The 576,716-nt window shown below is 34.2% G+C and overlaps 8 protein-coding genes across 10 annotated transcripts in view; 2 read left to right on the top strand and 6 right to left on the bottom strand.

Annotated features, from left to right (window-relative positions):
* The window catches only part of LOC124357882 (ectonucleotide pyrophosphatase/phosphodiesterase family member 5-like), a 16,683-nt gene extending 5,330 nt beyond the window's left edge, over window positions 1-11,353 (bottom strand). Inside the window, exons 1-3 of the mRNA XM_046809969.1 lie at window positions 10,882-11,353; window positions 6,840-7,308; window positions 816-998 (exon numbers count right to left, since the gene is read on the bottom strand). Of these exons, the coding sequence (XP_046665925.1) occupies window positions 816-998; window positions 6,840-7,308; window positions 10,882-11,259 (1,030 nt within the window). The 5' untranslated portion in view covers window positions 11,260-11,353. The remainder of the gene's footprint in view (window positions 1-815; window positions 999-6,839; window positions 7,309-10,881) is intronic.
* An 18,997-nt stretch (window positions 11,354-30,350) lies between these two features.
* LOC124357881 (ectonucleotide pyrophosphatase/phosphodiesterase family member 5-like) lies at window positions 30,351-88,895 on the bottom strand. 2 transcript variants are annotated; one of them, XM_046809968.1, is made up of 8 exons: window positions 88,251-88,894; window positions 85,221-85,689; window positions 70,551-70,742; window positions 64,427-64,629; window positions 58,591-58,645; window positions 41,957-42,071; window positions 35,651-35,690; window positions 30,351-30,992 (listed from the first exon to the last, which is right to left on the bottom strand). In XM_046809968.1, exons 1-7 carry the CDS (start codon window positions 88,608-88,610, stop codon window positions 35,654-35,656), a joined length of 1,431 nt encoding a protein of 476 aa, XP_046665924.1. In that variant the 5' UTR covers window positions 88,611-88,894; the 3' UTR covers window positions 30,351-30,992; window positions 35,651-35,653. The 2 variants fall into 2 exon arrangements, with proteins under 2 accessions (XP_046665924.1, XP_046665923.1); XM_046809967.1 differs by lacking the exon at window positions 35,651-35,690 and having other exon boundaries at window positions 88,251-88,895.
* Window positions 88,896-99,168: 10,273 nt separating this feature from the next.
* On the top strand, window positions 99,169-136,622 carry LOC124357880 (phospholipase A-2-activating protein). The gene is made up of 13 exons (XM_046809966.1): window positions 99,169-99,574; window positions 107,771-107,964; window positions 109,686-109,916; window positions 110,631-110,775; window positions 113,467-113,619; window positions 122,621-122,755; window positions 123,637-123,814; window positions 126,174-126,393; window positions 127,087-127,341; window positions 128,997-129,140; window positions 130,505-130,782; window positions 131,508-131,810; window positions 136,473-136,622. The coding sequence occupies exons 1-13, from the start codon at window positions 99,447-99,449 to the stop codon at window positions 136,473-136,475; spliced, it is 2,367 nt and encodes a 788-aa protein (XP_046665922.1). The 5' UTR covers window positions 99,169-99,446; the 3' UTR covers window positions 136,476-136,622.
* Window positions 136,623-218,998: 82,376 nt separating this feature from the next.
* LOC124357877 (glutaredoxin domain-containing cysteine-rich protein CG31559-like) lies at window positions 218,999-507,137 on the bottom strand. 2 transcript variants are annotated; one of them, XM_046809963.1, is made up of 5 exons: window positions 506,979-507,137; window positions 457,854-458,836; window positions 237,190-237,423; window positions 233,274-233,339; window positions 218,999-221,727 (listed from the first exon to the last, which is right to left on the bottom strand). In XM_046809963.1, exons 2-5 carry the CDS (start codon window positions 458,808-458,810, stop codon window positions 221,554-221,556), a joined length of 1,431 nt encoding a protein of 476 aa, XP_046665919.1. In that variant the 5' UTR covers window positions 458,811-458,836; window positions 506,979-507,137; the 3' UTR covers window positions 218,999-221,553. The 2 variants fall into 2 exon arrangements, with proteins under 2 accessions (XP_046665919.1, XP_046665920.1); XM_046809964.1 differs by lacking the exons at window positions 218,999-221,727; window positions 233,274-233,339; window positions 237,190-237,423 and adding exons at window positions 309,532-310,149; window positions 324,752-324,817; window positions 330,899-331,132.
* LOC124357878 lies at window positions 292,144-294,032 on the bottom strand. Its single transcript, XM_046809965.1, has 5 exons — window positions 293,663-294,032; window positions 293,484-293,557; window positions 293,347-293,397; window positions 292,902-293,268; window positions 292,144-292,584 (listed from the first exon to the last, which is right to left on the bottom strand). Exons 1-4 carry the CDS (start codon window positions 293,900-293,902, stop codon window positions 292,944-292,946), a joined length of 690 nt encoding a protein of 229 aa, XP_046665921.1. The 5' UTR covers window positions 293,903-294,032; the 3' UTR covers window positions 292,144-292,584; window positions 292,902-292,943.
* Window positions 507,138-524,500: 17,363 nt separating the features above from the next.
* Window positions 524,501-525,550, bottom strand: LOC124358518 (MAGE-like protein 2). Its single transcript, XM_046810814.1, has one exon. The coding sequence runs from the start codon at window positions 525,548-525,550 to the stop codon at window positions 524,501-524,503; it is 1,050 nt and encodes a 349-aa protein (XP_046666770.1).
* Window positions 525,551-549,096: 23,546 nt separating this feature from the next.
* Window positions 549,097-554,455, top strand: LOC124357876. The gene is made up of 2 exons (XM_046809962.1): window positions 549,097-550,300; window positions 554,196-554,455. Exons 1-2 carry the CDS (start codon window positions 549,423-549,425, stop codon window positions 554,338-554,340), a joined length of 1,023 nt encoding a protein of 340 aa, XP_046665918.1. The 5' UTR covers window positions 549,097-549,422; the 3' UTR covers window positions 554,341-554,455.
* An 11,638-nt stretch (window positions 554,456-566,093) lies between these two features.
* The window catches only part of LOC124357875 (guanylate cyclase soluble subunit beta-1), an 824,835-nt gene continuing 814,212 nt past the window's right edge, over window positions 566,094-576,716 (bottom strand). Inside the window, exons 11-14 of the mRNA XM_046809961.1 lie at window positions 574,102-574,339; window positions 572,670-572,810; window positions 571,333-571,490; window positions 566,094-567,654 (exon numbers count right to left, since the gene is read on the bottom strand). Coding sequence (XP_046665917.1) covers window positions 567,525-567,654; window positions 571,333-571,490; window positions 572,670-572,810; window positions 574,102-574,339 — 667 coding nt within the window. The 3' untranslated portion in view covers window positions 566,094-567,524. The remainder of the gene's footprint in view (window positions 567,655-571,332; window positions 571,491-572,669; window positions 572,811-574,101; window positions 574,340-576,716) is intronic.

Below are 576,716 nucleotides of genomic sequence, written 5' to 3'. Positions count from 1 at the left end.
AAAATATTTGTGTTTCTGCGTTTGTGATTTCACAAATTATAAACACACCCTTTGATAAAATGATTTAAAATTTCTTAATAAAATATTTTTTACTAAATCAATTAAATGACTCACATAAATGAATTGACCATCAAAGCATCGATAAATTTAAATGAAAGTGTGTATAGTATTTTAACCAAAACTAAAATACTTTAATACAAATAATTAATTTAAAAGTGTCGACTTATTTGTTTATCAGTTAGTTTCTTCCAACTGTAGTGATTCTGACATAGCTGTAGGTAAGTGTTCAACTACAAACTGAGAAATAATGTGAATGTCTTTTGAACAGTTGATGTACTCATAAAAACTGAAACAACTGCTGAGGGTTCGTATACATCTCATCTTTGTTATAAATAAATACCATCCAGAACATCTCAGAAAACGACTTGTTCAGATATATCAGGTACCTCGACTTGTCTGGCAATATCAGATATCTCACAAAAAATCTTCATCCTATAAAAATTGGTTAAAGGCTTAACATTTTTCGAAATTTATTTTTCTTTTAAATAAATTGTGTTTATTATTATTTTGCCTTAGATTGGAGCAAATATAAAAACTAAGATTTCTTGTCTATACATTTAAAAAAGAGGTTTGTTTTTTCCAATATTTTTATGTACATCTTATGGCAATTAGATTTAATAGCATCGCAAATAGTTTATTGAATTTAGATATTTTCAATAAGATCTGACGAGTTTTTATGAAATGATAATATGCAATGTGACTGATAATTTTGACTTATTCACAAAGAAATGGCATAATAAATTCAGAAAAATCACCAAAATTAAATATGTCGCCATCAAAGAGATATCCTAACTCTGCTGTCAGTAAAATGGGAGGGGTTCTATCACAGTTCTTGAAGTGAAAACGGTGTGGAATCTCGGGCCTGGAGTAGGTGGTGAAGTGCGAGTCTTTCTCCTGACTTCCCTTTTTCAGTGCCTCCAGTACCTCTGCTTCTTTACCTGTGTGACAAAGAAATAACACAATAAATTCAGTAGACTACAATAGTATAAGGTACGTTCCATCCTGAAATAGAAGAAGAAGATAGGAGATGTAGGAGTCTTGGGTGCTACAAATGGGGAGTAAGTGAACTTTCTCACGTTGAACAGCCTTTGGACAAATCCTGAGCTCAACATTTTATGGGCACGTGAGACAGATCCCACCCGTCTAACCGTTGGCAGAGTGGAGCTGCCAGGGGTGCGTCCCATCACTCTCCGCCACACCACACCTTGTGTAAAACAGACCAAGCAAGCGCATCTAGAGCATCACGAACTTGACTGGCTTTACAAGGAAATTTGGATTTAATTGTTATTTGACTAAGACAAAAAAATATTTTTATCTTAGGCAAAAGGCAGGGAAGCGAATCGTTATCAATAAGATGTGACGAGTTTTAATGAAATAAAATTAAATGTGATTTTACCAATTAATACTTATTCAAAAATAAATAGCATAATAGATTCAACAGATTAACATAATTATATTGTCACGCTGGAAGAGGTATCCTAAATGAGCTATCAGTAGAATAAGAGGGGCTCTCTGACAGTCCTAGTAGTAAAAACGTTAGAATATCCAAGCTTGGAGAGTAGGTAGAAAACCCACTGATTGTTTCCTATCTTTTTCAAGGAAAATAAAATCTCTTAGGCGATAGGAGAAAGGTTAGTTATTACCCTGACAGTTCAACCCATTGCGGATCAATTTGTTTGGCCGTGCGTGACCCAGCAGGTGCAAATAAATTTAAGCGTTGGGCAGCAGAACAGCAATGCTGCCCCACAACAAACCGCATGGTGTCTATATTGTAATTTATTTATAGTATTATTAACCATACATAATAACACATGCAACTGATACTACCGTAAAATGCAAAACATGCTATTGTAAAAACCACTGAGAGGAAAACAATAGATCGTTAGCGGTACATAACTGAGAGTAAGCAAATGTTTTTCAACTGCGATCTATAGAATATTTACTTCTATTTATTTATTTATCTATTAATATTTAGGAAACTAAAGAAATACTACAGGAAATCCAAAACTCACTCTATGAGACTTCCAAGTCAATAATTCTACTTCAGCATCTTTTGTGTTTTTATTTTTCGTAAAGCCAAATTGATTCTTATTCTACATGTTTTGTTCTAAGGTGTTGTTATGTTCGTATCAATTGAGAGAGTGCTCCTTTTTAAAATAATTTTGCTTTTGACAGTACTGAACTAACCACTGGCAACTGTCCTATTTATATAAGACTAAACATATCGGAAAATGTTAAATGTTACGAAATTTAATCGATAGATGGCAACACCTCTGTAGCCAGATCTTTTTTTCTTTTATTCTCAACCGATTTTAATTTGAAAACAAATTTATTTTATTTTAATAATCAAGACTACTGTAAATTTGAAAATGAAAATTTGATACTCATTTTGTACTATGTTTTAAGCAGTTTTTTACTTTTACAATCGGCTGAATAGTTCGATCTGGATCCTTTTTCGTTATTTCTGGTATTTATCTCTTGCCAGCTATATGCCGATGCTGTCTTGTGCGCCGTGCTTCCCGAGTCCCAGCAGTCCTTGATTCTTGGGTAGCAAAACAACTGCAACAAATAGCAATCTTTGCAAAGGATTAGAAGAGATCAGATTGCAGATCTCGAAACATAGTGTTACTGATTTTTTGTATCACTGAATGATGGAAAATGTCAGGAAAATCCTGTTTACTTCACAATCCTTCCAAAAAAACTTGTAGCAATCTTTACTGGTCCATATTAAGCATCTATATCACCATTACAATCAATAGCATCTTCACAACCTCCATATGGCAGGTGGAGGCGCAACGGGCCGACAGTGACTCATACTTGAGAGATAAATACCGGAGATAACATAAAAGAAGGATTCAGATTGAACTATTCAACCAATTTTAAAAGTAAACATTCATAAAAAATGTTGCCCACAAAATGGCTAAGTACAAATTTTTATTTTAAAATTTATGTAAAAGTTCCGTACAGTAATTTTTTAATTTTAAATAAAATAATTTTTTGCTTAAATACATCAATACATTCATTCCATGGTCACCTAGTTTACAAACCAGGTTTTAAAATTAAAATCGGTTAAGAATTAAGAGAAAGACAGAAAAATAAATTTGCTTCAATCTGGTGCTGCTCCGTGGCTCAGTTAGTAACTAATTTCGGCATGTTTAATCTTAAGAGTTCATCTCATGGACATTCCCTTTTTTTGGGAAACATATAAGTTGTTAATAAGATTTTAATATGAAGAACCAAATGTTTTAGAATGCACAGAGGGAAATGATTTTGGTTGAGATGCTGCTATCTTATCGCAGCCTGTGGAAATGTTCAGTTTTTAAATATTCTATTATATTTTCAACGTATTCTTCTGTTAAAAGAATAAAGTTTTATAGTTTAATGGTGTTCCATGGGCTTTGTGTAGTGCTTTAACAATGACTAGTATCCATTTGCTACATTTTAATAAATTATTCAAATTATTTCCGTTAACACCTGATTTTGGTTGCAAACAATCACACTATTACTTCCATCTCAAGACAATTTTTAGTCTCAATTTCTCTACCTAGTTCTGTTTACTATACTCAAGATTGTCTTCATTACATGGTCACTATTTTAAATTAGATTTAAATTGTATGTAGAATCTTGGAGCATTGGAAAAACTATTTATTGTAGTATCACTAGATAAAGGAATACGACATTTTCCAATATATAATTTTTTATTTTGTGCAAGGCCTTTCTGAATCAAAGATTTCATCATCAGGCACTTCACAAATTATCAAATGTTTACATTTTTGTAATAATAATTAATTTTATAATAACATATGGTAAACAATTTGGATGTATGGTTAGCCAGTATCAAATATTTAATCAGAATTTAATTTTAATTTTTTTATAGATTGAGATGATAGTAAAACTGAATTTTGAATTGGTCCGTCTTCATTATTGATAACTTTTTCTTGATTTATGGTAAATGTAAAATGTAAAATAAAAAATTATATATTGGAAAATGTCGTATTCCTTTATCTAGTGATACTACAATAGATTTAAATTGTTTATTTTTTTTGCCATCCATTATAATTTAATTTTGTAACTGTTCTAAATCTTTATCAAAATTATATCTAGAGACATATACAGTTCTTGTTTTCTTTCATTCGACATTTGATACTCAAGCATTTACTACCTGTTCTTTTTTCTTCATATTCTTTTAATAGAATTTACTTAAAAATGATGTGATCAGTTTTTCAAAGAAATTTAAAAAACTATCAATACCATTGGTACTAGAACATTTACTACAATTATTGTTTACTAAGAATCCATGACACCAGGAATTCCACTGATAATTAACAACCTATACTTGTAGATTCTCTTTATCACTTTTCATTGTCATAAATAACTTTTCATTTTATAAAAGAATCACATAGTTCTAGAACTAACTTGTTCAGTTAAATATTGCTTTGCTATGTTGAACAACGAGCAAATGTTGTTTCATTTACATACAAAATTTAATTAGGTAGTATTTTGTCAGTTTAAATAATTATCGTAATCCCTTTAAACATTAAATCACTAAAGCAATATTGTATACTAACTCAGGTCCAGACAATGAAAATAAAAACTTAACATTGTTTTTATCTTAATACTTTTTTTCATAAATTGATTTATCGTACATTTTGTACAACTGAATAAAGAATAAAAAAAGTTTAAAGCGATATGTCAATCAACGATTTTCATATTTAAAATTGAATCCATCCAAAATGGTAGATGCAATATGGCAAAAAAATTAAAGACTAATCAAACTGAAAATAGCTTTCATTTTATGCAAATGTATTTTATATTGATACAATTCTAAAATTTAAATTATAGTGTTGAGTCATTATTAAGTTTATGTATAGTAGAATGCTGAGCCGATTGACAAAATAAAATAATTTGTTCACCACTCTGTCAATGTCTATGCATGACCAGTTTCAGTCAAAATGCGACCGTCATCTGACGCTATACAAGGTTGTTCAGTCTTTATAACCTCGTCAAATAAAATTATAATAAAATACACATAATACTGGATTGATACAATGGCACCGGTTAGGCAGAGAATGTTGGTAAGGTTGATAGTCAGTCAGACAAAGAAAATTGGATAAAGAAATACCTCAAATAGTCAAGTGAGTGAATAAAGATCGTGGGGAGACTAACTTTAATTTTATGCAGTTTCTATTGAGACTGAGTATTTCATAAATACCTGTTCAGAGCACAGAAGGCAGAAACAGCAGAATGTATATTCTATGGTTTTTGCAAAAGCCTCGGACTTTGAGGGCACAAAATTAAAGTAAGGGAGGCGCAAAGGTCCTTTTCGGACTAAGCATGGGGACAAACTGTCCTTTTCCCTCAGGAAGGAAAAAAAAATGGTGAGGAAGACACATTTGAGCATACTATTCTGGTTTATAAGAGATTGGAGGAAGTCATGACACCATGTTTCCATCTATTTGAACCTCTCACTCGATAGAATGTTCGAGGGTAATGCCACTGGGATATCATCACTTCAAATCAATTTTAACAGAGATCCTTAGAAAGAATTTAACAAATCAGCAGCAAACATGCCACCAAGGTCGGTGTGATGCAAGGAGCATATGGGGAGGTTTTAATGGGTGGGAGTCTGACATGCGAATGGAAGTCACAAAGGACATGAGATACACCATAGGTATCTGGTACAAATAATTTCCTTCTCCTCCAAAGCCAAAAAATGGTGGACAAATAAACAAAATACAGGCCAACTTAAACCAATTGTGAGCGTGTCTCAATATTAGGTATCTAGTACATACTGAGTACAAAGACTTAGTAACCTTACGTAGCATTGATGATGCTGACATTGTGATCGAAACCGGACATGCACAGAGACATTAATGATAGAGTGGAGAGTAAACTGATCATGTGGCATGCCACTGAAGAGCTCCTTTGCTCATTTACCACAAGATGGAAATCTATATGAAGTAGTAAATAAATAACCTACCATTAACTAGTACTACAAATATTTTCGTACTTTCATCTTAGACTGTGGTACTGATAAACAATATATTCTTAATTAATACCCAAGCATTCAAGTGTGTTGTGTTTGTAACTTCTTTTAATAACAGAACATTTTTACTAGAGATGATGTGTCCAGATTCAATACAGTGATTCGCAAAAGCAAATTTTTCAGTTCTTCCATATTTTATATGTGAAAAGTGTTCTTTGAATCGTGTCTTGATGTTCCTTTTTGTTTGGCCTATGTACAGTTTCTCACAGTCATTGTATTTAATTTCATAAATTCCTGATTTGTTTTCAAATTAATTTTTGTCTTTGGGATTTCCTAATATTTGTATTAATTTATTATTTGTTTTGTACATGATGGATTTGTTTGTAATGCTTGAAAGCTTGGAAAACATTTTACATAAATGAATTTTTCTTTTATGAAGAAAACTTATTAATAATGAAGACAGACTATTGAAAATTAAATTCTACTCTCATCACAATTCATAAGAAAATTAAAATGTAGTTAGATTTAAATATTTTATACTGGCTAATCATTTTTCCTAATCATTTACCATATGTTATTTTTGTACATATTGTTTAGTAAAATAGAAATATTTATTAATTTTTGAAGGTGCCTGACGATGGAATCCTCGATTCTGAAAGGCCTCACAAAATTAAAGTAATATTGGAATTTGTTTTGTAATTCACTAGTGGTATTAATTGAAAATATTTCCAATGCTCCAAGAATCTTCAATACATCAATACATTCATAGTTAACTGATGGCTGACTTAATTACCTTCAATAGGATAGATCAAGGCGCTCGTTGACTCTCCCGATCTAATGTATAAAGATTTGTCAACATACTCGTCGAGATAAATTATATAATCTGGCTGATGCACACGCACACATCCATGATCACTGACAAACATAATATTCAGTCTACTCTGCAGACCTTCTTCTTCAAATCTCTTCAACATGTATTTTACTATGTCTTCAATTTCGGAGAGTGCTTCATTCACTCCCTTTGAATCCGGTCCACCCAACAAGTGACAAGCTTCATCAGGGTTTTCAAAGTGCGCCATAACAAGATTGGCCGGATTTTCTTGATCAGTAAACCAGTCCACCATCAGGTCGATTCGGTACTCCCACGAGGAGAAAGGTTGGCGGAAGTTGTAGGTCGGTAGAGAATCTTGGTACTTGAACTCACATCCTGGCCATGACATGCAGCCACTCGTGCGACCTCCCCCTGCCTTCTCGTTCTGAATCTTCAACAACATTGTATTAAGATATTAGCAACCAGTTTATACTCCAACCTTGACAAGACTTTTGACTGAGAGGCAATCTTAATTAGCTTAACTTCAAAATATTTGGAATCCATCAAGAGATGGTGTGGTTTACAAGTTATTAAGAGGCCAAAGCCAAGTTGAGGAAATGAAACATACAACAAAATGGTCTCTACAATAATCATTACAAAATCTTTAGTTGTTGCAAATAAAAGGGAATTCCTCAAGACTCAGTACTGGGACGAGTTTTGTTAGTTCTATTCATTAGTGACTTCCTAAAATAATAATGTATGTATATGACAATATTCTGCTACACCATGTAGCAGAACCTATGCAGCTATATTAATATTGGTTTTTATATAAAATTTAAAAATAATAATTAATTGTTAAATTAGAGTAAATTAAATAAACACAATGTTTCAAAATACTAAAAAGCATAAAAACAAATATATCTAAAAATAGCTTAAACTGCTTGGTTAGGCAGGTGTGTCATAGCTGGAATTGAACATACAGGTAATCATTCTCATATTAGGTAATCTCGTGTCTGGTTGGTTCATGGAGTTGTAAGCAAGTGGGGGAGAGGAATGAGTCATCAAGCCAAGGGAGGAGGTCGGTTCAGAAGGTTAGATGACTGAGGTTAAACGTCCATGCAGTCACTTAGTTAGTATGTGATGTGCGGACACGTAGAGATTCCGTCAGGACATTTACAGAGTCGTTAGTTTTACATTTTCTAATATCTAATGAGAAATTTTGTTTATGTTTACAAAGTAAAATCAGAAGACTTTTATATTTTTTGAACATTTAAATTTTTATAAAAGACTATTTAAAATAAAATTGTGGGTGAAAATACTGCAGTTAAATTTATTCCTCCTGATGCGTAGATTCAAGTAACAAAATTAATTAATTTTACTTATATTAAAATTATATCCTTTCAACCAAATTTCATATTGCATTCATAAAAAAGACTTGATATATTGAATTAATGAATTTAGTGAAATTTGATCTTCAATAACAGAACATTTTTTAGCTGGAGTGATCTACAGTGCAAAAACCTACCTTATTGCCTGAATTTGACCAAGTTCAAGTTTAACACCGCAATTTAATAGTTGGACCATGTTATCAACTGAATGGACACACTAATTTACAGAAAATAACACCAGCAGAAAATTTCAATGTCCCAACTTTGATACTTCAATCAACAAACAGAGAGGAAATGACTAAACTCATTCAATCATTGAAGGTAAAAACCTCTACCGGTTACGACAATGTCTCTACAAGACTCCTGAAAATCTGCAAAGAGGAGCTTGTCGATCCCTTAACAGAAATTATCAATAGTTCATTTAGCCGAGGAATATTCCCATCTGCATTAAAAATAGCTAAAGTCTACCCCAAATACAAACAAGGACCCACCACGCAACCTGCAAACTACCGCCTTATATCATTGATACCAACCTTCTCTAAAGTAATTGAAAAGCTTGTTCTTAATAGGATTTTAGAACATTTATCAATGAATCAACTTTTGACTCCACATCAACACGGTTTCTTACCAGGTAGATCAACTACAACTGCTTTGATAAGTCTGGTAGAGTTTTTAGCTGATCAACTCGAAGATGGAAACACTTCCACAGCCATATTCCTTGACTACAGCAAAGCCTTCGACTGCCTTAGCCACGACCACCTGCTATCAAAACTAGCCACGCTTGGAATACGAGGACAATCCCTGGAATGGTTCCGAAGCTATCTCACAGGACGAAGCCAGATGACAGAAGTGAAATACACCGCCAAAGGAGTTACACGCCAAATATGCTCAGGACTACAAGCCATCACTCGAGGAGTGCCGCAAGGCTCTGTTCTTGGACCAGTCCTCTTTATCCTCTACACAAACGATTTTCCTCAGTACATGGAGGATTTCAGCAGTACACTGATGTATGCTGATGATACTGTGCTTCTGCTCGGGAAAACGAATCAAGACGAGCTAGAGATAGCTGCTTACACGGCTGTTAATATGGCAGTGCAATATTGCCATGGCAATGACCTTGTTGTAAACGAGACAAAAACAAAACAGCTATTCTTTGGAAGACACAAAGATACTGTAGGAGGACTGCCTGAACTGGAGGAAATCAGCACTTCAAAGTATCTCGGAGTGACAATAGATGACTCTCTGACGTGGACACACCACATTGACAACCTCTGTAAAAGGCTTAGCGCAGGACTGTACGTGATCCGTAGGATGAAACATATCAGCGACCTAGGAACAGCTAAAACTGCATACTATGCTCTCTACGAATCACATCTTCGATACGGTATAGCAGTCTGGGGAGGTACCACACTAGGCAACCTGCAACGGGTCCTAATACACCAAAAGAGAGCAATTCGGATCCTTGCCTACGCACAAGAGAATCATGCAGGCAAGCCTTTCAAGAACTGAAGATTCTCACTGTGGTTAACCTATACATCCTAGAAGCTGTGACCTACGTACACCTGAAATCACCCGATGAAGTGATGACTGGAGCACAGCAACATGACTACAACACTCGGCATGCTGCAAACTACCATCTTCCAGCTCACCGCCTAGCGTCCACGGAGAAGAAGCCAACGTATGTCGGAGCAAAGCTGTGGAACGCCCTCCCACTAGAACTGAAGAGGAGAGACCGACTGCAGTTTGGACACAAACTAAAACTCTGGCTTCAAGACCATCCATTCTACACAATAAATGAATTTTTAAACAGAACTTTCTAACCTGCTGTATAACAAAATAAAATCTGACGATTGTACTGTTCTCTAAGAATATGTTCAATAAAGAATATTCAATAAATTGGTTTTTAAAAATTTCAATGTTCAATTTGAAACGTTGATAGATATTAATTTTACTTTTACTGTAAAATAATAATAATAAATATCCATTTACTGTATGGAATGCAGGTAATGTAACACAATGCATTGGTGGTTGCTTCTCTTTTGTGAAGGCAAACTGGTTCAGGGAAAGAATGTCAAAGGGCAGCGACCTATTCAGAAAAATTCTCTCTGATATCTTAGAGAAAGTATAATCCAGATAAATGCAATACCAAATTCAGTAGAAAACGGTTTAGCTCAAATAACAATAAACTTATAAATATTAAAACTCGTAGAAGCTTGTTTATTAAATATAAACAAATATTAAAAATCTAAATATTTTGTGGATTGTATTGAAATTAAAGTGTAGCATGAATAATTTGACTTTTCGATTGTTCGTAGTTTTACTTTTTTGTAAAACTTCATAAACAAGAATTTCTACTTCTGTTTGATATTCTACAGGTTCAGAAATATTGAAATATCATATATATTTATTTTTATTCTAGTATAAGCACTTGAAAATTTTGCCGACTTTTAGATGTATTGTTATGGCTGACCAAGATCTAAGCTTGGCCATGCCAAGTTTCAGCGAAACACATTTATAATTTATAATTTGAAAATACACAATTCTGACAGACTAATGGTCAGCGCATATCCAAGTTTAACTCTTTTGTTTTTATACAAACCATGAAATATTTGAAATTGCAAAACATTATTACTTACCCATAAAGGGACAACATCATCGTTGTAGTGATACATATCGGCTTCGTAATAAAGAACTCTGTCGGTTTTTTTATCGTAAAGTTTGTTATCCAATACTCCATGGGTCTCAGCATACAGTCCTGTAGAGATGGAGGCATGGTTTGGCATTGTTAGACTGGGATAAATCGGATTCATATACAGTGGAGAAGAACCTTTCTTTTTTAAATTCAACAAGGTGGGGGTAACATTTTGGTATACGTAGTCATATCGGAATCCATCGAAAGAGCAAATCAGCAACAGTGTGTTGTTATTGAATGACCAGCCACGTGGAATACACCAATACACAATAAAAAAAGTAGAAAATAGGAACAATAAACCATTCATTTTTACGTGAATCATTAAATCATGCACTGTAATGGTTTATGCATGGTTTGTGTGTTTCTTTTAATTCCAATGAAGTTCATATTGCAGATTGTATTATAAACTCCACTATAGGACCTAAAACATTTGAAAATCACTGTATTGCGTTTGTAAAACTTATACATAGATAAATTCTTTAAAAAATCAACTTTAAGTTAAAAATTTAACATGAAGAAAAAACTATAGTGTTTCTATCTGGAAAGTAAGTGTAAATATAGGGTGATTCAAAAAGAGCACCGGTTTGGAAAAGACTGTTAAATTTTATTTCATTGGTTGGCAACAATGTTTACCCTTGATTCTATTTCTGACTACATTCTGATTGTTGACGCAGCTGATATTTCTCTCTCATTAGTGCATTCATTAGGTTACTAGTGCGCAACGAGTGTTAATAGTGAAAACGTTTTATCAGAGTGGAGAGAGTTATGCGGCTACTGTTAGGCGACTTCGCGGTAGTCTAGGACGTAATGAAGCACCGAATGAATCAACAGTTCGCAGACTCATGAAAAAGTTTCAAGAAACGGGTTCAACAGTCGACCTCAAAAGTCTGGACGTCGTCGTTGTGCCCGAACTGAACAGAACATTGAGGTGGTTCGTGACAGTGTGGCCTAGCGAAATCAATACGTCGCCGTTTCTCAACAATTGGGTTTAAGATGGTCTTCTGTACAGAGAATTTTTCTGTACGATCTAAAATATCACCCCTATAAAATTCAGCTGACGCAACAATTGAAAGTGGCAGATCACCAGAAGAGATGACAGTTTGTTGATTGGGTATTGAGAAATTAGCAGGAGGAAGAAAACTTCGCAATGAATATAATCTTCAGTGATGAAGCTCACTTCCAATTGAATGGATTTGTTAATAAAACAGAACTGCCGTATCTGGGGTTCAGGAAACCCTCGCATGATTAACGGTAGGGAAATGTATCCACAACGAGTGACAGTTTCATGCGGCTTTTTCATCGGCCTTTATTTTTTTGAAGATCAGGAAGGGCAAGCTGTGACTGTGAATGGAGACCAATACCGTACAATGTTTAGCGGGTTTTTGTAGCCTCATTTGGATAACATAGACATTGACCAGTTGTGGTTTCAGCAGGATGGTTCCACCTGCCACGCTGCCTGTAAAACAATTGTGTTGCTCCGTGACCCCTTTCAGGATCGCGTCATTTCTCGTAATTCCGACCATCAATGGCCACCAAGGTTGTGTGTGTCTTAACACCTTGTGACTTTCATCTTTGGGGTTGTCTAAAGTCATTAGTTTATGCCAATAAACCCCGTACCATCAATGAGTTGAAGGAGGAAATTCGACGGGTTGTCGGCCAAATTGTGGAAACTTGTCGTGCAGTCATGGCTAATTTCATGGACAGAGTTGTTGCGTGCCAGAGTAGCAGAGGAGGACACATGCACGATATTATTTTTCATACATGAAATCGGAAGGTTAGAAGAACATATTTATGTATTTGATTTCAGATTTTCATTAAAATAAATCTCTTAATTTGATATATGAAAACAGGTGCTCTTTTTGAATCACCCATTAGTATAGTTTATTTACAATATTGAAACTTAAGCAAAATTACTCATATTCAGTAACTAACTTATAAAATATTTTCTATATTTATACAAGATACAGATTAGAGCATGGAATAAAAATTTAACTAAGCAGTATCTGTAGTTGAATGTATCCAACAGAGGCTTGAAATGTATATACATAAAACTTAATATTATTTCAGATTGTTTAATTTATTAATTTATATTAAGAAGGCAACAGCAAAATCCAATTTAAAAAAATGAATGACAATAACAATACAATTGACAATATGTACTTTTATTGAAGCACATGACTGTGCTTGATAATTTCTAAATAAAAAATTGAACAAGAAGTAAAATTAAATGTTGTTCTGAGTTTAAAACTTATTTTTAGATCTGCCACAACTTTTAGATAGATTTCGTAGGAATCTGCCAATTGCAATCACCCTTATGACAGAGTTTCTAGGAGTTGCATTTTCTTCAATCATGATCCCTAGAACACATTACCACCATAGTACATAAATTATGGGCTTATGCTGCATAGTGTGAGCTTGTAAACACAACTGCAATAATTTTAAATAGATTCAGGCTAAAGAACATGGTATAAAGACATGAATTGCACATAGCTTGAGTGACTTTGTTAGCCAATGTCAACTAATAAGAAGTTTCAAGATAGCTGCTCCTAATTCTTTGGCTAATTCAGTGTCATAACTAAAATCAAAGTCTTCCGGTTCACAAAGCATTGAAACATTGCTTATACAATTAACTTCTTGAGGTACTCTGACCGTGCTGTGGAGAGCCATCTTCAGTTTCCGTTTTACATTTGTTGACAGAAGATGCCTCTCCACAGCAAGGTCCAAATTTCTGGAACTGGAAGACTTTGATATTAGTTGAGATAGCTGCTGTTCGCATGCGTGCAAAAAGTTAACTAGACTATTTCTTAGCGTGGGCTGAACCCATAAAAAAGTTACGAGTAGTATAAAAAAACATTGTGAAAATAATGTTAAATATGGTAATTTTTTAATATCTAGCCGATTCAAACAGACTTGTCACAATGATAGTACTTAACACATGGCTTAAATGAATTCGCTAGCCAGTCTTAATCAATAAATTTTTAGCTCGTGCACTTCACAACATAAACAAAAATACAATACAATCAGTAACACTACATTTCGAGACCTGCAGTCTGATGTCTTCTTCAGGTATGTGACCTCTTCCTCAGTCACTTACCTGAAGAGGAGATCAGATTGGAGCTCTTGAAATGTAGTGTTACTGATTGTATTGTATCACTAAACAATGGCAAATGTCTGAAAAAATCCTGTTTCCTTCACAATCCTTCTATCATCAAAAACAAATTTAAAAAACAAAAAATACATGTTTTCTAGAAATATTATACTTATTACTCTTTTTTACATCCAATCCCATGAGGTTTCAAGATGTTTTTTCAAAGTTTGGATAAGGAATAGATATATCTCAGTTATGATACATTATAGAGCAAAACAAAAGAGTTTTGTGATGCTCATGCCATTTTTAACATGTTTGTAATTAAATAGTTATTGATATATCATAAGGTTTCAAAATAGCAGCCTTACCAATCTTTAGAAGTATACAATAACAACAAATCATTAGTTTAAAAACTTAATATCTAACTAATTGTAACTAAATATGTGTTTAGAAACAAATGTATATGATTATAACAATTTTAATAGTAAGGTTTAAAACTAGTGGAATTTCTATTTTTTTTTCAGTGTTATAAAAAAGTTTAGAGTTGACTTACCATTATTTTTGTACAAAATTAGCCTTCTTATCTAATCATGCATCTCCGCAGTTTGATATTTTGAGATGATAGCCACAGGTGAAATTCACTTTTTTTACTGTGCCAGAAAGAATATTTTATTTCCATACAGTTATAATAGAAAAAATCTAAAAGAAACTCATATATTCATTACTTTAAACTGAAAAAAATACGAAAACCATTACAAAAATTTTAATTTTAATTGATCAATTTAAATTTAACTGCCACTTCCACTGTACACACTGAATTTTTCACACTGCTATTGATGGAAAATTGCCATATTTCTCCGATCTGTTTGTTCATTACTCTGTTCCTTATCATGAATGTTACCTATAAAATACAACTTGTATTGTGTACCTCCTATTAGTTTCATTATCAATATTACACAGTACTCCACTGCACTTATGCTAAATAATTACATTTTAAACATTAAACTGAATACTTATTTATGTGAACATTGAGATGTGAAAAAAGATTTAAATACAATGGGCAGTATTATGAAGATTTAGGGTCCAAAGATAACATTTTAAATATTAATTTGACATTAAGCAAACGTTTAGTTCAAGATAGAGTGATACAACTTCTCAACGGGAGTCGTTCATAGTAGTAACTGATAATTATTGAGCAGGAAATAACATAAAAATGGTATGCACTTAAAATACAAAATCCAATTCTACTAATTTCTTCAGATGAAATAAAATAAAGTAATATATGATTAATTTCAAATTAAAATAGTTTCATGTCAATGTGTAGTGTGGTGCACATCAGCTGGCCGCCTACATATGTGATTAGACAATAATTGTGGTGTGGCCTAATTAACTTATAATACTTGGCATTAATTTTAAATGTTTTTGTTATTATTTTTATATTTTCAAGTTATGTATGTGTATGGTACTATATTTGCTTGTTATGTAGGTGTTGTACTGTATTTGCTTGTTATGAATGTGTTATACTGTATTTGCTTGTTATGTATGTGTTGTACTGTATTTGCTTGTTATGTATGTGTGTTGTTTTGTATTTACTTTGTTATGTATGTGTGTTGCACTGTATTTTAGAATTTTGATGGAGACCTGTTAAACAGAGATGTTAAATAAAATTCTTGGTAAAAGTTTATAAGTCAATAAATTTTGAGCCATAATAAAATACTTAAAGTTCAGTTAATTGCAGTTATATAAATAGATTTGCACTAATCATAAAAATAAAATAAGTTCTGTGCCAAAGCTGGGTAGTTACTATAAATATAAGCTTGTTCCACCAAAAGAAAAGTCTCTTTTGTCACAATGAAAGTCTTGGATATGTCAAAGGATATTATATCTGTGACCAGGTTTTTATAAAAACTTAAGCTTTAGTGCTCAAAATACTATTACTGGGAAATATGTGTTGGAATAGAATCCAATAAAAAGGTATTATGACTTTCTTACGTCAAGGCTGAGATAAGAGTTTCTTATAGAGATGAAACAGGAAACGGTTTTTAATTTACTTCAACTTTGAGACGATAAGTTGGCATTTACTAGTTAATCATAATCATAATCTTTATTGCCATTGATCACATTTTATATATAATGAAATAGGCATAGTCATGTATTAATAATAATAGACATAATAGATAAAATAGAATAAAATATTTTTAAAATTAGACATGTAAAATTTACAGTACAATTTTACAATTGCGGTTTTACAATGTGTGAGTTTAATTACTACTCTGGCACTATTTAGTTAAATCAGTTAGTTAGCCGTACAATAACACTACACTTTAAGTGATGAGGGAATAGTACAAATTAATTTAGATGAATTAAAAACAGATTTAATTAATATTAGTCCAGTCATTTCTGGACAAAATGGAACAGAGGATTTGGCTGAGGGTCAGTTTAAAATAGTACTGTAATTTAAAATTCAGTAGAAAAATTGTAAAATACTAATACTGAAAAGATATATAGTAAAAAATTATATACATGAAAAAATACCTAATGGACAAAAATTGCACAGGTTCATATCTGTCCAAAACCCAAAATGAGGGAAACAAATTGGCTATTCTACTACTTTTTTGTCAGTTGACTGGAATTTTTTCCTGGTTTGACAAATAAGAGGGCAGTTTAGCCGCATGTGCTCTGCAGAAGAGGTGATTCTTCTGCCTCTCCCTACAAAATTGGCATTTATCAGTTTGGCTTAAACCCACCTTCATAAGTTTTTTTTCAAAGAAGGCATGGTCTGTTAGCATCCCAAGTACTACTCTTCCTATCTAGGAGTCTTGACCACTCTTTAACATTGATCCAATTACGACATTGCCAAAATCTCCTATGTTCAGTGATAAAAAAAATTCTGTCTACTTTTTCATTATTCAGGGAAGTTATATTAATCTCTGTTAATCTGCAAGTTAATTCTTTGCTGACTAATGACTAAACAAGAGCTGCTGAAGAGTTAATCCTGTTCTGTGACAGGTGGTGATTCGGCTTGTGGGAAATTGGCGTAGTGAATAATATTATGTAGCTCACTGTTTTGCCGCTAAATGGTGTGGACAAGCCAATTGGCTTTCATTGAGATGTGTCGTTTGCTCAAAGTGTAACGTGCACTGAGAATCGTATTACCAGTTCTGTGATTGTGTTATACGTTTATACGCGACTCCTCACTTCAAGGTTTTCCATACCGAAAAAAATGAAAAAACCATTCACAAATGAATGTGAAGGGGCAGGGGGAATATCAATTTTTCATATTTTTCAGGAATCGAGATTTACTGTCTAAATCTAATGCTACGCCTACAGATACGTTCATTTATCTATTTTTTAATATGATTTGCTCTAATGTTTATTACTACTATTGTTATAACTCCCTAGTCATAAAAATATCTTTTATATTAAAATAAAATAAAAATAGTAGGTTAACTCTTGTTTTTAGGAGGGAAAAAGGAGGAATGTCAAATTATTCAAACGAAGAGAACAGTTTATTGTAAAAAAAACTAAAATAGTCTCAAGTAGCAAAAAGGAACCTTATATTATTGTTACAGCTATTATATAATGATACATGTTTCATATTTTACTGCCGGTTTTTTCTTTTTTTTCCTTTTTTCCCCTGGTTCCATTTTCAGTAAGCGACCAAAGAACTCTCTAGCTTCCTTGCCACAGAACATTTTCAGGTCTTGCAAATCTTTATATTTTTCTAATGTTACTGGTATAGTGCCTGTAAAAATAAGCACTGTTAAGTTTAAAAAATAAACAATGATTTTTAAAAAATTGAAGTCGCAGTAAAGTGTAGAATGTTGATTTATATTTAGCTAATTAGCAAAGATTTACACAATCCTAAATCTGTACTCACCATTGTATGCTGTATCAGGAAGCACAAATTCCCCTTCAAGTGTAATCATTTGTTCATCTGTAGGAAGCAGTGACTTTGGAGCATTGACGACATGTCCTTCCCAGTGTCCAAAGTAAGATGGTCGAAATTTTAACATCCGAGAGTGCTCCTTCTGAGCTATCAACTCTCCGATTGGTCTTGATTGAAAGGGGCATTTTTTTAAAATACAGCTGGTCCAAATATTCAGTCTATTTACGGATTAGTTCTTGATCAACCTCAATAACAACAAAAGGTGATGATTTTGCTCGGCTGATTTCAACTTCCTCGAACCAATCTTTTGGCAGCTCTACCCATTTATTTTGGTTGATGCAGACCATATTCCGATCGCATTCTAGGTATGAATGGGATAGTTTAATTTTACACTTTCTAATCTTTTAAGATGATGGACAAAGTAGTGAACAAGTCGGAAAATAGTCCAGTTCTTATTTTGTCCCCCACAGGAGTCACAAAATATGTCAAGGTGCTTAACTTCTGGATCAAGTTTAAACATAACGAAGTGGAACAAAAAAGAAGAGACTTCATCCGCACCTTTGTACCCAATAGTTTCATCATACCTATAGAAAAACGAGTCACTGGTGGAGAGGAAACGTGAATATTGAACATGCACACAGTCCACTGACGCTTATAATAAACGTCATTGGTTGTTATGTTAGGCACAGGCAAGTTCTTTTGAAAATCCATTGCACGGTGGTCCTACATCATGTGTAGATGATAAAAGTTTCTTTCTAACATCACTCAGCCTGCCGTGGATTTTTCTTTTCTTCACTGATGTAGGTCCACTAACATTACCTTCTTCATCACTATTTACTGATTGACTTTCTTCCATCAATGTCACTAATAACTCACCAATATGTCAAACAACTCCCAAACAGCACAATAACATAACCTCAATACAGCTGATTCACAATATTGAACAGTGGTACCCAACTGTTGCTATGCTGGATATTTGACATTCCCCCTTTTTTCCTCTTGCCCTGTATTTTCAAATGCCTGTATCTCATTGACTATCCCCATTATTTCCTATTAAGCAGAATACTAAAAACCACCTTCCTTTCATCATTATGGCAGTATAGTACATTAAAAAACTTGAAAAATTGACATTCCCCCTTTTCGCCCCTGACCCTTCAAGTATGTTAATAATGTTTGAAAAAGTGTTGTACCTTAATTTTCATTGATTTCAAAGACCAATCCCAAACTGAACAAAAACAGCAACAAGGATTTTTTGTTAGAAAATATTTATTTAGAATTTTTATAATTAAAATAACCAATAAATTTGAATATGTAATAAAAAATAATCATATTTTTAATTTTTTAATAAGGTGTTAAGAAGTTAAAGAGTTATAAATTTAAATAAAAAAATATTTGAAAATCAATTGCATCACCTTAAACATATGTTATTTATTACACTATCCAGCGTTTGCACCTTGTGTGCTTTTACCAACTTACAAAGCTTCAACCATAGAAAACCACCCAGGCATTGACTATGTGGCTGAATCAGCAATCTGTAAGTGTATATATCGATGATGTCAATTCGAAAGAAGACTTTATCACATCACTATAACATATTTCATGTTTTTGTTTCAAATAAGTTCTTCGGTGGCATTGGAGACAATAAAACCCATAATGTAAAATGTTTTTATTACTTATAACTTAAAACCATTTACCATAACAAAACAATACTAACAACTATAAAAAAGACACAATAAAAACACAATCAACAATACATTGTGATAAATAACAAAGCATGTTTATCAAAAATATATTTGTGTATATTAATTACTCAACTATCATTATAATATAGACTATAAAAGATTAAGTAAGATATATAACAAGAATTTAAATAACAATTGATTAATTTACTTAATGATTGTATATTATTTAAATATTCAACTTTTAGCTGTAAAAAAACCTTACAAATTCAAACTTAATGTGAGGGTAACAGAAGTTTTACGGACATTTGTATTCGTGCAACGATACAAGAAATCATTAACATTATGTTTCGAGTTCTGAAATCTGATCTCTTCCAAAGCATTAGGACATGCATAAGATAGGAATCACAACAAACATATTGTGTGTCGACTCTATGCACAGTCTCTTAGATAAGCACTTATGCATGAACTTATTAAGGTTGGGACACACATACCCACACCGCGCCCGACATGTGAGTCGGAAGAGCTCGGTTACTGTGAAGCCACACATGTCCATATGCTGTCCGAGCGCAAAAATCTCATTGTTTGTAATAGAGCATATTTCTTTTGGATTTTAAAGTGACAGATCCTCAAAAAGAACGTTCAGCAAGTTAAAAAGTAGTAACTTAGTTATTTTGTAAGTCTTTTTACAACAACTGGTAAAACGTAGTAAATATTTGTAAAATATATACTAGAGTATAATGTTTTTTGTACTCTCAAACCTTATGACTGCAAATATAAATACTGTATAACTGCATAAAATATTTATACTGTCTGTACTGTAGTTAGAAGAATAAAATAAATATTAAATGTCATAGAAACATTTTAAATGTAATCCCTACAAAATACAGGAAAAACTTTAAAAAAGTAATTAAAATACATCCAAAATAAATATAGTTTTGAGCAAATTGAATAAATTATTGTTATTTTTAAATACAAAAATTATATTTTACATTATTTTAATTTAGTTGCTCTAAAATCACTAAGTATACAACATCGTTTATAATTTTTTATTAGTAAAGAAATATTAAATGCTACCTAATATGTTTTTTAGTAATTTTTAGTCAGTAAGAAAACATTACTAGTTTACTGTAAAAAAACTCTTCTTCAATAAGTTTCTCTATATCCATGATAGATGACGTTCTTAGACCGCACCGTGCCCGTCAAAATTCAAACCTAAACTAACGGTGACAGTGTGGACACAGTGCCTGAAGAAGATATCAGATTCTAGAACTGAAAATATAGTGTTCATGATTTCCTGCATCACTGAATGATGGCAAATGTCCGAAAAAACTTCTGTTACCTACACAATCCTTCCATTGTCAAAACTTAATGTGTATCATTAGTCTTCTTAGTCATTTTTTGAGTTAGTTATATTATGTTGTGTAAACTTTATATACTAGTCAAATTAATTATTTCATTGAACATACCACTCTTAATCTTAAAAGATCTTTACTCACAACCACAAAGCTAAACTAATAACACAATTATCTTTTCATATACGGCATATTAGCCTAGTATAATGCATATAAAGCATTTTAGACATCTATAGAAGATAAAGCGTACATATTTAAGCATATGATGTTTGGTTAAGGCATAATGTAAGTACTAGTATATTTAATTTCAACAACTACAAAGAAAGTAATGTGTACTTAATGGAACACAATAAAATAATAAACAAAGTTTGTTATTTATATGACAATTTATTGTATTATATAGTTTCCTGTAATAGGAACATTAATTACCATACCGAGTAAATGACAACACATTTCACATTAACCTATTTATTAATGAAAATATAATTAAATTTTGAAACTCACTAAAATTGTTCTGGGAAATGCTTCAATTTTCAAAAACTTATTGGGCAAAGCTAACATTATATTATTGTACTAAAATTGAGTATCCTTAGGAGTATTACTCTTTTCCAAACTTCACAAAATAGTTTCTATAAGGCCTTTGGGATTGTACATTGTTTTTAGACATCACTTCTACCGGAAGGTATTTTTCTCTCCACAGTAAAGCAAGCTTATTAATCAACTGGGAAAAGTCTTCTTTTAAGAACACTGGCACAGATTTTAAATCCACTTTTCCTAATTGATCTGTTTAAGTCTGCAGCCTAAACCCTAATATCAATCTAACTTTTTTGTTATCAATATGGTCTATTTTAAGGGTTGTTTTCCTTTTAGAACCAAACTTTCCTTCCCTTTTAGAATACAAGAACCAGTATTATTTGTCTAAAAATGTACTTAGAAAACCTCTATTGTGATCTTTTTATAAAATGTTTACAACTTAACAAACTTATTTGCACTACAATTGTTGAAAATAAATACAAAAATATATATATAAAAAAGGTTAAAAACCCTCTTGAAAGTGGAATCATTCCATGATGAAGAAGAACACAGAAATGAAGAAGAGGAAGTTATCCACAACTGGATACATAACACGGAGGAGTTATAGTACTTTTCAATATTCAAAACTCTGAATTTTCATCAAAAAGGCTTATCTTCTGTCCCACAGTACAGAAGAGTCAAAGTACTTTTAAATTGTTACAAATTTACATTCTTAGCACGGTCTTAATCTTCTGTCCCACAAACAGAAAGATGCCTCTAATGAAGTAGAGACAAAGGTAATGCACCTCAGAAATTAAAAAATATGCCACTAAACCCAACTCTACCAAATAAAGTAAAATATTTTTCTGAAATATCTCTTGCTACCATAAAAATGGTATTTTAAGCTATTTTTTCAAACATTATTTGAGCAAAGGGTCTCATACTCATTCAGTTTGTATTAGGGTTGTTTGTGAAATTTGTTTCCTGAGAGACTGTTATCTCAACAATGATGTCAAACATAATATCAGTGAGTTGGCCAGAAAGTCAGATCAGAGAGTAAGAGCTAAGTTAATCTTTGCAGTTAAGTAGTAGTCTTAACGTTATGTTTAAACACTAATCAAAACAAGGGAAGCAGTGATTCCAACTAATGTTGGATAGAAAAGGTAAATTTCACCATGCGATCTAATTATTTGTTTACTAATTGACCATATACATAATTCGTAATTTTACTGACACCAATGATAATATTTCAACTCTCACTACAAACACAACCTAAATTATGCCATATACCATGATCGATGCAAATTTGCAACTGATTTTGAACTAATGAATCTCATAAGTGAATAAATGTGAACTCCACTAATCCAACTTAAATAATGAATTGGAACTTCCGATGGTTTTGACTCGGGTAAATGAACTACTCATGAGGCGATAGAATTGGAATATATACTTTTAATTACAAATCTTTACTCAATTACAGAATCGGTCCTTAAATAAATGTTATAAAGTAATATGCCAAATAATTTAGAAACAAACAAATTTAGTAGATGATTTTATTAATGTTACATTAACTAACGAGAGAGAGAGAGAGAGAGAGAGAGAGAGAGAGAGAGGACGCGGACCAAAATGTTACCTACTTATAATTTTGAACACGACTGACGACCACCAGGTCAAGCGGCGGTCATCGCCTCAGCGGCCGTGGCCAATCAAAAAGGACTAGGGCCTGTGTGAGAGGCTAGCTAGCGCTGGTCAGCAATTTGAATCAGCAGTACACGAGGCTAGCTGCACAATTTCAGCTCCATAACTTTGTACCATTTCAATTGCAATAACATTCGATTTCAGTTTCTAGACCCAAAACCTTAAATTACTTGGTTGGTGACAGGTCAGATTAGCTATCAATATTGAGAAAATTGGTTTATTATAAAATGGAATAATTATGTGAAAAATAATGACATATTATATTAATTCTGCAATCATTGTTAACGTATCTTTTGTCTAGCAGTAATGATTTACGGACATGGGGTGTTACATAAAAACAGACTTTGGAACTGAAGAAAACTGAACCAGCATTGTTAATAACTAGTGCTTTTGTCTCAAACACCAATTGTGTTGATAAACAAACAAATCGGATAGAAGATCTTCTATTTATAATCCACAAATTGCCTCCGATTCCTATAATTTCCTATAATTCTCCGATAGTTTCTGTTACTGGATCAGTATGAAAACTCTTTTATTAACTTTTCCATTTAGTCTTAAGTTGCAATAGGGAAAGTAACAAATTCCGTTACCCGTCATGCAGCGACCAGGCCGATGACGAGCTCAGGTCGCAAAAGCGGTCTGCTTTTAATTTTCCCTATAAATAGTTCTAATAATGTCTGATAGATTGGGCGATCATCTTCACTTGTCAACTAAGAGTGTTTATCAACGGTCTACGTTCAGAGTTTTCAAAGGTTTTATAAATATCCTACAGATCGCAGTTGTATGTCGAAGTTGAAAAATCATTCATATGAGTTTACTCTCTGCTTTTTAGCGCTTCTGATTGGTTGTTTTCCTCAGCTGTTATTATAATAGTAACTAGTATCGCGTTTTATGGTATAATTTGCGTGTCACAATATGAGCTCATCGAAATGGAAAACTTACGATCGTCTGAACTTGATCTATATTTATTAGAGATATTTAATACAATAGTTCATAAACAATACTATATATTGTATTTAATTATTTAGTTTTTAAGAATATAGATGGAGATATTTTTATAAACCGGAATCCAGTTCAACATAGATATGAAGTGAGTATACAATAGCGAGCGATACGATGTGGCGCACCATTGCTGTTCGTTCGGCTGCTGACCGTGAATTAATTCGTGCCCGCTGGTGCCCACGCGCCAAAACAATACGATCCGCAATGGGTTAATGGGTGAGATTGTTCCAAAAGGGTGGAGAAGTTGCACTGTTTTGACCAAGCAACAGGGAGCTTCTGACCTCTAAAGGCATCAGTACCAGTTTCTGAAAATAACCTCTCTATTATCGTTTTGATGAAAAAGGTTCAATGAGGCTGTCTTTTTCCTACTCTTTTCTTCTAGTTTTCAGGAATAACACATTTATCAAATGATACTGAGTTTTCACCTGAGGGTCTTCTTGTATTCTCAAAGACAAAAAGGTGTATGGGCCACTCTGACTATCATCTAGCTTCACACCTTCTACCAGCTGATGTCACTGCTGTTAGTATCAGAAGCTTTGCCCTACAAGACTTTACACGACTGGAACTCTATTAGCTAGTGATGCACCCAGCCGTAAATTTTTTGGAAGTTGTACCTATTAATTATCATGATAAAAATGGGTCACAATCACCTAAGCAACTTTAACTCTAAGGAATCAGGACTAAAAAGTATTTGTATTTTTTCAAATCAACTGTATCTTTTCACTAAAATCATTTCCCCCCTCAAGTACACATCACTTTCTGTTAACATTAAGGGCAGATGCACACGGGTACTAATATAAGGTCAAACATTTTGTGTACTGCAGTATCAGTTGCCTCGAATAATACATGAGTTGCTGAAAACACCATACATAATGATGGCTGAAACATATCTAATGTACGAAATTGTTGTTGTAAATGGTTCACATCCAATAAATGTACCATAAAAATAGAGTATTAAAGACTCGACAGAAAATAAAAAAAGAGTTATCAAACAGATATACGGAGGGACTGCTTTTTGACTCCAAAGTCAACACAGTTCTTCTGTACCAAGAGAAACTGAGGTATCAAATTCCAAGTCTCTATGACAATTCTACCAAGAGTTATCAAATTGACAACACGATTTTGAGAACGACCTAAGTCCTTAATAATTTATCAAAATCCATACATAAAAGAAATAATAAAATGAAATGTATACAAAACTGAACAGACATATACAAATCAATCACCAATTTTTTTCTAGTAGAAAGACTTTTTTGAAAAGCATGGAATGCAATGGGCGACATAATATCCAACCCACATCAATCAGTCACTAGATCTATAAATGTTACATATATATTCCTTATCAATAAATGTTTACTATATCAAACATATATTGAACATACACATTACGTAGCTGTGGTGGGAAGGGTTAATTTAATGTGAATGTTTTTAGCTCTAGCTCACCTTCCTCTTAGTGCAACGTCTGGAATCTGACACTGTCACTATCTTGACCCCTGGAATCTGAAGTCATGTTCGTCTGAAGAGAAACAACAAAAATTCGGTGACAAAGAAGCTCAAGATGAACTCTTTACACTGCTTCGACATCAGAGATATCCAGACTACAAAATATAGTGTAATCTAGGTGAAGACATATTCTCATTGTTTCATCAGGTGCACAATAATGAGCTTCTCGGTGAACTGGAACTAAACTTAACATTCACAATCCTATTGAACATTATGAACTTATTTCCTCTATAATTTATACAGAGATTTTTTTATGTTTACCCTTCAGATATAACATTTATTTATTCTGTTGACAAGAATTTGGAGTTACAGTGCTGAACCTGCATCCTTTCCTAATATTTACAAATTGTATCTTTTTTGGTTTTTACAAAAATTGAAAACATTTTTTCACACAGCACTACTTAATTTTTAATTGTCAACCTTTTTTTACTTTGATAGTTACACCAGTTTCATATAATAATTATAGTACTTTGTGTTTCTTAATAAAACATGTTCACTTTAAATGAATTTCTTGAACAAATTGTGCATAGCTGGATTATTGCTTTCCGGACATTTGGATTTGCTTTCTGGTTGTAGAACTTGGATTTAATGATTTTTGGATATTATGACGTTTACATATTACATTTTTTTGGTCCACTAGTAAGAGGTACATAATCAATATTGTATTTTTAGACATATAAACTCAACTGAGAATAAACCACGTACAAGAATTGAGAGTAGCGATTCTGAAATAGCTTTGAAGAAATGAGCTTCTTACCTTTTAATCCAAAATGTGTAAAAATAAATCAATAATTTCTCTGTTATACCAGGGAATGGTTTCAGAACTTTTCTTTTTATTTCAGTACAAATGAAACAGCTTAATTTCAAATGATTGCAAATGTGGGATTTAATATTCAATAGGATTTTAAAATCATAGAAATGTGTGATTATTTTTGTGTAAATTATTAAAGAATTTAGACACATTTGGAAGATGATGATTTGGAAATGAAGGGCTCTTATAAATTCCTTCAGAAATTCTCCAATTCTTGACAATTGATAATACAGACACAAAGCATTGCTACTAAACCCAACGTGCAACTTTCCTTAATTCTTAGCTTTTGAATTTCACTACTTTCACATTGAGCAAAGCTAAAGTTACTAAGTAGGAAAGTCTTAATAGATGATTAATAGTACATGAAACCATTTTCAAGTATGATGATTTCATAATAGCAAGCAAAGCTGGTTTAATTTTATTGGGCACACATGCTTATTACTTATCAATGGAATTCGGGAGAAACAACTCTTTGTATAATCAGAATTAAGGTGGTACAATTGATGTTGGATTTGGAAAATATTTTTTATACTCAATTCATAGACTTTTAATATAAATTCTCTGTATAGAGAAAAAATAGGTACAATTTCTTTCATCATTCCACGTTAAATTACAGGAATGATAAAAAATATCCACCTTTTTATATTACTTCCTTAAAAATAACTTGTTAATCAATTATTAAAGCTATTAATTAAATATTTAAATTAGCTAAACATTTTAAATTTAACGCATATAATATGTAGTTTATTATAAAAGTTTAACTAAACATGAAATATATATTTTACAATTTTTGCTCAAAATGCATAATAATTTTTAACGTTAAATACAATAATATACTAAACTAAAATAAAACAATTTTGATAGAATTATCACAACTAATGCGTTTCCATACAGTATAATAAAATAATACCTATTTCTTTGTAAAAATATTCACCAGCATAAATAATTAACTATTATTAACTTTTAGAACATTGAAATACCAGGTACCATTAATATAAACAGAGTTTTAATACCTTACTTATAATCTTTATTTAAAACTAATAAAAATGTAAAAATAAAACACTTGCAGTAACAAATTTATGACATTAAACTAAATCTTAAAACTACTCCATCACTTTAAATTTGTTATAAGTGTATTATTTTGATATATGTAATTCAATACAACTTATATAAATTGAGCCAAGGTTTTATTTATTACAGACTAGGAATTTTACTACAAATTATTATTTCTTGTTTTGATAATATGAAATAAAAATTAATTAACAACTTTTTAACTTATAAATGGTAATAATAATTCAACATACCAACTATAATTTAAATAGATCACATTTTTGTTTATTGTAGAAACCTAACTTATGCAGAACAATATTTTTAATTTTCAAACCAATGTACAACAATAACAATAACATTAAAGATGGAAATAATACGTTTCAAAAATGTGTATCCTTGTAACTTAAGTTTAAGTGTAGATTTAAATTTAAATTTTTGTACACTTAAAGCAATAATTATAAAGTTGCAGAAAAGCACAACATAGCCTATTATGTTTTAAAAAGCACCTGTATTCATTCATAAAAATGAAAATACGTTCCATATAAAAAAGTGAGGATTATAAGTATAATAGTTGAGTTCTTAATTGGGATACTATTCTACTAAAGACACTTCTTTGAAATAATCTAGAGCAAAAAAAAGGCATTAGGAAAACAATCTCAAACGTATACCTAATATCACAAGAAAGAAACACGAGGTTTGTATAAAAAGTAATGGGAATTTTGCAATTTCACAAGTTATAACTATGCGCTTTTTGTAAACATGTCTGAAAACCTAATTTTTAAATTTTTGGCCTAATCGGATATTCAGTTTGTCGTTAACTATTATAAAGGTTATGTGTGTTTTTTTTAAAGTCTGTTTTTATCTGTTTTAAATTGATCAGGAAATTTGCATTAAATATTTGCTATAATAATAAATTTTAAGTGTAACAATCTTTCATAAAATACGTTACTCTCTGGAGTTACAAAATTCCCATTCCAAACAAAATTTGTACATTCAGGAGAAAACAAATCTCTCTCACTTCTTTCAGCTTTTCGAATTCCTCTCAGACAATGATGACGGGGATAGTGTTTTGGATTTTTAAATATTCTCTCACATCTCATCCAGTTGGAAGATTATCAAATAAAAAATTACAAACCCCTATTTAAAACAATTCTAGTTTCTGTTCATCCTCCCTAAAATGGAGTATTATTTTAAACATTTCCATTTCATCACTTCTAAAACAAGTTATGTTTTACTCTCCTCCCATCCAAAAGGGTTTTAGATTTTAAACAATCCAAATTTGGTACATATTATGTCTTACAATGGTTTTTAAATGGAAAAATACCAATCATTTCCGTAAATTTCAGATGGTAACATATGTACCTACAAAACTGGTAAGGTGTTCTTTTACTGTGTTGTGTCCAATAACTAAGTTTCTGGATATCCTTCAGTACCAATTCGGATCCTTTTTACACTCATAATTCAAATACAACTGAAAACAATATGTAGAAAGTTTTTCTGGAGCCCTTTTTCACATACTGCTGAAGATAGACTTCCACAGCTTTCACATACATTTAATTATCACTTGAATTGGCAGTCACTACACTAAAAGTTCGTTGTTATGGTGATGACTACCTATTTTAGAAGATCAAAACATGTTTTTTTAATGCATCTTACTACACCTAAAAATTGTCTTTTTCACTAAGAAGGTAAGAATTCAAATTTTAATCTTGAAGATGTAGCTTGTATTGGTTTTATTTTTATTGTAAATATCACATAATTTAGAATAAAAAACAAACCAATTATTATAATTTATAGTTTGTGAGGCCTTTCAACAGCAAAGCTGTGACTTTTGTGAAGTGTCTGATGAAAACAGCTTTGCTGTTGAAAGGCTGTCCTCATTAGACACAAAAGTCACAGCTTTGCTGTTGAAAGGCCTCACAAACTATAAATGATAATAATTGTTTTTTTTTTTATTCTAAATTAAGTGATATTTATGATTAAAATTTACATCCATAACATCTGAAATGGATATAATGGATATATCCATTTTACCATATAATGTTAAGAGTTTTAATATTCTATTTATTGTTTGCAATGTAATTGCAATGTACGTTATTATCTGTTACACATGTATTATGTATTTCATTGTATTATGTAATGAATCTTATTTTATATTGAACTACTACCACGTGTATTGAGTAAGTTGGTAATTTTTCACTAGACCTACTAGGCTACTGATTTAAATTTAAAGATTGTATTTGTATTGAATTTAAATTTAATATAGCTTATTACAATATTTCTTTGTTTTGAAGGCTGAATAAAATCTTATTGCTTTTTTATCCAACACTAAATTTACCATCATAGACATTCTTCAGGGGCATTAGTTTAAATACAAAACTTATATCAGTCATAATAATAATCAGTTTGCTTCCTAAACACACAAAGACGAAAAGTAATTGTAGTGACAGTTTTATAAAATTATCTGTTTTTTTTTAGTTATGTGTACTTTGGATATGTTTGCAACTACAATTAAAAACAATTCCTTAACAGTTTAAAATTAATAAAAAACGAGTTATTAAGAATTTGTTATGTCCTATTGTCTTTTTAACCCTTAATTCGCAGCAACCGGATATGCCTCTACCATTGAAAGTGCTAAACACGGCATATGGGAAATATCTGGTTTTTTTATTAGTTTATTGTGTACATTATAATATTCATGAAAACGTTGTTAATTTGTAGGGATGCTTAACTGTATTGATTTATGATCTTCGGGATGAAAATTGGATTGTGTGTCATGTGAAAAATCATTAAAAACTAGTTATTAGTTTAAAGTTTGTTATTGATGATGGAAGGTTTGAAAAAATAACAGGATTTCGGACATTTGCCTTCGTTATACGTTACAAAAGGTATAGCACCATATAATGATAGCATATGTACATCCTGTAAAAAACTAGTGATTTTTTTTTATTGATGTTTCGTCATACAATGTGAGGTGCAGCATGCGTATATGACCGTATGTGCACCCACATATACATGTGTAAAACCGGTAGAGCTTTTAAACAAAATTTGTTTTCTTGTTACTTTTTCTTCTATTTAATTTAAACATTTTTAAAAATTTCTAATTTAAAGCTAATTGAACCAAGACCAAATTGTTTTCAACGATTTAAGGGTTAAATATATACTGTATTTTAAATCAAAACATTATTTTGAAGTGCTTTAATAAATTATGACTTGCAGTTGCCTCATGAACAGAGCAATATACTCCTATTGTTTGTCATACTTAAATAAAACCCTGCTTGATATACTTTAGTTCACAGCCAAATACATACGAACAGGTTGTCTATAAAGCTACCTAAGCCTAGTCAAAGTGCTAGAAGTAATAGAGCCAATGTTATGTGGGAGAGTCGCAGTCGTCGTCACAATCTGAGGACTGGGTGTCCCGGACCTCGTAGAGCCTCTCTTCGTCTGTACCTTGGTTCAGGATCCTACAACACGCAAACATCTCTTAACTCTCCAGTGGTAATATGTATGAGAAGAAAATTGGCACGTTAACGAAACTTATTCGAAAATTTCTCAGTTAGCTGAAGTGTACTCGGCACTCGGTTGAGTACTGTCAAAAAATTAAAAACTAGGAACTTAACAATAAAAATGTACGGGCCTTCAACCAAAAGATTTACATTTTTACACATTTAAAAAAATTGCAACACATAGCTATTTCAGAGAATTACTGTATGCACAATGCTATTAACCTAGAATTTCTCAATTGATTTTTTAAAATAAATTAATTCATAATATTGGTAGCCTAAGTCAGACCAGCAGCTCAACATCAGTTTAATATCATAATATTTAAGTGTAAAATTTAGAATAATTTTACTTTTAAAGTATTTTAGACAATTGATACTCAAGTTCAACAGTGGTTTAAAATAATTCCATTACTTAGGGATAATAGGTCTAAACAACTGTCTAATACACTTTTATTTTATAATTCTTAGGCATGCCATTGGATTTTAATATTAAATTGTTAACAAATAAATTACAAGGATTATTAAACTAGTGCTTTTAAAAATAAACGTGTAAGCATTATTAAAAAGTATCCGATTATTTTAGCTAATAATCCAAAACTTGAATTATAGAACAGAAAATTATTACCTTACACATAAAATTATTAAAAAAGTGAAAACAGCCAAAGAAGAAAACTTTTATTTGCAAATTATAAAAAACTAAATGTGTAATACCAATATTAATATTGTAAAGTATATAATAAAGAAATAACATGCATAGTTAGAGTGCATTTCTTTGTTTATAGGCCTGTAAAAATTTAAGTGCCGAAGTAACAAGTTTGCAGTTGTTGATTAAGTACATGCTTTGTTTGCTCTTAAGTAATCCCTAATATTGTTGTCCTTTGTAGATAATGGTTAGCATCTAATATCATTTCAAGGACCAGGGTCCTAATCTCGGTTTGAGCAAAGTTCTTTCATGCATTACATAATAATCATCTTAACCCAGTATAAAGTAGTACAATGAATGACACCAAGCTGGAGCTGCAGATTATCCACAAAAAAAGCTGTCAATATTGTGATCTTAGGTAAATACCTATTTACAACATGTCATGTTACAAACAAAACAAAAACCACAACAATACTAAAATTTACACAGCCTTATTTATAACAATGTCAATTCAAGAAGAACTGAAGGAAAACTACAGAGATTCAATTTAAAAGACAACCAAATTGGAGACAACCATTTATTTTGTCAAAATAAAACTATAGAGGCCAATTAATTTCGGAAGAAAAATAGAGGAAAACAATACTTCCCTAAATTCAATTTACTCTATTTTATTTTCAAGTCATTGCAAGCAAGGCACTTTAATTAATGGAGATTAGTTTTAAAAATAATAAATATATAAGATTAAAATGTCATGCATGTTAAAAGATAACCCAACAGAGAGTTAAATTGTGTTAGTATAAATTATTAAAAAACAGGATTCCGGACCGTATATTCAAATAATGAAACAGAACAAGGAGGAATAATCTTATTTTTCACTTACACACTGCAAACTATTTTGTATATGTGAGGAAGAGATAGTAGTCTTACTCTTTAGTATTGGGTTTATCTACATGGTACATACATAGAAAACTATTTCAGAGGAGGCTGACACGACAAATTGGGTGGTTTAGGAAGGTATAAAGTACTCTCCAAAAACAGTGGCTGGGGAATCTTCTCCCAAAAATTGTTGAGCTTTAAGACTTCATAAAAATGTGCTGTAGCTTAAAAAAACTATTTGATGCAATTTTAATGTTTGCCTAACAAAATGTCTAGGGAATATAGACTTGAACCTTCGAAATAAACATGATCCATATCATACCATTTCACCACACAACTGCTTTTAATCACGAGTGAAAACGGTCCTGATTTTATTATTTTCAAGTTTATATTTTTAGCTTGATCTTTTAGATGAATTTTAATTGGCCATGTGTAGGCTGGTATATATGGGCCAACAATTATTCATATATGTACAGTGGAGTCCCGCTAATCCGAACACGTGTAATCCGAACGTCGGATAATCTGAACAGGTCCAGGAGGAATTATTTATAACGATAATCAACAGTTATAGGAACTAATTACTTAAAAAATGAAAATGGGTGCATCATTTCGTACATAAACAAAGAAAACTTTAATTAAATAGACATACAGTATTTTATTAAGACAAATTGTGTACGGTACAGTACATAAATAATGAAGTTGAATACAGTACCAAATTGAAAGTTATAGGTTAAGTATGAGTTAAATTACTGTATTAAGAAGTGAAATCAAACAAAAATTGGACGTACAGTACTGATATTATGATTGAGTACAATATTAATTGTTAAAAGACATAAATTCAGTTATTGTCTTCTGTCGTATTGAAGAGAGTGGATGACGCGTAGTTTCGCCATCGTGTCATAAACATTATATCGGCAGGTGTAGCAGTAGCCTGTTGCTCCAGGTATCGTAGTGCAAGGTTAAGCGCTGCTGCACCGTCTGCGTAAATGTGCTTAGTATTCGCAAACACGTTTATTTGTCAAGAAATACAATGCAAAAGTCAGAAAACAATGTTGATAATTCTATAACAAAATAGTCCCATTCTCAAGTTTAAAACTGTATTTTTCTGTAATTCTGGCTAATCCGAACAATCACATAATCCGAATAGGGCTCGGTCCCAATTAGGTCGGATTAACGGGACTCTACTGTACGTTTGTAGGAAAAAGCAACCTACTTCTTTGAAATTTTAATAACATTTAATTCCACATCCTTCTCTCTTCTTATCTTTAATTTGGGATTTTGCTTGACTGGTCTGTAAAATTGATCGCTTATAAAGCTGATAATATTGATTTGAGCTTCAATGCCCGATGGGTGTGGCTATCCACAGAATCAGAATCCATTTATTTTGGTAATAGAAAAATGTGTAATATAAAATAAGTCATATACTAAATAATAACAATCAAATAAGGTCACTTAGTATAATTCACATATTGGTAAGATCTGACAGGAATTACTGTACAGTATATGGAGATTTTTCCAGCAAAATTAGTTTAACTTTTTTTACAAAATGCTTTGAGCAGGATAGGTTTTTCAGGTGTCAAGGCAACGTGTTATAGAGCCGCAGAGCTGAATAGTGCATGCCCTTTTCAACAAGTGCCAAACTATGGATTAGATAGACCATGTTACCTTTGTGGCGGGTATTGAACTGATGGTTAAAGGTATTTTCCGCAAAAAATGGGGGTTATTTTTAAAGAAAGTTAAAACTCCAAGTATGTAGATACTTGGAAGAGAGGAGATTCAGTTGTTGAAAAAAGGTTTACAGTGAGCACGATGACACAGATCCTGACATAATAAGAACAATCTTCTTTTGGAGTCTAAATACTATTAAAATTTCACTAGATGATCTCCAGAATCCAATAGCATATTTAACCTACTGTACACACAAGCATAGTATATTTGAAGGATAGTATCTTTACCAACTACAGGCATTAACATTCAAAGAGCGAAAATAATTGAAGACAGTTTGGGCACAGGGTATCAATATGTATAGACCATTTGAGTTTATCATCCAAAATAACACCAAGAAGAGGAGCAGACTTTGATGGGCTGATACCATTTACGCTCAAACTCTCTTAATCATGAAAATTTTGCTTGATAAAATTCTAAAATTCTGAAAAATTCATGAAATTCCATACAAATGTGCTCCTGAACTACGAGTGATGTTTTATAAACGTAAGTAGGACAATATTGTAGAAGTTTGCTTCTGCCACAATGAATGCTTGTTTGCTACCCATTATTCATTCCTTACAAACAACCACACAAAATTTATAGTTCTGTAGTTAACCTTTGCACTTCAGTTCATAATTATAAGGTCTTTACGATTATATAATCATCACCTCTTAGAGAAATATATGTTTTATGACAAGAAACAAGTTGGTTGTGTACTTTTACTGCCATATTCGTCTTTAATGCACGAGTGAAAGTTCAGATTCAAAAATGGGTCAGAGAAATGAATATGACTGTGGAAACATTTACGATGTAACCCAATCAGGTTGACAAACTTTGGAACACACAATTTAGTAGCTACAGACAGTCAAAATGAAAATTTTGTTTTGTCTGAGAGGCTTCACTTTCATAAATTGTTCTCGTTGTTTTCATAGAAAGTTTCTCCAAGAGAACAACTAAAAATTCCCCTGAACAGACCTATGATTTGATAGACTCAGAGGAAATGTTTATAAACTCTTGCTTTTTACAGCATCTCAAATAGCACATTTTCAAGAAGCACTGGCATTATTACAAACAAGTGAAGACATACACTTTTTTTAATTATAAGAAGGGAAAATTAGAGGTTTATTATGACAAAATAAAATATTATTTATGATCTCTTCAGTTTACTAAAACCAACCACCACCTTAAATTCTGAATCAAGTGACACATAACGTGAACGCCACATACTGATACTGCCTGTAAGTATAGTCAAGAGAAATATAAGACGTTGACAAGCAGATTATACCTATATAAATTTATAATCTAAGTTAGTTGAGAAAAACACTGGGTGGATAATGTTAGTATTAACTCGGAATGCAGCAAGACAAGCCACCCTGAACCAGAAATTGACTACCTGTTATTCGATTGACTCTTGTACAGTCATCGCTGTTGATCTGAAAATCAGTATAATTTCAATGTTAATGCAAAATCTAAAGATATGACTTCTACTTGCTATATAATACTATTCTTTTTGTAAATTTATCCCTATATAAAGCATACAGTGGAAAAAGTGTTTGTTTTCGTGCAATCATGTTTTTTAAAGTTATGTGAGTCCTCTGAAAAAGTAAGTTACTTTAATTATTAAAAAAAAATACATGTAACTTTTACAAATTTTTATTATAATAATAGTTTGGAAATCAAATTTCTAGGCAACTTACTTTTTGAACAGCCCTTGTATATTTAAAAAATACTTTGGTCTCTACTTGTACCTAGAAGAGAGATTGGATATAATAGGAAGAGCAGGCTTATTAATGGTATTTGGAAGGTTCATGCTTCTTCACATAAACACTTGGGAGTAGGGCATAGATGGAATACTTCATGCTCATTTTACCAGAGCATGGAATATTCCAAAAATTGGATCTGTGTTCTACTTTAGCGTTGAGCAAACATTGAGTAACCTTACAATTTGGTAAGGGTAAGACACTGATCTCTTTCTAATATCTGAGACTTATCTCCGGTTTACCTAAAAAAAATCAGTACCAATGAAGTTTGAAAAAATGTGTATGTAAATACAGAAAAAATACCACTGGTATTTACAAAATATTAATATTAGTATTTACCCCCTTCTTCAGGTGTAAAATCCTAAAACCAAGACACATGTACCATCGGTATCTAAGTATAAACAGTATATAAGTAACATCAGTATCTGAGTATAATCAGAATAAAAGTAATGTCAGTATTTGAGAATCATCGGTATATGAGTACTGACAGTTTCTGAATATAATAAGTATATAAGTAACATCAGTATCTGAGTATAATCAGTATATAAGTAATGTAAGTATTTGAGAATCATCGGTATATGAGTACTGACAGTTTCTGAATACAGGGTGTATATTATGTCTGGAAACACCCAAATATATCCTTTAATAATTTAAATATAAATTTGAAACCTCTTACAATCGTGATAGAGATTGGGTATCTACTTTTTGGAACAATGTTTTGTTATGTCACACCAACGGGGACGTCCTGCCGAGGGTATCGTGAATATTCTTAATGGAAGCCTATACCTTGTGATACATAATTTTAAAGGTAATAGCTTACTGAATTGAATGCCACAAACCGCATCTCAAAGGAAATTATTCTATCAGAAAATAGAGCATTTTTAGTATTGAAAATTTACTGGATGTTCAACAATGTAATTTTAAACATGGTTCTTGCCACAAAATGTGTTACACTAATTTTTTTTAGCATTTTTAAATGTTCAATTAAAATAAAATAAACAATTTATTTTTAAGCTGGTTTCATTAGTTACAAATTTACCAGTTTTTATTACAATGAATAAAACTTATGAGTCACTTTCTTCTGATTACTTATGAATCTGTACTTGGTGTTTTCCAGTCAGCAGGAAGGTTTAAAGAGACAAAGGTCACTAGCCTATGAGAAACATTATTGTGTTATTAATCATCTGGTCTACAGGTTTCAGTTTGTTGAGCATGGAGCTTTCACTAGACAGGTCTAAGCTTGGGAATTACAAATGGACAAAGGTCATATCATTCCTGTCGATTAATCAGTGTCCTCTGAAGCATTGCTGTCAACAAGTTATCTAATTACAGTAGTTTCAGTTTTTTATTTGGCATTTTAATGGAATTGTCTGAAAGAGAACGAATTACTCTGTTGATGATGCGAGGATATGGCGATCGTCAAAGATCTTATCGGGAAGTTTGTAATTTGTTTAATGACACTTTCCCAGAAAGGAATCCCATAAGTGTTTTCAAACAATATCAAAAACTATTGAGCGTTTTGAAATGACAGGGAGTGTACGTAATCGGCCAAAGTCGGGTAGGATACAATCTGCAACAGATGAAGAACATGCACTAGATGTTTTGCAAACATTTATTGAAGACCCACATACATCCGCTCAGAAAAGCTGCACAGCAACATGATATGCACCCTATGTCTGTGAGTAAGATTTTGAAAATTAATAAATACAAACCATTTAAAGTTCATTTAGTCCAACAGTTAAGTGAGGATGATTACGACAGAAGAGTTGAGTTTTGTGAAACTTGTGATGCGCAAATGTGATGACAATAGAGATTTTCTGACCAACATACTATTTTTCTGATGAGGGCAAACTTTTTTCCTAAATGGCAATGTTTAACAGGCACAATTGCCGTTACTGGGCTAGTGAAAACCCACATTGGATTACTGAGTCCCATTCATAGCAACCACAAAAACTGAACGTATGGTGTGGAATTTTAGGTAACAAAATTGTTTGAACCCTTTTTCATCAATGGAAATTTTAAATGCCGAACTTTACTACAATATGCTCCAAAATGAAATAATCCCAGCTATTCAAATTGCATCAGGAGAATACTTTGATAATGTATGGTTTCAGCAGGATGGTGCTCTCCACCCCATTATGGGAGACAGGTAAGAGAGTATTTGGATTTAAGGTTTCCTCAAAATGGATTGGCCGAAGAGGAAGAAATCGAATGGCCTCCAAGATCTCCGGATTTGTCACCAATCGATTATTTCCTATGGGGTCATTTAAAATCCAATGTTTATAGAAGAAAGCCTCATAATTTGGAAGACCTAAGAAACAGGATTATAGAGGAGATTGCTTTGATAACTGAAGAAATGTTTAGGCAACTCTGTCGAATCATTTTAACACAAGATTGGCTCATTGTCAAACCGTAGAAGAACACAGTTTCAGAACAATTGCTTTGCCACCAAATGCAGGTAAAACGTTTGTTGTAAGACTTTTCTAACAGCATACATTATTTTTTATTTGTAATAAGAAATCAATAACATAAGTATTTCCATAATTGTACTGTAATAAAAACTGGCAAATTTGTGCTAATAGAACCAGCTTAAAACGAAATTTTTTGTTTTATTTAATTGAACATTTAAAAAAATGCTAAAAAAATTAGTGTAACACATTTTGTGGCAAGAACCATGTTAAAATTACATTGTTGAACATCAGCAAATTTTCAATACTAAAAATGCTCTATTTTCTGATAGAATAATTCCCTTGAGATGCGGTTTGTGGCATTCAATTCAGTAAGCTATTACCTTTAAAATGATGTATCACAAGGTATAGGCTTCCATTAAGAATATTCACGATACCCTCGGCAGGACGTCCCCCGTTGGTGTGACATAACAAAACATTGTTCCAAAAAGTAGATGCCCAATCTCTATCACGATTGTAAGAGGTTTCAAATTTATATTTAAATTATTAAAGGATATATTTGGGTGTTTCCAGACATAATATACACCCTGTATAATAAGTATATAAGTAACATCAGTATCTGAGTATAATCAGTATAAAAGTAATGTCAGTATTTGAGAATCATCGGTATATGAGTACTGACAGTTTCTGAATATAATAAGTATATAAGTAACATCAGTATCTGAGTATAATCAGTATATAAGTAATGTCAGTATTTAAGTATCATCGGTATATGAATACTGACAATTTCTGAATATAATAAGTATATAAGTAACATCAGTATCTGAGCATAATCAGTGTAAGTAACATCAGTATCATCAGTATATGAGTACTGTCTGTATTTGAGTATCATCGGTATATGAGAACTGTCAGTTTTTGGGTATCATCGGTACTGATTATAGTCAGTAAATGAGTAACATCAGTATCTGAGCATAATAAGTATAAGTAACGTCAGTATCTGAGTATCATGTATCATCAGTATATGAGAACTGTCAGTTTTTGGGTATCATTGGTACTGAGTATAATCAGTAAATAAGTAACGCCAGTATCTGACTATCATCAGTATCTGTGTATCATCAGTATATGATGACTGTCAGTATCTAAGTACCATCAGTATCTGAATACTGTCTGTATCTTAGTATAATCAGTATATAAATAACATCAGTATCTGAGTATCATCAGTTTATGAGTACTATTGGTATCTGAATACTGTCTGTATCGAAGTACCATCAGTATCTGAACATTGTTGGTATCCTGAGTACCAACAGAATCGATCATCAGTATCTGAGTAAATTCTAGATTTCTTAAACTCTTATTCACACTTAACATCATGTTTCAGAGTTGTTAACCCGAAAAAGAGAGCACATACCTGTCCTTTCAGTGTTTATTTAACACAACAATTGAGAAACTACATTGACAATTCTGTTATAAATTACAATCACACACCATCAATAATGTACATTAAATTAATTAATATTACAAACAATAATTCCAACTGATATTACACACAACAAACTATAGAGAATATCTAGGCACACAGATACTGTGAAAATAGTAAAGGAAGTGGTGATGGAAATACGAGATGAAAGGAAAACAGAGAATATAACTTTTGAGAGAAGCTTACAATACTTACAATAAGCCAGGAAGAATATTTCTTGAACTACTGGCTAGTTTACAGTACTTAAGAGCCAGCTTTGTGGCAACCATTTTAAGCCCCATAATAAGAATTTAAAACCTAGTGAACTTTTAAAACCTTAATTTTTAGTCGTTATACCGATGGGAGATTTAAAACCCATCAAAATACTTTTTCAGTTTATTCGTTATTTTTATTGGGTCTTCATAAAGAAATTTCACACTTTTTTGTAATTCATCATTTAAACGATGTGCATAAATTTAACATTGTTCTTATGGGTTGGGGGGGGGGGAGGGGAGAGAATTTAAGGTTGTTTCACTTCTGCCAACTCTTATAATAATGATGAAATTGATAGATGAACTTTAAAATTTTATATTAATTTATACAACTACCATATTATGGTGTATAACATAGTCGTGTACAATGCCTTTGGTGTTATAAGTCCTCGCATCTATACGAGAATTATACTGCGAAAATACTGTGCTATGACAGCAAATAATACCAATTCGAAAAAGCAAATAGTATTGCCAATCACGCTAAGTATTGCAAATCATAGAGTACTGCTGAAAGTGTAATTGGTAGGTCAATTAATTTTTTATTTATACACAACGTTTCAGCAAATGATATTCATCAGAAAATTTAAGTTATATTCAGGATGATTCACAAAGATATGCAGAAACTGTGGGAGTTCATTCTACATGTAAAAAATAATGAAAAAGTTTATATAAAATAGGGTCCGGAAATGCTTTGTTAGTGAGTTATGGCTAGCGAAGATTACGCCCGGATTTCAGTTCACCATGTAAAACGAGGTCCTCTTGAAATTCTGGTAAAGTAGATTAAAGGGCGAATTGAACTATTTATTGGGTTTTTGACCTAGTAAATTGAATAAAACAAGTCCCTGAGCTATAATTTAAGTATGTTTTCAAAAACCAGTGTCTAATTTCTGTATATCTTCATGAATTACCCTGTATAAAAACAGGATATGGTTGTCCTGGTTATATTATAAAATATAATAAATTAAGAGCAATCAGTAATTGCAGCCATCTTGATTCTCCCATGAGAACAATGTAAAACCACAAACACTTTATGCCTTTATTTTTAATCTTAGAATTATGAAGGATATATTATCATTATAAAAATACTATTAGTATCAATCTAAAAGCTTTTTAAATATTTATATTAGCTATCCAGAAAAAAACTCAAACTGTTTTGTACTTAATTGTTTGAACATTAAAACATATACATTTTACAAATAAAAACTAAAAAGTGTTTGGATGCATATTTATTATATTTTTAAAATCAGACATCTCCCATAAATGTATGACCAATAATTAAGGTGTAAGAATTTTTGAAGTTTAACATTGTTCTTATAGGGTCAAAATTTACAACCTTGGTCAAAGGTCAAAATCAAGAAAAAACTTTAATTTCAACCGCAACCAACTCTTGCATCATGTGTGTAAGAATCACAGCCTAACATATTTCTTATCTCTTCTATATTGCATTTGAGAAATTGTGAAAGTGTTTTTTTATATGTATTTTAGAACAAACCATTTTTTTCTTTATTCGTTCATTATTTATTTATTTTATTAGTAATTTTTTTAAACAAAGGATATACAAGATAAAGCTGCAAAAAGATTGTGTTTATATTTATTTTTGAAACATCTATGAAACTACACAGCACTGAGTTTCTAATTAATAGAATATACTCACCAGATTATATGTAGATAACCTGGATATTTGAATACACAATGTCACATCTTGTATAGAAACATTTTGTACTTTTTTTATCTTGGAAACGTTTGAAAATATGTTTAACAAAATTTCTTGGGCCAAACGACTATTCATCTAATCACACTTACTTGTAAGAGGCAATCGATGATTTCCGCAACTTTTCCTTGTGTTGGAGGTAGTTGCGGAGGAAGAGCCACCCAAGTAGAGTTGCGATGCAGGCAATTATCATGACGATGACTGCAACTAATTCCCACACAACATGAGCAAGACAGAAAATAATATAAAACAAGTTCAAAAATACAAGCTACCAGGAAAACATTTAAATATGCTAAATGTAATTAAAAAACACACATTTATTACAAATATGTTACATATGTAAGGTAAATAAATGCCAATTTTTACAAAGGGATTGGTTAGACTTATTATCATGTTGTAACAAATAAAAAAACCAATAAATATATTGATATTGATTTTTATAGAAAATTAAAAAATAATAATCAATTATTCAAACAGTAAATTAAATAAAAATGGTGGTAAAAATATGCAAAAAGTTTAAAAACAAAAGATATTTAAACATGAATAAACTGCGTTATTAGGCGGATGAGTCAGCTGGATTTGAGCAGATGGGCACCCATATAAGGTAATATTGCGTCTGATTGGTTCACAGAGTCGAGGGAGAGAAATGATGAGCCTGGAGTATTAAGTGAAGTGCCGTCAGAACATTTCCAGGTTTGTGAGTTACATATGTGATAATCACTTATTACAAATATTGTTAATACATTTTGAAACTAAAATAAGGAGATTTTTTTATAATTTTTAAACATGTAAACTTATATAAAAGACCATTTAAAATAAATTTGAGTGAAAATACACTAGTTAAATTTATTCTCCCAAATAACAAAATTCAAGTGACAAAATTAATAATTTGAACTTGCATCACAATTATATCCTCTCAATCAAAGTTCATATTGCTTTCATAAAAAGGACTTGTTACACTGAATTAATGAACTTAGTGAAAATTAATCTTTTTGTACAAATTTTGTTGAGCTGTAATAATTCTGAAGTGTAAATTGCTACCTTATTAACTGAGTTTAGACAAATTTAATTTTTATATTACATATTTAATAACCAAACTATATCAATGTGCACTGTAAGAAACTGAAAAATATTCAAAGATTTCATTATAGTGCAGTAATCAATTAAACTATAAAAACGTACATATTTCCATCTTTTGGTACAATTAATACGTTTCAATCATATGTTTGGAGGTATTTAATTTAATTTCTTGGTGAGTCTTACTGCCTTTTTGTTTTTTATTTATGGTTATATCATGAGAGACAATGGGATTATTATTATTATTGTTATTAGGGTTGATTGATTGTTCAAGTGGGTTATTATTTATATTTGGTAAATATTACCAAAAATGTATTCATTATATTTTGATCTAAACTTAAAATTAACTCTGGAAATGGTGACCGATCCATTTGGTGTTGATCGCATAACTTCCACAGTGTGATCGATCAGCACCGGAAGTGTCAATTAGTATTTTACTGGTGAAAGCATAATTACCACTCAAACATCAATTTATTTATACAACAATCAAAAGCCTATGAGTTGTTGATAATGTTTAGTAGTCTTTGATTTTCTTTTATCCTGTTTCAAGTTGCCAACCTGTGTGGTTTTCTCAGGTGTGATTTTGTTGTAAGATCTGTGCAGCGGAGGTTGTTGTTTATAGACAAATTATTTTGTTCTTTGTTTGGAAGTTTTCTATTCGAATTGAGCAAGTTACAATGTTGATTATAATGCTTCAGAACGGGTGATCCTTGTAAATAAAGTGATATTAGTGACATTCTAATGGAATCTGATGTGAGACATGTCAAATAATAAATACCATATATGCTGTAAAAATACATTTTTTACTTCAAAATATTAAAGATTTATTCTTTGAGTCTTAACAAGAAAAATGATATATCACACTTTAGATTAGAATATGAATAGTCAACTAGGACCCTTTTAAAAATTATTTTATTTCCAGACACGTGTTTCGGTATTAAACCATCATCAGTGTGAACATTCTATTAACCCTATAATGTGAAGTTAATACCAACACTTTAAATATATACAAAATATAAGATTTTTTACATTTACAAAAGGACTCTGTAAGATATAAAAGAATCAGCACACACTTTAGAATTTCTTATAGATGCTTCCAGGGTTGTATTACTTTTTTGTTACTGTACAGAACACTGACCATACTACTAGTAATTTGGGTAGTCATTTCCCTAGTATATAATTTGTTTTATTGTTTAGAGTTTAGGGAGGGAATTAATCATGATTGCCATTATCATTATTATTTGTTTATCTACTTTAACATCAACATTCACCTCATCTTTACTTAGAAGCCTCTTTTTAAAAATAACAAAATATTGACACTTTCCTCAATCTATTAAAAGGAAATCATAATTTATGTAAAAACAAACATTTTATACATCATAAAATAAATATAATCTATGCCATCATACAAACATTGACAACACATACAGAACATGTCAATATGAAAACATTTACACTATTAAGGAATTAAATTGTGCAGTAAACAAGCAGAATAAATTTACAGTAAAATTCAAGCAATAGTATAATGAAAAATATATAAATTTGATAAATTTAAGACATAATAACACTAATATTATTCTATAATGTAATATTTAGAAATTTAAAAATTAGTAATGCCTGTATTACGTTTAAGACGATGCAATATACAATGTATGTTCAAAAAGTAATGGAAATTTCCATTTTAAAAAGAAATATTATTTGTATACATTGTGATTTGTCTACATTAATGTTTTATCTTCAAAATGGTCCCCATTAGATATTATGCACTTGTACCAGCACTTCTTCAAATCCTCGAAACACTTCTCAAACTTGATCTTTGCGGCCTTTAGCTCTTTCAACGATGCACTTTTAATCAAATCAAATCAAATCAAATCAAAATCATTTATTTCTCATTAACATTAACATGTATCGAGAATTGTCAATATGTATAAAATAACTAAATACTAAAAATATTACTATATCTGGTAAAACTACAAATTAAAAATATATTGAAAAACAGTACTAATGATAGTTTTACTTGTAAGGTTGGGTGGGGCACAAAAATTCAGAGAGTGAGTAAAAACAGTTTTTCACAAGAAAGTCTTTTAGTTTGTTTTTAAAAGATGCAAGTGAAGTGCTGGCTTTTAAATAATCTGGCAATCTGTTATAAATTGTAGGTCCTAAATATTCTATTGATTTGCGGAACATATTGTTACTATGGTGGTTAAACTTTTTTGGGTACTGTTAAACTATTTTTATTTCTGGTGGGATATATATGATTGTGGGTAGGAAAATCGGTAATGTGTTTAAAAGTGTAAATTGATACGGAATAGATAAAAATTATTATGATAAGGAATAATTGAGCCTTAGTTTCGACCTCATTTCCATAAACCCATGTTTTGTCACCTATTATAACACGTTACAGTAATTCTGTATTGTCGTTGACTTCATTTAGTACAATTTTGGAAAAAATTTTGATGCCACACGTTTTAATGTCATATATGCTTGTAAAACAACAGCCCTTTAAGGTTCTCTTTATTTTTTGCAATAAAAAAGTTACATAGATCATGTCTGGAGAATATAGAGGCATCATTACAGTACTGTTTTTGGCCAAAAATTCACGAACAAGCAATGAAGTGTGAGCAGGTGCACTGTCATGCAAAAGCCACGAATAGTTTTCCCACAAATTCAGGTTTTATTCAGATTACTCCATTGCAAATAGCATTTAACTTGCAGATAATACTCCTTATTGACCGTTTGACTTTATGGTAAGAATTCATGATGCACTATGCTATTAAAATCTAAGAACAGCGTGAGCATAACCTGACGTTCAAATGCACTTGTCAATCATTTTTCGTTCTTAGCGATCCAGAATGCCTCAAATGGAATAATTGAGCCTTAGTTTCGACCTCATTTCCATAAACCCATGTTTTGTCACCTATTATAACACGTTACAGTAATTCTGTATTGTCGTTGACTTCATTTAGTACAATTTTGGAAAAAATTTTGATGCCACACGTTTTATGCCCAAAAATGTTTAAAAAATTCACAAAATAAGGCAATTGATATGCCAATATCATCAATGACTTCTCTGATCTTAATAACCAATGTAAAATGTGCGACGATATTCGAAAACTGAATTTGGAAAGACTGGGTCCTAAATATTAAACGAGGTCGTGAAACGTTGATTGGAAGGTAGGCATACGATATTAACACCAAATCACCGTGCCGGTTCGTAGAGGGAGCGGGCAGCCAGCTTTGATTTTGTAACTCCGACCACAGAAAACTCCAAGACGTCCTTGCCCTATGGAAGTCAGAAGAAGAAGACCACAAGAAACCTAATTCCCGATATCTAGAAAACCTGAAAATACTAGAACCAATCAAAAAGCCAGAAAGCCACAGAAACATCTAGAAAGAGAACAACCATCTGGTTAAAACAGATGGCTCGACCAGCTGTAAGGAAACAGCTCCCGGTCCGTCCAAAGACCAACAAAATAAAGTGGCAAAACGCCACATCCTCCCCCTCTACCCCGGGAGAGAAAAGAAAAAAAAACTCAAAAGGATAAGGTAGGAAGACAAGGACGGAAAGATTAGAGACTACAACTGGTACTGCTGTCGTTAGCAAACAGCTAGCAATAGCTCTAGTATGGATATCCTGCACGCTCGCGAGGCGCTCCAAAAGCGTAACGGCTAGAATCCATTCCGACTGACCACACTACTCAAGATTAAATCTTTTTAGTTTAAAGAGGCTTGAGGAAAAGCCTAGTAGTAGTAAAAAAAACTTGAACAAAATTAACTACTTTCTGTGGTAGCTACCAATAAATAAAGGTCTGAAGTGTTGACACAAGGATGGGTTTTTTTCGTTTGTTTCTACATCACTAATACGCTTGGTGGTCAAAAGGCTACAAGAGGGTGTTCCAGTAAGGTTGGGAAGGAAATTAAATAAGTGTACACTTATTAGCCAAAGCTTATTAGCCAAAGCACTTCCTAAAGTCTCCACCATCCGGGTAATCTCCACCCCGGAACCCAAGGGCCACTTAAGCACCCGAATGGAAAACCCCGAACGGCTGGCGGAACTCCTTGGACCACCGGGAGAGTATATTACTCCAGACATAAGGTCTGTATTTTTTTTCTTCAAAGATGGAGGAACAGAAGTGGATGAAGAGACCATTCCAAAGCGAAAATTAAAAATAAGAGAAAATTACACCCATCATAATATCAACAGACCCAAGTTCGTGTTGTAAAGGCTAATTAGGTAAAAACCTGGTACTGGCAAAATTTAGCAAAAGTGGGCCAGTACTCTCCTCCCCCTACGGGACGGCTGAGAAAAAAAAAATTGGTGGCCAGTGGGAAAAGACAAAATAAAGTTTTATTTTTCCATACTAGTTTTTTAAATTTAGAGACTTGGAGCAAATAAATTCAGGCTCTTAAAAGGCGTGAAAGAAAAACTGTAGAGCTACGGGAAGAGCTTAACGGAGTAAGGAAATCATTTGGTCGTGGTAAAGTGGTTTAATTAGGAACTTTAAAAACAAAAAAAACAACTAGTTTCTAAGTGTTGGCCAGGAAAGGCAAAAAAAAAACCCTGAAACCTACGGAAAAGAGACCCAAAAAAAACTAACTGGGCCAAAACCCAACAAAATTAGGTTAACAATCAATAAACCTCTAAAACAATAACAATAAAAAAGCCTTCAAAGGATAACAGTAACAACAGTAAAAAAAAAAAACACTTCCAATATAAACACTTAAACAGCAAATAAATAAGATAGCTGCTGGAACATTTAGCAGCTTCAGAGACAAAATTATAAAGTCTTAAAGACACAAAGAGATAACAACAAACAACTAACTACAAAAAAATATATAGACAAACTACAATCTTCAACAATATTTTCAACAATAAAAACTAAAACCTATCCATCGCTGCTAACTTAGCTGAATAACAAAGAATTCCACCTACTGCCAAAAGACTGACCCTACTAAGCAAGAGAAAGACAAAGAAAAGGAAAAAGGGAAAGAAAAAGTAAGCTTGTGTTGTAAAATGTAATGGGTTGGCCGAACCAAGGATAGCAGGCTGCGCGACTGCATTAGGGAATGTTAAAAATAAATAAACATAAAAATTCACTCCCAATGTACAGCCTAGAAAAAATTGCCGAAGCAAAAAAAAAATTCTCTAAACAGCCAATGCTAATCCTGAACCCCCCGTGTATATGTACTGTAAAAGAAGAGGGAGTAAAAGTATCAGAGTGTTAATGTGGTGTAAGGAAGAGAAGAAGAAGAAGAAGGAGGAGGGAAAAAAACTAAACTAAAATCACTTATGCCCTAAACCATCCCTATAAACGTCCCGGCAGCGGTGCTTTGGTTCTTAGATAGGCCCAAAATATTTCTTTAGGTGGGAAAACATGGGCCCGACCTAATAAGTTTCCCTGACTTGGGACACCTCAAAGTCACGGTGACTGGAGAGGTAAAATCATGAATAACCAGAGGGCGTGACCACAGAGGTTGCAGTTTGGCTGAAATTTGATTAGCCGCATTACTCAAATTTACTCGTCGAAACATTGCCAAATCACCGATACGAAAATTAACTGGTAAACGACCTTGGTTGTACTGCCGAGCAACTTTTCGGATGTGCAACCTCCAACCGATCCAAGGCCTGAGACCATCTCCTCTGCATGTCTCTGGAATCTTGTGTTTGGAGGAGATCATCCAAAATTCCAATTGTTTTTCCAGGGGAGAAGTAATTTTGTAGCCAAGGAAAATTTCAGCAGGAGAGGTGCCAAATTGACTCATGCTTTAGCCGAATTAAAAGCGACTTGGAATAAATGGAGATTAGTGTCCCAGTCAGTATGATTTTGAGAATGGAAAATTCTCAAGGCAACGCCGAGGTTTTTATTAACTCTTTCAGCAATTGACGGCTTCGGATAATATGGCGAGGTCATAACGTGTTTGATACCAAGTTCCAGACACATGTTATCGAACTGTCTGGATTTGAAACAACCACCACGGTCGGTGACGAGTTGTGAGGGGAAGCCAAAATACGCGAACAAGCCCTTATGCAAAAGATTCACCGTAGTAGGAGCGGTAGCATTTTTAGCAGGCAAAATCACAGTATATTTTGAAAAGGCGTTCAACGATTGTAAGAAGCCATTTGTGGCCTTTTTTTGTTCTAGGAAGAGGTCCCACGTAATCAACAAACACCCGTTGAAAAGGCCTGGTTGCTAATTGAGAAGCCAAAGGGCCTACCTTAGTATTTTGAGCCTGTTTGCATCTCTGACAGAAAGGACAAGCCTTTACCCTCTCTTGGATAGCCTGCTTCAGGTCGGTAGAAAAAGAAAATTTGACTAATCCGATCCCAAGTTTTCTTGAATCCCAGATGAGCTCCGAGAGGTGACTCATGGTAAACTTTAAACAATAGGTCGTAGAGTTTGCTAGGTACCACTACTCTAGGTTTGGATTGATTAGGCAATTGGTGAACTAAAATGCCTTGAATTACAGAATAATTTTGATTGGGATTAGTACCCTTCAAAGATTTCACAATATTGCGAATTTGAGCATCTTGCTCTTGGTGGCCTTTGATGTCTTTGAAGGCTTCCGGTACAGAAAAAAGAATAAAAAGCCTGTGTGTGGTCGGTTTTTATTTTGAATAGTAGAACTCTGTGATGAATCGGTTTGGGGCTCAAATAAACGCGAGAGGCAGCAGTCGGCCACCACAACATTGTCTTTGCCCCTAACATGCTTGACAGTAAATTGAAAGGCATTGATGAGAGTGGTCCAACGTGCTATTTTTTCCTACCTGGCGAGGATTGTTAAGTAACCATGAGAGTGAGGAATTGTCAGTCTCAAGCGTGAAGGAACGATGCTCTAAATATTGTCTAAATTTTGTAAAGGCATAGACTACTGCCAAAGCTTCTAAATGGAAAGTTGAATAGTTCCTCTCGTGTACATTTAAAGGACGGCTCGCAAAAGCTATAGGGTATATTTGGCCCTGGATTTCCTGAGACAGCACTGCACTACAGCAGTACCTGAAGCATCAGTTGACAGAATAAACGGGGCATCAAAATTTGGTAAGCGTAGGACCGGAGCAGAGACTAAAGACCGTTTAAGTTTGTGAAAAGCATTCTGTTGCTCCTCACCCCATATGAAATTTACATCCTTTCTCTTTAACCTATTCAACGGCTCACAGATTGACGCGAAATTGGGAATAAATTTAGAATAAAAAGGCACACATTCCAAGAAACCTGCTAACCTGCTTAGTATTTTTGGGTTGAGGGTAGTTGTCGATAGGGCGAGTTCTATTTGGGTTGATGGTAACTTTCCCATCTTCGAAGACGTGGCCTAGAAATTCTATTTTATGAGAGGCAATGACCATCTTTTCTGGGTTAACTGTTAACCCTGCCCTACTAAGTCGGTCAAGGACTAAATCGAGATGTCTTTGGTGATCTTCCAGATTTTCAGAAAAAATAACAAGGTCGTCGAAATAGCAGAACAAGAAAATCAAATTTCACATCACAAAGATTTTATTTATCAACTGAGTCAGTATCATGCTACCACTAGCTAGACCAAAAGGGAGGTAATTGTATTCCCATTGGCCAGTGCTTGTGACAAATGAAGTGTACTTCTTGGAAGCCTCATCAAGTGGTATCTGGTTGTAAGCGGACACCAAGTCTAACATAGAAAAAGATCTTAGCCTTGCCTAGAAATTGAAAAGAAGACTCTACCGTAGGCATCGGAGTTGAATCGAGCTCCAAGACATTGTTTAAGGCGCGGAAGTCAACCACCAGGCGTGAAGAACCTCCCTTTTTAGGTACTAAAAATGCTGGACTGGAGTAAGGGGAAGTTGAAGGTCTAATAACGCCTTTCTCCAGAAGGCCTTGGATATGCTCACGAATTAAAGCCATTTTCGGGGGAGCATAATGATACGGACGGCACCTGAACGGCTTGTCTGACTTGACAGTGATAGAATAAGTCAAAAGGTTAGTTTTACCCAGCTGTTTGGTCACAGTTTCGGGAAAACACCGCAGAATATTTTTAAATGTCTGAACTTGGGAATTATCAAGCCTCTCTCCAAAGATAGGTCCCAAACTAACATCCTCTGCCTGTTCATCCTCTTGGTTTTCGGCTAAAACTAGTGAAGTGTCAAAGGGAAAAGACACCTGGCGTTGAGCCGCATTAATGCTCATTTCAGAGGCCTGAATGAAGTCGAGTCCAATCAAAACAGGAACCGGTAAGTTGTTAGTAACAAGAAATGGGAAAGTCCAGAGAAACAAGCTATTTTGAAATGAATATGGGCCAAAAATTGAAAGGAGACATCTGAACCATTTGCAGCTGTAGCCGTCAATGAAGTTTCTTCAACTTTCTTCACGACACCCTTGAGTTTAGAGAGAGTATCAAATACGCTTTTAGCTACGATAGATCTGGTAGAACCAGTATCAATCACAGCAGAAGACTTAATGTTAGAAAAAGCAATAGGAATTTCTAGGGGTTTGACCTTGGGCAAAAGCCGGAGCTAAAGGATTAATGGGGCCTAGTCTTCTTGGGGAATGCCGGCCCTTTCAGCGAATTTCCCCTTTTGGAGTTTAAATTAACCGCAGGATTAGCGGAACTATAATTATGGTTTTGATTATTCCTATTATAGGAAAACCTCCGTTCCTGGTTTGGCCTACTATTGTTCCCTGGTAGCATATTATCTTGCAATTGATTAGAATTACAAACTTGGGGGTTCAGCCGCTGATTGAAAGCATTATCATCGCCATTTGCCCTTACTTGGCCCTGCCTAGAATTATTGGTTGAGAATGAAAGTTCTGGTAAGGTCTACTATTATTGTAAGGCCCGCTTCCTTGCCTTTGGGTTACCTCCAAACACGAATGGTTTGGATAAAATGTGCTATAGGGGGTTCTCTTAGCGGCGTCTCGGTCGAAGTTTGTACCCGAACCACGGTAAAATGTTCTGTTATTATAACGATTTATTTTGGAAAAGATGTCCAGCGTATTGTAAATTAGTATTATCATAAGTGACATTTTTATTAGAATCTATTGCAGCTTCCTGAGATTCAGAATTGCCATACCCTAACGGAGCTTGAACAGTGTTGACCGTCAAACTCTCAATCATGGAAACCATGTTTTTCAGTTGTTGTACTGTGGTAGGGGGTTGAAGACCTGCAAAAAGCTGCCCTAGTATGAGGGTTGAGACCGGTAAAAAATAGTTGTAAAAAATCTCGCCATCACTTATTTCTGGTCCAAGAATTTGGAAAATGCTAACAATGTCAGTAAGATAATCAGCATAAGGTTCTGACAGTCGTTGTTGTCTATACATGAGTTTAGACTGAATGTCTCTAATGGCCCTAGATGAGAAAAAGGTAAACCTAATTGTCTGCAGAGCATTCGGCCCGGTAGAGTCAGCACTCACGAGACCCATCCACACATCACGAAGTCTGCCTTCAGTGCGTGCCACAGCGTTTAAATAGAATAGTTTTTATCTGAACCTAAATTTAACTCTACTATTTTTTTGGATTTTTACGAGAAATTCTGTTAGCTGAAATAAATCTGTACCAGAAGTAATGGGTACCTCTCTAAGCATATCCCGCAAAATGTTAGGGAATGAGACATCGTCCCTGTTATATGGCCTACTTTGGGTTGCAATTTCTTGGGCTACTACCGTCTTAGCAGTCGCTTCAATAGCATTTAAGGTCATTGTATGCAGACTCTTCACTAAACCACCAAGATCCACCGGCACTACAGGGGGCAGCACAGTACAAGTTCCTACTTCGTCCTGTTTTAAACTGGGATTATCCACTAAATCATTCCGTCACGGGTACCCTTGGTTCATCCGCAGATTCCTCCAAGTCACTCACGGACCCCTTCGCTAGACCGAGCCACAAATTCACTTAGCTGCACACGCATGGCATCAAGCTTATCCTTGGGTTTAATTCCCCATAGCTTGCATTGTTCGCGGGGCTTCCTCAATAGTCAACTTTTTAATCCAAGACACAGTCTTTGGAACATTATTTAAATCGGAAGAACTTCATCTCGTAAAAAGGTTCAATAATCAACAATAAATAAACACAAATCACAACAAACAAGTTAAACAATAAATTAATCAAAGACACATGAGAGCGTGGACAGATATTCCACACAAACTAGAGAGCAGTAAAAAAAATTCAGAAAAACATTAGGGCAATTTTACTGTGGTGTGTGTGAAAAAGTACAAGTTGTAAAAAAAAACTATTATAAATTTATAGTATTACAAATAAATAAAAGCATATAGTACATTTCCTTATTATTACCATGAAACCAAATTCCAGTATCACCAACAGGTGAAGGCAGAAAATACAACAAGTTTGGCTTTCAGAACAAAAAAAAAAGTCGGTTGCCATCAGTCGGGGTAGACTCAATTTGTTTCCTCTCAAAAGGTTGAGAAAGTTCAAAGTATTCAAAAAAACCTAACAACACCTTTCAAAACCTAAAAGAATAAGAGAGGGAAACAAAGTAAACAAAAATTAATCAAAAGCAAGAGCAACTGTACCGTAGAAGAGCAAAAAAAAAAATATATGTGGAGCGAGTCGTAAAGTAGCGCTACCGGTAACTACTACATAAAGTTCAACAAGTCCCAAGTGAATAAGACACAAGCCCAAATAGTAAACTCTCCCTTTAAACTGTAAATAATTTAGAACACCCCCAAAAAAAAAACTCTTTTGAGGCCAAGAATCCAAAAAAAAAAAACCCCAGTGAAAAATTAAAAATTAAGAAATTAAAGACCAAAGGAAAAAAAAAATTATTTTAACCACTTAAGGCTTAAATTAGGCTAAACTGAAATTTAGGTAAGTTAAACACTCCGAAGCTGAATCAAGCAAGCTGACATATCAATCAATCCAAAGAGTCCACTAGGGTTTGGTATATTATAAAATAGTGAAACCCTCAAGGTGGCAAACTATAGTTTTAAAGTTTGTAAAAGAAAGGATGTTTCAACATTTTGGAAAGAAAGTTTAGTTTGTAAGTAATTAAATCACTTATATATGTATGTCAGCACGTCAAATCCAACCCCAAGCTGCAACTTCATAAAAAATTACAAAACAAGCCTAGGCCTATGTTACTTTCAATACTAGTTGAAACTAAAGGTGTACTCCATATTAACTTTAACTGTTTTAATTTAAACAGGCACTAGTCAAAAGAATCAAAGGGCTTTTAAAAATAGACTATGAAAGAATTATTATTTTTACACTAACATTAAAGTTTTGAAGAAGGTTTTAGAAAAAAAATTACAAACTGTTAGACTAAATCAACCCCTTAAGCTTGAACTGCCCCGAACAATCAAAATAGCATAGGCCTACATAAAAGTTTGACATGTTTCTAAGTAGAAAAATTATCAGATAAATTTAACAGTAACACTTCACTTACCTTGTGTATAGACTAAGATTAATTAACAAAATTGTGTAAGACTCGAATAAATTCAACGCAAGTAGACAAAATCATCAAATTAGTGCTATTAAAAATTTAAACTCTTATCAACTTTAAAACATGTACAAGTGGAGTAAATCCGCTGGAAGAATAAATAAATAACTAAATCATTAATTAAATCCTAGAATAACAACAATTAATTGCATTTGGAACTAAGGGTAGGTGTGGAAAGGTTAAAAATTTTAATTAAATCAGAAGTAGAGATGAAATATCAGAAGGAAAGCAAGTTATATAAAAAAGAACACTTTTAATTATAAGCCAACCCAAAGTAAATAATCTGGTGAAACTGAATGGGGGTTTCAAATATTAACCAGAAAGCTAAGAACTTTAAAAACAAAAGGTAGGCTAATACATAGGCGGCGCAGTACAATACGCAGTCACCAACAGCATCTAAGAAATCCTTCGACTTTACTTGCACAGATCTGAGCCAAAGTTTAAATTAAAAATACTAAAAGGTGCTAATTAAAGATTTAGAAAGCACAAGTAATTAAGTACCAGGTTGTTTAAGGCAACAGGCTACACTGTATGTGAAAGTAAAAGTTAGGTTAAGAGTTAACTTGGTGAGAGAAAAAAAATTTATTAAAATTGGTTTAAAGTAAAATTTTAAGCTAGAAAAAATCAACCAAATACCTATGCCTAAATAATTAGTGAGAATAAGTTACTAAAGTTTAAGAAATACTGCCACTCACATGTTCAATTATTACACAACTAGGCTTAGGTAGCAGTTGGTTGCAAGAACTGCTTGGCTCAGACCTGCACATTAAAAACAAGCTACTTCGAAAAAAGTTTAACATTTTTGAGTAAAAAAAGGCAGTGTAAGGAAAATTTAGAAAAACTAAAAAAAATTTAGAAAAAACGTCTACCCCTTTAAAAAAACTTAAAACTAGGACTTAGCTCTCATAGCTGTGTAGAATTCCTCCGCTCCCACCGGCAAGCCTAGCCTTCCATTTCAAACCACGCTCTGCTACCAATTTGCGACGATATTCGAAAACTGAATTTGGAAAGACTGGGTCCTAAATATTAAACGAGGTCGTGAAACGTTGATTGGAAGGTAGGCATACGATATTAACACCAAATCACCGTGCCGGTTCGTAGAGTGGGGCGGGCAGCCAGCTTTGATTTTGTAACTCCGACCACAGAAAACTCCAAGACGTCCTTGCCCTATGGAAGTCAGAAGAGAAGACCACAAGAAACCTAATTCCCGATATCTAGAAAACCTGAAAATACTAGAACCAATCAAAAAGCCAGAAAGCCACAGAAACAAACTAGAAAGAGAACAACCATCTGGTAAAACCAACGAATTATAATAATGGAACGCGCTCTGGGCCGGAGAAACCGAGCCGAAATCCTGGGCTGCGTTCCGAGTCTGCAGGCGCTGGAAATGGGCAAGAAACTAACTCACCGCCCATATGGCAGGCATTATAGTAATGATCTAATATCACTTTAAAACGCCTTGTAGACTTAATACAATTGTTAGATACTACAATTTATTTATTATTACAAATGTTAGTAGCTGCTTTTTACCGTGGATTTTTATTTTCTGTTAAAAAAACTGATTTTTGTGCAATATCAAAATAACTGAGATTTTGACTTTTATTTTTCTTACAAAGTCGGAAACAAATATTACAGGCATTAAAATTATTACCCAGATGAAAAAAAAACAACTTTTTATTGACAGTATTTTATTTCAAAATAAACTACAAAAAATTTACAAACATGACACACTTAATCTACGTGTTAGAAAATAAAATTATTTTGACCAATATTTTTGCCTTATTTCTAAGTTGGTTTCTTTTTTAATGTCAAAAGTTTTTGTTTTTTCGATGTGATGAGATATTATTAAAAAAAAATAGTTTAGTCACAGTTTTAATTCAAAGTAACTCGTGGCTTCCTGTCAATTTAGAAGTGGTCGCATTTGTTTGAGATAACTAGAGTAAATAATAATATTTTACAATTTTTCAATACCCGTACATCATCACTTGATCTACTTAATTTACCCTTAGATTTAAAATCAATAAAAAGTTAATGTGTTCTAAGATCAGCATCATTGGCATGGAGTACAGAACTTGGTGAGTTCTTGCCCACTTTAAGCGCCTGCAAATCCATGGATACACCAGTAACGCACAAGCTGTGTGCGACCAGGAAAACACAACATGCTGCTTATGGGCAGTGCGCGTTCCAGTAGTATAGTTCGTTGGGTAAAACAGATGGCTCGACCAGCTGTAAGGAAACAGCTCCCGGTTCCGTCCAAAGACCCAACAAAATAAAGTGGCAAACGCCACAAATGTAATAAATAACCATCCTGATTGGTCATAACCATTTCTTCCACTTTTTTCACGTTTTCTTCTACCACTCCTAAAACCTTGCTTCAATCATAGCAGACTCACCTTTTTTAAATTTCCCATACTTTATAACACTTTATTTCATTTTCACACAATATTTGGTACAAAGTCTTTGATCCATTAAACAACTAACACAGCTGAAATTTTAATATATTTCAGGAGTATAATTATTAATACAATAGAACAAATATTGACAATCAAACTCTCTAAAAACCTACGAAACTTAAATATTACTGTTACTTTTTGAACACACCTCGTGTAAATTTGCACAGAAATAAATTTATTTGACTGATCAACAAGAATGTGTACAATTTATTTAGCAGTTTTCAGTGACTCCATGTTTATTAATGTTTTTCATTTGCTATACTACATTATATAGTCTCAACCTGTTAAGTCAACACTTGAAAATTTTGGTATTGCTCTTTAATATTTCAAGTAATCTTCTCAAATGAAATAAATTGATAACACAGAATCAAACAGAAAAGTTTCAAGTCTCTAGGATGATTCTATCAAGCATTATCACACACATTGACAGACAACGACACGATTTGTCCTTAACAATAAGTTGTCCTACTGAATAAATACATCACATTATGTATAATAAATTAATATGACCCGAATATAATTTATAGTGCTCCTGTAGCCGAAATATGTCAACATGATTATCTGAGAGTAATAGCAAAATAGAGGAGATATTAGCTGTTGTTGATAGACAAAATTAAATAAATATTTATCATGCAAAAGACCGTGTTAAGAACTCTTATCAACTAAAATGACAATAACATGCAATTGATTTAGATACATTTGACAAAGTAAAGCTAAAATTACAATTATTATTTCATATTAAAAGACAAGTAATATTCTTATAACCTACACAGACTAACCTCAACAATTATTTCACAAAAGACAGAATTCCTAAAAACAAATAAAATAAAAAATTTATGGGCAATCCTGTTACATTGTGAATGACCGCAATATCAAAAGAAGAGGCAAATAACTAAACATCCTGCTCTGACAAAAGTATTTAGAAGATAAACATATACAAAAATATAACACATAAAGAAGAGATATAACAAGGTACTGGTCTGATTTTCAGAACTGATCTTTAAATAAATTGTATCTAAAAAGGTTATTGTTGTAAAAAAATAATATGAATTAAGAATATATTATTTACAAACACAATTTTAAAATTGCTCAAATATGATAACATAAGTGTTTAAACTAACTTCATAGATGAATATATACAGATTTTCTAATCCAATATAGAGAATAGTGTACAATAAATTTGGAATTCTTGTATAAATCACTACATTATTTCATGTATGGCAAAACAACAGTTGTAAATAAAATACATTTTCATTTAACAAAAAAAGACATTTAAATTTAATAGAAAAATTTTAATAATTAACACTCCCAATGCCACTGCCTTTTCCCTCTTTCACAAACACAGATTGCTTGCCTGTTTTTAATATATTTACAGGAACATGAGGAAGAAGCCATTGTAAAACAACTATCAAACCAATCTTTGGAGTAATTTTGGTTTTTGTTCATTTGAAATGAATTGAAAAATGGAACTGTATTACAATGACATGGGTATCCTAATTACTGTGAATACTTACTTGTTATTTTTGTGTCGCAAACAAACAAAAACACAAGGGGCTAGTTTCTCCTATCGGTTGGTTGGTTAAAATAGAATTAAAAACATAAAAGATTAATAGTTGTGTCTGATTACAAAAAGCATTGAAGACATCACAGCAACAACTATGATTAATAAATAATAATAAAACATAACAATTACAGGACAGAATTAAAAAGTTAAAAGCTACAAGACACGGTGAACATGCAGCCCTCTATGATGATAGTGTTTCATTCCTAACGTACCGATATATGTGGTGGCATTTTCATCAGCTGCAGATGTTTTTGTAACCAAAATATCCTGAAAACAAAAAACAATATGCAACTATCCATACATTACAATACTTTCTTTTCAAATAAAACAAAAAATTTAAGCTATGAATGTTAAATTTCCAAATAATTTTGATTCACTTAATTGCAACGGAATTGAGACACAAAACTTTTTATAATTACAACAGCAATTTGCATTGCTCTACTATGTGATTCTGAAAACAGGACTCTTAACAAAAAGTATGCAAAGACAATTCATAAAAAAAAAAAAACAAAATTCCATGAAAGGTTTCAGTCTATGCAACCAAGTGGGAAAAAAGGATCAAACATTACCAGGAACTAAGAGACTATAAGGATCCATGTGGGGGAGATCAGAAGTAGAAGACAAAGGGGAGAGGCCATTTACTAAGTGAAGAGGAGAAGTCAATCCTGAGGAACATTCTGCAGGATGTGTCAGAAGGAGGAAGTCTAAAGACCAGGTAATTTGATTAAGCTGTCAGTTTATACAAAATATCTCAGTTGATAAATCTGTTATAATGAAGATTTTTCTGTTTGGTTTTAAATAAATAATATACAAATTAAAAACTTAATTCTTTTTTAATTCATGACTTTCTATGTTAGTTATTTGTATTGTTATTCATACAATGCTTTTGGTATTAAAAATCATGAAGGTTTCTTTTAAGTGAGCATTGATTGTTTTCTATATTAAATAATCAAAATCAAGCTTAAATTGGAAGTTGTTAAAATAATCGTGGGAGTTATATTTGGAGTAGCACTTTAAAGCATGGTCTCCAATGACATTTTGCATTATCCCACTAATATTATAAATGCGAAAGTTTGGATATTTGGAGGTTTGTCCTTGAATCACGCTGAAACTGCTATACGGATTGTGCTGAAATTTGGAACAGGTATAGCTTTTGGTCTGAATTAACATTTAGAGTGCTTTTTACCACCCATAACACATTTATTTCACCAAATAAAGTTGAATTCAAATTGAAAAATTAGTTTGTTTACATTCGAATGTTATGATAAAAACGAAAAGTAATAACGTTCCATAATTCAAATTTAACTGGCACTAAACAGTTGTTGACAGCTATAATTCGACAAACTTTCTGAAACATCTGTTTACATTGCTAATGAAAATAAAAAGATAATGGCGGGTGACTTATTATGCCAAAACACCGGGGGTGAATTTAAACGACCAGAACAGACCCATATTGACCGCAGCAACTTTTTAGTTGTACGATAAACTTTCGTCATTGGAATAAAAAGGCTAACTCTTATTGTTACTGAAACCATCGAAGAACTTCAATAAATTATCATGGAATGTGGGAGGGAAATACTAATCTTATAAAAACTGTTTCACTTTACGACTTCAGGATCCCAAACCTCTGTTGTTTAAACTTAAATCTAAATTGGATCAGGAGATAAGAATAGCTTTGAGTGACTATCCATTATCTCTAGACTGTTTATTATGTCATAGAAAAAGAATACATAGATATATTGTCCAGTTTTTCAACAGAAAATTGTGTGCGAAGCCACGGGTAACTGCTGTATAGAATAATACAAAAGTTAAAAAAATTATATAAGGTGAATAAAACTGAAAAACAGAACTTAAATATCTTTTGGATAATTATTCTCATACAGAAAATACAAACACTAAAAACCATAACTTGTACATAATTTTTCTCAAAGAATTGATAAATTTTAGTGTAGCAAAATATAGTGTAAATTTTGTAAAAGGGGTACATTTGGTTTACTTCTAAATCGTTCAACAAACATATTTCTATGTAAATGGCTGGTGGTGTAGTTTGGAAAAAATTATATATGAGTACACATAAGCATCTTAGATACGCATTAGTTACAAAATGCCATTTGAGTTTCTAAAATTTATCAATAGTAGATAAAACAGCGTAAACACAATTTATTTGCAAAACAAAGTCATATTTCAACAATTGATGATGTGATATGAACCAACAAAGAAGAAATAAATAGCTAATGATGAGTTATCTCTAGTAATATCTCAATAAATTTTAAACATTCATATTTCACACTATAAGAAATAAAAGATTTTGCCCTTGTTCTCTATGTGGATATCCGCCGATTACTACAAATTGCAATGTAGGCCTTCTTACTGACCTTGTCAAACAAGATATTGATACTTTTGATTGTAAAAAATGTACAGCGCAATATTTTTTTTAAGTAAGTTATTGACTTCATTGTAAAAGTTCTGTAAAATATTTATTGTTCTGCACATACATTATTTTCCAGGAAGTTTTTCTTATAAAAACAACCTCGTACTATCGGAAATTTTGGTTATTCAAAACGTGTTTAGCCCCTAATATTTACGATAATTGAGGTTTTATGTATAGTAAAATGGCAAGAAAATCTTTAAGTTATCTGAAATAGAAAAAGAGAACTTGATGTTTGAACAAACAATTTCAACAAAAAACATCCCCTAGATAAAATTCTATACAATTTTTAAAACTTATAAATCAGAGCAACTTGTGGTATTTTAATTTGTACATCAAAGACCAAAAAATGATAAATTTACTAAGCTCAGAGAAGATGTGTTTTTAGTAGTATGACTTCATTTTTTTATCATTATACCAAAGGAATTAATTTTTAAAACTTATTCCCTTACAAGTCAATGTTATCTTTTAATTAAATTTATTTACTAGCACATTTGAAGGAATAAATAATTTTCAAACCCACATTATTTAATAAACATGTAAAAATAGAGATGTGATTTTGAAGAAATTTTTCAAATTTTATTAAAATTACTTCAACTAATTTAAAGTTATACACATTTAATTTTCCTTTGTATCTTCTTAATGAATATGATATGGTTATCCATATTCATAACATATTTGTTTTATTATTATTACATTTTGTATGTATAAAATCCTCAGTCCACAGCAGTAAACATGTTGAACTGAAGCAGCTGTGGCCATAGTCTGAGGAAGACTACATGTATATAAACAACTGTCTACAGAAAGAAATATGGTTACTATTGATTCTACGAGCATTGTCTAGAGCAGGGGTTCCCAAACTTTTTTGTACCACGCCCCCTCTGGTTATTTGGAGACCCCCCACGCCCCCCTACACATATCAATAATTGTACGTATGGTGAAAATTTAAACAAGTATTACATGAAAAACGAATATAATAACTGATACAAAATTTAACATTGTAACACAGATACATTTTCAATTTAAGGAAGGTGAAACAATAGGCCTACCTACTTACAAAAACAAAACATAAAATGTAATTTAGTGAGATAGGTGCGCTTGCATGTTCTGGATAAGCTGACAGATCCTGGGTTGAGTTTCAGACAAAGCACAGCGTAGGTCACTTTCGACATCAAGTTTGTTGCGGTACTTGGTTTTGATCGCCACAAGAGTTGAAAACGCTTTTTCGCACATGTATGTTGTTGAAAAAGGCAAGTACATCCGAACAGCTTTAACCAAAATGAGGGCTTGTCCATTTTGTCAAAATCGTATCTTGCAGCAGAGTAATTTTTTATTTCTATTCCCTCCTCTTGCAACTCTTCTGGCAGCAACTGTATGTCCATGTTGAACGGGTCAGTTGATAGTTTGTACAACTCCTCTGACAAGTTAGGAAAGTACCTGCTGAACTCCTCCTTGAGGTTCTTCAAATGGTCAATTATCAAGTTTTTCAAAAGCGGTCCTTCAAAAACGTCCTCAAAACATACTTCTTCTGAGACTGACACTACTTTGCTGAAACTTGAATAGTTGCTGGGGTTCACTGACACTTTACGTATCCAAAGTTGTAGTTTCTCAACGTACATCTTGATGCCATCCCGATGTGTTACTATATTTGAGTCTGCACCTTGCAGTCTCAAGTTTAGGTTATTTAACGTGTCAAAAAAGTCTGACAAATAGGCCAAAATCACTTGGTTCCAGGGTTTTTTGAACTCTGCACTAAGCTCGTTTTGTTTCTGCTGTGCCAAAAACGTTATCACTTCATCACGGAGTTCAAATAGTCTTCCCAACATATTGCCTTTTGATAGCCATCGTACTTCTGTATGAAATAGCAGCGTTTTGTGATCACTTCCTAAATCTTCACACAGAATTTTAAACAGTCGAGTATTTAATGCACTGTTCTTAACCTAGTTGACTACTTTAATACAAAGCTTTAAAACAGCATTGAGTTCGTTAGGAAGAGTTTTTGCTGCCAAGGCTTGGCGGTGAATAAAACAATGAATCCCAACCACATCAGCATTCTTCTCTTTGACCAACTGCACAAAGCCTGAACGAGAACCCAGCATTGAAGGAGCACCATCTGTGCATACACCTATAAGTTTTTGCCAAGAAAGTTCGTGTTTCTTAAAAAAGTCTGATACTGCTTCCATCACATCTACAGCTTTAGTAGTGGTCAACAGCTCAGTAGAAAACATCAGTTCATCCTTCATTCTTTCATTTTCAATGTAACGAACATATACAAGCAAATGAGAGCATTGTGCTATGTCTGTACTCTCGTCAAGCTGGATAGCAAAAAACGGTGATTTTTTTATTGCATCAACCACCTGGTTTTTAATGTCCTTGGCCATATCATCAATGCGGCATTTTACGGTGTTGTCTGAAAGTGGTCTTTGTGATAGCTTTTGCCTACTATCAGTTCCAAGGACAACATCGGCTGCTTTTAAAATGCACGGTTTAAAAAGCGTTTCACCAATAGTGTGACTTTTCTTTTCCTTAGCAATAATAAGAGATAATTCATATGAAGCTTCAAGCACTTTTAGAGATGACTGAGCAGCAGATCCAGTGCTATCTAACTTCATGCGCTTTAAATTCTTAGATTTTGCAACGAAAAACTCTTTAGGTTTGTCCTTTAAAGAGGCATGTTTGGTTGACAAATGTCTCAGAAGACGATTAGGCCTCATCGCGTCATTGCTTAATACCTCATAGCAAATAACGCACTGAGGGTGATCAACATTATCTTTAAGCAAGGAAACAAACCCATATTGAATATAATCGTCAATATACTTGCGTTTCTTTGCCGTGTTCATCTTCTCTGATTCAGCTTCACACAGAACTCACACAACACAAAAAAAATTACTCCAATTCAAACGTCGCAGCAATTACAGAACACCCACAATACAGCAAACACGCTGACGATAATTCACGGAAAGCACTGTTGGCACAACGGACTGGCGAACGGACTAATTACAACGCAAGCACTGAACAAAGTGCAAGGTTATTGACATTGGATTGAAGATGCGGTGGGGGTAGTGGTAGGCGGGCGTGGTAGGGGTGGAGGGACACTCGCACTCACGCCAAGGCCAAATGGAGGTAACGGGTGGTGGGGTTCATGGATGGCGGGAGGGGAGTATTATTATGAGGAAATTATTTTTGTAATTTTTTTTTATTTATTTCATTTGGGTGTCACGCCCCCCCTGGACTTTCTCCACGCCCCCCCAGAAGGGCGCGCCCCCCAGTTTGGGAACCGCTGGTCTAGAGAGACACACACTCAAAAAATTCTCCTAAATTTTAACGAACGTTACCGATATTTCCATTTACAACATTAAAACTGTGATAATATATTGATTGTACTGTGGGTTGGTAACAAGTTAGAAAAGCATTGAAACTCTTAATCTACCTCACAAGTAACAGTTATTAGATAAATTCAATTATTACTAGCTTATGGTTCTGCCTTTTGCGATTTTTAATCACATGTTAAGGAGATACTTTGCACAAAGTGGGCTACCAGTGATTCGTGACAACTGAAAACTATGGTGTTGTTGACAAATTTATACAAGTAAGTTGGAGCAGAAAAGATTTTGCTGTACCTGTAACGTTGAGAGGGTGCCGTTGGGTGCTATCAACGGAAGGGGCAAACCCAACATGTGAGCAGCCAGAGGGTAGATGTTGATATTCTCGAATGGGTCTATTTTGAAATTCCTCTTGAACATCGGGCCAGTGGCCATGAAGAATGCTCTCATTGTCGAAAACACAGGGTCATACCCGTGGGTCCCGATCTCCGATGTTGTAACTGAAACAGGACATTAATGAAATATTTCATTTATAAATTACGGCTCACAGTTGCAATCTCTGAAGATGTAGCTGAAACAGGTAATATTTTGTAGTGGTAATCACCACATTGTGTGGAGTAAATGTAAATATTTCGATAATCACACAAATCTCTTCTGCCCTCAAACAAAAGAGTTTGGAGGAATCACTCTGTCCCGTCAGAAGACAGGCAGGGACTAATAGCTACATTTTATTCAGGTAAAACCAGACAGTCAGTTTTTTTGCTTATTGGACATTTTGGTCAATCCTGTCTGAATAAACAGAGGAAATTTACTTCCTTAACCCTTTGACTAGTAGTCCAGAAACGAATTCAGGAGCACACTACTTGCCGCCCGCAGTAATCGTGATAGCTGTGTGGGAAGCTCTGTGGTGCCTAACAGTTTACACAAAAATGTTTCATGATAAAATAATCTCTTGCCTGAAAATTTATGTGATCTAGCGGAATAAATAAAATCACTTTAAGTAGTTTTCGTTATTCCCACTAGATCGCAATTACTCTTTTGTTTATTTCTTTTAGACCCAATTTACTGCCATATGATGGTATTCAATCAGTTGTTCCAAGTAATCAGCTGATTCTATTTCTGTTTCTGTACTGAATACGTGTTGTAACCTCACTTTTATGTTACTGAGACTCACTGGCCAGCATTTTCCCACCACCATTCCTGCTACAGATAAGAAAGACAAGCCGAGGAGAGCATGCCACGTGTGCAGATGGACCAGTGTCGGCAACACCGGGACACTACATGGATGTACCACGATAGAGACGTTCCACTTTGTGTGCTCAACTGTTTCCACACCTTTGATACCATCACAGAATTTTTATGAACTCGTTAACTCGTACCTAATGAGTACCTTAGAACGCTTAGGAGAAAATATTGAATATTTTATCTTATACTCATATTTTGTTAATATAATTACTTTTGTGTATAATTAGATTAATTTTTGTATAAATACACAAAAATTTCATAAATGATTAATTCAGTGATTTTTATAATACGTCTCCTGCCGTAAACCAAAATCTCATAAATAAACTAAATCTAAAATAAAAACTCACTTTTTAGGGCACTCCTACTGAGAAAAACCCACCAATCAAAGGGTTAATTTGATTGGACTATCTTTATTAAAAAAATAAATTTATAACAAGTAGGAACAGTCCAGGGTCACAGCCAATTGAATTGGCTGGCAACAATTTTTTATCATTCTCCTGTCAAATATTTTATCATTATGTAATTAATTGGTTAAGTACCAACAGATCTCAGTTGGAGACAGAAACCAAATTAAAATCCTGTTTATGACGACTAGTAAAGTACAGTTCTTGTATATTTATTAACCCTACATCGGGCGCTAAACGGAGTTTCCTCCGTGTATTTTTTATTATTAAAAATAGTACTACTTTTCTGATGTTGGCAGTCGTTTCCCGCAGTGTACTTCACGAGCATCTTTCGGGGAAGCGAAACAATAGCCTCCCGCTTATCTTTGTCAAAATCTGTCAGTATGAGGTCTACTTCCGTGCGAGACTGGATGATTCCTCCGTGAGCGCCCGATGTTGTGTTTGTAGTGCTTCGACGAAATCTCCGTGAGCGCCTTATTGTGTTTAGTTTTTATGGAGTAATAATCTGTGTGCGCCTAAATGTGTGACCTGTGATGGTATCTTTTTAAGTTTTACAATATATTTTATTTGAATTTTTTGAAATGGAGAATGAAGACGAGAGACTTGTCAGTACAGTACCCGTGTGCTAGGGGTGCTAGGGAACATTTCAGTACTGTTTATGGAGTAAACATTGTCGTTAAAAGAACCAAAAGGAAAATGTTTTGAAACTTTGTGTAGTGTTTAAAAAAATTTTAGTAAAGAATACATTTTTATTTCAGAGTAATAATTGACATTACAATTGTATAATATCTCAAGAATTGAAGTAAGTTGTTTTTGTAAGAAACTAAAAACTAAGTTAATTTCCATATATTATTACAGTAGGTTAAACATTTTTACAATTAATTGCATTATTCCTTAAAATAAATCATGTTGTTATTATACAATAACATTTTTGAAGATTTTGAATTTCTTATTTGGAAAATTCATTATATAAGAGAGTAATTTTTATATAATTTCTAAAAATGAATATATTACATTGTAATTAAATCAGTATGAATATTTAAACAAATAAAAACAGTTTAAACGACTATGATATCCATTATTCGCTGACCTGGAGGAAACCTCCGTGAGCGCCTGATGGTGTTTCTAATTTTAAGTGCCTGATGGAGGGTTAATGTTTCATATTAAATAATTAATTGGTAAATTGAAAAATTGAGCGCAATATGATAATTAAAGCCAAAGTTGGTTGTGATATTGGTATAACTGGTTGGGCAAGATTAAACCGTAGCAACAGAGTCATTCCGTAGCCTAGCATAGCTCAATACTTGAAGAAGGTATATGTCTCAACTTCACTATACTTCTAGGTTATTACTACTATTGAGTGCTATGACAACTTATGTATTTAAGTCAATGGCTGTAGGAATGAATCCAGGCACTGGTTACGATTGCTGCAGTGACGGTCTATCACTCTGGACAACTGGTGACCGTAGCTGCAGTTTTGAAGATATAAAGTTTGATATGTAAGAAAATTTATGCTCTCCGGATTCATAAATATGATGAGTTATGCTATATAATTTTGTACTTGAACTTTTTATGAATAAATTATATGTTATTGCTAACTCTTCATGTGATATAATACTGTAACAAGTAACGAATAACTATTATTGTTACGAATACAGTACGTTACCACCATGGTAATGTCAATTTTCATAAAAAATGCTCTGTTGCAAGTTTTATGAATACAAAAATAAAAATTTATTAATAAGCCCATAAATTATATATTTTCTGAAACTAGAGAAATGTAGATATAATTTTTATATTTTGTAATTTTGATTTATTACAAATATGCCACTTCTGTAGGTTTGGTCCCACTTCCTAAAAAATTTAAAAAGAACAAAGAATTTTATACAAGTATGCCTAGTAAAAAATACATAATTTTATGAACAAATTATATATGACAATACATAATCAACTAACTTTTAGTATTTCTTATATTTCTTTTATAAAAATAACCATGCAAAACCTAGAAAAGTGGCCTGCTAATAGAGGTAATTTAGTTGCTAATTCTTGGGTTAGACCAGTAGAAATAAATAAATCACAAATAAATTAGTTAACTACGTAACTGATTTGTGATTTGTTTATTTGTACATCTGTCAGTAACCTCTCCAGCCTACTGAGTCATTCTTCTCTGTTCTTTTATAAACAGTCTCATTGATAGGTGGTCATCAATACACAATACTGTTATAAAATATAACATGGCTTTTGAGAGTCCAAATTTTTATGGGGTCCTATTTTTACGGAACAGTAGAAGTAAAAAAGAACTAACAACATTTTAGGCACCCCACAAAACAAAAATTTATATGAAATGGGTCTTTTAAATTTTTATCTACAAAATATATTTTTAAAACAAATCTACTCTTTTAAATTATCTGTTTAATTTTACTGTTGTTGATGAATATAAAAAGGTTTTATTTCTGTTTGCCAATGCATACACACAGTTTAAACTTAGTAAGAACATATCTTCATTACAATATTCACAATTGCAATGCTGCATTATTATTGCATGACTTAGCAATTAGTTATCTTAGATAAGATTAGTTCACTAATAATCTAGTCTTCACTGAATAGGTTGAAAGTTATTTCTACATGCTACTGTTAACATTTGTTTATACACAACATATAAAATTATTATGCAAACACATTTTAAGTACAAAAAATTGCACATGTTGACTCTGGGTCTGTCAGTTTAATTGTATGAAAGTAATGCAAGCATTACAATTTTTCACCATTTTGATAAAATATCAATAACCAACTGCTCACACACACTACATCATACTTGAGTGGACGCTCTCAAGTAGTTGAAATAAAGTCTACATCCAACAACATGGTACAATTTGTAAAATCCAGTCCCAAAGAAATAACAAGAGGAGTACCTCAGGGCTCTGTTTTGGGACCAGTCCTTTTTATTTTATTCATCAATGACATGCCACAACATCTTGGTAATCTGAGCACCTGTTTAATGTATGCTGATGATATTACTCTTGTAGTTAGCGGTGAATCAGCTGCTAGTTTAAAGGAAAACTCTTCCCAAAGTTTGAATAAGGCCTATCAATATTGCAGGGAAAACGACTTGGTTGCAAACACTACAAAAACCAAGCAGATAATTTTTGGAAGGAGAAGTGTCACACTAGGTATAGACAATGTAGTACAAGAAGAGAAAGTAAAACTGCTAGGAATGACGATTGATGCAAAGCTCTCACTTGGACCCCCCACATCGACAACTTGTGCAAAATAGTTTCCTCTGGCCTATACGCTGTGCAAAGACTTAAACAAATAGCTGATATCAAAACTGCCAAAACAGCATATTTTGGACTAATTGAGTCACATATTAGATATGGTCTAATTATTTGGGGTGGAACCTCAATCTGCACCATGGAACGAGTGTTGATCCTGCAGAAACGAGCTGTGAGGATACTTACAGATCTGCAGCCACTACAGTCTTGCCGTACATCTTTTAAAGAGCTGGGAATCATGACAGTGGTTAACCTCTACATACGAGAAGTGATTCATGTATGCCGAAAATCAAGATCCACCTCGTAACAGCAACGTCCACAGCTACCCCACCAGGAATGCTTCATCTTTGCAACCCCACAACATCGGCTCACTCTATCCGAGAGACAACCACTCTACATTGGCTGCAGACTCCACAACCATCTTCCAGATCAAACTGAGAAGAATAAGAGGACAGAACCTGAAGAGAGAGCTCAGCAAATGGTTGGCGGAACGGCCTTTCTACAGCATAGCCGAGTTTTTCAATGACAATTGAACAATTGTATTTTATGAAATATTTTTCATTGACTTAAGTATATTTTAACCTCTGACAAGCAATTGTTAACAAACTTCTTGTTATTCTGTACTTTTTGGAAAACAGTATTGACGCCTTTGTATTTCTCTACGATATAACAAATAAAGAGATTGATTGATTGATCTAAATTTGTAAACATTTATTTTTCTTTTACTGCACTCTAATCAGACAAAACTAGAGTACGGACTGTCTACTTTGGCTTTTCGCTAATTTTTCAAATCTTTTCCTATTACTGTTCAGCTCAGAATTACCTGCAGGGTTTTGGTAAAAAATTTGTAATTAAACAAAAATCATGGTGATTCCTTGAAAATTGTTTGGTTTTTTAGCCATAAACTTGTATTTAAGAAAAACTTACTTCTGACATAATCAATAAAATTTAAAAAATTGTATTATTTATTTTTTATATTGATACTACAATATATTAAACGTACTTATAATTATGAACAGATCCTGAAAATTGTATGTGAATTTAGACAATTTTTCATCAATTACTGTACGTATAAGTCATATACACGTACTCAAATATAAAACGTAAACAGCAGGAAAATAATTTTTGTCTAGAAAATTTAACTCTCTAGAAATTGGTATATAAATACGCTAATTCATCAACAAAATTACGCTACCATAAATTTATCGCATAACAACGATTTGAAACTGTTTTCCGCAAAAACACGATAAATTATTATGAAACCTCCAGGGTTAATGATGTTGGTAAATTGTAGGCTACATATTGTGTTAGTTATCCACCACGGATCACACATTTGGTAAAAATGTAGTATTTCTTTATTGTAACTTAAAAAATTTCACAAATATATAACAGCTATCATATATAACGGAAACAAACCTAAACATTTTAAAATAATTTTTTAGACTCTCAAGGAATATTACACCATGTAAAACAAGAAGGTAAGATTATCATAACACTGACTTTTATATTGCTTCTCGTTTTCCGCTGGCAGGAAAAGGTAGCCTAAGTCTGCTAACAGAAGGATGGGAGGAGTACGTTTGCAGTGACGATAATGCCACCGGTCTAACATCTGCTCCTGGGTGTACGCAGTGAAATTTGCACCTTTCTCGTTCCTTGCTGCTCGGAGCGTTTTCAGGACATCTATTTCCTTTCCTGTAATAACAATTAAAGAGGTAAATATTTTTATTTGATTAACTGATTTTTATTGAAAGTAATAAGCAAACTAAATAGCGTAACAATTAATGTACGGTGAAGAGCTGTAAAATGGAAAAATATGAACAAGAGACTACCTAGATCTTAAGTCTGAAATACCAACTTAATTCTTTGGTATCATGTTTGATTTAAATATCCTAGAAACATCACAATGACCAATTAACATGTCAAATAAGGCATGAACATCAGTGCAACCTGCCAGCAACAAGCAGTCAACATCACATGTGACGTACAGACAAGCAGTGAAGGTAATACGTCACTAAATAGTTTTCTTATTTGAATCAAAATCCATTGATTTATCTCCTAATATTAACAAATTTACTTTTAACAATGTAAAAATACAGGTATTAAAATGCCTAGATGAATTGAATCATTGTGCTCACTTTTACATAGTCATTATCAATTTAGTTAATATTCAACGTTAGTAACTTAAAGAAAGAACTTTATATCTCATATTAAAATATCTGAATATGAGATATGAATTTTCAGTAATTTTATATTATGAAAAAATCTTTAAAGAATATAATTTTAAATATTGATATTACATTCTATATTTAAGAAAATATTTATTAAATGTATAATAATTATTTGTCATATTTATCTTAATTAGTAATTTTCAATCTCTGACATTATTTCTCTATATTTGATACCTTTTTTAACACTAATTTATTTCTTTATTTTTGATAGTTTATTTTCTCAACAAAAGATATTTGCAAATAAATGTAATTTTGCTATTCTCAAATCAATAAACTGTCAACTGGGTATAATTTTTATTAAAAACTTCTAAAAAATTACAACTTAAATAACAACTAATGATGTTTACTGTATTTAAAAAATAATTGAACAGAAACATATCATAAATGCTTACTTAAAATGTTAGCTCCAATCAAGAAATACTTAGCCTATTTAACATATTACATATTTTAGGATCACTCTAATTGAATTAATTATGAATTTTTCAAAACTAAATTTACACTCAAATGAACCTAAAAACAATTTTTTGTTAAATCCATACATCCCCAGGATATCCAGTTAATGGAATGTGTATTAGGTACTCTTATGAATCCACATCTCCATTTTCAACTGCAAGGTCCATATATTCCATATATATATTTTCCCTATATTCGTCCATATATTTTTTACTACAGCAATATAAAAAAATTAGTGGTTACAAAAATAAAACTATTCAATTTATGGGCGTCTTTTTAAACTTATTTAACACAACTGGCAATTTCTTCTCTGTCCAAATCATGCTTAACTCAGAAATATTTGTAGTAAATAAGTCAAGAGAGACACTAATAATATAGAATAAATTTCCTAAATGGGTTTGCTGATTAAGAATCCATTAATGAAAGCAAATTAAATTACTCTCACAAAATTCTAATACTCAATAACTCTAAAACCTTTGCAAATAACATTAATTTTTTGGTCAGTAAAATTATACAATAAACCACTACTGATAACACTTATCACAAATTTATCATAAACAGTTGTTCTAGCAGCTTGTTTTGTGTAAAAGAAACAAAACTAATGTTATCGTATTACAATATTTTCACACACTTTTGTTTTCTTCCAAAAATGTTAGAAGATTTGTGAATTGAAAATGTAATTCAATGGTTGCACTAAGAAAAGATAAAATATTACAATTCACTTACAACATTCAAGTTTTAACCTATATTATGTTAGGTCAGGGCTAGTTCTGTAATGAGATATTGAATATAAACCAATATTATTTGGGGAAAGTCATGGAAATCAGGATATATGTACATACAGAATGTTTCAGAACTCTTGTTGGATATTCTAGGGAATTGTACCCCTGGTTATTGTAAACTCATTTTAATTATAGTGTTATTTTTTTGTTTTTAGTATTCTGTCTGTGTGTCAATGAATGTCTTGTCACTACAAATTTTAATTGTCACACTGAGACTTTGTAATAATATCAATCAGTATATTTATTTTGAAATAATATTGAACTTCAGACACAATATTTCTCATAGATGATTGTCTCAACATGAATTGCAAAATATTAAGAAACCTAAAAACCTTTTTGTGTTTACACATATTTGTATAATATTTCCTTTGAATATTTTTCTAAACAACAGTATTTTACAAAGAATTTCATGCTGAAAAAATATGAACGTTAAATGTAGAATATAGAATTTAATATAGAATTAGTTATAACATTTTTAACAAAACCTTACGAATTGCGGTGTTTTAGAACTGGATCTTTTACCAACAAAATGCTACAAGGCACTTGATGTCCAAAGGATTAAAATCAACATGTCAACTAATACCTATTATACATATCCACTAATATAAATTGAATCGAATAACGCTGGTCCATATATAATTGAAAAGCAAAGCGTAATCTACCATGCTTAACAATATGATACATTCACTTTTGAAGAGGTAAAGATAGACCAATTTGCACTGATATTTTTATTAATAAATTATTATACAAATAATATTATTGATAAAAATAATTTACAGGGGATGGGAGCTACATCCCCAACATCCCCCCACTGGGTACATCACTGATAATGGAATATTTTGTCTTAACAAACATATTTTACCAGTTACTGACTTTACTGAATGTGACAAATTGAATAGATCTTTATATTTAAAAAATTACAATAATTTAACATACAACATTATTTATTCAATCCTTACTGAAATGTAAAAGAGAACCGGTTTAAGGTAAGTGTATAATGGACTCTGAATATACGCAATACAATAACACTCAGTACGCTTAATGCACCCCAGGTCAAATCAGTACAATCAGTACCGTTTTTGTTAATTATTAGCACTTGTTAGCGTCATCTAGTGATAGAACCTTGTAGCTCGACCTTCTGTACCACATGCGTGTAGGTTTTGTAATACTGACCACTGTTTTGTACTCTCCTTCCTACTTATACATATTATACTGTGAAGACGTTTTTGAGGTTCCCAATATACTGAGAGTGGTTTAAAAAATTGTAAGATCTGTATTTGTACGCTAAATGTATATAACTGAACCTACACACATTAACAAATGGATCTATTTTGTTTAAATTTTTCCTGTAAATGTGATCTGGCTTCTTAAAAATCGAATTGATTCTGATTAGTGAATGCATTTTGATAGATTAGATTAAAGAGGGCCTATAAAAGATGCTCAATTCCGAACCTGTCAACCTAAGCTTAAATTCCACAAGTAGAGCCTGCCTACCTCTGTACCTTCAATGGACCCAAGAGCTTCTTCCCAATGCTGGTGTTGAATTCATCATATGGCTTTTAGGTTCCAAATAGGGTTCTTCTCCTAACTTCAAGCCTCTCACAATCCAAAATAATTTTTTTAGCAGACTCCTCCAACTGCTTAGTTTATACCTATCCAACATAGTCTACACCTAGGTCTTTAGTAGTGAGTCGTAAGGAAATTACCTGTTTCAGAAGGTCTTTATTTAGCTTCATCAGCCAGTTCATGAACTGGATGTTTGATGTATTTTGGTAAAAAAGACTAATCAAAAAATACTTTTCAAAATCTCTGGAAACAACAATGACAACGCAATAGAGAGGTATTATTCCACTAATTGTGGATCACCTTTTAAATAATTATTTTACTTTTGCAATCTTCAGTTTTGATGGAATTTTCCTTCTTTGCTTACAATGTGAACAAGAATATGACACATGCTGATTTTTTTATAAATTAAAATCATAAACACCATAAAGAATTGAAAAATATTTGACGATAGAAAGTATACTTTAATTACATATTCTTCGAGAACAGTACATCGAGTCAGTGCTTTAAGGTTAATACGTAGATTTATGAGTCGTAAGATACATAAATTAAACATGCTTAATTGACAAAAATTCTTTTTCGGTGTAGTAAGGATTGTCTTGTAGCCATATATTTAGCTTACTCTTGAGTGTTTTGGTTTGATCCTATTTGAGATGGTCTGGTAGGTTGTTGAAGTATGTTGATCCCTGACCAGGAAGGTGTATTTATCTTTTTCCAGGATTTCATGAAAATTCTTCAGTGCTTTCCATTCCTTATTCCATGACTAATAGCTAGCTATACAGGTAGAGAAGAAATACTGTAGTTTGTGTGCAATTATATGATATGTTGAACAATTTGGTGTTTGTTGCTATTTCTGAGATTCTGTAGTATTTACTCCATGATTTGTTCTATTTGTGTAAGGGATTTGGGTAGTGTCACCGATCAGCATTACTTGAACCCTTACAAGGAAGGCTGCAAACAAGACCTCTCATAATGCAGATTGAGTGTTTAGTCTATAATGAGTTTGGTACTTGGTAGTATAAAGGTTGATTTATCACATCCTGGCACTCCTTGGACAAGGTTTAGCTTGATGTCAGGGAGAGTAGATATGTTCATGTGTTTAACGTTGTTATACAGCCTCAGGTTATTTAAAATGTATGTCATCAGACATTAGTATGTTGTCAATTATGTACATATTGTCTGACGCCATTTTGTATTTGTTTTACTCATCTCTCATCAAATGTATAAAGTATGCACCATCAAATCCAAATTTGTACAATTTAGTTGTAGCCGTTTCGGTAACGAAGTCTCCTGTTTGTAAATTTATGATGGCATTTTATTATTTGTTTTCTACAGAAATCTGCTAACTTGAGAGGTTTTTTTATTTATGTGGCTTATGTTGTATTCTTTATATACTGCAGTAAGCTCATAAGTATTTTTCTTTCCTTTGATTTCCATATAGTTCCCTTTGTTCTTGCATTGCTAGAACACTCAATGTTCATGTAAACAAAGAATTTGATTGATTGATTAGATATTGGTCAATGGAGGGCTAAAGTTCAGTTTTTCTTCTTTTCTTTCATTTTTTTTACTGCTGTTTTGGATGACTCCAGACATTGTATTAGTGTCTTAGGTTATCTAGAAGTTGGTCAAAATGGGTGTAAAATTAAGTTTTTTACCACTTGTTTGGCTGACTCCAGAGGTTTATTAGTGCCTTGAGTTGTCTGGTTGTTATCATAAGGGAAGAGATGCTCATTTTGTCGCTGCTGGTTTGACTGATTCAAGGATTTATATTATTATTTGGATTTATATTGCTATTATCTGGTGGATGATTGACCAATGGTTTCTGATAGGCTCCGACAGAGTTCTCAGCTAAGCTTAATCTTGTTTTAATTTGCTCTATCTTTGCTAGGAGGTTGCTTTTAGCCATTTGTTCTATATTGCAAGATTGGATTCCGATATCTTACGTAGTTTTGGTAATATTTTTCAAGTGGTGTTTAATTTCCTTTTGTTTGACTTGAGGTGCTCTATTACTTTTTTTGTTCCTTTATTGTTTTTTCATATTTCAGAATAATTTTCTCCCTCTCTTTGTCATGTTCATGGAATGTTTTGTTAAGCTGTCTCCTTAGTTGTCTTTCCTTTCCTTTTGTTGATGCTCGGACTCATCAAGTAGTTTTAAAATTTCACAGATTCTGTTTCAGAGTGTCTCATTTTCTTGTTCGGGTCTAGCAATGTGGTCTGGGTAGATGTGTTCATTGCAGTTTTTCATTTTAAGAATGTTTTAGTCAATCTTTGTATTTTGGAACGTTTTATTTTGTAACCAAGCTTTAAATTATTATTTTTAGTCAGCAGAATATTTCCAACTTCTGCTGCTAGTGTAAGAGAGGTTTCTAGATCTGTTTCTTCTCTATTCAATTCTTTTATTTCCTTCTTAAGATCTGCAAGGGTGTCATCTGTATCAACCAGGTTAAAGTTTGGAAGAGAATAGTTGTAATTATTAGATCCTAGGTGTTCTTTAATGTTCGGATTTACAGCCACTGCCGGCCAAGGAGTTGATTTCTTCAGGGGTAATTTTCTTAAGTTGTTTACCAGTGATTTCAACACATACCCCATGGTACCATAGCCTGCAGACAGCTATACAGCAGATGGCCGAATATTTAACTCCAATTCCATAACTACTAATGGGGATCTGGTTGTTTCAGGTTGTTTTTGTTATTCATGTTGCAGAAACATAAAAGGTGTTATTAGTGCTTAATTGGTCAGGACGGCTTTATCAGCTTAAAACAGATAATTGAAGGTCAGGTAGTTAATCAGAAGAATAGTCAGCTGCAGGAATCAATGTGGGTAATGGTTGCAATGTCAGCAGCTTCCGGTCAACACTGCCAGTCTAAATGACACACTTGCAGATGTTGTTCTAGACAACAGTGTAGCGTGTCACCTGTGATTACTTAATATGATTACTAGTTGGCAATGTTACATCATCATCCTGTGTGTCAAAGTAGATATGTTGTCATACAGCTAAGATGACAATAAAATTAAATTGACACTTTCTAACTCTTTATTCCCTTGTGAGAGTCTTGATGAGTATGAGAGATATATTTCATATTGAGGCAGTCATATTAAGCAGCTGTTTGTTGTTTAAAGTAGATATCACTGACTGTACTTCAAGGTCTGTCACATCTTTGTGAAAAACTTGCATTAAATAGTGGACTATTGATTAATATAAACAACTTTGGCCTCGTGGTGAACGGTTCACATGAGCACTGCTGTAGTAGCATTGAAAGTTTTGCAATTTTCGATAGATAATAAAAATACGAGATTACCAGTTTGTTTTTTTTTTATAATTTTATAACTTATTTAATTAAACATCAAGATAAAATTCCAAATTGTTTTATCTTCATCATTTGAATTGAGAAAATTATTGGTAATATATTTTAGCTTTGACAATTTAAATACAGATTCTCTATCTTATCCGTTTTCATTACCTCTTATTTAATTTCTACCAAAGATATATATGTTTCTGTTGATTATATAACAATAAATTCGACATGCCTTCTACAAGATAAAATTTCCTTAATTTTCTGTTTATGTTAAAAACGTCGTAATGATGAATAAAACTTATAAAAATATTTACAAACCATGAATCTACAGAATCAACTATACTATAAACCAGTCCTCACATATCAGTGAACAGGAAGTTAATCACTTTCTACATTTCTCTTTTCCAAAAGTAGACATCTAACGGACATGAAAATTTGTATAACAAACAACTTATATTATAATAACTGAAAAGCACGAACATACCAGCTATTTCACAGATCATATTATAGATTAATTATTTTATCTTAATTTAGATTTAAAATAAATATTAGAGTTCCAAATTTATTTTTATGCCAATTTTTTTAATACCAAGTAATGGATTTTAAATATTTACTTTGTGACAGTTTATGAATTTACAATAACTATTTAATTTACAATCATATTAAAAATTGGGAAATTTTTCTGACAAAAATGTCCTCATATTTAAATAGTTTTATTTTCCAAAAATTCAAGGTTTTATGAATTTTTGGAAAATAAATATCATCGTCTATCATCGTCGCTCCAATCTAGACGATGAACCACATTGGTGATTGGCAGAACACCTCATGGTGGAAAATTTATACATTACTAAGGATTGTCTTACATATATACTAATTCATTATTAGTTAATTTGAAGTGATTGAATTAAGCATGAGGATATTAAAAATACAGATTTTAATATTTTATTCATATAATTGTAAACCAGATCAATCCAAAATTTTGTGAGATAAATGATTGTAAGTGGAAATATCCCCCATCTCCTAAACCACTTTTAACTAGTTTAGAGTTAAGCTTCAAATGCTAGTGGAAAGTTGGAGTTTAAAACCTGACTAAAAGCAGCTTCAAGAAAAAGAACTTTAAAAAGTCCAATACACTAGCTAGTCAGGTGTTGAAAACTCTTTTTACAATCAAAAAATCATAAAAGTTTTAAATTTGATATTCAATTTAATTTATAAAGAGTACCAAATTTTTATTCAGTTTGCTACTAGGGTACCTTAAGACCAGATATTTTCCATTTTCCAAATTGCCATATTATGCTTTCCTGAAACTGAAAACTCAAAAGTTTGTCAACAAATATATGATTGATTTTATACCATTCATTCCAGAACACTGAAGGTTTAAAAAAACTACAGTATTCAAAACTATTAGTTAGTTAGTCTATATAAAAAATGTGTATAGGTTTCACAATATATATTCGAAAACGTAGAACTTTCTATTAATTAAAAAATATAATTTTGTAGTTTTTTTAATTGAACAGTTAAAGGTCATTAGAGCAGAGCACTGACTCTAGAGAGTTGAATCATGGCATAGAGCAAACCTTTAAAAGGACTGTAAAAAATGTTTGTGTAAAGTTTTTGAGATTCCAATCAATATTTTCCAAGTTCAGATGTTTTATTTTTAATATGGCAAATCAGTAATAACGCTGAAGTTGAAGAGCAAAAGTGAATGGCATTTTGTTTATTGTTGGTACTTTCTAAAACCTACTGTTAGTTGGGGAGTTTTTAGAAGGTTTTAAATTTAGTAGATTTTTGTATTTAAAATGCTAATATTTTAAAAATTGTTTCTACTGAAGCAGAAACAACAGTAATTCAAAGTTTCAAGACTAACATCACACAGGTTAGGGAGATTTTGTGATTTGTGTTCATCCCCCAACAAATTCTCCTAATCATTCGTGTGGTTATCCATGAATGTTTGCAGTGGGATTACAAAATCTTTGAACTTGTTTCACAGTGTACAACTTTACATCTCAAAGTTTGTTGAATCATAAAATTTAAATTACAAGCTCAAATAGTTATGTATAAATTTTGTTATTTAAAGGTTCCTGCATTTCTATAGTAGGGTTCCATAAATTATTAAACAGTTTCTTAATGAACACATATTGTAGGAGGTTAAGAGAAACTTGTCTTAAAATATTGTAAAAACATTGTAATATATTGTTTAGTAAAAACTGTCCAAACTACTACATTGGTCAGACAGTAAATCCATTGCACATTAGAATGAACAAGAATAGCAGAAAAAGACATTTAAATTTAAGATTAAATCTAATCCTACTTCAGGCCATACAATGGAGCATTAAAAATTGTTAGCTCTTTAAAATGCATTAATTAAATTCAAAATTTACTTAATCTTTAGATTAATCATTTAGTAATAGCTCATCAGAGGGTTTTACATACTAAGGATCCTGATGGATTACATTTAAGATACTGATAATCATAGAGTCGAAACTAATAATTTAATTTTGATTTTTAAATTTATTTATTCATTTATATAATTAGAATACAACATTATTTGAGATCCTTGTATAATAATGCAAAATTATTTAAATATAAACACTCTTTGTCATTCAAAATCAAATTAATTAACATAGATTTTTATTTTATTTATTACATTTTTTTGTACATATTTAGACATTCTCTTGAAAAAGCCTAACATTTATAGATGACATATAAAGAAGTTAATAATAGTACTTAAGTTTTGTTTCTAGTTTAATGTAGTTACAGTAATGACTGCCAGGAGGGTTATGTTAGTCTCAAGTGATAATGATAATGATTGTTTACTTGTTTGTGTAAGCGAGTTCTTGTACATGTTTAATGGTCTAAGCAAAGTGAAGTTTGCACTTTGAGTACTGATGCTACACTACTTATCAACCCGTAAATAGTAAATTTGTGCTAACACAGTACTTTCCCCATATTATTAGTAAATGAGTAAGAGAGTTAAAAAAAGCAATAAAGTATTAAAAACTTAATTCTATCCAGTATTTATCTATAAATAAAACTACCACTTACTCATTTGAATCACAAACTCTTTGGGACACTAGATAGTGTAAGACGAGTTTCTCTAACCTCTTACAACATGTGTCTGCTAATAAACATTTTTACAGTTTTTACAATCCAACTATAGAAATCCAGGAACATTTTAATTTAAAAAATTCACACACAACTATTGGAGTTTACGATTTAAATTTTATCGCTAAATAAATTTTGGGATGTAAAGTTCCACACTGTGAAACAGTTTGTACATTCATGGATAACCGTACAAACAATTAGGGGATTTTGTTTATCTGAGCTTTCCTTTGCACTTCTAACCAGTTATTACTGTATAAACAAATTAAAGTGTCATTTGCAGATAAAAAAGTCTTCCGTTTTTGAAATGTTATTGATGTAATTTAAGAATAAAATGGGTCCAAGTGTACTTCCTTGAACAACTCCATAATTTACTGGTAATGGATCACTAGCCAACTGCAGGCAGAAACAAATTTAAATCTATCATTGAGGTAGTTTGAGAACCATGCAAGGGTGCTTCCACAAATTCAAATAAGTTCTAATTTGTTTATTAGTTTGTATGTCATTACCGAGATAAATGCTATCTTGAGATCAAGAAAAACAAGCATAGAGCAATTACCTCTTGAAATAGAAGCATTTATTTCTTTATTTAAATCAACTAGGACATAGGTTACATTTTCATTGCTTCTGAACCCATACTGGACACTCACTTAAGATATTGTTTTGATTGAGATAAGATACTAACTGTTCTTGAAATATCCGTTCTTATGTTCTGTAGTTCTTAACAAGTTCAAATTTATGTCACCTAAAAAAATACGTGATTTAAAACGTTTTATATCTTTGTAAATTGTTCCAATTCGTCTATAAATAAGTTCAAGTAGCAATCAAACATTCTGTGCACAGCAAGAATATTATATTGTTTATTTAATAAGGTAAAGTCCAGTCTGAGTCCATAAACGTCACCTAATGGTACCTGAGTGGTAGTTACTGATAAGTGGTTGTTAATTAAAATAATGAGTCCACTATTTTGATTACATTGTTTTTAAGTAGCTGTAAGTTGAATCCTTGTACGATAAGTTGAATGATACTTGAATCCTTGTCCATTCCTCACCCACACTCCGACAGAAATATTAAATCCAATTGTTCAAACATGCTGCTAAAATATAAAAATAACTGACCAAAATCCTTTGAAAAACTTCATATGTTACAATGAAATATTTGTAAACTGTTGCCACTACTATTATAAAAGTTAACACATTCCTTAAATGAACCTAGCTCCAGACAAGAGAATTTTAAATAGACATCATTGCCTTCCAATAAAGCCAGCTGAACCAAACCCACACACAGCCTGCCTGCCCAGTCATAAAAAACTTAATATAATTCATGGCATTAACTACAAAACCACCATATGAACAGAAATTAACATTAACATAAATACTAAAACTTTATTAAAATTTTGAAATTTTTTAAGAAAGCAATATTTTTACAAATAAGTGAAATATGTTCATTGTAGGTATATCAAAAAACAAAAAAATAAATAAGATTAACATGAATTATTATTATTTTATTAAGAGTAATATATGAAGCAGTAATTAGTAGATAAGTTGACAGTAAAATAATATTATTATTTACTATTACATTTACTTTACAAATTTGGACGAGTTTTTTTTTTTCAATTCAATATAATGTAAAATTTAAGTTAGTAACTTATACGAGTAGAAACAACTATTTTACTTTTACATTTACTCAATAAAATGTATGTTGACATATTTGTATACTAAACGTTCTTTAACTAAATAATATGCCATTACCATGTTTTTGGAAATGAAAACTTACTGCCTTAGAACAAAGTAAAAACAACCTATAAAGTTGAAAAGACTAGGTATAATGACATAATACATTTAAAGGAAAATAAGTATTTAGGACAGTATGAATTGATACTGGATCACTATTTTAAATTATTATACAGTGTGAGTTAAGAGTATGGATACACTCTAGTTAGTTTTTTATGGATAAAGATGGAGGGATAGAACTCGGGATACCTTTCTAGAAAATAGAAGTGAAATTTTTTCGTTACTCTTACAAATTTGCCTATTTCCCCAAAATGGGATTTGGGAGAGCAGCTCACAATTTTATGACGTAAAGACCCATTAAGTGACATCTCATTTAAAAGGTTTTGATAAAAGAAGAACAGAGGTTAAACTAGAGCTTATATCTCAAACCAACAAACAAAATGGCATTTTTCCAAGTTCTTCTGTGAAAGTCTTTTGCAAGTATGACGTTACCTCGTTTTCAAGCATATTGGTGTTGGTGTTAATTTAGTTTTAACGAGATGATATTGCGTCCATGATGAATTCTAAATTTATCAAATCTTTGCTACTTTTATCAGACACCAAGTCATTCTTACAATTATCACATTGCCAAAATTTCACTTTATATTTCGTGATAGCCTGACCAGTACCGAAGCGCATGCAACTGGGATGAAATACTGCAGAGCACTCATCATGTTTTGCAATGATTTCACTCGCAGGAGTGTCCAAATTACATTTTTTGCACTTTCCGGACATTTCGCACTGACTTAGTATAATTAGTGTATATTACAAAATAGGTTAATTTCTAAACACAGAATCCAGACTGAACAGACACAGCATATACGAGTTCAGATGCGCGCTACTGATAAGAGGTCGGCGGACTGATAACAACTGTTATATACTGTAGTTGTTTTTAAGCCTTCAGTTTTCTGGTAACAGTATGGAACAAAATAAATCATAAATATGTTAAAAATAACTTAAAAAAACTTAAACCTTAAAATGGCTGTTTGGAAAATATCTGGTCTGAAGGTTAAATAAATGCAAAAGTAACAAATTGAGTACCAAATGTTATACCCTTTACAAATTAAATTAAATATTAACTGAAAACTTTAAAATTTCTGGAGATCATCATTTTACATTTTTGAATTTTTGTTTGCAAAATGAGTTTCTAGCACATGATAAGTGTATTGACTTTAAAATCATTTTTGTAGGCTGCTTATTATCTGATTTCACACTACAAATTCCAGTTAGCATTTGAAGTGTGACATTGAACAAGTTGGAAGTGGTTCAGGACATGGGATTATTAATTTGAAATTAATACACAATTTTTGTTCTCTTAGGACAAGAAGCTTAGAAAATTGCACCTAGTCATATAAGGACCTTTGCACTACTTCTGGAATGACAGGATATTCTGGATGGGTAAGGTTGGAAGGTAGGGGCCGCCTCCTGTCGTGATTCATGAGGAAAAATTTAGGGCACAAATATCAAGCGATTTCCCTTCGGAAGAAGGGAAAGCCAGTTTTGAACCAGCCTCTCACGTCAAAGCAGGTAGGGGGTGGCACACCCTTATGTCTAGGCTGGCAAAAACTTTTGAATATTAGGGAATGAATCCTACCAACTCCAACAGGCATCTCCCGCAGCAGACTAGAACTATCGATCTACCCTTGCGGTTAGTGGTGTGCCGCTCCTGGACATCCATTAGGTTTCCTATATTTAAGTAACACAACGGTTTTTGTTGTACCCAGTGTGGGTTCAACTGGAAGGTAGAAACCAACCAGAAGTGAACCCTCTGGGGTTTCAACAAACATACTTCAACTGACAATTGTTTATCTCACAAAATCTTGGATTGATATTGTTTAGGATTGGATGCATAAAATATTTAAATTTGTATCTTTAATTCAATTACTTCTAATTAACTAACTAATAATCAATAAGTATAAAGCGTACATGTAAGACAACCCATTGTAATGTATAAATTGTCCACAATGATGTGTCCTGCCAATCACCAATGCGGTTCACCGTCAACAGTATTGAAGTGACTTAGAAGAGAATTTGTTTGATACAATGTAAACTGAAGACAACATAAAGTTAATATTACTTTAATGACGCTGTTACAATTCTCCATACATTGTAAATAAAGAATATTCTCTATTGTCTAAAACTAAATCGGGAATACTATTGTTATTCTGAACCCAACACATTAGATTAGAAAACACAATAGCAAGCAATTGATCATTCCTTGTGTGGCTTGTCGCTTGTTACTGGAATGCATTTATTATATTTTTTATGAAGAAAATGTAATGTAATTTATGTGTACAGCTCAGTTTAAACCATAAACACATAAAAAAATCAAACATAGTAATTTATCTCTTTCTCTTATTTAACTAAAAGACAACTTTCTCTTCTTTTGTCAATGAAGATAAGTGAAAAGTGCGAGGACCTGCCCTGAAATGATGTTCATGGAATTTGCATTCATTGCATGCACTTCATCGCTTACTACAGTTTAAACTTCTATTCGACACTGCAGTCACTTCATACTAGAGTCAACAAGTCCCGATGAAGCTCCGGAACCTACACGCATAACTTTATAGCCTACCTCCCTCAGGGTTCTATTGACTTGTAACTGACAGAAATTGAAAATTGGGTGTTATTCATTAACTTTTGCATCTAATAAACCTCATATTTTCCATTCAAAATAAAAGTAACCTTGTGCTGTCTGCTATCTCAAAGCAGCAGTTTTCCTGAAAGTAAATTCTAAATTTTTTTACATGTCTATATATCACGTTTTTCTAACTCAAATTTTAATATCGGCCAATAACTTTCGTACCTGCTGTTTAAAAAGAGGGAGGTTGTGACAAAACCTTTTATAGAGTCAGAAAATTTGTGGAAATCAATACGTGATAAAAAAAGCTAATAAACGGAAGGTTAAAAAACTATCACAATCTGAGAAGTAGGACTATTCTTCACCACTATACTTAGTACAGATATATCATACCTTTCACAGGGTAAATTTGGAGGGAAGGAGGGACGCCATCTCGAATGTACCACGTCTTGTTAATATAACTATCCAAATTAATCAGGTTCCCCGGCACTTCGATGGCCTGGCCTCCATGATCACTGAGGAATACAAAGTTGAGTTTGTTCAGTAAATTTGTCTCCTCAGCCTTCTGCATCATGTACTGCACAATCCGGTCGACCCGCGCTATCTCTGTATTGATCTCGGGCGAGTTGGGGCCGAACTTGTGACAAATGTCATCCGGCTGTTCAAAGTACACCATGGCCAGGTTTATGGGAGTGTCCGGATGCTTAAACCAGCCAAAGACAGTGTCTACCCGATCCTCCCAAGGAACTGAACTGTTGTATAGTTGGAAGTGTGACGGCAGAGTGCCCTGGTACTCAAAATTACTCCCAGGCCACATAGAGCAGCCGCTGCGGCGTCCACCTCCTCCTCTCTCATTAAGGATCTAAGATGGAGAAAATATGGTTACTACTTGTCATATAAAGTTATTTGTAACTGCTTATGTACTACATGAATACCTTACAGTCAAGTTTTACTTTGATTGACAAGTTTTTGAACACATAAGGTATTAATAAATCAGTAACACTATGTTTCAAGATCTGCAATATGATCTCTTCCTCAGGTGGATAAGTAACCTAACATATAACTACAATCTATATATACACAGTGATTTTATCTTCTTGTATATAAACTAACTTGGACACAAAGGATATTTATATATAAATCTATTATAAATAGAATTATTATTTAAATATATTTGCAATAACAATCCAGTACATCATTTTAGTCATTTATTTAAAAAGTAGGATGATGACTCACTTAAACTATCTGATGAGGAGTGTAAATTATATATGCTAAGATAAGTAAATTTAAAAAGTACTTATTTCAGTACATTTGAAAATTCAGCTATAATTCTTTGACAAAGTTTTACCACTGTTCAAACATCAAACCATATTTAAATCATGGGTTACAGTGATTTTTGCTTCTTTAAGTAAAAGCTTTAGTAATTGATTGATAAATTGTTCATTTTATTCAGCGATATATATTTTGTTATTTTGTTTTTTATGTTGTTAAATAGTATATTCTTAAAATATAGTGAAGAAAATGTATTAATTAAAAATGTAATTTTCAGATGAAGCAACATTCCACATTAAATATTTTTACAATGGATATTGACGATGGAAAGTTTGAAAATATAACAGGATTTTGGACATTAATATTAATAAATTATAATAATGTGCAATGTAAACAATAAGCAACAAGAAGTAACTAATTTTTTGATTATTTGAAATAGCGATGCATATGAGATTGAAAATTCTTGTTGAGCAGTCAGAGAGGTTGAGGAGTGTCAAGCAGACCATCACTGTGATTTTCTGTATTACATGAAACTGTTTGTATGTCTGGGGAGAATCCTTTCCTCCATTTCACAAAAGCAGTTCTCATTGCTATGTGGAAAAGCTGTAGGTATTGTAAAGTATCTCTGATATATAGACCTTAGTAAAGTTGGTTTTGTTATTTTTAATGCTATTGTTAAATTACTTAATTGTTATTATTTTATGTGTTATTCTTGTTGTTAATGAATTATACATAATTTGTACTTGTATGATTATTATATAATATCAAAGATGGATAATGTACCAAAAATGTTCTGATAATCACAATCGAATAACAAGTGTTGGCCATTGATTAGTCTCCCCCAGAAAAAAGTGAAATTTCAAAAAGGACAAAAATGTTACAAATCTATTAAAAGGAACTTGCCACAGCTGAACGGGTTGATAGTAATGCCTCCAACCATCAGTGGTGGCTACAAACGATAAGCATTCCTTGACACAGTACCGATCTCAAAAACAGAAAAATATATGCTGAAAAACTCTTAAATTACCTTCAAACACAATTGGTAAACCGGTACTTTGGGATTATACCGACCACACCCAGACATGAATCGTTATTTGACATTTTGCTTCTACTGATTACTAGATTAGCGTAGAACAATATTTCTTCAATATAAAACAGGAATTGTCTTATCGCAAACCCCTCCCCATCCTCAGACAGAGATCAAAGTCGAGCGGTCTAGTAGATAACGTGATTGCAGAGTCTCGCCGCCCGTTCAGCTGGTGCGTCGCTTTGTTGTACTTCCGTGTTTTACCCCTACATTTCTCCAAACACAAAAATTCAACAAAAACAAACATTACCAAACAAAAACTAAACTCTTTCTTGAAAAAACAAAAACAATAAAAACTTGTTTTTATTCTTGATCACACTCTGCCACGCAAAATGCGAGTGCCTCCGGCCATCAGCGCGGACTTCGGCAGCACCTTTGGTGCTGCGCCGCGCTGATGTCAATGAAAGAAAAACATCCCTCGAGATAGTACCTATCAGTAAAATATCAAATTCTAAAGGAGCTGATCAGAAATATAAATTGAATTGTAATGGAAAGGCAATTATGTACCGTGCAAAAAACTTAAATGATCATGTGATGCCGCGCGGTCTGCAGTAATCGGGATTCTCGAGAAAGATAAGATAACAGCGACAACAATACCGATCACAATACCTGGAAATGCTTGTAAGTTTGTAATTTTGTAATTAAAGAGTTGTTTTTTTTTTTCGTTCTATCATATTTGTTTCTATAAATTTATATTTTTGTGTTCTTCATACTGGTGTAGTCGGTATAATCCCAAAGTACTGATAAACCTATACTTCCAGCTCAAATTCCTAAGTGAATGTTTAAAACTCTGTTATCCTACCTTCTTACACCTAATACTCCTTAGTTTCTTATTGTTCCCTACCCAGAAACCCCAGTCCCTAGACCCATAGACTAATTGAGATATGGTCTAAAATTAAAACACATTAATAATTTTTGTGCAACATATGGTTTGCGACCACCTAAAAAATTTTACTAGAATTAAAAGCATACTAGCTTAACAAATTTTTAAAAGTGATTTTAATTAACGTAGCTAAAGTAAACATTATCAAAAAATGGATTGTAATGAAATAAAAGTTACTCACCCACAAAGGAACGATGTCATCATTGTAATGGAAAAGTTCATATCCATACCCTAAGGATTTGTTGTTCGAGCTATCGTAAACTTTATTGTCTAACACACCATGCACTTCAGTATAAAGACCAGTGGCGATTGAAAAGTGATTTGGAAATGTTTTTGTAGGAAATACACTATTCATATATGGAGCAAAAGAACTGTTAGATTTTAAATTAACAATATTGTCAGTCAAATTTCTTTCTATGTAATCATATCGGAAACCATCGAAAGATACTATGATTAGTAATGTGTTATTGTTATCGGATATGATTGGTTTAAACAAAAATGTAACAAAAAATGTGTAAAAAAATAGTTTTAATTGAAACATGGCTATTTTAGTAAATTTTAATTTTGAAATTTATGTCAGAACTAATAGAAGTTTCACAGTTAATATGAAATTTAGAAATGAATATAATTTTAATGTTATGTAGGTCATCAGTAAATAATGAACGCAATAACTAGAATGTTTGAACACAAGATGCTAGTAAACAGATATATGAATGTGTTGCAAATAATTTACTTGTTTACCTATTACCCTGACACTACTTCACCACAGGTCGTCTGCTAAACTGAACATATGTGTGATGGTGAAAGCGTAAGGCCGCCTAAGATCACACACAAACTTGCAACATCACAGACCCAAATAAACCTTTGCGAATAAAAAAACCAACAAGACAAAAACAATATTTTTGTGTTGGTCTAAATACTACATACAGTTTATTACACTTTTTACTGTCAATAGTATACCGTACAATTTCTTGAGGACTCCGGATTAGATGGCAAGAAACACATATACCTTGCATATTATAAACATATTTTAATTTATTATTATAATTTATTACGTTTAAATAAAACATATACCACAAAATACGTGATAATAATAAACATGGCGTTTAGTTATTGTAATTTTTAACAATGGAAGTCAGAATATATTGTGATCCCTTATCCAATCATTGTCAATAACGGTAATAAAACTTTTACAACCTAGATGAAACCTTGGCGTAATCACAGTCCCACAAAAACATAACCCACCAGTTCCTATCACTTCCCAGAATTGGGACACTTATTTCTTAAAAATATAACTTTATTTTATATGTACAATATATTAAATACAATTATCAAACAAGTAAATGCGAGGACCAAATGAAAAATATGGGTTAGCAGCCGTCCAATGATGCAGCTATAATAAACACTCTGAAATAACACTCTTAGTGATAGATCCAGTACCGTACACATGTATTTTTATTCTGCAAACATTGTCAATATTGCCAAGTAAGTTCAGGGTAAGATGATTGTACAGATTTGTTTGTATTATTTGTTAACAAATTTTAATTCGTCCTTGGTAAATGGAAAATTTAAGTCATGATGGACGATGTTGTTATTTACATACAAAGAAGCTTGGAGTATGTTTCACATAACTAGAGTGATAGTCTATAAGTCTAAACGGGGTTTTAAATCGATTTGTAAAGGTTAATTTTTGCCCCAATAATATATGCATGAAAGTTTTCAATGTTTAATGTTCAGCTTCTTTTGGACCATATGTGTGAACGCCATATTAACCTTGTATCAGTGTTCATTCCCAGATATTTCATTTATGTAACTTGGGACAACTGTATATTCTTTATTGAGACTTTAGGCATACCTGTTCTCTTAAGATGCATAAACAGTTCCGTGAACTCGTGCACAAACGTGATGGAAATGTTAAAAAAACATCGAGATTTTTGTATTAATTTTGTGCTTTAAAAAATAGTTATATGTTTTAATTTGTAATCAAGTCTATTTACAAATTTTGCTTATAAAAATATTTTTTTCTTTTTCATAGTGGTTTCTTATACGATAAATATATAAACATGTTTCCTAACGCTCATGCAAATCCCATGGCATGCATCATCGAACCAATCTCCCTTATGCAGAAATGAGGATTCAAGCAAAATTTAAAGTCAATAGTTAAGTTAATCCTCACAAACATTTATGCACCCACTCCATTGCCATGCAGAGGAAGTTGTCCGAAAAACATTTATGATCTTGAACTACGCCCCTTATCTCCAAGGGAAAGGGGATTAAATAATGATCGTCATTTATCCCAAGGAATCTCCATGTCCCTAAATCCTCTAGGATTGTCGTAAAGAAATGTGGAGTTGGCCCTAGAACTTCGTATCTGTAGTTCAACATTCGGACCATGTCAGTGTTGGTTAAAATCTAAGGATCAGAACCTCGTCCAGCAGTATTGTTCGAATTTGGATTTAGTTAGAGGGATTTACTATACTTGAAATAAGAAATAGGTTTATGATGATATATGTATATGTGACAATAGTTCCACATAGTTCGGTGCCTCGTAACGAGGGTTGTTGTTATTATAAAGACAGTTTACTTTGTAATATTTTGAACAGTCTATCAGTTATACTCAATAAATACACATCTCGTTCTCGTATATACAAGTTTTATTATTTAATAGGCATCAACCTAACCTTTTCCAGATCAGAAGGTTAAGTATTCAGATCAAGTCGAGGTCACCAATATAGGAAAAGGTTTGGTTGATTTTTATTAAATAACAAAACTTGTATATAAGTGCTAACGAAATGTGAATACAATTGATAGACTGTTCAAAATCTTACAATTTAGACAAAAAACTGTCTTAATAATAGCAACCCTCGTTGCTAGTCACTGAACTATGTGAAAATAAGGTAAACGGACTGTAGGTCCACGTCATAAAACTGCCGGAAGCATTTCTTACCTACTTCTTAAGGGGTGGACAGTGGGTCCGCGGTCCCGGCCTGGGACCCACTGTCCGACTCACGGGCTTCTTTTGACGAGGGGTTGACAAAGGATCGTCGTACTCACACTGCAGCACTTGAATGGATGTTTCGAGATCTAAACTCTATATCTGCTAAATAGTTTTCAGTACACTACATAAGACAGCTACAAAAAGAATGAAACAAAATTATATACATAAAATAAAGTCAGGTTAGTTACGTCATTTCTAACTTAAGAATGTCTGTAACGATTATAGTGGTCTTTGCTTTATTGAATATGTTTTTCGCTCCGACTAGGAGAACAACGATTAAAATATCGTAAGAATGCACAGAAAAATCAGGTAAAGAGAACAAGACATTTATATACTAGTATAAGAGCCTGTTAACTTTAGTCAATTGTCCTGTGTAAACATTGTTTTAGTAGCACAATCATAAATTACCTTACATTTAGTCGTGAAAGCATAGAGTAAGCTTGATAATAACAACACTTCTTATTTAAACATTTTTTGCGACCACTGTTCTGCCCCCATAAGAATAAAAACCCTAACTCCAAGAAACAAAACTGTTCAGGAAATGAGGATTACTAATTTTTTTACCTGCATTAACATTTTAGCACTTTAAAAAAAGGTTTATGCTAAAATGTTATTGATAGACCCACAAAATATTTATGTTGATGTGAAATTTCATTGATTAATTTTTTTTTTTAATAGAAAAAGTGGAGTTAGGGCATTTTATGTCACAGTTTGTTTGGCCTGAAGCGCACCCTTGAAAAGCCCTAACTCCTTCTATGGGAGTTAGGGCTTTTCATCGTCAAAATGGACTTGTTTAGTTGCTACACCTAATTGGCATAATCATATTTTTAAATGTTCCTTAGTGTTAAAACTGCAGTTTAAGAAAACAAGAACCAACATGTAATGTTATTTTATTAGATTTTACTCAAATAAAACAATTGAACAAGTACAAACAAAAATATTTATCAAGTAAAAGTTTATTTTTAAATTTAAAAGCTTGTAAAAAACAATATATTCCTTTAATCAAGGATCAATTTAATTTGTAAGCTTATTACTAGAAATAAGAAACCTATCTCGTTATATTTGTTGACATTAATAAATTTAAAACAGTAAAGTTAACAAGTACATACAAATATTTCAACAATTTACAAACTTGTAAAAATAAGTTACTTAAAATGAGAAAAAGTGTTAAATTGTAGGCTGCCTACTACTAGAAAAAACGAAATATACATAGTTTGTGTTTTAGACATGACTTAAATAAAAAGAATTAGAAGTAATCTATGGCACAAACAAAGTTTTGTTCTGGCACAAAGTCATTAGAATAGTTTAACTTGTAGACCTATTACACAGATAAGAGATGCTGGTGATAAAATAAGTCCCCACTTACCTTAACTTTAAACAGTAATAATAATAAGATTAACTGAAAAACAAAAACACTTCTGTCATTTATAGAATTGATCACTATCTACTTTAACTTTTGGAAATTAGTTTTTACTCATCACAGTCAATCAAGTCTCGTTCTCCCTGACTCTGGAAGACTTGTCCAAAACCCCCGACGGTTGGATGGCATAAGGGGACACAGTTTTTCAATAATGTTTTTCTTTTTGGTTTTATTGAAACCCCGAACTTTATTTATTTTTTTCTGGCATAGGAAACTTCTTGATATACTTGGATTGAATAAAGTTCAAACTCTTTTGATGGAAATTCTTCATATTTCGTAGAGTACAAAAGCGTAGTTTTACCTCTGTCAGCAGATTACTTTCACAACATCTTTGAAATATGGTACATTTTCTCGACACTTAAGCTTTTGTTTAGAAGAACAGTCTTTTCATTCATACAAGTCACTTTCACCAAGTTCTTTGATGTCTACCTTTCCTAAATTAGCTTTTTCAACACATTTAACAAAGTCCTGGAAATCATAGACCTTTCCACTGTGTTTCATGTTCCATTTTTGCAAATCAACAATTACAACTTAAAAAATAAATTACCTGAAGTGCAGTACAAAAAAAAATCAGGATATCTGACACAATATAATTTAAAACACTGTAACCGAATAACTAATTATAACCAAAACACATGTTCATGACACATTAACTTGATAGGTTGTTGAGTTACTAAGTGAGAACAGCTGCAACAACAAAAACTCTAGCCTAGTCATGCTGTTATGTTTGATGAAAGAAGGGCCCTAATTCCAGGAAATCTCCTACTTAGTCTTATGAGAGAAGGCCTCAAGTTCCTTGATGCTCTTGGGTGGACTATTGAACCATAAGTCTAAAGGCCCTAATTGCAACTGCCTATGCACTTAGGGTGTTTTTAAACATTTAATTGTTACATAGGGCCATCTTATGTCAAAAACCACGACATTTCGGAGTTAGGGCCAATATAAAATTGTAGTAATAGTAACCATGGAGTTGAATTTAGGGCCTTTTTATGTCATAAAAAGACGTATTTTATCCCAGTAAATCGAAAACAACAAAAAAAAGTCAATTTAAAAAATTTTGGAGTTAGGGCCTTTTAACTTATGGGGGCAGTGTTGAGCACAAGTAAGACAAATATTTAGATAAGAAAACTAAAAGTTTTATTACAAATCTACTTTTAACTGTACACTTTAGTAAATATTGAGTATGCATGATGAGTACTGTATGCAGACATCAAAGGAATGTACTATATAACTGTTAATAGTTATAAACCGCATAGTTTATTTGACTTTTGACAGAAGTAGGCTTCTCAGAAGTTTGTTTGTACCTTGTTCGAGAAAACAAACCAACATTAACTAGGGCTTTTTTTAACTAAACCCCAAATTTTAAAACTTTTAACGCTTAACGGTTTATTTTAAAGGGGAATAAAACTAATAGGGTTTAAGAATAAATTTAAGAATTTGGTGCGTTCGAAGTTCTTATAACTGCTAGTAATTAAACATGTTATCTCCTGTCGTTCCGGGATCACTATTTGAAATAACGTTAAATTTTTTCGCAGCGGGATATAGAGATGAATAGCAATTGGAAGTTTGAATGAAACTAGACACATGTTTTAGCAGTTCATCGAATTTCTGTTGGAGTGATATTTACAACGTATCGTTAGCGACATCAGGTCACTATTATGTAAGTTAGTATGTCTGTGTAGGAAGATGTTTTGTTTACTGTTTGGATTATATGCCAAGAGCCACTATTTAAGGTAATAAAATATTTTGTCTTCGTATCTATTTAACTTAATTTGGTACAACTTTAAAAATGATATATTAGATATGAAATAAATTGTTAGTTTAACTATTACCAATGTTAATAAAACAATAAACCATCCATTTCAATTAACGTGTACTACGAGTAACGTGTCTACTGGTATATACAGTACCTATTATACAACCTATTATACCTACCCTGCAGAAAAGTGACGTCAGCCAACCTCGTCAAACTAGGCGTGGACGTACAGTCCTACAATCTGAAAATAAGGCGACATGTATATTATCTTTTATATTACATATTTCCATTGTACTTTGCACCTGCAGCTCCGCTCTTCCCTCCACGTTTTACTACATTTCAAGAGCCCGACAACCATTTAAAGCAAAACTAGATGCTCAAAGATGAATTTTTATAGTAATTTGTTTAAACAATGAAAAAACCTAGACAAAGAATTTGATAAACATTGCAATTTATAGTCTGAAAAACAAAATACCACATCGACCATATAAATGCATTCACTGTAGTTGTAATCCGAGGTCAAAACCCCCAGGCGTTCCACTATAAAGTCTGTTTGTGGAATGAAAGATTGATAAAATCAAGTTTAAGACAAGTCAAGTGCCTATTTTCCATTCAATTTTTGCTCCATGTTAAATATAGAGCCTCGGAAGAGCAGGCTAGCGTGTCCTCTTACGTACGGGATGCTCGCATAATCAAGCAACATTAGATACCGCTAATAAAAATTACACAGAGTCGATAAAAATCTCTCAAAACTAGCCTAATGACTGATCAATCCTCCGACTTGAGTAAAGGTTTAGACAAGTAGTAGTAATGGGGTTATAGAAGCGATGCGACAATATGCTTTTCGAGGCCACATCACGCCCAACTCCGAACTCAACACTAAAACTGTTGCCGTCTTCAATTTCACATTCAGAGGGTAACTACAAAGGTTTATTGTACTATATTCAATTTACCTAAGGTTTACGCTGACACTCTAAGTAATGTTTGATATGATAAAGGTTGAATTGTAAAGTGACACAAGCCTGTTTTATGTATTTTTTGGCTCGGTTTCTGTAAAGTAATTTATACACATTCTTGTAATTGTTTTCTTTTAGCCACCCCTTAAAGCTACCGTCCTCGGTGGCCGCCTAGTTTGCCTAATGGCCACGATTGATTCTCCTTCTGTACAGGTCCACTGCTTCACTGTCAAGTCATACTGGACAATGATATAGAGTAAATGTAAATAATGTACACAAATTTGAAGGTTTTAAAAATTTCATAGAAGACTTCTCGATAGTTGTTAAATAACCTTAAATACTAAAACACGAGCTATATTATTTGATGTGTTGTGCAGTTTACACCTCGTCGAAACGATGCTTAAATTCTTACAATGTATCGGTTTTTATGTGGGGAACTATCTTAAACAACAGATATTATACCGGAAAATATTGTGGCGTAGGGTAGCTTTCCACGGTTAGACCGAAACAGTTGGTTATGACACCGGCCGTGTAAACCGAAGACCTAATCCGTTTACCATCTTTTATTATGTAAATTAACTGTAAAAGTAAACCACAGGGCTCAATGAAAACTGAATAAAATCATGTAAATGACTGCAACTTCATGTCACGGTCGATAGTTATCACTATTCTCCTCAGCCCTCACAGCGTACAAAGCTACAATGAAGACGCCAAAGAAAACGTTTACTTCACATTAAAACTATTAATAATTATAACAAGGTTTGTCACGGATACATCAATTCAAGTTTGCATTCAACTTGGAAATAAACTGAAGAAGACCCCATCAAAAGAATAATGTTGAACTTATGGAAAATTAAAGCTCTAGTAGTACTGTACTTTCACAGTTGCATGTGAAATTTGAATTCTTTTTGCGACATCACTAATGAAATTGTATTTCTAATATATTACCACAAATTACACTATTTTACTTATAACTAAGAGTATAACAGCTGCATTACGTTTATAGATTACCCGGTATAGGATAATGTAATGCCTTCTCTCACATCCCATTAACAATCAACATTACTTCTTCAGAGGCTTCTATTTTAAAGTTGGAAACATATTCTCAATTAAGCTTTAATGATTGATAGTTACCTCTAACATGTACTGTAAATGTAGTTTATATCCATCTGAAGAAATGTACCAGATACACGAAAATGTTTAAATGCTTCAGAACATTATACATTGGATTTTTGAAGAGAATTGGCCAGTTCTTTTACTTGTACATGTATATGTATATGATAAAAAATCGATATTAATGTAGTTTCAATAAAGATTAAATCACGCTTTTGCCGTTTATACAAATTTTATATAAACATATATTTGTTTAGTCACGTCAATGATAACCAATGTAATTTTTTCTTTACCGACAAAAAAATTAATAATGTACAAGTTACCTCATACCTGCATTTAATTAATATATAATTTATAATAACATTTATAGTTATATATATTTAAATTTTCATCAAATGTATTCACGCTCATAATGAAGATAAAATTACCACAGTGCAGGAGGAGCGGCTGCCGTACCGCCTGCCCTTGTCCATAGTGGACTAATCGGTCAGTGGAGTAATCGACCCTTTTCATTTGAAATGCAATGTTTTATTTGATCGGGTCGTTGGGCCAACGACCCAGTGGACTAATCGAACCTCTATAAATTATAAAACGGGTCGTTGGCCCAACGAACAGTGGTGTAATCGAACCTGCATTCTACAATTTAACTTGTTACTGCAATAGGGTCGTTGGCCCAAAGAACCATATACGTTATTAGTATTTGTAAGTAAATTTTGGATCGTTAGGCCAACGAACCTTGATTGTAAATACGGTTCGTTGGGCCAACGCCCATTTTAGTTATGTTTTACTTTATGAAACAAATCAGTCAGATTACACCACTGATCGTTGGGCCAACGACCCTCTTATTTGAAACTAAACTAATGTTTGGGTCGTTGGGCCAACGATCGGTGGAGTAATCGAACCGGACCCTAGGTAAGGAGGCAAGAAAACCACATCGGTAACAAGAAAAAAAAACAGAATATACAATTTGGTAGACAGAGTATGTCTTGAAAGTTAGATCACATTACATTTCCAGTAACTTAATGCCAGTAATAATAAATGTGATCGTACAACTAATGTATTTTTTTATTGTAATATTAGTTTGTTTCATACATTTTCAACAGTTTAAGGTTGAACAGTGATGTAATTAGCTTGTTGAATTGTTCAGTTTCTACAAAGAGTTTAGCTAAACTGCCAGTGTTATCTACATAATGAACTAAACGTTATCTGGCTTATTTTCTGCGTTATATTGACTAGGGTTACTAATAAAAATGGAATAGATGGAGTGTGGATCTCATATATGGTAGTTCAAAAGTTTCAGTTTCAGTTACCGTACTTTTATATCTGTTAACAAAATATTTTATCGATCTTAAACTAACTTAGCAAAAACCTTGTGTCTTGATATTTTGAAAATAGCTCAGAACTGGGTAACTGTGCATTAATAAGGAATTGACTACTTTACGTAATAAATACTCGTATGTGCTCATATTCCATATACCAGTGACTGTTCTTAGAATAGAAAAAAATACCTCCTGCTACCTGAGAATCGACAGATGTTAACAACTGGTTAAATTAATGTTTATTTACTTGCATGTATTGCAGACGCAAGTAAACTCGATTTGTGTATGCTTGCATTCAGGGGATGTAAAAGTATCGCAAGAATTGCAGTAAATTTATTAATTGCAAAAACCTAAGTTTGAGGCCATAACTAGGATTGGTATATTTACAATTAGCCAATACAATGTTTAATTAGCTAAATTTAGTGAAGTCTTTCCCACCGAAAATGAAAAACAGATTTTGTTCTATAAATGATACGTTTCGAATGAATTATTTTAGAGGGTTTAATGTAAGACTCCGCCTCAGCTACTTCTATATCGAACTGAAAAATGGTAAACAACAGTCCATTCGAACTCGCTCTTCAAGCCAGGATGTTGTCCGCTGCGGAGCAAATACGAAATCTCAGACTATGGCCTGAATTCTGACGTGCATTTAACTTTGTTATAATTGGCTCAATAATATATTGTAATCAATATTTAAAATACGATTTTTCCCATACGAATATATAACATTAACATTAAAGGCATTATAATACCTAAACAAAATATATATAACATTTATTATCTTATTGAAATTTCTAATTTAAATTCAATACATCAAAACAGTTGTATAATGAAAATAACCTTATTATTGCAATAAACGTTTGTAATAAATAAATAAAAAATACAATATTTAAGAGTAGATCTAACCAGGAACCTATAAATTAGTATTTAATGCTTCAATATGGAGACTATTTTTGAAGTTAAGTAAAGTTAAACTAATTTTCTACTATACTTATCAATGTCCTCCTTCGTAAACTAACGGTTTCCAAACTATTATTTTCCAAACGAAAATGTAATAAACAAATAGAATAAATAAATGTTTGTTATAATGTGAAAAATTTAAATTGTATCACTATAAGATGATTATTTATAAAGTTTGAAGCTCCACAAATTTTGAAATACAGTACTATGAAACCTTAACAGTTTTCAGTATTATAGGAAACACCACAGTTCCAACCCTATTAATGACGATAAATTCACAATAACCAATTACTATGATATAATGAAAGGAATGCTTCGCCTCCTGAAATAATCTTTTAACGCCAGACTATTACTCCTTTAATAGAGTAATAGAAGGTTTTCATATAAATCAGTTTTTTAAGCTTGCCGATATGTTTTACTTACATTTAACCATCTTCTGTTCATTATATTTATGATATGCCTTACTTATTGGTGAATGATCTTCTGGTCTGTGTTCAGATGGTAAAGAAAACTTATTGTACTATACATATGATTTGATGTTTTTGAAGAACATCTCACGTTACGTACGTTATAATACAGTAAGAGTAAGTAAGTTGTTAATTCATTGCGTTTGGTTCACAGTGTTATCGGCAAGTTTAGTGAAACTGATGTTTATCAGTTAAATAACTATTGATTAGCTGTGTTTGTTCATTATTGTATTAGTAAATAGGAGTTTCAAGGAAGTGAAATAATATTTAGTGTGTTTAGTTCACAAAATATTTAGAAGCAGTAGATTTTATTTGGACAACTACCGCATTGGTAGCCTTGTCCTAGGCTTAGATTTGTCCAGCATTCTTACACCCTGCAAAATCTACTATGGTTTATAAACTGAGTAGCATACTTTTTGGACATTCATTAGATGTCAGGTCATTAGCAACAACAGAAGATGGGAAGATCATATCTACTTCAAGGGATAAAACAGCCAAAGTGTGGATACCAAATGGGTAAATATATGAAATGTGGTGTAATGTTTACTTTAGCAACATTAGACTACATAAAAAAATCTAAACCCACGTTTAACCCTACAAGTGTTAATTCTTAAAATGCCATCTGTTTTCATGGGTTGGTAAATCTTAATCTCAGCGACTACCGCTCCGATCGCCGTAATTTTTTTGCATTCTAACACAGGTTAACGTTATTTCACCGAAAAAAATAGTCCCGATTATCGCCGTAGCCGTTTACTCCCCCCCCCAAAAAAAATTTTTGGAAAAAATAAAATTAAAAAAACCTGACTGACAGTGCATTTATTCGTTTTTTTTTGTGTTATTAGGTCGTAGGGCACGTAATTTCACCGAAAAAAGTAGTCCCGATTATCGCCGTAGCCGTTTACTCCCCCCCTCAACAAAAATTTTGGATAAAATAAAATTTGAAAAACCTGACTGACAATGCATTTATTCGTTTTTTTTGGTGTTATTAGTTCGTAGGGTAGTAGTCCATGTACTAATTCTAGTATAAACTCGTCTTATCTTATCAGTAATAAACGCGCGCCGCTTATCTTTTGCCTGTAATGAAACCTGCGTTAGTTCTGTCTGAGTGTTGTGTGTGTAAGCAGTCATGCGTGATCTGGGCTTGGACTTTGCAAGCTCGAGTTATTTTTTTTTCTAAAAGAGCAAGCAGCGCGAAGCGCTGCGCAGCGGGCAAGCATCGCGTGATCTGAATTTTGAATAGGCAAGCTAGGGTCTTTTTAGCGTGTGACAAGAACCATCGCAAGCCATGTCAATAACTTCACTAATTATTCCTTGTCCATGTGGGTTTGTTTGTGTACATCTGGCGGTCAATCGAAGCCGTCCTATAGGTCACGTGACCCGTCCGGCCAATCGGAAACCTTCCTGTTTGTCACGTGGCTACTGTCAATTCATCAAAACGTCCATGGTCGGCCATTGTTTTTAGTTTGATAGTTGAAAATCTTGTTATTTATGTGTTTTGTATTGCCAACATTGTACTGCTGTAAAACTGGTTTTTATATGTTAGCGATAATCGGGACTATTTTTTTCGGTGAAATTACGTTAACCTGTGTTAGTACGAAAAACCTTACGGCGATCGGAGCGGTAGTCGCTGATCTTAATATTTACCTTTAAAAGACAATATATTATATCTCAAGGGATGTTTTTCTTTTTTTGCTAGAAGTACAGAAAGGTACCATCGACGCCTATGACAACGATAACCATTTGAAATATTTTTAAGGAAAATAGGCTAAGCGATTTTCTTTATCTATATGAGCACTACCTTGATACCAAATTTCATCAAATTCTGAGGTGGTCGTTATTTTGTTTATTTTAGTGTGTTGATTTCATACAGAATGACAAAATTATTTATTCATTTGTAGAAAGCTTTCATTCTTTTCGGTATCAGTAAAGGTAACAGCCGGAGTTTCCAATCATAATTTCAATGTTATTAGCGTATTCTGCTTGTCCTTCTGAACAAACCTATGCGCAGTTTTAGGAGGTGGAAATCACAAAAAACTATGGTTTTTAATAATTGAAATGGGAATGTCATTTTGTGATTATATTGGTTTTTGTGTACTTATGATTATGATTTTCAGCGTCTTCTCTGTCTGATAGCTTATCTGAGTGTTCTGTGATCAAAACAGCTTAGTACAGCGCCAACAACTGTCTTGTGTATTAAACTTCACTTCTTTGGATAACCATAGTATCCATTTCTCAACTGTCTCTGAATGTTGTCTTATAATACTGTCGGTACTTTGGGATTATACCGACCACACCAGTATGAAGAACACAAAAATATAAATTTATAGAAATAGACATGATAGAACGAAAAAACAACTCTTTAATTACAAAATTACAAACTTACAAGCATTTCCAGGTATTGTGATCGGTATTTTTGTCGCTGTTATCTTATCTTTCTCGAGAATCCCGATTACGTCAGGCCGCGCGGCATCACATGATTTGCACTGTACATAATTGCCTTTCCATTACAATTCAATTTATATTTCTGATCAGCTCCTTTAGAATTTGATATTTTACTGATAGGTACTATCTCGAGGGATGTTTTTCTTTCATTGACATCAGCGCGGCGCAGCACCTTCGGTGCTGCCGAAGTCCGCGCTGATGGCCGGAGGCACTCGCATTTTGCGTGGCAGAGTGTGATCAAGAATAAAAACAAGTTTTTATTGTTTTTGTTTTTTCAAGAAAGAGTTTAGTTTTTGTTTGGTAATGTTTGTTTGGTACTTTGGGATTATACCGACCACACCCAGACATGAATCGTTATTTCACATTTCGTTTCTACTGATTACTAGATTAGCGTAGAACAATATTTCGTCAATATAAAACAGGAATTGTCTTATCGCAAACACCTCCCCATCCTCAGACAGAGGTCAAAGTCGAGCGTCTAGTAGATAACGTGATTGCAGAGTCTCGCCGCCCGTTCAGCTGGTGCATCGCTTTGTTGTACTTCCGTGTTTTACCTCTACATTTCTCCAAACACAAAAATTCAACAAAAACAAACATTTACCAAACTAAACTTTTTATTAAAAAAACACTCAAAACTTGTTTTTATTCTTGATCACATTCCGCCACCCAAAATGCGAGTGCCTCCGGCCATCAGCGCGGGCTTCGGCGGTGCTGCCCCGCGCTGATGTCGACGAAAGAAAAACATCCCTCGAGATAGTACCTATCAGTAAAATATCAAATTCTAGAGGGGCTAATCAGAAATATAAATTGAATTGTAATGGAAAGGCAATGATGTACCGTGCAAATCACGTGATGCCGCGCGGCCTGCCGTAATCAGGATTCTCGAGAAAGATAAGATAACAGCGACAACAATACCGATCACAATACCTGGAAATGCTTGTAAGTTTGTAATTTTGTAATTGAAGAGTTGTTTTTTCGTTCTATCATGTTTGTTTCTATAAATTTCTATTTTTGTGTTCTTCATACTGGTGTGGTCGGTATAATCCCAAAGTACCCCGGAGGCACTCGCATTTTGCGTGGCAGAGTGTGATCAAGAATAAAAACAAGTTTTTATTGTTTTTGTTTTTTCAAGAAAGAGTTTAGTTTTTGTTTGGTAATGTTTGTTTTTGTTGAATTTTTGTGTTTGGAGAAATGTAGGGGTAAAACACGGAAGTACAACAAAGCGACGAACCAGCTGAACGGGCGGCGAGACTCTGCAATTACGTTATCTACTAGACCGCTCGACTTTGACCTCTGTCTGAGGATGGGGAGGGGTTTGCGATAAGACAATTCCTGTTTTATATTGACGAAATATTGTTCTACGCTAATCTAGTAATTAGTAGAAGCAAAATGTCAAATAACGATTCATGTCTGGGTGTGGTCGGTATAATCCCAAAGTACCATACTGTCAATTAGTTTTTAAAGTTAAATTACGTGCTTGAGTGTGGATAATATAACAAACTAAAATATTTGGAAATTAATTTATTCCTTTTTTAATTGGTCATCGTTACCCAGCAGGAAACACTTCTCGCTGGTTTATACCTTCCAGTTAAACCTACCATTGGCCATAGCAAAAACCGATGTGTCACTTAAATCTGGGCAATCCCATGGATGTCCAGGAGCAACCCATCACTAACCGCAAATGTCAAGATTCTGGTGCAAGGGCAATTCGGTAGGTCTAGTCTACTGTGGGAGATGACTTTTTGAGTTTGGTGGGGTTCGTTCCCTAACTATCAGAGGTTCTTGCTAGCCTCAACAAGGGTTGTGCCACCCCATACCTGCTTTGACTGATGAGGATGGTTCAGAGCTGGCCTCCCTTTCCAGGGGGACATGACTTTGAGATTAGTGCCGTAATTCTTTCTCATGGATCTCGATAAGAGGCGGCCCCTACCCCCTAACCTTACCCATCCTGAATATCCTGTCACCCTGGAAGCAGCGCTAAAGTTCTTACAAGACTAAGTACCAATTGTAATTGTAAGCTTCATATCCTAAGAGAGAATAAAAGTCATCTTGATTTTTCAGAATGAGTGTAAGTTCATTCTGTAGTCGTGTGTTGTTTTTAAAGTAGGAAAAGATCATTTTATGTGATACGAAGTTACCAGGTGGATTGTAAGTAGGTTGTACAAAGATACTAAATCAGGAAGTTTCGGTTACGTTAGTTTTGCTAATTTATTAAATTAATTTTGGATTTTCTATATTATTTAGCTTGTTCGTTTGTAGAAAGTTTGTTATATTATTGTTTGCATTATTTTAAAATTTCGGTACTTTGGGATTATACCGACCACACCAGTATGAAGAACACAAAAATAGAAATTTATAGAAACAAACATGATAGAACGAAAAAACAACTCTTCAATTACAAAATTACAAACTTACAAGCATTTCCAGGTATTGTGATCGGTATTGTTGTCGCTGTTATCTTATCTTTCTCGAGAATCCTGATTACGGCAGGCCGCGCGGCATCACGTGATTTGCACGGTACATCATTGCCTTTCCATTTCAATTCAATTTATATTTCTGATTAGCCCCTCTAGAATTTGATATTTTACTGATAGGTACTATCTCGAGGGATGTTTTTCTTTCGTCGACATCAGCGCGGGGCAGCACCGAAGGTGCTGTCGAAGCCCGCGCTGATGGCCGGAGGCACTCGCATTTTGGGTGGCGGAATGTGATCAAGAATAAAAAAACAAGTTTTGAGTGTTTTTTTAATAAAAAGTTTAGTTTGGTAAATGTTTGTTTTTGTTAAATTTTTGTGTTTGGAGAAATGTAGAGGTAAAACACGAAAGTACAACAAAGCGATGCACCAGCTGAACGGGCGGCGAGACTCTGCAATCACGTTATCTACTAGACGCTCGACTTTGACCTCTGTCTGAGGATGGGGAGGGGTTTGCGATAAGACAATTCCTGTTTTATACTGACGAAATATTGTTCTACGCTAATCTAGTAATCAGTAGAAACGCAAAATGTGAAATAACGATTCATGTCTGGGTGTGGTCGGTATAATCCCAAAGTACCATTATTGTTTGCAATTATTAAAATTTCTTGTTATCCACACTATTAAGGAGATTCGTTCTTAACTTGTAACATCTTAAACAAAACAATATCAGGTTTTACAGGCTTAAAATGACAAATAATGAGATTGTAGAACATTAAAAGTTCATCTACTTTTCTTACAAGATAATTTACGAAGTTATGGCTGGGTGAATTTACAATATTTAGTTCCTTTTTCAAGTTATGCTTCCTAGCAAACATTAATGGCCAGGGGCATTTGTTATCAGACCCTCTAGAATTTGATGTGCTGTGATGGGTACTACCTATGACAGGTCCTCAACCGTTCTGTGGTATTCCAAGGTGTGAATCCTTTGGGGCTGTCTTGAAATGGGTTGGCGCTTAACATGAGAGAAGGTGGAGGTTGCATCCGGGTATTAGAATGGTACTACAGTCGCCTTCCTCCAGAGTGGCGTCTGACCTTCTGTTACTAGATAGATCAGTGTCTTCTCGGGTTATAGGTCTGATCACGGGACATGGTCATCTGAAGAAGCATCTTCAAAGAGTCGCCATCCTTCAGGAGGATCTGCTCTGTAGAATGTGTGATGAGCAGGATGAAACTGAAGAACACTTGCTCTTTGATTGCCCTTCATAGCAAGGGAGCAGTATGCCATATTTAGTAGTTTGGACAAGGGTGGTGAATTTCCCCAGGAGGACCTGATAGGTTTTTTTCGGCCCTTTGTGGAACTGCTGAAATCATAGACTGGTAGGCCTCATGGTGTGCTTCCGGGGTGTACAAAAGGCCCTTGAGGTTTAAGTGCATGGCAGTAGGCCGCCCTATAGAAGAAGAAGAGGGGTGTTTTCCGTTTGTTGTCATCAGAATGGGGCAGCACCCAAGCTATCTTGACATTTACATGTGTAGTCAGGGTCCCACCCAACCGTGAAACTGGGAATAAGCCATTAATTTCGTTCACCGTGAAATTACCTTAAATAAGACGTTAGATCAATGTACAAACCGTGAATATCTTTACTAGTTGCGATTAAATGACTATGTCGTTAGGTTCCGGTTCACACATGAGCGAGAATTAAGCAAGCCTAATTGCGGCAACTCGCTGTTATTGGTCTCGACACAAATTACTAGTGTACCAGACTAAGTGGAGCGGTTTACTAGAGGGAGGGCGAGCTGGCCAACTGCAGAGTGCAGCAGCAACTATTGCAAACAACAGCCACCACTACCAGATCGCAGCCTACAGCGGCGTGTCGCAATCCCGTTGACGCAGTAGTGTTTGGGAGAGCATTGAACGGTTTATATTGGTAGTTGTCACAGTCGATCGCCGGATCTCATGGACGTGCCAATCTTTCTCGAAATATGTATTCTGGTGGATTTGGTATGAGAGGAGTCCATAGATGCTCAATAGCTTGTAAATATTAGCTTACTTTTTTGTACACTTTGATATAAATGTTTTATGGTTTTTTTATTTGCAATATTTTTATATGCAATGTTTTTCTGTGGAAAAAATATTACTTAAATATAAACTTCCTGCTTTATTCTAGTTTTACTTATAAATAAGTAAATTAATACAAATATAAACTACTCTTATAATTGATTAATGAAGTAAATTGAATTCTCCTACATTTAATCCGATTCATAATCTGATCTAAACAAGTATCTACTAAATATTTGTAATAATAAATTGTATTAATATTTAAATATTTTGGAGATATGAATTAAAATACTGTATAGCCTACGCAAATAATCAATCATCAACTATGAGACTCTTTTTCGTTTTTATAAATATTTGTTGTTTTCACCTTTATACAATCTTATTAGTGGGATTATGATTGTACTTGACTGCAGAAATATTTAATTTACTATTGCCAGTTTTTAAAACATGTCAATTTTGTAATTAGTATTTTTTTAGTGTTGTGTAATCAGTTCTGGTATGTAACATTTTATACTTGTATAAAAAGCCTCTCTGGATTCCCACATGTCTACTATGCCACTGTTGTCGGCTGCAATCCTCTAGTGATGGACAAACATAATAGAAGTTAGTTTATTTGCAACTATCATTCTAACTATCAACTACGCCCCAAAATCTGAAGCCTGGCAATGGTGATCTGCTTCTACCATAAAAATCAATGCTCAGACAGATGTAGTTGGTTCGTATAAAGATGATAAGTGTTGTTAGAAAACGATTACGAACAGTGCATTCTATTCGCTTTCAGCCAAACTGTGTTATTAGAAAAGTCCTAAGGCAGTCAGGCAACCTCAGAAACCAAAATTTATTTATTTTCTAAATAAACTTGCAGTGTTATCCTTATGTGACAATATATTCTAGGTATTATGATTATTTTGGGTACTTTGGGATTATACCGACCACACCCAGACATGAATCGTTATTTCACATTTCGTTTCTACTGATTACTAGATTAGCGTAGAACAATATTTCGTCAATATAAAACAGGAATTGTCTTATCGCAAACCCCTCCCCATCCTCAGACAGAGGTCAAAGTCGAGCGTCTAGTAGATAACGTGATTGCAGAGTCTCGCCGCCCGTTCAGCTGGTGCATCGCTTTGTTGTACTTCCGTGTTTTACCTCTACATTTCTCCAAACACAAAAATTCAACAAAAACAAACATTTACCAAACTAAACTCTTTATTAAAAAAACACTAAAAACTTGTTTTTATTCTTGATCACATTCCGCCACCCAAAATGCGAGTGCCTCCGGCCATCAGCGCGGGCTTTGGCAGCACCTTCGGTGCTGCCCCGCGCTGATGTCGACGAAAGAAAAACATCCCTCGAGATAGTACCTATTAGTAAAAATATCAAATTCTAGAGGGGCTAATCAGAAATATAAATTGAATTGTAATGGAAAGGCAATTATGTACCGTGCAAATCATGTGATGCCGCGCGGTCTGCCGTAATCAGGATTCTCGAGAAAGATAAGATAACAGCGACAACAATAACGATCACAATACCTGGAAATGCTTGTAAGTTTGTAATTTTGTAATTGAAGAGTTGTTTTTTCGTTCTATCATGTTTGTTTCTATAAATTTCTATTTTTGTGTTCTTCATACTAGTGTGGTCGGTATAATCCCAAAGTACCTTATTTTGAACTACAGTATTAACTTGAGTAAATATTTCTTAATATTAGTGTTGATTGTATAGAAAATAAAATATGTAGGCCTAATTTAAAAAAAATTAGATGTTTGTATGTGATATGAACTGTATAATTTTTTAGGTTAAACGCAGGATACAATGAAGCAGCAACACTGCGGGGTCATACCAGTTTTGTGAGCTGTGTTTGCGTGTTATCTCCATTTCCCCAGTACCCAAATGGCCTTATATTGACTGGAGGTTGTGACAAGAAAATTTGTGCTTTCCATCCCACACTCTTCCAACCTTTATTCATCCTGGATGACCACAAGGATAACGGTGAGTGATTCTTGGATTCTGTTAATTGACTTAAACAGTAATTCTTTAAAGTTAGTTATTGACGATGGACGGTTTGAAAGTATAACAGGATTTCGGACATTTGCCATTGCTATATGTTACGAAAGGTATAACACGTTTTGAGGATTGGAATCTATCCTCTTTGTCAGGTGGGGGAGTTATTAATTCATACAAAAATTAAGAACAGAAAGAAGAAAATTAGGTAAACGAAAGGGTTCAAATATAATATTTTTCTCTTTATTTCTCAGTATTCTGCCTTGTACGGCTGGGGTTTGGTTTATCAAGTACATTTTCGTGATGTTTGTTTCGATAGAACCTGCAGCTGCGAAAGTCTGCCAATTGTTGCACCATGTGAGCCTCATTATTTTAATAAATTAGAAAAGTAGAAGAAGCAGACAACGTAATATAATTATACAATTCTTATCTCCCTTCAGGTTGGATATGCAGTATTACTAGCCATGTGATAATGCAAAAGAATTCAAATTTTTATCTTATTTGCTGATGGTTTTTAATTGATCAATCAAAACAATTTGTTTGGTTTTACATACTTTAACTGAATATTCTAACTGCAATTTATGCGTGCTGACATAAAAAGCATATTATATATAAAGTCTTTAAAATTGTTTCCCATAGTGTCGATAGCACATTTCCATGTTACAAAGACAGTTACTATCTCTTTCAGAGACTGTGATGGCTCGTCACACAGTGTCTAGATTATAATAATAATAGATCCTTGTTTAACAAAAGATAATTACAATCATTGACAACGTCTAAATTACAGCTAGAAAGCAAAGTCAGTTTGATAAATATAAATAACAGCCAAATACAAAATAGAATGCAAACATCATACTAGAATCAAATCTCTAAAAAGACCTTAACAATAAAAATGTCCTTTTTCTAAAGGATTCGTCCAGACTGTAAAAGGGAGTTGTTTAATAGGCTACTACTCTATATTAGAGGTTTAACCCTTTGAGGTTTCATTAAAAATCACACCAACTATCCCCAGATTATATTTATTTTCTGCTATGGTACAGTTTTTTTTACATTATACAAACCAAATGTTTTAAATCCTTTTTTCTGTAATATTTTTATTTGTTGTTTTTACTAAGGATAGTTAATTCTAAAAACATTTTTAATGGAATACACATTTTGCAAAAAAACGTTTTAAATTTGGGAGGACCATGCCTATCAAATCTAGTTATTGTGATAAAAAGGTAAATGTGAGATAGCCATTTTATGCCAAATTTTATCTAGTTTTATAAAATCTTAAACTTTATGTACATATATGAAACTATTATGAAGCTATAAAAACCAAAAAGCAGCTAAGCGCATAAATTATGAAAATCACGCACAATGTTATTATCATATACTTACATTTCCGAGTGTCACAGAAATCTTAAATAAAAGCCTAGGTTAATATGCATATCCTTTTATAGGTCCTTAAAAATGAATATTAGTCACTCTACTTTCCACACTTGGGTAATTATTACAGCTCCACTTGCCTTATTGTCCACAAATTTTTCCTACACGTATTGTTAATATTTATACAAATTGTTAAGCTAATATACTGTATATGCTTACACAGGTTGTTTTTTTAATTTACAGACATGCTTTTTGTTACACATTTGTAACTTTGAAGTACACTTAAACTTGTCCTTTATTTTTAAAATAATTCACAAATGTCATAAAATGGCTTGTTACAGTGTGTTCATTGAGTGCTGGCATACAACCGGGGTTTGTCCTATCCTCGTCATGGGACAAGTCGGCTAAGTTGTGGCGCGTAGGCGAGCAGGAGTGTGTGCTGACACTCACCGGACACGAACTCACTATCTGGAGAGTGCTACAAATGGCGAACGGCACGATAGTCACCGGCTCCGCTGACAAGACGATACGTGTCTACTCTCCAGACGGCACCTACCTACGCACTCTCACAGGTGAGTCTTACTATCAATGTCCCCCTGCCCTCTACATAGTGTACAAGGAAGTGTCGTGATGGTCAAAACGTTGAATTTTAGTTTATAGCGGAGATATAGTGATTTTCCACCATTTAAGCAATAAAAGTGGTTTACATATAACAATCCATATGCATTTTTTGTAATGATTGGCAATAATATAGCAAATTTACGAATGTTTATAAAATTTAGCTTGTACTAGTAGTTTAGAAATATGAAGCAATCAATTTTAATTTTACTAATTCACTATTTTTTAAATTCTTGTCAAAAAGTTTTAATTTTGAAAATTAAATTTTCTAAAAGCCTTTGCAATCATTTTGATGAAATGTTATTTACTAGCCCATTAAATTATTAACAAAATGGCACCCACTGAATCTCTCTAAAATTCTTTCTAGAAAGTTTGATTCTGTTAAAATCCAACCACAATAAATTCATGCAAGTGCTGCTTTATTTTGGCATTTATAATTTTAATGTATAATAATCTCCTGAGGATATTTTTAGTTTTTACTACTTTTCAAGAACTTCACATCCAATAAATATGTATTTAATTTTTACTTCAGAGCATAAGATTTGGTAAAAATTAGTGTTGGGCTTGTATGATTTTGACTAAATGTTCATTTATCATATTCAATTCCATATTGTGTAAAGGATCTTCACCATAAAGCAACTCTGATCCTCATCCTTAAAATGTTACAGGGCACAAGGACTGTGTACGAGATCTGGCGGCTGAGTCGGCAGTAGAGTTGTTGTCTTGCGCAAATGACGCGACCATCCGTAAGTGGAATGTGGACACTGGAGAGAGTTTGGAGGTCTACTTTGGTCACAAACACTACATCTATTCGTGAGTTTTTATATATCTAATCTTTGCTGCTTATATTGTAGAGAATTCAAATTGAATTTTCAAATTTATGTATGGGAAAAGAGAAACTAAGCAAAATTAAAAGGATAGTGAGGAAGTTCCTTCACGTTTGGGACTAAAAAACCTCCTTCATTAGGAAATAAATATTATAACATACTTATGAAATAGTATTAACCCTTTGAGCCCCGGACCTAAAACTATAGTTTGTGCAAATTTTTACCAAGTCTAGTTTTGCAAGTAACTGTCTAAAAACCCCAAGGCCTTTTCAGTGATTTTGTACGATTTCATTTGAAAAATCATACCATCACTAATATACTAGCTAATGACCTAAATAATTCATTAAAATGTTTGAAATAAGGTACTTTACAAATAAAAAATTCAATAAGGGCTAAAAAATGTTTGTGTACTTTTATATATGTAAAATAACGCATATGTGCAAACTAAAAAAAAGAAAAAAGTTACATTTAACATTTTTTAGAAATAAAACAAGGAACAATTAACCTGTGGGAAAAATCTTTATTTCATTTGTCGTGTTATTGCAAACATGGAAAAAAATTTTCAGACAGATTAGTTCAATAATAAATATTTTGTAAAATATTTTTTTTAATGACACAAAACCTGTGACGTACTAGGCCTAGGTTGTGTAACATTATTCTGAGCTGATGTAGATGGTATCTCAGGTGTTAAGTCTTTAGCACTAAATTTCTGCCATTGTCACTATCATATTTAGGATCATACGTCGGATCAAGGTCACTATCATCGTCAAAAATATCAGATAATACTGAATCGTCATCTGAAAAGTCAATATTCAATTGTCTGTCAATGTCACTTGAATGTTCTGCTAGGTTTGAGGGTACTTTGGGATTATACCGACCACACCCAGACATGAATCGTTATTTGACATTTCGCTTCTACTGATTACTAGATTAGCGTAGAACAATATTTCGGTAATATAAAACAGGAATTGTCTTATCGCAAACCCCTCCCCATCCTCAGACAGAGGTCAAAGTCGAGCGATCTAGTAGATAACGTGATTGCAGAGTCGCGTCGCTTTGTTGTACTTCCGTGTTTTACCTCTACAATTCTCCAAACACAAAAATTCAACAAAAACAAACATTACCAAACTAAAACTAAACTCTTTATTGAAAAAACACTCAAAACTTGTTTTTATTCTTGATCACATTCCGCCACCCAAAATGCGAGTGCCTCCAGTCAACGAAAGAAAAACATCCCTCGAGATAGTACCTATCAGTAAAATATCAAATTCTAGAGGGGCTGATCAGAAATATAAATTGAATTTTAATGGAAAAGCAATTATGTACCTTGCAAATCATGTGATGCCGCACGGCCTGCCGTAATCGGGATTCTCGAGAAAGATAAGATAACAGCGACAACAATACCGATCACAATACTTGGAAATGCTTGTAAGTTTGTAATTTTGTAATTACAGAGTTGTTTTTTTGTTCTATCATGTTTGTTTTTATAAATTTATATTTTTGTGTTCTTCATACTGGTGTGGTCGGTATAATCCCAAAGTACCGGTTTGAGTCACCCATTATTTACAAAATAAAACAATATTTCATACTGAAAGTACCGAAACAATAATATAACTGTCTACTCACACAAACGTAATGAACATCAACACAGTCTACTAAACGTAAACAATGTCACAGCAGATGCAGATGTTGTTCTTAGTAACAGCTGATCTTCTTACTCTTTCTTTAGGAGTAGTGTAAATATTATTTAGTAACATTTGACCATGAAATCATATTGTATATGTATGAAAATAAAATTATAAGTTCTAAAACCACTGGTGTCGCTAAAATTAAACACGAGAGCCATTTATAATAACTTATATCATGCCGACGACATATCGTCGGCTGGGGTTTCTCGCACTATTTTTACTGCCGGAATATCGTCGGCCTGGGGTTTTTAGACAGTGAAATTTACCGACGATATACCGGCGGCTGGGGCTCAAAGGGTTATTAACTTCTGAATCAGCCAGTATTTTATACCTGGCTGACTTAAAACTTGTGATAGCCTCCATTATCCTCATTCAATAAACTCCTTAAAATTTTTGAATTTCAGAGAAAATTCTTGAAACAGCGGTTTTAAGAATTTTCTGGTTCACTTTTGTATTCTATCAAGGTCAAGATGTTTGATCAGACATTCCTGTTTTTTTTTTGTGAACATTACCCTCACACTTTCTTCACTCATTATTTTCTCACCATAAATCACAAAAAGTGATGGTAGGTTACAAACGATTTACTGGTTTGTTTCCCCTCGTCAATAATCAAATTGTAGATTGTACTTTGCAACTGGCAGGCTTTTTAACTGCAGCATGAGAAAAGATTACACATCAAGGATTTAACAAAGAAAACCTTGCACAACTTCTGCAGGAAGTGTACTGAGTCACAACGCTCTGGTACCAAGGTCGTTACATTAGCCCTGCCCTTTTTATTGCCATGGCAAAACATTACTTTCTAGACGGCTCTCGTATTTTTTTTTTTTCAAGGATCTCTTGTCACCACACTTTCACTTCCCCTACCCACCTGTTTCTTTTTTATATTTTCTTTTCAGATTGTATATTGCAGATTTCCAATAACATAATGCCATGGAATCCAAAACCTATTCCATGCATATGCCTATTTCCTATTCTATTTATTGTTGCAGATTGGTGGCTAGTGCGGGACTGATGGTGTCTGGAGGAGAGGACAGGGCAGTTAGGGTCTGGACTGGCAAGGAGTCGGAGGAGATAACGCTACCTGTTCAGAGTGTGTGGGCAGTGGCGAGGCTCCCCAACGGCGACATTGTCACGGGCACCAAGTAAGTCTTCTTGTTTATAAGAGAAATTTACTAATTGGTTGAATGGTTTCACAGTATGCTTTGAACATGTTTTTATTAGCCACATCGACATTAAATTTAAATCATTTGATTTTTTGGCTGGGAGTTGCTGAATTATTTTTCAAGCTCTTCCTCAATGACAGGTGCCAATGCCAGTGAGGCTACTGGACACTGTCTCCGTCTTGGGATTCCTTGTGGCGGTGATGGGCAAGGGCGTTGCTCACAAGCAACAGATCCGAAGAAGATCCGTTAAGCCTATTCACAACCTCAACCGTGTCCTCCACAAGTCTTTTACCATTTTTTTAATTTGATATGTTTGTTGCATGATTTGTTTTTATTGTTGATGATGTCCCAAGCAGTTTTAGAAATATTTTTTGAAGATATAATTGATTTAGAAACATCATATGTCTTTACCGCCTGGATCACTTTTCTGTAAATTAGTTTGTAATTTCGAAAAAACCGCTTAAATTCTTCGTTGTGGGATGTTTCCTGAATTTCTGAGAAAAACTTTAGTTTTTCTGTAGAAATTAAAATTCCTTTAGTGCCACAAACATTTTATAATGTAGACGAGTTTTTAGCATATGATTGGGAGACCACCAATTAAAAAGACTGACTGAATCCGTCACCGGAAGTGGGAATTATTGGCAAATGAATGGATGTAGGTAAATTTGCAAATTGTATGTTTGAATGAGACCTTGGGGTGTATGACAAAATTTTAGCAAGTAAAAAGTTGACTTTTGCCATGCGTTGTAGAATGTTCCGGCAATAAAAAACTGATTTTAAGTAGTACTCAAGTAGTAATAATTCCTAATCCACTATTCAAGAATTTTGGACTTTATGGAATTTAGAAGTAATCAGAAAGATTTGTTGTGGTGTAGCAACAACAAAACCAATTGCTAAAAAGACATTTTGTGTGAGTCGTGGAAGACCTAGTCTAGTAATCCAGCTGTTTGAAGGTTGAATTTTGAGAATTTGTTTAAATTGGGTGTATTTAACCATGGAACTGGCAGTCACTTTTTCCTCATATGGCAGGCCATTTTTGGTTTGATTTGTACCCCGCAATTAAAACATTAAGTAAAAAATACGTTTTTAACTATAAACCTATACTGCCCTCCTAAGACCCTAAAAGACGTATCTCATAAAACCATAACTTTCGGAAAAGAGCAATCTAGTAAAATGATTATTATTCGGACCCAGTTATTCATTAAATTAAATTATTTTTTTAACTACATTTATTTAATATATGTTTCTGTATTTGTGAGTTACTTATCTATAAATAGATAAATTTTCACTAATTTATGCTTTTTGTGAGATACGTCTTTTTTTCTTAGTAAAATCTGCCGGTAACCGTTATTTTATTAAGTCGTATCTTTATGAAAAAAGGTAGTAATTAAGAAAACAATAATAGCATATATAAACCATTTTTGTCTATGGCTGCATTTTCTTATTTATTTTTTTTTATTCAAAAAGGTAAAATAGAAAAACGAAACATTTAAGAAAAAATGCTTATTTATATTCATATTAATATTCAATAAGTGTAACACAAAAAATAATTTTAATTATTTATTATACAAATCTGAACACAAAATAGTCTTTGCATCTTAGCCACATATGGAACTCATATATGGCTCTGGGAGATTTTCCCAAAAACAGATTCTGCTTCCCTTTCGATTACACCTCCTATATATTGTAGAATGTTTCTTTTTCTTCTCTGCAGGATTACCATTTACTTTCACCTGTTTTTTTTTGGTTTTGGTTAAAGCACTGATTTGACTATTATACTTTGTGCCAAAAAGTTGATGCTCTACATGTTCAGTATCAGAGAAAACATTTTTGTACTGAACCGATTGTTGCTCCTCAAGTGAAGATGACTTCGACCATTCATCTTAAAATACGGCCTATGGTTGAATACACTACCCTATATTATATTGTGACGAGAAGTCATATCCCATAAAAAAAGTGTTTTAAGTCCATGGACAAGTACTTCAGATTATGGAGATGCATTTTTTTCAACGGGCTTTGTACTAAAATCTGCAAAATCATACAACATATTACCCAGCCTTTGCATGGATACCTCAACTCTGTGGTGAAAAGAATACTGCTGCCATGAAGGTATGTCCCGGTGCTCAAAGTGATCGCAGGATGATCTCTGGAGTACAATTTTCCAGGAGAGTTATAATAAAAAAAGAGGAATTAGAAAAAAGTGTCCCAATTTTTATTCTGTAGCAGAACCAATTGTCCAGCAACAGAGTGGATCTGTCTTGTACTCGCTTATACAACAAAAATTGATAAAATTACTAATTCAAATCATCCTTAATGTTCTTCCAAACACAACCTTCATACCAATAACGCAGCAAATACAATAGAGCTTTTTTTGTTTTTTACCTACAGGCACAAAACTTTCATTGTATGCCACAATTCTGTTGAAAATTATTGCTGACTTAAACATATCCAGACGTGCAACAAAATAACTTTTTCCCCATGTCCTGCACAGTATATAAATTGAAATCAAAATCTTCTCTCTCTCCTTATATCAGCCACACAATACAGATCGAGATCTTTTTTTTGCTTTGTCCTAGTGCTTTTTATCCAATTTTGGCAAATGTTGTGCAAGTATCAATCCAAATTTTCTTTTGTGTGTAGATTACTGTGTAAATTAAACTCCTCACACGATATCGCCATTCTTCATGGCCTAACTTTACTATTCGATATCTTAAAATTTTTTTGGCCAAACGGTTATCAGTGTATATTCCATAGGAGCACCGTGTTTACCATATTTTTATCCTTATAGTCATTGCACATTATAGTTAAAAGACAAATCACTCGATAGGTATAGCCAAACGATTATGGGGCAATTTTCTCTGCTCGATAGTGAGATATAGTTGGTCCAAAAGAATATATGATTTCGGAATGGTTCTTCTCCGAATTTTGTTTAAGATGTTCCTTTGACCCTCCTGACCTTATTTTTTGCTTTCTACATAGGTTGTTGAAGTTAGTGCAGTCGTAATACCCACCTGTCTCACGGTTATTCTTGTCATAACCCAAGTACGTAAAAAGAACGTTTTTACAGACTGTCCTGAGATTTTTCCGTTCTCATCCTTAATCGAATACCTAAAAATGTTTGGTTTCTTTCTAAAATCTTTATCCTTCCCATATGGCCTGTTCTCTCTTAACATAAATAGTTTGACATCATGGTGTTAACTGAATGATTTTCTAGCTGTGGAATCTTCAATATGCCAAAATTCTGAGTTGAGTACTATCTTCTTTCATTAGAGAATATTGCTTGGTGCCTTATGTACACAAGTGATGTTGCAGACCAGTGGATTAATACATTGTGTTTTTATGTAAAACTGACTGTAAATTTATTCTATTTTTTCCTCTGTTCAAGAGAAACATATGGCTTTTTTTCACTTTCTTAATGTAACCTTTGTTTGGTATATCAAAGAACATTATTTTTGTGCGTTAACAGATACTGCACTGCCTCTTCTCAGTATTGGTTACAGAATGGCTTGGTATTTTGTAACACATTCAATTGGTCATTTCGTGTTGCGAACTGTTGAAGAGGTTGTAGCTGTAAAAAAAAAACAAAAGTTTTCTTTGCTTCCCTGTTGGAATGTTATCATAGTTCAAAATTATAACTTGATTTTCATTTTCATTAATGTAGCTTACCTGTTTACATGTAGGTGGTTGAGGCATAACTTCAATAAGTTTTTTCCTTCATAATTAAATTTTGTGGCCTACATCTTTCCTTATCCTTAAATACTAAACTACCTTCAATTCCAATGAATTAGATATAGAGTCCACACTCGTCAAACACAAAGTCTGGGATGAAGTCCGTGCATCACACTCATTTTCTTTTTAAAGGGGGTTTGCCTGCTCGATCCACAAAGACTCCTTTTCGTTTCGTTGATTCAGAGCTGCCGATAAGCATTTTTCTTCCCCTTTCTTTCTCTTCTTTGTCTCTCCTCATTTTTTCTTTCTTTCATCCCCTTCTTCTTTCTCCTTTTTTCCTATTCCCTGTTCTTTCCTCTCCCCTTTTTCCCTTTCTCTTTTCTTTCTCTTCTTTTATTCTCCTTTTCCTTTTTCTCCCTTTTTGCTCCTTCTTTCTTTCTTTCGTTCTTCTCCCTCCTCCTTTCTCTCCCCTTCTCCTTCTCTTTTCGTTCCCTTTTCTTTTCCTTTCTCCTCCTTCCTTCTCTTCTTTCTTCTCTGTCTTCTTTTCTTTTCTTTCTTTCGTTTTCCTTCTTCTTCATCCTCTTTCCTTCTTCTCTCTTTCCTTTCTTTCTTTTCTTCCTTTCATTCTTCTTGTGCTCCCCCTTTCTTTTCCTTCGTTTTCTCCCCTTCCGTTTTTCTCGGTTGTTTTTTCTTTCTCTCTTTTCTGTTTCTTTCTTTCTTTCTTTTTCTTTTTCCTTTCCTCCTTCTTTTCCTTTTCTTCTTTTCTCCCTTTCTTTTCTCTCTCCTTCCTTTCTTCCTTTTCTTCTTTCATTTCTTCTCTTCCTTTTTTCTCTCTTTTCTTCTTTTCCCTCTTTTTTTCTTTTTCTTTCTTTCTTTTCCGTTTTCTTTCCCCTGTTCTTTCTTTTCTCTCTCTTTTCGTTTCTTTCTTCTCCTTCATTCTGTCCCTCCCCTTCTTTTCTTTACTTTCCTTTTCTCTTCTTGTCCATTTCCTCTTTCTTTCTTTTTCTTTCCTTTCCTTTTCCCCTCTTTCTCTTCTCTTTCTTTCTCTTTCTTTTCTTTCCCCTCCATTTTCTTTTCTTCCTTCCCCTTTTCCCCCTCCTTCTCCTCTTCCTCTTTCCTTTTCTTTTTCTCATCTTCTCTTTCTTCTTCAATCTTTCACTCACTCTTTCTTCTCCTTTCTTTCTTTTCCTTCATTTCCGTTTCCTTTCCTTTTTCTGCTCTTCTTTCTTTTCCCTGTTCTTCCTCATATTTTTCTCTTTTCTCCCCTCTGTCTTTCTTTCTTTCTCCTTTCTTCTATTTCAACTTTCACTTTTCTCGGCCCTCTAAGATCCCCCAGGACTGGGGGGCCTGAAATAAACAGAACAATTAGAAATCAATTAAAACAAACTGAAATTAGGCTAGGCTATAAAACATATTTTCATACATTATAAAATATCACTATAATAAGTAACCCAAAAATATTTTCTCCATAGGGTCTTTTAGATTTTGTTTAGGTTAGAAAAGTATAAGTTTGCATAGTAAAAAAGGTAAAATTGGCTTACAATACTGATAAGTTAAGTTTAGTAGGCCTACTTGCTTAACCGGACAATGCAAGCCATGCATAAAATTAATATCATTTTAACAAATGAAATACTGTAAATCTTAATACCTTAACTATCTATAAACCTTGTAAGGCCTAATCACCACAATTTCTAACCAATTACTTGCGTAAATTTTACTGCCTCTAAAGTGAAACAAGTATCTGCCCAACATAACCTCGCTTAAAGTTTTGATGTATATAACCTATTAGTTTGGTTAATTAGTAAGCATGAATAAGCTTATTTTAATCAGCAATTAAGAAATGAAATTAATTTCAAAGAATATTATACTAATAACTTAAGATGCAGGACAAAAGTGTATTGCCAATTGTATATTTTACCTGTATACTGAATATTGAAACCAACAAAAACTGTTACTCTGACAACAATTAAAACAACACAGCCATCAGCTATTACCCAGCATTCCTCCAATGTGACATCAGTGTCTCCTAAGCAAATAAGACGTATATTCTAGATACGTTTACTATTTTGTTTTAGGAAATGGAGACAATCATTTTATATCTAAGTTTTTGAAGCGAAAGAGAACGTATCTCTTAATGTCTACTTGTTGGCTTAGGAAATTGAGTATAAACAGCTAAAATGCTTAGGATTTTCCATGTTATTTGGGAGATAGTCCTTATTTTTTTTTATCGATATTATACAGTTTAATGTGAGGATACGTCATTTCCGATAGAGAAAAAGATGGTTAGCTCCCCCAACATTACTTAGGACGTCAAAACGAAAAATCGAGAAAAAATTGAGATACGTCATCTACGCTTAGGAGGGCAGTATATGATGTAATGTGAGGTTTACAATTATTTTCAAGAGAAATGTTGAGATAATTATGGTATAAAAAGAGATTTTGAATAAACCGTTAAAAGAAATGATCACTAAATTTGTTTAGCAGTATGACTGCACCTGGTAAAGTGTGATAATATAATAAATATTGAATCTGAGATAGCCAATTTATTCTTCAATGATATTCAGGTTTTCATGAAAAAAAAAATTAAATATATTGTAACACAAATAGTACACAAAGCCAAATTTGTTACAATAAATGTGCAATTATTTACAAAAAAAAACAATTCTTACACTAAATGTTTCCAAAATTTAGAGAATTATATGCACTTCAAAACAGTAAATAAATTAATAACCAATTTTTTTTATTTTTGAAAAGTGATGGGTGAGACCTAATTTATCTAAATACCTAATGTACCTAAATTTGCTGCTATGGTACATTTATTTTCAAAATTTAAAATAAAAAAATTAAATTTTGATATGGAAATATTGAGTTGATTATTATAATTTTGCAATAAATAAATACTAATTTTGAGCTTTTACTGAAATATTGGCTTAATTTGGGGTTCCAGAAGTCCTAAGTGTCACTCTCAAGGCCTAGGTTGTTTTAAGTCCGACAGGTCAACAAGTTGTCTAATTTCAAAAATCAGCAAAATTGTGGGACATAATTGAAATAAGAACTTAACAAACATCAAAGCAAAGCTATAACAAACTAACATAATAAACTGTATCCATGATATAATTAATATTGTAGTTCTAAAACATTTTTAACTGCACTGCACAATAGCCTAGATTGACCTAGGCTACTAAATACAACCTATCACACATACAACCATGAAATTACTAAAAGAACACTACATATTGTTTTAAAAGGATCCATAACAAACTCTTTTATAAGTAATTAACACTATTTCGCAAAATAATACCTTTTGTGACTAAATCTAAAGACCAGAACAGACATACACTTGCTTCAAAATGATTTGATGAGGACGATTGTTCTGGTAAGTTTATGACATCGCTGTTGCCAAAACAGTGAAACAAATTTCACAATTGTAATCAGAATTTCTTTCTGTTTGAAGTGCCATTTAAATAGTGGTGGTAGTACTTAAGTCATGTTAATAGACTTATGTACTATATGAACTATCGAAATAGGTATGTCTCAGATTGACATTATAATGTCAATTGTCAGTTCCAAGATTAAATTAAGGAATCTGTCACCTAACATAAGCACTAATTCTTTCAATTACTTGAACATGTTAAAGATTTTCCAATATATACATGAAGGAAATGAATTGGCATTGAAAGCTAGACTTCAGACTGACATTACAATGACTACAATCAAATTTGCAGTGTACCACAGATAAATTTCCATAATTGTGACTATACAAAGTTGTTGGAGTCCATTGGTTAAATATTAATTAATACTAGTAATAATTGTTAAACTTTAGGATCCCTTAACAATATATCTCCTAAAAGACCACTTAACGATATATCGGTATTTTGAACTTAGGCTATAAAAAGTACACTTTCAATTCTACAAATTAAAAAAAAAAAACTTCATAAGGAAATTTTGACCCAACTCTAATATTTGTTTTTATAGTGTTAATGTCCTTGAATTCCGTAATGATTAGCTCCACAACAGCGATAGAAATGAGTTGTGCAATCAACACTGCTCGCTATCAGAATGGTTTTGGTAATCACTTTCTGCCGTGATTAAAATCTGGTAACCAACTTTCCTTATGTTAATTTAGGTTTGTTTTGTCAAAATTAATGTTTGCTTCATGAATTATCGTGTAATGACTTAAGTTTAACACTGAGATAAAAATTACACACATGGTAGTATTTATTTGTCACAAATAACCCAGACCTGGAAGTCCTTGTTTGTTTTTGTACTTGACACCCAAAATGCAACATAACAACTAAATTAGTTACGGTTTTTAGTATATTTAAATCAAGTTATGATGTTTCAAAATCATTAAAACTTTGAACATGGATAAAAGTCAGTCAATACCCATGTTAACAATCTCGTTATTGATTTACAATGCCATAATTCTACAGCTATTTTTTTCCTCATAAGAACCCCTCATATCTCATCACAATATATCCAACCTAGAGTCTGACCGTCTGCTTGTTTCTGGTATCAGACACTACGTCAAATTTTGTTAGGATTTTAAGGATTTTCATCAATTTTTTTCTGTATACCATACAGCATATACTTAGATTTTTAGCTATAACTTATTTACTACTGTTTAGCTATAAAACTAATGCTGTATACATTTATTTGCATGAGTTTTTACTTGGAAAACGGTTTTTTGCTCCTCAGATTATCTAATTTTTGGTCGTTCTGACCACGGCTCTGTGACATCAGGGTCAGATATGAGGGGTTCTATTGTATTACAGTCAATGTTTGATAATGTTCAAATAACTTACAATTCATCTGTAAGTAAATTATGGGTCAATAAGCAATCTGACTCCAATATATTTATATAGTTTCCAAATTTGTGTACAACAAAAGAAATACATTTTTGTCACAAAAAAGTAGTTTGTGGGCCATTACAGTTTTCTAATCTAACAACAGTATTTATTTTTTATTTGTTCTATAGTTTATTTGAATAAAAATACTTGAAAATCATTTGAATATCTTTATTATTGTTTAAAATACAATTTTCCCCATAAATCGTTACAATTCTGCCAAAAATGGTTGGTTACTTTTGAAATTGAAATTCGAAAACACAAGATCCTAAAAGGGTTAAGAAACAAAGAATCTTATTTAAAACTACCTCATTTGTACATTACACCCAGATAGAACTAAGATTTATTTCATATGTAAAAAAATATTGTATTACTTTTAAAATAGTCCTTTTTAAATTGTAAAAAAATATTTTTTCATTTATATTTTTATTATTTGGCCCATTATAAGTTCTGGTCTGTGACAGTGATGGAGTTGTGAGAATATTCAGCGCAGACCCAGCCAGACAGGCCGACCAGGCGACCTTGGCTTCTTTCCAAGACGACATTGCCAACTTCGGAAAAGCGGATGAGCAGGAAATTGGAGGTGTCAAAGTCTCCGAGTAAGTACATAGTGGTAGTCCCTTTTAAGTGTAATTTGTGGGGTAATGAATTAATTTTGTTAATTGAGATTTTTTGATTTTATCAGCAAAGCGTACTTTGATATTAAACAAACTCTTTTTTTATTTACAAGAGTGGAATGATCAGAATATTATAAGTTAAGGTTGTTTTTTTTTTTCACTCCATGAGGAACTGCAAGTGTTCTGAGTAGAAAATGTATATTTTGTAATAAGACGAAAAATAAATACATAAATTTAAAAAAACCGGGAGATAAAAATGTGAATGTTTTACATTGTGCACTTGAGTTACAGCTACAGGAAGTTATATGATTTTTAATGATTATTGACAAGGTAATTATAATTTTCAACAAAATATGATTTAAAAAGGTGAATTTTAAATAAATATTTCTTAAGGAAATTATTACTTTTATTCAGAAATAGTTTGTCATTTCCTGTTATCCTTAATTTTATACATATTGTAAAATAATTAATATCCTTGTCTTTAGCCATTTTTTTGCCTGGCTATAAGATGCCCCTAAAAGTATTTTAAATTGTTTGACCAAGGTTTACATTCCAACAAAAAATCAACAGCACCACCTTAAAGTAGATGTTTTTACTAGAGTTTTTACAAAGTTCCTTATTGCTTTATTTAGTTAACTTAGCAATAACTATTGTACCAGTTTATACTGTCAGCTATATTGAAACTAAAGAGACCCATGGTGTATAGTCTTTACAGTGGACAACCCTTGTTCATACGGCTTAGCTATGGAGTGTGTGCCTACTAAACAATATCATTGTCTTAGATTAGATATTGAATGAGGGTAGTTTTATTTGTTGAATTCTCAAGATAACTTGATACCATCTTTTGGAATTTCTCTGTGCAGCCTACCAGGTCCAGAAGCTCTGTACGAGCCAGGACGCGCAGATGGCCAGACCAAGATGGTGCGCGAGGGTGCTAAAGTTGTGTGTTACTCATGGTCAGCCGCCAACGGAGAATGGAGCAAGATCGGAGACGTCATGGGAGCGCAAGCTGCTCCGGGTAAAACCATCTACAATGGCAAGGTGGGTACTGTCATTTGTAACCTTCATTACTCAGTCTGTTCTTATTTTTATAGATAAGGATTAAAAATTCACACAGCAGAAGTTGAAAAAAGTGTTTTAACAAGGAAAAAGTGCTCTTTAAACAAAAACTGTTAACATTTGTGATGTTTTTAAAATTTGAGGCCCTGTTTTTGCATTTTTTCAAACTACATGTAGCTGAGTCAATCCAATTGCATGAAATAATCCTTATCAGAATGTATTTTATAGGACCATTTTTTTATTTTAAAAAAGCTCTTAACCACATGAACCTCTGGTTCAATTACTGTACAGTAACACACAGTGTAATTCTTCAGGTCTTCTAGATATCGCCTGGAAATAAGATGGTTGATATTATGTGCTTAACCCTAGAAGTTAAACACAATCTTACCACAATAGCACAGTGTTTTAGGGTACTGGTTAAAGTACGACGTGTGGCTAGAAAATAACTGGTTTAGTATTGGCGGAGGCTCAAAACGAATGCGATAAGGCTGAATATTGTATGTCCGTCATGTGAATCCTCTCCCACCCCTCCTCGAGTTTCAACTGAATCCGATACTTATTCCACTTGTAGTGCCAGTTATAAGTAGTTAACTTTTTGTCTCTGCATCGGAAAATGGTGTGTGAACGTCAAATTTCTATTTAAACTTGGAAATTATGCAAGTGATGCATTTGTAATGTTACAATAAGATTTCACTCATGATCTCGAAACAAAACATTAATTGATGGAAAGCCTCTGCTTTTCCACAGCAAAAAAAGCACAAATAACAAAATCAAAGTTCAAGGACATAATAATTGTTTCTTTTTTATATTATAGGGATTGTGCGCATTGATTGGGTAACGGAGGCACAGACAGTGTTCTCTTAGGACAAGAAGCTTATAAATTGCACTTAGTCCTGTAAGAACCTTTGCGCTGCTTCCAGCTTTGTCAGTGAAGAGTTTTTGGCCAAACACAAAATCCTCATCTTAGATCTACTCGCCCGACTTGGCCCCCTTTGACAATTTTTATTCCCTGAAGTAGTCAGCTTTGAAAAGAATAAGATTTGAGACTTTTGAAGCACTTAAAGAAAAAGCAATGGAAGTCTTGAACAGGGTTGTGGAATGATTTAGAGCATTGTTACGAACAGTGGAAAATCTGCCTGGAGCGGTGTAGAGATCAAGGAGGTGAGTACATTGAAGGGGATAACATCAAATTGTAAATATCTGTAAGTATAATTTGTTTTCAGCCTCAGTCCGTTTATTTTCTAGCTATACCTCGTATTTTTCTACAGCTTATTTTAACTACAACCAATCAATGTTCCAAATTTAACATATTATACATAATTTTTCTCACAAATGATCAGTGAAACATGTTTTTTTAAGTTTCAATATAATTTTTTATTATCTCAAAAACTCTGTGAGAAAAGTGTTGGCTTTCTGTAAAATTACAGGATATGCACAAAAGTTATTAAAAACCTAATATTTGAGAACTTTACAACTTCAAAAGTTGCGTAATATTAAAGTAAGTTAATGCACTGGATATATGGCGTTGGTACTTAGGCAGCCTAATGTGGCAAGTGCCACTTCTAGAGTTAAGTAAATATAGGATAACCAATTTGCATAGTTTTCTGTTTTTGTTTTATTGTCATCAAAAGCCAGTAAAATATTTTCAGCCAGTAAACATTGTAGTTGTCAGATCCTATCTATAATGTTTATCCATTCTCAAATCCTATTGTTTCTTGCAATGTAAGAAATACATTTGAGTACACAATAACTATTCGAAAGTACATTGGTGGAAGTACATCATTAATGCAATTAAAAAGAATTGTCCAAATCAATAATTATTTTAGGGAAGAAGCACCATATGGAATACGTTAAGTCAGTTACAGCTCAGTTATCAATGAAAACTTGTCTGTCATTATTAAGAGTTTCCATCTTTATTTTGTCTAGCTTCAAGATAAGTGCACAAGTAGCAATCTTAGTTTTCATGATTAATGCTAAAGTAGATTTACAGAGGTGGATTCTGTCAAGTTCACAAACAGATGGTGCCATACCTTTATAAATAATAAAGACACAACTAGGCTCAGTATCATAAAGTGTGTTTATTTACTCATGTAGGCGTTTCAACCAATTCGAGAGAGGAAGTGTATAGTTGACTTTTGAGTATAGTTGGAGATTTTAATTTTTGTTTTACGACACAATGTTCTCAGGCAAATAATAACTCTACGACATTTATTTATTATCCAATCTTGTCAATCAACTCTCAGTTCCGATTGAATCTTTTTCAAGATTCCCAATTTGGCTTTGTAACTCTCTCTCCCTAGTTGAGAAATTGCTTAAAAACAGGATCCCTGATGTTTTGCAGGAGTACGACTTTGTGTTCAGTGTAGACATAGAGGATGGAAAGCCCCCTCTTAAGCTTCCGTACAACCGAGGCGATGATCCATGGCTGGCCGCTCAACAGTTCATCCACCGCAACTTCCTGAGCCAGCAGTTTCTGGAACAAGTGGCCAACTTCATCATCACCAACAGCAAGGATGACACAGTCACACCTCCTGTCTCCGGTGCTGTCGATCCCTTCACAGGTCAGCTGCAGCAGTCACTCCTTAAGTAGTTTGCAACGCTTTTCTTGTAGACTTTAGTACTGCTGGATCCGAAATTTTCTGTATTTTACCACAACGTTCATTTTACGAATTTCAGATTTTTTGTAGGTAAAAAACATCAAATAAACGTTAAGTATTGAAATCCCAAACTTATATAATGTGAGGGTAGTTTAAATATCTGTGGAAATATTTGCTTAATTTTTCGGAATAAAGTTTTTTTTAGCATAGTCTCCTCTTAACGATTTATGTAATGCCATTCCATTCTTTTATCCATTCCACATAAAAGAATTTATAAGTATACAACATAGGTTCTTTTTCAATTTCTTCATCTTTTGAACAAGATCTCTTCTGATTAATACATTTTTTTATTAAGTAACTTGTAGTAAAAACTTTCTCCAGGAGACTATTTCTTAAACAAAGTTAAGAAGCGGTCTGTGTTTTTTGCTCCACACTCTCCAGTTACTGTTGTTGTGAAAGTGTACTAAATTTCACTGAGACAGCTGTAAACTGTCCTTGAACCACACAATAAGAATGTTTGATCAATTTCATATTTTTGGAAATCATTGGAGTTACATGAATTCAATGCCAAACATCATAATAGTTTTACTTTGATTTATGTATGTGCCAGCCTTGTGTGTATGTATGTGTACGTAATTCGTATGGGTTGTGTGACAGGTGGTGCCAGGTATATCCCTGGTGGTGGAGGTGGTAGTGGTGCAGGAGTCACAGGTACAGACCCATTCACAGGTGGTACCCGTTACGTTCCTGGCTCTGGCCCACCCACCCAAGGTTCCGGGATGAGCACCACCGATCCATTCACTGGTGGTACACGGTATGTGCCGAATGGTACACCGGCCGCCTCTCCCAGCAATCTGTTCCCCCAGACCAGCTACCTGCGATTTGACCAGGGCAATCTTCAGCCTATACAAGGTCAGTATTAATAGTTGACATATTCTATTATTTGTGGATTCGAACACAGTAAAAATTACAGATTGGATAGGTGTGAGATCTCTACATTTTACCAGTCTTCTTTTATCAAGACCTTTTCAATGAGGTCTCACACAATGAGTTTAAAGTTAAAACCGTTTACTTGCTCCTACAAACATCCATTGTTGGCCCAGCTTGTGTTCCGTTATTTCAATTCTGTGGTCATTGATGATGGAATATGTAAATAGAAGTGAATACACAAAAGACATCCTAGAATGTGAAGAGTGGGTTTTGGTGAAATGATCTGGTGAAGTTTTTCCCTCCAAAAAAAAAAAAAAAAAAAAAAAAACCGTGTTATGCCTCACACCCTTTTGCACCCTTATTTTTTATTGTAGGGTTGTAGGAGAAATCCAAATCCTTTTAAGTGTTTATATAAAGTTTATACTTGTTTAATATTCAAAAGATGAATTACACAAATATTAACAGTTTTTCAGGAAACCATTACAAATATTAAAAAACTATAAGGCACTTGGATGCGAATTAATTATATCTTTAAAACAAGACATGCCACGTAAGTCTACAACAAAAATAAGGTCATAAAACTGCACGAGGTTTAACATTGCTCTTATGAGGCTACGATCAAAGTAGCCACCAGTACAGCTGGCTCTTAACTGCGGCAGATACCTTGAGTGTGCCGACTCGTTAAAGTACTCAAGATTACTCAGTATGGAGCCGCACTAAATGTGTTAAGATGGTCAAACTTTTAGGCTAGGATTTAAGTGCAGATTATTTGAATTGAAATGTAGTAGACAAACAGTGCTTAGTGAGCTAATTTACAAGGGGCTTCTTAGAGCATCCTGACAATTGTGATTTAAATGACTGAAATTAACTTTTAAATTAAAAAAAAAATGTATATAGCAGGGTGTATCTAAAGCCTGTCCTGTAGCTAATATTTTAGGCTTCTTCTAAAGTTGGAGCTGGATCAATATTTTCCAGTTCTTTTTGTTTAAGAAGAATTAAATAAAATGTAATGTATCTCAGCTTGTAGCCTGAGAGTGCTGAAAGGGATTATTTGCTTTAAACATGTTCACAAACTAAACGAGTAATCGACTCTAATAGTTATTAATATCAATTGTCTTTTGTTTGTATTGTATAGTTTTTTATGTAATGACAGTGAAGCACATATATCGTCAGATATAAATTTTATAAATACAAATAGTACAAAAACAACCCTACTATTCTTGTTGGCTGTTATCAAATGAGCTCTTTGTATGCCATCAGAAGGTCTTTGAAAAAGTAAAAAATTAGACTTCTTTCTTATTGCAAACGTTTACTGCCTAAAAAGTATGGAGACAATTTGAGACACTCACTCTTTAATAAGTGACAAGCCAAGAAAGTTCCTTTTCCTAGTAGTCATGGATCAAACTAAACAAATTAAAGCTCAAATAATACATTGGTTTGAACTTTAATTCTTTCACAACCTTATATTAAAGAATAAACCATGATTAATTATGATCGAACCACGTCTTTTCTATCCTTGTTTGTAATAAGTGTTCTTAGTCTATTTATGTTTCTAGTTGTGGAATGTGTTAAGAAAAACTCTTTTCAACTTAAATCATACAAAACTCTTCTAATTTTTTTCAATTTGTATTGTGCAGACAAACTTATAGAGCTGAATCAAAGGCAGCCAGACAATGTGTCGCAGGATGATCTACTGGCTGTAGTGAAGCTGGGGAACCTAGGGGCTGGGGCCGACTCTGCGGCACTCACCACTCTTAGGAGGTTACTCAATTGGCCACCAGGCAAGTTCTGGCGAGTTATCGCATCACTTAATTTACTTAAGAGGAGGAGGTTGTATATTTACTTAAATTTAGCTTGTTTGCTGTGAAAGTACTTATGAAAAAAGAATGTCGTTTGTGATCAAACAAGTTTTATTAATACAAATAATCTTAATTACATTTAAAACACACAAACCAATACTTAAAACTTTTATTTTTGTAAAAATGTGAAACGCTTTACGATTTGGCGCAAGGATGACACGCAAAATCGTGAAGCGTTCCACATGTTTACAAAAATAAAAGTTTTAAGTATTGGTTTGTGTGTTGTAAATGTACTTAAGTTAATAGTACCCAATACAAGCTCCATCTTCAACAATACAAATTATTTATGTCTTTTTTGCAATAATGAGTTTATATTAATAAGGTTTTTTATCCATTATATCTTTGTAGCTAATTATGTTGTGGTACATTGCCAATACTTCTCTATATTACGAATTATACCTTGAAGTGTTCTATGTATCTCTGGAATGAGATTTTGTATAGTTTCTTGTAGTATGTTATCCCACTCCTCCTGGAATGTTCAACCTCATGTAAAGTTTGTGGTGCGTGATCTTTAGCCCGGATCCGTCTTTTAATAGAGTCACATAGGTGTTGTAAAGGATTCATATTAGGGCTACTTGGAGGCCAATTGAATTTGTTCACACCAGTTTTCCTTAGGTAGTACATAACTGTTCTTGCATTGTGTCAGTAGACATTATCTTGCGTTAGAATAATGTTTTCACCAATAAAAGGTGTATATGGTATGACATAATAAAGTTCCATACAAATGTATGAAGATTAAAAATTACCATTTTTCTTTATCAACACATGAAAAACTTTTGTTGTATGATTTTTTATTTCAAAATTTCAACAGATTTTATCACCCAAATAAATACTGTGTCATACCTTAGTTTCCCCCAAACACAATAAAACAAAAATTATCCCATTATGTTTATTTTTGGAAAAGTTGTTAATTATTTTGTGGAACAGTACACAAACACCAAAAGAGTGCTTGGATGCACTGAGAGAGGTGACCCATCATAAATGCTTGGCACCAACAGCGCCACCCCCCTAAAAAGTGTTTGGCTCTCAAAGGGATTGACAAAGGCACTGTTTTCCATTTCCAAAGCCAAGATATTATTTAGAATTTAGTTTCATTAATACTTGTTGAAATTAATAATATCCAGTAATGGTGGAAGGGAAAATTGTGTTTATTTAATGAGAGAGTTATTTTCATTAACACAGTTATTTGTAAAATCTCAACAGCAATTAACTGACGGATGTGCTCTAATATTTTCAACAATACACTAGTATTACTTTTATATTATCATAGTGATGATTTGTTGTAGAGGTGGTATTTCCTGTGCTGGATGTGACGCGACTAGCTCTACGCAACTCCGCCATCAATGACAGCTTGTGTGCGGAACCCCAGGGGGCGGAGCTGATGACGGTGTTGGAGAACCACCTGAGCTCCTCTGGACTGCCCACCAACCAGATGCTGGCTCTACGGGTTACCTGCAACATGATGAGTCACCCACGAGGCGAGGCTCTGGTCATCAGCAAGAGACATTTCCTCCTTGCTGCCGTACGGCAACTGGCCACCAGTAAAGCCAACAAAACCTTACAGGTAACTCACCCTCGAGGTCTCCTATTTTAGAAATGAGCCTTTCATTCTGAAGCATTAACATTTTAACTGTCAAGAGTCCAAGCACACAGCATCAACAAAGCACTGTGCGTAATTATATGGTGATACTACCCAGTGCCGAGTGTATTTGCGTGGTAATACTATCCTGCTCCGAGTATTTTTCCCGTAAAACAACGTGAGCCTAGTTCTGCATGATATTTCTTGTGCGGTTAATTGATGGCTTCATCATAGAGACAATATCATGCGTCATGAGTTATGTGTATTATTTTTTCAGATGTTACAAAAAAGAAGTATTTCTTTCTTATAGTTAAACCAGACCAAATTCTTGGATCACTGAAATATTTTTATTTAATGTTATTTTAATATTTATTATTTCGAAAAATTTACATATTTATTTATTTGTTAAACATCCTTATGATGGAATCTTTGATTCTAAAAGACCTCACAAAATAAAATTCATATTGGAAAATATGTATTAATTGACTTAAATGAAAACAAATATAAAAAGTTATGTAACTCAGTCAGTGTATAAAAAATGCTTCATATTTTTCTGAAATATAAAATATTTAATACGTATAAGTAATATAATTAAAAATGTTGATAAAAATATTTTGTCACCCTAGAAGCATTTAAAATGAAAATCCTCTACACAACCCATTGTTCTTCTTTAGGAGCCTGTTACGTTAAAATCTGGTGTGTCTGTGTAGATAGCATTGGCGACACTGCTGCTGAACCTGTCAGTAGCTGTGCTTAGAGTGAACGACGTGCCCTGCCAGCACGAGGTAGTGGCCAGCCTGAGCCTAGTTCTGCCGTGGCTGCCAGAGCCTGAGGCCGTCCTGCGGGGGTTCGTAGCACTGGGCACTTTGCTGCAGCATAGTGGCTCGCTACACGCCGAGGTCGGTCCGGAAACCCTGGAGAGGTTAAAGACTAGTCAGACCGCAGCGTCAGACCCCACCCAGACCAAGGTTGCCAACTGCGCTAGACAAATACTGAATCTGCTCAAGCTCCAGGTTAGTCTTTACTTTTGTAAATGTTGTTTTAGTAGTCAATAATTACACAACTGTGTTTTCTAAATTGTTATTTCTATAGTTTTTTATGACCAACAGTTTTAATGAAAAACTAAATGTTTAAAATTTACTTATTTTGAGATAATTTATTAACCAAATATCTCTCACAACAGGAGTCCTGTTATTCATATTAAATATGAAAAGAGATTTTCCTATGTCCAACACTTTTCTTATGGCCAGACTACTTAAAAAGGAGATATCCTGACTGCAACATATATTGAAGTAATAAATTGATTTCAGGATACAAGTCAAAATGAGGGCATTTGAAAATGCATTGTGCATCATGTGTGCTTTCAAAATTCATTTGTAAGGCTCTAGACAAAATCTACATAAGGTTCTACATAAGGTCTCTTCCAAACTAATTCAGTTAATACTAGCTAAGTCAAATCAAATCAAATCCATCTTTATTCACATATACATTGAGTACAGTGTTGCGTCATAACAATAATAATGAGAGTAGTTTCAGTTCTATAGACTCCTCCAGTCTTGAAACTCCTGTATGGTGTATATGGATCGGTCTAAGAGCCAGTCTGAGAGTGCTTTCTTGAACTGTTTATCCTGTAGTTTCTGTAGGTCTTTTGGTAGCCGGTTAAAGAAGGCAGCACCTCGATAAGAAGGCTTCTTTTCATACAAGCTGAGTCGATGTGCCTGTAGTTGAAAGTTGTGTCTGTTTCGGGTGTTGTAGTTATGTTGATCCACCAATCTGGCTTGGTCTGATCTTAACGCATATATTATAACTTCACGTATGTATAGTGAGGTTATTGTCAAAATCTTGAAATCTTTAAAAGCTTCCCTGCAGGAGTCTTGTGGTTTTAGTCCTTTTAATGTTCGTATTGCTCTTTTTTGTATTACTAACACCCTTTGCAGATTTGTTGCGCTTGTGCCTCCCCATACTACGAGCCCATATCTTAGGTGTGCTTCAAGCAACGAGTAATAGGCAGTCAGCGCTGTTTCTTTGTCACTTATCTGCACTAGTCTTCGCACAGGATATAGCCCGCAGTTTAGTTTTTGACATAAATGGTCCACATGTAAGGTCCAGGAAAGGGTGTTATCCAATATGATGCCTAAGTACTTATTTGATGACACAGTTTCTAGTTCTGGTAGTCCACAATAATTATTTGAAACTGTTGTGAATATGAGTTGATTAGTTTTTGTCTCATTAAGCACTAGGTCATTTTTGTAGCAGTACTGTTTTGCCATATTGAAAGCAATATAACTGCTTACTTCAAGGTCTTCCATTTTTTTGTTGGCGATAATTAGGGCAGTGTCATCAGCAAACATCACTGCTTCACAATATTCCTCTAGGTATTTTGGGAAGTCATTAGCTAGAAGTATGTAAAGCACTGGTCCAAGTACAGATCCCTGAGGAACGCCTCTGCACATTGATAAAGCTTCAGATTTTACTCTCTGTATTTTGTTGTTTACCTTACAGGTGAGCTCTACTAGTTGTTTCCTGTCACTCAGGTAGCTTTTAAACCATTTTGCTTCTTTTCCTGTTATACCAAGGATATTAAGTTTTTCTAAAATAAGTTTATGATCAATGCAGTCGAATGCTTTACTGAAATCAAGCAGTATGCTGGTTGCTATTTGGCCATGTTCCAGTTTATCAATAATGCTTTCAACAAGTTGTGCTACCGCTGTTGTTGTTGACCTGTTCTTTATGAATCCATGTTGTCTAGTAGTCAGAAGGTCATGCTGTTGGAGATGCTGTTTAAGTCTGCCAAGTACCACTCGTTCTAAGATTTTTGAGAAATTTGATGTCAGTGATATGGGCCGGTAGTTGACTGCTTCAGTAGTTTTGCCGCTTTTATGCTTAGGGTAGACCTTGGCCACTTTCAGACAGCTTGGGAAGATGCCTTCATTTAGGGATTTGTTGATTAGTGTTGTGAGGGGTGCTATAATTTCGTTTTTACAGAATTTAATGACTATAGAAGTTACTTCATCTTCTCCAGCTGAAGTTTTTGGTTTCATTGTATTAATAATGTTTCTTACTTCTTCTTCAGTGGCGTTAGAGAACTGCAGTTTTTGGTCAAATGGGTGCTGCGTGTCAGATTCTACAGTGTTTCCATGTTGGTTCTTATTATGATAAAGTGTTTTCTCTGCTATTGTGGAAAAAAACTTATTTAGAGAGTTGGCAATACTGTCAGGTGTACTGTATATCTCTCCTTCTACACTTATGCTATCTGGGAGGGAGGTGGTCACTTTGTCTTTTCTCTCAGAGTTAATTACTTTCCATAGAGCTTTAGGCTTATTGTCAGCTTTATTTACAAGTTCCGAATTGTTTTCCTTTCTTAGCTCCTTTAGCTTTAGGTCATATGCCCTTTTTCTGATCGCAGTTTCTCTTTTGTCTTCGGGATTGCCTGTAATTATTTCTTTATTAAGTGCTTCAAGGTATATTCTTTTAAGTGTATCACAGTCAGAGTTCCATATGCGTTTTATGGTGTTTCTTCGTTTCTTTATTGTTTTCAATGGGCATGCTGTGTCAATGGCAAATTTCATCACAGCACTGAATGCATTAAAAGCTGATTCTGTGTCTGCTGCCCCCATAACTTGTACCCAATCTTGAGCAGCCAGTATATTTCTTAGTTTGTTCATTGTACTCTGACTGAAAACCCTCCTTGTACTCTGTGATTGATCATTCTGTGATTCCATCTGGACAATACTCACCTGTGCTGTATGGTCTGATAGCCCTGTTTTAATAACTCTATGTGATATTTCATCCTCACATAGGTTAGTACAAATAAAGTCTATAGATGTCTGACTGTGGTATGTAGTCCGTGTAGGGGGTAGTTTTAATCTTCTTAAATTGTATCCCTCCAAAGCCTCTTTTAAATAGATACTGTCACTACTGTTTGTCAAATTGTCTACATTTACATCTCCCATAATTACAATTGGGTTACTTAGATTGTGAATTTTATTTAATTCTTCTATCATAATCTCAGCTGAATTTTCCAGTGTGCTGTTTGGAGGTCTGTAAATACCCATAATGTGTAGGTTGCATTCTTTAAGATTAATTTTAATTAATACAGACTCACACAGCAGACTAAGTTCTCTGTCACTCGTATTTTCTTTTATTATTATGATGAAAGTAGGTCATACTGGTTAAATCAAATGTTTTCTTCAATGTTCTTAAAATATAATAATTAGGATTATATAGATTTTTACTCAAGTTTGAAAAAAACATTATAAGCAACATAGTGAACAATGACTTATTACATTAGTGCATCATGGTGCCAGATTTGTAAACAGTTTGGCCACAAGACATTGTTAGGTTTACAACAAATAATTTCCCTCTTTTTGGAATTGATTTCTTAGAGCTATTGGCAAATAAGTGTCCTTTTAACCTGCCTGTAACTTACCTAAAAGTTTGCAGAAACCCAAATACCTTTTTGCTCTTTACTAGTTAATTTGTGTGACAATTGTTTACATGTTTGTATAAAGGCTGTCACTTTTATAAACTACAAGAGTGTGTAAAATGTATCTTGGATGTCTATCAAAAATTGTATAGAGCCACGTTTGATTTTAAATATTTTATTTCGATCATGGATTTGAGTCTGTGGTTTGAATTCTCTAGAATTTGACATGTGTTGTAAAATTACTAGTATGACCTCATGTGTGATGGAAGTCATTGCATTTTTTACTCATATAATACCTAGCATCAATCCATGTTTATCATCTTGTGTTATATGTATGCATTTCCTTCAATATGGCTCTCTACTTAACGCTTTAAGTGCAGAGTTTTGAATAGTGTTGTCACCCAGTACTGCTGGGTTTATTTGCTGTGCACAGAGCCGTTCCACAGTCAGCATACTTGTAGCGTATTTCTCGTCCACCAACTAATCAACTTCAGTGGTGTATTTATTTACCAAACTGTGCCAGATTTGTATTTGATTCGTCACGTCAGATCATGGTTCGTATATTGAGTCCACATCCTGATAAAGTAACAAACTGCTGAACACCTAACTCACAATAACGCATCTTTACAAATGATAAAAAGTGCATTTCTAATATTACAAATAATTCCTGCAATTTTAATTTAACCATAATCAAAATAGAAAAAATTACACTAGCAACTTCAAAAACGCAATTGAAAAATACTAGTAAACAAAAACATTGTATTTCTAATGTCCAGGTAAAACTTCACCATGCGCTTTCATGATAGTTCTTTAGGTTACCGTTAGAGTGTAGTTGCAATTACACAGCACTATTGTGGATTTGCAGTAGTACAAATAAACACTACTGAAGGCCAGTATGTATGATCTTACAGCTGCCAGGTGTCCTGTAGCGAAGCAACAGTTTGACATGTGTTAACAAGGCCGTGGCAGTTTAGGGGTTAAATAGTGGTTTACAATTACTAAATAATAAACAAACTGTGAAAAATCTAATATTATTTAATATTATGTGAATTATTGAATTGCAACTAAACATAGTAATCAATTATCTGCCTCTTGAGAGTTTTAAAATTAATTTATATTTTTATAACCAACAGTGTGATAAATAACAGAAGTTTATGTCATATACTTCTGTTCAGTTTTCTATTTACTGATACTGTTTTGATAAATAAACCAAGTTCCGTGCTGATCGTTTGATTGGTGTTTGTTCCAGTGACATTCTGCCAGAAAGCCTACTCTCGTTGCCGGCTGATACCGTTTGTGATATCTGCTAAGCCGCTTCCTAATTTGAATAATTTATTTCTCTAAGAGGAGTTTTTATAATTTGGATTTGTATTTAACTGTATAAAGTAATTGTATTGTAGTTATGGTGTGAGTTATTTTCTAACATCCTATTCAACCTTTAATTGTTTCTGTCGCACTTGAACCAAACTTTATAGCCAGAGGCATTATCGGGCTGGTGTGGTGGGGGTTACTTACAAATTCACCACTTAATTACAAAGCTTTTTATTTTAGTTATTGGTCTATGGACATTAGCATGCTGACTATAAAGATTCAATAATGCCTTACTGATAACATGGTTACTGCCAAAAGTGCTACTACTTGCAAAACTCATTCTTAATCAATCTGATTTTACACATAGAAGGTTTGTGGACAGATTACTTGATTCCCACAACTGTATTACTTGGATATTTTGGCTTTATTTTGTTCTTTTGAGACAGAACAATTCTTAATTATTGGCTCCCATATTTGGCAATATTTGCTACACACAAATTTTTCAATAATGGGATTCCATTTACTATGTGAGCAGTGGTGAAGTTTAAGCATTAGAATCATTTTGGGGAGATACACAAGCCTTAGAAATCGTGGGGTCATTGCAAAAGCACCAATTGTATAAGTGAAGATTTCATTTGTTTTTGGCCAATAGTTGGCTCCTTAAATACATGTGATATAATGAACGTATTTACTCCTGTAATTGTCAGTAAAATAAGTCACTAAATTCCTTGCAGGAAAGTCGTGTTGATGCTTGTTAGTTTGTTCTTGTTAGTTTTTCTGTCTATAATTTGCCATTCTAGTTGTAGAATCACTTCAAGTTCACAACAGCTGTGGAGTATGTCCTGCTAACAGTTTTCAAGCAACAGAATGCCAATTTGAGAATTGTAGCTCAGATTTAAGTCTGATTATAAACCAAAAAATATTTTAAATGAAAGAAAGTAGGTAAAAATCCATACTACATTGAAATGTGTAACATTACTTACTTAGTCACAACATTTCCGGTGGAATGTTTTACATTTTTTGGTCTAGTGGTTGTGTAACCATAATAGTTGCATAGCAAAGCAACGTTACAGTTTCAATGTCTTATCATTCATCTTTCTATATTATGGCCTAAATTTCATGTTATCACTGTTTTAATTTGCTGAAATGTTGTCTATGAAAAGTAAATCTCTTGTAATAAAGAGTTTTACAAAGTTGTCCAAGATGCAATCAGCGTTATGAAAACATACAACCTATTTTTGTGAAATTTATAGAGAAATTTCCACTTAGATAAAAATTGATCATATCCCACTCTACTTTTGGTGAAGATCAAAAGGGTGAAAAATATCAAACAATAATATTTTTCTTAGAGTATATTCTTTTAGCTAGACACATTTAAAACCAACAATCAGACAAGTAGCTTTGTTGGTTAGCTTGTTGACAAGTTAAATCAGTGTCCACTAACCATACAAAGACTGATTACGTGACTGGAAATGGTAATTTTTACATCATATTTCTTTGTTGCACTAATTTTTATCTCCCCAATGAAGCATAACTGAGGGGTGCATGTTCATGCTTCTTTCTGCCGTAACCCAGAAAGTAGTAGCATTTTTTTTCAGCAATCTGCTGTTAACTACAATATTCTCAAGTCTCACACTAAGACATATTAATCAAGTTTGGGAGAAAACTATTCTCATATACAAGCAAGTAAATTAGTTGCATTTTTCTTTAAGGTCTCTGGTACAGTCTTGATCAAATTGACATCTCTAATGTCTCTTGGGTGTAAGAGTTTAATAAGGACTTGCAGTGGTTAGAAGTAAAGTAGGACAAATAATTCCTCAAGGAAGTGTCGGCAAGAAAAATCATGGCTAATGTGTTTTGGGATGCGTCCCAGTGATTCCCCACCATTGCCGCACCAAGTCAAACTTTCCGGACACATTGGTCCACATTTTCAAAATGAGCTCTTGAACGACGTAAGAAAGTGAATTTTATGCTACTGTATTTCATTTGACAAAAACTTGAATTCTGTCACCGAAAAGGAACAGATGAATCTGCACATGCAGTACTGGGATCCAGTCATGATGCAGAATACACTCCAAATTTGACATCAATATTTTGTAAATTTAAAGTTTTTGAAAGATTTAAAGTGTTGTATGAAAAGTGATGTCTAGATGGCAAATGCTCTCTCCACATAGTCATGGGGCATTCAGCACAGTTCATGAAAAGTTTGAGTGGATCATAGGTAGCTTTTGAGAAGTGCCTACAAGTTATTCAAAGACCAACCTGTACACAGAAGAGCATTTTCTGAACTTACTGGATCTAGCTCATTTCCAAAGAAACTCTGTCAACTTTGATGGTTGGAGAGAGGCGTACTTGGCACACCAATAAAGGTTTTACCTTATCTTCAAAAGTACTGTAAAATATTGTCCACCTACCAGTCAGCACTACGAGACTGTGGTTCAGTTGTAGGCAGCCCCTTTCTTGCTACACTGAGCTTCTAGTCTCCATTGAATTTGAAGAGTTTCTAACTCGTTTTCAGTCCAATGATCCATAGTTACCATTATTGGATGACAGCCTCCACAAAACCCTTTTAGTTATTGTAACAAGAGTTATCAAGAAAGGTGTGACTGAAGACTTCATCATGGAATGATTTTCAGGATAGCGGCATCATCAGACTGTGACCTTAGACGAAAGTGCTCTATTTTTTGTTTTATATGTATTCAAAACCAATGATTGTTTTTTTTTAACCAAGTGCTAAAGTTATTCTAAACTCAAGAAAGTGTCTGGTGGAGTGCAGTTTCTCATTCATCATTTACAGTAACACCTTTATCGTCTGCATATTGAAAAGACATGTCTGTCCCATTCGAATTTGTAATTTGGATGTACTGGGTTTGACCAGAAAGGTAACGAAACCAGTCCATTGCAACACCTCTGACATCACAAACCTACAGCATTTCAAGGAGGATTTGGTGGCCAACGGCATCAAAGGCCCTACAAACATCACAGAATATCTAATCAGCAGATCGCTTAGAATCAAGATGTGATAGCACAGATACAAGAAAATTATTCATTGCATCCTACGTTGAACTGTTCTAAAAATTCAAATTGAGATTTTGAAATAATGGATCTTTAATAAGACAGTCCATGAATCTGTCATAACTAAATGTTCGAACAACTTGCCAATGGTGGGGTGGATAGAAATCAGCCTGTGGTTTTCAGGAAGGTTGTGACCTTTTCAAATATGGGTAATATTCTTGATCACTTCTACAACTAATAGAAAGACACACTGAGTTATTAAACAAAGCTGTAAGATGTGTGTGCTAAGGAATTATTACCCTTTTAATCAAATATGGGCTCATACCTTAAACATCCATTAATAAACTAGAATTGAGTTGAGCTGCAGCACATGTGGTTGGACGAAAAAAGAAGCTTGTTCCGTATTTAGAAAGCGAAAAGGAATGTGGATCACTCCTACATGGACTGCAGGCAAAGAACTCAGAAATAAAACAAATCATTGAAGTTTTTTCAGCAATTTTGCTCTGTTGATTTATAAAGAGTGTCGGATTTGCATACTAGGCATTTTGGCGTTTAGGGCCCCTTGTCTGCAGTTGAATACTAACATTTTTCATTTACATAGGAATGAATTTCAATAAATAGGACTTGTATAGTGTAAAACACGTTAATTAATAACCGGCACTATACCTTTAAAGTGGGAATTTTCCTCAATTAAATCTTGATGACATATAGAGAAACGAATTTTATATAATGTTTTTAAGGATCCATTGAAGATAATAGCAGTAATAATTTAAAGATAGTAAAATTGTAAGAAACTGTAACTTATTTTTAACATTTAAATTTTGTAGAGCAAAGGCTATATATATACAGGGTGACAATTAAGTCTGGAACCTCTTTTTTAATTTTTGAACCACAATAGAAAGAAATACCAAAGTTCACACGTGCCTACTGGTGATAGTAACGCACACATCTGCTCAATTACCGACCGGATAATCCCTTTGGGGGACGGTCCACAAGGAGTCAGACAAAATTCTTAAATAGCAGCATAGGTCAAGTTTGGTATCAAATTAAAGGTCTTACTTAGCAGAGTACAATTCCGCAAACCGGACCTTAAAAGGTGGATTCATTCAGTAGTTATAGCTATTTGAATGTTAAAACAATTGAACAATGTAAACTATTAAGTATTACAAGTAAACACCAATTTTTAAGTACCTGTGATCAAAGTAAGTGTTTAAAATGTTCCCCTCCCATCATCTGACAATGTAGTAATCAAAGCCAGGAATCAATAATTATTACCAATAACACAACTACTGTTGGAATGTGAAAGTGGCAGATTGGGTCATACACAGCATCCACAGAAACTTAACGTTTGGGCAGGTATTATAGGAAATCAAATTATGGGCCCATTATTTATCAATGGTAATTTAAATGGTGCCTCGTATCTGGCAATGCTCCAAAATGAGATAATTTCTGCACTACAACCTGCTCTTGGTCGACAATTTCAAAGAATTTATTTCCAACAAGATGGCGCGCCACCACACTTTGCTCTCCTTGTTAGAGAATACTTGAATACAATATTCCTTCACAGATGGATTGGAAGACGTGGTTCAGTAGATTGGCCTACTCGTTCCCCTGATTTATCTCCGCTGGAATTTTTTTCTTTGGGGATACCTCAAAGATAAAGTTTATCGTACTAAGCCTCGAGATTTGGCACACCTAAGAAATCTCATAGTCCAAGAAGCTCAAGATATTCCTCGTGACTACCTTCAAAATGCAGTGGATGGCTTTTACAACCGCCTAGGACATTGCCAGACGATGGGAGGGGAACATTTTGAACACTTACTTTGATAAAAATTGGTGTTTACTTGTAATACTTAATAGTTTACATTTTTCAATTGCTTTAAAATTCAACTGTCAATAGTCTATTTTTAATCCAGAAACAATATTGTCAAAAACTTGATTTCCGCTCTCACTGTATCCTTTCCCTGTAATATAACTTCATTATCTGTTGAGGATAGGGTATCATCATGAAATTTCTTACTTCTTTTCCATTGTTTATTCAATATTCTTTGCATTGAAACCTTTCTGTCAATAGTGTCAATAAACTTTGCCTTTCACTTTCCATTGCTGAATAATCCTCACTTACATTCAAAATATAGTTTTTCATTGAACCCAGCAGCTGTACTGCCATCTTCATGTTACCATCTTGTTTTTGTCAACACTTACTGGTTTTATTCAGTCTTTCAAGCAAGCGGTTCCATAAAATTTTCACAACGGCAGTTTCATAGGAGGCTAACTTCTGACAAGCCCTAGTTTTTTTTTTTTTTTTTTTTTTTTTTTTTTTTTTTTTTTTTTTTTTTTTTTTTTTTTTTTTTTTTTTTTGGGCTGAGGATGGGGAATCTGCAATCAGATACATGGAGGGTTCTCTCTTCTTCCCTTCACTCCAGTGCATGCGGGGTTGACTACGTTATAAAGATCGCCGACCCGCTAAACCCCACCCTCGTCCTTCCTGCCCACCAAGCCGGGACCACTTTTAGCATTTCTTCAGCTGGGTGAGTGTCTTGCACTAAATGCTTTCCTTCTTCACCTCAAGTCCTCACGGCTCATCTTCCATTTTCTTCCGTATAATGGAAAAGGCCATCTTACTGACTGCGTTCCACATGTCTTCCGACTGCACCATGTGAGAGACCAAAGTCTCAGGTATCAGTTGTCCGGTTGTTTCCCAGCAATTGGCTCTCTCCTCTGTCCACCTCTTACAGAAAAAGAAAGTGTGCTCAGCAGTATCTTCCTCTCTGCAGTAGTGGCATATACTTGAGTTACTTCTGCCAATCCTCTCCAAGTAACGGCGGAAACACCCATGACCTGAGAGGATCTGAGTCACATGGAAATTTACCTCCCCATGTGTCCTTTGAAGCCATACTCTAATGTCTGGTATGAGCTTTCTGGTCCAGGAGCCCTTACTTGAGACCTCCCACTCTCGTTGCCAAGCATCCCTCAGTCTTTCCTGCAGCTCCGCCCTGTCTCGTTCTCCCAGGTAGCTGTCAGTTCTCTCTTTCACCAGAAGATGGATAGGAGGAGTCCTAGCGAGCACCAAAACAGCGTCGAGAGATATCGTCCTGTAGGCTGATGTGATTCTCATCGCAGCAAGCCGTTGAACCCTTAGTGCAGCTTCCTTTGCTCTTCCAAACTGCATTGCACTCGCCCACACCGGTGCACCATACAAGAGTATGGACTGTGTTGCTGAGAAAATCAGCCGCCTCTTTGACTCCTTGGGGCCCCGAACATTCTTCATAGTCCCACTTATTGCCATTGCCGTTACTGAGGCCTTTCTTGCTGTTTCCATAACATGGGGAACGAAAGTTCTTGACTTATCCAGCCAAATGCCTAAGTACTTGACCTTAGTCTTCGGTGTGACAGTCGTACCCTGTACCCGAAAAGTGATCGGTCGAAGTCTCCTCCTTCCAGCCATGATAATTGCCTCAGTCTTTTGTGGGGCCAGCTCAAGTCCCAGTTCCTGCAGATGATCCCCAACTCGTGCAATGGCTTCATTGGATCTCTCCATTAGCACATGTTCCGTGCTTCCCTTGGCCACCAGGGCCAAGTCATCAGCATACCCGACAATTCGTACCCCAGGCGGGAGAGCCAAGCGAAACACAGTGTCGTACAGGACATTCCAAAGGGTTGGGCCAAGCACTGATCCCTGTGGAACTCCACTGGTAACTTGCCTCCTCATTCCATTTCCCAGGTCCAGTGTTCTCTCCCCTAAATACGCCTGAATCATGCGCCTAAGATATGGAGATACTCCAATCGCTTTCAGCCGCTGCAATATCTTCTGCCAAGAAGCACTATTGAAGGCATTTTTCACATCCAAAAGGACCACCGCTGGTATTTCCCGATATTGTCGGCCTCCACCCACAGCACGTCGTACCAACTTGATGACCATGTCCACAGCATCTACTGTTGAGCGTCCAGGTCTAAAGCCAAACTGGTTGTCAGACAAAGCATTGGTTTTCTCAAGTTCTTCTTGTAGTCTTCCTACCAGCAGTTGCTCAAACAGCTTCCCCACAGTACTCAGCAGACACAGTGGCCTGTATGAGTCTGGTCTGCCTTCTGGCTTACCCAATTTTGGGATGAGGACCAGTCTTGCCATCTTCCAGCCTGCAAGGAAGCTCTCCTCTCTCAGGGCCATATTTAACACTTTAAGGACCTTGTCTGGGACTACACTCACTGCCACCTTTACTACCTCTGGGGGAATGCCATCAGGTCCCGGGCTCTTGTTAGACTTGATCTTTTTTCCCGCCACGATAAGCTCATTTTTGGTGAAAGGTGGAATCTCCAGAGCAACAATTTCCTCATGCACTACAGGTGGGTGCTCAGGGAAAAGTACATCTACGCACTGTTCAATTGTTTCTCTATCTAGCACTGGTAGGTTGCGTCCAAATCTCTTCATGACAATTTTGTAGGCATTTCCCCACGGATCTGCCTCAAGTAGGTCACATAGGTCTTGCCATTTGCGTCTCTTGGTTTCCAAGATCTCTTTCCTGTATCTTTGGCGTTCTTGTCTGAGCAGCACCACCAACACATCCACTTCAGCTGCATCTGGTCGCGATCTTCCTCTCGCCCTGGTAAGTCGCCTCCGCAAAGACTTACATGATAATCTTAAGGCTGCCACTTCCGCGGTCCACCAGTATACTGATCTCCTAGCACCAGGCTTCCTTGGTTGCAATACTTCCCCACACACTTCATCCAATGCTTGAGTCAGTTCATGCGCTGATCTGCCATCTATCTCATCAAGGTGACGCCTCAGAGCCTCCTCCAAAGGTTCCATGTCACTCGGCCGTACTCTCCACCCTTTTGGCAGTAACGGTGCAGTCTGCTCCTCATGGTCCATGCACAGCTCAAAAAATATCTGCTCATGGTCGCTTAGGGTTTCCTCCTCACTGACATGCCAGCACCTTACTTTCTCTGCCAAATCTTCTGTAACGAAAGTAAGGTCGAGTATGGAGCGATACTCTCCTCTTCTAAATGTTGGCACTTTCCCCTCATTTAGCAGGACCAAGTTGTTTCCTGCAGCCTAGTCAACAACTAACCTTCCTCTTCTTCCTGAGCACGTTTCTCCCCATTCTTCAGCCTTGGCATTAAAATCACCACCAATGATTATTCCTTTTCTACAGTTCCTTCTAAAAGCCGCAAGTTCTTCTAGGCTTTCTTCAAACTCCATGATTGGTTTGCCAGGAGGGAAGTAGCAACTACACACGATACACCGCTCGTATTCAATCCATGCAAAATTGTTTCCGTGTCCTCTTCCTTTTACCATATGAACCTGACTTAAGCTTTTTACACAGGACCCTTGGCGAGCATCAACAGACCAAGATTGATCATTTGCTGTCCCAATATTAGGTTCACTAAGCATGATGACATCCAACCTCTTCCTCCTGGCCGTGGCTTGCAATAAATCTATTGCAGCTTGGCTCTTCATTCCATTTAGTTGGACAAAGCTAATCATTACGTTTCCCTTCTGGGCATTCCTTCCTCTTGTGGCCTTCCTTCTTGCAAAAGAAACACACTGTGCTCCGGTCAGTACCCCTGCAGTAACGTGCAATGTGTCCTTCCTCAAGACAACGATAACAACGTATCCGCTCTTCGCGAAATCTTACTCTGCACAGTACCCAGCCTATCTTGAGTCTACCGGCCTGGGCCAGCTTGTTTGCTGTAGGTTTTGGGAGGATTACTGTTGCATTCTGGGTTTCCCCATATGCTGGTCTTAGTGAAGACACCTTTGCATCCAGAGTCGAGACACCGACCTGCAAAGCTTTTGCAAGTGCAGCCAATATGTCCTCCTCAGTAGCGTCTACCTCCAGATCTTTGATGTGCAGAACTGCCCTCTTCTTGGGAGCTACTGCAGAGTGACAAGCCCTAGTGCTTCTGCTCTAACTGTAGGGTTCATGTTTACATGCACGTGTTTCTAAAAGAGCATTTTGAATTTCTGCTTACCTTTTTTTAAGTGCTAAGACAGCATGAACTCTGGCTGACCACCTGGTGTCATTCAGCCTCTTCATAACCATTTGTTTTGCTTAAGGTGCGAATTAGTGTATCCCATCTATATATTGAAGCACTAAAAATAGTGTACATTTACATGTTGAAACAACTCAAAACAATAACGACCCCCTGCAACTTTCGTCAGCGTTATTGCCACCACTTTTACTATGTGGTTGGTGCAAGGCACGTAAAATGCTTTAGGACTCATCTCCAATAGGTCTGGCTTGTAGTCCTGCATATACCCGTGACATGCCTGAGGTATTGTCTTATCACTGACATCAGTGCTATATTCAGACCAAGATCATTCAATACTTTCAGTACTGTGTCTTTCAATTATTCTGCTTTGTGTGGTGTATCCTATTACAAACATCAACTGGTGTACGCCACTCAAATTGGGAGTTGAGTCCACAGTTTTGGCAAAATATTAAGCTTCTTTAGCTTCATCAATTTATTTATTCGTCACTTACATCAATACACCTTTAAACAAACATTCTAATAAGGCAGATTACAACAGGAAAAGGATAAGCAGAGTCCAATACATAGCTAGTTACTGACAGTGAAAAACAACATAATTGAATAACAGCATAAAATAATAATAGGTTAGATCTTCATAGCAACAAATATAAATAAATATAGCTAAGATTCACTATAAGATTGCAAAAATAAACTAACACCAGTAGTAGTATTACAACAGGCCAAGACTTGAATGAGCGTTATTAATAATTGAAAGCGATAATAATAAACTTGGAAAAACAATAACATAGTGGAAGACAAGAAAACATACACCACTGATATATTAAACCTGTATAACATGCAGTAACTCAGCATTCAAACAATAGCAGGCAAATCCCTCTTTAGTCCGGGGAGGGAAGAACAAAAAATTTGACTTGAGTGCAGATGTCATTACCAGTTCTCAGAAACGTAGGAACCGTACTATGGTAGTGGTAGTTAGTTCGATGATAATGCCTGTCGAACAGCTGATGGTAACGGGTTCTACGAGGGACATGAAGATCCACCTGATGAAGTTTCTCATTTCCCCCCCCCTCACCGCCTCTGAACTGAATCCAAGATAGATGTTGTGTTTGACCCATCCGGTAAGGGGACCAGACCACAGCTGAGAGCTCGCAAGATACGCCAGACGATTGCAACATAGAGTCTTCAATGATGAAACAGAGAAATCCTGATGACAGGTGATGACAAGCCCAAGAACTCTTGCAGACTTAATAGCAATATTGTACATGTGATCACCGAAGTTCAAGGTAGAAGTTAAGAATACTCCAAGATCACGAACACCAGCAACCCTAAGAGTGACACCATCCAGTAGGTAATCATAAAGTCTAGCTCTGGTACAAGGGAAGGCTGCATCGAATGTCTTGAACATCCACACCCCTGTACTGGAAGCCAAATCTACCCCCCCCCCCCACCATCCTGAGAAACCGCCTCTGAACTGAATCCAAGATCGATGTTGTGTTTGACCCATCCGGTAAGGGGACCAGACCACAGCTGAGAGCTCGCAAGATACGCCAGACGATTTCAACATAGAGTCTTCAATGATGAAACAGAGAAATCCTGATGACAGGTGATGACAAGCCCAAGAACTCTTGCAGACTTAATTGCAATATTGTACATGTGATCACCGAAGTCCAAGGTAGAAGTTAAGAATACTCCAAGATCACGAACACCAGCAACCCTAAGAGTGACACCATCCAGTAGGTAATCATAAAGTCTAGCTCTGGTACAGGTGAAGGCTGCATCGAATGTCTTGAACATCCACATCCCTGTACTGGAAGCCAAATCTACCCCCCCCCCCCACCATCCTGAGAAACCGCCTCTGAACTGAATCCAAGATAGATGTTGTGTTTGACCCATCCAGTAAGGGGACCAGACCACAGCTGAGAGCTCGCAAGATACGCCAGACGATTTCAACATAGAGTCTTCAATGATGAAACAGAAAAATCCTGATGACAGGTGATGACAAGCCCAAGAACTCTTGCAGACTTAATAGCAATATTGTACATGTGATCACCGAAGTCCAAGGTAGAAGTTAAGAATACTCCAAGATCACGAACACCAGCAACCCTAAGAGTGACACCATCCAGTAGGTAATCGTAAGTCTACCTCTGGTACAGGTGAAGGCTCCATCGAATGTCTTGAACATCCACACCCCTGTACTGGAAGCCAAATCTACCCCCCACCCACCATCCTGAGAAACCGCCTCTGAACTGAATCCAAGATAGATGTGTTTGACCCATCCTGTAAGGGGACCAGACCACAGCTGAGAGCTCGCAAGATACGCCAGACGATTGCAACATAGAGTCTTCAATGATGAAACAGAGAAATCCTGATGACAGGTGATGACAAGCCCAAGAACTCTTGCAGACTTAATAGCAATATTGTACATGTGATCACCGAAGTCCAAGGTAGAAGTTAAGAATACTCCAAGATCACGAACACCAGCAACCCTAAGAGTGACACCATCCAGTATGTAATCATAAAGTCTAGCTCTGGTACAGGTGAAGGCTGCATCGAATGTCTTGAACATCCACACCCCTGTACTGGAAGCCAAATCTACCCCCCCCCCACCATCCTGAGAAACCGCCTCTGAACTGAATCCAAGATCGATGATGTGTTTGACCCATCCAGTAAGGGGACCAGACCACAGCTGAGAGCTCGCAAGATACGCCAGACGATTTCAACATAGAGTCTTCAATGATGAAACAGAGAAATCCTGATGACAGGTGATGACAAGCCCAAGAACTCTTGCAGACTTAATAGCAATATTGTACATGTGATCACCGAAGTCCAAGGTAGAAGTTAAGAATACTCCAAGATCACGAACACCAGCAACCCTAAGAGTGACACCATCCAGTAGGTAATTGTAAAGTCTAGCTCAGGTACAGGTGAAGGCTGCATATGTATTAGTGTTCAAATCCATGAAGTTTTCATGACACCAGTTCTTAATCTTCTATAAGGCACTCTGAAGCCCGACTTGCTGATCAAGAGAGGTGATTTCTCTGAATATTTTAACGTCCACTACAAAGACTAGGAAGCAACTGTCAAGCACCCTGCCATTATCACTGATAGCCAACCCAAAAAGGTCCCAAGTGACCTGAGGAACGTCTGAAGACGCGTTAATAGGTGTAGAAAGCACAGGAGAAAACTTGACATAAAGTGGGTCCAGTCGGATAACTCCAAAACCAAAAAATTAAGGGGCCCAGTGCCTCCGGTTTTCGAATTAAGTGAAAGTGGATGACTCTGTAATAGGTAATATCTTCAGACCTAATACTTCATACCCGCATTTGCGATTTGACCTTCAATAGCAGAGTTGATTTTCTGTAACCTCCAGGCACGGTACAAAGTCATCAGTCTTCTTCTGAATTTGTAATAGGTTCTCTCTTAATCCAGCAATACCGGTACTAACAGTGGCAAAGTCATCTTTATTTGGAAGAGAAGAAATGGTTCTTAGCTCTTCAGACAGTTGGTCGGACATAATATAAAATCTATCAACGCCTTTGGAACAGTCTTCCCGATCGCACGGTCCCAATTTGTTGGCATTAGTTACATACTTGTTATAAACATAATCCGACATATTAATACAGGATACGTGAAACCATATAGAACAGTCTTTTTCTCTTTGAATATTTTTTTCCGGAATATAAAAACTTTTTAACACATTGTGGGACGATAGTCTCAGGAATATGAGGTCATATCATATATTAAGAGAATATAGGCAGGTTTAGATGTATCACAAACTATGTGTTTTTATTAAATTAGGCTAAATGCATATAGCACGGATAGCTACTCGATCCACCACCTGTGAAGAGCATCCAACAATGGTTATATAATAAAGTAGTAGACTTAGAGAAGTACAGTGTTATGAACGATAATGTGCATTAATCACAAGGTTTGGATCAGAAAATTACAAAAAAGACAGATCAAACTCATGCGAAATACTTATGCAGGCAGCATGCAATACTGAAACAATTAGACAACATGCATAATATAGCACAATCAAGCTGCATGTGTATAAGGACGTGACAAACTACATTGTCACTAAATGATAATTTCCTGTCTATGACCTTTTACTCAATACTGACAACTGGCATAACTATTAAAAAATGAGATCATCTATTCGGTAAGATATGAAATGAACTTGTAATGGAATACGAGTATGTAAGGTTTAAGTCTATTGGCATAACACATATATAGGTTAGTCATGCTGCAACAGGTAACTAAACTGTCTTTGAGCTCCTCTTTGGCTTTTTGGATATTTTCTGTCAGCCATTTAGGAGGTTATTTCCTATGCTTGTTACATTTCACTAACGAAAAGGCTGCATTAAAGAAGCTCTCAAAAATGCAAATAAATATGAATTGTACTTCAACGTTGTTGGATGATAAGATGTTTGTTCTATCTGCGTTACTGATTAGATCACAAAACTTATCTAAATTTCTCTTTGCAAAAATCATCTAGTTGTTTGTCCGCAGGATGTATTAAGCAAAACAGTGCAGAAAGAGTTAAAAGCTGACCCTGGTGACCAGACAATTAAGTATGCACGATGATATCCGAAATCAATTAAGGCTCAATGTTGGATCGCATTGTCAATACAGGAACCACCGTTCACAGAAGAACGTTTTATTTCTAAAGATGATCCTCAAAGAAAAACTAATGATAATGTCATTTGGTAAAAGGAATTTTCTGGCTGCTCCCAGAAATGTGTATTAAATCATCACAAACAGTGACCCTTGATTTGTTGGTGATAAGGATGCAAAAAGCGTCCTCGAATCTGTCAAAGACAGCTCTGAATCCCCTTTCGGTGGAATATAAACGGCCATGACAGACAGATCCACAGCAGGAACAGACCTGACTGAAGACTCGAAGTCGGGAAATGACTTCGCATTCCGTTACAGGACAAGAAGAGAAATCCTCCCTGACAAGCACACATACACTACCGCCTCTTGACCTGCAATATATGTCAGCGGTCTCTTAGAATACACTAGAATCTGGAGTGAACCTATGTCTGACATAGACAAGCTAAGTCAATATCGAGACTATGCAGTACCGTTTCAATTGGGCCAATTTTATTTGTCACTGACATTATATCCTTGACATTATATGTTATTATCAATGACGTTAGCTTCGATAAAAAAGGTACTTCTGTTAATGAAGTTTTACATGGAAATGTGTTGCTCAGGTGCGCTAATGCACCTTTTAGAGGCGTGGAGAGTGGTTTGCGTTTGTGACATTACTACCACATATAAGAACGACAATATCCTGACTAGACAAGTGTTCCCCAAATGATCCAGAACCTGCAGCATTGAAGCGCGTGGGTAGTAGTGTTCCAGTGTGGTAGGTTGCCTTCGTTTGCCCAATGGGAGGCGAAAGATCTTCTCTTGGGTTCGTGGCGAGGAAGGTTGTATAAACTTTTCAAAATAAAACAACGGAGTCGAACTAATATATGATTTATTAAAATTAGCACACTCTTTGGATTAGATTAGTAAAATAATTAGGTTTGATTAATACATAATTAAGAATTTAGAATTTGACTTCCGAAAAGTTAAAATATGGAGAGAGAGGGGGAGAGGGCCTAAGTTAACGCCTGTCGCGTTCCGCACAAGTTAGCCGACTCCCCGAGCATCACCTCAACATCGCCCGATCCTCCCGCTGCCAAGGCTCCAGACCAATCAGAGCGCGTTTCGTCTTAGGATGGTACTCTGAGAGGTGCTGCCGCCTAGGCGATTCATTTAGTAATTAACAAAGTACATGGTGCTTTTAGACTGCTTAAGGCCTGCGTACAACACAACTATTGCTGATTTCAGCGCATTCCGTACACGTGGCTGCGACAACACCGGTGTTGTCGCATCTCCGCGGGCTTTAATTTAATGCATATACAGGCTGTGGCAGAACTCTTGTCCCTTTCTTCTGAAGTGGCCTTAACGCCTATATTTTCCTATATTAATCCGGATGGCAATTGATGTGTACGGCAGCATTGTTACATATTGTGGAGGACTTACCAGTATAAAGGTGGTTAAAATAATCACTAAAATAACAATAAGACATTTTCGTAGTATTAGGTTAAACTAATTTATTTGTTGAAATTTTGGGGCGTTAACACCGAGGTGTCACACCAGCACCTTATGAAGAGGTAGATGTGGCTACAACATTGCTCCCAAGTCTCTTGCATCACGAGCGTATACTGATAACGGCGTATTACGGCTTGATTTATCCCCATCTGTCCTACGGTTTGGTACTCTGGGGAGCTTGTGCAAGCTATCAGTTTCAGAGAGCTTTCAATCTCGAAAAAAAAGCAATTCGAATCACCGCAAAATCAATTTTAAAGGGTTGTGCAGGCTAGCTTTCAAGAATTGCAGCTGTTGACTCTGCCCTGTCTCTACATTTTGGAAACTACTTTGTTTTGTATGATCAAATGCGCCTTATCCCGAGGCCGAGATAACTTCCGTACAGGACGACACAGAAGGGTAGTTTATGAACACCTGCCCTCGCAGGCAGGCGTTAATTTTCTCAAAAGACTGCCCAACTCAATAAAAAAATGCTCCAATGCCGAAGGTGTTAAAAACTCGCCTTAAACGCATTTTGGTGTAACAGGCATTTTAAAATACTGACGAGTTTTTGTAATTCGACTGGGAGACCTCCTAGTTGGAATAACCGACTCCTTGTTTACAAAGTGGGTTACATCGGCAAGAAATGAAATAAATGTGTTTGTAGTAATGTAAGTCAGAATAAGAATGTTATGGTTTGAATGTGTACAATTTTAGTATATAATACACTGGCGTTTGTTATGCAATTGTAAAATATTGTCATCGAAATAAAATATGATTTGATTTGATTTTGATGACTATAACCACATAACACCAGTTTATGTTTGAGGACGGCTTGAGTTTCCTCTCCGCTATATTCCCGTTAGTTGGTTCATTCCGTAAAGAGATAACATATTTAATTTGGTATTTAGATTAGTAACATGTAGCTTGGGGCTTTTGCATTTTTTGTTACCTTAAGCCCACAACTGAAGCTATATGATTGCTGGTGACATTTCTTGAAGCGCGTGTGGATTTAACGAACTTAAATTCACTATTCATACGCTTTGAAGACTGTTAGGCCACATTTTTATTACTATCAGTTGTTCTTCCTGTCAAAAAATTTTTTTGGAAAAGTTGGCTTCTTCAGTACAAATTATTTCCATAAGGAAGGAGCTTGGAAAGTTTAAAAAAGAGTAAACTTATAATTGTAATATTTATATTTTTTAACAACCTTGGACCACGATAATGTGCCACTAACCTCATCATAGATATTCCTTTATCGATGGTTTTCAGATTTGATTAGACATAAGCAAAAATTAAGGACTCATAATTTTTGACTCACTTTGTTTATTAGTTTTACTGTAAATGAACCATAATCAATAATTTTTCTCATGATTTCATAAATCAGTTTTTTATTAGGAATTTGGCTATCTGGACATCGTTCAGCGTATTCTTGAAATGGCTGTTTCATTCACAGTTGTATGAAATTCGAAACAAATTATGTTTGTGTAGCCTAACACGAAATCTTGATGGTGTGAAAACCACCAAGATATATTAAAACACAAGATATATATTGTGTGTTTTTATATTATTAAAAGTAGTCCGATTTTATTGTTTAGAATAGAATATGATAGAAAACTCTTTATTGCAGGAATATACAAACTCATTTTCTTTCAAATGAAATGAAACAAATAATACATGATTAAAACAGTTCATAAATATACAATAATCACTTACAGCTAACAATAATTACTACTAAAATATGTATTATAAATTTGTAAATTCCCGCAAAAGGTATCCCTTACAGACATGAAGCCCAATTATAAGGGAACCCTATGCTAAGGTTTACCTCCCCGGTAAAACGACAATTAAATAAAATTCTTGTATTAAACTGAAAGAACAACGGCTTTTAAAGAAATTTAATATCTATGTAAAAGAGTGCTAAACTAAATATAATAATGGTAAAATTAACATAAACTTTTATCATAAAAAATATATACATACCAGCTTAACATCTGGTAGTGTGTGTGCTGGTAGTCAGTAAGTTTTAATTCACAGATGATGGTTTTAGTAAGTTTATTCCTATAATCTTTGACGATTTGGGAAAGTCGATAAACAATAATAATAGTAATTAGGTAATTTATTGCTTAGCAATATAATATTTATAAACTAAAACAATCGGATATTAAAAAATAAAGTGAAATAATTATATAGTAAATTTAATTACACAATATTATGTGTGAAAAAAGGCAACCATAAAAATATAGCTAGAAACCCAATGTATACAAAAAACAATAAAAAAGTGCAAAAATAAATAGGACATATTTTGCTCTTGACTACTACGGACGTTTTTTGTCCCATAACTACAACGGAGGGGTCTTACAGACCACTTTTAAAAAACGTGTAATTACAAAAAGAATTATATATATATAGCAAAAATACTTTGAGCTCTCTTCTTAACTTTCGTATAATGACTTAAGAATTAAAAATAAATCATACAGCTTTTTTATATTATATTTTGCTTTGTTTTCGATTTAATAGTGAAAAAATTGCAATTTACATTTTAAATAGGAAATTAGCTTGAAACAAAATGTGTAAACCAACAAGAATGTTATTATTGAGTACCATAGTAAGAAATAAAATGTTATTTTGAACTGTAAACAATAGCATATCCTTAATTTTATACATTGATCTTGGGTTTAAAATGTTTGAACAAAACCATTTTATGATAAAGAAAGGATCAAATAAACAAAAGATTACTTCATTAAAAGAAACTATATTACTTGAGTATTATGTCAAATACTTAATATAGAAGAATATTATTGTCAAATATAAATTTTAAATGTAAAGAATACATGTCCTTACTTTATACATTGAACTTGGGTTTAAAAAGTTTGAACAAAAACAGGTTATAATACTGAAGAACAATCAAACGAAAGATAGACTTCTTTAAGAGTAACATTACTTGTGTATTATGTAATGTACTTGATAAAGAAAAAATGCGAATAAGAAGGCAATAATAAACATAAAACAATAATACTTGATTGTCAGATTCAGTAGATCTATGGCCGTGCCGGGATACCCTTGATACAGTCCACACAAACTTTCTTTGAACACTTCAGGCAAATTGGTTTGGCACAAAATTTACAAACATATTTCGTCTTCCTTTTGAGTCTTGGAGGGCATATGTTGCACGATTTCTTCACATTCAGGATTTCTGGACCGTTGTTTTCTTCTTGGAAAGGCTAGTCTTCTACTTGAAGAATTCGCTTGAGACTCATCTGCATATCTTGACTCAGATGTCCCTTTTGAAGTCTTCTTTGCATGAGAGGGTTGACAAGCTTTTGAGCAAGAGACTTCATAAAATCTGGTCATAGGTTTCGTGTTTCTGTAGAAATTGTATAGAATATATGCCTTTACTCCAGAGGCTATGTTTACAATAGTAAAACATTACCGTACATGCAGCTCTTTTCTTCTTTTGTACTTGATGGAAGAAAGCTCTCTGGGATTTCATTTTTATTTTTTTTTCCTACAAGTTCCTACAAATGTTATCACTCTCTGATAAAGTTCGTTGACAAGCTGTATAGAACTGTACCAATTGTCTGCAGTCAAGTTCCGTTTACTATTTTCAATAGGTTTAATCAGGCGGAGCACTACTTGAGTGGGTATAAGGAGGGGTTTCACTTGTTGGTCAGTGAGGCCTTTACCATCACTGTTTTTCCTGTGTAAATATATCCATTGAAAAAGTAATGGGTCTTTGCATCAGCCAAACATTGAATTTTAAGGCCATATTTGGCAGGCCTTCTTAGGCATGTACATTTTGAATTTGGATTTACCCCGGAAGGGTACCAACATTTCATCAATACATACAGATTCACCCATAGTATAGCAGGACTGGCAGTTTTCTACAAACTTGTAAAATATATTATTTGCTATTGCTGCTTCCTCCGTCTCAATTTTTCTCTCTTCCCTATCTCTTGAGTTGTCGAATCTGAGAGCTTGTAGGATGAAAATAAATCTTTCCTTGCTCATTACAACATGGAAAATTTCTCTACCTGTTCCGTCGGTTGCAAACAAGCTAGCGACGGATTCATTACCAGCTTTGAAGGCAGCACTGTACACTAAAAGGCCAATAAAGCCCTTTAGTTCTATTTCATCCATGTCATGAACAAAAGAAGGAAAGTGGCTCTTATCATATTTTTGCCTCAGAGAATGTATCTTAACATTAAGACCATCTATTCTATATCCCCTCTTTGTTTCTCAAAAACGCATACTAAAAATAGGGTTTAACAAAAGTCAACGTTATTCTACTGACACTCTATTGGAGAATCTGCTATTCTTACTATTCGCCAACTTTTTTTAAAGACTCTCCTGACGTACATTTACCTTAATTTAAACACAATCTTTTCAGAAATTACCCACCATCATGATACTAGATATGCGCATAATGTTAGGACTGTTACTTTACAGTTACGTAAAGAGTATTCTACAACAAACCCCTTTTATATATCTAACATTCTATATAGAAATATTCGTGTTCATCATAATAGCTGCACTCTCTTTGAATCACCCTCCTTGCCTGTTTTCAAAAATAGAGGTGAAACAATGGCTACTCCAATTAGGTATCACACATGCAGAGTCCATTATATCTGCAGATTACCGAGCGGCCTGACCTGCAACACCCATCCTCAGGCACTTTATAATATTACACCCGACCACTAGACCACTATACTACTAAACCATACTACTACTAAACCATACTACTATACTGCTACTACACTACACTACACTACCATTCATACTGGACGCTACATTAGTACACACCACACTACTACACTATTATTACATAGAACCATGCTGACTTGATCTCCCCTGGGCCAACACAATGATATGACGCTGTTGCATTATCATTAGATAAACTAACACTGAATTACTTTTTACTAAACGTAACAAGCCAGTTCTCATATTAAATCGTGTTCTTTTATTTTATTTTAAATTATAAATTTTATGTTAAAAATTCTAGCACATTCTATTTATTAAATGCTATTAAAGATATCAAGTTAAGATTCATGTTAAGTTATCGTGGCGGACGATCAACTGAAGCCTGCGCACAGGCTGAATGCCCATGCAGGCTTTATTCCTTATTAATTATTTAAGTAATATCTTAGCTAGATAACTAGTAAACTATTGTTTTCAAAACAATTCTGTTTAGTTCTTTACTATTGTCATTTGTGTATTTCATGTACAGTTGATGGAATAAACATTCATTCATTCATTCATTCATTTGTCCAGTGCACAATTTCTGCCAGAATATCATTAGAAATCAGTAGCTGTCATATTTCTTCAATATCAGAATTTGCTCCAAGATTTGATGCTCGAGACTTCAGTCCTGGTAATTGTGTAATGATATTGTGAGCCCTGGTTCGAACTGCTTGATTTGCTACAATTTTTCTCCAGCGAAAAGGCGGTACTTTCTTTTTAATCATGTGCTTTGTTCTTCTACCGTAATAGAATGACCCAACTCTAACGGTGTTTGGTGTTGGTGTTTCGTCATTGACGATTGGCGTCAAATGGTTTCCTTCAGATACTGATCCAGTAGTTGGCGTCACTTCGTTCGCCACAGAATCAACAATAACTGGCGTGTTGATACAACTGGTAGTAGTATTTGATATCCTTTTGGTAGAACCTAGTGAACCAGAAGTAGTTGTAATAATAGAATACTTTGAAGCCAATAAATCCGCTTTAGTAGTAGACTTACTTACTTCTTCTAAGTTGCACTCGTCTGCACTCTGCTCACTTTTTGAATCATGATCACTTTCTTCTACGTAGTCCGGATCCTGATCACTATCGTCGATATCTTCATCAAGGTCATCATCAAGTGTTTCATGAACCAAATTGTCCGGGAAATCGTTCTTGAGTCCAAAACACGCCTTACGGGAGGTCGAGAGCTCCTTCTAACCCCTGTAGAAGGTACAGATGACATTTCTGAACAATGTTGGTCCTTATACATGTTAAATTATTACAACAAAAATAAAAGATACAGTATTTATAAATATTTAAATAGTCCTGATAAAAGTAACACAAACACTTTGGAACGTCTAATAGTGCAGTCATTGAAGCGAAAAATACGGTCTTACCTCCGAAGTTTTTTACTGTGAACCGATTTGCATGAAATTTTGCTTGTGATAATGAGTTTGTGATTTTTAAGCAACAACAGTTTTGTGTTCATTTCAACATTAGTTGTAATTGTGCAATCCGACTCGTAATATGATTTCAAAGTTTGTTGATAATATCTTATATTTCGTCGATGTCTTCTAAGTGTTCACTTTTAAAAACTGAAAAAGTCTGTAACAAAAATTTTTTATTTTGTTACCTAATTTATTTAGTAATATTGAGAATAGGGAAAACGACTCATGGTGGAATTCATTATTGAAACATTTTCAGCTGAGTATTTTTTATTTGTCAAGAATATGAAGTACTCTAGCTGTTTCCCGCGGCTTCGCACGCTTTTCATAAGCGTTACCCGTGGGGGGGGGGGGGGGTGGGGGGGGGGGGGGGTGGGGGGGGGGGGGGGTGGGGGGGGGGGGGGGTGGGGGGGGGGGGGGGTGGGGGGGGGGGGGGGTGGGACAATCTTGGACGGATTTTGTTACATTCCATTGTGTTCGAAATGCATTGCAGTTAATGAATGGTTTTATTCTTTGAAGCCAACCACCACATAGTGCTTGGAATGTTCCGTTATCCAGCAGCCACAGTGATCTCTGTTTATGCCAATAGTCTTATTTATTAAGATACAGTTGCAACACCACAGTCGAGAACTTGTGTGTGGGCGTCGTCATTTCGCTGCACAGACTGAACAAGGGTTTGATTTACTATTCCATTCCAAGGTCAACAATGCGGAGCGCTGCCAACCTTTTCTTTTAACAACTCAAAACATGTCGGTTATTTAATCTTGATACACTGCTGATTTAAAAGAATACAAGGCCAATAACTACTGCTAACTCTATATGACATTTAAAACAACGAAATTCGTTAATGACAGCTCCCGCCCTGTATATGCAGGTTCTTAATGTTCGCACAGATTGTTCATCCGATTGCCGAACATCTGTGATTAAGTTAAGTACAGTTATTTGGAAAATGTAGTAGATATTTGGAACATTTTCCTTGATTAGTCAGTTCTGGGCTAAAGAAGATTCCCACTTCATGATTTATAGATCCTCTATTGAAACCCAACTTTATTATTGGCCAACATGATCTGAATTATATATTGGTATTGCATTAGACTTAGATATGTTTGTGCAAAGTAAAATTACGCGTATGTTTGTGGATTGTCTAGACGTTTCTGAGCTCGTTTGGGAATCCGTGATGGTAGAATGACTTTCTCATCTTTTAGTTAATGCGTACTTTTAAAACACTATGTATCAAGTTTAAACGGAGTCTGGACATTTTTATATAGAGTTATCACAAATACGGACATTAAAAGTAATGGTTGCTAGATAAAAAGAGGAGTGGACTAGATATTAATTTCAGGAAACTACGCATAAATATAAATTAATAATGGACGTACAATTGAGCCTTGTATTACGGCGTCTCCAAAGTCCATAATTTCATAGTGCTTATCACTAAGACAATAACCTTAATTAGTGCTTAGTTTGAGTAGTAACGTCAACTAAAGCGACCCGACCCTACTGAAACTTCCAATTGCGTCGTTCCAGTTAATAAGTTCTGTTACCAGTTTGTCTGTGCTGGACGGGCGACCCAGTCGCAGTCAGAACTCTCATTTAGTTGTCCATACTGTTGACCTAACAATTTCTCCGCTTATTTGGTTACACCAACCATGCAGAACTCTCAGATGGGTGATTTAGATTGTTTGCACAAACATTGTCAGTTAAAGTGTGTCTGTTCATCATTTTTGGCTATGTTACAGTATTCGGTGAAATTACGGATTAATCTGGAACCGCGAATAGCAAATTATTTATTGGGAAATGATTAAAATGTTTATTCCTTTCATAATAAACTCGCATTATACTCGCGATCATTGCTGTCTTATATTTAAAGACCAACTGAAACTAGTTTATTATTATTATTATTAAGTTTTCATGTAAGACAATAAACTTAAAAATATATTGAGAGTAATTTCTAGGGTTTATAGTAATGGTAAATTATTAAATAATTTACCACTTAATTTTCTTTTAATATTCTTCCATATTACTTGAAAAATGGAAATATCCCCAAATTCAATTTCAACACTTGGATATCACCAAAACGTACCCGGCGAATCATTGTTATTGGAAGGTATTTGATTTTCCCATCATCTTTTCGTTTGTTTTATCTATTATAAAACGTTGATACAAGAAACATTAAGATACAGGAATAATATTAGATTTCATTTGAACGTCAAACCACGCTGATTTTAATGGGTGTCGAAATGAAAGAATATTAAAAGGGGTTGAAAATAACAAAACGATAACTTATTTACGATGATATATTTCCTAGCTAGATACAGTTACACTTTTCATCAGACATGTATTAAAGTATTGGTTATATTACCCTCATAAAAATACTGTATAATAAATAAATTAAAAATAAACCACTTTAAGGATCTATATGTTGTTAACCTTACGCTCATTCATTGTACGTATCGTCCGTGATGGCAGGTGAGAACAATATTAAATAAGAAAAGAGAAAAATATCTTTTCACGTGTTTAACCCTTTTCCTATCCTCCCCATTTTAACCTTTCCAATAAAAGCTAGTGCGGCTAACAAAACGTTGTCTTATTGTAAAATTTTTTTTTATTATTTTGTATATAAAAACCACATTGTGTGCTTGTACAATTAAAATTTACCCTCGGCTCTTAGACAATTTTGCACATGTTTGGAAATTGAGAAATAAAAAACTAAATAGTCATTGTTAAACCTCTTAGTAATGGTCGTATTTATATTTTAATTCTACATATGTACACTCTGCTTTTTTTTTTTGTGTTTGAGTTAAAGATATATAGGAATGGGCAATATTAAATTAAATTTGAAATATAATTGGAGTTGTTCTTAAATTTTTTGTTTCGACTATAATTAACTTTTTTGAATATAAAAATTAATTAACAATCGGTATAAAGCTAAGTGAATAAAGAAACGAAATATCTTTGAATAAAAAAACAAAATTTTTGAGATCAGAGCATTATATGTTACCCCGCCATTGCAATAAACCTCGAAATATGGTTATCATTTGATTAAATAAAATCTAGAGTTCCCCTAAAAATATTACCTAAAGTGTAGTAAATACCATTTAAAAAATATCAAAAATCAAATTCTAATTATTAAATTAACACCAGTTTACGTTATGCAGTTCGCTTTTTTATTACTATTTACGTTAAACTACTGATAAAGCACTGTACTTATAGTTTCTTGAATGAAAATTTTAAAATTTCATTCATCAACAAACATTATATATATATATATATATATATTATTTGGCTAATTCTCTGCACAATAATTATTATGAAACGGGTTGAAATAACAAAAGTTATTATTTCTAAAACTCTCAGAAATGCTTCACCTTCTCGCAATGGCGAGACATTTTTATACACATAAATGTGACATTTACATAACAAAGAAACTGTGTCTAAATTAAAATTCATGTGCTTAAATTGGACTATAAATTTTCATATTTTATAACTATTAAGCCGGTCAAAATAAATCACTGCAAGACAAATATATTTAATTTAATTTTCTTAAACGATTAACATTATTTCGTTTTTGTTAAATTTAACCAGAAATACATTGTTACATAGCAACTGTAAAATGATATTGCACATGAAATGTTATATTTATATAAATATAACATTACAAATAATAACATTTCCCATGTGCTATACTACATATACAAAAGTGTAAAGCTTCAGGAAATGACATTCTTAACCTTGATTTATGAGTTAAGGTACGAACTTTTAATAAGGTATTTAAAGTACAAGTTTTAAAATAAATTATTATTTGATTTAATTAGTTTTGATCCAAAGTGTTTAATTTATTCATAGCCGTTTTATACACATTCTGTCTATGAATACTATTCTCTAAATTATACTTAAATACCTATTTTTTGTCGTGAAACTTTAAGTTTCCAAGCATCAGAAAAGGTGGCTTAAGAACTCTACACATACAACATTTTTTAAATCTAAAAAATATCATATGAAAATCAATTGCATTTTTTGATTTTTGCCTCACACGCTGATGAAGGGCGTAATGGTAAACCACAGAAAATTAATTTAGTTAAGTTAATTTTTATTCAGCTAGTCTCAAACCGTGTTGCCTCTCAGTATTTATCGGGACTATTTTATTCAGTCAGGCTGAAACCATGGTTGCCGTGCAATACTGAATCAGGACTATTTTTATCAGTCAGGCTCAGACCATGGTTGCTTCTCAGTATTTAATCAGGACTATTTTATTCAGTCAGGCTGAAACCTTGGTTGCCTTGCAATATTGATCAGGACTATTCAGGATCTTACCATCAACAAATGTAAGTGAACTGTAGTAAAGTGTAGTTCTTTGTATGGACATCCTCAGCACATATTTGTCATTTACACATAGAAATTTTCATGAAAGTGTTCAGCAGGAGACAGTTAGAATTCATCTCAGAAATATATAAACAACATCTCTCAGGTTTGATTCTATAAGGATTAGGATGTTGTATGTTTCATAGAGTAAAACAACCACACCTACGAACATTAAGGTAAACCTTAATTGCTTTAACTATATTTTTGGTATGTTACCTGTATGCACTAAATTGTTGTGGTTTTATAAAGATGTGGAGAAACGTTAACTTTTCACTTACTAAAGGTGATTGGGGATGGGGATCTTAACAAATTAATTTAACTTAAATGTTAATTCAAATTAAATTAAAAAACATTAAATCTAATCAAAAATAATCGTTACAATTTCAAACCCTTCAATTTTTATATCAAAAAAATCTGGCGCTTACAATGTAACTTGAGCGTTTAGAGGAGATTGCGCCATGCAGCGGCAGACAATGGTTACATGACGTCACAAGGTAGTCGGTGGGAGGGGGGCATTCAGCTAAAGAAGGCACCTATATGAACAACAACCGGGAACAATGCAGCTCTACTTGTAAAGGAGCGGCGCGGCAGATAAACGTTGCCTAGACAACAGATATACGTGAAAGCTTGCCGGCCGAGATTACAGAGGCTATTCTCTGTTGATTGGACTTTTTATGTATTCCATCAAGGATTGGGGAAAGTTTTACAGTAATATTTATTGTAATATATGTCATGTTAATGGTTTAAAAAATGTACACAATACTCGGTTTTTTTAATCGAATGCTTTCTTGGGAATTGTTATTACTGACTGTACACATTATTTTGTGATGGACGGGCACAACTATATGTTTCATTTATTTATTCTCAGTGTTTGTTTACATTTACAAGTAAAAGCAGAGTAAGTTATGATTGTACCATCCACTTCTTATTATAAACCCATTTTTGGATACCGCTGTTCAGGACACAGAATAAGAAAATTTCCACATAAAAGCCACTTATATTTATAAGTTTTAGTAAAATATTATACTATTAGCAGTAATTCTTTAGGAAATATTATATATTTAAGGTATAAAGGACAAAAAATACTATCTAAACTTTTACTATGAACTAGGTCCTAAACCCGCCCGCGGCCTTCCGCTCGCGTGGCCAGTAGAGAGGGCTACATCAATCAAGCATCGAAAAGAAATACTGATTTTTATTATACGTTTTTCCAATTAATTTATTGCTCTACTAATAGCATCGTAGCATATCATAAAATCTATTATAACAGTTTTTTTTGTTTATTTTAATGCGTTTTTTGGTAAACAACGTTATTAGTTGTATTATTTGGAGCATAAATATAAAGGTTTCTTCGCGGTTTCCGACATCTTTGAGCAATATCATTCTTGATGCTGATGTTTCGTATTCGATTCAATTCCGTTTACCTTTTGCGCGCTGGTCGTTGCTTTGATTATTACGAATTCGTTTTGTTGCTATCGCACGTGCGCTGTGACGGCTTAAAGCACTTTTTTTTCTTGGCGGCATTATGTTATTTTCCAATAAAATTCGTCAAAAACCTGCCTCAAAGGAATTCTGTAAAAAAAAATGTTGAGAAAAACATTCTTCAAAGAATATTTTACATGAGAAAACAAAAATACTTGCCTATTTTTTTAAACCTTTTACTGATGGAAAAATAACACTGTTCTTGGAAATTGTAAAAAAGATATTAAATCACGTTTATCAAAAATTTGACATTTGTGACACGTTGTAAATGTCAAAAAATGTTTGTTTACATAGAAACGTCAAAAATATTTATGTTTACTTAGTTACTGTCAAAAATAACAACAATTTTTTGTCGCATTATATATGTTTACAAAGAACAGCTGATTAAAAATTTGAAAAGACTCTTTCACTTAATAACATATGTTTGCTGCAATGCATTTCTTACGGGTATTTCTGTAACCTGTGGGGCGGAATCCTGAAGTCGGGAAAGGGATAAAAAGTATCCTATAACCTTCTACAGATCAAGACGAACAAATTAAAAAAAAAAATTAGGCGAATCCGTTCCAGCCGTTTGTGAGTGATGCTGTTACACACGAACAGTTTCATTTATATATATATAGATTAGAAAACTGTTCATTATTAAAAATTATAAAAAAACCATCTTAGTTTTTTTTTTTAAATGCAGTAGGCTTCTCAGACCTGTGTATGACTATAAAATTTGAAATCTAGCAATTGTTGGAAGTGATTAAAAATAAATGAATCCATGGAGTAAAATGAAATGTTTAGTAGTAATATTCTAGATATAAAGATCTGGGATAGACGTTTACGGCTTGTGTAAAGGCCAAGGTAGGTTTCCAAAACTAAAGCTCTATGACTCAAACTCAGGGATAGAGGTTTAGTTTTTGGAACAGGGTTGATGTATAGAACTTGGATATTAAAGATATCTAAAACTGAAGTTTAGGATTAAACCTACTGACAAGACTAAGGTCAGAACTAGAATTCTAAAAGTAGCAGTGAGTAGTAGGACTAGTGTTAAAGACTAAACATAGAGACAATGCATAAGTTTAGGACTAGAAATGTAGGTCCAAGACACATAGATACATGTTTTCGTCATAGGAGAAGGCTAAGGCCATAGACTAGCATTCTAAAAAACAACAATCTAAGACTAAATTTTAAGGATTAAGTGTCTGGAACAGAGCTAAAGGTTAAACTAGAGTTCTAGAGCTAACAATCTCGGGGTTTATGGTTAGTGAAACTACTAGCAGAATTAAAGTTCTCGAAAAATCAGAGAATCCTGTTTAATGAGATAGGAACAAAGTTAATATGTTCTGTATTATATTATTTAAACTTCAGTGTAAACCACCCTGGGCAAACAATATGCGTTCAATTCTATCTACATTGTCACAGTAGTCCTTCCTTGGCAGCTTCATATGAATGTAAACTCTGTTTTTTAGCTCATATATCGTTGGCATATGAGCTAAAAACTGCACCTCCTTCAAAAATTGACTGTATTTCTCATATTGTCAGTTTACCCAAATTGTGAGTCATGTATTAAGAGTATGGGCCTGGCTGTTTTCCTTGTCCAATACTTATTCTTTCATGTATTCTTACTTCTGGATCTCTAAACATTTTCCTCAGACTACTACTGCATCTTTCAGTAGAGGTAAAAAATTAATCTTATCATAGCGAATGTAATTTGAGCTCTATACCTTATCATTCTACATATTCTACACTTCACATCTTCAATTGTTACAGATGCGATGATAAATGTGTGTAATCTCCATTAATTTGCTCATAGCTCCCAATTTTTACATTATGAGGCCACCCACGGTTTAGAGGTGTAGTGGTACATAAATGGGTATCTACTTAAGATAGACTTTCATGGCTAAGCGTTGAAAAAAATGCTGATCCTAACTCAAAGATTTGGGGTATAGGACTAGAGGTACATTTCTAACGCGGAACAGATGTGTAGGAAAGAGTTTAAGGCTAAAGTTCTAAGATCAGTGGTATAGGACTTAGTCTAAATGAAGGCTACTACGATTACGCTCAAAGTTTATAGACTACGTTATAGTAATTATGTGGGAAATTTACATTTACAGGGTATTTTTGTATATACCAAACTGAGCAAAATGGTTGGAAAAGTTTGTTCCCGAATCCATTAGTATCTAATAACAATTTAACGCTCACGTAATGAATACAAGCGTTAAACTGGTAAGCGGACCATTAGAAACAGCGAGTAATTAGTGATCCGTGTTTACAATAATGGTCTGCAGTTGTTCTCCCAGCTGATCTCATAATTAACCCATAATCCGTGTAAAGTTAGGAGAAAACCTGAGCTTCATCATCTCCAAAGTTTTCAAGAACGGATTAAAGTGATTCTCTTGAGAGAGTAATAAATGTTCCTCTCGGAAAACTCCAGGCACACCTGATACTCCCTCAGTGAGGGCGTTAACCTGTTCCTTTACAGTTATCTCGTTTTGTGCTTTTATCGCTAGTTATTTATCTCATACGCGTTTAAACGTTACCGTTATTCAAATAATTGCGGTAAACAATAACTCGGAGGGTGCCTACTAGACCCAACTATCTGAAATGCACTTAATTTAAAGGGGCAAACTGAACAAAACTAGTACAATATTCGTATGACGGTATTTACTTGATAGTATTTTAGTGGTTTTTTTAATAAAAGCAACGGGTTTTATTATTTTCACAAGTATTAAACAATTTCATAAATATACCAACATGTTAAATAAAATATTTTTTTACATTTTACTATATACATTTTTATCTAAAGAGACGTCAGGCAAAGGATAAGGTTAGATGAAACGAAAACAAAAATAGTGCTGCAGACCTTAAGAAATGTTTTCAATACAAAAATTGTTTTTTTAAGTAATAAATCATTGTTGATGTGCTTTTTTTCCAAACATAGTAAACTTCATTGCAACAATTGAACATTATATCATATAATGTTCAATTAATAATAATGTATATAATATACCGTACATAATAATGTATATAATATACCGGTGAAATTCGATTACCATGCATTATATTTACACAACTCTTAAAATAATTAAACATTTTACAAGGGCATGAAGCGAGTAACAAATTTTGCAATGACTTAAACATTTACATAAGCACAATAGGAAAGGGTTGACAAGCGAAGCTGAGAGTGGTGCTTCTTTGTTTTATTTCAACTTTTATTTTATTTGATGTAAACTCAAAGTTGCTTCATCTGTAATGGTACTTCAAATGGATAAAATTGTGCAGCAGGTAGTGTACAAGGCTTCGCCGCAGTTGCATGCAAAATTTGTCTGCATCTTATTTCATTTTCGAGATGTCCTGCAGACAGGCAGATATGCAACTGTACACAAAAGACATTTTTACTGCCCCTAGACTAACAGAAAAAAACATTCCAGGCTATTAGGGTATGCTGCTCAGGCTTTCGTGGAACGTACACCATCATAGAACTCATTCTTCTCTAAGGATTAAATCATTATCGAGAGTTAAGCTCGTAAAATCTCAGCCACATCCTTCAGAGAAATATGCCCTTCATCAAACACGACCATTCTATGTATCGATTCAGTTCGTATAAACATGATATATAGCAGTTGCCCGCGGCTTCACACGAACTGTTGAAAAACAGTACATTATACTAACGTATTCTTTTTCTATCACATTCTAAACATTCCTGAGATAATTGATTGTCGTTCCTTCGTGAGCCTCTTGGGCGCATTATGAAGATATGTACTATATTTCCTGCCTCTATCTTTCGTGGTTTTTGCTAGGTGATGATAAGTTATTCATACAATTAATTTATATACATGGATCTCTATAATCTAATTAGGTAATTTTCTGTCTAAGATATTTCCAATATTGTGGGGTTTTCCTTGTGCTCCGGTCAAGAAAATGTTTCAACGAAAAACTAATTTCGATCATAAAGCGTCTTACGTCTGCTCTTTTCATTTACCTTCGATCTAATCAAATTCGAATGTGCAAACATTCACGGCTTTGTACAATGAGGTGGTTTTTTTATAACAGCGTTTAATAGTTTTTTATTCATTGCACTAGATAGTTTATTGATCTTTGGCGCAATATAAATTTAAAATTAGGTAATAACTTCTTCTATGCAATCTGCATTACACTACTGATCAAGCACTTTCTGTCTCTTTGATGAACTTCAGCTGAAAGTATTAACAGCTGTTAAGTATCAGTTCGCTTTGTATTAAGTGTCGTAGCGCAGTATGTCGGATATTCTAAAACACTCCAACATCGACAACAATTTATAATTTAAAAAATTAATTAAATAAACTATTTGAATTGGACCAAATTGTGAATCTGAACCATTCTCGAATTCAATTGAAAAGACACATACAATTTCATCAAAATCGGTCCAGCCGTTTAGAAGGAGTTCAGTTACATACACACAAACACAAGAAATATATATATATATATATATATATATATATATATATATATATATATATAAAGACTAGTCCCCCAAAAAAATGATAAAATGAAAAACTCGTCCTGATGAGTCTACGATAAAGAACCAACTGTCGGTCGTCTCATATATACGAAGTTTGACTGTAGAAAACATTCTTCCTCGCTGTCAGTTATGCTCAGCACATCCGTTAAACCTGTGATTATAAATGATTTATTATAAAGCTGTGTCTCTTCGGGAGGGTTTTAATCTTAAAGCTACTCAGGATAAAGTTTAACTTACCTTTTATTGTTGCACCTGTATAAAACTCTGTTTTTCTTGAACTGTGAGAAACAGGTTGTATATTTCATTATCCATTCTAAACAACATCAACGAGATTTTCGAATTGAAATATCCTAATAACTATATTTAAAGAGCTAAAAGTCACTATATTTCAAAAATGTATGTCTACTAGTACAAAAATTAGAAATGGTCATTAAATTAATATAATAATTAACGTTTTTATAGTTTCAGAGTTTTAATTAGTGTTTTTTTCGTTAGTTCTTTCATAGTAAAAGTATATGTAAAAGAATTTTGAAAAAAGTTTTAATATAAGATAAATATTTCTCATTTCTATATCTTGAAGAGTTAAAATCAATACTGTATATTTAAGTTATATACGAACTTAAATTTATTTAACCACATCTTATTCTTTTTGCTCATTAAGTACTTAGAGGAGGCTCTACCCTCCGATGCTTTAAAAGTCATCCGTCTTCCTAAATAAAGTTTTTTTTGTGGTTCTACTGCAGGAGTTACTAGATACCGAAGAAAGTACAACGAATACAGATACAGTGCTAATAATATTTACAAACTTCTTCCCGTTTTAGAGATCATTAGTATCTAGGTCTGGAGTAAGGTGAAAATGAAGTACGATGACAAAGATAAGGATCATAATTTACTTGACGGAAGACATCTGTCGTCACTTAATCCTAGTTAGGGTTTACAATGTGATCCTTTTTCGGCATGTTTGCAGATGCAACTAGACTTGGTTGTAGAGGGAAAAAATGATTTACCTGATGATGGAAGCTGAATCTAGATACTGTATTCGTATGCTGTGTTGCTTAGTGGGTAGATAGCCAACATCATGAATTTGCTATAGGAAAAACGCAACATTCTATTTAATAATAAAAAAACATTATTTAATAACAAAAAACAAAACAGTACTCAATACTGAGCCCTAAAAGAGTCCGAAGAGCATCTACTAAGATGTAGTAAGCTGAATCAAGAATTCAATATTAGATAAAAAAAACGTAATGTTGACATGCAGAACCATCGAATCAGTATTACTTATATAGAAATGAAGCATCATACAAAATTTCGTGTCCGTAGGTTAGTTCTTTCTCAATACATCGTGTGGACAGACAAATATAAATAAAACTTTTTCATATCCAAGTAATGGTCTTTGCTAACGCTCTGCCAATAATTAAATGATAAGCTGGAGAAATGATTGATTAAAATAGCATTACGAAAATAGAAATGTAGAAAAAAAAATTACAAAACGTACACCGCTTTTAGCCTGCAAAGAGAAAGAATGTAAGGTAGCTATTGTATAAGAGGCAAATTAAGTATTCGTTGAGAGGTCACGTGTTGTGAGGTTTAAAATGCCTCTAATTGTTCATTACTTGGCTGCCGCCGGCTTTTGCCTCACCGCGAACGCCAGTGCCGCCTCACACCGCACGTCCATCCGTCAGTTGGATGATAACGGATGGTTGTTTTAGAATCGCTCGCGGAGCGATTCTTTACAAAAGTCCGCGAGGACGTTTTCAACTACGCATGCGCACGGCATCAATTGAACAGACACCAATAGTTCCACGCCGAACACTGTTATTCGTGTTATTAGAAGCTAAATTATTATTGAGTTGACTTATTTGATCGATTGTGATTAATTATGGACAAGTTGATAGAAGTGTAAAAACATGTAGCATTGTAGAATACTCGGTTACCTGCAAATATTGTATGCAAAATTCTAAATAAATAAAAATGTCTTGTCCTTTATTGTAAGAAACCAAATAAGAACACAAATTTTGAGTTTTGATGAATGTATAAAATTTTTTTAGCAGATATGAGTTAAAATACCATTTTGACTCTAAACCTTTCAAATTGTTCTTTACTTTGTCTAAAATACCATTTGAATCTCTCTTCGTTCCCCTTTCAAAAACAGGGGTATTCACGAAACTTTTTTTTATATTAATGAGGTCACCCAATATTTCTTTTACTAACTGTGTACAGGACTGTAGCTTATATTCGTCGTCACTGCTGGAACTGTCAGCAGCAATTCATGGTACACTTCTCGTAAACTTATTGTTACACCAAGGTACACTAAATGCCATCATGAAACATTTATTCCCCGGCAAAGATCGTACTAACTCACCTGATAGACGTTTGCTGTGTGAGGTAGTATTCCGTGGACGTCCAAGACACATAATCTGTCCAGTGGATGGCTGGACGTTCGGGTTGAGGCAGTCTGTGTGGGTATACGTACTCCCGCAACCCTCACCACCCATCAGACGGTTCACTCTACCTTGTCTACAAACTCACTTAGCAGTTAGGTCGGCGCTAACAGCTAGTTAACTGTTGTGATACACTGTTGTATCAGTTGAACATCTCTCTATATAGAAAAGTGCTTGTGTCTATTGTATAGAGCAATATAAATGTTTAAAAACATTTAACAAACAAAGCTTAAATTATTAATATTTAGTACTAATTTATTAATAGTCCTAGAATACCAAAGTCTATAAAACCTTCCTAATTCTACAATATATTTGATATGTTCTTATCCAAGTTTTAGGAACAAGTAAAGTAGTACGTTATGTATATTTAAAGAAATGTTTTCAAGGAAAAGCCGATCCCCTTTTAAGCCTTACTCTGCTCGTCCTCATGGGCCACTGGCCTGTGCGAGGATCTTATCAAACAATAAACTGAGAGTGTAGATACAGTACAAGGTCGATGGTACTGATAAAAAGTGCTTCGGTCACAGACAGAGTTTGAACCTGCGCTATCACTAACTCAGACCCAAAGTCCTACGTCTTATACCGTTTGTAAATCGGCACTCCCCATGATTTAAGGTAATTAATAAAGTAACAGTTTAATTATAAATATATTGAATTTTCAATTCGCAGTAATCATTCAACATACCATATTAAGTATGTTCGCAACATTAAGTTGAATAAGTTGGAATATAAACATCGTGAAAAAGGATCCCAAATTCTGTGGGATCTTATTTGGTTTATGTGTAGTTCTATAACACGGTGCTAAATTCTGTTGCCCACTAATAAATACATTGTTATTATCTAACTGCACAAAAAACGTCCGTTTTTATACTTAAGTTAGTTCATTAAGTTATCGTTTCTCGTTAAACTTTACAACAGAGAACGAACCAATCAAGTTTTTTAGTGCGGTAACCTCATACTTTGTTATGTTTCAGTAGAAGTAAATGCAAACGCAGCTGTTCTTTTATATGTAAATTAAACGGTGTTACTATGATGAGTTACTATGTAATAAAAATAATATAAAATATTTAACTTTACTTTTGTTTCCCACAAGATAGCAATCCTTCTTTACTAGACCTAGCAAGCGTAATCATACGCTTCCCGGCAACAACCACTTTTGCTCCTAATGATGAAACTACTACTCTCATACCTAAATGATTCTACGCTGAAAATCTCTTGGGTCTCTTCTGGTTGAAAAAATCATTTATTTTCATGTTTCATTTCTATTGTACTTCTTATATTTTTTCTGATGATGATTTCCGCAGACTATTTGATTTAGACTGTTACTGAGATTGGAGTTACATGAAAAACAAGGAATTTAAACAACTTCTTCTTAAGAGAACCTCATTATGAATACTATCGTTTCAGATATGAATTCGTTCAAGAACCTTGGAGGATAAGACTTTTTAAGTTCGCAATAAACACAGATCGTCCGTTTTAACCATAATAAAAACATATAACGTATGGAGAATAAATTTAAATATAAACATTCAAATATTATATAAAGCTGGAAACAATACAGTGCTTTATAAGAGACAAATAAAGTAATAGTTGAAAGGTCACTTGTTGTGAGCATTGCAGATAGAATGCCTCTAATTGTTCATTACTTGGCCGCCACCAAGTGCCTCAATGCACCCGCCTAACTTACTCCGCGACTCCCTCCCCAGCACACCCACCTCTATCACATAGTTCACCCTATCTGGACTGTGAACTCACTTAGAAGTTAGGTTGCCACTAACAGCTCATTAATTGTTGTCAGACATAGTTGTTTCAATTAAACATCTCTCTAAGTGGAAAAGTGTGGGTGTGCCTTGTGGATAGCGAGAGGAAAAAATTCACAGTTATTTCTGTGAAAGCTTAAAAATATTATTTGGGTAAAGATAAGTATAAATAATACAATAAAAGAAACTCTTTATTTTAGGGTTTGGTATAAATTGTAAAGATAACGCTGATTGTACATAGCCTACTGTGTGTGTTTTTTCTTTTTTTCTTATTAACTGTAATATTGAAAGTCCTGAATATTGAAAAGAAGCTGAGGAAAACACTTGGTCCGAAAAGAACTTCGCGCTTGCTTACGGAGTAACCGGCTTTTCAGGATGGGTAAGGCTAGGGGTTGTAGCTGCATCCCGTTGAGACCCCATGGGAAGGCTAAACCTTCATATATAGGCAGAGCAAGTGCCTTTAACAGTAAGGAAGCCCTACCCTTCAAGAACCACCCTCCTCAGTGCAACCCTTTACCGCAAGTACTCGACAATTGTGGTTAGTGATGTGCCGCTCCTGGACGTTCATGGTGGTGCCAAGGTGTAAGTGACACATCGGTTTTTGTTGTATTCGGTGTATGTTTAACTGGAAGGTATAAAACAGCCAGCAGTGGATTATACTGGAACATTCCAGTCTACATATGTGAGAAAACCCTTTATGTAAGGATTTACCTTCCTAATTTTGTTATTTTAGATAAGATTTTTAGGTAAACACACGAAGTTTTTTTTTTAATAATTTAGTAATCTTAGTAATTTAAAATTTTGTAAATGCAAAACATTAGTTTTGTGAATTCAACACTGTACATGTAAATCGCAGTATGTAAATGCAATACTGTTTTTCAAATAATTATACAGACAATACGATACATTAAGGTCCTAATTTGTAAAGAAATTAAAAAAGTCTACTGCTTTAAATGTTAGATCCTTGTTTCGGTACTGGGCTAAATGTTATTTTAGCTGTGCCGTTAATTAATCTATTACATACATTTGAACCCATATATTGGGTATTTAAGTTAAGTATAATACATAAACCACTGCTTATTGTCTTAGCTTATTTTAATTTATTTTTCACTTAGACGCGTATATTTTAAATGAATTTGTTACCTATTATTCGTTTTATATCTAAAGCAGAGGAGTCTGAAGTGACTGTAAAACATATTTGCACTGAAAGGGTTAAACATAAACATGTTAAAAAGTCAAAACACAGCTCTAATTTTGTAAGCCATTTGCTTGAATGATTTTAAAAAATTGGCTAAGGCTCATCCAAATCGTAAAGATGAACATGAATCTTCAAAAACTTGATGTTGGTTATATAGAAATGAAGGTTCGTGCACATTTTCAAAACTTTAGGTCAGTTAGTTTTCGAGCTATCGTGTGAAGCCCTCGCGTGATATGCTTCGCTAACGCTCAGCCAGTAACACCCAAGTTTGATTATCAATTGCAAGGTTAACCACTCTCTAAGGAAAGCCAACAAATCTTAATTCCAATCGTCCAATCAATTACAGTAATCCTCATATATATAAATTAAAGTTTATGCAGAATATAAGTCAGTTCAATTCCGAGAAATCTTGTGGACAGACAGAAATTAACCTTTCCCAGCCCCTCCAGTATTAGTCTTCGCTAACGCTCAGACAAAAACAATTGTGTTACATATAGTAAAACTGCAACATTCTTACATAGATTTTACTGATACTACGTTAAAATTACAAGCTTAGCACAGTGTAAAACACTGTTTAATAGCATTGCCAATATCAGCAACTACGTCAGCAAGCTATTATCAGAACGAGAACAAAATTTCCAACAGTAATTGAATTTGACTGCAACAGTATGTAGTAATGTAATAACAGTAATCCTCATATATAAATTAGTTATAATATAAAAAAGTTTATGCAAAATATAAGTCAGTTAAATTTTGAGAAATCTTGAGGACAGACAGAAATGAACCATTCTTAGTTCCTCCAGTGTTAGTCTTCGCTAACGGTCAGCCAAGTGTGTTACAAATACAAACACTGCTACATCCTTACGTAGATTAAACTGAAACTGCGTTAAAAATTACAAGCTTAGCACAGTGTAAAATACTTGTGTCAGCAAGATATTATCAGTACGAGAACAAAATTTCCAACAGCACTTGATTTTTACTGCAACACGTAAAATATGTGATCACGGCTAGCAGATTATTCGCAACATTGACCAGCCATGTGAATGACGAAATTCAGAAACGTGACCAGAAGAGTCAACGACTGGAGAGGGACACTCGATCTCCCCCCTCTCCCCCCCCCGGTACCTCAATCACCTCCTTCTCTACACTCACCGGGCTTCACCTAGTTGCTATTCATCGGCGGTAAGTTCAGAGTTCGATTCAATCGATTAATGCTCATGAACATTGATCAGGTTCACGCGTCCACTACATCCTCATCTGCATTCGCCGCAGATTTTCCATTTCACAGTTCGCCGGGTTAAGCCTTTAAAAGGTTGCATATAACATGTACAGAGTGTTCCCAAAAATAACCTAACATGGGTTTTTAATCGAAATAGTCATTACTGTATTCACCCAAGGTAAAGTCTTAAAGAATCTTTTCCAAAATTTGACACGAATCAAAATTCATTTATGGAGTGTAACAGGTTTTTAGCTTTCAGTTTTTACGTAAAATAAAGCAAACGTGGAACATGCTTTAAATTTATGCATAGCATATATCCATTTAGATACATCATCCTGACTGCTAGCCTCAATTGTGAGTGACACCTTTGATCGAATTAGTTACACAGTTCGTCGTGCTAGTTGACAAGTTCTATCAGCCCTACCAACTATTTTTCAGTAAATTGAGTTAAAGTTTGAAATACCTCCTTTAAAACTTGTTTATTTATCGAATTTTGGTTTCTGATTTTTTATTTACTACAATATATGCATTATCTACCGTATGTATGTAAAGAAATTAAAACAATTTTGCACAGATGTTACATAAAAATACCCTTGTAATAGCAGTTAGAACCATTGCCATAGCCAACTTGTGGAGCCGTTCACATGACAAGGTTCTAACCTGCGCTTAGAACTTTGTCAAACAATTGGTTTTGAATTACCATGTCCCAGTGACAAAAGTTTCTACCACGGGTAAAATTAAATATGTTTCATTTATTCTTTAGATGAGTTCACATAATGATATATTCTGAGGATATGGGGAAAAATTAAGGTAATGTAATAAAATTGGTAGTAAGATATGATATTTACAAATATCAGTAATATAAGGTCCTTCCGCTATTAAGTGTAATAGTAAGCGAGGAAAGTATTAACGCAAAATATGAAATTGAATGAATGTTTATTACAGAAACTCATATAAACAAGTCAGGTTTTTCAAATATTAATCACATTTTGTTTCTTGTTTTCTCACCAGAATGCTCATGTTTTGCAAATCTCTTCTTTTTTTACACTAAAGGTTTTGTACTGCCTTGATCTAATAACCGCTCCCCCCCTCCCAAGCCCCCCCGACCTAGCCAACTCCCCCCCTAACCCCACACCTCCCCCCCTCCCCCACCTCCCGACCCCCCCCCCCCACCGCCCCCCCCCCTTGCCCATCACCGCCCTCCCTCCCCCCCCCCATCACCCCCCGCCCCGCCCCCCCCCCCCCCCATCCCCACTTCGCCGGTACAACACGCCCCCACCGCCGACCATCGACCCGCCATCCCCTCCCCCCCCCCCGCCCCCCCCCCATCCCCCCCCCCCCCCATTCCCACCACCCCGTCCCCCCCCCACCCCCCCCCTCCTCCACCCCCCCCCCCCCCTTCCCCCCCCCCCCACCCCCCCCATCCCCACCCCTCCCCCCGCCCCCCCCCCCCGCCGTTACTCACGCCCTCCACCCCCCACCACTCTCCTACCCATCCCCTCCTCCCCCCACCCCCCAAATGGATTAGATCCCCTCCTCCCCACACCCCAACTCCCCCCCACCCCCCATCCCCCCCCCCTCCCCCCCCCCCCCCCCCACATCCAATCCACCCCCCCCCCCCCCATCCCCCCCCCCCCCCCCCCCCCCCCCCCTCCCCTCGCTCACCACCCCACTCCCCCTCCCGCCCCCCCGCGGAAGGTCTTGAAGAGGCATGTAAAAAAAGGGAGAGGCGCCTTGGATGTCTTTTCTTTTTTGCCTCCGACATCTCCATCCTAGAAGAATGTTTGTAGCTGCTTTGTGTTTACATTTTAAAACACTACCTTGAACTTAATGACAATGGATTTTTTTGTTTCTCTTGGTGTCTCATTATATTCAATGGACAACGGTTCAAAGAAGGCTCCATACCGGTCCATGCTTGTTTTGTAGTCAACAATATGTAGTACCTGGGTGAATTTCAAGACCCCCTAGCCCTGGCGACGGGAATCAATTTGTAATTCAATAGTTTTTAGACGTAGCCGAAAAGTCTTTGAAATCTGTTTTGTTTCATTTGATGAACTCTGTAGGGGTTGGTTCTGTTGACTTTTTTCAGAATTCGTATCAGACCAAGCAGACTGTAGAAGTCAGTTTTTTCTCTCATCAGTTTTTTTTCAGATTCACTATGGGCATGGTCAACTTCCAGGAACGCAAGAGTGCCCAGGAAGAGAAACTTCTTGTAACATTTGAGAGTTTTGGGTTTCTTTAAAAAAATGCAAAACTGCATTCGAATAATACAATTTCGGTTCTGTGGTACGCACGAGTCACGACCATGTTACTAAATCTGTTATATCTTTTTCACACATTACTGTTTCAAGTAATCTATAAAAACGCTCTTGCCAAGTCCATCCTGCTCTTCCTGCCATTGTTCATTCCACAGAGAGCAAAAGTAAAACCTTTTTTATAGTTGAAAGGTAAGTCATTAGATTTGTAAACATTCAATTTTCTTAAGTAAAAAAAGGAACTTATGTCTGCATGTGGCTTTAGTATTATGTTCTGTAAATCAAATAAAATGTCTGTCGAAATAGATTGTTGTTTTCTTTTCATCAGCTCTTGTTTCTCTCATTTCGTTTTTTAAACTTGATGCCGTCTCGTCACTCTCTCTTAAGATTGTCGTCCCATAAGAATCAGTATTTTCTCAGCAAACCAAGTATTTTTGCATAGATCACAACGTCTTATTTGGGAACGGAAACCCAAGGTTGATCATTGTAGAAAAATATGAGGTAGTAAAGAGATTTCTTTAATAGGTTCTAACTACATTTCACAGCTGCATTATCTTTATAAAGAGCATACATTTTAGAAACATTTCAGGTGTTGATTCGAGCTATTCTTGCTTGCTTTTCAGCACACGGCATAGTGCGACTGAACTTTAGGGATGAACTGAATGTGTGGCTTTGGCAAAGTTCAGCATCTCCATTTGGTTTACGCCTACTTCCTACCGTTCTTTCCCCTCATATTTTTTTTTTTTTTTTTGAAGAGTGTTCGACATTCTTACTGTTTGGGCCGTATATATTGGCTTTTGGAATATAGATAAGGTAGTGAGATAAAATGTCTTCACACAAGCAGAACCCTTATTTTCTCCCCTTTGACATGAAAAAAATATTTAAAAGAGTAAATGCGCCTTGATTTGGCAATAAAAGTTCATGTCCTTCATCAACATCATCATTAATAAGTTTTTCTGCCTTCGTTTATCTGTAATTTTTTCTAGAAGCCAACTAAAAAAGCCTTTAAGTAGCTTTTAATGGTTACTAAGGCCTACTGTAATGGAATCCCCTTCTTGGGCTAAGTGTGTAAGCTCATCCATCACGACCCGCTTTCACAAAGTTGGAGGAATAAAATCGTCTTCTCGATCACTCAAAATAAATCAGAAACACTAAAACACTAAACTTTCATCTAAAACAATACATTTTTATCCTCATACCATTTATTAATAATTGTACATTGAGTAATGAACACAATCCATGTAGAAAGCTGCTTCAAAACAAAACACTAAACAAAGAGAGTAATGAAAGTTGTTTCGGTGATCAGCTGAAAAACAGCATTAGAACCTTGTCAAACCTAAACTAATATGAAACAGTATGCAGTAGAACCTTGGCACTTTAAACGCAGTTAGAACCTAGACACGACACCTAAACTAATAAAAAAACAATGCCAGATAAACCCTTGGCACTTTAGTTTTCGATTATTTTCCAACAGAATCGCATTCCAATTCACATCACATGTTCTCTATGTAATACACTGTAAAAAGCACACATAACCTCAGTTATGACAAAAATTTAGTTAGAACCTTGTCAAATCCAGCACGGCGAGTTATTGTACTGTATTAGTTACACAATCATTGTATTGTATTGTATAACTTATATAATTTAAAGATGGCACTCATTATACGGCCAAGTAACTGGCTAATGGCAAACTTCATCAAAGAAACTTGATTCTCAATTTGATCTAAAAATTATATTTTCAGGGTTTTTGTACCCAGTTTGAGTAGCCGATATGACTTAGATGTATGAGTAGATATTACATATTCATGAAAAGTATTTTCAACAATAAGTTTATTTTTCAAGAATTAATTGAATGCCAGTGGAATTTTTAATTATTCCTAACCAATCTTTTTTAAGGGATCAAACTCTTGACCTCTTGATTAGAAAGCCCCAGATTTACAGCTAAACTAAGATATAGATAAGTATGACGAGCTAATACAGTTTACTGTCAATACCTTTTTTCCAACGATAGTTCGTTCTATCCCCACTGATAGGTTGAGCGTAAGGGCAGACTTCAAGGAACAAGGTAATACTACATATATATGATACAAAAACCACACTTGTAAATAAAAAAAAAACAGCGGAAGATAAGAATGTAGGTTTATTCTGTGTACTAATGTACATATAACTATTAATACACATGAGTTATAGCTTGAAGGAGTGATGCTTATTTTGTTCTTTTATGCCTTAAGAATATTGAAAAATTTTAAATTGAAATTAATGTACGATAATACATTTTTTTTATAATGTTTTCTTAAGTAGATTCCATTTGCTTATAAATAAAAACATATGACTTCCTCCATTCATCTTATATAATGTAAGCATTTCTTTACTTCATCTTCATCAGTTATTTTTGGACTTGATTATGCAAGCATTTTCAAATTTTATAGACTTGTAATGAGTAAAACAAATCAAACAATATAAGAATACGCCACACTACATATTGCCTAATAGGCTTTACTAGGGTTCAATGCAAAATTTCAAGTTCACCATCATCATTATCATTCTTGTCTATGTGGAAGGAAAGTTTCAGGCAAAAATTTACAATGTCTAAAGATGAAATCTTTGTCGAGATTTCTTTCCACATGATACATTAAAATTTGTTATCATTGAATTGTGTTTTCTTATCAGTCCACAAAAAATAATCAAGAGTCTATACATGAAGTCATTATGAAATAATTTATGTATTGGGATAGTTTTGCGACATGTTTATTCACATATATATTTATTCTGCTAATTTTTCGTTATCAACATAGTTGCTTATAAGACTAATTAAAAAATATTCACTACGGCTCATGCAAATCGTATATATAACATGAATCTTTATAAACTTGGCGTTTGTTGTGTAGAAATGAAGGTTCGTGCACACTTTCAAAACTTTAGGTCACTTAGTTTTCGATATGTCGTCTGAAGCCCTCGCGTGATAGTCTTCGCTAACGCTCAGCCAGTAACACCCAAGTTTTTTTATCGATTGCAAGGTCAACCACTCTCTAAGGAAAACCAACAAATCTTAATTCCCATCGTCCAATCAATGTAATAACAATAACCTTCATATATAAATTAAAGTTTATGCAGAATATAAGTATACAGTATAAGTCAGTTCAATTCCGAGAAATCTAGCGGACAGACAGGAATTAACCTTTCCCAGCCCCTCCAGTATTAGTCTTCGCTAACGCTCAGCCAAAAACAATTGTGTTACAAATAGCAAAACTGCAACATCCTTACATAGATTTTACTGAAACTTGTTAAAATTACAAGCTTAGCACAGTGTAAAACACTGTTTAATAGCATTTCCAATATCAGCAACTACGTCAGCAAGCTATTATCAGAACGAGAACAAAATCTCCAACAGGAAGGTTCGTGCACAGTTTTCAAGTCTATAGGTCTGTTAGTTTTCGATACGTCGTCTGAAGCCCTCGCTTGATAGGCTTCGCTAACGCTCAGCCAGTAACACCCAAGTTTTTTTATCGATTGCAAGGTCAACCAATTTCAAAATTTTAAGTGTTGGTGAGGGGATTAAAGTGTCTCGAGTAAGGAAAACCTACAAATCTAAATTTCAATCGGCCAGTCAAAGTAATAACAGTAATACTTATATATAAATTAAAGTTTATGCAGAATATAAGTCAGTTCAATTCCGAGAAATCTTGTGGACAGACAGAAATTAGCCGTTTCTAGCCCCTCCAGTGTAAGTCTTCACCAACGCTCAGCCAAAAACAAGAGTTTTACAATCTAAAAGCTGCAACATTCTTACGTCGACTTAACTGAAACTACGTTAAAACTACAAGCAAAGCACAGTGTGAAACACTGTTTTAGTTAGGGTATTAGCAATCTTCTGTAGGTTATAGTACTCATCACTTAAGTCAAAAATATCGTATAAAAATAGGCCGACATGTCTCGTTTAGCCTCTAGCTACCATTTTTATTTTTTATAAAAATACTATTATCTCTAAAACTATTTAAAATAATTGTGTTATTTTACTCAATATTAACCGAATTGCGCCTGTTAAAAAATTTAAATTCAAACATTAAACAAAAGTATAGTTATAAACCATTTACAAGATACACACCATTTTACTATTTTTATAACAATTCCAACAGAATTTTTTTTATGAATCCGACAACGCATAAGCGAGTGACTTGCACTAGCGAAGAGCGCAAACCACAGTTGGGAAATATCTCTTGTTTGTTTCCAAGCTGTTTTAAACCAGTTAAGGCGATTTTGAATACGTTTGAAAAGTACCAGGTTCGCCATTCATATTGCACCATACTTGACTTTGCAGTATCCTATCCATCATTTACAACTGTATGAACATGGTCCGTATTATGCAGCATTGAAACTATACAACTAGCTTTCTATCAATCTTAAACAAGTCAATTCCCTTTTTAAAGTTTCCTTAAACGCTACCTCATAAACCGACCATATTGTTTCGGCCGCTATTATTTTAGAGACTTGCAACATTGTTTTGTGCAGCCTGTAATCCTAATAATGTCATAAATTCGAAAGTGCCTTTGTTTGTTTGTTTTGCTTTCACCTATTAAATATTCAACCAATTGTACTGAAATTTTACATGGACATTCCTATGGTCCTTAGGATGAACACCCCACTGGTCTTTAATGCAGATAGACATCCTGTGTTGGACTCTAAAGTTGTGTAATTTGAATTCAAAGTGCCAGTTAAATGTATTCAACTGTTATATCTAAACGTTGCATTATGACAGTATATCCATGTATTCAATTATTTTAACCAATATTTTCAATTTGTTTACAGTTACAGAGTGAAAGCATAACAAAAGTGACAACAATTATTATTTCACCATCATGGAAACAAGGAAAACCAATGTATTTATTCTGGGTCACAAAGCGAGACATTAAATGCAATTTTTATGACAGAAAATCGTCGAGGTGTCATCACATTTCTCACTGATGTGGTATTCGATACTCGTTAAGTATATGATTATAGGTATAATTATATGATTCGTAGACTGGATTGAGGAAATAGTACGATATAGCGAATATTAATTGGGAAGCAAGAACATTTCTATAGCATATATTATCTTTACATATGGATGGAAACTGGCATAATGTAATAAGAATTGAAAAACTTTAGTATTATTGATGTTAATTTTAATTTTCTATAATATTATCTTTATCCATACAGTTTTGAATCCAACCATGAGGTTGGTTTTTTGTAATCATACATAAAATATATGGGTTTTTGTACATTGTTTCTCGGGACACAATAACAAACTCCAATTTTGCGATGGAAATATAATTAATTTCAACTAGAATTTTAAAACCTGAAGTAAGAATTACCCACACTTTTGCTTAGCCTCTGGTCCTCTTAAATATGAGCACTGAAAATGGGTACCGGATGCACCTTATATGAATAATTCTACTTTTAAAATATCATACGACCCTATAATATTACATCACAAGTAATTTCAATACGAAAACTATGAACTATGACTTTAGAGTTCCTCTACATTCATCTAAAATAGTTTAAGTGTTAGCGATGGGAGCTATCCAAAGAAATACACGAAATGTTACATATAAATTACGGGCGAAGCCGCGGGTATGAGCTAGTATTTATATAAATTAATGTTTATGTATATTGCTTTTACTTTTGACTAATCACATGATTACCAATAATATAAATATAACAATGTAAACGTACGTAACACTAAATACATAATTTAAGGAACATGATTGGTAGGATATCCACCAAAGACAAAAGGACCTACTGGGCATGGAAAGGTTTATGAATTGGTTTGTTGTCTGCCTGACCATGTTTCCTGTAAAATGTTATTTTGAAAACTGGTTCACCTAATTTTAAACAAACTTTGGTCAGACCTTTTAATTAGATTTATTAAAAACCTATCGTAACCGTTGAATACTGTGTAAATTCCGTAATTGTGTCGATTTTAAACAGTCCTCTAAATTTCATAGTTTTGTAGTAATATATCGTAGTAACCAATGTCAACAAACCATCAAAAACATATTACAAACTTTCGCAATTCATAATATCAATAAAATAATGAGTACGATGTCATTTCTCCCTTTTTTTAAAATACATCCTTATGAAACTAACATGCTGTCCAAATAATATTATAAATACCAAAGTGCCTTTGTTTGTTTGTTTTGCTTTCACGCGTAAACCAATTAACTGACTGTTCTGAAATTTTACATGGACATTCTTAGGGGGTCTGGGATGAATATAGGCATATTCTTATTTTGAACATCCCTCCGGGCTACGCTCCACTGGTTACTAAAGCAGTGAAAAATCTAATCTTGATCTCTAAAATTGTGAAATCTTATTTCAAAAAGCCTGTCAAATATAATTAACTGTTCTCTGTAAACACTGTTCTATGATAGCACAATCATATGTTTAATTAATCCAACCGCTATTTTTAAGGATTCAGTTTACAAGTATAGTGTGTAAATGCTATAAGGAAGAACCATTTTAAAACATTCAAAATTATTGTTTACGTTTTTATGAAACTTAAGCTAGCTAAACATATCTCACCTTACTATGTTAATTGCGCGTTCTAAGACGTTTCCGAATCACAATTTTACTTTTTATGTACTAAAATCCGGGATTCCAAAATACTTTCGGGCAAGCAAACTATTTTGGGTTTATTGCTGTTGAAGAAGACGTGAGGAACACCCGCACTGGCTCGTCGATGTTGTGCATTCCTCGCCACAGTACGGCTGTTTTCAATAAATTATTTGTAGTATCTGCTTGCCGTTTGTGGAATTACCGCTCAGCTCCTTTAAAATCTTTGGAGAGCGGTTTGCTTCGGCTATTAACCTGTATTTTTTGTATTTAAAGCAGATCGAAGGGTTTTTGTATTGTCAATAAAACAATATGTTCAAAAGAAAAGAACAAACAAGGCACACCGCCTTCAATAAGTCATGATACGGAGCCGTTGTACAGTACAGTAAAGCTAAAAGCATCACTAAAGTTGAAGGCAAAACATACAATTCAATTCTGTCAACATGTCTCTTGCTTTATCGGTAGGCCTACAGCTTAAATTAATAACATTACATAATTTAATTATTATTAAAAAGGCAGATAAAATATCTATATATGTTTAAGTAAACATTTTTAAATGTAATTATTCACCTTATGTACATTTTTTCTCCTAGAAAAATATTACAATAAAAAATGAATCAGAAAAATGGGTTTTGAACTGAACAATGTTACCATGCCTTGTTATAAAAAATTGTCATAAATAATCCATTCCTTTTGCTTCTATTACTGTTAAAGAAAATACATAAGTTAACATCCTTAATTGTGTGTTTTGAGAAATATATTCCAAGAGTTTGTTTCTAGATCAACTTTCCTGAATACTTATTGGGACAATAGTTCACATTCCAAAACATTGAGTCAGTATTGTAGGACTTGCCTAGTCGTTTGTGGTCAAACTTTGATCGTATCAGTTCAAGTGAAAGTGATAGAGAACTCTTTTCAGGTGTTTATTCCACCCCAGTAAACTCAGAAGAAGAATTACGAGGCAGAATTGGTCTGGCTGCTCAAAGGCTTCGGGAAAAACTGTCTTTTAAAATGACCGTAGGAGCAATGAGAAAGCGAGCAAGAGCTTGTGTGAGAAAAGAAGGTCACCATTTTGAGAATGAACTGTAATGATTTTTTTAATGTTTTGTGTTCATGAGGTATTCTAATTTTCATTTAACTTATTGATAATTGATTTAAGTTCCATTATTAAATATCTTTACTAATGCTCAAAAATTATGTTTATTATACCGTCCTATGACTACTCAGTGTTAACTTTTAACCTATAGTGATTTTTTTTAACGGCAAAACACCTAAATAGTTGGTCATATAGCCGATGGTCATATGGCATACCATTTTAAAGCCTATGTAATGGCAAAGTTTTTAACTTGCCACATCACTTGACACATTCTTGTGTACAGGGTGTGGTAAAAAGATGGGGTTCAATGATATTTCAGTTTTTCTGAAACTTAGCAACTTTGCCATTTGAATCGAACTGAAGCTTAATTTTCTTTTCTTACCGTTAGAACCGATACATTTTCAAATTGAAAATTGAATGGAGAATCTAAGAATGATGTAGTTTGCTCACATATCCCTATACGTTGCTGAGAAATATCAGATTTACGTACAAAAACACAGGTTTTTTAGAAATACTGAAAATAATTCATTTCAGACCTAATTTTTGGAGTTCGACTTTTTTATAACCGCCATTGTATCACATTTACATTGCATTATAACCCAAAAAATGTTGTCACACTAAGAGCCACTCACCCTGTATATTTAAATAGTCTGCGTCTCAAAAGTAGGTAAAATTAGTGACAAGTAGACAAACTAATTATTTATTTCTTATGAAATTAACATATATTTTATATCTGAAAAAACATTCAAGACAAAAAATATATTTGTAAAATTCTGATGGATTTCCATGTAATCGTTGTTTCGAAAACAGTTTGAGATACAAAACATTGACTACTACAATTTTTTTAAGTTATAAGCATTCCTGATTACTTTTTGTTTTTCTAGATTCATAAATAACGGAGGTTTTAAATCATGTAAACGTAGTGTCGTAGCAATCTCTATTAACTTTATAAGATCAGTAATACTGTTTCAACTTTTTTGGGGTTTTTTTTGGGACGCTTATAGTACCCACACAAACCGCGTGATATAGCATGCTCGGATATGAATAGTTAATTTTCGATATACATGAACTGTAGAACGGGTTTTTTGTGTCATAAATGTTCAGTGAGTGCTTCCATAAGGACGATAACTTTCTGAACTTAGGTAGACATATTAGCCCTTATTCATTTATTCGTACAATATTATTTAAAAAAAATCAATAACTATAAATTCTAGAGTATAACATTTTCATCTTGCAATAATCGTATTATGCAGTGATGATCAAAGAATTAAATATAGTAAAAGTATTACGTATAATATTGCGATTATTTTATTTACAATAGACCGTAAACAATGAGAATTCTTCGAAAATATAGAAAGAAAGAAAATATCGAGATATAGAAAGTATCTTTTATCGCGAATACACATAAAGTGTGCGCGAATGAAATGAAAACAAGACAATTGACTTGAGCAGTAAAATGACTGACGAATTGGGAAGGGTGGGAAAGTAAGAAAGTTTTGATGAAACGACAAATCTGGGCGAGTTACGTAGTAAAATTTAAAAGCTCTATGAAACTTTGACGGCAGAAACAATTTGATTGGATCTCAAGAAGTACTGTACTAGGGAATTGACTTCACATCAGGTTTGCTTATGAATAATAGTTTACAGTACTTTTATTTGATTTAAATAGGTGCAGCTGTGGCTAATACCGCATTTTTTATTTGAGACAAAATCTTTTATTGTCTGAATAAAATCGGATTATAAGCAAGTTGCACTTATAATTAATAACAAATGTAAAATAGTAATTTTTAATTTGTAGAATCTTCTAAGGGCGATCTATTGCCATACACGTAAGCCTCAAGGGCCTTTAACCACAAGAATAACATGGGGCCAACCAGTTTACGGTTTCAGCAGTTCTACAAACCGCCGAAATCAATTTATCAAATCTTCTTCGTGAAATTCACCACCCTTCTGCAGACTACCAAAGATGTTGTAGCGCCCCCTTGCTATTGCAGACCAGTCAAAGAGCAGATGTTCAGCAGTTTCCTCTTGCTCGTCAAACTTTCTATAGAGTGGATCCTCCCAGAGAATTCCGACTTGAGGAGTCACTTGATGATGAAATATAAGATTTTGATATGCTCCGCCCTAAAAATAATAAGGTTAATTCCACGCCAGACTTCGATGGGGGTGGAAGACGGATGTTTGCTTCAAAGCGGATACCATCGTGGCCCGGAAACTAAATCTGAATTGACGGACGTTTCCTGTTTTAAATTTTGATATAGAGGTGGAGTTTAACATTTAAATTTAACCCTCATATTCGAAAGTTATATTGTTTAAAGACGGACACAAAGACAAAACTCCCTTCGTCATCAATTGGTCAGAAGGACTGCGCTACGCTTTGCCAACTAAACTTCGTAGGGATAATTTTTTAAATATATAAATATATTGAAGACACAACCCTCACTTTAAAAAGTAATCCATTTATTGTGACGTCTCCTTGTACATGTAATACACGATTCAAGTTTACTTTCTTCTGGAAAACCATGCAAGTTCACAAAAACTCAATTATCAAATGAAAAGTTTATTAGTATTCATGTGGCAGAATGTATTTTCTCCGTTTTAAGGGCACTATCCTAAGCATATGCAAAAACTCTCACGATTACATACTTGTGTTTATAATGTAAAGTAGTAAATTACATATAATAATAACGCTTTTCTTAAGTTAGTTAGTCTATAAAATAATTTAGTTTAACAAACACACTTGTTAGTCTAGAAAACACAGCAAAAATAAATTTAGCAACAGTGAAAATGATATGGCAGAGTAATAAAGGTTCAAGATTTCTATTAAATTAACCAATCCAAATAATTTATATTCATTAAATGTGTTGACAAGTTATTGACATGTGTAATATTACCCAAATTCACAGAATACACTGTTTACTAATTTGTTTATTCAGTGTTTTTCTTGTTGCCAACCTCGTTAGACCAATGGAAGCATAGCCACTTCTTAAAAAAACAGAAATAGAGATGTTAATAGACAAATGTGTACTCATATGACCAATAGCAAGGAAGAGAAAGTAGAAGCAGAGTACCAAAATGAGATGGAAAATTAAAATTGTTTGATAAGAATGAAAGTAAAAGCATGAAACATTTATTTTCAAAAATAAACAAAAACATTTACCCATACGTTTGGAGAAAATTAATTTCATCAGATACTTAAACACTCTAGATTAACTCGTTCGGACTGTTAACACAGTATGTGTATAGGCAGACGGATATAGGATTTTGATCACCAGAAACTGGTGTGAGAGGCTTCGCTGATGCTCAACTAAAAGTATTATTACAAATGTGTTGTTATTAAAAGCTACAAGTAGGTTAACATTGTACGAGATTTGTATATTTACAATATAAATCCAACTTGGGAGAATATTTTACAAAATTTTCTTGCCTTTCTTACATCTAAAATGTTTACTTATTTAAAATATTTAAGTATTAACCCTCAAACGTTTTCTTTAGTTTTCTAGAAAAGTCTATGGGAAAGTATAAACATGTAAGCCCGTTTTACCTATCAAACAATACTGAGCATTCATTCTCTAACAACATTTTTTAGCTCAGTTGATGAAGAAGTAATTAAATAATAATTAAGTTTGATTGTAATCTACGTTGGTTTTTGTAAATGTAGATTACAGTCCTCAAACCGTTGTGTTATACTCGTGACTTGTGCTCGGGACTTTTATCCTATGCAGTTACAGCGCTTAAACTTGACTCCAAGCATCTTTCTGGTATGTTCGATCCCTTTTTTCCCCTTCGTTTGTTCTCTGTATTATTGTTTTATTAACACCCCCCCTCCCACCACCTGACGATAAGTATAGATTCCAATCCTCAAAAGGTTGTGTTGTACATTTTTAATATATAACGATGGAAAATGGCTGAAATCCTGAATCCTGAAATTTTAAACAAAGGATAGATACTAATATTTTAGTTTCATTAAAGTAAAAAATTTTATACTTTTAATATACGAAATACATTATGGTCAGTTAAAACGTTGTTGAATACCGACAGCTGAGATTTTGTAATTTATTTTTTTTAGTGTGCCTACAATCTTGGACGGATTTTGTTACATTCCATTGTTTGAAATGCATTGCAGTTAATGAATGGTTTTATTCTTTGAGCCAACCACCACAAGTGCTTGGAATGTTCCGTTATCCAGCAGCCACAGTGTCTGTTTATGCAAAGTCTTATTTATTAAGATACAGTTGCAACACCACAGTCGAGAACTTGTTGTGGCGTCGTCATTTCGCTGCACAGACTGAACAAGGGTTTGATTTACTATTCCATTCCAAGGTCAACAATGCGGAGCGCTGCCAACCTTATCTTTAACAAACTCAAAACATGTCAGTTAATCTTGATACACTGCTGATTTAAAAGAATACAAGGCCAATAACTACTGCTAACTCTATATGACATTTAAAACAACGAAATTCGTTAATGACAGCTCCCGCCCTGTATATGCAGGTTCTTAATGTTCGCACAGATTGTTCATCCGATTGCCGAACATCTTTGATTAAGTAAGTACAGTTATTTGGAAAAGTAGTAGAAATTTGGAACATTTTCCTTGATTGGTCAGTTCTGGGCTAAAGAAGATTCCCACTTCATGATTTATAGATCCTCTATTGAAACCCAACTTTATTATTGCCAACATGATCTGAATTATATATTGGTATTTGCATAGACTTAGATATGTTGTGCAAAGTAAATTACGCGTATGTTTGTGGATTGTCTAGACGTTTCTGAGCTCGTTGGAATCGTGATGGTAGAATGACTTTCTCATCTTTTAGTTAATCGTACTTTGAGACCTATGTATCAAGTTTAAAGAGTCTGGACATTTTTATCAAGAGTTATCACAAATACGGGCATAAAAGTAATGGTGCTAGATAAAAAGAGGAGTGGACAGATATAATTCAGAACTACGCATAAATTAAATTAATAATGGACGTACAATTGAGCCTTGTATACGGCGCTCCAAAGTCCATAATTTCATAGTGTTATCACTAAGACAATAACCTTAATTAGTGCTTAGTTTGAGTAGTAACGTCAACTAAAGCGACCCGACCTACTGAAACTTCCAATTGCGTCGTCCAGTTAATAAGTTCTGTTACCAGTTTGTCTGTGCTGGACGGGCGACCCAGTCGCAGTCAGAACTTCATTTAGTTGTCCAACTGTTGACTAACATTTCTCCGCTTATTCGGTACACCTGCAGAACTTTAGTCGGTGTTAGATTGTTTGAACAAACATTGTGAGTTAAGTGTGTCGTCATCATTTTTGCTATGTTACAGTATTCGGTGAAATTACGGATTAATCTGGAACCGCGAATAGCAAATTATTTATTGGCAATGATTAAAATGTTTATTCTTCATAAACTCGCATTATACTCGCGATCATTGCTGTCTTATATTTAAAGACCAACTGAATTAGTTTTTTTATTATTATTATTAGTTCATGTAAGACAATAAACTTAAAAATATATTGAGAGTAATTTCTAGTTTTAGTAATGGTAAATATTAAATAATTTACACTTAATTTTCTTTTAATATAGTTAAATATACTTGAAAAATGGAAATATCCCAAATTCAATTTCAACATTGATATCACAAAACGTACCCGGCGAATCATTGTTATTGGAAGGTATTTGATTTTCCCATCATCTTTTCGTTTGTTTTATCTATTATAAACGTGTAAAAGAAACATTAAGATACAGAATAATATTAATTCATTGGAACGTCAACCACGCTGATTTTAATGGGTGTCGAAATGAAAGAATATTAAAAGGGGTGAAAATAACAAACGATAACTTATTTAGATGATATATTTCCTAGCTAGATACAGTTACATTCATCAGACATATAAGTATTGGTTATATTACCCTCATAAAACTACTGTATATAAATAAATTAAAAATCACCACTTTAAGGATCTATATGTTGTTAACTGACGCTCATTCATTTACGTATTGTCTGACGGTAGGTGAGAAAATATAATAAGAAAAGAGAAAAATATCTTTTCACGTTTTTAACCCTTTTCCTATCCTCCCATTTTAACTTGCAATAAAGCTAGTGCGGCTAACAAAACTTGTCTTACTGTAAATTTCTCTATTATTTTGTATAAAACCACATTATGTGCTTGTACAATTAAAATTTACCCTCGGCTCCTAGACAATTTTGCACATGTTAGGAAATTGAGAAATAAAAAACTAAATAGTCATTGTTAAACCTCTTAGTAATGTCGTATTTATATTTGATTCTACTATGTACACCTGTTTTTTTGTTTTAGTTAAGATATATAGGAATGGGCAATATTAAATTAAATTTGAAAATAATGGTGTTCTTAAATTTTTTTCGACTATAATTAACTTTTTTGAGTATAAAAATTATTAACATCGGTAAAAAGCTAAGTGAATAAAGAAACGAAATATCTTTGAATAAAAAACAAAATTTTTGAGATCAGAGCATTATAGGTACCCACATTGCAATAAACCTCGAAATAGTTCATTTGATTAAAAAAATCTAGAGTCCCTAAAATATTACCTAAAGTGTAGTAAATACCATTTAAAAAATATCAAAAATCAAATTCTAATTATTAAATTAACACCAGTTTACGTTATGCAGTTCGCTTTTTTATTACTATTTACGTTAAACTACTGATAAAGCACTGTACTTATAGTTTCTTGAATGCGAATTTTAAAATTTCATTCATCAACAAACATATATACAGGGTGTACATAAAGTCCTGCACTGGTATAATATTTTCTAAACGATAACAGATAAATGAAAAAGATTTGGTACATCAATACTACACCTAAAAATCTACTTTTTGAAGGAACTATCAGTTTTCTGTAATATCATGGGGGACGTCCCGCAAGGAGTCGGAAGGAAATCTTAAATAGGAGCATAGGTCAATATGCACATCATTTTAAAGGGCTTATCTAGCAGAGTTTAATGCCGCAAACCGCACTCAAAAAGATTGATCCAGTACAAAATGGCGGCCTGTTCAAAGGTTTTTACTTGGTTACATTTCATTAGTAGCCATAACCCCGGTAAAGCAAAACTGCAACCAAACGAATACTGCAGATAAATACTACATTATGATTGTCAGTTGTACAGAAGTGAATTATGACGTAGGTTATCCTCAAGGGTTACAAATTTGGTCCTAATATATTGGTAACAGTGTTTAAATAGGCTCTTACGTCAATGCCGTAGTGTGGGGGTGCTCCGTCCTGTTGAAACCAGATATTCTGGTAATGTTCTCCAAACATGTTTCGAAGTGCTCTGGTGTAATTTCATTTTCTAGCAAACGTTAATATGATATTGCACTTAAATTTCCTTCAATAAAGAAAGGACCTACCAACTGGGTACCTATCACACCAAGCCAGACATTCACCTTAGTGAATACTGCGTATGTGCTTCCCGCATCCAGTGAGGATTTTCGCTACTCTAGTACGTAACGGCAATTGTGCCTGTTTACACTTCCATTCAGCATAAATGAACAATCGTCTGAAATACACAATATTGTTTGCATCAATTTCGTTGCAATCTATTTTGGCCATCATAGTTTCACAAAATTCTATACGTCGATCGAAATCAACTTCGTTGAGTTCGTGCACCAAATGAACTTTATAAGGCTTTATAATTAGGACCCTTTCAGAATCTTTTTAACAGACGTAACAGAGATGTCATGAGTTTGTGTTGCTGAGCGTAGGGACTCTTGCGTATTCTCAATAAATGAGTGCAATACATCTAAAGAGTTGCCTTCAGTTGTCGCAGTAGCGGGGCCTTCCTGTCCTATGACGATCGGAAACACTTCCTGTTTCCATAAAAGCGTTTGAACAGTTCTCCCTACAGTTGTTCTAGAAATTGGCTGCCTCTCGTGAAAAGTAGTCATGAAATAAATGGCATGCTTCCTCGTGTGATCGTCCGTTGTTTCCCCAACCAACCATCATAAGAAGTGTTATACGTTCACGTTCGTCAAGCAACATAGTGTAGTTGAAGAACTACAAGCAATACGACAAACTCTTTTGTACTAAAGTGCACTGATTAGAAAGGTTGGACAGCACTACTAAAACAAGAAAAACTAGAATAGCCTACTATGATAGACTGGCTAATTGGAAAGTCCAAACTGCGACCCAAAGATAAGAGCTTTTTAATTGTTACTGTTATCAGGTTTTCCCCGTTATCAATATATTAGGACCAAATTTGTAACCCTTGAGGATAACCTACGTCATAATTCACTTCTGTACAACTGACAATCATAATGTAGTATTTATCTGCAGTATTCGTTTGGTTGCAGTTTTGCTTTACCGGGGTTATGGCTACTAATGAAATATAACCAAGTAAAATCTTTGAACAGCCGCCATTTTGTACTGGATCAATCTTTTTGAGTGCGGTTTGCGGCATTAAACTCTGCTAGATAAGCCCTTTAAAATGATGTGCATATTGACCTATGCTCCTATTTAAGATTTCCTTCCGACTCCTTGCGGGGACGTCCCCATGATATTACAGAAAACTGATAGTTCCTTCAAAAAGTAGATTTTTAGGTGTAGTATTGATGTACCAAATCTTGTTCATTTATCTGTTATCGTTTAGAAAATATTATACCAGTGCAGGACTTTATGTACACTATATTTTATTTGGCTAATTCTCAGCACAATAATAATTATGAAACGGGTTGAAATAACAAAAGTTATTATTTCTAAAACTCTCAGAAATGCTTCACCTTCTCGCAATGGCGAGACATTTTTATACACATAAATGTGACATTTACATAACAAAGAAACTGTGTCTAAGTTAAAATTCATGTGCTTAAATAGGACTATAAATTTTCATATTTTATAACTATTAAGCCGGTCAAAATAAATCACTCCAAGACAAATATATTTAATTTAATTTCTTAAACGATTAACATTATTTTGTTTTGTTAAATTTAACCAGAAATACATTGTTACATAGCAACTGTAAATGATATGGGACATGGGAAATGTTATACTACATATACAAAAGTTCAAAGCTTCAGGAAATGACATTCTTAACCTTGATTTATGAGTTAAGGCACGTACTTTTAATGAGGTATTTAAAGTACAAGTTTTTAAAATAAATTATTATTCAATTTAATTAGTTTTGATCCAAAATGTTTAATTTATTTAAGCCATTTTATACACATTCTGTCTATGAATAATATTCTCTAAATTATACTTAAATAACTATTTTTTGTCGTGAAACTTTAAGTTTCCAGGCATCAGAAAAGGTGGCGAACTCTACACATACAACATTTTTAAAATCTAAAAAATATCATATGAAAATCAATTGCATTTTTTATTTTTGCTCACACGCTGATGAAGGGCGTAATGGTAAACCACAGAAATTAATTTAGTTAAGTTAATTTTTATTCAGCTAGTCTCAAACCGTGTTGCCTCTCAGTATTTATCAGGACTATTTTATTCAGTCAGGCTGAAACCATGGTTGCCGTGCAATACTGATCAGGACTATTTTTATCAGTCAGGCTCAGACCATGGTTGCTTCTCAGTATTTATCAGGACTATTTTATTCAGTCAGGCTGAAACCTTGGTTGCCTTGCAATATTGATCAGGACTATTCAGGATCTTACCATCAACAAATGTAAGTGAACTGTGGTAAAGTGTAGTTCTTTGTATGGACATCCTCAGCACATATTTGTCATTTACACATTGAAATTTTCTTGAAAGTGTTCAGCAGGAGACAGTTAGAATTCATCTCAGAAATATATAAACAACATCTCTCAGGTTTTATTCTATAAGGATTAGGATGTTGTATGTTTCATAGAGTAAAACAACCACAACTACGAACATTAAGGTAAACCTTAATTGCTTTAACTATATTTTTGGTATGTTACCTGTATGCACTAAATTGTTGTGGTTTTATAAAGATGTGGAGAAACGTTAACTTTTCACTTACTAAAGGTGATTGGGATGGTATCTTAACAAATTAATTTAACTTAAATGTTAATTTAAATTAAATTAATAAACATTAAATCTAATCAAAAATAATCGTTACATATTTCAAACCCTTCAATTTTTATATCAATAAAATCTGGCGCAGCTCACGATTGATTTCTTTCTTAAAAACAATATCTGTATTGATTTCAGAAAAAGCCACTGTTTTTGCATTTTACTCTTGGCTCCGGGAATAGCAATTATCACTCAAGAATACTAATGATAATACAATTAAAATAATAAAGAACTACCTTGTAGATGTACACAATAAGTATATTCGTTAAACAACAGTTTAAATAGACGATCGTTGCACACCACTCAATTACCGACCTGGCCACTTACAATGTAACTTGAGCGTTTAGAGGAGATTGCCAGCAGCGGCAGACAATGGTTACATGACGTCACAAGGTGGTGGAGGAGTGGGGGAGGGGGGCATTCAGCTAATGAGCACTATATGAACAACACGGGAACAATGCAGCTCTACTTGTAAAGGAGCGGCGCGGCAGATAAACGTTGCCTAGACAACAGATATACGTGAAGCTTGCCGCCGAGATTACAGAGGCTTTCTCTGTGATTGGACTTTTTATGTATTCCATCAAGGATTGGGCAAGTTTACAGTAATATTTATTGTAAATATGTCATGTTAATGGTTTAAAAAATGTACACTACTCGGTTTTTTTAATCGAATGTTTCTTGGAATTGTTATACTGACGAGTTCCTTATAAACTCATGATTTGTCATTTACCGGTATTCAAAATTGAGTACACTATGTAAACATATTTTGTGACGGCACAACTATATGTTTAATTTATTTATTCTCAGTGTTTGTTTACATTTACAGTAAAGGCAGAGTAAGTTTGATTGTACCATCACTTCTTATTAAAACCCTTTTTGATACCGCTGTTCAGCACAGAATAAGAAAATATCCACATAAGAACTTATAATAAGTTTTAGTAAAATATATACTATTAGCAATAAATCTTTAGCAAATATTAAATATTAGGTATAAAGGAAAAAAGTTACTATCTAACTTTTACTATGAATTACAAAACTGTTCATTATTAAAAATTATAAAAACCATCTTAGTTTTTTTTTTTTATTGCAGTAGGCTTCTCAGACCTGTGTATGACTACATATTTTCTTGATCTGGAAAGAAAGAAAAATACTAAGCTATGGCATAAAATTTGAAATCTAGCAATTGTTGGAAGTGATTAAAAATAAAAGAATCCATGGAGTAAAATGAATGTTTAGTAGTAATATTCTAGATATAAAGATCTGGGATAGACGTTTACGGCTTGTGTAAAGTCCAAGGTAGGTTTCCAACACTAAAGCTCTATGACTCAAACTCAGGGATAGAGGTTTAGGTTTTGGAACAGGGTTGATGTATAGAACTTGGATATTAAAGATATCTAAAACTAAAGTTTAGGATTAAACCTACTGACAAGACTAAGGTCAGAACTAGAATTCTAAAAGTAGCAGTGAGTAGTAGGACTAGTGTTAAAGACTAAACATAGAGACAATGCATAGGTGTAGGACTAGAAATGTAGGTCCAAGAAACATAGATACAGGTTTTCGTCATAGGAGAAGGCTAAGGCATAGGACTAGCATTCTAAAAACAACAATCTAAGACTAAATTTTAAGGATTAAGTGTCTGGAACAGAGCTAAAGTTTGAACTAGAGTTCTAGAACTAACAATCTCGGGGTTTATGGTTAGTGAACTACTAGCAGAATTAAAGTTCTAGAAAAATCAGAGAATCCTGTTTAATTAGATAGGAACAAAGTTAATATGTTCTGTATTATGATTATTTAAACTTCAGTGTAAACCACCCTGGGCAAACAATATGCGTTCAATTCTATCTACATTGTCACAGTAGTCTACGTTGGCAGCTTCATATGAATGTAAACTCTGTTTTTAGCTCATATATCATTGGCATATAGATACCTCCTTCAAAATTGACTGTATTTCTCATATTGTCAGTTTACCCAAATTGTGAGTCATGCATTAAGAGTATGGGCCTGGCTGTTTTCCTTGTCCAATACTATTTCTTTCATGTATTCTTACTTCTGGATCTCTAAACATTTTCCTCAGACTACTACTGCATCTTCAGTAGAGGTAAAAAATTAATCTTATCATAGCGAATGTAATTTGAGCTCTATATCTTATCATTCTACATATTCTACACTGCACATCTTCAATTGTTACAGATGCGATGATAAATGTGTGTAATCTCCATTAATTTGCTCATAGCTCCCAATTTTTACATTATGATGCCACGGTTTAGAGGTGTAGTGGTACATAAATGGGTATCTACTTAAGATAGACTTTCATGGCTAAGCGTTGAAAAACATGCTGATGCTAACTCAAAGATTTGGGGTATAGGACTAGAGGTACATTTCTACGCGGAACAGATGTGTAGGAAAGAGTTTAAGGCTAAAGTTCTAAGATCAGTGGTATAGGACTTAGTCTAAATGAAGGCTACTACGATTACGCTCAAAGTTATAGACTACGTTATAGTAATTATGTGGGCAATTTACATTTACATGGTATTTTATGTATATACCAGACTGAGCAAAATGGTTGGAAAACTTTGTTCCCGATCCATTAGTATCTAATAAAAATTTAACGCTCACGTAATGAATACAAGCGTTAAACTGGTAAGCGGACCATTAGAACAGCGAGTAATTAGTGATCCGTGTTTACAATAATGGTCTGCAGTTGTTTTCCCAGCTGATCTCATAATTAACCCATAATCCGTGTAAAGTTAGGAGAAAACCTGAGCTTCATCATCTCCAAAGTTTTCAAGAACGGATTAAAGTGATTCTCTTGAGAGAGTAATAATGTTTCCTCTCGAAAACTCCAGGCACACCTGATACTCCCTTAGTGAGGGCGTTAACCTGTTCCTTTACAGTTATCTCGTTTTGTGCTTTTATCGCTAGTTATTTAACGCATACGCGTTTAAACGTTACCGTTATTCAAATAATTGCGGTAAACAATAACTCGGAGTGTGCCTACCAGACCCAACTATCTGAAATGCACTTAATTTAAAGGGGCCAAACTGAACAAAACTAGTACAATATTCGTATAACGCTATTTGCTTGATAGTATTTTAGTGGTTTTTTTAATAAAAGCAACGGGTTTATTATTTTCACAAATATTAAACAGTTTCATAAATATACCAACAGGTTAAATAAAATATTTTTTTACATTTACTATATACATTTTTATCTAAAGAGACGTCAGGCAATAGGATAAGCTTAGATGAAATGAAAACAAAAATAGTGCTGCAGACGTTAAAAAATGTTTTCAATACAAAAATTGTTTTTTAAGTAATAAATCATTGTTGATGTGATTTACCTGTAAATCACAACATTGAAGTCAAAATTTATATTCGTATTAAACTTCAACAGTGTTGTATTTCTCAAAAATTTATAATCATATAATCTCTCGTGAATTCTACATTTTCGTTTTCAAAGGGTGTTTTGTTAAAGGAATGAGATGATAGAATGAAAAGTTATAGCTAAACCAAGAAACAATGACAATAAAGTTAATCTTTGACAATAGCGACTTCATCAGTAACATCGACCTTGTAATGCATCGACTTTCCTCCTTATTTTTTGTTTGAAAGTTCCTCGCATAGGCCAGTGACTGAGGACCGGCAGAATTCAAAGAGGATCGACCTCTCCTTTATAGAAAATAAAAGGAATTTTCTTTTTTTTAGGTAATATGAAATAAATTAAATATTGTGAGAACAGCTGTACATAACAAATTTGAATTTAAAATGTATTAGTAAGTAACGACATTATTTCAAATAGGTAGAGTTGATTTGCAATCTCTGTCTAGTTTAGAAGACATGTTTTATTTAAACCATTATGAATTAAGGAGAAATCTTCTTACATTTGTTTACAAGATATGTTACGGACAGGATGTCAATGATACTTCTTTCCTGAATAATACGGAATATTTTATTAAGGCCTATTGAGTGTCGACAGAGGCGACTTACCCCACCCCTCCCACAATATTTCCCCCCTCCCACCGACGCAAATCCTCCCCTTGAGGCGTCATCATCATCCCTCTTTGTTACCTGATGGTCTCTTGTCACACTTACGCTCATTTCCTTGAGCCATCTTGTATCTTCCCAGTGGATTTCTATTGGATCTGTAATGCGCTAAGATAAGAAGTTATGTTCTGGAATAAACAAAGCCATACAAGTAATTAATAAACTTATGTAACTTACCTAAAAAATGTTTATTAAGTTGGTACTTTCAAGGGGATTTATATTTAACGTTATACCTTCTTAAACCTTGTAATGATAGAAATAACATTAAAAACTTCAGGCAATATTCATTTTAATATTTCTCTGAAAAGTATGCTTTAAAAGTAGAAAAGAAGGTCAAAGTTTTTGAATTGTAACTCAAAATTATGGCCAATTCAAAAGAAAACAAAAGCGACATCTTAGGTAATTTATTAAACAGTGTTTCATGCTAACCATATAAAAATATGAAAATAATTTAAAAACAGTAATCATTAAACCATTAAAAAGGAAGACCCTACATTTTTGAATAATTATACTCGTATATAAAAAAAACAAATGTTTAGCTAATACAATTCTAAGAGATTTAATTAGTGCATTTTTAAAATATAAATATATTCTGCTACGGCTAAATATTATAAACTATTGCCTTTATATTCATTATTAAAGGCCTTAAAGCCATAAAAGATATTTAAAATATATGAAATGTTATTTTCTTTTTATAGTTGGAATCGCATATGAATTTTTTAGAAGGTATATCAGATATATAAATAAATACAGTTGCGTTTTAAGGTTCCCCACTTTAAAAGTGCCTGTCTTTATTTTTAAACCCTGTTTAGGAATCAGGAATATTTAGCCCATTCCTGTAAATGTTACTCTCCAAAGTTGTATGAAAATGTATACATAGGCTACATGTAAATGTATGTGAAACAAACAAAACATTTGTTTTAATACAAACCAATATTGTAGGAGATGTCACATTGTTTCAATAATTACATTGTGGTAAATCTCACCCAGGAACGCTGCGTCTGGATCAGAAGTTTGCCTTTTTGCAATCAAAAGTTCATCAGCTCCTCACATTTAACTGTGCAGTCTTTTGGGTTTATTGGATTTACAAAGTTTTTCATTTTACAAACTTTTCGGCGCCACTTTGTCTTTAGTATCTATGTAGGTTGCTTTGTTTCCGTTATTAAAAACTTCTTTCGTTTAAAGAAATTTAATTTTAAAAATTCTTTCCGATGTTGTTTTTAGTTTCAATTAAGCATTGCTACTACTAGGATATAAGTAATTTTATCATGATAACTTTATTTTTAATTTAATTTATTATTAATTAGACCTCTTGGCTGATGCTAGAGAGACATGATATTCAAGATGAGTAAAAATGTGATTGATATTTCCTCTTGTCAAAATATATCAGCCATGCCACCTTGGAAGTAGAGGAAGCGGTTCCAGCCTCTTCCAGTCAAAGCGGGAATTTGGAATGGTCTTTCTCAAACTTAAAGTAAAAAGAAGTAAAATTAAAGTAATGTCTTACTTTACCATGCGAAGTTAGGGCTAAGAAGCCCTCTCTTAACACTTAACCTGGGGACCAACGGCTTAAAGGTGACTTCCGAACCACCACCAATGTCCGGGCAGGCGGGCTGCATGCAAGGACAGGATCGCTTAGCGGTCACTCATCCAAGCAGCAGCCACGCTCGACGTTGCTTGATTCGGTTATCTCGTTGTTTGATTCAGTCAAACGTCTATTCTATGCACGTACCTTTTACTCTATGGGAATCTTGAACTAAAAAAATTAAACTAAACCTATTGATTAATATCTCTCTTCACCACAAAAAATCGACGGTTGCGATTTGGGATAAGCTCCTCATTAGGCTTTAAGTGGCAGTGTTTTTCTGTGGTTACTAAATTACCTCAGATATTGCTTTTCTCTTCTTTTGAATGGGGCAAAAATATGAGTTACGAGTCAAAAACTTTAACCTATCTCTTCTACTTTTTAAGGCATATTTAAAATCAAATATTATTAACATTGCCTGAAGTTTTTAATTGTATATATAAATAGATATAAAGCCAAACATGTTTAATTTTCAACAAGATGGAGCTCCTCCACATTATGCACTTCCTGTGCAACAATGGATAGATGCACCCTTCCCGGATCACTGGATCGGTAGAATATAATCAATTGAGTGGCCGGCAAGGTCTCCAGACGTAACACGCTTAGACTTTTATTGTGGGGTCACTTGAAAACAGTAGTTTGTTAAATACATCCCACTGGTGTCCAAGAAAAATAAGATCACTGCTGAGTGCATACGCTTAACGAGAGAATCTTTTAGAAAGGTTGGGTAAGAATTTGAAATTAGAGTTTTTTTTTTTTGTTTAAACAACGATGGCTACCAATTTGAACATTTGATTTGAACTTTACAAAGTATTTACAACAGTGTTTCAGTGAGTAATTTTATTCTTATTAGCAGTAGTACAGTAGTTTGTAGACTAATATTGTCTAAGAAAGTACATTATTGGCTGCTGATACCATACGGCTTGGCCGATTTCAATTTTGTTACAAAATACAGACTGACGTCTTAAACCATTTGGAAATCGCCCCCCTCCCTCAATATATTACGCCACGTGTGTATTTTATTTAAGGTTGGGCCATTGGTTTTTGGTTCAACTATCTCTGAAAACTAAAAATGTTAAATTTATCGCTTCACGATAAATTATATGACGTTTCAATACATTTTTAAGACATTTTTCTAACCAGACCGAAGAACTGTTACAGTTTAATATCAATATAAATTTTGACATCATGTGTTGACGTGATTGTTTCACAAGCACTTGTCCTTCAAAAAATATTTGAGAAGGAATTTACACTTTCTATAAGGAAATTATACCATTCCTTAAAATGACTTTCAAATACAGTAAATCCGAATACAGTTAAAAAAGAACTTAAAATATAAACAATCCGAGGAAAATAAAAACATTTTTTGATTTTTGAGAGAGAGAAAATATCTTTAAAGGTTCTGACAAAGAAATAAAAAATAAAAACAGTTCCCAAAAAAACGAAAATGGCATAACCAATTCCAACACTATTTTTTAAAGATGAATGTGTTAATTTATCTCATTAACAACCAAATATTTTAAAATTGCTAAAAATTTAATAAGTTTTCTTTTGTATAATGATAAAAAACGTATATTTTTAAAAATTATGTATTTTTCAAGATCCTTTTATTTATTTTAAAGAATTTGCTCAGATATATCATGTAAATAACGTTATAACTTTGTTTATTAGTTTTGTTCATTCTTACTCCTTTAAATAAATAGAGGTATTTACAGTCATAATAAAAGTCGGGAAATAAAGATGATCTGAATTGCAAATATTTGGGTCTTATCATCTGAGTTATAGTTAACCTTCTTGTTTTTGGATAAAGATAGCAGTTACACGCGTATACGTTAAATAGCTAGCAATAAAAACACGAAATAAGATAACTGTAAAGGAACAGGTTAACGCCCTCACTAAGGGAGTATCAGGTGTGCCTGGAGTTTTCGAGAGGAAACATTATTACTCTCTCAAGAGAATCACTTTAATCTGTTCTTGAAAACTTTGGAGATGATGAAGCTCAGGTTTTCTCCTAACTTTACACGGATTATGGGTTAATTATGAGATCAGCTGGGAGAACAACTGCAGACCATTATTGTAAACACGGATCGCTAATTACTCGCTGTTCTAATGGTCGCTTACCAGTTTAACGCTTGTATTCATTACACGAGCGTTAAATTTTCATTAAACCCTAATGTATCGGGAACAAAGTTTTCCAACCATTTCCCTAAGTCTGGAACATACACAGAATACCATGTAAATGTATAGAACTCTAACCACCCATATAGTAATTCTAACCCATTCTACAATGTTTTTGTATAATCGTAGTAGCCTCCACTCCGAGAATAAATCCTATACCACTGATCTTAGAACCTTAGCCTTCAAGTCCAATACCCGAAACCTTTGAATTCGAACTTGTACCTTAACGCTTAGCCATAGACAGGTAGGTAGTCCTTTACCTACAACTGTACCTCTAGGCCGTGGCCGACAAATTTAAAGGAAGCTAGAGCAAATGAAAAGATATTGCAGAGCTCTATCATTCTCATGTTCAGAAAAATTGGATTTTATTGTAGTCATGTTATTTTTTCAAAGCTTGTATATGTTTTTAAGGTTATTTAAGGTAGCACATTCACACGGCAAGTGAGAGATCCGGGTTCGACTCCCGGCGGAGCAAGTACTTTTTGCGATTCAATGTTTATTGAAATTAATAAGGCTATTGCCATTTATACAATTTAATGTAAATTAAGGTTTTTATTAAAATATTCTGCTCGTTTCTCCAATATAATAGCTTTCAAAGTCACTACAGTTAATATTTTATACCCGAAATTGTTTGCACAGTTCTTGTTTGTGATAATTTTAATTCATATAATGTCGCTGAACATTTATTAGAAACTGACCATATAACTACGCAAATATTGAAAAGAACATGGGAATTTTAGATATCAAAATAAAAGGACAAAATTAAACCCAGAGCAAGAATTACATATCCATTTAAATTATAATAAGCATTCTTATTGCAATTAAAATATCAATATGAAACATAAGACAAACCCAATTAAAAAATTAAATACAGAATACTAATCAAAATTACAACGTGCAACATAGATTTAACAAATGTTTAAATTGCGAACATGTTTAAATTTGGTTGTTTATTATTTCCTAAGAGGATAATGCACTCTGATGGTGGTTGAATACCGAAACACGTGTATGGAAATAAAATAATTTAAAAAAATTACAAGGGTTTTAGTTGATTATTCATTATATTACCTATTCAATACTACAATCAATACTCAAGACCTTTGAAATTGTAGCCGAATAGTCAAATGGAGTTAAAGCAGAACAATTTATTACAGCATTTAAATCTGCAGCCATGCATTTGAGAACTAAAAGAGAAAGACAGATAAAATGAAATTCTTACAACCTTTTGAGTGATAGTTTTGGCTTAAGCTCAGCCAATAGTAAATTTTACAAAAAATTCAGAAATATTGATACGAGGTTCACAAAAAGTTCTTTTACATTTTCGAATTCATCGACAATAAATATGGAACTGGCGATTAGATGTATTTAAATAGTTTAATATTATTTTGTTAATAAGAAAACAAACAGTACAAATAAACATTTTGTAATAAACTATATTTCATTTGTAATTATCATATTTATAAAAAAAAAACTGCACTGAGTCATAACGTACTCAATTTTGAATACGGATATATGAAAAATTGTGAGATTAAAAATAACTCTTCAGTAAAACTACTCCGCAAACAGTCGATTTTAGAAATACGAATAGTGCAATCTTTCGTTTAAATATCGTAAATGTGAATTAGTTTCAATAAACATTATTACACACTTGTCCAATCCTTGATGGAATAAATAAAAGGTCCAATCACAGAGAAAGCCTCTGTAATCTCGGCCGGCAAGCTTCACGTATATCTGTTGCCTAGGCAACGTTTATCTGCCGCGCCGCGCCTTTACAAGTAGAGCTGCATTGTTCCCGTGTTGTTCATATAGTGCTCATTAGCTGAATGCCCCCCTCCCCCACTCCTCCACCACCTTGTGACGTCATGTAACCATTGTCTGCCGCTGCTGGCAATCTCCTCTAAACGCTCAAGTTACATTGTAAGTGGCCAGGTCGGTAATTGAGTAGTGTGCAACGATAGTCTATTTAAACTGTTGTTTAGCGATTATTATGTTCGTTTATTTATTGTGTCGATCTACTAGCATGTTCTTTAGTACTTTAACTGCATAACAATAACCTTTTTTTAAGAGACAATAACTTTTAGACAAGATAACGAGAGCCAGTTCGTACTGTATAGGCACAAAACCTTGTCTTATTGTAATTAATACAGATATTGTTTCTAAGAAAGAAATCAATCGTCAGCTGCGCCACATTAGTTTGTGTTAAAAATAGAAGAGTTTAAAATATGTAACGATCATTTCGTTTGAATCTAATATTTGTTAATTCAACACCACCCCATCACAATAACGTTATGGCAGTGAAATGTTAATGTTTTTTCTAATATTTATAAACCAATAACATTTTAGTGCATAAAAGTATCACACCAAAAAATAGTTCAAGTATTTATGAGGTTTAAATGTTTGTAGAAGGGGTTACGTTACTCTGTGATACAAACAATTTACTGCTCAAAGAATCAAACCTGAGGCATGTTGTTATTTATTTATGAGATCAATTCTGACTTTCAACCGTTGAACACTATTTCTTGGAACAATTATAAGAACATTTCAATGTGTAAATGAGAATACTGTGCTGAGGATATCCATGTAAACAACTACACTTTACAACAGTTCTTTTACACTTGGTGACGGTAAGATCCTGAATAGTACTGATCAATATTGAGAGGCAACCAAGGTCTGAGACTAACTGATAAAAACAGTCCTGATATTGAGAGGGGAAACGGTTTGAGACTAGCTGAATAAAAATTAACTTTGCGTTCTTGATCAGTGTGGGAGCAAAAATAATAATTCCAAATGCTGATCAGTTGGGAACTTTTTTAGATTTAAAAAAGATTTTGTATTTAGACGTCTTAATAAGATCTCCTAAGGCTTGAAAACTTGTTTTAATAGTTTCACGAGAAGATATATAGGTATTTAAAGTATAATGTAGAGAATAGTATTCAAAAACAGAATGTATATAAAATATATTAAATAAATTAAACATTTTGGAACAAAACTAATTAAATTTCATTTAGAAATGTGATTTTCTTTCACTATACTTCATTAAAAGTATGTACCTTAAAACATAAATCATGGATAAAAATGTCATTTCATGAAGCTTTACACTAATTATTATGTAGTATAACATGTTCCATAACATTTACAGTTGCCATGTAACAATGTACTACTGGTTAAATTTGACAAAACAAAATAATTTTTAACGTTTAAGAAAGAAAATAAATATAATTATCTTGGGATTGATTTATTTTAACCGGCCTAGTAATTATAAAATATGAACATTCGTAGTCAAATTTAACCACATGAATTTTAACTTAGACACCACTTCCTTGGTATATAAATGTCACATTTATGTCAATAAATATGTCTTGCCATTGCGAGAGAGATTGAAACATTTCTAAAAGTTTTGGAAGTAATAACGTTCGTTATTACAACCTATTCCATAATTATTACTGTTGTGCAGAGAATTAGCCAAATAAAAAATATAGAATATTGTTGATGAATGAGATTTTAAAATTCACATTTTAGGAAACTTTAAGTACAGTGCAATACCAGTAGTTTAAAATAAATAGTAATATAAAAGCGAATTGTATAACGTAAACTCCTTTGAGACCACAAGACTAGAAAGCTTGTCTAATGCTACGCACTTCATAAAAGCCAAAAAGTTTCCTTTTTTAATCGAAGAGACTCCGTTTCTATTTCCTAACGTGTGGAAAGTTTTCCAGGAGCTGGGGGCCAATTTATATTGTATAATTGCTCAAAGTGGTTTTTAATGAAAATAAAAGAAATATTTACACTAAGAAAGATTTTATTAGCCGCACTAGTGTTCGTGCTAGTCGAAATGGGAGGATATGAAACGGGTATTTTACTGCTTTATATTTTTCTCACCTTGACGACCTAACACCTGCCGGTAGACAATACATTTATGAATGAGCGTCAGTTAACAACAAGCAGACCCTTACAGTGGTGATTTTCAGTCTCTGTGTATACAGTAGTCAGTGTAACTAGCTGGGGAAAATATTATCTCCGAAATAAGTTATCGTTTTATTTTTTACCCCTTACAATATTCTCCAATTTAGACCTCCACCAAAACCGGTGTGGTTAACTTTAGATTTAATTTATATTATTCTGTACTTTAATGGTACGCCTTTCATTTTTTTATAAAGAAATAGTAAATGAAAAAATAATAGGGAGATCAAATAATTTCCAATGACTAAGATTCCCCGGGAACATTTTGTGAGTTAATGTTGAAATTGAATTTGGGCTATTTCCATTCAAGTATATTTCACTGTACTAAAAGAAAATTACTTATAAATGATTTAATATGTACTATTTTTCAACTATATACTAATAATCTCAAAACAAAATAAAAAATTTAGATGGCCGTTAAATATAAGACAGCAATGGTCGCGAGTATAAGGCGAGTTTATGAAGAATAAACATTAACATTAACAGGTTAATGCGTAATTTCACCGAATACTCTAACATAGCAAAAATGCTGAAAAAACACTTAACTGACAATGTTTGTGCAAACAATCTAACGATATCTGAGAGCTCTGCCGTTGATACGAGTGAGCGGAGAAATATTAGTCAACAGTTGGACAACTAAATGAAGTTCAGACTGCGACTGGGTCGCCTGTCCAGCACAGACAAACTGGTAACAGAACTTATTAAGTGTGAGGCGCAATTGGAAGTTTCAGTAGGTCGGGTCGCTTTAGTTGACGTTACTACTGAAACTGAGCATTGATTAGTTACAAAATTAAGGTTATTTCTTAATAATACTATTTTGAAAATATAAACTTTGGAGCGTTGGATCGAAGGCTTTGTATGATCAATCCAAGTGAGAGAAACCGTGAGCACTAGTAACTTAAAAAATAGAGTTTAATTCTTAATAATATGACTTTAAAAATATGGACTTTGGGGCACCGGATCTAAGGCTTTGTATGATCAATCCAAGTAAGAGAAACCGTAAGCACTAATTACTTACAAAATTGAGTTTAGTTCTTAATAATATGACTTTAAACATATGGACTTTGGAGCGCGGGATCTAAGGCTTTGTATGATCTATCCAAGTGAGAGAAACCGTAAGCACAAAATTGAGGTTATTTCTTAATAATATGACTTAGAATACATCGACCTTACACACACCTCAAATGTATAGATGTAACTTAAACTAGATATTTTAAGAAGGCAGCCACATTTGAAATCTCCTTCCCACCTGTGCCAGATGGAATATTTATATTCCATACTGTAACATCTGGAATATATTACTCACGTGATAGAAAACCTCCAAGTTACAAATGACAATAACGTTCAGTTGAACGTGACGTGGTGTAACGCGTATAAATAAGATTATACCATTTCAGCTCTTCAAGTAAATTCAGTAAATACGACACGTGTTTCTATATACTTATAACAAGATTTACCTTCTGTCTACTGACCTCGAACTTCTTGTGATAAAAAGTAAAAATACATTTCTGTCCATACACGCGCTGTTTAACAAAACTATGTTTTGAAATCAAATCTACTTTTCTCAAAAGTGGAATACTAATTAGACATCTATTGTTCACTTTCAGCGAAGAACAAAACATTACATGAATTAATATACGAGTAAAGCTGGTTCCAAATAACGTGTTATAAAACAAACAGTAACCTTCGCTACAACATTTTTCAACATAAATGATGTGTTTTCTTGTGGTTTGAACACAATTTTAATATTTGGGTATTCAACCACGTTCTGTAGGTAATAAAGATAAACATTCTATCTCCCTAGTTTTTAAGGTTCTAACGAAATTGTTAATTAAAACATCTTTTTGCGAAGCTACTTTAGGTTTTTCTGACCTACGTCTATTAATTTACAAATTACTTGTGTTATTCAAATACGGATTTATTACCCAAATCTTTTATTTTACTGATATTTATAAATAGCAGATACTAAAGAATGTTCCGTTTGAGCATTATATTATTTAAAGGGTTATAAAAATTTCTCAAAGCCAATTATGGGAAGAAAAATCTCAAAAGCCAATCCACATTAAATAAAGAACAACTATAATACTTGGAAACAATCCCCTTAATATGAGTTCACAATACAATTCAGTAACACTTTCATTTTTGTCCAATTTGGTAGCTTCAAATATAATTGTCCAGTATGAACGAAGACCTTTTAGATAGAGTTTCGAGTTGACGATTTGAGGCCAAAGATATGAAGAAAAAATTAATTTCATTAGTAAACGACCAGAGGAGAAAACAGCAATAAAGGGAACCCATTAGTAAAGGTGAGATGGCCGTTGAAGACTGAAGTTTGTCGGAAAGGAAAATAATGAACGAAGCAAAAATATCTCCCTCCGCCTTTTGAATATCTTTTGATAAAAAGTGCTAATGAAGTGTTGTAACTATTAACAGTGAACTAATTAAATTCGTCCTAACTAAAAAACGCTTTTGATGAAGTCAGGCCTTTTCAATTATTTGCTTCATTAATATCTGAATCAGTTACATTAAAAAGTTTGCACACATTTACTTACCTAGTCTGATTTGTCTTTCTTTAGGTTTCAAGATAAATTTGAAAGCGAACCCAACAAATACATAAAATGTATTGACCAAAGCACATGTTTTTTAAGATAATATTACACATAAAAATTATTATATAAATAAAACAAAAACTAATTAAATATAGTGTCAAAATCTCTTTCATAATTTTTAAATTGTTAACTATCACATAAACGTATGATTTCTCTAGCTAGAATAAATGTTATACTAACCGGTTAACTGCATAGTCAGTAGGCTTCAAACATTTTACACAATTGGCATAGGTTGTAAGCCATAATCACTATTTGTTTTCTAAAAAATAATTTTATTTATTTCCATCGGGCGCAGGTCTTCATTTTCAACTTAAATTGATAAACAACTTAAAAAGAAATGCTATATAGATTATTAATATGGACAATATAATAAATGGAATAATAATTCTGAAGTTTTATCTTAGTTTCTTGGAACATAAACGCTCTTCAACGCGACTAACATCCGTTTTGGAATAGATAGAACGTTTTAAGAACTGAGATAGGGTACATAAATTAACTATAACAGTTCTGCTTCGCTTGTCATTACTCAATCAGTGTCATTTTTAACGTAAAGCATTGTACATTCCCATGGCCATTTGTCGTAATATAAATAAAGATGTCACTATATACGATATTTATTACAAGCTTGAACGGTATGATTTTTACATTCATTAATAATGTAAAGACATAATCAATCATTTTAATAAGATTGTCATAGCAAAGAGATTAGACTTCTATTGTGATAAATCAAATCAAATCAGATTTTTATTGCCGGAACATTCTACAACGCATGACAAAAGTCAACTTTTTACTTGCTAGAAGTTTGTGGTACACCCCACAATAGACCTCATTCAAACATACAATTTACAAATTTACATACAAAACAAACGACGTAAACGCCTATTGGCTGACGACGTAATATTCCTGGATAACTAACTACCGACTAGAATGTGTAAATAGAGCAAATATACTGGATTGTCCCGTAAATTCTGTAAAAACGTTAGAAGACAGTTTGGTAATGCAATGTACAAAATTAATTAGTGTTTTTTTTTTTTCAGTTTCGAAATATATCAGAATATTTTAACATTGGTTATGCTAGTAACCATGGTGGCAACGAGAAAATATCAGATTAAATAAATGTGTCAACAAACGGAATACAGCTAAATACGAATTCAACATGTGGCATTTTCCTTCATTGAATTGATGAAAATAATAGAGTTGAAATCAATGTTAAAATATGATAACGAAAATTGAATTCAGCGCACTCTTGTGTTGTGGTACTCTCTCTAGCTCATCGAAACGTTTATTATTTGAACACTGTTTGGAAATCTAATTTAATTTCCGATTATGGCCAAAATTTAAACTTACTAAGTAGTAAGATATCTAAGAAGATTTTCTGTTGACTTTAAATTTTGGATGAAACATTTTCCTTAGACAAGAATAAGTTGTATATTGGTGCATGTCCAATCTCGAAAGACTGACACAATTGCCCTTTGTCTACCGGAGGTGTAAAAAGTCCTTTTCTGTATGATTGGTTGTCTGAGAGAATGTATCTCAAGACAATTCGAGGATGAAATGAGCTGTTGATTTGAAATTTTGCATTGAACCTCAGCGAAGCATCTTATGTGGCAAGTGGTGTGTTGTACTCCTACTTTGTTGCTTATGATGGTGAAACCACCATTCAGGATATCACTAAATATGAATAATATGTGGTGTATTGATAAGTTAAATGAAGTTTAGGAATTCATACAGTTTTACTAGTATTCCAAATCACAGATAAACTGGTTAAACCCAGTTTCCAATTCCAAACTCCATTCTCTTAACACCGAAAGGATAAGTAGCGTTAAAGAAATAGATAATGTAAATAACTCAACAAAATCATTAAAATATTATCACAAAATGAGGAAGAACTTAAACATTTTCACAGAACATGGCACACACTATCATTAATGGAAGTGGAACACGAATAATTATGTTCTTGAGATTGCTAGAGATTTCAGCGAAATGCAGTAACAAAGAAAACAATAAATGCCACGTGTCAGCTGTCTAGGAACTTCGTAATGAGTGATTGCTTCTCGGGACGTGCCAATGCAAGTTCTGATCTTATTTAATGATATGGAATGTCTTTTTATTATTTTACTTGAATAATCACCAGTGATTTTGAAAATAACTAAAATTATGATTGTCAATCCTGATCATTAATAAAGAAAAAGGAAGTTACAAGATTATTTTCTAATTGCGTTAGACAATTTATAATGCGGAAGATTTATTTTTCGCAGTAACTGTTCTAATAAATCTACTTATTTATATAATATCCAGTGACCTGATCTTAGAGAGGTAAAACGATATAACGGATTCTTCATTTCCGCAGTGCAGTGATTCAGGAGACGTAATCGCTGCTTGGCCGAAATTAATTTTGGAGAATGCTGAAGCATCAAGTGAGAACAAAAGGTTAAGTAACAATCGTTACTGTAATGCTAGTTAAATTACCTGCTTTCACCAGAAACAATTACAGAGTTTGGTTCGTTAAAACGCAGCAGAAAATGCTCGATTACTAAGAATTTACCTTTTATGTTGTTTCCAATGTTCGAAATTTACAATTATATAATGTAACTGCTTTTCATGACTTGCAGAATAATTTAAAAGTGTTCACGTAGTACTTGAATTCGTTTAATTTAAATAATTCCCTTTTTTAATCCTCAATAAGAAGAATAGGCAAATTTGTATTTTTGTTTTGTTCACTTTTCTTCCACAAAGTGCTTGTCACAATTTAGAATACCTGAAGGAGTAAAATTTTAATAACAAGACGACTTTTGATAAAACAAATAGCTATAAAAAATAAATAGTTACCATATATGTCTTAACTGCTTTTCCAAAAAGCGTAAACAGATCAACTATCAATGTGTAAACAGAGTATAATAAATTTATTTATATGACTGTAAAGTAAATCCATGTATACCATATTTGTCACATGAATGCCAGTAAAACCATTTTTAATTTCTAATTGCTTTAGGCTTTATTGCAAGGAAATTTATTTTCCTTGTAAATTTGAAATTGATAAAGATTACATATATTTTTTAGAATAGGTCATAATCAAAGAGGTTGGTTGACCGTAAAATTTCTATATAGTAAGGTTGATTCATTTTCTTGTATACCTATTTTATTTACTTAATTACTTGTTTTACTTAACCTATTTTAGTTAATTATATATACATTTATAGTATAATTATGTTATATTTCTTACTACAAATATAATGTCTATAATCATAAACATATTAATCTAAATACTTGAATAATAAAATATAATCATCCGTTATTGAGTCAATTGTTAAAATATAAACATTGACATTTCTATTGAAAAGTTTACTTCTTGGTAGATTATATAATTTCTCTCCATAGCCTACGGGATGTGGAGAAGTGTACAGGTGATCATGGAGACCCTTCTGATCACCGTCGGTGAGATGATGGAAGCCTCTCTGAGGACTGCCATCACCCCCGAGAGCCAGAGCCATCACCCCTACCACAACGTGTCCAGTGACCGGTATGTCTGGACCGATTGCCGACGGTAGGGTTGAGACCCTGTGGACACACTCTGTGCTCACAGTGTGCTCATAGACTCTACCTTTGTCCAATCTTTTGGAAAGCAATGAGAGGATGCCCTTGTATTTTACCTGAGATATGTTTGTGTAAATAGTTTCTTTTTTCTATTTGTTTTTATAATTTTTACATGTATATTATTCAATAAATTGATATTTTCTTTTTTCAATACCTAGTTCTTTTTCACATACCCGACCATTACACAATTACAGGGTTCCACGTCGAAGACGGCTAAACCAGCGTTGCCTATACAGTACAAAATTACACTCCATCTCGACGAGGCTCCTCGGACCAGTGGTCAACGCGATAGTCTCGCGACTCTAAGGTCCCCGGTTCGATACCCGTCGTCGACTCTGTACACTTTTTGCACCTTAATTCCAGCTACCACATAGTTCAAGTCTTCACCACCTGGCTACACCACGAGTTTTCGCCACCGAGGGGTGCGGACGTCAGGGGGCGAGGCTTAGCCGCCATCTTGGATCACGTGACCTCCTCTCGACCAATCCGAACGCTGTCTTATACTCCGGGGTATACTACTTAGAAGCTATGAGGATGAAAGGTTATAACTTTTTATAAAGAGGAGAAAATATTAATGAAAGATGTTTAGTTTGTTCAATATGTAATTTAATATTGTATTAGAAAATAAATTAACAGATTTAAACAATCTACTAAGAATATCACAATAAAAAAAAAAAAAAAAAAAAAAAAAAAAAAAAAAAAAAAAAAAAAAAAAAAAAAAAAACAGAAACTAAATTTGCTATAGAATTGAGAACTATTACCTGTCATTTTTCATAATTTGGATATTAAATTTAATTATGATTTCAAAACTGAAATTTTTATGATTTTTTTAGTACATTTAGAGTCAAGAATTGCAGATTTTAGTGTTAAATAATATTGCGCACTTTCAATTTTTAATTTGAATATTCAATATAATATTTTCCTTTTCAATATAAATATTTATTAAAACAAATTATTTAGATGAGTTAAACATAGTTGGAGAACTAAGATTAAAGGTTATAAAAATTGAGTAAATAGGATGAAAATGAGAAATTTGGAATTTAGATGTAATTAATTATAGTAAAATAAGAAGATTTTAAAATTCATTTACCGAATATATTTTATGTTTTTTATAGGATAAAATGATAAAATAAATGGATAAAAAATATATTAAATATAACAGTAGTTGGAAAAATATTATTGAGATAACGAATGTGTAAAAATTAACTTTTTATAATGAAGCGACTTATCAATTTCATTGAAATGTTTGACATAATATTTTTTCATGTTTTTACAATAAATGAGTTTGGGATTTTATGTTTAATTTATTACTAAAAATATAATATTTTCTGTTTGATTTTGTAGATTCATTTTGGCACTTTAGACAGTATTTTCACAAATTGTTGTAGGCTCCGAAAGTGAGGAAGAAGCACCATATTAATATTTACTTATTTATATGTCATATACATAAGCTTTATGATGGGTTATAAGGAAGTTTTCGGTAAGTGCTACCTTTAGGGCGAATAATGATAAAACCTAGATTTGTTGCATAAGCTTATGGAAATCAGCCAATTATTAATTTGATCGAACAATGTTATTTCTAACACTATTCTAAATAATTCCAAACTATGTCTTTACACAGTAGTGATAAAACAATTAAAAATAATACAATATTGCACAAGTAATATTACCATTATTTTATTTACAAATTAACGTAAATAAAGAGAATTCTTTTTCGGCGCAAATAAAACAGTTTAGATATAGAAAGTATATTTTTCACGAGTACACATAAAGTGTGCGCCAATGAAATGAAAACAAGACAGTTGACTTGAGCAGTAAAAGGACTGACGAATTGGAAAGGGTGGGAAAGTGAGAAAGTTTTGATGAAACGACAAATCTGGGCGAGTTACATAGTAAAATTTAAAAGCTGTATGAAACTTTGGCAGCAGAAACAATTTGATTGGATCTCATGAAGTACTGTACTGGGGAATGCACTGCATCTCGGTGTACTTACGAATAATAATCTTAGAGTACTTTTATTTTATATAAGAGTGCAGCTGTGGGGTTAATGGTCACGGCTTATGTCAAATTTATAAGTTCTTTTATTTGGTACAAAATCTTTGTCTGAATAATCCTGTTAATAAGTTGTATCTATAAATAACAACAAATATACTAAAATATTTTGAAAAAATAACGTGTATTTATTTGTGAAGTCACTTGATGATGAAATCTTGGATTTCGGAATACCACGTCCTAAAAGTAATCAGCTTCAACGCACGTCAAAATTCAGGTCAGCGTGGGAGACTTATCGTTCTCCTACAGTGGACAACATCCTGGCCTGGAGACTAAATCTCAATATACTGACCTGCACTTTATATAGTTTCAATCTTGAAAATTTAGCGTATACAAAAACGAACACCCAAATACAAAAATTTCTTACATCAACTGGTAGCCGACACTCCACTAACGCTTTCCGACTTCGTAGGTATAGATTTTAAATATATTAATATATTTCAAACACAACCCTGGCTTTGAAAAGTAATACATCTATTGTGACGTTTCATTGTAAATCTCCTGTACAATAGAATACACAATCAAAGTTCACTTATTTCTGCAAAAGTGTGCAAATTAAAAAACTCTAATTCATATATTGGTATTTATGTGACAAAATGTGTTCCCTCTGTTTAAGAATACTATACTAAACAATGTAAAAACTCACACGATTACATATTTGTGTTTGTACTGTATAGTAGTAAATTGCGTAGTATAGTACAGTTTACTAGGTCCGAGCTTTGTTATTAAATCTCAAGACAATAAGTCTTTGCAAAATTAGTTTAAAGTTGATAAAATATTTGAGTTTAACGGAAAGACAAGTTAGAAGATAGAAGAAGAATTGCCATATTATGAGATACGTCATGCTCAATTAATCAAATTTTCATTCGTTATCCCAGTCAATTAAACAATGTAAACAGCAGTTTACTGTTGAGCTTACTGTAAAGATGACAGTGTGGGTTAAGCTAACTAACCAAACTTTATTTGAAATCAACTAACCTAGTATCTTCAATAAATGTGTTAATAGGTTATAAGTTAATAATATGTCGTATTATTAACATTTATCATGTACTGATTTGTATACATCGAGAGATTCCATACGGGCCCTGAGAAGCGCGACAGGGGAGTGGTGTCGTACGGAGTGGGAGAAGCCGTCAAAAGAGGGGAGGGGCTGACTGCCGCCGCGCCGTCGCGCCACAAAGCTTGCCACTGTCACTATTGTCAGTGAGCTGGATCTGCGTGCTGCGTACGATTATTTAAACACACGTTAGACAAATTTAACATTGGCAGTATAGTTAACATACTTCCAATAGTAACAATTAAAATATTTCTATCTGAATTTAAACGTTAATGTTTACAATTGAAACTTAGAATTTAGGAACAATAATTTTGTTTACTTACTGAATGCTGTAAACTGGTTACTGTGGTAGAGCTTCGATCCCACTTAGATTAAAGTCACCATTATCATCATCACTGCCACTCTCACTCATGCTGCTGTCACTGTCACTATCATCTTGCAAATTAATGACGATATGTTCTGTCATTTCGTCAATTTGAGGCTCTAACCTAATGTAGTCTTCCTCTACTTTTTTCACGTGGTTTACACGAGATAACCATTCTGCAGTAGTTATTTCCTCAAACGTTGTTTCCACAAGCTGCTTTATTATTTCCATTGAAAAAGACACATTACGTTTAGCCACCCTCTGTTTCATGACACTCCATATCATTTCTATAGGATTAAGTTCGGGATGGTAGGGAGGCAAGCGCAGAGTTGAATGACCGTGTTCAGCCAAAATTGCATCAATTTTGAACATTTTAAATTTAGGTTTGTGTAAATTAATCAAACTGTACAGCTCCGGTTTTAGGCTACTTGTTTGGAAATTTATATTTCTGTCTGATAGCCATTTAATCATGTCACCTTTTCTGGAATTAGATGTTGGCGCTCGGTTAATTTCGACATTGTGGTATGGGGCATTGTCAATCACAATAACAGAATTTTCAGGGAGATTGGGAATTAATTTACTTTTCAACCATTTCTCGTAATTTGCAAAGTTCATATCGTTATGGTAATCGCCGGTTTTTTTGCCTGATTCAAAAGTTAGCAACGCGTTTTTTATAAACCCTTTCTCGTTTCCAGCGTGTACTATAATTAATATTTTTCCTTTGCTAACTGGTACTTTACATCCCTCATTGCTGTCGTCAGTCCAGGGTTTAGGGGTTGCATGAGTCGTATGGATATAAGTTTCATCCATATAAATAATGGGACTGTTCTCAGATCTGTACTGAGTATTTTTTTTTTCAAAACAATTACTCTTTTCTCTCTGATGTTAATTTTTTCTACCAATACTTTTCTGTCATTAGTAGTCTTCTTCCATCTAAAATTCATTTTCTTTAAAATGCATCGAAGAGAGAAAGAACTACCTTTAAAATTAATTGAACTCTTCAGAACAGATAGCAGAGATTTTATTGTTGGTCTTTCGCCATGAATTCGGTGAAATTCATTTATAGTCCTCCTAATAACACCTACATCGAAATTGTCTAGATCGGTTTTAGGTTTTGTACGATTTCGATTCTTTTTCGGAGTGCTGAATTCTGCATTGTCTTGAATTACTTTTTTCCTCTCAGAAACTATTTTTTTAATAGTTGTCAATGGCACACCAGTTGCAGCTTTTACACGGACGAGAACATTGTTTATGTTTATTGCGGCGCCACTTTCTTTCTCACTTTTCATGTATTCATAAACGTTTGCTACGATTTCTCGAGCTTGGCTATGATATACTTTACCACTTCCAACTTTTTTCAAGAAGTTTACACCCGCCATTTCAGAAATATCACACGGAAATCCTATAAGCAGTAACGGCGGCAAAACAGTGCAAGTATCACAGAGGCAAGAAGAGTGTTGAACAGGCAAGCGCGAGGTCCTCACTACACAGCTCCGCGATACAGACTGAGGAAGCGTTACCCCCACTCCTCCAAATGACAAGTAGACCACTGCGCATCGCCAGGCCAGGGCCCGTATGGAATCTCTCCATCAGTATACTCAGTGTTTTCTTGTTGCTAACGTAGTTACCACACATAAGGCCAATGGAATCAGAGTCACTAATTCTTAACAAACAAAAATTGAGACCAATAAACCAAAGTACGATTTCCAGTAGCAATGGAGACAGTTTCTCTGCAGGTTTTAACCCTCATGGTCAACAGTTATTACAGTATGTGTATAGACAGACTGAAATCGAATTTTTCACATCAGAAATTGGCAAAGCGACTTTTCTAACGCTCAGCTACAGGTATTATTAGAAATGTGTTGTTATTAAAAGCTCAAACTACTTTAAAATTGTACCAGCCGCTCAAAGAATCTTTAATGTAGAATTTGTACATTTAAAATCTAACTCCAACTTGAGAGTATAATTTACTAACTTTCTGGTCTTTCCTTCTTCCAAGATTTTTATTTATCCCTAATAAACTTTAAAGAAGAAATTTATAACCCTCCAACGTTTTATACGTCTTTAGAAAAGCCATTAGTAACATGTGAGTACGTTTTACCTTTAAAACATTACTGACTATTAATAACAGCAGTTTTTAGCTCAGTTGAGTAAGAGATATTTAAATAATAATTATATTTGAATGTAATCTAGTGTTGTCTTTTTTAAATGTACCTGTTATTCCCTAATCAAGAGACAAATAAAATATTCCTCCTTTTTTTGTAAGCTATGGCCTCTTAGTAATATTATAACTCATTTCTTTTTCACAGTCTTCTTCCAGTAACTTTTAGGTTTTGTTGTTAATTTTATTTGTTTTTGTTTCTTGTGAATAGTAAAATGTATTTTTTGCGTTTGTAATTGTGTACTACTACGAAAGCCTTATATTTAACTCATAACTCCGGTTTTAATGTTCCAAAATAATTCTTGTAGTATATTCAATCTATGCTAAACTATTTGATTATTTGTTGAAGTACAAATGTACAAAGTAGTTTTTTGAAGTACAAATTTAGTATATTGCGTAAGAAACATACATGGCATAAGTTTGGTTACACCACTGCAGAAGTTGAAATTCATTAACTAAAGTTTCACGGAAAAGTTGTCATACCTATGAAGGACTACAATTAATCTACTAATAATAGGAATGATCGTATTTTTGGTTTTAATTACATCGTTATTTATAAATATGTGTTATTGAATAAATATAATATTAAGGAAATTCCTGTCATGCTTTTTCAGGCATAAGAAATTAAACATCAATTAGGCTCTATGCAATTTAATTTAATATAGTTCAATATAAAAAGTTGAAATAAAACACAAACTGTATAAAACGAATTAAATATTTATTGTCTTACATAAATATATACATACTTTATTACAATGGATTTAGCACCAGAGTAGAAACTTAACCTAAATATTTTTACATGCCTATGTTAAATTATTAAGCACATAAAGATAGTCTTCATACACATTTACATAAGCACATCAAATACATATAAAACGTTGAATAGCAAAATTAAATTCACATTTAGTCATAAAAACCAATTTCGCTTAAGGCAAAGCGTTTAAACATGAAGATTATTTTTACAGTTGATACGTTGTAATGTCGTATAAATATGTAATTTTACATTCAGTTGCTAAGAGTCCGGCGTTAGCAAAAAATAAATTTGTTTATTTTACAACGTCATTAGCGCTAAATACAAGTAACTATTTAAAATACAAGAAACTGTTACACGTTGCAAAACGTCAAATGAGCCATCTTAAACTAGGTAAATGAATACAGTGTTAACGTAGTTTAAGTTAATTTATTATTTGATTATTCATGGTATAACATGAAATTGTGATTATAAAAAACAAATTGATGTTCATCTCTAACATTTATACAGCATCAACATAAATGAAACAATTATGCATTAGTACATTTTATAAAATATATACTGAGAAATTTGTAATACATTATATTTTGTTTTATTGAATGATTACAGCTTAAACAAATATCTGTTAGTCTCAAATATTTCAGTTTCAGCCATTGATTTAAAAAGTATTAAATAATATATGTATGGAACCGAAATTTGTTCTATGATGGATCAAAACATATAAAATATTGCCTACCCAAGAATACAGGCGGATTTAATTTCATTTTGGATATTCTTAAATAATCTTTAGAGTATAATTAATTTGTAACCAAAATATATAAACAATATACCTCGTGTTTATCTTTTCTTTAATAAATTACAAGATACATACTGTTATATAATCTAGGAAATTAAACAATTCCAAACGGGTAAAAAGAAGATTGGCAATAAATAACATAAATTTATAATAATTATAATTCCCACTATATTTGGAAACATAAAACGAGGTAATAATGAGGTTTGTTTGTTAAACAAATATTCCACATAAACAAAACTAAAACTAACACAAACAGTTTAAATTCGTTGTCAAAACAATGGTCTTAATTATTCATTATAATCAAACCATTGAAATAAGGTAGACATGATATACAATGTTACAAGAGCATATTGTCGCATTGAACGATCTTTAACGTATAAGCAACGCCGTAGATAAAGCGTGAACATTAAGGCCAGTGCGACGATAAAAGGACACCTGCTCACTACAAAGTAAATTTTGTTTGGAAACGCTAGGCCTACTATATCTATTGGACATCGGTGATTCTCGAAACAAATCAGAACAGATAGTAAAAAAATTACTGGAAACTGGTCACAGCGCCACGCGGCGGCCAGACTAGTAACTACCATTGGCGGGATGTAACGCGACACTAGCGAATTCTGTTGACTGGTTCTGGATACTAATCTCAGTAAACAGTCTGGGTTTGGAATATCTTTGGGCTGGTTAATGGGGTGTATATTTAGTGGCTACTTATTGGCCGCCTCGTCTCTCACGTTCACAGAAGCGGAATTGTGACCGTTAAGTTTTTGCGGATTCCCAAGAACTCTTTCCAAAAGCGTACGAGTCATTTGTTTATCGTTGTTACCAAGGGTTTCGTTGTAAATGGGTTTCATTATAAAAAATTGTCATATGATCAACTGCAATTGGTAAATAATTGAGATAAAAGGTTTCCATCAAATTGCATTTATACTAATAACCTTTTGTAATGTAGACGTAATAAAACAGTTTATGTACTTGATTTTAATTATAATTCTTTCGATCGTCATTCTGCTTTTGCAAACGGGAGAGAGTTGTAAATTTTACAAACCATTCTGGATAATCTAATTGAAAAGTGTGTAAAGTTTCAAAATGATCAGCCAGTAAATGAGCTTGTCGTGGGAGCTTAAACGTTTAAACCTCTTCGTGGGAGAGACTGTGTATTAAGCATTTATACGTTTCTTCTTAATCACGTTCCTCTTCTCACAGTTTATTTTTATAACAAACAATGGTTTATAAATAAAAGAAAAAGCACATATCAAGGCCAACTCAAGCGCTTAGTTGTAACAACGCCTGGCACTACGTGTACCGAAAAAGGAGGTAAGCAAAAACAGTAGTTGCAGCACTTTGAAAAGTGCACTTTGCAACAGTTCATGCACTTAAGTGATATCAGCATAGTTGATGTCTCAGCACGCCATGTACTCGTTGCACATTTCTACACTTAAAGAGACATAAACATGTAAAGTGTTATAGGCATAGTACTTAAGCGCTTTCAAGCGCTATCAGAACGATATGCGAAGTGTTACCAACTGTAGCACTTGATAAGCTCACTTCGTGCCTATAAACGCCATTAGAGCTTTGTATGGAAGTCCCCCACTTCGACACAGCGAGCCAAAAGCACGTTATGTAAGGTGTTAACCAGCTTAGCACTTGACAAGACGTGCCTTTCCACAGTTTATACACTTGAGCGCCACCAATACGTCATGTGGAGCGTTAGCAGGCGTAGCACTTGACAAGACCCACTTCATCACAGTTCATGCACTTAAGCGCCACAAGTTCTGTTGTGAAATGGTTTCTGTGAACGGATTTCTTGGATCCGTTGCAGACCGGGCACGGCAGTAGACGATAGCCTCCACACACCTGGCAGGTTGTACAGGCGTCTGGGCTCTGAAACACAATTTCAATTTGTCAGTTCAGAATAATTGTAGTTACGTATTAGTACAAATGCATATTCGAATTGATTGTAATAAATATTTGTACGTTTCAAAGGTCTGAAAGGTTTGGGTGAAGAGAAAATTAAACAAATAATTCATATATCTACGTTAAAACTTTTAAATATTTGAAAATGATTATAATTTGGTTGAGAATTGGATTTAAAAAAACGTAGGCAACCCCACACGTAATAAAGAGCGAGTGACTTGACCGCTAAGTGAAACTATTAATATCGCGTCTACGTTAATAATAAAACCTTAGTGTAATTAATAAATAATTTAAATTAACACAAATAAAAATGGAACACTTGCCATTCTTAGCCAAAAGAACAAGCCAGATAATGTTCCAGTTTTTACTTTTGTTTGCGATTTAATAAGTAAACGATGCCTTTTTTTACTACGCGAAGGTAGGGTTAATAAGCTCTGTTTAATACTTAAACAGAGGACGAAAAGATGACTTCGAACCACCACCAACTTTCGGACAAGCGAGTTGCTTGCAAAGACACAATCATTTATCGGTCACCCATCCAAGCAGCAGCCACGCTAGACGTTGCTTGATTCGGCTTCCTTGTAATAACCACTGTACCCGCTACACTGCTCTAATGGTAATTTATTATTTAAATTAAGGTTTAATTACTTATTTTTAGTTCAATTAAAAATAATGTAATTCGCTCTCTTATTACGTTACCAATTGATTACACAGTGGTGCTAAAACACGTTAATATGTATCATTGTTTTAATTAAACTGAAGTTTCCAACCAAGTTTCTTAGAACGAAAATCGTTAAGAATAAAAATGCTTTATAGTTTTATTGTGTATTAAAAACTGCAAAACAATATGGGGTATACAATAAGAAATTTTGAGTCGCCATGTTGCACATGACAGTAAAAGTTTGAGAGTCTATCATCCTGCATTATACAAGTGACAGTTAGCTATATTTGCATTTCTCCAAGTACTAAGATTCACGCGGTTCTTACCATGATAAGATTTCCAAGCTCCATAGAGTTCACCTGCACTAGTTTATACCTGCGAGTACTGGGAAGAGAAAAAAACTATTTTGTAACTTACAGCCTAATGAATATCCAGGAGCACATCACTAACAACAATAGCCGAGTTTGTTGTAGATAGAGGTATTAATATTGATATATAGTTTAATTCAAAAGATAATATTTGGCATAGATGGTCCCTTAGAGTACCAAGCACTTGCAAGCCTAAAAGTTTGAGGGAGAACATTTCAAATACTGGCTTTGACTGGAAAAGACTTGAACACGGCTAGCTTCATTTTATTCCAAGGTGGCATACCGAGATATGGACAACAGGAAACTTAAAACCCCATCTTTACTCGTCTTGAATATCATGTTTCTCTAGAAGCAGCTAATAGATATTCATAGAAGTAAGATCAATGAGAGAGTATCCTAAATTTCTTGACCTAAGTGAAAAAAGTTCTACTGGGCTGAAACGTGTCTGACATGCTGTCGTGGAGAGCCATATGGCGTCCAATACTAATAAACTGAACTCCGTGTGACTGTACACTGTATCATATTAACATTGTTTTGACTATCGTCGTGGTGTAAAAAATCAATTGGAAGATAGACATAATTAATTTCATGCACTTCAAGGTTAAAATATACATCGAGAAAAAAACTATTAAAAAATCATCAGTCATTTCACTGAAAATTAGATCTTTTTCCAATCAGTGAACTCGATGTGGGGCTCCAAAAACAAGGAGCTGCTTCAGGATGGAAACTCCCAGAGACTTGGAATTTCGAAAGGAACTTCCGTAGTTGACACGCTTTCCAAGGCTGGTAGTTGTCAAAGGAGAGGAACATCTTGAGGGACTGAGAGTTCTCTGAAGTCTAGAAACTCCCATAATATGCTCTGAAGAGAGGGTTTAGAATTGAACAGGATAATTACACATTCCGTTGGCATTTACGGAACCAAATTATTTAGTGACGTAAGTTTCAATGTAATATCTTATGAACTACAATGAAGATATACCTTAATTTTGTGGCCGCTGAGCAAAACGGGCTACATACCTAAGCACTTAAAATAAACTATCATAATAAAATTATTTATATCCTAGTAGTAGCCATCCTTTATTGTAACTGAAAACAAAATCGGGAAAGAATTTTAAAATTAAATTTCTTTAAACGAAAGGAGTTTTTAATAACGGAAACAAAGCCACCTACAGAGATACTGAAGACAAAGCGGCGCCGAAAAGTTTTTAAAATGAAAAACTTTGTAAATCCAATAAACCCAAAAGACTGCACAGTTAAATGTGAGGAGCTGATGAACTTTTGATTGCAAAAAGGCAAACTTCTGATCCAGACGCAGCGTTCCTGGGTGAGATTTACCACAATGTAATTATTGAAACAATGTGACATCTCCTACAATATTGGTTTGTATTAAAACAAATGTTTTGTTTGTTTCACATACATTTACATGTAGCCTATGTATACATTTTCATACAACTTTGGAGAGTAACATTTACAGGAATGGGCTAAATATTCCTGATTCCTAAACAGGGTTTAAAAATAAAGACAGGCACTTTTAAAGTGGGGAACCTTAAAACGCAACTGTATTTATTTATATATCTGATATCACTTCTAAAAAATTCATATGCGATTCCAACTATAAAAAGAAAATAACATTTCATATATTTTAAATATCTTTTCCTGGGTGAGATTTACCACAATGTAATTATTGAAACAATGTGACATCTCCTACAATATTGGTTTGTATTAAAATAAATATTTTGTTTGTTTAACATACATTTACATTTATGTATACATTTTCATATATGATTGGAGGAATGCTACACCTTCCTGATTCCCAGGGTATTAAAAATATATTACCGGGGAGATGTTAAAAAAAAATTATTTATTTATATTTCTGATATTATTCTGTAACATTTTTAGAAAAGATTAAGCTATCCACTATTAACGGTTTCATTATTGTTTTTAAATTATTTTCTTATTTGTATAGGGATAGTATGAACAACACATAAGACACATAAGGATAGGTTTTAATTACATAAGATATCGTTTTCCTACTTTTTAAATGGACCACAAATAAGGGTTACCATTTAAAATCTTTGACCTATCTCTTCTACTTTATAAGAATACTGTAAAAAATAATGCAATGAATATTGCCTGAAATCTTTAATTTTGCTTCCATTATTAAAGATTAAAATATATATGGATAAAAAAGCAATAAAAGTGAATAGTAAACTATATAAGTGCTTGAAAAAATATTTATGAAATTAGTACTTTCACGGGCATATATATATATATATATATATATATATATATATATATATATATATATATATATATAAATTATTATTCATTATTAAAGATTAAAATATATATGGATAAAAAAGTCATACAAGTGATTAGTAAACTATACAAGTACTTGAAAAAATAAAACTTCTTATCTTAGCGCATTACAGATCCAATAGAAATTTACTGGAAAGATACCGTTGGGAAGATATAAGATGGCTCAAGGAAATGAGCGTAAGTGTGACAAGAGACCATCAGGTAACAAAGAGGGATGATGATGATGCCTCAAGGGAAGGATTTGTGTGGTTTGGAGGGGGGAAGGGTTGTGGGAAGGGTGGGTAAGTCGCCTACGTCGACACTCAATAGGCCTTAATAAAATATTCAGTATATCGTTGTATGTTCAGCAAGGAAGCTTACGTATTGAATCATGGTCATCCTATCAGTAACTTATTTTGTAAACAAAGGTACGAATATTTTCCCTTAATTCATAATGGTTTTAATAAAATATACCTTCCAAGTCAGACAGAGATTACATATATACCACGACTCTATCTACTTGAAACAATGTCGTTCGTTACCAATAAATATCAAATATAAATTTTTTAATGTGCAAGAGTTTCAATTGTCCTCGCAACCTGTACTTTATTTGCTATTTCATAAAAATAAAAAAAATTCTTGTTATTTATTTCATATAAAGGAGAAGCCGATCCTCTTTTAAGCCTTATTCTAAATTAACAAACAATAATAAAGAGGAAAGTCGCTAGAAGAAAAGGTCGATGATACTAATAAAGGTGCTATCTCAAAGACTAACGCTATCTCTAACTCAGGTCCAAAGAGGGGGGGGCCCTCATATAATATGTTGCTTATTATTATTTTATTAATTTTTATCTTTGGCTTTTTGTTTAGTTATTATTTTTCATTCTAGCACCTTAGTCTTTAAACATAACATCCCTGAAAACGGAAATGTAGAATTGACGAGAAATTGTATGAGCTTTTAATAAAAGTTTGGAGCAATTTTGTAACCAGAACCATGAAAAGACTGTTAAAGTTTAATATGAGCATACAGTTTAACTTCAGGTGTTGGTGTGATTTAAAGTCAATGGATTATAATTATAAAAAAAACCAAATTTTTGCATTGAAAATATTTTTAATGACTACGACATAGAAACATCTCATTTAACCTTATCCTTAGCCTGACGATGTTTTTTTTAGGTAAAAAATGTACATAGTAAGTATAAATAAATATTTTATTATTGTTTAAAATGTAATATGTTTTATTTAACGTGTTGGTATATATGTATTCCAACCCATTGCGTCTATTTAAAAAAAACTACTAAAATACTATCAAGCAAATAACGTTATAAGAATATTTTACTAGTTTTGTTCATTTTTGCGGCTTTAAATTAAGTAAATTGCAAATAGTTGTGTCTGGTAGGCCCACTCCGAGTTCTAGTTTACCGCACTTATTTTTTAATAATTATAGCAGTTACACGCATATGTGTGAAATAGCTAGCGATAAAAACACGAAACGAGATAACTGTAAAGAAACAGGTTAACGCCCTCACTAAGGGAGTATCAGGTGTGCCTGGAGTTTCGAGAGGAAACATTATTACTCTCTCAAGAGAATCACTTTAATCTGTTCTTGAAAACTTTGGAGATGATGAAGCTCAGGTTTTTTCCTAACTTTACACGGATTATGAGTTAATATTATGAGATCAGCTGGGAGAACAACTGCAGACCATTATTGTAAACACGGATCGCTAATTACTCGCTGTTCTAATGGTCGCTTACCAGTTTAACGCTTGTATTCATTACGTGAGCGTTAAATTTTTATTTAATCCTAATGGACAGAGAACAAAGTTTTCCCACCATTTTCCCAATTCTGAGACATACATAGAATAAAATGTAAATATTTAGTATTCTAATCACCCACATAATTTTTCTAAACTATTTTTTGTGCAATCATATTACCCTCCATTCCAAGACTAAGTCCTATACCACTGATCTTGAAACCTTAGTCTTAAACCTTTTCCTATAACGCTTGCCCTTCCCTACACTTCAGTTCCGCGGAACGCTGTACCTCTAGTGCTATACCCCAAACCTTTTGAGTTATCACATGTTCCAATTTATGAAAGAGGTATCTACAAACAAATGATATGTAAGAACTACAGAGTGATTTAAAAAAATCGAGTAGTGTAAATCTTTACAATCATGAACATGACGTAGTTACAATAAACATTCCTGTAAATTTGTTCAATCCTTGATGGAATAAATAAAAAGTCCAATCACAGAGAAAGCCTCTGTAATCTCGGCGGCAAGCTTCACGTATATCTGTTGTCTAGGCAACGTTTATCTGCCGCGCCGCTCCTTTACAAGTAGAGCTGCATTGTTCCCGTGTTGTTCATATAGTGCTCATTAGCTGAATGCCCCCCTCCCCCCACTCCTTCCACCACCTTGTGACGTCATGTAACCATTGTCTGCCGCTGCTGGCAATCTCATCTAAACGCTCAAGTTACATTGTAAGTGGCCAGGTCGGTAATTGAGTAGTGTGCAACGATCGTCTATATAAACTGTTGTTTAGCGAATATACTTATTGTGTACATCTATAAGTTAGTTCTTTATTTTTGTAATTGCATCATCATACGTATTCTTGAGTGTTAATTGCTATTAGTCTAGGAGCCCGGGGCCAATTCGCACTGCATAAGCTAAAACTTGGCTTTTCTTGAAATCGATACATATATTGTTTCTAAGAAAGAACTCATACGTGAGCTGCGCCAGGTATGGTTGAGTTAAAAATGGAAGGGTTTAAAATATGTAAAGATTATTTTGTTCAATTCTAATTTTTCTTAATTTAACACCACCCCATCCCAATAACCTCATGTCAGTGACAAGTTACACATTGGTGTAATTACACACACACACACACACACACACACACACACACACACACACACACACACACACACACACAAGGAATCCATACAAGAAGAAGAACATACACCCATGCAATTTTGATAACTTACAATAAAATAAATATATAAATCAATAGATTTTAAAATTAAGAAAAACTAGCAACATATTTTAGAGTTAAAATTAACATAAAACAAATTATCATAAATATAAGATAGAAATACATAAAGTATTGTAAAAATAATTGAATCATCAGATAAAAAAATAACAATTTCTTTAGACCAAATACCACAGAATACATTAAATCTTAATATCAAGGAGATTGTTATGCAAAGTAAGTTTACAACACCTGGAGTTATAAAGTGAACTCGCCTTCGGCTCGCTGGGGGCTACGCCCCCAGGCCCCTAAGTAGGGTGTTCGCAAATTCGAGGATAAGCGTTATTTCGGGAACAGGTTAAGTCCGAGCATTCGAGGAGGAATGTGGGCGAGCTTTTAAAAGAAATATTAATCTTGCAGGCATTTTTTTCCTTAATTATTTTTTATACGATTATGTCATAGTTATCTTGGAGTAAATAACGTGCAAAAAATTTTCATTTACACAGGTCCAATCAGTTCTCGAGATATCGTGCGGGCACCTAGTTTCTAGGGTTAACACCGATTAAGGCAATAAAGGGGCAAGATTTTGCTCTGTTTGTTGTAGTTTTATGAATAAAGAACATTAGTTTGATCTGAAGAAAAACTCACCAAAAGAACTGTAAATCAAGAAAACTAAGGTTAAGTGTCATTTACACAGCAAGGGTTAACTTGACCAGATGTTTATTAATGGTATCTAAATTGAGGCAAAAGATATATCGCAGATTCATTAACGTGTATTAGAAAAATATATTTGCCATAGGTCAATTAATATAAGAGAAATTGTCTTGTAAGGCTATTGCAGTTTCAAAAACTAAGTAAGTATTGAGTTTTTCCTAGATATACACATATATCTAATTATTGAATAACATGTTCGTGGTTGTAATAAGGTTCATCCTTAATAACTGTAGGTGAGAAAACCTAAACGTATGTTGGTTAGCGGATGATGTATTTAATGTTACACGAGGTTGGCAGCTTATTAGGAATTTGTGATTTAAATTATTCTATTTGAGCGTTGGTAAAAAACACGTCTTTATTTAGTATCCTCTATTTGTTATCGTCACATATAAGCAGGCAAATATAAAATAATAATATAATAAGTAAATTAGAAGTAAAGCAATGCCGAGAAATGCCTTTGCGTTTGGCAATGCCTTTTGCGTTGTTTAGGTTCATTTTTTCATTTGTATACGTATTATAACTTTGTTCTATCTACAATTTCATAAGCCTTTTTAGATAGTAATTCCAGTAAATTATGCATAAATATTCAGAAGCGAAGAAAGAGGAGGGAACAGGAAAAATAAAAGAAAAAGATGAAGAAAAAACAAGATAAATTGTGAAGAATCAGAAAAAGTATCAGAAGCCCGCAGCTCCACCCGCGTGGATGTCGGTTACAGTTTGCAATAAACCTACCCAGGAAAGACATGTGTCAGCAAAATGATTCCCAGGTCAATTCACAGACACCAAAACTAACATCGATGAACGCAGTCATTATCCGCAGGCTGCACAGATTGTCTTTCTGTGGATGTTAAAGTTGTTAATGATAAAAAATATATAATGTAATTAATACTAAGTTTTCACTTCTGTCGCAGTCCCGAAGTGCAAACCCGTTGTTTTTAGGATAGATTATTGTTAGAGCTTCTCTATATACAACATTTGACGTTAAATTATTTACAGGTAGCAAAATATACTAATGGTCGGGAGCCCCGACCCGTTGATAGGGCAACGTAAAGTTTTCCCATGCGTAAAACATTCTTTTCGTAAATCAATTCCAACTAATTTGAATTGGTTGGCCCTGGGGATTTGTTTATCGTTAGTGCTAAAGAAATTCTTACTGGAAATTGGAGCCTTTTGAAGGATATAGGCGATACTCAGTTGTCATTGCTTAATGCCAATTGTGAAACAAGGAATTAAGAAATGATTTACTCTAAATAAAGTAAAACGTGCTTTCCTTCTGTTAAATGTGCAAATACTTGTACATATGACGTGTGAGAAGAGATAAATTTGTTCAAATACTAAAGCCCAAAACGTCAAAACTTTACCACCGTTGATAATAGATGGAGACAAATAAATCAACTCCTTAGAACCTTGCAAGGAAGGTTTTATTTTATGCTCAGAAAGTGATTTTATAACAAATTGGTAATAAAAACAGCTGTTAACACCTAGATATTTGATATTAAAAGTGCAAATTTTTCGATTAAGTTCACATTCGCATACCCTATTAGGACGGAAAAGGGACAACGATGTCTTCTGACGACGAACTCTACTTAACAGGAGGTAGAACTGACCGTGGGTAAAACAATCAGTGCGAAGTTCGACTCCGACAAGATAGATTTAGATCAGCTGGTGACTTTACAATAATGGAATTTTATTCTTTTGAATGATGGCTTATTAGGAGACTGAGAAGAAGCATTTTTTAACAAACTTAATAAACATTTGAGTTATTAAATACAGTAATACTTTTATTATTTGTATTAAATTGGTGAATCTCGATTTTTGAATCCAAGAACAGAAAAAGACATTTACTAGATGATGAACACTTGAATATTGGATGACAACCAGAACTCTCAGATCTGCAAAGATTACTACTACCAGTATTAAATCTATACTAAGCCGACAAGGATGATTGGAAGTGTCAATGGAACATACAAAGTAAAACTGGATTTGAACTCAAGTAAGATCTAACCAATTTATGATTCCAAAGTTTTCAAAATTTTAACCTATTTTTGTATAAATTCAAATTTAACATGTACCTCAATTTTTCCTATGTTGGATATAATTTTTTTTTGTGCGCCCATGGCAGTATAATCCACGAAACCCTGTATGTGACACATAAACCCAATAGCAATTATTGTAAATCAAACGTTTATTTATTTACATCAATAGCTAGTTAAGCAAGGGCAAAGTACGGGTTAAATAAATAAATAAAGTTAAAAAAAAGATAAAATTTAACAATACCAAAATTATAGTTCAACTAATTATAAGGTTTACCTGTTTTTAGAAGTGGTTACGTTACTCTGTGATACAAACAATTTAATGCTCAAAGAATCAAACCTTGTTGTTGTATAAGATAAATTCTGACTTTCTCCTGTTGAACACTAGTTCTCGATATGTCTGTGCTGAGGATGTCCATTCAACGAACTACACTTTGCAACAGTTCTTTTAAACATTCTGATCAATATTGAGAGACGACCAAGGTTTTGAAGCAAGTATCATTTGGAGAACAATATTCATAGAAAGAATGTACATAAAGTCGTTTCAATAAATTAAACATTTTGTAGCAAAACCAATAACGTTTCCTTAAATAATACTCTATTTTAGAATGTGAATTCCTTTAATTAGAATTAATTTAAAGTATTTAGCTTAACACTCATAAGACGAAAATAAAACATGTCATTTCCTGGACCTTTGACATGTATTCCTACGAAGCATTATGTATGAAGTATTATGAAGCAAGAAATTACTATTTTTATCTTATGAAGATAAAAGAAAAATTTTCTTAAAAAGTGACCTTAAACTTTGTTAGTCTTTGTATGGTTTTGTCTATTTAAATAGTAATACTGTAATTTTAAAATGATAAATGTTATTCCTTATAAAATACTTATACTTCTTTTTGAAATGCTTGTAGATTAAGAAAAAATAATTACAGATATTTTGCATTTATTTACAATGATTACGTAAGAAGACGTTTAGCGATCGTCTTGAAACCAATTTATTATAAATACAATAATAAAGCGTATAAAATCACGACACAGAGATTGAAGGACCACACAAAAAGTTGTTGTCCTCAAGTCCCCAAAGTGAATTGCGGCCACAATACGTCGTGATGGGTTGATTGAGGCTGCAGATCAAAGTTTTATTGACTTTCCACGCGAGTCAACCGTTCCTAAACCACTCCGTACCCATTATAAAACTTCATTACCGTTTTTGTTTACCACAAAAGGTGCTCTGCAGATCAATACAAGTGCTAGAATTCTCTATAAATACCCTCGTTTTATACACAAATTAAAGAAATCTGGGGAAAGTTTTTAAATGGATCAAATACGTTCTATTTCTTTCCGTTTAGTGAATAGTTGTTTAGGTTTCCTTTAAAACTTATAAATATGATACAAATTTCGTAAGAGCCAATATAATAAGAACGAGAAATGAAAAGGAATATCTCTTTTATGTATTCGGAAGATGATTAAATATTCTTGAAATGTACTGATTTTTTTATTAGTATAAAAAATATTTACTTCATTCACGTTTAATACATTGGTAGTAGAAGATCTGTGAATACAATTTTTAATTATATTCCAACTGATAACGACAAATGGGATAGTAAAAGTTTTGTATTTTTATCAGCTAGTTTTGGTATTATATGTAAAAATTTAACTAATTTTTATTTATACGTATTTAAAACAATCTGTACAAAAAATGCAGTACTGCTCGTTGTTTGCGGACCAAAAATGTTGTATGTTCTTCCACCTTCAGCAATTCGATACACACTAGTTAATACTGGTTAGCAATGTCTATTCTTAAGTTATATCTATCTACTACGTGACCAACAGAACAAGGATTACTCTACCGGGCAGTTACTGGCAGCTTCCGTTAGAATTGTATACGCCGTACGAATAGGGTATGTAAGATGTTTACCTCTACATCTTGGGTATGTCACCTTTGAATGCTGCAAATCAAGTGGTTGTGGTAGTAGAAAATAACTTTTGCAATAAAAACGTAATTTTAAAGAAAGCATTATTGTAGACTAAGGTTATTGGTTGGCTATTAAATTGTGTAAGCAATCAGCTAACGATGGTTGGTGGATTGAGAATAAACTACACGAATATCATTTGTGTGTTTTAGTAATTGGCTGTTTTCAATTAGAGACAAATAACTTCACAAGATTAACACTGGAACTTTGAAAGCCATCCATATAGTCAATTTATTTTAAATCCTCAAAAGGAATATGTGCAGTGTAAGAGTTTTAGAGTAGTGTCAAATATGTATATCAATTAATAGTTTAGATACCTAAAACCCTCGCATAAAGATCAAGAATACTCTGAGGGATTCAACAGAGTTTAATAATTTCACCACAAGTATTTTACTATGTATAACTATATTTATATTAAAAATTATACATATTTAGTGTTCATAAAGATTATTAGTACCTTATTAATAGTCTTTAATTAAAAATAATACATACCTTGTACGGTTTTAATATCCTTCTCAGTTCTCCGGTCTCGTTGAGCCTTTCGATTACTTCAGCATCCTGTAGAAAAATAAATTGTTAATAAAATATTATAAAATAATCTCTTACTTGCATATATTAGATTACGTCATAACCAAGTGACCTAAATAGCGTAGAGTACTATATCTACTATGTCAATCTAATTGATCATGTATACTAAATTGATACCAATTCTAAACCGAACAATATGTGGCTCGAAGAAAACTAAATTTTCTCTCGATCCAAACATTTTTCAATCCTTGTTTTATTGGTTTAAGTCATGCGATATCGTTTGTATGTCACACTTTATAGAATTGTTCTAGATAAATAGACTCAATATATTAAAGTAAGCGGTACGAATCTAGAAAAGGTTAAATGTAAAGATATGTTAAATGATACATTATTTATTTTAAGTCTTGTTTTAAGCCAAAGATCGTAGTACTTTTTACGTTTTTATTTTCATGCGTTTCAAAATAGCGGCCTAAAATATCCAAAATTCCGGTGGTTCCTATTTTCCCCACCCCAAAATAAGGATTTCTGTTACTGTTCTGTCTAATTTATTTTTATACATAAAAATACTTTCCAACGAAGTCAGGATTACTAAGATATATGTATACTATCTACTCCAAATTTTGAAAATCTGAATTATGCTTTTCCTACAAATTTTAAATGCAATGGCGTGTCATATCTTAAAATAAAGGTATTATCAATCTGAGCCATTTTGATATTAACGTTTCACCATATCTCTAAATGGTTTAAAATTTTAAATTGTTCTCCTTACATAAATAGTGCACGACTGTCTGGGAAACCCTGTATATTCCCAGATTGAATCTCGCCATCGAGGTGACAACGACAGAGTAACAAACCTTTGTCAGAAGGCTACGCAAATCGCTGGGTGTGGTTTTGTTTGTGCTTCAATTGTTTACGTTATGTCGTTTGCCTGTGATTTAATCGTGTTACTTACCAGTGTAGCGTTGATACCTTTTAACTAAGCGTTCATTATAAACTCAGTTTACTCAGATTAACAGAGTGCAAGTAGTAAAAAAGGAAAAGACGGGAAGTAATTTTAGAACGCATTCCAGATTGAAAGGTAAAGTACATTGATTTATAAGTCCTGAAAATCAAAACCTACATTTATACGAATAACTTTGTAGCTATTTTTTTAAAGTATTTAATAACTTATTCAGTGATCTGCTCATAATTATATAATGGTTTTCATAACGTTCTGTATTTGGGAGTTCCTTTTACATATTTTTGGGAGAAAACAAGTTCGATCCGTGGAGCTAGTTTATTTTCGTCTAGGTTTGCTCTAAAAATGGGAAAAGATGTTTTTAGTACTTATATTAACAAATATTTATTCAAAGCTAAGTAATGAGTTTAATGAGGTCAATTAACTCGTATCCGATAATACAGAGATACAGAGAACATTCTCTATGTGTCTATATCGCTACATAGGCTATTACGGGTTAGCATTTTTGTTTTAAGAGTTATAAGGGTCAAGCACTTTATAGGATCCAAGGAAAAGTTTTTAAAATATGAATGAGCCTGTTCTTTACAACAGGCTTTTATAATTATTTTTCGAATGTATAATTTTTACAAAAACTAATAGTAGGCCTAACCCTTTTTAAATTGTAAAAATACGTACAAGCTCAATTTACATTGGAAATCTTTTGAATAATCTGCATATCCTTTTTTTTGAGAAAAGTCTGCGTTTTAACACATAAAAAACCAAGGTTTACTTCCAAATTAGTAAACGATAAAAATACGACGCAACAAGCGTAATATAAATTAACTAAAATATTATATTAACGAGCGGGAATAGCAATGAATGAAGACACTGACTATTACTGCAGCGTACAATTTCACAGTTTGCCTCTAAATCCAATTATCCAGGTACACATAGCTAAGCGCCTCCACTGCGTGTGGGGAGACCGCAGTTTGCTCAACTGACTAATTACAATTTCCACCAGCAGATAGAGCGCGTGTTAGTCAGTGACGTGTGCTGGACCCGCATGTGCGTGGTGGCTTTACGGGTCTGTTTTATTTTTACTATCGATTGTGTTCCCTTTGACCAAAGCAGTGCTTTAAAAGCACGATATAATTCGTATAACATATTTGTGAGTAGCACTTTTAATGCCTTACCCATTGGTAGAACCATAGATGTATAAATACTTAAAAACTAAAATTCTAAATTTCTATACTAGAGGGAAAATCAAGCTTTTCATAATTCATCACATTTCAACTACATCCGTACTTATAAAATCCGTATACAACGTAATAAAAGAACCATAAATGCACACAGGTATGGTATAAAAGCTAATTCTAGATTTCTATACTAGAGGGAAAAATCATCAAGCTTCTTATGATTAATCTGATTTTAACCACATTCAAACCTTCAACTATATACAAACAAATAGTAGAACCATAAATGTACAAAGACAAATTATATTTTCCTATACTAATGGAAAAACCTTCAAGCTTCTCATAATCCATAACATTTCATTAAATCCAAATACCTCAAATTTCAACTACACTCATATTTACAATTACAAAAACCAAAAATCTACAAAGACATAAAAGCTAATTCTTCAATTCTATGCTAGAGGGAAAATCATCAAACTTCTCACAATCCATAACGTTGACATTAAATCCAAACTTGTATGCAGATGTTTTATTAAGTTTCATTTTTAACCGTATTTAGCGCATGATTCACCGAGTTAATTTTCTTACGGTGAAGTTGAAACTTTGGATAACAGTTCCATTTCTACCTTGAAACGAGACACTCAGCATAAAGTTTAATTGTGTTGCGTCAATACAAACACTTGTATCTGTCGTCTTCTACTGAACACAACTCGATCTGCAAGTATCTGAAATGGAATAATCTCACAGTGAGATGTGAAGACACAGACAAAAAGCGGGTGACATATTTATATACAAATCTCTAATACTTTACATGCTTTATATCTTGTTATACAAAAAGCGAGTGACATATTTATATATACAAATCTCTAATACTTTACATGCTTTATATCTTGTTATACAAAAAGCGGGTGACATATTTATATACAAATCTCTAATACTTTACATGCTTTATATCTTGTTATACAAAAAGCGAGTGACATATTTATATACAAATCTCTAATACTTTACATGCTTTATATCTTGTTATACAAAAAGAGACTGGGAAAATGCTCTTAAATGTGTCACTCTAATTACCAACCATGCTGTAAAATATATTTTAATGTTACAAACCGTAAATTTTCAAATAGAGACTCAGTCTGAAAAACAGCAACGAGAGCTAGCAATGGATTTCTGTAATGGAAGTGCATATGAAAGAGATAATTGAGAGCCAATGACCGAGGGAATCTAATACTTTGGGCTTTGGATAAGCGCAAGTTAAAATCCTGTCTATAACGTAGAACTGTTTATCAGTACCAAGAACCATGTATAGTAGCGTCTCTCCTCCATATTATGTTTGGTAAGAACCTCGCACAAGCCATTAGCCCATGAGGACGGGCAGAATTTGGCATAATAGGGGAACGGCCTCTTATTTTTATCAAAAATAAGGAAAGAAGACACCCAAATTTCCACTGACCTGAAGTTTTGTTACTCACCCCGATGTACTGATATCGATGAGGACTAACGACATGATCATCTGGACACTTTTCATCCTCTCCTTGATCTCTGCCTATAACATCCTAAGAATAATCTTGAAAGCACCATATGACCAAAGACCTGATGAATTGTTACTCAACCCGATGCACTAATCCTCGACGAAGGCTTACGGAATGAACATCTAAACCCTTTCATCCTCACTTGATCTCTGCCTATGAATTTTGAGAATAATCTTGGTAGCACCATATGACCACCTAACTGACGCTTTGTTACTCACCCCGATGTACTGGCCCTCGATAAACACTTGCGGCACGAGGATCTGGTCGCTGTTCATCCTCTCCTTGATCTCTGCCTGGGTCTCTCGGCTCATGAACACATCTCGCTCGTCGAACTTGACCAGGTGAGTCCGCAGTATCTGCCGCACTTTGAGGCATCGCTGGTAGGTGCTCCGGACTATGCCCATGGTTGTCGTGTACACCACCACCTTGCCGGCCTCCCTCTCCTGCCACGTCTGCAACACAAGAGCAACACTTGCATGTTTTAAAATGGAAAAATCAGAATTTTATAATTTATATTTGCAATTTGAGCCTAAATGGTAGCACACCATCCAATAATACTTGTAGGAAATCCTAGCTTTTTTTTGGGAAATCCGCTACTTTTTTATGAACTCGAACCTTCAAAATCAAATAATTTTCCTGGAAATGTTCAATAAGGAAAAGATGATTTCTTTTGTTAAAAGATTTACCAATTTCACTTACGCTAAAATATCTTTGTCATATATATTGTTAAATCAGTTGATTTTAACTGTATTGGACCTTACTGTAATTAGATGACATACAGATTAATATACGGCATAAACTGAAGGACGCTATGCGGCATAACCTGCCGAGCTATACGATGTTGGCGCTTTGATCATTGTAAATAGAGGATTATGTCCCCCTACATTGTCTATCATTAGAGCTGTATATGGTTGCCGGTATTGCAATCACGATCAATCAGTCAATATCGGTCTGTCATTAAATTGGGCATTGCCAATAACTTTATAGACCTTTCAAAGGAAATTTGATTTGATCAGTTTAACGTTTTCTTTTTTATATTCGAGAGTGAAAACCCCACTGTCCTGTCGGTTGGGCGTTAGCAAAGCACATCACCCGATGCGCTAGTTGTGGATGAAAAAGGATCAGGAAAGCCCTTTAACGTTGTTCTCGATCTATATGAAATTTACTGAGTTAATGAAAAAGTGAAGATAAGCGAACAACTTTGCTTGTACCTTAGGGCAGGGTTTAAGGTTTCAAACTAAGAGGGGTCACAAGTTTAATTCCCGGGAAGGCAAAATTAGCAAATGCGTTTCGACTGTTTCCTCCAAAACAATTTAGTGCTATTATTTTAAATTACCACTAGTCTTGAATGGACCTCTAGGAGAGGAATAAAATACAATTTTAAAATAATTTTTACAATCCTAGTTTAATACCTACACTGCGACACCGGTTGTGCACCGACTGTAGAACAGACGTGTGCGTCCACCGCAGTCAGTTGTTAAATTACAGATCCTCTTTGCCCAATTAAGAAAGCAAAGGGATGAGATTCAATTAAAAAAAACTTTTGTAAGGAATTTCATAATTTTTATCGTATTTCAAATACATGGTCATGCAAAAAAAAACCTACAATACAACCGTAATTGTGACAAATATTTACAACACTTAACTTACAGGAGATAGTGGCTGAATTAACAGACCAATCTTTACATGGGCTATCAGATACAAAATATCTTAGGATTATACTTAAGTTCCTTTAAGAGCCGACTGTACTAAAACGATTCAGAGTTTTTACTCGTAATAACACTGAATTAGATTTAAAAAAGGATGGGAAAATGCATTAGGTTTAACATTGTTCATTTGGCTACAACCGAGATGGCCGATAGTAGAGCCAACTCTTAAACTAAACTACTTAGTGATAACACTAAAACTCCACCGCAGAACATGAGTAATTCGCCTCCTCTCAATTATTTTAGAGATAAAACACAGCTGTTATTATTTTGATTGGGCGGTTTACGGTCCACTCTCCCAAAATTTTAAAATACTGGTCAACTTGCAATATTTAGGCAAAGGGAATGTTATTGATTACCTTCCACATTCTATTTATCATCCATCCGTTTTTGGTGACAACTAAAACGCATCTTGGGAGAGTCTCGAGAAAAACTTATTCTTCGAGCTAACGCTCTAACATCTTTGCGATGACTTTCTGTTTTGACTTCAATTCGTATCTTCAACCAAGGAGTTCGTGTGTAGAAGCACCAGATTTTAGCTGCAAAAGACACGCCTTAGAAAGAGGTGTGGAAGTTCAACAGTAACAATAACTTTTAGTTTCCCTTATGCAAAGATACTTATCCTTATCGATAGTTGAACTTTATCGATATTTTAACTACCTAATCGCACGTAAGAAGCTAACTATGTTATATGTCTTTTTCCAGATATCTAAATGAACTATATATCTGTTAGTAATAAACGTCCGATGAAAAATTAAACGTTGTGGAAACCGAAAGAACCGCAGTTCCTTCATTCTTTATCACATTATGATATTAAAGTTGAAGAGAGTAAATTATTTTCGCAATTTTAAATATATAAATATTTACCAATCCATTGGTTGTCATACCGTTTTAGCATTATTATGAAATGTTAACGTTCAGATATGTTACGACCTGTCAACACCACGCGATCCTTTAATTAAATTAGAACTACATTTAACAATGCCTATCGATGGTTCTCGATTTGCTTTCTTTTTAATTTTCTCTGCTAAGTTATATTTAATTAAATAATAATTGTTTTTATATAAAATGAATATCATACACGAATGTGATATTAACCTTTAAGATAATACATAATTAAAATTTAATTCCTTAATTTTTTAACGCAGGAGATTGCGTGTCCCCTTAATATTTATTTGCATGTAAAAATATGTTTGTTACTTCTTACATTTAACACAAAAATATTATCTACAGTAGTTTTCTGACGGTGATAACTATTATTTACTTGTCTGTAGTTTTAAGTGTATCAAGCGAATTGTAAAAAAACAATACTTATGATTCAAATATTTACTAGAAATCTTATAAAACAAGAAACTATTTCTCAATTTCATTTTACATATGTTGACTTAAATGAACTAATAATTTCAAAAAAATAACTAGTTAAATATATGACGATAATAGTCGCGGGGTTTTAAACAATGAACATTGTGACCATTGGCAATGTAATATTAAAACAATAAGTAATTTTGTCGCAGCGATCTCAGATTAATGTAATTTCGTTAAGTACTCTAACGTAGCAGAAATTACTGCACTTAACTGATTTTGTTTTCAAACAATCTAACGCCATCTGAGAGTTCTGCAGGTGTACCGAATAAGCGGAGAAATGTTAGTCAACAGTTGGACAACTAAATGAAGTTCAGACTGCGACTGGGTCGCCCGTCCAGCACAGACAAACTGGTAACAGAACTTATTAAGTGTGAGGCGCAACTTGAAGTTTCAGTAGGTCGGGTCGCTTTAGTTGACGTTACTACTCAAACTAAGCACTAATTAGTTACAAAATTAAGGTTATTTCTTAGTAACACCACTTTGAAAATATGGCCTTAGGAGGGCCGAACCTAACACGATGTATTTTCAAATTAAGTTATAGATAACTTAGGTTCGAATTTTATCTGTCCACATCTCTTTTTAGTACTGCTGACCTTGCTGATTCATTATGTTTCTGTATGTATTTGAGACAATTGTTGATAAAATGGTCCTAGACACTTACAGGTGTTAATTTTGTATTGATTTATTATTGGTTTATAGGTTCTTTTTTGTCCAAGGGAGAACTCTCTTAATTTTTGGGTTAACAGATTTTTTGAAAGTTTACAGAGCAGCGAACTTGCTAATAACTCCGTAAAGAAACGCCGTTACTTCAATGCAAATGTTACAGAAAGTTCGATATATAGGCTATATATATATATATATATATAATATACATATGTCGGTTATTACCCACTGAATCGATTTATTTTCGATTTGGTATCGAGAGGGAACAATAAGGTTTAAAAGGATATCGGATTTAAAGTCCTCTTGCAATCCAGCTTGTATCCTTGACTTGGTTATATGTTTTTTTCTTTAGTTACCCATGCTGATATTTCAAAAGTTTGGTTTTGAATGCATAAATAAAGCAATGTAAAAACTCGTATGATTATAAAAACAGATTTATTTATTGCACTCTCCACGACTGATTCGCTAACGCTCAGGCCAAAATCATATGTATCAGGGCTCAAAGACAGATTATGTGAGCTCATCCAATAGGGCAATTAATTTTAATTTATGCTTTCGATTTGATTTGGTCCTCCCCGCGTTGGAGTTCAATATTTTAAAATTTGAACTGTGGGTTGAAAGTGGGTACGGACTCTGTCGCTATTGTCAGCGACAGATGGTGAGGTAGGAGTGAGGCTGGACTGAGGACGTGTAGGCCTAACCTCCACCTCTCTTCTGCCCACGAGCTTTAGAGGTGAGTGTTAACGAACCTGGGCGAACTGCATTTTTCTCTTCTTTGTGAATTGCAAAATAAACAGATGGACTTTCGCTGGAGTTATTCTTTTCTAATTTTGTTGGGATTGAAATTACTTGTTTTCCGCTAATTCTATTTCATGCAGAATGTTTCAAAAGTCTGTTTATTTTTTTATTTCCTCTTACTTGTAAATACTTGCGTATTAACATGCGTCTTCCGTGCTTATTTTTTTCGCCAGACTATTCCTTAAAGTTTTCTTCATAACAGAAAATTAACCTCATAAACTGGTTAGTGTACAACTTTGTAGCTTAATTTTGTAACCACGATGGCTACGAGAAAATCGCAGAGTAAACATTCTGGATAGAATCATACGACATTGTTGATCAGATACCACAAACACATGTGATGATGTTACTTTGTATGATTGGTTGAACTTTCGTTACGTGCTGTAGGTCCTTCCATACTCCATTGGGGGGGGGGGGGGTGGGGGGGGGGGGGGGTGGGGGGGGGGGGGGGTGGGGGGGGGGGGGGGTGGGGGGGGGGGGGGGTGGGGGGGGGGGGGGGTGGGGAACACAGCATACGAATACAGTATCTAGATTCAGCTTCCATCATCAGGTAAATCATTTTTTCCCTCTACAACCAAGTCTAGTTGCATCTGCAAACATGCCGAAAAAAGATCACATTGTAAACCCTAACTAGGATTAACGTGGACGACAGATGTCTTCCGTCAAGTAAATTATGATCCTTATCTTTGTCATCGTACTCCATTTTCACCTTACTTACTCCAGACTTAGATACTAATGATCTCTAAAACGGGAAGAAGTTTGTAAATTATTATTAGCACTGTATCTGTCCTTCGTTGTACTTTCTCTTCGGTATCTAGTAACTCCTGCAGTAGAACCACAAAAAACTTTATTTAGAATAGACGGATGACTTTTAAAGCATCGGAGGGTTTGAGCCTCCTCTAAGTACTTAATGAGCAAAAAGAATAATGATGTGGTTAAATAAAATTTTAAGTTCGTATATAACTTAAACTATACAGTATTGATTTTAACTCTTAAAGATATAGAAATAAGAAAATAGAATTTATCGTAATATTAAATCATTTTTCAAAAATTCTTTACAATATACTTTTTACTATGAAAGAACTAACGAAAAAAACACTAATTAAAACTCTGAAACTATAAAAAACGATAATTATTAATTTAATGACCATTTCTCATTTTTGTACTAGTAGACATAAATTTTTGAAATATAGTGACTTTTAGTTCTTTAAATATAGTTATTAGAATATTTCAATTCGAAAATCTCGTTGATGTTGTTTAGAATGGATAATGAAATATACAACCTGTTTCTCACAGTTCAAGAAAAACAGAGTTTTATACAGGTGCAACAATAAAAGGTAAGTTAATACTTTATCCTGAGTAGCTTTAAGATTAAAAACCCTCCAGAAGAGACACAGCTTTATAATAAATCATTTATAATCACAGGTTTAACGGATGTGCCTGAGCATAACTGACAGCGAGAGGAAGAATGTTTTCTACAGTCAACTTCGTATATATGAGACGACCGACAGTTGGTTCTTTATCGTAGACTCATCAGGATGAGTTTTTTCATTTTATCATTTTGTTGGGGGCTAGTCTTTTATATATATTATATATATATATATATATATATATATATATATATATATTTCTTGTGTTTGTCTGTATGTAACTGAACTCCTTCTAAACGGTCTGGACCGATTTTGATGAAATTGTATGTGTCTTTTCAATTGAATTCGAGAATGGTTTCAGATTCACAATTTGGTCCAATTCAAATAGTTTATTTAATTAATTTTTTAAATTATAAATTCTTGTCGATGTTGCACTGTTTTATATCCGACAGACTGCGCTACGACACGTAATACAAAGCGAACTGATACTTAACAGCTGTTAAAGCTACGGCCACACTCACCGTTTTTGTCGCTGCGTCAGAATCGCAACGATAGGAGAATCTCTGTTTAGAATGGAGTTAAATGGGAGCCGGCCACACTGGCCGTCCTGCGACGACGGCAGCGATTTCGAACGCAACATGTAGCGTTTTTCGGTCGCTGCGACGAAAACGCAGCTTATGTTATCAAATGAAGGTGGCCACACTCGCCGTTCCTGTCGCAACTTGTCCCTCCCCCACTCTTCTTACTTCCTATACCATTTCAGTCACCTCACTCTATTTGTGACCTCTTTGACAAGTGTCTTCTTTGTTGTAATAATTCTATTAGTTAAAATGTTTGACACCGAACTATTTATTAACGAGGTGAGCATCCGTCCTCCACTTTGGGATCTTAAATTAAAGGACTACAGTAACCGTGATTTAAAATCTAAGCTATGGATTGAGGTGGCCAGGATAGTGCTTTCGAACTGGGAGCAGATGACTAATGAGGAAAAAAATAAAGAAGGTGAGTAAAATTTTAGTACTTGAAATAATAATGAATTTATTTTCATAAAAACAAGACCATTTACAAAAAATAAGCAATGACTGAAAAACTAACCTAACCACATTTTCCAGTAATTGTGCAAGTAGAGAGAATATTTAACTGCTTAAAAAAATTTACTCCAGTCTTCCGTGAAAAATCGTAATCGCTCCCTGTAGCGTACAAAATAAAATGTAGGACTGTAAGGTTTTACAGAAATTACTATAATTTTAGCACAACAATTACTAAAACTATCAATGTTATGCACACATTACATGAAACTGAACAGCATTGAATATTATAAATAAAAAATAATATAAATATGATGTGTTCATATCTAAGGGAGTTTCAGTTTATAAAGCAGTAATGTACACTTTTATCAAGCTCATTTACAAAACTTTCCTATATTATTAATGGCATACTTAAGAGTAAGTTATTTAAATCATGTCAAATTGCCAAGGAACGCTTCCAGCGGGGGATGTGAAATAATTGGCGAATCTATCGCGGATTGCTTTTGCAGTCAAAGGGGCGCCGCCAGTGCCCAACACGGGTATGTCTTCTAAAGGACAAGACAGGGTGTTCTTCAAACTGAAAACCGTCTCTTACACGTACAAAGTTGTGTAAAACACATGCGGCTTGAACAACCTCTACAACAAATTCTGAGTCCAAACAAATAGCACCATGAAAAACTCGCCATTTGTTAGCAAGTAAACCGAAAGTGCATTCAACAAATCGACGAGCTCGTGAAAGCCGATAGTTAAACAATATTTTTTGTGTGGTTAGATTTCTTTTAGCATATGGCCTAAGAACATGTTGAGTCATTGAGAAAGCTTCATCTGCTACAATGACGAAAGGCATTGGGGTGTCATCTTCAGAATCAGGCAATCTTTGATCATTTGGTATACTAAGTTTTCCCTTAACTAGCAGATTGTGCAAGGCAGACTGTCTAAAAATATTAGAATCACTATTTTTTTCCGTAACTACCAATATCAATTGCAGTAAAACAATAGTTTGAATCAACCAAAGCAAGCAACACAACAGAAAAAAATTGTTTTGTAGTTGAAATACTCCGAGCCACTTCCTTGAGGATTCACTATTCGGATATGTTTTCCGTCCAAGGCTCCCATGCAGTTTGGAAAATTTGCACGAGTATTGAAGCCATTGGCAAATTTCTTCCCATTCTTCGGTATTTGGCAGTTTCATAAACTTTTCTTTCATAGTAGCCCATAAAACCGTGCAAGTTTCTCTGATGAGTTTACTTATAGTCGATCTATCTACCAATTCGGTATTCAAACGCGAGAGATCTGAACGTGTTTCCTGTAGCAATAAACCTGAAACAAATAACAAAATCTGTAGATATATATTTTATCTCACAGTAATAAGACACTGTGTTAGTTGTTCAAGTTTATTATTGGGGACTTGAACATAAAACCCAACCCCCCCACCTGAAACGAAACAAATCTAACTTTTTGGACTTTTCTGGTTGGTTAATGTAATTTACATTACTAACATGTATCCTTGATAAAGTATATAATTGCATAAACTGTCTTTATTACAGTAAAGGAATTGCAAAAAAAAATGGAGATCACTACGAGATTGTTTTGCGAGGGAGATGGAAAAACTTGAAATTACCTAGTGGCAGTAGCCAAAAGAAGAAGAAAAAGTATGTGTACTTCGATCAACTGCTGTTCCTCACTGCGAACAACACTGACAGGAGGTAAGAATTAATAAGAAAATATTAGCAAATCTGTTAACCTAACCTAACCTAACCTAACCTAACCTTTTTTCAACTTGTTTTTTTTTACAGGTTTAACTTGTTGTAGGTAAAAAATTTGAGAGTTTAACTTTTATCCTGAACTCAATGGTGAAGAGCTATTTTCTTGCAGGACAACCACCAATGTTCCTGATGAGCAACCCGACATTGGAAACGAAAATGCGGCTACTGAAGAAAACAACGAAGATTTGACTGAGGTAGTTGCTTCAGAACCAGCAACACCTAACCAAGTAGCGCCCAACCAAGCAGCGCCTAACCGTATCAACAAAAAATATCGACAGACTCCCTTTGAAATGGCCGTACTTAAACATTTGACAAATGCAAGCAAGCCAACGGATGAAGAAGAAGAAGCTGATAAGCACTTTCTACTATCCTTTTTGCCTATGTTAAAAAACCTTCCTGTTGACAAAAAATTGTGGGTTCGGATGAAATTTACGGAAGTTATGCAGCAAGCCTTGGCAGTAGAACGCTATAACCCTCCCCCTGTATTTTTTGCCCACTCAAGTCACCAGTGGCAGCAGCTACCAAACGTCCCTAATCATCCCCAATATAAACTACCCTAATTGGACGGATGCTTCTCCAAGAGAGCGCCAGGCTAACATTCAGTCCCCTACACCCTCTGAATCGCTTAGTAACAATAATTCGGATGTGTTTAGTGTTTTTGAAGAATTGTAATTGGACTGGACACCTTCATTGCAAAAGTGTTAATTATTTTTTACTGCATTATTTAAATGTAAGATTACATAAACTCTTGCATTACAAATATTACTTGTTTGATTTGATATTTTGCTATCTCATTTACCTACAACAACAAATACAATTATAATCTATTACAAATAACTATTAAAGTAATGGATTTAAAATTATAATAACATGAAATTTGTTCTGAGGTTAAGTGGTAGAGACGACTGAACTTCGCCTCCTTAAATTTTCCTTTTCCATTTCAATATAAAGTAGGAACGTGGAATAATTGATAACGTTGAAGCATGTAATATATTTTGTCAAATGTTATTATAATATCAGAGTAATTGTCACATTTTGTTACGTACCTCAAAGTTACAGCTAAGCGTTCCTCTGCTGGTATACTCAGACGTAGTCTGGTGTCTTGTTTTGACAGATCATCTCTCACTAGAGCTAATAGTTCATCAAACGATGTGGCACTCATTCGAAAATAAGAGAAGAACTTTTCATTATCATTACGCAAAAAACTCATTAATGTATAAAACTGGCCTTGGCTCAAACGCACTGTGTTCATTGGATGAATACCAAATCTTCTCTTTCTTTTCTTTTTCAAATAAGATCTAACAGCTAACACTAGTAATAAGTCTGCTTCACTTAGAGAAGACATCTTTGCCACTGAGATCTGCGTTTTTGACGGCGAGTGTGGCCCATGTCTGCGATTCTGACGCAACGTCATCGTCGCATGCGATTCTGACGCAGCGACAAAAACGGTGAGTGTGGCCGTAGCCTAATACTTTCAGCTGAAGGTCATCAAAGAGGCAGAACGTGCTTGATCAGTAGTGTATTGCAGATTGCATAGAAGAAGTTATTACCTAATTTTAAATTTATATTGCGCCAAAGATCAATAAACTATCTAATGCAATGAAATAAAAACTATTAAACGCTGTTATAAAAAACCACCTCATTGTACAAAGCCGTGAATGTATGCACATTCGAATTTGATTAGATCGAAGGTAAATGAAAAGAGCAGATATAAGACGCTTTATGATCGAAATTAGTTTTCGTTGAAACATTTTTCTTGACCGGAGCACAAGGAAAACCCCACAATATTGGAAATGTCTTAGACAGAATACATAATTAGATTATAGAGATCCATGTATATAAAATAATTGTATGAATAACTTATCCACACCTAGCAAAAACCACGAAAGATAGAGGCAGGAAATATAGTACATATCTTCATAATGCGCCCAAGAAGCTCACGAAGGAACGACAATCAATTATCTCATTAATGTTTAGAATGTGATAGAAAAAGAATACGTTAGTATAATGTACTGTTTTTTCAACAGTTCGAAGCCGCGGGCAACTGCTATATATCATGTTTATACGAACTGAATCGATACATAGAATGGTCGTGTTTGATGAAGGGCATATTTCTCTGAAGGATGTGGCTGAGATTTTACGAGCTTAACTCTCGAGAATGATTTCATCCTTAGAGAAGAATGAGTTCTATGATGGTGTACGTTCACGAAAGCCTGAGCAGCATACCCTAATAGCCTGGAATGTTTTTTTCTGTTAGTATAGGGGCAGTAAAAATGTCTTTTGTGTACAGTTGCATATCTGCCTGTCTGCAGGACATCTCGAAAATGAAATAAGATGCAGTCAAATTTTGCATGCAACTGCGGCGAAGCCTTGTACACTATCTGCTGCACAATTTCATCCATTTGAAGTACCATTACAGATGAAGCAACTTTGAGTTTACATCAAATAAAATAAAAGTTGAAATAAAACAAAGATGCACCACTCTCAGCTTAGCTTGTCAACCCTTTCCTATTGTGCTTATGTAAATGTTTAAGTCATTGCAAAATTTGTTACTCGCTTCATGCCCTTGTAAAATGTTTAATTATTTTAAGAGTTGTGTAAATATAATGCATGGTAATCGAATTTCACCGGTATATTATATACATTATTATGTACGGTATATTATATACATTATTATTAATTGAACATTATATGATATAATGTTCAATTGTTGCAATGAAGTTTACTATGTTTGGGAAAAAAAGCTATTCTTAACTCTAATCTATGGAATGCTGATACACGTATGCCATTCCCAAATGTCCAATCGGTGTACTACAAAATATAACAAATAAGTGCTAATGAACTGTAGACTAAGCAGTAATAGCTGTGAAGCCACAGCTGATGCTCAGCCTTAATTGTCCATATAATTATATTTCCCAAGGGCTTTACGAATACAATTCCATAAGCACCTTCTCAAAGATAAATTTACAAATTTACCCAGAATGATTCATATGGATTGAACAAACAAAAAAGGCCCACTCCCGTTTTCTTGAATACATGGAGTTGTCATACAACATTGTTTATTCTTTATTTCAATTCTTTATTTATGCATGGCACAACGCTCTGGTATGATTTGCTTACTTTAACCTAGATTGTAATTATATGTTTAGTTAGTTATTCACCTGAGAAAGAGATCAGATTGCAGATTTTGAAAAGGCTCCTTATCAAAGATGACAACCCATATTGTTTTGAGAAGTTCAGAAAAAAGGATGACTCCCGCGTTCTTTCATTTTGTCGCCATCTTTTTTTGCCGTGATGATTGCCATTTACTACTGGCCTCTGGTCAGTCCTCCTTGGTTGGTCGGTTAATGCAGACTAGTGTGACCTGCATTCTTTAGTTAATAATGAGGGGTTTGGTTTCAAATAAGTGCATGTTTTAAAAATATTGTGCATAGAGTTAACAAACAACACGGTTGTGATCCCTGACTTATACGTGTCACAACACTCTGGTAAGATTAGTTTACTTTAACATAGATTGTCTTAATTACTTATTCACCAGAGGAAGACATCAGATTGCTGATCTCGAAACGCAGTGTTACTGATCTTATGTCACTAAACGAAGGCAAATGTCAAGAAAATCCTGTCTCCTTAACAATTGTTCCATCGTTAAAAGCAATCTTCAAACAAATGAATAACCCATTTTATTTTGTGTACATATAGTTTTAACGAAGTCGTTTTACGGTACATCTGGGAAAGTGAAACTCAAGAATATTCATTTTCACTTTTTACATTACATATATGCTAACAATCGTTAACATACTTATTAACAATATACAAAACTTGTTCAAGGTTATAAAAATTTTAATTTTTAAAAAGCTGGTCGTTTTTGATGTTTTCAATTAATTTATTGAAACCTACATAAATTATTTATATTATGAAGCTTAATTTTATTTAAAAAATTTAAATATACGTGGAAATTAAAGAACATGCTTGTTTTAATTAACAAGTTATACAACCTCAAATCCTACCTGTAATGGTACACAAGCATTACACTTCGACAAACAGGCGCTGCGCGTGTGCAATATGTATACAGTACTAGTATTGCATACACAGAAGCGTCTGTTGACATACTTGAAAACGTCTACACAATCTACGCTAATTATAGCAATATGTATACAGTACTAGTATTGCATACACAGAAGCGGTCTGTTGACATACTTGAAAACGTCTACACAATCTGCGCCAATTATAGCAATATGTATACAGTACTAGTATTGCATACACAGAAGCGTCTGTTGACATACTTGAAAACGTCTACACAATCTGCGCCAATTATAGCAATATGTATACAGTACTAGTATTGCATACACAGAAGCGTCTGTTGACATACTTGAAAACGTCTACACAATCTACGCTAATTATAGCAATATGTATACAGTACTAGTATTGCATACACAGAAGCGTCTGTTGACATACTTGAAAACGTCTACACAATCTACGCTAATTATAGCAATATGTATACAGTACTAGTATTGCATACACAGAAGCATCTGTTGACATACTTGAAAACGTCTACACAATCTACGCCAATTATAGCAAAATGTATGACATTTTTTTCTTATTAATTTTTAATACGAGCTAAAATTTGTGCAATTATTTATATTATATTCCTGTATAGAAGTACTCAGGAATATCCTAACGTAACAACCAAGATGGATCCAGCCATTTCTAAATGTGGTGATTGGAAGAATTATCGTCCACTTTCGACGACTTCATTTAGACTGAAGCATCCATAAATGGTAACAGACTATGATTATCCATCTCCAGACTCACGTTCCTCTCCACAAGTCCACAAGACCACCTATCCTCAAAGAAATTGTATTTAAAATTCTTAAATTTTGAAAGACGCTTTAAAAATTAAGAGTTTTTTGTATTTTATTCATGGTAGTACTATATACTACTATATATCATAACACAAGCTAAAGAAATACACAGATAATATAATCTCGTTTTACATAAAAATATTAGTGAATATCTTCATTAAATTTATTTTTAACAGCTAATTATAATAAATTTGGTTGAAATATAAGTCAAAAATTACAAGTTTAGGGTTCAGGTACAATACTGAAATATGGGAATTTAAATTTTATGTTTGAATATAAATATAGAATCAAATTAATTTTTCATTGAAGAAGTGCCAACCAGGAGTTGTTGATCTGTACAACTAGCTGTTGTAGAGAGCTTGTTACACAACAAGCTCTTCACTCGTGGGTGGTTGATCGTTTCTGGGTATTTTGTAGATATTTTTATAAATTTTGAAACATTAGATAAACAATACTTTATGTATAAAATGATGAAATTTTCAGACTTTTTATAAATAACAAAAAGTTACTTTTCAACAGTCGAATTCTGTTTGAACACTGATAGCCTTCTTGAAAAATTAGAATTTGAAACATTAAAAGTTTACAGGTGAGTTTCTAATGAATTAGTAAAGGTTTAGTCTCACTAATTTTTTTAATTCTTTACCACAGAGATTTTATCAAAAAGGCTTTGAAGATAAATATACTAACTCTGTGGTCCTTGCAGCGTGATATAATTGGACTGTTGGTATCCAGCGACTGATTTTAAGGGAAATATAGCAAATTTTGAGTCAGTGCCCGAATTTAAGTCTACCCATTAGACCAGTCAAATGGAGAAGAAGAATGAGGTGGCAGGCAACACAAGTTACCACTTCTCAACATTGTTGTTGTTCACAACCTTGCTTGTTGTCTTCTTAAAAATCATTACTATATTGGTTGAAGACAATTTGTAATAAATGATTAAAAAGTATTAATTTTATTTGGACAACTTTCAAATTTTTGGGGTGGGAAATAAATTTAGTTTTAAATAATTATAAAATTTCTAATAAAATGAATCAAAATTAAGAATGTGGTGATGAGGTGGATGAATACAAAATTAATTTAACATAAATTTAGCAAAACATGACATTGTAATGTTATTTTATTTCTAATTGACTGGTATCATATTTATGACAAATGAGAGACGAGAATGATTAATAAAAATCTCACAAAGCGTAAAGTTTAAGCCTCGAGATCACTAACCGAAGTCGGGTGAAGTTATACCGCACCAAATGAAAAAGAACTTATGAATTTTACATGAACATCCAAAGTGGGAACGCAACTCTACGCGTAATAGGCTTCGGTGAGTTTTCATGCACAATTCAAGTCCGTAGTCCACATTATTAGGCCTACTTGTGTCATTATGCTACATTGCAATATCTCATATTACATTATTTTTCTCTGTATACTCAGTTGGTATACAAATTTATTTATTCTCCAGGTTTTTGTTTTGCCATCAAAGTTACCCATAAGATAAATGTAAATGTGTTCACTAACGCTGAATCAATTTCCATGGAGTGACATGCTTCATTATCGAACTCGATGTTGCCTATTTAGAAGTGGAACGTTTTGCAATAATTCCGAGTCTATTTGTCAGTTCGTTTTAGAAATACTGTGCTGACAAGCCATTTCCCCAGCTCCTCTAGAAATAGGCTTCTCTAACGCTTAGCTAATAAAGCAGCCTGAAAACTGTTATTGATACACCTCACAAAACGATATATTTATCGTATCAAATTTCCGAACACAATCATTGCTCGTGGATTGTATAAACGATAGTGCTTTGGCAGAAGCTGTAAAATACAAAGCTTATCGTCGTACCATTGCATAAAGTATTTTTAGTAAATTATATAGGATGAGAAAAATTTAATCTACAGCTGTAATAAACAGTGTTGGCTATCCTTGAGTGCGCTGCATCAAAGTTGAAGCAAACGAAATAAAATTCCAAACATCAGAACCTTACGTATTCTAAAAATTCGCCTTTTTACGATCCCTAAACAAACTCTATGTTTACAAATTCTTGTGGGTCAAACAATCTATATTGACAGAGAGTCCAAAACGTTCGCTTGAAGCAATACAGATGGGTAGATTCATCATTGTGGAGAAACATGAAATAGCACTGATAAGTGGTCTATGGTAGCTATGGTGGGAAGGGTTGTTCAATGTGGTGGAAGACGTGCACATTTTGAGTTCACCTTCTTCTTAGTGCAGCGTCTACGTAGTCTATGTGTCTCTGATGTCGAATCGATATAAAGAATTTATTTTGCGCTACTTCTTCACCGACTTTTAAAAAATCAGAAGAACATGACTTCAGATTCAAGACGCTACACTAAGAGGAAGGTAAGCTGGAGCTAAATTCAACATTCAAAAGTGTACCAAGTACGAATTTTTGATGCAAGTAACATAATTTCCTTACAAGTCCAGAACTATAACTACTTCTACACTATCTAGAACTTATCGAATATGTAGGAGGTATCTTTGTAATAAAAACATAACTATGATAAATTCTATAAATCTTACTTTCCTTTCAAATCAACCATCCTTAATAGATATTTTAAACAAAGAACATTATTTTATTTATATTTTGGTTCATACATCAGGGCAATGCAATTTTAAATGAATTAGGTTAAACACCGATATTTTGAGTAAATAAAATATCAGAGTTTTCATAAACATGGTATCATATTTCAATAACGAAGTTCTGAACCTTTTATTAACTCATACTCATTAGCAGAAAATTCAAATACCTGAGGTAGTGAACAAGTATATGCATCAACACAAAGCGTATGTATGCACAATAATAATGTCTGTTCACAAAGAAAGGCGAGGTATTTACAACGATTAGTATTAAAAACAATGAGGAAAAGAACGCATACCAAGAGTTTCCATTCGTTACGAAATGTAATATTGACGGCAGGTGCGACTTACCCCTCCCCCCTACAACCTCCCCCCCACTCACTACCGCCCCGTGGAACATCCTGGTAATCCCGACTACGAATGTCCAGATTATACAGATTCTCGCCAGATCGTCAGCACCGTTTCTACCAGGTGAAAGTGATTCAACCAGATGAATTTAAAATCCTCAGATATTGCTTGATTATTATTGATATTGGCATTTTTCGAGTAATTTTTTTTTTTTTTTTTCGACATAATTCGACATATTTACAATAAATAATTACTGTAAACTTGCCCAATCCTTGATGGAATACATAAAAAGTCCAATCACAGAGAAAGCCTCTGTAATCTCGGCGGCAAGCTTCACGTATATCTGTTGTCTAGGCAACGTTTATCTGCCGCGCCGCTCCTTTACAAGTAGAGCTGCATTGTTCCAGTGTTGTTTCATATAGTGCTCATTAGCTGAATGCCCCCCTCCCTCCACTCCTCCACCCACCTTGTGACGTCATGTAACCATTGTCTGCCGCTGCTGCTGGCAATCTCCTCTAAACGCTCAAGTTACATTGTAAGTGGCCAGGTCGGTAATTGAGTGGTGTGCAACGATAGTCTATTTAAACTGTTTGTTTAACGAATATACTTATTGTGTACATCTACAAGGTAGTTCTTTATTATTTTAATTGTATTATCATTAGTATTCTTGAGTGATAATTGCTATTCCCGGAGCCAAGAGTAAAATGCAAAAACAGTGGCTTTTTTCTGAAATCAATACAGAGATGAGCTGCGCCAGATTTTATTGATATAAAAATTGAAGGGTTTGAAATTGTAACGATTTATTTTTGATTAGATTTAATGTTTTTTAATTTAATTTGAATTAACATTTAAGTTAAATTAATTTGTTAAGATCCCATCCCAATCACCTTTAGTAAGTGAAAAGTTAACGTTTATCCACATCTTTATAAAACCACAACAATTTAGTTGCATACAGGTAACATACCAAAAATATAGTTAAAAGCAATTAAGGTTTACCTTAATGTTCGTAGGTGTGGTTGTTTTACTTTATGAAACATACAAAACATCCTAATCCTTATAGAATCAAACCTGAGAGATGTTGTTTATATATTTCTGAGATGAATTCTAACTGTCTCCTGCTGAAACACTTTCATGAAAATTTCTATGTGTAAAATGACAAATATGTGCTGAGGGATGTCCATACAAAGAACTACACTTTACCACAGTTCACTTACATTTGTTGATGGTAAGATCCTGAATAGTCCTGATCAATATTGCAAGGCAACCAAGGTTTCAGCCTGACTGAATAAAAATAGTCCTGATAAATATTGAGAAGCAACCATGGTCTGAGCCTGACTGATAAAAATAGTCCTGATCAGTATTGCACGGCAACCATGGTTTCAGCCTGACTGAATAAAAATAGTCCGATAAATACTCAGAGGCAAACACGGTTTGAGACTAGCTGAATAAAAATTAACTTAACTAAATTAATTTCTGTGGTTTACCATTACGCCCTTCATCAGCGTGTGAGCAAAAATAAAAAATGCAATTGATTTTCATATGATATTTTTTAGATTTAAAAAATGTTGTATGTGTAGAGTTCTTAAGCCACCTTTTTCTGATGCCTGGAAACTTAAAGTTTCACGACAAAAAATAGGTATTTAAGTATAATTTAGAGAATAGTGTTCATAGACAGAATGTGTATAAAACGGCTTGAATAAATTAAACACTTTGGATCAAAACTAATTAAATCAAATAATAATTTATTTTAAAACTTGTACTTTAAATACCTTATTAAAAGTTCGTACCTTAACTCATAAATCAAGGTTAAGAATGTCATTTCCTGAAGCTTTACACTTTTGTATATGTAGTATAGCACATGGGAAATGTTATATTTATATAAATATAACATTTCATGTGCAATATCATTTACAGTTGCTATGTAAAAATGTATTTCTGGTTAAATTTAACAAAACGAAATAATGTTAATCGTTTAAGAAATTAAATTAAATATATTTGTCTTGCAGTGATTTATTTTGACCGGCTTAATAGTTATAAAATATGAAAATTTATAGTCCTATTTAAGCACATGAATTTTAACTTAGACACGGTTTCTTTGTTATGTAAATGTCACATTTATGTGTAGAAAGATGTCTCGCCATTGCGAGAAGGTGAAGCATTTCTGAAAGTTTTGTAAGTAATAACTTTTGTTATTTCAACCCGTTTTATAATTATTATTGTGCTGAGAATTAGCCAAATAAAATATATATATATATGTTTGTTGATGAATGAAATTTTAAAATTCACATTCAAGAAACTATAAGTACAGTGCTTTATCAGTAGTTTAACGTAAATAGTAATAAAAAAGCGAGCTGCATAACGTAAACTGGTGTTAATTTAATGATTAGAATTTGATTTTTGATATTTTTTAAATGGTATTTACTACACTTTAGGTAATATTTTAGGGACTCTAGATTTTTTAAATCAAATGAACTATTTCGAGGTTTATTGGCAATGCGGGTACATATAATGCTCTGATCTCAAAAATTTTGTTTTTTTATTCAAAGATATTTCGTTTTCTTTATTCACTTAGCTTTTTACCGATGTTAATAATTTTTATACTCAAAAAAGTTAATTATAGTCGAAAAAAATTTAAGAACACCATTATTTTCAAATTTAATTTAATATTGCCCATTCCTATATATCTTAACTAAAACAAAAACACAGGTGTACATAGTAGAATCAAATATAAATACGACATTACTAAGAGGTTTAACAATGACTATTTAGTTTTTTATTTCTCAATTTCCTAACATGTGCAAAAATTGTCTAGGAGCCGAGGGTAAATTTTAATTGTACAAGCACACATTGTGGTTTTATACAAAATAATAGAGACATTTACAGCAAGACAAGTTTTGTTAGCCGCACTAGCTTTATTGGAAGTTTAAAATGGGAGGATAGGAAAAAGGGTTAAATACGTGAAAAGATATTTTTCTCTTTTCTTATCATATTTTCTCACCTGCCGTCAGACAATACGTAAATGAATGAGCGTCAGTTAACAACATATAGATCCTCAAAGTGGTGATTTTAAATTTATTTATATACAGTAGTTTTATGAGGGTAATATAACCACTACTTATGTGTCTGATGAATGTAACTGTATCTAGCTAGGAAATATATCATCTAAATAAGTTATCGTTTGTTATTTTCACCCCTTTTAATATTCTTTCATTTCGACACCCATTAAAATCAGCGTGGTTAACGTTCAAATGAATTAATATTATTCTGTATCTTAATGTTTCTTTTACACGTTTATAATACATAAAACAAACGAAAAGATGATGGGAAAATCAAATACCTTCCAATAACAATGATTCGCCGGGTACGTTTTGTGATATCAATGTTGAAATTGAATTTGGGATATTTCCATTTTTCAAGTATATTTAACTATATTAAAAGAAAATTATGTGTAAATTATTTAAATGTTTACCAGTACTAAAACTAGAAATTACTCTCAATATATTTTTAAGTTTATTGTCTTACATGAACTAATAATAATAAAAAAAAAATTCAGTTGGTCTTTAAATTTAAGACAGCAATGGTCGCAAGTATAATGCGAGTTTATGAAGAATAAACATTTTATTCATTGCCAATACATAATTTGCTATTCGCCATCCCAGATTAATCCGCAATTTCACCGAATATTGTAACATAGCAAAAATGACGACGACACACTTAAACTCGCAATGTTTGTTCAAACAATCTAACACCGACTAAAGTTCTGCAGGTGTACCGAATAAGCGGAGAAAATGTTAGTCAAACAGTTGGACAACTAAATGAAGTTCAGACTGCGACTGGGTCGCCTGTCCAGCACAGACAAACTGGTAACAGAACTTATTAACTGGGACGACGCAATTGGAAGTTTCAGTAGGTCGGGTCGCTTTAGTTGACGTTACTACTCAAACTAAGCACTAATTAAGGTTATTGTCTTAGTGATAACACTATGAAATTATGGACTTTGGAGCGCCGTATACAAGGCTCAATTGTACGTCCATTATTAATTTAATTTATGCGTAGTTCTGAATTATATCTGTCCACTCCTCTTTTTATCTAGCACCATTACCTTTATGCCCGTATTTGTGATAACTCTTGATAAAAATGTCCAGACTCTTTAAACTTGATACATAGGTCTCAAAGTATGATTAACTAAAAGATGAGAAAGTCATTCTACCATCACGATTCCAACGAGCTCAGAAACGTCTAGACAATCCACAAACATACGCGTAATTTACTTTGCACAACATATCTAAGTCTATGCAATACCAATATATAATTCAGATCATGTTGGCAATAATAAAGTTGGGTTTTCAATAGAGGATCTATAAATCATGAAGTCGCAATCTTCTTTAGCCTAGAACTGACCAATCAAGGAAAAATATTCCAAATTTCTACTACTTTTCCAAATAACTGTACTTACTTAATCAAAGATGTTCGGCAATCGGATGAACAATCTGTGCGAACATTAAGAACCTGCATATTACAGGGCGGGAGCTGTCATTAATGAATTTCGTTGTTTTTAAATGTCATATAGAGTTTAGCAATAGTTATTGGCCTTGTATTCTTTTAAATCAGCAGCGTATCAAGATTAACTGACATGTTTTGAGTTTGTTAAAGATAAGGTTGGCAGCGCTCCTCATGGTTGACCTTGGAATGGAATAGTAAATCAAACTCTTGTTCAGTCTGTGCAGCGAAATGACGACGCCACAACAAGTTCTCGACTGTGGTGTTGCAACTGTATCTTAATAAATAAGACTTTGCATAAACAGACACTGTGGCTGCTAGATAACGGAACATTCCAAGCACTTGTGGTGGTTGGCTCAAAGAAGAAAACCATTCATTAACTGCAATGCATTTCAAACAATGGAATGTAACAAAATCCGTACAAGATTGTAGGCACACTAAAAAAAATAAAATTACAAAATCGCAGCTGTCGGTATTCAACAACGATTTAACTGACCATAATGTATTTCGTATATGAAAAGTATAAAATTTTTTACTTTAATGAAAACTAAAATATTAGTATCTATCCTTTGTTTAAAATTTCAGGATTCAGGATTTCAGCCAATTTCCATCGTTATATATTAAAAATGTACAACACAACCTTTTGAGGATTGGAATCTATACTTATCGTCACGTGGTGGGAGGGGGGGGGTGTTAATAAAACAATACACAGAACAAACGAAGGGGAAAAAAGGGATCGAACATTCCAGAAAGATGCTTGGAGTCAAGTTTAAGCGTTTGTAACTGCTTAAGGATAAAAGTCCCGATCACAAGTCACGAGTATAACACAACGGTTTGAGGATTGTAATCTACATTTACAAAAACCAACGTAGATTACAATCAAACTTAATTATTATTTAATTACTTCTTCATCAAACTGAGGTAAAAAATGTTGTTAGAGAATGAATGCTCAGTATTGTTTGAATAGGTTAAAACGGGCTTACATGTTTATACTTTCCCATAGACTTTTCTAGGAAAACTAAAGAAAACGTTTGAGGGTTAATACTTAAATATTTTAAATAAGTAAACATTTTAGATGTAAGAAAGGCAAGAAAATTTTGTAAAATATTCTCCCAAGTTGGATTTATATTGTAAATGTACAAATCTCGTACAATGTTAACCTACTTGTAGCTTTTAATAACAACACATTTGTAATAATCACTTTTAGTTGAGCATCAGCGAAGCCTCTCACACCAGTTTCTGGTGATCAAAATCCTATATCCGCCTGCCTATACACATACTGTGTTAAAGTCCGAAGGAGTTAATCTAGAGTGTTCAAGTATCTGATGAAATTAAGCCCTCTCCAAACGTACTCTGCTTGTACTTTTCTCTTCATTGGTATTTGAGATCAAGTGTTTTTTTTTTTTTTTTTTTTTTTTTTTTTTTTTTTTTTTTTTTTTTTTTTTTTTTTTTTTTTTTTTTTTTTTGAAATGACTATGCTTCCATTCAACAAATTAATAAACAGTGTATTCTGTGAATTTGGGTAATATTACACATTGTAATATTAAATTATTTGGATTGGTTAATTTAATAGAAATCTTGAACCTTTATTACTCTGCCATATCATTTTCACTGTTGCTAAATTTATTTTTGCAGTGTTTTCTAGACTAACAAGTGTGTTTGTTAAACTAAATTATTTTATAGACTAACTAACTTAAGAAAAGCGTTGTTATTATATGTAATTTACTACTTTACATTATAAACACAAGTATGTAATCGTGAGAGTTTTTGCATATGCTTAGGATAGTGCCCTTAAAACGGAGAGAAAATACATTCTGCCACATGAATACTAATATACTTTTCATTTGATAATTGAGTTTTTGTGAACTTGCATGGTTTTCCAGAAGAAAGTAAACTTGAATCGTGTATTACATGTACAAGGAGACGTCACAATAAATGGATTACTTTTTAAAGTGAGGGTTGTGTCTTCAATATATTTATATATTTAAAAAATTATCCCTACGAAGTTGAGTTGGCAAAAGTGTAGCGCAGTCCTTCTGACCAATTGATGACGAAGGGAGTTTTGTCTTTGTGTCCGTCTTTAAACAATATAACTTTCGAATATGAGGGTTAAATTTAAATGTTAAACTCCACCTCTATATCAAAATTTAAAACAGGAAACGTCCGTCAATTCAGATTTAGTTTCCGGGCCACGATGGTATCCGCTTTGAAAGCAAACATCCGTCTTCCACCCCCATCGAAGTCTGGCGTGGAATTAACCTTATTATTTTTAGGGCGGAGCATATCAAAATCTTATATTTCATCATCAAGTGACTCCTCAAGTCGGAATTCACTGGGAGGATCCACTCTGTAGAAAGTTTGACGAGGAGGAGGAAACTGATGAATACCTGCTCTTTGACTGGTCTGCAATAGCAAGGGGGCACTACACCATCTTTGGTAGTCTGGAGAAGGGTGGTGAATTTCACAAGTAAGATTTTGATCAATTGTTTTCGGCGGTTTGTAGAACTGCTGAAAACCGTTAAAACTGGTTGGCCCCATGTTATTCTTGTGGTTAAAGGCCCTTGAGGCTTACGTGTATGGCAATAGATCGCCCTGAGAAGATTCTACAAATTAAAAATTACTATTTTACATTTGTTATTAATTATAAGTGCAACTTGCTTATAATCCGATTTTATTCAGACAATAAAAGATTTTTGTCTCAAATAAAAAATGCGGTATTAGCCACAGCTGCACCTATTTAAATCAAATAAAAGTACTGTAAACTATTATTTATAAGCAAACCTGATGTGAAGTCAATTCCCTAGTACAGTACTTCTTGAGATCCAATCAAATTGTTTCTGCCGTCAAAGTTTCATAGAGCTTTTAAATTTTACTACGTAACTCGCCCAGATTTGTCGTTTCAATCAAAACTTTCTTACTTTCCCACCCTTCCCAATTCGTCAGTCATTTTACTGCTCAAGTCAATTGTCTTGTTTTCATTTCATTCGCGCACACTTTATGTGTATTCGCGATAAAAGATACTTTCTATATCTCGATATTTTCTTTCTTTCTATATTTTCGAAGAATTCTCATTGTTTACGGTCTATTGTAAATAAAATAATCGCAATATTATACGTAATACTTTTACTATATTTAATTCTTTGATCATCACTGCATAATACGATTATTGCAAGATGAAAATGTTATACTCTAGAATTTATAGTTATTGATTTTTTTTAAATAATATTGTACGAATAAATGAATAAGGGCTAATATGTCTACCTAAGTTCAGAAAGTTATCGTCCTTATGGAAGCACTCACTGAACATTTATGACACAAAAAAACCCGTACTACAGTTCAATGTATATCGAAATATAACTATTCATATCCTTGCATGCTATATCACGCGGTTTGTGTGGGTACTATAAGCGTCCCAAAAAAACCCAAAAAAGTTGAAACAGTATTACTGATCTTATAAAAGTTAATAGAGATTGCTACGACACTACGTTTACATGATTTTAAACCTCCGTTATTTATGAATCTAGAAAAACAAAAAGAAATCAGGAATGCTTACAACTTAAAAAAATTGTAATGGTCAATGTTTTGTATCTCAAACTGTTTTCGAAACAACGATTACATGGAAATCCATCAGAATTTTACAAATATATTTTTTGTTCTTGAATGTTTTTTCAGATATAAAATATATGTTAATTTCATAAGAAATAAATAATTAGTTTTGTCTACTTGTCACTAATTTTACCTACTTTTGAGATGCAGACTATTTAAATATACAGGGTGAGTGGCTCTTAGTGTGACAACATTTTTTAGGTTATAATGCAATGTAAATGTGATACAATGGCGGTTATAAAAAAGTCGAACTCCAAAAATTAGGTCTGAAATGAATTATTTTCAGTATTTCTAAAAAACCTGTGTTTTTGTACGTAAATCTGATATTTCTCAGCAACGTATAGGGATATGTGAGCAAACTACATCATTCTTAGATTCTCCATTCAATTTTCAATTTGAAAATGTATCGGTTCTAACGGTAAGAAAAGAAAAATTAAGCTTCAGTTCGATTCAAATGGCAAAGTTGCTAAGTTTCAGAGAAACTGAAATATCATTGAACCCCATCTTTTTACCACACCCTGTACACAAGAATGTGTCAAGTGATGTGGCAAGTTAAAAACTTTGCCATTACATAGGCTTTTAAAATGGTATGCCATATGACCATCGGCTATATGACCAACTATTTAGGTGTTTTGCCGTTAAAAAAAAATCACTATAGGTTAAAAGTTAACACTGAGTAGTCATAGGACGGTATAATAAACATAATTTTTGAGCATTAGTAAAGATATTTAATAATGGAACTTAAATCAATTATCAATAAGTTAAATGAAAATTAGAATACCTCATGAACACAAAACATTAAAAAAATCATTACAGTTCATTCTCAAAATGGTGACCTTCTTTTCTCACACAAGCTCTTGCTCGCTTTCTCATTGCTCCTACGGTCATTTTAAAAGACAGTTTTTCCCGAAGCCTTTGAGCAGCCAGACCAATTCTGCCTCGTAATTCTTCTTCTGAGTTTACTGGGGTGGAATAAACACCTGAAAAGAGTTCTCTATCACTTTCACTTGAACTGATACGATCAAAGTTTGACCACAAACGACTAGGCAAGTCCTACAATACTGACTCAATGTTTTGGAATGTGAATTGTCCCAATAAGTAATTCAGGAAAGTTGATCTAGAAACAAACTCTTGTAATATATTTCTCAAAACACACAATTAAGGATCTTAACTTATGTATTTTCTTTAACAGTAGTAGAAGCAAAAGGAATGGATTATTTATGACAATTTTTTATAACAAGGCATGGTAAACATTGTTCAGTTATTAAAAACCTATTATTCTGATTCATTTTTTATTGTAATATTTTTCTAGGAGAAAAAAATGTACATAAGGTGAATAATTACATTTAAAAATATTTACTTAAACATATATAGATATTTTATCTGCCTTTTTAATAATAATTAAATTATGTAATGTTATTAATTTAAGCTGTACCGATAAAGCAAGAGACACGTTGACAGAATTGAATTGTATGTTTTGCCTTCAACTTTAGTGATGCTTTTAGCTTTACTGTACTGTATAACGGCTCCGTATCATGACTTATTGAAGGCGGTGTGCCTTGTTTGTTCTTTTCTTTTGAACATATTGTTTTATTGACAATACAAAAACCCTTCGATCTGCTTTAAATACAAAAAATACAGGTTTAATAGCCGAAGCAAACCGCTCTCCAAAGATTTTAAAGGAGCTGAGCGGTAATTCCACAAACGGCAAGCAGATACTACAAATAATTTATTGAAAACAGCCGTTCTGTGGCGAGGAATGCACAACATCGACGAGCCAGTGCGGGTGTTCCTCACGTCTTCTTCAACAGCAATAAACCCAAAAATAGTTTGCTTGCCCGAAAGTATTTTGGAATCCCGGATTTTAGTACATAAAAAGTAAAATTGTGATTCGTAAACGTCTTAGAACGCGCAATTAACATAGTAAGGTGAGATATGTTTAGCTAGCTTAAGTTTCATAAAAACGTAAACAATAATTTTGAACGTTTTTAAAATGGTTCTTCCTTACAGCATTTACACACTATAACTTGTAAATCTGAATCCTTAAAAATAGCGGTTGGATTAATTAAACATATGATTGTGCTATCATAGAACAGTGTTTACAGAGAACAGTTAATTATATTTGACAGGCTTTTTGAAATAAGATTTCACAATTTTAGAGATCAAGATTAGATTTTTCACTGCTTTAGTAACCAGTGGAGCGTAGCCCGGAGGGATGTTCAAAATAAGAATATGCCTATATTCATCCCAGACCCCCTAAGAATGTCCATGTAAAATTTCAGAACAGTCAGTTGATTGGTTTACGCGTGAAAGCAAAACAAACAAACAAAGTCACTTTGGTATTTATAATATTATTTGGACAGCATGTTAGTTTCATAAGGATGTATTTTAAAAAAAGGGAGAAATGACATCGTACTCATTATTTTATTGATATTATGAATTGGCGAAAGTTTGTAATATGTTTTTGATGGTTTGCTGACATTGGTTACTACGACATATTACTTACAAAACTATGAAATTTAGAGGACTGTTTAAAATCGACACAATTACGGAATTTACACAGTATTCAACGGTTTACGATAGGTTTTTAATAAATCTAATTAAAAGGTCTGACCAAAGTTTGTTTTAAAATTAGGTGAACCAGTTTTCAAAATAACATTTTACAGGAAACATGGTCAGGCAGACAACAAAACCAATTCATAAACCTTTCCATGCCCAGTAGGTCCTTTTGTCTTTGGTGGATATCCTACCAATCATGTTCCTTAAATTATGTATTTAGTGTTACGTACGTTTACATTGTTATATTTATATTATTGGTAATCATGTGATTAGTCAAAAGTAAAAGCAATATACATAAACATTAATTTATATAAATACTAGCTCATACCCGCGGCTTCGCCCGTAATTTATATGTAACATTTCGTGTATTTCTTTGGATAGCTCCCATCGCTAACACTTAAACTATTTTAGATGAATGTAGAGGAACTCTAAAGTCATAGTTCATAGTTTTCGTATTGAAATTACTTGTGATGTAATATTATAGGGTCGTATGATATTTTAAAAGTAGAATTATTCATATAAGGTGCATCCGGTACCCATTTTCAGTGCTCATATTTAAGAGGACCAGAGGCTAAGCCAAAGTGTCGGTAATTCTTACTTCAGGTTTTAAAATTCTAGTTGAAATTTAATTATATTTCCATCGCAAAATTGGAGTTTGTTATTGTGTCCCGAGAAACAATGTACAAAAACCCATATATTTTATGTATGATTACAAAAACCAACCTCATGGTTGGATTCAAAAACTGTATGGATAAAGATAATATTATAGAAAATTAAAATTAACATCAATAATACTAAAGTTTTTCAATTCTTATTACATTATGCCAGTTTCCATCCAAATGTAAAGATAATATATGCTATAGAAATGTTCTTGCTTCCCAATTAATAATCGCTATATCGTACTATTTCCTCAATCCAGTCTACGAAATCATATAATTATACCTATAATCATATACTTAACTAGTATCGAATACCACATCAGTGAGAAATGTGATGACACCTCGACGATTTTCTGTCATAAAAATTGCATTTAATGTCTCCGCTTTGTGACCCAGAATAAATACATTGGTTTTCCTTGTTTCCATTATGGTGAAATAATAATTGTTGTCACTTTTGTTATGCTTTCACTCTGTAACTGTAAACAAATTGAAAATATTGGTTAAAATAATTGAATACATGGATATACTGTCATAATGCAACGTTTAGATATAACAGTTGAATACATTTAACTGGCACTTTGAATTCAAATTACACAACTTTAGAGTCCCAACACAGGATGTCTATCTGCATTAAAGACCAGTGGGGTGTTTCATCCTAAGGACCATAGGAATGTCCATGTAAAATTTCAGTACAATTGGTTGAATATTTAATAGGTGAAAGCAAAACAAACAAACAAAGGCACTTTCGAATTTATGACATTATTAGGATTACAGGCTGCACAAAACAATGTTGCAAGTCTCTAAAATAATAGCGGCCGAAACAATATGGTCGGTTTATGAGGTAGCGTTTAAGGAAACTTTTAAAAAGGGGTTGACTTGTTTAAGATCGATAGAAAGGTAGTTGCATAGTTTCAATGCTGCATAATACGGACCATGTTCATACAATTGTAAGTTATGGATAGGATACTGCAAAGTCAAGTATGGGTGCAATATGAATGGCGAACCTGGTACTTTTCAAACGTATTCAAAATCGCCTTAACTGGTTTAAAACAGCTTGGAAACAAACAAGAGATATTTCCCAACTGTGGTTTGCGCTCTTCGCTAGTGCAAGTCACTCGCTTATGCGTTGTCGGATTCATAAAAAAAAATCTGTTGGAATTGTTATAAAAATAGTAAAATGGTGTGTATCTTATAAATGGTTTATAACTATACTTTTGTTTAATGTTTGAATTTAAATTTTTTAACAGGCGCAATTCGGTTAATATTGAGTAAAATAACACAATTATTTTAAATAGTTTTAGAGATAATAGTAATTTTATAAAAAATAAAAATGGTAGCTAGAGGCTAAACGAGACATGTCGGCCTATTTTTTATACGATATTTTTGACTTAAGTGATGAGTACTATAACCTACAAAGCACAGTGTTGAAAACACTGTGCTTTGCTTGTAGTTTTAACGTAGTTTCAGTTAAGTCGACGTAAGAATGTTGCAGCTTTTAGATTGTAAAACTCTTGTTTTTTGGCTGAGCGTTGGTGAACACTTACACTGGAGGGGCTAGAAACGGCTAATTTCTGTCTGTCCACAAGATTTCTCGGAATTGAACTGACTTATATTCTGCATAAACTTTAATTTATATATAAGTATTACTGTTATTACTTTGACTGGCCGATTGAAATTTAGATTTGTAGATTTTCCTTACTCGAGGACACTTTTAATCCCCTCACCAACACTTAAAATTTTGAGAGTGTGGTTGACCTTGCAATCGATAAACAAACTTGGGTGTTACTGGCCGAGCGTTAGCGAAGCCTATGCAAGCGAGGGCTTCAGACGACATATCGAAAACTAACATACCTATAGACTTGAAACTGTGCACGAACCTTCCTGTTGGAAATTTGGTTCTCCTTCTGATAATAGCTTGCTGACGTCCGATGCTGATATTGGAAATGGTATTAAACAGTGTTTTACTCTGTGCTAAGCTTGTAATTTTTAAACAAGTTTCAGTAAAATCTAATGTAAGGATGTGGCAGTTTTGCTATTTGTAAAACTCTTGTTTTGAGGCTGAGCGGTTGGTGAAAGACTTACACTTGGTGAAAACTTAGATTATGCTCTCACCGTCTTTTTTAATCGTCATTCGTTAAATTAAACTAAAACTTTAAATTTCAACTTTATTTTAGTTAATATAAATTATTAAATATATTTTTTCTAGCATATTATTTATTTATTTTATTTTTCCAATTATTTGTCAATCCAGTTCTTACTTCCAGGCTGTATTTCACGTCCCCTTTGCAGTTTGTATTAGTTTTGTTTAAATTTTAAAAACAAAAATATCTGGCTTTCATCGGTTACCATTTATCTTTTTAGTTTTTAACGCATTAATTTACATACTTACAAGACAAAATGACCATGGGAATGTACAATGGTTATACTTTAAACCACTAACGAGTTTTAAATTAAAAAGTTTTGATTGAGAAACGAAGTGAGATGTTTTTACGGAAACTTTTACAGTTTCATTTGTGCAATCTGTCCAAGTTCTTAAATCTTCCAAAAACGGATGTTATCGCGTTGTTGAAAGGTGTTTTATACCTTAAGAAACAAAGATAACACTTGTGAATTGTTATTTTATTTCTTAATATTGTGCACATTCTACAATCTAGTTTGCTTTTTTGTAAGTCGTGTAATAATTTAAGTTGACTAATGGAATGCTATGTCCGATGGATGGAAATAAATAAAAATATTTTTATACAAATAATAATGAGTTTTTATACAAATAATCTGAGCAAAGTTTTGTGAAGTGTTCGATCTCTATTTGATTATGTAGTTAACCGGGAAGTATAACATTTATTGTAGCTTTTGCACATGTTTAACATTTAATTCCTTGGTTTATAAATTAATATTTTAATCGGGAAGTATTAGATTAAAATTTACTGTAACAAAGTTTCTTTCTGTGACCTCACCGATAAAAGTTTTCGTAATAAAGCAATATACTGTAATTATCCACTCTATAGATGTTGATAATTAGTAACGGCACATAACCCGAAGATAAGGTTTCATTTGTGAAAACAATTTTCAAAGCCGGATACATTAATTTATTGCAAAAACGTTTTACCTGCTTGCGATTATGGCGCCACAAATTCATATTTTAGTAATTAATAACATGTATGTTGTTCAACAAGCTTTTATTTAACTGGATAAGGTTTTGTACCGTAAATACATATTTAAATAGCTTTAAGTTTAATTAGCAATATGGTCAAAGTATTTGGTTTTGTTTCTTATATTTTATTATTTTTAAAAGCTTATTCACATAGTTTATAAAAAATAGTACCATGAACTAAACCGAATAAGTGAGGGAATAAAATAAAGAAAAAAACAGGTTACGCGAAATTCGCTAAATAAAAAAGTTTTCTGATGGCCCTTGTATTCATAATTTGTTTTAAATTTTAATAAATTATTATATTTCACTTTTTTGATGGAAAATGGACAAATCAATGATAAACTCATCGAGATTCTAAGTAGATTATATTCATATTAACCAATTAAATTTACCATTTTGCCAATATAATCCTTTGAAAAAATAAATATATTCGTGCTCAACTCATACATAACCTTTATTTGATTTTCAACTGATGTTGCCCTTTAATTTAATACTCTTTATTAATTGAATTTTTTAATTACGGATTCATATTGTAAGAGCCTTATATCTTGGTTTTCCATGTTTTCCCGCAATAAACAGAGTTCATACTTTTATGTGACTGATGATTTTAAATTTCTAATTTATAAAATATATGTAAACATTATATTTTAATTAGTTTTTTGTGATAATTATATAATAGTTTTTATTAATAATTTTTTATTTGAAAACTAAATTTTAATGTATTTATTGGATCCCGTTTTTCACATTTATCCTGAAAAAGTAAAGAAAGACCCAATCAGACCAAGTGAGTGAAAGTGTGTTAGAGGTTTTTAATGTAACCGATTTAGGTATTCATAAAGCAAAAGGCCTGACTTTATCGTAAACCTTTTTTAGTTAGGACTTGAATTTAATTAGCTCACTGTTAATAGTTACAACACTTCATTAGCACTTTTTATCAAAAGATATTTAAAAGACGGAGAGAGATACTTTTCCTTCGTTCATTATTTTCCTTTCCGAGAAACTTCAGTCTTCAACGGCCAGCTCACCTTTACTAATGGTTTCCCTTTTATTGCTGTTTTCTTCTTTGGTAGTTTACTAATGAAATTTATTTTTTTTCATGATAACTTCGGCCTGAAACTGTTAACTCAAGTAATATTCGAAATTCTATCTAAAAGGCCAATTTCAATTCAAAAAGGTCATAATGGACAATTATATTTAAAATTTACCAAATTAAAAGAAATGAGGCGTTTTATTGAATTGTATTGTGTACTCATATTAATGAAGTTATTTCCAGATATTATAGCTCTTCTTTATTTAATGTGGATTGGATTTTAAGATGTTCTAAAAAAATAATTTTTAGTATTTTGGTATTTATAAATATCAATCAAATTAAATATTTGGATAAACATTCCGCATTCCAATAACTTATATATGTAAGAAACAAATTAAGGGATAAAGAAGGAAAGAATTAAAACTAAGCTTCGCAGATATTATTGATACATGATGACTAGCTAAAAATATATTTAAGTATCAACAGTTTTGTTTATTTATTTATATACGGACAACCCATTTTAACAAAATATAGTACAAAGTTTCAATGGCTAATATAGATAAGCTGCAACACAAAACAGTAATATTAACAAAGTACTGTAGTATGATAATAGATACAAAACAAGATGAATTAATACATGCAAGATGCAAAAGACCAAATGAATTAGCAAACAATAAGAGGTAACAATAATAAACTATGAAAAATAACATGATGACTAACAGACAACAAGGCAATAAAATATGAAAGAGCTAACAATGATCGACTATGAAGAAATAAAACAAAACCCAGAATATCAACAAACGAAAGAGAAAAAAAAACACAATTTTTTTAACATTATAATAAAATAACAATGATAAAAATAATTTATGAACAATGAACACATTATGAATTATGTTGAAATTAAGAAACTAGAAAACAAATTTATTTTTAAATCTTACCTTTAACAGTCCATGGGACAGGGTTTATGTAAATATCGAAATTGTGTAAAAAGCACAAGAAATTACATAATGAGTGTTAAACACATGTTTTAGCAAAAGTTCCTGAATTTAGAACCAGCTATATAATAATTCATTGTTGTAATGTATAGTTCTTCGCTGAAAATTAAAAATAAATTTCACATTGGTTTGCCACTTGTGAGAAAAGTATAAATGTTTTTCATCACATAGTTTTCGTTCTTCAGCGCTTGTCGTTGGACAGAAATTACTTCTACTATCCGCAACTAATCCTCAATAAAATCCTTAAATCAGTAGAGGGAAGGTGCCAATTATTAAAAGTATATTGCGACAACGTGTCGTATGGACAGAACCACGTCTACTTTCCTGCAAAATTCCTATATAAAGTATAGACGAAGGTAAATATTGTCACAAGAATATAGCAGCACGTGTCGTATGAATTGAAATTACTTTTACTTTCCTGAAAACTAATCCTTCATAAATCAGTAGATGAAGTTAAATATTGTTACAAGAATATAAACAGCACGTGTCATGTGGATTGATATTACTTTTACTTTCCTGTAACTAATCCTTCATAAATCAGTAGATGAAGGTAAATATTGTTATAATAATATAACAGCACGTGTCGTATGAATTGAAATTACTTTTACTTTCCTGAAACTAATCCTCCATAAATCAGTAGATGAAGTTAAATATTGTTGTTACAAGAATATAGCAGCACGTGTCGTATGAATTGAAATTACTTTTACTTTCCTGTAACTAATCGCCCACATGAAGATCGTAGGCCAGTAGACAGAAGGTAAATCTTATTATAGTCTTAATTATATAGTAACAAGTGTCGTATTGACTGAATTTACTCGAAGAGCTTAAATGAAATAATCTTATTTTATACGCGTTACACCACGTCACGTTCTAGTGAACGTTATTGTCATTTGTAACTTGGAGGTTTTCCATCACGTGAGTAATATATTCCAGGTTTACAGTATGGAATATATAAATATTCTGACACAGGTAAGATGGAGAATTCAAATATGGTCGCCTTCTGGAAATATCAATTTTACGTTGCATCTATACTTTTTAAGGCGTTTGATTGTATAAACTAACCTCGAAAACACTCAAACAAACACGAATTTTCTCTAATGATTTAAAAAACTTGTATGTTTATGGATCGTTTTTCAAAAACTTGGAATAACCCATCACCTGAGAGTTTTACAACTGTACATGTATATTCAGTACAGTACAGTGTTTGTTCACAAACACACATTTATTTTATAAATGTGGTTTTTAAACCCTTATCTTCTCTTTATCTGCAATGGTGGTTGCAATGTAGATAAAAATGTCATATAATATAAAAGGTCTAACGGGAAATAATTAAATGTATAAATATGATAAATATGTAATTGCTAGTGTACTACAAAACTACGGATAAAACGATTTTATGTATCATTCTATCATTCCGAAACATGTAATAGAATTAATATAGCTAGCTACAAACTCCTTCAGGGTCATATTAAATGGAATTGTGTCAGGTTTGGTTACAATCGTTTAGAGTTTTATGGGTATGGTCATACTTAGACGTATTACTACTGCTGAACCCATATCAGCCTTTGTGTGTAATACTGGGTATAAAAACATTACTAGATACAATAAGAGTAAGAGGACACGTATGTTGTGAATTACGTGGAAATTCTTGAACAATATCTAAAGTAACCGTTTACATCTAAAATAACTGCATTATATCAACCCCCTTTTATACACATTGTTCACTATCCTTAATCATGAAGATATGTAGAAAATGTAGATACACATTCTCGTCCTCGTGACTTGTGCATCCTATGCAGTGACAACGCCTGGACTTGACTCCAAGCAGCATTCGGGTATGCTGGAACTCTTTTTAATTTCTCATCTTTTTTTTATCTATTAATGCCCCCCCCCACCTACCGAAGAATATAGATTCCAATCCTTGAATCGTTGTGTAATACCTTTTGTAACATAAAACGATAGCAAATTACCGAAATCCTTTTAACCTTTCAAATCTTCCATCGCAAATAACAATCTTTAAACAAAGAAAAGACACACATGTTTGCATTTAATTAAGGTAAAAGAAACTTGTACTTTTTAATATACGACATATATTATGGTCAACCAGTTAAAAACGTTGTAAAATTCAAACAGTTTTTGTAACTTTATTTATTTAGTGTGCCTAAAATCTTGGATGGATTTTGTTACATTCCATTGTTTGAAATGTATTGCAGTTAATGAATGGTTTTTCTTCTTTGAGCCAACCACCACAAGTGCTTGGAATGTTCCTTTATGCAGCAATCACAGTGTCTGTTTATATAAGATACAGTTGCAACACCACAGTCGAGAACTTTTTGTGGCGTCGTCATTTCGCTGCACAGATTGAACAAGAGTTTGATTTACTATTCCATTCCAAGGTCAACCATTGCGGAGCGCTGCCAACCTTACCATTAAACAAACTCAAAACATGTCAGTTAATCTTGATACGCTGCTGATTTAAAAGAATACAATGCCAGTAAATGCTGTCAACTATATGTGATATATAGCAACTAAATTCTTTAATGGCTACTCCCGCCCTTTATATTGCACGTTCTTAGTGTTCGCACAGATTTTACATCCAATAGCCGAATTTCTATGATTAAGTAAAGTACCATTATTTGGAAAAGTAGTAGATATTGGTCAGTCCTAGGCTGAAGAAGATTCTCTCTTCATGAGCTATAGATTCTCTATCTAAATCCAGCTATATTATTGCCAACATGATCTGAATTATAGACTGTGCCTGCACAGATTTAGATGCCGGATTTTGTACAAGATAAATGTTTATTATGGATTCTCTGCAGACCAGGCAAAATCCATAAGAAAATGTAGGTTTCATGAAATGGGTATATCGAATAAAAGACCCTTATAGTTTACCCATATTTCAGTTTTGGTCTCGCAACACGGTAGTTAGAATGTATTGGCCTTGCAAAACATTTAAAAACATAGAATGTTTGATAACGACCTAGGAATTGCTTGGTGGAACTTAAAAATTGCACGAGTGTTATTTTAAAAACGTTTTGTTTTAAAAAAATCCTTTAAAAGTAGATAATTCGTGAACGTTATGAATGTTCTGAAAATTGTACCAGTTGACTGTTATTGAATAAAGATAACACCGGTGCATGAAAGTTTCTTTTTAGAAAAAAGGATATTCTGACTTACTACTTTGATTTATTAAAAAAACAAAAATACTATTTAAAAACAAATCTAATTTTTTTTTGACAAAAAGGAGATTTATGTGATCTAAAATGTGTTGGAAAGTACTGTACTTTTAAAAACATTATAAGTTATAAAGGATGAACTAACATTAGTAGAAGGTTGTTCAAGTATTACCCCACATTTTGGTGTATTTATCTCTCAAATGCATGACGTGTGAACATTCTGGAATAACCATTATTTGTTCCAGTCGTCCATACATCCTGCAGGGAGCGCCACTCATTTCCTGACGTCACAGTTCTAACGATATCGTATGATTTAATGATGAGCTGTCGCAATCAGTGCAAGATAAGTTGGTCTCTGCCTTGTTTATTTTGACCTGTCAGGCGTTCAAGTCAGTATTAATGATGGAGGGATATTTATGCGGTCAACCTTGTAAAAGCACTTGTCCTTCCAAGTAGTTTCGTGGCAGGTTTTAATTGTAAAAACAAATTTACACTAGTAATATAGTTTAGTATTGTTTTGTAAAATATATAGTTCGGTATTAGTCCTGGAGGCGAGAGTAAATTTCCTTTGTATAAGCACGTAACTTGGGTTTCTTAAAATCGATCGTCAGCTGCACTAGTTTTGGTAGTGGCCGAAATGGGAGGGTATCAAAAGGGTTAAAAGTATGAAATGTAAATTTTTCTCAGATTATATATTTTTAGCTTGATATACGTACCGTCTAGAATACATACATAAAATATTAAATTAGCACCAATTAACCATATAAAAGTCCTTACATTGAACGCTTTTAAGACTCTTTATCTAGTTGGTATTATAATTATTATTTATGAGTATCAAGCTAGGAAAATATGATCTGATGAAAACAACATTAAAATAAATTCCTCAATCAACTTCAAGAAAAAAAAAGGTGTCCATACAGGGAAAAAATTGCTCTCGTTTCATATATTATAGGAATAATCTAAACAAAATTTTATATTAAAGATATTACGAAACAAATTATATAAGTGCAAGCCTTTTTTTTAGATTATGACACATGGTAGGGACTAAGGAAACAATACTATAATGGTAGTAAGTTATAAAAAATTAAGTACTATATTTTCATATTGTAATACGTTAAATACTAAACCTTAATATTTTTAGGGAGGCAGTATACGTAAAACATTATGAAATATCTATCCACATCCAGAATCTAAAAATAAATCAAATACTATGGAGTATGGAAAGGACCTACAGCACGTAACGAAAGTTCAACCAATCATACAAAGTAACATCATCACATGTGTTTGTGGTATCTGATCAACAATGTCGTATGATTCTATCCAGAATGTTTACTCTCTGCGATTTTCTCGTAGCCATCGTGGTTACAAAATTAAGCTACAAAGTTGTACACTAACCCAGTTTTATGAGGTTAATTTTCTGTTATGAAGAAAACTTTAAGGAATAGTCTGGCGAAAAAAATAAGCACGGAAGACGCATGTTCATATGTATTTTACAAGTAAGAGGAAATAAAAAAATAAACAGACTTTTTGAAACATTCTGCATGAAATAGAATTAGCGGAAAACAAGTAAATTTCAAATCCCAACAAAATTAGAAAAGAATAACTCCAGCCGAAAGTCCATCTGTTTATTTTGCAATTTCACAAAGAAGAGAAAAATGCAGTTCGCCCAGGTTCGTTAACACTCACCTCTAAAGCTACGTGGGCAAGAAGAGAGGTGGAGGTTAGGCCTACACGTCCTCAGTCCAGCCTCACTCCTACCTCACCATCTGTCGCTGACAATAGCGACAGAGTCCGTACCCACTTTCAACCCACAGTTCAAATTTTAAAATATTGAACTCCAACGCGGGGAGGACCCAAATCAAATCGAAAGCATAAATTAAAATTAATTGCCCTATTGGATGAGCTCACATAATCTGTCTTTGAGCCCTGATACATATGATTTTGGCCTGAGCGTTAGCGAATCAGTCGTGGAGAGTGCAATAAATAAATCTGTTTTTATAATCATACGAGTTTTTACATTGCTTTATTTATGCATTCAAAACCAAAACTTTTGAAATATCAGCATGGGTAACTAAAGAAAAAAAAAACATATAACCAAGTCAAGGATACAAGCTGGATTGCAAGAGGACTTTAAATCCGATATCCTTTTAAACCTTATTGTTCCCTCCTCGATACCAAATCGAAAATAAATCGATTCAGTGGGTAATAACCGACATATGTATATTTATATATATATATATATATAGCCTATATATCGAACTTTCTGTAACATTTGCATTGAAGTAACGGCGTTTCTTTACGGCAGTTATTAGCAAGTTCGCTGCTCTGTAAACTTTCAAAAAATCTGTTAACCCAAAAATTAAGAGAGTTCTCCCATTGGACAAAAAAGAACCTATAAACCAATAATAAATCAATACAAAATTAACACCTGTAAGTGTCTAGGACCATTTTATCAACAGTTGTCTCAAATACATACAGAAACATAATGAATCAGCAAGGTCAGCAGTACTAAAAAAGAGGTTGTACTAAACTTAATTTGAAAATACATCGTGTTAGGTTCGGCCCTCCTAAGGCCATATTTTTCAAAGTGGTGTTACTAAGAAATAACCTTAATTTTGTAACTAATTAGTGCTTAGTTTGAGTAGTAAACGTCAACTAAAGCGACCCGACCTACTGAAACTTCAAGTTGCGCCTCACACTTAATAAGTTCTGTTACCAGTTTGTCTGTGCTGGACGGGCGACCCAGTCGCAGTCTGAACTTTCATTTAGTTGTCCAACTGTTGACTAACATTTCTCCGCTTATTCGGTACACCTGCAGAACTCTCAGATGGCGTTAGATTGTTTGAAAACAAAATCAGTTAAGTGCAGTTATAATTTCTGCTACGTTAGAGTACTTAACGAAATTACATTAATCTGAGATCGCTGCGACAAAATTACTTATTGTTTTAATATTACATTGCCAATGGTCACAATGTTCATTGTTTAAAACCCCCGCGACTATTATCGTCATATATTTAACTAGTTATTTTTTTGAAATTATTAGTTCATTTAAGTCAACATATGTAAAATGAAATTGAGAAATAGTTTTCTTGTTTTATAAGATTTCTAGTAAATATTTGAATCATAAGTATTGTTTTTTACAATTCGCTTGATACACTTAAAACTACAGACAAGTAAATAATAGTTATCACCGTCAGAAAAACTACTGTAGATAATATTTTTGTGTTAAATGTAAGAAGTAACAAACATATTTTTTACATGCAAATAAATATTAAGGGGACACGCAAATCTCCTGCGTTAAAAAATTAAGGAATTAAATTTTAATTATGTATTATCTTAAAGGTTAATATCACATTCGTGTATGATATTCATTTTATATAAAAACAATTATTATTTATTTAAATATAACTTAGCAGAGAAAATTAAAAAGAAAGCAAATCGAGAACCATCGATAGGCATTGTTAAATGTAGCTCTAATTTAATTAAAGGATCGCGTGGTGTTGACAGGTCGGTAACATATCTGAACGTTAACATTTTCATAATAATGCACTAAAACGGTATTGACAACCAATGGATTGGTAAATATTTATATATTTAAAATTGCGAAATAATTTACTCTCTTCAACTTTAATATCATAATGTGATAAAGAATGAAGGAAACTGCGGTTCTTTCGGTTTCCACAACGTTTAATTTTTCATCGGACGTTTATTACTAACAGATATATAGTTCATTTAGATATCTGGAAAAAGACATATAACATAGTTAGCTTTCTTACGTGCGATTAGGTAGTTAAAATATCGATAAAGTTCAACTATCGATAAGGATAAGTATCTTTGCATAAGGGAAACTAAAAGTTATTGTTACTGTTGAACTTCCACACCTCTTTCTAAGGCGTGTCTTTTTGCAGCTAAAATCTGGTGCTTCTACACAACGAACTCCTTGGTTGAAGATAACGAATTGAAGTCAAAACAGAAAGTCATCGCAAAGATGTTAGAGCGTTAGCTCGAAGAATAATGTTTTTCTCGAGACTCTCCCAAGATGCGTTTTAGTTGTCACCAAAACGGGATGGATGATAAATAGAATGTGGAAGGTAATCAATAACATTCCCTTTGCCTAAATATTGCAAGTTGACCAGTATTTTAATATTTTGGGAGAGTGGACCGTAAACCGCCCAATCAAAATAATAACAGCTGTGTTTTATCTCTAAAATAATTGAGAGGAGGCGAAATTACTCATGTTCTGCGGTGGAGTTTTAGTGTTATCACTAAGTTGTTTAGTTTAAGAGTTGGCTCTACTATCGGCCATCTCGGTTGTAGCCAAATGAACAATGTTAAACCTAATGGCATTTTCCCATCCTTTTTTTAAATCTATATTCAGTGTTATTACGAGTAAAAACTCTGAATCGTTTTAGTACAGTCGGCTCTTAAAGGAAATTAAGTATAATCCTAAGATATTTTGTATCTGATAGCCCATGTAAAGATTGGTCTGTTAATTCAGCCACTATCTCCTGTAAGTTAAGTGTTGTAAATATTTGTCACAATTACGGTTGTATTGTAGGTGTTTTTTTTTTGCATGACCATGTATTAAAAATACGATAAACATTATGAAATTCCTTACAAAAGTTTTTTTTTTATTTGAATCTCATCCCTTTGTTTTCTTAATTGGGCAAAGAGGATCTGTAATTTAACAACTGACTGCGGTGGATGCACACGTCTTGTTCTACAGTCGGTGCACAACCGGTGTCGCAGTGTAGGTATTAAACTAGGATTGAAAAAATTATTTTAAAATTGTATTTTATTCCTCTCCTAGAGGTCCATTCAAGACTAGTGGTATTTTAAAATAATAGCACTAAATTGTTTTGGAGGAAACAGTCGAAACGCATTTGCTAATTTTGCCTTCCCGGGAATTTAAAACTTGTGACCCCTCTTAGTTTGAGACCTTAAACCCTGCCCTAAGGTACAAGCAAAGTTGTTCGCTTATCTTCACTTTTTCATTAACTCAGTAAATTTCCATTACAGATCGAGAACAACGTTAAAGAGCTTTTCCTGATCCTTTTTCATCCACAACTAAGCGCATCGGCGTGATGTGCTTTGCTAACGCCCAACCGACAGGACAGTGGGGCTTTCACTCTCGAATATAAAAAAAAAACGTTAAACTGATCAAATTCAATTTCCTTTGAAAGGTCTATAAAGTTATTGGCAATGCCCAATTTAATGACAGACCGATATTGACTGATTGATCGTGATTGGCAATACCGGCAACCATATACAGCTCTAATGATAGACAATGTAGGGGGACATAATCTCTATTTACAATGAATCAAAGCGCCAACATCGTATAGCTCGGCACGTTATGTCCGCATAGCGTCCTTCAGTTTATGCCGTATATTAATCTGTATGTCATCTAAATTACAGTAAGGTCCAATACAGTTAAAATCAAACTGATTTAACAATATATATGACAAAGATATTTTAGCGTAAGTGAAATTGGTAAATCTTTTAACAAAAGAAATCATCTTTTCCTTATTGAACATTTCCAGGAAAAATTATTTGATTTTGAAGGTTCGAGTTCATAAAAAAGTAGCGGATTTCCCAAAAAGAAAGCTAGGATTTCCTACAAGTATTATTGGATGGTGTGCTACCATTTAGGCTCAAATTGCAAATATAAATTATAAAAATTCTGATTTTTTCCATTTTAAAACAGCAAGTGTTGCTCTTGTGTTGCAGACGTGGCAGGAGGAGGGAGGCCGGCAAGGTGGTGGTGTACACGACAACCATGGGCATAGTCCGGAGCACCTACCAGCGATTGCCTCAAAGTGCGGCAGATACTGCGGACTCACCTGGTCAAGTTCGACGAGCGAGATGTGTTCATGAGCCGAGAGACCCAGGCAGAGATCAAGGAGAGGATGGAACAGCGACCAGATCCTCGTGCCGCAAGTGTTTATCGAGGGCCAGTACATCGGGGTGAGTAACAAAGCGTCAGTTAGGTGGTCATATGGTGCTACCAAGATTATTCTCAAAAATTCATAGGCAGAGATCAAGTGAGGATGAAAGGGTTTAGATGTTCATTCCGTAAGCCTTCGTCGAGGATTAGTGCATCGGGTTGAGTAACAATTCATCAGGTCTTTGGTCATATGGTGCTTTCAAGATTATTCTTAGGATGTTATAGGCAGAGATCAAGGAGAGGATGAAAAAGTGTCCAGATGATCATGTCGTTAGTCTCATCGATATCAGTACATCGGGGTGAGTAACAAAACTTCAGGTCAGTGGAAATTTGGGTGTCTTCTTTCCTTATTTTTGATAAAAATAAGAGGCCGTTCCCCTATTATGCCTAAATTCTGCCCGTCCTCATGGGCTAATGGCTTGTGCGAGGTTCTTACCAAACATAATATGGAGGAGAGACGCTTACTATACATGGTTCTTGGTACTGATAAACAGTTCTACGTTATAAACAGGATTTTAAACTTGCGCTTATCCAAAGCCCAAATTATTAGATTCCCTCCGTCATTGGCTCTCAATTATCTCTTTCATATGCACTTCCATTACAGAAAATCCATTGCTAGCTCTCTTTGCTGTTTTTCAGACTGAGTTTCTATTTGAACATTTACGGTTTGTAACATTAAAATATATTTTACAGCATGGTTGGTAATTAGAGTGACACATTTAAGAGCATTTTCCCAGTCTCTTTTTGTATAACAAAGATATAAAGCATGTAAAGTATTAGAGATTTGTATATAAATATGTCACCCGCTTTTTGCCTGTGTCGTCACATCTCACTGTGAGATTATTCCATTTCAGATACTTGCAGATCGAGTTGTGTTCAGTAGAAGACGACAGATACAAGTGTTTGTATTGACGCAACACAATTAAACTTTATGCTGAGTGTCTCGTTTCAAGGTAGAAATGGAACTGTTATCCACAAAGTTTCAACTTCACCGTAAGAAAATTAACTCGGTGAATCATGCGCTAAATACGGTTTAAAAATGAAACTTAATAAAACATCAGCATACATGTTTGGATTTAATGTCAACGTTATGGATTGTGAGAAGTTTGATGATTTTCCTTCTAGCATAGAATTTGAAGAATTAGCTTTTATGTCTTTGTAGATTTTTGGTTTTTGTAATTGTAAATATGAGTTGTAGTTGAAATTTGAGGTATTTTGGATTTTAATGAAATGTTATGGATTATGAAAAGCTTGAAGGTTTTTTCCATTAGTAAAGGAAAATATAATTTGTCTTTGGACATTTATGGTTTCTAACTATTGGTTTGTATATAGTTGAAGGTTTGATGTGGTTAAAATCAGATTAATCATAAGAAGCTTGATGATTTTTCCCTCTAGTATAGAAATCTAGAATTAGCTTTTATACCATACCTGTGTAGCATTTATGGTTCTTTTATTACGTTGTATAAAGTTTTAAGTACGGATGTAGTTGAAATCTGATGAATTATGAGAAGCTTGATGAATGTTTTTCCCTCTAGTTATAGAAATCTAGCTAATATTAGATTTAATAACCATACCTTCTGTGCATTTTATGGTTCTTTTATTTACGTTGTATACAGTTTTAAGTACCGGATTGTAGTTGAAATCTGATGAATTATGAGATAGCTTTGATGGATTTTTCCCTCTAGTATAGAAATCTAGAATTAGCTTTTCGTATACCATACCTGTGTGCATTCTATGGTTCCTTTTATTACGTTGGTACTACAGTTTTAAGTACGGATGTTAGCTTGAAATCTGATGAATTATGAGAAGCTTGTGATGATTTTTTCCCTCTAGTTATAAGAAATCTAGAATTAGCTTTTATACCATACCTAGTGTGCATTTATGGTTCTTTTATTACGTTGTATACAGTTTTGTAAGTTCTACGGATTGTAGTATGAAAATGTGGATGAATTATGAGAAGCTTGATGATTTTTTCCACTCTAGTATAGAAATCTAGAAATTAGCTTTTATTATCCCATACCTGTGTGCATTTATGGTTCTTTTATTACGTTTGTATACAGTTTTAAGTACGGATGTGTAGTTGAAATCTGATGAATTAATGAGAAGACTTGATGATTTTTCCCTCTAGTATAGAAATAACTAGAATTAGCTTTTATACCATTACCTGTGTGCATTTATGGTTCTTTTTATTATTGATTATTTATTACGTTGGTATACAGTTTTAAGTCTACGGATTCTGTAGGTTGAAAACTCTGGATGGAATTATGAGAAAAGGCTTGATGATTTTTTGGGGTGGGGGGGGGGGGGGGTGGGGGGGGGGGGGGGTGGGGGGGGGGGGGGGTGGGGGGGGGGGGGGGTGGGGGGGGGGGGGGGTGGGGGGGGGGGGGGGAATTACATATCCATTTAAATTATAAAAGCATTCTTATTGCAATTTAAATAGCAATATGAAACATAAGACAAACCCAATTAACAAAATATTAAATAGAGAATACTAATCCAAATTACAACTGGGCAACATAGATTTAACACATGTTTAAATGGCGAACGTGGTGTAAATTTGGTTGTTTATTATTTACTTAGAGGCCGATGCACACTGATGGTGGTTGAATACTGGAAACACGTTTATGGCAATAAAATAATTTAAAAAAATTAAAAGGGTTTTAATTAACGATTCATTATATTACCTATTCAACACTACAAGCCATACTCAAAACCTTTGTAGTATTGTAGCCGAGTAGTCAAATGGAGTTAAAGCAGAACAATTTATTACAGCATTTAAATCTTGCAGACATGAATTTGAGAACTGAAAGAGAAAGACAGATAAAAATAAAATTATTACAACCTTTTGAGTGATAGTTTTGGCTTAAGCTCAGCCAATAGTCAATTTTTACAAAGAATTCAGAAACATTGATACGAGATTTCACAAAAAGTTCTTTTACATTTTCGAATTCATCGACAATACATATGGAACTGGCGATTAGATTGTATTTAAATTGTTTTAATATTATTTTGTTAATAAGAAAACAAACAGTACAAATAAACATTTTGTAATAAACTATATTTCATTTGTAATTATCATATTTATAAAAAAACTGCACCGAGTCATAACGTACTCAATTTTGAATACGAATATATGAAAAATTGTGAGATTAAAAATAACCCTTCAGTAAAACTACTACTCCGCAAACAGTCGATTTTAGAAATACGAGTAGTGCAATCTTTCGTTTAAATATCGTAAATGTGAATTAGTTTCAATAAACATTATTATACACTTGTACAATCCTTGATGGAATAAATAAAAAGTCCAATCACAGAGAAAGCCTCTGTAATCTCGGCGGCAAGCTTCACGTATATCTGTTGCCTAGGCAACGTTTATCTGCCGCGCCTCGCCTTTACAAGTAGAGCTGCATTGTTCCCGTGTTTCGTTCATATAGTGCTCATTAACTGAATGCCCCTCTCCCCCCACTCCCACCATCACCACCTTGTGACGTCCATGTAACCATTTTGCACTGCCGCTGCTGGGCAATCTCCTCTAAACGCTCAAGTTACATTGTAAGTGGCCAGGTCGGTAATTGAGTAGTGTGCAACGATAGTCTATTTAAACTGTTGTTTAGCGATTATTATGTTCGTTTATTTATTGTGTCGATCTACTAGCATGTTCTTTAGTACTTTAACTGCATAACAATAACCTTTTTTAAGAGACAATAAACTTTTAGACAAGATAACGAGAGCCAGTTCGTACTGTATAGGCACAAAAACCTTGTCTTATTGTAATTAATACAGATATTGTTTCTAAGAAAGAAATCAATCGTCAGCTGCTGCGCCACATTAGTTTGTGTTAAAAATAGAAGAGTTTAAAATATGTAACGATCATTTCGTTTGAATCTAATATTTGTTAATTCAACACCACCCCATCACAATAACGTTATGGCAGTGAAATGTTAATGTTTTTTCTAATATTTATAAACCAATAACATTTTAGTGCATAAAAGTATCACACCAAAAAATAGTTCAAGTATTTATGAGGTTTAAATGTTTGTAGAAGGGGTTACGTTACTCTGTGATACAAACAATTTACTGCTCAAAGAATCAAACCTGAGGCATGTTGTTATTTATTTATGAGAATCAATTCTGACTTTCAACCGTTGAACACTATTTCTTGGAACAATTATAAGAAACATTTCAATGTGTAAATGAGAATACTGTGCTGAGGATATCCATGTAAACAACTACACTTTACAAACAGTTCTTTTACACTTGGTGACGGTAAGATCCTGAATAGTACTGATCAATATTGAGTGGCAACCAAGGTCTGAGATTAACTGATAAAAACAGTCCTGATATTGAGAGGGGAAAAACGGTTTTTGAGACTAGCTGAATAAAAATTAACTTTGCGTTCTTGATCAGTGTGGGAGCAAAAATAAAATTCCAAATGCTGATCAGTTGGGAACTTTTTTTAGATTTAAAAAAAGATTTTGTATTTAGACGTCTTAATAAGATCTCCTAAGGCTTGAAAACTTGTTTTAATAGTTTCACGAGAAGATATATATAGGTATTTAAAGTATAATGTAGAGAATAGTATTCAAAAAACAGAATGTATATAAAATATATTAAATAAATTAAACATTTTGGAACAAAACTAATTAAATTTCATTTAGAAATGTGATTTTCTTTCACTATACTTCATTAAAAGTATGTACCTTAAAACATAAATCATGGATTAAAAAATGTCATTTCATGAAGCTTTACACTAATTATTATGTAGTATAACATGTTCCATAACATTTACAGTTGCCATGTAAACAATGTACTACTGGTTAAATTTGACAAAACAAAATAATTTTTAACGTTTAAGAAAGAAAATAAATATAATTATCTTGGGATTTGATTTATTTTAACCGGCCTAGTAATTATTAAAATATGAAACATTCGTATTCAAATTTAACCACCTGAATTTTAACTTAGACACCACTTCCTTGGTATATAAATGTCACATTTATTTATGTCAATAAATATGTCTTGCCATTGCGAGAGAGATTGAAAACATTTCTAAAAGTTTTGGAAGTAATAACGTTCGTTATTACAACCTATTCCATAATTATTACTGTTGTGCAGAGAATTAGCCAAATAAAAAATATAGAAGATTGTTGATGAATGAGATTTTAAAATTTCACATTTTAGGAAACTTTAAGTACAGTGCAATACCAGTAGTTTAAAAATAAATAGTAATATAAAAGCGAATTGTATAACGTAAACTCCTTTGAGACCACAAGACTAGAAAGCTTGTCTAATGCTACGCACTTCATAAAAGCCAAAAAGTTTGCTTTTTTAATCGAAGGGACTCCGTTTCTATTTCCTAACGTGTGGAAAGTTTTCCAGGAGCTGGGAGCCAATTTATATTGTATAATTGCTCAAAGTGGTTTTTAATGAAAATAAAAAGAAATATTTACACTAAGAAAGATTTTATTAGGCCGCACTACTGTTCGTGCAGTCGAAATTGGAGGATATGAAACGGGTATTTCACTGCTTTATATTTTTCTCACCTTGACGACCTAACACCTACCGGTAGACAATACATTTATGAATGAGCGTCAGTTAACAAGACGCAGACCCTTACAGTGGTGATTTTTCAGTCTCTGCGTATACAGTAGTCAGTGTAATTAAACTAGGGAAAATATTATCTCCGAAATAAGTTATCGTTTGATTCTTTACCCCTTACAATATTCTCCCAATTTAGACCTCCACCAAAACCGGTGTGGTTAACTTTAGATTTAATTTATATTATTCTGTACTTTAATGGTACGCCTTTCACTTTTTTATAAAAGAAATAGTAAATGAAAAAAATGATAGGGAGATCAAATAATTTCCAATGACTATGATTCCCCGGGAACATTTTGTGAGTTAATGTTGAAATTGAATTTGGGCTATTTCCATTCAAGTATATTTCACTGTGCTAAAAGAAAATTATTTATAAATGATTTAATATGTACTATTTTTTCAACTATATACTAATAATCTCAAAACAAAATAACCAATTTAGATGGCCGTTAAATATAAGACAGCAATGGTCGCAAGTATATAAGGCGAGTTTATGAAGAATAAACATTAACATTAACAGGTTAATGCGTAATTTCACCGAATACTCTAACATAGCAAAAATGCTGAAAAAACACTTAACTGACAATGTTTGTGCAAACAATCTAACGATATCTGAGAGCTCTGCCGTTGATACGAGTGAGCGGAGGAGAAATATTAGTCAACAGTTGGACAACTAAATGAAGTTCAGACTGCGACTGGGTCGCCTGTCCAGCACAGACAAACTGGTAACAGAACTTATTAAGTGTGAGGCGCAATTGGAAAGTTTCAGTAGGTCGGGTCGCTTTAGTTGACGTTACTACTGAAACTGAGCATTGATTAGTTACAAAATTAAGGTTATTTCTTAATAATACTATTTTGAAAATATAAACTTTGGAGCGTTGGATCGAAGGCTTTGTATGATCAATCCAAGTGAGAGAAACCGTGAGCACTAGTTACTTACAAAATTGAGTTTAGTTCTTAATAATATGACTTTAAAAATATGGACTTTGGGTCACCGGATCTAAGGCTTTGTATGATCAATCCAAGTAAGAGAAACCGTAAGCACTAATTACTTACAAAATTGAGTTTAGTTCTTAATAATATGACTTTAAACATATGGACTTTGGAGCGCGGGATCTAAGGCTTTGTATGATCAATCCAAGTGAGAGAAACCGTAAGCACTAATTACTTACAAAATTGAGTTTAGTTCTTAATAATATGACTTTAAACATATGGACTTTGGAGCGCGGGATCTAAGGCTTTGTATGATCAATCCAAGTGAGAGAAACCGTAAGCACTAAAAACAAATTGAGGTTATTTCTTAATAATATGACTTAGAATACATCGACCTTACACACACCTCAAATGTATAGATGCAACTTAAACTAGATATTTTAAGAAGGCAGCCACATTTGAAATCTCCCTCCCGCCTGTGCCAGATGGAATATTTATATTCCATACTATAACATCTGGAATATATTACTCACGTGATAGAAAACCTCCAAGTTACAAATGACAATAACGTTCAGTTGAACGTGACGTGGTGTAACGCGTATAAAATAAGATTATACCATTTCAGCTCTTCAAGTAAATTCAGTAAATACGACACGTGTTTCTATATACTTATAACAAGATTTACCTTCTGTCTACTGACCTGGAACTTCTTGTGATAAAAAGTAAAAATACATTTCTGTCCATACACGCGCTGTTTAACAAAACTATGTTTTGAAATCAAATCTACTTTTCTCAAAAGTGGAATATACTAATTAGACATCTATTGTTAACTTTCAGCGAAGAACAAAACATTACATGAATTAATATAAAGCTGGTTCCAAATAACTTGTTATAAAACAAGCAGTAACCTTTGCTACAACATTTTTCAACATAAATGATGTGTTTTCTTGTGGTTTGAACACAATTTTAATATTTGGGTATTCAACCACGTTCTGTTGGTAATAAAGATAAACATTCTATCTCCCTAGTTTTTAAGGTTCTAACGAAATTGTTGTTAATTAAAACATCTTTTTGCGAAGCTACTTTAGGGTTTTCTGAACTACGTCTATTAATTTACAAATTACTTGTGTTATTCAAATACGGATTTATTACCCAAATCTTTTATTTTACTGATATTTATAAATAGCAGATACTAAAGAATGTTCCGTTTGAGCATTATATTATTTAAAGGGTTATAAAAATTTCTCAAAGCCAATTATGGGAAGAAAAATCTCAAAAGCCAATCCACATTAAATAAAGAACAACTATAATACTTGGAAACAATCCCATTAATATGAGTTCACAATACAATTCAGTAACACTTTCATTTTTGTCAAATTTGGTAGCTTCAAATATAATTGTCCAGTATGAACGAAGACCTTTTAGATAGAGTTTCGAGTTGACGATTTGAGGCCAAAGATATGAAGAAAAAAATTAATTTCATTAGTAAACGACCAGAGGAGAAAACAGCAATAAAGGGAACCCATTAGTAAAGGTGAGATGGCCGTTGAAGACTGAAGTTTGTCGGAAAGGAAAATAATGAACGAAGCAAAAATATCTCCCTCCGCCTTTTGAATATCTTTTGATAAAAAGTGCTAATGAAGTGTTGTAACTATTAACAGTGAACTAATTAAATTCGTCCTAACTAAAAAACGCTTTTGATGAAGTCAGGCCTTTTCAATTATTTGCTTCATGAATATCTGAATCAGTTACATTACAAAGTTTGCACACATTTACTTACTTAGTCTGATTTGTCTTTCTTTAGGTTTCAAGATAAATTTGAAAGCGAACCCAACAAATACATGAAATGTATTAACCAAAGCACATGTTTTTAAGGATAATATTACACATAAAAATTATTATATAAATAAAACAAAAACTAATTAAATATAGTGTCAAAATCTCTTTCATAATTTTTAAAATTGTTAACTATCACATAAACGTAGGATTTCTCTAGCTAGAATAAATGTTATACTAACCGGTTAACTGCATAGTCAGTAGACTTCGAACATTTAACACAATTGGCATAGGTTGTAAGCCATAATCACTATTTGTTTTCTAAAAAATAATTCTATTTATTTCCATCGGGCGCAGGTCTCCATTTTCAACTTAAATTAATAAACAACTTACAAAGAAATGCTATATAGATTATTAATATGGACAATATAAAGAAATGGAATAATAATTCTGAAGTTTTATCTTAGTTTCTTGGAACATAAACGCTCTTCAACGCGACTAACATCCGTTTTGGAATAGATAGAACGTTTTAAGAACTGAGATAGGGTGCATAAATTAACTATAACAGTTCTGCTTCGCTTGTCATTACTCAATCAGTGTCATTTTTAAACGTAAAGCATTGTACATTCCCATGGCCATTTGTCGTAATATAAATAAAGATGTCACTATATACGATATTTATTACAAGCTTGAACGGTATGATTTTTACATTCATTAATAATGTAAAGACATGTCAATCAATCATTTTAATACGTCTGTCATAGCAAAAAGATTAGACTTCTATTGTGATAAATTCAAATCAAATCAGATTTTTATTGCCGGAACATTCTACAACGCATGACAAAAGTCAACTTTTTACTTGCTAGAATTTTGTCATACACCCCACAATAGACCTCATTCAAACATACAATTTACAAATTTACATACATCCATCCATTCGCCAATGACTCCCACTTCCAGCGACGGATTCAGTCAGTCTTTTTAATCCAGTCATGGAATGTTGCAACACTATTTCACAGGTCTAAGTGCATTAAATATCACATTATTTGCCACGACCCAGGGTTTAAATAATATTTCTCGTACTATATACTGTAGTAACTGATACAGAATTACTTTTTCAATTACATTAAATTTTTACGTTATAGTCCGTGAAATTACATATTTCAATGGAACGTAAAATTCCCATAAATGTATTGCAATAAGATATAGTCAGTTGTCTCCATACAAGAAGTCCTTAAAAAGCTTACGTACCTCATTTCAGATAATCCACGAGGAAGTAACTAAAAAAAACTATAAATAATTTAGTTTATTGCGTTGCCAAACTGCCTTCTAACGTTTTTTAAAGAATTTACGGGACAATCCAGTATATTTGTGCTATTTAAACATTCTAGTCGGTAGTCCGATTATCCAGAATGTTAAGTCACCAGCCAACAAGAAGGCCTACATTAGCATTTAAAGTACTTGTTAGCTTTTGTATTCGTGATGCAGAAAAAGGGAAAACGAACATTATTTAAATTTTGGGCTCATCCTGATACTGTATTTTTAATTGTTGCATTTTAAATTGTCATTTCAGATGTTTATTGCAAATATCAACAGATAGATGATTATTTGAAACACATATAATTAGAGCTAAGCTGACTACTGTTTTTCTACAATACAAGCTGTACATTAGTTTTACTCCCGTTGTTTTATATTGTTTTATTTTAAAGTTATTAGTTAACTAATTACCCTTTTAGATTTTGGAGAAAGGTTAAATTTATTGAATAAAAAATAAACCATTATTTTTTTGTTCAATTTATGTTACTTTGTGTTATTTTCGGACATTACATTCTACTCGTAGTTTTAAAAACTTGATAACTACATTTCGAGTCAACAAGTGTTACTTGACGCTGTTAATTCAAACCACTCACCCAAGTATGTGAGTGTGTTGAATTTATTTATCAAATTCATTAAAAATTATTGAGTTAAAAAAATTCATAACAACATTTTTGTTTCAGCGCACTCTTGTGTTGTGGTACTCTCTCTAGCTCATCGAAACGTTTATTATTTGAACACTGTTTGGAAATCTAATTTAATTTCCAATTATGGCCAGAAAAATTTAAACTGTACTAAGTAGTAAGATATCTAAGAAGATTTTCTGTTGACTTTAAATTTTGGATGAAACATTTTCCTTAGACAAGAATAAGTTGTATATTGGTGCATGTCAAATCTCGAAAGACTGACAGAATTGCCCTTTGTCTACCGGAGGTGTAAAAAGTCCTTTTCTGTATGATTGGTTGTCAGAGAGAATATATCTCAAGACAATTCGAGGATGAAATGAGCTGTAGATTTGAAATTTTGCATTGAACCTCAGCGAAGCATCTTATGTGGCACGTGGTGTGTTGAACTCCTACTTTGTTGCTTATGATGGTGAAACCACCATTCAGGATATCACTAAATATGAATAATATGTGGTGTATTGATAAGTTAAATGAAGTTTAGGAATTCATACAGTTTTAATAGTATTCCAAATCACGAATAAACTGGTTAAACCCAGTTTCCAATTCCAAACTCCATTCTCTTAACACCGAAAGGATAAGTAGCGTTAAAGAAATAGATAATGTAAATAACTCAACAAAATCATTAAAATATTATCACAAAAAGAGGAAGAACTTACACATTTTCACAGAACACGGCACACGCTATCATTAATGGAAGTGGAACACGAATAATTATGTTCTTGAGATTGCTAGAGATTTCAGCGAAATGCAGTAACAAAGAAAACAAACAACAAATGCCACGTGTCAGCTGTCTAGGAACTTCGTAATGAGTGATTGCTTCTCGGGACGTGCCAATGCAAGTTCTGATCTTATTTAATGATATGGAATGTCGTTTTTTATTATTTCAATTGAATAATCACAAGTGATTTTTAAAATAACTAAAATTATGATTGTCAATCCTGATCATTAATAAAGAAAAAGGAAGTTACAAGATTATTTTCTAATTGCGTTAGACAATTTATAATGCGGAAGATTTATTTTTCGCAACAACTGTTCTAATAAATCTACTTTATTTATATAATATCCAGTGACCGGATCTTAGAACAAAGAGAGGTGAAACGATATAACGGATTCTTCATTTCCGCAGTGCAGTGTTCCAGGAGACGTAATCGCTGCTTGGCCGAAATTAATTTTTGGAGAATGCTGAAGCATCAAGTGAGAACAAAAGGTTAAGTAACAATCGTTACTGTAATGCTAGTTAAATTACCTGCTTTCACCAGAAACAATTACAGAGTTTGGTTCGTTAAAACGCAGCAGAAAATGCTCGATTACTAAGAATTTACCTTTTATGTTGTTTCCAATGTTCGAAATTTACAATTATATAATGTAACTGCTTTTCATGACTTGCAGAATAATTTAAAAGTGTTCATGTAGTACTTGAATTCGTTTAATTTAAATAATTCCCTTTTTTAATCCTCAATAAGAAGAATAGGCAAATTTGTATTTTTGTTTTGTTCACTTTTCTTCCACAAAGTGCTTGTCACAATTTAGAATAGGTATTCTAAATCCCCCCCAGGCATTAAATAATTCCCAGGCATTAGTTATTTAATTCCTTCAGTTGAAGGAGTAAAATTTTAATAACAAGACGACTTTTGATAAAACAAATAGCTATAAAAAATAAATTGTTACCATATATGTCCTAACTGCTTTTCCAAAAAGCGTAAACAGATCAACTATCAATGTGTAAACAGAGTATAATAAATTTATTTATATGACTGTATAGTAAATCCATGTATACCATATTTGTCACATGAATGCCAGTAAAACTATTTTCAGTTACTAATTGCTTTAGGCTTTATTGCAAGGAAATTTATTTTCCTTGTAAATTAGAAATTGATAAAGATTACATATATTTTTTAGAATAGGTCATAATCAAAGAGGTTGGTTGACCGTTTAGAGGTGCCCAAGTAAGATTTACAAGTAAATTTTCTATAGTAAGGTTGATTCATTTTCTTGTATACCTATTTTATTTACTTAATTACTTGTTTTACTTAACCTATTTAAGTTAATTGTATATATATTTATAGTATAATTATGTTATATTTCTTACTACAAATATAATGTCTATAATCATAAAAATATTAATCTAAATACTTGAATAATAAAATATAATCATCCGTTATTGAGTCAATTGTTTAAATATAAACATTGACATTTCTATTGAAAAGTTTATTTCTTGGTAGATTATATAATTTCTCTTTTCATTTATAAAAAAATAATGTTCTATTTAAAGGACTGAAAATGCCATTAAAGAATAGTAGTATACCCCGGAGTATAAGACAGCGTTCTGATTGGTCGAGAGGAGGTCACGTGATCCAAGATGGCGGCTAAGCTCCACCCCCTGACGTCATCCCCTACCCCGCACCCCTCGGTGGCGAAGACTCATGGTGTAGCCTGGTGGTGAAGACTTGAACTATGTGTTAGCTGAAATTAAGGTGCAAAAAGTGTACAGAGTCGACGACGGGTATCGAACAGGGGTCCCTAGGGTCGCGAGACTATCGCGCTGACCACTGGTCCGAGGAGCCTCGTCGAGATGGAGTGTAATTTTGTACTGTATAGGCAACGCTGGTTTAGCCGTCTTCGACGTGGAACCCTGTAATTGTGTAATGGTCGGGTGTGTGAAAAAGAACTAGGTATTGAAAAAAGAAAATATTAATTTATTGAATAATATATATGTACAAACTATAAAAAACAAATAGAAAATTGAGAATAGAAAAAAGAAACTATTTACACAAACATATCTCAGGTAAAGTACAAGGGCATCCTCTCATTGCTTTCAAAAAGATTGGACAACTGTAGAGTATATGAGCACACTGTGAGCACAGAGTGTGTCCACAGGGTCTCAACCCTACCGTCGGCAATCTGTCCAGACATACCGGTCACTGGACACGTTGTGGTGGGGGTGATGGCTCCGGCTTCTCGGGGGTGATGGCAGTCCTCAGAGAGGCTTCCATCATCTCACCGACGGTGATCAGAAGGGTCTCCATGATCACCTGTACACTTCTCCACATCCCGTAGGCTATGGAGAGAATCTGGTGTTCCGACGTGTTTAACATGAGTTGATCGAGGATCCAGAGCGTTTTCCTAAACTTCCTTCTCAGAAAAACCAAAGCGTCCAGAGCCCGTCTGTCACAGTCCACGAGAGTATGGTCCTGCAATCAAAAAATACTAGTTAATTCGAGTAAATATAATGGCAAATAAATGTGTCAACAGTCTCAAATGCCTCAGTCGCACACATCTGTAGAAATCTGTCCAACAAGAACTCTCGCGACCTCCGTCTCGCGGCCTCCTGCTGACAGGCTAGACAGCAACCCTCCAGAAAAATATCAACCTCTATTGATATGAAGAACAGACTAAAAATTGTTTAGGTTTTCCAAATTTCTACTAAATACTGAAGCCCAGTTATCGCATAAGTACACTGAGGAAATAATTACACTAACAAAAAACTAAGACCTATTGGGACACTTACCATTCTCCTCGATGTGCTGGGTCGGGTACGACGAGGGGTGCTCTAGGTTGCGGGGACTGTGCAAAAGGGGCAAGAGCAGCAGGATCGAGATCTGATAGAAGTGAAAGCATTGTCGGAGGTGTTGTGTTGCGAGGTATCTCTTGACGTGCTGGGAGGGAGGTGGACCGGCGTGATGGTGACAGCTGGGATACCCCGGGGTGTTGAGGAGCGATCGGTGGTGACGATGCGGATTCTTGGCTGTGGTATGGATCGAAGGGGCTGCCGACGTCTTCCCTCCTCAATGACTTCGAAGGGGCCCGGGAGAGCCGGCTTCAAAGTAACGTAGGTACGATCCGCTCTGGGGGGGAAATGCCCAAGGATCGGGAGACTGTGAACAATAAAGAAACCTTAGCACCTGGAAAAAAAAATTTATAGCGTATAAACACCAGAATCTGAACTTACTTACTTCTGGTCTTTGATTCTCCACCGCCAACGTCGTAGCATTGGAATCATAGACCTGAAAGTAACGAACAAATTACTTAATTAAAACATATAACAGAATAAAACACTAACACACACACAAGCACACTTTCGTATATTTACCTCATCATCATCAGCATCCTCACCGTCATCCTCAGGCTCTGTTCGTCCACGGGAATAGGTGACATTTGAGAGTCCTTAAATTAAAAATACACTCCGTTCAAAACCTTATAAAACATTATAAAAATTAAAACATTGTCAGCACTAAATAAAAACATTATTAAATTATTAATAAACATTACCAACAATCGAGAGAGTTTCCGTGGAGGCGGCTCGTCGTCACCAGCAGCAGCAGCGAGGGTCGCAGAGATGGCGAGGAGACCCACCAGGAGGAGCACCAAGGGAGTGTTGCCAACTTTGGGAGGCCGGCGTGTGCAGCAGAGGACCGCTACCAGGGCTACGGTGACAGCAATGGCCCCCAAGGACGATGCCACTATAAGCTGCTCACAACCGTACATGATTATCGAAGGTGCGCTGCACATGCAGTCGCCGCTTATATGTGAGTGCAGACTTCCTCGTGGGTTTTTCCTTATCGACCCATGTTTGCACACCACCCATGAGGTAGGGTCTCGGCGCGTTAGAAGATTTTTTTACGTGGCTCCTTCCCCAGTAAGCCTATCCACGAGTGCTAAGAGAGGACTGTAGAATAAAAACAACAACAGATTTGGAATGAAGAAAGTTTATTCACTTCTTATAAATGGCTACGCCCCGTCTTTCCCGTACACCTCAGGAAATACATTCCGTGGGATAGCTTCTCGACATCACCGTCGGAGAGCTTGGAGGAAAACCGAGCCGGGAGGAATGTTCAAACCTTTGTCCCGTCAGGACAGCGGAGCTCGGTTACTATCGAAGCCCCGTATTTAGTTTCCACTATTCGCATCCTTAGCACGGAGTATCCCTCGGGAGCTGTCAACTCCACCATAGGAACCCTGGGGGAGAGAGTAGCCAGCTGTGTCAATCTTAATGTAAGATCCATCTATAACAGAATACACATAAAATAAGTGTTCATATACAATAATAAAATAATATTAACAACACCGAAAAATATTCATACTTACTTCTACTTTCTTCTAGTAGTCAGACAATTCGTCTGTTATTTCACCCAAATAATCCCCTGTGGGGCCTTTGTGCGTGCCCTCATAGTACACATACAGAACACTGTCTGTGTCATAGTAGAGAACTTGGTTCTCAAGGGCTTCGAGGTGTTCGTACAACTTGAGTCTTGCTTGGGAGGTTGTATAGGCGGCTAGTACGACGTTTACCGTTCTGAGAGACTCACCGACCTCATTTATGTATTGCCAGCTGACGAGCAGAACCTCGTCATTAATTTCTTGTATGGTATTTACCTGGATCCCCGGACTTAATAGCAGGTAAAGTGCGTCTGGTTCTCTGATTATTAAATTGTCAGTCTGATTCTCTCGTTGGCCCAATTTACCCCAAAATGAATTTAGCATTAATTTAGCTAAGGAGTGAAGGCCTCCGTTCTTTTGAATTTTGGCCGGGTCCAGTTTAATCCCTTCGTGTTCAAAGTAATTTTGAATATAGCTGGTCTTGTCGGCGTCAGTCAGACACCGGAAGGGCTAGCCCGATGCCTCTTGCTTAATTTTTAGAAATTTGTTGATGAAGTCACTAAACAGTCTACCGGTCTCGTACCGTGCCACCTCGTACTCCGATAGCTCAAACATATCCAAAATTACATAGCCCTTACTCACAGCCTTCCGGATTTCGTTCATAGTCCACGTCCCAGTCAGTGCTCTTTCCTCACTAGAGTGATCGCAGTCACTCGAGCACATGTCCTCCCCATAAGTTCTACACAAAACAAACATTAATTTATTGTTCATACTTGTGGGGAGAACAGGATGGAACAAATTTAGCGGAGGTAGAACCTTGCACTTGAGGAGACCCTCTACTTGGAGATCTCTCCGTCTACATTCTCGGTCGCCCACGTAGATAGTAGGGTGGCCCTAGGGTACATTCACCTCTTACAGACGAAAGGGTAGAGTGAGCACAAGTCAACATACTGAATTGTTTCCTCCCATTAACATTTGTGGTAATTTGCATTGCCTGTCCTTCACCCGAAGAAGGCGTCTCTGGGATTAAGTGGGAGTGTGTTGAGAATGGGTAAGCAATTTAGATAAGTCAATTTTTGTTCTTTCTTTAATTTTGAAAATTCACACTCCCACATCTCAATTACTTCATAGCCTGCAGTTTCAAGTCGAGATATTTTTGATTTAGTTCTCTCGTACCGCTGGTGTAAATTGTCGGATGGATCTTCGGATTGTAAGGGTTCCTCCCTTTTAAATGGAAAACATTTGGGGCACCCGTGGAAGTAACAATCCTGATACTTATAAACCCGCTCTCTATCGAACCCATCAACTTTTAACTCCTCAATTTTTGACCTCTCTCCGCGTGCTGAATTCTTACACCACGTTGCTCTCCTCCCAAGTCAGCTACTGCAAGGCAACAGCCGATTGGAGGTCGGGGCCATACGCTATCCGTTCTTTGGAAACAATCCGATTGTGTTGGGTTTCAAAAAAAAATTCGTCAAAAGGCTCGATTGCATGCGCTGGCAATGGTGACCGCTTTCATGCAGGGATCAACATTGCACTCGTTCAAGAACATTGCTCTAAATTTAATGCACGCTTGCGTCAGAATATCTACATCAGAGATGCAGTACTCGATCAACTCGTTTTGAAACTGAAATACTAGATTGTTTGCGATCTGCTCATTGTGCCAATTTTCAAAATCTTTGTAATCTTCTCAAACATAGTTCCCGGGCTGTAGTATTCCTTGGGTGGTATCGGACCAACATAATTTTGGTTTGCCAATGTGTTGAAAAGATGTGGGAAGTAGCCCTTCTGCTTCTCCGGGAGAAGGTCGAAGGCTTTGGGCAGTGCAGAGATGGCCATGGGGAAATAGCTCAGGGAGTCTATAAATCTCACGTTATCCAGTTCCATCAATATTATTTTTGTACCTCGCATAATCAGCTTCGGTGTGAATTTTGTCTGTTCGAGGATGTACTTCAACAAAAACTGAAAATCGAATCCGTGGCCGTTGTAAGCAATGACACATACGTTATTGAATGTTTTTCTAACATCCATTACATAGTTCATGAACTGATTGAACGGATCTTTTCTAAAAACCCTGGTGCGGTTGTTACAATTTTGACCAGTATCACCATCAATGCATTGCCAACAGAACTGTAGGGAGACACAAAGATTGACTTTATGAACTTTAGCGTTTTAGTTTAAGTTTTCATCTTGGCGGGTCTCCAAATCAAAGAAAATAAAAAGAAAGTCTTTGGTTTTGGGCTTGTTAGTGTCAACCCGCATGTAGCACTGGCGGTTCGGGAGCTTAAAATCATCACAAATTTTGCAAAACACTTTACCGCACACGTGTTTTGACTTTCGTTGTTTCAAAAACATAAGTTTTTCATAATATTTAAATTTTTTGACTAATTTGCAGCAATAACTCTTGTGAGCCGCGAAACAAATTTGGTTTTTGTATTTTATGTTACATTGCTCGCACAGGATCACCCAATGCTCCTCCTCTTTACACGGCGAGGACACACTCTGACACGCAGGGCAGATGTTTGAACATCTGTGCTCACCTTTATGGTCATAGGGGGTATGGCATGGTTCGCAGAAGTATGTACACACAAAGGCCGCAGTAAGGGATGTGATCACATTGAAATGGCCGTTGTGATATAGAAGATTGATTTTGTACGGAGCGTCGGGATTGTTTACATTAAAGTACACACCAGGAAACAGAGGATCCTGCTTAGCTTTTGCCATACCCACTACCAGTGCCCGCGGTAAACACAGATTGTCATTATTCTTAATAGTTATGATCCCCCCGACGTGATTTGCATTCTTAGTTAAAAATATTGTACGATCCAGGTCTCACTCTACCCGTTCCTACCGGCAGGCTTAAGCGCGGGTCACACACTAGGCTGATTGCAGCTGCGAATTAAAGGAAGCCGCTACTACCAGCTTGATGTGACCACAGAACCCGCAGCTGGTGCTACCAGCCGGCGAGTATTTGTCAGCGGCTGGCGAAGTTGGACATGTTCTACTTTTGGTCGCAGGTAGCGACAACTAACAGGTCACGTGATTCATTCGCACAAGCCCGCGCCAGCTTACAGCGCAATCTGACCACCCCAGTAGCGTGTCAGCGGCGAGTAAACTACACGTGGTTTTTGTGTTTACATCCTTTGTTTTTGTTCATTGGGTTTAGCTACCTACTGCTGTTTCGTAGGTTAACTGTTAATTTATAGTGTAAAAAAAATGGCTGAGTTGAAGTGGTCGGGGAAACAGGTAATTGAATTTTTGAATTTATTTCAAAATTATCCGTGCTTGTGGGACGTTTCATCACAGGATTACATTAATAGGAATGTCAAAAGAGAACAGCCTACAATAAACTGTTGGAAAACGTAATAAATACTGGGATGCATGCCTGCGACAGTTGAAACTCTTGAAAAAGAAGATTAAGAGTTTACGCGACACCTACAGAAAAGAACTGAGTAAGATAAAAAAATCTATAAAAAGTGGTGCTGGTGCAAACGAGGTATACAAGCCAAAGCTTGTGTGGCCAAAGGCACTGCCATAGTCTCTTCTCCCATGTAACCAAACAAATCTTTAGTATATTCTTATAAATTATTAAAAACATAATCAATTAATAATTTTAGTTTCTGAATACGTATTTATTATATTTATTTTTACAGAAATTTTAATTATTTTTATAGAAATTCTTTTTAGTTTGTTGTAATTAAGCTACAATAAAATATTAGGCAACAATGCGGTACATTACAAGTTAACAAGACTCATTCTCAAAACACAAGTTTTTTACTTAGTTTGAGAATTAATTTCTAATTTTTATTTTATAGAGTTTTACAGCAACCGTAATTAGTTATTGTAGGTAGTATATTTTATTTCACCTAAGAAAATGTATGTAAACTAGATGTAAATGTTTTTTTGATGGATAAATAAATACTTTTTGACTTTGACACGGAAGCGCCTGTCCTGAACTTGGTATTTTGTTTTTTAATCAACGGTTCAAATAATTCCAGAAATTCTTGGAATTTAGGATCTGACATTCGCAAAACATTTCTGTATGTTTCTGGGTCCTCTTCTTGTAAACTCTTGGAGAACTCTTGCAGATGCTCCTAATTCTTCTCTTCTCATAATCCAAGATCTACTCCACTAACGTCTCTTCTTGCGGGTTGAGCATTTTCTGACAAAGCTCCTTCACACACATCCTTAATAATTGCTTAATTACTCATTTACGTGGACCCACAGACGACATGCTAGAACTAGAACAGGCGAGTTAAAAGCGAAATGTGACCGGGTTTGCCAGCCGCTGCTTGATGGCGCTACTGCCAGCCGCTGATAGCCAGTGGCTTACAATCAGCCTAGTGTGACCCGTGCTTTACACGAGTACATTCTACTTTAAATGTATCGCTGGAAATAAGACATTGCATTGCTCTGGATTAGACCCCCAAATATGGTCCATAAGATATCGCTGTCCATATTTCTAGTTGGCCTAAATGCTACAAAACCCCGGCTCTTTGTTTTTGAAATTTAATGACTTCAAAGTGAAACCGAGATGGTCTGTGCCTTCGGCATCAGCCTTCATACGGTCTACGATTTCCACAAAGCCTTGTTTGACCCAATCGAGTTCTGTAACCCCTTAGGGGACAGAATTGAATTAGGGGTTACGAACCTTTTCACATAGGTTTCGTCGGTACTTACTACATGAAGGGGTTCCATTGAAATGTAAATAAAATGCATAATTTTAATGTAAGTACTTCAATAATGTTAATAAATTAAAAATATCTAACAAAATAATACTAATGAAATAAAAATAAAATAAAGTAAATGCTTAAATAATGCACAGTAAATATAGATGTCTCAATGTAAGCGATAATACACTCTATATTAAATAATATACTGTTACTAACTATTCTATAAAAGTAAATTTATAGAGAGAGAGGATGTGCACAGAACAACTGACTACTGAGTAAAACAACTTCATGCTTTTATAAGCCCCTGTCCAGGACGTGAGACTACCCACTGGGTGTAGGCAGATTATGGGTGATCCACCTGACGGATGATGGGGAACACCGGGCGCCTGTACTTCCCAATAGGCGAGCCGCATGACGGATGATGGGGAATACCGAGCGAACCGCAGGGCTATTGTATTTCCCGGATGGGGTACCTACAGGCGGGATGTACTTCCCGGATGGGGATCCTACGGGTGAATGCAGTTCCCGGATGACTGATATGAGCTCAGCATGAAGTGGTCGTTAGGAGTGACCGCTAGGCTGATTGTCGCTCTTAACATAATTTACTTATATTAATTTTAATTTCCTTATATTAATTGTAATATAATTTGCTTTGTTTCAGGGTGAGCCACTTGCCGTGGGAATTTTTAAAATTTATACAATAAAAAAATTTTTCCTATAGTCGAATAGATATAACTTCCGAATTGGAAGGCTGTGGAGGGGCAGCGAGCAGTGGGGAGACTGATGCCGCGGTTTTTGCAACGTTGGTGCGGGCACTGCCGTGAGTGGTCACTTTCTCACCGAACACTGAAAAGAGAACATGAGTCGCGCCAGCGTACTTACCAACAAACAACGCGTCAGTGTGTGTTGTCTTTTCGATTGTTTATACTAGTAATCAGAATCGAAATTTCTCTAATTTAACACAAATATGTGCGATATTAATATGTTACCATTATACTATATAATAATCTACAACTACTAAATAATTCGGATATCATGAAGGACAAATAATTTGGGTACTCTGAAAACCTAATATTGCATTCACAACACAAATATATTTATTTCGGGGGCTGTCAAAATACTTCAAACACCGTCAGCATACATTCTGTTGACGTATATTTCCTGTGTTCTTTAATCAGTTTGCACTCTATATTCGTCAGCAAAATATTCCAGGTCACTAGTTTCACTGTCACTGTCATCTCTATTCACGTGAATTATCGTTTCCTCTACTGCTGTTTCAATGAGACCTTCTTGTGCCCACGCTTCTAAAATAGATTTTTTGTGTGCTTTACGATATCCGTCCATTCTACGGTTGTACTTGTTGAAGTCCTTCTTCGGTTAACCTCCTAACTTCAGTCATGTTAAATGTTTTATTGTTCCGAGCAACGTGTCCCTTAACTTGTGCCCAAACCATCTCTATTGCATTGAAATGGCAATGGTAAGGTGGCAGTCTGACAGTTTTTTGTCCTTGGGCTTTAGCCATCTCATCTATAATATACTTGGGGACCGGTGCGCGGTGGTTTATTCATTTCACACATTTATAACAACTCGGCTTTTTGTAAAATCTTCTGCAAATTGTATGTTATGCTCGCGAAGCCACGCCTGAATTTCCGCTTTTTTGTTACGTTGCAGTTGGGGCCTTATCTAAAACCTTGGAGTGGTATGGGGCGTTGTCCATAGCAATAACCGATGGAGCAGAAAGGTTAGGTAGAAGTGATTCTCTGAACCATTTTTAAAAAGTGCCATGGTCCATTTCTTCATGGTAGTCTGTGGTTTGCTTTGAAGCAAATAACAAGCAATAATTAGGAACAAACCCTCCAGATGTACCAGCGTGCAGTAAAATAAGCCTACCGCTTTTGCCAATATGCCTTTGCTGATGTGGCAACAGTGCCTGTTGCTATGGCAACCGCGTCATACGCTCCTCGCTCCTATTGGTCAGGTAGCTAACCAGGCAGTTCTCCCTCTCACTCCAACGTCAGAACGCCCCGCCCCGCCGATTCGGAAGTTATATCTATTCGACTATAATATTGTTTTTATTGTCACACTCCTAGCACTCTTATTCTTATACAGTAAAATGTTACACTCCATCTCGACGAGGCTCCTCGGACCAGTGGTCAACGCGGTAGTCTCGCGACCCCTAGGGGCCCGGGTTCGATACCCGTCGTCGACTTCCTACACTTTTTGCACCTTAATTCTAGCTACCACATAGTTCAAGTCTTCACCACCTGGCTACACCACCGTTTTCTACAGTTTTCGCCACCGAGGGGTGCGGACGTCAGGGGGCGGGGCTTAGCCGCCATCTTGGATCACGTGACCTCCTCTCGACCAATCAGAACGCTGTCTTATACTCCGGGGTATACTACTTAGAAGCTATGAGGATTAAAGGTTATAACTCTTTATAAAGAGGAGAAAATATTAATGAAAGATGTTTAGTTTGTTCAATATGTAATTTAATATTGTATTAGAAAATAAATTAACAGATTTAAACAATCTACTAAGAATATCACAATATATACAAAAAAAGCAGAAACTAAATTTGCTATAGAATTGAGAACTATTACCTGTCATTTTTCATAATTTGGATATTAAATTTCATTATGATTTCAAAACTCATTCAAATTTCATTGAAATTTTGATGATTTTTTAGTACGTTTAGAGTAAAGAATTGCAGATTTTAGTGTTAAATAATATTGCGCACTTTCAATTTTTAATTTTAATATTCAGTATTTCAATATTTTCCTTTTCAATATAAATATTTATTAAAAAAATTATTTAGATGAGTTAAACATAGTTGGAGAACTAAGATTAAAGGTTATAAAAAATTGAGTAAATAGGATGAAAATGAGAAATTTGGAATTTAGATATAATTAATTATAGTAGAATAAGAAGATTTTAAAGTTCATTTACCGAATATATTTCATGTTTTTTATAGGATAAAAAGATAAAATAAATGGATAAAAAAATAGATTAAATTTAACTGTAGTTGGAAAAAATATTATTGAGATAACGAATGTGTAAAGATTAACTTTTTTTAATGAAGCGACTTATCAATTTCATTGAAATGTTTGACATAATATTTGTTCATGTTTTCACAATAAATGAGTTTGGAATTTTATGTTTAATTTATTACTAAAAATATAACATTTTCTATTAGATTTTGTAGATTCATTTTGGCACTTTAGACAGTATTTTCACAAATTGTTGTAGGCTCCGAAAGTGAGGAAGAAGCACCATATTAATATTTACTTATTTATATACCATATACATAAGCTTTATGATGGGTTATAAGGAAGTTTTCGGTAAGTACTACCTTTAGGGCGAATAATGATAAAACCTAGACTTGTTGCATAAGCTTATGGAAATCAGCCAATTATTAATTTGATCGAACAATGTTATTTCTAACACTATACTAAGTAATTCCAAACTATGTCTTTACACAGTAGTGATAAAACAATTAAAAATAATAAAATATTGCACAAGTAATATTGCCATTATTTAGTTTACAAATTAACGTAAATAAAGAGAATTCTTTTTTGGCGCAAATAAAACAGTTTAGATATAGAAAGTATATTTTGTCACGAATACACATAAAGTGTGCGCCAATGAAATGAAAACAAGACAGTTGACTTGAGCAGTAAAAGGACTGACGAATTGGAAAGGGTGGGAAAGTGAGAAAGTTTTGATGAAACGACAAATCTGGGCGAGTTACATAGTAAAATTTAAAAGCTGTATGAAACTTTGGCAGCAGAAACAATTTGATTGGATCACATGAAGTACTGTACTAGGGAATGGACTGCATCTCGGTGTACTTACGAATAATAATCTTAGAGTACTTTTATTTTATATAAGAGTGCAGCTGTGGGGTTAATGGTCACGGCTAATGTCAAATTTATAAGTTCTTTTATTTGGTACAAAATCTTTGTCTGAATAATCCTGTTGATAAGTTGTATCTATAAATAACAACAAATATACGAAAATATTTTGAAAAATAACGTGTATTTATTTGTGAAGTCACTTGATGATGAAATCTTAGATTTCGAAATACCACGTCCTAAAAGTAATCAGCTTCAACGCACGTCAAAATTCAGGTCAGCGTGGGAGACTTCTCGTTCTCCTACAGTGGACAACATCCTGGCCTGGAGACTAAATCTCAATCGACTGTCCTGTACTTTATATAGTTTCAATCTTCAAAATTTAGCGTATACAAAAACGAAAACCCAAATACAAAAATTTCTTTCATCAACTGGTGGCCGACACTCCACTAACGCTTTCCGACTTCGTAGGTATAGATTTTAAATATATAAATATATTTAAAACACAACCCTGGCTTTGAAAAGTAATACATCAACAGATATACAAACGTCACAACGTTTCATTGTAAATCTCCTGCACAATAGAATACACGATCAAAGTTCACTTCTTTCTGCAAAAGTGTGCAAATTAAAAAAAACTCTAATTCATCATATATTGGTATTTATGTGACAAAATGTGTTCCCTCTGTTCAAAAATACTATACTAAACAATGTAAAAACTCACACGATTACATATTTGTGTTTGTACTGTATAGTATTAAATTGCGTAGTATAGTACAGTTTACTAGGTCCGAGCTTTGTTATTAAATCTCAAGACAATAGGTCTTTGCAAAATTAGTTTAAAGTTGATAAAATATTTGAGTTTAACGGAAAGACAAGTTAGAAGATAGAAGAATTGCCATATTATGAGATACGTCATGCTCAATCAATCCAATTTTCATTCGTTATCCCAGTCAATTAAACAATGTAAACAGCAGTTTACTGTTGAGCTTGCTGTAAAGATGACAGTGTGGGTTAAGCTAACTAACCAAACTTTATTTGAAATCAACTAACCTAGTATCTTCAATAAATGTGTTAATAAGTTATAAGTTAATAATATGTCGTATTATTAACATTTATCATGTACTGATTTGTATACATCGAGAGATTCCATACGGGCCCTGAGAAGCGCAACAGGGGAGTGGTGTCGTACGGAGTGGGAGAAGCCGTCAAAAGAGGGGAGGGGCTGACTGCCGCCGCGCCGTCGCGCCACAAAGCTTGCCACTGTCACTATTGTCCATTGAGCTGGATCTGCGTCCTGCGTACGATTATTTAAACACATGTTAGACCAATTTAACATTGGCAGTAATAGTTAACATACTGCCAATAGTAACAATTAAAATATTTCTATCTGAATTTAAACGTTAATGTTTACAATTGAAACTTAGAATTTAAGAACAATAATTTTGTTTACTTACTGAATGCTGTAAACTGGTTACTGTGGTAGAGCTTCGATCCCACTTAGATTAAAGTCACCATTATCATCATCACTGCCACTCTCACTCATGCTGCTGTCACTGTCACTTTCATCTTGCAAATTAATGACGATATGTTCTGTCATTTCGTCAATTTTGAGGCTATAACCTAATGTAGTCTTCCTCTACTTTTTTTTCACGTGGTTTACACGAGATAACCATTCTGCAGTAGTTATTTCCTCAAACGTTTTGTTTCCACAAGCTGCTTTATTATTTTCCATTGAAAAAGATACATTACGTTTAGCCACCCTCTGTTTCATGACACTCCATATCATTTTCTATAGGATTAAGTTCGGGATGGTAAGGGAGGCAAGCGCAGAGTTGAATGACCGTGTTCAGCCAAAATTGCATCAATTTTTGAACATTTTAAATTTAGGTTTGTGTAAATTAATCAAACTGTACAGCTCCGGTTTTAGCTACTTGTTTGGAAATTTATATTTCTGTCTGATAGCCATTTAATCATGTCACCTTTTCTGGAATTAGATGTTGGCGCTCGGTTAATTTCGACATTGTGGTATGGGGCATTGTCAATCACAATAACAGAATGTTCAGGGAGATTGGGAATTAATTTACTTTTCAACCATTTCTCGTAATTTGCAAAGTTCATATCGTTATGGTAATCGCCGGTTTTTTAGCCTGATTCAAAAGTTAGCAACGCGTTTTTTTATAAACCCTTTCTCGTTTCCAGCGTGTACTATAATTAATCTTTTTTCCTTTGCTAACTGGTACTTTACATCCCTCATTGCTGTCGTCAGTCCAGGGTTTAGGGGTTGCATGAGTCGTATGGATATAAGTTTCATCCATATAAATAATGGGTCTGTTCTCAGATCTGTACTGAGTAATTTTAAAAAAAAAAAAAATACTCTTTTCTCTCTCGGATTTTAATTTTTTATACCAATAATTTTCTGTTATTAGTAGTCTTCTTCCATCTAAAATTAATTTTTCTTTAAAATGCATCGAAGAGAGAAAGAACTACCTTTAAAATTAATTGAACTCTTCAGAACAGATAGCAGAGATTTTATTGTTGGTCTTTCGCCATGAATTCGGTGAAATTCATTTATAGTCCTCCTAATAACACCTACATCGAAATTGTCTAGATCGGTTTTAGGTTTTGTACGATTTCGATTTTTTTTTCGGAGTACTGAATTCTGCATTGTCTTGAATTACTTTTTTTCCTCTCAGAAACTATTTTTTTTAATAGTTGTCCAATGGCACACCAGTTGCAGCTTTTACACGGAACGAGAACATTGTTTTATGTTTATTGCGGCGCCACTTTCTTTCTCATTTTTTCATGTATTCATAAACGTTTGCTACGATTTCTCGAGCTTGGCTATGATATACTTTACCACTTCCAACTTTTTTTCAAGAAGTTTACACCCGCCATTTCAGAAATATCACACGGAAATCCTATAAGCAGTAACGGGCGGCAAAAACAGTGCAAGTATCACAGAGGCAAGAAGAGTGTTGAACAAGCAAGCGCGAGGTCCTCACTACACAGCTCCGCGATACAGACTGAGGAAGCGTTACTCCCACTCCTCCAAATGACAAGTAGACCACTGCGCATCGCCAGGCCAGAGCCCGTATGGAATCTCTCCATCAGTATACTCAGTGTTTTCTTGTTGCTAACGTAGTTACCACACATAAGGCCAATGGAACCAGAGTCACTTCTTAACAAACAAAAATTGAGACCAATAAACCAAAGTACGATTTCCAGTAGCAATGGAGACAGTTTCTCTGCAGGTTTTAACCCTCATCAGTTATTACAGTTGTTACAGTATGTGTATAGACAGACTGAAATAGAATTTTTCACATCAGAAATTGGCAAGAGCGACTTTTCTACCGCTCAGCTACAGGTATTATTAGAAATGTGTTGTTATTAAAAGCTCAAACTACTTTAAAATTGTACCAGCCGCTCAAAGAATCTTTAATGTAGAATTTGTTTGTACATTTAAAATCTAACTCCAACTTGAGAGTATAATTTACTAACTTTCTGGTCTTTCTTTCTTCCAAGATTTTTATTTATCCCTAATAAACTTTAAAGAAGAAATTTATAACCCTCCAACGTTTTATACGTCTTTAGAAAAGCCATTAGTAAAATGTGAGTACGTTTTACCTTTAAAACATTACTGACTATTAATAACAGCAGTTTTGAGCTCAGTTGAGTAAGAGATATTTAAATAATAATTATATTTGAATGTAATCTAGTGTTGTCTTTTTTAAATGTACCTGTTATTCCCTAATCAAGAGACAAATAAAATATTCCTCCCTTTTTTGTAAGCTATTGCCTCTTAGTAATATTATAACTCATTTCTTTTTCACAGTCTTCTTCCAGTAAATTTTAGGTTTTGTTGTTAATTTTATTTGTTTTTGTTTCTTGTGAATAGTAAAATGTATTTTTTGCGTTTGTAATTATGTACTACTACGAAAGCCTTATATTTAACTCATAACTCCGGTTTTAATGTTCCAAAATAATTCTTGTAGTATATTCAATCTATGCTAAACTATTTGATTATTCTTGAAGTACAAATGTTCAAAAGTACAAAGTAGTTTTTTGAAGTACAAATTTAGTATATTGCGTAAGAAACATACATGGCATAAGTTTGGTTACACCACTGCAGAAGTTGAAATTCATTAACTAAAGTTTCACGCAAAAGTTGTCATACCTATGAAGGACTACAATTAATCTACTAATCATAGGAATGATCGTATTTTTGGTTTTCATTACATCGTTATTTATAAATATGTGTTATTACATAAATATAATACTAAGGAAATTCCTTTCATGCTTTTTCAGGCATAAGAAATTAAACATCAATTAGGCTCTATGCAATTTAATTTAATATAGTTCAATTTAAAAAGTTGAAATAAAACACAAACTGTATAAAACGAATTAAATATTTATTGTCTTACATAAATATATACATACTTTATTACAATGGATTTAGCACCAGAGTAGAAACTTAACCTAAATATTTTTTACATGCCTATGTTAAATTATTAAGCACATAAAGATAGTCTTCATACACATTTACATAAGCACATCAAATACATATAAAACGTTGAATAGCAAAATTAAATTCACATTTAGTCATAAAAAACCAATTTCGCTTAAGGCAAAGCGTTTAAACATGAAGATTATTTTTAGAGTTGATACGTTGTAATGTCGTATAAATATGTAATTTTACATTCAGTTGCTAAGAGTTCGGCGTTAGCAAAAAATAAATTTGTTTATTTTACAACGTCATTAGCGCTAAATACAAGTAACTATTTAAAATACAAGAAACTGTTACACGTTGCAAAACGTCAAATGAGCTATCTTAAACTAGGTAAATGAATACAGTGTTAACGTAGTTTAAGTTAATGTATTATTTGATAGTTCATGGTATAACATGAAATTGTGATTATAAAAAACAACAAATCGATGATCATCTCGAACATTTATACAGCATCAACATAAATTTTACAATTTTGCATTAGTAAATTATATAAAATATATACCGTACTTAAAATTTGTAATACATTATATTTTGTTTTATTGATGATTATAGGTTAAAAAAAATATCTATTAATCTCAAATATTGCAGTTTCAGCCATTGATTTAAAAAGTATTAAATAATATATTTATGGAACCGAAATTTGTTCTATGATGGATCAAAACATATAAAATATTGCCTACCCAAGGATACAGGCGGATTTAATTTCAATTTTGGATATTCTTAAATAATCTTTAGAGTATAATTAATTTGTAACCAAAATATATAAACAATATACCTCGTGTATTATATTTTCTTTAATAAATCACAAGATACATACTGTTATATAATCTAGGAAATTAAACAATTCCAAACGGGTAAAAAGAAGATTGGCAATAAATAACATAAATTTATAATAATTACAATTCCCACTATATTTGGAAACATAAAACGAGGTAATAATGAGGGTTTTTTGTTAAACAAATATTCCACATAAACAAAACTAAAACTAACACAAACAGTTTAAATTCGTTGTAAAAACAATGGTCTTAATTATTCATTATAATCAAACCATTGAAATAAGGTAGACATGATATACAATGTTACAAGAGCATATTGCCGCATTGAACGATCTTTAACGTATAAGCAACGCCGTAGATAAAGCGTGAACATTAAGGCCAGTGCGACGATAAAAGGACACTTGCTCACTACAAAGTAAATTTTGTTTGGAAACGCTAGGCCTACTATATCTATTGGACATCGGTGATTCTCGAAACAAATCAGAACAGATAGTAAAAAAATTACTGGAAACTGGTCACAGCGCCACGCGGCGGCCAGACTAGTAACTACCATTGGCGGGATGTAACGCGACACTAGCGAATTCTGTTGACTGGTTCTGGATACTAATCTCAGTAAACAGTCTGGGTTTGGAATATCTTTGGGTCTGGTTAATGGGGTGTATATTTAGTGGCTACTTATTGGCCGCCTCGTCTCTCACGTTCACAGAAGCGGAATTGTGACCGTTAAGTTTTTGCGGATTCCCAAGAACTCTTTCCAAAAGCGTACGAGTCATTTGTTTATCGTTGTTACCAAGGGTTTCGTTGTAAATGGGTTTCATTATAAAAAATTGTCTTATGATCAACTGCAATTGGTAATTAGTTGAGATAAAAGGTTTCCATCAAATTGCATTTATACTAATAACCTTTTGTAATGTAGGCGTAATAAAACAGTTTATGTACTTGATTTTAATTATAATTCCTTCGATCGTCATTCTGCTTTTGCAAACGGGAGAGAGTTGTAAATTTTACAAACCATTCTGGATAATCTTATTGAAAAGTGTGTAAAGTTTCAAAATGATCAGCCAGTAAATGAGCTTGTCGTGGGAGCTTAAACGTTTAAACCTCTTCGTGGGAGAGACTGTGTATTAAGCATTTATACGTTTCTTCTTAATCACGTTCCTCTTCTAACAATATATTTTTATAACAAACAATGGTTTATATATAAAAGAAAAAGCACATATCTAGGCCAACTCAAGCGCTTAGTTGTAACAACGTCTGGCACTACGTGTACCGAAAAAGGAGGTAAGCAAAAACAGTAGTTGCAGCACTTTGAAAAGTGCACTTTGCAACAGTTCATGCACTTAAGTGATATCAGCATAGTTGATGTCTCAGCACGCCATGTACTTGTTGCACATTTCTACACTTAAAGAGACATAAAACATGTAAAGTGTTATAGGCATAGTACTTAAGCGCTTTCAAGCGCTATCAGAACGATATGCGAAGTGTTACCAACTGTAGCACTTGATAAGCTCACTTCGTGCCTATAAACGACATTAGAGCTTTGTATGGAAGTCCTCCACTTCGACACAGCGAGCCAAAAGCACGTTATGTAAGGTGTTAACCAGCTTAGCATTTGACAAGACGTGCCTTTCTACAGTTTATACACTTGAGCGCCACCAATACGTCATGTGGAGCGTTAGCAGGCGTAGCACTTGACAAGACCCACTTCATCACAGTTCATGCACTTAAGCGCCACAAGTTCTGTTGTGAAATGGTTTCTGTGAACGGATTTCTTGGATCCGTTGCAGACCGGGCACGGCAGTAGACGATAGCCTCCACACACCTGGCAGGTTGTACAGGCGTCTGGGCTCTGAAACACAATTTCAATATGTCAGTTCAGAATAATTGTAGTTACGTATTAGTACAAATGCATATTCGAATAGATTGTAATAAATATTTGTACATTTCGAAGGTCTGAAAGGTTTGGGTGAAAAGAAAATTAAACAAAGAATTCATATATCTACGTTAAAACTTTTAAATATTTAAAAATGATTATAATTTGGTTGATAATTGGATTAAAAAAACGTAGGCAACTCCACACGTAATAAAAAGCGAGTGACTTGACCGCTAAGTGAAACTATTAATATCGCGTCTACGTTAATAATAAAACCTTAGTGTAATTTATAAATAATTTAAATTACCACAAATAAAAATGGAACACTGCCATTCTTAGCCAAAAGAACAAGCCAGATAATGTTCCAGTTTTTACTTTTGTTTGCAATTTAAAAAGTAAACGATGGCTTTTTTACTACGGGAAGGTAGGGTTAATAAGCTCTGTTTAATACTTAAACAGAGGACGAAAGGTGACTTCGAACCACCACCAACTTTCGGACAAGCGAGTTGCTTGCAAAGACACAATCATTTATCGGTCACCCATCCAAGCAGCAGCCACGCTAGACGTTGCTTGATTCGGCTTCCTTGTAATAACCACTGTACCCGCTACACTGCTCTAATGGTAATTTATTATTTAAATTAAGGTTTAATTACTTATTTTTAGTTCAATTAAAAATAATGTAATTCGCTCTCTTATTACGTTACCAATTGATTACACAGTGGTGCTAAAACACGTTAATATGTATCATTGTTTTAATTAAACTGAAGTTTCCAACCAAGTTTCTTAGAACGAAAATCATTAAGAATAAAAATGCTTTATAGTTTTATTGTGTATTAAAAACTGCAAAACAATATGGAGTATACAATAAGAAATTTTGAGTCGCCATGTTGCACATGACAGTAAAAGTTTGAGAGTCTATCATCCTGCATTATACAAGTGACAGTTAGCTATATTTGCATTTCTCCAAGTACTAAGATTCACGCGGTTCTTACCATGATAAGATTTCCAAGCTCCATAGAGTTCACCTGCACTAGTTTATACATGCGAGTACTGGGAAGAGAAAAAACTATTTTGTAACTTACAGCCTAATGAATATCCAGGAGCACATCACTAACAACAATAGCCGAGTTTGTTGTAGATAGAGGTATTAATATTGATATATAGTTTAATTCAAAAGATAATATTTGGCATAGATGGTCCCTTAGAGTACCAAGCACTTGCAAGCCTAAAAGTTTGAGGGAGAACATTTCAAATACTGGCTTTGACTGGAAAAGACTGGAACACGGCTAGCTTCATTTTATTCCAAGGTGGCATACCGAGATATGGACAACAGGAAACTTAAAACCCCATCTTTACTCATCTTGAATATCATGTCTCTCTAGAAGCAGCTAATAGATATTCATAGAAGTAAGATCAATGAGAGAGTATCCTAAATTTCTTGACCTAAGTGAAAAAAGTTCTACTGGGCTGAAACGTGTCTGACATGCTGTCGTGGAGAGCCATATGGCGTCCAATACTAATAAACTGAACTCCGTGTGACTGTACACTGTATCATATTAACATTGTTTTGACTATCGTCGTGGTGTAAAAAATCAATTGGAAGATAGACATAATTAATTTCATGCACTTCAAGGTTAAAATATACATCGAGAAAAAAAACTATTAAAAAATCATCAGTCATTTCACTGAAAATTAGATCTTTTTCCAATCAGTGAACTCGATGTGGGGCTCCAAAAAACAAGGAGCTGCTTCAGGATGGAAACTCCCAGAGACTTGGAATTTCGAAAGGAACTTCCGTAGTTGACACGCTTTCCAAGGCTGGTAGTTGTCAAAGGAGAGGAACATCTTGAGGGACTGAGAGTTCTCTGAAGTCTAGAAGCTCCCATAATATGCTCTGAAGAGAGGGTTTAGAATTGAACAGGATAATTACACATTCCGTTGGCATTTACGGAACCAAATTATTTAGTGACGTAAGTTTCAATGTAATATCTTATGAACTACAATGAAGATATACCTTAATTTTGTGGCCGCTGAGCAAAACGGGCTACATACCTAAGCACTTAAAATAAACTATCATAATAAAATTATTTATATCCTAGTAGTAGCCATCCTTTATTGTAACTGAAAACAAAATCGGGAAAGAATTTTAAAATTAAATTTTTTTAAACGAAAGGAGTTTTTAATAACGGAAACAAAGCCACCTACAGAGATACTGAAGACAAAGCGGCGCCGAAAAGTTTTTAAAATGAAAAACTTTGTAAATCCAATAAACCCAAAAGACTGCACAGTTAAATGTGAGGAGCTGATGAACTTTTGATTGCAAACAGGCAAACTTCTGATCCAGACGCAGCGTTCCTGGGTGAGATTTACCACAATGTAATTATTGAAACAATGTGACATCTCCTACAATATTGGTTTGTATTAAAACAAATGTTTTGTTTGTTTCACATACATTTACATGTAGCCTATGTATACATTTTCATACAACTTTGGAGAGTAACATTTACAGGAATGGGCTAAATATTTCTGATTCCTAAACAGGGTTTAAAAATAAAGACAGGCACTTTTAAAGTGGGGAACCTTAAAACGCAACTGTATTTATTTATATATCTGATATCACTTCTAAAAAATTCATATGCGATTCCAACTATAAAAAGAAAATAACATTTCATATATTTTAAATATCTTTTCCTGGGTGAGATTTACCACAATGTAATTATTGAAACAATGTGACATCTCCTACAATATTGGTTTGTATTAAAATAAATATTTTGTTTGTTTAACATACATTTACATTTATGTATACATTTTCATATATGATTGGAGGAATGCTACACCTTCCTGATTCCCAGGGTATTAAAAATATATTACCGGGGAGATGTAAAAAAAAAATGATTTATTTATATTTCTGATATTATTCTGTAACATTTTTAGAAAAGATTAAGCTATCCACTATTAACGGTTTCATTATTGTTTTTAAATTATTTTCTTATTTGTATAGGGATAGTATGAACAACACAACAGGTTTTAAATTACATAAGATATCGTTTTCCTACTTTTTTAATGGACCACAAATAAGGGTTACCATTTAAAATCTTTGACCTATCTCTTCTACTTTATAAGAATACTGTAAAAAATAATGCAATGAATATTGCCTGAAATCTTTAATTTTGCTTCCATTATTAAAGATTAAAATATATATGGATAAAAAAGCAATAAAAGTGAATAGTAAACTATATAAGTGCTTGAAAAAATATTTATGAAATTAGTACTTTCACGGGCATATATATATATATATATATATATATATATATATAAATTATTATTCATTATTAAAGATTAAAATATATATGGATAAAAAAAGCCATACAAGTGATTAGTAAACTATACAAGTACTTGAAAAAAATATAACTTCTTATCTTAGCGCATTACAGATCCAATAGAAATTTACTGGAAAGATACCGTTGGGAAGATATAAGATGGCTCAAGGAAATGAGCGTAAGTGTGACAAGAGACCATCAGGTAACAAAGAGGGATGATGATGATGCCTCAAGGGAAGGATTTGTGTGGTTGGGAGGGGGGAAGGGTTGTGGGAAGGGTGGGTAAGTCGCCTACGTCGACACTCAATAGGCCTTAATAAAATATTCAGTATATCGTTGTATGTTCAGCAAGGAAGCTTACGTATTGAATCATGGGCATCCTATCAGTAACTTATTTTGTAAACAAAGGTACGAATATTTTCCCTTAATTCATAATGGTTTTAATAAAATATACCTTCCAAGTCAGACAGAGATTACATATATACCACGACTCTATCTACTTGAAACAATGTCGTTCGTTACCAATAAATATCAAATATAAATTGTTTAATGTGCAAGAGTTTCAATTGTCCTCGCAACCTGTACTTTATTTGCTATTTCATAAAAATAAAAAAATTCTTGTTATTTATTTCATATAAAGGAGAAGCCGATCCTCTTTTAAGCCTTATTCTGCCAGTCTACAGCCACTGGCCTGCGCGAGGAAATTAACAAACAATAATAAAGAGGAAAGTCGCTAGAATAAAAGGTCGATGATACTAATAAAGGTGCTATCTCAAAGACTAACGCTATCTCTAACTCAGGTCCAAAGAGGGGGGCCCTCATATAATATGTTGCTTATTATTATTTTATTAATTTTTATCTTTGGCTTTTTGTTTAGTTATTATTTTTCATTCTAGCACCTTAGTCTTTAAACATAACATCCCTGAAAACGGAAATGTAGAATTGACGAGAAATTGTATGAGCTTTTAATAAAAGTTTGGAGCAATTTTGTAACCAGAACCATGAAAAGACTGTTAAAGTTTAATATGAACATACAGTTTAACTTCAGGTGTTGGTGTGATTTAAAGTCAATGGATTATAATAATTATAAAAAAAACCAAATTTTTGCATTGAAAATATTTTTAATGACTACGACATAAAAACATCTCATTTAACCTTATCCTTAGCCTGACGATGTCTTTTTTAGGTAAAAAATGTACATAGTAAGTATAAATAAATATTTTATTATTGTTTAAAATGTAATATGTTTTATTTAACGTGTTGGTATATATGTATTCCAACCCATTGCGTCTATTTAAAAAAACTACTAAAATACTATCAAGCAAATAACGTTATAAGAATATTTTACTAGTTTTGTTCATTTTTGCGGCTTTAAATTAAGTAAATTGCAAATAGTTGTGTCTGGTAGGCCCACTCCGAGTTCTAGTTTACCGCACTTATTTTTTAATAATTATAGCAGTTACACGCATATGTGTGAAATAGCTAGCGATAAAAACACAAAACGAGATAACTGTACAGAAACAGGTTAACGCCCTCACTAAGGGAGTATCAGGTGTGCCTGGAGTTTCGAGAGGAAACATTATTACTCTCTCAAGAGAATCACTTTAATCTGTTCTTGAAAACTTTGGAGATGATGAAGCTCAGGTTTTCTCCTAACTTTACACGGATTATGAGTTAATTATGAGATCAGCTGGGAGAACAACTGCAGACCATTATTGTAAACACGGATCGCTAATTACTCGCTGTTCTAATGGTCGCTTACCAGTTTAACGCTTGTATTCATTACGTGAGCGTTAAATTTTTATTTAATCCTAATGGACAGAGAACAAAGTTTTCCCACCATTTTCCCAATTCTGAGACATACATAGAATAAAATGTAAATATTTAGTATTCTAATCACCCACATAATTTTTCTAAACTATTTTTTGTGCAATCATATTACCCTCCATTCCAAGACTAAGTCCTATACCACTGATCTTGAAACCTTAGTCTTAAACCTTTTCCTATAACGCTTGCCCTTCCCTACACTTCAGTTCCGCGGAACGCTGTACCTCTAGTGCTATACCCCAAACCTTTTGAGTTATCACATGTTCCAATTTATGAAAGAGGTATCTACAAACAAATGATATGTAAGAACTACAGAGTGATTTAAAAAAATCGAGTAGTGTAAATCTTTACAATCATGAACATGACGTAGTTACAATAAACATTCCTGTAAATTTGTTCAATCCTTGATGGAATAAATAAAAAGTCCAATCACAGAGAAAGCCTCTGTAATCTCGGCGGCAAGTTTCACGTATATCTGTTGCCTAGGCAACGTTTATCTGCCGCGCCGCTGTTTTACAAGTAGAGCTGCATTGTTCCCGTGTTGTTCATATAGTGCTCATTAGCTGAATGCCCCCCTCCCCCACTCCTCCACCACCTTGTGACGTCATGTAACCATTGTCTGCCGCTGCTGGCAATCTCATCTAAACGCTCAAGTTACATTGTAAGTGGCCAGGTCGGTAATTGAGTAGTGTGCAACGATCGTCTATATAAACTGTTGTTTAGCGAATATACTTATTGTGTACATCTATAAGTTAGTTCTTTATTTTTGTAATTGCATCATCATACGTATTCTTGAGTGTTAATTGCTATTAGTCTAGGAGCCCGGGGCCAATTCGCACTGCATAAGCTAAAACTTGGCTTTTCTTGAAATCGATACATATATTGTTTCTAAGAAAGAACTCATACGTGAGCTGCGCCAGGTATGGTTGAGTTAAAAATGGAAGGGTTTAAAATATGTAAAGATTATTTTGTTCAATTCTAATTTTTCTTAATTTAACACCACCCCATCCCAATAACCTCATGTCAGTGACAAGTTACACATTGGTGTAATTACACACACACACACACACACACACACACACACACACACACACACACACCGGGGGAGAAGCCAAACTCCTACCGGCGCGTCCCCCAGGTGGCGGATCGGGGGATGTCCTAACCGGTCGTAAGATCGGCGGATAAGGGTGAAATAAAATAGCCCTCGTGGACCAAATAGGCATCGGAGCTGAAGAGTCACAGCTACCGTAAAAAAAAAAAACTCCCCTTCATACATGAAGGGTTTGGTCACACACCATCTGACCATGGGTCACGTACGCAAGCGGATGTGGTGACACTGCTCGATAGAGATGTGTGGCTGACCCATGTAGCGCAGCATGCGTGGTAACTCCCCGGCATCTACGTGCCGCACCCACGGGAGCAAGAGGAAGCCGATGAAGGATGAAGGTGGTTGGTCGGAGCGGATGCCTTTTTCCCGCTCCAATGGCCATGCGCTCTGCGGTAAAGGGGGTAGATGTCAGGGCAACACACCCCCCCCACTTCCTGAGGCATCGCGTTCGGAGACGACCTTTTGCTTTGGAGTACTTATTAAATTATGGATAAACTAAACAACAAAAATAACGAAGAGAAAGGAGAGGACGCCCTCATGGACGTCGAGCAGAGTACGAGCGAAGCTGTACTAAACATACGAGAGAGGACCGTGTTTCGGCGCCTTCCACCGGGACAGAGTTAACTCTGTACCATCCGGTGGATGCCGCCAAACACCGGTAGAGCGACTGGGCTCTAAAATTGACGAGCTAGCAGCGTATATCAAGTACAGGAATAACGTTCACGGGGGAAATAAAGAAGTTAGTCAAGGCTATTGACACTGCTTACCAACCTGGCGCTAAGAGACCTTACCGTTGCTCCGAAACCCGTTCCAGGCCAGACCGCGAAGACAACGCAGACATCTCCCAGGACGATTTCCCAGCCGAGTGTACCGCGCAAACACCAAACCCTACACCCCAGGAGTCGAAAACCAAGAAAAGGCCTTTATCGCCATCGAGCCCCGTTTCTGGTCAAGATATGCGAGTGCCTAAAAAACCGGCTAAGGAAAATAATTGGGCTATAGTGACTGGAAGAAGATCAAAGAAGAAAGGGTTACGGGATCCGGTTGACACACCGAAGGAAACTGAAAAAATCCCAAGGAAATGATGGTTCCAAGCATATGAATAGCCATCGTAAAGACAAACAGGAGAAAACGAAGAACAAAGGCTGTCCTTGTTCAACCGCTGAAGGGCGAACATATGCCGATCTCCTTAAGGAAATCAAGGCGAAAGTAAACCCGAACGGCAACTGGCGTGGACATAAAGGCCATCAAACAGACGAGACAGGGAGGGGTACTTCTAGAAATGAGCCCCAAGTCAACAGACAGTGCAGCTTTTGCTGCTGCAATAAAGACGGCCACCGAAAATATAGGCACGGTAAAAACACTGACGCCAAATGACGACAATAGAGATTCTTGATCTAGATGGAGTCTCCACGGAAAATGACGTTCGTGAAGCTCTCAATCGAGACTTCACGACAAACTTAGAAATCAAACGAGTAAACTTGACCAAAGTTTACACCGCGAGGACAACGAGCGGCTTTCTGCGAAAATAGACGAGACTAGTGCAAACAAGGCCCTCGACAAAGCTCGCATAAAAATTGGATGGATTAACTGCCCGTATTCGCCCAGTCGTCAAAGTGACCCGCTGCTACAGATGCCTCGGTTTTGGACATCAAACACGGAACTGCGTAGGGCTAGATAGAAGTAAATGTTGCTATAAGTGCGGCGGGGGTTAACCATAAAGCGTAGACTGTACGGAGATGCCAAAATGCTTCCTATGTGCACTGGAAAAGGAAGATCAAAATAGCACATGCCATATTGCTGCTCCAGAGCTTGTAAGGCATTCCGCACTGCACTGCGCTTGCCGAAGATGCGAAAGAGCAGAAATGACAAGCGTATTACAAGGTAACCTGAATAGGTGCGCCTTGGCGCAAAATCTACTGTGCCAGCGCATCTTTGAAGACAGGATCGACATCTGCCTTATCTGCGAACAATACCTAAACATCCAAAGTAGGTTGTGGTTCGCTGATAACTCCGGCACGGCAGCAATCTGGATCACAAACCCTAAGAAGATTACCGTCGTTGACAAGGCAGTGGAATGGGTTTCGTCTGGATCAAAACTCCAACAACCTACTTTATAAGCGTCTATCTTTCGCCAAATGAGGGGAATCGATGTATTCCGTCAAAAACTGGCAAACGTAGAAGACACTATCCTTAAGCTTGGCGGGGAGGTCGTTGTCGTGGCGACTTTAATGCTAAATCGTCGAATGGGCTACAGACCTATCTGACACCCGAGAAATGAAGTCGCGGACGTCGCAGCGAGGCTTGACCTTGTGGTGCTAAACACCGGGAACACCACAACCTTCCGAAGGCCGGGTTACCGAGAATCCATCCTGGATATTACGCTGGCGACCCCAAGGACTGCCAACATTATCAAGAACTGGAGGGTATCAGAAGAATACAGCGCAGCGACCACCAGTATGTGACATTCGCCATAGGACTCGCACCTGGATCGACTTCGCTAACGCAACTTTCACATGCGGAAGTGGAACGCCAGGAAACTTGATCAAGATGCATTGCTAACGTCCCTTACATGGAGCATGGCTACTCTTCAGGTAAATCCTACTCCAAGTACTCGAGGGAGACGGAGGAAATTGTGTCAAGAACAATGAAGGTGATTATCACTTCAATGCAACGCCTCTATGCACAACGGAAAGATCGGGGTGCTCACAAGCCGGCTTACTGGTGGACATCGGAGATAGCGGATCTTCGAAAAACATGTTCACTTGCTACGTCGTTCGAGCAACGAGAGCAGCGAAACATTCTCTTGACCAGGGTATTTACTCGAATGAGTATAAGCAGGCCAAAAGAGCTATGAATAAGGCCATCAAAGCAAGTAAAGCGGCATTGTGGAAGGAGATCTGCAACGACCTCAATAATGATCTCTGGGGTAAAGCGTACCAAATTGTCACTAAACGACTAGGTAAAGCTGCACCGGAAGCGCCGAAATCTCCTGCTGAAATGAACAGCATAGTGGCGGAGCTGTTTTCCTGAACACCCGCCGCGGGAGAAGAGACAGTATGTAGCAATCAGTGAAAAAACACCCTTCACTACCAAGGAATTGCAGGATGTGCGGCGAAGACCATCAAGATCGGGAAAGCGCCAGCCCTGATGGCATTCCAGCCGCAGTGATCAAGATTATAGCCCTGAAGTATCCAAGCATACTTCTGAGTGCTTACAATGCATGCTTAGCTACTGGCACGTTTCCCACAGTCTGGAAGCGGCAGAGATTGGTTCTGCTAGATAAAGGGAAGGGAACCCCTATAACGCCTTCGTCGTTTTAGACCACACTGCATGCTGGATATAGCAGGAAAACTGCTTGAGAAGCTCATTCAAGGTAGGCTTCGCAACGACATTGATCATGCCCGGAGGTTATGCGACAAACCAACATGGCTTCCGAAAGGGAAGATCGACAATTGGCGCGATTCAGAAGGTAACGGAGACAGCTCGAGAGGCATGGTCCTGGAAGCCTCAAAACTCGCAAGGTGTGTCTTCTCCTTACATTCGACGTAAAAAAATGCTTTTAACAGCGCAAATTGGGAAGACATTTTGGACGCTTTAGAGCACAGATTTTGTGGTGAAGCCAGAAAATCTGGGAATGATCGACGACTACCTCGACAAGAGGAAGCTGATTGTGGAAACGACGGAGTGGGTCAGCGTGAATATGAAGTAACAGCCGGCGTGCCTCAAGGCTCAATTATGGGTCCCGACCTCTGGAACGCTGACTACGACGAGCTCTTGCGTATCTCGTTGCCGAAGCAAGTACAGCTCACGGGCTTTGCTGATGACGTTTGCGGCTACGATAGTGGTAGATAGTGCCGAAGAAGCAGAGTTTTTTAATTCGGAGACCACGGATGCCATCGAAACATGGCTTGAAAAACACCACCTGAAACTCGCCAAACAGAAGACAGAGATGGTTATCTTGACTAGACAAAAATGGTTCCCAAAACCATTCACACCGTAGAAATAGGAGCGCGCAACTCTGACGTCAACAAGAGCTCTACGCTATTTAGGAGTAATGATTGATGAGAAGCTATCCTATCGCGAACACCTCGAAAGTGCATGCAAGAAAGCCAGCAAGACCGTATCCAACCTATCAAGGATCTTGGCAAACTCGATAGGACCACGAACCAGGAAAAAGACGAGTCCTGCTTGAGGTAGTTCACTCTGTACTGCTTTATGGAGCAGAAATATGGGTGGACGTCCCTGAAGCAGAAAACATATCGGCGAAAGGTAGCAGCGGTGCAGCGGAGAGGCGCTCTCAGAGTTGCCTGCGCATACCGCACCGTCTCCGAAGCAGCAGTACTGGTAATTGCAGGAGCTGCGCGCCTATCGACTTATTGGCGTTTGAGAGAGCCAAGCTCTACAACGCTAAAGAAAATTGTGACAACTACACGGAGGCAAAAACAAGAATAAAAAACGAGACGCAACAAGAGTGGCAGAACCGATGGACGTCGGGGGAGACAGGCAGATGGACGGAGCGCCTCATTCCGAACATCGATGTCTGGGTCTCTCGGAAGTACGGGACACGGACTTCTTCCTGACCCAGTTATTGACGGGACACGGGCAGTTCAATGCTTATCTTTTCAAGATGGGCCTGCACACCACACCGACGTGCAAATACTGCCCTGACAAAATTGACAACGTCGAACACACACATTCTTCGAGTGTGCTCGGTGGATTGATTATAGGAGCACCACTGAAGAGATCATAGGCACCAGGCTCTCCCCCTCAAGCTGGTGGCCTATATGATCAAAAAAGAAGAAAAATTGGTCAGCTGTTGAAGCATACGCACAGCGCCTCCTGAAAGCTAAAATTGCAGAAAGGGGCCAGTAACCTGGAGTAGGCGTTGCAAGACGCAGCACGGACTGGATTTGATGTAATGCTAACGCGTTCCAATCCAGTCCCCCCCCCCGTACCATCTACGAGGGGAAGGGGAGAGGAATGTTTTTTTTAGTGGAGGGTAGGTCTGCCAGTCTGGCAGAAATCCCACACTACCGCCACGTATATCTGCCGGAAGATGGACGGTGGAGTTTAGCGATGGTGGTGTCTTTAGAAGATCTTTTTTTCAAACCTCTATAAAAAAAAAAAAAAAAAAAAAAAAAAAAAACACACACACACACACACAGGAATCCATACAAGAAGAAGAACATACACCCATGCAATTTTGATAACTTACAATAAACATATATAAATCAATAGATTTTAAAATTAAGAAAAACTAGCAACATATTTTAGAGTTAAAATTAACATAAAACAAATTATCATAAATATAAGATAGAAATACATAAAGTATTGTAAAAATAATTGAATCATCAGATAAAAAAATAACAATTTCTTTAGACCAAATACCACAGAATACATTAAATCTTAATATCAAGGAGATTGTTATGCAAAGTAAGTTTACAACACCTGGAGTTATAAAGTGAATTTAGATCAGCTGGTGACTTTACAATAATGGAATTTTATTCTTTTGAATGATGGCTTATTAGGAGACTGAGAAGAAGCATTTCTCATCAAACTTAATAAACATTTGAGTTATTAAATACAGTAATACTTTTATTATTTGTATTAAATTGGTGAATCTCGATTTTTGAATCCAAGAACAGAAAAGACATTTACTAGATGATGAACACTTGAATATTGGATGACAACCAGAACTCTCAGATCTGCAAAGATTACTACTACCAGTATTAAATCTATACTAAGCCGACAAGGATGATTGGAAGTGTCAATGGAACATACAAAGTAAAACTGGATTTGAACTCAAGTAAGATCTAACCAATTTATGATTCCAAAGTTTTCAAAATTTAAACCTATTTTTGTATAAATTCAAATTTAACATGTACCTCAATTTTTCCTATGTTGGATATAATTTTTTTTTTCTGCGCCCATGGCAGTATAATCCACGAAACCCTGTATGTGACACATAAACCCAATAGCAATTATTGTAAATCAAACGTTTATTTATTTACATCAATAGCTAGTTAAGCAAGGGCAAAGTACGGGTTAAATAAATAAATAAAGTTAAAAAAAAGATAAAATTTAACAATACCAAAATTATAGTTCAACTAATTATAAGGTTTACCTGTTTTTAGAAGTGGTTACGTTACTCTGTGATACAAACAATTTAATGCTCAAAGAATCAAACCTTGTTGTTGTATAAGATAAATTCTGACTTTCTCCTGTTGAACACTATTTCTCGATATGTCTGTGCTGAGGATGTCCATTCAACGAACTACACTTTGCAACAGTTCTTTTAAACATTCTGATCAATATTGAGAGACGACCAAGGTTTTGAAGCAAGTATCATTTGGAGAACAATATTCATAGAAAGAATGTACATAAAGTCGTTTCAATAAATTAAACATTTTGTAGCAAAACCAATAACGTTTCCTTAAATAATACTCTATTAATTTTAGAATGTGAATTCCTTTAATTAGAATTAATTTAAAGTATTTAGCTTAACACTCATAAGACGAAAATAAAACATGTCATTTCCTGGACCTTTGACATGTATTCCTACGAAGCATTATGTATGAAGTATTATGAAGCAAGAAATTACTATTTTTATCTTATGAAGATAAAAGAAAAATTTTCTTAAAAAGTGACCTTAAACTTTGTTAGTCTTTGTATGGTTTTGTCTATTTAAATAGTAATACTGTAATTTTAAAATGATAAATGTTATTCCTTATAAAATACTTATACTTCTTTTTGAAATGCTTGTAGATTAAGAAAAAATAATTACAGATATTTTGCATTTATTTACAATGATTACGTAAGAAGACGTTTAGCGATCGTCTTGAAACCAATTTATTATAAATACAATAATAAAGCGTATAAAATCACGACACAGAGATTGAAGGACCACACAAAAAGTTGTTGTCCTCAAGTCCCCAAAGTGAATTGCGGCCACAATACGTCGTGATGGGTTGATTGAGGCTGCAGATCAAAGTTTTATTGACTTTCCACGCGAGTCAACCGTTCCTAAACCACTCCGTACCCATTATCAAACTTCATTACCGTTTTTGTTTACCACAAAAGGTGCTCTGCAGATCAATACAAGTGCTAGAATTCTCTATAAATACCCTCGTTTTATACACAAATTAAAGAAATCTGGGGATAGTTTTTAAATGGATCAAATACGTTCTATTTCTTTCCGTTTAGTGAATAGTTGTTTAGGTTTCCTTTAAAACTTATAAATATGATACAAATTTCGTAAGAGCCAATATAATAAGAACGAGAAATGAAAAAGGAATATCTCTTTTATGTATTCGGAAGATGATTAAATATTCTTGAAATGTACTGATTTGTTTATTAGTATAAAAAAATATTTACTTCATTCACGTTTAATACATTGGTAGTAGAAGATCTGTGAATACAATTTTTAATTATATTCCATCTGATAACGAGAAATGGGATAGTAAAAGTTTTGTATTTTTATCAGCTAGTTTTGGTATTATATGTAAAAATTTAACTAATTTTTATTTATACGTATTTAAAACAATCTGTACAAAAAATGCAGTACTGCTCGTTGTTTGCGGACCAAAAATGTTGTATGTTCTTCCACCTTCAGCAATTCGATACACACTAGTTAATACTGGTTAGCAATGTCTATTTTAAAGTTATATCTATCTGCTACGTGACCAACAGAACAAGGATTACTCTACCGGGCAGTTACTGGCAGCTTCCGTTAGAATTGTATACGCCGTACGAATAGGGTATGTAAGATGTTTACCTCTACATCTTGGGTATGTCACCTTTGAATGCTGCAAATCAAGTGGTTGTGGTAGTAGAAAATAACTTTTGCAATAAAAACGTAATTTTAAAGAAAGCATTATTGTAGACTAAGGTTATTGGTTGGCTATTAAATTGTGTAAGCAATCAGCTAACGATGGTTGGTGGATTGAGAATAACTACACGAATATCATTTGTGTGTTTTAGTAATTGGCTGTTTTCAATTAGAGACAAACAACTTCACAAGATTAACACTGGAACTTTGAAAGCCATCCATATAGTCAATTTATTTTAAATCCTCAAAAGGAATATGTGCAGTGTAAGAGTTTTAGAGTAGTATCAAATATGTATATAAATTAATAGTTTAGATACCTAAAACCCTCGCATAAAGATCAAGAATACTCTGAGGGATTCAACAGAGTTTAATAATTTCACCACAAGTATTTTACTATGTATAACTATATTTATATTAAAAATTATACATATTTAGTGTTCATAAAGATTATTAGTACCTTATTAATAGTCTTTAATTAAAAATAAAACATACCTTGTACGGTTTTAATATCCTTCTCAGTTCTCCGGTCTCGTTGAGCCTTTCGATTACTTCAGCATCCTGTAGAAAAATAAATTGTTAATAAAATATTATAAAATAATCTCTTACTTGCATATATTAGATTACGTCATAACCAAGTGACCTAAATAGCGTAGAGTACTATATCTACTATGTCAATCTAATTGATCATGTATACTAAATTGATACCAATTCTAAACCGAACAATATGTGGCTCGAAGAAAACTAAATTTTCTCTCGATCCAAACATTTTTCAATCCTTGTTTTATTGGTTTAAGTCATGCGATATCGTTTGTATGTCACACTTTATAGAATTGTTCTAGATAAATAGACTCAATATATTAAAGTAAGCGGTACGAATCTAGAAAAGGTTAAATGTAAAGATATGTTAAATGATACATTATTTATTTTAAGTCTTGTTTTAAGCCAAAGATCGTAGTACTTTTTACGTTTTTATTTTCATGCGTTTCAAAATAGCGGCCTAAAATATCCAAAATTCCGGTGGTTCCTATTTTCCCCACCCCAAAATAAGGATTTCTGTTACTGTTCTGTCTAATTTATTTTTATACATAAAAATACTTTCCAACGAAGTCAGGATTACTAAGATATATGTATACTATCTACTCCAAATTTTGAAAATCTGAATTATGCTTTTCCTACAAATTTTAAATGCAATGGCGTGTCATATCTTAAAATAAAGGTATTATCAATCTGAGCCATTTTGATATTAACGTTTCACCATATCTCTAAATGGTTTAAAATTTTAAATTGTTCTCCTTACATAAATAGTGCACGACTGTCTGGGAAACCCTGTATATTCCCAGATTGAATCTCGCCATCGAGGTGACAACGACAGAGTAACAAACCTTTGTCAGAAGGCTACGCAAATCGCTGGGTGTGGTTTTGTTTGTGCTTCAATTGTTTACGTTATGTCGTTTGCCTGTGATTTAATCGTGTTACTTACCAGTGTAGCGTTGATACCTTTTAACTAAGGTTCATTATAAACTCAGTTTACTCAGATTAACAGAGTGCAAGTAGTAAAAAAGGAAAAGACGGGAAGTAATTTTAGAACGCATTCCAGATTGAAAGGTAAAGTACATTGATTTATAAGTCCTGAAAATCAAAACCTACATTTATACGAATAACTTTGTAGCTATTTTTTTAAAGTATTTAATAACTTATTCAGTGATCTGCTCATAATTATATAATGGTTTTCATAACGTTCTGTATTTGGGAGTTCCTTTTACATATTTTTTGGGAGAAAACAAGTTCGATCCGTGGAGCTAGTTTATTTTCGTCTAGGTTTGCTCTAAAAATGGGAAAAGATGTTTTTAGTACTTATATTAACAAATATTTATTCAAAGCTAAGTAATGAGTTTAATGAGGTCAATTAACTCGTATCCGATAATACAGAGATACAGAGAACATTCTCTATGTGTCTATATCGCTACATAGGCTATTACGGGTTAGCATTTTTGTTTTAAGAGTTATAAGGGTCAAGCACTTTATAGGATCCAAGGAAAAGTTTTTAAAATATGAATGAGCCTGTTCTTTACAACAGGCTTTTATAATTATTTTTCGAATGTATAATTTTTACAAAAACTAATAGTAGGCCTAACCCTTTTTAAATTGTAAAAATACGTACAAGCTCAATTACATTGGAAATCTTTTGAATAATCTGCATATCCTTTTTTTTTTTTTGAGAAAAGTCTGCGTTTTAACACATAAAAAACCAAGGTTTACTTCCAAATTAGTAAACGATAAAAATACGACGCAACAAGCGTAATATAAATTAACTAAAATATTATATTAACGAGCGGGAATAGCAATGAATGAAGACACTGACTATTACTGCAGCGTACAATTTCACAGTTTGCCTCTAAATCCAATTATCCAGGTACACATAGCTAAGCGCCTCCACTGCGTGTGGGGAGACCGCAGTTTGCTCAACTGACTAATTACAATTTCCACCAGCAGATAGAGCGCGTGTTAGTCAGTGACGTGTGCTGGACCCGCATGTGCGTGGTGGCTTTACGGGTCTGTTTTATTTTTACTATCGATTGTGTTCCCTTTGACCAAAGCAGTGCTTTAAAAGCACGATATAATTCGTATATAACATATTTGTGAGTAGCACTTTTAATGCCTTACCCATTGGTAGAACCATAGATGTATAAATACTTAAAAACTAAAATTCTAAATTTCTATACTAGAGGGAAAATCAAGCTTTTCATAATTCATCACATTTCAACTAAATCCGTACTTATAACTGTATACAACGTAATAAAAGAACCATAAATGCACACAGGTATGGTATAAAAGCTAATTCTAGATTTCTATACTAGAGGGAAAAATCATCAAGCTTCTCATAATTCATCAGATTTCAACTACATCCGTACTTAAAACTGTATACAACGTAATAAAAGAACCATAAATGCACACAGGTATGGTATAAAAGCTAATTCTAGATTTCTATACTAGAGGGAAAAATCATCAAGCTTCTCATAATTCATCAGATTTCAACTAAATCCGTACTTAAAACTGTATACAACGTAATAAAAGAACCATAAATGCACACAGGTATGGTATAAAAGCTAATTCTAGATTTCTATACTAGAGGGAAAAATCATCAAGCTTCTCATAATTCATCAGATTTCAACTACATCCGTACTTATAACTGTATACAACGTAATAAAAGAACCATAAATGCACACAGGTATGGTATAAAAGCTAATTCTAGATTTCTATACTAGAGGGAAAAATCATCAAGCTTCTCATAATTCATCAGATTTCAACTACATCCGTACTTAAAACTGTATACAACGTAATAAAAGAACCATAAATGCACACAGGTATGGTATAAAAGCTAATTCTAGATTTCTATACTAGAGGGAAAAATCATCAAGCTTCTCATAATTCATCAGATTTCAACTACATCCGTACTTATAACTGTATACAACGTAATAAAAGAACCGTAAATGCACACAGGTATGGTATAAAAGCTAATTCTAGATTTCTATACTAGAGGGAAAATCAAGCTTTTCATAATTCATCACATTTCAACTAAATCCGTACTTATAACTGTATACAACGTAATAAAAGAACCGTAAATGAACACAGGTATGGTATAAAAGCTAATTCTAGATTTCTATACTAGAGGGAAAATCAAGCTTTTCATAATTCATCACGTTTCAACTAAATCCGTACTTATAACTGTATACAACGTAATAAAAGAACCGTAAATGAACACAGGTATGGTATAAAAGCTAATTCTAGATTTCTATACTAGAGGGAAAAATCATCAAGCTTCTCATAATTCATCAGATTTCAACTACATCCGTACTTAAAACTGTATACAACGTAATAAAAGAACCATAAATGCACACAGGTATGGTATAAAAGCTAATTCTAGATTTCTATACTAGAGGGAAAAATCATCAAGCTTCTTATGATTAATCTGATTTTAACCACATTCAAACCTTCAACTATATACAAACCAATAGTAGAACCGTAAATGTACAAAGACAAATTATATTTTCCTATACTAATGGAAAAACCTTCAAGCTTCTCATAATCCATAACATTTCATTAAATCCAAATACCTCAAATTTCAACTACACTCATATTTACAATTACAAAAACCAAAAATCTACAAAGACATAAAAGCTAATTCTTCAATTCTATGCTAGAAGGAAAATCATCAAACTTCTCACAATCCATAACGTTGACATTAAATCCAAACTTGTATGCAGATGTTTTATTAAGTTTCATTTTTAACCGTATTTAGCGCATGATTCACCGAGTTAATTTTCTTACGGTGAAGTTGAAACTTTGTGGATAACAGTTCCATTTCTACCTTGAAACGAGACACTCAGCATAAAGTTTAATTGTGTTGCGTCAATACAAACACTTGTATCTGTCGTCTTCTACTGAACACAACTCGATCTGCAAGTATCTGAAATGGAATAATCTCACAGTGAGATGTGACGACACAGGCAAAAAGCGGGTGACATAATTATATACAAATCTCTAATACTTTACATGCTTTATATCTTGTTATACAAAAAGAGGCTGGGAAAATGCTCTTAAATGTGTCACTCTAATTACCAACCATGCTATAAAATATATTTTAAGGTTACAAACCATAAATATGCAAATAGAGACTCAGTCTGAAAAACAGCAACGAGAGTTAGCAATGGATTTCTGTAATGGAAGTGCATATGAAAGAGATAATTGAGAGCCAATGACCGAGGGAATCTAAGACTTTGGGCTTTGGATAAGCGCAAGTTAAAATCCTGTCTATAACGTAGAACTGTTTATCAGTACCAAGAACCATGTATAGTAGCGTCTCTCCTCCATATTATGTTTGGTAAGAACCTCGCACAAGCCATTAGCCCATGAGGACGGGCAGAATTTGGCATAATAGGGGAACGGCCTCTTATTTTTATCAAAAATAAGGAAAGAAGACACCCAAATTTCCACTGACCTGAAGTTTTGTTTCTCACCCCGATGTACTGATATTGATGAGGACTAACGACATGATCATCTGGACACTTTTCATCCTCTCCTTGATCTCTGCCTATAACATCCTAAGAATAATCTTGAAAGCACCTAATGACCAAAGACCTGATGTTACTCAACCCGATGCACTAATCCTCGACGAAGGCTTACGGAATGAACATCTAAACCCTTTCATCCTCACTTGATCTCTGCCTATGAATTTTGAGAATAATCTTGGTAGCACCATATGACCACCTAACTGACGCTTTGTTACTCACCCCGATGTACTGGCCCTCGATAAACACTTGCGGCACGAGGATCTGGTCGCTGTTCATCCTCTCCTTGATCTCTGCCTATAACATCCTAAGAATAATCTCACCATGTGACCTGATGTTACTCAACCCGATGCACTAATCCTCGATGAAGGCTTACGGAATGAACATCTAAACCTTCCATCCTCACTTGATCTCTGCCTATGAATTTTGCTTGGTAGCACCATATGACCACCTAACTGACGCTTTGTTACTCACCCCGATGTACTGGCCCTCGATAAACACTTGCGGCACGAGGATTTGGTCGCTGTTCATCCTCTCCTTGATCTCTGCCTATAACATCCTAAGAATAATCTTGAAAGCACCATGTGACCAAAGACCTGATGTTACTCAACCCGATGCACTAATCCTCGACGAAGGCTTACGGAATGAACATCTGAACCCTTTCATCCTCACTTGATCTCTGCCTATGAATTTTGAGAATAATCTTAGTAGCACCATATGACCACCTAACTGACGCTTTGTTACTCACCCCGATGTACTGGCCCTCGATAAACACTTGCGGCACGAGGATCTGGTCGCTGTTCATCCTCTCCTTGATCTCTGCCTATAACATCCTAAGAATAATCTTGAAAGCACCATGTGACCAAAGACCTGATGTTACTCAACCCGATGCACTAATCCTCGACGAAGGCTTACGGAATGAACATCTGAACCCTTTCATCCTCACTTGATCTCTGCCTATAAATTTTGAGAATAATCTTAGTAGCACCATATGACCACCTAACTGACGCTTTGTTACTCACCCCGATGTACTGGCCCTCGATAAACACTTGCGGCACGAGGATTTGGTCGCTGTTCATCCTCTCCTTGATCTCTGCCTATAACATCCTAAGAATAATCTTGAAAGCACCATGTGACCAAAGACCTGATGTTACTCAACCCGATGCACTAATCCTCGACGAAGGCTTACGGAATGAACATCTGAACCCTTTCATCCTCACTTGATCTCTGCCTATGAATTTTGAGAATAATCTTAGTAGCACCATATGACCACCTAACTGACGCTTTGTTACTCACCCCGATGTACTGGCCCTCGATAAACACTTGCGGCACGAGGATTTGGTCGCTGTTCATCCTCTCCTTGATCTCTGCCTATAACATCCTAAGAATAATCTTGAAAGCACCATGTGACCAAAGACCTGATGTTACTCAACCCGATGCACTAATCCTCGACGAAGGCTTACGGAATGAACATCTGAACCCTTTCATCCTCACTTGATCTCTGCCTATGAATTTTGAGAATAATCTTAGTAGCACCATATGACCACCTAACTGACGCTTTGTTACTCACCCCGATGTACTGGCCCTCGATAAACACTTGCGGCACGAGGATCTGGTCGCTGTTCATCCTCTCCTTGATCTCTGCCTGGGTCTCTCGGCTCATGAACACATCTCGCTCGTCGAACTTGACCAGGTGAGTCCGCAGTATCTGCCGCACTTTGAGGCATCGCTGGTAGGTGCTCCGGACTATGCCCATGGTTGTCGTGTACACCACCACCTTGCCGGCCTCCCGCTCCTGCCACGTCTGCAACACAAGAGCAACACTTGAGATGTTTTAAAATGGAAAAATCAGAATTTTATAATTTATATTTGCAATTTGAGCCTAAATGGTAGCACACCATCCAATAATACTTGTAGGAAATCCTAGCTTTCTTTTTGGGAAATCCGCTACTTTTTTATGAACTCGAACCTTCAAAATCAAATAATTTTCCTGGAAATGTTCAATAAGGAAAAGATGATTTCTTTTGTTAAAAGATTTACCAATTTCACTTACGCTAAAATATCTTTGTCATATATATTGTTAAATCAGTTGATTTTAACTGTATTGGACCTTACTGTAATTAGATGACATACAGATTAATATACGGCATAAACTGAAGGACGCTATGCGGCATAACCTGCCGAGCTATACGATGTTGGCGCTTTGATCATTGTAAATAGAGGATTATGTCCCCCTACATTGTCTATCATTAGAGCTGTATATGGTTGCCGGTATTGCAATCACGATCAATCAGTCAATATCGGTCTGTCATTAAATTGGGCATTGCCAATAAGTTTATAGACCTTTCAAAGGAAATTTGATTTGATCAGTTTAACGTTTTCTTTTTTATATTCGAGAGTGAAAACCCCACTGTCCTGTCGGTTGGGCGTTAGCAAAGCACATCAGTCGATGCGCTAGTTGTGGATGAAAAAGGATCAGGAAAGCCCTTTGACGTTGTTCTCGATCTGTATGGAAATTTACTGAGTTAATGAAAAAGTGAAGATAAGCGAACAACTTAACTTGTACCTTAGGGCAGGGTTTAAGGTTTCAAACTAAGAGGGGTCACAAGTTTAATTCCCGGGAAGGCAAAATTAGCAAATGCGTTTCGACTGTTTCCTCCAAAACAATTTAGTGCTATTATTTTAAACAATACCACTAGTCTTGAATGGACCCAATCTAAGAGGAATAAAATATAAATAAAAAAATAATTTTTACAATCCTAGTTTAATACCTACACTGCGACACCGGTTGTGCACCGACTGTAGAACAGACGTGTTCGTCCACCGCAGTCAGTTGTTAAATTACAGATCCTCTTTGCCCAATTAAGAAAGCAAAGGGATGAGATTCAAATAAAAAAACTTTTGTACGGAATTTCATAATGTTTATCGTATTTCAAATACGTGGTCATGCAAAAAAAACCTACAATACAACCGTAATTGTGACAAATATTTACAACACTTACAGGAGATTGTGGCTGAATTAACAGACCAATCTTTACATGGGCTATCAGATACAAAATATCTTAGGATTATACTTAAGTTCCTTTAAGAGCCGACTGTACTAAAACGATTCAGAGTTTTTACTCGTAATAACACTGAATTAGATTTAAAAAAGGATGGTGAAATGCATTAGGTTTAACATTGTTCATTTGGCTACAACCGAGATGGCCGATAGTAGAGCCAACTCTTAAACTAAACTACTGAGTGATAACACTAAAACTCCACTGCAGAATATGAGTAATTCGCCTCCTCTCAATTATTTTTACAGATAAAAACACAGCTGTTATTATTTTGATTGGGCGGTTTACGGTCCACTCTCCCAAAATTTTAAAATACTGGTCAACTTGCAATATTTAGGCAAAGGGAATGTTATTGATTACCTTCCACATTCTATTTATCATCCATCCGTTTTGGTGACAACTAAAACGCATCTTGGGAGAGTCTCGAGAAAAAACTTATTCTTCGAGCTAACGCTCTAACATCTTTGCGATGACTTTCTGTTCTGACTTCGATTTGTCTCTTGAACTAAGGAGTTTATGTGTAGAAGCACCAGATTTTAGCTGCAACACACACGCCTTAGAACAGAGGTGTGGAAGTTCAACAGTAACAATAACTTTTAGTTTCCCTTATGCAAAGATACTTATCCTTATCGATAGTTGAACTTTATCGATATTTTAACTACCTAATCGCACGTAAGAAGCTAACTAAAGTTATATGTCTTTTCCAGATATCTAAATGAACAATATATCTGTTAGTAATAAAACGTCCGATGAAAAATTAAACGTTGTGGAAACCGAAAGAACCGCAGTTCCATCATTCTTTATCACATTATGATATTAAAGCTGAAGAGAGTAAATTATTTTCGCAATTTTAAATGTATAAATATTTACCAATCCATTGGTTGTCATACCGTTTTAGCATTATTATGAAATGTTAACGTTCAGATATGTTACGACCTGTCAACACCACGCGATCCTTTAATTAAATTAGAGCTACATTTAACAATGCGTATCGATGCTTTTCGATCTTATTTCCTTTTAATTTTCTCTGCTAAGTTATATTTAAATAAATAAATATTTACTTTTATATAAAATTAATACCGTACATGAATGTGATATTAATTTTTAAAATAATACATCATTTAAATTTAATTCCTTACATTTTTAAACGCAGGGGATTGCGTGTCCCTTAATATTTACAATTGCATGTAACAATGTGTTTGTTACTTCTTACATTTAACACAAAAATATTATCTACAGTAGTTTTCTGACGGTGATAACTATTATTTACTTGTTTGTAGTTTTAAGTGTATCAAGCGAATTGTAAAAAACAATTAGTATGATTCAAATGTGTACTAGAAATCTTATAAAACAAGAAACTATTTCTCAATTTCATTTTACGTACGTTGACTTAAATGAACTAATAATTAAAAATAATTAGTTAAATATATGACGGTAATAGTCGAGGGGTTATAAAAATTGAACATTGTGACCATTGTCAATGTAATATTAAAACAATAAATAATTTTGTCGCAGCGATCTCAGATTAATGTTATTTCGTTGAGTACTCTAACGTAGCAGAAATTATAACAAAACACTTAACTGCATTTTGTTTTCAAACAATCTAACGCCATCTGAGAGTTCTGCAGGTGTACCGAATAAGCGGAGAAATGTTAGTCAACAGTTGGACAACTAAATGAAGTTCAGACTGCGACTGGGTCGCCCGTCCAGCACAGACAAACTGGTAACAGAACTTATTAAGTGTGAGGCGCAACTTGAAGTTTCAGTAGGTCGGGTCGCTTTAGTTGACGTTACTACTCAAACTAAGCACTAATTAGTTACAAAATTAAGGTTATTTCTTAGTAATACCATTTTGAAAATATGGCCTTAGGAGGACCGAACCTAACACGATGTATTTTCAAATTAAGTTAGAGATAACTTAGGTTCGAATTTTATCTGTCCACATCTCTTTTTAGTACTGCTGACCTTGCTGATTCATTATGTTTCTGTATGTATTTGAGACAATTGTTGATAGAATGGTCCTAGACACTTACAGGTGTTAATTTTGTATTGATTTATTATTGGTTTATAGGTTCTTTTTTGTCCAAGGGAGAAGTCTCTTAATTTTTGGGTTAACAGATTTTTTGAAAGTTTACAGAGCAGCGAACTTGCTAATAACTCCGTAAAGGAACGCCGTTACTTCAATGCAAATGTTACAGAAAGTTCGATATATATATATATACTTCCCGGCGGAGCAAGTACTTTTTGTGATTCAATGTTTATTGAAATTATATATATATATATAAATAATATATATAGTATATATATATATATAAAATATACATCTGTCGGTTATTCCCCACTGAATCGATTTATTTTCGATTTGGTATCGAGAGGGAACAATAAGGTTTAAAAGGATTTCGGATTTAAAGTCCTCTTGCAATCCAGCTTGTATCCTTGACTTGGTTATATGTTTTTTTTCTTTAGTTACCCATGCTGATATTTCAAAACTTTGGTTTTGAATGCATAAATAAAGCAATGTAAAAACTCGTATGATTATAAAAACAAATTTATTTATTGCACTCTCCACGACTGATTCGCTAACGCTCAGGCCAAAATCATATGTATCAGGGCTCAAAGACAGATTATGTGAGCTCATCCAATAGGGCAATTAATTTTAATTTATGCTTTCGATTTGATTTGGTCCTCCCCGCGTTGGAGTTCAATATTTTAAAATTTGAACTGTGGGTTGAAAGTGGGTACGGACTCTGTCGCTATTGTCAGCGACAGATGGTGAGGTAGGAGTGAGGCTGGACTGAGGACGTGTAGGCCTAACCTCCACCTCTCTTCTGCCCACGAGCTGTAGAGGTGAGTGTTAACGAACCTGGGCGAACTGCATTTTTCTCTTCTTTGTGAATTGCAAAATAAACAGATGGACTTTCGCTGGAGTCATTCTTTTCTCAAAACAGGTTATTCTTTTCTAATTTTGTTGGGATTGAAATTACTTGTTTTCCGCTAATTCTATTTCATGCAGAATGTTTCAAAGGTCTGTTTATTTTTTTTATTTCCTCTTACTTGTAAATACTTGCATATGAACATGCGTCTTCCGTGCTTATTTTTTTCGCCAGACTATTCCTTAAAGTTTTCTTCATAACAGAAAATTAACCTCATAAACTGGTTAGGGTACAACTTTGTAGCTTAATTTTGTAACCACGATGGCTACGAGAAAATCGCAGAGTAAACATTCTGGATAGAATCATACGACATTTGTTGATCAGGTACCACCAACACATGTGATTAAATTACTTTGTATGATTGGTTGAACTTTCGTTACGTGCTGTAGGTCCTTCCATACTCCATAGTATTGATTTATTTTTAGATTCTGGATGTGGATATTTCATAATGTTTACGTAATACTGCTCCCTAAAATATTAAGGTTTAGTATTTAACGTATTACAATATGAAAATATAGTACTTAATTTTTTATAACTTACTACCATTATAGTATTGTTTCTTAGTCCCTACCATGTGTCATAATCTAAAAAAAGGCTTGCACTTATATAATTTGTTTCGTAATATCTTTAAATAAATTTTGTTTAGATAATTCCTATAATCTATGAAACGAGAGCAATTTTTTCCCTGTATAGACACCTTTTTTTCTTGAAGTTGATGGAGGAATTTATTTAATTTTGTTTCATCAGATCATATTTTCCTAGCTTGATACTCATAAATAATAATTATAATACCAACTAGATAAAGAGTCTTAAAGTGTTCAATGTAAGGGCTTTTTATATGGTTAATTGGTGCTAATTTAATATTTATGTATGTTTCAGACGGTACGTATTAAGTATATCAAGCTAAAAATATATAATCTGAGAAAAATTTACATTTCATACTTTTAACCCTTTTGATACCCTCCCATTTCGACCACTACCAAAACTAGTGCAGCTGACGATCGGTTTTAAGAAACCCAAGTTACGTGCTTATACAAAGGAAATTTACTCTCGCCTCCAGGACTAATACCGAACTATATATTTTACAAACAATACTAAACTATATTACTAGTGTAAATTTGTTTTTACAATTAAAACCTGCACGAAACTACTTGGAAGGACAAGTGCTTTTACAAGGTTGACCGCATAAATATCCCTCCATCATTAATACTGACTTGAACGCCTGACAGGTCAAAATAAACAAGGCAGACCAACTTATCTTGTACTGATGCGACAGCTCATCATTAATCATACGATATCGTTAGAACTGTGACGTCAGGAATGAGTGGCGCTCCTGCAGGATGTATGGACGACTGGAACAAATAATGGTTATTGCAGAATGTTCCACGTCATGCATTTGAGAGATAAATACACCAAAATGTGGGTAACGCTTGAACAACCTTCTACTAATGTTAGTTCATCCTTTATAACTTGTAATGTTTTAAAAGTACAGTACTTTCCAACACATTTTAGATCACATAAATCTCCTTTTTACATAAAAAATTCAGATTTGTTTTTAAATAGTATTTTTGTTTTTTTAATCATTAAATCAACTACGTAGTAAGTCAGAATATCCTTTTTTCTAAAAGAAACTTTCATGCACCGGTCTTATCTTTATTCAATAACAGTCAAATGGTACAATTTTCAGAACAGTCATAACGTTCACGAATTATCTACTTTTAAAGGATTATTTTTTTAAACAAAACGTTTTTAAAATAACACTCGTGCAATTTTTAAGTCCCACCAAGCAGTTCCTAGGTCGTTATCAAACATTCTATGTTTTAAATGTTTGCAAGGCCAATACATCTAACTACCGTGTTACGAGACCAAACTGAAATATGGGTAAACTATAAGGGTCTTTTATTCGATATACCCGTTTTATGAACCTACATTTCTTATGGTTTTGCCTGGTCTGCAGAGAATCCATAATAAACCTTTATCTTGTACAAATCCGGCATCTAAATCTGTGCAGGCACAGTCTATAATTCAGATCATGTTGGCAATAATATAGGTGGATTTAGATAGAGAATCTATAGCTCATGAAGAGGGAATCTTCTTCAGCCTAGGACTGACCTAAGCGAAACAATTTCTACTACTTTTCCAAATAATGTACTTACTTAATCATAGAAATTCGGCTATTGGATGTAAAATCTGTGCGAACACTAAGAACGTGCATATAAAGGGCGGGAGTTGCCATAAAGAATTTAGTTGCTATATCACATATAGTTGACAGCATTTACTGGCATTGTATTCTTTTAAATCAGCAGCTTATCAAGATTAACTGACATGTTTTGAGTTTGTTAAAGGTAAGGTTGGCAGCGCTCCGCATGGTTGACCTTGGAATGGAATAGTTAATCAAACTCTTGTTCAGTCTGTGCAGCGAATTGACGACGCCACAACAAGTTCTCGACTGTGGTGTTGCAACTGTATCTTAATAAATAAGACTTTGCATAAACAGACACTGTGTTTGCTGAATAACGGAACATTCCAAGCACTTGTGGTGGTTGGCTCAAAGAAGAAAACCATTCATTAACTGCAATGCATTTCAAACAATGGAATGTAACAAAATCCATCCAAGATTGTAGGCACACTAAATAAATACAGTTACAAAATCGTAACTGTTTGCATTTTACAACGTTTTAACTGGTTGACCATAATATATTTCGTATATTAAAAGTACAAGTTTCTTTTACCTTAATTAAATGCAAACATGTGTGTCTTTTCTTTGTTTAAATATTGTTATTTACGATGGAAGATTTGAAAGGTTAAAAGGATTTCGGTATCGGTAATTTCCTATCGTTTTATGTTACAAAAGGTATTACACAACGATTCAAGGATTGGAATCTATATTCTTCGGTAGGTGGTGGGGGGGGGCATTAATAGATAAAAAAAGATGAGAAATAAAAAGAGTTCCAGCATACCCGAATGCTGCTTGGAGTCAAGTCCAGGCGTTGTCACTGCATAGGATGCACAAGTCACGAGTACGAGAATGTGTATCTACATTTTCTACATATCTTCATGATTAAGGATAGTGAACAATGTGTATAAAGGGAGTTGAATACAATGCAGTTATTTTACATGTAAACGGTTACTTTAGATATTGTTCAAGAATTTCCACGTAATTCACAACATATGTGTCCTCTTACACTTATTATATCTAGTAATGTTTTATACTCAGTATACACACAAAGGCTGAAATGGGTTCAGCAGTAGTAATACGTCTAAGTATGACCATAGCCATAAACTCTAAACGATTGTAACCAAACCTGACACAATTCCATTTAATATGCCCTGAAGGAGTTTGTAGCTAGCTATATTAATTCTATTACATGTTTCGGAATGATAGAATGATACATAAAATCGTTTTATCCGTAGTTTTATAGTACACTAGCAATTAAATTTTATTATATTTATACATTTAATTATTTCCCGTTAGACCTTTTATATTATATGACATTTTTATCTACATTGCAACACCATGCAGATAAAGAGAAGATAAGGGTTTAAAAACCACATTTATAAAATAAATGTGTGTTTGTGAACAAACACTGTACTGTACTGAATATACATGTACAGTTGTAAAACTCTCAGGTGATGGGTTTTTCCAAGTTTTTGAAAACGATCCATAACATACAAGTTTTTAAAATCATTAGAGAAAATTCGTGTTTGAGTGTTTTCGAGGTTAGTTTATACAATCAAACGCCTTAAAAAGTATAGATGCAACGTAAAATTGATATTTCCAGAAGGCGACCACATTTGAATTCTACATCCTGCTTGTGCCAGAATATTTATATTCCATACTGTAACATCTGGAATATATTACTCACGTGATGGAAAACCTCCAAGTTACAAATGACAATAACGTTCAGTTGAACGTGACGTGGTGTAACGCGTATAAATAAGATTATTTCATTTAAGCTCTTCGAGTAAATTCAGTCAATACGACACTTGTTGCTATATAATTACGACTATAATAAGATTTACCTTCTGTCTACTGGCCTACGATCTTCATGTGGGCGATTAGTTACAGGAAAGTAAAAGTAATTTCAATTCATACGACACGTGCTGTTATATTCTTGTAACAATATTTAACTTCATCTACTGATTTATGGAGGATTAGTTTCAGGAAAGTAAAAGTAATTTCAATTCATACGACACGTGCTGTTATATTATTATAACAATATTTACCTTCATCTACTGATTTATGGAGGATTAGTTACAGGAAAGTAAAAGTAATATCAATCCACATGACACGTGCTGCTACGTATATTCTTGTGACAATATTTACCTTCGTATACTTATATAGGAATTTTCTAAGGATTAGTTGCAGGAAAGTAGACGTGGTTCTGTCCATACGACACGTGTCGCAATATACTTTTAATAATTGGCACCTTCCCTCTACTGATTTAAGGATTTATTGAGGATTAGTTGCGGATAGTAGAAGTAATTTCTGTCCACACGACAAGCGCTGAAGAACGAAACTATGTGATGAAAACATTTATACTTTTCTCACAAGTGGCAAACCAATGTGAAATTTATTTTTAATTTTCAGCGAAGAACTATACATTACAACAATGAATTATTATATAGCTGGTTCTAAATTCAGGAACTTTTGCTAAAACATGTGTTTAACACTCATTATGTAATTTCTTGTGCTTTTTACACAATTTCGATATTTACATAACCCTGTCCCATGACTGTTAAAGGTAAGATTTAAAAATAAATTTGTTTTCTAGTTTTTTAATTTCAACATAATTCATAATGTTTCATTGTTCATAAATTATTTATCATTGTTATTTATTATAATGTTAAAAAATTGTGTTTTTTTTTCTCTTTCGTTTGTTGATATTCTGGGTTTTGTTTTATTTCTTCATAGTCGATCATTGTTAGCTCTTTCATATTTTATTGCCTTGTTGTCTGTTAGTCATCATGTTATTTTTCATAGTTTATTATTGTTACCTCTTATTGTTTGCTAATTCATTTGGTCTTTTGCATCTTGCATGTATTAATTCATCTTGTTTTGTATCTATTATCATACTACAGTACTTTGTTAATATTACTGTTTTGTGTTGCAGCTTATCTATATTAGCCATTGAAACTTTGTACTATATTTTGTTAAAATGGGTTGTCCGTATATAAATAAATAAACAAAAACTGTTGATACTTAAATATATTTTTAGCTAGTCATCATGTATCAATAATATCTGCGAAGCTTAGTTTTAATTCTTTCCTTCTTTATCCCTTAATTTGTTTCTTACATATATAAGTTATTGGAATGCGGAATGTTTATCCAAATATTTAATTTGATTGATATTTATAAATACCAAATACTAAAAAATATTTTGTTTGAGCTTTAAACACATTATATAACCTTACCAATATAATATTATTGGTAAGGTTTTCGCGTAGCCTTTTACGAGAAGAAAATCTTAAAATCCAATCCACATTAAATAAAGAAGAGCTATAATATCTGGAAATAACTTCATTAATATGAGTACACAATACAATTCAATAAAACGCTCATTTCTTTTAATTTGGTAATTTTAAATATAATTGTCCATTATGACCTTTTGAATTGAAATTGGCCTTTTAGATAGAGTTTCGAATATTACTTGAGTTAACAGTTTCAGGCCGAAGTTATCATGAAAAAAAAAAATAATTTCATTAGTAAACTACCAAAGAAGAAAACAGCAATAAAGGGAAACCATTAGTAAAGGTGAGCTGGCCGTTGAAGACTGAAGTTTCTCGGAAAGGAAAATAATGAACGAAGGAAAAGTATCTCTCTCCGTCTTTTAAATATCTTTTGATAAAAAGTGCTAATGAAGTGTTGTAACTATTAACAGTGAGCTAATTAAATTCAAGTCCTAACTAAAAAAGGTTTACGATAAAGTCAGGCCTTTTGCTTTATGAATACCTAAATCGGTTACATTAAAAACCTCTAACACACTTTCACTCACTTGGTCTGATTGGGTCTTTCTTTACTTTTCAGGATAAATGTGAAAAACGGATCCAATAAATACATAAAATGTAGTTTCTAATAAAAAATTATTAATAAAACTATTATATAATTATCACAAAAAACTAATTAAATGTATGTTTACATATATTTTATAAATTATAAATTAAAATCATCAGTCACATAAAAGTATGAACTCTGTAATTGCGAAAACATGGAAAACCAAGATATAAGGCTCTTACAATCTGAATCCGTAATTAAAAATTCAATTAATAAAGAGTATTACATTAAAGGCAACATCAGTTGAAAATCAAATAAGGTTATGTATGAGTTGAGCACGAAATATTTATTTTTTCAAAGGATTATATTGGCAAAATGGTAATTTATTGGTAATATGAATAATCTACTTAGAATCTCGATGAGTTATCATTGATTTGTCATTTTCCATCAAAAAAGTGAAATAGTATAATAATGTTATTAAAATTTAAAACAATTATGAATACAAGGGCCATCAGAAAACTTTTTATTTAGCGAATTTCGCGTAACCTGTTTTTTTCTTTATTTTATTTCCCTCACTTATTCGGTATAGTTCATGGTACTATTTTTTATAAACTATGTGAATAAGCTTTAAAAATAATAAAATATAAGAAACAAAACCAAATACTTTGACCATATAGCTAATTAAACTTAAAGCTATTTAAACGTGTATTTACGGTACAAAACCTTATCCAGTTAAATAAAAGCTTGTTGAACACATACAAGTTATTAATTACTAAAATATGAATTTGTGGCGCCATATCCCAAGCAGGTAAACGTTTTGCAATAAATTAATGTATCCGGCTTTGAAAATTGTTTCAAATGAAACCTTATCTTCGGGTTATGTGCCGTTACTAATTATCAACATCTATAGAGTGGATAATTACAGTATATTGCTTTATTACGAAAACGTTTATCGGTGAGGTCACAGAAAGAAACTTTGTTACAGTAAATTTTAATCTAATACTTCCCGATTAAAATATATTAATTTATAAACCAAGGAATTAAATGTTAAACATGTGCAAAAGCTACAATAAATGTTATACTTCCCGGTTAACTACATAATCAATAGAGGTCGAACACTTCACAAATTTTGCTCAGATTATTTGTATAAAAACTCATTATTATTTGTATAAAAATACTTTTTATTTATTTCCATCCATCGGACATAGCATTCCATTAGTCAACTTAAATTATTACACGACTTACAAAAAAGCAAACTAGATTGTAGAATGTGCACAATATTAAGAAATAAAATAACAATTCACAAGTGTTATCTTTGTTTCTTAAGGTATAAACACCTTTCAACGCGATAACATCCGTTTTGGAAGATTTAAGAACTTGGACAGATTGCACAAATGAACTGTAAAAGTTTCCGTAAAAACATCTCACTTCGTTTCTCAATCAGTGTAAAACTTTTAATTTAAAACTCGTTAGTGGTTTAAAGTATACCATTGTACATTCCCATGGTCATTTGTCTTGTAAGTATGTAAATTAATGCGTAAATACTAAAAAGATAAATGGTAACCGATGAAAGCCAATATTTTTGTTTCTAAAATTTAACAAAACTAATACAAACTGCAAAGGGACGTGAAATACAGCCTGAAAGTAAGAACTGGATTGACAAATAATTGGAAAATAAATAAATAAATAATATGCTAGAAAAAATATATTTAATAATTATATTAACTAAAATAAAGTTGAATTTAAAGTTTAGTTTAATTTAACGAATGACGATTAAAAAGACGTGAAAGCATAATCTAAGTTAGTTTTTATTCAGTACATTATAATAATCAAATGAATAGAAAATTCATTTTTTACATTTATTTCATTTCTTATGTTATAGTTCATAAGACACTTATAAACAGCCACGCATGTCTAACCTGATAAATTATATTTCAATGTAAAGTAAAGTTCACATAAATTTATTGCAATAAGTCCTTAAGATACATTTTATAATTGTTTTGCCCATGAAAATAAACGCGTTCTTTTATTGCTTCCTTAACTGTATATCTGACGATTTGTTCTTCTTTAAAGTCTCAACTAAATATTTTTGAACCCACGAAAAGGTCGGAATATGCTTTAGTACCTCATTTTAGAAAATTCATTAGAAGACATCTGACAAATTGCATTTTGACGTTTACACTTAAATCCTAGGCTACTTTCCTTAAACTACTTGTGGTGCAAGTGGTGAACATAAAATTTTGCATCATGTCCAATGAATTACTTTTGTTCATTTCGTTTACAAACTTCCTAATAACGTTTTCCAACTAACATACGGGTTTAACTAGTATATTTGTGCTGTTTTTACTGGCGAAATCTGTACTGCATCATCGTGAGCAGCACACATTCTAGTCGGTAGTTAGTTATCCAGGAATATTACGTTGCCAGTCAATAGGAAGGTCCGCATTAGCATTTAAAGTACTTGTTAGCTTTGCATTTGTAATGCAGAAAAAGGGGAAAACGAACATTATTTAAATTTTATGCTCATCCTGATACCGTACATGTGCTTGATGCATTCTGCATTGTGCATTTTCAATTTAGATGTTTATAGTAAACATGCACTGGTAGGGGGTTTTCGAAACAGATATTTTCAGATTTACAGTAAAATTTTAATACAATAATTTAGACATTACATGTTTAAAAGGAACAGTATTTAAGTTATTCGCATATTATAACTTTGTTTAGGTTTAGGGGATATCAAACTTAATGCTATTAAAATATTAAAATTATGAATTTACTAAATAACAATAGAAAATGATGTATATTCCTCTTCACTTAAAGTGAAAACACGAATCAATTTTCCTTTCTTAACAATCAAGTATTAATATGTAAAAATATCAATCACTGAAGATTAAATATGTAGTTAGTGGCATTTGGAGTGTTTACCAATGTGGTTACAGATTTTCACGAAGTTAATGGTTGACGTCGTGATTTGAATTATCTAAAATTAATTAATGGAACATCGATTCGATATTTAGTAATTGAAGTTTTGAAACTACGTTTAAAACAAAGGCGAAAATTTAGAAATTTACCAAAGTAACATAAGATAAACAAAAATACAAAGGTTAACTTTTCATTCAATACAATTTAATCTCTTAACAAGTTTAATCTCACTCCACAAAATTATAAAAGGTTAATCAGTTAAGTAATAACTTAACAATAAACAACAATAAACAACAATAACAAACATCCAGAGTACAATTAATCCACCTGCAGCGTGGATTCTAGGAAAACGTAATCACGTAAGCTTTGCTGACTTTACCACTAAGCCAACTATTCTATCCGATGACCTAATTTTCAACCTTGCTGAATTCTGAGAGACAACTTTCAATTCCTCTTCAAATATAACAAATAATCTGTCACTGACTCGGACGCTACGTAATTTAGGCTCGGCGATAGTGAAGCGTGTCACTCGGGATTGGGAAAATGTAATTTCTGTCTGTCTGTCTGTTCATACGTCTGTCAATATTTCGAGAACGAAGTAAACTTCAAACTTAAAATTCTGGAGACATATAACATCGGATTTGTCGATGGTGTCATTCCATGGAATTTGTGTGAGCGTTAGCGAAAACGTTTGATTGGTCTTATGAATAACCCTGAGAAACGAAAAAAATAATAGTATAAAGTAACTAATATGTAGACAAACTCAGTATAATCCTTTGACATTTATGAAGATGTGACAAAATAACAGGTGTAGTCTAATGAAATGACCTATAGATTTGAAACTTTGCATAAAACATCATTTAGGTCTATTAAGCGATATGTGGTGTGAAGTAACTATTTAGTATGCTCAATTTATTTGCTGAACATAAATTTCATGCTCCAAGTTAGCAAAAATATATTAAAGTACCTTTTTAATCCACATTTTGTTGGTTGCGATTAAACTTTTAGAATGGAGGACATATTCTCAGAAAGTAAAGGAAACATTCTCAATTATCCTTAATGGACTAGGCCAATGTGGCGAATAGCACATATTAGACTACTCAACGATTTAGAGCTTTATCGCCCAATAAATTCACATTTCCTCGACAACAAGGTCTTTTAGATTCTTGAAGAAAGTCCAGGAAAGGTTGAAATAACTCTGCCGTAAGCGTTTAGAAGGACAGAAAACTTCCATTAGCGCCGTCCTCAACACGGCGGTGACAGAATCTGCCGGGAATGTCGCCGTCCTTGGAAGTCCAGAGCCCGGTAAGATGCTGAGCCCCAGGTGTTTGGACGATGAGGACACACCTACCTATATCCGCTGCTCATCAGTAAACACGACCGACACACGGACGCGCATATACTACATAACTTCGCAACACATTTGCATCCACAGTTGCTTGCGATAATTTGTTACACAGATCTGGTCAACAATCGAGGGCTTGGTCAGCAGGCAGACTGAAATGTGCCGTATTACCTGTGCATGCAAACATATGTGATGGTCCAGCTCTCGTTGTCTGTGTTATGGAAATTTGTATTACCACTATTTGAAATTCAATAGTCATTAGTGATCCGCCATAAAGTATATAACCTCAAATTACAAGGGTAAAAATTGTTTGTTTGCATTAAGTTAAACTTTACTGTCATTGTCCAGTATGGCGGATAATAACAAAATTAAAATTCCTAACAATTAATAACAAATTCCTTGACACATTTGGATTGATATTTATCAATTAAGGGCGAGTTATGTTCATGACATTCTAATATAAGTTGACTTTTTATTCGTACACAGACTCGTAATATAGCCGAAAATTCAGATTGGAGGTCATAAAACTATCAATTATTGTGATCCAATCGTGTTCATTGTTGGAAAAAATGTTTCATTAGAAACTCAAATTACGAGTAAACTAAGATAGTAACTACCTTAAATACAGAAAGAGTATATTTTTATTATTTCGCAAGAAATTATAGGCATTTCAAGTACTAAATTTAGGAAATGTAATTAGGCCAAAGTAAAAGCAACTAAACATAAAAAATGAAATCTTTACAGTTTGTACATGAGTTATGGCTTTAGGGAGTGTTGTTTTTGTCTGTTCTTATATCTCTGAAGAAACATTATTTTCAGTTAAATCTAAGAAACCTTAATGTTTAAATTTGTTTTTGTCGTTAAATTTTGTATAAATAAAACATATGTCACTTGCCCAAATATTTGTCTTTAACAGGTTTTCTCTTTTCATTATGTGCCATATTGTGCTTAAAATTCGTACCATTCGTTGTGGAATAATCAAACATTTTTGTCGTATTTTCCTATCTTCAGAAATTGTACCTTAAAGGGCTGGGCTCCGATTAAAAAAAACTAACAAATTTAACCAACCCCTTATTGCGCCCACCTTAATAATAAATAAAAACACTAAACATTAATAATAAAGAAGCCAATCAATTGCAAATCAACACACTCAGTTTACCTCACCTGCAACCGATGTCCACATACGACCATATAATGTTAAATAAACCATAACAAACAGATGTATGTCTGAAATTGGTCTTGGAGTTTTCTTAATTGACCTAGACAGCTGGGAGAGATATCATATTACGGAATTGTTATTCTCTATCTAATGACATGGGATATAATAAAAACACGTTAGTCAAAAAGATATTAAGATTTTTATTACTTTTTCGAAAAATATAAAAATAAAAATACTCGTAGTATCATTTGTGCTTAGTACTGTTGTAAATAACACGTAAATATGGGCTGGGAATGTGTTAATGGTACAAACATTCTGGCACTCGTTTATAAACTAACGGATTCTATACATGTTAACATTCGCTATATATAAACTTTTAAAATAACGAACAAGCAGTTTACTGTAAATTTTACGAGAACACATTTACCAAGTTTTTGTCGAAATCAATTTTAATGAAATTGAGAACCTACGAAGAGCAGGCGAAATAAGGCTAAAATTAGAACGCTATCTCCGTTCCAGATAGAAATAGTTACCTCCACGTGTTTAACAAGACTGAAATACGAGTGTGTAAGTAACAGCAATAAAGGTGCTACGGTATCAAGATTTATTCAGGCGGCCCTCTATGACTAAAGCCATAACATTATCATAAGAGCTTTGTTTTCATTCTTCTAACCGGTGCTTGGTACTTTTATTTACATATATTTGAATAAATAACGGCCTGATTTTAATGTACCATTTCTGGTTTATATATAGATTTCCCAGAAAGACAGTGTCCAGTTCTTATCTTTCCGATAAAGATTATCGGCAGCATGCGATTGGTCTGCAGGATGGTAGCATGTACCAGGCCCGACTACACGGCAATGTCACGTAACCTTCAGATTCGTACGGAGAACTTTACATTAAATCTAACTGCTATCGGTCAGCCAAATCCTATTGAGGAACATGTAACATCATCAAATTCTATCTTGCATATATAAATACAAGGTAAGAGTACAGGCATACAAAATTTGGCTACAGGAGGACGTCACTTTATGGAGTCGCGAGGACACTCTCGAGACCTTTCAAACTAAACAGCACATGACATGATATGTCAGTGTATAATACAGCATTCCATCAAGGTTTGGACATGACGTGTGACGTGCCATCACCATGTAGCCTGGCCTTTAGTTCACGTTTCATGTCATAAGAAATAAATAATTTCCGAAAAGCAGACTTGCTGGTCGGATACCTTTTGAACATATAAAGCAAAGTATATCGAATTTGATGTGCTGCATGGTCCATAAAGCTCTAGAATGAAACAGCCACAGTATCTAAGAGAGAGTCTCTTGTTTACTGATGAGGTTTCTGAGCGTCGCGCCCGCCAGGAAGGAGAGATCTTCACTTTAAGTGAGACGTAAACGTCTCTAAGGAAGGCTTTTCATACTTTGGCTAAAGGCTGTTTAATGGCCTTTCCTTGCAGATTAAAAATATTGTTTCTGTTGATTAATTATAAAAAAACTGAAATAGTTATTGAAACCAAGACCCATTAAAATGTGTTTCACTTAATTGTTATATTTTTGCTGTAATTTGATGAGTTTATTTAAAAAGCAATATGTAACAGTTGAAATTCTCTTACGATAATAAAGGCTTTACTAAAAAAAAAAAATATTCTTTATTTTTATTTTGTAATTTATTGATTAGCAGGCTTTCTATTAAAAATCCGATCTTTTATCACTGCTTACAGGTAGAGAAAGGCTTTTTCACTTACAGTAATTGAAACAATCGAGAGTGTTTCTACATTTTAAACCCGTTTTGATAAAAAAGGAATGGCTCTATCAGTGTAAAGTTAATTAAAATTTGTGCTCTTACTAGCTGTTTTGTCAGCATCTTAACTTTTCTCTTGAATTCTGGCTTGAGAACTGCATTTTTACATGCTAAATATAATCTGACATTAAAGCTGTTCGATACACGATTTTGGGAATGATCTTCATAAGGAAAGATAATTTAAACAATAGTACATACTAAAAAAGACACCAAACAGCTGATTGGAATGTCTTGATAGTATTTAGAACGTCAAATCCTTTTTCACACTGGTCTGATTGGCTAAGTGCTAAGTGTTAGTGAAGCCTATCTCACTCGGAAGGCTAGAAAAATTATATTTTTGTCTATCTGACTCGACATATCTTTAAACCTAACTGCCCTATAGACTTGCAAGTTTGCATGAATCTTCATTATTATTTACACATCATTGATGTTGACGGATGTTGCTACATAAGATTCTACTAGGAGTTAGCGAATATTTTTACATTGGTCTTACGGGTAACCAAGACGGCAACGAGAAAATATCAGAATAAATAAATTTTGTCAACAAAAATGTCGCATGTGACATTTTTATTCATTGAGTTAAAAGAAACATAATTGAGTGAAAATTCATGAAAAAATTTGATTTCAGCGCACTCTCGCATTATAGTAGCCCCTCTAGCTCATCGAAACGTTTATTGTTTGAATAACCGCTTGGAAAACTAACATGTATGAACAAAAATGGATGTATTTTATGGGTCAGATATTTCGGAAAATTGTCTGTAGACGTTTTTACTCCTATTTTGTTCTTTATCATGGTGAAGCCACCATTCAGGATATCAACAAATATGAATAAATGATGAGTTGCTAAGGTAAATTAAGTTTACCTTATGACTATTCAATTACTAAACGAGAATTCAATGAATATCCACCGGAATATATGAGTCATACTTGTTATTCCGAATCACGGTTAAATCCAGTTTCGATGCTAAACCCCATTCCCTAACGACAATTAGCGTTGAAGAATTAATAATTTAAATAACTGAACAAAGTCATTAAAATATTTTCACAAAATGAGGATGAACTTCAAGTTATCTCTTGAACATTTTCACGGAAACACTGCACACGATATCATTAATGGAAGTGGAACACGAATCATTAAATTCTTTGGATTGCTAGCGAAATGCAGAAACAAAGGACAAAAGAAATGCCACGTGTCAGCTGTCTAGGCACTTCCTAATGGGTGATTGCTTCTCGGGACGTGCCGCATTGGATGTTGAACTTGCATTAAGTTCTGATCGTATTTGATGACATGGAATATCGTTTTATTATCTTACTTTAATAATCACAAGTGATTGTGGAAGTAACTAAAACTTTTATTGATAATACTGATAACTATTAAAAAAATGAAGATGCAAGATTATTTTATAATGATGTTAGATAATTTAGAACGCCGGAGATTTATTTTTCACAATAATAATTGTTGTAATAAATCTACTTTTAATTGAATATGGTCCACTGAGAGTATCTGAGGCCAACGAGAGGTCAAACGATAACACGGATTCTTCATTTCCGCAGTTCAGTGTTCAAGAAGACGTAATCGCCGCTTGGCTGAAATTAAATTTTGGGGAATGCTGAAGCATAAAGTGGAAACAATACGGTTAAGTAACAAGCATCAATGTAATGCTAGTTAACTTACTTACTTTCACCAGAAACAATTACAGAGTTTGGTTCGTTAAAATGCAGCAATAAATGCTCGATTGCTAAGAATTTGTGTTTTTATGTTGTTTCCAATTATTCGGAATTAACAATTATATAAAGTAACCGCTTTTGACTTACAGAATTTAAATGACTTCAAGTGAAAGAAATATTAATAATTCCCTTTTGTATCCTTAATAGAAAGAATAGGCAAATGTTCGTCTCTGTTATGTTCACTTTTCTTTCTTGAAAACTTGTCACAATTTAGATTAACTGAAAAGGTTATATTTTAGAAGCAAGACGGCTTTGGGTACAGCAAACAGTTATATACGTTACTTTTTGTGCAAAATGCATAAACAGATATCAAACAACTTTATTTATAGGAATATAAAGTAAATCCATACATACAATATCTGTCAGAAATACTCTGACTGAAATTCTCTTACTGCAATCGCTTTAGGCTTTATTATAACAAACTGTTATTTAGAAAATGCATTTTAACTGTAAAATATTAATTGGTAAAAACCATATATCTTTGTTTTAAATTAATTATATTGTGGTTTATTGTTCAAAAGCATCCAATCAAAATTTACACTTTTATTTTCTATAGTGGTTGGTTCATTGTCTCGTGTAAGAGGTTTAATAAGTATTTATATTTATTATATAATTATTTTATTTCTTACTACAAATACTACTTTATCAGTTATTACTATCTTACAGTGATATGTTGTAGTTTTAGTTAATGTCATGCCTTAATATTGTTATTTTAGTCATGTTACGGATTTGTGGAAAGTAGAATCAGAACATTGTCAGAATCTTAAGAATGTTGGTTACAAAATCTGAATGTGGTAAAACATAAAATAATATATGTTACTAACAAAATTCATTTACTTTGTTTTGCCAAATGAATAATAAAAAGCTGTTGTGTTGTTTGTGAAGCTTGTCCACGTGAGCTAAGCGGCCACGGCCCCCGGGTATGAAAGTGACAAGCTGACCCGCTTAAATACAACATTGTACAGTGTTTAACAAACGTTTAACATATGCATAAATGTTGGCAAACATATCTTCTATAGCTACAGTATTTAACACAAGGTAAGAGTACGTCACACCGCAGGCTTCGCTCAGTTTGCACGCAACATTGTAAACCTATGGCTCATATAATTCTTGAGATAGTAGATAGACAGAAAACTCACATACAGGAAAGACATTTTTACATCCAACGACTGGTAAAAGAGAAATTGTGCCACCGTACCGACTTATGGGCTTCAAGTACGCTCAGCCAAATTACATGGTTGGAAATGCACCGGGATAGAACTCATTTTTGTCTATTTATAAATTAATTTTCAAGCAAAATTCTTGAAACTACAGATTAATTCTTTCTTGAGATATATTATTCCATGGTACATTTATATTTTCTGTCATTAAGGTTTCATAAGAGTATTCAAATAACACAAAAGCGCGCCGAATTAAATCGTGTAACCCAATTTTAATATTGACCTTCCAGTACATTAATCTTTATTGCAGACGTACCCCACGTCACGTGACGTAAGAGACTTCACTGAATTTGCGCGCAAAATTTCAAATCAAGCTCTCGAGAATTAATGCGGACAAAAATACAGAAATACAGTTATACAAAACATAAGCTAAAAAAAAAAAAAAAAAAAAAAAAAAACAAAAAAAACGATGCACCATAAAGCTTATTCTTCTAGAAATGAGGTTTCACGGAAATTTAAAATATATATATGAAATACTTCTCAATATATTATATTGCTACATGCTAAACGAGTGTGTGCTGGGATAGTTAGGCTACAGGTGGTGATATGAATATGTTTGAATCCAATATGGGTGAGTTGAGTTTGTTTACTATTTTATTTATTAGGCTATTTTCTCGTTGCCATCATATTTACCCTAAGACCAATGTAAACATTGTCGCTCACTCAAATCTTAGATAAAATGGCATGCACCATAATCGAACTCATTGTTCCCTATAAAAAACTGAAGCCTCATGTACAATTTCAAGTCTTTAGGTCAGTTCGTTTTCAAGTTATCGTTCGGAAAAAACATACAGAGAGAAAGGGAATTTCCCCGGCCCCTCGCGTGATAGGCACCGCTAATGCTCAGCCAATTAGCGGATCCTATCACAAGAAGTGTGCTTCATTATTCTGTTACAAAAGTTTCAAACCTCATAAAGACAACAGAACATAAGCAGTATTTACAACAGTAAAAAAGTTAAATTTTGGGCATAGATAACGCAATTTATAGTAATTATTAAGAACTGGTACGAAAAGATTGATAAACTTCCCAATTTTAAGTCACATAGTAAAACATACGAAATAACAGGAACAAACCTCCTACCACCACAGCATAACGCAAAGACAATTCAAATTTGACTAACTGCGCTCATCTCCTAAAGTGTCTCCAGACGATGGCAGCTCATTAGTCTTAGGTCCATTACAGTTCGGCCTGAATCTAAGAGCTCGCTGTGTCAACACTCCGGTACACTAGGGAGAGGCGCTCTCACTCACTCCCCTCCGACTTACCCAACACACGGCTACACTAGGGAGAGGCGCTCTCACTCACTCCCCTCCGACTTACCCGACACTCGACTACACTAGGGAGAGGCGCTCTCAATCACTCCCCTCCGACTTACCCGACACTCGACTACACTAGGGAGAGGCGCTCTCAATCACTCCCCTCCGACTTACCCAACACACGGCTACACTAGGGAGAGGCGCTCTCAATCACTCCCCTCCGACTTACCCAACACACGGCTACACTAGGGAGAGGCGCTCTCAATCACTCCCCTCCGACTTACCCGACACTCGACTACACTAGGGAGAGGCGCTCTCAATCACTCCCCTCCGACTTACCCAACACACGGCTACACTAGGGAGAGGCGCTCTCAATCACTCCCCTCCGACTTACCCAACACACGGCTACACTAGGGAGAGGCGCTCTCAATCACTCCCCTCCGACTTACCCAACACACGGCTACACTAGGGAGAGGCGCTCTCAATCACTCCCCTCCGACTTACCCAACACACGGCTACACTAGGGAGAGACGCTCTCACTCACTCCTCTCCGACTTACCCAACACATGGCTACACTAGGGAGAGGCGCTCTCACTCACTCACCTCCGACATACCCATCACACGGCTACGCCAGGCTAATATTTGCAGAACAAATAATAAATATTATTCATTTTAAACTATATTTTAAAAATTAAATAGAATAAATAACGTGCTATTTTACCTTGTATTTTTTGACGTTAGAATTTAGTGTAAAAATATTAAGTATGATAAAAGGACAATTCCGTTACCAATAACAATTAGATATAATTAATTATTTAATTTATCGAAAATCTTGTGCTTGTGACGTTTTGCAACAATACAAACTAAAAATTATTTGATTTTGGTGGAATATGTTAAAATGAAAATATTCCACTAGGAGTTGGTTGAATGATGAATACATTATTGTTAATGTAAACAATTACAAAAGTAGTAATGAAATTATAAGCAATATTGTTTGTTATTATATACAAATGTTGCTTTAATGGTTTATATTATTTAATTAGAAATGCAATTGATTAGTATTAACTATTACGTAAGGAGAACCACTATAAGGGGTCATATGCTTAAGTTTTTTATTAAAAGAATAATCTTGAATTTTTCACGTTTAATCGCGTTTAAGGTTTTGTGTATAAAACGCTAATATTACTGTAAGTTTAAATAACTAATCGCCATTAACATCGTATCAGCTATAAGAGCAGGGAGGGTCTGAAGTTGTGTAACGTGTTTACTGGGCACATGAAGGACATCATCGCGCCACGTGCAATATACCGATTCAATTTCCTGATACGGCTGCCCTATAAAGATTTCAGAGCTTATAGAAGGATGTTGCCGGAGGATGAGTGAATGGGCAGTGCTGTAATAAAGCAGGTTTATACGGTCCGGCACAACATGTTATAGCGCTCCAGATGTTTATCTCTAACCTCGTCCTCCTTGAGCTGTATCTGGAGCAAAATTTGGCAAGTGCGACAACCCGGCGCCTTTAGCACCTGACACGTCAGAACCTGTTGGCTGTCGACAGCTCGGAACCTGCAGGCGCTAACAAGTCCAGACAAAAACTAGTGTTAACAAATATTTTCAAAACCTTTAATGGATACCAGTTTTTTTTTGTATGATATTTCAAACATCTTATTAGTTATGTAATTATGTTGCGTAACATATCAGCTTGAATTTAAAGGGATAGGGAGAGAAAAAATATCTTTATTTATGATTTTGAATGTTACCAGTGTTTACTTAACATCTCATTCCGTAGCTATGGTGGAAAGGATTGATTCAATACGAATGTTGAGTTTAGCTCTTTTCACTTTCCGCTTAGAGCAGCGCTGGAATCTGACACTGCCATAGACTCGCCTCCTGGAATCTGGAGTCCACGCCTGTCTGGAGAAATAAAACATGGAAACTGCGAATGTATCATGGAGAACGATATCTCATTTCTACACAGACATAAATTTCATGTCCAACCATGAAATTTGGCTGAGCATCATATACGTAAGCCGCGGGGATGCAAATATGTTTTTCTTTATAATTTGTCTCTACGTTTGTTTGTTCGTAGGATTTTTCGAGAATGAAATAGACTTTAAATTTTGTATGCAACCCCAACGAAGTCGGTTACGCGGTACATAGTGTGTTTTGTATATAGGTATATGGGATTTTCAAATGACTGTAATTAAACTTTTATGTAGTTATTATCTTTTATTGATGATAATGTAGTATTTTGTTAACATACCAGGCAATTTATAGCCTAAAAATGACATTCCTTAGTTGAATCTCCCTTTGGAAATTCAAAACTTAAGGTTGTTGCAGAAGACTTTTATGTATATTATTAACTTTTATAGCTCGATATTTAATAACGACGTTATTACACATCGCTCAGTTATAAAAATGCTCTCCTGAACTTTACACCAGAGAGAGAGAGAGAGAGAGAGAGAGAGAGAGAGAGAGAGAGAGAGAGAGAGGTGGGAGGGGGAGGGAGAGAGAGATTCAGAATTGTGCTGGAGCAGTGAAACATTCACTGAACAATCAATGTAATCAGCTGGTTTGGGTGGGAAGTGACTGTACAGATTGACCTCCGAAATCGCCAGATTTAACAGTGTGTAATTCCTTTCTCTGTGAATATGTTCTACAACAACACAATTAAAACCCCTACTTTGGTTAGGATATAACAGTTTTTGTTACACATTATTCTCTCAAGATACCTTTACCACCAGATGTTGCGCTACGGTTACTAAAAATATCGTGAGTTATTTCCAAACTAACAGAAGCTATTGTATTTAGTGTTTTTTAATATAAAAATATGTTTTAAAGCGATTGTTATTAAAAGAACGTATACGTAATTAATCTAGTCGGGATTTTCGTATTACATACGTTACTTAAAATTTCACAGTTGACTAATATTTTCTCCGAAATTATTACTACTATTTATTTAATTCCTACTTTATTTAATTGTTTTTTTAAACTATATCTATTTGGTGACTTTCAATGTTTGAATACATTGTGGGGTACAATAATAATCGGCTAATTAGCTAGCTTATCACCGTAAGCCGCTATTAGCTGTAACTTCAACACTTTTTTCACATTTTTCTGTCATCTAAGTGTTTCTTAGATTGTTACATTAATAGTTTATCTGCTCACTCGCGACATTGAGAAAGAATGATAGGGGAAGAAAAGGTGTACAATAATTAAGAATATTTAATGCAAAAAAAAACTTTTACACATTAAGCTTTGTTTCGTTGATTTTTATTTAAACTACGTAATGTTTCTTTAAACATACTTAATGTTATAAGATTTTGCAACATTTTTGTTACATGGAACTCAAAATCCTCATTTTACAAATACTGTTTAATTTTTAAGTATAAAATGGAAAAATGCCCCTTATTGTGAAATACAAAAAATAACGGCCCTATTTTACAGTTTTGAAATAACTAATAATCAAAATAGACCTTTGTATATTACAAAACCTCATCCCGTTATCAAATTAGAACTATAATTAGAACCATTATAGCCTCAGTGCTTTCTGTCCTGCACAAGCTAAAAACAACGGAAACTTAAAATTACCTATTGGCTTGAAATAATTACTTTAAAAAAAAAGAGAGCTTTAGGCTAATTGTACAACACATTACTTTTTCCTCCCATCCAGAATATATGATATGGATTATGGAAGATGACGTAGGTAATATTATTGTGATATAAAGTTACTTGATATTGATATTGTATAATAAGACTTATTTTCTTTTCAATTTCCGCTCACACATTTGAAAAAGAGAGAGCAAAGTAAGACTAAGAAAAAAGGAAATAAGATTTGCCAAACTGAGTCATCAAACACATTGGGCAAGAACAAGAGGATGGGTATGAATTGGGAATTAAACCCACACAAAACCCTTTTGTTTCACCATCCGACGTGTAGGAACCGACATGGGCGATGACCAGGGCATTGTTAGACCTAACACAACTCCAAGGGCGAGATGTATGGAAGGTAACTGGCATGTGGGCCCCACAATAAGGCCCCGATGTCTCAGCCTCAGACTGGCGTGTTGCCTGGAGACGATGATTACGTAACGATGGTAAAGGCCAAGGAAACTGTGGGAAGACTTTCTAGGCGCATCCATGCCACGACCTCTTCTCTCCTGGTCGGTCCCACAACCTCCTTACCGCCCCGTGCCTTACTGTGTTTGTAGACATCCTCCATCACACTGTTCTGTGGATCAAAATCTAACTCGGATAAATCAATGCAACCAGGTAAGCATTGTGGAGATCTCTTGACTTACCGGAAAAAAATCGAGTAGAATTAAACATTCATGCCAATTAAAAATATATATTTATCCAACTACTTTCAAAGACAATATCCACTTAATATGTACCATCTATCGCTAACCATTAAGGTGAATAGTTATTACTCATCCCATTTGACCTTTTAAAACTGATATACCATCACAACTCGAACAAAATATGATATCAAAATTTTGTTTTTCTGGCAGCCACGCACGAAAATAATAATTTCATTTGCGGCTGGATGGTTAGAAATATACCTCTAAAATATGCTAAATGAAGAATACAATCACTGCAAGTCCAAAATCCATTTTGGAAGTAAAAATTCGGTACCCAGCATTCCCACGCCACATTCACAAAACTTCACAATAAATCTTTAAATTATTAGTGCACATTTGACAATATTAAAGAATATATATCATAAATCTCCAATTATGACCACCATACTAAAAAAGCAATACTTTTTTGTGGTTTGAATTGTCCACTAGAAAATGATTTCTACATGAATTCTATTAATTCGTCCAAACATGTAAGGAAATCTTAATTTACAATTGCCTTAGAAACTTAGCTAGCCAGCGTTATTCATTAACAATTTGAAAGATTTCGACAGTTCGCATATGTGAAAATCGTCAAACTACAAATTGTGGTATATTTTATGAACGACTTACGAGCAGAAGCTATATCCATTTAATAAAAGGTTTCAGAATGCAGACCGTTTATATCTTCGCTAGTGCTCTCTGTCAATGCTATAGAAGGACATCCAACATCTAACTCTAAGTTGCTCATGTAGAAGTAGACAGTGGAACGGACTAAAGACAGCTTTTCCCAACCCCCATTAGTGACAGGTTCCGGTAACAAACAGCCTATAATTTGGTTTAGTAATGAAAACTCAGTTTACTGTAAACCATTATTGCATCTTTCTTCGGTAAAACCTTAATCTCCTTCTTTTGTTTCCAGAGAAGAAACTCGCCACTGAGTAAGCTCAGGATAGATTCCTGCAGATTACAACGAGAGCTCAGGCTGCAGCTGGAGTCGGAGATAAGTGGAGCATATTAATATTCACCTGTTATTCTGCGTTGATTAATCTCGTTCCGTTGCTTCTAACAATCAAATGTTGATTAATTAAGGAGTGAGCTCAGGATAGATTCCTGCAGATTACTTCGAGAGCTCAGGCTGCAGCTGGAGTCGGAGATAAGTGGAGCATATTAATATTCACCTGTTATCCTGCGTTGATTAATCTCGTTCCGTTGCTTCTAACAATCAAATGTTGATTAATTAAGAATCCAGGTGTTCACTTAATCAAGCTTTACCGGGTCCAGAGACTGGCAGTCATTATCCCTGTATTAATACTGTGTTGGTACAGAGACTGATATTAAGAATAACTGCATCATTAACTTAATTTCGTTGAAGGAAAAATATGAAGTAAACAAAGGTTTAAAATACCTATTCGTCATATTTCTTTAGTAATCCAAATAGATTAGCTGGGGTTTAAGTGAACATCAACAAATTCTCATTTCAAATCGATGAAGCAATACAAAACTTCTAGATTAAATAAAGAATTGTGGACTAATTATGTTACTAATAGATACGCAATTAAACTGTGGAAAATCTAAATCCTACACGTGGCCTTTACAAGCTATTGGTAAATTTATTAAGTTACTGCCCCAGTATTGCAGCTGTGTGCATATAAAGTTAAAGTGGAGAAATAGTTACACACACACCTCTAGGTGTATAGTTTGTTTAATTATATGACTAACAGTTGCCCCAGTATTGCAGCTGTGTGCATATAAAGTTAAAAGTGAGAAATAGTTACACACACCTCTAGGTGTATAGTTTGTTTAATTATATGACTAACAGTTGCCCCAGTATTGCAGCTGTGTGCATATAAAGTTAAAGTTGAGAAATAGTTACACACACCTCTAGGTGTATAGTTTGTTTAATTATATGACTAACAGTTGCCCCAGTATTGCAGCTGTGTGCATATAAAGTTAAAGTTGAGAAATATTTTACACACACCTCTAGGTGTATAGTTTGTTTTATTATATGACTGACAGTTGCCCCAGCATTGCAGCTGTGTGCATATAAAGTTAAAGTTGAGAAATAGTTACACACACCTCTAGGTGTATAGTTTGTTTAATTATATGACTAACAGTTACCCCAGTATTGCAGCTGTGTGCATATAAAGTTAAAAGTGGAGAAATAGTTACACACACCTCTAGGTGTATAGTTTGTTTTATTATATGACTAACAGTTGCCCCAGCATTGCAGCTGTGTGCATATAAAGTTTAAAGTGGAGAAATAGTTACACACACCTCTAGGTGTATAGTTTTGTTTTATTATATGACTAACAGTTTCCCCAGTATTACAGCTGTGTGCATATAAAAGTTAAAGTTGAGAAATAGTTACACACACCTCTAGGTGTATAGTTTGTTTTATTATATGACTAACAGTTGCCCCAGCATTGCAGCTGTGTGCATATAAAGTTAAAGTCTAGAAATAGTTACACACACCTCTAGGTGTATAGTTTGTTTAATTTATATGACTAACAGTTGCCCCAGTATTGCAGCTGTGTGCATATAAAGTTAAAGTTGAGAAATAGTTACACACACCTCTAGGTGTATAGTTTGTTTAATTAATATGACTAACAGTTGGCCCAGTATTGCAGCTGTGTGCATATAAAAGTTAAAGTTGAGAAATAGTTACACACACCTCTAGGTGTATAGTTTGTTTAATTATATGACTAACAGTTGCCCCAGTATTGCAGCTGTGTGCATATAAAAGTTAAAGTTGAGAAATAGTTACACCACACCTCTAGGTGTATAGTTTGTTTAATTATATGACTAACAGTTGCCCCAGTATTGCAGCTTTGTGCATATAAAAGTTAAAGTTGAGAAATAGTTACACACACCTCCTAGGTGTATAGTTTGTTTAATTATATGACTAACAGTTGCCCCAGTATTGCAGCTTTGTTGCATATAAAAGTTAAAGTTGAGAAATAGTTACACACACCTCTAGGTGTATAGTTTGTTTTATTATATGACTAACAGTTGGCCCAGTATTGCAGCTGTGTGCATATAAAAGTTAAAGTTGAGAAATAGTTACACACACCTCTAGGTGTATAGTTTGTTTAATTATATGACTAACAGTTGCCCCAGGATTGCAGCTGTGTGCATATAAAAGTTTAAAGTTTGAGAAATAGTTACAACACACCTCTAGGTGTATAGTTTGTTTAATTATATGACTAAAAGTTGTCCAGTATTGCAGCTTTGTGCATATAAAAGTTAAAGTTGAGAAATAGTTACACACACCTCTAGGTGTATAGTTTGTTTTAATTATATGACTACACAGTTGGCCCAGTATTGCAGCTGTGTGCATATAAAGTTAAAGTTGAGAAATAGTTACCCACACCTCTAGGTGTATAGTTTTGTTTAATTATATGACTAACAGTTGGCCCAGTATTGCAGCTGTGTGTGCATATAAAAAGTTAAAGTTGAGAAATAGTTACACACACCTCTAGGTGTATAGTTTGTTTAATTATATGACTAACAGTTGCCCCAGTATTGCAGCTTTGGTGCATATAAAAGTTAAAGTTGAGAAATAGTTACACACACACCTCTAGGTGTATAGTTTGTTTAATTATATGACTAACAGTTGCCCCAGTATTGCAGCTTTGTGCATATAAAAGTTAAAGTTGAGAAAATAGTTACACACACCTCTAGGTGTATAGTTTGTTTAATTATATGACTAACAGTTGCCCCAGTATTGCAGCTTTTTGTGCATATAAAAGTTAAAGTTGAGAAATAGTTACACACACCTCTAGGTGTATAGTTTGTTTTATTATATGACTAACAGTTGCCCCAGTATTGCAGCTTTGTGCATATAAAAGTTAAAGTTGAGAAATAGTTACACACACCTCTAGGTGTATAGTTTGTTTTTATTATATGACTAAACAGTTGCCCCAGTATTGCAGCTTTGTGCATATAAAAGTTAAAGTTGAGAAATAGTTTACACACACCTCTAGGTGTATAGTTTGTTTTATTATATGACTAACAGTTTGCCCCAGTATTGCAGCTTTGTGCATATAAAGTTAAAGTGAGAAATAGTTACACACACCTCTAGGTGTATAGTTTGTTTAATTATATGACTAACAGTTGCCCCAGTATTGCAGCTTTGTGCATATAAAAGTTAAAGTTGAGAAATAGTTACACACACCTCTAGGTGTATAGTTTGTTTAATTATATGACTAACAGTTGCCCCAGTATTGCAGCTTTGTGCATATAAAAGTTAAAGTTGAGAAATAGTTACACACACCTCTAGGTGTATAGTTTGTTTTATTATATGACTAACAGTTGACCGCGGCTTCGCACACAATTTCGTAGGTTTCGCACCTGTGCAAGCACTTCTAGTTCGAGTGAATGATATTTCCGACACCAGTGTTTGGTTTGCATTCTTGCTACGATCAAGAAAATATGTTACAAAGTGTATAGGCCCTTGTAATGTATTCCTGTTTTATTCAATAGTTGGTCTTGCCTCGTTTCCCGATCAAGAATATATTTTCTCTTAAATAAAAAGACTTCATATAATCCTTTAATATTCTACGAATGTCGTTCTCAAAAAGGAAAAAATATGGATTTTGCGATAACCATTGTACACGCTACATTGCGCCATTGGCATTGGTTATTGTTAAAAGTGCAAAGGTTTGTTTGTTTTTTATAGTTGGCGACACTGCATGGGCACGTGGTATGTACTTGAGCAGACCGTGTGTATTTATTGAATAAAAGTATAAACAATATAAAATAAAATAAACACATTTATTGACATTAAGCCCCATGATCTGAGAAAAGGGTTTATATAATTTTCCATAGTCTGTAAAACTAAAGGTTCGTACAGAAAAAGTGGTGCACATGGGATTCAACGTGTACAGTTTAATATGAAAAATATTAATAACGAACGTTAATTCATATTATTAGTAGATAATTAATTCCAGGGTGTTCAGAAAGCGATGTCCAAATTTTGAAAGCAGTTTTAAATAATAAAATTGAAGGATGAAAGTTATCATTTGGTACGAGATGTGTTCTTCGGGAGAGTTCGTAATTTGTTCGGATTTTAAATTGCTAAGCCATGCCTTAAGATTTTCCACCTAATTGATAGAAATAAAACATGACGACGCTCAAACAGCAGTGTTCTGTAATATCATTGTCAGCACATCTTTATTATAACTGTCCATAGAATTGTTAATCTAATGAGACTAACTTTCCTAGATCTGTCATCGATTATGGCGGTAGCGTCTCTCCTTCTGAATTATGGTATGTAAGAATCAACTTTGAAACCTCAACTCAGTAGAAAATTTGAATGCCAATTAATTTACTACTTTCTCCCATTTGGTTCTTCAGAATTATGGTCTACGTTACGTTCCAATTTATCTCTGGAGTCTGCACAATTTAGTAAGGTTGTAATGTTCCTCATCAAACCTTTTACCTTTCAACCCAAAATTTAATTTCTTCAAATGGCATTCATAAAACCAATCTAATAAACGATTTCATACAAAATTCTGTAGCTCAAGAACTTGATAAACAGTTGAAGGCCTAGTTGAACTTGTAAAATTAAAACAAAATAACTCATACAGTAAAGTCTGTGTCCTTTTGAGCATAGAGTGATTTAGCAGCATCAAGTCAAGTATAGATTTCGAGTGATATACCTTCATCACAAACAGCTTCGCAATACTGTTTTACTTAATACCTTTGAGTGTTAGTTTCACATGAGTACAAACTGAACTCATCCAATGGTGCAAATTGAAGCAGGGAACATGGGCGCTTAGACTATCCTCTGTGGAGGACCAGAGCTAGCTCAGGTAGTAAATATTTGAACAATAACAATCAAAGTTACGTGGTGCTGTCCTAGCGTCGGACTGGAGAACTAATTTCCCGGACATCAGCATACCTCGTCCCTATAAATGATTGTATTAGTTACACTTCGTCCTCTGTTACTAATACAATCAAATGCACCCCTATAAATAATTGCATTAGTTACACCTCGTCCTGTGTTACTAATACAATCAAATGCATCCCTATGAATGATTGTATTAGTTACACCACGTCCTGTGTTACTAATTCAATCATATGCAATTCTAAAATCAGCTGATTCAGTTCAGTTGGGATCAGAAGCCTTCATTTCGGTTGGAAAGTATTTTGTAAATCCTTTCTTATTTAGATTGAAAGGGTAAAACTGGCCTTTGAGTATCTAAATGTAGGAGGCACTCGCTGCACATACTCTCGCCTGAGGTATCCGCGTACCAACACGTCTTGAAGGACTTCCTCTGCGTCGGTATTTGCAGCCCATCGAGGCCGTGTCGACGCGGTAGAAAGCGGTGATGGAGGTCACCGGGTGACTCCTGGTCAGCGGGCAGACCCGAGTCTGCAGAAAATTGGGCTTTTTTACACTACAGTTCTGCTTGACTTATCATTCCGGTAGAAGAATCGCCTCAATTGGGCTTTGAAGGCTATTGCAAGCCGTGTTTTTGTCGTTACTATTTTAATTCCCGAAAGGTACCATTTTTCAACTCAATTTTCCTTTCAGAAACTGCCCTCAGTGACCTAGATAACATCAGTTTTTGAACAACCCTAGTGAAGACGTTTTTTTTTTAAGAAGAGGCCAATCGCCTTTGTAGCCGCCCACTTGTTTGTGCTAGGATCTTGTCAGACAGGATAAGAGGAATAATCAAATAAGGTAAAAGGTTGGTGGTGATGATAAAAAAAGTGCGACGGTCACATAAAGGATTTGAACCTGCGGTATCTCTAGCTCAAAAGTCTAACGTCTTAGACCCCTCGGAAATCGCCCCATAGGGGACTTCTTTACCAGAATTGACTTTTCCAACACAACAAAAGGACTGTCAATATCCGAACCCATGTAACACTGCGAATTGCTCTTATAGAAAATCACTTATAATTAAGAATTCTAATTGGAAAACTAAAGTACTAAATGAAAAATTGAAATGTGAAATTAAAACTGATATAAACTGGGGTGAGTTCATTTTGAAAGTTCCTCAAAGAATGCTTGAAAGAAAATACAGTAAGGGTGCTTATACATTATAAGCAAGTTTACGCAAGCTTGCCTGCAGAAACAAAATTTGAAGTGAAGCGTTGAAAACAAGTGGCGACTTCTTGGAGCTCGCCGTTTGCCAATTGCACAAGCTTGTCTACTCCCGATCAGATAAGAAATACATTTGGGCTTACTGGCCAACGTGCCACTGTTCAGGTGGTTTTGGAGTAGTGACAGTGTACCATCCACGCTATTTGTAGTTTGAAATTTATTTTTCATAGCTATTTTAAATTTGTTTCGAGTTACTAAAGGAGGTTGAACTATCTATCTATTGGTGGAATAAGATAAAGGAGGAGTAAGGGATGCATCTTTGGAGTTATTCTTTTCGAGATGTAATGGAATGTGTCTAGGTATAGCATAATCCTAAAGTACAAAATTGATCTGGTTGCTGAAGTATTTCTGGAAAAATACGAATATACCTCCTGCTATCCCCTTGATCATAAACATTTTATTCGCCGTATCAAGCACAATGATCTCATCGTCTGGAAGCTCTGTTTCGACTGATTGTTGGGATCAATAACTTGCATTTGCTGATTAGGGAAACCACACTGATTAGGGAAACTTCTAGAAGCGTACGCCACAGTTCACTTGCCCAAGCGTGCTCCTAATTAATCCGCGCCCTAACGGAGAAAAGAGTAACCAAAAGGTTTTCAATCACGTTTCAGTAGAATTAGTTGGAATTGAAAAAGACCCTTAGGTTGTTAACGTGCCACCAAAAATAAGTCATTTTGTGAAATATGTTTACATTATTTATCTCTTTACCAGTGTGTTACCTCCCTTTCCTACTGCAAATGTAATATTTGAAATCTTAATTGGATTTGTTAATTACAGTGCTACAGGATGCAGTTAACTAATTAGATTATGTATAATTTCCAATTAAAATATGAAATTACATGTCAACACACCGAGGATGTAACAAGATGGAACTGCTTCAATTAAGAGGAAAAGAAAACAATTACATAAATAAAGCAGAACATCTGGGTTTTCTTGAGGGAAACTGATAACAGTTTTTATTATTGAAACTAAATATTCTTGTGTCACTGGAGTGGTCTAAATTCAATGCTTCAATTGAGAGGGGAAAAACAATACGACAAATATCGCAGAGCATCTTGGTTTACTTCTGGGAAATTATAACAGTTTTTCTTGAAACCAAATATTATTATGTTACGGGAATAGTTTGAAATCATTTATCATTAAATCTATTACCAGTGCAACATTAACATGAAGGCCGTATAAATGATTAATCATACTTTGGCACTAAGTGAAATACAAGTAATTTAAAGGCATGCGTACAGTTACGGTCAACAACAAATTACTCCTGATGGTAAATCAACATAAACGCTATTAGGGCGATGTTGTCGTGATGACGCAATTAATGGCGACAGTGCTCTAGCCTAAGCAGGACTTATATGACTTGTCACGGAGAATTACTTGTAACAGCTGATAATTACTAAACATTAACTTTTGATTCACAGGAATGCTGTACACACAATATATTATATTAAAAGAATGGATCATGTTAGTCATTGGTTTGTTGAGAATAACTTGTGTACATTCAATCAGTTATAGGTGTACAGGTTGTTAATGTAATGTTGTGTTAATGTGTAGATAAATACGGATGTACTTAGATGAAATTCCTACAAAGCAAGTCAATTGATTCACTCGTTCTACTCAATATGGTTTGTTTGAATGTCCCCAGCTACTAAAGGAAAAATGTAGAAAACAATTTTGCTATTTGGGGCCGAGAAATTTTAATAATTTCGTTACGTATTATGGTAATGAAATATTCAATGAGAAAAACGTAAATTTTAAATGAAAGCCAGGCAATATGTGTGTCAAAAACACTAGCATACCTGATTGCTGTTATTTATCTAGATTTATATTTTTTAATAATGCTATTAAATTAACTTTGAAATGTATACTGTTCAATTTTAATAATGTATTTATACTCGTACTTATTTCTTATTTATCTGTTGTAAGATTAATATATTAAAGTTGTTTTATACATATAAAATAAATGTCTTGTTGCATTGTCTATAGTCTATTTTTGTTATATTTTGTCTCATAGTTAGTATGTTATTGTAGTTTTAATTCTAGTTTTGATCATTTGTAAATACCACAATTTAAAAAAAATAACCAGTCATAAGGAAATGTGTCTTTCAAATTTTGTGCATTTGTGCCCATTTTATTGGTTTTTATAGAAATTAGCAAAAAATAAAAACATTACAGGCAATTTTTTAATGCCTTTTTTACTACTTTTTGGTACAACAACCTAAACTGACATATTGTATGCGAAATGTGTGTTATTTTTAAACGATTTCGGATTTTACCCCGTTATTTATTAAGAGGCATAAATACTGAAACTTCTTCCCCTCGGCCCTTTGAATGAAGAGATCCAAATTTCTACAGTTTTCTAGTTGGTTACTCCATAATATTGTCTAAACCTGTAACATTAGCCACCAGGAGGATATTCATGCACTAACTACTACAAAACTGCCATATTTTGCCATTTCCTTTATTGGCCTTGATCTTTTTGGTCTTTTAAATACGCTTTACTGAAGAATTTAAAAAAAATATACCCATAGAATAACATGAAAACAAATTTTCGGACCTGAAAACCCCCTTGTAAGAACCACGCCTATGCCTCAGGTAGGACACACGAGATGGAGGTGGTGGTTTGTCGACATCCTGGCTCAATTGCCCAAGACCTTCGGTTACACAACGATTGGTAGATAATTAATAGAGTAGTCAGCATCAGCTGATATATGACCTGTCCCTAAAGTGGGACATAGGACCTGTTGCTGCTTCCACCAATACAAATCCTGACCCTCCTACTTGTTCGCCCATCTAATTTACGATTACATTACCAACAGTCACAGATCTGTTTCGTAAACAAATATGATATTCACATCTAATGTTTAAATCATGTAGATCTTGATATTCAATTGCATTTGATGTTCTTTGCACAGTATAAGTTTGAAAAGTGAAAATAGATTCCGAAATAACACTGTTATATAACACTTTATTATAGTGTTGTTCTTCAGACCAACAACTCACAACATTATGATCTTATGCATGTATTTTTGTTTATTACATGGAAACAGGTCACATGACTCTTCCGAATCACACACAACACGGGTTTAGGTTTATCAAGCATTTTCGCCTACTCCTGACTTTTGATTAGAAGGTGTTTTCGTGAGTATATAGTCATAAATAATTTAATTTAGTACACTGTAGTTATAGAAATTTATCAAAATACTCGTTATTAAAAATTTTCTTGCTTTAAAAGGCTGATTTTTAAATATTGTTCTATGAGGTGATATTGCACTCAACATGTCTCATCATATTATTATGACATACAATACAATATCTCTCAATTAATTACGAGAAGAGATTGCTGAGTGTCCATAAATTAAGCGGTGAAGATTATGTTGCCCGGCAACAAGTGATAACACTGACACATAGCGATATTGTCGTCGACCTGTTGCATCAGATTATAAATTGATACAATGCAATATCTGTAATAAGAGAAGAGAATAGAGGGTGCTAGGAGAGGTAGTATCGAACGCTTGGAGATCATGTTGCCGGTAGCAACAAGTGATAACAGCTGACACATGGCGATATTGGCGTTGACCTGTTGCATCAGATTATAACTTGATACAATACAATATCTGTACCAAGAGAAGAGAATAGAGGGTGCTAGGAGAGGTAGTATCGAACGCTTGGAGATTATGTTGCCGGTAGCAACAAGTGATAACAGCTGACACATGGCGATATTGGCGTTGACCTGTTGCATCAGATTATAACTTGATACAATAAACTATCCTGTACACTGATTATGAGAAGAGAATAGAGGGTGCTAGGAGAGGTAGTATCGAACGCTTGGAGATTATGTTGCCGGTAGCAACAAGTGATAACAGGCTGACCGTGGCGATATTGTAGTCAACCTGTTGCATCAGATTTATAACTTGATACAATAAAGTACCTGTACACTGATTATGAGAAGAGAATAGAGGGTGCTAGGATGAGACAATATCAAACCCGCATGGAGATCATGTTGCTCGGCAGCACAAGTGATAACAGGCTGACACGTGGCGATATTGTAGTCAACCCTGTTGCATCAGATTATAACTTGATACAATAAAGTACCTGTACACTGAGTTTATGAGAAGAGAATAGAGGGTGCTAGGAGAGGTAGTATCGACCGCATGGAGATAACGTTGCCAGCAGCAACAAGTGATAACAGCTGAAACATAGCGACATGGCGTTGACCTGTATGCAAACAGATTATAACTTGATACAATACACTACCTGCACACTAATCAATGAAACGAGAACAGATAGGGTGCTAGGAGATAAGGCAATATCGACCGCTTTGAGATAACGTTGCCCAGCAGCAACAAGTGATAACAGCTGACACATGTCGATATTTGCGTAATTAACCGGTTGCATCAGATTATAACGTTGATACAATACACTATTGTACACTAATATGAAAAGAGAATAGAGGGTGCTAGGAGATAAGACAGTATCGACCGCTTGGAGATTATGTTGCCTTGCAGCAACAAGTGATAACAGCTGACACATGGCAATATTGTAGTCAACCTGTTGCATCAGAATATTGCTAGATACAATACACTATACTAATCAATATAAGAGAATACAGGTTAAGCGGCACCGATCGCACGGATATCATGAGAGTAGAGTAATATCTGAAACGTGGCAATGCTATTGTTGAGCTATGGTTACACTTTGAGACTATCGAGCAAAGGCAATAAGAGTATATGATTTTTGCTTAGGGACATAACAACAAGGTGACAATAGAGGAGACAGTATCAACCACCGGAGATTGTGAAGCGCGAAAATAACAAGTGGCGGATATTTGGCACGTCCAAACCTGTTGCATCAGATATATGCAATCTTGACTCATACAATACGACACGATAAATGTATTTCCCATCTAATCAAGAAAATACTAACAGAAATGGACTGCTAGGAAGGATCACCACAGTTTTCTCGAAGTATCAACCGCTTGGAGATTGATTGCCTTGCAGCAAGTTTTAAGTGATAGACAGCTGACTACTATAAATCATGCGATATTAGGTTTACTTGCTTGATTTATAATGCAGTCACTGATACAATATACATTGTTAAAGGTCGTATCTTCTACACCATTAGAGACGAAGAGAATTAGAGGGTGCTAGGAGGATAGTTTCATAAGAGCCGGTAATAGTACACGCAAGGTTAGGTGCGAGAAGGGAGAAATGGCGTCATCAGACCTTGTGGCAGGATATCTGAGTTATCAGCATGCAGTGCTATCCCTTCTGCAACACACTGAAGCTTAATCAGTGTTGCCTTATGTGTTGTTCTTTTCTAACAAATATTACACTTCCTTCATGCAAGGTGCTAGAGTAAGACAGTATCGACCGCTTGGAGATTGTTGCCTTGCAGCTCCATGTGATTAACAGAACTCAATTTGGCAAGTATTATTGTAATTAAACCTTTTTAGGCAAGTTAATCATTAACGAGATACAATACACTTCCTCTAATCTAATCAACCAAAAGTTAGTTAAAAGTTTTTAAATCTCAAATCGCTTATTTTGTATGTCAGTTCCAAAATACGGCTAATATTGACCGGTTTTTCCGCTAGTTTTCTTTTAGAGTGACTTTTCCGAAAGAGTTACAACAGGGCAAGGATACAAATAACTTATAGAGAATATCGAGGTAATTTTTACTTTGCCATATTGGCTTACAATCTAATTCCCTTGAATCCTACCAACAGATTCCTTGATTTTTCTGAATACCAATATCTACATCAGTATTATATTTAAAAAATCATATTTATAATCTAATACTGTGGTTTTAAGCCATATAGTACCGAATGTGTCATTTTCTTCTTCTACTCCAACACTTAAAAAAAAACCTACCAATTCTTTGATGCCTATGTGAAATGATAAATATGTCTTTATTTTGAGGCGAAATTATGGGCGTCCTGGCCCTTACTTACATTGAAACCTCATAAAGAAGCTAGAACAAATTTCTATAATTTTTTAAAGAATAATGAACACTAAATAATTTTGCTGGAAAAACATTTCAATACGATAACAAAAAGCCAACTTATATTGGTAGAATATAAACAACAAAAATGTATAATGAGATTAAAAAGGTATATAAACATATTTATAAACACATACTTACACAAAATAATAACATATAAATGTTATATAATAAAGATTAGAAGCACACTACCCGCTCTCACGCACACGACAACATACACAAACTACTGCCATGCCAGTGCAACCGCAGCGAAGAGAACCTATGCCGAGACCTCACCGCCCCAACCATCCGCCCCAGATAGTTGCTCCCACCCATCGACGCACGACCGAGTACGACTCACTAAGGATGGTTAATGCTACGATGGAGGAATTTCACAGACTAACTGATTTTAACTACAAATAGACTGGTCAAGTACAGCAGTCTGTGCAACGGCATGCGGAGCACAGACGAACCAGAGCGAGTTCTATCCACACCACTTTGAGAGACAAATTGGAAATTGTTTAAGAAATTTTATATATATAATTTTATGTATAAATAATGTGTGTGTGTGTGTGTGTGTGTGAGGTGTGTGTGTGTGTGGTTGGTTGCATAGCTAACGCCAATGAAGATGTTTTATCTGTGGCACGCGAGCGTCTGTTTCATACGTGGGAATCAGAAGCACTTTTAATGTTGGTATTCGCAGGCTATCTGTTTCATACGTGTGAATAATCAGAAGCACATTTTGATGTTGGTAATCGCAGCCTCTGTTTTCGTACGTGGGAATCAGAAGCACTTTTAATGTGGTAATCGCAGCCGTCTGTTTTTCATACGTGGGAATTAGAAACAACTTTTTTGATGTTGGTAATTCGCAGCTCTGTTTCAGACGTGGGAATAAACAGAAGCAACTTTTGATAGTTTGGTAATCGAGCAGCCTCTGTTTCGTACGTGGAATCAGAAGCACTTTTTAATGTGGTAATCGCTGCCTCTGTTTCATACGTGGGAATTAGAAGCAACTTATTTTGATGTTGGTAACGCAGGCACTGTTTCATAACGTGGGAATTACTCGTAGAAGCAAAATTTTTGATGTTGGTGCAATCGCAGCCTCATTTTTCATACGTGCGGAATTAGAAGCAACTTTTTGATGTTGTAATTCCGCAGGCGCTGTTCATACGTGGGAATTACTTTGTAAGACAGCAACTTTTGATGTTGGTAAGCGCAGCCTCAGTTTCATACGTTGGGAATTTAGGAAGCAACATTTTGATGTTGGTAATCGCAGGACTCTGTTTCATACCTGTGGAATCAATCGAGAATGCAACTTTTTGATGTTGGTAATCGCAGCCTCTGTTTCATACTGGGAATAAGAAGCAACTTTTTGATGTTTGTAATCGGCAGGCTCTTGTTTCATACCTGTGGAAATAATCAGAGCAACTTTTTGATGTTGGTAAATCGCAGGACTATTGTTTCCAAACGTGGGAATTAGAAGCAACTTATTTGATGATGGTACTCGCAGGCTCTTTTCATACCTGGGAATAATCAGAAGCAACTTTTTGATGTTGGTAATCGCAGCCTCTGTTTCGTAAAGTACGTGTGGGAATCATTATCTCTTTATTAATGTGGTAATACCGCAGCCCCTCTGTTTCATACGTGGGAATTAGAACCAACTTTTTGTGTGATGTTCTGGTAATTGCGCAGCCTCTAGTTTCATACCTTGGGAATTACAAGCAACTTTTGTAATGTTGTTCATCGCAGCTCTTTATTCATACATGGGAATAATCAGAAGCCAACCTTTTGATGTGGTAATACGCAGCCTCTGTTTCAACGTGTGAATAATCGCAGCCTCTGTTTCTTTCGTGGAATTAATCAGAAGCAACTTTTTGAAGTTTGGGAATCGCGCCTCTGTTTCATCATCGTGGAATAAACCGCAGGCTCTGTTCTTCGTGAATTAATCATGAATCAACTTTTTGGATTTTTGGTAATCGAGTCCTGTTTCATACGTTGGGAATTAGAAGCAACATTTGATGTCGTGTAATGCGAGTCGTCTGTTTCATACGTGGAATAAACGCAAGCCTCTGTTATTCTTTTTCGTGGAAATAATCAGAAGCAACTTTGATGTTATTAATCGAGTCTCTTGTTTCATACGTGGATATCATAAGCAACTTTTTAATGTTGGTAATCGCAGCCTTCAGTTTTCTTCTTTCGTGGAAATAATCAGAATAAACTTTTTAATGTTGGTCAATCGCAGGCTGCTGTTTTTACATAACGTGGGAAGTAATCGCAGCCATCTGTTTCTTTCGTGGAAATAATCAGAAGCAAAATGTATTTTGATGTTGTAATCGAGTCTCTGGTTTCATAACTGGGAATCAGAACAACCTTTTTAATGGTGGTACATCGCAGCCCTCTGTTTCATACGTTGGAATAATCGCAGCCTCTGTTTCTTCGTGGAAAATAATCATGAAGCAACTTTTTAATGTTGGTAATTGCAGTCTCTGTTTCAATCATACGGGGAATCAGAAGTAACTTTTTTAATGTTGGTAATCGCAGTCCTCTAGTTTTCAAAACTGGGAATTAAAGAAATCAACTTTTTGATGTTAGTAATCGAGTCTCTGTTTCATACGTGGGAATTAGAAGGCTACTTTTTGATGTCGGTAATCGAGTCTCTGTTTTCAAACGATGGAATAAATCGCAGCCTCTCTGTTTCTTTTTCGTGGAAATAATCAGAAGCAATCTTTTTGATGTTGGTAATCGCAGCACTCTTATTTCATTTCGTGGAAATAATCAGAAGCAACTTTTTAATGTAGGAATCGCAGGCTCTGTTACATACTTGGAATAATCGCAGCCGTCTGTTTTCCTTTCGTGGAAATAATCAGAAGCAATGTTTTTGATGTTGGTAATCTGTGAATCCCCTCTGTTTCATACGTGGGAATCAGAAGCAACTTTTTAATGGTGGTAAATCGCAGCCCTCTGTTTCATACGTGGGATATAATCGCAGCCTCTGTTTTCTTTCGTGAAATAATCAGAAGCCAACCTTTTTAATGGTTGGTAATCGCAGTATCTGTTTCATACGTGGGAATCAGAAGTACTTTTTAATGTGGTAATCTCGCAGTCTCAGTTACAAACTTGGGAATTAGAATCAGCCTTTTTGATGTTGTTAATCGAGTGTCTGTTTACATACGTGGGTAATAAGAAGCAACTTTTTTAATGTTGGAAATCGCAGCCTCTGTTTCATACGTGGGAATATAGTTCGCGGCCTCTGTTCTTTCGTGGAAATAATCAGCAAGCAACTTTATTGATATTGTGGGTAGATCGAGTCTCTGTTTCCATACGTTGAATTAATAATCAAATTTTTGATGTGTGGAAATCGAGTCTCGTATCAAAATACAGTTGTGATCAGAAGCACTTTTGAATGTTGGTAATCTGCAGCCTCTGTTTCATACATGGGAATAATCGCTGCCTCTGTTCATACGTGGGAATAATCGCAGCCTCTGTTGTTCTTTCGTGGAAATAATCAAAAGGCAACTTTTTTTGATGTTGGTAATCGAGTTCTCTGTTTCATACGTGGGATCACACATCTACAGAAGCAACTTTTTTAAATGTTGGTAATAGCAGCCTCTGTTTCTTTAGTGGAAATAATCAAAGCAACTATTTAATGTTGTAATCGCAGGCTCTGTAACAATACGTGGGGAATAGCTCGCAGCCCCTCCGTTTCTTTCGTGTGAAATAATCATAAGCAAGTGTTATTGATGTTGGTAATCGAGTTCTCTGATTTATACGTGGAATCAGAAGCAACTTTTTTAATGATTGGTAATCGCAGCCTCTTGTTTATACAGTGGGAATAATCGCAGCCTCTTTTCTTTCGTGAAATAATCAGAAGCAACTTTTTAATGTTGGTAATCGCAGCCTCTGTTTTTATACGTGAGAATAATCGCACCACACTGTTTTATACGTGAGAATAATCGCAAGCCCTCTGTTTCTTTCGTTGAAAATAACCAGAGCAACTTTTTTGATGTTGGTAATCGAGTCTCTTGTTTCATACGTGGGAAATCATAAGCAACTTTTTAATAGTTCGGTAATCGCAGCCTCTGTTTCATACGTGGGAATAATCGCAGCCATCTGTTTTTCTTTCGTGGAAATAATCAGAAGCAACTTTTTGATTGTTTGGTAAATCGCAAGCCTCTGTTTCATACTGGAATCAGAAGCAACTTTTTAATGTTGTGGTTAATCGCAGCCTCTGTTCATACGTAGGAGATAATCGCTGGCCTCTGTTTCTTTCTGTGGAAAATAATCAGAAGCAACTTTTAATGTTGGTATCGCAGCCTCTGTTTTTATACGTGAGAATAATCGCAGCCTCTGTTTTATACGTGAGAATAATCGGGCATCCTCTGTTTTCTATTCGTGGGAAATATTCAGAAGCAACTTTTAGTTTTTTTTTGATGTTGGTAATCTAGTCGTTCCTGTTTCATACGTTGACTCAGAAGCAACTTATTAATGTTGGTAATCGCAGCCTATGCTGTTCATACGTAGGAAATAATCCGTAGGCCTCTTTTCTTAGTCGTGGAAATACTCAGAACCAACTTTTTAATGTTGGTAATTCGCAGCCTCTTGTTTCGATACGTGGAATAAACGCAGCCTCTGTTTCTTTCGTGAAATAATCCCAGAAGCAACTTTAAATGTTGGTAATCGCAGTCTCTGTCTTAACGTGTGAATCAGGAAGTAACTTTTTAATGTATTGGTAAACGCAGTCAAATTTTTCAAAACGTGGGAATTAATAGCAACTTTTTGATGTTGGTAATCGAGTGTCCTGTTTCATACGTGGTGAATAAGAAGCAACTTTTAAATGTTGGTAATCGCAGCCTCTGTTTCATACGTGGTAAATAAATCGCAGCCTCGTGTTCTTTGTGGAAATAATCATGAAGCAACCTTTTTGAAATTGGTATATCGAGTCTCTGGTTTCGATACGTGGGAATTAATAACAACTTTTTTTGATGTTGGGTAATCGTGTCTCTGTTTTCATACGATGGGAATTAGAAGCAACTTTTGAATGTGGTAATCGCAGCCTCTGTTTCCTCTATACGTGGGAATAATCCGCAGCCTCTTGTTTCCTTTCTGTGAATAATCAGAAGCAACTTTTTGATGTTGGTAATCTGAGTCTCTGTTTCATACGTGGGAATCAGAAGCAAATTTTTGATGTTGGTAATCGCAATCTCTGTTTCATACGTGGGAATAATCAGAAGCAACTTTTTGATGTTGGTAATCGCAGCCTCTGTTTCATATGTGGGAATTAGAAGCAACTTTTTGATGTTGGTAATCGCAGCCTCTGTTTCATACGTGCGAATCAGAAGCAACTTTTTAATGTTGGTAATCGCAGCCTCTGTTTCATACGTGGGAATCAGAAGCAACTTTTTAATGTTGGTAATCGCAGCCTCTGTTTCATACGTGGGAATTAGAAGCAACTTTTTGATGTTGGTAATCGCAGGCTCTGTTTCATACGTGGGAATTACTCGTAGAAGCAACTTTTTGATGTTGGTAATCGCAGCCTCTGTTTCATACGTGGGAATCAGAAGCAACTTTTTAATGTTGGTAATCGCAGCCTCTGTTTCATACGTGGGAATAATCAGAAGCAACTTTTTGATGTTGGTAATCGCAGTCTCTGTTTCATACGTGGGAATAATCAGAAGCAACTTTTTGATGTTGGTAATCGCAGCCTCTGTTTCATACGTGGGAATCAGAAGCAACTTTTTGATGTTGGTAATCGCAGCCTCTGTTTCATACGTGGGAATAATCAGAAGCAACTTTTTGATGTTGGTAATCGCAGCCTCTGTTTCATACGTGGGAATCAGAAGCAACTTTTTGATGTTGGTAATCGCAGTCTCTGTTTCATACGTGGGAATCAGAAGCAACTTTTTTATGTTGGTAATCGCAGCCTCTGTTTCATACGTGGGAATTAGAAGCAACTTTTTGATGTTGGTAATCGCAGGCTCTGTTTCATACGTGGGAATAATCAGAAGCAACTTTTGATGTTGGTAATCGTAGTCTCTCTTTCATACGTAATAATCAGAAACAACTTTTTGATGTTGGTAATCGAGTCTCTGTTTCATACGTGGGAAATAATCAGAAGCAACTTTTTAATGTTGGTAATCGCAGCCTCTGTTTCATATGTGGGAATCAGAAGCAACTTTTTTATGCTGGTAATCAGGGTGGCATCTGCCATAACAAATAATCTAACATAACATAATTCACCAATAAATAGTTCAATTAGAACGTGAACATTTTCTTTAACGTAGTTATATTACAAATTTTAATGAAGTGGTTATTTTGTAAGAGAGAGAGATAAAGTAAATATTTAATCTATCTACTGTCTATCTAAACTTCTATGGTGGGTATTCCAATCATTTAGTATTTAGGAACATTAAAGATTATTGTCTCTATGTTTCTATTGCTCCCTCCAACTCTTCTACAATTTTTACAAACACACGTTATGTTTTTTTTCCATTTAAAAATTTTATTTTTTAACATTCCAGAAGCAAAGTATTAAAATGTACATTCCTACAAAAGTTGTTCATCGGTGGATGGGAGCAACACAAGATTCACTTAGATACACAGTGACTACTACACGAAGAGGAGCTCACTTTGCACACTGTGTTGATGACAAGGGGAGATGGAGTCTTCAAGCAAGAATTCCAATAAACACGACTGAGAGACACAAGAGGTGTCATGAGGAACGCATGATGTCACCGGAGCACTGCTTTCACAGCTACACCTCGCACCTTCACTTTATCGTCATACACCGGTTATCAGTCACCCAATATTTCACATATGAGCTACATTCCTTCCTGTAGCAATTACAATTCTGTATACAAGACACAATGTTATTTATATATTTTTATGATTATAGACATTCTGAACACAAATACAAAATGCTACCCTGTGCATTACCGCAAATTTATAACATTTCATAAAGAAGTATATTGTAAAATCTGAGTACAACGTTTCGAAGATTGGAATTTAAACCCTTCTTCAGGTTAAAAAATTAAAACTGACGGTCTTTTCACAACAGCCTTAAGTATACACTAAAATTAATTAATATGGGACGATGTCTTAACTGTTTTGCCTTAAGTTTTCTGACAACTGAAGAAGGCATGGATTCTATTTTACGAAACGTGGTGTTTTCTAAACATTAACAGTGGAAAATGTCCTAAAATCGTTTATATTTGTAATACCGTAAATAATACTGATTTTATAATAATCATATTTCTGTCTCAGGGATTTTTCGTTATAAAAACCTCTAGATTTTATTTCGACAGGCACTATTGATGGATGGTATTTCACATCAGTCCGGGGACAGTTCGCTCTGATGGCCGGAGGTGATGGTTTCAAACCGTTTGTTCGTAAACTAGAAATACTTTCTATTCTTGTTCAAATAATACACTCGTCAATAATGCACTTAAACAAATATTATGCAAAAAATAAAAGTACTGTTTTACTAGATTTATATTTTAGTAGTTACAGAATCATTAAAAAATTGTGTGAGCAGAAAATGGAATTTGACTATTTTTTGTGGAAAAGCTATAGATAATTTACTACACAGGCTTGGTGGATCTAGAATTTCTTTCACTACGAATACCGTTAGTAAAACACATCTACTGTATGTTAAAGTAGTTGCAGACTCAGCTGAAGTGGACCAAACCCAATTATATCACTTATTTGTGTATAATGGATAATCTTAAACTATGCACATTCGGCAACTGCCAAGGACACAAATAAAAACTTGAAGCTTAACTTACTGATAACTTACTGAGATAATGGCATCGGAGGGGTCAACATAGCAGTATTACCTGGAACAAAAACCAGATTGTGTCAAAACATATGTTGGTATGTTTATTACCTCATAAATAAATAAAAACAGGTTTGAGTAGGGCAATAAATCTCAAAATAAACAACTCGGTAACAGAAGTGTATTTAAGACTGTGATAAAATGACGGTGCTCTAGTATTAACTGGAGGCCACTTTTTTGGCAACAGTTTTTCTAACCAGGGACCTAAGAATAGACTTTATTTGACTTCACTGCATGAGGTTTAACATTGTTCCTACGGAGATAACTCAAGACCATTTTGCTACTTTCGTATTATCCCCGGAAGGTACTATTAAAATAAGGGAATGTAACTGCATGAGGTTTAACATTGTTCCTAAACATTGTTCCTACGGAGATAACTCAAGATCATTTTGCTACTTTCGTATTATCCCGGAAGGTACTATTAAAATAAGGGAATGTAACTGCATGAGGTTTAACATTGTTCCTACGGAGATAACTCAAGATCATTTTGCTACTTTCGTATTATCCCGGAAGCTACTATTAAAATAAGGGAATGTAACTGCATGAGGTTTAACATTGTTCCTACGGAGATAACTCAAGACCATTTTGCTACTTTCGTATTATCCCGGAAGCTACTATTAAAATAAGGGAATGTAACTGCATGAGGTTTAACATTGTTCCTACGGAGATAACTCAAGATCATGTTGCTACTTTCGTATTATCCCGGAAGCTACTATTAAAATAAGGGAATGTAACTGCATGAGGTTTAACATTGTTTCCTACGGAGATAACTCAAGATCATTTTGCTACTTTCGTATTATCCCGGAAGGTACTATTAAAATAAGGGAATGTAACTGCATGAGGTTTTAACATTGTTCCTACGGAGATAACTCAAGACCATTTTGCTACTTTCGTATTATCCCGGAAGGTACTATTAAAATAAGGGAATGTAACTGCATGAGGTTTAACATTGTTCCTACGGAGATAACTCAAGACCATTTTGCTACTTTCGTATTATCCCGGAAGGTACTATTAAAATAAGGGAATGTAACTGCATGAGGTTTAACATTGTTCCTACGGAGATAACTCAAGACCATTTTGCTACTTTCGTATTATCCCGGAAGGTACTATTAAAATAAGGGAATGTAACTGCATGAGGTTTAACATTGTTCCTACGGAGATAACTCAAGATCATTTTGCTACTTTCGTATTATCCCGGAAGGTACTATTAAAATAAGGGAATGTAACTGCATGAGGTTTAACATTGTTCCTACGGAGATAACTCAAGACCATTTTGCTACTTTCGTATTATCCCGGAAGCTACTATTAAAATAAGGGAATGTAACTGCATGAGGTTTAACATTGTTCCACATTTGTGCTTTTTTCCACATTTGTGCTTTTTTCCTAACAACACATCAAATATCGAAAAAAAATCAAACTAAAAATCATTTGTAAGAGTTTATCTTTAAGTTGAGACCACTCCCATAGTTATATGAATAAAAAATAGAGTATAAAGTTGCATGATGTTTAACTTCGCTCTTATGAGGGTAAACTCAAGGTCATTTTTCTACAGCCAACTCTTAAGATTGGATTTAGGCCAAGCAGTTTTTAAAAATAGCCTGAGAAACTGAAAGCACAATTGGTAGTTAGTTCTCGACCGACATCGTTGGGATTGGAGAGTTTTTGCAAAGCAAGACATCTTAATTTTGTAATGCCACAATTTCATGGCGAATCTAAATACAGTTAGCAGTGGTCAATAGGATGCGACGCCAGGAACATCGATTAGCTCCGAGTGTTGCAGACTTTCTGTAACCGCGGCCAGCTCTCGCTTGAGCGGGCAGTTGACAGGCTGACAGGCGTGTCAGTACACGTCCAGCGTCTAGCAGCTTTCCCTGCGAACAGGTGGACTTGTGGCGCCCCAATTGTCTCACATGTCGCAAGCGACTTTCCCCCGTCGTTGCATCAGCGTCCTTCGACATATTGTTTGTTTATTACGGTTGGCCAACCTGTCGTTGTCCGCACGGGTCAGCGCATGCGCTGTACGGCTCCGCGAGTGTTCGCTCGTCCGGAAAACAATATCGCGTCCTCGCCCCGGTCCGGAATGCCCGTGGCCTTCTGTCGCTCGGGTGGAAGTGGGATTGGGCAACGTGAATCGATCAAGGAACGGAATGATGTGGCTCGCCGAGTGACAGGGACCGTTCAAGGCGAACTTATCTTGTTTATGCACTGTAGAGTAATTGTTTATTACCTGGAACTCCCCCCCCCTCCTACCCCCGGAGATACATTGTTCTATTGTTTCCAAGAGTGCACATAATACTAATACGCTTTAATGTTCTAGCTGAAATAAGATTCATTTGTAAGTTATCAAAATTATCATGATTAGCTCTAAATACTTCGGCTAAAGAAAAATCGTTCGTTTTAATCATTACAATCTAGACAAAAAAATCTCTGGGACCTTTTAATTCTATATCGATTAGTAATGTAATTTATTCATGTAATACTTCTTTCTTTAGTGATGCTCAAAGTAGTCACATTTTAGGCATTTTAGCATTATTACATTTTAAAATTATTTCTTGTTAGAACTAAATTCAATATTTGATTTTAAACATTTTATCAAGTTTATTACACAAAAATATTTATTGAATACACAAATAAAAACTGCATAATTCCCATTCTTGATAGATACTAGTTAAATATTACTAAATATGTCTACCAAACCCAAGAATGCAACGTACAGATGATTTGAATTGGCGAGGTAAATATTTTTAGTTACAAGGAATGATGATTTCACACGGAAAGTTGCAAATTAACGGCCCAGTAATCAACGAAAACCAAGAAATTCCTTCAGTTTCAGGTGGTGTTCAATTACCGATTCAACTATATTGGTGGGCTGTTATACGTTTCGAGATAGAAAATCCCTACTCAGCTAAATTGTATAAGAAGATCTTTCAAATGCATCAAGTCATTACAGGAAACAAATTTAAATTTGACTTGTGCACAACGTAGTCACATTTCAGGTATTTTAGCATTAGTACATTTTAAAATAATTTCTTTTTAGAACTCAATCCGACATGTGTTTTAAAAATATTATCAACTGTGTTACACAGAAATATTTATTGCATACACCAATAACAATTATTAAATGTATAATTCCCATCTTTGAACAATGCTAGTTAAACATTACTAATTTCTCAACCATGCCCAAAAATGCAACATAAGATGATTGTAATTGACAAGGTAAATATTTTTGGTAACAAGGAATGATCATTTCACACGGTAAGTTGCAAATTAGCAGCCCAATAGTCAATTACAACCAAGAACCTTTTTCAGTTTCAGGTGGTTTTCGAACCATGGGACTACCGATTCAACTATGTTGGTAGGCTGTTAAAAATGGTTCGAGATAGAATATCCCTTACGCCAGTTAAATGTTAAATCTGGAGATCTTTCAAATGCTTCATTCCATTACAGGAGTTGACGCAGATCAACCTCAAATAAACATAGCATTTTTCAGTCCAAGGATATCTGGAGATCTTTAAAATGATTCAAGTCATCACAGGAGTTGACGCAGAGCGACCAAAATTAAAAATTTCCTTTGACAGTTAAGGTCATCATGAGATCTTTTGAATGCTTTATGTCATCACAGGAGTTGGTGCTGACGGAACAAAATTAAACATACCTTTTGTCAGTCAAGGTTATATGGACATATTTAAATGATTAATTTCGTCACAGGAGATTATATAAATGTCAGAAGGGACAGGAACATCGATGTTGATATTCCTAGCCTTAAACAATCAAACATTCAACATCCCTGCAGGTGGTTGCAAGAACACTCACACTGCACAACTGACACCTCCAGGTGATAATCATCGGCCCCAAACACAAGGATCGCTCTCAGAGGAGTGTAACCACAGGGAGTAATAACGCCGCGTTATCATTAATAGTGGGCACTGAGGAATCCAAGGTATTGGGTCGACCGTTACACACACGCACACGCACACTCACGCTCTGACGTTAATGGAGATAGGGTAATACAAAGGTGGCGTCAGTACACCAAGGCTAGGATAATCACAGGTAACGCGATATAGCACTAGGCCCAACCAGCCTCTCCTCAAAGAGACTCGTAGTATCCTTCACCGAACATGAAATTGGATACAACAGTATTTCATGGACACAATACGGGGTGTTACAGAAAGACTGCAATGGCTACAAAGTAAGTAACTCTACACCCATATTGGTGGAAACAAAATAAATTGTATGACTTGTTCCAAAGTATATACATTATTTAACCTCATACGTCCGCCCCAAGTGTGTCTGTCTAATTTTGAAACAAGGCTAGAACAATTTGATTTTTACATATCTAGTAATCATCGTGCTTAAATTTTTAAGTCTGACAATTCGCCTAAATTTTTAAATTTCGAAGGTTCACAAAAATTTTGAGACACTTTTTTTAAACTTTGCAAAATACTACGTAATGACCTTATATAGAAACAGATGGAAACATTTTGAACATATCTCCCATATTCATATTGGCTTCAATTTATATAAATGATGTGTTAAATAAACAATAAAACGAATCCCTTACTTGTTTTTGCTTCTGATGTCAGAAAATAAACTGTGTGAATGATATTTAACTTTAAAAAGGCTAATTTTATTTTTATGCGAGAACGTTTACAGGAAAATTAATAAGAGAATGAATTTTGCATGTAGTAGTATTTCTTTTATTCTATTAACATAGTTAAAATGTTTAAAGTATTAAAGCTAAAAGTGTACCTATGTAAATTCGAACCCACATCATAATTATTATGAATGATTTATATTGAAATAAAAAGCATACACGTTAAACTAAGGAATTTAAAATGAGCCGTGAATTATTCCTATTTAAAATAAAGTATAAAAGAATTACAGTTAGTTACATTTTATTACACTATAACTACTGACGGATGGATGAACCCAAAGTACAGAAACACGCTATGATGGTTAGCAGGGCATAGAGTAATAGTGTAAGATCTGTAATGGGCTATTGCAGCTGATGTGGCCTTGGTGTGTAAATACAGTAATTACAGTTTCCAATAAAACGGTCTATCTAAAACCGTTATTATATCGTGGTAAAAGTAGATTAGTAGCTGCAGCCTGCAATCCGTTTCCGTTATATACCTGCCATTGTCAGTAACTGCCAGTCAGTCAACCTGTTGTATTGTAATGAATCAACCTGTTGTATTGTAATAAATCAACCTGTTGTATTCAAATGAATCAACATCTTGTATTGTACTGAAGTGTTCTTACTTGTAACTGGGTTTTTACTACACCCATGTTAATACAAATCGGGACTCTCATATCTTATAGAACATATAATTCAGAAAAAAAGTAAGTTTCCGCCTACGGTACATTATTTTTTCAAAATAAATGACTTGTTAGTAAGTATTATTTGTAAGTTGTATTAATAAATAATAATATTCCTTAAGACCTCAGTTGTTAAAAACTAACGTATAAGTAAATAAATATCGATGCACGATTTTTGAAAACAACACATTTATCATGTTAATTGAATTTGCATTGTTGTCCAAAAACTAGTGGAAATTATCGACACCTACTGTTTCATATTCTTAGATTTTAAGGACAATACACTTCTCTTATCTGAGGCACACCTTAAATGTGCGAAACACTAATTACAGAAGAGGCTTCAAAATTTAGAATCTGCTTCGTGGAACCAGATTTCACACTTGTTAAGTTTACACTGAAACAAAAATTCTCTAAGTGACCTTAAGAATGTTCAATATCAATAAAAAAGAAACAAGTATTTTGAAATATTGGATCTACTTGGTACAAATAATTTAATTTTTTTTAATTTTTTTAGGATTCAAAACAGTATGTAAGACCATTTTTATTTTAAATAGTAGGTATTCATAGCTCACCAAAGTCATTTTTGCATGTATATATATTTTCTAGATAATATATGTTATATAAACTGCATTCACCGTAAGCAGAAATTAAATTTCTTTTCTTACCGGTTATAACTTAGCAAAAAGTAAATAATTGTTTCCTTTATTCTATTTTTGCAAAACCAAATCGATGTTAAAAGTGAAGCATACTTTTATTCTTTGTTGCCCATCTTTAGTTTAAGTAAAGTTAATTGTTGTCAATATATATTTATACGTCTCTATAATTAGAGCGCTCTTCGTGAATCATCCATTTACATAGTATTTCTACATCACACTTGACTAAGGATCATTAGAGTCGGATTCCTTAAATTCCGTTCTCGCAGACTTAGTTTTTGTAAGATCATTAAATACAAGTAGGTCAAGTAGATCAATACTTACAAGTTAAAAATAAGTACCTTTTTACATGATCAGTATATGGATATTATTCTATAGTTGCACGCTTATAAAGTCAATAGTCCAGTGGTTTATACTTGAGCTTTCATTAAGGGCTCTTTTTCACTATACTTAAAGAATTTTCTACCAACTAACATGTGTAGTATTTGGAAACGAAAGAAATAATACACAATTATCCCCACTCCAACTGTGTATGAGTTACCCGCCTGAACCCAAACTCTGAGAAATGTTGTAATAACATAAGTTGTGAAAAATCAGCTTCAGAAATAATACTCAATATATGAAATACCCCATTAGTAAGTATTAACACGGGTGTAGTAAGTATACAGTTAGAAGTAAGAACAGTACAATACAATACAAGATGTTGATTCATTACAATACAACTGGTTGACTGACAGTCAATGACAATGTCACGTATAACGGAAAACGGATTGCAAGCATTTACGAATACACTTTTCCCACGATAACACAACAGTTTTTTTATTATTACTTGAAACAGTAATGACTGTATTTACGCACCAAGAGCATATCAGTTGTAATAGACCATTACAATACTTAAACTATTAACTTTAATTGTATTAGTTTCACAGGAGATCAATGAATCATACGGACGAGGTTTGTTGAGATCCAGATGAATAATTCTGAGGTCCAACGCTAGGGCGAACCACGTAACATTGTTATCATTCACATATTACTACTGCCTTGCCTCTCACTTTACAAAGGGAAGTCCAAATGCTCACTTTTGCCGGTCCTTAATTTATAGCATTGGACGTGTTATCTCTTGTGTAATGACGGGTTTTACTCTATGTACTGCTAAGGCAAAGAACCATTGAAGCCTGTTTAAATGTACAGTTTTTCATATTCTATATTTGTTTTCTTTTACAAAGAGTCCGATTTCCTTTGAAATTCTGTTTTGTTTAAGTTTTCATATTTGTCTTTTTTTATTTAAATTTGTGTAACTTATCATATGTATATACACATATGTATATACACCGGTCTTAGTCCTAATTGTTAAAATTAATTAAAAAAATATTTATTAAAAAAATATGGATTTGCTCAGACAGAAAAAGTGTATAGCGAGATTTTGTTTGGTTAATGGCAACTTCTGGTTAAAATCAAGCATGTATAATTATGAAACAAGAATAAAAATAATTTTTGTTTATTTTTACTTAATAACCTGCAATGTATTATTAAGGTTATTAATAACCTTAATAATACATTGCAACTACCTCAAACATTTTAATCTAAGAAAATACGTATTTTAATATTTAGGTGTGAATAACACAATATAGCTATCTAAAATACAATTTTTCAACCCGGATATAAAAAAAGCCAGTAATCATTGGGCCATAGAGTGGAATGTTTAAATAAAATTAAAGAAACGTAATGAACGGTAAATTATTTTAATTACAAAAATGTTTTGTGAAGCAAAACTGAGATTTTAACGAAGGTTTTAAACGTAGGGAGACATGATTCATAATATGGGGTTCTTATAACTAAAAATTCTGACATGATAGTATTGAAAACTTTGAATAGAATGCTCAAGATTAATCATCGTAACTACTAATATCAATTCGTTTACACAAACAGCAGTTTTCAATCTGCACATACAGGTAGACTATCTAAAACAGTCCTGAAATGTTATAACGCAACCAAAACACTATGTTAAACTGGACATTAAATATTATGTACTGTTGCATATCCGACAGAGAGTTTGCGTGTTCTCGGCTAAATGGCTGACTTCCTCACTAAGTACAGAGGTCGTGCATTGCGTAATGTTGAGCCGGTAATGTCATGGTCAGCGGGCAGAGACCTATAGCAAGGAGTCATAGCCCTGGCAGACCGCTAGGCAGTCACTGGGTGCAGCTGACCTGGCTACGCGAGGCTATATACCATCATAGCTCGCAGGCTGATCCCTATAAACAGTTATACATGTTACTTTTTAAAACTGTGGTCAAATCTTCACCGTAGCGTAGGGCTACGACTCTCTAACCGAGAGGTCACGGTTTTGATTCCCGGAAAAGTTTAACAACTTATTGTAAGTGGTTTTGGACAGTTTTCCTCAATTTAAATGCCGTAGAAAGTACCCCTTAAAAAATATTAAAAAAAAAAAAATGCATACATGGGTCTCGCGTAACAGGGTTTACTGAGTATTCATGCAAGATTTCTAATCTTATTTTCCAGTTTTATTTTCCAAATGTCCTGTAAACAAGTAGACAGACAAACAATCATACAGAAAATACATTCACACAAGAAATTATAATCAGCCATATTTTTAGGCTGGGCATACATTATTATAGAACTTATTCTTGTCTATATACAAATAAAGTTTCGTACAAAATTTAAAGTATACGAATAACATATCTCTCGAGATATCTTACCACATGATACATTCAAATTTCTTCATCAAATTAGGTTTTATTGTGCTCTAATATTAAAGTTCCGGTAAGATATGGAGGGTATGAGAATGTAAGGATGTACTGAAATCAAATCTTAACACCGACTTTTAACATCCTATTTTTACTCTATATTACCTCTTTTAGTAGTTTCATGTTGATTTTGTAATTTTTAGTTATATTAACGAGCCATTTAAAGTAACAAAACACTTTAAATTATTTACAGAAAGGTGGGGAAAGTTATTTTACGAGTACGTCACTGCCTAAACTGTCCCAGGAACGATGAAATTCGGAAATGCGATATTCCCCAGCGCTCAGCTCGGTGCTACAAAAGATGCGAACATCATCGGTGTACAATAAACGTTATGATCGCGCGCTTCCACACTTTCCGATCGGTATTGTGTCGCGGCTTTCTCCGCAGACTGGCGTGGGAGTCCGGGAAACGTCTGCGGGGACACGCTCAGAACAGAAATCATCTCGCGTTTTAGAAATACGAATAGGAGAGTTTTTGTTTTGTTATAAGAAAATAAATGTCTAATAAGTTATTAAATTTAGAGTGTCAAGACCGTAAAGAACGTGGACGTATTGAAGTCAAAGAACGGGACCAACGGCTAAGACTTCCGAACCACCACCAATAGCCAGGCAGGCGACCGCTTGCAAGGACAGGATCGCTCAGCGGTCATCTATCCAAGCAGCAGCCACGCTTGACTTGATTCGGTTATCTTGCGATAACGGCCGTACTCGCTACATGCGCTATATGCAAATGGATTTCTAATTTGTATACCAAAGGTTTAGCAGTATCCGAAATAACGCTAAATTCTCAAATATTGTATACACTGATCTAGGAGCCGAAATTACATTGTATAAGAATACAACCTTGATTTTCTTGAAATATAAAGAGGGCTTTATAATAAAGAAATAGATCGTCAGTCACGCTACGTTTGGTGAATCAAAATGAAACGTTATTAAAGGGTTAAAAATGTCAAACGATTTCTTTTTTTCTTCATAAAACACATCTTTTTGCACACTCTAACACAATTGTTATGTCGCAGTCAAACAAATAGATAAAGTAACACATTCACTTCTTTCAGACAAATAATCGGTCTGTATATGATTTTTTTTATTTAACATGTATTTACGTGTGTGACTCTTTGTGTAAAGGTAAGAAAATTATGATCTGAGACAAAGGTTATATATTGATATATTTAACCCTTCAATGCCCTGGACAATGTTTTGCCAGGATTTTAATTTCAAAGTTTCAGGTTTTCGTTCAATGTAGTAAAATAATGTTTAAGAAAATCAGAATATTATGTGCTTCATTCAAAATCAATCGTCATGTCGCAGTCAAACAAATAGATAAAGTAACACAATCACTTACGGACAAATAATCGGTCTGTATATGACTTTGTTTGCTAATTCAACATTTATTTACGCGTCTGACGCTTGGTGTAAAGGTAAGAAAATTATTATCTGAGCTATCTATTGATATCTTTAACCCTTTGATGACCTGGACAATGCTTTACTAGTATTTTAATTTCAACATTTCAGGTTTTCTTTCAATGTAGTAAAAGAATGTTTAAGAAAACCAGAACATTATGTGTGCTTAATTCAAACCTTTAAAATCCTCAAAAATACAACCTTTATGTTTACACACGTATCGCTAAAGGTGAACACAGAGCATTTCCGGAAATTTTCCAAAGGACTACAGGAATTTTGCTAGACCTTCTGACAAGGCCAGAGTGTTGTTGAACTCTTGGTCTATTTCTTCAGGACCGGTCCCTACAAAGCGGAGAGGTGACAGGACTAATGAACAGGTCTGCCAATCTTACCGCACCGATGCTAATGTCGAATATTGGTAGAATAGATACCGGTTAATCAGCTCGGGTGTTTCCAGCTGTTGGAGTCTGTCATCCGGGATTTTCCAGTTTAAGGAACCTCGAGACTTCTGGCATTTCCGCAGTTAAAAAAATTAAAAATACGTACTACTCAGCAATTTTACCTACCAACTTATCAATCTTTCTGAATATTTTCTAAGATTTTAGTAAAACACACAAAATAAATATACCACAGTATTAAAGTGGCGTGCCCAAAAATAACACCGATATTTAATGAAATTCAGTATAGAGTATACATCTTCATTGGGTCTAAATGAAAAGGATAAATTTACATTACTAATTACCAATTTTAGTAGTTATAAAAATAGGAATTCGACATACTACTTGTCGCGTAACAGCCTTCGCTGCTGTTCAGAACAAAATTTCAAGTCTATGGCTAATTTCGTTATTGACAGATAGAATGACAAACAGTCATAAGGCATAGAGATCCTTACATCCCCCGGCAACCAAACTAAAAATTGTTTCAGCCTACTAAATGATTGGCCTCATCAACAAACAGCTAAATTCCATTGTTGCACCCATTCACCATCATAGAACTCATTCTTGTATGTGTAGAAATGAAGTTTCAGGCAAAATTCTACCAATGAAAAATATCTCGAAATATCCTGTCAAATGATACGTTCACATTTTTTCATCACGTTAGGATCTAGAACAGTGTAAAATTATAAAAATTTACACAACACCAAGTTACCATAAAATGATGTTGGATGCGTTGGAATAATTAGGCTATATGTGTTAATATGTCACATGTTTAAACCTTTTATGGGTATACTGAGTTTGTTTAGAGCTTTATTTATTCTGCTATTTTCGTTGCCATTATACGCTAACATCATCTATACGCTAATACTCAGCCATATCCTATGGAATGACGTGCACCAACAACACACTCAGTATCCTTAGATAGATAGGACGCCCCATACACAATTTCAAGTCTATAGGTTAGTTCGTTTTCGAGAAATCGTGCAGATAGACAGACAGGGATGGAATCTTTTAAGCAACGAGTGATAAGCTTCGTGAAAGCAAAGAAAATAAAATTTATGATTAAGGTTTTATATCATTAATGTAAAATATTAAATATATTTTGAATAGTTACATTTATTGACGCAAAATTAACATTACTATATTTTATAGTTGTAATCTTGCATGCTTCGATTATTTTTAATATTTAAAACTTCGCCAAGTGATTATAAACTTATATTACGTCATTGTTGGATAAAACCTACGATTTTAGATATCGATTTTAGTTACCAAACAGACGGGCCGATTTAAATAACCAGATGTAGATAAGATAAACGTATTAAGATAAGGGTTAGTTCAGAGAATTCTAATTATAGAAATTGCAAGTTATCAAGACCAGAGTTTAACAGATACACTTTTAAACCTGTCTTTTGGGTTAATCTCAGGCTCGTAATGCGGTTCAATTATTGGAAACCAATTAATCCAGATTGGCCTTCCCCTTCCCCTCGACCGTTCAACGTAACATCACCTCACCTCCACTCTACGTCCAAGCAATGACCATTCAGCGCAGGTCGCACTAAAAGTGATTAGCAATACCTGATTTGTGTTGAAATTTATAAGAGAATATTTATTTTAAATTAATTGAACTAACCCTTATCCTATACGTTTATCTTATGTACATCTCCTAATACGTTTATCTTATCTACATTCGGTTACTGAAATCGGCCCATCTGCTTGATAACAAAAACATTTATCTAAAATTATAGTTGTTATCAAACACTAGCGCGATTATGTTGTTTTCACGTCAATTATTGATGAAATTTAAAATATTTAAATTCGTTGAAGCATGTAATTTTACAACTATAAAATATGATAATGTTAATATTTTGCGTTAATAAATGTAACTGTTCAAAGTATATTTAATATTTTAATGTTATAAATTGACCAATTTAAAACTAACCGTATGACACATAATGAAATGAGTATCATTTAATCATGAAAAAGGTCTAAAAGACGTCATTCAGTCTTCTTATCTTGTTACCTTACTGATATTTAGTGATTATTAATCTTATATTGTTAGTTTTATATACTGTATGTGTTAAGCTAGGAAAAGGAAGATCTTGAAAGGAAAATTTTAGTTTAACATTATTAAACCATTTCGATAGATACCCTCATATTTAAACCTCCGCTAAAACTAGTGACTGATATCGATATCTTTCTTATAAGAAAATATTCTCCTCTCTTATTCCAAGAAAAATTTGCAAATGCAAATTGGATCTTGACTACAAAATGTATCTTGTATTCTGTAAATTGTATTGTATTCTGTATTGTAAATTTACTTTCCGTCTAAAACACTCTCCTCCATTGAAATCGGTGATTAATACTTGATGAATTTGTTAACTTATTGTTATTTTAGGGGGAAAAACAGAGAAAATATTAAATAGTATCGTACTTATAGCATTAAAACACGCGATAATTGTTTCACTAAGTTAATTTAGGGACTAACTGTATGCCTAAAATACAAGTTTGTGAACTTAAGTAACTATGATTATTAAGTACTTTTTCTTGGTACATTATTAGTTACCTACCACAGGATTAGTCATTGTCATACTCCTTTACGTCCTTTATTCTTGATATTAGGTTACTTAGAACTACAGCAATAACAATTTTAGACTTACAGAGATTTTACACAAAATCAAGAATGAGAGGGACAAATGTTATTGTCAATGAATTGAATTACATAAAACAGAGTATATAATATATAAAATTAAAATTTATCGATTTCGGTTAAGAATAATAAAATATGGTTTCGAAAATCAGTGTGCATTAACGTTATCCGAGTTAATTTAATTTCTAGGACTGTCTGATAAATTTGGATAGACATATTTTTTATTTACTTGTTTGCTTGTAAATATCCGGGTGACAAAAACAAAATACTCAACAATAAATCACAATAATCGGTTTTGACGTCTTTCATTTGTAAAACGGTAATAAATACAACTAGTTTATTTGGTATCGTTAAATAATAATTCAATGTCTTTCATTAGAATATCATGTATATAAGAGTCATAAATCATAAGGCTTCCTGAAGATTTATTTTCTTTCAGGTTTTGTAAACTTTACTTTAAAATACAAGACCCGATCAAATGCATTTTCTGTTATGTAACTAACATTGCAAAAAAGTAATACGAATATATTCAGCAATATTAAAAAAATAGTTATCACAAATACCAAACAGATGTTTAAGGTTGAAAGATAATATTATAAACCATAAATTACGTAACAAAATTCTAAAACTTCTCATTTCATTAACATAGAAAGCTATAGTATTTCCAAAATAAATCCTTTTAATGGTAGCAAAAATCTTTTACACGCTTATAAGGACATATTATATGTTTCCTTAAACATTTATTAGTGAACAACTAACTAATGTGTATAAATAATTGTAATAATTACTACAATTGTGTAAATTATTATGCTTTATGACTAAGTGAAGTCTTTCTTTCCTCCGTTTCGAATTACGGTCTAACAACATTCATTACGACCTTACATTAAATATTACACCGATGACGAATGAGGTCTACTGTTAATATGAACATTATACATCCCAAATTATTAGACATTGGTACAAAAATTGCTTCTCGGTGAAAATAAAAATTCACTTCCAACAAGTAACTGAAGGCAAATAATTTCAAAACAGTAACTCTCGTAGTTAATGCAGCATAACAATTTGAGAACGTGACAAAAGACCCAAGAAGCCGCGCGCTCAACGGTATATTGAATGCTAAAGAGCTGAAGGATGTTGTTCACTTACTGCCCGGAAATAAGAGCGGGCAGAATCAACATCCCTGCGGCACCAAAATATTATTTTGTCCTGGTTAGAATATACCAAGATGTATTATAATTTTTTATGCAAATTATTGAAAATATATCCATCCCATGATAATTTTATACTTCATACGTGTTTTCCTCAACTTAAAATAAGGTATCAAACATTGTTTTTTTTTTCCACCAAAATAGGCTTAAAGTAAATGCTTCCAAGCGACTGACTGTGCATTCTGTAACGTTTTAAAATTAAAAGTACGAAAACATTTTGATTTTGTTACTAGACAATAGGCGCATCTGTGGATGAGATTCACCGAATTTTGGAAATTGTGATTACATCAATTCGTCATGTTTACCACATTATAAAGAGAAAGGATTGTTGTTAAGAAAGGTTTATATACTTTGCGTTAGTCTTTAAATATGAATTTTGAGAGTCATAAAGGCGGGGTACTTTTTAATTAATACCAATTTAGTGTTACACCATTTATACTTGCAATATGTGAAAAATATAAAATTATTAACTAATTAAATTTTGGAATTAACTGATTTCAATGTGATACAGTTATTTGGCAGCCGACTTCAGAGTCACTATTATGGAAAGAATAAGAACACTACACTAAAGAAGTTGCTTATTACACTTAATAGTGTAATAAGCAACTTCTCGGAATAGACATCAAGGTATATGTTTCAATTTGGAAGTTCATTTCATAGAATAAAGAGGTTGATGTCAATGGTTTTTTGTTTATTTTGTTTCGATCGATGGTTTCAAGCTCATTTCTCACACTACTTCAGACAAGGGTCATGCGATTCTTTGTTGTCACGCAAAAATGCTTCCCATACACCGGGGATTTGAACCCGGGTCGCTGGGGTGAGAAACTAAGACGCTATCCACTGAGCTACCAGGGACGCCTAGACTCGTCTGTAACTGTGGTAGAAGGCTTGCTGAATGCTCCTTATGTCTGAAGTAATTAATACCCATGATTCGGCACCGCGACAGCCACAAAGAGACTTCACACAGCCGTCTGGACTCTCCGTCCTCCATCAACTGACCGGTGGCGGTGTGCGACAACGGGAGCACGACCAATCACGTCAATCACCGTGTCGCGCGTCGTGCAGCGTCGCCTGCCGCCCGTAATGTCCCAACCTCGTGACTGAACGGGTCTCCAGCAAAATTGTTGCGATATTTAGCGAGTCCAATCGAACAATACGGCATTAGCGTTTCGCGCCACCTTTCTTGCCCGGTCTGACCGGTCATTTTGTGAAATCGTAAAAAACAATACCACCAGTCTTACTTTATTGAATATCAATTTTTCGTCGTCAAACGTAAACTTCTACAGCGCTAAAGTTTCCATTTGCTTATGGACTATAATCTATGAAAAAACGTTTTACGACATTGCTACTATAACCAATAATAAAATTAATGAAACGATTCCCCTCAAAGCAATCTCAATTGTAAAATTAATCTGTCTGTATAAGCTTTGATAATAACACCAAAGCTTCAGACTAAGACCTTATGAGGAGGAATGTAGCTAAAATGTTAAACTAATCTTTTACGCCAATGAATTTACCTCATTCTTCCTTAATCAGATAAAAACTATATTTTTGCCTAAATTTTCCTTCTTTATTTTTATAGTTTTAGGAAGAGAAACGACCGCTAATGGGTGTAATAAAAGCACAAATATATCTGCCTCAACAATCCAATTTTTTCAAGAGTTTTCTTTCGGATTACACCAGGTGAAGTGATAGCTACCACTTCTCTAACCAGATCTTCGATGTCGTTAATGTCTGATAATCCTTTTGCAAAAATTAAGAAAGGTACTCTTTAAATATAAGGGCATTCTTTTGGAATAGACCAGATATAATGTCAACTACCACTTATCTAAGCAGATTCTCCATGTCGCTAATATCTGATAATCCTTTTGCAAAAATTAAGAAAGGTACTCTTTAAAAATAAGGGCATTCTTTTGGAATAGACCAGATGTAATGTCAGCTACCACTTGTCTAAGCATTCTCCATGTCTGATAATCATTTTTCAAAAATCACAACGGGTACTCCTTTTAGTAGGGTATCCGTTTAGAAAAGACCAAATGTGATGGGAACTGGCTCATTCATTCCTTATCTTTCTTACTTCCTCCAGGTATGTTGCTGAGATTAAAGAAAAGTACAGTATGTTAATACGTCCAAATCGAAAGTAAGAACAGGTCAAGGGCTATGACTCACCGACCTTGCACTCAGGACTGTGCCAGCAGTAAGGGGAGGGGGAGGGGGCAAGTCGTGACTGCAGGCCGGGAGTCAAGAGATCGCGGTGAAAGGGGAGACTCGGTCAATCGTCTCCGGCGGGGACATACAAGTTAACCCCGCTCCGATGATATTTTGATACCACCGGTGTAACTGGTTCGGGAACATTCCAGGAATTTGAAGAATTCGTCCTATAGGGTCAATGAATCATAGTTGTCCATCTGTCCATATTGATTCTAACTACTCAGCCATCCATGAAAAGTCCATGAAACAGGTGATTCTAGAAGAAAAGATAGACAGCAATATCTCGACAAACGTTTAATTTGAGCCACATTATTCAAGTAATTGCATCACATCTACTGCTCGAACGTCTGTATATACTTGACTTCATTTTGCACAAAAATCCTTTTAACCGTCTTTTAAAGTCTTTTAAATTTGTGTTTAGGAAATTGATTACTCTGAATCACCACATTATATTGAATCAACCTTTACGGCCCCTGGATAATGGATTTGCGGAATTGTGTACTTCTAATACAGCATTTTAATTTGATGTACTACTCGACCTATGCTTGCTTTTAACATTTTCTTCTGCCTCCTTATGGCCCATCTCCGTTACATAGTAGAAAACTGATAATTACTTCAAAAAGAAGTTTCTTAAGTGTAGTAATGATGCACCAAGTATTATGCTTTATCTGTGATAGTTCAAAAGATATTAAGCCGGTTTGGATCTTTATGAACACCCCATATAACCATGACAAGTTCGCGATTTCTGAAGTATAACAAGTTACGTTTTTACGACATCAATAATTAATAATAGAGTGGCCTTTAATGACAATCATTTGAACCTTTCCATCATGAATCCAAGAAATCTGGAAATTATCAAAGTGATTATTTTTTTTAAGAATAGTTTATTTGTTTATACTAATATTGACAGATAAAGCAAGATAAAGAGTCCTTCGCTTTCCGCATTTACAGGTTTGTTTATCTTTCAATGCTGCCTTTTCCCTTCACGATTATTTAACGTTTGCAGATAATCTCCGCTTTCAGATAAATAAACAATCAAACAACAGGTTGCGTGCTGGTGGGGGGGGGGGGGAACGCTTTTTCAAACTTTTGTTTATCTCATCGCCCGACCAGTGGTGTGGCTTGCCTAGAAATTCTCAGCAGTATTAAACAACTAAAACGAATCGTGGCCTTTAACGAAAACCATTTGAACCTTTTTATCATGAATCCAAGAGAATCTGCAAAACTACCAAAGAGATTATTTTTAAGAATAGTTTAAAAACGTATTTGTTTATACTAGTATTGACAGATAAAGCAAGATAAAGAGCCCTTCCCTTTCCGTAGTTACAGGTTTGTTTACCTGTTCAATGCGCCCCTTCTCCCTTCACGATGATTTAACGTTTGCAGATAATCTTGCTTACAGATAAACAAACAATCAAACAACAGGTTGAGTGCGGGTTGGGGGGGAGCAGTTTATCAACCTCTTGTTTAGATCATCGCCCACCCCGTGGCTTGGCTAGAGATTCTCAACGGTAGTAAACAACTAAAGCGAATCAATCACCTGGTTCTACTGGGTTGTCGCTATCACCAATATACTTTATTCTCAATTGTCACAAATTGTCAGTGCTAGGGTAAACATCACGGTTAAAAAAGCTACTTATTATAAAATAAATGTTATTTAGATAACATTGATCTCTGCCTTAATGTAGATTATTTGATTTGATTAATTAAGAGTAGTTATTTGAACAATTTTAACTGTGTATAGCCTCAATTAACTCAAAAACAGTTGAGTGTACTGAAATTTGAATTTAAATGTAAGTGGTTTCTTAATTTTGAAACTGATTACAGTAAAGAGTCCCAAAGATACATGGTATTACGTATTGGTATTAATTAATTTAATCTGAAAAAATATATCCGGTTGAATGTATGTAAAATGATTATTTATCAGCGACTTCTTGATCCTGAACAATTAGAATGCTTGAGGCGATGACGATACATCAGGAATTGTAGGACTTAGAATAATTGTTCTATTTCTTTGGCGAAACACAATTTGTTAATTGGGATTTACATTTGTATCTGTATTTCTATGTTTTATGCTGAAATAGTGTAGGATAGAAAGACTAAGGCATAGTAGAATTACAGCGCAGTATGTTTGTATGAAAACGTTTACGAAGTACTTTATAACTTAGTTAATGTAGCAACACACGTTACTGCATTAGAAACCATTTCTGAGAGCCAATCATTGTAAAGGCGTGACTCAAAAAATTACTAGTGTTAATTCCGTTCCAAATGACACTCTACATGATTAAGATTTAGTGTTGTGCCTAGCGAAATTTATCTTCAATTGATAATTGCACGCATTCAACTTACTACCGGTGTAAGTATAAATAATCAAGAGCTTGTTCATTTGCCGAGATTAAGGAGGCGTTTAAGTAAGAGTGTCAGGCAGCCACAAACGATAAAATGCCCATTATCATATAAAATCTAAGTGTAACTTTACCTAGCTCTAAGCGGCTTATGTTTCAATACTTTAAATCCTATAAATTTAAAACCTAAAATTTAAGTTGTGGAAGACGCCAACATTTTGTAAAGAAATTTCAGTTCATTCTTCCACCCTTAACTGTAAATCTGTAACAGACATGGTTTAAATTTTGGAAAATGTTTTTATGATAAATGTATAGCTCTTTACAGTAACTTTCCTTCATACAAACAAGCAGTTTTTTATTACTCTGTGTGGCATTTAAATTAGGTGTAACGTTTTAAATATATATTTCAAAAAAACAAATTGTGTAAAACTTGGCCGATCATAACACATGTTGAAATTTTACAATATGTACAGGAGTTAAATCTTCAGGAAGGAAACATGTGTTTATTTATAAAAAAATTGATTTTGTTAAGACAAAATATTTAACATATAAATAATATATTTAATTTAACTCATAAATACATTAAAAGGTATTAATCCATGTCAATAATTCATGAACCTACTATCAAAACACATTTTTATATTTGGCCGTTTTTATTTGGGCCTGAGTAAAAATTTATCTACTTAAGAGAAGGAAATTATAATTTTATATTCAACCAATCCCATTTTGTGTGGCTTACAGTCGATTACTCCTCTATCAATTTCACAAAAAGCTACGGTGTGTGCTAATACAATTCAACATAGATTTTAGTTCTTAGACAACCCGATAAGTAGTCGCACACTCTTAGTGTGTACAGTATTCCAGATATGTATAATGTGCATGATCACAAATACTGACCGCACGTAAAAAAATGTAATAACACAAGTAAGCGTTGACTACACCGACTGAAAAGGAACAAAGCTATTATCCAAAGAATCTGTAGTCTTAATTCTTAAGTTAATAGTTGAAGTTAATGTCTTTAATAATGAATAGCAATTTCAATGAATATTGTTTAATGATATTTTTAAACACTGTCATTAAATTCCTGTTTCTGCATTTATGTTATTAAATGAGGAGGTTACTTTACAACTGATTTATTCCAACGGTCCATAGTCCACAATATATTGTAATACTAATATATTGTTGGTTTTGAATTTGTCATGTTAAATTTAAAAATTTAGTGTTTCACCGAGCAAAGATTTTTTACCATTCTAAGATACATATCATCAAACATCAGAGATAATATTTAGTAAACTATGTAACATTTAATCTTCTTACGTTCGTTTTAGAGACCGAAACCAAATAAAACAGAGAATTAGTAAAAGGTAGCCCATACGGTTTACACGTAACTAAAACTAATGAAGTTATTTGCATACCTCTAGAACTAACAATTCAGCTAGCCAATATTTTCCTCAGTATAAAAATTATCGCAAGGTTCCAACGGTCCATAGTCCACAATATATTGTAATACTAATATATTGTTGGTTTTGAATTTGTCATGTTAAATTTAAAAATTTAGTGTTTCACCGAGCAAAGATTTTTTACCATTCTAAGATACATATCATCAAACATCAGAGATAATATTTAGTAAACTATGTAACATTTAATCTTCTTACGTTCGTTTTAGAGACCGAAACCAAATAAAACAGAGAATTAGTAAAAGGTAGCCCATACGGTTTACACGTAACTAAAACTAATGAAGTTATTTGCATACCTCTAGAACTAACAATTCAGCTAGCCAATATTTTCCTCAGTATAAAAATTATCCTTGAATTAAAATTCCTCCCACACTTTTATCTATTTAATTATACTGGAATAAATAGAACATATTGACAAATATTTATCAATTTTAGTACATGAGTTTTTTACAGTTTGAAACTACACCTTCTGTCATTTTTGAGCTCTTGTAATAATTTTTATTAAACAACTGCCGTACATTTATTAGCCAATTTCACATAAATCTGTCAGCCAGTCTCTTAACACTCTTTACAGAACTATACAAATATTGTTAAGGAAACATCATTGAGATAACCAGTACATATAGTAAAAAGCCAGGATAAAAAATACAATTTGATACACTTAATTTTTAAATTTAACATGACAAATTCAATCCAACAATATATTAGTATTACAATATATTGTGGACTATGGAACCGTTGGAACCTTGCGATAATTTTTATACTGAGGAAAATATTGGCTAGCTGAATTGTTAGTTCTAGAGGTATGCAAATAACTTCATTAGTTTTAGTTACGTGTAAACCGTATGGGCTACCTTTTACTAATTCTCTGTTTTATTTGGTTTCGGTCTCTAAAACGAACGTAAGAAGATTAAATGTTACATAGTTTACTAAATATTATCTCTGATGTTTGATGATATGTATCTTAGAATGGTAAAAAATCTTTGCTCGGTGAAACACTAAATTTTTAAATTTAACATGACAAATTCAAAACCAACAATATATTAGTATTACAATATATTGTGGACTATGGACCGTTGGAATAAATCAGTTGTAAAGTAACCTCCTCATTTAATAACATAAATGCAGAAACAGGAATTTAATGACAGTGTTTAAAAATATCATTAAACAATATTCATTGAAATTGCTATTCATTATTAAAGACATTCAACTATTAACTTAAGAATTAAGACTACAGATTCTTTGGATAATAGCTTTGTTCCTTTTCAGTCGGTGTAGTCAACGCTTACTTGTGTTATTACATTTTTTTACGTGCGGTCAGTATTTGTGATCATGAGCATTATACATATCTGGAATACTGTACACACTAAGCGTGTGCGACTACTTATCGTGTTGTCTAAGAACTAAAATCTATGTTGAATTGTATTAGCACACAACGTAGCTTTTTGTGAAATTGATAGAGGAGTAATCGACTGTAAGCCACACTAGTTTAATGGGAGTCAAAATGTGATTGGCTGAATATAAAATAGTAATATTCTTTAAAGTAGGTACATTTGTAATCAGACTTAAAAAAAGAGATAAATGTAAAGATATTACAATATGTCCGTGAATTATTAATAAGGATCTATATGTTTTAATTTATTTATGAGTTAACGAAATTATATTTATAATAAATAACATAAATATCAATCTCTAAAGCTTTAACTGATGTACATAATGTAATCTTTCACTCTTTTATCTTCAATGGTTTAAATTTGTCCTGATAACTATAGATCTTCTTCAACTGGTTGCAACTTCACGTGGAGTGATCCTAAAAACGTATCCTTTATTGTAATCAGGGATGTTGCATAACTAGATGTTATATAACAAAAATTCCAAAACGCAAAATCGATAGCACCACCTTGATACAGTCCTCATCAGTATCCACAGAAGCAGACATCAACTTGTAATATCTAGTGTTCAGATGCCTGTGTGGGTCGCTGGTATACCCGTCTATAAGGGTACTTTACATTCATCCTCCCTACTGACGAACACCGAACATACTCGTACCCGAGTTGTGTGGCTAGTGGCAGATCACGTGACCTACCGGCATTCAGTAATAAACCTGGTAGCAAGTATACCTGTCTATAAGGATACTTTACATTCATCCTTCACTACTGACGAACACCGAACATACTCGTGCCCGAGTTGTGTGGCTAGTGGCAGATCACGTGACCTACTGGCATTCATTAATAAACCTGGTAGCAAGTATACCTGTCTATAAGGATACTTTACATTCATCCTTCACTACTGACGAACACCGAACATACTCGTGCCCGAGTTGTGTGACTAGTAGCAGATCACGTGACCTACTGCCATCCATTAATAAACCTGGTCGCTAGTATACCCGTCTATAAGGGTACTTTACATTCTACCTTCACTACTGACGAACAATGAGCAACACAGATCACGTGACCTACTGACAGCCACTAATAAACCTGGTCGCTAGTATACCCGTCTATAAGGGTACTTTACATTCTACCTTCACTACTGACGAACAATGAGCAACACAGATCACGTGACCTACTGACAGCCACTAATAAACCTGGTCGCTAGTATACCCGTCTATAAGGGTACTTTACATTCTACCTTCACTACTGACGAACAATGAGCAACACAGATCACGTGACCTACTGACAGCCACTAATAAACCTGGTCGCTAGTATACCCGTCTATAAGGGTACTTTACATTCTACCTTCACTACTGACGAACAATGAGCAACACAGATCACGTGACCTACTGACAGCCACTAATAAACCTGGTCGCTAGTATACCCGTCTATAAGGGTACTTTACATTCTACCTTCACTACTGACGAACAATGAGCAACACAGATCACGTGACCTACTGACAGCCACTAATAAACCTGGTCGCTAGTATACCCGTCTATAAGGGTACTTTACATTCTACCTTCACTACTGACGAACAATGAGCAACACAGATCACGTGACCTACTGACAGCCACTAATAAACCTGGTCGCTAGTATACCCGTCTATAAGGGTACTTTACATTCTACCTTCACTACTGACGAACAATGAGCAACACAGATCACGTGACCTACTGACAGCCACTAATAAACCTGGTCGCTAGTATACCCGTCTATAAGGGTACTTTACATTCTACCTTCACTACTGACGAACAATGAGCAACACAGATCACGTGACCTACTGACAGCCACTAATAAACCTGGTCGCTAGTATACCCGTCTATAAGGGTACTTTACATTCTACCTTCACTACTGACGAACAATGAGCAACACAGATCACGTGACCTACTGACAGCCACTAATAAACCTGGTCGCTAGTATACCCGTCTATAAGGGTACTTTACATTCTACCTTCACTACTGACGAACAATGAGCAACACAGATCACGTGACCTACTGACAGCCACTAATAAACCTGGTCGCTAGTATACCCGTCTATAAGGGTACTTTACATTCTACCTTCACTACTGACGAACAATGAGCAACACAGATCACGTGACCTACTGACAGCCACTAATAAACCTGGTCGCTAGTATACCCGTCTATAAGGGTACTTTACATTCTACCTTCACTACTGACGAACAATGAGCAACGCAGATCACGTGACCTACTGACAGCCACTAATAAACCTGGTCGCTAGTATACCCGTGTCTATAAGGGTACTTTACATTCTACCTTCACTACTGACGAACAATGAGCAACACAGATCACGTGACCTACTGACAGCCACTAATAAACCTGGTCGCTAGTATACCCGTCTATAAGGGTACTTTACATTCTACCTTCACTACTGACGAACAATGAGCAACACAGATCACGTGACCTACTGACAGCCACTAATAAACCTGGTCGCTAGTATACCCGTCTATAAGGGTACTTAACATTCTACCTTCACTACTGACGAACAATGAGCAACACAGATCACGTGACCTACTGACAGCCACTAATAAACCTGGTCGCTAGTATACCCGTCTATAAGGGTACTTTACATTCTACCTTTACTACTGACGAACAATGAGCAACGCAGATCACGTGACCTACTGACAGCCACTAATAATCCTGGTCGCTAGTATACCCGTCTATAAGGGTACTTTAACATTCTACCTTTACTACTGACGAACAATGAGCAACACAGATCACGTGACCTACTGACAGCCACTAATAAACCTGGTCGCTAGTATACCCGTCTATAAGGGTACTTTACATTCTACCTTTACTACTGACGAACAATGAGCAACGCAGATCACGTGACCTACTGACAGCCACTAATAAACCTGGTCGCTAGTATACCCGTCTATAAGGGTACTTAACATTCTACCTTCACTACTGACGAACAATGAGCAACACAGATCACGTGACCTACTGACAGCCACTAATAAACCTGGTCGCTAGTATACCCGTCTATAAGGGTACTTTACATTCTACCTTTACTACTGACGAACAATGAGCAACGCAGATCACGTGACCTACTGACAACCACTAATAAACCTGGTCGCTAGTATACCCGTCTATAAGGGTACTTTACATTCTACCTTTACTACTGACGAACAATGAGCAACGCAGATCACGTGACCTACTGACAACCACTAATAAACCTGGTCGCTAGTATACCCGTATATAAGAGTACTTTACATTCTACCTTCACTACTGACGAACAATGAGCAACGCAGATCACGTGACCTACTGACAACCACTAATAAACCTGTTTCAACGTGTAGTGAACGCCAATAAAACGACCAAAGTTGTGAGCTATAAAATAACCAATATTATATTTTTGAAGGTTATAGTATTAATGAGAACTTAAAAAGTGAGAACCAGTCAGTATTGTGACTCTGAGATATTTTCACAATATTGATTGCCCTAGAATGTACGGAATGCTAATTACGCGAACAAGTGCAGGAGGAAAATGCAGCAGTAAATCTAGAATGATCCAATCAACCAAGAAATAATTGTACTAGATTTCAGTTTTTTGCGATGTATAAAGCTAATACACTTTATAAAGGACTGAGCATTTAAATGGATACTCAAAACGTATGTCATGTGAAACGTAACTAAGCGTCAAATGCTGCCACATAGCATTACAGAAAGATCTCATTCCTGTATTTGTGAGCTGTGATAAACATAAGTTTTTTTCATTTAAATAAATATCTAAAACGTTGTGTACTTATTTTAAATCACCTGGAGTGATAGAAAAATCTCTATATTTATGTTGAGAGAAGTTACCTAAAAGAACTATGAATTGAAAAAAAATATTTCTAGGCCAAGATAAATTTTTAAACACATCTATTGGAGATTTATGGGCAAGTGTGGACGAATTAATTGAATTTTCTGTACAAAACGTTGGGGTCTTCCACAATTTAAATTTTAGGTTTCTATATTAGTAGATTTTAAAGTACTGAAAAACAAGCCGCTTAGACGTTGTGAGAGTTGCACTTAGATTTATATATATGATTATGGGCATTTTATCGTTTGTAAGTCTTTTACAATCCTTGTAGATTCCCCTCTTGAATAGATTGAAATTTACTTTTTAACTATTAGAATAGTACTGTTTAACTACTAGAATACTATCGGGGGAACTACTAGAATAGTATACATTTTAGACGAAACACTAACAAGTGTTGAGACGCGTATTAAATTTATCACTATAAAACATCTTAATATCACTACGATTAAAATCAAACCTGTAAAAGGCATGAGATTTAAGATTGTTTTCACGACAGAAAACTCAAGATCATTTTACTACAACTGGCTCTTAACAGGCTGCCTTAGCACGTATTGATAACCGATGTTATTCCTTTTCGGACCGTCTGGATTTTGGATACGTTATTTTGCAGTGACCTTAAGCTCTTCCCCATAAGAACAATGTAAACCCTTATGTGTTTTAAGCCCTTAAGTTTAGTCGTAGAATTATGGCAGTCGTTTCATATTTAAGATTTTATAGTTTTATTCAATATAGTTATGAGTTATTCAGAAGAAAATCGATTATTTACTCAAAAGGTGTTTTTCGTTGAGCTCTACCTATCTCGAGCAACAACCTGAGATATTAGTGATGATATTCCATATAATTACCGAACTGTGCCTCTTCCAGTGCTGTTCTATCGCTGTCACCTGACTTTAATCTGGAGTTTCTAGGTTTTACATGGTCGCCAGAAGAGGCTGTCCAACAGCATCATCATCAAGTCCCGGAAGATGACCAGAGCGTCGACACACTACACTCAGCAGTAACCAGAGACATCTCCAGGTTTACAGCCCATAATGAGACACGCGAAGATCCTAGGTCAGCGTGCCAGTAACCCAGAGACAGGAAGCATGGCCTAATGTGGCTCCTCTATTTCAACAGTGTCCCATACATGCAGTCGCGCCACAGCCTTCCACTGCCGGTACTGTTAGGTTCTGCTCTATATTCATACAGTAATAACCGCGGGCATGCGCATAGCGGACTTCTTCTGTGGTCACGACGACGTCACGTCGCTCTTGTCTTCTTTGACAGCTGACAATACTACCTCCAATGTCTTTATCAACAAAACTTTGACTGATCCATAGACCATAGCTTTGGAACTGTTGACGGAAGAGTTGGTACCATATCAAATATCTTTATTTAATAAGTCGATAAACGTTGACTGATCCATAAAGACTATATAGCTTTGGAAGTGTTGACGGAAGAGTTGGTACTACATCAAATGGCTTTATTGAATAAGTCGATAAACTTTGACTGATCCATAAAGACTATATAGCTTTGGAAGTGTTGACGGAAGAGTTGGTACTACATCAAATATCCTTATTGAATAAGGCGATAAACTTTGACTGATACATAAAGACTATATAGCTTTGGAAGTGTTGACGGAAGAGTTGGTACTACATCAAATGGCTTTATTGAATAAGTCGATAACCTTTGACTGATCCATAAAGACTATATAGCTTTGGATGTGTTGACGGAAGAGTTGGTACTACATCAAATATCCTTTATTGAATAAGTCGATAAACTTTGACTGATCCATAAAGACTATATAGCTTTGGAAGTGTTGACGGAAGAGTTGGTACTACATCAAATGGCTTTATTGAATAAGTCGATAATCTTTGACTGATCCATAAAGACTATATATAGCTTTGGAAGTGTTGACGGAAGAGTTGGTACTACAACAAATATCCTTATTGAATAAGTCGATAAACTTTGACTGATCCATAAAGACTATAACTTTGGAACTGTTTACTAAAGAGTTGGTACATCAAATGGCTTTATTGATTAGGAGCCAGCTGTATGAAACCTAAGGGAAGAATGTTAAACCTCATGTAGTTGTTTCACCTTATTTTTAGTCGAAAACTGTGGGGGATGCCCCATTACAAAGATATGATTAATATGCATCCGATTTATTTTTAATTTTTAGTCTATATTTTTATGGGTTATTAAGAAATCTAAAAATATTTTGTATTTAATTGAAAAAAAATTACACACTTTACAAAAATTAAATTAAAAAGTGTTCCCTTGATGCTATTGTCATAAATAAGGGCGTAAAACTGTTCAACATTGTTTTTATGGCGGAAAACTCAAGGTCATTTCACTAAGGCCAGCTCTTAACACCATAAACCCATAAACTTTGGCGGTTTATGATCCATAAAAACATCATATTTGAACTGTTGGCGGAAGAGAAGAACGCCAGACTATAGTCTGGTTCCAGACTATATAATGTACAATACAGTATCTAAAAATGTCTAGAACACCTTGTTGTGTATTTACCTGTATGTATTTCGACATAAAAATTAACAACACTGCATAATTTAAGATATATATATATATATATATATATTTTAATCGTTCTTAACCTCATTTAAGATAATTGTTAATGAAAACAATTACTTCACCGACCTAAATCACATTTGTGAACATGTAATAAGTACTACCTCTTCGTATATTCAAGGGCAAGTTTTGGTTTCCGAAGGTTTAAAGTGTAATGTACAAGGAATACATGTAAAACACAAACGTTACGATAAATAATAAAAGAAATATGTTACCTAATTAAATCTTAAAGAACCATTTGAGATGATGCTGTTGCCTCATTATATATAAAACATTCTAATTATAACTATAGAAAATGGCGTCGATCCACTTCCGTATTTTCTTAAAATGCCGTGAGGTATTTTTTATCATGGAAAACAACATTATAGTGATTTCTTTGTATTCGACTTTATGTACGCGTGGTAGTATTTTATAATTTTACTTAATTTTTGTTGTATCTTTTTAATACTAACTATTCGAATAGAAACAATATTATGGAATGTTGTAAAAATATAATGTATAAAATATTATATAGTGTTCAATGTTTTTATTTATTTTAATGAAATCCACATTTAAAAAAATTGTAGTACTATAATTATTATTAATTTAAAATAATAAACCACTCCGAATCAATGAGTGAAAAGCATCTATAAACTTTAAACACGCTGTTTTATTTAACATAACCTTACGCAAAAGTGTTTAATTTTCCTCACTTGCTGAAAAACTGGTTCAATGTCGTGACTGTTATAGAACCGGTTTCCTTTATTTCGATAAGCTACGTCAGTATAATGTACCGTAATGGATGTAATAAAAACTGATCGTTGATTTCCAAGAAAGTGGAAGGGATATTCAGTTATGCAAGGTTGCTCAACCTGACACATTCTCCGCACCTGAGGTGCCGACACTTGTTTCTCAGATTTATCGCAGGATTGCCACAATCCGTGATAAATCCCGCCAAACCAAACCGATTCTCCCCACCTGTCACAATGGCGTAGGCTTTTAATGTAATATCCACAGTTATTTACATAACCTGTACATTTCCACAGGTGATTTTCTATCAATAAATATAAATTACATGGTTGTGAAATGTTCATTCCTTACACAAGTAAATACAGTACATATTGCACAGGTTTCATCTGGAGTGTAAAAATAATGTGTTATATATCACAGACACCTTTTGTTCTTATTTTGCTCTCTTCTGCATCAATTATTTGAAATTCAAACATGTAGACATTTTTGCAAAAATACATCAAAGAGCCTTGAAAGTAACGAATAAAAATTAAAATTCCTTCCCAAAATTGTATACTGGTTGGATTTTTACAAAAAGTTAATGTTTAATGCATTTCGTTTGTTTTGTAACAAAATCTATCTTCCTATTACGGGAGTTTAAGAGCTTTAAGAATACCAAAACATAGGACTCTCCTTGTTTTTGGAATCTCCTCAAAGTTGTTCAATATAAACAAAGTTAGGTTAAAATAGTTGTTTTGAGACAATTTTTTGGCGGATCAGTACCTTATTTATTCCGCTGATTACAAAAATAGAGGACTGGTGGTCTGGATCATCATGTGAAACACTTGATGGCGAATTAAGAGACTTTTAAATTATATAAAACTTATTTATAGTAATACGGTTCAAAATACAAAATAATAAATAGAAGAAACTTTTCAGCACCTTTGGAAAGAGTTATATGTCAACAATATGAATTTTATTTTGTTCAGTAATTATTCCTTAGTAATCAAACAAGAGTACCTTTGCAAAAAAATAACACAGTTTTCCACTGGGCATCTCAAAAACTAATTTAGCTATGGACTTTTAAATTTTTTTATGTAACTAGAAGAACGTAGCCAGGACAAAAGTTTGTGGCGGGTTCAGACAACTGATATTTTCGTGTAGTGGACAGCAAGGTCCCATTTTATTTCTTAAAAAGTTCTGGACCCTTTTATTTCTTGAGAATGATCTTTAAGCAGTACATGTCAGTAATACTGAGTTATTTAAATACTAATAATCGTTTACTAAAACTGTAATTGAAAAAATCTAAAATTTGGGTTAGATCCCACTTCGACCCTCTCGCTGGCCACGTCCTTGGATTGTAACTTATTTATACTTAAGTAAAGTTGTGTTTAATGCTACGCAACTCTTCTTTGGAATTTTTTCCGGTGCTTTACGTAGCCTAAAAATTGGCAGGATATCTCCAGAGCGATTGCATTTTTAGATAAGAGTGAGTTCGATTTAGGTGCATGTCTCTCCATGGGAATTGACTGAGTGTATTTCACAGCAGGCTGGCAAATTTTATCTAAAAAAAATGACTGAAAAGTACCCTTCAAGCAAAAAAAAACGATTTTCATTCTGAAGCATTTTCGTGAGTAAGTAAATTCATAGACTTTCTCCAGGTGACGCACTTTAGACATGAGTAAGCGAGCCAGACATCCTGAAGGTCTCCTAAAGATCGCAGTGGTCTTCCAGGAATGTCAAGGTAGTGAGGTCGATTTCTCCTGCAGATCCGGCGCGACCCGTGGTTCCGCCAACTGGAGGTCCAAATTTATCCGTTGTTTTGTCCATTAGAAGGACACCGCTAAGAGCGGCGTACACTCGAGCAGTGAAACTACTTGTTTGATTTGTACGAAAGTGTTAAATGTCGCGGTTAACTAATTTGTGTAGGCATTCTGCCTACGAATTTGCTAAGTAACTTAGGAATGTATCCGTAAGACCTTGGGATTTTAAATCAGTTTCATGCTGAAACTGACATAAATTCGCTAAATCGTACTGTATCAGCCAGTTGCATCTACAGATTTAAGTGGTTTTTCTGTTGCAAAAAGGAAAATGACAAAATATACAACAAGGAAAAATCAATTTTTCATCATTTCAGACAATAAGTATCAAATACAAATAAAATATTTCTATAACTGTTCAGTATTATCATCCTCAAAATAGTCACGGTGTATCAGTTACGGATTCAAAATAGCAGGCATTTTAAAACTTTGAAGTAAAATTTTGTGAAAAATCATACTTAAAATAATCACAAAATACACATTGACTATGGCACTGAGGAAATTAATATTTAATGTTCTTTAATAATAAAATGTAATTAAATTTATATATGTTTAATATTTGCATTAATAGTAAAAATTCTTGTTTTAATTTCTACTATTATTGAACTATAAAACTTTAAGTATTGGACTGTTTATTTATTGTAGTGCTGTATTTTTTATCTTCGCGTGTGTTACCTTTTTCAGTGTTATATTTAAAAAAAATTCCATCGCATGACAATAATAACTAATGTATAGGGATTATTCGAAGCAGGGAAGTTGTACTTTTCTAAAACTTTTTTGGGGTACATAGGCTTTGGTAAGCTTGGTACATAGGCTTGAAATTACCCCACAAATTTTTCATTTCACTCCTTAAACAGTTATAAAGGGGATCGGCTTTTACTTTTTCAACGCGTAAGTTGTCTTCAAAATCGGCAAAACTCTAAAAGTCAGCATTACATTTTAGACAAACCCGAACGTTACGTTCTGTTGCAATCTATTACGTCTATATAATAAAGGGTTAACTCTGGAGTTTATATAGGACTAACTAGGAAAAATAAGTTAAAACATTTTTTAAATTTTTATATTCGCGATAAATATAATTTTGAAGTTATGTTCTCGACTTACTTAATTCGAAGCATGCCGAAAATTGTCGTCTAACAAATATTCATATCGTTGATTAGGTAAATTTTACGATTATATTCAAAACTGTTAACAAAGAACCTTGGAAAACTTAATATTCTAAAATGTTTTAATTCTTAGGGAGATTTAGTAATGAGAGTAATATCTAAGTATGTCTTGCGTTTTAAACAAAATTTGCAATTTCTAATGAATTTATCCATTAGACTAAGTTAAATTTAGTCTGGTAAATGGGCAAGAATTACTTCAAGTGTTAACTAATTTACTTAAAATTATTTTAATTTAATCACCAAAAAAATATTTAGCACAAATTACGTAGCTGATTCTCAGAAAATAAGTTTAATTTTTTTCGGGTTATTTTTTATGTTTTTTACATTTTTGTCGGTTTTGACAAATTCAAGAACACATCGTTGATACAGCAAATCACTCAATTCATGAACATATCTGTTGTATCTCTTCCCATTAAATACATATCGTTTTTACTAGTACAATTTAGAAATCTGTTTCTTATTTATCCCTTAAATTCCATGTTTGACCGTAATTGTCTATGGGTCATGAAAATACTTCAAGATATTGTGTGCCGTAAAATTACAGTTTATTGGAACTGTTGTGCTTTCAACAGTAAGATAATGGTCAAGATAAGGTAACAAATGTCACAGGTAACAATGTCGTGAGCACGTGGTGGTATTGTCGCCCTGGGAGATCCTAGTTGCACGGTGTAACACGATGTCCTTAATGATAATGCCCTCGCTGCATGACAGTCTGATACAATACGCTCAACATACACGTGAACGACCGCGCTCGTTTTGTAGCATTACATAGTCGTTACATAGATTACACTTAACAATTTTGTTTAATCTATTCAGCTACGATTAGGTTGATTTTAGAATATTTTTATAAGCAAAATAAATGGTTTTGGAACCGAGAGCGAATGTGCAATTAACCAGCATACGAACTGTTTTTCTTGAAATCAAAAAATTAATTTGTTCTGAGAAGGAAATCGATCATGCTCGTTTAGGTGGAGGTCGGAATGAAAAGGTATCAAAACTGTTCAAACATGAAACCATAATTTTTCTCGGATTATATTTTTTCTTAGCTTCCTTATACTTACAATCGACCATCAGACACAATAATAATAATCATATTCAAACAATTAAGATTTAGATATTGTTAAGTGGTGTTAAGGGAAATTTCGTGATAGTTGCTAGACAAACCAAATAGCGTTTAATCGTGTAGGCAACTGTATTAAACCGCTCTTACCTAATACAATTATGAGGAGCAATTTATATTGTTCCTTTCTTATATAAAGGGAAAGACTTCGTAAAACAATTTAAAATTTCGACACAACGTCGTTCTCAACATGGATATAAAATATAGTTCATACATAAAAGTAAACATATAATAAACTTTTAGTATCAGCTGAAATGTTCAAATCTAAATTTAAATTTATAGTGTAATTTCTTTAACTCCTTGGTAAATTATAAGAATTTTGAACAATGTCTTTATATTACAATTAATATTAAAAATTATAACAAATGTGTATAACAACTTAAGATTAAAACAAAACAATTTTGTTGTTTTTGGATTGTAAATTCAGAACGATAAACTCGACTATGCCATGTGTTTTACATTATTTAAAATATGTTTTTCATTATTTTCCTTTTGCCCTGCAACGTTAATATTTAATAAAAAACTATTAGCTAATTGTATTTAACATTACTCTATAACTCTATGTTTATATTGGGACACTATAGACATAAAATGAATCCATATATCTTGAGTTTAATTAACCAAAACGACATGGATTTGGACCATTCTATGTGTGCTTCATGGATTTTCCTCCGGAACAAATATTTCCTAGGAAACCAACACAAGCCCTTAATGTGTACCTCCTGGCGAAAACCTTCCTCCGGACAAATTAAATAAAGATTTACCAGTCATGTTTTATCCAATTTATACTAAAACGCTATGCCATACTTGGTCACTAGTTTACTTCTGTTTACTTCCCTACACTTACAGGAAAATTGAAGAAGTACGGGTCCTCTTCTATAAAGGATCTGATATAAGGAAGATCCGAAATTATGGAGAGAGAGAAATCGATATTGTTGAACTCGAGGGGAACTCAAGAGGGAACTCACTATTTCCTGACTTGAAAGAATATGCAAAACCGCAGATGATACTAGGGTCGGGGATGTCGAGGACCCGCGGAAGTGACTCAGCATCTCACGTAGAGGATAGCATGAGGATGAGGATGGCGGAAGTCGATTAGTGCTGCTGAATCACTCGATTCACTGACTCACGGGAGAAACTGCCTGCCGAAAGGGAGAGTATTGTGGGGTCGGTCCAATGAATCCATAGAGAGCAGAGGAGGTACCCAGTGGAGCATGGGGTCCAGCGTCTACAGGGATAGGAGAGAAATTGGTTCCAAATTGAATATTCAAACTCTGAGGAGTGTATTCATCATACAGCGGTGCTGAAAAGTTAAAAGGTGTAAGAATAAATTTTGGATGGCTCAATTTATGTAAATGACATTCCCCATATTAATTTAGGGCATTAATGCCACATTTGGAAATTCTCCAACTTCTTCATCCATTGGAAATTCTTCAACTTCTTCAAGGAGCTGCCCCACATGAATGGATGACAAATCTTAAACATTTCAACAGAGGGTATGCTGAAAAGTAATGTACACAGGCTTATAAATCGCCTGAAGAAACGCACTGAAGAATTTTCAGTGATGGAATAAAAGAATTTTTACACGTTGGGAGAAATGTATTACTCTTAATGGTGACTATGCTGAAAAATAAATGAATTATTGTGAAGTTTAAGAATTGTACTTTACTTTACTTTTTATCCGATCTCGCTATTTCTTTTCTTTAGCGTTCTACAAGCATGTGTGCACCACCGTTCAGCCTACCCTCGTACGCCCATGGACAATTATATGATATTATACACATAGTTACCTTATGTGTATAAAGCTCAATTACTCCACCGTGCTTAGTGATTCTTTCTAAAACATCGTAGAGCACTCAATTGCGCTCCTGATGAGGCAATTTAAATACCTCTTCATTTAGATTACACTATATTTTGTAATCTATCTGTCTATGATGTCGAAACGATACAACAGTTCATAGCCGACTCTGTTTTATCTCTTCAGACGAACATTACTCCAGATTCAAATCTGTAACAGCATTAGATTCCAGATGCAGCACTAAGAGGAAGGTGAACTGGAGCTAAACGAAACATTCACAATATGATATTAATATTATTTCAGAGGCCTAGAAGAAGGTGAATTTCCTATAAGCCTTAGGTGATTCTATATAATACGCCTAAAGATTTTCGAAAGTAATTCATGTAAAAAATGAAATTCCAATCTTTATGTCAACTTGGAAATGCCATATGCCATACTTTAGGGATGGATAATTAACTCATTTATTTTAAAATTCCATTATAAGAAAAATTGTTCGAAAATCTCAATGGGGGTGAGATAAATTATTTTTTCTTGTCTTTCTGGAAATATATATTTTTTTAAATAACAAGGTTATATTCAGCCCAAAATATCCTATTAAAATCACTACCAATAAACGATTAAATCCGCGTTTTAATTGTTTTTCTGTTTTACATTCTATTTGGAAGTCTTTAAAAGAGACAGTTTTATAACTTAGAAGTTTTACAACACTTACGTCTCAAACAAAATGTTTAACTTGAAACCAACACCGCTATCAATAATATGTCAAAAAGAGCTTTGCATCTGGAATGGCTTTTTAATTATATTAAACATTTGGTATCTTCAAGATTGAAGTAATTTATGTAAAATAGGTAGTAGTCGTTAATCAGAATTTACAATTATTTTAATAAAAAACTTAAAAGCAAAAAATTCTTTCATTGTGAATTGCGGAAAGCATGCTATTTTACTTATGTTGCAAGTATCTTAATTTTAATTTAATTAAATATTAATTTTATTTTCAACGAAGAGTTTGAACGAAGAATTAACATTGGAATGAATTTAATTTCACCTCGAAAAATATTTAATTTCACCTCGAAAAATATTTATCACAAATACAAAATTAATAATTAGTGACAGAACGCAACAAAACCTTTCCCACCACTAGTTCTACATTTGGATCATCGAATAATTTATTCCAACAAAGTTATTGCGACAATGACGTCATGCATATGTATCATATCAGTGTCAAAACAGAAACATGGAGATATGACGTGTGTATTTGCTGACGCTGTTCTTCCTATTGTTTACGTCAATCCCATATATGTTTGTATTTCAGTATTATCTGGGAATGTCTGTAAGTTTTTTATTACAGAAAATAGATTAACTGTACTTGTTTCATGCAAATAAAGCGGCGCATTAAAAAAAACATTTACGTTAAGTTAGTATATTCTTGTGAACTGAAACATTATAAATATTCTCTTTAAATGATCTTACATTCTAAAAATAACGAGTAAATTTTTAACCAAACACTGAATAGAGTGGACCTTACTGTAGTCGGAATTCTGTGCTCCCATACAAGTAACGAAACTGAAGATATATAGTATATATCACTTAAGACACCGGAAATTGTGGGTTATGTAATTTACAGTTAAAATAACTATCTTAAAAAAGGTATCCTACTAATTGAGGGGTACAGATTCCAATCCAAAGATTTCCAATTTATGCACGCGGTTTGTCATATAAATTTTCTATTTTTGTACAAAGAAACTTATATTTTAATGAATAAAACATTAAAGATAGTAAGCAATGTCACTGTGGTTGTTTAAAACGTCAAAAAATGTGAGCAGTTAAGAAGAAACTATAATTTTCAGCAATTTAACGGTATAAAACTGAAAGCAATAAGCTATAATTATTTAAAAGAATACAAATATTAAGTAATATTTATTCCAAATCAGATTGTAATTATGATGTCCAATGTTTAAAAATTATATTATTTAAAAAATGTCACTAATCTACAAAGCCTTCAAGATGAAAAGAAATAAATTAGAGAAACCTGAAAATAAATGTCCAATTAAGATGATACATTAGTTTAACACTAGGCATTTCAATGAAAAACAAACAATTTTGAACTATTACTAACTCATTAATTTACCGTAGTACTGTGCGGGATTTTTTGACGTAATGGATGAACAAGTTCAATTCCAATCAAGGGAGTTATATCCATAAAAAGTGGAGAGTTAAAAAAAAACAATAGGATCCGCATTCCTGCCATAATTATAGGACACAGATAAGCCAATTAAGGCAGTGGTATAAATTTGAAATGTACTTCAATTAAAGGATAATAATGTTGAAACAGGGCAGTGAGACAATTATCCTTGATTGGACTGATTTAACGCCAACTGTCCCGTTTCTCTTATCATAAAGATTCCACATTCTTGGAAGCAACGCGGCGTTCCCCAGGTGACACAACTCTGTAACTGATCTTCCAAGTAATCGCGAACTTTATCTACAAAAGTACTGACAACGTGGACTTTTGTTAGTTCCATTTTATATAATGCAACATTTTACAACCTAGTTAGCCAGTACAACTTAATATTTTTTTATCCAATGTCCCGGAACTAAATTATCGACGGACCAACTACCTAATTGGCACGCGTATGAATATTTTATTGTAACCCTTCGTAGCAGCCCAACTACGTGACCGATTTCACCTCGCGCGCTATGTCCGTAAGTAAAATTTATATTTTCGTATTATTAAATTAGCCCTTTGATGCCAAACATATAAAAGTGAATGTAACGTAAAGTAAAGTTGTAAATAGTAAAGTAACTTACCCTTGAAGATCTTTTATTTGCTTGATTGAAATGGATACAAGTTGTGGCGTCGTCCTTCTGACGAGCACGTTGTCGTCATAAGTTTTTTGTCTCATTAAATGGCTAATACCGTCGCGAATTTGTTTTAGGCGAGCTCACGTATTATTTGAGTAGATGGCTACCACTTTCATAACTTCTACTCCTCTTCTAGTAATTACCGACTAGAAATAACCCTTCTTAGACTACAGCTTCAATGTCTCGTGCCAAGACGCCGACGCCCGGGTTGTGAGTCTACATATTGCGAAGGGAAGTAAAATCTTAAAGTTTTATAAAGTAAAATATCGTAGGCATAATTCCATAGAACATTGGATATTTTAGGCCCACCTATCAGATATACATTTTTAGTTCTTGTACTCTAATTGGTAGCAACGTGGCAAGGCATACATTTAATTTACCAACTAAAAGTGGTGCTTGTAAGTTCCATTAATTAAATTGAACTTATAAGTAAACTTTGCAATTCGAGTATTTATTACTACGACCTCAGAAGTCACCACCCCCATGTGTTATCGTCATTCGGTACAAACGGTAGAGTCACAGATAACAATAATAACGGTTTTTGCGTCCACTAAGATTTTTGCAAGTAAGGAATGAAATAGGAAACTGTGAGAGAAAGAGAGATGATTTTAGTAATTTTTGGGATGTTTTAGGATTGCTATTCGTCCAAACAGTTATTTAATAAAAGAGTAATCCCAACTCCGTGAACATAACTTAGCGGTCATTCATTCTTTTCCGTCTTAAATTAACACGTAGGTTAAAAATTTTAAATACAAAATCGTGTATTTGTATATATTAAGGAGAGTTTCCCTTTTACTTCAACACCTATTTCACATTTAACATAGGAGGGTGTGGTCTATTTAAAAGAGTGTTTATTTTTATATAACTATTAAATGTTGAACTTCTGTATATGCATTTAGAATTAAATTGGTAATGAGTTTACTGTGATAAACTTCACAAATGATTCATTTTTAAGCCACGAAGTCAAAAAAATCAGCCGTATTTTTAACATCTTGAACTAAACATCAGATAATTTATGAGGAAACATGCTATTATAATAATTTTAACTTGCGGAGATCATAGTAATTTGCACAATAGTATATGTTTAACTCTATATTACGAATTAATTAGTGTTATTTAAGTATTTACATAACAAAAAAGAGCATAATGAATCATAAACAGGAAAAAAACATTTCGCTAAGAACTGCCTCTCCAGCTTCCTAGAACTGGAAAGACGCTTGAACGTTATTTCACAATCAAGCGTCATAATCAGAATCAACATCTGTGCAAAATCAAAACAAGCGTCAAATCAGTTTGCTACATTCAGGAAATACCTATCCAGTAATGTCAACAAACAACTTTCAGATTAAATGTCAAGGTCAAAACAACAAGTTCGGATAAACGCAAATAATCGGTCAACATAGTAATGAGACAACAATACTATCAGTGACAGCTGGGCCTCGCTGTGGCGCGGTCAGAAAGTTGAGGTTATGTGCTCTTGACCTTGAGCCAGAGTGAAGGTCACCTCGGCCGACACTCCCCGCCCACGCCGACACTGGTTATGCTGCCATTCGCTATAATTGTAGAGGTCATAAACACGACTAACAAACTAGCCATTGAAATAACTGCTTTATTTTCTTTTAAACCTTAGGTTAGTGAAGAGGACATCTGAATAACTAGACCTAGTACTTTTAGGCAATAAAAGAATTGATCCGAGGCGCCTACTGTTCATTAGAGAACATACAGAACATTCTTCAAACTAGTAGATATCCGCCAGTCAATCTGTTTGTGCGATAATAGACTATTTAAACTTGGCACATTAGTCCTATTGGTCAAAGAGAACACTATCGATTTTTGGGTCAAAATGTCAAAGGACAGTACGTCGTCTGTCTTTGTGATAACCCTTTCGTTTGTTCGGCGGAGTTAATATATTTATAAACGCTTAGAAAAAACGTTTTTAACTAGTTAAAAAACTAGCATAATCAATAAAATGAGTACATATTATAAAATCATATTTCTCCATAGTATTACTAAAACAATTAAAAAATCTGAAAGAGCCCAAATTGTATTAATCATTGATGAGATATAAATGAGAAAATTAAAACGTAGCAGAATAAGGAAAGCATTTCAGCTTTTATTTCAGTGACGTTGCATAAAATACCAACGTATATTTCGATTTAATTGGCGACGAATTTGGTTATTAGTTGAATCCGGAGATTTGATTTTCCAGGAAGCTTAGAGACCATAGCGAATGATGACGTTTGTTGATTTAACAAATTAATTCCGAAGGGAGTGTTTTGGAGCCATTGTGCGATAAAAAGTGATTACATCTTTTTGTAGGAAATTTAATTCATTAATTATAAATCAATTCTTTAGATTTTAGTATGATACGCGCAACGAATTTAGAAGTTAATCAGGTAAAATGCTTTACGTGTTCCAAGGGAAACATATGAATAATTGATCGAGGAAAGCTAAAAGTATGAATTCTAGTAGGTTTACCTAGGGCATGGTGTAACTAGGAACGTAATATTAGGTAACTATGCTCAGAGAAATTACGTAGGTTGAACTGGCTGTTCTATCAGGGGATTATAAAATTCTGCCCCATTGTAGTGTAGTAGACAACAGAAATTGACCAAAGGGATTTTCTGGAGAATTTCATCAAAAATATTATTTGGCAAACAAAGTGGGAAAATTACCTCTGTCCTTTTTTACTATTACCGTGTAAATTAAATTTTAATGTAAATCCCAGAATAACTGCTCCTTGGTGTATTGAATATGGAAATACAAGGTTTACAAGGAGTACTCCACTTGTGTTACAGGCTTCGCTGAGATCATACACAAAATTTAAGGTTTATAGCCTATTTCATTATCGACAATTCCTGCAGAGCAAAGACATTTTTTCAAAGACATTTTTACATTCCCCGGCAGACAAAGAAAAAAGGTTTACTGAGTAAGAGGTTTCAATTACGCTCAATGAAATTTAAAGTCACAGATGAAATGTTTCTCGGGATATCTTGCTACATGATAAATTCGCATATTTTATTCATTAAGTTCGGTTTCACAGCATTGTTAATTACATAACTCTACACGCTAAAAGATGATGTTGTGGTGCCGTGGTTACATGTGTTAATATATCACGTGATAAAATCGTATATGGTTGTACCAAGATTCTTAAAGATTTATTTATTAAAATTTCTCGTTGCCATTCTGATCACCCATAGCGCAAGCACGAAAATATTCACCAACGATCAGAATTTTTTTGCCTATATAGAAATGAATCTTCATGTAAAATTTAAAGTCTACAAATCAGTCCGTTTTCGTGATATTCTGGGAACAAACAGAAGTTAGATTCTACCACCTCTCTAGCGATAGTCTTAGCTAATGCTCAGTCAAAATTGACACTCCGAGTCTGTTTGGAAACAGTTATCCTAAATTTGCAAAATCTCCTAAATGCCAATTCGAATGGAGATTCCTTTAAGAGACGTCTGCAGTAAAATGATGAGTTTTTCCATATAAGAACAAAGTTCAATTATTTTTATCAAAGTCTTATGGGAGCTCATTTTGAAGAGCTTATTCTCTTGTAAAATTTCTACTTTTTAGTATTAAAGCGATGAACTATACAGTATTCATATAATTTTAAATATATACTACTACATATCCAAACGTATGCTTTGTTAAGAGTATACCATTTGAGTGTTTAAACGATGAAGTACATAAAAGTTGAATTTTTTTCTTTTTCTATATATATATATATATATATATATATATATATATATATATATATACAAATAAATGATTGTCTGTATGTCCTTTATAGACTCAGAAACTATTTGGGCGATCGTTACGAAAATTTTATGTATATTTATTTTTCCAAGTAGAAGGTTTATGTGCTATGTCCATTGATGTAACTCACCACCAGGTACCGCTGCAAAATACAAAAGTTATCAAAGCGCCTGCACATTATAAACTGCAATCACGAGACAGTCACGTATATTAAAAAGCTAAACATTATTTGAAGGAGCTAAGTTTTTATGAATATTTGTCTATTAAATACATTTTTTGTTGAACTTAAGCTTGAATATTAGACCAATTTATAATAAAGTACATGTGCGTGTACAATGGCTATAAACATTCACTTTTGGCTGATTTTCTTGATCATGGCAACAAGGTAAACTACATTGGCGTTGGAAGTATAATTCACTTGAACCAGAAGTGCACATACACGGGCAGATCTTACGAATAGAGTGCGAAGCCGCGGGAAACAGCTAGTAACTAAAAAAATATCGTTAAACAAAACAAAAAAGCGTTAGATGCGTACAGCTATATATTTAATATAAGACAACTAACTCTCTTGACTAGTCATAAGATCGTAAAAGTGCTTGATGTTCAATATTGTGTTACGATGCTGAAATCAAAATGGCCGCCACTATAGTAACTGTTGGTCACGAGTGATGAGAAAAAGTAAACTCTCGGTTCGACATTGATTGCAATAGGCATATTCAATATAAACCTGATGTCGACATAAACTTACTAAACATCTCGTTGTAAACAGTTTCATTTTGTGGGCGTGGCCAACGCATTTATATTCATAAGCGAGACCGCTCGCCCACTCGATATCTGGTTTAGATTAATTTAAAATGCTAATTTCCGCAAATGTAACAGTTAGAATTCAGCCGGACCTGCTGACTACGCTGCCGCGGTCAATGCTGAGTCGCCCTCGCCCACTGCTGAGTGCTGATAGGTCTGCAGTTACCTCGCCTTGTGCTGCACACCCTTGTGGTTTTCATTATCTCTAAAACCGATCATTCTGGAATGGACGACATAGTCTTTTATACTTCAATTTGTCATAGGTACACTTTTCGAGTTACATTACAAAATAAATCATTTAGGTAATTGACAATTTCCATCTAGATTTCATTACGCAATGAAAAATTTGATAAGAAATTATTAATTTAAATAACCCTAGAATGAAATTGATATCAAAGATAATATTTCGAATATTTTTACACAAAAACTTTCCGTTTTGAAAATTTTTCGTCTTGATTGTAGTAGCATAAGAACAATATTAACTCGAGTACTTTTACGGCATTATTTTTAGACGTAGAGCGATAAGGGATGATTTAATATACTTAAAGCTCACTCATGAAAATTCTCACACTTATTTGTACTTAACCGTTTAAAAATTAGAAAGAGTATACACTAAAAACTAAAAAGCTTTTGGATGCAGATTAATTATACTTTTAAATAAGACATCTTTCATAATGCTACGATAAAAAAATAAATGCCCTTATAAAGAAAGTGCATGAGGTTTAAAATTGTTCTTATGGGCAAAAGTTCCAAAAAACTCAAGGTCGTTCCACTACAGCTGGCTCTTAAGTGAAAATTTCTTGCTCTAGTGAAAAAAGTTATGCCCGCATGTATCGATATACTGATTTATCGATTCTCAGTATCACTGACTTCTAGTGTATTAATTACGAACTGCAGTCATGAAGTTCCAAAAAAACTCAAGGTCGTTTCACTAGAGCCGTCTCTTGAACAATCGTTTTAGAAAATACGCGTTAAATATATAATTCTCATAACTTGTAGTACAATATACAGGGTGAGGCACAAGTCCGGATATACCCTTATGGAAGACGAACAGTGTAAAGAAAAATATTGGCGACTGGCATAGCCGGTGCCTGTGAGGGCACAATTTTATGCAGTTGAGGCGACATCGGCGGCCATATTGAAATCCTCCATCTTTGATTTATGTAGACTTTTTTATATGAAAAAGAGTTATGTGGCACATCATTTTGAACAACCTCAATCTCAGGAATATAGATTTAAAATCTGTTTTAATATACCTCTATTTATGCAAAAGTTATAGTCTGTCAGCTAGACTTTAAACTCGATTTTGTTCTTATAGAAGTGAAGCTTCAAGCTTTTTGTAGACAGACGTGAAAGGAAAAATAAAACTTCTCCAACCCCTCGAGTGATGGGCTTCACTGACGCTCAGCCAATATTAGAATATTGACTTATTAATAGACGGGCCCAATTCGCATATAAGTAACCATGTCTCAAGGATTTTCTAATTAGTAACTGAGTGAAATAATAGTAAGTACTTTATACAAAATCAAGTAATTTTAGCATTGAACTTACTTATTTCATTCCGATCTGCTAGTTACCTGAAACAGTACAAAGGAAATTATTGTTGATTCCACTTATATGGTGAATAAGCCAATTAAAACATATCCTGAAAAGAGACTGTAATCGAATCCCTACATTGACCAAAGGTTTATAGTTCAAAGTAATATGTTCATTTTTATTGAAAGATAAGAAAAGACACAGTTACAACATTATCATTGTTATAATGTTATACATAAATACAAAAAGGTGACTATAACACAAGTCGGTCCCATTAGAACCCGCATCGCCGAAACAAGAAAGTGAACGTGCAATTTTGTGCACCTCCAACAAGCAGATTATGAAAAACTGGGTCGAAGCGGAAACCACTTTCATGGCTGAGAAAGCCATAATTGGCTGGTTCATTAGCTCGGGACAGCGCCTTCGTCGTGCGTGCCCTCGACCAGCGGTACACCTCCGGAGACTTGCCGCTAACTGTCTCCAGGAGTAATGTTAATGATGTATGAGTAATTTCTCGAGATTTCATCTAAAGAGGTAAGGACAACGGGGGGGGGGGGTTATCAGATGCGTAGAGTTTCTCACGGGCGTGGGGATCAAAGTACCAAGTAGCTTTGGTAGAAAGGGTTGATACAATTGAATTTTGAGTTTAGCTCCAGTTCACCTACCTGTCATTGCAGCGTTTGGTATCTGACGCTGTTTCACACTTCTCTCAGATATCAGACGCTGCAATAAAAGGAAGGTGAACTGGAGCTAAACTCAAAATTCAATTGAATAAAACTTTCCTACCTTCAAATAGCAACTACGTTATGTTTTTTAAAAATCGGTTGCTCCACCATCCTTAGAGATCGTGTTTATCACATCGTAGTGCACTCAATTGTGTACCTGATGAGACAGTGAAAATATCACTTCACCTATTTATACATGGTCTTTGATGTCGAAACGATGTAAATGTTTCGTTTTGACTTTCTTTGTCTACGACCTTCTTAGGATCTTTTCCAAACGAATGTGGCTACAGATCTAGGAGTCAAGTCTGAGACAGCGTCATATACCAGACGCCGCAATGAGAGAAATGTGAACTAGAGGTTAACTAGAAATTAAATTCTTCCCTTAGTTGATTCATCCTAGTATTTGTGGTGATCATCACTAGGAACGTTGTCTTAGTCAAGGGGTAGGTAAATTCAAGGTTGTGTGGTGTTGTGTGGAGGTGAGAAGTGTCCCTCCTTCACGTACTGAGCAGCAACCACGTGGTTTGTCCGCCAGCAGGCCAAGAGATTGGTAGACTTGCAACCTTCCGCGAAATAAATTCTTTGCCCTTGCACTTAAACTATACTCAACCACAGTTAGAGTGTTTGAATGAAGTTGGTCAAATTGTACTTTCGTACAAGGCGGAGGCATCCTCTAGTGTTGAACAAGAGGCAGAGACAACTTGTTAGTAAAACAGCACAGGGCGGCAGCATTTAGCATCTCAAGTTGGTGTTGAGTTGATTAATAAACTCACAGAGTTCATCAAACAAACGGAGTATACAAATCAGATTCGAGCAAGATTGAAGTGGCCATCTGGCGGCGAATGCATTTTACTCGGTAGATGAGGTCATAAAGAGTCGCTGGAATAATTGATATTGGTCTAAAATTAGCCAAAGTTCGGATCGGGTGTACCAAATTTAATGATTGGGTTCATGAGTTAAATTTAATGATTGAGTCTGATGTAAACTAATCACTCTACTCCAAGGACATTTCAAAAATTACAAATTGTTTGTAAATAAACAGAATAAATATCCAAGTGACGTCACCCTTTTACACAAGGATGTTTGTACCGAGTCAGCATCACTCTGCTGTCTCACGCCTCAGTGTCCACATATCGCCAGCTCCACTCACCGCCGGCCGCTGTGAAATCGATGATTGCCCTCCGGTAACGGGACAGGTTCGGTCTATAGAAATGAGCACACGGCGCATGGCGCGGAGGCAGCCGGCGCATGCGTTGTTGCCCTAGGCCGGACCGCGCCGAAATGCGCGGCTTGCACAACTGCGCCTGCGCGATGTGTGCCGATGTCTACGCTTGCGCAGTTTGCCTTTCTCTTGTCACGCCGCGCGGGAGCGTATTGATTTCATGTAAAAACATATGTTGTAAAAATGTATTTTTTTTATAATTACGGTACAAAATTTGTTCATCAGCCACGGAGACTAATCAATACAAGCAATTTACAATATGGGGTTTTCTGAAGATCTAGTTGGATATGAATTGTTTAAGACTACAATTTTTTACCCAACTGAATAAAATTGCTTAACTGCTCTAATATATAAATGTTAAATTTTAAATTAATAATGAATTACTTATACATTATACATTTCCGTGCTGAATTGCTTCTGTACCGTACAGTAACTGGAAACCTCAGTAAGGATGTGATTCAACCTATTAAAATTGCATAAATAATACCTTTTCATATCTAAATATACTATCCATACCATATTTGTATTTTCTCTGGTTTTTAAATTAAAACATCTTGTGTCATTGTATTAACGTTAATCTCAGCGACTGGGATTTTTCTAAACTGGACCCTGCTTACCTTAACTACCATTAATTGTAAGGTAATTAACTTTTACACTTTCATGTGTTCTAGCCTATTTGATACCTATTTTGTTAATTCGTAGCTGTTTAAATATTTACTATGGCAAGAAAGTATCGAACTTGTATCCATTCCGATTTTTCCCCATTTTTACGCTCGAGTTCTTGTTATAAACTTTGACAAAACAGGTATTTACATCATTCTAAACTAATGTCTCAATTAAAAATTTGTTACCAACAATTTACTTGTTTACGTTGGCAAAAATTCAAAAATTAAAAAAAGATTTAAAATAAACTTAGAATTGTGAAACAAGTCTAATTAAATAGTATAGTTTGCGATCCAATGAACAAGGAAACGACACAGCTGTTCGCCGATGGCAATGCTTCGCAAAGGCAGATGAAGATAAGTCGGGGCTCACTGCTTGAGTCAACAGAGAAACCGTTTATTGTCCGAGTGAAACATTTCTTCTGCCAGAGAACTGACACTTTTGCGGCTACTATTCCCTATACAATGTTTTGGTTTCTCAATCTATTGTGTAGTTAAATCAAAATCCTAAAATGACAAGTGACTTACATTTTAAGTAAATACATTCCACAGTTGTCCAAAAACAGTCTGGAATCTTTTTGTAAAATTTTTTTATTGTAGTGACGTTTGGATGAAAAAATATAAGTAAAACATCAATACTAGTTTGAAGTAATATTTTAAAAATACAACTTATAAAGTTGTAAATAAATCTTTTATAGTTTAAATACTGTATTTTCCAACCTATGAATATGCAAAATAGCATCGTAACCTGAGAACCGGCACTATTGTGGCTAATATTCCCTATAAATTGTTATGGTTTCTCAATCTAATGTTTAGTTAAAACTAAAAGCGACTAAAATGACAAGCGAGTGAAATAAATAAATTCCACAGTTGTCCAGAAACAGTCTGTAAATATTGTTTTCTGGTTGAAAGGTTTTGTTTTAAATAAAAACAGCTTCAATACAATAGATTTCAACCTATGAAATTAGTACATATTATCGAGCATGCTTTTAGAAATTGGAAACCCTAATTATTTAATTAAAATATCAAAACAAATCCAGATTGTGGAATAAATATGGCGTGATATTCTGAAGAATGGCGTGTTCGTTATTATTCCATACATTTTGAAACTCAAAGCCGTATAATGTATTGTGTCAAATAAAAATAAAGAGTAAAATTTAGTAAAACACGTTAATCACTAGGAATTGTTCAGTACGATAATAATAACAAATATTGCGTAACAATTATAAATTTTCTGTAACAGAAATGTGAAAATAAATACTGGTTTTAACCGGATGACATAACGGTGAAATAATATTCAACCTTCGTAACATTGATTATTCAATATCTGATCGGGTTACAAATTAAACATTATATCATTCTGATTGGATCCAATGCAAGGTAAAAATAAACATCAAATTAATTCCTCTTGACGCAGGGATTGGTTTACAAACGCAAAGCCGAACAACTGTCAGCTCTGCTTGTCAAAGGATCTAGTTCAGCCTTTGATCTAACGAACTCACCAACTCGCGTAATGTCTCTAATCAAATTACATCTTGTGGTGAAAAAGCTGAGTAAAATGTTAAACAGATTCAAACTTTTATACTTATTTTATTTAATATGTTGCAGAGATATATTTTCAATACTACTTGTAACTATTTAGTATTACAGGCTATGTGAGTTAGAGTGTAATCTATTATTATTCTAATACAAATTTTAAGGTAATATTTAGATTAAATTTCTTTACAAGTTAATTACTTTCTTCTGTAAAATTTAATACTTTATTTTCATTATTTTACTACTAATTGTGATAGCTAAAATGCGCTTATTATGCGTAAATAAGTTTGTGAGCTGCCACTAACATAAAAAATGAAAAAATTAAAGTACGATTTTTTTAAACTTTTTAACCAGGCCCAGAAAAAAACTACTTAATATATCTGTAATAAGATTTATGTAATACAGTTTAAATAATAAATATGAAAATTTCAGAGAAGGCGTATGAATGATTCCTTGAAAGATAAATTCAATAATGTGTGTTTTACGGAAATAAATTGGTTTAAATTATATATAACTGCTAACCCGGCAAATGCTGGTCTGCCACAAAAAAAAAAAAAAAAAAAAAGAATGGAGCGCTGTAGACGATGAACAACAATAAAATATACAAAACAACTATAACCGTTAATTTGTCAGTTAAATATATTTTATTAAAGTAAATGGCATATTCATGGTTTGATATCGTAAAGGAGAAAACTGAAGTAAAGAAAATCAATATTAATTTTGTTCGTCTTTACAACAACTGACAACTGATTTACCCATGCAAGGACATGCTACGTATAATTCTCGGTGTGAAGAAAAACGTGTGCTCAAGCAGCAAATGGACATCGTTTGGCAATGCAACTTATTGATTTCCATTAAGAATGTAATTCGAATAGCAAATTGAACGCGTTTGAATTCAAATGGAACGCCTATATGAATCATTGGAATGCTTGGCTACAAACCATTTCCGCCTCAAATTTTTCCAGCGAGTTATGTTGATTATTCTAAAATAATAATAAATAATCTAAAATAAGTTAATGACTAATTATTAATCTCGTTGATTCAGGTTTAGATTTAATTTTCATACTATACTCTAGGACACTCTATGTGACATTAATGTCTAAGTTGATAGACTTACTGTTCTGATGAAGATCCAAATTACTAAAGTTACATTATAGCGCACAATTTAAGATTCAGAACATCAGTAAAAAGGAAAGTGAAGAATATCTTATTTTACCAGACGAAGTTTAGGCCAAGAAGCCCTCTCTAACACTTAACCTGGGGTCCAACGGCATAAAGGTAATTCAAGAACCACCACCAATGGCCGGGCAGGCGGGCTGCTTGCAAGGACAGGATCGCTCAGCGGCCACCCATCCAAGCAGCAGCCACGCTCAACGTTGTTTGAATCGGTTATCTTGCGATTCCACCACCGTGCCCGCTACACTGCGCCAATAGCTAGTTTACAATCTTTGTTTATAATTTGCTCCCTATATGAAGTATATGTTTCCTTCTTAAATATATGCCTTGAGGGGACATTTAAATATTTCTTAACATATACCATCGTTTCAGTCTATTCATGCCTGATACACTTTGTGTTTATGGTGGTTCTTCAAAGTATATGTTAACATCGCCACTGCTGGTCTATGCAAGTGATATTGAACAGTAATAGTGGTAATGCTATTCGACGCACTATCGCGTCTACCACAGTTAAGGTGTTAGTCAAATGCCATCTATTGACTTTTTCATGGTACTTGTTAATCTAAGCCATCATCAAATTCCCTATTGTATATTCTTCCGTTCATGTTGAACTCTCGCAGTTGCATAATTGCCAAGCGGTTTACTCCATGTTTGCTCCATCGTCGCATTAAGAGTAGCAAATAATTTATTTCTCTAAAGCGTTATTTTCATGTCATGAAACACATAACAGATGGGAAATGGTTACATGGACCTATAAACCTGTAGATACTTAAGAGATTTTATGATCAATGTATCGCTAAGATGATGAAGACAGGTTTCCAGATCCTGACTGGTTGGTATTAGAAATGACACTTGGTATTAAGAACTGTAGTACGTCTTTGTTTGTCTTTAGTTTTTAAGCTATTACTTATTTTTCTAGTACAAGAAGCATACAAATTAAACCTAGCCCTAAAAGGACCTTTGCGCTGCTCCTGGAGTGACACAATATTCTGAATAGGAGAGGTTGGGGGTAGGAGCCGCCTCCTGTCGAGACTCATGAGGAAGAATTCGGAGCATTAATCTCAGTCATGTCCCTCAGAAAAAGGGGCTGCCAGCTCTGAACCACCCCTTTCAATCAAAGCAGGCAGGGGTGGCACGGTCTTATGTCTAAGACATCAACAACCTTTGTTTCTGAGGGAACCTCACCAACTCCAACAGTCATCTCCTGCAGTAGACTAAACCCATTTATCTACCCTTGCACCTCTGAATTTCGACATTTAGTGTAGTGATGTGCCACTCCTGGATATCCATTAGGTTACCCAAATTTAAGTGACACATTGATTTTTGCCGTACCCAGTGTAGGTTCAACTGGAAAGTATAAACCAGCCAGAAGTGAACCTTCCTAATGGAAGCTTTCACTTTATAAATAGGTAAAATTGAATCTAAAAAAATCTGAAGAGCTCAGAATTTTTTTTTGCCTCTTTATAAGATGCTTCCAAACAACTACAATTCCTCATGGAATTCTCAAATAGGTCTTTAACTTAATGTTTTTTTTATCAAAGATCCATCACTAACAACAGTGTGAATCTAAGATCGCGAGCGTGGTGGGGGGGGGGGGGAGTAAACACAGACCAGCCGGTAATATAAACCAACACCATTTCACCAGAGTAGATGGTTGTTTAATAAGGGGTTGTGCAACGCCAGGATTCCCACAACACTGACCTGGCCCATTATGTAACTGTATAATTCCACAGACCTGGAATGTCGGCTCTGAACCTCGCTTCGTCTACATACGCGGTAGGCTCTATTACCGTTTGCTAAGGACTGCAGGCAGTATACTCTGTCTTAGAAAATTGCCAACTTCTCTTGATGGCGCCTTTACTAAACATACAGATATATTTCAGGGGGAAGGTACATCCGTATACAGGGTGAGGCAGAACACCCGTCCGCGATTTATAGCTCTGAGAATCTATCTTCTTTGTTTTAAGAAAAGCCTCCATATTTCGACCCTGAGGAATCGGGAAAATAATTTTTAAACGCCCACAAATATTCCAAAACAACAATAATCTTTTATTTATTTTTTAAATGTAAAGATCCATTCTTACCTCATTTTAAAGCTCTGTGTACTCACTGATAATTTTGAAAAAAAAGTTTAATTTATTTCGCTTTTTGTATAAGGGGTAGTCAAAAATTTCGAAATTGTACGCTTTCACAATTTATTTACTGTTTGTTACTTCGTTAAACATTTTAGCAAAACCAAAGTTTTATCAAATTTTGCTAAAGAAGTACTCTTCCTAAAAATATGTTACAGTTGTCACTTTTCAGCACAGTTCAAAAAATAGTTTTAAATTAGGATATTTTAAACTCGTAAAACGTTTAAAAAACGCAGGTAGTAAGATATGTATTTACAGTTTGGTTTTATCTTGGATGGTTGATAAATGGCAACAAATTACAAATTTTCACGACATTTGTTAGATGACAGCGGTTTTATTGTGGCCAGGGACCGGGCAGTCTTACATACAGATGTCACACACACACACACACACAGGTGCAAACTATTAGGACCGACCAAATTTCCGTCCTATAAGTCAACCTAGCGCACATACCCAATCAAGTCAAGATTTTCGCTATTTTTTTATTTTATCCTAGAGTGATCAGTATAACGATATTGTACACATCATAACAAGAACAATTATAAAAAGCATCGTACAATACACTGGAGTATTTCTTTGGTCCGATTCGCGAGACGTTACTGAATATCCAGGGACGGTAAACAGCAGGTGCTGGGCTGGTTCAACCCTCTGCGTTCGTGATTGTGGGAGTGCGTGCGTGTGAAGCGACTACCTGGTCCTTCAGCCGTCATCCCTAATTACTAATGCTATAGGGGATGTACAAGCTGGGACGTACAAAACATTTTATTGGTTGACCAAGCCATAATTTAAACTAAATTACGTTAAGCCAATTACGCGATTCACTGACCGCATCCTTACTTTTCAAGAAGGATATAGGTCGACAATAATTCCACGGTTGGCATGCACTGCAGAACTGCAACACCTGGTAATGTTCTCGCTTCTCACACTGTCACTAATGTTGTTAGAGCTAACGGCGCGGCCATTCGCCTAGATCGCATACCCTAGATATAGTAATCGGTTTGTCTCTAGGTCCAACACCACACTTCTATACTTTACCATCCTTGCCTATGAGAGAAACATTCGGTAATTCAATAGCTTTAAGGTTTGATCGGATTGTCTCTTTGAACACTTTCTATTTATAAAAACAGTTTACACGCAGATTTTTAAAATACCATTTCTGAAGGCAGAATTAAAACGAAATCTTTAATTATTCAACGCCGAGTGGTAAGAACTCACAGTACAATAATTGGATACCTTATAATCAGGCCCGAAGAAAAACAGTAAAAAAATTTCCATGTGTACATTAATGATGACTGGAGGGAGTGACATTAATGACTAAAATTGAATTTTCTTAAGAAAAAAAATTGTTATATTTATTTTGACATAGTTTTCTTATTTTGAAAAGTAATTAAAACATGTTAATACATGAAACTTTAATAGTCATGTACATGGATACTGTAAATGCCTCACATTTATTACACTAAAAGGTTTTACTTCAGTTTGGAGTCGAAGCCCTAAGTGTGCCCTATGTGGATCCAAAGTTATCCAGTTTTCCTTTTTTTTTACCAAAAACATGAAATGTACCTCCAGATAAATTTTGTCTATTCTACTTTTGTCAATTATAATATAAAACACAAAGAAACAAGAAGCAGTATTCTACTCGTATTATTACGTGAACAAGTAGTATTTTAAAGTAGGCTATATTTCCGGTTTCCAAACTGTTATCTTAACGCATTATATAATCGCTGATAACAGTTAACCATGTACTGATCGTATCGAATGATAAACCATCCCCGAGATAGTAACTACCTATTAATCAAAATTCTATAAATAATAAACTCCCAATTTCGTAGAAAACATTAAGGTTTGGATGCAGCTAACGGAATCTAACCGGAAGTAAAACAAAAATAAAAAAAGTGTTGCTTAGTATACATTTGGTTAACTGGAGAATTCGGTTAAAAGGGTTTCGGTTAATCGAGATTCTAGTTGTATATTGTGAAAATAGAATTATAATCAGGTATGGAATTGATCCAATCACTAAAGTTACTTTTATGCGAACCATAGGGATTTACCGTTTGGACACGAGCTAGCTCATCAGTACAATTACACACAAGCGTCGATCACGTGGCACCTACATTCCCAAATGGCGTATGTGAACACGTGCTTTGTGGGTGAGAGATGTCACACAGGGTTTGATGAGTTCTAAAATAATCGGGTTTGACCGCAGGGGACAGTTACTGGTTTAGATACGGCAGAACAATTACTGTTGCAATGTATTTTCAGAATGATACTATTTGAAGTAACATTATGCATAACTGAATAGTAACTGGTTCACTGGCCTGCTGGGTGAACAGTGCCGAGTACTTTAACAATTGCTGCAAATTTAACTATGAATCATGGTAGTATTTTCTAGTTTTGTAAAGTTGTCGTAACCGATGTCTCATTTAGGAAAGACCCCAGGATCAGACACCCAGATATCCTTCTTTATACCTTAGGGAAATAAATTTCATAGTGATGATGAGACTGTAGAAAGGGAAATGCAAATCGAAATGAGAACCAGGTATTTCCTAGAAATCGAAGTTCTTTTTACCCAAATGTTCCGAACACGCCAGACTCAGCAGCTGGTTCACGGTGACGAAGGCCACATCTGCCGTTGTTGTTATAGATCGAAATCAAATAATGCCGTTCCTTATCTCGCTCTTTTCCATTGCTTTTCTTTCTTTTCATTTCGGGGGACTGCCTAGGGAAACTCGTATTCCCAAAAAGAAGAAAATCTGGTACAGATTCTCCCAGAAAATTATTTCTTACACTGTGCACCAAGGTTGACTATTTTATACTGCGATCTAAAAGCTGCAGTTATCGTAGAGGACAGAAAATGAGGTATTCACCATTGGGTTGTCAGGTGGAAGGAATTGAAACAATTAATCTAAATACAACACTATTTACTTTATAATTTGGCTGTGTGGTATGTGTGGACAGGTAAAACGCAATGCAGATTCTATCTTTATCTTATTAGGGAATAACTTAGGAACATAATACGAGCATTTATATGATTTCCAAATGAACAATACAATAATTTGATCTAAAAATCAATAAATTTTCCAAAACTGTGTAAAAATAATTTGAAGAATAATTTAAAAAGGATAATATAATTGCGAACACTCGACCACTTGTTACATATAACGATGGCAAATGTCTGAAACCCAGTTATCCTTTATACCTTCTTCCATCGTCAATAACAATCTTTAAAGAAAGAATATAAAAAGGTTAACCATAGTGTTCACACAAAAGCAATAAAAATGGTTACTTGGTTATTTACTTTCCAATTAGGAATAAAGCTTTCTAGTCGCTTGTGAGGTTTAAAATGTGTTACAAGAAACGAAAGAATCACATACAATTTGACGAAAACTGTAAAAATTGGTATCTTTCAAATCTTGAAGTTTTTAATTCGTCCTTAGACGTCGTTAAAGAACCCCAGTTTTATAACATATGTTTTCAATAATTATGTTTCATAAACTATAGAAACAGGAAAAATGTAGAACGAAATGAGACACCAAAATTAGGAAAGTTTTAAAATTATATCAGCTACAATTCAAACACGCAAGTCCGGAAATTACGATATTTTCAATTATCCTACATACTAATTAACAGCTTCCTACAAAACACTTTATAAAAGCAAAATAATCAAGAAGAAGGGAAGGAAAAGAGTTGGAGTTATAAGACGGAAGGGCGCGACTGCGACTGTAGGGCAGTAATTATAGCAAGTAGCCTGGAGACTGCCCTTTGATATCGTCTCTGTCGCGTCTAATGAATTACGTAACTATCACACTACAAGCACCTCCGCGCCTCCTCTCGTGATCAAAGAAGCAAGTACCGGTACAGACCTTTACAATTGTGTCTTATAATCATTTGGACTTGTACTTTGTCTAACACTCACTGGCGATTGTAAAATAGCTTAAGCGTCTTTCAGTGAGTTGATAGTGGCAATCAAGATACGAATATGTTTAACAGTTTTAATCACTTAATTAGCTACAGTGACTCATTGGTTAAAATAGTGCTTTATAATCATTTGGACTTATGCTTTGTTTAACACTCACTATAGATAGTAATAGAGCTACAATGACTTTCAGTGGTTACAAATTGTGTCTTATATTCATTTTGACTTATGATTTGTCTAACACTCACTGACGATTGTACTAGAACTACAGTGACTTTCAGTGGTTACAATTGTGTCTTATATTCATTTTGACTTATGATTTGTCTAACACTCACTATAGATAGTAATAGAGCTACAATGACTTTCAGTGGTTACAATTGTGTCTTATATTCATTTTGACATATGATTTGTCTAACATTCAATGACGATTGTAATATAGCTTAAGTGTCTTTCAGCGAGTTGATAGTAACAAGCAAAATACAAATATGAATAACAGTTTTAATCACTTAATTAGCTACAGTGACTCAGTGGTTACAATTTTGTCTTATATTTATTTGGACTTGTGATTTGTCTAACACTCAATGACGATTGTAATATAGCTACAATGACTTTCAATGGTTACAAATAGTGTCTTATAATCATTTGGACTTATATTTTGTCTAACAATCGCTGACGATTGTAATATAGCTACAATGACTTTCAATAGTTACAATACTGTCTTATAATCATTTGGACTTATATTTTGCCTACCACTCACTGACGATTGTAATATAGCTACAATGACTTTCAATAGTTACAATACTGTCTTATAATCATTTGGACTTATAATTTGCCTAACACTGACTGACGATTGTAATATAGCTGCAATGACTTTCAATAGTTACAATACTGTCTTATAACCATTTGGACTTATGATTTGCCTAACACCACTGACGATTATAATATAGCTACAATGACTTTCAGTGGTTACAATAGTATCTTATAATCATTTGGACTTATATTTTGCCTAGTACTCACTGACGATTGTAATATAGCTACAATGACTTTCAATAGTTACAATACTGTCTTATAATCATTTGGACTTATATTTTGCCTAACACTCACTGACTATTGTAATATAGCTATAATGACTTTCAATAGTTACAATACTGTCTTATAATCATTTGGACTTATATTTTGCCTAACACTCACTGACTATTGTAATATAGCTACAATGACTTTCAATAGTTACAATACTGTCTTATAATCATTTGGACTTATATTTTGCCTAACACTGACTGACGATTGTAATATTGCTACAATGACTTTCAATAGTTACAATACTGTCTTATAATCATTTGGACTTATATTTTGCCTAACACTCACTGACTATTGTAATATAGCTACAATGACTTTCAATAGTTACAATACTGTCTTATAATCATTTGGACTTATGCTTTGTCTAACACTCACTGTAGATTGTGAATATAGCTTCAATGACTCTCAATGGTTACAAATAATGTCTTATAACCATTTGGACTTATGCTTTGTCTAACACTCACTGTAGATTGTGAATATAGCTTCATTGACTTTCAATGGTTACAAATACTGTGCTTATAATCATTTGGACTTATCTTTTGTCTAACACTCACTGACGATTGTAATATAGCTACAATGACTTTCAATGGTTACAAATAGTGTCTTATAATCATTTGGACTTATATTTTGTCTAACACTCACTGACGATTGTAATATAGCTACAATGACTTTCAATGGTTACAAATAGTGTCTTATAATCATTTGGACTTATATTTTGTCTAACACTCACTGACGATTGTAATATAGCTACAATGACTTTCAGTGGTTACAAATAGTGTCTTATAATCATTTGGACTTATATTTTGTCTAACACTCACTGTCGATTGTAAAATAGCTTAAGTGTACTTTTAGTGAGTAAGTGTTTAGTAACAAGCAAGATACGAATATGTTTTAACAGTGTTAATCACTTAATTGGCTGAGCGTCAGCGAAGTTGGAAAATTTTATTCAATTTCCATCTGTCTGTCTCTGTCCGAACGATATCTCTATAGCGAAGTGTTATCAGCCTTAAATTTTGCACGAATCTTCATTTCTATATGAAGTACATCGAGTTCAAAGATGGTGTATGTTACTCCAAGAAATTTGGCTTAGCGTTAGCGAACACCTTTATATCGATCTTATAGGTAACCATGATGGGAAACGACGAAATTGCAGAATATATTTACCGTTTTAACATATGACATATTGACACATGAGATACTAAGCTAATAAACAGTAAAAGCTTTGTAATCGATGTTTCATAACATTGTGTGGTTTCTTACTAATATGTTAGTAATATCTATGTCTTGAGAGGTTTTGCCCAATACTGTTCAGATCAAATAATGAAGACTTCCATATTACGGTTTGGTACACCCACATTTATCCTACGGTATTATATTGTGGGGTGACTGTTCAAATAGCGACTTCCACAGACTGTTGTCTTGCACAAGAGAGCTATCAGAATTATTGCTAAATTCAAGTTTAGAGACTTGTGTAGGAAATTCATTTTGGGAGTTCAAAATACTAACATTACCGCGTTTATATATACTGGAAACTCCTGTACACTGTCGGTTTAAGAGCCAAATGGTTCTTGGTTGGGACATTCACAACTGCGATACTAGGTATCGTGAAAATCTCAGACCTAGTCAGCATAGATTGAGAAGATACGAGCAACTTCCTTCTCAAACCGGGATAAGGTTTCTAAATGGACTCTCTAAAGAAATAAAATCAATAAATGATGTAAATCGGTTCAAAAGTGCATTGCAAGACTATTTAGTGTCTAATTCATTTTATACAGTCGGTGAATTCACCAATCTCACTAGCTTCAATGTGCAATAGTACAGGGGAGTTGATATCCAAAGTTATTTTTTTTTATTAAATATTAATTTTACTGCTTGCAAAACTTTTATTCTCAATTAACTTCGGTGTTTTAAAAAATTAAATCGTTAGCAATAGGACATTTTATTATTTTGATGTTGATATTGTTTCTGGCTGTAAAGGTGTATTGTAGTGTACTACAGTTAATTATGATAAGATTACTGACTAGTAATGTATTTGATGGTTAAGAAATCTATGTTAACTAATAGAATGACAATGTGTTAAAATTAATTACTATATTTTTTATATAATAGAACTTTAAACCTATATTAGAAAGGCGCAGTATGCAGGTGTTAAAATTCTTAATTAGATAGGCGATATTAGGCAATCGTATAGCAAGGTGCTCCAGATTGGCGAGGTGACCGAGCGTGACACAACAACTGTGACATCAGTGGTGTTATCAGAACATGACGTCATAGGCGCGGCGCGACGGGAAGTGGCTGTGTTATCGGCCAAGTGACAGTAGAATGGTCGCGTACTACAAAGAGTTAATTGAAATGGTGAGGCGAATCTATTCATTGAGAAAACAGGGAAGTTGTCTTCAACCATTGCGAAACAATGAGAGCACAATACGAATGGTTATGAATGCTTCCACACGAGAAATATATGAACTCAATTTGATCTTTTCTAACTGATTAACAACAGTTTAATAAAATCATATTTGGTTTAAAAGTGGTATATTCGCTGTTATTATACAAGTATTAAACTAAAAAAAGGTAATATTAAATTAATAATTTCAGTTGTTGACCATTCAACCCTTTGAACTTAACATTTCTTGCTACCAAATCCCTGGAACTTTGGCACTGTTATTTCAGCTTTCCCTTTTTCTGTTTTAAGAACCTTAGGATTCCTGGTTTTGGGGATACTGATAAAAATCTTACAATTTACGATTGTGTAAATATTCGAAGAACTGACATTCTAAATATTAAAGCCCGCAAAATATAGAATGACGAAGATTTAGTGGCCAGGAATTCAAGAAACCAAGACCACAACTCCGATAAATCTGAAGAGACGAAGTTCCTATCTGGCAAAAAAACAGAATCCCTACGTTCTTAGTAAAGGAAAAGGTAAAACTAAAATCGCAGTGCCAAAGTTTCAGTTATTTGGTAGCAAAAAGTGTTAGGTTCTTAGGGTTGGATGGTCAAGCCCATTGTGCCTAAGTTCCAGTGATTTGGTACGAAGAAGTGTTAAGTTCATAGGGTTGGATGGTCGAACCTATTGTGCCAAAGTGCCAGTGATTTGGTTCGAAGAAGTGTTAAGTTCATAGGGTTGGATGGTCGAACCCATTGTGCCAACGTTCCAGGAATTTTGTAGCCAGAAATGTTAAGTTCATAAGGCAGAATGGTCAAACATAGAGTGTTGACGTCCCAAGGTTCAGAAGCGCAGAAGATGGAAATTATATCGTCCAGGACGAAAGGCAGCGCACAAAGAACCCACGAGATTTCCACAATGCAAAGAATCCACGTTATGGAAATATGAAACATTGATATAACAGCATTTCAGTTCTTGCAAGACCTGAATGTCGGAAACTGGCAAGGGAAAAAAAGATTCCAGAATCAACAAATATCAACGCAGTTGAGGTTGTAAGAGCTCACAACATCCGAAATACGGAGTTTATGATTTAGGGTAATACAGACGGCCGAGGCTTCTGACACCAGGAAGATTCACCGTAGTACCTAAAATTCTGCTAACACCAGAACACCACAGATGTGAAAGCCTTAAGACTTTGAGGACAGAAAATGTGTAACTTGCAAATAAAAGCGTGTACAGAATTACTTCCACTCCAAATTGAATGGTCCATTACTTTTATTAATTTCCAAATTTACTACAACTTCGGCCAGACAAGTAAGAAGGTGAAGTCATGGGGTCGATGTGGAGAATGAGTAAACCTGACGTATTTACCCAAGCTCTCTCCCGACCTGCCACGCCTTAGGCTCTGTCCGACCCGGATAACCAGCTCTTCCCTTCTCGTCATCGCGCCTGAGCCACAAATATACGAGCTACATACATTGTCTGACCTTCCATAACCATCCAACCTATTTATAGGACAGGTTCGGCCATACATGGACCGAGCTGATATACGACTTATGTTCCCGTTTAATATACGAGTATGTTATAAGGGGAAAAGGACGATTTCTGAATAAGTGGATCTACGTTATATCTATCTTCTCTCACTTTCTCGACTCAAGCGGTTTTCTCAAACAATCAAACCGGATGACCTACCGATGGGCAATATTGTAACGGCACGAATCAATAATATTTTTAACAGATTGCACCTAAATCCTTATGTTGCACCTATAACGAAAACATTAATTACGGTTAATTAGGTAACAAATTTACCTAGTCTGTTATTCAATCTGTTTAAACTCTACAGCTCGGTACGAATTGTCCAAAGGGTATTATCTTGAAAAAGCCATGTATTATAAAACCCCTCACAGGCTAGAGAGTCGCGATCAACGTCATGATCAAAGTACATTAAGATCAGTATACGGTTTGGAATAATGCTACATTTGTTTTGTTTATAGGATTTAACGCCGTTTATATGGTTTTGAGTAGAACAACCTCAAGGTATAGAATGATGATGGTAAGAAAGACCAATAAGTCAATTTTGTGAGGTTCCGCAAAAAAATCGATTTCCCAAGAGAATGGGAAAAATGGGTATTAAAAAATTAGGTTTCTGAATTACAACAATTTGTTATACAAAACGCATAAAAGACTCATATAACAGGATGTAACGCTGTGGAACGATTTGATATCATTAAAGTTTATAGACATTGAACACGACGTTTCGAATAAAGAACCCTCGAATAAAGTCAAAATTACAACAAAAACGATTTAAAAAATGTAAAGATGGCTGTGACCAAGCAACGAAGTAAGAGAAGCACATGTGTTTGACAAGTAGGTAGTGGTTTTACTACTTGACTACAACACATGCTGTAACACAAAAGCTGTTCGCAGAGACTGTTAGTAGAGATTTGTCTCTGTTCATGTATGCTTAACCTTACATTAGACTTCGACACTTGATGAAGGTCATGGATATGAGTTCACGAAACGTCATATTTCAGTATCTCTAACATATAATGACGATAAATGTACGATTATTTGTTACCATTAAAGCATTATTTGTCACGTAAAACGAATTGGCGCAGCGCGCTTCGGGTTGTATCAATTTAACAGGAAGAATAAAACCATTATAAACAAAGAACTCAAGTTCAGCCAAACGGTAGAAGTAGCCGCAAGAAACCACTCCCAATGTCAACCGAAGGTAACGCCCAGTCCTCTCTCTCAAGGTCCTTCTGGCCCACCTATCTCATAATAACGCCCTTGGAACTGTAACGACCCTCCTTTTGGCTGTCCCTTTAGCGATATTACTAATGGTTTATTATTCTTCTGTTTATTTAACCGTGAAATATAACAAAACTCGTCAAATTAAAGCATGATAAGTATTCGATATATTTCATATTGACCGTTTATTGATTCTCTAGTGACGATATTTTTCATTAGGAAATTTGAGACTATTGAAAGTTTAATTTGTATAGAAGGTTTATTTATAGGATGCAGAAGGTTTGTTTATATTATTAAAGAAAATACAGGAAATTAAGTGGAGAAAATAATTACTGTTGTCACCCAAGACCGAAATAATATTACTGATTAGAAAACAAAATTATTCGGCTTATATTACATTTTAATTAAAGTTTGATTTATTGCTTTTTCAGGAAAAGCATACCAGCACGTTTGCTTACTAGGAAGTAATCTTCCAGCTCAAGGTTAAGGTATGGGAAAATTACTATCTCGGACAACCCAATGTAGGCACCAATTAGATCTATACCACAAACAAGTTATTTCTGACATCAAGATTATGCTCATTGACCTATTCAACTTAACGTACTGTTACCCACACCGTAACCCAGAATTAGATCTAAAAATGGGGAACATCGTTTTTCAGAATTTCAGGCCCCCACTGCAGGGTGATAAGAGAATAATAGAAATCCCCTTTCTCCTTCAAAACTGTCTTACTGTGAACGACGTCTAAACATTAACCTAATTTGCCCTAAATTATTGACTAAATATAAAATATCTGTAAATTAAAAGAGATAAACGCTACACACATTAACATTATATGAGTAAAACTAATAATACATTTCATCATTCTGGTAAGCCATTGCTTAGTAAGTAGCATTTATTACTCCAAACAATAATGGCTTCTCTTTCATCCTTGATGCTGAACAAAGAATGAATGACAAATTTGTTTATGAACAACTGAATGATAAAAAGGTATGCTTTAGAAACTAATGAAATAAAAAAGCTTATATTGAATTTAATAATTATAAATACACATGTGACACAAATGGAAGGGATTTTATTAAAATTTCGTTAGTTCAAAGGTACAACTATCTTTATTTTTGTTACCACTTATTCTTGATTTCCAAGACGTTACAAATTTTAATAAAATAACTTAATTAGGATAAAATAAATGATAAGAACTTTGATTTAATTTGACATTTGTCAATTCATCAAACGCAAAACCTCCAAATTCCCAACTGTGAGACATTTGAATTTCGTTGAGGCACAAAAATACTGTATGGACCCAACTATATTTAAATGCAAATGTTTTGTTTCTTCCTGAGCGAAGCGAATCGAGTCAATCCCGCCGGTCCGAAATTTTTGCACGATGTGGGAGTTTGTCCCCAAACTACCTCAAGAACTGTTTGACTTATATCGGAGATTTTTAGTACCAAGATGGTCTTTTGAATAGAAAGGTACATCCGTAGTTGAAATTTTTCACTCAGTTCCTTTCACAAGAAGTAGATCATAAGAACGGGAAGTAGATGCTTTTTGACCGATCTTGGCTACACAGACCAATGTATGTATTTTGTTGCTTGGAACAAAATGAAAACTCACTTTAGGTCCCAAAATACCTTAGACCGGAGTTATGTTACAAGGGTCACAAATAGGCGCTTTTTGCCAAAGTATGCTTCTGAGAGTATTTATAAATTTTCTTGATGAAGCAACAAGTAAAACCCAATTATAGCGCCAGATATATAATTCCTTCGAACCGGAATTGCTCCAACAAGTGCAATATAACTTCAACAGCTTATTGGTACCATAATAATATGATCTAAACATTTGTCATGATTTGAAACAATATGCAAAACGCGAAAAATGCCGTAACCTTTTTCTCCTGAATCATTTCCTTTCCATCCTATCTCTTCCTTGAATTTTAACCGGCTCCGTGAAGAGACCATAACTCGTTCATTGATGAAATTACAAAGTCGTCTAGCAAATTTCCCCATTAGGGTCGTCCGGATAATGCAAGTCGAAGGCTAATTGCAGTCTTCATAGCAGCTCGACGACAAAATGGACATTGCCGTTATCCAGGAAACAACCCACTTCGGTCAGAGTTCCAGGTCTCAGACACTCAGGGTGTGTTCAGAGTAATCCTGCAGAGAAGCCATGGCTAAGTGAGATGCCCACGTGAGGACTACTGGGAACCCCTGATGACCACGGAAGTGCCAACACGCCATTCTGCTGCTAGCCCATTTCTTTCCGACGAGGGTCTCGCAGATAGCTTTGGCCATTTCTCCGAATAAACGGTTCTGAGGATCTCTCAGTGGTGGAGTCCAAGTTCAGGTCGATCGCAAGTTTTTCCAGATGAGAACTTGGAATAATTGTAGCCTTACCTCGGGAACTCTAATCCTGCCAGCACTTTTATATTGAATTATACGTACTCCCGTACTGCTTGTGATTAAAACAAATTTAATTATAATGCCTAATTATAGGGCATGAGCTGTGGATTTGTAATCTATGGCACTTGCTTGCAACCTACCTGAACTAATAAATTCTATATCTACTTATTATCTAGAATAGAGTTTAATATGCCTTACCTGCTTCAAATAAATTAAGAGAAAGAAACCGTTCTTGCTAAATAAACCTCTGGTTTTTCATAATTAGAGCAAGTTACCTTCTATGGGAGGTATCTAATTTTAAACTTATAATTTTCCAAATGTTTTTTAATTTTTTTCCACTTTTTTATGAGTTAGTCACATTAAATTAATTAAATAACTAACAGAGTGATTAACACTTTATGTAGGACAACAATCGATTTTACAGCCTAACTATAAAAAAAGTATTGACACTTGTAACTTTTACAACTTGACCATCAATAGATAAGCTTTGACCATATTGTGTTAGCGTCGCGTAGTAATTAACAATTTTTACAGCATCTTGTAAATTAATCATGGCACTTAAGGCTGTTGACACTAACACTACACGCAATATTTTTAACTAGCAGTTGCCCGAGGCTTCACCCGCAATTTTCAAAAACGAAGACCATAACTTTCTTAGTGAAAGCATTTATAATGGGGTCCTAAATTTTGTTTAACTTAAGTACACATAAAAGGTACATATTATTTCAGTATCCATGGTTGATATAGAAAACAAGTTTGAGTGGTTCTATTTTATGTTTTGTTGTATGAATAAATCATTACTCTTAAAACTTAATTTGGACAAAACGTGGTTATTCATTACCTTAATTTTCTAACCAAGGTATTTAATGTGCTATACTTTGACTTTACCCCGATCAAGAAAATATGTAATTACAAAAACCAACTTTTATTAAAAAGCGTGTGCTTTCAACTCTTTTAATTAATTTACTTTATGTCTAAAATTTTTAAGTGCCATAGAGATAGTTTGATTTTTTGTCCAGATAAAGAAAATATGTAACTTAAAGCAAAACCGTAAATTTACTACGGTCTAAAAGAGTCAAATAAGATAGATTAAATTCACTTTCTTTCTATTTTATTTACAGTTCCGTTCAGTTCAGTTCTTTACAGGTTGTGGAATCCAACTTAGATTTAAAAGCGTTTATTTTCGATCTGCGATTTTCTGTTGCTATAAGTAATATTGATTTTTACCCCGATCAAGAAAATAGCTTCAGAAATGCCACTAAATACGCAAAAGAAAAATGGTGGGTTATTGTTTGGAGATAGATATATGTCACCACGGACTTTTTGTAGGCCTTAATATGTACGATCCCGTTGTACATTATTGTGTTAAAACTCGTAAGGTTTAGTCAGTATTAACAATGAAAGTGCTCACAAATATCAATTTTCGCATTATACATACTTGTCTCTACATTGTATGATTAAAATATCGATATACCATACCTAGGAAACTGCCCATATAGTTATAATATAGTTCATAACGAAGCGAACAGTGAAGTCCTTATCGATGCACAAAAAAACAAAAACAAAAAGCTACTTTAATTTATACTACGCACTGATTGATATAGATACAGTTCAATATATTGTAACAATAATTATTCAGCACCTGGAGCTTCTAATAATCTGATGACAGGTTTCTACGACACTTTAAAACTACATTTCCTACTTCCAGAAGGTAATTGTACACCTTCAGTTACAGTTTGGGGTGGAAATATTTATGACGGGAGCCGATGATACTTTCCCCGCCTCCGCCCAAGGCGCGGGTCCGAGAAACGGTGATGACATGATTAATATTTGGGGCTCGGCTTCCAAAATTAGAGGAAGAGGAAGCCATTTGGCTGTTTAAACCGTCAAATGGGCTAGCAATCCACAAGCCCTCAAATATAAGCTCATTTACATATAAACCAATTAATTGTTAAATTCAAAATCGGTGGTACAGACAGAGCCATCTTGCAAGAACCTCCTAACGCTAGATTATGCGGGCTGTAATATTAAAAGCACTTAAAAGTTTGGCTTGTTGCACTGTAAAATATGAATGTACGCAATCGATTATAATTAATTATTTTAATTTAAAGAAACGCTAAAAATACCCAAACATGGAGCTGACAATTGTTTACATTTTTATTTATTTTTAACAATTTATTATAACAAATTTATTTTTATAATTATTTTTAAAATAATTTGAGATAGTTACAAAAAATTTATATTATTACACTAGTAATAAAGTTTAAATTAAATAATAAAATTTAAATTAATGTTATATTAATTATATAATATTTCAGCTAGATGATTCGAACATTTTTTTTATTGAATAGAATATAAACATCTTTTTTCTTAAAGAAACACACACACACTTGCTGGGAAAAGGTACAATTTTGCATACATCTCTCCAAACTTCTTATCAAATTCGTCCAGTTAATAAATTAATAGAATGGATCAAATAAAAGGATCATCCAGCACACGTTAATTTTGTTTTACAATATATATATATATATATATATATATATATATATATATATATACATATGTACCTCTTTTGTTTTATCTATTCAAATGTAAATATATTTCAAAAAATTGTAGTATATAATACTAACTAATAAAATATATTTAATAATACTATTATAATTCCTTAATTATTTACTCAATGTAAGATAATATGTCCATTTATTGGACATATGCCATTTTTAAAACCAAGCAAAAAATAACATATTAGTATTTTTGTGTTTATTTTTTAAATCTACAGTGTATTCAGTTTTAGAACGACATACGCACATACAGACAAGGTCAAATTTTACCTTTCTTGCAATAGTTTTTTTGCTCTAGAGATTTTATAAAATTTTCAATAACGACACAAATTGTTTGGGTGTTTCTGAATGGGAAGTAGAGTTCAACTTATTTTGTCTTTATCGATAAGAAATATTAATTTACTCTAAAAAATTGAAGAGAGGTGAAATATTATATGGGGAAAACAAGTTCCTCAATTACCCTATAGCAGATCAACTAAGTTCTACCGATACATGGAGAGTTATAAATTGACACTGGACGATACTGTGCAGATTAGCAAGCAGTTGTGGTCACGTAGACTCAGCGAACGTGATCTAACTCTCTGTGACCGGGATTCAAATCGGCTCTGAACTGCGATTAATTGATAAATCTGCGAGCCTGTTCAATGCGGTGAATTAAGAGTTGTGAAAGTATTCTTGCAGATTTACGAACATGTATAGTCCAGTATACACGAGAAATGCTCTGTCGTATGGCTGAAATATAATCGTAGCTTAGTTGAGAATTTAATTTAGATTTGCAATGAGAATTTTGGCTAATTCAGTCTCTCTTGAAAGTCGCAAAACTGTTTGGTTTTCCTTCATCAAATGTTTTCATATTAATATTGGGCGTCTCAAATAGTTAAAAACACTTTTTATGCTCAAAAACATGTAATAGGAGCATTTATAAGGACTAATAATAGAGCTAGTTGCCGATCTCTATTCGAACAAACTAAAATTTCAATTTTACCTACAAAATATGAAATTGTGATAGCAGTATACAGAGATCCCTTATCATTTGAGATTTTTTACCCATAAACATGTGTGAAATACTAGACAAACTATTTTTATTTACTCAATACGCAATTTAATTATTTTTATAAAAAGTCCACTTGGCATTACGTTTATGTAACAAACATCCAACAAATTTTAAATCGCCAACTTTCATACAATTCTGTACGAATTGAAAGATATTTTAATTCATAATTTTACTATAGTGTAGGAGAATTTTAAATATTATCCTGGGTTATAAAGTATATGCTTAAGGTTTACATTTATATTTTTTTATTATGACTAAGCAACTTCTAGTTTTGGCCGATGTTATTTTTTTAATTATCAAAGCTGCTGTGCTTTCTGTTTGACACGGATTGGTCGGGCACGTCATATCCTCCTGGTACTCCATTTCTGAAGGCTCTCTTGTGCTTCCTGTTTGGCACGGGGTAGCTCGTATATGATTTTCCATCTCTGGTTTATTATGATAGCCAATGTTATTGCTGTGTGCCTCTGTAGTTCCTGTTTGATTCGTGTTTGGTACTGGTTCCATCTCTGGTTTAAAATAATAATCAAAATTATTGCTATATAAGTTATTTTTTATAAAATTTGTGATTTAAATGCAATAACTTACTAGCAAATAGAAAAACAACTTCTTTAGTGATCGCTTAACGAATATAGCCTATCGCTTTCTTTGAATTTGGTCATATTTGAGATAGAAATTATGCCCAATTGATTGCTGTTAACATATTTAAATGAAATGAACATAAAAATAAAAATGGTCTATAACAAATGATTGGTTAATAAATAAAAATTATTAAGTCACAACTTTAAATTGATTAGGACACTCTACATTTCTTTCAAGACCTCTATTTTATATCCACTGAAACATCCAATTAGCTACTCCTGTTCTGAAGTTCTGGACATGATACTGGTATAGCTTTTCAGTATTGTACAGAAACTAGGAATTCATCCAAAGAACGTCAACATTTTAAATTATACACATTTTAATGTCAGAAGGTTCTCAATTAAGTGGGGATCCAGAGCCGCATCCATGTTAGTTTTATAAGCACAAATAGACAAAGTTGTTTCAGTGAAATATGAATATGAAAATATTTTAGGCTGTGATTGTATACCATAACAAGCTATATTTTGTATTTAGTAAAATAATTTAGATTCGTGATAATAAGATTTTATACTAATTGATTGGGGTTTAGAGTGTAATCTTTTGTAAACAAAATTTTCTGATTTAGTACAAACGTTTCTGCAGTATAAATCTTCTATTTTTATCTTTATCTTTGAGAATGGGAATACTATCGATAAAACCTAAATTGGGTATAAACGTATTTAAAATTAAGAACCAATTAACGAAAAAGTACATTTCTAAAAAAACAGAGTAACGATAAAAATAAAAGCTAAATAAGAGTAAAATTAAAACAAGATATTCTTTATCTATCTAAATAATATTACTTTTGTAGTCAGATGCTCCTGAAATAAGTAAACCACTCATAATCCTATAGCTGGAATAATTATATTACACAATACTTTTAGTCAACTCTCCTCAGTATTATTTTGTTTCAATTCCGAGAACGATTTAAAATCTTCGAACTTCACAACTTTTATATAATAAAATTAATTGTATTGTAATTATTTATTCTTTTATATTGACCGGTTGTTGTTTGATACACGTGTAATGTAAATTGGATTTATATCTATAAAATCGAAACAATATTTAATATTAAAATTCTAGTTATAAAAACTATCTATAAAGTTCCTTTTTAAAATTAAAATCCAAACTATTTAAGTACTATATCCCACAAGTGTAAGGTAGGAGCAAAAACAATGTTATATTTTGTATTAGGGTTAGGGTGGTGAGTGTTGTTTAAACAGTCTGCAGATATAAAGTCAAACAGAATTTGTGGTTTGTGGTTATAAACGCCTCATGAGTGTGTTATAATAAAATATGATGTTTCTGGCTTATTTCAATCTCTTCGTTTACAAACCGCAAAATTGTTTCAAAACTCTCAGTATCCAATTAACCTCATAAAATTATTGCCACATCACATATTACCTGTTTGGACACATGTATCAGGAAGATAGCTCTTAATAAGTTAGTTATGTTAGAAAGTTATTGGAAAGCAGCAAAATATCGGAATTTCCTGAGAAACATACAATTTATTATATGGTGGAGTACCGTCATAAGGAGCAAATCAAAATTGTTTGAATCCTTCGATTACAAATTATGCCTAATAAGTACATCCTTAATTGCATACATAATTATCATTTAAGGGGCTAACAAGTAAAAATATTGAGCCATTAAATCTTTTAACAAAATGGAATGACAATATATTATTTCAAAGATTGTTATACTTAATCTATCCACCGTCCACTGAATAAATTTTATTAGAAAACTCAAAGTAAACCAAATATGACTTCACAATTAATTGTAATTTTCTGAAGAGTAAAAAACCACTATATGACGAAATTTGCAATTATTCATGCAGTTATATAACTTTTTTACGATTTGTGAAGAGTTTTGGAACCAAGATGGGTTTTCGTTACCTGGACATTCCTGTCAACGATATAATGAAGTAATATAATCTCAGTCCTTCGGAACAATGGTTTTATCTGACTGATTTGCTCTTTCTCAATCGACTTGTAAACGGATTCATAGACTGTCCAGCTCTACTAGCCAAAATTGACTTTAGAATTCCAGGGTCCAACAGATCCACTGAACTATTTACTCACAACCACCACAGGACAAATTACCTGAAGGCTGGACCCATCGCTAGATTTTGTACGGTTGGAAATTGAGTTCCAGGTGAAGCGGACGTCAATCAAGACAAACTAAAAATATTTAATAGAAAGATCATAGCTTGCTTCCCTATATAACAGTGACGCCTTTTGTCCATACAAAGCATCTTTTTTTTGTTGTGTATAAATTATTTTTCTATTTAACCTTTTCTATTTAGTTACCTACCATTGTTTTGCTATCATTGCCCATGTAATTAGTTGTCTCTCTATTATTTATTGTATATTACTGTTATTATATATTTACTTGTTAGTGTTATGTATAAATTATTTTTCTATTTAATCTTTTCTATGGAGATTCCTAATATTGTTTTGCTACCATTACCCATGTAATTAATTGTCTCTTTATTATTTATTGTATATTACTGTTATTATATATATTTACTTGTTAGTGTTATGTATAAATTATATTTCTATTTATTCTTTTCTATGGAGTTTCCTAACATTATTTAGCTATCATTGCCAGTGTAATTAGCTGTCTCTCTATTATTTATTGTATATTACTGTAATTATATATTTACTTGTTATTGTTATGTATTAATTATTTAGTTTTCTAATATTGTTTTCCTACTATTGCCCATGTAATTAGCTATCTCTATATTATTAATTGTATATTACTGTTATTGCACTCGTATATTTACTTGTTAGTGTGAAATTACTATCTTGGTCTTAATTGTTATGATTATTGCATTGGCAACTATATGTTTTGTTTATACTCATTAAACTTCAGTGCATGTTACACTCATATGTATATTTGCATTACTGTTTTGAATAAAAATAAAACAATAAAAAACGCATCGATCACTTTTTCGATGTTTATATATTATATACAGTATATAAATTCCTTAGAATTGTTTTGCGTATACATTTAATAGGTTTAGTCAGATCATATATTCTATTAGTCAGAGAGTTGGTAAGCCAGGGCGACAAGAGGCACTTGACGTTTGAGTATAAATATTTATGAGATCAGCCGGTTGCTGCTCCGGTGACAAAAATAATCTCCGGCAGTTTGGTTAATCTCGAGGATTAAGTTAAGAACCACCACTGTTTCGTAACCTCGCATAGTTGAGAGTTATAAAAAGTTTTAGAATGACTAATACCTAGTTTGGTTGGTCCCTCCGTATTAAACAGCTTATCGTAGAACCATTTGTAATTGAGTTCCAGATTGTTAACTTTAGTGATCGTCCAGAGCCGATTAGCACTGTAGAGGCACACAACCTGGTTTTCCATGAGATCTAATGGGGAAATTTACCGTAAAAAAGAAATCTATAGTCAGCCGTGCTAATTGTATTGGAGGTCGAAATAGGACGGCATCAAAAGGGTTAAAATATGAAACGGTATTTTTTTCAAGATTGTACTTTTTCTGCCTTGATACACTTAAAACTAACCCTCAGAGATATAAGTATTAGTTTGTTATACCATCAAAAGAAAACTAAATAAAAAGACTAAAGGTCCCCAATTTAATAGTCTGTGTGGTTGATGTAACGTTTATTTTTAAGTGAGACAAAAAAGCTAGCTGTTAAAGTAAGAAAAATATAATCTTAGTAAAGAATTAATATTTAACATGTTTAACCCTTTTGGTACCATCCTATTTCAACCCCCAGCTAAACTAGGGCGACGGATGATCAATTTATTCTTAGGGTATATTTTTCTACCAAAACCGAGGTTGTACCGTGCTAATTAATACTAGTCGGACTAAGACTATAGAAAATTTTACTTTGACTAATAATGGAAGCAAAAATTTGTTCTAAATTAGTAAAAATTCCAATTTTTTAACTATTACTTGATTTAAAAAATTATCTACAATACAGTGATTGTGGGATTCATTCTAAAGAATGACAAACTATATGTGCTGTATTAATAACTAGGTTCATCTGTTTTGGAATGAAAATTATTAATAACACCATTGAGTACTAAAGCCCAATCCCGTTTCCTAATTAGCCGCCATTTTGTTTCTGCCGTGAAGATCGCATTTACTATTGGCAGAGATCAATAATACAAGTGTCTAGTTAGTTTTTAGTGCTTAGTCAGTCAGTACAAACCTACTGTGACCAGTGAATTTTGAGTTAAAATTAGTTCATCTTCCTCTTAGTGAAACGTCTAAAATCTGATGGTGTCTTACACCTGACGCCTTGAACATGGAGTCATGTTCGTCTGAAGACTCCAGATGACATCGTAGTGGACTCAATTGTGCATCTGATGAGACAATGAGAATTCCTATTCAACACACTATATTGTGTCGCTGATCTCGAAACTGTGAAAAGAGTAAGTTTATTTTGAACTTCTTCGTCGGATCACTTCTGTTGGATCACTTCAGACGAACATGACTCCAGATTCCGGTCAGGTTTCTGAAGGCATCAGATTTCAGACGCTTCAGTAAGAGGAAGGTGGATATAAACTAAAAAAAGACACTGATTCTTCTCTACTCTATTGTGGCCTGTATTCTACAGTTCGTTCTCAATTATTAGTGTGCATGATTTAGACATGGAGTTGACACACATCATATTTGTTGTGACTACTGACATACATGCTTGTCACAACCCTCTAGCATGAATAGTTTATTTTAACCCAGATTTTATTTATACGTTAGGTTATTTATCCACCTCAGGAAGAGATCAGGTTGCAGATTAGTAGTGTTACTGATTTCTTCTATCACTAAACGATGGTAAAGTTTGGAAAAACACTCTTCCCTTCAGAATCCCTCCATTGTCAAAAACTAACTTTAAACAGAGACCACCATTAGATTAGTACCATTCAATGTATTATGTTAACTGCGTTAATATTAAGATCAAACTTATCAATACCAGTATCCAACATGCCAAATTAACGTAACAGAATATGCACATTCGTTAGTCAATTTTTGAAACAAATGAAGTAATGGTTTTACCACATTCTCCAGAGACGTTGACATGAATGGTATTTTTAAGTGTAATTTCAGTTCATATGACGAATAATAGATTTATGATGATAAACGATTTTTGACCTCATACATGGGGTCTTTTGCATTATACAACAGTATGTCCTAAATAATTTTCCGTTCAAACACAATTATATTTTACTGATTTTGAGTTCGTAGCTATTAACGTAGGGCATCACTAAAGATGCTGCTGAAGCAAGCGCTGGTGGCCGGAGGCATTTCTATTACATTGTCACATTTCTTGGAAATCTTCCAATGCAACAGTTCAGATAACAATATTTTATATCAGAGTGTTTGTGTAGAAAATTGTTTAACAACAGCGGGCGTGTAATAGAAAAGACCCCAAAATATAATTTTTCGTTAAGTTTTAAGGTTATGTAGTATTCGTTTTGGATTTTATGCATAAAAAGAACATTGAGGGCTGAATAAAGTAGCAACTATTTGAGAAAAGACATGCTTCAAGCGCATGGGGTTCTAATATCAATGCATAAACAATTAATAAAAAATAGCGGAGATGAAAAGTAAACTCGTATAGTTGCACTTTTGACGAGCTACCTGTTAATGCAGTATTATATTTTATTTTAGATATTAATAGACTTATATTTTATGATTCTACCCTAAACGAAATGTCGTGTTACTGTTACAACACGTCAAAAAGGCAAACGTCCATATTCTTGTTATATGCGTTCGGGCGCTAATTTAGAATTTGGGCAATTTCGTCATTGGCTGAGCGTTAGCGAAGCCTAAAACTCGAACTGCTGAACATTTTTATTTGTCTGTTGCACGATATCTCTAAAACAAACTGACCTAAAAACTTAAAATTTTGTATGCGGCTTCATTTATAAGTAACCAAAATCGGGTTCGACGATGGTGCGTGTTGATCAATGAGATGTGGCTGAGCGTTAGCGAACATTTTCACACCGATTTTATCGGTAACCATGATGGCAACTAGAAAATTGCAGAGTAAATAAATTTGTAAAAATTTAGTTCAAACATATGGCAACGTAATATGTGACATAGTAACACGTTTAGTCAGTAATGAAATGAGCTGTAGAATGCAAGCTCGCCGAAGACTGTAACGTGGTGTGAGGTACTCCTACCTTATTTTATCACAGTGGATGGAATTAATTCTGCCTAACCTAGTATTTAGGAAAGGAATTCTAAGACAATTATCAGGTGGGTAACGAAAGAACTACTAGTGGAATCATTGAGATTGTAGGTTTGATGTGGGGTAATTTCCGGGAGCCGAGGGCAAGTTGGCAGGAGGCTGCGGGAGGAAGCGCCTCACCCAGTGACACGGTTACATCTGTGCTAGTTCGCAGGTCCATGGAGCATGGTAGGGTAATCTGTTTACTTCGGTTACTACTATGTTCATATTAGAAATTGAGATGTTTATAGCACTAAATGGATTAAAAAATCAATGATAATTTATGAAACTGAAGTTGTAAATGGAATTTCCTCGTCCATTGAAGGCTGATACCGAGCTAAGGGCTGAATATTGCTCTAATGTTATTTTTAAATATAGAGGCCATCACAGAAAGGCAACTCAGTCCATTTCCATGTTTTCGACGATTGTAACTTAGGAAACATGATTTTTTTCCGGACATTTGCAATCAGTAACACTACATTTCAAGATCTGCAATCTAATCTCTTCCACAGGTGATTGACTACACTAATGTATGCCTGCAATCCACAATTTCTGATTTTATTGTTATCACTGAACGATGGTAAATTTCCAGAACAATCCTTTCATCGTCAAAAACAAACTTCAAACACTAATTCCGTATGTTTTATTTGTGTTACATATTGTTTACATAAAAAATTTTGAATTTTGGAAAACAATAAAGAGTTCTAGATCAAGTACAGAAGAACAAAGCAGAAGATAATAAGGTAAATAAAGGTGAGAAAAGGTTTGGGACAAGATGAGAAAGTAAAACAAGTAGAGCACTTTTTACTTGAAAGTGTGGGTAGAGAAGACATTTAGTGGTGTAAAGCCAGCTGTTCACGCTAAATGCCTTTCGGCTTTTCAACTTTTCCCTTTCTCCTCGTAAAGAATGACTTTTTTAATTTCTTCTCTCGGAGCGGCCGTCTGAGTCCTGGGACTGAAAGCGCTAATCACGGTGAGATATTCTAGCCGGGCTCAAGAAACAATGACCGGAAGTCTCACTTCTAGCCGGAAGGAAGTGGTCTACCTCCAAATCAGGTGCTACTGTCGCGCTACTACTGTTCTGGTCCGTTAGTGAAGACCCATTTCTTCTTTTCTCTCCTTTTTTGGATCAATCTATTCGATCGGCCTAGAAGCCAATCCCTATTTCCTGTGGTTAGATACCCGTCTAGAGATGGTTAGCGACTGGTAGTTGACATTGAACTATAGCAGTACCAGTAGAGTTGCAGTATTGCTCTTATTAGTTTGTTCAGTAATCGTTGGTTTACCGTGACTACATGTATGTCTTCAGCGAAACTGTACGAATATGTCCACATATGTAGGAATTGTTTGCGTTATATTTGACTATAATGCTGGTGCAATAGATTTAGGATTTCTAGAATTTGTTTTTGTTTTAAATATCTTTAAAAATATGTAACTTCTTTTGATACAAAAAAAGAATGAATCTTTATAATCAGTTTACTTGAAATTGCAGGAATTTAAAGTAAAAAATTTAGGTATCTTTGTAATGAGGCCCACATAAAAACGGATGAAGACAAAAACTATAGCTTCAGGGAGTGACGATGATTTATTTTTAATTTCAAAATTAAATTCTTTATAAAAAAATTTTCAAAATATTCAGAATTGGCATAGAATAGATTTTATATTCATACATTACTTACTCCTGGTATAATACGTGATCCGCTATCAGATAAATAAATCTCACTGTTTATCTAATACAATTAAATTTAATTTAATTAAATTAGAAACTGTATAAAACAGGTATCAAGAACAGCAGGAAATATTCGACACCTGCCAGAGGGAAGGATAAAAAGTAATCCGGTGACAAAAAGACAACGCAAGGCGGCTGAGCGGTTCCGAGGATGTCAAGGCAGACATTAGAACAATTGGCTACCAACTAAAGTATCAGGAGAGCAGAGAGGTGAAGGTGATTCTAACCTTGAGTAGCTGGGAGCGGCAGCAGCGGTACCTGTAGGCTTAGCAGCAACATAACGGTTCGCATGGAGTACAACATTCCTTGCCTGTTTGACTCCTGGTGCTAATTATCAGGGGAAACGCGCTTGTAGAGATAATACAATAAGGATACCAGAACACGTCACACATTCCAGTGAAAGTTTATCCTTCGCTGAGGATGCATGCAAGATTTCAAGCCTATAGCTACAATGTTATTTCTTTGTTGAAATACCAGTCAATTGTACTCCGTGTGTTTGTAAATTTGACTTATTCTGCCAAAAATCATGGAGTGAAATGCACAATTATCGAACTCGATGTGGCCAATATTGATATATTTCATTCAAAATTACAAGTCTAGAGATCAGTTCGTGTTTTGTAAAAATACAGACAATTGAAATACAAGTGATACGTTTCTCTAACGCTCACCAAAAACAAGGCACATCTATTTGTTTTAAATTTCGATTTTAATATAACTTAATTTTATTTTAGTTCTATAGGGACGATCTCTAACTGAACACAACCAAAACAAATATCCTAATCCTTTTATCTAGGGTTAATCTATAGTGCAACAGGCTCTTTGATGATAAAAAACGATTTAATATCGAATTAGTTTCCATTACATTATGAAGACTATTTACTAATGGTACCCGAAGTCATCTACAATAGACAATTTGAAGTGATCAATGTGACATAAGATATAATAAGAATATAACATTATACGTACTTATTTGAAACTGCTTGAATGTACGGTAAATAATTATAAAACGATTTAGTTAATTTTTTCCCACACATTTCGACTGATTCAGTTCTAAAGGTTTATCTCTATGGTAATAGTGGGTGTGAAAAACAGTATTGTAATCGTAAAATGTTACCTTGTTCTACAAAAGCTTTACTTTGTAGAACACATTTGGAAAGCAAACTGAACATTTGGGCGCAACTCTAATATTTTTCGTGTTTCGTCTCCTAATAATTTAAAATATATATTTTATTTTGAAAGATTAGAAAAAATACATTTACTAACAAATTTGGAAATATATCCTTCATTATCGCAAGATTGAAAAATAACAATGCAGATACAGTCTTCATTAGGAAAATGTAATTCTTAAAATAGACAAAAATAATTTTCATGCTTTTCTTTGTAGTTGAACGTTGTAAATAAAAGTTAATGTGAGGTTGTATCGTTCAACGCGGTTTTTGAACTGAATGTATAAATAACACTTTTGAGTATTTACGATGCTATTAATAGAATATCTTCTATTTTTTGTCGAACTGGTTCCTTTATGATTCCTTTCCCATTATTGGCTGAGCGTTAGCGAAGCCTACGACTCAAGGAGTTGGAAAAATGTACATTACTGTATGTCCGTCAGTCTACGCGATATACTGAGAAGGAACTGACCTATTTCTATAACGATTAATTTCTGTAAAGGCAACACCAAATTGTATGATGATAGTACATGTTCCTCTATAGGATTTTGTTGAACGTTAGTGGGCATTTTTACGTTAGTCTTACCGATAATCACCATGACAGCGGCGAAAAAACGTAAACACCAGTTTAGAGTAAAAAGACATTTTAACATGTAGTATTTAGCATAACTATCACAGTTAAATGAGGTAAAACATTGACATTTTGCATACAATCTCAGCGAAGACTGTTACACGATATGAAGTGTAATGTACTCCTGGCGTACAAGAGGCAGTATATTTTGAAGATTAAAATCGCGTGGTACAATAACAAGGGCTTAGGGAACTGTTGTTTTGGCTACTTGAAAAAGCAAAAAAAAGAAAAAAAATCTAAATTGGTTTGGAAGTATTTCTTATGTTTCCGTTTTCATGTGGTATGGATAAAAATGTTTTATTCATAATTATAATGTACCTATGCATGTCTCTCAACTCAATTTCTAACAATGTTTTGTTCAAAATCCAATAAAATAGAATTTTTCGACTAAAGAATCAAATAACTTCCCAGGAATAGTCTCGTGTAGTGTACAATAGGAGTAGAATTGTTCCGAGGTCTTTGTGTATTCTATGTAAAACACCTGATTCGGTTTTAAACTAATAACAGTTTGGGCATCAAAGTTCTGTACAGAAAGTAATACAGAGACTACGGGCAATACCACTTTGTACCGTACGTGTCATTATTGTTATTACCTATTTCGTACCATCGCCTATTCCGTGTGTGATTGGCTGTTTGCATCATTTTTTCGGAAAACCACAAATGACGGGTCACGTTCGATGGGATGGCGAAGACGGACGGTTGGGCCAAGGCCAAGACCGGTTCACACGCGGTACGGTTGCATGTTGGGCAAGTGTTCGTCGATGAAGGATGGGATTTGATTGCGAAGGAGTCGCCAAGGCCGGGCCAAAAGGTGAAGGATGCTTGGGATGCCTCCAGCTCCAGCTGGTCAGTCCTGGAGTGTAGCCGGAGTGGAACCGGTCACTTTATGGACCGATACTCGTATGCTGATTTCCGAGAGTCGGCGTAATGGCGATGGCGGTTGACAGTTATCGTAATCAAGCGCTGAACCGGCCGCCAAGTCGCGGCGCTTGGAACTGGTGCCCGACAATTTACGTTTATTGCGCCGCTCAACTATGTCGACCTCGACGTTCCTGTTAAACACGGTTTTTATACCACGTCACAAACATCTGTTCCCTTTAATTGTCAGGGGAAAACTTGAACACCGCAACAATTTAAGCCACAATTAAACGTCCCGACTCTTAATCACTTGATAATGTGTACAATTTAGTTTCCATTCCGTTTAGCTACTGAGAATGCCAAATTAATCAAAGCGGGAAGAGACAAAAATATCCGGTAATGATAACATGATGACCCTTTACAGAGCAAGAAATCTCCACTATGATTTATGGTCTACCAAACTGAGGTCAGATATCGCAATTAATAACTGTTACATGCTCGCTGTTATAGGGCTTGTGAAAGATATGGATTGAATTCGTAAAATGTATGGAATTGTGAAGATGATCCTAGCAAAATTATTAAAACGTAACGATTTTAAAAGTGTGTTATGAGCAATATCCAAAATGTATTTGAAATTAGTCCAGATACTACAGGAGTCTGCAATCAGAATACAATTAAACAAGTATTTCGCAAGTGATTGGTTGGTGGTAATTTGATCGTAAAATGTACATGTCATTCCAAAAATAAACTAAACTAACTGAAGTTTGGTTCAAAATATTTATATTAACAGGGCCGAAAGAAAATATGTTGTTAAGAGTTGTGATTCAATTATAGTACTCTTGGTCAGTTTGCAACTGCGGTTTGCAGAAGTACTCGGTAATGTATTTCCCTCCAGGCACGTCTAGAGGTGCATAGCCGCATAAAGGTGTTGTAGTTCCAGTATAGTCTAAACAAACTAAGCGGAGGGAGCTCAAGTGGAAGAACAACAATGTTTCAACACGTGAGTATTCGTTGCACAACACTTCAGCATGAACAGTCGTGAAAATGACTACCAAAAGAAGATCAACGTAAGAAACTATTTCATTAGAGAGCAACGGAGAATTATGATCTCTTTCATTAGATACTTTATTAAAAGCAAAGGAAATATATATTAGATAATTGAGAAAGAGTGGAGATTACCTTAGTGGAGTGCATCTGTAGGAAGGTGGCAATGCCAGCTCTGACTCTGTTCTTGACTCCCCGGATGGTTCCTCTAGAGCTACGGATGGTTGCGGCCGCCGGGTCACCCTCTTGGTATCCCTTACATCCGGCGAAGAGGTCTTCATCGTCCTGTCGCGCACTCGGCACTTCCGGTTCGAATCTGTTCTCGTTCAAGTGGAACTTGTAATAACTGTCCGGGTCGAGAATCGGCGCGTCTGGGATCTTCTTGCGGTCCTCGTAGGTCCTTTCCTCCACGACGGAGTTCCTGGAGGTGTTACTTTCATTGCTGACTTTCTTCGTCAAGATTTTGTGCTTTTCTCCTGTTTCTGTCAAGGAGACTTCGGAGGTTCTCTCGGTTATGTCTTCGACAACGGGTTCTGTGGTTTGAAAGATCCTCGAGTCCCCTTGTATGACGGGTTCGATGGCGGCCTCCTCCTGCTTGCCTTCGGTGCTGCCGTCGAGTTCGCTGCTGTTGAGGGAGTCGCAGCTGATCTCGTCGTCGCTCTCCACCTCCGCCCCGCTGCTGGTCAGGCTGCCACCTCGCTGGTGGTTAACCCTGTTCACGGTCACCGTGACGGCTGTCTTCTTGGGGAGCGGAGGGGGCGTGCTCCCGTCCAGGTCGCTGCAGGTCCCGCTGTCCAGAGTGTCGCTGGGGGAGGACTGCCCGGAGGTGTAGAAGTAGTAGGGAGAACCTCCCCGCATCTCTTCGCCCTGGATGTAGTCCGAGGAGATGTTGATGCGGACGGTGTTAGCGCCCGACTGCGGCACGGCTGCCGGAACCGGAACCTGGACCGGCTCGACGGGGTTTACTCTGATCTTGACCACGTGCTGCTGCTGCGACTGCTGCTGCGGCCGCGAGTGTCGGGTCGCCGAGACGATCACGGGAACATGGGAGGAGCGCCGGGTCTTGGCCGGCAATGGCGGTGGAGACTCCATCTCCCCTCACTGCCACATACCCCCACCTGCAACATAACTCTTATCGTAAAGTGTCGCAATGTCATCTTCACTTTATCTACAATAAGAGAGCTTTTATCTCAATTAAAGTACACTTCAGACGTAACAACAATCATATGATTACTTGAAAAACAATCCCTTTCAAAAATGACTATTTTATCAATCCCAGTAATCACTTCCAAGAAGGTAGAAAGTGATATAATTTTAGTACAGAATCTTCAGTTTGTCTAATTGGTACATGAAAAGGCACTTTTGAAATAAACAAAAGCACTTTGGGTAGATTGTGACAAATGTTTCTTATCATACAAGAATTGTCTAGAAAAGGCGTAGTGGGTTCGATTTTGCCCATCCCTGTGGTTGTGTAACGGTGAGTAATATCCTAAGATCTTATAAAGCAAATGTGGTAAGAAATTTTGCATAACAACACGGACACTAAGGAAAGTGTTTATTCTGAGGAAGATTTGAATTTCATGGGTTCAAAATCAACTCCATTCATCGCTCTTTTAACGAAAAGCTCATATTAGTTTAGAGCATTTACAACAATCTCCTGGATTTTTAAAAGGACACAAAAAGTTGTATGTGAGATTTATACAAAAGATAACTGATATAGTTGCTTATTATAGAATCCGGCCACTGGAGGTATAATGTAACTGCTGCATCTCGGTTGACTGACACGATGATGGGGTCAGAGTACTAAACCTTCTATTGGTATAATAATAGGAGCCATTTCCTCGGAGCAAGGTCACGATACCGTTTGCTGATGTTCCTGTCGTGATCTGGAGTGTGGAGTTGAGTTTGTGTGTGTTGCACCTCTCCAGAGCTCGAGAGAGGCTGTAGCATAATAAAAACATTCTGTTACTAACTCTCTGGAAAGTCCTAACCATTCCATAAATCTACTTTGATAAATGACCTGTGATATTTCATGAACTCTACAGCTTTGTAAAGTATATCATTAATTTAAGACTGCTTGTTCAAATGCTTTAATGCAATGTCCTTACAAAGATATTCTTAGATAGGTCCTTGATATACACAATTAGCCGAATCTTTTGAACAATTATCTCTTAACAAGAACAGGAACAAAGTGACTCAGTGTCTAAACCCCTTCAAGTACTCATTACAGTGGTTCTCCAAGTCAACCATAACAATTTCAGAAATAAAACTTCAGGAATTCTGGAATAAAATTGTCCAGAAAGTAAAGTACATTCTCGAGAGTTCCCACTGAATTACAATGGAATCAGTATTTTGCCATGCCTAATCATAAAGTTCCTTTTCTACTTGTAACCGTACACGCCTTTAGAATGGGACAATACAGGGTGTTCCAAAAAGAATGATCCACTTAATATATACTACACTATTGGAACAAATGTCTCCTGAAAAATAAAACATCACTGGATGTGATAGGCGTGGTTGCAGTTTTAGAAAATCCCCGCTAGATATTTTAACTAGCGCTGACCTTAAGTGATCCTTTCGCAAACGTCATCATACCTCAACCTTGGATAGAACTCAAAGGATCACACTCAAAGAGGTTTACACTCTCCGTATCCTAGTTCAACTGCCATTAGACCATATGACTTTTCTTGTGAGGATGCGTCAAAAAACATCTTTATGTTCCTCACTTAACTCGAAATATTGAAGAGATAAAAACAGAATAACAGCTGCCGTAGGCTCAATGTTAGAATACACCTTATGCACAGTTTGGTTTGACTGGATCTATTGACTAGTTCTCATCCTAGCAGCTGCTGAAGGACATACAACATTTATGTTATATTTCATTCTTTTATTAGTATTTGAAAGTTCAATACGTTTGTGGGAAGCTATTTAAAAATATGTATAGCAATTTAAACTCCCTTCTGTATATTAAGAGATTTAACATTATTCACGCATTTCTTCCAGATTAAGTTATGTGACCTTAGTTACTATAATAATCCTATAACATAATCTATTTTAGCTGCATTTCAGCAAATTACACAAAATTATCATTGATATTGTGTTATGCGCTGAGCGAACGTGTAGAAGAGAATGAGACTTCAGGCGATTAACTGAAAGTGAGTTCGCCATGGTTTCAAAAACGAGAACTCTTGTAAGTAAACCGTTTGGCCGAAAAATGTGATCAAAAGTAATAATTGTTTTTTTTTAGAGAACGGAATTGAATTTTCTAGACTATGACACTTTAAAACAGAATAAACAATAAAGAACAGTATAACTATTAGGTAAAGTGTACCTTTTTAACGTAGTAATACGTTTGACAATAAGATAGTAGTAAATTGATTGTATTAAAGACGATGAAAAACAGAAACCTCCGTTTTGTTTTATTTTAGCGTCCTTTAACGTAAGCCGAAGTATGTCGAATTTTGTAACAGTGATAGTAAAGTTTGAATCAGTGTGCAGTGTAATACTTTCGCCGAAACTCAATACATTGGCCACGTAAGCAAAATAAATAAACCAAATAAGAATAAGAAATAAAATAAAATAAAAGCAACTTTTTGTGAAAAACGTTTGAAGCTGAATACAAGGTTAGTCAGCGAAGCGTGCCAGATCTCTTTGTATTGCTGAAGTTGAACCTCGCTGGTAACAACAATAGCTCTTCACAATTAGATTTTGAAAATATTGACGTTGCATTTTAGAAGAAAACAACACAAGATTAGTTATAATAATTTTGCTTTTACTGCACTAACATTTTCTAACTAAAAACTTTAATATTGACGTTGGAGTAATTTTTCCACGGTTTCTTTCAACAGCTTCATAATAACTTTATCTCGGTATTTTGGTATATTTTAACACTTCCACATCAATTAGTAACGGAATTAACCAAGCATGTGTTAATTCTTCCCGTAACATACTCCCAATTTATGATAGGACTTACATAAGTGTTAAGTCGTATTTTTAAGTAAGATATCACAGTCATACAAATTGAAGTACTAAATTGTGTTTTTTAAAAGAACATCAACGCAAAATCACAACAGTATGCGCTGTAAGTAAACATTTTCCAGATATAACTGGTGCAGCAAACAAAAAGACAGACCGGCAATAAACAAAGCGATAAGAGGAGATAAGATAACTTCTTTTACTTTATCTAACAATAATATATCAGGAGTTGACAACTTCATTAAAATTCTCTTATCAATGTTTACTTTAAACTCCTTGGAGATCTCGCTGCACTGAACGTTTGCGTCACAAGCACCAAAATTATTTATCTACAAATCTTAAATTCTTACATCAACACGGTTTTTAATTCTTCATTCTTGTCATTCACTCACCATTTTGTTATATTCCCAGGATGTTTAGATGCCTGAATCAGCTTTACGAACATATAAGGGTCCAGGAATGGAACCACTAATCCAGCCGACATGTCAGGAGAAGGTGATGAGGGTAGGACGGATTAAGTGTGTGACGTACAGCTCGAGGCTGGCATTGGATTTAACTGCCTGTGCTTGTTTTCAAATACCAACATTACACAATAAATTATAAGGGAACTAACGATGTCAAAATAACTTTTATCCCAGGAGAGTTCACTTCTGGCTGGTTTATACCTTCCAGTTGAACCTACACTGGATACAGTAAAAACCAATGTGTCACTTAAATCTGGGTAACCTAAATCGATGTCGAGATTCTGAGGTGCAAGGATAGATGGAGGGGTTTAGTCTACTGCGGGAGATGACTATTGGAGTTGGTGGGGCTCCCCAAGGGCTGTGCTAGCCGAAACATAAGGGCACAAGGGCGTGCCGCCCCTGCTTGCTTTGACTGGAGAGGGTGGTTCAAAGCTGGCTTCCCTTTCTTCCGAGGAGGCACGACTAAGATTAATGTCCTAAATCCTTTCTCATAGATCTTGACAGGAGATGGCCCCTACCCACCTTACCCATCCAGAACAGCCTATTACTCCAGAAGCAGCGCAAAATAAGTGTAATTTCTGAACTTCTTGTCCTAAGAGAACAAATAAGGTCAAAATAAGCTATTACAATTGTCTTTATAGTTATGCTTAAATCTTGGAGGGAGGATTTTTTTAGTTTTACTTTCTAAAAATAACGTTGCTCGACCGATTTTCTCCAAATTTTATAAAGAGCTTTAGTTTTTATTGAACTAAAACGCGTTTGAACAATCATTTATGCCCAATCACGCCAAGAGGGTGATTACAAATTTCGCAGGTTTTAATTCGTTACCAATATGTTGAGAATTCCTCAAAAGACAGTGAGATTGCTAAAATGACAAGTTTTTGTTTTCCACGATAGTACCTTACTTCTTGTTACCTAAGTAAAAAATAGTTTACTGTTACTTTATATGTTTCAAGAAAGAAACACATTTTAAATATTGTAAACCTTAGAGACACTGGCTCCATCTACACCAGTCCGGCAACTATAAACAACCACATCGTTTGCAGATATGGGCTAGACCCGGGTTCTACCAAAACAAAAATTTATAATTAGATTTTTAACTAGTTTTAGAATAATTCACACCAACGCCACATGCCCTCTGAGTGCGGCGAATTTATTTTAACTTCTCCGGATCTGAAACAGCAGATAGAAACTTTGCCAACATCATACATTAAACTTTAACTTTATAACAGCGTCTTAGGCAACCATCATATATTGTATATATATATATATATATATATATATATATGTGTGTATGTATGTATGTATGTATATACATACACTATCTACGTATTTCATGTGTTTTGGATCTAAGCTAAAGATTATGCAGGTTAAAATACTGTAAATTACAAAAACACCCTTTATCGGTACCATTGACCTCGTACTGCATTGACCCTCCTCCTTATTCTCTTTGATAAGATCCTCGCACAGGCCAGTGAGCCATAAGAATGTGCAAGATAAGCTGTAAAGGGAATTGCCCTGTTCTTAAAAGGTTTCCCTTCGAAGACAAATTAGTGTTCAAACACTACGTTTCGAGATCTGAAATTTGATCTCTTCCTCAGGTGAATAAGTAACCTTTGGGTTAGTTAGGATACTTTTTAACCTGAGTAAGAAATTAGATTGCAGATCTCGAAACGTAGAGTCTTTTATATCATTGGAAAATGGCAAATGTCCGGAAAAATCCTGTTTCCTTCTCAATCCTTCCTTTGACAAAAAATACTTCAAACAAAAAACATATTGTATTGTTAATTGTGTTTACTTTGTTTTCCTTAAATATAAATATTTTTGTAACTTTTTAAAACAGTTCGCTAATTAAAGAAAGACACATATGACTATAGTAGTAAGACTAATACACTTCCTGCAAGGAATGACACTCGATAAGGAAATCAGCGCAAGAGAATCCGGTATAGGAACTCCCCCTCCCCCCCAACCCAACACCACAACAGGTATCCGAGACCTGTTTCCACTCTCTCGACCTAGCCTGGTATGGGACCAGCATGCAAATGCGATATATGTCCTGGCAGTGGATGGCGGAGACCCCTGCGTTCTGCCTCGACCAGTGCACTCAAGAGTAATCAGGGTAAAGGAGGATGACACTCCACAAATAGGACAAGTCACTTAAGAGTGACCTTGACTGTAGTAAAATTACCTTGAATTTTTCCCATAAGAACAGTGGTAAACTTCAAGCAGTTTAAAGCCCATAATGTTATTCGTAGAATTATGGTACATGTGCACGTTTTTTTTAAGTTTTTCGATATTTTTTAGGGATCATTGAGAAAATATCAAAACTTAGTTGTACTGAAAAGAGTTTTTATGCTTGTTTTGACATCTTTAAAATAAGCCATTGCCCATAACGCTACGATAAAATTCAAGGTCATAAAACTGCATGAGGTTTAACCTTGTTCATTCACACAACACAATAACAAAAATTCAAGGTCATTTTACAATTTCCGGCTATTAATAGACGCTTTCTGGGGGCCCCTGCTGCTCCATCACTTTGAGCACATGAAGAGTTAAGTGACTATGAGTTAAGTGACAAGAGTACTAATCAAAAGTGAAGCGTTATAATTATATTAACGTTTATTATTTATTTTTTTAAGTTAGAAGATTCCAGTGATGGCTCGGTAAAAATCTAAACCAAAAAGTCCATAAAGTTGAAATATAAATAATTTAAATAATACAATCCACTTTGTGGATTAGCATCAAATGGACAAGTACGATAATTGAAAACCAAAATGTTTGCTATACAGTCACACTTATATCTCGAACCTTTTGCTTAGAACATTGACATCGCTAAACAATAAAAATAAAACTTGCATAAATGGAATTTTTAGATCATTTAAATTGGTCCCTTTTAATATTCTAAAGTTGTGCTATAATAAGGTAAGACATTTCAAGTCCTAACAATAGATATACGGTTTTGTAATACACTTATTCAGTTACACGGATTAAGTGGGTAGGAAAATATGAGCGTGGGTTTTAGTCATCAAAACGATAGATAGACACGTCTGGTCATAAAGCATTAACGAAACTTTATTACAATTTACTGAGAAATTTTTTCCTCAGCTATTGATAAAACACCAGTCAGGCGAACCCAGTAACAAGTTTCCCCAATTACATTTTCCGAAATTAAAATTTAATAAGTATGGCTTATTATTTGTGTTATTGTGAATGTTTTTGTTTAGTTTATTAATTTACACTTACATTAAAACTCCCATTTCATAATAAAGACCAGAGTAAGGAGGTCCTTCTGCACGATACAACTATAAGGATAATAAATAACGGTATTAAGGTTGATCTATTTCCCTTACACTAATATCTGCGTACACAAGTAGTTACCTAGGATTACTAAAAAAACCGTAATGCTATTAAATATTCCTAAACAGAAAAGTCTTATTGGATGACTAGGATATAGGAAGCAATGATGAGCGTCTAAAAAGACAGTGAAGGGTGATGTAGTCAGGAAATCCACTTGATTGATCGATCATAAAGGTGACGAAAAGGATGACGATAGTCATAAAATTACGTTGCAATCTGCAACACTAGTGCTATATACGTTAAGGACTTCCATTTACTTTGATAGGCGAAAGTAGCCTTCTTCATTCTGGTGGGATTTTTGGATTTTCAATCCAAATGTCCTACCTTAGCAGAATTATATCCTTGATGATTGGAAGGATGATGGCAAGATGTCCCATTTGTGTACAACATCAGAAATAAGATCTTTATAAAATTGAAAACTACATACACAGGTCCAAATTACGAAATATGTTCAAACATATTATTTAAGTTCACTATTTTGGAAACGTACATCAAATTTCTAAAACTATTGAAAAACAATGCATCAATCATTTTGCGAATACATACCATGCTTGATGTGGACAATCAATGGAACAAGAAACAAATATTTCTAGACTTTATCAGTGTAGGCCCTTTGAGTACAAAATCTGATGATTTCAGTGGTCTTCAAGCATTGGTCAGGTATAAACGTGTATTATTATATTAACCTATTAACATTTGTTCTAAGACATGGTAATTTATAAGAAAACTTTCTTTATATCACTTTCAAACCTTTTCCTAAAAATGTTTCTGATCATGAAAATCCACCCGTTCGTTTAATACCGTTTCTAAGTTACAATCTGTTTAGTTACTTATAACATTAATACCAGTTAACTGAAATTGTATAAATCCGTAAGATCTGTATTGTAATTGTACGGAAAATGGTATTGTTCCTGAAGTTTTGTCCCTTTAGTTCCTAAAGCCCAAGATAGTATATTTATGATATAAATCCATTATGCATAAAAAAAAACGAGTGGGAACTTTAGGGTATAAGAGCTGCTGTTAACTTCTTTTGAGCTCTTAGAGCTACTATCAACGCTATTGAGTCTCTTGAGCTGCTATCAATGGTATTGAAATCCTTGAGTTGGTATCAACGCTATTGAATCCCCTGAGCTGCTATCAATGGTATTGAAATCCTTGAGATGGTATCAACGCTATTGAATCCCCTGAGCTGCTATCAATGGTATTGAAATCCTTGAGATGGTATCAACGCTATTGAGTCCCTTGAGCTTCTATCAATGGTATTGAAATCCTTGAGCTGCTACCAACGCTATTGAGCTCCTAGATATGTTATCAACGCCATTTGGATCTTTTAGCTGCTATCAACACTATTGAGCTCATTGATATGTTATCAACGTTATTGAGCTCTTTGGGCTGCTATCAACGCTTTTGAAATCCTTGAGCTGGTATTGACATACAACACAGAATGTAATACCATTTCTAGTTTTATATCTTTAGGACGGTCAGAATTTAGAGGTTGTGATTTTGGTCTGGGAATATCGCTCCTTCGATCTCTGGCTTTAAAGGTTCTCACAAACTATGCTCGAGTTAAAGTAATTCCATATTCCGTAATTTAGTTCTATTCTATTCAATATATTCATAAACCGTGCAGACTAGTTGTGCTTTTTAGGAAAAGAGGGCTCCAACCCTTTGACTTAAAGGGTGTGAACATTTATCCTCAAGAAAATATTTTGTTCACGGAACTTTTTTCCAATTTCTGTTATTAATTAATTACCAGGAATTCCAAAACACGAGCTTAAATTTTCTACATTTATTTATTTTGTTTTTCCCAAGCCCACGCAGGTTCTACGGCGAAAATAATGACAAACATTAAGAAAGATTGCTAATCATGTTCCATACTGTATATTTCAGTTTACTCAATCTGTGACTTCCATTAAAGTTCTCGGAGATTCTAAAAAAAAAGAATGTTGTTTATTTAGAAATATACAAGCAGTATAAGAATCAGAATTCCATTGGGAGAATATGATTTATTATTGACGACAACAAAAGCCGATGATAGGTTTAGCAGAGTATACAGAACTCGGTCGAAACAAACAACAGTCAGTCTGTTTGTTGGCTTTCTAAATGTTTTCTCTTTTGCAAAGTAATTGTAAATAGAACAATATTGATACTTTTGGCCTCTATGGGAGTCCCAAATAAGAAATTGTTTTCACTTTAAATGTGTTTGTCTAAGTATATTGGTGGTGAGTTAAAATACCAAATGCAAGAGCCTATTTAAATTTAAAGAATCGCAGAATTATCTAAACGAAAGTACTTATACACGTTCGTTATTTCGTAGGTTTAAAGAAACTATAATTTAGTAAGGACGAGCAAAATATTTTCCAATAAAAATAATAAAATAAAAAAAACAATAAATATATATACCGTACCTATATATTGTTTTTTAAATTTATTATTTTTATGGAAATTATTTTTATTAATAACAATGAAATAGGTACCAAGAATAAAGAAATAAAAATTTAAGTCGTATTTTAAAATGTTCATAAATTTAAACAATAAAAATCTAAAATTTTAACACATCAAACTGTTCCACACAATGATTTGAATATTTTCTTCTTTTATGTAACTATTATCAATACTACGTTCCAACCTAATTAAACTGTACATTCATATTTTTAGGTAGACCCCGATCGTTTTTCTTTCGGTAACAGAATGAAATGGAGATAAGAACCATTTTAAACAGACGAGGTGATGCATTCTTTAAATCTCCATTGTCATTTCCTTTTTGTTGTATAAGTAACATGCAGTACAGTATAAACACAGTAAAATTAGAAAATAGAAACGAACAGAACGTATAACACAGAGTTTCAAATATTGAAATCTGTTCCCTTCTTCAGGAAAAAAAAAAGAAAAGAAAAAAAAAGCCATTTACCTTTGCGAAAATCTTATCAATCAGAATAAGGGGGGGATTCGATAGAGTACAAGGTCGATGGTACTGATACTCAACTGAAACTGTCGTATCTCGAATGCAGATCGTAAGTCCAACGTCTTAGACCGCTCAGCAACAGACAGCTCTTTAGGTGGAACACTGTCCGTAGTCAGACTTTCAACAGCAGTCCATTGTTGCCATTTTTAGTTGATAAGATTTCATAATGTGTTTTGTTGTTGAAAAAGAAGGTACATTTCATAACTCGAAACGTAGTGCTATAATTTTAACGTAAACGGGTGGCAACTGTCCAAAATACTACCACCTTTTCGAACCATCCATCGTCAATAAAGAACTTCTAACAAAGGATCACAGAAGCCAAAGACGGCATCTATAGAGAGGGGAGAAAAGTGGATCAATGCCGGGGGCCATTACAATATCGACGAGGATAATGAAGTTACTTGCCTTGCCGAAAACATTAACGGATCAATTAGTGGTTTACCAGATCCAGTCGTTATGTAAGGCGAGAAAGTCCGCTCCACATTCCCTGTACAGCCACATGACCCACTTCCTCCCTACCTCGTCCGCCTTATTCGAACAATTGAGGGAAACACTTGTCGCCACATTCGACTGTGATGGACGGTACTACTACGTGCCGATGTGCACATGTTCTGAACCAGTGCAGGGACTTTCATACTTATTGGGATTCCAGATGACCACTGACTTTGAAAACAACAAACCGGTTAGACGACGGATAAGTGGTCCACCGATCTAGGTACTTTGGGATGATTTGAGGTTAATGTCACCCGCTTAGGCCATCCGTTATGCCCCTTTCATTTACATAGTATCTCGTCAAGTCAAAATCATTTATATAGACTAGATCCATTCGCGGTTTTGAAACGGAATTAGACATTTAGCGATCACTCGACTGATACGGCTAAGACCAGAATATGTATGGTTCGGTCCCCACCTAAAACTATAAAAATAACCGCTCTACATTGGATTGACAGTAAATTTAAGTAGATAAATTTTTTAACTTACAGATCTACAAGTATCACAACAATTTTATCATCTTTCATTATATTTTAAGGTTACAATACGAGTCATGGTATATTGGTAACTCGTGTAGGGTAGTGATTGGTGAGTCCTATAAAGTTAAGTTAAGCAATGATTTATTTTAACAGGCGATATTTCATCACTTAACGTGGGGAACAACTACTTAAAGGTGACTTCCGAACCACCAGCAATGGCCGGGCAGGCGGGCTGCTTGCAAGGACAGGATCGCTCAGCGGTCAGCTATCCAAGCAGCAGCCACGCTCAACGTTGATTTATTCGGTTATCTCGCGATAACCATCTTACCCGCTACACTGCGCCATTGGCAACACAGTTTATACCTATTATTATTATTAACGAATGCGTGTGGTTTCGTAATGGTCCAAACGGGAATGAACAAGCAATAGGAAATGAAACAGCCCAAGAATGTCTTCGTGGGACATTCTAAATAAACCTAAAAATTTGGTGACTAGACCTATAACATTGGGAATAATTAAGCCCACTTTTTAATGTGACGTAGTCCATTTTAAGTTAGTCTAATTTAAAAAATGTTACTTTTTTAAAGTAACTTAAAAAACCTTCCAAAGACATAAAAAAGTTAAAATTATATTAGATTACTCCAAGGTTTTAAATTGAATTCTGAAAATATTGTAACCAAACTAAAGGAACAGATTTTCAAGATAAGAACGTAGATTTTTACAATATGTGTATACCCGTATATAATGTCTCTTTGAGAGACAGTTTTGATTATTTATGACTTAGAGGAATAACACTAAGAAAATTACGTGTTATAATATTGAAAATTACTTTGAATGTTAAATTTGTAAAAATAAAATACGAGAGACCTACTATTGATCATTCTTACACTTACAAACTATACAAATTGATACTCTTAGTCCGCTATTCTGTGGGTCTGGTTACAAGATAACCAAAATTGCATCACCTTAAACAAAATCCAGTTTAGAAGAAAAAATTACAATATTTAAATTAGAATTAACAATTAGAACATTTATATAGAATCAGTTTTTACTAAACTAATTACATAAATAAATTTTTTTTTATGTTTCTGTACTACTTAGGATGCATTTGTTAAGCTTATTCGTATACTATGTCCTTAAAAACGAGTTCATAAAAATAAACATACATGTCAATACAATTATGTCAATTACTTATAATAATTTATGTCGGATGGGGCTTCTTTAGTAGTATAAGCAATGTATTTATTAACATTAAATAACATTTACACCACAGCTTGCCACTAAATTGGTGGTATAATCATTGTATAATTCATAGAATTGATTTTGTAAACGTACATATAACAAGCTATGCACACTGGTAATTAAATTTACATTGAAGAATTTAGTTTCAAAGGGATTTTAACTTCATTAAGAGTTAAAAACTCTCGCGATCAACAGCAATAACATTTACTTCTGGAATTCAATATCGCATGCAATATCGTGTATTTGATTAACTACACGTGCACCTGCACTAGATCGCTGTGGTTTCCTTTCTAACCACAGTGACTAGGTTTTATTGCAGTATAAAAACTGGTGCGAAACGATATAAATTCCATCCAGAACATTCCATTAGTGCTGTTGGTTAACCTTGCCGGGACTTTTATGTCCAATCACGCGAAGAAATCCGAGGTACAAAGGGAATGAAAGTCCCTCGCTATTCAACTGCTAGATAAATGGGGTTTGATGCAATTGTTGACATGATTCGCGGAGATGTCTGCGGCGGTAGGCGTGGACTGATGTCGAGCTTTCCCCCGGCCTATGTCTCCATCAGTCAGTCTCCCGGTACCAGACATCTGCAATCAGATAATCAGCCCGCATGATGCGCGGAGTAGACTGCGGCAGAAGGCGTGGACTAATGTCGAGCTTTGCTGGAGCCTATGTCTCCATCAGTCAGTCTCCCGGTACCAGACATCTGCAATCAGATAATCAGCCCGCATGATGCGCGGAGTAGACTGCGGCAGAAGGAGTGGACTAATGTCGAGCTTTGCTGGAGCCTATGTCTCCATAAGTCAATCTCCCGGTACCAGACATCTGCAATCAGATAATCAGCCCGCATGATGCGCGGAGTAGACTGCGGCAGAAGGCGTGGACTAATGTCGAGCTTTGCTGGAGCCTATGTCTCCATAAGTCAATCTCCCGGTACCAGACATCTGCAATCAGATAATCAGCCCGCATGATGCGCGGAGTAGACTGCGGCAGAAGGCGTGGACTAATGGTGAGCTTTGCTGGAGCCTATGTCTCCATAAGTCAATCTCCCGGTACCAGACATCTGCAATCAGATAATCAACCCGCATGATGCGCGGAGTAGACTGCGGCAGAAGGCGTGGACTAATGTCGAGCTTTGCTGGAGCCTATGTCTCCATAAGTCAATCTCCCGGTACCAGACATCTGCAATCAGATAATCAGCCCGCATGATGCGCGGAGTAGACTGCGGCAGAAGGCGTGGACTAATGTCGAGCTTTGCTGGAGCCTATGTCTCCATAAGTCAATCTCCCGGTACCAGACATCTGCAATCAGATAATCAGCCCGCATGGTTCGCGGAGATGCATGCGGCGGAAGGCGTGGACTGATGCCGAGCTTTCCCCGGGCCTATGTCCCCATCAGTTAGTTTTCCATTACCAGACATCTTCAATCAGATAATCAGCCTGCATGGTGCGCGGAGATGTCTGCGGCGGAAGGCGTGGACTGATGTCGAGCTTTCCCATGGCTTATGTCTCCATAAGTCAATTTCCTGTTACCAAACATCTGCAATCAGATCATCAGCCCGCATGATTCGCGGAGATGTCGTCAGATGTTTTCCAGTCCAGTGAGAAACACAACGAGAAAATAAAACAATGAATTTACAATGCAAAATTAAATTAGTCTAGAATAATAAATATAACACAGTAAAATATAATATAACGTAATAAAATAACAAATATAATATACAAAACACTCACAAGTGAAACTTATTATTTCATAGGTAATTTTAACTCATTAAAATAAACGCCAGATATATGGAAATTGGCAATTCCAACACTAGACCGCGAAACCAGAGGGGAAAGTTGTAATTTCATCCTGTGCGTATTTTTATTAAAATCTAGATAGTGCCCCAGAGGTTGTAGGTCAAACGTGAGGGAATGCGATTGTACATAGATGAGTGATCTACTAACTACAAAATCTAGTGCTTTTTCCTAAACTTCAATAAAATCCACAAAACTTCCTCAAAGGGAAAACGTTGGTAAGTTTTAACCACCGTTAGTAACAGAAATAGTAACATGAAGATGTTAGTATTGTTCCCAGACAGGTACTTTTTGCCTCTTCTAAAGAACCTCACGATTTGATATTCTCATACCTAACTGGCTGACAACTAGTGGAGCGTCTCACTCGAACCCTGTAAACATTTCATTTTTTACAAATTTTTTCACAATATCCCGAGAATTACAGATCTATAGACTTTAAATTTTGCATGAACCATCAATTCTAAACACGAGACTCGATTTCGATGATGATCTGTGATTTTGCTGTGCGTTAGGGAACATTTTTGCATTGGTCTCATGGGTTACTATCGTGGAATAGTAAACCTTAAAATATATAATTTTGTAAAGAAATTATCTGAGTAAAATCATATGAAATTTTAATAAGGGACTCATTAACGCATGTAACCTAACAACCCATACAGCATCATCACATAGATGTGTATAAACTAATTAAACACTTTTATGAATCCAACTGAATGACCAAAATGTGAATATATCGTGTGGAAAGGTAGGAAGTCTGCACGAAACTTCATTTCTACATAAACAAGGACTTCAATAATGGTGTGCAACCGTGGAATTGAAGCCTATCACCCATCATTAGGCTGACACAATTTCTCTTTTGTCTGTCCGGAGAGATGTAGACATTTCTTTTCTCGATGATTGTCTGTCTGAGTATGAAATGAGGTATAGATTTGAAATTTCGCAAGCAGCCTCAGTAAATCATATTACGCGAATGTTGTATGCCGTACTCCTCCCTTGTTTTTTTTTTTTTTTTTTTATTTTTTTTTGAACAAGATGCACATATTTTTATACATTATCAACTATTTAATTAGTTATTTGTTGATTATTTTAAAATCAATTATTATTATAATGAAAGTTCATTCGTTTTAGATAACGTTTCTTTGGATAAACTTATGTTAAAATTACATTCGGGCCATTTTTTATTTGAAAAATAAAGTTGAACCATTTTGAATTATTCTGATTTTCATGTGAAAATGCAAGATTCAAAATCTGCTGTAAATTAGGAAATGTTATCTCCGTTTGCCGTTTAATTGAATGATATTTCTCTATTCAAAAGTAAACTATTAGAATCCCACATATAATTAATAAAAAAATCATAAAAAATATAAAAGATTAGAATATCAAATAATGTTAATTTTCTATGTACCGTATTACGCAATTTTAAAGAATTAAATGTGTTGCCACTTATGAAAAAAAATCCCTTATCGCCATTTGGTTATTTCAATCTATAATACGTAGTACGTAACGTGGATACAAATCTGAAACACATATATAATTAAACATGCTACTATTTTTGTTCTTTGATTTCTTCAAACTCATCTACAACAATCTTAAATTTGGTTACTATTCCGTTTTTGGAATATCCAAAAGATGGTGGACTATGTCTCAGAAGCCACCACAAGTAAGGTCGCTGCTACTACTGTCAAAGCTAGTATTTTTGTGCTTTTGTTCTTCAAACTCATTTACAACTGTCTTAAATTTGGGTACTGTTCCATTTTTGGAATATTCCGAATATGGCGGACTCTGCCTCAGAAACTGCCACTAGGAAAGTTGCTACTAATACTGTCAAAGTTAGTATATTTGTTCTTTGAATTTCGCTTTTGATATACTCCAAAGGTGTTAGACTCTGCCTCAGAAACTGCCACTAGGAAAGTTTGCTACTAATATTGTCAAAGTTAGTATATTTGTTCTTTGAATTTCGCTTTTGGAATACTCCAAAGGTGTTAGACTCTGCCTCAGAAACTGCCACTAGGAAAGTTGCTACTAATACTGTCAAAGTTAGTATATTTGTTCTTTGAATTTCGCTTTTGATATACTCCAAAGGTGTTAGACTCTGCCTCAGAAACTGCCACTAGGAAAGTTTGCTACTAATATTGTCAAAGTTAGTATATTTGTTCTTTGAATTTCGCTTTTGGAATACTCCAAAGGTGTTAGACTCTGCCTCAGAAACTGCCACTAGGAAAGTTGCTACTAATACTGTCAAAGTTAGTATATTTGTTCTTTGAATTTCGCTTTTGGAATACTCCAAAGGTGTTAGACTCTGCCTCAGAAACTGCCACTAGGAAAGTTGCTACTAATACTGTCAAAGTTAGTATATTTGTTCTTTGAATTTCGCTTTTGGAATACTCCAAAGGTGTTAGACTCTGCCTCAGAAACTGCCACTAGGAAAGTTGCTACTAATACTGTCAAAGTTAGTATATTTGTTCTTTGAATTTCGCTTTTGATATACTCCAAAGGTGTTAGACTCTGCCTCAGAAACTGCCACTAGGAAAGTTGCTACTAATATTGTCAAAGTTAGTATATTTGTTCTTTGAATTTCGCTTTTGGAATACTCCAAAGGTGTTAGCCTCTGCCTCAGAAACTGCCTCTAGGAAAGTTGCTAATAATACTGTCAAAGTTAGTATATTTGTTCTTTGAATTTCGCTTTTGGAATACTCCAAAAGTGTTAGACTCTGCCTCAGAAACTGCCACTAGGAAAGTTGCTACTAATACTGTCAAAGTTAGTATATTTGTTCTTTGAATTTCGCTTTTGATATACTCCAAAGGTGTTAGCCTCTGCCTCAGAAACTGCCACTAGGAAAGTTGCTAATAATACTGTCAAAGTTAGTATATTTGTTCTTTGAATTTCGCTTTTGGAATACTCCAAAGAATGTAGACTCTGCCCCAGAAACTACCAACGGCAAAATATTAAAAAATGGTATTTTTATTCATTGAATTCTTCTAACTCATCTACAACAACCTTAAATTTGGTTAATTGTCAGTTTTTGAGATATTTCCGAGATTGTGGTCTCTTCTCAGAAGCCTCAGCTAAGAAAGGTCGCTGTTAATATTGTTAAAGCTAGTATTTATGTTATTTTAATTCTTCTAACTCATCTACAACATATTAAATTAGGATACTTGGCAGGTTTTTTTTAATATTTCGGAGATGGTAGACTCTTCTCAGAAGCCGCTGCTAAGAAAGGTTGCTGCTAATACAGCCAAAGCTAATATTTTTGTTCTTTGAATTCTTCTAACTCATCTACAACAATCTTAAATTTGGTTACTGTTCCGCTTTTGGACTATGCTGGAGATGGTGGACTCTGCCTCAGAAGCCACCACCGGCAAGGTCGTTGCTATTACTGCCTCTGTCTGACAAATGTAGAAGAGAAAGTCGCAGACTATTGCCACCATCGCTCATTCTCTCCTCCAATCAGTTTCTAGGTTACTTTTATTCTCTAATTACCAGTCTAGAGTCGGAGTTCTATACCGATGTTTGACATAAATTGAATTCTTTCCAATGAATCGAGAAGTGTGCCACTGTCTCTCGTATATTGACAACATCTAGCAATCGTTTGGAATATCAATGAACGACTTTCCTCTTTCTCTACAACTCGTAAACAGTATCTACTGTCCAACAGCTTGAAATTTATGGGATCGTTGTACAACAAATTGAAATGGATTTTAATCAAGAATATTTTTGAACTCTTTATATTGTTTTTAGTCGTGAATAGGCAATAGTTTTAGTCGGATTGTTTTTTTTTAGTATTCTTCGTAAAATCAGCATATCTAGAGGAAGCGTTCAATCCAAAAACTTCTTTTCAACATTTGACAGGCAATAGCATCTATTCTAGCAACAGCCTCGCCAGTGTTAAGTAGCGACTTGTAATATACAAATTACTATTTCCAGAATATTTCAAAAAAGTTTGGCAATGTGAGGACACCAACTTTTGGAAATATAACCCTTCTGTGTTGTTTATTAATCCTAATATAACGAAGTCCCAAAAGTGTCCTACGGGACATAAAAACCCTAAAACTTTAGCCAATCTTCATGAATCTTCTATATAATATTATGTTTTAAATAACCAAGAGTTAAATTGTAACGATTGACTTAAGTATATTTTACATTTTTTAGTTTATTAATAATTTAATTAAAATCACTTCTACATAAATGTTCAATTATACGAATGCATAATTAAACAGATGTGCCAATAAAATAATTTTAATTGACACATCTAAAGCATAGTCTGTTTAGATAATAATGGGTCAAAGATAAAAATACTAAATTTGACGCAAAATTGTTATAGTTTAGTTCACAACAAAATATTTACGTATGTAATACAAATATGTGTAATGTAAAACAAAAATTGTTTAGAAGTAAACAATATGTAAAACTGTACGGTATTTAAAATATATTTATTGAAAACTTTAAATAAGGTTGACTACAAAACAATATCAAATTTTGAAGTGAGGGAAATAAGTATTAGACACTGGAATAGACATAACAAAGTATTAGAATCATTAAATTAATAAATGGATACAATATGGCACAGGTAAAATTAAATTAATAAAATTATCTAATTCAATTTTTCAACTCAATATAGACTGATAATGAAAAAAGTTTAAATTTTAAATTTTCTAGTTGCAGAAAGACGCTTTACAAGAAAATATATACTTCACAAAATGAGATTTAGAGAATTCTATGGGTTTTAATAGTACACTTCAAATATGTGCTTTTATATGATAGAACACATAAAAGTCCCATAATTGTGTTTCAACCCTTAAAACACTACTGACAAATCACTTGCATGCTAAGCTTGGGTACATTTTATTAAGTTCCGTTATTATAATCACTATTGGATTTTTATCTAATGGGTTTTAGGAGAAGCTAACCTCCTTTTAAGCCTAATCTTCTGAGCCATTTGCCTGTGCGAGAACTTTATCAAATAGGTTAATAAAGAGATTCAACACAGTACCTCGTTTATGTTACTACAACAAAATTGCTACAGTCTCGGACAAGAATTGAACCTGTGCTACCTTAGCTCAGATCCAAAGTCCTAACATCACGACCATTAGCAATTCCTAAGCTTAAGGTACATTGATTTTTCCAGTGATCTTTCTTTTTAATTCTTTGATCATATGCTGTATAAGTTAAAGTTGTGGGATGGTCCTGAAATCTCACTTATTAATTCACTTACGTTTAGTGTTTTCCAGGGACTGTTAGTATTTCTGTCCCATACAAAATTATAGCTATATAATTTGCTCTACGTATGTCCTTCAGTTTCCTTTGTCTCCTGGAGGATTTAAACACTGTAAATTGCTGTTATTTCTACAGAAGCTTCCGTAAAAGGATGAAGGAACGCTTTCCAAGTACCGTACTCCCAAGTAACGTATTGGGAGTGTAGTTTATTGTCCATTTGACCTTGAGACTCATGACAGCTTATAAAATTGCAACATGGTCATGTTGCACATAAAGCACGAATTCTGCAAATACATTATACTGTATGAAAGGGTCAAAACGATTCAGTAAACAGATCGATAAGTGTTTATGTGTTCTTTAGATTCATCGTTGATACGTTACCAATATGTGTGCTTTTTGTACAATTTGTGGGACTATGGGATTATATATTTACGTAATACACCAGTTGAAAATATTGGTGTAACATAAATACAATACAATAGGAAAATCAGAGAACGTACTTTCTGTTAAGTATAAAAAACCGAAGAAGTGGTCTAAGAAGTTGGGCTTCGCGTCTGAGTTAGAGATAGCGCGTGTTCAAATTCTGTCCGTGACCGTTGCACTTTTTATCAATACCATCGACCTTGTGCTGTATCGACCCTTATTCTGTTTGATAAGATCCTCGAACAGGCTAGTTGCCCATGAGGTCGGGCAGAATAAGGCTCAAAAGGGATTGGCATCTCCTTAAAACAAATGCAGAAAACAGCGCGAATTGTTTTTAAAAACTAATATTTTTCGCTCATTATGAAATACGCTGAATACATGAATTGGGAATATCACAGTTAGACATAATTCACACCTAGCGAATACATGCTGCCCAAGTATCTGTATTGTAACTTTACAACACCACTCCTGGGAAAATGCAACGACTCCAAGGGTGAGAGTTACAATGTGTGAATTTTGCATTATGTCCTTTTAACAATACGATATGACCAACCTCACTTGTAGACATCATATTAAACAGCCTAAGTGCTTTATCACAAATAAATTCTGCTAGAAGAATGGAGCAGATGTTAGAGCGGAGGACAGAGGCCACAGAGAGGGATACCGATAAGGAAAGAGGTGGAGAGGAGAGAAAGAGAGAGAAGGTCGCCGCGCAGCGCCGTAACGGAAAAGCTGAACAGGTTGAACAAGTCAGGTACTTACATAAGACTAACTGTGCGATCTAGACCAGACGATTGCAGAACGGTAAAGGGCGAAGAGAAATAGCCAGACGTTCTTTGTGTTTACACCGGTGTTGGATTTGATAAAAATACAAAGGGTTTAGAGAAAATTATTAATTTATGATGGTTTAGCCTGTTCTTGTATTATAAATATTAAAATCAAATTGCAAAAAGAAATTCAAACTGGCCAAAATGACGTCTGTAACATCTGATACCAAATGTACATAATAAAAAAAGAAGAAAGAAGCCCGTGCTTAACCTTGCGAGATGCCCATCACAAGTCAATTGTAGGCTCTTTGTGGAACCGCATGAATTTACTTTAGAAGGCCAATCTCTCATTTTGTGGTCATTGTGCAATTTTCAACGTACTTCCGTTTTAAATAAAATGCTCAGTTATGAAAGTTGCCAAACGCGGATAATTTAGAGTTTCATAGAGCTACGACAGTAAACGAATGGTACATATGCTCGCTGTCCTTGTAACTATAGTAACTAATTTTAGTAAGGTGTGGCTTGCCGGAATATGGTAAGATATAACCTGTTATACTAAAGATTTTGTTACTAGCATGTTTGCATGTTTTGGGCCATTTATTTTTGGCAACTTTGTGTAACTCTATTAAACATTGACGAATTGTCAGAGGTACCTAATAAATCAATACATAGATAATTTTAGTAGTTGTTTTTAAAGAATTGAAAACAGAGTCAACGTAGGAGATTGCCATCAAACTTTGAAGGAACGTAAATTGAACTTGGTTGATTCCATTATTACATGTGGATTCTCATGAGAATTTCTTAGAATTCATAAAAGATTATTATCGTCATTTCCACGCGACTCTCGTTTTTGCCGAAAAATTTAGTAACATAGTAATTAAAATTAGTAAATATTTTCTCACATCTGTTAAGGTGTTCGGATGGGAGGTTCATTCAGCTCGATCTTGAAACGACCAAATTCTTAAGGATGAATCTCGTATACCGTACAATAATCATACAAAATAAGTTAAACGTGTTTGATATCGATGTAGATTCCGGGACATCATCTGAAAGAACGTAACCACGACCTTCTCTTTCAGTCATTAACTGTAAGATATTTTAGATCTGATGAGTATATTATAAGTCCAGTGAGAAAGAAAAGTATTGTTACTACCTCGACTGAAAAAGGTTAGCAGCATTGATGAGTTATGAGATACTGCTTTACTTTATTAAGCACACAGACTCTTTCTCACCAAAGGAAGATCAACGGTGAAAAATGATTGAGGATGACTAGATTTTTTGCCGACTGGAACTAAGACTGCTCTTTTAACATTCGGTCGGGAAAATCCCTCTAGCCCTGGTTGTTGGTTTACTGCAGATTCTCTTGGACTTTAGTCTGAGGTAGTGTTCTAAAGGGAACATTGGCTCACCCCAGTGTTAAGCCAATGTGTTTTTGTTCATGTGTTGCATCAACATTAACAATACAGTTACGATAGTCCTGGCAATATAGCATCAATTGCGAAAAATTATTCAGAATATTATCAAGAACAGGGATAAAAGTGTAGTGGTAGAGTTTGAGATATTATCAAATTCTAGAAGAGGTAAGGAAAATACACCATGAATAAGCCGTTGTTATTTATAGTATGACAGTAGCAACGAAAACTTACTACTTTTATTAGAGAACAGTCTATAAAATCCTTAATCAGTCAAAATTGAGCACTGAAACTTGAAAATCTTATTTTTGTGCAAGAGATAACAAATATAGTTTATTGAAAAACAAATATAACAGTTTAGTTTGTCTGATTCAACGACATCTAACCACACTCTAGTTTGCGGAGCAATCATATCTAACGTTTCCTTGCAATCAAAACTGCGATAACATATGCATAAGATTGTTTATTGAGATAACATCTTCAAAGTAAATATTGTAACAAGTTAATTATTATTGAAAGTCAACCTCTCTAGTTGCTTTTCCATGATTTTTCAACAAACAACTATGTTCAGAATAGACTATTGTTTTAGATTAGTTAGTTGCATTTTAAGTTTTCATGCATCCTCATATCTTCTTCCTTCATCTATCCTATCCTCCTTCATCTTCCCATTTTCATATGTTTTAAATCATATAAGAGTTAATAAATAAATTGCTTATGAAAGGATTAACTCCGTGATGTGTAACGATATCAGGGCTGACACTGATGGACATCTAATAGACCAGAATTAGATCTAGGAGTCAGTAGAGGTTTAGGGATCTAAGGAGGTTCCTGTAATAAAGATAAAGGTTACCGATGGCTCTTTTGAAACTTCGATGTAGGACATGAGTCTCGGACATCAGGGTAAATATTATGGTTCCAAAGGAAGATATTTATGTATCAGCACATCCGAGAATGCGTGTAGGTGCAAGATAAGCCTAATAAAATGGCTTCCCATGAAATCTTATTGAGAGAACAATAAGCATAATCAACTTTTCATGAGAGTTCACTTCTGGCTGGTTTATACCTTCCAGTTGAACCTACACTAGGTATAGCAATAAAAATATAAGTGACACCTACATCTGGGCAGTCTGGTAAATGTCCAGGGGCGGCACATCAGTAACCGTAAATGTCGAGGTAAAAGGGTTTATCGATGTCTAGTTTACTGCGGAAGATGACTGTCGAAGTAAGTGGTACACCCTTAATGTTAAATGATGTTGCCGGCTTCAACGTGTGAGAGTATATCTTTCCCGGTCACCTCTCTCCGCTTTGACTGGAAGAGGTTGGATTAGAGCAGCTTCATCTTACTAGGTGACATAAATGAAATATAGATCCCGCCATCCATCCTCATAGGATTACAACAGGATGCGGCTCGTAACACCAACCTTACCCATCCTGAATATCCTGTCTCTCCAGAACCAAGCGCAAAGATCGTTGTAAAGACCAATGGCGTAGTGTAGCGGGTACAGCGGTTATCGCAAGATAACCGGATCAAACAACGTCGAGCGTGGCTGCTGCTTGGACGAGTGACCGCTGAGCGATCCTGTCCTTGCAAGAAGCCCGCCTGCCCGGCCATTAGTGGTGGTTCGGAAGTTACCTTTAAGCCGTTGGTCCCTAGGTTAAGTGTTAGAGACGGCTTCTTAGTCCTAACTTAGCCTGATAAAATAAGAGATCTTTATTTTAAAGACCTTGTAAGAAAAAGCATTAAGAGGTTTTCTCAGCTTGTTGTCCTAAGTGAACAAAAAACCTTAAATAAAAAGATTTAATTAATATTTTGCGAATCATGAGATTCCATAATTAACGGAAAATAATGCGATGTCGTATATAATTTAATAAAATACGGAGACAGTCACTAAGTAAGAACAATTACTTCAATATCACTTACGGTATTGGATAACAAAACACATCACAATATAACAGTCACTTCCAAAACTATAAACGTACAGCTATCAGGGCGCTGTTTTAGTCTTCTGTGTTTGAGAAGTAATTTTGTAACTAAATTGAATCTATTAAAGTTTATATCTAAAGAAATGAAAAAAGTTTCAAGATTCAATCTCAAGCCAATCAACCTGTTCAGGACGTAATAGACGAAACTTTGTCAAGTTATAAATAAGTCGATACTGGGTATGGTGAAATAATTACTCGCGAGAATAATTAACTACTACACTGAGGTTAGGTTAAACTTCAGTGTGTTGCTTTAATATAACTTTATAATTTATTATGAACACGTGAACAAATATATTTCGGTTAAGGACTGCACATGACAGAATTATTTATTTTGGTAGTAAAGATACATCGCTATAAACGGGTTCTTGATTATTTGATAAAACTCTAATTTAAAGTATTTACTTAAAGATCCTTATCTACTCGTATATGCAATAATATGTTGATATATTGCACCTGTTTATTTTGTAAAAGAAAGCATACCGTTTTTAGAAAAGAATTGTTCATTGCTCAATACTCACTTTTAGGAGTTCAACGGAGCTAAATTAATGTTATAAAAATATAGTTATAAAACATATAGATTTCTGAAAGTTAGTAGGAAAAACTTTGGTCATTTTTTATTATCAACAGAAGCACATTCATGACCACTATATATATTTTTGAAGCGAAGCCCATATTAGAAAAATAAAAAAGGTACACTATTACCCGATTACTTTGGTTGAATTGTGGGAGGGAGAAGTTGGCATTGATTGAGGTACTAAAAGTTCCGACCTTACTACTGACCTGTGAGAGGAATTTTTATCAAACACAATAAGGAGTAAAGTCGGTACAGTACGAAATCGACAATACTGATCAGGCATAGATAGAATTTGATCATGAGCTATTTCTAACTCAGATCATAATTCAGATGCTTTAGACCGATAGACAACTGGCTCTCCCAACTGATCTCTAAACAAAACCCACTTTGTCTTTAATGCTCAGACGATACAAGCATAGTCTGTGTTTGGTGTTTTCCTGGTGTCTCCTGCGATACTATCCGTACATTGAAATAATCCTTGATTCAGGTTGACTCCATATGAGAAGTGCATGATCTTAACCAGGTCCATTATTCTTTTCCTCACCATGAATAACAGCTTCTTTAAATCTTAAGATTTGGAGTTTTTTATAAGATAGATCACACCTCTACTCCTTAGAAAGTCACAGCAGGATTCTTTGAAACGTACATCAACTTTAAAATAAAATAAACGGAGCCAGGTAACATTTGGTAATTATAAAAAACGTTAGTATTACAAATCTTCTGATTTCCCTGTCTTATTTAAATATTTCTGGTTTTGCTGCTGGCGGGTGTAACAAGCATCGTTCATTTAGGATCTAGTATTACTCTTATGTTAGGACCCGTAAGAGCCTTCTTGAAATCGTGTCATTGTCCGTCCACTTGACCGACCTCTGTGCGATGACTCGATAGAAATGTCCTAGAGATCTTGAAACTTGGTAGATAGCTTGGTATTAGTCCAAGCTATTATAGAATCAGAAAGTCAAAGAACAATCCATCTGTCTGTCCATCTATCTACCCATATATGCGATAACTCTTGGTAGAAAGGTCTTAAGAGACTTAAGATATATGGGTTCTTCTTAGCCAAGCTATTTATTTTAGGAGTCAGAAAGGTTAAAGGATAGTTTCTCTGTACGTCTGCCCGTCTTTCCATTGTGGAATAATTTTTGTAAAAAGAGAATTTAAACTTGGCGTACAAATCTCTTAGTCTTTGGCATATCGGTATTGTGTTTAAGTCTAAATGTCGAAAGACTGTCCGTCTCTACAGTAACGCTTGGTAGAAAGGCCCTAGAGACTTTAAACTTATATATAGCTTCCTCTAGGTCAAAGGAAGAGGGAAAGGTCAAAGGACAACCGACAGTCTTCCGTCTGTCAGTCCGTTTGTGTGTAACCCTAAAAAAAGATGTCTTTAGGACTTGAAACTTTGATACAAATACTCCGTTTTAACGGTTAATTGTCATCATGGATTAAGCAACACGTTCATAAGGTTAAATCTTTACGACCAGATAAAGATTGAATGGCGAGTTCTGAAATGTGTCATAACAGTACCACACGCCTTAAAACATTCACTGCTACACAAAAACAACACCTCTGAATAAAATAGTCGCGGCAAACAAACAATGTGGAGCGTTCATCATGATAAAAGCTCGGACTATTACACCGAACTAGCGCAGTTAGAGCTGCATTTACAACTTGCACATTGTCGCAAACATCGCCATGTTGGTGAGCCCGATGCAATAAAATAGTCGCGGCAAACAAACAATGCGGAGCGTTCATCATGATAAGAGCTCGGACTATTACACCGAACTAGCGCAGTTAGAGCTGCATTTACAACTTGCACATTATCGCAAACATCGCCATGTTGGTGAGCCCGATGCAATAACATAGTCGAGGCAAACAAACAATGTGGAGCGTTCATCATGATAAGAGCTCGGACTATTACACCGAACTAGCGCAGTTAGAGCTGCATTTACAACTTGCACATTATCGCAAACATCGCCATGTTGGTGGGCCCGATGCAATAAAATAGTCGCGGCAAACAAACAATGTGGAGCGTTCATCATGATAAGAGCTCGGACTATTACACCGAACTAGCGCAGTTAGAGCTGCATTTACAACTTGCACATTATAGCAAACATCGCCATGTTGGTGGGCCCGATGCAATAACATAGTCGAAGCAAACAAACAATGTGGAGCGTTCATCATGATAAGAGCTTGGAACTATTACACAGAACTAGCGCAGTTAGAGCTGCATTTACAACTTGCACATTATAGCAAACATCGCCATGTTGGTGGGCCCGATGCAATAACATAGTCGAGGCAAACAAACAATGTGGAGCGTTCATCATGATAAGAGCTTGGACTATTACACAGAACTAGCGCAGTTAGAGCTGCATTTACAACTTGCACATTATAGCAAACATCGCCATGTTGGTGAGCCCGATGCAATAACATAGTCGAGGCAAACAAACAATGTGGAGCGTTCATCATGATAAGAGCTCGGACTATTACACCGAACTAGCGCAGTTAGAGCTGCATTTACAACTTGCACATTATAGCAAACATCGCCATGTTGGTGAGCCCGATGCAATAACATAGTCGAAGCAAACAAACAATGTGGAGCGTTCATCATGATAAGAGCTTGGCTATTACACTGAACTAGCGCAGTTAGAGCTGCATTTACAACTTGCACATTATAACAAACATCGCCATGTTGGTGAGCCCGATGCAATAACATAGTCGAGGCAAACAAACAATGTGGAGAGTTCATCATGATAAAAGCTCGGACTATTACACCGAACTAGCGCAGTTAGAGCTGCATTTACAACTTGCACATTATCGCAAACATCGCCATGTTGGTGAGCCCGATGCAATAACATAGTCGAGGCAAACAAACAATGTGGAGCGTTCATCATGATAAGAGCTTGGACTATTACACCGAACTAGCGCAGTTAGAGCTGCATTTACAACTTGCACATTATCGCAAACATCGCCATGTTGGTGAGCCCGATGCAATAACATAGTCGAGGCAAACAAACAATGTGGAGCGTTCATCATGATAAGAGCTTGGACTATTACACCGAACTAGCGCAGTTAGAGCTGCATTTACAACTTGCACATTATCGCAAACATCGCCATGTTGGTGAGCCCGATGCAATAACATAGTCGAGGCAAACAAACAATGTGGAGCGTTCATCATGATAAGAGCTTGGACTATTACACCGAACTAGCGCAGTTAGAGCTGCATTTACAACTTGCACATTATCGCAAACATCGCCATGTTGGTGAGCCCGATGCAATAACATAGTCGAGGCAAACAAACAATGTGGAGCGTTCATCATGATAAGAGCTTGGACTATTACACCGAACTAGCGCAGTTAGAGCTGCATTTACAACTTGCACATTATCGCAAACATCGCCATGTTGGTGGGCCCGATGCAATAACATAGTCGAGGCAAACAAACAATGTGGAGCGTTCATCATGATAAGAGCTTGGACTATTACACCGAACTAGCGCAGTTAGAGCTGCATTTACAACTTGCACATTATAGCAAACATCGCCATGTTGGTGAGCCCGATGCAATAACATAGTCGAGGCAAACAAACAATGTGGAGCGTTCATCATGATAAGAGCTTGGACTAATACACAGAAGTAGCGCAGTTAGAGCTGCATTTACAACTTGCACATTATAACAAACATCGCCATGATGGTGGGCCCGATGCAATAACATAGTCGAGGCAAACAAACAATGTGGAGCGTTCATCATGATAAGAGCTTGGACTATTACACCGAACTAGCGCAGTTAGAGCTGCATTTACAACTTGCACATTATCGCAAACATCGCCATGTTGGTGAGCCCGATGCAATAACATAGTCGAGGCAAACAAACAATGTGGAGCGTTCATCATGATAAGAGCTTGGACTATTACACCGAACTAGCGCAGTTAGAGCTGCATTTACAACTTGCACATTATCGCAAACATCGCCATGTTGGTGAGCCCGATGCAATAACATAGTCGAGGCAAACAAACAATGTGGAGCGTTCATCATGATAAGAGCTTGGACTATTACACCGAACTAGCGCAGTTAGAGCTGCATTTACAACTTGCACATTATCGCAAACATCGCCATGTTGGTGGGCCCGATGCAATAACATAGTCGAGGCAAACAAACAATGTGGAGCGTTCATCATGATAAGAGCTTGGACTATTACACCGAACTAGCGCAGTTAGAGCTGCATTTACAACTTGCACATTATCGCAAACATCGCCATGTTGGTGAGCCCGATTGCAATAACACCGGGGTAAAGGCAATACAGCATTAACAAATGACCTACAGACCGAAGCGGCTTGGCGCCAGGGAAGCTCGGCCCCCGGTTTGATTTGTTTGTTTACTACGGGCTTCCGGTTGCTGACTTCTTTTCCCAGTAAAACCTTGTAATAGACGTCCCTTGCATTTGCCTTTCCCTGTAAATAGTCTTTTCCATGTCGATCAATCCTTAAATACAATGTTTTTGACAACCACATTATGTATGAATAATATTGGTTTTATTAACATCCTAACCTAATTAATAAGAGTATTACATTTGATTTTTAAAATGATTTTGGAATACTCAAAATAAATTTTTATTTTTCTGTTTTCTCCAGTTACAAGCATAAATTTCATGTTAGTAAACCTGCAAAACAGAGTATCAATGGGCCAGATATAACGTGACGTAAGTGTTTTAGCTCAGATGGATGGAATGCTGTTTGAGGTTTTTATCCAAAAGCCAATACAGTTGTTCATTTTACTAACATAAACTAATACAACAAGTTGTAAGTCTTAGTGGCCTTTCTATCAAGAGTTATCGGACAGACAGACGGACGGACTTCTCTTTAACTTTTTATTACAAAATAAATAGTATTCATCCTTAGATGCAGACTAACCTATGTGCTGAGTCACTAAGACATTTCTATCAAGAGTTACCGCACAGACGGACGGACTTCTCTTTAATTTATTATTACAAAATCAATAGTATTCATCCTTAGATGCAGACGAACCTATGTGCTGAGTCACTAAGACATTTCTATCAAGAGTTACCGCACAGACGGACGGACTTCTCTTTAATGTTTTATTACAAAATCAATAGTATTCATCCTTAGATGCAGACGAACCTATGTGCTGAGTCACTAAGACATTTCTATCAAGAGTTACCGCACAGACGGACGGACTTCTCTTTAACTTTTTATTACAAAATCAATAGTATTCATCCTTAGATGCAGACGAACGTATGTGCTGAATCACTAAGACATTTCTATCAAGAGTTACCGCACAGACGGACGGACTTCTCTTTAACTTTTTATTACAAAATCAATAGTATTCATCCTTAGATGCAGACTAACCTATGTGCTGAGTCACTAAGACATTTCTATCAAGAGTTACCGCACAGACGGACGGACTTCTCTTTAACTTTTTATTACAAAATCAATAGTATTCATCCTTAGATGCAGACGAACCTATGTGCTGAGTCACTAAGACATTTCTATCAAGAGTTACCGCACCGACGACGGACAGAGAGACGGACGGACCTTTTTTACTACAAAATTAATAGTATTCTTTTTTGGATCCAGACAAATCTATGTGTTAAGTCAAATTACTATACGATGAGTCGGCAGGAAGACAATATTTTAATAAGGCCTTGAAAACCCCGTAGTTTAAATGGTATTAACGGTTCTGTACTGTTTCAAAACCTTACATAATATTTTATTATTTATGTTTTACTCAAAACAGGGTAGACGAGGATGAAATCATACCTACAAAAACTGTATTCGGTATGAAGTCTAACATTTTTTTTTACATATAGTTGACAGTCAATGGAACTAATTGTAATTGAAGTACACTAATTTCTCTACGGCACACGTTATTTAAAAAAATATATTTACTTTTTAGTACATTCCGGTTGTTAAATATAACTAGCAACACAAATGTGAACAGTTCTACTAAGTTGCACGACTCGATATTTCCTCATCAGATGCCGCTGTGTCAGGGCGAAGCAGACTCAATTTAATCAACATCTTCAAAGTTTCAGATATTGAATATTACCGTTAAATGAATCACTTTTCGTTTGATCACTGACGATTTGCGAATCTCGTTCTGAGAACAGCCTCATTAAAATACACTGACGCCTATGGTTTCAATTAGTTCACATTAGATATACGAGTAGTTGATTGACAAGACATATTACCACACACAAGAGTAGTTTGAAGATAATTCACACTGGGATTGTTATATATCTTGCAAGTATTATAAAAGTGTATCGATATTATTTCCGAAATGACATGTAATACTCATGCCTTACACGATACATTTTAAGAGTTCTTTCTTTTGATATACGAATAAAAGTTTTCAAGATTATTTCATAAGTGTTTCGTGATGTCCTAAAGTATTTTAAGTTATTTCTCAAAATAGATTATTTTCTCTTGGTTACGAACACGTTTCAACAGGAAAGACAATAAACAAACATCCAGAAGATTATTTAAATAATTTATTACGTACTTTGAGGTCGGAAAGGAACTCGACCAAAGTATAATTATTACGTCTTCATATCGTGCGATAACGGTACAATAACGAGTTAAATAATTCAACAAATCTAATATAAGCTCGTTTTTTCATTACCAATATAAAATCACACATCTACGAAGTAACTCAGCCATTTAAATTGCGGTGTTTAAATATAAGCGGCTTGTATAATTTTTAACCCAAAAAGTGGAAACAATATAAAGAAACTTAATAAACTGCTCTTAACTTAAAGAAGATACCATCAGTACTGTTACATTCTATAGGAAAGGGAAAACGCGATTTTAGTCCATTTCCAAACCACACTCAGGCGATAGGAAACGAAAGCTTTCTTCTGATTTCCCTCGCCGAGCTTTAGCTCGCATTACTCCACCGAGTTCTGTGGCAACGTCAACACCTAGATACCTGCGCCCAAAATCTCATCCGTGTCGGAATTGTCATAATTGATTCAGTGTTTTAACTAAAACACGAGAATAATGCTTAGAAACATTACTAACCAAACATTGACAAATTATGTTTAACTATATTTTAAATTACCTAAACTCTGGAGTTGGTTCATTTAAACTGTCTGAACTGACTTGGACGCAAGTCTTTTCGGAATAGAAATCTCATCCGTGTCGGAATTGTCATAATTGATTCAGTGTTTTAACTAAAACACGAGAATAATGCTTAGAAACATTACTAACCAAAAATTGACAAATTATGTTTAACTATATTTTAAACTACCTAAATTCTGGAGTGACAGCTGGTTCATTTAAACTGTCTGAACTGACTTGGACGCAAGTCTTTTCGGAATAGAAATTTGGAATAAAATTGATTCGCCAAAACTGTACGTTAAATGTGTAGTTAATCTATTTAAACACTTTACAATTACCAACAACGGAATGTCAGAAGTTTAAATCTTGATATTTTTGATGAATATTTGTTGTGTTTTGATTTATTTTTTTTTTCTATTTCTAAACAATTTATAATTTTCAAAAATTTTTAAGTTAGAAACAATAAAGGCTACTTACTTCTCAAGTGTATGACTGATATTTAAAAACTTTATTTTTTCAATACCAAAATATTAGGTGTTTCCTACGCTTTAAATCGTGTAAAGGAAGACTTAGCACTAAACACGATAACCACGAGGTTCAAACTTGTTAGTATACAGGGTGTCCCGTAACTCTGTGGACAAAGGTATACCACGTTATTGCTGAGGTTCTCCAACAATACAAACACTGAATAAAAGGCAGCTCTCAATATGGACCATGTCTTGTCACAGTAAATCTGCTCTAAATCAGCTATTTATTATTCAATTCAAATAATTTTGTCATTAGATTTATGATAAAATCCTGTAAAAACTGTTATTCCTGTAATTCTATAGAAAACTTTTAGGGTCTTAAGATATTCACAGTTAAAAAAATTTAATGGCTGTCATTTTGAAAATATTAAAGACGATGAGTCAAATTGGTATAATTTAATAAATTAGTTTCAAGGTTTTAATTTGTTATAAAAAACACATACAGACAGACAGATGGGAAACTAAGCATCGGAGACCCATGTTGATATGGTGAAATATGTTTGTCTTGACCTGAGCAATAACGTGGTATACCTTTGGAGTTACGGGACATCCTGTATAATTTGTTTACGCCCTGTATAGAAAGATAAATAAATTGTATCTCTAAACTGCTCTTGTTGAATTGATCGCTTTAAGTTTATTTCCAAACTTCAAATCTAAGCTACTTTGGCCTTGAACAATTTCAGGCAGCGATAATGCGTTAATCGTTCGGTGAAGTTAATGAAAAGATATTACAAAAAATACTATTATTTTGTGATTACTTTTTAATACGCTATATACAGCTTCCACAATCAAACGTTACAAAATACGGTTTCCAGGAAAAAGTCGAAAAACCGAATGTCAATTGTATAAACTGAACCTTTGTAGCGCTAAATTGGAATCATGGCACACGCTTTAATTATTTTATCTGCTGTAGAAAACTATGCACTAATAGAGATAGGGATTTATATTTCATTATTCATTCAAATATAAAATACTTTGAACTCTGACAAATCTTTGAATACGAGTCACAGATAAAATACAGGTACCCATAAATATTGCAGTTGATTAATACAGTTTGTTATTAGTTCAATCTATGACAGTCAAGTTTTAAGTTTTGACAAATGCAATTCCACCTTGGAACTTAATGCAGTTCTGGAAAATCTTTCCGGTTGAGAGATGTTACCTACTAATAGGCTGAGCGTTGGCGAAGACTATCATTCGAGAGACTTGAAATTAAATTTTTTACTTTTTTTCTGTATGTTTATTCGTGCGCACGTCATCTCTACATTGTGTGTATGTCTCTCATCAGGATTTGGCTGAGCGTTGGTGAATATTTTAACATTCATCTTATGGGTAGCCAATATGTCCACAAGCAAGTCGTAGAATATATAAATTTGTAAACAAACACATTAAAATCACCAGACATTTTAACTCGTGAGATGGTAACTCACCTAGTCCGTAGGAAAAAAATTAAAAATAGATCTTAAGTTGTCCTCGCAAATTCAGCGAATCGTGTTGTGTGACACGTGTTGTGCGACACGTGTTGTGCGACACGTGTTGTGACACGTGTTATAACAATGGTAAAGAGGATTAGTGAAAACATCTCTATAGTTTTAAGTTTCAAAACACTTTGTCTTAGCAAAATATCAACGCAATCAACTAAAATGTTTATGTGTCCGTTATTTAGAATTATGCAAAAACATTTTGTTGTGCAACAAATCTAACATTTAAAAAAATATTACATTGAAAACTTTCAAAAAATTAAAACTGAAGTTATGAAATTTATGGATTTTGACGGTTTTTTACACAAGAGTACATAAAGACGGCCCAATTTAAGGGGATCCAGTCATGAAAAATAGAAAAAAATTAATTATTTTGTTCCGTAAATTACGCTATGTACTATTATTCTTCCTGAATAATTTTATACTATATTCTTCATATTGACTTAACTTTTTTATAAGTTTTGTTTCAAGTTTAACATGAAACAATGTAGGCACTCGAGAACTTTAATTGCTACAGTGACGCCTAACTGCGTTGTCAAGAGCATTTCAAGACATTTTAGCTTTAGGAACTTCAGGTACCATTTTCTCCTAAACCATCATTCCAAATAAGGTAATTTTTGTTCTTCACATTCATAATGCTCATTCATAATGATGTGTTTGATAAAACTAACGTTTTTTGATTAAGGCCTAATACAAAAATGTTAACTAGGTAATTGTAGAAAGCATATTTACCTTTACAAGTAATTTAATATAAAATTAATAAAACATATTTATTAAACAATAAATGTTATTATTGTACCTAAGAGAATTGAGTTTCAATAAAAATGTATAGTTAATTATCATATGCACTTTTTGAAAAGAAGTACGAAAACTTTGCTAATTTAACCATAATGAGAAAGGGATGATTGGGCTTCTTTAATATGTACAAAGGGCCGGAATCTATCTAATATTTTTTATTGTTTGATTCACCAACGAGTAATTCTAAAACAATACTTATATCGAGGAGAAACTTGCTTTGTAAAAAAGTAAGTCTTGGCATTAATCTCTTTTGGAGTTCCATTAGTTCAGACCTCCAGCGACACTGCTGCCACTCCATGGACAATAAAAAGTAACGTGTTAATTAGCATTAACTCCTTGAGTGGCCTTGTTCTGTAACTGTAGATTCATACTAACGGCACTTGACTCGTTATGATGACCTTGTTCTAATTACGAACGGACAAGTTCTGCAGGAATTATCATCAATGTCATCACAGCCTGCTCGACCGTTGGGTACAGCTCCTTCTCCTAGTGCCTAATCTCCTTCCTAGTCGAAATATTGTATCATTTTAATGATTTAATAGCTAAATACAATTGTAAACCTAAATGAAACTAAATGTTTGTTTGAAAGTGTACTTCGTTCCACTTGAAAGAGAACAGAATTAAAAAAGTGTTTAAAGTGTATTAATAAATTAAAATGTATGTGAAATAGTTATAAATAAGTACTATGTAATCCAAGGTGTGATTACTATTCAGCTGTAAATTGGCTCTAATTTTTTCGACACGTGGCTGAGCGTAATTGAAGCCTGTCACTCATGGGCCTGTCTGCACGAGAAGTTAAGAATGAACTTATTGACTTGAAATTTCTATATTTTTTATAACTCAAGAATATGGCCAAATTTCTGTTCTGTATTTTTTGTCTAAAAAAATTATTGTAGCGGGAAATTATTTTAATTATGTTATGCTATGTAATATTCTTTCTAAACAATTTAATACTATATTCTTCATATTGACTTAACTTTTTGATAAGTTTTGTTTCAAGTTTAACATGAAACCATTTAGGCACTCGAGATTGCTACAGTAACTTAAGTGCTACAGTAACTGTATTCGATTTTGAATGGATGCTTCTCAGTTTAGCAAAATAGTAATGTTAATGGTGTTTAAAAAATGTTAATAGTTTCGCTCAACATAAACGGGGGAACGTTGGTACTTATTTATTACCTTACTCTATACCTTCCTTACGCCAAGATCTCTAACGCACATTGGATTATTTCTGAAAAAATAAAAATGTCTTAGTTTCCAAGATTCCTTAGTTGGGGATGGCTTTCTAAAGACAACGATGGACTTCACAGTAAAACAAGGATGATTCTTTTCACAAGTGTAACAAGTTTACTAGAAGAGTCCCAGGGGCTTCATTCAGTATTTTGTCAAGTATTTCGTCCATCTAAGAATAAGTCGAATGAATTGAAAACAGCCATCTCTTAGTAACCACTATTCCTATTCGGTCATATTTATGCTGATCAAAATCTTAGTTTGATATTTTTAAATCTAATCCATCCTTTGTTGACTAAGATGGTTCCAATGATACAGTTCACTACTGGGATTACTAGTTCTAACGTTAGTAATGCGTTAAATTAGAGTATTCTTAAATTAAATTGGATACGTTGAAGGTTATTTTCTTTGCATTTCATAGAAGCAACTCGGTTTGCGTAAACCATAGAAGAGAAACATCAAGAATGCGATAAGATAATTTCTCAGAATTGAAAGCCGGTCAGTGGCTACTGAGTAATGGCTGTTGTGAAAGATAATCCAGTATCTCATCCCTCAAAATGAGAGCAATAGGTTCTACGCCTGTCCAAAAACATTTCTAACTATCTAACAAACAAACAAAGTAGAGAAAACTCGATGAAAATGGGGCTAGATAGGAAATATAGTTCTGCCCCTAAAAGAAAAATTGGTTCCCTTTCAGAAAAAAATTATAAGTACCATTGATTAACGATATTACTTTTAATGGCACTTCGGTATTATTGTATGGAGACCACTATTACAGAGCGCTGAGGTGGGTAAGTAAGATTATATTGATCTAAACTTGGATTTAAGTACTGCCTCGAGGGATGCTTTTACTTTTTAGGATGGCCAGGACCATTTCTAATCGGTACTTTCCCGACCTAAGATCACGTGCCAGATCGTCTATCGTGATCTGACGTTGGGGAAGTACCGATCGAAATACCCCTGTCCATCAGTGCAAATTATATTTTGCAAAAAGAAAAACATCCATCGAGACAGTACCTCCATTTAAGTTCAGATGACGTGATTGCTTGTAAAAGTTATTGTATATTGTAACTTTTTCCATCAATAATACGTACGTATTTATTTACCTACTTACACAGCGCAAGTAGATATAGCAAGAGTATAATAGTGGCTTCCTTATAATACAAAAATACCGAAATAGGTCGTGTAAGACCGTAAAGATCAACAAGAACCTTAAATATTCATGAATGCTAAGCGTGCCAGCCCGCTGTAGTTTGGTATGTTTCACACAGCCTACTCACACACTGATGACAGGATTCATATATCTCGACCCGTTCTCATTGGCTTACTCTAATTATACAGTACTAGGTACTGGAACATTCCTCGGACAACAGAAGATGAACGCGTTCCTACACTTCCTGTCTTTTGGAACTCCATGAAACGATGTAGGATGAAAATGTCTGTTTTGCACACAGTATTGGAATTACCTTTTAAAACGTATGACAATACTTAAAACGAAAGGAACTGAAATTCGTGTTTTCTCAGTAAATACAGTCGTGTGCATTTTCCTCCTCTAACGATCCACTTTTTGGAATTAATATGAAACGTAATGGGTTCTTTGCAGGTTTTAACTTTTAATATCTTGTTTAATATAACGAGAAACACGATATTGGTTGTTAATTTTCTCTACAGACTGCCCAACTCGATAAGAAAATGCCCCAACGTCCAAGGCCAAACTGGCCTTACACACATTTCAGCATCACAGGCATTTTATAACACAGGCGACTTTTTGGAATTCGAATGGGGGACCGCCCAACTGAAATGACTGACTCCACTTTTTGTTTATAAAGTTGGTTACTTTGGCAAGACGTGTTTTTATAAAACTGCATATCTTACTGAGAATAGTGTGGTTTAACTATGTACAATTTTTGAATAAAATAAATTGACGTATACAATGCAATTTTAGAAGATAAAAATGATTTGATTAATTAAATATTATCGTTTCATGTACGTTGGTACTATTCCAATAGTTACCGTTTTATTATAAAGGAAAAGAAAACAATTATTAAATGCTGAACATTCTATGGGAACCAGTCACCATTCTGAGGTGAACAAAACAGAACATTCGTTAAAAAAAATTAAAATTAATGAAGGCATAAATTATAACTGTAAAAGTAAAAACAAAATGATTACACCCTGTGACATTATGGCGAGGGAAACAGGTAATATCGATGATTTATTACTGTCATCAATATTTCTCTTACCTCTTTGTAACATGTAATACATTGTTGTTGTAATAAAAATAAACGGGGAAAATATACTAGTTTTTCTATGAAGTTAGTATTTATAGTTAACTAATCGCATGCATACCTAGTAATCGATACACTCAGAGTAAATCGTTTCTTTGTTCGTGTTTGTCAGTGACTTTTAACTGTAGGTAACAAAATAATACCTTATCGCATATATCAAAATTATAACTGCTGTTGTAAAGGGTGTCCATAACAAAATTCTGTACGTTAAACTTCACAGTAGGTAGTTTATTGAAGAGATGTCAACGAAATAGAGAGCAGCATTAAAGCCATAAGGTTATTGGAGATAAAATAACACGTTATAGCAAGTCTTAAGTGAGAGGCATTCATTACATGGAACTCTTACAGATTCTTTCAGTTGTAAAGCAAACTCAACATGAGTTTGACTCGCACACAGTCGAAAATGAATAGATTCCAGGAGTCAACTCCGTGACAGCGTCATATTCCAGACGCTGCACTAAGAGGAAGATGAAGTGGAGATAAACTCAACATTCACTATCAATACACCCAACGCACCACAGATACGTTATCTGTAGATAACTCGTGATTGAGATCGCGTCTGAAATATCGTAGAGCTCTCAATCCTTGATAATCAAGAACTCAATGGTGAACCTGATGTGAACATCTCTTTATCTAGATTACAGTTCATTTTGTTGTCTCTGATATCAAACTATGTAAAGAGTCCATTTTGAACTTCATTGTCACTAGCTCTTTATCTCTTCAGACGAACATTACTCCAAATTCCAGGAGCCAAGTCTTCCAGACGCTGCACTAAGATGAAGGTAAACTAAAGCTTGAACTCAAAATTTCGCAGATTTTGAATGAATTTATCACGCTTTAAGAATTAATACCAGTTATAAAGTATTTTTATTTTAATTCATTGTTATAAAAAGACTATTTTTATTAATCAGGTTCTTATTGAAGAGATGTCAAACGAAATAGAGAGCAGCAATAAAGCCATAAGGTTATTGGAGACAAAATAACACGATATAGCAAGCCTTAAATGAAAGGCATTTCATTGCATGGAACTCTTACAGATTACTTTACTGGTGTAAAAGCAAACTCAAATAACGAGTTTGACTCGCACACAGACGAAAATGAATAGATTCCAGGAAGTCCCAACTCCGTGACAGCGTCACTATTCCTGGTCAGACGCTGCACTAAGAGGAAGATGAAGTGGAGATAAACTCAACATTCACTATCAATACACCCAACACCACCAAAGCTACGTTATCTGTAGATAACTCGTGATTGAGATCGCGTCCTGAAACATCGTAGATCTCTCAATCCTTGATAATCAAGAACTCAAATGGTGAAACTGATGAGGACATCTCTTTATCTAGATTGCAGTTCATTTTGTTGTCTCTGATATCAAACGATGTTAAAGAGTCATTTTGAAACTTCCAGACGCTGCACTAAGATGAAGGTAAACTAAGAGCTTAACTCAAAATTTCGCAGATTTTGGAATGAAATTTATCACGCTTTAAGAAGATTAATACCAGTTAATAGAGATTTTTTTTTTTTTTTTTTGTTTTTTATTTTATTTTTAATTCATTTATAAAAACGACTATTTTTTATTAATTCAGGTTATTGAAGAGATGTCAACGAAATAGAGAGCAAGCATATAAAGCCATAAGGGTTATTGGAGACAAAATAACACGATATAGCAAGCCTTAAATGAAAGGCATTCATTGCATGGAACTCTCATTACAGATTCTTAACTGGTGTAACGCAAACTCAATATACGAGATTTTTGACTCGCACACAGTACGAAAATGAAATAGATTCCTATCCAGGAGCGCTGCCCCCCCCCAACTCCGTGACTCTCCGATAGCGTCATCACATATGTCAGACGCTGCACTAAGAGGAAGATGAAGTGGAGATAAGACTCACATTCACTATCAATACACCCCAACCCACCAAAGCTACGTTATCTGTAGATAACTCGTGATTGAGATAGCGTCTGAAACGAACATCGTAGAGCTCTCAATCCTTGATAATCAAGAACTCAATTCCGTTGAAACTGATGAGAACACTCCCCCCCCATACCATTATGAGAGACTAGATTACAGTTACATTTGTTTGTTTCGACACCCTCTGATATCAAACGATGTAAAGAGTCCATTTTGAACTTCTTTGTCCCACTGACGTCTTTATCTCTTCAGACGAACATTACTCCAAACCCATTCCCAGGAACAAGTCTGTAACAGCGTCAGATTCGAGACGCTGCACTAAGAGGAATGGGGCACTGAGCTAAACTCCTCAATTACATTGAATCAATCATGTCCCACCATAGCTATATTATTGTAAAGATGACATCAAATCCTGTATGAATTCACTTTTTCCCACAGTGTAAATTGACTTTTAGTAGTTCGAACATACTCACAAAATGCCTGTTTGTACACGTCCTTTATAATAACACTTTTATAGAAAAAGTGTATTATAAACAAGGTAGGAGTATGCCAAAAATCATGAGCAATATGATTATTCCGTATCAACCTCCTTATCAAGGTGTGTTTTCCACTTCCAAGAATAGAATTCTTACAGTGGGGCCTGCACCATGATCCCAGATTTATGTGATGCCTTGAAAATTTAGATCATTGGATTTTAGTTACTTTCTTGATTGACTGCTAATAAAAATTACGATTATGGTTCCAAAATATTATTATTCAGATATGTGTAATCAGCATACCTGCACAAGGTTTTCGTGCAGTAATAATGATTCATTATCATTGACCTAATATTTCTGGGAAACAGCGCCTAAGGAACTTTTGAAAACTGATTAGAATTTTAGACGATTTCTAATAGTTTTAGTCATATTGTTCATAAATTCATATAAGCCATGCGTCTGAAATACCATCGCGATTTTAATTTTTAAAGCGATGTAAGTTTAAGGTCAACCACAGGGCCATTCCTTAAGAGGGGGGAGAGGACATCATGAGTGGAGACAACAGAACACCCATCTAAAAACCTAAAACTAAAAGAATAATAAGAGCCTTCCAACTTGTTTAAACATCCAAATGATCTTCTGAAATCTTGATTGTTTTTTCAAAAAAAGGTAGGTAGAGCATTCATTAAAAATCAAAAATTACAATTACAATGTATTACCGAACAAAATAGAGAAAAATTCAATAATTACTTCTGAAAGAAAAACCATACGTATTAATATTGTGGTTTATTTAATTTTCATGCACATTGCATTCTATTATTAACACCATGTACATCATTACCCTTAGTACAAGAGTGATACTGTGTTATTATACGGAGGTCACTCTGTCCTTATGTATTGACGTGATATAAGTAAGTTTAGATTATGTTATACTAAATTTGTCACTAGTAGTACCAAAGTGTTCAAGTTAACTTTTACGAGCTTTCAAGTGATCTGAGCTTAAATTTAGGTTTTATCTCGAGGGGATATTTTCCTTTCTTCATTAGTACAGGCCGAAGCGAAGCTCGCACTATTGCCAGGGGCATTTTCCATCGGTACTTCCCCGAAATCAGATCAATGTGCCAGATCGTCTAACGTGTGATCTAACGTTGGATAACTACAGATAGGAACTTGCCTCTGCATCAGTTCGTGCGAACCTCAATTTTGGCGAAAAAGAAAAACAATCTCTCGAGATAAAACCTAAACTAAAGCTCAGAATCATACGAGCGTTTAACCTGTTTTAATTGTTTTCTATTTTTAATACGTACGTATGTATTTTGACTATTTACATAGCATAATAACAAACAGTAGATAGGGGACAGAGTGGCGTCCGGATAAAACTAAAAGTATCCAAGATTTTAATAACTTGTTCAAATGCCTATTTTCAATTTAGAACTTACTGGAAGTGTGGATACTAACACATTGAGACGTGAACTATTGAAGTATGAGTACCTTAAGTAAAAAAAACTCCCATAGCATAATTTTGCTGGGCGATAATAGAATACAAAACGTTGTTCCGTAAATTACTGTAAGTACTTCTAGCATAATAACAAATACACAACTAAAACTGTACTGTTATCTAGTAAATTTTATATAATACATATTTTCACAACCCTGTTACTTCGTTATTGGTTATTAATACAGTAAGTTACATCCGATGTTCTTGGAAATAAATTTCTTGGCGGATTTAATAACCTAATTGGCACTCGTATTAATTGTTCTCCTTCGTGAACTTTGTAGCTGCAGTTCCTGCTGCTGAGCAACAACTCGCGCGCATTTGTTCGCGAGTAAAACTCATATCTTCGTATTATAAATTAGCCCTTTCATGCGAGACATCTAATTTTGAATGTAATTTAAAGTATAGTTGTAAATAGCGAAGGAAACTTAACTTGGTTGATGTTTTATTAGGCCATATTAATATGGATAATAGTGGTGGTGTTGATGGCCTTCTAACTAGCTAGACATCTTAATTGTCTCGATAAATGGCTAATACCGTCGTGATTTTGCTTTTAAGGTGAGTTCAACCGAGTCTCTAAGTTTAATTTTAGCTATGAGTATCAAATTCCTAGTGCTTCCAGCATTCATGTTTTAGACTCTAGTCTACTAATCTTCGCTTTTTCCCACTAGAGCTGCATATGTCGAACAAGATGCGACGCCCGCGCTTGTGAGTCAACGTAAAAGGAAGTCAATTTTAAAGTTTTAATAATTAAGAATTCGCATGCAAAATTCACATAGAAAATTGGAACCATTAGTCCCACCCCCATGACATAATTTAGTTCATTATCACTCATTTGGCAACAACGTGGCAATACATTATTGTTTACTATCTATAGAAGTGGTGCTTTTCATGTATATTGCCACAATTAAACATATAAGTAAACTTTGCAAAATTGAGTATTCTTCACTGCTACGACGTCAGCGGTATCCAACCCGATGTGTTTCGTCCATATCGGTACAAAACAAACAGAATTTAACGAACTATTGGCAGTACCAATGTTTGGTTTACCGACGGTTCTCGGCGGTATTGCAAGACCCGGGAAGTGTGAAGGGCCAACCGCGCTGGCTCTAGCACGAAAAGCCGCGCGGCCCGAAGCCCGTTTCCTCATCCCAGGAGATGAACATTTACGTAATTATTACATCAAGACGCGAGTTGGCGCGGGCCCGCACTGCCAGAGCTATTGCTGTATGTCTGTGACGGAAGCCTACCGACCTACAGTACAATAACAGCCGGCAGTAAACTGACTGTTAAAGTTGCCGTAATATTTTACGGTTTCATTTTTGTGGCGTAGACTAATTTAGCGCTAAAGTTACTCTTAATTGACTCTAAGTATTGGAATTTCAAGTCAGGTTTTGTTAAAGCTAAAATTTTAAGGGCCGAGAAACTGCAACACTGGATTTTACAATTGGATTGTGAGCAAATAGTGAAAGGTATGGTGTGTTTCTGAGAACTTTCAACAGGGACAAGTAGTTATGAGCTGTATATTAGTGTATGTGTTACACGCGACGAAAACACTATGGAATATTAATTATCTAGTAAAATTCTTTAAAATAAATTTTTATAAGACGTTTTAAAAGTGTTTTTTACATAACCTCCTTGTAATTGCCTTCATCCACCAATGTGGATCTCCCACAGACCTTTGTGTAACTTTATAACTTGTTTTAAAATTTTATTTATGGTAAAACTTATTTTATGGATAATCTAACTAGGTAGACGCATCCTTTCCAGAGAGATTAAACAAATTTTGCTGTCTAATCTAGACATTCACACCAATTCAAATCGGCATTAGTGATATGTTAAGATTTTTCACATATTTTCTTTACACTCTGTATTGGTACCCAAAATACGTTTCAAGATAAGGATCAGGTTAAGAGTGCATCGATGTGTCTTGGAATAATAACTTTAATAATAAAGTTAAGCAAGGATTTCTTTAGTTAAAAAATAAACAAAGAAATAGTATTTTTAGTATAGTATGGATAAGAGTTGTATTCCCAATAATTCCATTAAAAGGTCACGCATTGAACAAGTGTTGCCCCTTTTCACGCTTGCTTCGAATAGTTAAAGTTAAAAGTGAATTTATAAAACTTACATATTTCATACTCTCAGTTACTTTAAACTACAATAGAAGGTAACCAATGGTATCAAAAGCACTTAATCCATACAATTAATACATAATGTAACTATGATGGAAATCGTTGATTCAATGTGAATGTTTACTTTAGCTCCAGTTCATTTTGAGCTTCTTCGTCGCCGACTTTTTTTAGATCTCTTCAGACGACCATGACTCCAGAGATCCCAGGAGTCAAGTCTGTGACAGCGTCATATTCCAGACGGTGCACTAAGAGGAAGCTGAACTGGAGCTTAACTCAACATTCCGCAGACTATTCTGATTGAAATTTATGTCGCTTCAAGAATTTACAATCAGTTATGTGTATTTTATTTTAATATATTTTGAAAAAGGCTACTTTTTATTAATCGCGTCACTAAATTTGTAAACAAACTCCTTATTTGAACTAAATCCATCCATAAAAAAAACCAATGTTTTTCAACTATGTGCTAATCACTCTGTATAAACCTGAATATAAATTAGTTTATACCCTACTTTTATAAGCGGCATTCTGACTAATTACTGTAAAACACGTAGACATCACAAGAGATAAGGAAAGTTGCCTCACTGATCAGATAATCTCTAATTAAGCTGCCCAAGTTGCGCAAACTTTTACGAAGACGAAGACGTTTATGTCGTCGAAAGTCTCAAAACTCAGTAAGTACTCTTGATTATCAACTTATCGAAGCCAAACTTGCCCAATCACTCTGGTGACACACTTTGGAAATATTGTTTCTTCTAAACTTCTTTATATCATTATCAACACGTGTACTTGGAGTTGTGAAAGGTTATTTACAGCTGTTATAATCGGAACAATATTGATTTCAAGGGCTTTTCACACAAAATATGAAGTATATATTATATCAATGCAGTCGCATATACGAAACTAGACTACACAACATTATTAATAATTAAAATGGTCATATATTTGGGAAGAACATCCATGATTTATTTAAGTATGATCTACTAAAAATTTCGACCAGGAGTTGTTAAAGTGACGAACAATAATTTAAAGATGGGTTAAATTAAAGTTATTTACAATATATGTTCTTAGAGGACGAACTTCAGTGTTGTTATTATAAATAAGACTTAGACAAAGTTTATTTAAAATACTTTCGAATTATTATTTATGAAAACAACAATTAAAAAGTTAAATGTAAGTAATTTACAGTTATTGTAAATGCTGTCGTATTGCGTTTATTAAAGATGACGTTATACACCATCACAATTAGCCCAAATTAATTTGAATTACAACAAACTTCATTAAAAAACGTAGCATTGATAGGAAGGGTCGATTAAATTTGAATGTTAAATTTAGCTCTAGTTCACCTTCCTTTAATTCCATGTCTGGTATCTGACGCTGTCTGATACTTGACTCCTGGAATCTGGAGTCATCTTCGTCTGAGAGAATAAAGTCGGGGACGAAGAAGCTCAAATCAACATTTACACAGTTTTGACATCAGAGACACCTAGACTTGTGAGTGTGAAGCGGTCAAATAAATCACATGAAAAAAATTCGGGACTTAAGGGGAGCACGAGGGTAAAAAACTAAAAATTTTGACTTTTATTTTTTAATTTTTTTTATGAAATACGGACTTATTGCGGACATTTTGATATATAACACATGATGAAAAAGACGTTTGGAAATGCACATAAATAATTTTTAAAAGATATGAATGTGACGCGCAAAACGACAAGCAACATTGTTATTGTGCGTTTACTATAGTACTGCAAACTCATTTACAAACTCTAATGATTTTCAGTTTCTGCTGTTGGCTAACCCTGTACTAGTGTCATCTGTAATAGTGAGAACTGTGTAGTGGGCTTTAATTGCTGTATTGTTTGTTTACATTTCAGTCAAAACATTGTTATTGTGGTTTCTTTTTTCAGTGGTTGTTTGTGTTTTATGGTTCAATTATGCAAGGAGACCAAGAAGACCTAATACTGTGTTCAAAAAAAGAAGAAATGTAGGTATTCCTAAAGCTAACTTACCTTTACCTCCTCAACCAAGTGACAACCTAATTCAAAGTAGGCCTAACACATTGGATAGTCCTAGGCCTAGCACATCTCAGTTACAGGTTGTTGATGAACTCGAACCAAAACAAAGTACTTCTGAAAAGAAGATTGGTGATCTGGATGATGTATATAGCATGTACAGTGATTCTAATGTAAATAGTGTAAATATAGTTTTTAGATTTATCTTTATTGTGTGACGCTTTAGCTCAGTCTGTGGATTGTTCGCTTTGTGGCGAATCGGGGATCGAAGTACGATTAGTTAGTAGCATTGGTTTGGCCTCAAACCTTGAAATATTTTGTAAAAATTGTTCAAACAAGCATGATTTTCAAATCATCCAAAAAGCTGAAACAATTCCAAGCTGTATGAGAGTAATGTTCGATTGGTGTATGGCCTTCGCTCCATTGGCAAAGGTCATAAATCTGCGCAAACTCTACTTGGAATAATGAATTTGCCCCCTCCGCCCACACATTTTGAGTCTTATAACGATGTTTTGGGCTCAGTAGCAGAAGATATTTGTTTTCAGAGCATGAAAGATGCAGTGGAGGAAGCTGTAGTTGTAAATAATGGGATTCGAGACTTGGCAGTGGCTCTCGACGGGACATGGCAAAAGAAAGGCCCACACATCTCTCAATGGAGTTGTTACTGCCACCATAGCTTTGACACTGGCAAGGTAATTGACTGTTTCAATACTGTCCAAATATTGTAAATGCCCCAACAAAGAACAGCATAGCCATCAATGCACTGCAAACTATAAAGGCTCCAGTGGAGGGATGGAGGTGCAGGGGGCAGTAGAAATTTTTTAATCGGTCCAAAAGTGCGTATAACGTTACGTTATACTGAGTACCTTGGAGATGGGGATTCTAAGGGGTTTGCTGCCGTGAAAGAAATGAATCCCTATGGCCCAGACTGTGAAATCAGCAAATTAGAATGTCTGGGACATGTACAGAAAAGGATGGGTACTAGATTAAGAAAATTGAAAAATGAAAACAAACATTTAAAACTTAGTGACGGTAAAGGTTTGGGTGGCAAAAATAGGCTATCTAATGCTGTCATTGACAGATTTCAGACCTATTATGGCCTAGCCATAAGGGAGAAACACGGACAATTGTACAGAAATATGGTAAAAGACATTTGGGCCATGTACTATCACAAGCTGTCTACTGATGATGACCCACACCATGGATTATGCCCTAAGAGTGAAACTAGTTGGTGCGGCTACCAAAAGTCTATTATAGGAAATAAAACTTATTCCCATAAGAATAGTGTACCAACCTGCATTATGGAGTTTATCAAACCTGTGTTTTAAAAGCCTAACAGATAAAGAGTTGTTGAAGAAATGTCTGCACGGGAAGACCCAGAACCCGAATGAAAAGCGTGAACGCTGTGATTTGGTCGAGGTTGCCGAAAACCGGGTTTGTCGGACTGAAAACTCTACATTTTGGAGTTTATGATGCTGTGTCATCTTTTCAACGATGGAAACATCACTAAGTGCAAAGTCATAAGTAAGCTAGGCATGGACATAGGGAAACACACACCATCAACAGCATGAAGAAAATGGATGAAACTCCGAATACAAGCTTCTAAACGGAACTCGTCTGAAATGAAAAAACAAGCAAGGCAGAAGAAAAGACAGATCAAGAGAAGGTTGGAGGACACTGAAGAAGATCCTGATGATCCAAGCTATGGAGCTGGCCTGTTTTAGGATGCCAAAGGTACTGTAAATAAATATTTTGTGTTTTCTTTTCTTTTATCTCAGTTTTCCCGAAAACTATGTTTTTACAACTTGGTGCACAGTTTTCTCAGGAACTACTGCATATAATTGAACCAAATTTTTTACCACTTATTCCTAACATACTAAAGCACACTTTAACACAGGAAAATAGCATTATCTCTTTTGTTCCAAATTTATAAAATAAAACAACACGTTATATTTAAGAAAAATATAAGTAAATTTTTAAAATTTAATTAAATTTTTATTACTGGCTTTATTTTTAAATCCTTGTGTTAAAGTGTACTTTCATATGTAAAGAATATATGGTAAAAAATTTGGCTCAAATATCTCCAGTAGTTACTGAAAAAACTGTGCACAAAATATTCACAGTTACCATGGAAATAATACAACATTAGTGCTCCCCTTAAGACTAATCCTTGGGGAACGCCTCCAGTAATCTATGTTCACTTAACGACATACTCGAAGTTATAAATTCACGGAGTAATACGAACTGTATGATTACTCCTAGAATCGTCTGAGTATTCCGTAATGTTAAACTCCCATACTTTTTCACCTACTTTGTAAAAAAATTGGATTACAGGAAATGGGCCTACTCCTAGAACCTAATAGGGGTCACCATTCTTTCGACTACGGGTATATATTCTCTTCCTAGGCCCTTATCATGTTCACCAATATGACAAATACGTACAGAAATTAGAGCAAGTATTCGCAAATATTATGGAAATCGGTGGATAATAAATTAATTAAAATACTGTCGTGTTAAACCTGTGAATAAGATACGTACTGTAGCTAAGTAGAATATCGATAAGCAGGTGAAAAGACTCGGGATCGATGTCACAGTCACCTCTGCCCAGTGGGCCACTTTCTTTACGACACACACTCGGAATAAGGTGAAACCGTGGAGATATTAACATAAGTACACAAACGAGGAGGACTCACCTGGCACGAACAGGAGATAAGTAATCCAGAAACACTAGACACCACACCACCACCACTACAACAACAAGACTGTCAGAATCTGTTACTGTAGATACCCACGCAGACGAGACACAAATACCCGGCAGACACCGACTGACTGAAGGAGACGAACTACGGTACAGGCACAACCGGTTGTCGACAGTCTCCACTCCCCAGGTGGCAGCACCGGCACCGCCGCCCGGCGCGGACCCTTCTACGTCCTTGGACATCCTCCCTCGCAGAGGCCTTCTGCCTTCGACAAAAAATTAATGGACTACCCACAAGAAAAGAAGCATTATAGCGTAATAATACCTCAGATCTTCTTGTATTGTAATTGTTTGTTTTTTACCTCTTCAGCCCACCGGCTAAGTAAGGTTTTAAAAGTTCTGAACGATGACTCGTGAAAACATTGTGTCTAAATGAGACAAACACAAACTCATAAAGTAAAATATACAATAGGTGGCACACATCTTCCTCCTCTAAGACTAAAGGTACATTTTCCAAATTTATTTATTTTAATTCAGCTTTGAGGCGGGATTTAAAAGATCTTTATTTTCCGTACAATTTCTTCGACCGTTAGTTGATTTGGCCACAGCTTGTTCCACCACAAATTTACCTTAAAACTACCAGAGTTCTGTACAAAAAATCATACAATATTTATTAATGATCATATAAAACTAGAATTTGTGTAGTTGGTTTTATAAATAACCTTATATTTACAACAGGATTGAAATGTTCTAAAATTAACTTTAAACGCGTTTTGTAATTTGACTATTGAAGATCCAACTAAATATTTCTTCACACGTTTATTAATTTAACACAATATAATATTGAATCAATAAAGAGGTCATGGATATAAACAAATGATCATGATTCACGAAGAAAATTTTATAAATAGCATTTCTGTGAACGTTTTTATGAAATATCGCAAATTATATCAAACACAAAATACTGAACTTACAAAAAAGTTTTAACACATTTTGAAATATTCAATATTTTGGTACTAATTTTCAAAACACTTAAGGAGTGTAGCTTATTGAAAAATATTAATATTTGTTCAATTCGATACAAAAGGGTAAACTTTGTAGATTTATAATAAAAAGATTTTATTATATACAAAGAAATAATTTACCTGAACAAAACATATTGCTCAATTTGAATCAATTTTAATGTGTATTTTTATGTTGTATAATTATACTTGCAATTAGCCAGAAAAGGCAATGGTTAAGACTACAGAATGTTTTGTAATCAAAAATATTTATAGGAATCCTATGTTTCGAATAATGTCTTAGATTTCTGACTAATTAATTCTTCCTCACAAGTTAAGAAGGTTGAGACGAAAAGCATTTGTACAGCGGATATCTATCAGAGATTCGAACGATCGTACACAAAGATCCGCTATACGAGATTGTTGTTGAACAAAATACCAGGAGTAAGCGAGTGGCCTTGCCCCAGAATACAGTATGTGCAAGGTGAACAACACTAACACACGCGCAGGCGCAAACCAAACATGGAACACACATACATGAAGTGGACCTTGCGTTCTAAAGAAACTCTATAATAGTATGTATATAATAATAAACCTTTTTAACACTTTTTAAACTTTTTATTTTCGTACAATGTACATTTCGATTTCTGTGAATTCATCTTCAGGTACTAAGGTTAAGTTAAATTATGAAAATAAATAATTAAAATAAATTGTCATGTGTTTTTTCACTACCTTGGTGGCTAAATTTGTTGTATTTAATTTTATGCGTAATCAATGTATATTGTGTTCTATAACAGTATTAGAACCAGTAACCGAGCATCAAAGCACAGATATTTTGTCATAGGTTTCTGCCACGAATAAGTATGATATGTTGCAGGATAAACGTAATGTTAACTTTTAACCATTAAAAACAAATACATAAATTAGCTCATATTAACTTCTCCCACCAATACTTTTATTTACATCAGTTCAGCACGTGTGAATAAATTTAAAAAAATATTCAGTAATACTGAGCTGTATCAGAATTAAATTTTAAGGGTGAGGGACAAACACATAACTCAAATTTCATTTCATTATACATAAAAGTCTTCGACATCTACTAAATACAATGGATGAAACTGTGTCACTATTCTATTTTATAATTAAATGATAATACCTCCATATCGGTTTCCACTTGTAATGAAAATTCATACCGTTGTAAAAAAGGGCTGAAGGGTTAAAATGGAAGAAACAATTATGGATATTGGTTGAGATTCGTAATATCACCTGAATTTTAAAGTTTTATTATGTATAATCTGTACAACAGTTTTTATTCTATCTATTAAGATTAAAATAAAAATCTGGGGTATTTATAATAGGTTCCATTTCATAATGACCGAAATTTGATCATACCTGAAGACTTCCTGGTGTCGAAAGGCCTACAGAAATAAAAATATAATATTATTAAACAATTTGAGTTGTTTTTCTACACAATAGTCATCTACCATTAGGAACAGCTTCTCCGTAAATTCAATGCATAAATGTGCTTATTACAACATAATTGGAGGAAACTGTGTTTTTATCATAACAGGAAACTTTGTTGTCGCCTGAGAAAGAACTGTCTCCCTTCTCTACAGCACGTGGAGCTAATCATCTCTTGCACTTTTCTATTTAAAAACTAATAACGGTTTCAATTAATACTTTGTATGTTCATTTAGCCCATGTTTATTATAATATATTAGTTAAAGTAAACGTTAATAATTTCTAAACAAGAATACCAACAAGTTTTAATTTTGGTTGTTAATAATACAAGGAAATGTTCTGAAGAATGGTGTTTTGAACAGGTATAGCCGTATAACGCACCTTTACCCTTTGAAAATTGAAATATCATCACAAGAATAGGATTTCAAAGAGATTATTAAAAGATTCTACCACAACTGTAGGAATTGTTTTGGTAAATTTCTTTGCGTCCAAAATATTGAATCTACATAAAAATTGAATAAATAATTAACGTAGTAAACATAATTTTCTAATACGAAACAATGTCAGAATTATTTTGTTTTGAGTGCAAGAACTTACGTAAACATTGCGTCATCAATAATTAGCCTGAGAACCCGTGACTTTGATTAGAACTGACATCTAATATCAACATTTACAAAGATCATGACTAATGACCTTTTGTTGCTAATGTAGAGGTCAATGAATTCTCTTTGATGATCACGCCACAAGATATTATTAAAGCCTTCACTAACGACACAATTTAATTATAGTATGAATTAGCTATCTGCTATACTATTAATTAAATGTTCACTGAAGTTGCATGCAAAATTTCAAGTCTGCAGCTTATTTAATTATTCTACACGTAAAATGTCATATAGTTGTAATCAGTTTATTTATTTATTCAGCGATTTCTTTGTTGCCATCGTGTTTGCTGACAGACCAACTTTAAAATGTTCACTAACGCAAATTACATGGAGTGACATACACCGTCATCGAACTCTATGTTGTTTATTGAGTAACTAAGTTTCATGCAAAGTCTGTAAGTCAGTTCGTGCGGACAGATATACAGACTAATAAAATTCATCAAGTCCCTCAAAAGATACGTTTTCTAACGTTCATGCAAAAAAGTATAATTGCCCATTTTATTAAGGTTTGGAAATTGGGTTTCGTGTTTTAATACATATTAACTCCCTTGTTTAGGAGTATCGATATAAATTATCTACCCACAGTAAAATAATAATTAAAAAAATACTGTATAACAATATATACACTGTATAGCAACCAGTTAAATTAATTTTGATTCTAATTATCTTATGACTGGTTTGCGTAAAAATTTTGTTTATACCCCTTTTTTTAACCGCGAGGTTTCAATTTGAAAAATTTTAGTGTGGGGACAATCCAGGAAAAAAATTTAAAACATGTCGAAATATAGTTTGTATTTGTCCAGGAATATTCCCTGAGTTCATCCTCCCAAATTTAAACGGTCCAAAAATTAACAGGGGGTGGACTTTTAATCACCCTGTATGTCATATTGATACTAATAAATACACAAATTTAAGTATGAACATTTAGCAAAGTACTTTGAATTTATGAGATAAGTGTTAAAATTAGAAATATTAGCAGTGTTACACGAGGATCAAAGTACACGGAAAAATAGTGTTGTGGAAGGAATAAATCGAAGTGTACTCGAAGGCTGAGAAGGAAGTAGAAAAAGTTTCAAGAAACAGTGTTGTTCACTGAAGACGGACATGGTGAAGGGGAAAACCGCGGGTGGGGGAGACGCAGGAAGTGGCGACTGTTCAGGCGGAAAGTGACCAATGAAAGTGATTAACGAACCCCGACAAGACAGTTGAAGTGTAGCGAGACCCAAGAAAGTAAAGAATGGGGAAAGATACTTATGGAACCGCTCTTGCTGGTCTATTCCCAGCAGCGGTTAAGAAAGTCTGGATAATTAGAGGGATGACTTCCTAAGTACCTGAGTACTTGAGTAGTCACTTCGGTACAAAACATTCAAAAACTTCAAAAATTTACAACTGTTGACGCTGCCCAGTCTCTACATCTTGGAAACAACTCTGTTTTGTATGTCTAAATGTACCATGACGAATGACCGAGACATACATGCGTATGAGACTAGAGGCAGAGATAACTACCGAACTGGTAGACACAGAACGGTGGTTTATGAACGCTTGCCTTCACAAGCAGGTGTTCATTTCGTCAACAAATTACCAAATTCAATAAAAAGCGCTCCAACGCCCAAGGTGTTAAAAACTCGTTTGAAACGCTTTTTAGTGTCACAAGCATTTTATAATGTAGACGAGTTTTTAGCATATGATTGGGAGACCACCAATTAAAAAGACTGACTGAATCCGTCGCTGGAAGTGGGAATCATTGGCGAATGAATGGATGTATGTAAATTTGTAAATTGTATGTCTGAATGAGATCTATTGTGGGGTGTATGACAAAATTCTAGCAAGTAAAAAGTTGACTTTTGCCATGCATTATAGAATGTTCCGGTAATAAAAATCTGATTTGATTTGATTTGACATTAGTTATGGTGACGTCCGGATATTATTAAGTTAAAAATCTAGCAATAAAATGAGTTATTGCTGTGGCCCTCAAAGTGGCAAGGCTCGATCGAATGAAATACAAATTTTGTTAAGCTTATGATAATTTTTAACATGACGTAAAGTTGACGGTACTGGTTGTCTTCTTCGTTGTAGCCCGATAAGAACAATGAGAGTACTTTAGAGCGCTAGTTGGTACTTTCATATTATCTGGAGGCCATTATTTTTGGAAGAGTTTATTTTATAGGAGACCTAAAAACACTACATCATTTATCTGACTGTGAAAATTACTTGTCATTATGACGATTGGTTCTTGATGTATGCCTCCCAAAAGGAAGCGATGTCGGCGAGGAGGAGATTATGTTCCTATCTACTATTTGTTATTTGGCTATATAAGTAGGTAAATAGAAAAGTACGCGTTATAAATATGACAACGTGATCTGACGTCAGAAATTTCCAATCGGATATGCCCTTGGCTATCAGCGAGGACCTTCAGCGCCACTCCGTACTTCTGGCGAAAAAGGAAATGTCCCTCGAGGCAGTATCCAATTTCAAGTCCAGATCACGTGAGCGGTCATAAAGGTTATCTTTAACTTTGTTACTAATAGTAACATATTTATGATGACCTAATCTAAACCTACTTATATCGCGTATTAACGAGTAGTAGATACGGGCAGAGTGGCCTCCTACTCGTCGACATCACGTCCTTTAGGGAGACAGAAAACAAGAACCGATCATCATATAGACAGGAAATATTCAAACTAAGTCAAATAAAGTCTGTTCTTTCTAATAATGTAGTTTTCTCAGTCCCCGGCAAGAAAAAAATCTTCCAAAAGAGTAGCCTCCGGATAATATAAAAATACTGCATTATTTTAGTCATAGAATTATGGGAGATGTCTAATTTTGTATCGTAGAGCTACGGGATTTGTCTCATTTTTAAGAGTTCATTAATATGCATCAAAATCCTTTTTAGTTTTTCTTATCTATTTTATCTATAGGGGTTTTACTATATAAATTATGAAATAAAAAAAGTTTTCTCTGAATAACCAATAAATATATCTAAAAATAAGTTTTATTGCCTTTTAATTATATCTTCGTAATTGGATATCTCCCATAGTCATAGGCTAAAAATAATATCGTACATATGCATGAGGTTTAAAAAGGCTAAAATTAAAAAGGCCGCTACTACATCTGGCTCTTAAGTGTAGATCTTTTAAACTGATGTTTTAAAAGTGCTGCTACTACAGTATTGCATAAAAAAGGAAATGATATTTTAAAATTTTGACGCAATTTCGTGATATAATTTGGTTGAATTTCTTTACCGCATGGATCCCAACGGAACGAGGCGGTCCATACTATCTATAGCAGGATGCACAAATAGGGTTTAATCTTTGGGGCTTTAATCATTAAACCCATAACATTAATAAAACAATGTTATTTCGTAAAACCCGGAAACATTTTCAATGAGACAGGAACTGTAACTTCTAGTCCGAGAGTTTGGAGAGGATTTATTTCTGAGAATTTAAGTGCTGGGATTATTTCCCAACTGAACAGCATTTTTAAATTCTTAATTATCTTTCTAACTTAAATACAAGCTTTCAGATTGCTGAAATTACATTTTATACTGAGACTGAAATTTCAGGAATTAAGCCATGTTAGTATTCATGCATTACTTTCTCATCTATGAAGCAAGTTAATAAAGGTAGTTTTTAATTAATTCCATTAAACTTCTAGAACGTGCTCATTTTTCTACTGTATTTTCTATTAATTCCACCCCAAAGATTTTTTGAAAAATGTTGTATTATTAAAACACAGAATGTTGCAAAAACAGCTATTAAATATAATAATTAATAAAGATAAATACACTATTAAAAATTTAAAATAGTATATTTAACTTGTTTTTGCCTCCAACACTTATGTAAAATAAGTTTATTAACCTTTTGAAAATGTTTACCAAATATCTGATTTTTTACGAAGTTTACGGAGTATGGTCAACGTAATGAATACTGTCGGTTACAGAAAGTTACTTAACACTTTTCACAGAAAGTTCTATACTTTAGATCGATACCCTACACAATTGGATTATGATGTGAATATTCAGTTGCTTAAAGGAGTATTTATTACTTCGGTTATTGAATGTATTGGAACGAAATGTTATGTTAGAAACATAATGGAGACAAATAAACATGTTCAAAATAAATTGAACCCCGTGGAGTTATTCTTTTCTTGTTTATCTATACTTGAAAAGTGATCTTAGAATCTATACTTAGAATACGGGTTTCTTTTTTATTTATCACTATTTCAAAATTGGTTATTTATATTTATTTAACAAATATCCTGGCCGTACTTCACGAATTGAAAATGGTAAGGGCAGCGTCAACATACTGTGGATGGTATGGACTAAAATGCAAAACTTCCGTGGCAATCTAAAATATGTAAAACGTTCTTTTAAACATACAGACTTTATATGAAACTTTACTTAGTAAAACCTATAATCTAACTCTGCATGTTATGCAATGGTGCAGTGTAGCAGGTACAATGGTCATCGCAAGATAACCAAATCAAGCAACGCCGAGCGTGGTTGCTGCTTGGATGGGTGACCGCTGAGCGATACTGTCCTTGCAAGCAGCCCGCCTGCCCGGCCGTTGGTGGTGGTTCGGAAGTCACCTTTAAGCCGTTGGTCGCCAGGTTAAGTGTTAGAGAGGGCTTTTTAGCCCTAACTTCGCGTAGTAACATAAGGCATCTTTACTTCACTTTTACTTTTTATGTTTTTTTGCTTTTGGAGTAGGCGAAGTTCTTTAATATTTTGACAATTAATTGGACTGTTGATGTTTTATTCTTGAAAGTCCCTCTGTTTATAGTCGCTTAAAATATTACACAAGCACTCATTGAAAAGTTTTATATTCTAACCGATATAAAACATGTATTTAATGTATTTAAAGATTTTTAACTAATTCAAAAATAGATTATAAGACTGATCATGTTAAAATCGCCAGCAATTTTAAATTGCGCCGATTTAATTAAGAATTGACAAATTGCGAAGTAACAATGAATATTTTAGCGTTTACTGAGACTGTGGAGCAAAGTATTGTCGACAGATTGGTACAAGCCGCAGGCTTCGAAGAGTTATAAAGCCGCCAACTGTGGCTGGCTTCCGCCTCGACAGGGCTCCACGCTTAGACTGATTGGCTTCTATTCAGCCACGGCTTAATTAATTCTCAACTTTTTAAATTTTGCTATTTGGGTCATGGCTGTTGTTAACTTAAGACATTATTACAGAGTTTGGTTAATAGTCTCATTTCAGTCCGCAGCAGCTGAATTCCAACTATGTCCTTATTACAGTGTTTACAATGAATTGTTCAGTTTTGTTCACAGCTTGCTTTGATAAACACAGCAAGTACTCTAGTTATTACCTTTTTAAAGGGTATTCTTTTTAACAGTTTTTAAGAGAAAACGATCCCGAACCCACTTAAAAATATTTCTGAATGCTGAGTTTAGCTCAAATTCCTACTGGTGCAATACGAATATTTATTAACCACCCCGGGAATCGAACCCCTGACCTCTCGGTTAGAGTGCGACAACCTTACCCCTACGCTACGGCAAAGATCCGTAATACATTTAGTATTTATTGTTTTTAATACCGAACGATTGATTCGGATAATTCTCAGCATGATTACGGTACGTTTTCATTGATTTAGTAGTTGTTTTAGTTGGAATAAGGGTTCATAAATTTAATACATTAATTTTACGGGACGAAACACGGGAATATATATTTTTAGTTTTATTTAAGGCAAATAGTGAGGTAATAAAGAAACGTAATATGATCATCCATCTGTGTTAGGTGGTGTCTCAGGTGCACACCCTGATGAGTCTCATACAATATGATATTGTTACATCTTATACAAGTTATACCTATGTATTTGTTCGCCTATGACAAATTTCAACATTTATTAAAACCCATATAAAATTTTGTTCTGCAGATAGTAAACGCGACACAATCGGACGGTTCAGTTATTTTAATTTTTTACTTTATGAAAAAAGATTACTATGCGTTAAGTGTACAGAAAGTGACTATTTATTTAAAAACAATGACCTTTTTTAAGTCTATGGCGAGCTTCAGGTTGTCTACCGGACTCTCAAGTGCATTAAGTAAAGAAGCTCTTATATTTATAAATAATGTTAAAAATGTTAAAGTGTCATAGTTTGTTTTGTTTTGTTTTCACGCGTAAAATATTTAACCGACTGTAATAAAATTACTTAAAATTCTTAGGGTCGCTGGTATGAACATAAATTTATTTTTATTTCTAAATTCCTTTCGGGATACACCCTACTGGTCTCTAAAGCAGTTAAAAATCCCATCCTGGTCTCTAGAGTTCCAAAATATTAATAAAAAGAACCTGATAAATGTAATCAATTGTTTTGTGAAAAAAATTGTTATGGCAGCACAACCATGTGGTTAATTAATTTAATTCCAATTTAAAATGTGTGTACATTTTTAGTCTTCGAATCATAGACTAAGCCTAAAAGTAACACTTCTATTAATTCAACCTTTCCTCTAGATAATAAAATTTGAAGTTTTAGTAAACATGTACAAAAACCGTACATTTTAGAAAACATTAAGTATGTAGTACTCAATCAGTAGTGTAAGGCAGATATCAAAGCCAAAATTACTGTATAGCTTTAACTAAATATTTTAAGACTGTTTTATAACAAATATTTTGAAAGAAGTAAGCTTCTTAGAACTGCGCATGTATATATTTTCCTGGTAGGAGTAACAAAGCAAACTTAACTATACACCAGAAATGCCTTAGACCGAAAGTAAACTACAATGGCCGTAAGTAGACGTTTTATGACCGAAGTACACTTGTCAGATCTGTGTATGTATACGTATTTTATTGATCAAAGCAAACTCAACTATGGTGTTAAAAATATAACCCATGCTCGTCAAAATAGCACATGCGCATAACCAAAAATAAAACCAATCGCGGTTTCGCTCATCATTAGAAGACCTTAACCGTGAACACTGTAGTGTACCCAAAATGTATCCATTTCAAAACTACATAGACCCATACCATACAAGTTAAAAGTAAGATAGTTGCTAAATCACGGAACTGTTGTATGTTGGCGGTCCATATGAGTATTTGTTCACAGGTAATAATTAGTAGGTAAAAGTTTAGCTTAACCTAACCACAGCGCTAGTTGGAACTGAAAGATGGCATTGGACTCTATCCGTAGTTTAATTGATGGACTTCATTAAATGCCACAGACGCAAGAAGATTTTCAAAATTCCTTTTTGGATATTTTTCTGCAGGGACATGCATTGGTTGGTACAATGTTGTAAATATATGTTAGCTACTGAAAAAAAAACAACCTCCAACATAGAAAAGCACATAGTAAGCAGATATATTCTACGTGTAGAATTGAAGCAGCCTAACCTCGAACCTTCTTATAATAGAGAAGTAAAAATCTAGGAGTTTTAAGTACTGATTGTAACTGCTTTCAATGCATTGTGCATCTTGTTAAATATAAGAGGCTGGAATGACACAAACATAATGAATAAAACGTTATATTAATTTTCAAATATTTTTCCCTTTGCATCAAGATACACATTTTAAATATACTGCTTACGAACGGACTCACATCAAGAGTCTTTAGCACCTAAAGAGGTATTTTCTTGAAACACTATAGTATCCCAGTAGCTAGTACTATTTTTTACGAACAAGACTATAGCACTGACTATTGATACAGTTTACTACAGTGTGGTAGTGGCTCTTAGAGACCTAAGATTCACACGTATCCAATTTTAAGGATAAATAGTAATTCACCAACATAATAGAATACAATTAGTGGTTAAAACGTCTCAGCTGTTGAATCCGTCAGCAGGACTGTTGAAAACGCTAACGAGCAAATCGAGGGCGATGCAATGCATCAGAGAATGTGACCCCAATTGTTAAAGCTTCAGGCACTTCTATATACGGCAAATAAGAAGATAAAGGCTTTTAGTGTACAAATAACAGGAAACAAGAGATTTATCACTTCTTCAGTTGCAAACAAATGGTGCTACTTCAGTGCTGCAGTCAGAAATATAGAGGAATATGTGGAAAAATTCAACAAAACTTGAAGCTTTATTTTAACTGATAGTAAGTTATTTTTTATTTAAATTTAACTATTACAAATCCTCATCATTGTTCTTAAACTCACAGTAAAATTACGATACACTACGGTGTCACGTACCTAGCTACTCTGAGTTTCCATGCATACAGATTTTAAGCCTCTAGTTCATAATATGATATAATCATTAGGCTACATGTGTTAATGTATCCCATGTTAAAATCTCGTAAGTTGTGCTTAGCCTGTTTATACATGTATTTATGTTAAGATTGTCTCGTTGCCAAAAAGCCTATGAAAAATGCTTGCTAACATGAGCCAAATGGAATGAATGCACCCTCATCGAACTCAATGTTGCTTATGTAGAAATGAAGTTTCATCTATAGGTTAGTTCGTAATCGAAATATCGTGCGGCCCTACGGGCAGATACAAAGACAGACAGACAAACTGAAATTAAATATTTTCAGCTCCTCGAATACTAGACTTCGCTAACGCTCAGCCAGTAAAAATTGTAAAAATTCAAAAACAAGATAACTGGTTGCGTGATCGAATTATTATGATATTATATACATTTTTTAATAATTACTTGATTTTAAAAAGCTCAAACTGGACATTAGCGAACAAACAGCATATGTACGGAATCTAATGCTTTGATAATCTCTAAGGTATAATAGAAAAGAAAAAATATTAATTATTATGCTTTTCTATTAATTTTATGTATTCACTAGTTAATAAGATGTTTTACAATTTAGAGCTGAAATTGATACATTAGTTCAAAAGCACAGCCCAGCGAACTTTTATCTAGCATAGTTCTTGCCGACTGCTTCGTATGGAGTCCTCTCGATCGAAATCTTATGTTTTAAGACATTTTCCTAGGTATCCAAAACGGCTTTAATATAATGGTTATTTCTACCATTATTAGAAATTACCTATATTAGAATGCACTTACTATAAGTATAAACAAATTTAAAATAATAAACAATGTTTACACAGAACAGTTTATTACATTAGACATGCACTATTAATTAATATTTCACAACTTCAGAAACCAAGATGGGAGTTTTTGCTACTTAAAGGGCAGTGTAGCACGGAAGGATTTTCGAAATAAGAATAGACCTATATATTTATCCCCGGGATCCTATCAATCCCAGTGTAACATTTCAGTACAATCGGTTGAATAGTTTAGACGTGAAAGCAAAACAAACAAACAAAAGCACTTTCGCATTTATTTTGTTTGAGATTACATAATTCAGAAGAGAATCGAATTTTTCAAAAAGGGGGTTTATACCTGTACAGCCTCTTCGTGATCTGTATAACCCCACTATTACGATTTCGCCTTCTGTTTTTGTATTAATTTTTAAACCTTCGGCTTCAAAGTCGAAGTCATTACTTTCCGGTGTTTTGAAAGAACATTTGGTTGGGGATTTGACACGTTTTCGACAATAAGAACATGCCAATGTGAAATTTTCAATTGTGAAGAACTGAATTGTATTGTCTGAGAACCCGTGTTCAGAGATGACAAGAATGTCCAACTTTAACTCGTCACGCATTAAGTGTTAACTCGTCCAGTTTGTATGTGGCAGACTGAGTATTCAAATGAATAATTGTGAATGCTGTAGATGAATTTTGATGAAGAAATTTGAATTTGATTTTTTAGACACATTTGAGAACTGGTTTGTTGCTCAATGAAGCCGGACCTGATAACCCTAATCTATTTTTGGACATTACTAGGAAGTTCTTTGAGGTATTTACAGATGAGCAGGCATCGCTAGAAATTTGAGTCTTCATCGAAGAGTTCAAGATGTCGATAGTTGATGGTTTCGATGTCCCGATGACAGCCTCGGCATAAATACTGGATTCAGTATACAGATGTTTACAACCCTGTTGTATACAACCCAGTGCAGGTCTGAAGTCACGAAAATAACAGAATATTTAGGATGTAAACAAAATATTTTTTGTTGGACACGAATGTAATGCCTGCACTATTGTATGGGATATAAGTATCCAGTAGAATTCCAGCGGTATCCACACGTATCATCCACTGGAGATGGGAGACCGGGTCCGCATCATCATAGGGCCACGTATAGCTCGGCTCTCGCACTAATTTGATTTGCGAAATGCGGTTGTGATATTGACCAATCAAAGAGCGATTACGGGCCAAGCCCGGGGCTAGCTGTCTTGCGCCTCCATCTGCGGTCGGCCGGCCCTGACTGGGCGCTGCGGCATGACTTACCGCAAACTTGGCGGCGTCAGTGGCCATATTCAACCGAGAGACGGACCCTATTGTTACTCAGTAGTACAAAGTTGTGTTAACAACCGGCTGTAGTTAGTTTTTCACTATAATAAGAACAATGTTAGATTTTGAACATATCGCTTTTGCAAATGTCTCATTTTCAAAATAACATTAACACGCAACCATTTTAGGTTTTATTCTAAAATGTATACATTTTGAATATTTAAACTGCAAAGTTAAATTTATCCGATGGATGGCAGCAAATTACGAAATTTCTGGCATCACTGGTTGAGCTATCTTAACTACGCCTCTAACAACAAGTAAAACGTCCAGACTTGACAAAAATACAGTTTCTGGTGACAATGAAGTGTCTAGCGTAGGATGGCTTATGCAGTGTGTTAAACACTCAATAATAAAGAATTACAGTACTGTGTTTAAGGTATTCTTTATATTTCTTTATTTAATATTAATAACTCTCATGAATGGATACAATATTGTTCAGGACCATTGCTTGTCCAGCCAAAAATATTGTTAGTTATTTATGATCTTCTATAATGTCCTTATTGATTTAATTTTAAATTAAGTTTTGAAGAAAAAGTTTGATTTTAGAAAAAGCCTACCTGTGAGTCGTCGTCAGACCGAACACATACGACAGGTAGGCAGAGATAATGTTCTTTCTACATTGCCAACTGTGCACACTCTAAGTGAAGAGTAGGGTAAGTACTGTATACGCATGATTCGTACACGAATTGTTGTGAGAGTTACCACAGTAGCGTATGTTCTCAATATATAATATGCATAATATTGCCAATAAAATCCAACTAAACTTACAACAGTGGAGCGCAATAGATAAGCAGATTAATACAGTGACGCTGTATTACATAATTCAATGTGCAGCTTTATTTGCCAAAATATGTTAATTACATTCATGTGGATTAGCGCATATCGACAACTGCAAGTTCCTGCATTTAGTGTGATTTGGAATTAATTAAGTTTTACGTTCTTCGTGAAAAGCAATATTCGCCTTTCTGTGAATACGTTTATTTGGATACACAAGCTGTTTGCTTCAGGATTAATTTGTTTATTTTTAATGGATTAATACGCTATCGGGTGGAAGTAGTAAAGTAAAAGATTATCATCTAAGTATTCTTAATAAATATATTGCATGTGTTGTATTGTTGCAATAATGATATTTATTTTTTCAATAATGTAAATAAACTTAGAAATTAATTTCTACATTTTAAATTCATTGGGAAATTGTAAAAATGTTTAATAAAGAAATTAAATGCGTACATTAAAGCACACAACAATCAAAATTTACAAGTAGAATACTCCACAGCATGAAGCGCGATACTACGTCATATGTTAAAATGTCACTTGAACTAACTCATTTTGTCTTCGTTTTGTCTTTGGCTCAATCGTCGAACTCAATGTTACCTCCATAGAAATAAAACTTTTTGGAGCATATTTTATAGTTCTCAATTGTGGATTGACTAAATGTCAACCTTCGTCAAACGGTTCAAATTGTACTCATAACACTATTATATGACTTCTTAAAAGTCGAAATTATAGCAGTGTTACGATTACAGTTTGAACTGTTTGACGAAGGTGCGTTGTTATTGTTATTTGTTAATGGAAAATTTAAAGTCTACAGATCAGTTCCTTTCCTAGATATTGTAAGGACACACAGAAATTAATTCCAATCTCAAGAGTATAATTTAGTCAACGAGTATTATTTTTAGATAACACATATGTATTGATATGACTTTGATTCTTAGACCACATAAGAACAATATTAAATGTCAAACACTTACGCATTTTTTTACTAGAATAATGGTTGTTGGTTCATATTAAATACATAACTATGCTCATAGAATGCTTTTGTCATTTTAATTGTAGAGTTTATAGTTTTTCAGTACTCAAAGTTGCAGATTTTTGTGAAAGACAATACAAATGTCGAAAAATCTAAAACATTTGTAGCGTATTAACATCATACAACCTTCTATACCTTCGTATCTTCTCGTATAATTGTACAACAAAAATACTGGCGTCAGTGTTTAAGGTTCAACATTATTCTAATAGGGCTAAAATGAAGATGGCATCAATGAGTTAGAAGTATTTTAAGTTAATCTTATAAATTAAAACATCTTTAAGAATCTTGACCGTTCCAGTATCTGAAAAATTAAATCAAATAGTTGGGAATCGTGCAAAAAGAACCTGATTCCACAGGAATATGTTTGGAAGGAGGAAAATTTAAAACAATTTTAGCAATAAACACTTCATAATTAATAACGTTATTTTAGCCTCAGTAATGTTTATTGATGTAATATCGATTTAATTCTTTACTCAAATGCCAGAAAATAGTCTTAAAGGTTTAACAGATCTTTAGTGTTGCAGATAATTATGTTTCAGAGGAGGCCGGGCTTCGGGGCGTCACACTCTTGCCAATGATGTCTCAGAGAAAATCCAACTTTTTCATTGTAACATATAAGGATCGAGTTAGCCCCAAAAATGTGTTTTAATTTATTTTTAGAGTTAGCGGGAATAAGTCCAGACATTGTCTGTTTATCAGAGCATTGGTTACATGAAGGAACTAAAGATGTTTCGAATGCGCTTAACAATCTGGCACTTGTGCCACTGTTCTGCAGATCCAATACAACACTTGGTGGAGTGTATATCCTCACCTGGCCTTGTCTCCCTGTTCTGCGACCTATCAAATGCGTTCATTACAATAAATTATGACATTTAATTGGGAAACTGCGTTTCTATGGAGTCACTGGAATATCTTTTAGCTGGATTAGTTCCTTCTTGAATTATCCCCAACAAAAAGTGATGATAGATGGGGTCGAAAGTGCTTGTCAAACTATGTTGTCTGGTGTCCCTCAGGGGTCCATACTTGGCCCGCTGCTTTTTATTACGTTCGTCAATGACACCACTGTATTGGCTTCACACAAATACTCAGGTCAACTGTGAGCTTGCCTTGTTAAACATTTGAAATCTATGAATGAGTAGTTCAGTGCCAACGGTCTTAAAATAAATCCTGAAAATGCTTTTTGATGAATTTTCATACAAACTATATTAATAGCTCTCAAAATGATTCAAGGCATATCACACTTTCTTTCCAAATAGCCTATTCGACTTGATTTCTTGACTTGGAATTGGCTCCAGTCTTACTTGGCAGCAGCATATCAGCCTCTTAATAACCAAACTGAATGAAACCTTCTAAGCTATCCATACGCTATCAAATTCAGTTCATTGCTGCTCTAAAACAAGTCTATTTTTCCTAAGGGTATTAAAGAAGACCACCAGATTGCTAACAGGGATCTCATATAACGATTCTTGTAAACGTTAAACGCATTTTGAAAATAAAACCTTGATAAGTTCATGTTTCGGACATATGAACACTCTACAAGGAATACATCACTTGTGCAATATCCTATCAGTCAAACTCCATTTTATAATAAACCCCATACTACTCATGTATTTCTCTGTATAATCATCACCTGCCACTTCTCTTGAAAGAACAGCAATCGTATAAAAAGTTCAGGGTACTTCACTTGTAATATCTTGTCATTGATTTTTTCTATAGTGTTTCAGAATACATAACTTCGTCAGATCGCAATTAGTCCCTAATGAGCCATAACTGAAGAGAGCTATGTATGTTCTTCCTTCTTTAATAACTTAGTAATTCTGACTTGTGCAGACTTAATTTCCATGTAATTTTATCAATATTATGTTTACCTTTATAATCGCAGTGATTTTGATAGAGCTAGTACACTTGGGCATGTACAAGGGGTCCTCAATGATGTACATAAATAAATTAACAAAATACCTTACATTCCATATTTAAGTTATTTGAACAACAGGATACATTGGAACGCCATTTTTCATAAAATAATTATATCCTTACAGGTATACTGACCTTGTAACACAACACAGTAAAGATTTTGAGTTTGTTGCTATTCAAAAAGCTATATACAAAATAATCCACAGACGTGACTCAAAATGTTAATTCTATAGCTCATTATATTAGGCTCTACGTCTCGCTATAAAAATGTCACATGAGTATACTAAGTTTAATTAAAAGTTTATTTACTCTACAATTTTTACTAGTTGCCATCATGCTCATCCCTTAAGACTTATGTATAAATGTTTGCCAAAACTCAGCCAAATCCCATGGAGTGTTAGCATCGGGGATTGTGGTGGTGGATACACCATCATAGCGGAGTGTGGTGATGGATGCACCATCTTCGTGCAGTGTGGTGGGGGATGCACGATCATCGCGGAATGTGGTGGATGCAACATCATCGTGGATTATGGTGATGATTGTACGATCATCGCGGAGTGTGGTGGTGGATGCAACCTCATCGTGGAGTGTGGTGGTGATTGCACGATCATCGCGGAGTGTGGTGGTGGATGCAACATCATCGTGGATTGTGGTGGTGATTGCACGATCATCGCGGAGTGTGGTGGTGGATGGATGCATCATCGCGGAGTGTGGTGGTGGATGCGCCATCATTGTGGAGTGTGGTGGTGATTGCACGATCATCGCGGAGTGTGGTGGTGGATGATGCAACATCATCGTGGAATGTGGTGGTAATTGTACGATCATCGCGGAGTGTGGTGGTGGATGCAACATCATCGTGGAGTGTGGTGGTGGATGCAACATCATCGTGGAGTGTGGTGGTGGTAGATGCACCATCTTCGTGGAGTGTGGTGGTGGATGCACCATCATCGCGGAGTGTGGTGGTGGATGCAACGTCATCGTGGAGTGTGGTGGTGGATGCAACATCATCGTGGATTGTGGTGGTGATTGCACGATCATCGCGGAGTGTGGTGGTGGATGCAACCTCATCGTGGAGTGTGGTGGTGATTGCACGATCATCGCGGAGTGTGGTGGTGGATGCACCATCATCGCGGAGTGTGGTGGTGGATGCGCCATCATCGTGGAGTGTGGTGGTGGATGCAACATCATCGTGGAGTGTGGTGGTAATTGTACGATCATCGCGGAGTGTGGTGGTGGATGCAATATCATCGTCGAGTGTGGTGGTGGATGCAACATCATCGTGGAGTGTGGTGGTAGATGCACCATCTTCGTGGAGTGTGGTGGTGGATGCACCATCTTCGTGGAGTGTGGTGGTGGATGCACCATCTTCGTGGAGTGTGGTGGTGGATGCACCATCATCGAACTCGATGTTGGTTATATAGAAATGAAATTTTCAAGTCTACAGATTAGTTCGTTTTTTCAAGATATCGTTCGGACAGTCAGACAGACATAAAGAAAGTAATTAAATTTTCCAGCCTCTCTATTGATGGTGTTGAAAGTATTTATTTGTGCTCCAGTAATACACCCAATTCCAATAACATCGGGATTAAACTTTGAAATGTTTTCCAAAATATTTATTCCGAAATATTTTGTAATCAATGTTTTTTTTTAAAAAATTTTTAACTCGTCTAATCAAATTTTAAAAAGTTTACATATAAAATAACTGTTATACAATACGTGCTTGGAACATTTTAAATAGAAATAATTACATTAATTAACCCCGGTTCTGACGGGCCTTTCAATTTCGTGAGGGCGCCTTGTCATTATCTCTTGCACAAGTTTCCATTGGAGAAGGAAGATGTAAAACTCTGAAATGTCAAACAGCGAGCCAATCTCTTTTCAACAATAATTATTTTGGCAATTTATAAACACGATTATCGATGTAACTTAACTCTGAAGTATAAATTATTGGTTGTGTTATGAAAAGTCCAGTAAATAATAATAATCAAACATTCTAGTATTTAGAATATTGAAGGGTTAAAAGAAATAAGTGTTCACTAAGTTATATTCATTCCATAATTAAGCAGTAATAACCTTTTGTATTATGGTTTATAGGATGTTTCACTAAACTAAAGTTCTACTAGCTGAAACATTTTCCCTTGTATTTCCTTTTTAAAACAAGCACAATAATGGACAGTTAGAATAGAGAAAGCATATGTGAATTTGAACAATAGTTAACTCTGGAACTGTCAGTAGTTTTTTCCTGGTATGGCAAACTATTTTTGAGTTTTTTCTACCCGTACTTTAAAAACATTATAAAAAACACATATTTACTAAACATCTATATATATGTAATGCATTATTTTCTAGGAGAATGTAGAGACAATTATGATAAAAAACATTAAGCATAACAATTTTTAAAAATTGACTACTCACTTTCAACTGGCCAATTTATTTTTATTTTATTTAGTTTCAGAAAGTATATAATGGTATCTATGTTCTCTTGAAGAAATGTTAAATATATTGTGCACATATATTGTACCGAAAATGGTACAAGATAAGCTAATTTTTTAATTTTAAATTGGTTATTTAAAAAATATAAATTGTTACACTAAATATTTCCAAAATATACAAAAATTTATATTTATGAAATCTACTTCTCAATGGTTTGAAATCAATTCTCATCCCTTGGTCAGTTGGATTGGTTCCATTTCTACTAGACACCTATCCACAAGTTCAGTTAATATTCCTTATTTTTATAAATCATAAAGATAATTTTTGTGTCATTATCGGCTTTAATCTCCTATACTTAATGGCTGTATTAAAAAAAAAACGAATACGTCGATGTTTTATTGCTAAAATTATTTATTAACACTCATTAAATCGTATTTTTATATTCCTTTAAAACCATTTGAACCAGAAAGAATTACTGATTTCAATGTTGAAATATGTTTTGCTATTTTAGAAACAGTGATGTCACAGTGACGTCATAAACTTGCCAGAACAATCGTCTTCATCTAGCCATTTTTAAGCAAGGGTCTTTCTGTTTTGGTCTTCAGATTTAGTGATACAAGGTATTTATTTCTCGAGATATTTTGATTACTTTTAAAGGACTTTATTAGGGATATTTTTAGTAGTATTTTGTAAGTAATTTCATAGTTTTATGTGTGATATGTTGTATTTATTAAGCCTAGTTCAATCTAGGCTATTGAGCAGTGCAGTGAAGATGTCTAGGAGCTACAACATTAGTGATATATCGCAGGTACAGTTTATTATGTTAGTTTATCGCTTATTATAGCCTTTTTAAGCTCTCATTTCAGTAATGTCCCAAAAATGTTACTCATTTTTGACATTAGAGAACTTGATCAGACCTAAACCATCTAGGCCTTGTTAGTTCTAATTCAAAATTAGAGTTTATTTATTATACAATTAATGTAATAAATAAAATATTTCCCTATAAAATTGTTTTTTATGATCGTACTTAGAGTATAAAATTTAGGTACATTATGTAACCAAATTAAAATTTAAAAATTAGCTTACCTTGTACCATTTTTGGTACAAGATATGTGCACAATATATTTAACGTTTCTTCAAGAGAACATAGATACCACTATATACTTTCTGAAACTAAATAAAATAAAAATAAATTGGCCCAGTTGAAAGTGAGTATTCAATTTTTAAAATTTTTATGCTTAATGTTTTATATCATAATTGTCTCTACATTCTCCTAGAAAATAATGTATTACATATATAGATGTTTAGTAAATATGTGTTTTTTATAATGTTTTTAAAGTACGGGTAGAAAAAAAAACTCAAAAATAGTTTGCCATACAAGGAAAAAAAACTACTGATAATTCCAGAGTTAACTATTGTTCAAATTCAAATACTTTCTCTATTCTACCTGTCCATTATTGTGCTTGTTTTAAAAAGTAAAAACAATGGAAAATGCTTCAGCTAGTAGAACTTTAGTTTACTGAAGCATTCTAAAACCATAATACAAAAAGGTTAATTACAGCGTGGTTATGGAATGAATAAAACTTAGTCAACATTTATTCTTTTTAACCTTTCCATATCTAAATAATAGTAGAAGCTTTGATTACTATTATTTACTGGACTTTTCATAACATTACCAATAATTTATACTACAGGGTTAAGTTACAGAGATAATCGTGTCTATAAATTGTTAAAATAATTACATGCAAATTAAATCTGCGCAAGTCAGAATAACTAAGTTATTCATAATGAAAAAAAATACATAGCCTATAACAGTTATGGATTATTAGCGACTAATTGTGAACTGACGAAGTCATGTGTTCTGAAACACTATAGAAAACATCATTGACAAGATATTAGAAGAAGTACTTTAACGTTTTACACGATTGCTGTTCTTTCTAGTGGCATAACAGGTGATTATACAAAGAAATACAGGAGTAGTATAGAGATTGTTTTTATAAAATGGAGTTCGATGGGTATGATATTGCAGAAGTGATGTATTATTTGTAAAGTGTTCGTAAAGATGGTTTCTGGACATGAACCTATCGAGGTTTTATTTGCAAAAGCCTTGGAAGATATATAATAAAGGCAGTGATAAAATGTTAAGGGATTAAAAATTACGTTTACAAGAATCGTTATATGAGATCCCTGTCAGCAGTCTGGTGGTAATCTTTTGTACCCATAAGACCTTGATTGATTCGCTTGAATCACCCCAAAAAATGACTTCATATAAGATGTGGAACTGAACATAGGAAAAATAGACTTGTTTTAGAGCAGCAAAAAGTACTGAATTTGATAGCGTATGGATAGCGTATAAGGTCTCATTCAGTTTGGTTACTAAGAGGCTGATATGCTGCTGCCAGGTAAGACTAGAGTCAACTCAGAGCCAAGAAATCAAGTCGAAGAGACTATTTGTAAAGAAAATTTGAGATGTGGCGAATCTTTTTGAGAGCTATTAATATAGTTTGTATGATAATTCATGAAATACGAATTTTCCTGATTTATTTTACGTCCATTGGCACTGAACCACTCTTTCATAGATTCCAAATGTTTAACAAGGGAACCTTACAGCCGACCTCAGTTTCGGGGTGAAGCCAGTACGGTGTTGTCATCTGCGTATATGACCAGAATAACGGAAGAGGTAACTTCAGGAAGATCCTTGAAGAACATAATAAAAAACAGTGGGCCAAGTACTACCCCTGAGGGACACTAGACAACATAGTTTGATAAGCACTTTCGACCCGATCTACCATAACTTTTTATTGGCAATGATTCTAGAAGGAACTAATCCAGCTAAAACATTTTCCAGTGGCGCCATAGAAACGCATTTTTTCAATTAAAATGTCATAATTTACTGTATCGAACGTCTTGGGTAGATGGCAGAACGCCACAAAAGCAACCCGCGACCCATCCACAGCGTAAGACACTCGATCAATTAACTCAAATATTGTATTTATAGTGCTTTTCCCATTTCGGAAGCCAAACTGGTATGGACTAAAGTCATTGCTAAAGACATTGTTCTGATCTAAGTAAGTATGTAATCTATCAAAAACTACTCTTTAAAATATCTTTCAAAAGGTTGATACCAGGGAAATGGGTCGGAAATTATTAAGATTACTTTCACTTCTCTTTTTTTGTGATCGGTTTGACTTTTGAAAACTTTTTCAAATCTGGGAATTTAAATTCAAACATAGAGCAATTGATCAGATACTTAAGAGGCTTATACAAATTGTAAAGGCTCTTTTCCAACAAAAAAGATATAATGGAGATATTTCATAACAATCCGCTGACGTCTTGGGCTGTAACGAGTTAATCGCACTAAGTACCTCCCACTGAAGCATAGAATGGAATAGGATCCCCGTAACTCGAAGTAATTCAGACATTAGTCGTAAACCCTTATCCCCATCAGGTGCAATGCCTAGATTTTTGCAGACATTAATAAAATGGACGTTTAAAAGATAAGCAATAAGACTTTTATCTCTGTGAGTAACTTTATTGACAATGATTTCATTAATTTAAGGTTGGGAATTTACGGTGCCAGTTTCTTTTCTTACTACCCCCAAAAAGATTTTACCTTATTTTTTAATTTTAATAACATATATACTGTTAAACCTAACCTTATTTGCTTTAGCAAAATTCTTCAGATCTTATATATTATCTTATTATTATCTTATGTCTTACATTTGCGAAAATTTAAACTGGAAATCAGCATTTCTGCATATTACTCAAAAGTAATATTTTTAGCCGTTAAAATATCTATATAAAGGATAACGCCTATAAATAACGCGGATATCCGTGATTTGTTGAGCAAATCAAACCATTTTATACTTACTTAAAAAAAATTGTTCATCACGTGTGTGACCAACACCCGCCTCCTCTGAAACAATGACCTGAAACACTATGATCCGTTAAACATTTAAGACTATTTCCTGGTATATGATTAAAATATTAAATATATATTATATCGATATAGATGTAGAAGGTTGTTATATGTTAATACACTACAAATGCTATTTTATATTTTTCGACATTTGCATTGTTTTTCAGAAAAATCTGCAATTTTCTTTATTGTTTGAACACTCTACAATAACTATAAACTTAAAAAAGAGGATAGCAATCGATGAGCATAGTTATATATTTAATATGAGCCATCAACCATTATTCTACTAAAAAAGGTCTAAGTGTTTGACATTAAATATTTTTCTTATGTGATCTAAGAATCAAGGTCATATCAATATGTGTTCTCTAAAAATAATACTCTTTGACTAAATTATACTCATTGGACTGGAAGTTATTTCTATCTGTTCACTCAATATCTAGGCAAGGAACTGATCTGTAGACTTTGAAATGTTCCATTAAGAAATAACAATAACAACGCACCTTGTTCAAACTGTTATCCGTATCACGATTATAATTTCTACTTTTGATAAGCCATATAGTGGTGTTATGACTACAATTTGAACCGTTTGACGAAGGTTCGAGATGTTAGTCAATCCGCAATTCAGAACTATAAAATATTAAGTTCCATTAAGCTTTATTTCCATGGAGGTAACATCGACTTCAAAGATTGATCCAAATGTCTAAACGAAGACAAAATGAGTTCATTTAAGTGACATTTGAACGTGTGACATAGTATCACGTGTAGCTAAAGATGTTAAATGTTGCATGCAACATCAGCACAGTGTGTTACGGCAACATCAGCACAGTCTTTTACGCCAACATTGCACAGTGTGTTCGCGCTTGTTATAAACAATAATTGCAGTATTGTATATATGTTATTTTTTCTATTTTACCAATGTTTAGAAATTCCCAACGTATTTTAAATAAATAAATTAATTTCCAAGTTTATTTACATTATTGAAAAAAGTAAATTTCATTATTGCAACAATAAAACACATGCAACATATTTTTTAAGAATATTTATATTATAGTATGTTACTTTACTATTTTCCACTTAGCACCCGATAGCATATTAATTCATTAAAAATAAACTAATTAATCCTGAAGCAAACAGCTTGTGTATCCAAATAAACGTATTCACAGAAAGGTGAATATTGCTTTTCACGAAGAACCTAAAACTTAATTAATTCCAAATCACTCTAAATGCAGGAACTTGCAGTTGTCGATATGCGCTAATCCACATGAATGCAATTAACATATTTCGGCGAATAAAGCTGCACATTGAATTATGTAACACAGCGTCACTGTATTAATCTGCTTATCTATTGCGCTCCACTGTTGTAAGTTTAGTTTGGATTTTATAGGCAATATCATATTTAGAACATAAGCGACTGTGGTAACTCTCACAATAATTCGTGTACGTAAGTACATACGTATAAAGTACTTACCTTACTCTTCACTTGGAGTGTGCACAGTTTGGCAACGTAGGAACAGCAGTATCTCTGCCTACCTGTCTTATGTGTTCGGTCTGACGACGACTCACAGGTAGGCTTTTTCTTAAATCACAATTTTTCTTCAAAATGTAACACTTAATAAAAAAATGAGGATATTATAGAAGATCATAAATAACGAACAACATTTTTGGCTGGACAAGTAATGGTCCTGAAAAGAATAACAGTTTCAAGTATTGTGATTAATATAATATTTTATGTTGGCCAAAACAATATTTAAAATTGTCCGATTTGAATTGTTTTTACATTTTTATTTTAATTAAAAGGTTAATGACTTTGTATTTTAGAATGTGTATCTGCGAATCCGCGATAATCACGATGAAACTTTATCCGTACAAATGGATTGGTATTATTGGCAATTTGGGTTATCATATTTTGACTTAAGGTGGCTTTTCACAGCAAAGAAGAATTTGAATTTAATAGCGATATTAATGTTTCAACACGTGTGCTATGGAGTGCATTAATTTTCTTAGACTTCGACCGTTCTGTTCGTTATCGTTACATGTAAGGCAACTTATTCACTCCATTAGACCGACATATGAGGATATTAAGCAAAGTTTTCACCCCTTCGCTACTGAGTGAAGTCACTGCCATTAAAGAAAATGTCATCTACACAACATATCATGCCACATTATTCTTGAACTGGTTTCAAGTGCTCTAAGAGGGACATATATTGTTATTTATATTAGCAATTAAAGAATTGAGTAATAATCAGAACTATATTGAGCGTTCAATTTAATTTTATAGAATACCCTGCAATACCTCCATTTTTAATAGAATATGCTCGTGGTAAAGGATGTGACATTAGAAAAATGCTGTTTCTTAAAATTTCTTCGTTTAGCAGAACTATGGTACAGAGTATTTTGTTTTTAATGTGCATTCTGCACAAATTATCGTAGGAATAGGAATGTATTATATTTGTAATATTATTTAAAACTTTTTCATTGTACTTTTTCAACTCATACTAACTGTTGTACGAGTTCTACAAATGATAATCGGTTTTTCAACACAAACAAGCTACACTTATTTCGTGCAGTACATAGGTTAAGAAGTTTTTTTTTGTAATAGAATTTGTTAAATATAATATTCACAGTAACGTGTGCTGTTCGTTATAGTTTAATATTTATATCCTTTTATTTTTATTTGATACCACACAAGTTGTTGTTTATTTGTCTATAAACGACTGCAAAAATATTCATGGGTTTCGATAGACTCACTCAATAATAGCATCGATTTATATAACAAACGATCACCTTAGATGCAACTTCGTGAAATCAAAATTCTCAGGTTATAAAAAGATGGAAGGTTTCTTGGTAGGAGAATCTAATGAGTCTCGTATTCACAGCAACGTGTGCTATTCGTTCTAGTTTAATATTAATTTCTCTTGGTTCCTATTTGATACGACACAAGTTATTGTTTATTTATCAATAAACAACTACAAAGATTATCAGAGTCATCGCTTGGGTTTTGATAGATTCACTCGATAACAGCATCGATTTATATCACAGACCTTAGATGCAGCTTCGTGAAATCCAAATTTTCAGGTTATAAAAAGATGGAAAGTTAATGGCAACTGACAAAATCGACCCGATCGACTCGATTTGTATGGTAATCACATGAAATGTACCGCGATTGGGCGAGGCAGCGAGCTTTGATCTCCACGGACAAAGAAAGTGGCAAAAAGCGGATTCGCCGACAAACAGAGCAATTACGGTAAGGCATGTGGGCTCGGGTGCGATGGCTGCGGGCTCTCGGGCTCGCACCTCAGCGTGACTTCATTTCTCTTTCTACATGCCCACCATATCTTAGGCCGACGCAAAATATCGATGCAAATTCCTCGCTAATGCCCATCTCGTCAGACTGGTTTGGGCGATGGCCGCCGCGGACGATCACGTGATCTCAAATATCTCACCATCTTATATCGGTTTGGATTTCTTAATGTGTACGGTAAGATAAGTTCTATCAGTGATCAAAAGTTATTAAACCTTAAGGAAACCTGTTGTCGTCACTGTTTTACAGTTTCAAATTACTCGTACTTCAAAACACATAGTTGAGTCGAGTAGTCGGATCCTGGCTTTCACTTTTTTCAGTTTTAAGTCACTTAAAAACACATGTTGAGTCGAGTGGTCAATTCAGGATTTCGCTTTTTCTTCAGTTCCAAATCACTTCAAAACACATGTTGAGTCGAGTTATCCAATGTAGGCTTTATTTTTTTTAGTTTCAAATCACTTCAAAACACATGTTGAGTCGAGTTGTCCAATGTAGGCTTTTTTTTCTTTCAAATCACTTCAAAACACATGTTGAGTCGAGTTGTCCAATGTAGCCTTTATTTTTTCCTTTCAAATCACTTCAAAACACATGTTGTGTCGAGTTATCCAATGTAGGCTTTATTTTTTTTTAGTTTCAAATAACTTCAAAACACATGTTGAGTCGAGTTGTCCAATGTAGGCTTTTTTTTCTTTCAAATCACTTCAAAACACATGTTGAGTCGAGTTGTCCAATGTAGGCTTTATTTTTTTCCTTTCAAATCACTTCAAAACACATGTTGAGTCGAGTTGTCCAATGTAGGCTTTATATTTTTTTCCTTTCAAATCACTTCAAAACACATGTTGAGTCGAGTTATCCAATGTAGGGTTTATTTTTTTTAGTTTCAAATCACTTCAAAACACATGGTAAGTCGAGTGGTCCGATGCAGGCATTCGCTTTTCGTCAGTTTAAAATCACTTCAAAGCACCTGTTGTGTCGAACATTCCAAGGCAACCTTTTACTGCTTATTACGGTATCAAATCAATTCCAAACACATGTTGAGTCGAGTTGTCCAATGTAGGCTTTATTTTTTTCCTTTCAATTCACTTCAAAACACATGTTGAGTCGAGTTGTCCAATGTAGGGTTTATTTGTTTCCTCTCAAATCACTTCAAAACACATGTTGAGTCGAGTTATCCAATGTAGGGTTTTTTTTTTAGTTTCAAATCACTTCAAAACACATGTTAAGTCGAGTGGTCCGATGCAGGCATTCGCTTTTCGTCAATTTAGAATCACTTCAAAACACCTGTTGTGTCGAACATTCCAAGGCAACCTTTTACTGCTTATTACGGTATCAAATCAATTCAAAACACACGTCTCAATTTCTTTCAGAACACTAATATTAAAATATCACTCCATACATCCGTTTAGTATTTAAAACTAACTTTTAATCAAATAAACACGAATATTAACCAAACGTTTTGATAGAACACTGGATACTCAACGAGATATAACTTCGAAATGAAATACCATGTTATCACTAATGTCATGGTAACTGCTTTAAAGTCAAATTTGGATAGTAGACTCTTGTTTCTTACTCTGCATGAGACCCCATTAAAGGTTCGGATGAGGCAAAAGTTAAAGGCTAATAAGGTTTTCGTAATCTTACATATTTCAGCAGGATAGAGAATGTATTTTTGGTTTGCCAAGCTCGAGCTATTTATTTGTGGCATGGACATTAAAGAAACCATGTAGACCTTTTTTGAGTAGCTTCTTCTCATATAATTAGCTATCCAAGAATGAAAACAGCTCTCATTACGGGTAGCATTCTAGAAATTCGAATTCTGCTGACGATGCTTTTGATGTAATCGTACAGTGTCTTAAGTAGGTGATTAAGATATTAAACAAAAGGTATTTTCTCTTGAAATTTATAACTGTCGCAAACATTACCAACCTACAGATTTGACGAAAGATTTACTGAATTAGTTGTAACCATTCTAGAAATTTACTATATTACATTAGCTTCAAATCCATAATATTTTGCATTCCGATCTTCCTACTCATAAAGGAAAAATGAGTAGGAAAATCGGCTTCCTCTGAAAAAAATTATAAAAAGAATACCCAAGTTTACTTCACTAGGAATGGATCTTATGTTCCCTAACAGTAAAAAATTATTTATGTACCTTCCTACAAGATCTATTATGAGACTGTAATATAAAAACGAAAAGAAAATGGATTGACGAATTGAGTAATATCTATTATTATATCACATCTAGTTGAGATGTAGTTTTATATTTCCATTCCTTTCCTTTTGTGGCATACGTAACAGATCGAAGATGGATCCATAATCAACCACTGATTTACAAGCAGTGTCTTTTCTGGTATCCGAAAGTCCACATATTCTCGACGACATATATGTTCACCTTACTATCACATTCCTGAGTATCCAAGGACGTATTGCTCTACATCCTGCAGTGTCCTGGCCAGGAGTTCCTCTGGTAAAAACGCCGTCTGTATTAATCATCTCCCATTCTTCGCTCTCTCTCTATCTCTCTCGACGCACAACAATGACATGCTTTAATCTTCTTCTTCCAGCAAGTCTGAACCTCCTCCCGCCCTGATACCACGTCAAGGCCAGCTCCATTATTTCTCCTCCGGCACGATGCAATGTCCCTGCTCGCACACTGTCAAGGTCAATGTCCTTAGAGCATTTTAACAGATTATGTTAGCATTTTCTGCAGATTTTCTAACAAACATCGCATCTTGTCACGAAATTGAAACCAGTTTATTTTGACAGATGTACTGTGACAAGAGTGAGATTTCAGAATCGTATCTCCTCTCTCTTACGCTCCTTTTAATTTTGGACCAATGATGCTTGAAAAGTGTTAAAATCGGTAGGTTTTCAAAAATATCCCATAAAAATAAAACTACTATTGTGGTAGCGGTCGTAATGCAAGATTATTTAAAGGGTTAAAAGATTAAATAATTTTATTCTCAGATTATAATCTTAGCTTGACATACCTAAAGTATATCAGCGTTATACTAAGAAATGAATAGACTAATAAGCTACTATTTTTGGGGATCGTAATAAAAAAGTATTGAAAGGGTAAAAAGATTAAGTAATTTTTTCTCAGATTACAATCTAAGCTTGACATACCTAAATATATCAGCGTTATACTAAGAAATGAATAGACTAATAAGCTACAATTTTGGTGGGGATCGTAATAAAAAAGTATTGAAAGGGTAAAAAGATTAAGTAATTTTTTCTCAGATTATAATCTTAGCTTGACATACCTAAAGAATATCAGCGTTATAGTACGAAATAAATAGACTAAAAGTCGTGAGTATTTATGAGGTTGGCTTACGCAGTTTCGAGTATTATTTTCGTATCCGACTGCGGGTAGTTTTAAGTGTTTTACGAATAACCAGATTGTATGCTTACACTATGGAAATTAGCTCATGGATCATAGGCTAAAAACAATAGGCTATTCCATTTTTCTAAATTTAAATGTCATCCACTATCAGTTTAGAGCGTTATTACACTAAAATATTAGTTGATGCTACACATACATCAATGTGTATTAACTGTTTTAAAAAGTTGAGGACCTGTGATCTTGAATAGCTAGATAGAAATAATGCGAGTTCAAACCATTTGTTTCTTATATCCAGAGGAACGATAATCTCTTCCGTACTTACCTATTCAAAATCTTTCCACGGATGTTCAATTTGAGATCACATCCATGTATTTCTCCTGTGTTACTGTAACAACAGTCAAATAATGAAAAGACTATGGTTTCAAAAGAGAACGGCCTGAGCCAACACGGTAAATATGCATGTTCACACTCACTGCGTACCACCAGGAAAATGACGGTGTCCAGGGTGAAGAAATCGGCCAGTGAAGCGGTAATGTTCGCTGCGGCGAAGCCTGCGGTTTCACGGTTTGTCGCGACTTCTGTGGTCGGAGTGTGAAAGGAGTTTTGTCCAAAATCGTTTATAGTTCTTACCAAAGATGGCACTAAATGGGATGATTCTCTTTTTGGGCCAGGGAAGAAGACAAAGGAGCTATAAGTCTGTCCTGCCAAATGTCTGTCTTTAACTTCTAAACGACCGGTCCACGCCGGTGAAACTTTGGAAGTGTAAGAGCTCAGATTGTGATAGAGCCTAAGAGATGTTAAGTGCGTCTCCTTACAAGGATGTTGTTTACTTATCCTAACAGAAATTCAGTCCCAGTCATGATGTTCCTGAATAGGCAGATGGAAAGGGGTCTCAGAAGAGGTCGACCCCTCGTTAGATTCGCATCTAATGTAGAATCTAAAAGGACACAGAAGAAAGAGTATTCGTATATCTGATACGGGAAGAGGAGCCAGCAACTACCATTTACGAAAAGAACTAAATATAAGTTCCATTACTGAAATATAAATACAAATTTGGCCCGTTTCTGGGAAAGATGTGGACTTTAAAAATAATAGGTACCATTATTGATATTGCTCTAACATCGTATTTGTATATTAACCTACTTTTCTGCATTATTATTTATATTTTCCCCCTTTTATCCTTGCATTGGATGGTTATTAAATCGTTGTTGTTGTTGTAAACATTTGTTAAAATGTTTTCATTGATATTTATTATTGTTGCATTTCATAGGATTAGGGCCTACTACCGTTATATTGATATTTTGAAAATTATATTACATGCTATTGAATTGTTGTCTTACATAATTAATGATCGTTGTTTGTTTTTTCTTTTACTATTCATTGTTATTCGTACTGTCTGTTATGTTTCTTTTTTAATAAGTATTACAGTTATAGCACTGTACATCGACTACATCGTAGTCTGTTTGTCCAACTTATATTTGGACTATATTGCGTTATTCAGTTATAAATGGTGCCAATACTACTAATGTTTATATTTTGGTTGAATCATGTAAATATTGTATTTCAAGCTTATTTTGTAAGTGCGTTTCCGTTGAAATGAATAAATTAACAAGGACTGTTCTTGAAGAAAATATATAGGAATAATATATAACTTTCCATTATCAAGAATCCAATTGGTTAATATAGTGACAAATATTTATGCTCATATATGGACCAAGCCTTGAGAGCAAAAATAAATAAATCAAAAGAGATTTATTCGCAAAAAGATACAGACTGTAATACACACGCGACAAAGAAGAATTAAATCCACACAAAGACTGTTTGTGGGGCAAACGTTCTACATTATTCTTGAATGTAATATAAAAATACTCTTGTTATAAAAACATAATTTATAAGTTATAGACTGAAAAGCAACTAAAGAACATCAAATACTAAAAAAAATCGAATATAATACATAGCTCAGACAGCATATTACAGGATAAATACACCGAATATCATTTATAAAGTAATAAAGAACTAAACAAAATAAAATAAATATTTCGGGTAATTCATCAGATAACAGCGGCTTTATACTATATGTTTTGTTATTAACTGAAATTGATCTAGGATGTGAAAGAATACGAAAGAAAGGACGAGTATCAAAAGGGTGAGTTATAAAAAAACAATTAAGCGATCGGCGATTAAATTAATACCTTGGTCTCCAAAGAATAACAACAACCAAAGAAGAAAAAGAAGTAAGGAGAGGGGGATACTGGTTAGTTATTAAGCATTTTGATTCAAACTCTTTGGGAGCTCAGCGAAATGTTTTTTTGATTACTTAAAAACCAAAATTCCTTCTGAGAAAAATATTAAAAAGCGTATGGTTTACAGAAATACACAATTACTCTTAATTACGAATTTATATAAAAATTAGGAATAAAACTGCTAATAATGAAGCTGCTTTCTTATAAAAACCGAATCGCACAGTATAAAGTCAAAAAGTTTCCCAGAACAACCACTGTACAGTAGATGTGACGTACGCACGGCGGCGGCAAACAGCTGTTGGTCGTTGGCAGGAAATCATGCGGCAAGTAATTACGCAGGAATTTCAGATGATTGGCGGGGTGGCGGGAACGCTCGGTGGCCACAGAGTAATACAATAATGAGACTAACGCCAGCTACTGTTCCGGCGCTAATGGTATATAATCCTGAGACACCTCGGAGCGGAACAAAGAAGAGGCTTACCGCCCAACACAAGGTTAATGTAATAGGAACACTACATATAATGTCATCTATTTTATGAGGTCAGTCTAAATCAGTACGTTTTAATAAGCGCTATTATTTGTTATCAAAAATTAATTATTGCGGCGTTAAAATCTATACATATTTTTACAAATATTTTGCAATATTCGTGTTATTGTTTGTGTTAATACATTCACAAAATAGACTAAAATTGGCATTTAAAAATTCTAGACCTATCTATCTTATTTCAATTAGATCAATAATTTCAATTTTGAATAAGAACAAACCATTTTACCAAAAAGAAATTAAAAAACAAAAAGGTTATCTTTGAAAAATTACAAAATTAATTTTTGAAATTAAATGAGTGGGTAGAATTATTTAATTATTAACCCTTGAATCCATCTACAGATCTAGAAGCCACTCTATTCCATCCATGGTGGACATCTCTTTCTTATTATAAATAATGAAGTAGTTTATTGCAAACAGAATTTAACAATTATACAGAATCAGAAAATATATAATTATTATTATACTACAGAAACAACAAAAATAACAAAACACGTTTTTTGTTACAAATTATTGTCTTATCTGCCTAATGGAAAGGATGCCATAAGGAAACGAGTCTACTTAGGCAATAGTTGCCTGTGCGTAGACTCGAGTCAATCAAGGTAAAAAACAATAATTACAAAATTATTCCAAAGGGAGTGGCATTCAATTATTATTGTTTGTAATTGTTACATTGTATTTGAACCAATCGATCAAAGCCACAAGTCGAAACTAAACTATACGCAGCCAATATTGATGGAATGTGGTTGTTGTGGGGGGGGGGGGGTAGAGGCAGTGGTCAAAACCGTCTCAGTGGTCAAGTTGCTATCAGTAACTCAGTCTAAATTATTTGTTTTAAAATAAAAAGGAGCAGAAAGAATTGTTGTTGTGTGTACATTTTAAAGAAATATTTAGGTACAAAATTTCCAAGATGTAATAGCAATTAGTAGTTGAGATCGGTTTATTCACTCTGAAAGATCGAATCCCAGTACTATTAAAATAGCGGGTATTATATGAATGTAAAACTGGAGAAAAGAGGTTATTGGAATTTTTCTTTATAAAAAGTACGAGAATCTTGATATAAATTTGTCTTAACGTAAATATTTAAGTTTCTCTGTATGTAGGGTCACTTTGGAATCGCAGGGGCTCTTTAAATCCAATTTTTAATACAGTTTTTTGAACAATATTGAATGGTTCTAGTATTTTTTTTGTATGCACCCCCCCACTTCCCCCGAAGCGATTATTGCAAAAGAAAGCAGCGATTGGACATACGCGTAGTACGCCAATCTAACCTCTTGTCTTTCTAGAACATGGCGCAGCTAACGAAATGCAAATATATATATATATATATATATATATATATATATATTTAGGTTCTTTTTTGGTAATTCTATGTGCTCTGTTCATTCTAATCAGCGGTCAAATATGATCCCTACGGATTTGTAATTTGGATGCTTGGTTGCAAATAATAGATGATAAAAAGTATAGAGATCCATGTCCTACGAAACGAATTTTGTCAAGTTACAAGGAGAGGATGAAATGAGAATTAAATAAAAACACTTTGAATATTGTTTCAACAAAACATTACTGGGTATTTTAAAACAATTGTGTTTACTTCTTTATATTAACTTTCATAGCAAATAAAGACTACAGCCGTACATAAACAATACATTTATTATTCCTCAATTTAATAAGAAAACAAAACGAAATTGCAGTTCATGGACCTCACTCACTCATTACTAATAATCTTTGTATTGTAACTTACAATACAAATTACAAATAATGAACAATGTAAATGTAAAACAATGTAAATTACAATACGATACAAATTAAATAAAAACACGTTGAAGATTGTTTCAACAAAACATTACTGGGTATTTTAAAACAATTGTGTTTACTTCTTTATATTAATAACAAATAAAGACTACAGCCGTACATAAACAATACATTTATTATTCCTCAATTTAATAAGAAAACAAAACGAAATTACAATTCATGGAACTCACTCACTCATTACTAATAATCTTTGTATTGTAATTTACAATACAAATTACAAATAATACAACAATGTAAATTACAATACGATACAAATTAAATAAAACATGTTGAAGATTATTTCAACAAAACATTACAGGGTATTTTAAAACAATTGTTTTTACTTCTTTTTATTAACTTTCATAACAAATAAAGACTACAGTCGTACATAAACAATACATTTATTATTCCTAATTTAATAAGAAAATAAAATGAAATTACAATTCATGGAGTAAATGAGTTACTAATAATCTTTGTTTTGCTGCTTGCAATAACTTGAGGATGGAAAATCGAGAACTTATGACGGCAGAATGAGGAAACGTTTAATAAGTTAGCAGGTGAACGTATTTGCGAATATTATGCAGCTTGTTTCATAACTCCCTTCCAACATTAGTGAAGGTATTGGCTTCTATAGGAGCCCTCTTGTGTGTGGATCTGGACGGAACCAGCGTTGTTTACGCCAATCGATTGACAATGAGAACACCACTTTGTACAAGACCGATGGATTTATGCAATACTCGACTTTCACCATCGATGTATCGATCACTGCCAGTTTCACCTGTGCACGGCCACACACGAGCACGCGCTGGCACTCGCGCACGCACACGTGCCACGACACAATGGTCACTTTAGCTCCAGATCACGACACAGAGTTCTGTTCTGTCAACAAAACCTATAATGATCCGAGTCGACACGCCGCAGTTTACTTTCTCGCCACCTTTCTTCAGTGGAATTATTACGGCGCTTCAGATGTAAAACGAATTTTGTTTTTACCGGGCACTCGGTTCCAAATCTGTGCAAAATGCGCGAAAAAGTCTTTCACAATTGAATTGGGCGTCTTTTGGCATCCTTGAAATTACAGACTGCTTGCCGTATCCAGACATTCGTAAAAATAAAGCCTGCAAAACCTTATCCCCAGATTCAGTCGTTTCAAAGTGCTCATTTTAAAAGAATTAGAGGATCAAACATTACGTGAAAATATGCCCTTAAGAAACACATATTAATGATAGAATGGTTTTTCTGCGCTCTGTTCCACTTGCAATACTTAAAGTAATTATAGACAACTAGAAATGTAGAAGATTTTTTGGTGTAGTGTGTTTATAAAGTTATGGGAATAAAGGGTAAGAGAGTTAAAATACTATATAAATGTTATAATAAGTTTATGATCAAATGTAAGGAATCTGAGGGGTGGAAAATAGCCACCATTTAAATTTGCTATCTGATGAGTTCGTAAATAGCAAAAAGGATGTTTTGTCGAATCAGAAAATAAGCGGCCATTACCATATTGTCTTAACTACCAAAGGAAAATTAATTACAATACGTGGAGGAAATTCAAAATGAGAAAAATTATGCCAAAGGAGTCTGATAGTATAATTTGCTCGAAGGAAGATATGGAATGTAATCACGTTATGTTTTTATGAATGTAAACACAAAATAGACCTTTATAAATCTTAATACTCAAAGTGATGTACTTAATCTGACAGTTATATTTTTATTTAAGAAAGTTGTTTTAAAAGTCTTTCTTTGTTGGTAGTGGCAGATACAGAAGAAAAAAGGAAGTATCTGTGTTGCAATAGGATATTGCCCAAGAGGATATGGCAAGCGGCATCCTTCCAGCTATCCTTACATGTATCTTAGAATGTACAACTCAAAGTAGGAATATAATCTGGAATTGGCAAGTAGCATCATCCCAGCTATCTTTGGATGTATCTCAGAATTAACGATTTAAAGTAGGAATATAATCTGGAATTGGCAAGTAGCATCATCCCAGCTATCTTTGGATGTATCTCAGAATTAAAGATTTAAAGTAGGAATATAATCTGGAACTCGTGAGCAGCATCTTCCTAGCTATTCTTGGATTATCTCAGAATTTACTATTTAAAGTAGGAATATAATCTGGAATTGGCAAGTAGCATCATCCCAGCTATCTTTGGATGTATCTCAGAATTAACGATTTAAAGTAGGAATATAATCTGGAATTCGTGAGCAGCATCTTCCTAGCTATCCTTGGATTATCTCAGAATTTACTATTTAAAGTAGGAATATAATCTGGAATTAGGATCTGGAATGTAATTACGTCATGTTTTTAAACACAAAATAGACAATCTGGAATATCTATTACTTTTATAGTATAAGGAATATACGAAACCACAGTGCACCTCTCTACCTAAAAATTTCTCTCATACATTATTTATAGTTTATGCGGTTGTAAATTGACTTATTTGTAGACCTTATAAATTTTTACCAAGGAGTGTTATGTAAAACGAAGAAGGACAATCATAACAGATAAAAGCTTAGGAACCTTATAAGATACATTGCCATAAAACTAATTATCTAACACTCAAATATGACTGATATAACTGTTTGCGAGTTTTTTTATTGTAATAAACTGTGAATTGTATAAGTTTTAGGTGGTTTTTAATGCTACATTTCTTACAAAGAATGTAGTACACTTTGTAAAACAATACAAAGGAGAATACTCTCTGTAAACTTGAACAGAGACACAGATTTTCAATGATTAGTTGTTTTATTAAATTTTAGTTTTGGAACAAAAGTACATTAACCGAAATTTCCATAGATTTTTTAATGGCAAGATACTCAAGTGACTATTCTATCTATAAACAAATCTATTATTAAAAAATAATTTATTATTGATTTCTACGCTAACTCAGAATTACCAAACTTCAAAATAAAAAACGTTATGAACAAATGCGTAAATGTAAATTTTAATGAATATACAAACAAAATGAATAATAAAATAGAAACTATTCTTAAAGTTCTAATCTTAAAGTTCACTCAAGTGTAGAATGATATAGTTTGTTCTTAGTTATTATTATCGATATATTTTTGTATTATTAAAATTAAGATATGACATTAATGGTATAAAAGGACAGTGATATAGGGGATATGAGCGTTAGAATAAATAAATAAATATTAAAATATATACATAATTATGACAACACAGTGATCGACATTTTATTAGAATGACTTGATAATAGGCAACAGGCGCTTTCACTCGGCAACTTTTGGAACTACACGGATGACGTATTGCCATAAGAAGTACAATTGTACTGCTTGTACAAAAATCACAGAGATGTGAAGTTTAAAACATTAACTTTGAAATCCAACTAATAACTCTAAAATTACAAATCCATAAAAATGTATATTGCAACGTGTTCTGTATACTTTTCTACTAAATGTAGTAAATACACAATAACTCAGTATCGAGATAATTAACAATATGTTAACAATTAAAAGATTTTTTAATAACTTGAAAATATCTTTTCAAAATCAACAATATTATAATTTAAAGGATGTTTAAAGATTTTGTAATTAAATTCAGAACATATTCTGTCCCCCTATCCGGATATGGGCAGCGATGCCTGAGCATGGACATTTTTTGGAGATTTCTATCCACCCTGGACCTGGACATGATGTTTTTCAAGGTTAGAAACACATGTAAGGATAAGCAAGGCTTTTAGTTTAGACGTCCCCCAACAGGCTTAATTAATAGATCTTTGTAATATGAGACAGATAGACAGATAACAACCCTTGTTGACTGGTCTACATGATAATGATATGAAGGTAGGACAATACAAAAATAGTCCCCCTAGGATATTATTAGGAAATACTCTTTTTATAGTTAAATTTACTTTATCAGGGACTTGTATTAACTTAGGGTAGTGTTTTAGGTGGTTTTAACCTTTATATATATAGACTATTTAAGACTATCACAAGTTAAGGTTTATCCTAGAAAAGTACATGTGTTTTAGGAGGGGAACACGATTTTCTTCAGTAGAAGCTTCCTATTTAAATAACTCGCAAGGCCTGTTTTTCTAGGAGGAGAAATTTAAATAGTTCAGGTCAAAGTGAAATTGTAGGTCAGCATCACCTCTAAGTCTAACCCAAAGACCGACACCTTTAGTCTTGAGAATGTCTCCTCTTTCGATGAGACCACCATACTTCATGGGTAAGATTGTCATAATCTATTGTACGAAAATGGCTTGGTACTGCCGTATTTCCTACCTTAACTTTCCACTGCTTTCATGTGTTTTCCTTCCCACTCGTGTTCATTATGGTAACAGCAATTTGTAAAAAGCGAGATACCCAAGATAAATGTATAGCTTGATTACATTAGAACACTCATAATAAACAATTTCCACTGAAAATATACTGCGAGATCTACTCATCAATTATTTATTAGGCAGATTTGTACTACAAGCATTATATTTTATTAATCACTGTTTGATGAAGATTTTCCTATCTTAATAATATTCTTACTAATTCTGATTTCTAATTATTAACAATACGGGACATAACACACCACTTTTTACATATTTAAACCGTATATTACCTCGCATTTGGCAATATAATGCTGATCATAAAACATAAAAAATATATATTGGTTAACTTTAACGTTTTAAAAGTCTAGAAGAGACGAAAAAAGTATTAATATAAAAATGACAAATACATAGTATTTAAGTATACTACGAATGAACAGAGTGTAAAAGAAAGACGACGATCAATTTCGGTGACTTTTTTCTATAATAAAAGAAATTAAGATCACAAACTGACGTTTGGCGCTTTCTCGCGGGCGTCGGTGGAACTAAGTCAACACTCGTTATCTACAAACAGTACAATGCTTTACAGTACTACGTACTTTGTTTCATGCACGTAGTGCGTACAATATATTAACAATTGACAAGATATGATGTTTGGTCCAAATGAGAACAAAAGTTCTTATAAATAAAAATTGTTAATAGCTCATTTCCATTCCGCTCTCGTTTGTGTTTTATAAAGAAATTGTTTAGCTTACTAACCAATTAAGTTACAATAATATTTTTTAAGCGGGTTAACAATAATGATTCTAAGTAGGCAAAATATGTTTACACTATTTTGCAAAATTTTAACCTGGCGTTCCTTTGCAGTTTCAGTTAATTGTTGTTATTTTTTACCCGGAGAGTATTTTGTACAATATATATACATTGTACAAAATATTATTTATCTGAGAAATGCCGGGCAAACCGAAAATTCCAACAATTTAAATAAATATTTCATTACAAACTTACATTATACATTTATGAAAAAAAGAAATCAATTTGGAACCTACACACTATATCTACAAAGTTTAGTTTTTGAAGTCTCTGTATGTTTTCATTTAAAATAAAAACCATAATTGCATACATTTGATTCTTTTTTTCCCCTTTTATTGTAATAAATTATTCCTATGTAGTATATGTGTAAGTGCAGATGGATGTATTATTGATTGTATAATTACTGTTACTATTTATTATTGTTGCTATGCTATTATTGTTATTTTCTATATAGTCTATTTTATATGTTATTGTTATGTTGGAGCAATTTATTTTGGCATTGTTAATAATTTATAATGTGGATCATTTTCATTAGCTTATTGTTGGATATAAGAATATCTTATTGTTTTTTCCATGTACTAATGGTGTTACCGTAAATAAATAAATAAATAAATAATTAATTTACCCCAGAGAGCAAAGCTGACTACCGCACCGAAGCAATGTAAAAGGGTTCTACACTTACATTTCCCCGTTTAGATAAAATAATTATACAACAATACAATATTTTCTTGATCTAATGTATAGATATATCTTTAATTTTGGTTACGTAATACATTTTTTCCCCCACAAGTACAATGTTTAGGTTGTGTAACAAGATATAAAGTAAGGAAAAGGATATATTTTAAACATCTCTTATCTCTCTCCGAAAAAATAACAACAACAATTATGGAGAAAATATCATTTGGACAGATAAAGATATCTTTCTAACAATCAAGTTTCCACAGATTAGATATCCTATTGACAGCAAACACAGCCAAGGCGCTATCTGTAACAGCTCAATATGTCCACCTTGCAACAGATTTACTTCTTGGAACGATCTATAATTATCGTCGAGCTGCTTGAAACATTTCGTCAGTTTTCCCCTCGAGTTAAAATTCGTCTACTTCGATTTGATTTATTTGTATGGGTGATTAATGCCTTGCATTGCATTGACAAGTGATATTGGGCTGTTAATAATTTTTGCTGCATATATAAACATCTTATTAAGATAAATTCAACAAACGTTCCTAAACACACATGTAAAAAGTTCAGGAAATAATAATATTACGACAATTGAATATTTTATTGGTTTGTGAACACATATAATAATCGCATGTGTATATCTAGATATTATGTAATTATAACACAGGAACTTACCGAAACTCTTACCGAAAGAGTAAATACGAGGCAAAACATTAATTTAATTCTGATTACAACAAAAAGTTCATATAAGAGCCCTCAAAAAAGGGTCCTAGTTAGCCGTAAGTAGTCAGATGTTCCTTGATATTTTATTAGTGTAATTAGTGTAAAAAGTGCACTATAAAAAAAAGTGCAGAGTGAAAATAGATAAATGAGTCATCCATATTGAAGTTTTCAAAGATTAGAATACAAAAAAAACCTATAACTGAAGCTAATAATCTATTTTGGTATTATCAAGTTAGGAGGTTGGAAACAATTTAAAACCTACCAAATAGCAAAGCAAATTAAAAAATGTCAACTAACGGAACTTAAAAAAACACAATTAATAAACATCTTTGATCCTAATAATCGTTAAAATTGTTTATATTCAACTAAATAAATTTTTAAACTTAAGCTTTCTTTTTCTCAACCTACGACATAACAAAGAAACAAAATATTAAAAGCTTGTTAAAATCTTGAGTTCAATATTTTGTAAATGTTTATTTCCTTGCTTTGCATATACCCGTCCGAGAAGTTACAATATTGATATTAATTTAAGAATCAAATTATAACACTATATCTAAGTATTCAGGAATCTACTAACTGCATGGTGTTATAATTGATGACTATAACAGCTTTGGCCTTTATGTTTTGTCAATGAACTTCTGTTATCTTGCTAATACGAAATTTTCAATTACTACAAAACGGTAGTAACTTCCCACAATTTGAACATGTGGTTTGTAGTTGCTTTATTCCAGAATTCAAACTATATATAGAAAATCGTAAATAGAAAATGCAAGCAGATGGTAAAATATTACGTACATGTCTCGTAACCCAAGTTATATCAACAATGACCTTAACAGCTGAAATCTAGTATTTTGAATAGTATTTTTGTAAACAATTTAAAACTGTTTAACCAATTTCTTGATCATAGATGTTATAGTATTATTTATATAAAAATGTCCAATGAGTCCCAACCAGTGCACGGATGTAGGTATCGTATTGATCCTATGACTAGCCGCGAGAAGCCAGGTAAGTGATCCTGTTAGGGCGACGTGAAGAGTGCCAGTGAGGGCTGTACCGCAAACCTTATAGGACCGCTTGAATTTTTTATTGTTCCTGATAATTCTCACGTTTTATTAATTACTGGTTTATTGTGGTATTCGAGCTATCGATGTGAGTAAATTCAGGTTAGTGTATACACTGTGTTGGACATGGATGTGATCTTGGACTGTATATTCGATCAGGTGTTCTCACGGTTGGACCGAGGGTGTCTGTTAGCTAGGTACAAGAGACGACAGTTCACCGACTACCTGAGTACGGTAATCCGCGGCTCCGCGGGGGACGACACGGAGGGCGGTTGTGAGCGGGCGGTACAGGCAGCTCTGCGGTTCCACCAAACCTCCAAGGAAGAGAACGGCGGTATCTGCCTTCTGGGGAAGTACCACAACGTCCTCTACGTGGCAGCCACTCTCTGCTACGACTGGCAGCTCCAGGACACCCCCACGGTGTCTCGGCTCCTCCAGGACATCTTCGCCTGCGAGCACACCTTCGAGAGACTCTTCGTCGGGGCCATCCTCGGCACCAAGGTCACCCATCTGATCTCCGGCTGGAAGAGCGACTTCAGGACGAGGGAAGAATGCGTGCTCGCCGTTCAGTACTTTCTGGAGCACGCTACCAGAGCGAATCTGCAATTCGAATGTACTGCCGGTTCTAGGAATTTCGTCGACGTCCCGATGGAGTCCTACGGGAGGGCGACGCCCCTCAGGGTGGCCGCCCAGGCAGGTCAGGCGGATGTCCTGCAGATCCTCCTCCACTACGGTGCCACCGTGACTCCACAACCCTCGAGTATCGACACCTGCGCCCTGCAGCCCTTGCTCCACAGGATGAACGACCTTTGTCATGATCAGCCCGAGGAGAACATCGCCAAGGAGTATATTAACTGCATGAACCTGCTCTTGAGGGAATTGCCAATGTTGCCCACTCTTCTGCCGTACCCTGAGGATGACCTACCAACCGACCCAACAGCCCCGGTCGAACCAAGAAGTCTCCATCCAAGAATATACGCCCTTGTTCCTCCCCAACGAAGCGGGTACGTCTCAATACCACTAAAAAAATGTTTGTTATTGATAGTTATAAAAAAATGGCATAACACTATATAGTTGCTTGAAAGTGGTCTTTACGGCTTCTACGGTTGTTATCATCGTTCTGAAGTAAGAAACACTAACATATTCAACTCCTAGGGTTTTAATACAATTATCTCACTTACACAATGAGCACTTTCTGGTAAAGTAAAAAACTCAAAATTTGGATAAAGTTAGGTGTTAGGATCAAACCACTAACACATTTTTGAACTATTTACGACTGATAAGATAGAAGACGGCTTACCTCGGGTTACGTAATATAACTTACATATTATTATCCATACCTCTGCATAATACATTACTTGTTGGATAAATACGTATTGAAGTGCGGTAATTTAACAGCGCATCTTACTAATTACTTGAAATAATTAAAAACCTTCAAGCGGTTCTGTGTGTCTAAGTGATTCTTTGTCATCTAGTGACAAGTCACGTGTCTAGTAAAAATAAAAATTAATTGACACAATTTTTAAATAAATGAACATCAGTGCATGAGAGATTTAGGAATACGTCTGATATATTTTTGGTTTTTGCATGATTACTTATATAACTAAAACGCAAAGTCTACTTACTACCTAGTAGAAATAGTTACTGAATAAAAACTACGATGTCACAATTTGCAAAAACTTACTTAATTGTAAGAATTTCCATGAATATATATTTTTAATAACCAAGAACACAATGTGCTTGATGCCTTATTTGTTAAAAGTAAATGAAAAGTAACAGAAGAAATATTTAATAACCTTTTCAATGCTCGTAATTATGCAGAATTCTAATTAAGTTGGGTTGCTCATAATAATTAAAATAAGTCTCTCTTTAATTTTTTATTGTAGCTTCAACTTTTTTACATTGAAGTTTATAACTTTCTGTTTTGAAAGGCAGGCAGGTTGGTTTTTATATTTTAGCCACATATCACATTAAAACATCGCTTTAACGTATATCTGTTACTGTTATATTATTTCTTTATGGGTATTAGTACATATATAAGTTGTTTATAAAATCATTGCATCGGGTTAATATTTATGACCGATTACAGAAAAAGTAATAACACTCATTATTATGCCTAAAATCATTTTTTTGAAGTCACTATACGTTTTCTTTCATATCAGTGGGACGGCCCACAAGGAGACAGAAGAAAATGTTAATTCAGAGCCTAAAAAATCCAATTAAATAGCTCTATTAAGCCCAAAGCCACAAATCCGACCTCGAAAGTTCGCACTTAAATGTTACGTTGGTTTACTGTTTCAACAAGTTACAGCGTAAGTCCTGTTGAAGATCGCTTAATATTATTTGTTGGCTCAAGTTGTGGAATTTAACCTTTGTAAACCCATACTGGATATAAGGAATAATTTTTTGGGTATTTAGTGACTCTTCACGAATAATGGAGGATGGTATACAGGGTGTCAACAAAAATATTAAACGTAAGCATATATCACAATTTTCAACCATTTAAAATGATTATCTAGCAAAGACGAATGCTGCAAACACCAACTAAAGGCCAGGACGAAGATGGTGAATGTTTAAAGATTTTATTTGGTTGATGACAAAAATTAATTAGCACCCATAACTATTGAGGGCAAGCATGTAAGGTGAGTTTCGACATCTCTAATAGTAGCTTCGTGTAATAATTGAATATCGAGGGAGTAATAAATACGTAGTATTTGTTATTATTATATTTGAAATGAAAAGCATGTCTTTATATCTTGAGGCGAACTTAGGGAGGTTTAACCCTATTTTTGTATTGTAACATAAATAAAATTACATAAATCTAAAGCAATTAAGTAGAATTAATTTTAAAATTATTGACTGTTTAAAATTATTGAAGTCTAACCTAACACAGGCACAGTGACGAAAATTAATTATAAGTTAAAACTAATAAACAAAACATGTTTTATATAACGTAAAACAAAAAGTATTATTGAATCCATAATTTAAATAGTCATTTTTGTATATTTACAACACTAAAAAAATATTCTAATACATGTACGTTCAAGAGATTAATTATTTCCGCCTGTACGTCCACGCTACCTTAAAAAGCACCTGAAATTCTTATTTTTTAACTTAGTCAAGATCAGTTACAAAAGTAAATTAAAACAAAATCTTAATTAAAACAAAATGATCACGGTTGTCATCTTTTAAGTTTAATAAAGAACAATCAAAAACACATTCATCAAGGTTTATTCAAGTATTGTAATCAAAATGTAATGGTAGTTAAGTTGATTGGCCAAGAGTACGGAAATCTGTTATTCAGGCCAAAGTCATGTACGGGATTAAATATTACTGATGATTGAGTGGGGAACGAGCTCTGCTGACAGTTTGCCAGTCACCTGTCCGCCACCCCCTCCACTACACTAATCAGCTGTGGTGCAGAGTGTCCAGCCAATCCTAGCACATCTAGCTAGCTCTGCGCTCGTCCATGCATACATCTCTCAACCCTTCACGTTCCATAACCTAGTAAATATATTCTTGTCTACCACTTGTGTGAGAAATTTTAATGGAAAAAGGTTACAATTTAATACCAAATTAAATTATAAGATTGAAATTAATTTACTAAACCGTATAACCCCTAACAGAACTGCACAAAAGAAATAAAATTAAGATTAAGATCAAAGAATAACAGCAAATGAAAATTTCTGATAACAATCAATAACATAACAAGACAAGTTTTACATATTTATGAAAAATCGTAAAATATTCCATTCAAATTTTTGGTAATTAAATACACAATAATTAACAAAACAAGAAATATTGTATATGTATTGTAGTAAAACAGTAATTTTAAAAGACTTTAACCACACAACAAACTTTATTATATTGAAAAGAAGATCGTAAACCTTTCTAAAAAAACTGTTTTTACTGACTCCAGATAATTACAAAAATCCCCAAATCTAAGCGTATAATAGTGTATATATAATATTTCAGATCTAAAATAGAAATGAAATAAATAAATATAGATTTTCTAAAAAAACTGCAACTTCTACACGAATTTCTCTAAAAAATAATTTTCTTCAACATTTTCTCTAGTAATATAAATTTATCATTAAATTCCGTTTTACAATACCTTCACATTCATAAAGAAGTATTCATTGGAGGGAGGGTTTTAAATGAATATACATACACACACGTGCGCGTCTGAACTATGAAAGGAATAATTAAGAGGAATTTATATTTGGAATAAGAAATTAAAATAAAAAAATCAAGTTTTACAAAATGTGTAACTTTAAAAATATTAAATCTATAAATTAATTTGTAAACAATAAATAAAAACACGATTGTTCATTTCATGTTGTTGTGTCAAAACAACATATGAATGAGGTTTTTGTCTTCAATGTATTTCTACAATCATTGGTGACAAAACCTGCAGTAAAAAGAATCTGAAGTAGCAAGTAAACAAGTATATTATTTCTGAAGTTCATAAATTATGGGTATAGCATGCATTTTTAGGTGGCACAAATAGGCAAAGTACTTTCCCACCTTTTTGACATGGCAACTCCAAATAACCAAGAGACAATGGATTACGGAAAGGAAGAAAGGCAAGTCTAAAAAAGTTAGAAATACACAAAGCAGATAAGCATTCGAATACAATGGTGCTTTTTAATACACTTTATTCGATTCTTTTAAGTGTTCTCTTCTACCATCACTACTCCAACGGAGCGAGTGGGAAATACGATAAGTTCACTTTACGGCCGCGTGGGCGCGCCACAGGAAGCGTCCGAGGGCCACTTTTGCCGTGTCTCAATTACAATAATTATTGGATGGATTATCTCATGTATAACTAGTACAATCTAAGGTTATATATACGACTGATTACTACATTTAACCAGTAAATATGTCTTGATTGCTCAGATACTTCACGGCGCCTTGTCTGCGGCACATGTGCAGATGTGTGGTGCGTCAGCAACTGCGGGCCAGCGGGCTCATCCCTCAGGGCATCAGCATGCTCATGCTTCCAGACACTGTGATACATTATCTCAACCACGAGGAGGAATAATTATTTGTATTGATATTAGGGGATCTATATTTTTAAATCACATTACATCCATAATTTCTTAACATAGTTTTTAAATGTTATATATGCACTATAGCAATAATATATATTAACTTTTGTAAAATATCTATTTTGAATAAAAATAGTTGAAAATACATCATATTTCAATTCTTTAAAGATAATTCTTTCATACAAATCGACAATCTAGAGAGCTCACTGAGCTTATAACGGGGGCCACAAAACAGAACAGTGTTGAGCTAAATTATGACAATAATCTAATCAAAAATATATTTTGAATGGGCTGTCACGACGGATCGCCCTGTGAACAGTTGTCCGCCACGACGGATCGGTATGTGAACAGTTGTCCGTCACGACGGATCGCTCTGTGAACAGTTGTCCGCCACGACGGATCGGTATGTGAACAGTTGTCCGCCACGACGGATCGGTATGTGAACAGTTGTCCGTCACGACGGATCGGTATGTGAACAGTTGTCCGCCACGACGGATCGGTATGTGAACAGTTGTCCGTCACGACGGATCGGTATGTGAACCGTTGTCCGTCACGACGGATCGGTATGTGAACCGTTGTCCGTCACGACAGATCGCTTTGTGAACAGTTGCCTGTCACGACGGATCGCTCTGTGAGTTAAAAAAAGTTGGCAAGAATAAGTTTAGTCATCAGATTAACTACTGTACTAGTAGTTACTGATATTTGTTCAAATTCAGAAACACATTTTACCTTGTGAGACTAGCCCTGCTAGAGGTAACTGTGTAGGTGGTCTAAAACAAATCGCCAAAATAGGGTCTTAGATGCCAACAGAGCAGCTTTAAAGTGTTCAAAGAACCAAAAAAAGCTTAAAGGAAATACTATGATAAAAAAGGAATACAAGGAAGAAACAGTTTGGTGCTGAACTACTTTAGTGTGACAAAAAGACATTTTTACTGTTTTATTTATTTTTTTACTTCTTAAACATTCATTGCCTTTCCTGACACTCAGGTACACTTTTATATTGAATCTCTTATACTATAGGTCAGAAACCTTTTCTTTTTGTGTATACCCTACTAGTTTAACTAACTGTATTAGTGTATAAGTGTTAAAAATTAATTTAAAATTATATTTATGTATATAAAAAATTGAAATTTTTGAGCATTCTATATATATTTAAACATTTTAATTATTATATTTACTTGTAAATAAGTAATAATTGCTCCAAAAGGCATAAATAAACAGTCTAATAAGTTCTAAATCCGTAAAACTTATGGCTTTTTCTCTAAATATACCTGAACATTGCGCTTTTTGGCATGGGCAGTGCAGAAACTACAAGCTTCTCTAAAAAATATAAATACAAGCTGATATTCGACAAAGATTCCAAAGGCAAAAATTCCAAGATGTTGTCCTTGCACTCTTAGCCCTTAAACTAAACAGATATTTTCATATGTAAAATAAATATTAAATACACTTGCAAGACAAAATTTAAATCAGCAATTTTTCACCACTTCCGACTAATTGTATAATTGGCAGCTATCAAATGAAAAATACGTTTATTTAAATTAATTGCAGAGTAGGCTATTACATAGTGCAATTAATTAAACACCAAAATATATTCTCTAAATAAACATAAGCCTTTATGTGAAGAAGAGGTCCTTGTAGCATCCGATGGGATACACAAAATTCAATCTTTAAATTACAACAACCAAATTGAATTAACTACTAAAAGTAAAACTATGATCGTGGTCACCACCGAAATATCCGGAGAGATTCTATTTTCAAATTTCACAATGATGCAATGATTGTAATGATGTAATTTCACAATGATTTTCTTTATCTCACACATCACGTGTAAAGAAGCCTTTTCAGTGTTTCTGCCACATCGAGCCCGACACTGAGTAACCATTCACTCACTCTTAGTTTGTACGTCAAGATGCTACCACCATCTTTAAGAATTATATATAGTGAAAGATTTTCCTGACACAGTCGAGGAAAGGGGGGCATAGTAAGACAAGCGGACCCGGTTTTAATATCGCTTATTAAAATCATGGATACTTTATATATCGAATAAAAGATCTAGCAATCGATATCAACGTATACAAAATACTTAATTAAATCACATATTTCAAATTAATATAAATATAAAAAATTACGTAATGTCCTAAAAATAAAAAAACCATAAACATTAAAAAAATGACAAATTAAGACAGGAGACTGAAAATTGTAATTTGAATAATAAAGAAAACGCAACAACAAAACAAACATCTTGAAATCGAGAAAGAAACATTCAATCTTCTTTTAGTCATATTTTTTATATTTTTCGAAATTTAACTATATCTTATTATTTTGCCGTAGTTACTTATAGAAAACTTGTGTTATAGAATATGAAAATGTGTGTACAGTTGGGGCAGATGATTTAGTTAATGTTCAAATTAATTACTATTGGTTGATTTTATCGATGGGTATAATGATTAAATATATTTTGATAATTTTGATATAAGAAGCCCGAACCGCTTATCGTACTCAAAAGAAGTTTAAAAGCCGATTAATTTTCTACTCCTTGAAATAAAAATATGTTTATTTCATTATTTCTGAAACAGATTAAAAATTATTTTATAAATATTTGTCTTATATACAGAGCAGGACATTTAAAAAAAAGAAAATTCGTCTTATTTTTGATAGCGTTCGCCCAATATTATTTGATTAATTATTCACGGTAAACCCATTACATACAAAGATTACACAAATTTATAGAAAAACGCTGAATAAAATAATAAATAGTAAAGCAGTTGAAAAAAAATGATGATTATAGTACCAGATTTTAAGTTGAAAATTAATTAGCATAGTAATAATAAATAATTTAAATGTAGATGACTTAATAATTAATAATTTCGCATTAATCAACGTTTTAAAAAACTAATTAATACAATATTTAACAATATTATTAATAAATTAATTATAATTAACAACGATATAAAATAAATTAATTTGAATAAGGATTAACAGCAGTCAAAATAATTTGAAAGATTATAACTTAAGAATAAGTTGATAACAAATGGGTGAAGTGAAAATAAAGCTGAGCAAATGCGCTCGTTCCTCCCAAAAAAATGAGTTACGTAATCCCAGTTTTCATGTGAATAAAAAGAACTTGCTCAGTGGGGGGCTCGGAGCTCTTTCTCATTGTTGACGACGTCAGGACAATTGACGTGGATGTATCTAACTCACCTTTTTAGGTGAATTTAAAAACTAGGTACTCTTCGGACTCCAAAATGTGAGCAGGTACTCCACTGAAATTACCGATCTACTCATTAGTAGGATACAACTTGCTCAAGTAAAAAGACGTTCAATTCTTGTGATGGAGAGTTTTTACCTTTTCGTGCTGTATAACTTTACAGCGAGTGCGTCGGGAGGAATTCTCTACCAGCAAGACTTATCGAGCTCTTTATCATTTTTAATAAAGATGAATTGTTGAGTGGATTAGTGAATCATTTTCTTGGGGGGGAGAGGAAAATTTTTGGAAAGACGTGCGTGGTGCGTTGCCCAATTTGGTCAGAATGCGTACTTTTCTTCGATTATGTTGGTGTTCCTGGGTTTCAGAGTGTTGTTGCCGATAGATGATTGGTTATCGACAGAACTGACCAGTCACAAAAACCGATTTCAAGATGTACATGGCAGCTATATTTACCCTGAAGAAAAAAACGTATTAGGGATAAAATTTCCTTCTACAGAGAAGATATGGAACAACAAAAAGCACAAATTGGCAAGAGAAAAATACAGGATTTCCTTCAGCCCATTGGCAGCTGTTGACTGCACTCAAAATACCCTATACGCAAGCCTTCCTGACCATGGCGATGAATTTATAAATAAGAATAGAGGTTTTTCCAATGTATAAATGTGCAGGCAAACTTGTAAATTTTGCTGATAGATTTTACAAGCGTAGATGCTTTCTTAAGAGCCCAGGTTCAGTGCATGATGCAACGAATTTTGGAGGAAATTCAGATATTTACAGAATTATGGGAATTCAATTCAAGCCAATGCACTTCTAATTGGGAGATTATAGGATACGGCGATAGACTCCCTGGCTTATGACGCCCTATGGTGAAAAACCCAATAACTGCTGAGCGAAAAGGGCATGCAATCTTTTTGGGGGTTTTGTTTGGCCCAAGAAAGAGTAATAATTTGAAACGTTGTTAATTGGTTCAGTTTGATTGAAAACAAACGTTTTCCTATGATGGCAAAAACAAAATTAGGGATTTTTAAAACTGTGAAAATGTTTCCGTTCGATGGTTGTTTCGTTGCATTATTCTTCATTAATGTAGCAAAATGACTTAAGTGTTGAAGACTTTGACTTTAAACATTGTGAGGAAAGGCAAAAACAATGATGTTGGCCAATGTAGGAGAATCGTAACGAAAAGTAGACATTCGCTATAGAGGACAACAGAGTAATGAACAGGACAATTGCTCGGCTGTTACATGAGCTTAAACAGCTTAAAAAGAATGTACTGTGTTAAATTAAATGGTTCAGTGTAAAAGAATAAAAAACTTTACCTATTCTCCAATTCACTAAAAAAAATTACATCACAAAAAACAAAAAAACATTACCAAAAAATATCTAAACTCTGGGGTCGTAATGGACCGTGTTTTACGTGAGTACGACTTTCAATTAGAAGCCAGGTCCTTACAGCCGTAAAGCTAGTGTCTGTGACACGGTCGCTCATGGGTCTTATGTAGGGCAGTGTACGTATACAACACGGCCACAAGCTTTGTTTGATAAACACAGTAGGACCTAACCTTTGCTTGTGGCCGTGTTGGTATACGCAGGTTGTACCAACTCGCCTACATATGACCCCTTGAGCAGAATGTCCCAGAACCCACTGGGCTTTTACGGCTGTAAGATTGGCTCTATTGAAAAGTCGTAATACGCACGTAAACACGTTCCATACGAACCCCAGGAGTTTAAATATGTTTTGGTATTCGTTTTTTGTGTGTTATTTAGGAATTGGAAGTTGGTAGGTATTTTTATCATAGGAATCAGGATGAGGAATTTAATTTTACATTATTATACATTTATTACAGAGTAGTGAACTCCAATCCATCTCAGTAATGGTTTGAATAAGAAAGTTCCAATCTCATTTGTTTGTAGTTCCTCTGTTTGATATATTCCGTTTTGCTCAGATTGGTAATGGTTGAATTGTGGCTGTTAGTATTTCCTTTAGATTCTTCTCGTTTCAAATTTGTAATATACAAACCAATTTTTCTGCTTTTTTGAAGTACTTCAAGCTGTCTTTAAGTTAACACCATAATGTTGTTTAGCTCAGGCCAAGGTCAAATTCTGAGTTATTCCTCAGTTTCAATTAATTTAAGTTTCTTCTTTGCCTGCTTTTAACGGTTTCGTATGTTACATTACGTTGTTCAACGTTTTTTTCTTGTTGATTCTCAGTTTGTTTTTTTGTCCAAGACTAATTTCAAAGTTGGTTTGGAATCCACCTGAAGAGGTCAAAAGGGAAACACTGGTGTTTTCATTCTGATGTCTCTTCAGTCCTCGCAAAGTAACTGCAGCACTGAAAACGTATAAGTTCTTTATTTACATAGCGTAGTTCATGAAAATAATTAAACACAAAGTATACCTGTACAATTATGAAGAAAAAAATGAGAGCTTTATTTATCATGCCCACATGATCAAATAACTGTTAGTAAAAGGCAAAAATTTAGTTTTTTTTAGCAGTTTTAAATGAGAAACTTACCTTTTTTTAAACGCCACAATTAGCCGGGTTGTGTCGGTGTCAACTTGAATAAAAATTAAGTAAACTCCTGCTTTACCATGGTTTCAAGATAAACCTTCTTGTTGGCCAGTCTTGTTGAGTATCTGCCTTTGTACTTCACTCTACTTTTCATATTATTGAATTTTTTCAAAAATTTGGCTTGAGTCGAGATCCAAATTCCAATTCATTATCCGATTCGCGATTTTTGAATCTCTTACAATGGCTCGCGTTTTCTTTTGTTTTTGATACGTTGGGTATATTACTCCTTTTCCAAAAATAACTGGATAATTTCCTTTATAAATCGAAATAAAAGAGAGCCTGGTTTTGAGGACTATTATAAATGTTGTGAGGTTATCTCCCTTTATCACATGCTCACTCACTTGTTTTGTTTGCTAACTTCGTGAGGCAACCTTAAAACAACAATTGCGAATGTGGACGCTGAATATTAGTCGTTATCTGCTTCGATATCTGGACAAAGTTCCAACACGTCTGTCTAGCACAAAGATAGGGAAGGGGAAACTGTGAGCACTCTTACTTCCATTTGGCCTATGAGCAATGTCCTCTAGCCCAATATTGACATTTTTGATGCACATCGAATCAGAGCAATTACTCGTGTTAGATGGAGTTATCTCCTCACTTACGCTGAGCAATCTTGCTACGGAGCATGTTACTCCAACTTTATTCACTTCACCAAATAACATAACAACAGTTAAAAATGAAGCAATAACATAACAATATCCAAACAAACAAAAGTATAACTATAATAATGCACTATTTTTTACAAAATAAATTAATAGATAAAGGCATGTTATGTTGCGAAAATGAGATTAAGGAGGGTAACGCTGTTGTAGGATGGCCAAGGAAGTTCTTTTAAAGGAGGCGATGCCATCATGGAAGAAGTCAACGTCCCCATCAACAAGATTCCCAAGTCTATGCATTCGGTAAATCGCGGACTTCATCTCGTAGTTAGTAGCATGATGTAGACGTCCAAACAGGTCCTGTGATTTAGTGTTAGACGGTACACGAAGATTGATCGAACCAAGGATTTCTGGACAGTCGACCAACCCGTTCAAAATTCGATACAGGAAGAGAATATCCTGAGCCTTACACCTGACATCAAGAGTCCTCAGTCCGAGCATTATATCAATGGATCTTGAAGTATCATGTAATCATAAACAATTAAAGGAACTTTTAGGGACTATGAATTATTGTAAAGTGTTTTCAGCACTATTAAATAAATAAATAAATAAGGACTTTATTTTGGAGCGGTTTTCAACAATAATTGCTGGTTTACAAAACGACTCATGTCTTAATATAGTTCTTAAAAAATTAAAAGCTTATTTTATAGTTATTAATAAATAAAACATAATATTAGACATACCGTTATATATGGCTATATCACCTTGTATTGTACATTAAATACTTGTATATATTTTCTTTGTATGTCGTTTCTGATACACCCTGGCCTGTTACGCTGGAGGACAGTTCATTATATAATTTGGGAGCAAAGTACGCAAATCGCTTTCTTTCAAATTCACGGCGAACGCGAGGCATCTCCAACACTTGATCCTGTCTAGTACTGCGAGATCGGACTTGAGACCTGCTTTTTAGTTTTTCTCTCAGATATCCCGGCCTGCCAGTGGTCAGGATTCTGTAAACCAGGCATGAGGAGCGCAGGGTACAAGTATCAGCTACAGTCAACAAACCCAGCGATCGTCGAGCCTCCGAAACATGGTCAGACCTTCTTAAACCACATACATACCTTACACACATATTTTGGACCCTCTGTAATTTTTCTAAATCTCCTTTAGACACAATGTTGCCATAGACAGGGAGGCAATAATCGATCACAGAGAGCACAAGAGCCCGGACAAGGCAGCCTTGTGAATGTTAGGATGTAGGATGTTTAGGCAGCCTATTAGGATGTAGGGCAGCCTATAATGAAACTGGCGTTACAAAACGGCAAAATTTATCTGGTCCAAATGGGAAGACGACGATTTGTTCAATGAATTCGTTGAATTTGAAGAATTGAAAACTAATACGGAATTCTACGTTGAAGGATCGCAATGTAGAATTTATCCTTCATTGTAAAAAGGACATCTGAGGCGATGTATTTTGGCTCCGCGTATATTATTGTTTATTACTGTAACGAAGTATTAAATATGTAAATTAATACACTGTAAATTTAAGTACTTGTAACTTACCCTATTAAATTGACAATCCTTTCTAATTGTTATATATGATTTTGAGTTTTGGGCCTATTTAAAATTTGCGAATAATATATATTTTTGCACTAACTTTGCAATAAGAAACCACAAAACTCTTTGGGAGTTATTTGATAATTTTAAATGGTAGTAGTGGGGGTTTTAATACTTATATATATATATATATATATATATATATATATATATATATATATATATATATATATAAATAGAAGATTTGGTTAACAAAAAATATACTTCAAATTACTTTTGTTTAATATTTTTAATGCCTGTATAGTCTTAGAGGTGTTAAAAGACAAAAGAAAATTATGAAATTATAAATTAAAAATATTTGTTTCGATTTTTCGTATGACGAGGTTTACACATATTATAGGGACGATATTTCAAAATGAGAATGTCTTGTTTAAACGACATTTTAAGGCCTTTGGGGGTCTTAACTTAGTGGTCTTAAAAGAATGTTTTACTTTATTTTTATATACATATTAATAAATCTTGAGAGTCTTACAAATGGGAAATGAAAACAGGGAAGGAAGCCATCACAAATAGTCAGCAATTCACATTGTATTCATTTATTGCTTTCTTAACACATAAATCACAAAAACTGGAAATTTACAAGGGCTAAATAAACGAACAGTACACATTTTGAATACAAAACAACGTTGATTTCAAGATGTCTTACAGACAGGAACATTGAAATTATGACTTGCGACCCTTTAGAGGTCTATGTACACTAGTCACTGAGTGTACCTTACGGTGTTGAAGTCTATTTACATTTCACGCTGACTATACCACCAAATATTCGTTGTAAAACTATCAGAGTTTTAATTACACAAGTGGAAAAATAGAAAATCACATGTGTAATTCAACAGTTAATTGTAAACACATGTAACGAATTTACCACAAGAAACAAGCACACACAAAATTGTTCATTTAATTGAGAAAGACGAATGTAGACAATAACTTAGAAATACGCAAGATGTACTAAATTATTTTATTAATCTATGATAATATTTCTCAAATCAACAACATATTTTATAAGTGCTTATCGAATCTCGCTTGGAATAAAATCTAGCCATCTTGTAATTGTTTAAATTACAAAATTCATAAGTATTACAACTTTAATTAAAGTATCAACCACTTAACTTATACGGGTGTTTACTACATAACATATACTTACAAAAAGAGATATACATAGTGTAATTTTCAATTTAATTTTGCTTGTTTCACTTTTACATTAATGCAAATAATGATGTCCTATCTAACAAGTAATTGAAAGAGTCAATAAAACTGAAACTAAAAAAGCATGGTTGAGCTCTCCAATTTCATGAAATGTACTGTCAGCGTTTACGGTCAGAAACTAATGAAATATAATAAAATACAGAATCTAATCCCATGAAATTATGCAACAGTTCATGTTACTTCCTGCCGATCACTTAAGACAGATGAGCTCTCAAATGCCATGAGATACCAACTCCTTTATACGATTTAATTGTAGCATTTAATGTCAGAAACTAATAAATATGAGAAAATGCACAAGAGAATGTCATAACACTATGAAAAGTCCATGTTACTTCCTGGAGATTACTTGGATACGGTTGAGCTCTCCGATGCATTATTTAACCGTAATACTGGTTTTTACTGTCTGAATTAATGGAGTCTCAGAAGCTACAGAATCAGAAAACTTTTAAACTATAATATTACTTCATAGTGATCACATGGAACGGTAGAACTAACAAATTCTTTGAGTTCTAAAAACACGGGCACCCATCTAGATTTTATGAAATAGTTTACAATTCGGAAATGAACACTTGGCAAATATCATTTGGCACCAATGTTGTACCAGATACCATGAAACTAACCAAATTATCATGAGGAGATAGACTAGTAGGAGATGAACTCAACTACCAAATTATCATGTTACTTCCTGGAGATGACGGTTGAGGTTTCGTATTTCATTGTAACACACCTGACGTTTACTATCTAACTAATGGAGTCTCAAAAATTGTAGAATTGAATATGATAAAACTAAGCAACAGTTGTTCATGTTATTCATGCCGATCACTTGGAATGGTTGAGCTCTCAAATTTCATAAGACAATTCTCTTCATAGCGTGTAATGTCAGAAACTAGTGAAATATCAGAACACACAGAACCGAATACCATTAAACTACGCAACAGTTTATGTTACTTCCTGGAGGTGCTTTAGATACGTCTAATATGGCAGAAACTAATAGAGTCTCAGAAATTGCAGAATTGAATATGATAAAACTAAGCAACAGTTCACGTTACTTCATTTCGATCACTTGGAATGGTTGAGCTCTCCATAATTTCATAAGACAATTCTCTTCATAGCGTGTAATGTCAGAAACTAGTGAAATATCAGAACACACAGAACCGAATACCATTAAACTATGCAACAATTCGTGTTACTTCCTGGAGATGCTTTAGATACGAATGAGCTCTCTGATTTTATTATTTAACATGGCAGAAACTAATAGAGTCTCAGAAATTGCAGAAATGAATATGATGAAAATAAGCAACAGTTCACGTTACTTCATTTCGATCACTTAAGACAGATGAGCTTTCCATAATTCCATTAGACAACTCCCTTATACAGTTTAATGTCAGACAATAGTGAAATATTAGCACATACAGAACCGAATACCATTAAACTATGCAACAATTTATGTTACTTCCTGGAGATGCTTTAGATACGTCTAACATGGCAGAAACTAATAGAGTCTCAGAAATTGCAGAAATGAATATGATGAAATTAAGCAACAGTTCACGTTACTTCATTTCGATCACTTAAGACAGATGAGCTTTCCATAATTCCATTAGACAACTCCCTTATACCGTTTAATGTCAGACAATAATGGAATATTAGCACATACAGAACCGAATACCATTAAACTATGCAACAATTCATGTTACTTCCTGGAGGTGCTTTAGATACGACTAATATGGCAGAAACTAATAGAGTCTCAGAAATTTCAGAAATGAATATGATGAAACTAAGCAACAGTTCACGTTACTTCATTTCGATCACTTAAGACAGATGAGCTTTCCATAATTCCATTAGACAACTCCCTTATACAGTTTAATGTCAGACAATAGTGAAATATTAGCACATACAGAACCGAATACCATTAAACTATGCAACAATTCGTGTTACTTCCTGGAGATGCTTTAGATACGTCTAACATGGCAGAAACTAATAGAGTCTCAGAAATTGCAGAAATGAATATGATGAAACTAAGCAACAGTTCACGTTACTTCATTTCGATCACTTAAGACAGATGAGCTTTCCATAATTCCATTAGACAACTCCCTTATACCGTTTAATGTCAGACAATAATGGAATATTAGCACATACAGAACCGAATACTATGAAACTATGCAACAATTCGTGTTACTTTCTGGAGGTGCTTTAGATACGAATGAGCTCTCTGATTTAATTATTTAACATGGCAGAATGGAGTCTCAGAAACGGCAGATTCGAATAAGATGAAGCAAAGCAACAGTCCATGTTACTTCATGGCGATCACAGTGATTCTGGTTCTTAAAAACAGTCCCAAAATATTTGCCACATTTTAAAATTGGAACTAACACATCTACTAGTACATTACAATTGGTGAAGGTCGTACTAAAATTAGAGAACATGATCAAATTGATTAGATAGTTCTAGTCTGATCGTAGATAGTACATTCCGGATCGCTTGACTGAAAATATACTTTGGAATCCTATTTGAAGACTTATAAAACTAATTTGGAAGAAAATATAACAACCAATCTGTCTTCCTTACCAACAAGCTACTGTTATATTTCAATATGTTTCAAACAACAGGTGTTGCAAAATAAGGCAATATTGTACACTTTCCAACATAACAAGGAAAGAAGTGATTTATGGGAAAAAAGAGGTGTAACTTAATAAAATAATCGTAAAATATCAACGCATCTGATTAAAATAATCTAATGAAAACGGTAAGGCTGTCGTTAGAAACGTTTTTAAGAATGAGAACAATCCTACTATGAGTCTTGTTTTGGTCATTTTGATCTTAGAGTATGAGCTACTTGAAGGGAATGTAGATTTATGGATATGGGCTTAAAAATAGTGAATACATTCTTGTTAGTGATAAGGATATTTATGTATTTAAGAACTACATTTTTATGTTTAGCCACACTGACAAACTATAAAATTTTTACTTTGTTATGCTATACTTTTTATAAAATATTTATATTTGTTCATGTTTATGAATATAAATATTTTAGAAAAACTAAACTTGTTCTGTCAAACGTGTTTGATTCCTATAACAGTTGGCTATGTGAAACCTTTTACCACTTCTCCTCTTGTGCTAATTTTCTTAGAGATTTATTGAATACAAAAATAGTTTTTAATGCACCAAAAAGAGACGAAGGCGTGTTCAAAGATTCATTTGGAAATAGATTATGGGTTAAAGCTAAGCTTCCATATTTTTCATTTAAAAATATAGTAAATACTATAAAATATTTTTACCTCATGTAATTTAATTTTAATTGATACTCGGATAATAGTACAGTTTACTTTATATGCACACATTCCTTTTATTACATTCATATATTTGTAGTACATTCCTACAATACTATTCATTATACTTCATGATTAGCATTATCTTAACATTTACAACCTACGCTTTTTAATTTACTATCATCTTTAACATTCTATCACCAAATATATTTCTCAACATAACTAACTATAAATCTTTGTAGCTTGATAAATTTACGTTATTTACGTTTCAGGAGAATAATTCTGTACAAAAATACTAAACGTATGAAAATGATAACCTTCTTGAAGATACTGCCATATATTTGCGTCCCCTTATATTTGTTGAACAATTTAACAAAGTGCTGTTACAAAAATTATAATTGAATTAAAGAAACATGTTTAACGCTAACAAATGAACTCTATGTACACAAGTAATAAAACATTATGTCCCAGGAGCTTACACGTCTTGTGCTGTGAAGCATTACATATGTACAAATAGAGTTATATAAAAGCACAAAGCTCTCAGTTTAGAACGATCTATGTACAATTATGTACAAGTTTAAGAAATTTGGTGCTTGATTGAACAGTATCACTAGATGAGGAGCAGAGCGGCTGACGGGATTAGGTTGGCAGCAGTGGACCTTCTAGAAGGGAATGGTTTCTAGGGTTGGTAGCACTGCTTCCCTGCTCATACGATATATTCCTTGCTGCGGGACAGGAACCAGACCTCCATAGGTTCCTTCTTTCCCTTCATCTGAACAGGACCGCGGTACTCGAAGTGGAACTGCGGATCATCGTTGTCAGGTTGACACAAGAATCTACAACAGAGAAACGATAAATTAGGTTGGTAGTATTGATTAGACCTTCCGTAACAGGAAGCGGTTCTGTTATCTATTCCCAAATGTTTCATTTTCTTAGAAGTCAGGCGAATTTGTCATTCGCCTTCTTAGAATCTTGACGTTTCCTGTTTATCCTTCAGTACGATAACTCTTGGTAGAAAGGTCCTGGAGATTTGAAACTTTAGTTTGTAGGTTCTCCTTGGTCCCAGAAAGAACGCTATTGAATTTGGGCCAATCAGATAAGGAGTAAAGAAACTCTAAACCATTTTTAAAATGTATCGTTAAGTTTTGGATTATTGATGAAATATTGTACTATATTTTGTGATAATTTATGCATGTTCGTTTTTACATTTTCTGTTTATTTTAACACTATTGTGTTTAAAGTCCTGTTTCAAAACTGAGTATTTTCAATCGGACGTCAAATTTAGATAAATTGTAATAGTTCGGAGCTTCCAAACGAATACTCATTTAATACATTTATTCCCTGTAAAGCCAAAAGGGTATTATTTTTGGAACCAATATTTTTATCTTAAGTTGTATTTACTGATTGTCTTATATTTAAAACAGCAATCTCTACAAGAGCTTGCGCATTAGTAACATTAAAAGTAGTAATCTACTTGCCACAAACTGTTAATTCTGTAAAAATTAGTCGGATTTAGTTTAGGGCGGTAAAGAATTCAGGGGTGGTGATATATCGTGTAATTTTCATCAGCGCAAGATTTGATAGTCTGATAGATTTTAAACCTGAGTAACTCCTCGGTTACATAAGGAGGATTATGGGCTAGGGGCCAGGCGTGTATGGATTGTCGCCTGCCCCAGACATACGGGTCAGTTTAATTAAATCGATCTTTTTATGTGTTTTATCATCGCTCACCATCCCTTTCGTTTTTATTGCTGGAAATGATGAAAAATATTTTTCCTGTAGTATCTTGATGTTCTCAAAATCTACACTTCTTTGCTACTGAAATAAAAATGCAAATAAAACATATACTTTATAATCGATTGTTTTCACATTATTAGAAAGACATTCTAGTTTGTGAACTTATTGAATATTTTATATTTTTTTTATACACTGACACTAATTCCTCCGAAATATATATTTTGAAAAGTGACAAAAAATTGATAAGACCTACTTCAGCATTAATAAAAAACATACAAAAAGGACATTTATAGAATACTAGCTGTTTCCCGCGGCTTCGCACGCGTCTCTTAAGCTTTGCCCGTATATTTCTTTGCCTTCAAATAGTGTTTGGATATTTTAATATACGTAACTACTGTGTTGTAATTGCAGTTTATAATGTGCAGGCGCTTTGATAACTTTTATATCTTGCAGTACAGCCTGGTGGTTAGTTACATCAATGGGCATTGCGTATAAACCTTCTACATAGAAAAATACAAATTTTCATAGTGATCGGTCCAATAGTTTCTGAGTCTATAAAGGACAAACACACAAACATTCATTTTTATATATTATGATTGCAGAAACAGTTTTAAACAAAATTTGTCGTTTCTCTTAAGCTTACTCTATGCTTTAAAACTATAAGTGTAAAGAAATTTATATATAAATATATTTTTTGTCGCATTATATATGTTTACAAAGAACAGCTGATTAAAAATTTGAAAAGACTCTTTCACTTAATAACATATGTTTGCTGCAATGCATTTCTTACGGGTATTTCTGTAACCAGTGGGGCGGAATCCTGAATCGGGAAAGGGATAAAAAGTATCCTATAACCTTCTACAGATCAAGACGAACAAATTAAAAAAAAAATTAGGCGAATCCGTCCAGCCGTTTGTGAGTGATGCTGTTACACACGAACAGTTTCATTTTTATATATATAGATATTGAGTGTAAAAAATACATTACGAATAATTTTTGTGGGTCCTTTACAACATTACAGTTGTCAGCAGAGTTATACACAGTGGTTTTAAGCAATTAAGTGAGTGACAGAAAAAGATGACAGGTCAATGACACTATATTTGTATATTAAAACTCCTTAGAGGATGTCCATTGAGGGAAGATTGCTCTATACCCAAAACATTTTAAGTGAGAGTTCTCTATTTACGATACAATGGTAAAGGAAGAAACACAGTAAAGTATTTAAGTTCGGGTTTTATTACAGTCCTAATTATTCATGTTCATCCATACCATTCAATCTAAACGTTAATTTAACATATTTAAGAACAATTAAAAGTTTTATTTAAATATTAAAAGAAAGGCAGAACACTCTGAATAAAAAAAAATGCTAGTGGTAATGTTACATAAAATGAGTAAAACTTCCCTTAAGTATATTAACTAACCAAGACATAAAACTCAATATTCTATTTTTTAGATAAAAAAAACAAAACCTCCATTAACAGTGTTAATATTTGATCATTATTTTAAAAGGGTTTGAAATGGATAATTAATAGGTATTTGTGAGTCTTACCTCTTATAATTATAGCAACAGGCTTTTGAAATCCATATTGTATTGCCATTCGAATAGTTTTCCCCAAATTATAATGTTTTAACTATACTGCCAAATTTTAATTTTCGCCATGGGGCTTATTTATATTGTAACAAGTGAACACTACGATGATAGTTTGTGACAAAATCGAATGATACACAAAGACAAAATGACAATGAATTTTTTTACAGACCACATAGTGGACAAACACTGAACATATTTCATCCTTTGATTTCCGTATACTCAAACTAAAAATCGTTATCGAATGATTAGTTGGTATTACTGCGAATAGGTAACAGGAACTAATAATAAGAAAGCGGTATTTTTTATTTTTTAATCTTTTCTCAGGTGACTTGTCAAAGACATTTGGTAGTTTCTTTAAAATACTATACCTGTCTTTAAAGTTATCTTCAGAAAGTGAGTTAAAAGGGTTTTCAACGTTATTGTTTTACATATTTTTATAACCAGTTAAACTCGGTTATAACTTTGGAGTAGATAAGCTAAATCCCTGACTGCCGAATCGACCCTTAAGAGTCAGTTGAACTGACGGATAGGTTTTTAGTCCCATAGCAATGTTAACAGTGTAGCGGGTACAACAGTTATCGCAAGATAACCGGATTAAGCAAAGTCGAGCGTGGCTGCTGCTTGGATGGGTGACCGCTGAGCGATCCTGTCCTTGCAAGCAGCCCGCCTGCCCGGCCATTGATGGTGGTTCGGAAGTCACCTTTAAGCCGTTGGTCCCCAGGTTAAGTGTTAGAGAGGGCTTCATAGCCCTAACTTCGCCTAGTAAAATAAGACATCTTTAATTTCCTTGTACTTTTAAATCTCAAGAGCGCTATCGGGTTAATTTCTGTTCGTAGAATTATAGATGTCTCATTTGAAAGATAAAATTAATACACATCCAACGGGCTTTTATATATATATTATATATATATATATATATATATATATATATATATATATATATATATTTATATCTATTAGAGTTTTGGGGAAAAATCTAACTTTCCTGCACTTCAACGTTTAAATGCTCAAAAAGTATTCACTTAAAAATTAAAAAGGATACGTATTCATTATATCTTTCAAATGAGAAAACGCCGCTAAAATCAAAACTAAGACTAAAAAGTGAGTGATGTTTAACATGATTCGTATGGGGAGAAACCCGTTTCACTGCAGTTTAAATATTACTACTAAAACAAAGTATATTTACTTGTAAGCATCTTGAGAAACATTGATCTTTCCTGGTGCCCCGGTGGTCTCAGTTCGTGAGGTCAAGTTCACTGTGTTGCCGAACAGGCAGTAGCGAGGCATGCGGTGACCTATGACCCCGGTCACCACCTCTCCTGAGTGTATACCTATAGAGATCCTCTGCGGAAAAAACATACGTACAATTTGAGTAAAGGCATAATAATGTTTGTAAAGAGTAAACACTTCAGTCATCAATTTTATCTCGTCAAAAAAGTGTTAATACTATAAATAATGTTAATGACTACTATAAATAATTACATATATTTAAAAAGCAATAATTGCTGGTGTTTGAAATTGACGAGGAGGCAGACAGCCGAGGTTTATAAGAACAGGAAATTAATATCCGGGAAGCGGCAGCGACAAACTGCATGGGTAGCTTTTTAAATTACTTTACCTGTTACAACAGCAAATGCTACATTTGCTTACTTAGTAAACAATGTAAATAAATACATATTCTCAAGAGAAGAGATGCACTTTTTGGATTAAAAAACTTAATAATTTTATCACATGCAAAGATCTCTTGATTTATGCTGAATGAATAGTTTTATATACATATACTATAATAGTACGTTACAGAAATACTAAAAAAAAGTACTACGATTTTTTTACACATCGAGTATTAAAAAAATTAAGCTGCATTTTAATGTTTAATAAACAATGAGATTTTTCATTTTGATCAAATTGTCATGTGCCTCCCACTGCAAAACAATAAATCTTCTTCACATTATTGTAAAACTATTCTATTTTGTTAATATGCAGTCGTGAAAATCCTTATAATTAACTAATCAAATACCTGTAAATACAATATATTTTCTTTGAATGTACAAGAATAAAATCTTTCCACTTATTTTCTAGTTCCTATATCATCTATTTTGTGTTTATGCGGAGGTGAAATATCTTTCCAACTTACCATTTCTTAATTCCTTTCTGAGTTACCACTTGCGAGTAAATTTAAGTGAAAATGAGGTCTCTTCCCTTAAAAAGTAAAAACTAGTTTTGTTTTGCAATTTGGACGAACATAATCCTGTATTTTGAATGGTATTTCGTCTCTGATTGAATGATGATACCTCTATCAGCAATAGGTACTAAGTCCTACGAAATTCCAACATGACGAACGTCATTAAATTTAATTTCATAGAACATTATTTAAGACTTATAGAATATATTTTATGTCAAAAGAATCATTCAATGTTTGAGCCGGTGTCTTTCAAGTTGAAGGGTTTTTTAGTTTTAGTTCATCTCTATGACAAAACTGTTACACACACTAAAGCAACGTCTTAAAGAAGTACTATATCTTACAATGGGTACTCCATCGTCATCCAGCACCTCCCTGCTGAGGTCCATGATATCCAAGGCCAGCTTGGCGATACACCGCGCATGCGTATTGCATGGTTCTGGTAGCCCGCTCACTGCCATGTACTTGTCTCCCACCGTCTCCACCTGCCGGTAAACCATTGATAATTAACACTAACATCAGAAGTCGTACATATCGGCCTTCTCAACTTAAGTAACAAATCACTGTTATAATTATAGGCTGCTTATCTGATTAATTGTTAGCATTAGAATCATACACACACAAAGAAAAAGAATCAACAGTGTTGTATATTATCGTAAGAATTCACATTCTACAGAAAACATTGCATTCATAATATATATAGAAGATTGAAAATATAATTTTAACTCGATTTACTGAACCAAATTCTTTATCCCTTGATAACAGAGAACTGAAACATGTTATGAAGCCTGCTTCGTTTGGCGACCGTTACTAAATTTGTATTTAATAATTGAATTTTACGTAGTGATCAAGTCACCCTGATGTAGTGTTAAATAAATACGGCTGTATAGTATATTATATTTCTTTCACCACGATCAAACCAAGAAAACATTCTCATTATTTCAGAAATCCCGAAAAAAAGTTGATATCTATTTTCGGTTTGAAAGTGTATTTAAGATAGTTTTAAGATCTCTTTATAGAGTTCACCTTGCTTGTTTTTGGTTAAATAGAAGTAAGCAAACTTACATCCGATTTATGTTTAATTATTGACTGAGTGTGAAATGAATAATTTATTGAATGAGTTCGAAGTACTGTTACTATCTACGAGTGATTAATCCTCAAAGGTAATAATTCTAGCTCCGTGATCAAAGAAACAAGAATTCCTGAAGTTTAATGTGCAGACTAAGTGTTTTCCATTCAGAGTGCAGAGTCTGAAATCCATTACTGTAACAAATTTGAATCCTGGGGTCAACGTTCGTCTGAAGAAACCAAAAAAAGTGGGCGACGAAGACATTCTAAACGGACTCTAAGCATCATTTCAACATCACAGTTTAAAACCGGAATATCATAAGAAAATACGGTGACGGAGAGTTCGTTTTGAATGTCTACGACGCCCACTTTTAAACTCTCTTCAGATGGAAATCAACTCCAAATTCCAGGAGTTAAGTCTGAGTTAGATTTCAGATGCTGCACTGAGTAGAAGGTAGTCTCGTAGTTAACGCTGTCTCGTAGTTAACGTAGTTAACGCTGTCTCGTAGTTAACGCTGTCTCGTAGTTAACGGTAAAGTACCAAAAATTCTAAACAGTTTTAAAGATAAAATGTGGGAAGACGTTTTGGTCACTCGGGATAAATTGCTATCAAAATGTGCAATGTTGTTTAGTGATAACTTTATGAAAAATAAAAAACAACTATACTAAACGACGAAAAACTAACATTGTATTATAAAGGTATGTTACCTTATATACATTTGGATTCTTCTTGGGGTCTGTGAGGACGTCAAACCTGGTGTACAGTCTGTTTAGGAGAGTGACGATCTTCATCGCTCCGGCAGCGTCCGTGTGGTTGGCACAATATTTACTGAACCCCACTATACCAGAGAACATGACAGTAACGGGGTCGAACCTCTTAGGAGGCACTGGACGGCGGTGTCTCAACTCGTTGGCAACACTGATGGGCAGGACTGAGTATAGCAACCTGCAACACACAATACTTGCTAAACTCGACTATACCAGAGAACGTTCTTTGACGGGGTCGAACCTCTTAGGAGGCACGGGACCGGGCATGTGGTCTCAACTCGTTTGGCAACCACCGATGGGTAGAACTGTGTATAGCAACTAGCAAACACATATTACTTTGCTAAACTCGATTATACCAAGAGAACGTTTTAATAACGTGGTTGAACCTCCTAGGAGGCACGGGACGGCGGTAAGTCCTTCCAAAACTCGTTTGCAACACTGATGGCACAGGACAGGACTGATGTATAGCAAACCTGCAACACATATTACTTGCTGGAAGCCCGACTATACCAGAGAACGTTCAATAACGGTTTGAACACCTCCTAGGAAAGCACGGGACGGGCGGTGTTTCAACTCGTTGGCCAACACTGCATGGGCGGAGTGACTTAGAGTTATAGAGAAAACCTGCAAACACATATATACCTTTGCTAAACTCTATTTCACCAGAGATACCGTTCAATGACGTGGTTTCAAGCCTCCTTTGGACGGCACGGGGGACCGGCGGTGTCTCCAGCTCGTTAGGCAAAACACTGAGATGGGCAGGGACTGAGTATAGCAAACCTTGCAAACACATATTTAACTTTGCACTAAACTCGATTTCACCAGAGAACGTTCAATGACGTGGTTGGAACCTCCTAGTGAAGGCACGGGACTGCGGTGGATCTCAACTCGTTGGCAACCACTGATGGGCAGGACTGAGTATATCAACCTTGCAACACATATTAACTTTGCCTAAACTCGATTATACCAGAGAACGTTTCAATAACGTGGTTGAATCCTCCTAGGAGGAGGCACGGACGGCGGTGTCTCAATTCTCGTTTGGCAACACTGATGGGCAGGACTGAGTATAAGTCAACCTGCAACGTCATATTACTTGCAGAACCACGACTATACCACCAGAACCGTTCAAAAACGTGGTTGAACCTCCTAGGAGGCACTGGGACGGGCGGGTGTCTCATCTCGTTTGGCAACACTCGATGGGCAGGACTGAGTATAGGCAACCTGCAACCACATATTACTTGCTAAACTCGATTTCACCAGAGAACGTTCAATGGACGTGGTTGAACCTCCTAGGATGCACGGTGGACGGGCGGTTGTCTCAAACTCGTTGGCAACACTGAAGGCAGCAGACTGAGTAATAGCAACCTTGCAACACAATATTAGCTTGCTAAGACTCGATTATACCAGTAGAACGTTCCAATTAAACGTGGTTTGAGATTCTCCTAGGAGGCACGGGACGGCGGTGTCTCATCTCGTTCGGCAACACTGATGGGCAGGACTGAGTATTCATGCAACCTGCAAACACACAATACTTGCTAAACTCGATTATACCAGAGAACGTTCTACAATAACGTGGTTGGAAAAACCTCCTAGGAGGCACGTGACGGCGGTGGTCCTCTATCTCGTTTGTGCAACTCTGATGGGGCAGGACTGAGTATAGCAACCTACAACCAGCATATTACTTGCTGAACCCGACTATACCATGAGAACGTATCAATAAACGTATGATTGAACCTCCTAGGAAGCACGGGGACGGCGTGTGTTTCAACTCGTTGGCAACACGGATGGGCAGGACTTGTGTATAGCAACCTGCAACACATTAGTACTTGCTAAACACGATTTCACCAGAAGAACGTTTCAATGACGTAGGATATCAAAACCTTCCTAGGAGGCCACGGGACGGCGGTGGTCTCAACTCGTTGGGCAACACTGATGGGCAGGACTGAGTATAGCAACCTTGCAAACACATACTATTACTTGCCTAAACGACTCGATTATACCAGGAGAACGCTTCAATAACGTGGGGGGGGGTTGAATCTCCTAGGGAGGCACGGGGACGGCGGTGTCTCATCTCGTTTGGCAACACTGATGGGGCAGGACTGAGTTATAGGCAACCTGCCAACGGTCATAATTACATGCGGAAACCCGACTATACCAGAGAACCGATCAATAACGTGTGTTGAATCCTCCTAAGGAGGCAACGGGACGGCGGTGTCTCATCTCGTTTGGCAACACAGATGATGGGCAGGACTGAGTAGTAAGCAACCTGGCATCGTCATATTAACTTGGCTGGAAACCGACTATACCCACAGAACGTTTCAATAACGTGGTTGAGAACCCTCCTAGGAGGCACGGGAACGGCGGTGTCTCATCTCGTTGGCAAACACTGATGGGCAGGACTGAGTATAGCAACCTGCAACACATATTACTTGCTAAACTCGATTTCACCAGAGAACGTTCTTTGACGTGGTTGAACCTCTTAGGAGGCACGGGATGGCAGTGTCTCAACTCGTGGGAAACACTGATAGGCAGGGCTGAGTACAGCAACCTCCAAT

This window comes from Homalodisca vitripennis, chromosome 3 (assembly GCF_021130785.1).
Source record: "Homalodisca vitripennis isolate AUS2020 chromosome 3, UT_GWSS_2.1, whole genome shotgun sequence".
NCBI classification, from domain to species: Eukaryota; Metazoa; Arthropoda; class Insecta; order Hemiptera; family Cicadellidae; genus Homalodisca; species Homalodisca vitripennis.
This window is presented reverse-complemented; position numbering and strand designations above follow the sequence as displayed.

What these genes read in the sequence shown, in the direction of transcription:
- LOC124357880 (XM_046809966.1), top strand. Translation starts at nt 99,447, where the DNA reads ATGGTTTATAAACTGAGTAGCATACTTTTTGGACATTCATTAGATGTC. An exon ending in GACATTGTCACGGGCACCAA is followed by an intron (nt 113,620 to 122,620) that starts GTAAGTCTTCTT and finishes GGTCTGTGACAG; the next exon opens with TGATGGAGTTGTGAGAATAT. An exon ending in AAACCATCTACAATGGCAAG is followed by an intron (nt 123,815 to 126,173) that starts GTGGGTACTGTC and finishes GATGTTTTGCAG; the next exon opens with GAGTACGACTTTGTGTTCAG.
- LOC124358518 (XM_046810814.1), bottom strand. Translation starts at nt 525,550, where the DNA reads ATGGTGCATCCACCACCACACTCCACGAAGATGGTGCATCCACCACCA.
- LOC124357881 (XM_046809967.1), bottom strand. Translation starts at nt 88,610, where the DNA reads ATGTTTCAATTAAAACTATTTTTTTACACATTTTTTGTTACATTTTTG. An exon ending in GCACCCTCTCAACGTTACAG is followed by an intron (nt 58,646 to 64,426) that starts GTACAGCAAAAT and finishes TTTTGTTTTCAG; the next exon opens with GATATTTTGGTTACAAAAAC. An exon ending in TCATCGATTGCCTCTTACAA is followed by an intron (nt 30,993 to 41,956) that starts GTAAGTGTGATT and finishes TGCGTGTTGTAG; the next exon opens with GATCCTGAACCAAGGTACAG.
- LOC124357878 (XM_046809965.1), bottom strand. Translation starts at nt 293,902, where the DNA reads ATGTGCAGCGCACCTTCGATAATCATGTACGGTTGTGAGCAGCTTATA. An exon ending in GGAAACTCTCTCGATTGTTG is followed by an intron (nt 293,558 to 293,662) that starts GTAATGTTTATT and finishes TTTTAATTTAAG; the next exon opens with GACTCTCAAATGTCACCTAT. An exon ending in AGGATGCTGATGATGATGAG is followed by an intron (nt 293,398 to 293,483) that starts GTAAATATACGA and finishes CGTTACTTTCAG; the next exon opens with GTCTATGATTCCAATGCTAC.
- LOC124357877 (XM_046809963.1), bottom strand. Translation starts at nt 458,810, where the DNA reads ATGGAGTCTCCACCGCCATTGCCGGCCAAGACCCGGCGCTCCTCCCAT. An exon ending in TACAGATGCACTCCACTAAG is followed by an intron (nt 237,424 to 457,853) that starts GTAATCTCCACT and finishes CTTGTGTTGCAG; the next exon opens with ACGTGGCAGGAGAGGGAGGC. An exon ending in GGATATTAAAACCGTACAAG is followed by an intron (nt 221,728 to 233,273) that starts GTATGTATTATT and finishes ATTGTGTTTCAG; the next exon opens with AGCCCAGACGCCTGTACAAC.
- LOC124357876 (XM_046809962.1), top strand. Translation starts at nt 549,423, where the DNA reads ATGGATGTGATCTTGGACTGTATATTCGATCAGGTGTTCTCACGGTTG. An exon ending in GTTCCTCCCCAACGAAGCGG is followed by an intron (nt 550,301 to 554,195) that starts GTACGTCTCAAT and finishes TTGATTGCTCAG; the next exon opens with ATACTTCACGGCGCCTTGTC.